The sequence below is a fragment of the Oenanthe melanoleuca genome, chromosome 2 (assembly GCF_029582105.1).
Source record: "Oenanthe melanoleuca isolate GR-GAL-2019-014 chromosome 2, OMel1.0, whole genome shotgun sequence".
Lineage (NCBI taxonomy): Eukaryota > Metazoa > Chordata > Aves > Passeriformes > Muscicapidae > Oenanthe > Oenanthe melanoleuca.
In genome coordinates this window covers 2,785,618-3,362,333 of record NC_079335.1, presented here as the reverse complement: position 1 = coordinate 3,362,333, position 576,716 = coordinate 2,785,618, and the positions used below count along the sequence as shown (strand labels likewise).

The 576,716-nt window shown below is 41.7% G+C and overlaps 1 protein-coding gene across 9 annotated transcripts; it reads right to left on the bottom strand.

The window, feature by feature from the left end:
* Window positions 1-115,565: 115,565 nt before the first annotated feature.
* TSNARE1 (t-SNARE domain containing 1) lies at window positions 115,566-564,233 on the bottom strand. 9 transcript variants are annotated; one of them, XM_056484958.1, is made up of 14 exons: window positions 564,170-564,233; window positions 549,055-549,148; window positions 519,339-519,389; window positions 465,811-465,933; window positions 416,661-416,738; window positions 409,474-409,543; window positions 363,641-363,731; window positions 360,219-360,293; window positions 357,851-357,907; window positions 326,321-326,482; window positions 294,065-294,137; window positions 282,040-282,122; window positions 175,583-175,698; window positions 115,566-115,972 (listed from the first exon to the last, which is right to left on the bottom strand). In XM_056484958.1, exons 4-13 carry the CDS (start codon window positions 465,893-465,895, stop codon window positions 175,603-175,605), a joined length of 870 nt encoding a protein of 289 aa, XP_056340933.1. In that variant the 5' UTR covers window positions 465,896-465,933; window positions 519,339-519,389; window positions 549,055-549,148; window positions 564,170-564,233; the 3' UTR covers window positions 115,566-115,972; window positions 175,583-175,602. The 9 variants fall into 9 exon arrangements, with proteins under 9 accessions (XP_056340933.1, XP_056340939.1, XP_056340934.1 ...); XM_056484964.1 differs by having other exon boundaries at window positions 326,321-326,479; window positions 564,170-564,231; XM_056484959.1 differs by having other exon boundaries at window positions 549,050-549,148; window positions 564,170-564,226.
* Between the last annotated feature and the right edge of the window lie 12,483 nt (window positions 564,234-576,716).

Sequence of the window (576,716 nt, the reverse complement as noted above, 5' to 3'; positions counted from 1 at the left end):
GGAACAATTTCTTCCTGATATGCAACCTAAATCTACCCTCTTTCAGTTTAAACCCATATATTTGGAATGTATTTTTCCCTCCCTGTATCTTTCTCTAGCTGTAGATTACATGACCTGTTTTGTCCATGGCAGTCAAAAGGCACAATAAATTACTGAATAAATGAACCAGTTTTATGTATTTTTGTGTACAACTTATACACAAGAGAGGGTCAAACTTCAAATTAATGTAATAATCTTTATTCTTATTGATAAAATGAGGGATGGTGGCTTATTTTTATTTTCCTTGAAAAAAGAAATAAGCAAATGAACAAAACTAAAAATACCTCCTAGCTTCCCCAGAAAAAACAAAACAAAACAAAACAAAACAAAACAAAACAAAACAAAACAAAACAAAAATCAGAAAAAAACAACCAAACGAAGAAAAACCAAAATAAAAGAAACAAGCAAAAAATCACAACAAAACCCATCCAAACAAAAATGAAACCAAATCAAAAAGTACCTGTAAAAGATCTGCATATTTTTCTGGAAAAAAAAAAAAAAAAAAAAAAAAAAAAAAAAAAAAAAAATTCTAATTTTCAGCACCTTTTGCTTTCATTTACTTTTTACTTTTCCATTAAAATAACATGACCAGAAATTAAATGAAGAGGTTTTCAGGGTTGGGCAACATAGAAAGATCCTCAAAATAAAGCCCAGAACCACACAAGTGCTCAGTAGGTGATATATATTTAGAAATCTGATTGCTATTAAGTCCCATTAATTTTAATGGCTTATTCATTCAGATAGGAATTGTCAGCTTAAATGTGCTTGAACGTCTCTGCCTTTGAACTTTGGCCCATGGGTCAGAAAGAGTCTTGTCTTATTTTAGGGAAGGATTGTCTGCTCCTGCCCTGGCAGAGCAAAGTCACCCAGGTCCTTTTTTCTGCTCTCCAAATCGTGATGTGCAGCAGAGATCTTTCACTGTAGGGCAGGGAGGACAAATGCACACAGACAGCAAAACATGTTTTATTCATGGCCCTTCCCAACAGATAACCTCCATTATTTGGCATTTTATCTGCCTTTTAAGGCATTCCTACAGGCAGCAGGGTGAGTTGTGTTTCCCCCTGCTCAGCCCATCAGTCACCTCAAAAGTAAGAGGGGAGAGGGAGTATATGGGATTTATGGCAGGAATTCCTGGCTCAGGTATCTCTCCTGCCTGTGTGGGAAGGTGGTGAAGCACCATCTGTGGTGGGAGAATCTGATGAGGCTGCAGTGTTGGATCTTGGTGCCTGCTCTGACACATTGACTCTGGTTTAATGTCTGCTTGGCAGTTCATGGCTTTTACAGTTCAGTAATTTCTTCTCCTCTTTAGCAAATCAAGAAATCATCTTGCCCTGTGCTGTCACATTATTCTTGTCAATCAGAGCTCTCTGAAGGCTGAAGGTTTCCTCTTGCTGCTTGAAACTGAGTCTCCATTTAGCAAGGGACTTACAGAATGATTTTCCAATTTTAGTGCCAGCTAAAATATGAACTTAGGAATCAGAGTTTACTGGATACTGGAGCAAATGGCTCTGGAAGGACTTTGTAGCAGCCAAAGGTTGCATCCCACAGGTTATTTATGGACTGACAGATTTATCAGATTTATTTCTGAGTCTTGCCATTCTAGTCTGTGACTGAAAGTATGTTTTTCCACAGATATTGATTCCAAGTGAAGTGGCAGCTTTGACAGGATGACATGTTTGGGCATCCTGTCTTGTTAGGGCTGTCTCAGGTCAGGTTACTGGAGGTCTAGAGGAACTGCAAACCCTTTAACTCAAGGTCTCACTTGACTTTGTAAGATGAAATTATTTCTACTCCAAGAAAAAGATTTGGCACTTGCACTTATTGCACTAAGCAGAATTTTCCCCCCCAGGTTCAGCTGTGGGATTTTTTTCAGTGAAAAGAAATAAGAAAATATTACATTGGAAGTGAGACCACTGTTCTTTGCCAGCAGTGTACCCACCCTCAGTGGAGCTCAAATGTCACAATTTGGAGAGGTGGATGCTCAAATACCCTCTATGAATTCTCTGCATCATTCCTATGCTATCTCTGTGTCCTTAACAACCATTGAATACAAGCTACAACTTTTGTTGGAAAACCTGTCATTAGCAATTAGGCATAAACATATCTGATTGATTTATCAATTTACCTGATATTCTCAGTTGATTCTTCTTCCTCTCACTCAGCCAAAGAGGCATCAGAAGAAAATTTCAAACCCCAGATGACTACTCAGTTATATCCTCAAGTCTTTTATTTTGTTTTCATCTGCAGCAGAATCTCTGTGCACTTCAAAGCTCCATAACTTTCAAATTTCAAGGTCGACCTCCACGTATCCAAAGAGCTCAACATTTCAGTCAGGCTTATTGATGGATAGTTTTTCTTTTGTTCTGCCACATGTACATCTATATTTACATCTGATACTCATATATGTGATCTTTTTTTCCCACAAATAAATATACTGCCCTAGGCTCCAACTTGCAGTACTCTGGAGGAAGGAGAAAATTTTCCTGGGACATGGAACAAAAAGTGCTGCATAATGTTATTTGAAATTGAGACATACTTGAACTTTGCACTAAAGCACATAATAATATTTGCTTTTGATGATACTTTTTTTTTCTCCCATGTCAGGTTTATTTCCTGTGGGCAGCTGAGCCACACACGAGGTCTCACTCACTCCCTTCTTCCTGGGATGGGGCAACGAAGAAAATGGGATGGTAAATGTGAGAAAACTTGTGAGCTGAGATAAAGCCAGTTTAACAGGGAAAAGAAAAGCTGTGCTCACCAGCAAAGGAAAACAAGAAATTTCTTCTCCACTTGTCAAGGCAGGCAGGTGTTCAGCCCCCAGGGAAGCAGAGCTCCATCATGTGTGACAGTGACTGGGTGAGACAAATCAGCACTGAGAACATCCCTTCCTTCCTCCCTGTTCCCCCAGATTTATATCCTGAGCATGCCATGGTTTGTCTGGAATATCCCTTTGATCTTTGGGGTCAGCTGTCCTGGTGGTGTCCATCAGATTTCTTTGCACCCCTTCAGTGAGAGGCAAAAGAAGCTTTGTTGTTGTAAAAGCACCAACACAATTTTCACCACAAATCCAAACTGCAGCCCCATTTTTCACAAGCTACTGTGAAAAAAATTTAACTGTATCCCAGCTAAATCCAATCTATTCCATCATCATGCTTGATTAATATCCAGATTTGTCCAATAATTATTTCCTAATAAACACATCAGAAGAGCCTATTTTCCTGCATAAAACATTAATGGTAAAAGCAGTTGAGCTTCCCAGAATGGTGATGGATTTCCCAGGAAAACCAGATTCTATTTTAAGAATTGTGTGCAATTCTTAAAATAGAGTGTGGCCAAATACTAATCTGCTTGGAGCATAAAGGGTATTTGGGGACTGCAATCTGTGACAAGCAAGGGGTTGAGTACTTGGAGATAGTTTTGTGCATGTCACAAACTTGCCACACAAAGAAGGCCAAGAGACAAAGGGGGAGAGAAGAGTGAAGCATTGACACTTCCAGTGACAATAATTGATGTGGTTCTTTTCCAATTCATGGCACTTGAACTCCTGAAGGTTGAGCCTTTTTTTTCCTATGGAAGAAAGGCACAAGATTAGAAAGACAACAACAGCGGTGGCAAATTAAAACCAGAAGACCCAAGGGTCAGAGAATGGGTTCTCTGCAAATAACTCAAGCCAAGGAAATGCCAAATGTAATTTAGATGGATTTTATTGCTTTTTCCAGCACAGTTCCTATCACTGGGGTTTGTTTCCAGGCACTTTGGGCTTCTGTCTTCTGTCTCTGCTTTGGGTATTGCTTTTCAAAGACTCAGGAAAAAAAAATTCTCTCCACATGCTCACACACATTTCTTAACAGAGGTACAATGACAATGACAAACCACTTTTCTATGCTGAGCACTTAGCTGGAGGTAAGTCAAAGCAGTTTGAGAGGCTGCTCAGTGGGACAGTCTTGCCCAGGCATTTCTCCTGACTTGGCTCCTCTGCTGCTAAAGGACATCGAGTCCCTTTGTGAGGGCTGAGCCTGATGTGACTGCACTGTCAGCTCCTGGGAAATTCATATATATTTAAGTGCATTAAACATCTGCTGCATTAGTTCTGGGAGGGCTGCTCTGTCAGAGGAGCCCTCCTGCCCTTGAGCAGGAAACACGAGGCAGCTGGTGCTGCCAGGGAAAGGATGGAGGAGGCTCCATCCTCAGACACAAACTGCTGACATTCCCTGTCCCAGGCTGCATAATGAAGCCTTAACCTTGCAAAGCTTCTTCCCCTGTGGTCAGAAATATTTCCAGTTCGACCCAGCTATGCACTGCCTCCTGGAAAAAGTGCTCCTGAGCTAAGCACTTCTGCTTGCCTCGGTGCTAGGTGGGAGTGAGCTGCAGAGGATAATGTTGGCAAGGGTTTCACTGCCTGGGAGCACCTGAGTGGCCCTGGAGGTGCATTCATGCTCCAGCTTTGCTTAAACCTACAAGGCTGATATGTGGATTGCCAGACACAGCCTGCTTGAGACTGGCTGAGAGAGCTGGGGTTGTTCAGCCCAGGGAAGAAAAGGCTCCAGGGAGACCTTGGAGCCCCTTCCAGCTCCTAAAGAGGCACCAAGAGAGCTGGAGAGGGACTAGGGACAAGGGGATGGAGTGACAGTATGAAGGGGAATGACTTCAAACTGAAAGAGAATAGATTTAGATTAAATATTAGGATTTTTTTCTTTTCTTTTTTTTTTTTTTTTTTTTTGGTGAGAGTGGTGAAGGCCTGGCATAGAGCAGCTGTCCCATCCCTGGCAGTGTCCCAGGCCAGGCTGGATGTGGTTTGGATCAGCCTGGGACAGTGGAAGGTGCCCTTGCCCATGGCAGGAGGGTGGAACTGGATGATCCTTATGATCCTTTCCAACCCAAACCTGTCTGTGATTCTGTGATTATTTCATGACACTGTTCCTCATTTCTGGCTTGGTACTCCTCAGGGGTGATGCTGGATGGATACTTTCAGGATTTTCCAAGTTTGTTTCTGTGGTTCATGAGACACAAAAGTTCTCCTGAAGTGTCCACAGACTCTGGGGCTGCAGCTGGCAGAGAAGTGGCACCAGCTGGAGACAGACCAGGCAGGACAGAGGATAGGAACCAAAGAGGTTGCACAGGGGTATTGAGGGGAACATGACAATCACAGAGAGTTATTCTACATTTGCATCCTATCAGTAGATATCAAAATAGAAGTTGTGCAGGATGAAAACTTAACAGCTGGTTGAGATTTCTGTAAGCATGAGGGCAGTGGCTTGCCAGCTGTTTCCAACATCTGCACATTCTTTAACAGCTGGCAATTCAAAGCCTTTACAAAAAAAAAAAAAAGAAAGGTATTTCCAAAAATAAATGGTAGAATTAGTTTTCCTTTTAATTTTTTTTTCTTGTAAAAAAAGCAAATTTTGTATTCTATATGGGACAGCCCATAAGTGCAAATGAATATTCCACTGGTAACTCCTTCCAAAATTCATCATCACACCCACAAAAGACTCACAGAGGAGCAGTTGGGTGTAAGTGACACCCCCCAAAAAAAACCCTTTCCCTGGCTGGTCCCAGGCTTATCACAGGAAAATCTCCCCAAACACAGAGGAGCCAAGAGGAAAAAGGGCAGTGGGGGAGCCCTGAGTGATGGGTCAGAGCCAGCCCCAGCCCCATGGGTGTGGGGACACTCCCTCAGTGGGTCAGGGGAGGATTCACTCACACACTAAAAGGAGTCACTTCCTTGGGAAATGCCATGGGATGCAGAAAATGAGTATTTTGTGATTTCACAAATCACAAATTATTGGATGTGGAAGGAAGAAAGCAGTGGCAGGGAAAGGAGTAGGTTTAAGTGATTTGAGAAGGAACAAGAATTGTGAAATAGAGGGATCAGGGGTTAGAAACGTGTCTGACTTACCACACAATTCACACCTGGGTGTGCTTTTGTTGTGAGACTGTGACCTCAAGGGCTGACCTCTCCAGGTGCCAGAAACTGGGCAGGCCATGACCCAGGGGAGTTGGATCCACACTCTGCACATATATTTATATACATATAGATATATACATACATATATTTATATACATATATATATATATACACATACCTGTATATATATATATATATATATTTACACATACATGTATATATAGATATATACATACACATATATGTGTGCACCTATAAATATATATATATACACACACCCACTTATATATATATATACACACATACATATATATATACATATATATATATATATACATACATATATATATATACACATATATATTATATATATATATAGGTGCACACACATTTATCTAATTAAATTTAAACAAATATCCCTCTTTTTAACAGACCTTAATCCTGAGCTGCTGTGCAAGGGCAGCAGGACAAGGCTGTGAGTGAGGATGTGTCTCTCTCTGGATCAGTGTGGCCACCATGGATATTTGGATTTATGAGCTCTGTGTGTGCCTGCTGGGAATATCTGCTCAGTTTCACCACTGATTGGGCATTTTTGAGCTAGTGGATTTGCCAACCTCTTAAAAAGTACTTAGAGGGTTCCCAAATTTCCCTGTAAAAGATTACATAGATACACTAATGATCTCAAATTATTCAGTGCTTTTTCCTTTTCTCATAACTTCAATCTATTGTTATCTGTCTGAAAAGAGAAAGCCCAAAGTGGCTCATTTTTTTTTTTAATATTTTTTAATGTTTGTCTTATATTTGGCCTGTGATCTACTACAATCCCTAGATCCTCTGCAGAACAACTCCCACTTTTTCAAGTGTTCCCCAGCTTGCATTTTGGAAAGTAGTATGACCAAAATTGAGGGTATGTCCCAACCTAGAAAAATATGTAGCCACAATTTTTAGCCTATCTTTCACATTTGCCAGCTTACCACTCTGTCCTGCAAAATAGAATTAGTCCTCAAAAACTTGGCATGAGTAAACCTAATCCCAGTTTCACCACTGAGGGTATGAACTGAGCACAGGTGTCTCAAAACCCTTATTTGATACAACCCTCACTCATCAGCACTACTTTGGGCAGAAGTTGTTGTCAGGTTTGCCTCCTCTCAGAGTAATTTTTTTTAGTTAATGTTTATCTTACTGATGGGTTTGTCATGTCCTACAGTGACAGACAAGGGCTGAAGGCTTTTCCCCCTTCACAAAGCTCCACAATATTTATTATCTTGCCATACAAGGAAACCAAGTTGAATTGTTCTTGACAAACCCATCCCCTTGTCACTCTGTTTGTTTAGATGTCTGCTCAACGTTGTTCACTTTTGCTGGGGACTGAATCTTTACTTTTTTTTCCTTTTCTTTTTCATTATAAAGACAGCTTTTGTAGATTTTTTTTCTCTTCCAGATTCCTTTTCTTCCACAAGTTCTTGTAAATCTGAGATAGCATTAGCCAGTTAAATAAATTACCCAGAAAGAAGTTAATTGGAAGAAGGTATATTTTAGTTGATGACTATTTAAGGTTCTTTTCCTATTACAACCTGTGACTTTGGTTTGTCATATTAGTATTTATTGGACCAGTTATTTCTCATTGAAATTTTTTATGAGCCCTGATAACACATGAGAAGCCTCACTCTAACTTTTCTAACTATTTTTCCATGCCAGAGTGACTTGAGCCCACTGAGTACCTTCCTTCTTCTTGCTAATGGTGCACTCACATGGGGTTTCCTTTTTCCACAGAATGTTCTTTGGGAAATTAGCTCAGTTTATCACTGGCCTCTCACATTTTACTCTCTATACACTCCCATCACAAGGAGTCAGATTTCCAGAGTGGTGTCAATACTTTTTCTGTAATAATTTTATTTCATTGATTTTCTCACAAAATTACATTGTGTCTTTACTGTTCTTTCTGCTGTGCTTAGTAATGTGTCCATAAGCTCATCTGGGCCTCCCTCAGTGGCATCACATCCCTTATATTTATTAAGTTATTCATCTAGGAATGGAGCAGCAGAATTATTTGTGGTAACCTTTTACTGGCAATTTCTATTCCAATACTAGAAATTGAATATGAAGAGATTTTGCTTGAAAAATGGGCAGAGCTCCTTGCAAGGTGGGACAAATTGAATACCAGAGTAATAAATCTGCTCCTCAGTGCTGTTGTCCTCATGCACCATGTGAGACCTCTGAGCTCTGTGGTCAGAGAGGAGCATGCAAAGATCTCTTTTTCCTATATTTGTGCTGGAATTAATTAAATTTATGGAGTGGCTTGGGAGAAAGGAAAGTTTCTTTGGGGCAGAGCTGATGGGAAGATGGGATATTATTCATCTAATCATGTCCTTGAAGAATTAATTTCACTGAGGAGGGAATTATCAATTATCATCACCAGAATAGAGATGTTTTATTATTTGAGAAACTTGGTGGCCAAAACTCCACCCTTGCATCATGACCCAACCCTCCAAGTGGTGCCTGTCTCTGACTCCAGTTGTAGGGAAGGAAATCTGGTGTTTGGGGCTTGCAGCTTGGAAAGAACTTCCCAGGAAAGCACAATACTTGGGATGCCTGTCCTTGTAGTATTTAGAATTATTTCTACAACAAAAAGAACTGCACAATCCTAGGTCATGGCCAGAAATTTGAAGTGTTATAACAAGACAATAAAAACAGGGAAGCCAGCTTATTATATATGTTAGGCTTGAGAAGATACAAATAAAAATTGGACTTAAAAGTCTGAAGAATATAAAACCAGATTGATTGATGATAAATAATGATCCAATGTGGATGCTTAGGGGGTGGCAAATATACCACAATATTTCCTCTAATACCTCTCCCAAACTCCAGCAATTTGCAGCTTGTGAACTCCCTGACCAGAGGTCATTTTTCTGTGTTTATTAGTCTTTGGTTAACTATGATTTCATGAATAATTTGAGCTATTATTATTGCTGCAGAACAGCAATATTATTTATTAATAATAAATGTTTGTTCTTCTTGACTCATCAACAGAGATTCTGTAAAACTATACAAATGACTATGTATTATGAAAAATAATGTCCATGTAATCATTTCCATCACATTTTATTTCTTAGCAGGATTTGGACAAAGTCCCTGCTCCATAAAGAATATTTTTCAGAGACAGAGAGGGATATGTTTCCAACCAGTCTTTTAGGCTTTTTCCTGTAGCACTCAGAAAAGTAACATCCAATTCAGATTTTGTGATAATCTTGTGCTAATAAATCATGGCTCACATCCCCTTCCCTCCATCAGAGACTCTTGCAGAGACCAATCACAAAAGTAGATCCAAAACCCATCTTTATTTTTCCTCTCCCTGTAATCATTGGACAAAAGAGAACATTTCATATTGATTCAAAATTGTGCTTAGAAACTCTATTTTACCTGAGCAGAATCTGATGCATTTTCACATAAAATTGATTCTCTTCCTAAAAAAAATGAAAACTCAATCATGGTGCAAAAAGAGTTGACTATTTTCAGCTGTTCCATAAATGCCTCAGCTTATCTGGGAAGAAAAAGTTTTTTCATTTTTTTCATTTGATTTTTGGCATTGCACAGGGTCTGAAGAACCTAAACCTTCATGTCCTTCCCCAGGACACCTTGAAAGGCTGAAAGGGATGAATTGTCCCCAAATACATAACATAGGTTCAGCATGAATAGTGTGTGCAAGGGACACAGCAAAAGGATTAATTTTATTTTAACAGAACTAACCATCAGCAACTAGTTCTGAGAGCCCAAGGAAAGCTGTCCAGGACCCCACTGGCAATTATGAATGTAGAAAATCCCTGGAAGTGTTCCAGGCTGGACTGGATGGGACTCTGAGCAACCTGGTCCAGTGGGAGATGTTCCTGCCCATGGCAGGGGTTGGAACAAGATCATTTCTGAAGTCCCTTCCAATACAAATATCTCCAGTATCACCACACAATTCCAGCTCATCCTGCCATATTTACCTTCCTGGCTTTTTTCTTATTTTCATACTCACTATTTTACAGGACTGGGTTTTAGTCTGATGTTTTACTCCAGTTCTGACCTCTGGATGTTCTCTAGAACACAGCACTCCAGTAGCTGATCCCAAAGGAATATATTCCTGATGCATTTTTGAACAGCTGATGAACTTCACAGCAAGTCAGTGAGAGCATGGCTTTAAAGATCTCAGAGACTTTTGTTTCTGCCTAATTTTTCCCCTTTCCCCCAGCTCATATCAAAATGAGTTGTTATTTTCAACAGTGAGCAGACAAGAAAAAGAGGCTGGAAGCAGAAACTGAGGAAGATCAGAGAGGGAAGGAATTAAATAAGAGTTGGTGACAGGCTGTAAATGAGCATCAGACAGTCATCCCAGAGGGAGAGCTCATTTTGGAGTTTGCACCTTGTCTCCTTAGACAAGGGGTTGTCATTCCTCCTTCACAGAAAAGGTTGAAGACACCCACTGCACAGAATGCTTTTAAGCCCTAAAATCAGTGTGAGGAGAGCTAGAAGACTCTGTGTGTGTGTGTACTTCCACCATCCCACCAGCTTAGCACCATTCATGTCCTTGGGAATGTCCTCTCTCCCCTGTGGTGCTTCTGCTTCATTCTGACTTTGTTAGGCTGGGAAGGCAAAACCACTGCATGGTAGTATGGGGAGTGAGGGCAAAGTGAGAGGAAAAACTGTGAACACCAAAGCCAGAGGAGGAGCAAGAGGAGGAGGAGATTTAACCCACCTTCACCATGGGCAGCTGCCAGCCTTGCACCTCACTGTTCTCTCACTCCCACTCAACAGGGGGAAAAGGTCAAGATAAAACAGGAAACCTGTGTCTGTCACAGGGGAAACCCAATTTCTTCTCCCTGGGTACCCTGCAGCCCCCACTGCCAGCACCTGGGCACAGCCAGCCAGTGTGAGCCACCAAAACATGGAATCCACAGGTCTAGCAATGCAAGAAGCCAAAGCAGCCTCAGAGAGATATTTCACTGGGAGAGCACTGGGGTAGGAAAGGCCAGAACCTGAATTTCCCCTACAGCTCCCTACAGCTGATTCATTCCCAGTGCCTGCCCAGAATTAACTGCAGTAGATGTCAAGGCAAGCCAAAGCCAAAAGGAAGGTTTAATTAAGTAAAATGTGTTAAACACTCAGCTAGAGAGTCATCTATCCCCAGAACACTGAAAGCAGAAGATATTCTAGTCTAATTTGCTTTCTATGGATTTGTACTGCAAATTTCACTTTGTATTTCTAAAACTTTTTTCACCACATTGCTTCTGTGGGAATAAGCCATGACTGAGAGAGTTCAGCCACTACAGCTTTTGTATGCAAGGAGGATCTAAACTATTCACCACTAAACCAGCAAACAGAAACTGCCCCTGCTGCTGTGTCACAGCTAGGAAACGTCAAAAAAAAGGGATGTGAAGAAACATCTAAATTCAATGTATGGGGGAGGTAACCAGTAAAAGAGGAGGAACAGAGGCTGAGCTCTGTCCTGGACATCACCACTGTAAAATCAGTCTGAAGAATTAGTCTGGATTTACATTGCACTGGTTTGTCCAGGTGTTAGGAGGTACATTCCCTGAGTTTTATGTTCCAAACTAAAAAAGTCTTACCTGCAATGGTGTCACAGTGAGATTACCAGAGCAAGGTAGATTTACTCCCCTGGTTCAAAGCACAGCTGGTTTGCACAGCTGCATCCTGCTCTCAGAGCTCTTTGTGAGTCCCTCACACTCTTAAATATTCCCTTAAGTGCTGACATTATCTCATATTGGTAGTCTGGGAGAAGGGAGAATTCACTCTTGGTTGGAGCTGCAATTTGGCCTGACCTCCTCTCCTCCCTCCTGAGGCAATTCACACCCTCTCCACTCCCTGGACTTCAGGAGACACCCAGTTAATGATTCATTGAGAGCCAAGGCCTTTAAACTCCATTGATTTCTTGGGATTGCATCTGGTAAATTCATTTCTGCTCGATGGTATTAAGTATTCTGAATAATTAATATGGTAATTTATCCCAGGCTGAGGAGTAAATGTTACCTTCTGCTGGGAGGAGGGTTGGGAGGGGAATACTCTTTAGGGCACTTTTCCCAATCCCTTTAATGTCAACATGGTACTTAATGTAAGTGCCTGCCTGACAGCAATTGCTGCTCTGAGACTGCAGGGCAAGCTCAACTGGGAGAACAGGCACTCCAGGCACAAGCATCCATCCCTGCAGTTTGCCTTTATTTGTCTGAAAAACAATGAAAATGCCTGTGTGACATCAAACAGAACCAGGGGGAAATATCTGATTTATCATGGTCTTCTCAAACCAATGGAAGTTTTTGTTGTGAGGTCTTCAGGAGTCGAACTGAACTCCAGGATCCAAACTGTGCTAAGAACACTCTTTACCAGGGCACTCTTGGGAGCTAAATCCATTTTGGATTTAGCAGACCTAGCAATGACTTCTGGACCTTCCTGTCCAATCCACAGTGAAGTAATCCCTTCCTTAATGGAAATCAGCACTGAGACATAATTGAATTTTCTCATTATTTTCTTTGTAATACACCTAATAATCAGAACCATTAATTACTTATGAGTTCACTTTCTGTTCCATTGATTTCTTTTCTAGAACTGGTATTTATATCTTTCAGGTACTCATATCATAATTCCCAGACCTTGTAAACCAACAACTACCCAAACCAATCAAATGCTTTAAGTAAAAATAACTCTTCCTTTGATTTGTCTCTGATGTGAAGATTGTTTTTCCTTGTGAGGTCATGCAGTACTAAGCATTCAGATACTGGAATAAAAATCATAAAGTCAAACTTCTAAGTTACTTTTCATTACAAAGAGGTTTCAGAATCAGGATTCCCCCCAAACAACAGACTGAAAAGGCCAGTGCTGGTTACACACAAGACAAGCTGAACTCCTCAAGGTGTTTTCCATTGTTTCATGACTTCCCTTTGAGGGTTTGACTTCTGCCAGAGAGCAATTGGTTTTGGATTTGTTTCCTTTTTATTTTTTTTCCTTTCTCCAAGCTGATCTTGTCTTCTCACAGGTTTTTACTGGCACCTGAGTCTATTTCTGATGTGTTTTCTCCAGTGCTGTGTGCAGGTTTTGAGGGCAGAAATAAGAAGTGAAGAGACAATTTATTTTTGCAAAACTGTAGAGATGAAGGTAATTTAATTCTCTCAATGTATTAGATAGCTTCATCCAGAGAGGGTTTGAGCCATATTATTTCCTAGATTAGACAGCAATACTTTATGACCAACTGCAGAGCTTTCCTGTCTGACAGTGCCTAGAGCAGTTTCACTCCCATGGCTTGGTTCCAGTGAAGCAAAATCCAGAATAAAACTTCAGGTGAGTGATGGGGCTCCAAACCAGTGCAACTGTGGATTAGAGGTGTGCAGTTGTGGATTACAGCTCTAATTTGTGGGCTTTTTGTCCTTGTTGGACAATTAAAGCTTGAAATCTTCCTGCTTGTGCAAACTCCATTCTGTCACCCCCCACCATCTCCAGGAGCAGAGAGATTCAACCAGTGACCAAAATAAGCAGCACATTTGGGCACATCTGAAGCAATCTGAGCTTCTACACATCCTCCAGCCCAGTTTCTCCATGACAGGGTGCCCATTTCTTTCCTGGAATGTCCATTTTCAGCTTCAGAGATGGATTCCACATTATATAAACAGTTGATATGTGAGAACATAATAATTTATTAGCTAAAATGTCCGGGGGAGCTCCTATTAGAAGAGGAAAAAAATCTGAAAGACATCTATTTGGCTGTTTGCCCACAATTCAAAGCATTTAATATCTAGTGCTATCTTAAGTAATTCATTACTGCTCAATATGCCTAATATCTCTGTTGAGAGTGAAGATAAATGAGGTTAAACGGGATTCCTGCTGATTTCTTCTCCTTCTATTGGTTTAAACTTTGATAAATATATGTTTTACCAGACTTGATAATAACATCAGGGAACAAATGCTGTTCAGTCAGGGAAATGAGTCAGAGGCATTTTCCTCTCTCTGTGACAGCAAAGATAGTATTCCCTCTTTAACCTTAAGTTTCTTTGAATTACAGCTGGTGAATTTGGATGAGGAACTGGTCCTTAAGGACCAAGCTGTGTGGATCAGCTCAATAGCTTCAACACTCAGATTAAAAGAGACTTTTGGTGGTATATGAATCTGTGTGTATGTATTTGTCTGTGTGCTGCTAAGCAGCTAAATCAAATAAACAAATTATAAGAAAAAATTAGATAAAAGAAATTTCAAATATATCTGCCTAGCCTCAATTTAAGAGCATATGACCTACTGAGAACTTAGGATGTGTGTAAATGAATATCCAGACAATAACCATGAATCTTGCAAATATTTCAGCCTGTCATTTGTAGCTGCTCAGGAGTGTAATAACTTTGCAGACAATGACAGTGTGAAATGTTTCCTCTCTCTTAACCTGTGCCCCTCCTTGGTGTTCTTAGAGCTTTCCTAATAGGCAACATGATTCCTGCACAGGAAATTTATTAGCCCAGCATATTGTCTCTGACTTGCCACCTTTTCCTTGTAATTAAATCCAGCTGCAAAGGGAAAGACAACAAATCCCTGGCAAGGTTCACTAGGAAGACAGAGAAGCTCGACATGGGGGATAATAAAGGATAACAGTGGGAAAGACCTCTGATCTGAGGTTTTCTGATCCAAAATCGTACTGAAAGCTAAATTACAGTCTGCCCAGCTCCTCCTATAGGTCCTTCACTCAGTGTTTAAACTGGGGTGCATCCCTGACACATGAAACCACCACCAGCACCAAACCTCCCAGCAGTGAGACTTGGGCCACTGCATCCTCCATCAGAGGCTTTGCCTGAAGCCAGGGAGGACATTTCTAGGGAGAGGATGGTGCCTAAAGATTTTTATTATTTTATGTATTTTTCATATATTTGTGCCTTTGTAGACTGTTAATAAATACATAGTTATAACTTGTAATTTTCCTGCCCTCTATCAGAGTTTATCAAACCTTTACTAATACAATCTTCAATTCTGCTTAGTCTTGCTTTTAGTCTAGCAAGGACATTTTGTTTTGCACCATACACTGTAAAAGTGTAGGAATAAAATTTGGGAAGGGGGGAGCTCCAGTGGGGCAGAACCCTGGAGGGAATTACCTAACCAACTGCTCTTCTAATTGGACAATATTTGATAGATGTACTAATCAACTAACCTTATAAAAATTTCAGAAATACTATATCATGTGTGCATAGTGCCATATTGTGCACCTTGGAAGCTTTCAATTAAACATTTTTTTTTATATTATCATTTTATCACTGCTTGGAAAGGTTTTGTGTTTTATTCCAGGCAGCAAGGACACAGTAGCTCCATCTAGTTCCAGAGACCATGTCTGTGCTGACTCCCTCAATCCCACATTTAAAACCAGCTCAGAGCCCACCCCAACCCACTTTGGACAGCCCAAGTCCCTGTCAGCCAGTCCTGAGAGCTGTGCTTGTGCTCAGCTGTTCTAGATGCCCTTACAGTAACTCCTGAGCACTGATATTGCCTGAAGAGGAATTATCTAAAGCTAGAAAGGGTGGATGTTCCTTAATCAAAAATTTTCAAGCAGGGACTGGATTAGAAGTATTTGACCCTATAAACTACTCTGTAAATTGTTATTTATCATTATTTGTTGGAAGGAAGTGATTGTTGTGTTCCCTGCTGAAGTTCTTCTTGGCTGGTCTTTTCATCACACTCTGTTTTATGAGATACAGAACACAAACTTTATGGGGGCAGCTTCCTCACAAACTGAAAGAAAAACTCCAAATTGCATTTTAAATCTCAACAAACCAGGACTTAAAGATACCTGAACACTTCCAAAGCACAAATGAGAAACCACATAGAAGATCTACAGATTGGTGTCTTCTTTGTGGCACTGAGTATTATTCTATTCAAAATTGCTGCATTGTTTTTGATGATTCTCCTATTGAAAAGTCCAGTAGAGAGACTGTAAAGTACAGGATTTTGACAATTAGGAATCTTGTTATAGGCTGTCTGGAAAAGAAAAGTTGCAATGTGAAAACACTTCTTTTACAGACAAGCTGTCATAGTTTCACTGCATAATTCCATCATATTTTAATTCATAAAAATTATAAATATTTAAATATGTCTATCTGTGGAAATTTAGGTTTATATATATTAAAGGATTAAAACAGATACAAGAAATCTCTGCATCACAGAAACATGGAAAAAAACTATTTCCTGTGAGGGTGGTGAGGCCCTGGCACAGGTTGCCCATCCCTGGCAGTGTCCAAGGCCAGGTTGGATGGGGATTGGAGCAACCTGGGGTAGAGGAAGGTGTCCCTGGGTTGGAATGGGATGATCTTGAAGGTCCCTTCCAACCCAAACCATTCTGTGACTGTGTGATATAGTATTCAGAAATGTTATGAAGTTCCTAATTTTTTTTCATTCTTACAAACATATGAACGGTATCCATGTTTCTAGTCCATAATCTGTGAGTGGTTTGTTGAGTTTTGGCAATTCCACCATCAGAACAGGAATGGTGAGGGACAGCTGGAGCATAAGAAAAACAGTTTGGGGAAGTTTCTTATGGTCATTTTTAAAGTGCTACAACTTTTGAGAGGAAAACTTGGGAGATACCAAGAGAAAAATAACATTCAGCAAATTCTACTTTTCTAAAGTGATTATATTCTCAACAGAGAAGTCAAAAAGGGAAACACACAGTGACTGTACAACACCCATAGCAGTCTTGAATTAAGTATGCAATATGTCATTCCAGCTCTATACTAAAACAGGGAAAATGATTCCTGGTCTCTGAGACCAAGATGAACTCTATATCCAGGAACTGGAACATGGAAAGGAGACAAGCATTAATGTATTGCTACTTTTCAAAATTGAGAAGTAAAATAAAATTTATCTTGATTTTGTTGAAAATGTAAAGTTTATTTGGCACTTGCAATAATTTAATGAGGTGATTTTTTTTTTTTTTTGGTCTTTATGACCAAAAGTCTTTTCCTATCCAAACAAAGGCCCATTTCCTAGGCTATGACTACAGTACTTCAAGTAAAACATGCCAAGAACAGGGATTGGATAAAAATAAATTACTTCTCTCTCATTTTACAGGTGATAAAACTGGCAGTATGAGAGACTGGGTAATTTATACATCACACTGAAAATTTAAGATGGGCTTGAACTAATTCATGTCTTGAATTCCCATTCATTGCATCACTGGTTTAAAGATAAATAAATAAATAAATGTCTCTCAGGAAGTCATTTTGTTGAAGGTTGTTTAACATATAGAATAACAAAATTATTTTATTTTTAAATGCTATTTTAAGAACATGATTGAAATCTTAGTCATATTCATTTAAGTGTTTTAAATATGACTTTATAAGAATACTTTTAAAAGGTGCAATTTCTTTGACTAGCAACTAACCATGCAGCATTTTTATGTCTTGTAAAAAATAATTATATCAAAAGTATGCATAGCATTTAAATGAGATGCAAACCAGCTTTTATGACCCCATCCAAGCAGAGTGAAATCTTCACTCTCTTTGCTGCTGCACTGGAATAAACAGGCAAATTCAAACCCCTGGAAAAAGCAATTTTTTAGCAAAATGCTGATCCTGACGCTCCACTCCCAGAAACTCGACTGTTTATCTGCCTCGCCCACAGACACCATAAGGAGCATATGTGGGACACATTGAGTGGCTGGAATTAGCAGAGTCATTTATGAACTGCATATAAATGCATCATTTGCACAAAATTCGCAGTGATAATGGCCAAATTAGGGAAGGTGAGAGCACCATCTTATTTTTTTTCTTTCATTTTAACATTTATGGAAATGATGACTTTATCCAGTTCCTGTCCTTCTCAGAGCTGAAGTTAAACCAGAAAAAAGATGTCTTAGGACATATTAGAAATAAATGGTCAAAACTTTCTCTTTCAGTGTATATTGGTGTTATGAGAATTTTTTTTTTTTTTTTTTTTTTTTTTGAGGACCACAGGGATATTTTGCTCACACTGACTGCAGTTTAAAACCCTGATTAAGCACTTCCTTAACCTCATGGATGTCAGTGCATCTAAGTGTTTGCTGAACTGTTGCCACAGCAACTCTTCCATACCCTCACATGCATCGATGTGGCTTTGGTGCAGGCTGAAAATCACTTCCTTGCCTCTGAACATTGGAGCCTGAATGCAGCCAGAGCCCAGCCCAGGGAGACCAGACAGACTCAGTGCAGGGAAATGAGTTGGAGAAAAGCTCAGTGTGCCAGCTCAAAGAACATCTGTTCCTGCTTTGCAGAGAGAATTGAGCAATTTAAAGGCAGTGAAGCCCTTTGTCAGACTTCCTGCTTAGTCCATAATTGATCTGTAAAGGTTTTTCAAAGTGTCACCAGAGGAAAGAGACAAGCTGGTTCAGAATTTTTAAGGTGTTCTGATTCTTCTGTTAAAATTTTCCTGAACCTTTTTTAGAAACAGAAACAACTACAATCCAAGACTAGTGTTTTTCAAAATAAGATGAAAATATGGGCAGTGGCACTGCCTTTCCTCCTTCATCCCACATCTCAAGCCACGACCAAGGAGTTCAAAGGGAGGCTAAAGCATCATGTTCAGCAGTCAACAACTTCTCAGCTTCTCCAGGCACCAGATGTAAGAGCAGCAAGTGTAGGCTGTGATTGTTGCCTGACCAATTTTATGCCACTTTTACTTTCTGGCAGCATCTCAGTTCCTTGTGGGAGGGAATGAGTGTCAATTCTTGCTGAAGTCAGTTATAATTTCTTCTCATCCTGAGTCTTGAAGAAACCAAGCTGCTTCTGAGAATAATGCTCCATAGACACAGATGAACGAAAGAGACTCCTACTTCCAAAATTTTGAGAAGCACTGGCATAGCATTAATCACTGTCATTTGCCAGTAGAAACAATCACAGAGTGCAATCACTTCTTGATTGCTAAAGAAATTTTCCTTTGCCTAGAGTACTAAGGTTTGAATTATTTTTTCCCCAGCAGAAATATCTGTTGCAGCTGCCACTGAAAACCACAACTGACAGCAGAAGACATTTGTGATATTTTGGTGTTTCTGTTTACAAACAGAAGCTCAGAAAGTTAGTATATACATATATATATACATATATAAATAAATATTTCATAGATGTGATGGAGATTGTCATATCCATGAGTATTTCTCCTCATCACCCATTACAGCTTCCAACTTTTCACAGGATATCTGGAGCAAAGGTAGGACTGTGATTGGGATAAGCATCCTTTGAAAAGACTTCCACTCTCTGCTCCATTTCACTCAGTCATGGCTGCTAAAACAATTCTGCACTGCTAGGCAAGTAATGCCTTTATGTGATGTTTTATGTAAACCTTTTTGTGATGCCTTATCCTGAGTCTTCACCAAGCAGCAATTAATCTTAAATCATACTTTTATCGAGTATTTATTCTTTTATTCCCTTTGGGCTTTGCAAGATCAATGTCATGACGTCACCAGCAATGATAAACGTTGTTACTGAAAATAAAGATACGTGAGAGGATGTAGCTTGGTAGGAATTCAGAGAGATAACACTTCATCTGGGAATAACAGTGAAAATGTCCAGGAAATAGGTGTTAAATCAGCAAATTCACATAGATGTCTCTGTGGCAAAGAAGAGCAGAGCAAATAAGTTTTGTTGCCCCATCCCTGGAAACATTCAGGTGGGAGGGAGCTCTGAGCAAACTGATGTAGTTGAAGAGGTCTCTGATCATTTCAATTGGACTAGATGACCTTTAGAAGTCCCTTTAAACCCTGAGCACTCCAGTGGTCAATTTTAGATTTTTGAGGACTAGAGAAAAATGTCTGAAATTATTGCATCACTGAGACATTTGCATTTCACCTGCAGCAAGTCATCACAAGCACCTGAGAGTCAGTAACCTGCAACTGAGGGTCTGACTGATTCCAGCCCTGAGGAGTATTTTCATCTCCTTTGTAAGGAATTAACTTCCTACAGAGACAATAATTACAAGAGCATAATGCTTAATATGGTTGTCAATGAGTTACACAAATGACTTGCAGATTTAGGTGTCCTTCTGCTTCCTTTCTCTGAGATGCAAAGGCAATAATTGGGATAATAGGTGGAATGGAAATAGGTTTATTCCTCATGAATTCTCTGTTGTATTGGTCAAACTGCAGTGTTCAGGATGGTTTATTTTCCTTACCACAAGTTTAACCTGGTGTATATCCTGAGCAATATATCCTTTACTGAGGAAGAAATTAAATTAATCTGCTGTTCTATTGGTTAAAGAAAAAAAAAAAAACAACAACAATCTAATGCACAGGCTCATCTCTCAAGTTAAGAAAGTGGAAGGGACTACAGCATAAACAGAGAGCAGATATAATTGAACATCAATAATCCAGTGGCAATGGCCATTAGTCTCTATGGGAACTTGTAATCACATAACAACAATTAAAGAGGCTGAATGGGTGATAAGGAGATAGAGAAATGCTGGCAGTGTCCCTGGCCATGAATACAGGACTTAGGAGTTACACAGGGGAATACAGAGTTGGGCAGAGAGAAATCCAGTGAGGTTCAGCAAGGGCAAGTGTAGGGTCCTGCAGGTGGGGAGGAAAGATCCCAAATACAGAAAAGGCTGGGGGCTGACCAGAGAGCAGCTCTGCAGAGGGTGTCCTGGTGGGTGACAAGTTGTCCATGAGCCAGCAGTGTCCCCTGGGGCCAGGAGGGCCGATGGGATCCACTGGGACCCTGGGGCTCATAAAGAAAATCTGGGGCTGAGGCAGGTGATCCCCCCTCTGCTCTGCCCTGGGGTTGTTTTGGGGTCCACAAAGACAAGGAGCTACTGGAGAGGGTCCAGCAGAGGCCACAAAGATGATGAGGAGCCTGGAACAACTCTGTGGGAGCTGGAGAAGACATGACTGAGAGGGGATCTCATCCATAAAAATATCTCAAATATTTTATAACTCAGAGGTTGGTGTCAAGAGGAGGGAGCCAGGCTCTTTTCAGTGGTGCCCAATAGCAGGACAGGGAGTAAAGGCTATAAACAAATTCCAACTCAACAAGTGGAAGAACTTCTTTCCATGGAGAGTGGCAGAGCACTGGAACAGCTCCCAGGGAGGGTGTGGAGTTCCCTCTCTGGAGACATTCCCAACCCACCTGGATGTGTTCCTTGCCACCTGCTCCAGAGAACCCTGCCTTGGCACAGAGGTGGGGCTGGATGGTCTCTACAGGTCCCTTCTAATCCTAAACCTTCTGTGATTCTTTAATGAACAGAATATTACAAATTAATTTGCTTTTTTTTTTTTTCTGCTTTCATTTTTTCTTCAGAAATCAGACTTGGGATACCATTATGACCTGTGTGTTTCTCCTAAAATGTTTTAACTACTAGCCAGATTCAAAAAAGAATTAAATAGGGAGACATCTGGAATATCTTTTGTCATTAAATTGTTATTAAAAAGAGATAGATAAGGGAACTGAGGAAATGTAAGTGCCTCACAGAGGGAAACATCACAATGTGACCATACATTTTCTGAGAGACCAGAAAACTCATATGAGCATTTCTGTAGGTGGTCATATTATTATTTTGAATATAAATTGTTATAATTCATATAATCACAGGATGGTTTGGGCTTGAATGCACCTCCAAAGGATTTCTAGCCCAACCCCCAGCAATAATCTTCAACCAGAACAGATTGCTCAGAGCCCAAACCCGTAGGGAAGAAGCTTCATGAGCTCCTGTGTTCAGAGAAATTTGTGCTCCTAATCAGTTTGTTCAAGCAGGGCTTTGGAAGAAGCATCTCTTCCTGCTTCTTCCTTTCAAAGGTCACCTCACCTCTCTAAGACTTCTCTTCTGAGCTTTCTTGATTAATCAAAACCAACATTTTCAATCTGCTCTTAATTTTCTCAGGCCTGAGTCCTAATTCCCAGTCTCCAAGACTTTTACTGCCCCTTCCCTTCCACTTGAATTCTAACAAGGGAAATTACTTCAGAAAAATAAGTGAGAGCAGAAATTAAAAATTCCCCAGAAACCTTTGGTTCAAATTCAGTGTGCAGCAAATGGAAGATGGATGTCATTCCTGACCACATCCATTATATTTTCATTATGATGACAACACATGAAGTTCTGACAGTTCTGGACTGAAGTTCCTACATTAATCAAATTCTGTCTTTATTGTTTTTCTGGCACTTCTTCATTAAAACTGTAGCAGCTGAGCTATAGTCCTGTAAGTTATTCCTAAACTGACTCCTTTTCAAGTACAAATGTGATCCAAGCCTGTTAAATGAGTATTTCCAGGCATGGAGATTTCAAAGCACAGTAGGGGAGAGACACAAGTAATTATATCTCTGTTTTAAGAGAAAGACTGACAGAGGATGATACCCAACTGTGTGACAGTTTTTTACTGTAATTTCTCCAATGTATGTGTAAGCACTCTCTTACCATTAGCTCACAACTTTTATAAATTCATCCTCATAAGAGAAGAGATTTTACATAAGAACTGGTGAACACCTTTCCTAGAGGGGAACTGAAGTGAGACAAGAAGAAAAGCACATATGGGGTTGAATCTAACTCTTCTCATGTATCAAATTATTCCTTTAAAAACTGAGGAAACTTTTCTCCCCAAAGTCTAACAAAGCATTCAGCATCCTAGATCTAATAAAATTATCATGTTCATTGACAGTAACAAAAAAATCCCAACTTTTGCACCAATATTTAGCAATTCAAATTTTCTGTATCTGAAGAGACCTTCTCTGGTCAGGCCAGCACTCATCCCCTGGAGTAATCTGGGTTTAGGTTTGGAAACAGATGGCCAGTGACAGGACTAGTGGAAAAGACCTCAAGCTGTGCCAGCAGAGGTTCAGTTTTGGCATCAGGAGGAATTTCTTCACTGAAATGGGTGAAAAGCTGGAAGGCATTAGAAGGGGCTGTCCAGAGAGGTGGTAGAGATGCTCCTTGGAGATGTTCAAGGAATGGCTGGACCTGGCACTCAGGGGTCTGGTCTGGGTGACAAGGTGGTGTCTGGTCACAGGCTGGACTCAATCTGGGAGGTCTTTCCCAAATGTTATCATTCTGTGGGACTAAGGCCAGGAATATGATTCAGGATTGCAGTAATACTGCACAAAGTAGGGCTGGCTTCTGTGCTAGATCAGGTTTTCCACCCAAGAATGGTAGAAAATGGATGTGCAGTGTCTCTGGAAAACTCTTCTACTGCTTTACTGTCTTTAGGATACTGCTGGGAGCCAAGAAAGCAGCCTGTTCTCAGGCTGCTCAAGGATAAGAAATTATAACAATGATTAAACACCTGCTGGAGATGTGAGACACATGATGTTTTCATAAAAGCATGTTTTAAAAAAGGTGTTGCCTTCTTAGACCAAAGAACCTTTTCTATTCTGTATTGCACGAACTACTCTATATAAGTGCAGTGTTTCTTTGAATAAAAGCTCTCTTTTGGCTCCTCCATTACAAGAAGGACTTTGTTGCATTATCCTTTCCACCACTCCTATGGCCAAAATGCAACACTTCGATCCTGCTTCTTTTTCTTCCTACCCAACAGGAGAACACCCTGCTGTTCAATACCAGTGTCACCAGGTGCTGACAGAAGGATTCAGCATTCTCTTACACCCCCAGGCCACTCTCAGCAACAACACTGACCAGGATATTTCCCCATCATTTGCTGAAGACAAAGGAATTTTCAGTAAAGTTCTCCGGTGCCTATTTTCAAACTTTTTAATGAATTTTTAGGACATCTCAGTGTTTATGGTGGACAGTGAGCATCCACTTCAGCCACTGGTGGAATAGAATGAGGTGTCCTTTTTCATCCTCTACATTATTTAATTATATTACAAATAGTTCTTTACTTTTACCACCAGTTCTCCCACTTTAATTCATAAAGGGGCCAGTAACACCATTTACCTTTCTTTTGTTTTTGGCACACAAGATTGGCTACACCTAACCTACAGTTCTTTTAATCAAATATTTCCCTGTGTTTTGTTTCCCTTAGCACTTTTTCATTTTATCACTTCTTAATTATATTGATTGTTGTAATTCTTTCCTCCTTCCATTTATTTATATTTCTGTCTTTCTAGAAATTGTCATCCTTTTATAGCTTATTTTCATTTTCCTGGCAGCCCAGGCTGGCTAATAATCAGTGTGGCCTTTCTTGAACTGCAATTTCCTGAGTGTCTAATAAAATGCACTTACAGCTTTTAATTTTTCATTTTATCTGTGCTTTGTTTTTCATATTTCTAAAGGTGATTGAAGCAAAGGAGACAGATATCACCTCCTTCTGTCCAGCAGGTCAAGTCATAGGTCTAGAACAAATGCAGACACACTGACCTCCAATTTTTCCTTTTATGTATTGAAATAATTTTGTGACAACCAGCTGCCTCTCTTTGCCTTTGGTTGGAATATTTCTGGAATACTCCACACCTACACATGCAGCTGTTCCTTGGACACAGAATTGGACTCTGCTCTGCCTTCCAAGAGAGTAAATAGTGAGCTAAATATCCTACTGACTTTGCAGGGTCTTTTTATAGATCCTAATATTAGCTATTGCAGGTGTTCAGCAGCACAAGTTTTATTTTCAGCTCAATTTTGTCAACAGCATTCATTGTGCCTGTGATGCAAGAACTCCAAAGTGCCGGAGACACATAATCTTCTATCTGTCAGATTTAACTTATTTTGAGCTAATAATATGAAAAAAAAAAAAAAAGGAGAAAAAATTATTTGTTGTTTTAGTAGGAGATAGATCACAGTGAGTGAGCTCACTTTGCTTTTGATGCAATAAAACTATGAAAGAAATTTTGTTGGACTTGCCATTTAGCTCAGCACCATAATAATTGTCCATCCCAAGGATGGCTACCTCCATCTGATGACATGTGAATTAAAGGAAGTGCAGAAAAGGCTTCTCAGATCCTTTGGAAGGACCTCAAAACCATCACTTATTCTGTGTATCTATTACAACAACTCTATGAGGAAAACCAGAGATGATAATTTGGGGTGTTTGTTTAAGGTTCAGTCCTGTTGCTCCCAGATTTTGTTACAGGAATTTGTTTTAGTCTAGGGAGCTCTTTATGCTTTTGGTGAACATGGGACACAGAGCCCATCAGAAAGTGGAAAATTCCCTGTTGAAGGCACAGGGAGAGAGTAATTCCTTACAGCTCAAACTGTATATATCTGTGTCTTTGTTATTGAATGAAATGCTCTTAACCACTAAGAATATAAGTAATAACTCACTAAAATTATAAATAAATAATTCTATATGATGATGACATCTCTCCAGATTTCCAGGAGTAAAAGCATAGCTTTCCAGTATTTATATCAGCAGGACCACAGTGTCTTGGATATCTCAATCTCCCAGGATCCTACAAAAACCAGCTGTTCAGGCTGTTGTTCTTTGTTCACTGTGATGTGTTTTTTCAGCCTGTGGTGTGGATGAAATCTGGTTTGCAGCAGTTGCTCTTACTCCTAAAATTGAATTATTACCCCATAGCTTCCTGCAGGGACCAAAATAAATGCATGTGCAAAGAAGGGCAGTGAAGCTGGGGATCAGACTGGAGCACAAGCCCTGGAAGGAGCAGCTGGGGGAACTGGGATTGTTTAGCCTGGGGGGAAAAAAAAAAAAAAATAAAAGTCTTAGTGGGGGAATTTCTTGCTCTCTACAACTCCCTGAAAGGACAATGTAGCCAGGTGAGAGTCAGACCCTCCTCCTAGGTAAGAAGTGTTAGGATGAAAGGAAGTGGATATGAGGAAAAATTTCCTCACCAAAATGATTGTCAGGCATCTGCACAGGCTGCCCAGAGAAGCGTGGAGTGACCATTCCTGGAGGCATTTAGAAGATGTGTCACTTGGGAACATGGATTAATGCTGGACATGGCAGTGCTGGGTTAATGTTTGGATTCCATGATCTCAGAGGTCTTGTCCAATGTAAGCCATTCCCTGATTCTCTGAAAATATTTGTGACAAGCTCAGAAAGGGTGGGGAGCTACAGGCAGAGATTTGAGACACAAACCTTGTTTTGGACCATTTTTATCCCCAGACCCAAGAGCTGTCTGTTCCCTGCCTGTTTTTGAAGCAGCCACCAGCATTGCACCAGTAGCATCCTGCCTCTCCTGGATCTCTCTCACTGGAGATTTCCTGAGACCATTCCCTCTACCTGAAATTGTCCAGCTTTCAGAGAAATACCCAGTTGAGTTTTCCATAAGTAGGCAGATATTATAAACACTTTCAGACAAATATACTCGTTCCTACCTGCTCCAGGTCTGGACTTAGCACAGCAGGAGCTCAGCTCAGCCTCTGAGACATGAGAGACCCCTCAGAAATTATTGTGAAACCTTGCTTTTTATTTTACCTGCCAGGACATTTCCCATTTTCTCCTGAAAAACTTCTTTAATCTTTCTGTCTCCCCTCCCTGCTGCTTTGGGAACTCCCTTCCTTACTTGTTCCCACTTAGCAGAAAACTGCAAATGGCCAGCAATTTTCAATTAAAAGAGGCTGGTTTCTGTAAATCTGCCTTAAATTTAGTGCTTCACTCCCTGGATAAGGAGGCTGAGTAAATTTTCCTGCAAAGAAATATTTTTTCTGCCTTTTCTCTAAAGTGCATTTGCTCAGATGTGTTGTTTGTCTTTCCATGCTGATGGTGCTTCACTCTGCTTATTCATCAGAAAGATGCAACTCATGAAGGTAAAAAGTATCAAAAATATTAAAGAAAATGGATTATTGAACCCAGTGAGAAACTTGAATTAAAGTTCTCAACATCCTATGAGATCAATCATCTCAACAGACGCTGGAGAATCCACAGAGCAGAGCTGAAAGCAATCAGACCTCATAGCTCCTCTGAGCATATACAATATATTTTAAATTTCACTTACATTTCATTAGAGTCCATCCCCTTAAGAAGAAAGACTAGTTAGACATGAGTATGTTTAGGCTTCTCTTTCATTTTTTTTGGGTGCTGTTGAAGTTCTTTATTCCCTGATATTTTAAAGTGGTTGTTCACTGAGCAAACAGACATAACAACAGTTTTTATTATGACATAGATTGGGATGTTATTTGCACTGATAACTCTCTTTATCTTCTCAGTCATCTCCATGCTGATGGGATCCTTTTTTCTCAGACAGAATGGAACTGCATTTAACATTCCAGTTTGGGATGGTGGGTGCTTAAGGTTCTCATGGAATTACTTTCCTGATTTCCTCAACATTTCTTCACAGGAAGTAGCATTAATCCTACAACAGCCCTGTCTTTGTAAAATATTTACAAAATGATCCTTTAACATTATTATTGTTGTTATTTTTATTATTATTATTTCTGCTACTATTGGAGTAGTTTCATGCATAGGAAATTTATAGTGGGACAGCACAATTCTGTGAAGAGGAAAAGGTTGGTTTCCTTTAATTTTTATATTAATAAAATCGGTGATTGAAAAGCTGCTGTGTTTTCTTTTAAACATTGAATTCCTCATCCCAGACATGATGGAGAAATGTATTTGCACAGGAAAACAGACATATTGGAGAAATAACAGTATCCCACAAACAACCAGTAAACCAAAAAGTAATTATTGATAAAAATATTTTTCTTCCTGGCATTAATTCAAGAGGATCTCTGAGTTTGATTTTGAATTATGCATTATATAGGAAAAAAAAAAAAAAAAAACAACAAAAACCAAACATTGCTCAGAAACACAGCAAATGAGCAGAACATCCCCTGCTTTCCTGCCTAAACTGGCTGGCATCTTGAATCTAGTGGGCTAAATAAACTTCCATTACAATATTGATTGCACTTTGTTATTCTGCTTTAGTGATTAAATACATCAGCCACACCATCACACTATTAAGTCTTGATTAATCATTCTCACAGCCACAGAAGTAATATACAGAATATTTATTTAAAGTGTAGGTAGAGAGATCAATTTATGATTTATTCCTAGGTCAGCTGGAAGCTGTCCTTTGACTTTCCTTGGGTTTCTATTTATTTTGTTTTGATTTCTCCCAATTTCTTACAGTTCAAAGAATCACAGAATATCCTGAGCTGGAAGTGACCCACAAAAATAATTGAATCCAACTTCTGGCCCTGCACAGGGTACCCCAAAAATTCCACCCTGTGAGAGGGAACATCCCACTCCCTAAGGAGCTGACTGAGAGCTGGGCAACATTAAAAATCTACCATTAATACCAATATTAATATTATAATCCTTTCTATGTTTGTTTCAAAAACTTAAAATATTTTTGAAACAAAAAGCAAAGCAGAAGACGACATCCAGTTATTATCTAAAATGACAGATGAAAAAAAAAAAGACAATTCAAATAGGAAAGCAGAAAAATTAATGCATAATTTAAAAAAAAAAAGCTCAGCTAGTTTTTTCTATCATTCAGGCCACCAAGATACGACCTAGCTCCAAGCTGCTAAAAATTATTATCATAGGGCAGGATTTAAACTGGTAAATCCAGACTCCCAATAGGATTTTATAACCTCCAGTCCATTGTTTCATTACTGCAAATACAGGTTCAAGATCTTCAAGATCTTCAAGATTTTCTTCTGTGATCAGAAGAAAATTAAAGTTCATTTCTGTCTTTTCTTCCAAGAAAACTTGTAAACATCCAGTAACACAAGAGGGGGAAAATATTATTTATTTAAGTAGAAATTGTAGAGAAAAAACCTACATTGCATTAGAATTCTTTTTACTGATTGTCTTTTAACCTCCCTTCATAACCCTCACCTGCAAAAGAATTAACAAAATAAAAATCTAAAATGTTATTCCTTATCAATGTATGATTAAATTACAACAAGGAGAAAGAAATGTTTACCTCTATTGAGAAGAGTTACAGAAGAACAAACAGCTTCAATTTTTATTGCTGTCTCTGAGAAAATCTTTATCTTTATTTTGGACAAATTGTGCACAATACAAGCTGCAAAAGACAAAAAGCTTCAAACAGATTTTCCAGACAAGTGAGGTTGTAAAAAAATCCAGAGCCAGTAAGGATTTCCTATTTATCATTTTTCCTCACAGTCTGGTGTTCTCACAGGGATGGCTGCAGAGCTCTGTCTGAAGAGTTCATATTTTCATATTTTCACAGAATTATAGAATGGCCTGGTTGGAAGAGACCTTGGAGATCATCTCATTGCAACCATGGGCAGGGACACCTTCCATGAGACCAGGGTGCTCAAAGCCCCACCAGCCTGGCCTTCTCCTCCCTTGTTCTTTTTTGACATGTTTTTAAAAAAGAAATAAAAAAAGTTGTGAGTTATTCTAGGCTTGCTGTTCATGGTAATTGCACATGACTGAATTTTGAAGTTGGTATTCAAGGTTTCCAAGGCTATTTCTGTCCATGTTACAAACCACATGTTCCTGTGACTCTCAGCTCATTCATGGAGTCCTGGAACATCCTGAGCTGAGGAGACTCATCAGGATGAGCCAGTCCAACTCCTGGCCCTCAAGAATTCCACCCTGTGCCTGAGAGAGTTGTCCAAACACTTTTGGAGCTCTGGCAGTCTTGGTGCTGGGACCTTTTCTCTGGAGAGCCTGTTCCACTGCCCAACCACCCTCTGGATGAAGATTTTTTTCCAAATATCCAATAAATCTCCTCTAACATAGTTCCAGCCATTCCTTCAGGTCACTGGTGACCAGAGAGCAGAGATCTTCTTTGTGAGGAAGATGCAGAGTGGCTGCAGACCTCCAAGAAAAGGACTTGTGTTCACACACAGATACATCTCAATTGGAAGTTGAGCACCAATATCTGCTCTCAGCTCTTCACCCTGCATTACAAAGAATCTGTTCTGGTGAGAAGTGAATAAAAAATGACAGCACTAGAAGTAGAAATGAGGTCCTGGGTATTGTGTTTTCCTCCTCACAGTACAAACTCATTTCTTGTGTCACCTGCTCCCTGTTTTTAATATTCATCTCGAATATTTCTTACTTCAGTGCTGAGCAGAGTCCCATCCATCCTGTGGTTGGAAATGCTGCCTGTGACACATTTTGTTCTGAAAAATCTTTGTTATCATCACCATAGAAATGTCTGATTAGTATAACATTTACTTGGGATAAGAAAATGAAGAGTCATATTCCTGAAAATATGTACAAGAGCTACAGGAGACTGAGCTATTAAACTTCTGTAGTTCTGACATGCATTTTTAAAGGTGTAGCTTAGGTAGCTGCCAGCTTTTCATGCTGCCTTCTTCTTGCAGGATTTCAGGACTCTGAATACACCTCTGTGGCATGGGGGAGCCTCAGTAGCCAGTCTGAAATGATGACTTTCTCTAGGGAGGAAGGTGCATGCCCTATCTCTGTATATTTTGCCCTTATTATCTGCACACTCTGTAGAAAAAAGTAAATTAAAAAACTTATTTCTGGTTTAGTCCTTAAATTGATTAAATCTAGAGTCTGAAACAGGCAGAGATTATCAGACCTTGAGCAGGTTTAATTTCAAATAAACTGAGAGGAAATACATATTTTTAACATCTGATAGCCAATTATTTAATAATTTTACACTTACTGGAATCTCAATAGAAATATAAATAACATCCCTGTGAACAGCAGATGGTTTTCCATGATGGATGCCATTAAAATAAATGATGGGAACACTTCTGCAAACAGATAGGCATTAATTAAATCCGTTGTCTGTATTACAATATGGGTGTGTAGAAAAACATATTACGGATGTCTGATGTGCTAAAAGTGTTTTTCCTACCAATTAATACAGTACTAAATATTATTTTATTTATTTATGCTTTTTTGAGTGCAACTAACTTAGAAAAATGATCTCATGACTGTAGATCATTTCTTTATTAGCCTCTGGAGAAAATTACTCTCTCCCTGAGGAAGAGTAATCTATATTCCTTCCATTCTTCTTTAACTAGATTGTGTTTGCAAATACAATTGCATTAATAAAACTCCCACTTTCTCAGAGTCTTAGATAGGTTTAAAAATAGCATTTTGGTAGTGCTCTCATGATGAATGTATCTATTGCTACAGGCACTCCAAGACCAATTTTTCAGAGCTATCTACACAATTATTCAGGGAAAACTTGCTCCCTTGTGTCCTGGGAGAGTTTAATGCATAATGACTGCTTTTCTTGTTTCAAATTAGGTAAATACCTGAGCAGAGCAAGTTAGAACTGTGGGTAACTATTTCTGCAAGCAACGTTTTCCTGTGTTTACACTGAAATAATTGTGTGTGTAACCCAGAGGTGTCGTTACATCTCTATTGCATGAGCAGCTGCAGCAGTCCTCACAATACATGGAATAAAATCCTGTTTTCCTGGAGTGTTTTATGCAGGCTAAGCATGGAGCACTGCTGCTGAGCCCACTTGTCCCTGTACCTGGAGGCTTTTGTCCCAAAGGATCGTGTGCTGTATCAGATGCTTGACAGCAGCAGCAGCAAAACGTCCTGGGAAATGGAACTGAACCTCTAAGAAGAGTTTCTCCAGTTACCAGTGGTGATCCACGCTTCATTAAGGACTGGAAAAGGCTCCCCAGGGAAGTGGTGGAGTCACCATCCCCAGAAAGGTTCAAAAATAAGCAGATGCTGTACATTGATGGGCATGGTGGTATTTGGTTGAAGCTTGGATGTGATGATTTTCTTGGCTTTTTCCAACCTCAGGGATTCCATGATTCTATGATTTGTTGTGACCACAGCAGCTTCCAGAAGGATCAAACTTTCAAAAGTGGGAAAAAGAATGTGTAGAGCCCCATATGTGAGCTTGAGGCCTGTCTATTAAGAGGTTCAATTTTATTTTTCTTTTGGTGAAAGGAGATAAAGAGTGACCAAAGCAGAGCAAAGGGGAACAGAATATATAAAATTGAGTGTGACCTATTTAGGAAGCAACTTTGACTGGGTGAATTCAAATTTCTTTCTATGTGACATTTGCCAAAGAAAAGAAAAGGAAATTAAGACCAAGTGAGATTGTTATTGGCTCATTTCTCCTGCAGTAATTGTCTGTGCCATGTCTTGAATGTCATGGCAAAGCACTTCATTCTTAATCTGAGGCTGCTCTTGATTTATCCAGATTCTTCTTTAAACTTGAATGAAAGGGAAATATTGACAGCAATAGCAGACAAAGCTGCAAATTCATTCAAGGACTTGCTGCTATTGAGATCTCTAACATTCTACAGCACAAAACTTTGATCTTTCTTTTCTCCTTGTTATTTTTAGCAAAATATGTCTAACTGACAAGGTAGGGAGCCAGGCCCACACCCTTTCATTGCCAAAATCCTTGTGAAGTCTTTAAAAAGGGGAACATGCATTTCCTTTTAGCTACTGCAAAGTGGGTGTGCAGCTGGCTATAATGACGTTGAAGAATTTAGGGGAAAAATCAAGTAACAGCTCTTCTGGATTTTATATATTCAGTATTTTCACTAGAAATGCAGAAGTTGCTATAGAAAAAGCACTTCAGGCATTAAAAAGAAATAGTTTATTAAAGGATTTAAAAGGATAGGATTAACATTCAAAATGATCTTGAGAAATTAACATGGGGGCTCAGATTGATAGAGCGAGACTTGTAAAGCAAAATTAAAATAATTCTTCAGTAGAAAGTGCAATCCAACACAGAAGTTTGGCATTCAAGAAAACTGGCAAAACAACTCAAGAGGAGGGAAAAATGATCAAAGGGCTGGAGAACCAAAGGAATAGTGAAGGAGTGATGTCCCCCATGGAGAAGAGAAAGCTCAGCAAGGCATCCCCACAATACTCCAGTACTCAGAGAGTGGCTCAGAAAGAATAGAATCTCTCTCTCCATGAGGAGCCACTTGCAGGAGATGAGGAGAAAAGGGAGAGGTCCCATCTTGGTATAAGGAAAAAAATGTTATAGTGAGAACAATCAACAAACAAAACCACCTCAAAGGGGTTCTAGGATGGGATGGGACAGGGTGCTGGATGACCTCATCCTTTCCCCATGGGAGCCTGGACCAGATTCCTTTGATGTCCCTTCCAAGCTAGGCTGTTCTGTGAGTATGTGAATTAATATCTGCCCTACACTATTTTTTCTCCCACCCACTTGTATCCAGAGCAGGATGGCCCACATGCTTCTGTGAGGCTTTTTTTTTTCTCCTCAGTGTGCCTGTTTCTATATATTTCTGCTGGTGAAGACAGGTTCTGTGTGTATGTGTCACACAGAAATTAAATTTGCCCTGACCCTTTATGCACCAAGCTTTCTGTCTCACAACTAAGTTCCCATCCTGCTGTTGTCAGTTTTTCTCCTAATATCCATAGCAACAGGATTGTCTTGTCAATCAAATATTTCACAAGTTCTGAGGCCCAAAAGAATTATTAAAACATCTTCTATATATTTCTGAGGAAAAAGTCAATTTTTTTTCCTGTTTCTCCTGTGATGAATCCAAAAACATGTATTTGTGAAAAATACCTTCCAAAAGAAAAACCACCTGCATATGGCCTGTAAAGCCCAGGAAGATGGAGCATTCACCAAGACCATTGGGAGTTTTAGTCTAAGTTAATTTTTTCACATGTTTTAGAATTCATGTCTTGTTTCTAATTTGAATTTATATGTTTCTTGCTTCTGGGCTCTGTTTCTTGTTATGTCTTTCTCTACTAAATTAAAGATCTCTTTACTACCTGGTATTTCTCCCTGTGGAGATATTTAAACCATAAAAGTCACCTCTTGGTTGTCCTTCTTTAAGACAAACAGCCCAAGTTCTTTATGTGTGATTAAATAAGTCTTTGAGCACATGAAAAACCTAATAACTGAAAACAAAAAAAAAAAAAATTCTCCCTCTGTCTTCCTCAAACATCCAAAAGAATTAGATGGCTACTCAAAGGGGAGTACTTACAAGAAAATATAATAATCTATACAACACTAATGAGTTAGACTAAAATGCTGAAGTTATCCCAGTACAGTGGTTCTTTAGATGAGAGCTGAGAGGGAAGAGATGAAATAAAGATGAAAATTTTGGATATAGGCTTTTGGTAATTAAAAATAAGTTGAGCAGCCTCTGTTCAGAGAAAAGGATGCAGCCATTGCTTAAAGAGTTGGTGCAGAAGGGCTCAAGCATCTCTGAGAGGCAGGTGCAGCCCATAAAGAGAACAAAGCAGGGTGTGCAAAACCAGGGGGACTTCACTAACGAGGGCTTGGAAGTAACATCAAAAGGAATATCATAACTTAAGAGTCATTCTGGGATTAGAAGGAATTGTCAATGAAAGTTGTGGAATTGTCATCAGAGGAGTTATTCCAGCCTTGTTATGAGCTTTTGAGATAAAACAGTGTACTGGAAAACTGCAGGGAATGACTGGGAAACCTACATGGTCCCGTTTGAAGGCAAAAATCCATAATTAGATATTTTGGGCCATGCTGAGGAAGCTTCCTTCATTTGGATATAAGTAGAGGGATGATGGTGGAACATCTAATGAGTGTCATTAAGCCACACTAAAAGTCAGTGTTCCCAATGAAATGAAAGAACTTTTTTTCCTCTTTAATTAAACCCCTGCAAATCAGCACCAAAGTTGGACAATTAGACTTGGAAGAAACTGCAAGCCCATCTTCCCATTGAAAACTGGATATTTTGGGTTGAATCAGAAAATATATCTGACCATGACCCAGTAGTGAGAGAGCAGCAGCTGCCCTTCCCCTGGGCATTGAATCACTGATAGCTGTAAATCACTGGAACTCAATCAATCAATCAATCAATCAATCAATGAGCTACTGGAGATCAGCAGGAGAATTCCAGATCCCTGGTGCTGTGAAATAAGATTCATTCACAAGGTGAATGAATGATAAGAAAGGGGATATTGCTGGTTGGGAACCCTGCTTTGCTGTGAAGAGAGGAGAGGATTCTCAAGGCTGCCTCATCAATTAGCTCACCAACTCGAGAACTTTTCAGTTTGTTTTCTCCATGCTGGACATGTAACTCACCCACCTGGTGTGAGGTCCAGTGCAGGATACTCCCAACAAGTGGAATTTCTGAGACAGAAATGTGCTGGGCTGTCTGTGGGTATTAGGACCAGGAGAGCACTGACAACTGAGAGAATTGAGATTCCAGATTGCCAGAGGCTCTGCAGGTCTGTGTTCAGTGTTTAACAACATTTCTCCCTTTGTTTATCCTTTAAGATGATGTTACAAGATTAAGGGGTAATTTGTCTTTCCTTTGAATTGGGGCTTTGTTCACTCTCCTGCCATCTATGATTACAACACTGGAAACTCTGAACAAATCACAACCAATTAAAAAAACAGTAGAAACACAGACCTAGAACCATTTATCTAATGACTTAAAATGGGACATGGCTTCCTGAATGTGTGATTAAAGTTTTTTTAAAATTGAAGCCACCTATGGTCATTTTTCAGCAGGTGTAGGCAGTAAATAATAAATACAGGTAAGATCTAGAAGGGAAGGAATTATAGGATGTGGGATGCAAATGCTGGATGTTATTTTATCATGGATAAGGATGTCTTAAGATCATGTTACATTAATATATTTGGGATTTTAATCTAGTTGATAATGGCTTAAAAATGGGAAATTCATGTGCCTGTTCAAGACAAACCTGAAAGGAATTTTAAGAAAACACAAAATTTATATTTCTTGTGGAAATATCCCTTTCAGCAGAATGGTGCCCCACAGTGCAGGTTTGAGCACTGAGTTAGATAATGAACATCCACAGGTCTCCTGTCGTGCTCTTGGATCAAGACAAGGCACAGCAAGGATGGGGGTTATTTTCCTGTAAGTGGATAAATTTCTATTTGGAAAACTTAGGGTCAAATAGTTATCTGGCTGTGAATGTCTTAGTTACCAAAAATAAGCAATTAATTTTCTTTTTATAGGCAAGGGATTCTGCAACTTAGAGAGGAATACTTTATTTAACATAATTAAGTCCTTCACAACACCATGTATCATTTTTGAAGACCTGAGGGTAACATGGACAGATAAACACCTCTAATTTTTTTTTTCTCTCTTAGAATTTAATTCAGCATTAATTTACTGCCATATCTGGTCAATCCCCTTCAGCTACATTTCACTGCAAAGTTTGCAGCCACAGAAGTGGATGTTGTTTTAAAGACTACCTGAACATTTCTGCTTTTTTTACCCCAGTGACTGAAAAACATTCAGTAGTTCTTCATCACTTGCTGCTTCCTTATCAAATCTTGCATCCACATCAAACTTATAACAGAGGATAAAAATCAATTATTGTTATTAATTATAGTTTTTGCTTTTGCTTTTGCAAAATCATAATTTTTATGAAGCATTTTCAGAAGAACCAGATGTCTAATCTAAAGTCAACAGTGCTTCTAATCTTGCAAATGTTCTTGTCCAAAATGAAATAACTTGCCTGAAAACAGAAGGAATAAACCACTTTAAATTCCAGAAAATGTTGGTTTGTAGTGCTTCAAGAGAATGCTTTATGCCTTTGACTTTTATACCACAGCCAAACCCAAAATGAGTGACTCCAGCCATCTCTTTATCCTTACAGAATTCCTTCCACAGTCTACATTCCGAATATTTGTCTTGTTTCATTATAAACTTGCTTTCCTACTTAGGAAACATCAGGGAAAAATACTGTGGATCCATGCATGTTGGGGTTGTAAAGTAAGGGGAATCTGACAAAACCTAATATCCCTGAAACAAATTAGAACACTTTTTTTTTTTTTTTTGTTATTTTTTAGGTAATTAATGGGCCTCAGTTGTCTGCAGCTGTGGTTATGGCAATTAGTTCAGCTTAGCACAAGTCTCTAATTTCCTACATCAATAAATGTTAGATCAGGGCAGGATCACTATCAAGTGTAGTTGTTGTTTACAGCATATCCATCTTCATAAGTGCCTGGCTATAAACAGAACATCTTTCCACTGAGGTTTGCCTAAAAATATCCATCAGTGTGCCTTAGAAATGCTGGGAAATACTGGAGGGAGGGAGGGAGGGAGAAAATGCAATAGATCTTCTGCAAAATTATAAGCCAAAGTGTCAGTGTAAGGAAGATGTTTGTTTTCCTCTACTGCTTAAGTACCTACATGAGATAGAAACTCCATCCAAGTGAGAAATGCTTTCTGAGGGATCAGGGACTGGAATTAAAGGATCCTTGGGGGTCCCCTACAACTCAGGATATTCCCAGATCTTCTGTGGTTTGCTAAGGCTACAAAGTGGAAGATAAATATAGGAGATGAGTGAAGAGTGAATGAGAGAAACAAGAAGTTCATAGGAATGTGGTGGTGGAAACAGGACTGAAAATTAGGTGTTCACCCATGAACCACAAAGAGACACAAAAATTTGGTCTCCATTCTTTGAGGAGAGCTGTAAGAGAGGAAGAAATCTGAGAGAATTCCACTTTGGATGTTAAGGAAAGACTTAAGGAAAGACCATTCCTCTACTGTAAGAAGATACTGACTCTACCACCATTCCCTAGGAAGGAATAGCAAGGATAAATCTGCTCCAGCATGAGCAAAACTCATATTGAGGGCAATGAAACACCAAATGCATTAATTTCTGCCATGAGGTTTATGTGGCAGCACTAACAAAGCAAACCCAGGGAAGAACCTTGTCCATCGTTCCATGGGATTCCTGCCACACGCTGAGCTGGTATTTTGTATTTGTTTCTAGTTACACTACCTGGATTAAAAATAAATTTTACAATGTGTAGGGAGGACTCAGATATTTGTTTTCATGGGACAGGAAGAACATCCAGTGTTTGAGAAGGTGGTTGTTAACAATAAATAAGACTTAGAGTACATTTCATTCAGTGGCTGGTGTAGCAGACCTGGAACATCACAAACTGGTTCTGACTCCCACAGTTTTGCTGTTTCCTTCTGAAGAGAGTAGTTCTGCTTCAGATGACAACTTTTTAAAGCACCTAAAGAAATCCTAAAAATTGTGTGAGACACATTTAAAGACTCTCCTCCTCTATCTCCCCTTGAATCCATTAGATTTGGGGAATGAAACTCATTAGAGGTTTCAATAGGTTCTTACTCCATATATCTGTATTAGGAAAGTTATTCATTACCAGAAGAGTCTCCAGAAAAGAGGAAACAAAAACCACTTATGAACACACAGTTTCCTCTTTCTCCTCCCCAAATGAGCAAAAAACCTGTTAAGATGACATTTTCGATAATGTATTATGGCAGGTAAATTAGGCAAAGAGTTAATTAAAATCTGGGAGTTAATTAATGAGATCCACTGCACATTAAAGATCATTACTCCATCTGAAAAGAGTAATTAGAGAGCAGTTGCTGGTGTGTTTTATTCTCCTGGGTGTTTTGCTGACATGCCAAATAAGTAATTCGATGTTGAGAAAATAATCTGCTGATCTCCATATTTACTGTGATTATTAGATAATTGTGGCAAGTTAAACTGTAGCAGGGAGAATCCTCTTTCTACCAGATTTCCTCTGAACCACTTATTCATCTGTCTATTTATCTGGCCTCTTATGTCCCTTAATTAAGTCATTAGTAATAATAATAATTTTCAATCTCCATTTTAACTGGTCGCTTTCACCTAAAAAGCTCCTGTTCTTTAAATCACTTCAGATAATGGAGCTGGAAGTTCAAGAAATCTGCTCTGTTGTGCTGCTGGCACTGCTGGCTTGTGTGGCCATGGGGAAACTTGGCTCACTTCAATTCCCAGCCAGTTGTCAAACGAGACCATGAACTCGTGTGGTGAGACCTGTGATGGTTGGGATGTCAGTGCCAATCACTCACAGGGATAACTCTGAGAATTCTTCTTTCCATTTTCTAAGTAGCAGATCCTTGAAATTTTCCAGAATTTCATCAGCATTGATTGCAGTTGTTGCTGCTGCAAACTGCACTGTCGGTTGTCATTGTTAACTCTGGTCGCTTTGGATTTTTTCATCACTGAATGGTTTGGGTTGGAAGGGGCCATAAGGATCACTCAGTTCCAGTTCCCTGCCATGTGAAGGGAACCTTCCACTCTCCCGGGTTGCTCAGAGCCCCATCCAGCCTGGTCTTGAACACTTGCAGGGATGGGGAATTCACAGCTTCTCTGGGCACCCTGTGCCACTGCCTGACCACCATCACAGCAAACAATTTCTTCCTAATATCCAGTTTAAATGCAGCCTCTTTCAGCTAAAAGCCTTGTCCTGTCACTGCACAGATGTTTTCAGGGAAGCCTTTGAGAAATCAGTTTGTTTGTCTTCACACTGGCACAGAGCTCACTCTCAGATCCATTAGTTTTTGCCTGATTGTTATTTGTGTTGCCTTTATTTATAAAAGCCCTGGGGAAACATTGCTTGCTTCAGCTTAAGCTGATATTTCATGTCCTGCCATCCCCATCCAAGAGAAGTGTTCCTCTTCCCCTATAGGATCCCTTCATCAGCCCACATCTCAAATCCACATTTTTCTACATATCCTCCACCTCTCCACCCCACCCCTCCTCCCAACCTTACTCTGTCCTTCACCTCCAGCCCTTGCAAGCTGTTACCTTTCTAAATCTGTCCTGCACTTCTGAATTTGCCAGATGTTTTCCATCTAGCAGTACCCCAGGTCAGGATCTATTGGCTGCAGGACTCTCAAATTGCTCATTTCATGTTTGGATGTTTGGCTTCATTAGATAATCTCAAGGTTTCTGCTATGAAGGAGGTGGATGCCTTCTGCAAGTTTTTTTTGTGATTTTTTTTTTTTTTTTAAGCTAAAGATCACTTCACAAATCAAATTAAGAATCCACAGAGACCAGACCTGTGTGATATCTCATAGTGATATCTGAAGTGAAGAGAAGCTGAAGAAAAAATTCAAGAAGTGTCTTTTGGCTCTGTGGAGTAAACTCCAGAACACTCTCTCCTCTCTTTTACTTTCAATAAATGTTTTCCATTTTCTCTCATACAGGAGCTGATAGTTTAAAATGATTGGTGTCTCCTCTGTAGACCACTGATTTCCTAATTTTTCAGAAGTGGTTGACCCCCTATAAACTTCCAGCTGGCAATGCAATGTTCTGAAGAGCCAATGTAAGTGTGCTGTGAGCTGCTGTGCTTCTTCTGTGGCTTTACAAGGATTTGTAGAAATAATTTACAAGATGTTCCCCCCTGTAGCCCTTTTATCTCCCAGAAAGTCACTCTCTGTAATTTCAAAACCTTTCCTGTGTGCTGCACTTATAGTGACAAAAAAACCTTTTCCACATATGGTGAAGATGCCAATATTCTTCACCTGTACTTCAAAAATCATTATTTAGCTCATGGAAACAAAATGCAACAAATTTTAGGGTATGATACCAAATTCTGATTTTTTTTTGTCCTGAAATTTTTGTGTGACAAAGTTTTCCCATGTCTCAGAATTTGGTTTCCATTTTTCCAAAGGAAGTTCGGATTTTATTCTTGTTCTGCTTCAGGAAGCTGAGAGCTTGATTTATTTCAGGAAAGAGAAGATCTAATAAAACACAGCAGAAGGGCAGAAACATTAATATTTACTGATTAGTAAACATGTGCAGGTCTCAGTGTAGCTGATGCTTCCACTGAACTAGAATCCTTCTTTCATTCCTCATGATCTGCCTTCCTCCTCCCTGGACACATGAGATGATAACTCTTTATTAAAATGTCAGGCCATTCTGGGAATAAATTAATAAAAAAAAAAGAACAGCTCTGAAACTGGCACAATACTGTATGCTAGAAATTCTTATTAATCCACAAACTGTACCCACACAGCAGGATGACAGCTCTTCCCAGATGCATTAGGCAGAGAATGGCACAGACAAATGGTTTGGAGTCAGGAAATAGTTTGGGTTGGAAGGAACCTTTAAAGATCACCTGCTCCTGCCATCCTGCCATGCCCAGGACATCTGCCAGGTCACTCAGAGCCCTTTCAACCTCATCTTGAGCACTGCAAATCCCAAGATTTTATCCCAATGTCAAATGTCCCTGCCATGGCAATTTTCTCCCTGTTTCATGGTGATCAGGAGTTTTTACTCAGCCACTCTGGTCTCCTTCCCTCCTTGCCCATTCTCCTGCAGGTTGGAATCAAGAGTTCTTGTGCTCTGTGAGAAATTGTTGGGGTTGCTGCCAGTTCCCTTCTACCCCTGTAGCCCTGGGGGTGCTTCCCCAGAACAACTCACATCTTGTCCCAGGATAGCTGAGGAGCAGCCAGGGCTGGTATTTAATCCCAGAAAAGCAGATTTTCCCAATCTTCCCCACAGGGAACAGACAGACTCCTTGAATTAAAAAGCTTTATTGTTCAAGTGATTTAGTACTTCAGGTTGTTCAGAGGATTTAGTACTACATGAAAGTTGATTTACAATCAATTAGAGCTAAGAAAGGAAGAAATTGCTCCCAAACACAATTATACAATTCTATATTATTATTCTATATTATACAATTCTCAAGTACACAATTAGATTCCAGTGAATATGGATGATTACCTTTCAGCCTGAACTATCAGACTAATCCCTAAGCTATAAAGCAGCAGATAAATATGTTTTTTTCTATCAGATAATTTAAAAAATAAAGATAAATGTTTGAGTGACTTTCAACATCACTATTAGATTAGTTCTGCTTCTGATTATATAGTGAGGTACTATTAAAGAGCACTTTAAAATCATGATTCTGTTGTGCTGCTGAAGGGTGTTAGAGACAATGAAGGCACCTCTGGATTTGGAAATTCCTTCATTGCAAGCCACTACAGGCTGAAATTCTGTTCTAGAGGAGTAAGGCTCAGTTCTTGCTCTGTCCTTGGGATGCCAAGGGGTTGTCCCCACAGTGTCCCCTTCCTAGGGCCCCACCACCTGATTTAAGGACTCTCTGATAAATTATATGTCTAAGTTAAACAAAAAAATACTGTGTTAACAATAACAGAATCTTTCTAGGGCAGGGATCCAGATTTCATTCAGTCCATGTCTGCCAGGTTCTGATTTATCATAGAAATTTTCCTTAAAAAGTGGAACAGGGCAAAGTCCTGCAAAGTCTTTTATTTTTTTTTTATTTTTTTTTAAATTTATTTATTTATTTGATTTATTTGATTTTTAACCTCTCCACCTTCAGCATGGGAATTTTTTTATTGATGCAATTCACCTCACAAATCATCAACTGCTCTCAAACACCTCTTAAAAAAACTCCAGATTCTTTGTTTTCAAAGTAGACTATTTACCTTCCTAATGCACCTCTCTCTCTTTTCGAGCCTCTCTTCCCATCTCACTTCTTTTTTTCTTAACTCATCGATGGCTCAAGGCGTGAATTAGTTATAATTTTCTCCTCTCTGGCATCTTTATTTATCAGCTGGAGGCACAGCTGCTCCCAGTGCAGAGGTTTGTGAGCAGTGCCAGTCAGGCTGGTGCTGCTCCAAGCTGGGACAGAGCACAGGCAGAGGGATGTGCTGCCTTTCAAATGGGACTGACTGAGCTATGCACACCAAGACTCCACAAAAGCCTTATCAGACAAAGCCAGAGAGAGGAAAAAGCAGAGAGCTAATTATCAGGCAGCACTAGTAAATCAGAAAAATGTGTTTAAAATCCAGATAATTAAGCCTTGGTCTAGGAACAGGGGGATTCCTGCCTGCATGTTCAAGACTTTTTAAACCTGAGTTTGAAGGCAAAAAAAAGTTATGTTGTTGAAGTTACTTTTATTATTTTGCCCTCTGGTGAAGAAGAAGAAATCACAGCAAAATGGCTTGATTGTTTCATCAGAGGAAATCAAAGAGGTAGCAAAGGGCAGCTGCCATGTTGATTGCCTGACAACTTTTTAATGAGCAGTTCTGACAAATATGGTGGGACAATTAAACAAAATGTTTTCTTCTGTGTGATATTCCAGAGCCCTCTAGATGCAATCCTGTGTTCTAGGGTGGCTCTGCTTGAGCAGAGAGGTTGGATCAGATGAGCCATGGTGGCTCCTGCCAACCTGCCCCATTCTGTGGTTTTGTGTGGGTCTTTGATCTGAGAAAAACATCAGCTTCAAACTGAGAATAGGTTTAAAATCATCAGGAAGAAACTCTTCCCTGTGGCTGCCCCATCCCTGGCAGTGCCCAAGGCCAGGCTGGATGGGCTTGGAGCAGCCTGGGATGGTGGAATGCTCCTGGCAGGGGGCTGGAGCACAATGACCTCTAAGAATGATCTTCCAACCCAAACCATTTCATGTTTCTATGATTTCTGAAGCAGAGGACTTTATGTTCCTAAATCAGTCAAATATGTCTAAATATTCCTAGGAATGACTAGTGATTTACCAAAATGTGAGTATTGGTCTAACACTGATACTCAGTTGTGACAGACAAAAGACTCTCTAACAGTTTAAAGTTACAAAGTGTGTTTATTCAGTGCTGGGCAGCAGCCTGAGATAATCCTCCAATACACAAATCACAGGTGATCACAGAGTTTATTTATTGACAAAGGATTCAAACAAATACATATTCATAATAACATCCCCTGCTTCCCATGGTAACTAGCTTGATTAGCTATTAAGCATTGATTGACTTAAATTAAATCTGGGGTCATTTTTGTGGGGAAGGGTCTTAAAAGGAGGAAGTAAGGCGAGTCTTCCTCACCCTGAACTCTCAACCTTTTCTATCAATGACAATACAAATGATTTCTGGGGATAGTCCAATTTTTCAAAGAATGGGTTTCTGGTTGCATTGTCTATGTTTCTTTGGGTCTGCTCACTAGTTTCATCTTTTCCTGTTGTAAGAACAGCTGAGCAAATCTAAGATGACAGACAATCAGTTATTTAAGTTTCAGATAACCACTTCAAGCCTTCTAACTTCTAACTTTTAATTATTTTCAGCAAGGTCTATCTATGCATTTGCTTTTTAATTAATTCTAGTAAATAACCAACTTTTAACTAAAATCCTATTTTTTCTAAGATTAGTGTTTCACTATCTGTGAGAAGCAATATGTGAATGTTGATAATTTCATTCCACCCTTTCTGTCTGGGTGGCCATGGGAGACCAGGGTGGAATCCCACCTGCTCATTCTGGAGATTTCTGGAAAAGTCCAGAAAAGAAAGATTGAACAGTGCTCATGGGTGGAATTCTTTCTTTTCATTTTATCAAAGCTATCAAATTCCTTAATCTGGATGTGCAAGAATACATCAGACCTCTGCATCCACCCAAGTGAACACACATAGTCAGGCTGCTGTGCTTATATAATAACTGTGCCACAAATCTGATGGATTTTGGCAGCAGTGGCCAATTTTCTCCTGTATTTTTGATTTCCCATCCAGGACATTGTGTTAGTGTCATGGAATGACTCTGAGGTGCTGGAGTGTGTCCAGAGAAGGGAATGGAGCCGGGGAAGGGATGAGCACGAGTTTGGTGAGAAGCTGAGACAGCTGGGGGGGCTCAACCTGGAGGAAAGGAGGCTCAGGGGGGAACTTTTCACTCTCTACAACTCCCTGACAGAAGGGTGCAGCCAGGCCAGACAGCACACGGCAGGACAAGAGGAAATGGCCACTTTCTGAGGCTTATTTTCTCCTTTTTCTTTTTTTTTTTTCTTTTTCTTTTTCTTTTTCTTTTTCTTTTTCTTTCTTTTTCTTCTTCTTCTCTTCTCTTCTCTTCTCTTCTCTTCTCTTCTCTTCTCTTCTCTTCTCTTCTCTTCTCTTCTCTTCTCTTCTCTTCTCTTCTCTTCTCTTCTCTTCTCTTCTCTTCTCTTCTCTTCTCTTCTCTTCTCTTCTCTTCTCTTCTCTTCTCTTCTCTTCTCTTCTCTCCTCTTTTTCTGATCCCTGTCTATTTTGTCAAGTAAAAACTCTGAAAAACCCTGAGTTCTTCTGAACTAAATAGTCTTAAATACAAAACATCCTATTGCTGCCAAGACAACTTTGACTGCAGATAAAAGTTCTTTAACTGACAAGACAAATATAGACTAAGGGTGGTAGAGTTCAATGGAAAAAATGAGTTTGTAAAACATTACAAGGAGTAGTTTCAGAGGATTTTATTTTTTTTTTTGTCTGAATTCACTTAATTCACTCCTGGATTTGACTTTGCCCCAAAACAAACCTGTGTGTGTGTCTATGCCTCTGTAAAATCCATGCTCCCTATCCAAGATCAAATCCACAAGCCTTGTATCCAAGTTTCCAACAATGAAACTTCTGGTATTGATAACCTGTGTATTTCTCATCTGTTCTCTTCTCTTCCCATCCCATCTCCATTTCAAAGAGAAATTCTCCTGCTAATTCTCCATTTCAATCTTTTAAATGTGCTCCTACTGAAGTTTACACTGACAAACCACAAAATTTTAAGAAGGAAAAGAGAACTAAGGGGATGAGGGAAGAAACAAAGAGAACTCCTAAGTTTCCTGCTAAACATGGATTAAATTCTGTGAAATTACTATTTTAATATTTTTTTTTTGTCTCTTTGTACTACAATGACAGCCATGTTAAGGAAAGGAGGGAAGAAAAAGGACAATTTGAACTTTCACTGTCTGGGCTTTAGCTCATGAAGGGGAGGTAGAAAGTAGGAATTTAGTTTCCCATCAAATCAATGGTTTCCCTAAATTTCCCCAAAAGAAAATACACAGCAGAAATTTTAATTTGCTGCCCTGCTGCAGAGCACACACTAAGCTTTCCTGACACAATGCTCTGTACACAACTCATTCTCTGGTCATTAGGAAAAAACAAACACAAAGGAACCATACAGCAAAAGTTTCTTGCCTCATTGTTTTTCACCTCAATAGAGACAGAAAAGGAGAAATTCCTGCTAACAAATTGTATCTGGGCTGTTTTTAGCACTGCTTCAAGTGGTTTGTGTCTGGTCTTAACTGCTGCCCCCAAATTCCTGGAGGGTGAGATCTCAGGTTAAGGTTTAAGCAATCTGGAAACCAAGTGTTAAGCACTTTTTAAAGTTCAAGAATGGGTTGAGTACCTGTGTAGCCATAATCCCAGAGAAAATCCTTCTGCTGGAAATGATCTCTATCACTGCTCCACTAAAGCACAAAGGTTTTGTCACAGCAAACTCTTATCAGCTTTGAGGGGAACTCAGCTCCTGTTCTTTGTGTACACTCAGCATCTTCCCAGAGAGATTCACTGTTAAAAAAATAATCACCACTGAGGTGGACTCTTTTACCCTCCATGATAACACATTATATGTGAGGTGCAGCCACCAGCTAGATGGAGGCATCCAAACCTCTGTTTCAGAGTAAATAATAATTCAGAGTTACATGGAACAAAAGAGCCATGTGTGGGAAAACAATATGCAAAGAGCCAGCATAAAAATAATGAAGCCAGGGAAAATGAAATTAGAAGATGAAGCAAAACCAGAGGGAAATATAGAAGGAACTATAAAAGGGATGGGAGATCACAGTTAAAATAAAATAGACAGCAATTTAAAAATAGTTTAAAGCTCCTAGAAAGTTGTGAGAGAAAACATAATGATGCTAGGAAAAAATGAGGAGTGATAGCACAACAATAGGAAATGTAGGCATAAAATTAATGTATTAAAAGTATTTATATGCTTACACTCAGGCCCATTTCACAAGTGATAACACAGAGAATCTTCCCCATCTCTGCCAAGGTCATGGACCAAAAAGTGCATTCTCCATGTAATTGTAGGAGGGATAATGAAGGTGCAGGGCATGATTTAAAACTCCTCCTTCCACCCTTTATGAAGGTGTCCTAGAGCACATTGCCTATCCCACTGCCCAGCAGAACTGTCAGTGCTTAACAATGATTGATTTGAGAATAAAAAGGAAAGTGCAAATCTGAGCAAACAAGTGGATGCAGAGCTCATCTGGGAAGAGGAATTCCTGGCAGCTCCCCTGAAACAACCAGCTGTGCCTGAGCATGGAAATGGTCACTGGGATAATTATCATGCACTTTGCCTCCAGCATTATTGTCATTATTTCTTCCACTGGACACATTGGAAAAGTCAAACCAGGCATGTTGTTGTGACACTATTTGTGCCATGGCAGCTCCCCAGGCAGCACTGATAACACATGTGAGTGGCAGGGAGGTGGAGAATTGAAAACACACATCTGTGCTTTGCTTTCCCTCTTTTCTATCTCCCTCCAAGCAGATGTTCCTCTTTGTGTCCCAAGTTTGCATTTTTATCCAGGAGAGCTTGGATGGCTCCCACTGGATTTGTTCTTTGCAGAGCTGAGGGATGCTCCTCCCAGCTGGATGGAAAGTACTTTGGTAAGAGGCTGCTCCTCAAGAGACAAATCTGGAAACTTTTTCTGTCCACTTAGTACTTATGAAGACTTAAGTAGTAAATACTAAGTCCTTGCTGCTTATAAGTGTAAGACTCATCACTGAGTATCTCTGGAAGGCAGGAACTCAAGTGCTGAATTCAAATTTCAAGAGAGCCTGAATCTCTCCTGCATGTTGTAAACAGATTTTTGTGGACCTTTTTGAGCTCAGGCTCAGGGAAAACTTATGTGGTGGAGACCATAATAGATGTCTTGACACTCCTTGCAATTTTGAAAGGCTCCGTTCAGAGTGGGATGGTAAAATATCATAAATTGATTTTGTAAGAGAGTTGACATGCAGTAACAGGGCTGTTGCTGTAAACAGAAATCTGGGAAGATGACTGTGTCAAACAAGCAGTTTTCCATTAGGAATGCTGCAGACAAACAATGACAAGGACTGGGGAATATATAATTTATGTCATGGATTAATAATGGACTTTCTTGTCATAAACAAGCACCTAAATAAAGTTTATCATCATAGTTTTCCAAGTTCACTATCTTATTACTTACCACTGGCAATCAGCAACCAAAAATGTAATGGTTGAGAACTGGCTGGAGAGGAGGAGCATGTGGGAAATCTAATCTGCTTAAAAACAAGTCAGACTGATAAGAATGAATCAGAATCTTGTCAAACAAGTCAAAGGCAAATTCAACATACTAAAATTCATCTTTACAACTCACTGGCTTAGAAGCCACGTTGATTTCAACATTGTCTGTGTCTTCTTTGCGTTCGTCATTTTGACAATGATTTAAATTAGATTAAATGTGAACTAATGTACAAGAAGTTCAGGAAATCATTAGGTACAAAGTGTTTCTGGTGTACAGGAGTAATTTAGAGAGCAGCAGTGTTTGTGCCAACATAATTAACAAAGTAGTGCCATAATGCCAGTCAGTGCTTTCCTCGAGTGAGGATTTTATGCTGCTGCATTTCAGTGTGGAAAAAAACTAATTTATGGTGTGTCTGCAACAAGCAACAATAAAGCTCTTGTTTGTTTACAAATAAATCTTCCAAGGAAATGAAATGCTTGGGAAATTACAGGTAATGCACTTCCATTTTTGACTGCACAATGAGAGCTGTGATTTTGTGATTTCCACAGCCTCACAAGAATAGCACTCACAGTGGAGCAAGAGTTAATTAGCTACAACAAAAACTGAAGCAACAACTCCTCAGCAGGACTTGGGACAGCAGGAGGTTGTTAGAAAATTCTGAATGGCCAATGCTCTGGAGGAGCTGGAGGTGGTGGCTCATGACAGGGTTCAGGAGGCAATGCTGGAAATGTAAAGCACGATTGACTGCACTTCTGGGAAAATGTGTATTTATCACCTAGACACACACACATTTCACTTGGCAAAAATCCTCCCTAAATAAGAGGATAGGAAAACCTTCCAGAGGGAACCTGCTGTCCCTTCCCTTCCCTTCCCTTCCCTTCCCTTCCCTTCCCTTCCCTTCCCTTCCCTTCCCTTCCCTTCCCTTCCCTTCCCTTCCCTTCCCTTCCCTTCCCTTCCCTTCCCTTCCCTTCCCTTCCCTTCCCTTCCCTTCCCTTCCCTTCCCTTCCCTTCCCTTCCCTTCCCTTCCCTTCCCTTCCCTTCCCTTCCCTTCCCTTCCCTTCCCTTCCCTTCCCTTCCCTTCCCTTCCCTTCCCTTCCCTTCCCTTCCCTTCCCTTCCCTTCCCTTCCCTTCCCTTCCCTTCCCTTCCCTTCCCTTCCCTTCCCTTCCCTTCCCTTCCCTTCCCTTCCCTTCCCTTCCCTTCCCTTCCCCTTCCCCCCTAAACTCTTTTCCACACTCTCAATTCCTGTAAATTTGAGCTATTAATCCACAGGATGTCTGGAGCTACCATAAGTTTAAAAAGCAATGCAGATTTTTTTAGACCACTTGAATATTTTTGGTGCAACAGTTTTATCACAACATTCAAAGCCCATCTCAGCCTTACTGAAGCAATGCTTAAAATAAAGTTGTTTTGGTTTTTTTTTAAGTAAGACCTGAAGGGAAACATCTGCTTCCAGCTGGTGCAGGCCTGCTAAAACTGTACTTAAAGAGAGCAGTGGATTTTTACTGGAACTTAGGCTGGCTTGACCAAGAGATATCTCTGGCCTCTGTCATCACATCTGCTCTCTACAGTGCTTTCAATGTCTTTAATCTCACAGCAGAACATAAGAAGCAGAACATTTTTATCTGTATTTGATCCTTAAACTATCCCTTTAATGCATATAAGGGCAACACAGAAACTAATGAGGATACTTGATAACAGGCTGGAAAACTTGTTAAGGCTGGAAAAGACCTTTAAGGTCGTCAGGTTCAACCATTAACCAGCACCACTGTGTTCACACTAAATCACATCCCCAGGTGCCACATCCTCAAATCTTATGAGCACCTGCAGGGATGGTGACTCCAGCCCATCCCAGGGCACCCATGAGCTGCAGTGTGACCTGGGGGCCAGGAAAGCTGATGGGATCCTGGGCTGCCTTGGGAAAGGCATGGCCAGCAGGTTGAGGGAGGTGATCCTGCCCCTCTGCTCAGTCCCAGTGAGGAACATCTCAGGGCTCTGCCCAGCTCTGGGCTCCTCAGGACAAGGGAGGTGTGGAGATCCTGGAGCAGGTCCAGGGGAGGGTTATGATGATGATGAAGGGACTGGAGCATCTCTCTTACAAGGAAAGGCTGAGGGAGCAGAGAAAACTGAGAGGGGACCCCATCCCTGTCAGTCTGTGTCTGCAGGGAGGGCTCAGAGCAGGACCAGGCTCTGCTCCTGTGCCCAGCCAGGGGACAGGAGGAACGGGCAGGAGCTGATCCCAGGAAGTTCCACCTGGACATGGGGAAGAACTTCTTTAATGTGCACTGAGCAGATTGCCCAGAGCAGGTGTGGGGTCTCCTCACTGGAGATATCCCAGCACTGTCTGCACACAATCCTGTGCCTGTGCTCTGGGATGGCCCTGCTGGAGCAGGGAGGTGGCACCAGGTGCCCCCACTGTGGTCCCTTCCAGCCTCACCTGCTCTGTGTGTCTGTGATTCTCCAAAGATTGTCCTCAGAAACCATTTTTGCTCACAGTGTGAAAGCAAATCATGCTGAGGTTTCAGGTGCACTTTAAAAGTAATGGATACAAAGGAAACTGCACAAAGCTGACTAAATTGCAGAAAAACTCAGACACAACAACTCTTGTGGTCAAGTAAAGTGTCTTTGTACTGTGTATCAACAGATGAAGTGGAACACTTTTCTAACATGAGGCAAATACAGCTGCAGAGCTCTCAGTAGAGTTGGACTGAAGTTTTTAAATTATTGCAATATCTAAAACAACCTTTTTAGAATAGTAGATCTATACTTTTATACCCATCAGTGCAAGAATAAGATGTATTTTTGCCTAGCTTGTGTATATCTCTCCAATGTCACCCTGCACAGTGGTCATATGTTTTCTTGATGTCACAGACATAGGATATTTGGGGATAGGAATAGAATTTTAATCAGAATAACATTCCTGCTCATCAGATCCTGGTTTACATAAACATAATTGTCTTGGATAAGATTCTGAAGTGAACAGGAGCTGTTATTACCATAAAATTGAATGTGAGTTCCTTGCAGTTATATCAATTACTTACAATTCTTAATTACTGTTATTACAACCTTTATTTCTTGTTATAGCACCACAGGTACACACAGCAGACACAAAAATTTGGTTTTAAGCCTTTTCTAAGAAGTTGGTGATGTAAAGCACTATGTTGTCTTCTCAGACAATTGTCAGGTAAATTCTGGGTTTTCCTCACTTTGCTGCAAAACCTGGCACTGCCTCTCTCCTTAGGAACGTTGCCATGAAGCAAGAGAATTAAGAAGTCCTTAGGAATTAAGAATAGACTTTAAAGACACATGGAATCAATAGCACTCTATAAATTCACCCTAGGAAATAATTTCATGCTCTGCACTTATTGCTGTTGTGGAATCTGTGCACTGAGCACTGCTTTAAGCCCATCTGCAATGCTCAAAGGGCAAAGCTCACAAATCTCTGGTGGTGCTGAACCTGTATGAGCAGTGGTGGTTGGAAAATCAGGGCTCAGATGGGGTGTACCTCAAATGGACCAGCTCACAGAGCTGATTCTGCTTGCAGTGGATAAATCCTGCCTTTTGCATAAGAAACCTGGGGAAATTTAGCATTTCCTGCAGAAGGAGCTGTGGAACATCCCTGCTCCAACCTGGTCCTTGCAGGCAGTTCATCTCATGGCCTGAAACCCTTGGAGGCACCTTATTGCTTGCAGACTCCACTCCTTAATTTATCTTCAATACTTCCTAAATCAATACTAATGAGCTAAAGAAGTTGTCAGGGAAAGAAACAAGCAAACTCTGATCTCTGCACCAGTGCCAAGATAAAATGGTGACGTGGATGTTAAGAAAAACAGATCTAGGTAGATATATAGAGGGAATTAAATACATAATTTAAGAGGAAGCATTCTTGGAGGAAAAGAAAAAGAATCATTGAGACCTACAGCTCATTATTTCTAGTTCATTAAAAAGCAATTGCTACATTTTACTCTTCTTATGGCTGAAAATTTTAAAGCACTTTACAAGCATTAGCAAACCAACTTTTCCAGCATCCCAAGCAGAAAGTTGTGGCTCACTATGTGCACTATGTGCATGGAGAAACTAGTCATCATTAGTACTTGAAGATAATTCTCTAAGTCCTGGGAACCAAAAACATCTTTTAGCTCTTATTTTACTTTCCTAGAGGTAGAATTTTATGTAGGACAATTCTTTGTCATTTTTCTTTTTTTTTTCTGGAAAATTTTGGCTTAAACCAATAATCCAGAGCTATCAGCCACTCCTGCCAGAAATTGCAGAATAATTAAATAAATAATTAAATAATTATTTTTTCCCTTGAACATTTTCAGGCTTTGACACAAGACACTGAAAACTTACAAAAATTCAGATTGACATGTGTCAGTATTTTATTGAGAAATTGTTGTCAAAGTTCAGACATAAAATAATTTATTATTCCTGTGGAGATCCTAGGTCAGCCTTGGCACAGGCTGTGCTCAAGCAGCAGCAGCAGCAAGACCATGAGCAGAGACCAGAAACTTTTTCACTCTTGCAATAATGTACTTTAAAACACAAAATCAAACTGCTGCATTCTGAAGCAAAAATAATCTTAAAAAAAATTATTTCTATCTTCCAGCTAAGAGAAGCAGAGGAGAATTTAAGCTCATCTTCAGCATCCCTTTAGGTATTAAAATAGAACAGAAATAAATAAGATACTCTATGAGGATATCCTGAGCGATTTTTTTTTATGATAGCTATTATTAACCAAACAAATCTGTGATTGGGGAAGATACTATCTATGAATAATGAAAAGTTTCCTTTTGTATTCAATTTCTAGATGCCTTGTGATTAAATGGATGTTGTTCATGAAATAATAATAAAAAAATGCTGACACTGTAAATCAACCAGAACCAATCTTCTACTTTCCCAGGCATTACTGTAGGAAAATTAATTCTCTGCACCCAGGAACAAGGCCTGGATCTCAAAGTAAATTGATTAACTGTGTTTCAGCTTCTGTGTAATTAGGAATAATGGCTCCCATTCTTTTGGGTGAGTGGCAGAAGCAGGACTGATGAGTTTGCAGTGAGATATTGCTGAGGCCTCCTTGCCTTGCACTTCTTTGTCATGTGAAATCTCATAAAGTAAAGCTGCATCTCTTTGGGATTTTCTGAAAGTGCTTGACCTTCATCACCCTCTGCAGTCCCTTGGCTGTGACATGCACTGGGGGGACATGGAGGAGCAGCTCTCCTGTGAGGAAAGGCTGAGAGAATTGGGGCTGCTCAGCCTGGGGAAGAGAAGGTGACCTAATTGTGGCCTTTAAGTACCTGAAGGGAACCTACAAGAAAGATGGAGAGAGATTATTTAAGGAGCTTGGAGTTACAGGACAAGGGGAAATGACTTTAAATGGAAAGAGAGTGGGTTTAGATTTGATATTAGGAAGAAATTAATTACTGTGAGGGTGGTGAAGCCCTGGCACAAATTTTCCAGAGAAGTTGTGGGTGTCCAGTCCCTGGCAGTGTTCAAGCCCAGACTGGACAGGGCCTGGAACAACCTGGGGTAGTGGAAGGTGTCCCTGCCCATGGCAGGGGGTTGAAACTGGATAATATTTAAGGTCCCTGGCAACGCAAACCATTATGTGATCCTGTGATCCTGTGTCATGGAGGAGATTTTCTGTCTTGGTCATCAGGATATGGTTAGAAGGTGACCCCAGAGAAGCAGCAGAGTTTCTTCCTCCTTCCCACTCTGTGCCATGGATGGGGAAATTCAAACTTCTCATGACCTTATCCCACGTTCATGGGGCAGGAGATGGAATATGGCACCATGCAGACAGTGCACACGTTCTGGCTGATCAAAGGTGGGAAATAAGAGCTGTGTTCTCTCTGGTTTCTGGCACTTGGATACCTGAATATGAGACAGATGCTGAGGAATCACATTTACCTGGATCTTCTTTCCAGCTTTATCTCCACCCCAAAGTTTACACTTGATACCATGTGGGACACTGGCCAAACAAACTGGGCTGATTCTTCAGGTGAAGCCCCACAAGACCCTGTGGCTGCCTTCATCCTTTCCAGTATTTAGGAAAAGTAATCAAATTTTGCCCAGCATAATTATTGTTTTACAAACTGGGCAGCTTTCCCTCTCTACATCTGGTTTTGAGCAAACAAAAATAAAGGGCTTTCATCATTCTAGAAATGGAAGTGTAGCATCTGAGGAACGGAGTAACAAAATCAATGGAAACCCATGAATTCCAGACAATACTGAGATCATAAATCTTCACTAAACCACTCACTTAGCTGGTAAATTCCAGCATGAGCATGGGGAGTTTGGACTGAGTCTTTACATTTTAGTTCCTTTGTAATGTGTTAAAGTACATTTATGGGATTTCTTAAATCCACAAAGGCTTTCTGTATATATCACTGCAAGGCATATTTCCTATGCTGTTTGCACTGGTTTTCAACCCATTTTGTTTTGAGGATCCCTGAGCATTTTCCACTAGAGGTTGTATGCTTGTAAAGATGTCTTAAATATAGATAATCACATGGCAAAATAGAAACTGAAACTCAAAATACCCTTCATTTTTAATGTTATCCCCAGAATTCATCTTTAGACATGGACTCTTAGAATCCATAAGCCAAAATCTGCAAAAAGTGCTTGATGGTTGATTGATTGATTTTTCATTGAAAACAACTTGATATTCATAGTTTTGCTCTTGTTATTATAAGTGATTAAAAAAATTTTATTTGGAACGTTTACAAAAGGTTAGTTATTTTAGTAGCAATAAAAAAATAAATAAATAACCTGAGGGGTGAACTCATTGCTGCATAGAGGCAGGAAAGGGAAAGATTTTGATCCCTTCAGTGACAGAATGTGAGGGAATAGCTAAAAGATGTGTCAGGGGAAGTTCAGATTGAATATTAGGATAAAGGTTTTCACTGAGAGCTTGGTCAAGCCCTGGAACAAGCTCCAGAGGAATATGGTCATGACTTCCAGCCTGTCAGTGTTCAAGAAGTGTTTGGGCAGCAGTCTTAGATACAGCATTCAACTTTCCAGTTGTGTGGTGCCAGGAGTTGGACACATTGATCACTCTGACTTTCCTGCCAATTCAGGATATTCTACAAAAAATTGCATGAGATTTTTACCCTAAGTGACTACATCTGTTTCTGTTGTGAAACTGAAATTCTACTATGTCCTTTGAAACCTTTGGCATTTTTTCACTTGTCAGCTGGACTGAGCTCTTGTGCAAATCAGCAATCAGCAGGTCTGCACAACAATTCCTTCCCAAAACCTTCTCTTCACTCAGGAAACTGCTGTAGCATGGCAGCTGTAATTATGCCCAATGCTGATGTCCAAAACAGCAAAGCCAGCAGCAGGTCAGAGATAAGTGAGAGCAGCTTTTTAGATACATCTGTGCTGTAATTTGTCTCTCTTTCCATCTGCAGTCAAATCAGCTCTGTCTCTGACCTGAGCATCTCCATCTGGGGATTTAGATCACAGAGAGATGAAAAGCAGAGAGCTTGGGTTCTAACAGCTTGAACAGAAAATGAGACTGGAATCAGACCTGGGAAAATGAGGCTAGAATCAGATCTGGGGTTTATATACAACACACCTCAAAACACATCAAATGAGGCCAAAAGTCCAGCAGTGCTGCTGAGTTCCTGAGCACCAAACATTTCTGAAAAATGCCACTAACATTTGGGATGTGACTCTCACTTACAGGCCAGGCAGTGAAGATATTCATTAGTGGAATGAAACAAAATTCCTGAGATTTACTGGTTTGGGTTGAAAAAGTTTTCCATGGGGATTTCTCAGGCTGAGATGAATAAAAGCCCATTAGGCTTCTCCTGGTGTCTGGGAGGGATTGACTGATGCTGTGCAGTGTAATGGAAAGCTGGCTAATCAATACTGGGCTATTTTTCAGTTTAACTTTATTAATTGTGCATAGTGTGTTCATTTGTGTCTGAAAGAGGAATAAACAGGTGTGAACATCGATTCCTGCTAAATAACAACATTATGGAAGAACATTATTTAGGCATGTCTCAGCTCCTCACCATTGTTCTAGAGAGGCAGAATTATGTAGAGGCCTCTCCTGCTCATTACCCATGAAAATGAAGACTCACTAACCATGACATCCATCATGTTCTAACACCATGGCAGTATTTCCATGTATCCATGATGTCTGAGTGATTGAGACAGGTAGCAGGGTGGAAAATTAGGCCATACCTCAGTGGGCAGTCATTGGTTCTTGGCTGTAGGCACAGAGAAACAGTTCCCCCCTTCCAATCCATGGAAAATGAGCCCAGCATCTTAAAAGTGATGATCTGCTTGTCTCCAGAGGGCAGAGTGATGGAGTGGAGAGAGCAGCACCTGCTCAGAGATTCCTTCCAGCCCTTTCTTATGCTTGCTGAGAAATGTGCAGAAAGTCTTTATTTGCAAACCTCTCCCTCCTATGCCCCTGCCCAAATCCATTTCATCCAAGCCAGGCACAAAAGCAGCTGCCACAGCTCATCCTCCTGCCTCGAGCTACAGCCAGGGAAAGCTGTTGAAAATAAGCTTTTGACCAGTGAGGTTTGGCAGGTCAAGTTTCATGCTTTCCACGAGGGATGTGTGCACATGAACCCCACATCAGACACTGATATCAGATGAGCTTTTGGATCACTGTCACCTCTGACAGTTGCTCCATCACGAGGTGTCCCCAGCCTGCTGCCACCTCCCTGTGCACCAGATGGGTCCTGGTCATTATCCCCAGTCTGGCACTGCCTCTATCAGTCAAAGACACACAGCAGATCCATTATATCACAGCTTTTAGGATGTGGACTAATTAGGTGTCTTGAAAATATCATCTGAGCTTCTTCATATTTCCATCTTGCTGCCTTGGGGGTGTGATGTATGTCCAAATCCATTTATGTAAGGAGGATTCATAATGTCTGAGGAAATGAGCCTGATAATAAATAATAGTAATAATGGTAAATTGCAAACTGACAACAAAAAATTGATACCAAATAATGTCTAATAAGGTAGATATTTATCTAAAGTGCATTGCCTTTATTATCTTTACTTTAGTTAAGGCATACTGTTTTCACTGCTGGGAATTCAGCCCACAGATTGAATAAAAAGTGATAGAAATGCCAGGTAACATCATAACCTGACAATAACAAAGCAGAGATGCAAGACAGGGAGCACCTTCTGCAGAACAAAACCCAGCTGCCTTCAAAAGCTGTGGTGAGGATCCTTGACCTTGTGGTACAAATCAAACCTGCTTCAAACACTTATTCCCTCATATGTTTTCTTGCATGAATAAAAATAAAGCAAAATTAGATTGTGGATCCACTGGCTTCATGCAAACATTTTGTGATGTAGAGGAATGTAGTAGCTACCAAACAGGAATGAGAAATGGTCCTTGTCTCAGCATGCCAGAGACCAAGACAGAGATGGCAAAGGCACAAAGAGCCAGACCAGGACAGGAGGGGTGAGGCACAGGGTGTTGCACTGTTCCCAGCAGGCAGCCCACGGTGTTGAGGTGCAGCTGAGTGTTTTCTGCACTCTGGGATTTTGCAGCCTCGTGCCAAAACCTTGTTGTGGCTGTGGCATTGCAGGAGGGGCCAGGGAAAGCCACAGATGGCCCTGGAGCCATCAGAGATCCAGAATAATGCTGTGGGACTGGGGTTATTGCCCTGGAGCCACCAGAGATCCAAAACAATGCTGTGGGACTGGGGTTATTGCCCTGGAGCCACCAGAGATCCAAAACAATGCTGTGGGACTGGGGTTATTGCCCTGGAGCCATCAGAGATCCAAACCAATGCTGTGGGACTGGGGTTATTGCCCTGGAGCCATCAGAGATCCAGAATAATGCTCTGGGACTGGGGTTATTGCCCTGGAGCCATCAGAGATCCAAACCAATGCTGTGGGACTGGGGTTATTGCCCTGGAGCCACCAGAGATCCAGAATAATGCTGTGGGACTGGGGTTATTGCCCTGGAGCCATCAGAGATCCAAACCAATGCTCTGGGACTGGGGTTATTGCCCTGGAGCCATCAGAGATCCAGAATAATGCTCTGGGACTGGGGTTATTGCCCTGGAACCATCAGAGATCCAGAATAATGCTTTGGGACAGGGGTTATTGCCCTGGAGCCACCAGAGATCCAAACCAATGCTCTGGGACAGGGGTTATTGCCCTGGAGCCACCAGAGAGCCAAACCAATGCTCTGGGACTGGGGTTATTGCCCTGGAGCCACCAGAGATCCAAAACAATGCTGTGGGACTGGGGTTATTGCCCTGGAGCCATCAGAGATCCAAACCAATGCTCTGGGACTGGGGTTATTGCCCTGGAGCCATCAGAGATCCAGAATAATGCTCTGGGACTGGGGTTATTGCCCTGGAGCCATCAGAGATCCAAACCAATGCTGTGGGACTGGGGTTTTCTGGCAGAATTCTCACAAACAGTTTTCAGGCTCCTTTCAGGCACTGAGCAACTTTTATAGGAAGGAAAATCCTGAAATTTTCCCATACATTAGCACAATTCCCATATATTCTGGCAGCTCTCCCTGCTGTGACATTAACACAGAGTCACACCCTGGGCTGCTCTCACCTTTGATAAACTTATTATTTATGCAACACCTTGCTGTAGTTGTAGTCAGTGTTGCTGTAGGACCCCAGGATGTTTCAGGTGGGTTGGGAAAATTCAGTATTTTGCTATCCCTGCCAGCAATTCTAAGTCCTGTTATTCAAAGCCTCTTGTGACTGACAATATTCAGACCAACAGAAGAACTAATTAGTCTGAGGTAGCTTGGGAGTCTCTCTGCTGAATTCAGAAGGCCTTGGGATCAATCAGCTGGGCTTTGTGCTGCCAGGAATAACAGACCCTTGCCCTGGGCTGCTGTGACAGACTACTTCAGCTCCATGTATGAGTCACAGCATTAAATTTCCTCTCTTTTCAATGACATACAGGTTCATTTGACAGCCATTTCTCTTTGTGTCTCTGCTAAAAATTCTTTGGCAGGCTCTTTTGAAAAGACAGGTGTCCAAAATACATATTTTAAAACCAAGCTCTATGAAATCCTCATATTAACAACTGGTTACCACTTGAAAAATTAAGCTCTCATTTCCTGGGCCTCTCTAACTATATAGATATGACCAGCACTCTTCTTATTCCCTCTCAGAGGGTAATTTCAAATATATTCATTAATAAATTCTCTGCTTTTCCCACGGAGCAAGAGGTCTCGGATTATTATTATTATTATTATTATTATTATTATTATTATTATTATTATTATTATTACTACTATTATTATCATCATCATCATCATCATCATCATCATCATCATCATCATCATCATCATCATCCATAAATTTAAAGTGTGTAAACCAGGGCACAGCAACATCAAGTGATCTACTTAACAAGGCCAAGATTAAACAACAGCTAGGACACAAACTCTTCAAAAAAAAAGGCAAAATCAACAATTGCAGGTAAAAATCTGTAATTCAACACTTCAGACCCTGTGCAGGATGAGATGGGAGCCCACTCAACAAATTATTTACAAAAGCCTTTTGGCTGTTTATTTCTAGAAGGAAATTATGAGAAGTCAATGGTCCCAGGCACTGCATGGAATCAGTCTGCAGAGAAACTTTGATCAAAACTGAAAAGTGGAGATCATGGTAACTTGGGAAGAAAATGGGAAAAGTCAGGAGCAATTCCAGGGATTTTTAACCTTCCCCTGAGCATAAAGGATTGCCTGAAGCATGCAGTCTTTCCTTTTAAAATTAAGATAATAATAATCTATAATAGTGATTAAATTGCTATTTCTTCACTGGTGTCATCTTCAAGAGCAGCACTGCCTTGGGAGTGCTGGAGACCAGGATAAGAATAACTGTCTAAAAGTGATGTTTGATCCCAATGACTGAGTCTAAATCCTGTGACCTGTGGGTTTGTGTTATGGCATGTCCAGAGAGACTTTTCTCTTGTTTCCAGGTCAGCTCATCTCTCACCCAGGTATGGGGTTTCTGGCCACCTAAAGGAAGGTTTTGGTGAGATGGGACTGGTTGGCCCTGGTTTTAAACCCCATGGAATTGGGCTCCATCCAAAACAGGAGCTTGGGAGCACTACTAACCCAGTTCTGATGCTGATCAGTGCATCAGTGCAGAGTTATGTTTAAAGCCTGAGGTGCTCTGAGGAACTCAGCCAGCTTCTTGCTCATCAGCCTTTTCTTCCTCCTTTCCTTTTGATTTTCTGCTGAAAGATGCAAGTGAGTGGAATTCTTTTTAAAGGACAGCCATCAATGAGCAAGAAACCAACAGAGCACGAACAAGAAGAAAGAGAGACATCAAAATACAGTGAGATCAAAGAAAAGAGAAGTGTGGGGCACATCACCTTTATTATGAGTGTTAATCCAGCAAACCTTCCTTTTTCAACACTGCTATTGTCTGCTTGAGAGGTGTAGGCTTAGGGCAAGTTACATTTCTGTTTGTATCAGCCTTGTCTCAAAGTGCATTTTCATGGTTGACTGAGAAAGGGGAAAGAGAATTTCCCAGTTTTGTTCTCCAGACACGTTTGGACAATCCAGTGTGAACTGTTTCATAGGGTTTATTTGCATAGCTGTTACTGCAGCTCCTTTTAGTTTAATGCCCCAGGCTCTATTGCTGAAGTGTCTGATCCCACATAATCAAAGATTATCTTTCTAAGTCATATGGCATGATATAATTTATATTTTATAGAAAAGGAGCAATTGGCCAGAGCTAAAGCACAGATAAATCACTGATATACAAATGGAAAACTTGAACTCTTGCACACTTTGAAATACCTCTATTTCTACTAAAGGGAAATTCAAACCCAAAAGTTTCTGAAAGTTGCTCAAGGATGCACTATGGAGTCATTGAATGGCTTGAGTTGGAAGGGACCTTAAAGATCATCCAGTTCCAACCCCCTAGGCTGGGCAGGGACATTTTCCACTAGACCAGTTTCTCCAAGTCCCATCTACCTTTAGTCTTGACCATTTCCAGGGACAGATTTCACAACTCTTTGTTAACCCATCCCAGTGACTCACCACCCTCACAGTACTGAATTTCTTCCTATAATTAACCTTAATCTTCTCTCCTTCAATCTGAAAACCTTCCTTATCTCAAAAATCTATTTAGGATTGCTAATCACCATTTCCCCTTTGATATACAGGCTGTTATGCTTAGTTTCAAACTTGACTCTTGGCTTTTGGATAACTAGCATTAATTAAATCAATTAAATCCCTGTGTGGGTTGGGGTTCAGTTCCAACCTTTGCCACCTAATCTATCATGTCCCAAAAAACCCTTCTTCTCCCAGCCCTCTGCTTTAGGGATATTTTAGGGATATTTTGTGTTGTCTATTTACTGGGGAAATATTTATTTCCCTTTCAGCTTTCAAAAATAACTTCTTTTTTTTTTTTTTTTTTTTGTTGGAAATCCTGTGTCTTATTGTAGAGTACAGTCAGGTACACTTACATTAACCAATTAAAAGATTAGCAAATGTCCTTAAAACACTGTAACCATTTTCCTCTCCAGCCTCCCATTTCCAATCACTGCATTAAAAAACTTCTTGGCATCTTTTCCTTTTGTCATTTCCATTTTTACAGAAAATACTGAAGGGGAAAGAAAATGCAGCATTTGTAGGCTAAAATAAATTAGCTTAGGAAGTGTTAGCTTCAGGTTTCTTAGTGTTCATTCCCACAATATAAAGATTTACGATTTGAATAAAATGAAATAAAATTTAAAAAAAAAAAAAACCAAGAAAAAAAAAACCCTGAAGTTGCAGTTTTATGGATTTGCATATTGTTTTTTGGAAGGAGGATTCACACTAGGCAACAAAGACTGAATAAATCACTAGGTAGAGACAGAGGAATGCTGTAAAAGAAATTATTTGCAACAGATCTACTGTAAAACATTACCCACAGCAAATGTTGGATCAGCATTATATATAGAGCTGCCACTTAGGAATTTTATGGGCTTCTTGGGAGGTTGCTTGTGAAGAGAACTGTGGTCTCTCCAGCACAGGGCTGTGAACCAGGAGATCTGGACTCTATTTTCAGCAAAGTCAATGCCCTCACAATGTCAGCTAAATAAATTACTCCATTTCTCTGTTTGCCCTTGCAAAGTTAAAGGTGAACTATTCATACACATGAACTTGGAATCTTAGTTAGGAATATACTACAAGATCTTCAGGTGCTACAAAAATGGAAAATGCAGTTTCTATTATGGATTTTGGATTATTTCTGAGAGAGAGAAAGTTGGAAATAATTTAGGATTGCTAGTGCCACATGGCAAGACTAGTCCAGATTTACTGGGTACAAAATCACAATTTTTTGTAGTGGAACAGTTTATCAGAGTCTATAAAAGTTCATGGTTTGATTTTAAGTAGATTACATGGATAGTATTATTTGGGTATTACTTGGGGTAACTTTTTCTCTTAAGCAACAGCAAGAAACTTCCTCCAGACTGATATTTCTATTTCCTTTCCATTTGTTTTTATTTTCAATGAGAGTTTTGAGGAAAAAAAAAAAAAAATTGAGGCAATTTTAACTCTTGACTGCCCATAATTTCTCCTCCAGCTAGACTGGAGTGATGAAGGAACCTGCAATATACATATCCTGAAGCTCTGAGGGACTTCCCTCAGCAAGTCTAAGTAAATTGGACATTGGTTTTATAAGATTGGTTTTATTTTTGTAGCAGTCATCTCTAAGAAATCTGCACTGAAAGAGATTGGAGTCCCTTTTCACCTTGGGAGCACATTATTATATTAAACTTTTCATCACTTAGGTATATGAGTTAGGTGAGATATTTCCCTTAGCTTGTAAAACTGATCTTAGCTCAGAAATCTGCTTCTGCCTCTGGCCAGGAACCATTATTAGATTATTTTTTTAATTACAAGATTTTTAAACAGGTAAGTTTATATTTTACAAATGTGAGGCTGTTTTGCTCTTTAATTAACCTTTAACTTTATTGTCCATAGCCCTTAATCAAAGATTATAGGATCAAAGGGTGGCCAAGGCAATGCTTGACTGCTTTGTGCATTTAATAGTTTATACATTTTGTGTGTTATGTTTTCCTCACTCTGGTGAGTCAAGGGTGTAGGATAGACCCCTGAACACCTTCTGCTCTTACACAGATCAGCAAGACTTTCTCCCAGAAGGGTTTATTGGCTTTATCTCATCACCCTGTAAAAGGTGACTCTGGAGGCGACTAGAAAATTCCATCCTTGCTGTCAAGCAATTGGAGGTCAAACACAAGCCCAGCACTTCTGGCATTTTCAGAATAAAAAATGCCTCAGTGTTTTTTAACTAAAATACAAATGAGATAGGCAAGACTTCAGATGGTTCCACTGCAACACTACTAAGTCAGGAGAGGCTTCTGTAGGATTTGAAAATTTAATTCATGTCAACTGCATGGCTGAGTGCTGTCACCATGATCCACAAGTCTCTTGTAGCTCCATATGTCCAAGTGCTAAAGCATGCCCGTGCCCTTATGTTTTTATGTAGGTCAAATCTTTGCCTTGCCATCATTGGCAACAGCTCTTTAAACCAAAGAGAAATGGCCTCTTTGTGATCAGTGTTATTACAATGAATTTCAGGAGAAATTATAATAATGGAGCACTTAAAAGTAAAGAGCCAGCACTTGAGCTGGCTAGCTATTAATTATAAATGCCAATCTCTATCAGGAATTCCTTTTTATGCAAAAGTGGCCTGTTCTGAGTACTCATTTTAGTGTTAATTAGAGGGAAGTGAGGATGAAGTGTTATCCAAAGATGAGCATTCATTACAAGGTCTGCTGGCCCCTTGTGCTTTTCCCTGGGGTGTCCTGGCATCAGCAGATGCATTTGAAACTTCAGTGTTTTGTCCTAAGCAACAGTGAAGATCTGTAAGGATGAGATCTGCAGGAGATTCTTGTTCCAGTCAGTGTCTGCAAGGGTTTATCTGCAGCACAGAAAATCTTTAATTCTGAAATAATCGGGCCACAAAGGGGATGGAGGGTCTGGGACATCTCTGTTGTGAGGACAGAATCTGAGAGCTGGGACTGATTAGTCTGGAGAGAAGAGAAGAAAGAGGAGAGGAGAGGAGAGGAGAGGAGAGGAGAGGAGAGGAGAGGAGAGGAGAGGAGAGGAGAGGAGAGGAGAGGAGAGGAGAGGAGAGGAGAGGAGAGGAGAGGAGAGGAGAGGAGAGGAGAGGAGAGGAGAGGAGAGGAGAGGAGAGGAGAGGAGAGGAGAGGAGAGGAGAGGAGAGGAGAGGAGAGGAGAGGAGAGGAGAGGAGAGGAGAGGAGAGGAGAGGAGAGGAGAGGAGAGGAGAGGACTCACCAACCCATGTAAAAATCTCCAAGGCAGGCACCAACACTCTTTCCAGTGATGTCCAACAACAGGATAAGGAGAAATGGCCATAAATTAAAATATAACAAGTTCCACTTTAAGATGGGTAATGACTTCATTCCATGGAGGGTGGCACAGCCCTAGAACACTGCCCAGGGAGGGTGTGGAGTCTCCCTCTCTGGAGTAATTCCAAACCCACTGGGACACATTCCTGTGTAAACTGCTCTGGAACACCCTGCTCTAACAGGGAGATTGGACTGGAGGATCTCCAGAGATCCTTTCCAATCCTAACTATACTGTGGTTCTGTAATAAAAAGGTCCATGTAGAATTTTATATATTTTTTTTTTGTAGTCCTGAGAAGGAAAAACTGGAAGACATTGACCAAAGTTTTAATATATTTTTACAGTGCATCCATGGGCCAGGAAGCCCATGTTCCATTTGAACATATTTAAAAAGGGCTCCCCTTGAACTCTCTGTTGTCAGAGGAGCTGACAGGGGCACTGGAGGTCAGATTCCAGCAGCCAGTCTGGTGCTGGTCCTTGCCCATGGAGTCCCTGGCCACTCTTTCTTATCCACTCCTCCAGAGAGCCCAGCCAGCAGAGACTGTGGGTCAAGATAGAGCAGAAACTCACTGTCCTTTCCAGGTCACTCCTGGGTAGGTTGTTTTTTTCTTCCTGCAGGACATGAAATTTCCAAAGATCCCCTCTAACCCCAATAATTTCTCTCATTCTCTGAGTCAGTGAAGGGTGAGGTTTTACAATGCTTGTTTTACTGATGTCTTTATAACCTGGTGTAGGACTGCATTGTTTTCATCAGCTCCTGTACTCATTCCAAAGGTAAGTTAGATTGGTTCATATGGAATAAGAAGGATGAATTTTAATACCAATTTTGTATTATGTGTAGGAATACAACAGTCAGTAACCTTTATGTTGGGGCATATAGACACTAATAAAAATCATCAGACTCATCAGAGTGAATTGGAGTGATCACTTATTTGGTACAGGACCCTTTTGAGAACCTTGGGCCAGTTTCATATGATCACTTGAAGGTGCAAAAAGACACCTAAAAATGCCCTAATTATATAACCTACAATAAAGCCTTTTTCAGTTCCTGTGACATGTAAATCCAATTGTTTCTAAAAGTTCTCTTCTTAAAAAAAAAGCAATCAGATAGTCTCATTAACTATTGGAAAGTTAGATTTTAGTCTAAAAATGTTGTCCACATCCAGAGTCCTGAAGACTGGAATATGACCTTTCCTATTTCCTGAATTTTTCTAAGTATTTCTTTACTTTTTACATGCATGAAAATGAGTCTCCTTTCTTTGCCAGCTGTTGCCCTTATGCCTCTTTTCCTGCCATTAGTGAACTAAAAGTTTGGAGAATGTAAAAATCATGCTTTAATGTAATAGGCTCTGGAGACAAATGTCAGACTTTATTTCCTCTAAAGCCGATAATGGCACTTGATAGAACCATTTATAATTTCTTAAGAGGGAGAAATAATTCTCTTTAACTGATTTATTCATATCAAGCCATTTACTCTTTCCCTGTCTGTAGTGGATCAAAGTGAGTTATGCTCCCTAATTGGCTGTTGATACGTGTGGGGCAATCCTAACCATGCCCACCCACATCCTCTTTTATATCCAGGGATCATCAGAACAGGCCTGAGACCCTGGATAAACCAGCTGGAGACCTGCTGCTATCTCCTCTCATTCCCCAGCCTCCTAAAATAAAGTTGTTCCATACAAAGGAGCTCTAAAACACACAGAGGAGTTGAAGGCAGTATTCCCTCTCAATCCTACTGGGATGTGTTCTGCTTTGGAGGACTGAGGGTTTTCAAAACCCACTGGGAGCTGACCTCTTGATTGCTGGTTCACCCTCTCCAATGAAACCATGCCTTGAGTGTCCTGACTGGGAAGACCTTTGCCAGGCAAAATAACCCCTGGCTCTAGGTCTCAAAGGAGTGGAGAGGTACACTTTGACATCTTCCCTTTATAAATAGGCACAAAGCATGGCAGGGAGGCTTTAAAAATAACATTCCTCTGAGAGAAAGGAAGATGAATGCTGAAAATGAAATTTTGACCCCACTGAAGTCAATGGAAGTATTCCCACTGACTTCAGCTGGGCTAAGGCTTCATCCAAAGCACTGATCCATTTAATGGGCTTACAATAGCTACACAAAGGTGGAGAGAGCCTTTGAAAATTGTATTCAGTGTTTCAGTGTGGCTGGGAAATCACTGGCTCTAGAAATCAGAAAATGCCACAATAATGTCAATTATTTCAGTATCTGAAGAATTATGAAGGGAAGTGCCCAAAATACATTTGCTAATTCCTGCCTTTGTTTGTCACCCTAAACAGTAACAAGCACTTTGTGTAGGTTTGGATATATGCCTACATCACTATAATTTTATGCTGCTCTTATTTTTCTGGGTGCCCTCAGAGTTTTTCTGCTGAATTTTACCAAGAAATCGATTATAAAGGTTATAGAGATTTTTCTTTGCACCAGCCTGGTTATAAAACATGTCACCATGTGCAAAATTTGTAAATACTGTGGATTTCTTGGAACAGTGCACCCCATGGTAAGCAAATCTTTGTCTCTTGAAAAGGATGATCAGAGTAAATATGAAAACTAACTGTTTTGTTAAGGTAAGGCAGATATTCTTAGCAATAATTATCAATTTAATGGGTATATGCTGGTTTATATCAGCTGGGGATATTACTCTTGTAATGTATCCATGATTTTTATAAATCTTAAAATATTTTTGTTGTTTCCTTTACTGTTTTACTTCATGCAGAGAACTGCCACAAATGTAATACACAATTATTCTCACCTGAGAAGATATTCCCACACATCCCTGAAATCTGTACACACTTCTACCTTCAACTGACTCCTTTCCCTGTGTTTTATGGGAAGATTTTGCCCTTCTCTGATTTCCTGTTTAGCCCACAGGTTCTACCTTATTAAACTCAGTGATCCTCAGACAGGGTTTGCAGCAGGACAATATTTAACTCTAATGGAAATTTGGCAACAAATTCCCAGAAGCATCTTTGAAAATTTATCCTTTGGCATTATAATTACTTTCTGCTCTTCATTCTACCCCAAGCTCTTCTGTTTAAAGTCTTTTCTGGAGTCCACAACTAGTCAATCTCTGTGTGTGCTCCTAGCAAATGCACACTGCTCCTCATTTGCACTTTGATTTGCCAGATACTTTTTCTAGCTTTCCTCCAAAAGGCTGTAAATCTGGAAAGGAAAATACTTTTCTCACTTTTTAATTTTTTTTTTTTTTAAAGAAAGGAATCAAATGAGAGAAAATGAAACAGGAAATTGAATTGGTGTGAAAGATTTCAATTAAAAATTAAAGTTTTGTTAATATAGGAATTTATCCCTGTGTGGGTAAATTTATATTCCTACACTTATCTTCTCTGCCAACCCTTGATTTAATAACCTACTGTTCACACTACAACTCACATGTGCTCCACCTTTCAGATGAAGGGATTATGGATCTTATTAATGATGCAGACAAGGCTGGATATTTGTACAATTTACATGCCTGGCTTCCATTTGGAAGATTGGAATTAATTTTGCAGCTAATTACATACTCTCTATCCATGGCAGTGGAAGATTACAGATCTATTTTGAATCATTTAATCTGACATCACTGAATCTGGTCATCAGCACGGTTTGGAACAAGTTTGCTGTCTGTGGTTTAGCCACAAAAGTTCTACCAGAAATCCAGTTAGCTCCTAAAATGTAGAATGGGAACAAAAATGATGTTGTTATTTCTTCTGTTGCTCTATCCTAACTACAGGGATATGAATTCATAAAGTGATAGAAGTGGGGAAATGATCTATCAGATTTCTCTGGAATACTTGAGATGAAATCCAAGCCTGCATTCCTGGAAACAGAATCACAGAATGGTTTGGGTTGGAAGGGACATTAAATATCATCTCTTCCAACCCTCCTGCCATGGGCAGGCACAACTTCCACTAGTTCCACTTTTTGCCTGGATGTGGCCTTGGCCAATTCCTTGATCTATTTGGTGCCTTGACTCAGCTTTACAGATAATGATTTACATCTCCCTGGTACAGAGAGTTGTTTAGATATCTGTGAGGTTTTTTAACATGGATAAGAATTCAGATGGTGTTTCCTCACAACTTCTACTGTGAGGAGACTGTGAGAATTTGGAGTTGTCCAGCCTGGAGAAGGGTCCAGGGAAACCTCAGAGCCTCTTCAGTGCCTAAAAGGGCTCCAAGAAAGATTGGGATGGATTATTTATCAGGAAGAGTAGTGCATTATGAAGGGTTGTTCTTTTAAACTGAATGAGGGTCGGATTATTTAAGATATTAGGAAGGAATTCTTCCCTATGAAGGTGGTGAGGTCCTGCAAGAGGTTTCCCAGGCCAGGAAAAGATCAAGACCCACACTGCCTTTCCAGTTACCTAGAAAATTGAACAGGACAGAATCTGTTTTGGGTTTTTTTTTTTTTTTTTTTTTGAGCTGCACTTAGGAACTGCTGGCAGATACGTGTAGACTGTAGACTGCAAATGTGGAAGGGAGAAATAAGACAATGCAGAATGGTGACATCTAATTAAACTAATCCAATTAAAAATGTAAGGTGGATGTCAGGAAAGGATGCATGTGTAACACACCAAAATCTGTAAATATTCCTGCTACACAAGTTCTATGATTTATCTTGAGGAGCAAAGCACTAAAAATCCGATTTTTTAAATGACTTATTAAATGTTGCTTTTCACGACTATTTGCTATGAGCAACTAGAAACTGGCTGCAGCTCAAACTGAGTTCTGTGGCTCAGAGAAATCTCTACTGAATAAAAAAAAAAAGAGATTAAATGAGAAATAATAGGCCTATAAACATTGAGACATTTGAGATACTTCTGATAATTTCCCCAGATAACAAATCTAATATGTAAGGGATTAGGAGGTTCAAAAGAGGGAATTACTCTGTAAGTAATTTCTGGAGAATGGGGAAGTGTTAAAAAAGTGCTAAAGTGCTAAAGTTCTATGCACTACACAGCTGCTAAACTCTGCACAGCCAACCATTTCTTAAATTAACTCAGCAGAAACTTTCCTGAGCTCCTGGTAAGAACATAAACATCAGCAAATAAATGAGAACAATACTCTGAAATTCAGAATAGGCTGTAACTTGTTATTATGAAACACGAGGTCAAGTCAAGATTGGAAAAGGGCATTTTATTGGTGCTGAAAATGAACAGAATTGAAAAGAACTTAGGCCATGCATGTTGCTTGAAGAAAGAAAAAACCTTAGCCCCACTCCATAAAAATTTGCAAATGAAATTTGAGAGCAAGCAATGGAAAAAGGCAGAAGCTTTCACAGTCAGAACAAATAATTTTCAAATCTTTTGGGTCTCATGAATTTCATGATAGGATACTTAGGCTGAAAACTGAGGTAACTGCAGATTTCTTCTTGGGCATTTCTGAGAACTTATGAAATGCAAATAAATTCCTTGATAACTGGAAGAATGAAATCATAATAGTTATCTTTAAAACTCAGAGAGAAGAGAAACCCCAAGAAACTCTAAACCAGTCAGCTCCTGACACAACAAAGCAACAAATAATCAAACTATCTGTAAACACTTAGAAGATAACAAAAGGATGAGTTAAAACCAAAATAGATTTGTCAATACAAAATTGTGCAAGCCCTGTGAGAGTGTAAAAGCCTCACAGATACAAAAAAGCAATAGACATCCTCTGTATTACATTTAGAAAGTGTTTGATATTTTTATAGTGAACAGGATCTAAACAGAACCACAGTGATGTAGATGCATAATTGGTAGAAATACCGTGTTTGTGGTGTGATTATCAGGAGATCACTGTGACAAGGATCCCCTGCTGAACTGCCAGGAACTTATCAGTCTTCAGAGCAGAGTGAGTCAGCACTGAAAGTAAAAGATATTCTTATCTGATTTGTAATGTTGCTGTGATGGGCAGGGCTACCAGGAGGACATGCAGAAGACAAGATTAGCACAAACTCAACAAAATTATCTCGACAAAGTGGACTGAGGAAAGTATTGCATTGCAATTCAGTAAGGGCAAGTGCATATTTTAATCTAAAGGGTTGAATGATCTCTCTGTTTGTAGTTACAGATGAGAAATGAAGGCTAGACAGTCACACTGTGGCAGAGGATCTGGGTTATTATGGTTCACAGGGGTTTAGAGCCGTGGGGTTAATCCAAAACACCCCATCCAGAGTTCTGCATCCTCTTCTGCTGTCCCAGCACAGGAAGGAGATCAGTCTGTTGGAGCAAGTCCAGAGAAGGCCACCAGGATGTCTAGAGGGATGGAGCATCTCTCCTACAAGGAGAGGCCAAAATTGGGGTTTTCCATCCTAGGAAAGAGAAAGGTTTGGGGTGACCCAATTACAGCCTTCCAGTACCTGGAGGGAGCTGACAAGAAATCTGGAGAGGGACTTTCCACGAGTGTATGGAGTGGCAGAAGAGGGATTGGCTTTAAACTGAAGAGAGTAGGTTTACTTGGATATTTAGAAGAAAATGTTCCCTGTGAGGGCAGCAAGGCCCTGGCACAGGGTGCCCAGAGAAGCTGTGGCTGCCCCATCCCTGGAAATGTCCAAGGCCAGGCTGGAAAGGGCTTGGATCAACCTGGGATAGTGCCCATGGCAGAGGGTTGGAACAAAATGATCTTTAAGGCCCTTTCCAACCCAAACCACTCTGTGATTCCATGAAAAGACAAGAACTATGAAGAAATATTTCAAGGAGCACGAAGTGCTCTGTGCTCTGTTAGACACGTGAAACAACATTTCAATTTTGGCCACAACTGGTGAGCAAAACTCACTTTCTGCTCTGATAATAATCTGTTTAGACATCATGCATGGAGTTTTCATGTTCCCTTAGTTTCTGTTTCTATTCTATTCAAAAGACAGCTGAACAACACAGTTCAAATTCCATGGCTCAGGTTCTATGCTAGGGAAGATTCCTCCAATAAAGCTTATTAAATTCTATAAAGGAGATCTAGATTAGACATTAGAGTTCCAGTTCAGTGAATTGTATGGCATTTATCACCACTCACACAATCTGACACTTCCTGTGGTGTTTTGTCTGTCCTTATCTCCTTCCCAGAAGGATGTGAGTCTTCTGTGGCTTCTCTGTCATATCTGCCAGCCCATGTGGACATTTGGACTCCTCAGGATCTCTCAAATGGTGCTAAATGCCTGTACTCCAGTGACTGAGCTGACACACCCTGACAGTTAAATTTTAGCAAGTGCAAAAGGGAAAAAGAAATTCTCCTTTGGAAGGTGAAGGTGCATGGAGGATTTCATAGAGCTGGCACACAGATTTCATAGCTGGGTGTTCCTAGAGATGTGGTCAGGCAGACATTGGGTCAGGTCTTCTTCTAAGAGAGTTTTGGCTGCCTTGTGGCTGAAAGAAGGGCTCAATGACAGGGTTTCTTCCAGCCTTGCTCTCGGTGTGGGCAGCACTAAAGATTTATGTTGACTCCTCTCTTGCTTTGGGAATGAGCTAGAGAATGTCAGATTGTTCACTTACAGCTGAAATGCAGCATCAACTGACTGAGTGCAAAGTCTGTGCCCTGCCATTCACGCTTGTTCTTTTTCGTTTTCCCCTCAGTAGTGTCTCATTGTGCAGTCTCTGCTTGGGTTGTCTGAGGATGTGTGAACTCTTAACAAAAAGGCAATGAATCCTCCCTGCACTTTGTCATCTGCACTCTTCCCTGAGTATCTGCCTGTTGCTTGCAGCTCTGTGGCTCCTATTCTGTCTCTCTCCATGCCTGTGTATTACTCTCTCATCTTTTTGCTCTACTCATCTTATTCTACTTTTCATTTCTCTTAAAATGATCATCCTTTGTTTTTCACATTTATCAAAATAATTTATAAAATCATCTCCATTGGGATACCCTCCCTTTCACAAAAATAATTTCTCAGTGCTCAAGGCTAAGCAAGACACACCTGGAGACTCTGACCTGCTGAAATGAGTCCAGAAGAGGCCACCAAGTTGAGGACAGGGCTGGAGATTCTGTCCCATGGAGACAGGCTGGGAGAGTTGGGACAGTCCAGCCTGGAGAAGAGAAGGCTCCAGGGAGGATTTAAAGATCCTTCCAGTGCCTAAAGGGGAAGAATGGAGAGAGACTTTGATCAAGGGCATGGAATGACAGGACAAAGGGGGTGGCATTAGCTGAAGGAGGGTAGAGTTAGATTGGATATCTGGAATAAATTATTCCCTGTGACAGTGCTGAGTCCTTGGCACAGGTTCCCAGAGAGGTTGTGCATCCCCAACCCCTGGAAGTGTTTAAGGCTGGGTTGGATGGGGCTTGGAAAAACCAGATCTAGAAGAGGATGTCCCTGGCCATGGCAGGGGGCTGGAACTGGTCATCCTTGAAGTCTCTTCCAACCCAAACCATTCTGTGATTCTAAGCCATGCACAAAAACACATGAACTCTCTTTTCTCTTTGCATCTTTCACAACCCCTGACATGATCTACACTGACTCCTGTTATATGTAAACATATAATAATATTTATAATTTAATATTTATAATATATTTAATAATTTATAATTCTTTATTCTTCCAATAAAGAAGAAACCTTTGGTTTGTACAATAATTGCAACTTAGAGATGTCTAATGAGGAGGCTTCTTTGCTATGATTAAGAAACTTTTTGAGATTTCTGGGTTCAAAAACATATTAAAACAACTTTTCACTAGCAGTTTAATTACAAAACAGGTTGACCATATGCCAAAATTAAAATCCTTTAAAATCCTCTTTCTCATTTTTATTTTTATCTGAGATTTTTAGGGCACTGATACTGCATTAGAAAGATATGTCAACAAATGAAAAAATCTGAACAAACTAAAGAGCTGAGATAAATACTTTGCAGATAATGTACAAATGCTTCAATTAGATGAGTGAGATGACCACTGAATCCTCAAAACATTTAATTCCCTTCTTGCACCATCATATTTCACCAGTAAGTGAGAACAGCAAAGTCACCTGGTCTCTCTGTTTCCCTTGCATTAAATGCATTGCTCATGACAAATCCATGCATGGTGAAATCAAGGAGTTTCTGTTGTTTTCCCAGGACATCCCAAGGTGGCAGCAGCATCAGTGTGCCCCCTCCTTCCCACAGTGGCTGCCACTCTGCCCAGTCTGTCAGCCCAACACCTTTGCCACACTAAGCACAGAAACCTTGGCCACGGTGATAAGAAGAGCCCTATGAGGAAATAAGGCAAGATCCACACTACACAAGGAGTAATAATTACACAAAGTGAGAGGAGATCGAATCTGAACCTTCAAAGATCCAATTCACTCAGTACTGACCTACTCTGTCCTTTTACTGGGGCAATGCAGATCATTTGGGAATGGATCAGGTCCCACTGAAGCTGTAAGTCTGAAGGAATTGGCAAAAAAAGCAGAGAAACCCACAAAATATTAATCAACTGTCTGTCAAACTCTGCATCTCCTACACCTCCCTCAGTTCTCAGCTCAAGAAGCTTTACTGCTGAAATCATAACATTAATTATTACTAAGGATTTTCAGTGTAATAGTCCAATCTTAATGTTTGAACAAAAAGCCTTTAGTGTTTTGAATGCATATTTAAACCAGCAAAGCATAAATTTTTTAAGTAATATCCACAGCAGATGACAAATGTGTCTTGTTGTTGTAATAACTTCAGATCTCTAAATTAAGGATTGTGGTTTGAAGGAATAATAATAATACTTCACATCCAGAGAGGCTTTTCATCTACAAGGAAATAAAGTTGCCTTTCATGGCCCAAGCACACACAAGCAGGTGTAATTGCAAATACTTAGCTTGATTCACTGGTCATTCAAGTAAATTGAGGTTACTGGTGCTTCTGCAATACTGACAATTCAGAGTCCCCATCCAGCAAACTGTGCTTGGAGCTGCATGAATGAGTGAGTGCAAGCAATAATCTGCCAGCAAGCTGGAAAAACAAAGGGATGGAAGCAAGCTGTGCTCCTCTAACAGACTCTTAGCAGAGGTGTCAAAGTGTTTGATGATAGCCTGGAATCACAGAGATAATTTCATGTCTACTTTACTAATAGGACTTGGAAAAATTAGTATGAATTTTTAAGCCAGAAAATAGAAGTGATGTGTCCCAAACCCATCCTTGTTTTCAGGCTGGGATGTCTGACAGGGTTTTCACCTGAGTCCTACCTGATGTTTTCTTTCCTGTGCAATGTCAGACTAAGCTGTGTTTTGGGACTTCATCAGTGTTTGGTATCTTACTCAGAAATTCAACACAAGGTGAACTGCAGCTTAAAGGAGTTCACTTTCCCACTCTGCCATGTTTCTTTACCATATAATTTACTTGTGATTCTCCCAGGGCAATAAACCCACCTGGAGACAGTGAAAACTGACCTGGATGTTTTCCTGTATCACCTGCAGTGGGTGAACTTCCCTTGGTGTGGGGTAGGACCAGATGATCTCCAGAGGTCCCTTCCAGCCCTAATTATTCTGTGATTCTGCAATTTCCCATTGGTTTGATATTTCAAGCACAATATTCAGCTGTTCATCAAAACCAACCTTTCTCCTTTAATATCTTACTTTATTTGAGAAAATCTGACATGAAATGTCAAGCAGACACTATAGGATATTCTTCTTTAATACCACTTGCATTTAACTTTTCATCATGTATAATCTCACTTACCTTCCCTGTTCTTCTGCATGCCAGCATTGATGAAAAGATACTGATTCTCATCTAAACTAAAAAATGAACTGTGGAAAGTTTATTGAATGAGAATGAATCTGAGATCTCCAATATATGAAAGGTACGTAAAACTGGTGGTTTTTTTGTTCCATTGATTTACCAAAGTGGGACTTGGACATTTTAAAAAGAAACATTTTTAGCTGGGCTGGATTTTCACCAGGAACACTTTCACACTAGTCCATGATATCACAAACTAAGCAGTGACAAAGTCATAAAATTATTTTGATGCATTTTCAGAGATGCATTTTTGCTGAAGTCTGGTTTTCATAGACTGGAGGTAATGCAGACCATTCAAAAGCAGCCAAACAGATCTTACAGCCCTTTGCTGTGTGAGAAAAGGAGGCATTGTGGCTCAAGAAGCCATGTGAAAAACCACTCCAAAAGCACAAATTACTGAGAATAATTTCAATTTAAAATTCTGTCCTTTTAGCTTCATATAGCTACAGTAGATTTTGAGGTGAAGAAACAACAGAAGTCTTGAAATAGAGGCAGCCTGGTTGGACAGTCACCTTCCCTGAAAGTGTTCAAAAAACATGTGGCAATGGCATCTGGGACAGGGTGGGTTTGCTGCATTGATGGTTGGACTTGAAAGCCTTACACATATTTTCCAACCTCAAGGATTCTACAATTCTCTGAATACAAGAAAAACAAAAGCTGAACTGCCATTCTTCATGTGTTGAGCCTTTATTTTCTGTAATAAAAGGTATTAATTTTTCTAAGGGTTCTTTAATTACCCCAAATTTTAGCCAAACCTGCACAGAATAGTAGCATCAGGCTGGAATCCTCAGACAAGAGACTTAGAACACTGATGAATTCCCCTCACCTAATTCCAGATATCTGCAGCAGGGCATCTGCTTCAGAGACAGTTCTTCAGGCTCTTAAAATAGGCAGTGAAAAGCTGGTCAACAGAATTTATATTGAACTGAATGCAGGTGCCTATTTAAGGAGATGAATCACATCCTGAAGTCATTGACTACACAAATGAGCTCTCTATTACCTTTGACAGGAGCCCAGAGTGATTTCCTCAGATGTGCACTGTAGATACCAGCTCCTGAAAATCCTAATTTAGTGTATTTTAAAGTCACACTGATTTCTCATTAAAGCTCTTTCTTCCACTCTAGGCTGTTGCAAAACCCAGCCAGGCTTCAGCTAGGAGCTTGCAGCTCCCCCATGCACAGGATATGAATGAGTAATTATTATTTCATACACAGAGGAAATCTGGTGTGTAAAATACATATTGGAAAAGTCAATGCAATTGCATCCATTTATGCCTGCACCAAGTAAAATAACACCATGTCCAACATTATTATTCAGCAAATGTGTCCTGTAGCCAGTGCAGACATCAAGATTTCCTTGTAAAGCAGCTGTGTTAAAAAAGGCCTTTTTCTGACCAGACATTAAGTCAGTAATAACTCCCTTCAGTCAATAGGGGCATGACAGTGTAAAATTTATAGGCAGATTGAAGTAACAAGAATAAACTTTTTTCATGTTTTGTAAACTCAAGGTCTTTTTTTTTTTTTTCCTTGCATAAAAGGAGGATAAGCTGACTGATAAGGGAGTGAATAAAAGAGATCTGGTTTTATGTTGTCCTGCAGTCTGTCAAGTCCAGGTAAAAGTGAACAAAATTGTATTTATATAGAATATTTTGGTGGTATTGCTTGAGCACAAGCAATGAGTTAAACCCACACGCAGTTGCTCCATACTGCAACTTTACACCAGTGCAACAGAGTTTTTGGCAGCAACATTTTACAGTGATTTAGTTATTATTTATAGACACAAAACCTTTTTGTGTCTATTTGAAATTAATTTAATGTATTATTTTTTCAGCTGAATGCCTGCAATCATTAATGTGCACCTTGCATATACATTACTAAAATCTGCCTCTGAAGAGTGTGAGATGCTAAATGGGAGTAGCAAAGGCAACGTGTTCCTTTTCAATCCATGAACAGTTCTTCAAAGGTTGTCCTGCCTCCCTTATCTCCTTTCCAAAAAGGAAATATTAAATTGCTTTTATGTACACTTGATTCATATTTTTGGTTTTCATTGTGGCCTTTCTTTGAATTAATGAAGAATTACTCTCCTTTTTTTTCCTGACAGTAATTGATGATATGCACATGTCACTTTACTCACTCCAGTAAAACAGCTGTGGGGATTTAATGGGTAAATTAATGGTTCTGTGCAATAAGGTGTGAGTGATTACAGTAGTTTTGTTAGGTAGAACCCATTTATAAAGAAATTGTCTTCTGTGAAAGTGTGAAAACAATGGAACAAGTTGACCAGAGCAGCTGTGGCTTCCCCATCTCTGGAAGTGTTCAAGTCCAGATTGGACAGGACTTGGAAAGACCTGGTCTAGTGGAAGGTGGCCCTGCCCATGGCAGGAGGTGGAACAAGATGATTTTTAAGGTCCCTTCCAACTCTCAAACCATTCTATGATTCTGTGATGACTGAACAGCAGGTGGAATATTAAATCCTGGAAAAGACAGCATTGAAAAGAAGGGAGAAAAAATTGAAAACGTTTTAAGTTGCATCTAAGTTTGGAATGATAGTTGGCTCACATCCTAGAATCCCTCTGAATGTCTTGGCATGAGTTTTCAGGTCTACAATAGACTTTGAGTGCTAAGGGCTATGAGAAACAGGTGAAAATTGAGAAAATGCCAAATGAGTGCAATCCTGCATAAAGCAAAAAAAAAAATGAGGGAAGAAAAGTGGCAGCTGCAGATATTGTGAAAACAACTGAAATTCTGGTGAAAGAATAAAATACAAAAAAGTCAAGTGCCACCACTTGGCACAAAGTAAACAATGACTGTGTATCAGCACAAGGTGATGTCAGGATGTAAGAAAAGCCAGAGTTGGTCAGAGCAGGATTCACCTGGCTCAGTATTGCCCTGTTCTAACCTGCAATACAGTCAACTCACTCTGTAGTAGCTGGAACAGTGCTGTGCTTTGGCTTTTGGGTGAGAATAATGTTGATAACACAGATGATTTAGTTATTGTTTAGTGCTTACACTAAGCCAAGGATTTCTCACTCATACTGCCCTGCCAGCAAGGAGACTGGGGGTGGACAAAAACCTGGGAGGGGACACAGCTGGGACATTTGACCCAAAGTGAAATTCACACCTTATGGCATCGTGCTGAACAATAAAACTCAGAGTTGACCAGTGAGTGGCAGCTTCTGCTCAGGAGCTGGCTGGGCCTCAGTCAGAAGCTGGAGAGAAATTGTGCATCACTTCTTTCTACATTCTTTTATTCTAATTATAATTTCCCCTTCTTTTTCTGTCCTACTGAACTGCTTTAACTCAACCTACAAGTTTTAGCTTTTTTCTGATATTTTCTCTCATCCCACTGGGTGGGTGTGAGTGAACAACTCTGTGGAGTTTGGCTGCCTGCCACATTGACCACAAGTGTCCTGTCTTCAACAGAACCAACTTTCCAGAGAAGAGGGTAAAACAAGATATTTACTAGATGAACTTTATGTGTTCTACTCCACAGGAATATCTTGAGCAATTCAACTCACTCAGAATAGGATTCAGTGAAAGATTTAGATGTAAGTACCCACATGTGAGCATTCCATGGAAACCAAGACAGATGAACTCTATGTGATACATAAAAACTAGAAAGAATTTAGCTGGAACAGCCAGTCTTTTTTTAGGATGAGCTCTTTCACTTTCTAGGTTCCTGTAAGTACATGGACCTGATCTCCCCTGAGTGTCACAGGAGCTCTGACATCTCCTCCACCTGCAGACAGCTATAAGCAAAGTTCTAAATTTAGAATCATAGAACCACAGAATGGATAAGGTTGGAAGGGACCTTAGAGGTTTTCTAATTCCACTCTCCCTGCCATGGACCAAACCAGGCTGCTCAAAGCTCCATCCAGCCTGTGCTGACCATCTCCAGGACTGGGGGTTCCACAGCATCACAGGTCTCTTCACCTATGGCTCACTCACAATTTAGTAATTAATGAGCATGGACCATGTATATGCTCATTAATGAGATGTAGGGTTCATGTTTTCTATCAAGAATGTTTAATTTTCATGGTGACTGTGCATCTCTGAATCACCACTGCTGGCCTGATTTCAGGGGTGTAGGTTCATTCCAGGAACAATAGTTCTAGTCTGAACAAATCTCCCCTGCATGATCCTTAGATTGGATATCAGGAAAAACTTGTTCATTGAAAGGGTGGTTGGGCATCAGAACAGGCTGGCCAGGGCAGTGGTGGAATCACCACCCTTGGAAATTTCAGAATGTAAATGTGTAAATGGAAGTGCTGGGTTAATGGTTGGACTTAAAAATCTGAGAGGTTTGTCCAAATCTTAATGGTTCCATGATTCTACATATTTGTTTGGGGATTTTTAGCAGGCAGTAAACAGGAAGCAATTGCTCATCAGGTTTTAATAAGGACCAGTATTGAGAGGAGCATTCTGTAGGCTTGGCCATCTTCTTCATAATTTTTCACGAGACATCAATCTTTCTGCATTTCTCTCCCAGAAAACTTGCAAAGCCCAGAGCAGGAGAAAGCAAGGCAGCTTTCAGCCATGATGCCAGCTCATGCCACTGAACCTGGGATCTGTGAGCATTTGCTGTCTTGTCTAAATTAATTGCTGAGTTCCCTCAAGGGAAGGGGAGAAGTGCCTGCAGTGTGAGATGCATCTCTGCTCCAGAGACCTATTTTGGGATGGGATATAGGAAGTAGGAGCTCACACATGTTTTGTTTTTAACAGCTCAGCCTGTCTGTTTATCCTAGGACTATCATTATAGTCTCTGCTTTATTACATTAGCTCAGCAAAAGCACACACATGTGTCAAGTGCTTCAGTGAATAGACTTAAGCACATGATTAACTTTAAGAGTGTGCTTAAGTACTTTGCTAAATCAGGACTTCTATGTTTTCCCCTCTCAGTACATCTGGTCAATTTGCATATATTTTCCATATAAAGAAGTTCATTTTCAGAGCAAAATGAAACTATTTCCTTGTTTGCACATTCAGTGGTACTGCTGCTGTAGCTAACTTAGACAAATTTAGTCCCTTTTCCCTTCCCACAAGTTTCCATCTGGTTGTTCCAACAACTGCAGGCACTGTGCTGGAATGACTCAGATCAGCAACTGTTTGGTGAACTAGAATAAGGAAATATTTAGGCTGCCAAATAATCATTCAGTCATAATCAAATTTGGACTGGAAAGGACTTTAAAGATCATCACCTTCCACCAGACCAGGTTGCTCCAAATCCCATCCAGCCTGACCTTGAACACTTCCAGGGATGAGGCCTCCCAAATTCTCTGGGCAGCCTGTGCCAGGGCCTCCCCACCCTCCCAGTAAAGAGTTTTTTCCTAATATCTAATCTAACTCTACCCTCCTTCATCTTAATGCCATTTCCCCTTTTCCTGTCACTTCATGCCCTTGTTAAAAGCCTTCTCCAGCTCTCTTTTATCCCCCATCAATAAATATATATTCATATGTAGTGTAGGTATAATTTTGGTGAGTTATTTTATTCTGGATTAGTTTTTGATACACTGTGCAACCTGGCTGCACAAACAGTCAATAAAATAGATATAGTAACGTGTGATCAGATTTGGAAGCTGTTTAAACTGTCATCAGCCAAAGAAACACCCAAGAAACAGTTGATCTGCAATGTTGTGGGCTAGAATAAATTCAGAAAACATTGCACAATATATTGTTGGCAGGACTTTTTTCCTAAATAAAATCTGTATTAGACTGTTTCAATGAAAATGAAAAAAAATCAATAGGTTCATTTTCAGCCATGTTGCTAAACTAACTGAAAGCAAAATATCATGCAAAACAGCTTGTAATTATTGTCATTGTTTGAAATTATCTAGAAAGAGAATGAAGCATGAAAAAAGTCCTGCTTAAAGCCAAATTAACTCTAATGTTAAAAAATTATTTTTCCTGTTTTAGATGAGGCAGTTTTCCCATAATAATAATCTTCTTGTGCCAGAAAAGACAGAAGAGCAATAAATGAGCATTTTTAAAGGTTAGTTTTGATCTCAGGACACATGTGACAATACAAAAAACATAAATCACTGCAGAGAAAGAGGAGCACTCAGTACCAGAACAGCTCCTCCTCTGCATCCTTCTGTGCCTGTTGGATCAACAAAATATTCTTGGATTGGGTCATTTTGGGAGAGCTATTTAAAGACTTGGAATTCTCTGCTCTCTTTGTAGGAGTAAAAGGACAATATGTAGCTCTGAGTAGTTTTAGTCTCTTGAACTGTAGTTTTGTCCACCCATAAACTGTTAAAAGAAAATCTAGCACAAATGTGTGCTGCTTTTAATAAGAGCATTTATTCTTGTAGGATTTCTCTTCTCTTTCAAAAAGAGAATCCATAAGATTAAATGTGAGGCTGCTGAGAAAAAAAAAAAAATTGGTTTTCTTGTTGAGTTCTAATAATTAATGTGTGGTCTAATGGCCTATTACTACTTAATATCTTACTTTTATACCAATTAAAAACCAAGGACTTCTTCCTCTGTGACATATGAACTTACTCTATGGCTTCATGTAAATGAATTTAAAACAAAAAATATTTGTATATAACTATTTTACTTGAGTTCTATTGAATTACATATATTTAATTATTAACCAAATTGTTTAATTTAATATATTTTCATTCTGGAAAATATTTGGAAGGACATTATTAAACATGATTCCCTCAGGAATCTGTGTTATGGACTAGGAAATGTGTTTTTCCATTTTTTTCCCCAGATATTTGACTGAATTTGACTTGTATTTTTATGTTGGAAAAGACACTAAGGCCAGAAATGTAAAATCTGAGTATCATTTTGGAAACTTGGGTTCCACAGTCAGCCCATTCTGTGTCTCAGAAATTCTGAGTGACTTTATTTCCCCCAAAAAGTTGACAGAACATTTAGAAACTGTCTGGGAAAACACAGCTTTGCACATAATTAACAGATAAAGTAAAACCTGGGAGTATTCCCTTCCACTTAAAATTGCTCTCAGCTGAACGTGATGCAGATGATTTTAGCTGTTATTTTTAATCAATGTTCTTAATGATCAGTTATTGTATTGTAATACATGTCAGAGCTTGATCTGCACTTTGAGACTTTTATACCCAGCACTGTTTAACATAACACAAAATTCCTGCACCCATAACTCAGAGTCTAAAGAGAAATTATGCCTGAAAAAGGAGGCAGATTGATTAAACAATATATTCTTTCTGTGTGCTTTCCAAGCAAGTAGATAAGCAGATAATGGACAAAGTACTTTAAGCATTAATTACTATCTACAAATCCATTTTAGACAAAGCCTACCAAAGATAATCTTGAAAGGTTTTTCTTCTCTTTTCTTCAAACAGCACTTTCATAGCTTATGATACAGAAAAAAATAAATTGATTTGAACAGAAATAGCTTGGCTTCTTTATTTGAGAGTGTGGTCAGGTGGATTACTCATTGTTACAAAATTAACATTTATGAGCCATTGCCTGCAATACCAGGCCAGGGTTTAGGTATAAACAACTGCCTTGGTTTATCAGTTATCATAGTTTGATACTTATGGGCAACCATTGTTCACACTTGCAAACTGGAGGAATAAATTACAAACAAAGCTGGATGTTATCCTTATTAATGTATCATATGAGATGATTAAGCTCACAGTGCTATTGACTAAATCTCCCTGGATTTTTCATTTTTGTTTGCACAGCATGCAGAATTTATCCCCTTTGCTGGTTTAATTACCTCTGGCTATGTTTACACTGACATTATTATGAGATGATAGAAGAATAAAAATGCAGTGTCAATTACCTTCAAAGACAATGAAGTTAATCTACGTGGATAATGGAAAAGGTGATTGAAAGATGCATTGTTCAGGAAAACAATTAGCACAGGCACCTTGAGCCCTAAGTGGGTGGTCTTTTGTAAATCCTTGAGTCACAGGAAGCAAACCAAGTTAACACATCATTGTTCAGTTCAGCTCAATTAGAGTCCAAAGGAATTGGGAAGGATATGCTTTCCATGAAGCCACATGCAATGCAAGCTGATATGAACTTCCAACTGTGCATTTCACCATGAGCAGAGAGAGAATCAGAGGGGCACAGATATGGAATCATGGAATCACAGAATCACTGAGGCTGGACAAGACCTCAAAGTCCAGTCATTAATTTAACATTGTCAGGTCCACTACTAAACACCAAGTTCTGCATTTATACATTTATTGAACACTTCCAACACTTCTCTGGGCAGCCTTTTCCAATGTTTGACCATCCTTGCAGTGAAGAAATTGTTCCTAATATCCAATCTAAACATCCCCTGGGGCAACTTGAGGCCATTTCCTCTCATCCTATTCCCTTTTACCTGGAAGAAGAGCTGTGGAAAGGGAGGCAAAACCCCTGACCCCATGTAAATCAATTGAGTGAAAACTCAATTTTCATTCCTCCCACAATGCAGAGTTTCTCTGAGTTTCTCTGAGACATCCTGATGGCAGCAAAGTCATGCAGCTGTGGGAATCTCTACTTTTTTTAGCAGAAAAAAATATTAAAGTGTTCTTTAGTGGAAAAATAGGAGGGAAAAGAAGAGTTGTCAGCTGGAACATCCCATGCTACCGTGCATCTTGGAGAGATTCAGAGCAGGCAGACCAGGGAGGCAAGGCAAGTGCAAAGGGAAGAGATGGTGACACTCATTCCTGGTTCAGAAAAATACACTGGTCAAAAATTAAACAGGGATGTTGTGCAGAAGTTGTACATTCTCTAGGGAAAGAATATTTACCTAATCAATGCTATCTTCAACCTCTTGCCTTGTGGATTTCCTGTTATTTTTATACCTGGTGGTCTGGCAGAAAAATCATTGTGAATATCTTATTATTCATATGAAATGTGTAACTGTCTCAGGCAAAATGAAAAAGGCATTCCTGGGAAGGACAGTGAAGCTGGTGAAGGGTCTTGAGAATAAATCAAATGAGGAGTGACTAAAATTCCTTTAAACTGTGAAATATACCTGGGGAGGTTCGGTTGCTTGAGAAGAAGACTTTTTGCCTTGAGGAAATGGAGCTCTCTGTTTGGAACTGGAATATGAACAGAGACATTTGATAGAGAAGGAGATGAAGAGAATTTTGTTTTTCAGCAGCCTGCCTTTAAAAATGGTACCCCAAGTGTGTAACATAACCCATTGCACAGCTCTGGAAGGACTGTGGAGATGGGAGGAGAGTCATAATCTGCAATATTTCCTGGGCAGATGTAGATTGTGAAAGTGAGACACCCCCTAAGCCTAAATCAAAAAAGGAACTTTTCTCTCTTAAGTGAATTGAAATTATTATTTGGGTGGATAACTGACTGAAGTGTTTTCTGTATGATGTTGTTAAGAAATATGGAATGAAGGGAGAAGGGAATAATCTAGGAATCTTATTCTGAATTTTTTTGTGTTATTAATAAATTTCTTCTTGTACCCTTTTAAGTTTTGAGCCTGCCTTGTCTATGCTCCTAAATCCTACCTCTAAAAGAAATTAAATATATTAGAATTGGCAAAACCCAAGTCTTACAGTGACAATTGGACTCAGTGATCTTGGAGGTCTTTTCCAACCTAAATGACTCTGTGATTCTATGAAAATAATCGACCTAAGATAATTTCATTTCACCATGAATACTCCTGCCTTAAAAACTACTTGGTTTTAATTTGCTGGAAAGAATCAGGCTGCCCATCATCCTCCTGCTTGTCTGGGAAAGCACTGTTAATCTGAAGAAATCTAATTTCAGAGAGCATTAGGCTGCTAAACATACTTATGTCTGCTTGTCAAGTTACACAGCACTGCTGCAGGTTGCTGTTTAATTCTGAATATTCAATTCCTTTGTACAGATGACTGAGGAGACACAAAACCAGCATGTCACCAGAATCCTGTGCTTACAGGTTGTGTTTCTCAGGGGTTAGGTACTGCAGGTTCATAACAAGAGGAGGGAAGTTCAGAGGAGGAGCAGTACTGAGGACAGGAGGTGTGAATTACCACAGAAGTCAAAGTTTCTTTCTCTTTAGAGAATTGATATCCACAGGGTCTGGTGGAGACTGATATAATAGAGAAACACAACAGAAATAGAACATTAATAAAATTCAGTACAAGCACCTCAGGCTGTGGTATGAAGGGAACTGGGTAGTGAGAGTCCAGGAGCTCCAGAAGGGAAAGATTCATGTCATCAGGGTTAACCATAAATATTGGGCTAATTATGGAAACTAACACCTCTACAAAGCACTATCCAGCTCAACATGGATGTACTCTTTTACTTAAATATCTTTACAAATTACCTCACAACTGCCTTGAAGTTTTTTTTGAGACTTGACCTTCATTTTGGAAGTTTCACCCCTCAAGACCTAGATTCAGTCTTTCCTTCACAGAGAAAAGAAAATGTACTCCTTCACCTTACACTGTTAAATGAAAACAACAATGTGAAGATTTCCTCACCATTTATTTGAAAATCACAAATACATGTGATTTTTACAAGCCACATTTTGCATAAGTGTTGTCCCCTCTCATATTTTTTGCACAGAATTTGTCTAAAGGATGAGATGCCCAAGGAGGGATCAGGCAGGTAAATACTAATGCCAGGATTTGAGTCCCATAATGTACTTCAGAGGCAGAAAATCTCCAGCTTAAGTGCATCCCATAATTAATGAATTTATAATTACCACACACAGTGCAGTAACAGTGGAGCTAAAGTTAAGAGGATGCACTTTGATGAACATAAACCTCATTTTAGCACAGAGCACAGAATTTCAGAAAGCCAAGAACAAGCATAAATCAAGAACAGCAAACATAATTATTCTCTGGAATAAACAAATAAACAAGACCAGTGCAAGACCTCTTTGCTAAATTAGAAGTGGAAATACTGACAGAACTGGAACGAGATAAACATCTCTACAGACTAATACAAACCAAATTTCTGCACTTTCTGCATTTTAGCTACAAAATAAAACCAGGATTTAGTTACATTAAAAGAGTTTGCCATATATTTTATACCATGCATTAAGAAAATTTTTCACTGGAGGTTTTAAACAGCATATTAAGAAGTACTGAAATCACTCATATCAATTGGCTGTGGTATAATCGAGCTCTATAAAGATTATTGAAATACATTTGCAACTATAAAAAGTTGTATAAATAATAAGGTGTAATAAATCTTCTTTTCACTTCCCACTCCAGAAGAAACAAACTTTTTGGTGTTTGCTTCTGCATTTGTGCCAGCCAAAATCATCAGTGCAAAGTGAAAAAATGTTGTCTTATTCTCTTTACTTCATTAATTTGCAAAAGGAACATAATAATTGGTTTTTTTGTGCTTTCAAAATTCTCAATTTCCTGCTTGTTCCTTAATAAAATTTGTTCTTTTACATTTTCTTTTGAGGGGAATGGCAATGCAATACACTGCACGATACAAGGGAGATTTTAGAGGTTTTTGGGTGATTTTGGTGTGGGGTTTCTTTGGTTTGTTTCCTTGTTCTTGTTGTGGTGGCTGTGATGATCTTGAAAAAGAACTTGATCCTGATTCAGACATGAAGGAAACTTGATGTGTCAAGGTATTCACCAGCAGATATTTCCATTTTGAGGCTGACAAGGCTGTGGAAGGTGTGACCATGGGCACTCTTGACTCCCCAAGGGACAGACTCATCCTTTCCCCTCACTCACTCAAAGGACACCCAGTAACCTGATGTATTGTGGTGCCAAAATATTTCCATAAATGACCCAAGTATCACCTGTAAATTACAATTACACCAGACAAACACACACACACAATAACAGAGCTTCTTATACCCACAAATAAAATGTCACAGTGGCCATGAGAATTCAATACACCACCTAATGTGCTCCCACAGTCCAGTGTATTTCATTTACCAGGTAATATATTACCCAATTTATAACCAATCTGTCATGCACATGGATCAATACAAATCATGAAAACACACATACATTACACACTTCCCATAATTGAATTTTTTGCTCCCTGGACTCTCATTACCCTGCCACAAACTGCTTCAAATGAATACCTCTTATTACCTTCAAAGTCCACACATCAGGGACACCAGACAGGTGCTGCACAACTTTTATATAAAACCCAGTATCAACTTTCAGGAAGACCATGCAGTGTGGAAAACTTATCTCCAATTTCCAAATTACATAAGGGATTTCCCCAGGTATCCTGAAATATCATAGAGGAAATCAACAACTGGTAATTCAAATTGAAATAGTCTCCAGTCTTTGTGGTCTAGAAGAACATGATTGCACTTGATGTCACTTTGAGCCACACCTGACTGTGTCACATCCATGTGAATGTGATCAGCATCTTTCAGTGGATTGATATTATTCCTATCAGGCTGTCCATGCTGAGATCTTGGTTGGGAAGAAAATACAGTTCCTAAACTGTCCCTGTCACAAGCTGGGAGCACGTCCATCAAAAATCTGCCATTTTGGCCAGATGAAAAGAGCTCAGAGCAGCTTTTTAGTATAAAGTTTGATTTTTTTGCAATTAAGTAAGAATATTGTAGTGGGATTTTAGGCATGCATATTGATTTATTGAGAGTAAAAAACTATTCAGTTCTCTTTAACAATAATTTATATTTTAATTAACTTCCTAAATTCCATTTTCATTGGAATTGTGACTGTCTAAAATGTGATGACTCTTTAGCTGCAAGTTAAAGGTGAGAGGAGATTTTAGAGTATGTGTTTTTCATCACCTTCTTTCATACACAGAGAACAGGCTTAGATAACTGGAGGAAACTCCCACCCATTTTGAGGATCTCTTGTGCACTCAGGCATTCCAACTAAGAAGGACATCTCATATTGAAAGTGTCGTGTATGTGCTGGAAATTGAGAATGAAGCTGTTATCTTCTCTTTAGTTCTGGAAGAACTTGACTACTGTATAGACAGTATGACAGGCACTTCCAAGTATCTCATATATTCATGGTTTTTATCAAGCCTTGTTGAAGCTTTTCCCTTGATTACAGGTTTTTTTGCAGTCAGTTCTGTTGTATTTATTTATTTATGGCCTTAAAAATGCAAACTGTGCTTAAAAATCAGAGATATCAAAGCTCCTTCTGACAGGTTTACATGTAACATCTTTCAAAAAAACCGATTACACAGCATTTGTGTGTATGTGGTTAGAAGCTGGTGAACAACACTGGATTGACAAGTGTGCAAATTGAATTTTTCTCTCTGAAACCCAATAAAGAGCAAGCAGCAACAGCTGAGGATTGTATGCAACCCATATGGTGCTGTCTGGGGTTGTAACATGACATTTTTGAGCTCTGCAGGTGTTTTGTACCCAGTCCTTGCACTTCTTTTGGCCCATATTTTAATTCATCCCTTGGTTTTGCAGGTTCTCCTTCTCCACAGCAAGACATAGAAAAATAACCAGACCTATCCACCCCAAATTAATATATTCCTTTTAAGTTTTTCCTTACAAGTTTTCTGTTGGAGAACTTCAAAAATAAAATCTTGCCTCTTTCTTTCTACTGTCATTGTCCCAGTGTCATTGTGATGGTCATTTGTCAATCCCATCCTGGCTCCCTTTTCTCTGTATTCTGTGAGAATTAAAGGCAGCAGCATCTTATCTGCTGCTTTCAAAGGCTCCCAAAGACTATTCCCAACATATATATAGGTTTTTTTTAGTGCAGCTTCAGTCTCTCTTAAGAATCTGGCAGAAGATAACTCGACTGCTTGGCAGAGTTCTGCATCTTTGGGGAGGGATTCATCAGAGCCTGTCTAAAGCAGCTTCTTTATTTACGTTTAAATCTTATTTTTGTATAATCTGCCATAACGACCATTCAGGAAGAAAACAAAATTCAGGAATTATCCCTAACTGCATTTTCTTAATGGTCCAGTAATGCTAAGAGCAATAAGACATTAATGTAAAGAGATGAAAACTCTATTTGCTGTAGTTATTTTAGTCATTCACATATTTGCAGTAGAATTCTTTACTGGCAATAGTCTAAGTTATTTTAGAACATTTAACAACATTTAGAGGAAAACTTCTTACTTGTCTCCTGCAGTCACTTAAACTAAATATGTCTAAAAGGGCCTTCAGCTCAGCAGGCACAATATTGGAATAAAATGGAAAAGGCAACTCATCTTCTTCTACCAAACTGGTTGGGATATCTGGGAATCACTCTTCTAAATTAATTATCTGGAAAACAAACCAAATCCAGTCTTTGATCAAAAGACATTTCTGTTCCAACCAGGAATTATGAGGTGGTTCTCAGTGTGTTCTTAGAACCCATGTGCCTGTTTCCTGCCCCATTTATTTATGACTGGATGCTCTCTGAATCACTTGCACAAATCCCAAGCCAAATGAATCCTATGACAATGGAAATATTGCTTGGAGCACTAGAAATCTGCAGTCCAGCCTCCTGCACATCACAGCAATATGCCCAGCAACAGATCAGGCCAATTATCATTTTGCCTCTCCAAATCCTAAAATCCTGCACGGCCGAGATCCCACAAATTTCTGGAAGATCTGTCCCAGTACTGCACTAACCACCTAGTGAAGTGTCTTCACTTTTTTTTCCCCCCTAATATAAAATCTGAATCTGTTGAGCCCAGCCTGAACTCCTCATTAAATCAGAATTATCTTGTGCAAGACTGAATCTCTGGAGAAGGAAATGCAATGCAAACCAGAACTCACCGTGTGTTGAATGCTCATTCAAGAATTAGGAGACAGGAATTGCAGCAAGTCCTTGGCTTCAGGTGTTTAAACTCTCTCCAACATCCTAAGAGGATGGTTTGCCCTCCAGGCTAAAGAATGCTTTTGCCATTTAAAGCATTTCCAAGCACTTTATTTGGCTGAGCTGGTTATGTGAGGTTGAGGTCAGAAATAGGCAGATAAAAAGCAAATGCTGAATATGACTAATGCTTAAAAAAAAAAAAAAAAAAAAAAAAAAAAAAAAAAAAGGAAAAATACCTAGAAAAGTGCCAAAGACTGTCCTGCTGCCAGAATTGCAGACTGATTTCAGATTGATTCTCTTTTGGTTGGGGGCTTCTTTGTTTGGTTTGTTTGTTTGTTTGTTTGTTTGTTTGGGTTTGGGTTTTTTTTAATACTAGCAGACCAAGTTTAAATGCAAATTATCTCTGCTTTTTTATTATCTACACTAGGAGTCAAGGAGTCAAGTCACTGTAGCCATATCCAAAGTGAAAAGTCGAATCTCTGATGTGATTTACAGCTTAAAACTCATGATAAAGGTGCTGCAGCCCTCCTAAAATTGATTGTGTGTCTGGGAGAGAAAGTAGCACCTCATTTGTCCTTGTTCATTTCAATAAACTCAGAATTAGTCCCACAATTGGGGCTCAAATTTCAGTGTGTTCACCCATCACACTTATGGCAGGAGTGGTTTGAGGGTATATTGGAACAGATCTGATCAGATTACTCTGAAATTTCCATTATAACCCCGTGAAACAGCACATATTCATTTTGCTTTGCTTCCCAACCCCCTGGCTCATTGTGCAGGCAGCAGAGAGCAGGGGGACTTTTAATGCAGTCAAGCTGACTGGATGAATTGGAACAAGATAAATTGTTTTTTAGGATTCAGGAGGTGGTTTTTGTGTGTTGTGACCTTGGCAGACCCAAGGGTGCTTGCATGGGGCTATGTTTGGATGAGGAACTTCTTGGACACATCCAAAGAAAATGGCAGTTTTACAAATCATATTTCATTGTAGAATCACGGAATGGTTTGGGTTGGAAAGGTCCTTAAAGTTCATCTCATTCCAACCCCTGCCATGGCCAGGGACTCTGTCCACTGGAGTCAGGGGTCCCACTGAGAGCAGCATGGCCCTGCACCCCTGCTGAGACATTAACAAGACAATAGCATTTAAAAAAAAAAAAAAAAAAAAAAAAAAAATATATATATATATATATATATATATTTATATATTTATATATATAAAATTTTCTTTCCTAACGCCAAGAAAGATTTCCTGCACTCTTTGCAAATACAGCATCAGTGAATTTGTTCCCTTGGCCAGGCACAGATATTTCCAGTTTGTCCTGCCTGAATTCTGTTTGGAATGTCAAATGGATCTTATATTCTTCAGTCTCAGTCTATTGAGAAATATTGCACCACAACAACAGAGCCAGAAGAAGACACACATTAAGGTCACAGGTGAAAAGTGAAGATCTAGAGCTGTAATCTTCAGGCTCCTTGCCTTTAATAAAGAGCCATGATTAGCTCAGCTGTCTGGACACTTGGCAGAATTACCTCCACAGCCCAAAGAAAATCTAAGAGTTGCAGAAAAACACCAGACCAAGCCCAAAGTGGAAAATATCTGTGTAGTTTTAGAGCAATCTAGACAGCAATAGCTTAGACACCCACAAAAGGAAAATTCAGTGTTATGATACACTAATTAATTTGCTTTCTTAAAGTTTTTTTTTTATTTAAGTCAATTAAGTGGTTATTAAAATGACCTGATTTCTATATTTAATAAGTATTTTTATATGTTTTATGTTACCTTCTTTTGTGAATATTTCTAACTAGAAAATAGGGAACAACAAACTGTGTTTAAAGAAAGTGACTAAAAGAGCCACCATAATCCTAGAACCACAGAATAATTTCGATTGGAAAAGACCTTAAAGATCAAGTCCAACCTTTAGCCCAGCACCACCAGGTTCTCACCACTAAACCATGTCTCAAGTGCCACAGTCACACATTTTTTTAACACATCTAGGAATGGTGACTCCGTTGTCACCTGGCACTGACACGTGCTCTTTTCCAATGGTTTACAACATTTCTTTTTTGGTTGGTTTTTTTTTGCATTTTTTTTGCTTTTTCTTTTTTAACTAATAACATCTCCACTGGTGCAACTTGAAGCCATTTTTTCTATTCCAATCACTGGTTTTCTGGGAGAAGAGACTGATCCCCCAGTTGGCTCCCACTGAGGTCTTTCTATTATGTTTCTAAATACTGATCTTTGAAAAGAAATAAACTTCAAGCACTAATACCACAGAAAATATCTGGTCTTTGAAGAATACATGATTTCAAAAAGAGCATTGCTTCTTGGTGCATGTAGACTCAAGAAAGACTGAAGAAACAACCCTTAATAATAATTTATCCTTTTTCTTTCTCCTGAACATTTCAAATGTCATCAGTATTGTGAAATGTTTCCCCCCAGCATCACCAAAATGTGGAATCCTGACCAATCAAGCAGCAATTACTTTTTTATATAAAACAATTTCATTCTTCATTGTATGTCCTGCATGGGATGCAGTTAGAAGTATTTAAAATTAGCATTTAAAATTAGAAGCATTAGGCTGGAGAAGTTGCCACTGTCATCAATCCAGAACCAATTATTGCAGGCAACTGCCTCATAGGGCCCTGTTGACAACTCTTCATTTTCAGTCTCAAGGCAGTCAGTTCTTTTCTTTCCATGTCCCTGAGCAGAGACTATTCTAGAATTAAAATAGACTGAATATCACACAATATTGAGAACAGCAAGATCCCTCCAGACACACAATCCTGACACGAGTCTTTGCTTCTGCACTTACTCCTCCTTGACTTCTTCTTTGCATGAGCAGATTCCTGATCTTTTGAAGGTCCCAGGGGATACATGACCAGATGTTTCTAATCCCCTTTTCAAGCACTCCATGAACAAACAAGTGCAAAGCAAACACCAAGTTCAGTGTGTCAACCTCTGGAACAGCAGAAAACTTTAAAGAAAACTAAGTCCATACTTTTGTGATGACATTCACTTTTTGGTCACTGTTCCATACAGTGAGAGAGGGGGATTAAAAAGAAAAACATGAATTTATACTTCCCACAGGCACAGCAAGGGGTTCCCTTTGTCTCCATTCTTTTTTGTGGTATTTAAGTGGTTAAAGAAGTATTAAATATTCAAATGAAGAGGTTTCTCTCAGTTCAGACTAGAGGAATTTGAGCTATCCATGGTGCTGGTGCTTCGTTCAATACTCTTGTGTTAAAAATAAATATGGAAGCCCAGAAGAGACCTTAAACACCACCTCATGTTTAAAGGTCAAGAACACCTTCCCCTTGACCAGGTTACTCAGAGCCCCATGTGGTGGTTTATCACAGCAATGATATCTCACATCTGGGGATGTGAGATGTGTCTGAATGCCAGAAGGTATGGAAAACATAAATAAAATGAAATTTCATACTAAAGTAACTGCATTTAGAATTTGGTTAATTGCTTTTAGAAACAAAAAACACATATGGTTTCAGGTCTGCTTTCTCAGTGCTCATGCAATTGCAAAAATTAAGTTTTCTCAAAGAAAACATTACACTGCAAGAGCAGTTTTTAGTAAAAGGCACTTTGAGGGATTTATTTCAGTTCTACCTGTTTTATTGCAGAAGGAAGAAATTTAAGTAATGGTTTTGGGGCTCAAGTGTCAAGCACACACAAAAGTATTTCTCAGTCCTCATGATATCACATTTTATTATGTGAAAAATTCCCAGCTGGCTCTGGGGATGCAGCAGGATCAGGTAAAGAGGAAGGTGTTTCTGGGATTCACTGCAGCATTTGAGGGAGGTAAAGTTTATCAGGAAAGGAACCATGGGAAATCTGACAGTGAAATCTTTCTCTCCAAGATAAATTGTGTTTTACTGCTTGGGGTTTTTGTCTGTCAGGTTCAGTTGTGGTCAAGGCAAGGAGTTGGACTCAACAATCCCTATGGGTCCCTTGGAACTCAGCTTATCTTGAGCTTAGGAGATTCTGTGGTAAGTAACTTCTTCCAAGATACCTATTCCTTGTATGTTTCTCATTTTATTCCTTGTGTGTTCTTCATTTTGTGGGTACTGAACTCCTGATTTGTGCATGAAGTCTATGGCAGGATGACCCCAAAAGCTCAGAGCTCCACTGAGTTGTGCTCTAACTCTGATCCATTCTTCTCTCCTGAAGGCTGATGGTCAGGTGAGCCTTAAACTAACAAATTATTTCATAGGTGGAAATCTCACTAATCCAAAATTCTTTAGCAAAGTATTTACTTTGTGGATGCTGGTGGATCAAGATCACCATGATGAAGTTTTTCTTTCTCTTCTCCAGATTACAATTTTCAGTCTCAACCTCCCCATCAGCAATTGAAATTAACACTTATTTCTCTCATTCATTTTAAGCAGCAAATTCATCTGGAAAAAGGGGGAAAATTACATTGTTATAACGACTTCAGGCTTGGAGAAAACATACTTAAAAATAATTAAAAAAAAAGCACAGATAATTTTGGAGATGCTTGACATGAGACATTTTTGTAAATAGATTAGAAAAGTACTACAGGGGAATTGACATTATTAACACTACAAATATGATGAGAGTCCAATCCTGAAATATGCTGAGTCTCTGGGAGCATGGAACATTTGGCAGCTCTGAGGAAGCTCTCTATAATTCTGAGATTCAGGCATAAAGTGCTGTGATCCTGAGTTGCCCATTAAAGATGCACTAAATGTTTCCACTAAGGGAAGTCCCAATTATGTGGTTTTATATAGAAAAACGGAAAGTTAATGAATGGAAATGTAACAGCTCTGACACTGCTGAAGCACTGAGCTGTCATCCTCATAACTTTCCCAGGGAGATAAATATGCTCTTTCCAGCTCCTCAGAAGTTATTATCACATCTGATTTATAAGAAGTATAAAGGCAGGGAAGGGGGGAAATTAGTGGCAATTTTTTGAGGTTTTTCATAATGAAAATTTTAAAAGCTTTTCTTAAATGAGCAGTAGGGAAATGCCACATTTTTCTTAAAGAAAAAAAAAATCCCCCATGTATTATTAACTAGTTTGTATCTAATAAAATAATCATGTTGGCTAACCTGCCAGTGTATCATATTAGAAACCTCCTGCATTTAAAGGCATTTTTTTTAAAATCTCAGGCATTTGAGGTTCAAAACTATCCTGTAGAACACTCTAAACCAGCCAGCTTTTAAACCTTCTGTTTGCAAAAGTCACCAAGATGCACTAGAGGGGTTCAGATTAGAGGCTGCATTTTGGATAAGTTCTTGCTGCAATACATGTAATCCATATGATCTTTATGTCTGCATTAAAGTGAAAAGATTCACCTTCCCAAGGCTCCAGTGTGTTTCAGTTGTGCATTGAAGAACTTGTTTGAGTTAGAAACTCAATTTTTATACTGTTGGAGTGTATTAGATGAATGCTACTTATGCTGCCTGTTGTTCCCACCATCTGTCTCTGCTTATTTCACTCTATTTTTCAGTTCCTGGGAGCAGACACAGAAGAGCTCCCCCCTTTGCCTCTACAGCTTTTTGCTGTTCTGATGGCAGCAGCTGTCACTGACAGCAGAGCTACAGGTTGCAGATGCTCTTTCTAAAAGGCAACTTCAGCTCTAAGGACTGTCCTGCTCAAATGCAGCGAGGAAGGATGGATGAAAAAGTGACTATGGGGGGACAGGTGAATTTTACATAATCCTCAGCTTGTCTTCATTGAGAACCAAACCCGAGTTTGTTGCTGTCAAACTCAAAGTACAAACAAATAAATCTTCACATCTCTGTGCATTTTCTGGTTTTAACATCATTTTGAGAGTGTCAGCAGTGATGCAGATGGATGCCAAGCCATAACAAGAGACAAGAGGCAATTCATGAAGCCCCAGGCAGAAAAAATCTGCATCCATTAAGAGCAGGGAAAGCCTCAGTGTTGTGTTTTAAGGTGGGTGCCTGCACTGTGGGTTTGTCCCAAGCCAAGGGTGTGAGTCAGTCTGGGCTCCTGACACACACAGTGGGTGAAACTCAGCTTAAAAAAAGATGTTCATGTTTTTGGGAGGAGTCACACCCTTGTTCCATTGACTGTGCTGGCTACAGAGTCTAGAGCCTGTTAAATATGAGAATCTACACCCCCAGTTCATATGGGAATGGATGGATGGATGGATGGATGGATGGATGGATGGATGGATGGATGATGGATGGATGATGGATAGATGGGTGGATGGATGGATGGATGATGGATGGATGATGGATAGATGGGTGGATGGATGGATGGATGGATGGATGGATGGATGGATGGATGGATGGATGGATGGATGGAAGGATGGATGGATGGATGGGTGGATAGATGATGGATGGATGGATGATGGATGGATGGATGGATGGATGGATGGATGGATGATGGATGGATGGATGGATGGATGGGTGGATGGGTGGATGGATGGATGATGGATGGATGATGGATGGATGGATGGATGGATGGATAGATGGATGGATTGATGGATGGACAGAGGGATGATGGATGATGGATGGATGGATGGATGGATGGATGGATGGATGGATGGATGGATGGATGGATGGATGGATGGGTAGATGGATGGATGGATGATGGACGGATGGATGGATGATGGATGGATGGATGGATGGATGGATGATGGATGGATGGATGGGTGGATGGATGATGGATGGATGGATGGATGGATGATGGATGGATGGATGGATGGATGGATGATGGATGGGTGGATGGGTGGATGGATGATGGATGGATGGATGGATGGATGGATGGATGGATGGATGGATGGATGGATGGATAGATGGATGGATTGATGGATGGACAGAGGGATGATGGATGATGGATGGATGGATGGATGGATGGATGGATGGATGGATGGATGGATGGATGGATGATGGATGGGTAGATGGATGGATGGATGGATGGACGGATGGATGGATGATGGATGGATGGATGGGTGGATAGATGATGGATGGATGATGGATGGGTGGATGATGGATGGATGGATGGATGGATGATGGATGGATGGATGGATGGATGATGGATGGATGGATGGATGGATGGATGGGTGGATGATGGATGGATGGATGGACGGATGGATGATGGATGGATGGATCCATGGATGGATCCATGGATGGATGGATGGATGGATGATAGATGGATGGATGGATGATGGATTGTTGTCAATTATTTGACTATATAATGACTTTTGTGTATTAATCCTCTCCAGTCTGCAGTGAAGTAAAATAATGGTCTTACTCTTAGAGGAAGGGGAATTAAGGCAAAGCAAATGCAAGAGATTTCATGACATGAAGGAATTTTTTAAACTCTCTAATTCTCACCTTCTGTTTAAATTGCAAATCTAACCTTCAGGCTGGAATTGCATTTAACTAGTCTAGTTGAACCACCTTATCTCTATTTAATGTTATTTTAATGGGCACAAATCTAATGTATGTATTTTAGAAACTGCAGAATAGATTGTAAAAACTAGAGCACAGGTATCACATTCAGCATGTTTAAAATTCAGTAAATATCACAAGAAAGCTGACTGTTTCAGTTTTTATATTGCATTACTTTACATTTCATGAGGAACTATCCTTACCCAGATTTCATGCAAGCCATGTGCCTTAACCACGTTACTGAATATACAATAGATGAAAAAGCAGTGTTGGGTTTGTTTTTGGTTTTTGTGTGTTTTTTTTTTGTTTTTTTTTGTTTTTTTTTTTTCATTCAAGTGATATAAATAAATAAAAATGTTTGCTCCATGTATAAAAATTTATCCTTTGGGATACAATGTGGTTTTCACATAATTATGGCATTAGCCTGAAGGCAAACTGCTAGAATGTGGAAGATTCTTCCTCAAAGGAGAAGTTTTACAGCCCTCAGTGCTGGGGCACATTGTGGAGCAGATTACCTGGAGCAGCACCACGAGGCTTGTGCAGAACCTCCAGGGGACCAGGGGCTGTGAAATTTCCTAACCTGATCCCATTTTATGACAAGGTGAGCTCAGGGTCAGGTGAGCTGCAGATGTCAAAGTGGATTTTTTTAGTCAAGCTTTTGTCACCATTTATCCCAACATTATCGTGGACAAACTTTACTCAGGGCTTGGGTGGGTGCTCTGTTAATTGGGTAAAATCCAGGCTGAGTGGCCAGGCTGGGAGAGTGGTGGGGAATGGAGCTAAATCCAGCTGGGGCCAGGCACCAGTGGGTCCCCCAGGGCTGAAAATTGGACTCAGCCTTATTTAATATGTTTGCAAATGATGTGGATGAAGGAATCAGGGAGTGGAGGAGTCACCATGTTTGGATGGATTTAAAAAGCATTTAAAAAATGTGGCACTTTGGGACATGTTTTAGTGGAAACATGATCCTAAAAGTCTTTTCCAACCAAAACAATTCTATGACTTAATGATTCTGTGAGATTTTAAACACGTTTTTTTGTGGTCTGAGACTCAACCACTGCAGCATCCAGGCAGTCCCAGCCACTCAATGAAGGAGATATTTTCTCTGTCCCAAAGAGAGGTTCTGTCTAAGCCCTAAGGGTTCTGTATAGACACTTGTGGAGCAGCAGTGGCTGTGTGTACCTTCCAGGAAAGGGAAGCACTGTGGGAATACAGAACAGGCAGTAATAGCTCTCAGCAGGGTGGAACTGAGCCATTAATTGTTACCTCAGTGGAGTGTTAGACCTGGGAGACCCACATGAACCAAATCGTGACCTGCAGAATTAAATCATGTGGGGAGACAAATGTTTCCTCTGATGAATGAGGTGTTCTGCCTAAAAGAAACAAAGAGTTTCCTAACATTATGCTACAGATGCTAATGCATCTTGCACAGCAATGGGAAGCAATTTGCTTTGGGATGACTCGCTGCATAATTCCTTGTTCCCTGATGTTGCTATTCAGTTTTTTATTATTGGGATAATTTATTATTTGTAACTAAAGCCCTGCCTGTTACAAACCTTCCAGCTTCCAAATGCTTCCTAACTGATCGATTTGGGGATTTCCTCCAATTAAAGTAAAATAGAGAATATATCACAGCCAAAATTAACATTTGCCTACTTGCCTATGTAATGGTTGACATGTGGGGCTGCAATTCTTCAGATGGGTCTCCAGGAGTGGAACTGTACTGAAATAGGCCCATATAGACAAAACATGTAATTGAATACAATTTTTCCAGGCAGAATCTCCCAGCAAAAGTGAAGCTGGCTGCCAAGGGAAATGACTAGGATTAGACAATTTCTCTTCACAGCCCATTTTGGGATTCACCCCTTATTAGTTCTGACAAACCCTTTTTCTCCCCAGCTCAGGGGAAATTCAAAATTAGAGGCTGCTGCTTTGTTTGGTACAGTCAGGGAATTGTACCCCTTAAATACACGTTAGTGTTCATACATAATGTCAAGCCAAAAAATGAGAAAGCAAATGAGCTGGTCCTGGAGGGAGTTCTGCAGATCCTGGCTTTTCCAGTCATTGCTCATAGCAGCAGATACTCACACCACCAATGCTGGTGGGTAGCCAGGAGGGCTGCACCAAATCACAAATACTTCCAGTCACAGATATTCTTTAGACTGTAGGTTCCATAACCCACTAGAAATTTTGTCAACTTTGCATTTTATTGATTTGGAATAGAACTGGAAACCCAGTTTGATTCAATCCAGTCCTGCAAGACTATTTACAAGGGCATGTAGTGACAGGACAAGGGAGAATGGGTTCCAATTGAAAGAGAGTAGATTAAGATTTTATATTTGCTGTGAGGATGGTGAGGCCCTGGCACAGGCTGCCCAGAACAGCTGTGGCTGCCCCATCCCTGGAAAGTGTCCAGGGCCAGCCTGGATGGAGCTTGGAGCAGCCTGGTCTAATGAAAAGTGTCCCTGCCCATAAGGGTTGGAACTGGGTGATCTTTTAGGTCTCCTCTCTACCCAAACAATGATTCTAGGGAAAGCAGAACTGATTTCAGTCCCACGCCAGTGCTGTGTACCCCCACAACTTTCAACACAATGTTTGGTCCTTGCAATAGAAAATTTGCCTGATGAGACAAGGAAAGTGAAAATCTGAGTCCATGCTCTGGGTGAGCAGACAGTGAATTCTCCAAGCTCACACAGAAAATTTGGGCAAAGACACAGAACAACAGCCTCAAGCTGCAAACATACCCCTAGACAATCAAGTTTACTTAGCCATGGAAATTTTGACAGATGGATCTTTGAATCATAGACTGGTTTGAGTAAAAGTGACCTAAAATTAATCCAGTTTCAACACTACAGCCATGGGCAGGGACACTTCCCACTAGACCAGGTTGTTCAAGGTGCATTTACTCTCTTGACAAGTTTGGTGAGTTTATATTGTGAGCCACTAGATGCTTTTTAAATTATTTGTCTCATCTGTCTCAAGTGATGTACAAATTAGTCCAAGCAATTTATCAAAGTTTCCAGTCTACATGATGGAGAGAGATAAATAACTGCAGAAATCTCTGTAGAAAAGAGGGGAGCAAAGTAGGTTAATAGAATTTCATTAATAATGGTAGAAATGTTTGGGGAAAGAAGAGGAATATTTGTGAAGAAATGGTATCTTTTCCTCTTTTTCCTTGAGCTGTGCATGGATTCCTTGACCTGTGCTCACACAGAACTACAGGATGTGACCACATATATTTATTTATTTATTTATCCAGTGACTGGATTAAGCAGTTGTTTTTTCCCTTCAGGGAAGGTTTAGATTGGATATTATTAAAAAAAAAAAAAAAGACAGAGAAGGAAAAAACCCCAACAAAACCAGAAAAGCTCTCAGCAACCTGGAGGTGCATAGTGAGATGTGGGAGTAGATTATTTCTTGGGGTTGCCCCTATGAGTTCTACTGAAAATTAATAATTTCCATCAGCTGGTTGGAAAGCTATGGGTTGGAGTGCTTATGTGGCACAGGTATCTTGGGTGAACTCAACCAGCTGCCACCACCAATTATAAATTCAGGTTGAATTGAAGTGAGGTTCATTAAATCATAGAATCACAGAACCATGGAATTGCCTGAGTGGAAAAGAATCTTAGAGATCATCTCCTTTCAAGGTCCCTACTATGAGCAGGGACACTCTCCACTATCCCAGGCTGCTCCAAGCCCCATTCAACCAGCCTTGAACACTTCCAGGGATGGGGAAAAGTGTCAAACTCAAATAATCTTCCTGCTTATTTTTTCTTGGACAATGCCATTGACTTGCTGAAACCTCCCTCAGGCTCCCAGGAAGAAAGCCTTACTCAGAACCATTTCTTAAATTGTGAATTTCCTCCCATGTGACATTAAACTGCTGAAAGCAATCCTGGAAAAACCCCTATAAATACATGTTTCTGTTTAACACAATTTTCAGTTCTGTTTTCTGCTTCTCTGTCTCTTGGTTGAAATCTTTCTGACAAATCTGTCAGTCCCAGTCTTCTCAGGGGATCACTCCTGGAGCCACATTTAATGCAAAAGCTGGAGGGGGAAGAAGGAAATGCCTTTTCTCACTCACAATGGGATACTGAGAACCCCAAGGGGGAGTGGTTGGTTTTGGTAAGAGTCAGAGGACTTCAAAGGAAGAGAATAAATTTTACAGGGATCCAGAAGATCATTTGGTCAGTCTCTGAAATTTCTGACAGGTTTTTATCAATGTTGTTGAAATCACCCAAGGATAGTGTTGTCTTCACACTCCTGAGGGGAGACCATCTCTTTTAAAGCTTCACTATCCCTTCTATCAAAAAGTTTGATGTAAACCCACAGGAACATTCCCTCCTGAGAAGTGTGTGTTGCTTTCCATCTATGTTAAAAACAGAACGGTTCATTCCCTTTTTCTCCATGGTATCTTCAGCAAATCTGAAGATCATTTTATTATCTTTGACTAATTACATAGCCCAGACTATTACTGAATTTTACATCTTAAAAGATCTCTGATTTTTACCCTGCTGAGCACACACAGAGCTCATCTGTGACACTCTGCAATCCCATTGTGGGTATATCCACCCTTCCTGAAACAAATTCTGCTTTCTTAAAAACATTTTTCACACCTTCATTTGCCAGGGAAGAACACAGAGAGGAGGGGGCAAATTAGGTGGTAATGCCTGGCTTCTTCCTCTTATTATTTGCTTCACTATATGAGTTTCAAACAAGTCACTGCCCACCAGGGATTCTGATTCTCTTGAGTCTTGTTTGGACTCAGATGGGAACCCTGCTTCATCCAGCTGAGACTGGAGCTGTCTGTTGGGTGAGAAAAACTGGAAATAAGTCAAGATTTATTCTCTTTTTTACTCTAGTGTACCACATGCATTGAAGGTACAGAGAACATTTCCAACTTGGATCAGTCTTTGCCACCAGGAAGATATTTATAGCCCTTCTGCTCTGAGGGTTGTTGTAGCCACTGCCTCCTTGCCCAGTAGAAGTGGAGAGGATGGGAGGATATGGATACATGGCTATCAGCTTTGGGAATGGAGTAAAACATTCAACTTTCTACAAGCCTGAGTGTTCTTTGTGATTCATCTTGTCCCAGGTTACAATGTAAAGATGTGCCCAAAGGTTTGTATTCCATCACCATCTGCTGAAACCAGGTGGGGCAGTGATTCTGATCTCTGTGGGAGATATCCTCTGCTAATGGGCCAGCTGTTAAACCAGCTGGGGCAATGTTCTTTATCTTTCCCAGACCCACCCTTCCTCCTGGAGATATCTCCTGTTAATGGGCATGGAGTCCCAGTGCATGACTGATAAAATTCCATCATCCCACTGGGAGATGCTCCAGCCAGGGGGAGGAGCCAAATATTTCCTACCTGGATAAAAACTGAGATTTGGAACACCAAAGCTGCTCTCACCCACTGGTTTCCAGAGGACAGGAGCTACCAGACCTTTCTACAGGATCACTGCTCCAACAAGATCACTTCACCTGGACCATCACCCTGACCAGCGGGGTGTCACTGACTCTGTCAGTGGTTTTCCTTTTGTACTTTTGCATGTATTTTACTTTTCTCTTATTAAATTTCTCTATTAAATTGCATTTCTGACTTGGAGTCTTTCACTGGTTTTTCTTTCAAAATCATTACACTTCTTTAAACACTCTTTAAGTATTTATAAAAAAATCTTTGTTGCCAGCATCCTTCTACCTCTGAAGTTGAATGTTTTATCTTTAGGAGAGTTGGAAGTTTGATCCTAATTTTTCTGAGAAAAAAAAATAATGTTTTTTTTTTTTTTTTAATATAAATGGGGGACAAGAATCCAAGCAGCAAAAAATAAATATTATCTATTTATTTATCTTTTTTGAAGTAATGTTGGAACCTAGGAATACCAGGGCAATAAGTGACTCATTTTTATCTGATGGTATATATCAGGCCATTCAGATCTTTTGCTATAAGAAACCCCCATCTTCACAATTTTCTTTGTAGAAATCAAATGAAATACATAATTTAGAGTTATATTTTCAAATGTTTTAAGGATACATGTGGTTTTGCTTTTGTTTGGTTCATTGGTTGGGGTTCTTTTGATTGCATTGAATTGCCATTCAGAATTAAACTCAACTGGAGGTTAAGAAAAGGACATGTGGGTGTCCTTTATGATGAATAAAGTTAGAAAAGGTAATAAATAAAATATGGCATCCCTAACCACTGGAGACATCTGGGGCTTTTATCTGCACTGTAATGAAATACTTAACCAGTGAACACGTGTGATACTTGAAAAAATGACCTTTGCCAAGCAACATGATTTTTGTTCTCCTTTGTCTAGAAAAAACCCCACAAAACTGAACAGAATCTTACAATATTTGTAGTTTTATTAACTCTTTTTTGTTGTTTCTTACAACAACAATGCAACACTGATTAAGACTTTATCACCGATTAAAACTTTGCTCCATAAACTCCTGGTGGGGAGTAACTCCAGTGGTTCTGGTGAGAGAGCCACACAGAATTAAATATATATATATATATATATATATAAAATTATAAAATAGTTTGTATTGGAAGGCACTTTAAAGATTATTTCATTTTCCCCCTGCCATGGGCAGGGACACCTTCCACTATCCCAGGCTGCTCAGAGCCCCATCCAACCTGGCCCTGAACACTGCCAGGGATGGAGCAGCCACAGCTTCCCTGGGCACTATCTAAAGGTTTATTTAAGTTGTCATCTGTTGTTTCAGTGAATATGTCTTTGCCTCTACAGCATATTTTGAAAATATCAGTGAATGCTGAGATCAAATCCACCACACTCTGAGGCTCCACTCCCACCCAGGTTACCTTTGGGGCTGTTACCTGAAATATTGCACAGTATCCCTGAGGAGTCATTCTGGGGTCTCTCATTTTGGAGCTTCCTCTGCTGCTTTTGCATCTCTTGTCACAATGATCTTGCTGGAAGTTTGACCTGACCCTGTTCTCCCTGTGCCAGCCATTCAGACTTCATGGAAAGTGCAGCTTCATTCTTTTTTCCTCTTTTATCAGCCGTGAAAGACTTCAAAATATCAAAATTACAGCAACATATTGATGCATCAATAGTCACTCAATGTCTCCTTTATGTAAATGGGACAGGTTTTGTTCTTCCAGGCCAGTTTTCAGTGACTCTGCAGACTCAGGTGTTCTCTGCTTGTCCCAGATGAAGTAGATGTCAAGTCCAGAGTGACAATTCCACCCTTTTTGATTTAAACAATAATCCAGCACTTTAGGACTACCCAGGTTTTAAAAATAATCTTGGTCTTCATATTTTTTCTTCCTAAAGAGTGCCTTTTTTTTTTTTTTTTTTCTTCATAAACCTCTAGTTTTCTTAAGGGAGGCATGAGACTGACCTCAGGCAGCAATTATTATTCTTTACCTAAATTTATGTGCCTCTAAGCAGCAATAGAAATATGACAAATGAGTATCAGTGGAAACTATAAACCCCAGACTCCCCTGAGATTTAGCAACTTTCTTAATGAGAAAAACAATAACCATCCTAGTCCTGGGAGAGTTGGTGATAAATGACTGTCTGTTGTTGATATCTTGATCTATGGGACAAATATGGTGTTTCTATTGAGAGAGAGTTTTTATAAAGGCAGCTGAAACCCATAGGCTGTGCTCTTTGCAGGCAAATCCACTTGATATCACTAACAGAGAAAAGCAGAAATATGTTTTTAAATCATTACTTTTTGCAGGCTCAAAAAGGAATATTTTCCCCCTTTCTCTTTTTTCTTTTTTTTTTTTCTTCTTCACCATTTCTTTAACAAAAAGACCACCTAATAGGTGGAACAATACCTGGAAGGTCGTGTTATGAAATTCACAGCTCTCTCTTAAACTGTGCTTTGGACAGCCACATACAAAGGCTCTGAAGGCCAAAGATGTTCTTTAGCATCAAAGAAATACTTTAGCAGGAAAAAAAAAATTCACATGTAAAGGGACAAATTCTAATGGATCTCAGAGACAGAATTACAGTAATATTTCATAGAATTTCCAGTAATATTGCTATTTTTTCTTTAGCTTTTAGACTGTATTGTCACACTCTGTGATGTAATATCATTATATTGTATGAAGACTGTATATCACACTTACTTTAATTAACCCAGACAAGTCATTTTCTGTCTGATGGTAAGATTCTTGGTGTCAAAATAAAAGATGGTTTTTATCTTGAGCAGAGCATCATGACTTTACTGATGCAATTCTCTTGTGCTTTAACCCCAGCTGGGAACTCAGCTCCACAAAACCACTCAGTCTTCTAAAAATGAGAAAACTCATGGTTGGAGATAAAGACAATTTAATAGGTAAAAGTTGCACACACCAGCAAAGCAAAACAAGAAATTCATTCCCTGCTGCCCATGGGCAGGCAGGTATTCAGGCACTCCCAGGAAAGCTGGGCTCCATCTTTGGGAAAAAAGCATGACAAAAATCTACCAACAGATTATGTACAATTCTGGCAAGTGGAAGCAGGAAAATTTTACTAGGGTTAGTTTTTTGTTGCTTGATTTCTATTTTTTTTTTTTTAAGTGAAGTAATTTAGCATCTGAAACAATCCACCATATAGGATTAGCCACTTTCAGAGTTAAAAAATCCAGATTAGCATCAGTGAGGGCAAAGTCTCCCAGGTAGTATCATAACTCTTGTCATGCCAGGAAAAAGCATAAAAAAATTGAGCAGCACCTGTCTTAAAGTTTCCAAATTCTCAGGAACTGGAAGCCACAACAAACCCAAGACAGTGGAGGGGGGTGTGTCATTCTGGGACCCTGCAACTGGATTTTCACTAAACACATTGACTGTGCCAGCAAACAGATTAAAAAGGGAAAGCAAAGGAGAAGAGACACATTTCCACAGAGGCACACACCACATTTTTCTTGTGAACTGTATTTTTAGTGCCCTCCTATTGCATTTCACTCCTCACTCACATCATTCCCTCCCAAACTTCAGATTCTTTCTCTCTTGGGGTCATTTCATCCTGTAGATCTCTGCCTCCACCATCTGAACTTTACAACATCTTTTTTTCCCCAGATTTTCCCTCTCTGTAGCTCAGATGTCAAGGGATTTTAGGCAGCAGGAGCTTTAACAATTGTGCTCACTTTTGTGGTAGATCTCAGGGACTTTATAACTGTCCATTAAAATCAAGGGGGAAAGATGACAAAGAGAAAAAGAAGTGTTCCTTAAAAACCTTTATTTTATAAAACTGTTGTAGCATAGCTTTGGTTACATATAATGCATAAACAGGGAGGTGAAACCAGCAATGGAGTTCATGAGACAGGTTCTCATTACCCATGAGCAGTGGTTGTGTGATCATGGAATAAACACTGAGAGCTTTCACCAGCACTGCTGAGACTTTTGTGGCTTACCCTCCAAATCACCTCTCTTTCTCCTGTTCCACTCCAGAGGTTTTGCCTCACCTGCAATCATCCCTTCAGACCTTCTGGCATGGCCCAGCCAGTTCCCCTGGCTCCTGTTTTTATATTACACTTATTGGCTGTGATGGAAACCAGCAAGAGGCTGTTCTCCCACTCCCAACCTCCTGCCTGCACAGAACTGATAATTGAGTTGTGGTTGGGGAACATTAACTCTCCAAAGGAGTATGGAAATGTTTGCTCTGACTGGTGATCTGGGAGATTTTATTGTCATGATTACCATCTTGCTTTTCTATTCTTAGCTCCAGTTCTTGCTTTTAGAGCCTGCCATATCTCAAGGGGTTTTGCAGAGACAGAAGTAATTTTCTGGAGAAGAATGTGGAAGTTTCCATGTGGCACAAAGGATGGAAAGGGAGCATGGTCAAGTGAGCAAAAAATCAGGATATGAATCAAAGACTGCTGAAACTGAGAGAACAATGACATGAACTGCAGGGGCTTTGGGTCCTGGGAGGCAAACTATATCTTATAATGCCACATCTTTGTGTACAGGGCAAAAATGTAAAAATATCACTTTTTTTTTTTTGTGAAAAGCTGTGTTTAATAATATGTAGGAGGGACTGCTGGGAGCAGGAGAGCAGTGTATTCTTCAGTGCTTCTCTGTAATAGTTTGTCCCTTTAGTTGTAAAGTGTTTTACTGGGAGATTAAATACAATCCTTAAATCCTTTACTATCAACATAGTCTGAGTCCAGTCCAAACAATGCAAGCCTTTACTCCTGATCAAGTGGGGAATTAATGAGCTCAGGAGGCAGTGCCAGGATTGCCTCTCTTGGCCACAGGTAAGGAGAAAACTCTGCTCCAAAACGAGCATCTGTGCTCTTGCTTGCACAGATCAAACCCCTATTTATATCATCATGAGTGTGAGAGAAATCCATGGGAGACTGGGAAGTGGGAAAAGGTTTCAATGCTGTGGAAGGGGGAAAAGTGACTTTTTGAATCTTTCCAAACCTCCTCATCACTCCAGACCTCACTGGATTGTCTTCTAACTCATCACCTCTCCCTATCCTCCCTCTGTTTTTTAAACCCTGTATTTCTTTAATTTCTTCTTTCTTTTATAACCTGGCATCATCTTCATATTCTTGCCCTGAAATTCCACAACACTTTTGGTGCCTTAAGGGAGGCAAATGAGAGGGAGGATCCCAGAGGTGCCAGGCAAGTGTTCTGCCTTTTGGAGCCACCTCACAGCTTTTTTTTTTTTTTTTTTTTTTTTTTTTGCCACAGCTGACAGAACAAGGAAATTTCTGATTCAGTTACAAACTTCCATTTCCCCACACCAGGAAAAAGAAAGTAAAGACCCACACACATTGCTTATCAGTAAAGCAAAAAGAAAAAAAAAAATCAAGCTCATATGCAGGCAATGATTAACTAGTTGTGAAGAATAACAATTTCCCTTCAGAAGAGAGCAAACCTCAATGAAATGAGCAGCTGGAGAAAGGCAGAAACATTCACCTCACATAAGAAGCTGACAAAAGTGAAACGATCCTTCCTTTCCTGGCTGTTCCTCAGCTTCCAATACAAGAGAAATATTGATGATTTTTAGCCCATGGACACTTCATAGATGTTGTTGATCATGGAAGAGGTGTGGCTGATTTGATGCCATTTCTCAATAAGATCAAAGATCAGAAACTGAATTCTCTTGTTATGGATCCAACATGGAATTGGTCATACCAGGAATCCATCTGACCTGGAGGAACAAAACTCATTAACTGAAGAATTAGCAAGTTTCCACTCCTGTCTATCTGGGGTCAAACATGAAAAGGTGTTTTGTCATTACTATATATCCATATCATCTGAATTCTCTCCAGCTGGTGTTCAATTTCCTCCCCATGGATGAGGAGTTACCTCTGAATTACCCAATAAATCCTTTCACACTATCCAATGCCAGAGTTTTTTGACCATAGCCCACAGATATAATTTCTCAGGTGTCATCTAGAGTGAAGTTCTTCACAACAAACTGTTCTGAGTTTAGTAATATATAAAGGCATTGATGAATCCTCTAATGACATTAGGGAATGGAGAGTGACTTTTTTTCAGTCTTTGCACTGTGCTTGCATTTTCTCCTTTGGAGTCCTTAAACATTTCAGGGCATTTATAAAGGTTGACTTCTTCTGCCTTGCCTTCCTACCCCTGTGGAGTATTTTATTTGGTCTTATGTCAAATGAAGATGTAGGCTCAGAAGGTTAGTAACACTTAAAAGCACAGGAAAGATCAATATGGGATTTGGAAAAGTGGGAAGAAGCAGCCCTGATGGAACTTTATAGCCCACCAGAGAGCATTTTTATCTTGGAGCTTTGTGAAGGGAAAATCAGTCTAGACTCACCCCACCTAACTGAGACTCTAAATTTTGAACACAGCAGCCCTTGGGAAACATAAGAATCTCCAGAGGGTAGTACAGTCTATCCCAAGATCTTTTTCCACTGACTGTAATAGGAGCTGAAAGTGGCTGTGCTCATTTTTAAATACTTAAAGTAAGGTAAGGTAAATCTGGTCTCAGCAGTGAATCCAACTTACCTGTAAAGAAAAGGAACACTAAACCCATCCTGTAGATTGAAGAATTGCTGAGTCTGTGCTCAGAATGTGCAGGGCTGGAATCCTGGCACAGGTTTTCCAGCACTTGGCTTTGCTGCTGAGCATGTCAGAAACACCCCAGTGCAATCACTAAGCCAGGAAACAAAAGGCAAAGGACATCCCAGACCTGCCTGATATTTTCCTACCTTCTGCTGTAGCTCTGTTGCTCATCCCAAATTTCTGCCTTGATAACTGCCTGGTGGTGAATTGCAGGAGTCAACATTCTCCATGGAGTCCTTAATTTGCTTAGTTTTCTTTTTTTATCTAGTGTGGTAGCAAGTTGGATACTACAAGGTTAGTGCCACAGATGGAGAGAGGATTGCAGCAATCACTCCTGGGGTCTCTTTTCAGAGATCACTGCTCCTGTGAGAACCCTTTCTGCAGTGCTCTGGCCAAATCTCAGGCTCCCAATACAAGGAAAGTGTGGAAAATGTTGGAATGAGTCCAGAAAAGGACACTAAGTTGATCCCAGGGCTGGAACACCTCTGCTATGGGTCAGGCTGGGAGAGCTGGGGTTTTTCAGCCCAGAGAAGAGAAAGCTCTGGGGAGACCCAGGAGCCCCTCCCAGTGCCTGAAGGTGATCCAAGAGATCTGGAGAGGGACTTTTCACAAGGGCATGGACAGCTAGGATCAGGGATGATTTTCTTAAACTGAAGAAGATTAGGTTTTAGATATTAGGAAGAAATTCTTTATGGTGAGGGTGGTGAGGCACTAGCACAGGGTGCCCAGAGAAGCTGTGGCTGCTCCATCCCTGGAAGTGTTCCAGGCCAGGCTGGATGAGACTCTGAGCAACCTGGGAGAGTGGCAGGTGTCCCTGTCCATGGCAGAGGGGCTGGCACTGGATGCCCTTTAAGATCCCCTCCAGCCCAAACCATTCTGTGACTCTTTGATCCTGCTTTCATGATTTGCAGCCAGCACCAGCCAGAATCCCCTGGGCTCTCTGGTTTGTCTCTAGAGGTGCTTCCTTTCTCCTCCTGAGCCCAAGTCCTGCAGGGATGTCACTGCACTCAGCAGGGAAGCACCTCTGCAGCTACACAAACACATGTCACCTCCTGTGTCACCTCCTGAGACACACAGTGCAGAGGCAGCAGTGACCCATCCAATGCCCAGGTTCATCCAGTAAATGCCTGCTACAGAGTCTTTTGTTCACATCTACAAGCTGTGTGAACAAAGGATGGAAAAGGATGTTCTAGCTATGCCTGTCATGAACTTTTTGGCTTTTTGCCCTTGAAATAAAAAGGAGACTTGGCATGGGGATGATTCACTATATCCTACTGTACTCTTGTGATTCTTGAGCATGGAGAGATCCCATTAGGCTGTCAAAGGGAGGAAAGCAGCCAGGCAGAAGTTGCAATAGGAGACTGAAGATTCAAGCAAAACATTTTGAAAAGTGATTTCAAGGTGGGATGTTGAGGAATTTCCCCAGGTGTTTGGTAAGACTCACTCAGCAGAGGTGAGAAATCATTTTTAATACTGTTTACCTCTGAATCTTCAAATATTCAATATTCAATTTCAGGGGCAGAATAAAGTCACTTTTAGCTTTTCCAATGGAAGGAAGGAGGGAAGGAGGGAAGGAGGGAAGGAGGGAAGGAGGGAAGGAAGGAAGGAAGGAAGGAAGGAAGGAAGGAAGGAAGGAAGGAAGGAAGGAAGGAAGGAATTTATAATGGAACTAATAGAATATAGGATATTCATTTTCCTACATATTTGTCCTGAAACCTTACTACATGACCTTCCTTGCTCTGTTTATAACAACATGTTCACCTTGGTGGTAGGTTCTAATTTAATTTATACATGTCTAAAATTTCTAGCTATGATGATTAGAGATTTTGGCATTGGTCATAACTCCATTACACTGAAACAAAGATTACAAATCAGCAATGACCTATCTCATTTCTAAATGCTGTCTGATACTCTTAAACCTGATATTCCAGTTACTGACAGCATCCAAGGATCAGGAATCCCTGTCTTTTATTCTGAGACTCAGCAAATTCTGCCATTGTTGTGTATAATCAATAATTAGTAATCATCATCATATTTTTATTCATCTGCTATCCATGGCAAGGTAAGGATGCCCAATGTCCAAAGCAAATGATAAATTTTAGAACCAGTAAAACAAGGAAGAAGCCAATTAAACTTCCTTATTACGTATTACTGAGCTGCCCCAGACCAATTATAAGGATATTTCTTTGTGGTCTAATTAGGCTCAGCTCAGTTGCAGAGGGTGGAAGCCTGTAATGAGTGAGCACATGAGAAGCACAGCCCAGACTCCATGTGAGGCATCATTAATATGCTCTGGGCTGCTGCCTTGGAAGAGACTGCACCTCATTATGTGGGTTAACACACTTAAACTAAATGGATGAATTGCAGCCACTTTCAGTGTTTCAAGTCCCCTTGGAGTGACAGAACTGCAGATTAATAAGTTGTTAGAGAGTGATCTGCTGACCTGCTCCATCGTTCTTCGCTTCCACTCCGCTCTGAGAGACACGAAATGCTAAAGTGCAGAAATGTGTCAATCCTGCCTTCTCAGCTTTGTGCCTTTCTCTGGGTTTTGCCTAAGAAATTATCAAAATAGGTGAAGGAGCAAAATAAAATGCTTCATATGTCAAATAACTTCAGTTGGCTTTGGATCAAAATGCACCATGCACAGGAGATAACAGGTCCCCTGCAGCACAAAACAGCTCAGGATGAAGACTGAACTCCTTTCAGCTGGATGGGGCTGTCCAAAAGTCAGCATATCATAGAATCAGAGAGTGCTTTGGCTTGGAAGGAACCTTAAAGATCATCTTGTTCCAACCCCCTTCCATGGGCAGGGACATCTTTCACTAGACCAGATTACACCAACCTGGTCTTGGACACTGCCAGGGATGGGGCAACATGTGCCAGGTTCTCACCACTCTTATAATAAATAATTTCTTCCTAATGTCTAATCTAAATCTTCTCTCTTTGAGGTTTATATCCTCTGTTTAACAGGCTATGAAATTATGATGAAGTAGAAAGGGTGTATTGAGACAGACTGTCAACAACTTTTGTCAGGGGAAGGAAAACATGGATATGAAATTATAGGAGTAGGAGCCAAATTAAATGAAAAAAAAAAACCAAACCAATAAAAACAAACCCTGGGGTTTTGGGGATTTCTTTTTTTTTTTTCTCCCATTGGTTGTAGATCTTTGAAACTTGTTTTCAAACCACACCATCACCAGGAAATCCCCTCAACAGAAAAATTAGGATTGAAGACTGAGTTGATTAGGAAGAAAAGATTGAAGGTATTTTTTTCTCTCTCCTATTTACTTTTTTTTGTCAGTGTTTGACAGAATACCAAGTGATGTGTAGCATTGAGCTGAGGCAGTAGAATTGTCCTTGTGTCCTACCTTGTGCTGAAAAAGGCTCCTCAAAGCTTCCTCCTGCTTAGCTCAAGCAGCTGTTTACCCAGCACAGCAGATTTCACAGAATCATAGAATATCCTGGGTTGGAAGGGACCTACAAGAATCACCAGTCTGACTCCTGGATCTGTACACACACTAAAATTTTTCATGTGTGCTGTAAAAGGGGAGAAAAGGTCGAGAAATTGTTGAAGAGTTGATGGTATGTGCAACACTATCAGTTTTGAGATCTATCTCCTTTTGAGGACTCAGCTTTGGCAAACAGTCATCCTTAAAGGTCTCAGATCTGAGATCTGCATGGCTTGTCAGCAGCAGCACAGACACCCAGACAGGTTTCTTTTCTCGTGTTCACATTTATCCTGAAGGCACCAGAGAAAAAACTGTTTCCTATTCCACTCCAGACTAAGAGGACCTGACAACTTCCTAATTGAACTGGGTACTTAGCTCACTATGCCTCTGATGTGCCTCTTTTTAATTGATTTTGTCAGGATCTTTTTAACTTCTCTTCTGCTGTTGCCAGCATGCTCTCGCTCCTCGTAATGCCTTTGCAAAGAGGTTTTATTAGAATTTTCCCTTGTCATATCCCATTCTCACCTTTTTGTTACCAATTAACCCTCTTCACCATGGTGGTTTGCAGGATCTGCCAAATTGAACTGCCTGCTGTTGGAAATCTTTGAACTCTGTGTCTCTGCCAGGATATTGTAAAGAAGAAGAAACTGTGCCTGTATTTTTTCCCAAAGCATCAGTAACAAAAACAGCTGCTTAATGGCATTGTTAGATATATTTTCCATGAAGAGGGCAAAGGAAAATGTACCCATGAAGTGACTAAAGGTATAGAAAACAAATCTTCACTTGCAGTTGCAACAAAGCTTGCAGTCAATGGCTCATTGTCCAAATGGAGATTGGTAACAAGTTGTGCCCATATTGTGATTTAATATCATTTTAACTGGCACAAACAGCAGGACTGAGTGCAGCCTTCTGCAGGTTTGTGAAGTTGATGCACTAGAAGGAGAGGATGCTGGGCAGGGGGATTGACAGGCTTGGGAAATGTGAACTGTGTGAAGCTAAACAAGGCCAAGAGCAAAGTCCTGCACACCACCAGGTGAGACTGCTCAGCACTTACTGTCATGGGCAAAGCCCTCACTTGGGAAATTAATCTGTTACCAATGAAATCAGAGCAAGGGGATGAGAAATAAACCCAAGTGTTAAACACCTTCCATCCACTCCCCTCTTCTCCCTGAGTCTGACTTCACTCTGTCTGCTCCCCCTCAGAGGGACAGGGAATGGGACTTGCAGTCACTTCACCCATCTCTGCTGATCCTCCTTCCTCAGGGGGAGGACTCCTCACACTCCTCCCCTGCTCCAGTGTGGGGTTCCTTCCACATGAGACAGTTTTCCAGGAACTCCTCCAGTGTGAGTCCTTCCCATGGGCTGCACTTCTTCACAAGCTGCTCCAGTGGGGAGCTGCTCCAGTCCTGCAGGAACAGGCTGAGCCCTGCTGGGTGCTTGTGGGGACAATCAAACCTGCTCCAGTGTCCTCTCTCCACAGTCACAGCTCCTGCCAGGAGCCTCTGGAGCCCAAGAGCTGCCTCACCATGGGCTGTATCCTGGGCTGCAGGGGAATCTCTGCTCCTGCCCTTCCTTCTGTACTGCCCTGGGTGTGTGCAGAGCTGCTCCTCTCCTCTCCCTCTCCCTCTCCCTCTCCCTCTCCCTCTCCCTCTCCCTCTCCTCCTGCTCAGCCTGGAGAGGAGAAGGCTCTGCACAGACCTTATTGCACCATTTCAATGTATGAAGGGAGCTTATAAAACAGAGATTCTTTCCACCAGGGTGTGTAATGACAGGATAAGAGGCAATGGTTTAAACTGAGAGAGGGTAGATTTAGATTAGACCCAAGGAACAAAGTGTTTATAGTGAGGGTGGTGAGGTCTGGCACAGGCTGCCCAGAGAGGCTTTCCATCCCTGGAAATATTCAAAGCCAGGTTGGGACAGGTTTGGAGCAATCTGGGATAGAGGAAGCTCCCCATGGCAGAGGCTTGGACTACATAATCCTTGAAGGTCCCTGCCAAACCAAACCATTTCCTAATTCTATGATTTAGCATGAATATACTGCTTTACAATGACCTCACAAATTGTTTGGGTTTTTTAATGACATTTACCATTACAACCAAGTCTGTCATACACACCATCCTGTCTTTGTTGCCACATGATTTCCTCCTTGCTTGAAGCAAACCTCTGTAGTTCCAGCAGAGAAATTCTTTACCTGGGTCATCGGTGCCAAACGATCTGCTGTGTGAGCTGGCTCAGGGAAAAGCTCGATCATACTAATGAGGTAATCACTGAGCTCCTAATGAGTGGGATTAGTGGCTGGGCAAGGATTGTTTGTCCTGGATCCCTTGTTCAAATGCAGCTCGAAGCTCTCAAAATATTTGCTTGCAATCAGCTACGAGCTGGGTTCATTTCAGCTCTCACTAACTAGATGAAAATTATTTTCATCTCGGCAGGATTTGCCAGGTGTGCTGATGGGGGCAGTCTGCAGTTTCTGGAGAGAAGAGGGGAGCTCTATTTCAGAAGTAAACTCTCTGTAGTAAGGTAAAGCAGTAGGTGTCATAATTTCTAATTTCATGCCAGCATGAAGCCTGGCTGCAGAAAAGGAAGAAGAGTATCACTCTATTCATTAGCTTTTCTTAATAGCAATTAATGAATATTTAATGTAACTTCTACCAATCCAATTAGGCAGATTTTATATATCTAAAGAAAAGCCATCAGTGACTTGTGTTTCTTCTCCAAACCTGACTGTCCTGATTTAAGAAGTTCAACAGTTTTGACCCTGAATGAGCTTAAGTACCTGCAAGATTTCTCTGAGCACTTTCTGTGCTCAGCCTTTACTGATGAAAGACTGTGTCAGCTCTTTGGAAAGGGAGCATGTAACTGAAATCAGGGCAGGTGAGAATCCAGTTTAATATTTGTTATTCTTTTCTGAAACTTCACCCTACCCAAAGCCCCATAACATACAGAGGTAACATTTTTTTTATTCTTGGTAAGAAGTATTTTTGTCAAAAGATTTTACTTTTCCCAAAGAGTAAAAAATATATAATTTTGTTGAATTCAATAATTCCTATGGCATATTAATTAAAACCATTTTTAAAATGCTTTATTTACTGGAGGAAAACCGCATTTATAATACATGACACATTTAAAGATGAATTTAAATGGCACTTTCAATCATGTTGTCAGGAGAAAACATTGTGGATGAAAATGGAACAAAATCACAAATATTGGCTGCATTGAAATGAATGAAGTCTAAACAAGATTTGGCATTTTTCATGAGATATCTTGCTTGGGTTTTTTTTTAAAGGCCGCCAAAAAATCATAATAGTATATTTTGTTTATTTGTCCTGCTCTTTCAGTGATGTTTCTCATGAATAAATATGGTGTTCTGTGCATACAGTGGGATCAAATAAGCATCTAATTGATGTGTTGTAAATGGCACATGTAATTGTGGAAGTGCTTAGCTCAGATCCAGCAGAGCAAATTCTAAAGCAGCAGTGCACAGTAGGGGAATCTGAGCTAAATTAATTTTTAAATGTACAGAAACAGTAACAGAAAAAACAACCAAACAAACAAACAGAAAAAAAGAACCAGACAAGCATCTTGACTTTCATGGTTTTAAATGAGCAGAATTGGAGATCAGGAGCATGTTAAAAACACAAACAATAGAGATGAATTAACAGCTATTTATCTTACAGCACGTTGTATAGCAAATCTAGAGGCAAAAAAATTTAATTCCCCAGATACAGGGGACATAATTAAAACCTGTAACACAAAGTAAAACATGTCTATGATGAAAGGGTCAAAAATAGGCAAAATTATTCACAACTATACCAACACACATCATAAAACTTAGCTTTTCTTTCATACAATTAGTGCTTGTTGGTTGTAGCAGGTTTAATATGATCAGTCATCAGTAATGCAGACACAGACATGGGGCCTGAATGTTCAATGCCTTGAGAATCCATTTCCACTTCCCAGGGTGACCACAGGCTCTGTAAAACCAAGAACAGCTGGTGAGAACTCTCAGGATTTTTAGAGGATTTCTGGTGCAGAGTTGTCACTGATGGAAGGGTGGCTCTCCCAGAAGGCTCAGTCAACAATGAAACAGGTTCAGCTCAGGAAAGTCCATTTTCACTGATTCCAGCCTAATTGTGGAAGTGGAAGGGATGAGAAGACTGGAACAGGTTACCCACAAATATTGTGGATTCCTCCTCCCTGGAATCTTCTAACCTCTCCCAGGTTGGAAGAGGTTTTGAATAACCTGGTCTAGGAAAAGATTCCCTTCCTATGGCAGAGAGGTTGGAATGAGACAATCTTTAATGTCCCTTTCCACCCAAACTTTTCCATGGTTCTGTGCTTCTATGACTGAGAATACAGAAAACACAAATTCATCAAGAAAATGCAGCCTATAACCTGCTGTAGCAAGGAAAAGAGTAAATTTTGTGTTCTCTTCAATGCCAGCAGTTCCCATACCTGGAGAAAAGAGCATTTTAAAATATATTTTTCTGCAAAATGGACAAATAATTGAAGAGAGAGTATGACACTGGTGCACTTTGCAGGACAGAATATAGCTAAGAAATTGTATTGTTTCCCATTTTTCAATGCAATGAAAAAATTAAAACCTTAGGCACTTCCTCTGACTAGGAACAGCTCACTACAACTTGTAGATGTCTAATTAGAGATTAAATCCTTGTAGATCTAAACCATAAAATGTTTACACTATTCATCTAGACAGTTAATGGGAAAAAATGACAATTTTTATTTAAAGGCTGTTTTTCTCCAATTACTGTAAAATAAACATCTTAAGAAAGACAGCAGCAGCAGGATGGCACCTCCAAGACCAGCACTTTGCACTTCTGAGGTTACACAGGTTGTACTTTTGCACTCACCACCTATGAAACCACCCTGTGTGTTTGTAGGAACCATCACTATGAAATACATCAGCAGGTTTTGTAGTGTTTGTGTTTATTCTGCCTCTGTTTCCTCAGTGACTATGTTTGTGTACACATGCAGTGTAAGAAAATCTAGTTAAACTTGTTATCCAGGGTGAGGAAAGGAATGAAAAACTGATTTGTCATTGTTATTACTGAAGACATAACTGATAACAACTTCTTTTCTTTTTTCTAATTCTTTTTAATACAGGTGAAAGCCTTAGAAACACTGTTTTAATTATGCTTTACTGCAAACAAACAAGGTGTTAAAATAGACCATGATCAGACACAAAGCAGTCAAATACAGACACAAACATATTTTCATTTATGCTAATTTTTAAACTGCTCATAATAAGATTGTTCAGATAATATTTTGAAACCAGATGTCCATTATGTGCTGTGCTGCAGATACAAGGCAGAGATGAGGATTCTTGTATTGTATTCACATAAACACCCCAAAGAGGCAATAGAAACTCTCTAATGGGCAGGGTACCCTTCTGGAGATGACATTCATCCCAGCTAATTTAAGGTGTGAGCACCTCCATCTGAGAATAATGACTCCCAGGCTCCAGGCTTCTATTACAGTAATTACAGATCTAATCAATACAGCCAAAGATTTTTAGGGTGGGGATCATTTGAATAAAGTAATCAGCTGCACATTGGCCTAAATTTCACTGGCTGGTATTGACTCACATTAACTGCAAAGGGATCTTCAGGGTGACTTTCCCAGATGCAGAAAGGTTCACTGTTGACCTCTAAATTTCAGCAGCCAAAGTCCTTTCAATGTCTTAAGAGGAGTTACTCAAGTAACTCACAAAAGTGAAAAAGCTCTGGAAAGGGGATGGACACCACTAACCATTTAACTTTTCCTTCCACTTGGGAACTATTCTCACTTTTCTGTTCATTTAGTATTTCACAGCTCTCTTAAAGAGGAAAGGCTCTAAGCTGAACCCTGAAAGTCTCTTCCAACCCAAACCATTTTATGGCATTACAGAATCCCATCATATTTCTGCAGGTGTTGAAACCCTAGAAACTGGGAATTTTAGACTTTCTGTGCTGACAGGCACTGACCCCCCAGGAAAACATTGCTTTTGACCTGAGGATTGGAGAAGGCTTCCAAAATTGAAGGATAGAACTGAGATCACAAGTCTGTAGTTTGAATAGAAGTGTGTAATATCACATGGTGAAAATCTTAGAATTTAAGGTTTTAGAATATAATAATATGTAAAAGACAAGATAGTTTTAGGGCAGAAGTTTCTTCTTCACCTTCTTCTCCTTGGGTCTGGGCAGTATTTTGTAATTAGCTAGAAGATTCTGCATTGTGGGTCACAAGTGATAAGTCATTGAGTTAAAAGTGAAAATAATTTAGGTGTTCATTCTTGATTGGACAGTTAAACCTTAAAAAGCCTTGTAGAAAGAAAGATATGTTGCCATTTTTAGTTTGTTAACTAGAAGTGCTGTAGAACTCACTGTAACATAGATAAGAATTAATAAACATCTAAGTCCAAACATGAAATACAATCTCTCAAACAATCCCAACTCCGACAGAAAAAAAAAAAAAAAAAAAAAAAGCAACACCAGGCAACAACATTTCCCAACTGTTCAAGTTTCAGAATCACAGAATGGTGATTCTGGAGATGAAGCAGGGTGATCAGGGCTGTGTCCAGTTAGATTTTTAATAGCTCCAAAACTGGAGGCTCCACAACTCTCAGCAACCCATTTCCCCATTTGGTCAATCTTATACTAAAAAAAAAAAAAAAAAAAAAAAAAAAAAAAAAAAAAAAAAGTCACAATTTTCAGATTGTGATCATTGCCTTTTGACCTGTCAAGAGCCTGTTTTTACCTCCTTTATCCCCCTGTCTCAGGTGTTTGCAGATGGGAAAGGTCCTCCAGAGCCCTCCCTTCCCCAGGCTGCAGTCCCAGCTCTCTCAGCCTCTCCTCATATGTCAGAAAGCTCCTGTGCAGGCACACACGTGCCCCTGTCCAGGAGAAAACACAGTCAGAAACTCTGCAGCTTGGCCAGAATTCATCCAAGGGATGAGGAGCACCCAAGGGTTGTTCATGAAACCAAACCCTGTGACCAGCACAAGCCATTGCTCTGGGCAGGCTCTGCAGCTACTGGAAATTCTGAATTTTGATTTGCAGGCAGGGAAAATATTTAACATTTCCAAAGCTATTTGAATGAGAAATAGGTAATCTACAGGCTGGGAGTGCAACAAGAGAGATTCTCCAGACACAAACTGGCTAAAAGATATTCTGGGCTGAAAACCCAACAGACTTCATATACATTTCAAGTTTGCTTGAGGATAAAAATGAATTAGTTACTGAGAGAGAGTTTGAGTTCTGTCATACTCTCAGGTTTTGATTAAAGATTTTTTTTTTTTTTACTTATTGGGTAGTAATAATCATACTGAGTTTAGCAGTACTTGTATATTTGTACTATTTGTATTTGTGTGTATTTGTACTTGTAACTGTGTATTTGTATTTGTGAGTACTATTTGTATAGATTATACAGACTTGTCTTAAATGCTATAAAATAGAGAACTGAATTACAATCTTTAGAAAGAAAGAAATTAAAATTATGCTGGAATATATCCTAGGTATTTTTTAATGCCTGGAGAACTTTACTGGTATAAATATGTCTGACTTGAGGCTTTGTCTGTCTTTCTGTGAGTAATTTATATTATTTTCATAATCATTAAAAGGAAACAGATATATTTATCTTGATTTTTTTTTTCCTTCATGCATAAAGGGAGAAGGCCAAAAAAAAAGGACCCTGCTGCTATCAGGGTGCTAAAATTATGGTTTTGTGCAAGCTGGCAGATCTCTTTACTGAGAACTGTAAAAACAGACTGTAAAGAGCTGCTCCAGAGTGTGGTGCAACAGGAACCTGAGGTAAGGATCCATCCTCCATCTCCTTCAGAGAAGCATCTTTCCCCTCTTTGAGGTTTCCAGTGTAGACTCTGTTCATTTACTTAGTCTGGGCTGTTCTGGCTGTGAGTTGGTCTCAGGGGAAGATAAATTACCCAGAGTAATAAACTAATTTGTCCTTACTGCTGTTGTTTCAAACCAAGTGAGATCTCTGTCTGGGCAAATATGAGGATGTGTATCACACTGTGTAAATAAGTGATGATACAACCTTTGACATTTGCTAATTTATATGGGATTAAGACTTTCTCATAGATACAAACCTCAATGAACTTCTCTGTTGGAGAAGGCTCATCCAGATAGATCACAGTCCATGATTAATAGTAGATGACCATTACATATGCAGAGATTTGGGACAGCTGAACACTTCTTTAAAAGTGTGAAACAATGACAATTAGAAGCTGACTGAGGTCTACAAAATTTCCAAGTGGAATTCTGCACCAATGAAAGGGGAGAGATATCCAAAGGCCATTAAAGTCCATGCAAACACTCTCACTGCCTTTATCCAGCCCTTTCTCTTTTTTCCCAGCCTTTACCCAGCTTTTTTCCTTCAGGCCCACAGGAAGGATTTTGCAGCTGCTCTGCAAAGTCATGGAATGAACAGATGGATTTTGGAGGTGAGCACTGAAAACATGGGCATGAAAGCAACTCTTCAGAGTTATTTAAAGGCTCCTTCCCCACATGTCAAACTCAGGCAGGGAGGGAGCCTGTGCCAGTGCTGGACCCTCAGGTTTCCTGAGCTGCAGCTCACAGAAAGGAAATGTTGATTTTATCATTTGATTTTATCATTTTTTGTTTAATTCAGTTTTGTTTTCTCTTATTTTGATTTTTTTCAATGTTCTGGTGAACCTGTTTCCAAGGCACTACTGTCTTTTGGTATTTTCAAACTGAAACCTTCCCTTATGCAAATTTACAGCAATTAAATCCATGTCACAACATACTTTATTTATCTGCTTTCCTCTGAAACTGTTGCATACTTTATAGTTTCAAATGTACATTGCAAAGCAGCTTCCAAATAGCACAGAGCTGAAATCCTGCAACATCATCTTATTCATGATGTGAATGCAGAACCTAAATTAATCTGTGAGGCTGATAGTGGAGACAGGATCTTGTAACATGGGGATCTAAATTTTCTATTTCTGAAACCCCTAAGAGAGTATTAAAGGGAAAGCAGCAAATCTCTGGTTGTTTACATTTTTCTGGCTCTAGTTCCTTGTAGCTGCTAATATTCTGATTTTAATTTCCTGACAATATGGTAAATACACTTTGCTTCTGTGTTCAGGATTCAGCAGATCACCAGCTTTGGACATCAACATCAAATTTATACTAACTCAGACAACCTTTCTCAGCAGTTGGGTTGCAATTCATGGCTTAACTCATTTGAAATTAATCTCTTCCATCTGTGGTGGCAGGGAATGGCCTCTGAAAACCCCTTCTGATTTCAACATGGCCTGATATAATGGCTTTATTATATATATAAACTTTAATGATGTATTTTCAGGATAGAAAAGGAAAAAAAAAAAAAAAAAAAAAAAGACAAGGAAAGGAATAAAAAAGTCACAATACTAAGAAAAGCTGTGGTGTTTCCTGCCTCTTTGAAGCTGAAGTTAATCAGATAGCAAATTAGTCTGAGAATTACAGTACTGACACTGTAAACCTTCCAGGCCTTAGCTGGGCCTTTTTTCAAGTGTAGTACATGATGATGAGACTTTGCCTTCAGTAAAGGCTTTTGTTTCATCAGTTAAAGTTCATTTCTTTGAAGAATCCTTCCCTCTAATTTTCTAGGGAAGTAAATGATCCCCTTTTCATTACAGAATTTCTTTAGTGCACGACTGCCCACAGCAGGAAAGCTGCTGCTCTAATTCAGCCACACTGGTCATTTCTGCTTATCCTGGAGTTCTAACAGCAGCTTCTTAAAATAGGACAGACCTAATAACCCAAGAGTCTTCTGTCAGAAAAAAAAATGAGATGGAAGGGTGATGATATACCCTGTGCAATATTGCTTAATATTCACTTACTCTTTTATTTCCCCTGTGCATTCTCTAAATGGCATCAATGATTCCCAGAAGCCACCTTTGATTCAACTTCACTGAAATAATTTCTTTTTCTGTTTGGGAAGATGCCCCAGTAGAAATCCAGATCCTTTGGAAGCCTGGAGTATTTTCTGGCCCTGATATGAACTTCTTCAAATTTGGCAGCTGCAGATCATTGTTAAAACAGGAGTTTTAGATAAAGATATTAATGCAAGTGCATAGGAATCTTTCAGGCACCACCACAAAAGCATATGTGTGTTTTATGGAGAGTATGGGTTAACTTTAAAGCAAAACTAAATCAAGGAATTAGATGATCCTGGGAACAAAAGAAAACAAACCCCTGCAACAAATCCCAAGCCTACAGTCACACTTTGGGGGTCCAAGACAGGTGTTGTCTCTCCAAGTCAGTTCCTTGGGATTCACTACACTAAAAGAAATCCCAATTTTTTTCCATCTTTGTGCTTGAAGTTAGTCACATGCCCAGTAGGAATTTACCCCTGTGCATTTCTGTCTGACCCCTAAAAATTTATCTTAGCAGGGCACAGAACATGGCAAAGCTTTCAACAAACGTGCAACTGGTACTCATATAAACCTGCAAGAAAGGTCTGCAGCAGTTCAGAATTTGCACCTGGGAGGCAAAGCTGCAGAAGATGACATAATAATGGCAAGAGATATAATAGGTGATATCACATTTCAGAAGTGAATATTGCTAGCTGAACTTGGGGGATCATGAGAAAATTCATTTCACCAAGGTGGAATGCCCAGCGCCTGGGAGGTGACACGTAATGAATTAGAGTCATTTTGCCCAACCTGTTAAAAACAAATGCTGTTATAGAAGTAGCAGGACCATTTGCATAAAGATTTTTAAATTACCTGATGTTGAATATGTGAAACATGGGGTAATGACATTGCAAACTCAGCTCTGATTAAATGGCAAGTGAAGAGCGAATCTCAGCAGCATTGTCTTATCACATTAAAACAAGGGGAAAATCTATTTATGAGTGAGCTGACCTCATTTTTTCTCTCACAGCCTGCTGTGCGTGGCAGAGTTTGGTATGATTGAAAAGTCATTGCATAGTTCTTTAATATGACAATGTTTAATCCAAGAAAAAGTTCCTTTTCAACCTCCAGCAACTTTTTTTTTTTTTTTTTGAGTGATACAGTTGATAGAAGCCCTGAATGCATTTTTTGAGGTTGTGTGAGATTTGAAATTTGGGTTCTAACAAGTTCTCCCAGAAAGCTCTGACAGGAAACCCCAGGAACTACCTGAAGCACAAACTTCATGCCTGTACTATAGCAGGTTAGGAGAGAGAAAGAATCAAGCCCATTTAATAATAAGGCCCTGCTTCTTCTCATGGTCACAAGTCACAGAAGATCCTTCCTCCAAAGAAATGTGTACTCATTTTTTCTTAATATTAGTTTCCTTGTAGAAGCACTGTCATCCTGTTTAGCCTGGAGAAAAAAGAGGCTGAGAGGTGACCTTATTGTTTTCTATACTTACCTGAAAGGAAGTTCTAGTGAGGTGGGTGTCAGTCTCTTCTCTCAGGTAACAAACGGCAGGAGAAGAGGAAATTGTCTCAAGTTGTGCCAGGGAAGATTTAGAGCTGATATTAGGAGAATCTCTGTCATGGAAAGGGTTGTAAAGCAATGGAACAGGCTGCCCATGGAAGTGGAAGAGTCCTCATCCCTGGAAGTGTTTGAAAAACTGTGTGGATGTGCACCTGAGGACTTGGTTCAGAGGGGAACTTGGTGGTGGTGGGACAGTTGAACTCAACGACCTTAGAGGTCTTTTGGAACCTTAATGATTCTATGATTCCACTTCTTGTAAAAACACCCATTGTCATTGGGGATTTCCTTCACAACATCCCAATTACAAACTAAAGAAATTCATCTGGAATCATCTTTTTCTGAGGACTGAAACTCAGAAGAGTGAGGCTTGAGGCACAGAGGAGGTCTACGACTTTATTTTGCTGCCTTGACAAAAAGGTTAAAATTTCCAGCAATGTGTGATCTAAATCTAAGTGACTGAATGACCAAGAAAATACCATTTGTGGTTCTTCATCCATGGGTTCACTTTGCAATTTAAGCTGCAGTAACTTAGCTCAGCTGCAGGATGGTCTGAGTAGCCACTGCCCTTCCCTAGCAAGACAGGGCTCCCTGACTCACATTTTTTGGCATCTCCTGGAGTGGAGGGAGGAAGGAGAGAGAAAAGCAGCTTCCAGAATATGTGGAATTATTCTGGGAAGCACTCAGGATAATGTAAAAACAAGGGACATAAAACACTGGCCAGCTAAGACACTAAAAGAGATTAGATAGCAGACCTGGCAAGTCATTCATTTGCACCAGCATGGCAAATCTTGTGGGTTTTTTGGGAACAAGCAGAGTTACTGGCATTTGACTTTCATCTTGGATTAAGTATCAGGAAGAAAAATGCTGACTGATGTTAAAATGTGTCTGGTTGCAGGACAGATTCAAGGAGATGGATGTTTAAGCATCCAGTACACAGCCAAGGCTGCCAAGGATGCAAATCTCTCAGTGCCCATCCAGTGCCTCGTTATATTCCCCCATCCCTGAGAACCTGCCATGGGGAAATACCAGACTTTCACCTTGCAGCTGCTTTTAACTACAGAGCAAGCAAATCACAGCTGTAAAAGGTGACAGAAACCCTTAAATTCTCATTCACGTGTTACTGGAAATAAACCTTAAAAAAGCCCACAGAAGGCACACAAAATGGTTGGCATTAAACTATTCCAGTTAAGGGAGCAGGAACTGTATGCTGCAGTTTCCTGGTGGAAGAATAAAGTGGTTTGTGCAGAACTAGAGAAAATGAGAGCTGAAAAGGTTCCCCAACAGGAAAGAAAAACACACTTGCATAGCAGAAGTTGCTGTCTCACACACTGATGGGTGTTTTCAGAGCAGCAGCAATGCATATTTAAACATAAGAAGTACCTTCCTCAGATAATTTTTTAAAGACTACTTAACTATGAAGGAAACAAAACTGATTTTTAGTCAATGAGGACAGAGATGGAATGGATAAAACTCTTAGAACTGGAAATAGCACTGGAACTTATAAAGTTTTCATTAAGAACAGCGCTAGAAACAAATTGCTGCAAAGAGAGCTAATTAAAAAAGAACCAATAAATTCTATAGATGTAAATATAATGCATTTTTTTCATCCATCTGGACTCTAGATGCTGTTAACTCTGGGTGATTCTGGTTTTACATGCATATGCTGGTGTTATTCCTACAGATGGTGCCAGGGCTGAGCACAGGATGGAAGGAAGCTTCACATTTGCTTACACTCTAGCAGTCAGTGCTGGATTAATGCAAACCCCAATCCCAGCAGAAAAGAGATATTTTAGTAGACACCAGGGAGATTAATTCAGCTGATCCCTGCTTATAGCAGGAAAATGCACATATGTCAGGGGTTTCACTCTGATATTTGTAGACAACCTTGATAAATCTTTTGGACACCTCCTCATTTGGACCTTAGTGGGCTGTTCATAAATAAGGGCAAAAATAGCTGAGTTGACTTTCCTTTTGATCTCTTCCACCATTCTTCCAGTGTAGGTGAGTGAAATATCTTGCCTAGTGGATGTTTATTCCCTTTTCTACTGCTCCAGATGAGTCAATATGGAATATTATGGATGAAATACTTTTCATTCAACTTCAAATACTCCAGATCAACACAAATCACCCTCATTTCTCTTTAGAGAGGAGAGAGGACAGTCTGGCTCATTGTTAATGAATCTATTCAATAGCTTAAAAAAAAATTTATGCCTCAGCCTGAAAGGGAACATCAAGTGACAAGTTCAGGTTTAATTGTCTAAATTTCAGTGAAATTAATTTCATCTTTCTTTTTTTTTTTTTTTTATATTGTAATTCTAAACCAAATCTTTCTGTATTACCTTATGTTGTTCACAGGTTTTCATGGTTTGCCTTGTATATTTTTTCTATAAATAAATTTTTAGTGACCAGATAGACGAGTGCTGCAACTACTAGTATCAGAAAGAAGCCCTTATTCATAATGTGCCCTGAAATTCCTTCCCTCCTTCCTTCCTTCCTTCCTTCCTTCCTTCCTTCCTTCCTGTACACACAAAGTGTTCCCACTTCCATATGGAATCCAGATTATCTTCATTTTATTTGAGATAATAATAAGTATCAACTCTCATGTTAAATGCTACTGGGACCCATCCAATGAAAGCCTTATAAATTCTTTAGTTACTGCATGGATACAACTCCCATCTTGTTTTCCCCACAATGTTCTTCATGCACAGAAAAGCAATCCTGTCCTCCAAGATGTGTGTTCCCCTGCCATCCTCACCAAAAATGAATAAAATAAAACCCACAGATTGAAGGGAAGAATAGACAAATATTTCAAAGAAAGAACTCTGAGTTATTAAGCAAGAAACAATGTCAGAACTCTCTGAGCAGGAAATAATCAGCAGCTTGGACATTGCCTGAGGGGATGTTTTATGTACATGATTTGTTATTACTCTTCCATGGGTGTCTGTTCATGGGTGAAAGGTTGAAATATTATTTTGTGCTGGCCAGACTGGATGTCCTAGCACTCCCCAAATCAGCTGTGTCAGATTTATCAGGGTGCTGCATCCATTTAAATGCTCCCTGTTTATTGTCACTGCTGGGAAGAGCTGCACTAAAGGGATTATGTAGAGCTCCAGAAGTGTCTCCATTTTCCTTTGGAAAGGAAGAGGAGTTTGTTAGAAAGACAATCATGAGTAGTCACTGAAGAGTCAGACATTATATATTCTGCATCATGCCTCTGGTTCCATTTCTGGGAGCAGAAATGATTAAGATTTTACTTACTCCTTAGCATGTAGTGCTATAAGGGATTAAGAGAGAAAAGAGGGGAGATGAAGTACTTAAGGGCTCCAGCAGACACAGAGAAAGCTTTTGGGTATCAAAAAGCCTTTTTACAGCTCAAGTCTATTAAACAAAAGGCAAAGGAAGAAAAAAGGGATATCTGTTTAAGTATTTTTAACAGATCTTGGATCTACAGTGACTGAGGTGTTTGACATGCTTAACATAAAAGTGAAAAACTAGTGTAGACAAAATACAAGATAGGAAATTCCAGCAGTTACTGCAAACCCATTGAATAAATAGAGATTTTTGAGTTTTCTTTATGTCTCTGCAGTTGTTTGAAAAGCAGAGTAATTCTGGTGGTTGATGCACAGTCTTCTCTACCCAGCACAACCAAGGTCTCCAAGACAATGGCATCTAGCAATGAATTTTGGGACTGCCCATGGGCTTTTTCAGAGGCCTTTTACTGCACATCATATTTAACAGGGTTTAACAGAAGCCTCCACATGCACCAAGCCAATGGAGATCCTTTCCTCTCAGATACTGAACATTCCTCTTAACAAGAATGACAGCAACACTGAAAAACCAAGCAAACAATCAAACTAAAAAATCAAAGGCATAATATTTATTGTTCTGCATCTGGCAGCAGCTGGAAGAATCAGAATAAACTCAAAGCATATCTTACCAAGTGTTTCTTTAAATATCTTTTTCCCTTTCTGCACTGGATTCCTAGATTGGAATTCCTTCTTTGGAGGTGGCAGATTCCACACCCCAGCCCATCACTCGAAGTGACACCTCAAAGCACACAATTCCTCTCTGTATTTTCCCTTGATAGAGCTGTAGTGCAGCTGCATCTGGAAATAAAGAACTCCTCCTCCTCTGCAGCAGGTGGAGCCCAGAGCACACCCTTGTCTGCAGCAGCAGAGATGAAGTTGGAAAGATTCCTCCACAGCATTTGGGAGATCATTTTTCCTGTTATCCCCAACTCTGAGGATGAAGGAGAAGTGGATCATTATGAGAAGGACAGGAACACTCATTGAAACATGTCAGGCTGTGATTTAGACCAACTTCATCTTTGTTCTTTGGTGAGGAATGGTAAATATTTTAAGGGGAAACAGTGATGCTACTTAAAAAGCACTTACCTAATTAAACCTCAAGTGCAGGAATCTTTATTCTGCAGAGCTGCACTCAGTGATGCTCAGCACCTCAGGCTATACCTCAGCCATATGGCACTTTAATAGGCACTAGCAGAGGGAGCCCTTTTTATACTTTAACAGATGGGTGCAAGCTACTGGGGTTGGAGCAGGGGGCAGAATGAAAGAAAAAGGAAAGAGAATAAAGAAAAAGACAAAGTTCAAAGGATGAATTCTTATTGAACTCTTCCACTTCTGCTCAAAACAGCTTGAGGTCTTGCTTCTTTCCTAGAAGGAGCTTCTCTTGTTTCCAGCCCTTTGGACTCAGACTCACTGATCACAAACCATTTCACAGCAGATTTACTGTGTGAGGCATTGTCCTTGCAGCAGAAATACCACTGCTGATTTCAGTCTGCTGGCCCAACAAATGCCTGCATGAGTTTAGGAGCAGGATTGAAGCTTTTATAGAGTGTTTCTTCTGCTATACCTGTGCTCCTCTATATTACAGTCTCAACAAGTTTGGGCTGTATTAGAAAATTACTAGGAAACCTCAGAAGGAAAAGTCAGTGCAGAGCATTGTTGCTGAGGAAAGAGGGTAAAGAGTATCTAAGAAAAGAGTCAGAAATGAGAGGCCTATTTGAAAATAACGAATTTATTGAAACATTTAGCTTTCAGATAGCTTCTGATGTTGTGACCAAGAAGACCAATGGGATCCTGGGATGCATCAGGAAGAGCATGGCCAGCAGGTTGAGGGAGGTGATCCTGCCCCTCTGCTCAGTCCCAGTGAGGAACATCTCAGGGCTCTGCCCAGCTCTGGGCTCCTCAGGACAAGGGAGGTGTGGAGATCCTGGAGCAGGTCCAGGAAAGGGTTATGATGATGATGAAGGGACTGGAGAATCTGTCTTACAAGGAAAGGCTGAGGGAGCTGAGAAAACTGAGAGGGGACCCCATCCCTGTCAGTCTGTGTCTGCAGGGAGGGCTCAGAGCAGGACCAGGCTCTGCTCCTGTGCCCATCCAGGGGACAGGAGGAACGGGCAGGAACTGATCCCAGGAAGTTCCACCTGGACATGGGGAAGAACTTCTTTAATGTGCACTGAGCAGCTTGCCCAGAGCAGGTGTGGGGTCTCCTCACTGGAGATATCCCAGCACTGTCTGCACACAACCCTGTGCCTGTGCTCTGGGATGGCCCTGCTGGAGCAGGGAGGTGGCACCAGGTGACCCCACTGTGGTCCCTTCCAGCCTCACCCACTCTGTGGCTCCCTGTGATCTGCTAAGATTGTGGTTTTAATTGCAGCAATTTCAGTCAGCAAATCAGACTATCAGCCAAGGGGACCACAGGGCTAAAGGATTATTATTCCATTTACACTGTGGTTTAATGTTTCCCTAATCTCTTTGGATGGATGCCATTTGATAGCTTTGCTGCCTCACCCAAAATGTTGTGTGCTGCCTGTCACACCTTCCTCTCTTTCCTTGACTGTTCCTCCATAAATACCATCCTTTCATCTTTTGCATTTGTTTCCTACTTCAGAAGGTAATTTTAATTTACCCCAAAGGCCTGTGGCAGGTTTTTACCCTCTGGGGATTGATAGGGACTCTGTTCTTGGGAGCTCTGATGCAGAGTGGCTGCATCACTCAACGTGGCACTGCAGATAATTCTGTCTGTGACACTCCTGCACCAATTTGGGGCTGCATCACCCAGGGTTCAGCACCTGCAGCAGCTCAGATATCCTTCTGCAAGGGTACACAACATGAAAGTATTTAATGTGGGCTCTTGATAAAACACTCTGTGTTACCCTGTTCTATAAAAACTGCAAATCCATGAAATATATTAAATATTTATTTAATCAGTGATTTTTCTCTATTTGTTCTATCTTCCAGCATCCATTGGTGTACCATAAAAAACAATGTTCTGTGAATGTGTTCTCAGAGCATTAATTCCTTTATTGAGAAAATCTCTTGTTATTTTAATCCTCCATCTGAATTTCATATGAAGAAAATGATAATTAATGTAGAGTTTTTATTTTCATTATTATTCATCTCTCCCTGCAATAGTTCTGTATTTTTAAAGGGCAAATCTGGATGTTTCCAACAAAGCACAGATTTCATATTGGATTCTACTGAATTTTATCTACAAGAAATTATAAATGGAAATGTATTAAAATGTTTATGTGTATTTTAAATGTGTATTTTAAACTACCTGCAGATCTATGTTAGATTTGAGTACTTGTGTGAGAAAATTAGATCTACTTGTGGCTGTCACATTGGAAGTTTTGTGATGGACCTAGCAGGTCATGCCAGCCATGACACCAAATTTTATTCTTAGAACATTCTCACTTCTTATATTAAATTTTCCTTTTATTTAGCACACTGGAGACTTTTGACTGGAACTACCTGATTTACATATTTAGGGGTTTTTTAGGGTTTTTTTCCTATGTGGCCAGGCCTTTTTTTGTCAGGTTTTACCCAATAATTGAGAAGTAATTGTCATGGATCAGTTGTCCACAGGGGTAGGATATTCTAAGTTCAGCATGGGATTCATGCAATCAATAACAGAGTTTCAGCAATGCATCTGATTTTTTTGTGTTTTGGAAATGTGGTGGGTTTTTTTTTGTTGGTTTTTTTGTTTTGATTTTTGTTTTTGTTTTTTTTTTTTTTTTTGGGAGGGAGATTTTTTTAATGTATCTTTTCCATCTACTCCGAAACTGTCCAAACTGAAAGGAAGAAGCTCTTCCAACTTGAAAGTGAGAAAACAGCCATGATGAACCCTCTCTTAGGAAACTGGGAAGTGCTGCACCATCTTTGGGTCTGGTTCTCACATTAGGAACGTTTTGTGCTTAATGTAATTCAGTTTATGGCCCCAGTGCACTGCAAGAATGGTGTAAATTGGTGTTAAAGTTAATGAGAATTAGGCCTAGGGAGTCTAATGTTTGCTTTCTACAGTGTTTGCAATTATTTCTGTTGTTTTATAGCAATGTTTAAAAGTCAGCACAGAGACATTATAAATAAAAAAAGCTTGGGTCACATCCATCATCCATCCATCCATCCATCCATCCATCCATCCATCCATCCATCCATCCAAGAGGAATGCACTGCAACGTTTTGTACAGAGTCTAAGCCTTGATTTAATTACAAGTAGGATTAATTTGGCCTTTTAAATGTAGATGTGGATACAGCACTTTCTCTAAATCCTTGTCTTCCAATCATTTTAAACCATCAACAATTTATTCAGAGGTAAAAGTTTTCATGAGCTCATTTCACATTTCTTCTGTGAGCAAAAAATGATGCAAGGATAACAATGATAAATGCAAATAGTGTGTCATGAATAAGTTTCAAACTGCTGACAGAAAATATTTGCCCTTGCATGAAAGAAATGCTTTGGGAAAACAGAAACAGAGTTTTCCTTTACCTTCAAATGCAATAACCTTTTTAATGACTTGGGAGCCATCTGATTGTTTGTTATGAAACTCACTGTTTCTGCTTATGTAGGGATTTTGTTTATTATTATGGTGGTATTTGTCTTTCTCTATCCAAAATTGGTTGGTGCCCAAAGGAAAGCATTAAAAAAGAATTCACAAATTTCTGATATTTCATCACTTCAGTTATGTTTTAGCAAATATTCAGATCTCTGAGGTACTCTCAGAGCTGTGTTTTGCAGTGGTGTTATATTTCTATGAGGCTGGAGAGAAATATCACAGAAATCCAAGAAGGCAAATTCATTAAGGCTGTTCTTTTTAGGAGGAAAAATCTGTATGACTACAAAAAAGCAATTGCAATCCATGCAGATACTCTTTGCATTTTCTTATTAAAAATGATCATTTTTATACAGACCAAAATAAAATAGTTTATGTATATTTAGTGCCATACACTATTTGAAGGCAACAGGCAGGAAATAAGCCTAAATAACTGATAAGAAAAAGGGAAAAAGCCTCAAGTTGTGCCAGGGCAGATTTAGGTTGGATATTTGGAAAAATGTCTTCACTGAAAGAGTGGCTAAACACTGGGACAGGCTGCCCAGGGAGTCACCACCCCTGGAGTATTTAAAAGATGTGGCACTGGTGAAATGGTTTGCTGGTCATGATGGGATTCAGTCAGAGGTTGGATCTCATGATCTTTGAGGGTTTTTCCAACTGTAATGATTCTGTGATTCTATGATTTAATACAGGTATTCAGAATATTTCTTGGAAATTAAGTTCAGTGTCCTGAAAACCATCTAAGAAAGCAATATTCAAATGACATGGCAAAGGAGGTGTCCTATTCTTTACATATAAAGTACTCTTATTTGCTGAAATTTCATTGATATTCATGGTTGGTGTCTCTAAGGTATAGAAATCCTGTTGAAGAATCATTTTTTACATGGACTATTAATTTAGGATAACTGAAAATGGGAGAAAATATGTCTCATGGGAATTCCTGCAAACCTCATTGACAAAGATAAATGTTCCAGGCTTGAGGGTTCTTCTGGATAATTAAAAAAAATATATATAAAAGGACACATCCCAAATCCAGTAAATTAAAGATCAAATTCAAAATATCCCTTCCAAAATACTTCAAAATATAGTCTAGAAAGCCATACAAAGACTTTATATAATCCTTTAACATAAACCAGAGGTACAAGTTTTGGACACTCAAGGAATTCTGATTCACTACTCACAGAGCTTGAAATCAAAACACACAAAAATAATTTTAATTTGGGCTAATTTTTTTTCTGAGTAGTCTTTATGGAGGATATCTTAATAAAGGATTTGAAGAGGAGTGGGGAAATAGAATTCCTTCTCTTTCCCTATCTAGGGATGGAGAAGGCAGAAATGCCAAGGTGCACTTACTGCCTTGAAAAACAAAGGCTGACAATTAACATTTCTATTTAGGAGCTGGTGTGATTGTCTCCCCTCCAGTATGCACTAATTAGCTCTGGAAATGCAAAACATGTTTGTGCAACTTTCTGGATTCTCATTTTCTAAACTTCACAATCAGGAGGACAGAATTTCCTATTAATGCAAATCTTTTTGCTTAATGCTTTTCTCTTTTGATTTTTGTTTGTTTGCTTGCTTGTTTTGTTCTAAAGGACTGCCAGTGGAAGAACTACACTTTGTAGAATCTGTTTCTCAAGTGAATAGAGGGATTTCCAAACTGCAAAATCACACTTCTTATGGCAAAAGAAGAGAGAAAAAAAGACAGTTTGCTTAAGCAAATTATGCTTTGAAAAATTCAGAACCACATGAGTTACCCTCAATATCAGCAGAACATCACATTTCAACCTAACCATAAAAGATTATAGAAAAAAAAGAAAAAAAAAAGCTAATTATTCCATCAACAGCACATCCATCTCCTCCTGCAACATGCCCTTTCCCTTCTCCTGTTTGCATTTAAAAGTTTTCTACTGCATTGCCTTCACATCATAATTGGGGAAGAGAGCTCAGAAGAGATGGCTTGGAAGGCAAACATCTGTCACAGGTCCTGGTGTCACATGTGAGGAGTGGCTTTGTGGACTCACAGTTCTTTTCAAGGTGCAAGTCCTGTTTCTGCTAATTTCTCTTGTTTTCTCACACTGTGCCATGAAGCCTTGAACCTCAGCAATTTTTAGCCCATGAACTCTAAATATGAACTATGCTCACAGAATAATAGAATTAGAATGGTTTGGGTTGGAAAGAACCTTAAAGATCCTCTCATTCCACCCCCTGCCATGGGCAGGGACACCTTCCACCATCCCAGGCTGATCCAATCCCATCCAGCCTGGCCTTGGACACTGCCAGGGATGGGAGACCACAGCTTCTCTGGGAAACCTGTGCCAGGGTCTCACCACCCTCACAGGGAAGAATTTTTTCCATTATCCAATCCAAACCTACTCAGTCTCTCATTTTGAAACCACATGTTCTACAAATTATACAAGCCATGTCTGAACATAAATGAAAACTCACTGGGAAGTTGAGCCCTCTCCAAGGAATAGAACTTCCTATATTTCTACTCTTGATTTTGGGGTGGGATGGGATGGGATGGGATGGGATGGGATGGGATGGGATGGGATGGGATGGGATGGGATGGGATGGGCAACAAAATTCAAAAGGACCTCATGGAACCTGAAGTGACAAACTGGAAAATCCAGCTCTCACTTAAGTGCTATACAATAGGGAGCACTTAGAATGATCAAAAAAGCTTTAGTGATGTTCTGCCAAGAGGTGCTGACCCCAAAATTGATTCAGGATCATGGAATATCTGGAGTTGGAAGGGATCCATACTAATACTAAACCATCTGACCAAAAGCTTTGTCCACACCTTCCCTGAACTCTGACAGACAGTGCCAGGACCACGACCCTGCTGATCCAGCAACTGACCTCACCTCAGTGAAAAACTTGGAAATGTCTTTTATCCTAATGGGTGAAGATGTTGTGTGGCTCTCTGGGGTTCCTTGAAGGCTATTAACAAATGCAAATTGTGGGGTGCTTTCCTCTTCTTTTCATAAAACATTTGGAAGCCTCAGAGAACAGACAGTCTAATTTTCTGTTTTAACAGTGGCTTGTTATATATGAAGTCATTAGGAACAATTAAGAGATAATGCTGAACATTTTAATAATGGAATTAGAAACCTGAGAAAGTACAGGAAATGTATAATCTACGTAATTTGGGTCCCAATTCACCCAGTTCTGCTGCTGCTACTGCTCTGTGTAGCTGCATCCCTGCAGACTGTGTGCTCCCTGTGACCTCTAGCTTGGCACAGTAAGCAAGACTTTTGAATCCAACTCCATTTGTGGGAATATATAAAAACTCCTTGATTTTAGTATTAAATCCAGTTGGTACTGGGCTGGAATTGGTTTGTGTTCAGAGAAGAAATTCCCATTTATTCAAAATCACAAAAAAAAAAAAAAAAAAAAAAAAAAAAAATCAAGAGAAAGGAGATGAAAAAAAACATTATTTACAGCTTGGAATGAAATTTTTTGGGATAACTCATTCAAATTCCCTTTTGACTATTGAGCCAATAATCTTTTAAAGATGGGGAAAATGTGTCACAAAATTAGTATCTTTTTTATTCCTGTTCTGGTAGCTGCAGGTACTGTGATCAGCCTTAGTGGAGCATAGGACAGGGATCTCTGGGTTGTTTTAGATCTTTCAGGAGATCTAAAGCTCAGCTTTTGATTTCAGCTCTGAAAAAGAAAAGGAGTTTGGTTTCCTGTGTCTGCAGCATCACTCAGTCCTTCTGGCACCAAACCCCAACCAGCTGCAAAGTTCATTAAAAAACAATATCCTATCATAAATGGTTACATCAACACCCAAGCTGAAGCCAGCCAGCAATGGGACTTTTTTATTTTTAACTTTTTCTTTTTCTTTTTTTTTTTTTTAAGAACAGCAAAACAACAACAGCACCAAAAGACAGAAATTTAGTCAGATGAATATTTCATCAGCCAGTTAACTTCTCCACTTTGAACACAAATTGATGCTTCAGCAGGACTACAAGGCAGGCAGCCACCTACAGAACTTCCCCAGGCAGAAATCATATGTACTTTTTGAAGTTAAACAGAAATAAGACATTGACAATTTTTTCCGTTTTGTTCCCCTAATTGCCAGACAAAGTGCAATTTTCTGTTCTGTTCTATCAACCAGATGCCCTTGTCATCCCCCATCGTGCTACAGTAATGGAACTTGACGTCCTCTTTGTTGTTCCTTGCTGCATTTGTGTGACTCACTGCTCAAAATAAAAATGTACTAAGAATACCAAAGGTTCTTGTCATAGAATAGTTATGAAATTCCTTTCATCTAATTGCTTTCAGTTTGGTTTTTTTTGGTTTTTTTTTCCAGTGTTGGGGCTTTTGAAGTTGTCTTGATCTGCTGTGAGCACTCAGCCATGGGGTTATGTACCAGACAACACATCAGTTTTTACAGAAATTCTGCTAAACCTAGTTTTGGCACCTAAAGAACCAAGTGCAGACCTGAGCAAAGTTCCCAAATATATGAAAGCTTCAAGATTGCTTTTGAATATTTACTCAGTTGAAAAGCTGTCCAGAAATGACAAGTGGCCACAAATTACCCCAGAGCACTATAAATCAGCTCAAGTTGTGGTGCTCACCACCCAAGGCATTGGAGCATCACAAAAGGTTAAAAAGAAAGGAAGGAATTGTGTCATTGAAGCCAGGACACAAAGGTGAGTGTAAATAGGAGAAATTCCTTTCATTTGCAAAGAATAAAGAAAACAAATCAGCCATTCCATGACTGCTTTACAGCTCCATGTCAGTAAAAAACTGAAACCAACTTTTATTTGTGAGGCCAGTCCAAGACTGAGAGAGAAATTTCACTTGGAAAGATAATGACACACTAAAAATGGGATGGGATGGGATGGGATGGGATGGGATGGGATGGAATGGAATGGAATGGAATGGAATGGAATGGAATGGAATGGAATGGAATAGAATAGAATAGAATAGAATAGAATAGAATAGAATAGAATAGAATAGAATAGAATAGAATAGAATAGAATAGAATAGAATAGAATAGTTCAATAAGAATGAGCCTACAATGACCATCCAGCCCAAGGGATTTCTTTTTAAGTTCAGATCAGTTTTCTTCTTTACAAAAAAGTGGATGCACAAATGTCAAAGAAAGGACAACAAGTACTGAAACAGAACTGAGGGACTGACTCATGGGAAGAAACATTAAAATTTAATGCATTTAATTTTCCTTAGTAAATTTGGAATATGGTGAGAATTTGCAACAATAGCAAATGTAAAATTAGAGGTGGCAGGTCGAACATTTAGAGCCCAAACTAGAATGAGGTGAAGATATGGTGAGGATGGAATGACTGGTAAGAGGAAAAAATTCTCCCAAACAAGAGGAAAAGATTGGAGGTTTATTATGCAAATGCAATGACATGGTAATGTAGTTAAAAGCATGTAAAAAAAATAATATTTTACCAAAGTCAGTTTATTATTCAGAATAGGTCCAAAATTATATGGAATTATGAAGTAGGAATAAATTGAAAAGCTGTGCTCCAAACGACTGACAAATCCCACACATAAACTCACATCTGGACTGTGAAACCCATTGCCCTCTGATGCATTTCAGGTTTTAGTAGAGCAGTTCCTAGAGGTGTGGATAATAATGCTATCAAACTTCATCTCAAAATATAAAAAAAAAAAAAAAAAACATTGAGAGCATGTGACACTTTCACTGTTAGTAGTTTTAAACCCCAACTTTGGGAAGTAATCTGCATTTTATTGTGAATATCTGCACCTGAGCTCAGGGATGCTCCTCTCCTGTGATTCCAGCCTAACTCAAGCCAAGGAGGTTATGGGCTGGAGAGCAAGAATAGAAGTAAATCAATAACGTTCTAGGAAGAGGGGAGAGGTGAAAGTCCTGAAGTGAGATACATTTATAACAAAACCAGACCAATTACTTCACCACAGCACCTCAGCCAGACAGGAGCCTCTCTCCACAGCATCCCAACTGCACAATGGCCTTAGAGATCATTTTCCACTTTCAGGTCTTGTGAAGTTTCTATATATTCTTATTTTAAAGGATTTTTTTTTCCTGCATTCACCCGTATACCTTGCTCTCACAAGATTTGATGCAGACCTGAGAGAGTCAGAAATTCCATAAAATTGTTCTCAAACCAAAATGGGAGTCACAGCAAAAATTAAAAAAAAAAAAAAAGGATAGAAATTCAACTATTTTAATGGTGAAAGGAGCTTGAAAAGGCAAAATTCTTAAACCTAGTAACCTCTGTTTCAACAGAGGCCACAAGGATTCTGCCACACTCCTGAATGTCTCATTCCAGGGACAGTGAGTTGTTAATAAAAATTTGCTTGAGTTAAGTAATGACATACTCAAGCTTTCATCCCAGGGGAATTTTGCTGTGATTTGGGTATCAGATGGCAAACATAAAACAGAGTTTAGGACTCCTTACAGGCATTTTGAGCCACACCAAGAGCTGCATGATGAGCAGATGACAGAATTAGCTTTTCATCACACAAGTGGATAACATTAAGCTCAAAATTCTACTGCAACAGCTGTTGGAGACAGTGACCTATGTGCTTTAGTACCATTTGTTTTGCATGTATTTATCCTATAATTAGACAGCACAGTGTTCCCACCTTTTTATGCTGAAGTTGCCTACATTTATTTTAAGCTTTAATTTCCACTCCCCAAGGATTTATCTCCATTGTCACAGGGTTTATTGTGGATGTTTGATCACTGGTTGTCTCTAAACAAGAGTAGGAATGAATTGGCTTTGTCAGAATCCTGGCTTCTTTTTTTTTTTTTTTAACTTCTTTTTCTCTCAATTTTGCTGACTTTTTTTTTTTCTTTTTATTATTCTCTTCTTCTCCAAAGTTTGAAATGTGCAAGTGTATCCATTGCTGGAAATAACCTCAGCTTTAATAGCCTCATTGATAAGGCCATAAGGGGGCACATAACCATTTAAATGAGCTTACCCAGAATGATTCTCTGCCAGAAATGCTTGAAACATCCTGTGCATCTCTGCCTCCCTCTCAATGAGGGTCATTCTTTGCTTGCTGATTACCACAGATCACCTCATATAGCAATGCAAACTCGGTAAACTGATTAAACTTTGCTCTTTTTTATCCACAGTCCTCAAATATTCTTCAGCTGCCTTATGGAGAAATTCTAAAGCAGCTGTTTTTCAAACATGGGACTGCTACTGGCAGTGGCACCCAGAATATTGCTTTTGTCATTCACCTGAAAAATAGGTGCAGGGCTGGATTTGCCTATGTTTGCAATAAGCATAATGATGTCCAATTCTAAATTCTTCAGAAATTTAAAAATCTTTAGAAATGTCACCTGCATGATCCATCCAGGTGCTCCTGTCTTCATCCCACAAGCTCTCAGGAAGAGGCACAGGCAATCAATGCCTCTTCCATGCTTCCCTTGACTTCCACTCACAGGGAAACAACCATCCAAAGACTTGGGTATCTGCAAATATCTTAACTTGGGTATCTTCTGGGAATGCACATCTGCTGCTAGGACCTGCTGTGAACCTACAGGCTGTCATCTGCCTCAGCTCTCAGAATAAAACAGGCATAAAGCATGAATAATAATGCCACCAATCACTTTTGGCAAAAACAACTCTGCACTTCAGGTCCTCATTCATAAAATCTGACCAAAAAAGGGTGATCCTACATAAAAGGGGTGTTCTTGATATGCAATGGTTAAGTGAGACATGGATGGTCCCAAAGAAGAGATTAGCTTTTCCTTCTGGGTTTGAGTAGTGTGCAGCAAATTAGACCTGTGACCACATGGTAAAAATGAGAGGGAGAAATTATTGAAATGATTCTTCACTGACCACTCACCATCCTGTGCCTAGTTCCTTAGGTGAGTGAAGTTTATATCATACCAGAATATATACAAAAGAGAGCTGAAATAAATTATATAAGCAATATAAATTTTTACATTTTCCAACCATTAAACAGTTTAATTTTTACATATTAAAGTTCTTTTAAAGGTCTCCATCTTTGCTTATATAATTTATACTCATTTCATATGAAACACACTCCTGCTTAGTTATTGAATCATGATTATTTCTTAACAGATTAAATTAAAGTTGAGTGTATGTGGAAAAGTGGTAATCCTCACATGTCAAGTATTGTTTCATTTTAAAGTACCACCAGACTGAAAGTCAAGCCCTGAATGCAAAATTCTTCATTCAGACATGACAGTTCTCTTTATCTTCTTTTTTAGGTGCTTTGCCACACCATGCCACACATTTTTAGGGGACAGCCAGTTTAAATCCAAATGCCAAAGAATTCCTCTGCTGTTAGGTTCCAATTAGGATCAGCCCTAACTACAGAACTGGCTGTTCCCTTTTTATGGGGCTCATCTTGCTTTGCAGCCTGGCTGCTGAAGGCTCCTTGCCCCTCCCTGGGTGTCAGATGGAACTCGATGGGATGTGCCTTTAGGGGCTTCTTACACTCCCTGTTGGAGGAGCCAGTTGCCAGTGGAGTTTAGAGATTCCAGGATATTCATTTTGTCAAGGCTGTGCTAAAAATAAACCAATCCCTCTCTCTGTGTGGAGAGGCTGAGGTGCCTTCCACATTCATGGCAACTTTCTGTTGATGTCTGCAGGATCTCCCTGTGATTTCAATACTCACATTCCACTGAATTTAATGCAGGACTCATTATTGGCATGATGCTTCCCTCTCAGTGTTCTGAACTCTCCTCCCTGAGCAGGGACAACAGAAGCATTGTGCAGAAACTGCTCACACTGTCCTTGATTGAGAACCAGAGCAAAAGGGGTTTCCTTGCTCTTTTCATACATTATTGTGGTCCAGGTGTTATTTAAGATTGGGGTCTTTAGGTTGTTTAAGAGTGATGCTGCCCAGCTGTGGTCTGCAGCTTTCTCACTGATCTCTCTGGTGATCAGTGACAGGATCTGAGGGAAAGACCTGAATTAGTGTCAGGGGAGATTGAGGTTGGATATTAGGAAAATATCACCCAGAAGTCTGCTGGGCACTCCAAGGCTCCCCAGGGCAGTGGTCACAGCAGCAACCTGATGGAGCTCCAGAATTGGAAAGTGTTTTAGTCCAGGCTGGATGGGGCTCTGGGCAACCTGGTCTGGTGGAAGGTGTCCCTGCCCATGGCAGGGGTTGGAACTGGATGATCTTTGAGATCCCTTCAACCCCAAACAATTCTGTGGCTCCTTTACCCTCTAGAATTGGACCTAGCAGCATCTTCAAGGGAGCACTGCTGAATATCAAACCAGCAGGGACAGGACCACACAGGCTCTGCTCTCAGACTCTCTCATCCATTACAACTCTCACAAAAAGAACAACTCAAGCCAGGATGAACTGTGAGAAAACCCCTGTAAAAGTGAATCCATTACAGCAGAGTTTGGGAGCACAGCAGAGACCCTGCCACCAACGGGAGGTCCCACCAGCTAACAACAGCCTTCAAAGATGTCTTCATATAAAGAGATGCCTCTTTTATCTCTCTCCTGCCAGGGAAGCAGGTTAGGAGAAACTTAGCAGCACTTTTTTCAAAAGATGCTCAACAGGAGCCTCGCTGCAGAGATTGAGATGAAAGTGCTCTCAGCTCCTCAATGCTGGAAGGTTCAAGTTGGTGGCAGTCACTCTGCAGCCTCTCCAAAGCAAATCAGCAGCCCCATCCCCATTCCTTGGTGGTTCAAGGCACCAATGATTGTGGCTGTGCTGCTGATACTGTCTGGAGAGGTGCCAGGGGATACATTCTTTGTGCCTCTCAAAGGTTTTACTGACTTTGAGAGACAGCACAAAGTGTTGTATGACCTTAGGTCAGATCCTAATCACTCATGAGTTTCTTGAGCTTTGATAACACTTTCTACCTCACAGATGAAATATGTGCACTTATATATGTATATATATACAGGCAATTTTACCCAAACTACATAAATTAGCAGCTCAAATTCAGGATGTGAAATGGGGAGGAATGACTGAGGATGTGGAATAAGACACACCATTCATACATTGAACAGGGATCTGGAACAAAACTTCTCTCTCAACCATGAACGCTGTCCTTCCTCCCTGTTTTTCATTTTCCCCTCCTTTTCATGCAGCATTTTTCATAACCCATCACTCAGCCTGCCCTGTGTCCATGCAAAGGAGACTGGGGTGATTTTAGGTGCTCCCACTGTGCTCAGGGATGGTTTTTGCAGGAGTTCTCCATGTGCTGGGTGAAGGATCCCAACACAGCTCCCCAGTAAAATCAACACTGCACCTCCACACCAGGAGGTGTTTGTGGCACAAATGTAACCCCAAGTTAATAAGGACAAAACTAACTTTTGATTCTTCTTGTTCTAGCTCCCCTTCTGATTTATCTTGGGGGAGTTTCTAAGTTTCTTTAGAATTTAATGTTTAAATTCATCTAGTATGGCAAAAGATAATCAACTTCATAGCTCTGCCTGTCCTTACAGCTCTCCTGATGTCCCAGCTTAGATCCCCTCATGCTTTGTCCTGTTTTGAGAGACTGGAGAAGAGGGAAGAGCTGAATAATCTACTCTGCTAATGAGTGCACTTCTAAACAAACAGACACAATGAGGGTTAAAGTGCCAGATTTTCATCCTGTTGTCTGCAGACAGAACTGGGATCAAAACCACTGCAGGATCAATCAGAATCACAGAATCACAGAATCACAGAACCACAGAATCACAGAATTATTAAAGCTGGGAAAGACCTTTAAGATTACCAGGTGCTGTCAGCCCAGCACCACCACCACGGTCACCATTAAGCAATGTCCTCAATTCATGTTTTTGAGCAATCCCAGGGATGGGGACTCCACCACCAAGTGGTTTGGCTGGTGAATTTCACTAATATTGTTCACATAGCCATGGATCTGGGTTTCTTAGATGGCAATTCTTTTTCTCTTCAGTTCTTCTCTGAAAGTCTCATTTAAATCTACCTGAATTTTTAGGCATTAAACACAAAATTGTTTAATATTAAATTTTACAGGTAACATAATTTATTTTTTCTTATCCCTTCCCTTGTGTCACATGGCTGGAGAAGTTTGTTCCAAGAGAAAATGTTTGTGTTCTTGTATTGAAGGACAGACATAAACAAGAAGGCAAACCTAAAAGTTATCACTGGGCTTGAAATAGGTTTTTTTTTTCTCAATTTGTGGATTAAAAAGAAAAAAAACAAAATCAAGCTCTGTTAACAACAGCAAAAACAGCATTGGGTTTTGCCAAAAATAAAGTCTAAAACTGAAATAAATAAAAGAAGCAGGAAGATAAAAATCTATGCTTAAAAGAAAATAGAGGGAATAGGAAAGTTAAAAAACTTTATTTCCATTTAAAATTTCAAAGTTAAGAAACAGAAAAAATTAAAAGAAACTGCAACTGAAATATCCAGATTGACTTCAAGCCTTAATCATTTTTGTAGTCTTCCAGCAGCTTTTTTTTTTTTTTTTTTTTTTTTTTTTTATTTAAACTTTGTTTTGGCTTGATTCTTTTCCCCGTTCTTATTTTTTAGATCTATTTGACATTACAAATGCCCAGGATTTTCTTAAATATTGGAATAAAAAATTGATTAAAAGACTATTAAACAATGGGATCAGTAGGATAGGATGCTATGCCAGAAGAAAAAATAACTTCTTTGATCACCTTGAGTAAATTAAGGATTTAAATAATGAAAAAATACTTCTTGCTAGGTTTTATCACCATGATGTGTCAGAGGGAGAGATCCTACAGGTGCTAAACTCATAATTTCAACCCTTTAAGCCAGATGCAAACATGAATCCCTGCTACAGACTGAGGTTCAAAAACAGGATTCAGCTCTAGTGGACATTCTCTGGGGATCAGTCCCACAAATTCACCTGTGAGTGACCCTCAGTTTTAAATTCCCTGCAGCACCAGAGCTTTTGGCCACAGTCTCTGTCCCTCATTTCTGCACTCTCTGCAGTAGCCAGTGCAATTCCACATTTTGGTGCATCAGATCCAGAGTTACTGGGAATCATTTAAAGAAATATTTCCTACTGAATCCTCTTGGCACCTCCCAGGCTACCCCAGATGTCCTACAAACTATCTTCACAAGATAATTAAACAAGCTGACACCTTTTCTGTGCAGAATCCTGCCTTAGACATTTCCCTGCTATTTTCATAACTCTGTCTTCTCCTCCCCAGTGAATTAACTCGGGTTTTGCCATTTATTTCCATGGTTACAGGACCTGACCTGGGGTCCAGGCAGGTCTGACATCTGATCCATGCTCTAACACTGGAAAGAGCTATGGTGTCCTAAAATTAAGGCATTTCTAGGTCTTCTCCCAAAATGCTAAATGTGTTTGGTTTAATTTGCAGAAAGCAGTGAGAACTTTTTTTGTTGTTTTGTTTTGGTTTGTTTGGTCTGTTTCTTTTGGTTTTTTTTTGTTTTTTTTTGGTTTTTTTTTTTGTTAGCTTTGTTTTGCTCTCCTTTTTTACATATGAGATAATCTAGGGCAGGTAATGGCACTGAAATCATGTTTTAACTGTTCCATGGGTAACCTTCAGCTGAGACATGGATGATTTCAGAGAGACATGGGAGGCTCATCTTGTTCCCACAGATATTCCAAATTCTGTTTCCAACCAAAATGAGGATCAGCTGATGGCAATGATGGTGGCATTAGGTGTGGGGAGGAAGATTTTCAAAGGTACAAAAGCACAGTCTCCTTCTCACTGCAAACCAAGGACTTATAACATTTTACCCTTGACTTGGACCTTTGAAGTTCTCTTTTTCTCCATTAAAACAGATTATATTCCTGCTGACTCATTCTGTGCAGATCCTTTACCCAAATAAGCACTAAAACTCATAGGAAATCCACATGGCTACACAAGCCCATGTTTATGCATCTGCCAAAATAACTGGAACTCCAGATGATAACTTGAAACCACCAGCATAACTCAAAGAGCATCTAGGTAAATGCATCAGCTTCAGAAAAAGATTGTGAGATCCTTCCTGAACTCCAACACCTTCCAGGCTGAAATACCCTTCCAGATTTCCATTCCCTCTGTTCCTAGCTGAGGTATTTCTGAATTTAAGCAGCTCTGCAGGTAGCACAGCAGCAATAACCAATGATGGAGAGCTACAAAGTTCTGTGAAGAGAGCACTTGCAAAAGCCATAAACCTGGAGAAATAAAAGAGCTCCCCTGTACCATTTAGCAGACTGAGAAAGATGATGTTAGGTGGGTTTCTTTTTTCTCTCTATGCATAAAGAAGATGCACATCCTGTATTGAGCATTCATTGGTTTGCACTCTTCCCCCAATTCCTAAAGAGTGTGCTTAAAGTGAGAAAGATATTGCATGAGTGGAGTGCTGGCATTTTTCCCAGCAAGGATCTGAGCACTGGCAGTTTTCCTGAACTAAGAGGGACATTTCTATTTTGTCCCTTTCTGTTTTACTTGAAGAAGGATTAAAAAAAAAAAGCAGTGCAGCAATAAAAGGAATCAAGAAACCAACCAATCCTGCAGTTAATTCTCCCTCCACGTCCTGCTAGCTCAGTCCAACACGTGCTGCAGGGTCCAAGCCACTCTCATTTTCCTGCATGTCTCTGCACAGCACACCTCTGAGTTGTGTTCCAGCTGGTGCCTGTGGAGAGCAGCTGCTCCCAGCTTGAATCTGAGCAAGCAGCTCCCCATCAAGAGGTTTTTCATGAGAATCATTCCGTGTCTGTGATCAGCATCATTGCCTTCCTCTGTATTTTGTTCTGTGTTTCTAGAACTTCCAGAGGCAGAGCAATTAGTCTGGCATGCAGCCTCTGTGCCAGTGCATCCTGTGAGTTTTTACAGGCCAGCTTAATGATGTTTTCTGGTTTGTTCTCAAACAGTTTTCAAATAATTCCTGTCATTATAATTGCCCTTTTGGCTGCCACTGAGCTCTGAGCTGGCTTTTTCAGGTGATGACTTTATGATTCCTCCCCCAAGCTGAAAGAGATAATTTGAGTTCTGACAATAATTGCACACTGTTTCCATATTTTTTCCTATGCACCCACTTTTGTTTTTGTCAACAGTGAATTTTGTTCTTTTGTGCAGTCATTGAGATGATTTGAAGACTCTTTAGTTCTAAATAACCTGAATAACTCTCAGTCAGCAGTAATTTTACCAGATCATTACCTCACTTCTTGAAAGAGCATTATGCACAGCACAGCCAAGGCTCCTGTTCATCATTTCCTTCACCGTGAAAATTAATCACCTTGTTTCTGATCTCTTTTGTTTCTGATCTTTTTCTCACTGTTAGTTATCAGCCTTCTCTCTTACATTGTGACAGCTTCTATGAATGTGGGTGTGGAAGCAATTCTTTGGTGCAGGATGCTGTGGGAATCAAAGCCCCCTGTGCTGACCACTTGTTCTTGCCTGTGTATTCTGGGCTCTGATTGTCTGCATCTGACCCTTTGCTCAGTTTAAAAAAAAAAACAAAACTTTTTTTAAATTTTTTTTTCTGTTCTTCACTTACCCAGCAGTGCTGAAGATTCCTTTGAGACATTATCCTGCTGGATTGTCATTTAAAGTTTGTAACAGTGAAATTGCACCAGCCAGGCTGAGAGAGACTCACAAGAGGAGAACAGACACAGACAGAATAGGAGCGAAGCAGAGGCTGTGACAAAGCCCCAGATAACAAATAGCATATGGAATTGCAAACTTGTGCTGATAGAAAACCAGATAAACAGGCAGGGATGCATTTCCAGCAAATCTCCAAGGATATGATCTCCAGTTCTGCAGTCCATCCTGCTTACACTGCACACCCAGCTGTCTGAAAAATACATTGTTTTGCTCATCCCAGTCTTGCCCTAAAACACCTGACGGGTTTTATAACATCAAGCTGAGTTTATTTGTCTGCTGGGCAGGAGCCCCTCTGGAAGTCTAACAAGCTGAGTTATGGGGACTGACTGGGCCAGTGAGATATTCCCTTTGCCTCAGTGCTATCAATGATAGAATAATAAGAATTTCAATAGGGCACAATGGCAATCAATGTAGGACTCATCATTTGAAAGGGAAGTCACTGAGAATTAAGCTCTGCACTCCTTCATTCCTAAAAACATCTGCTTTCATTTCCAACATGCTTTAATTTGAATTTTCATGAGTACAGGGCTGCTATTTTCCTACTGAAGGAAAATAACTGTACTGAAGGTACAGCACTATAAATAAAGGGTACAAAAATAGATATTGTTTTCTTCCTGGTTGTTCAAAATCTGTGTAGTTTGTGTGCCTGGCTAAAAAGACATCAATGTATCTTGCTGTTTCCTTTGTAAGACATTTTATCTGATTAAAAACACAGATAATCTTCATGTTCAGAGGCAACCATCAGCTTCAGAGGAACTGGGCTCAGGTTATCTAATTCTTCTTGCCATAACATGAACAAGTGTAAGGCATGCATAAGGAAGAATAAAAACTTGAACAGGACTTCTGAACTCTCTTTGACAACAAGCACATGTAAACTACCTGCACCTCCAGCTTTTTGCTATTTTAATAAATTTTTTAGATCTGTGGGACTATTGTGGAAATGGAAAAGTACACAAGAGATTTTCAAAGTTGTGTTTGCAGTTGTGTTCAATTGCTCTTTGAAAATTTGAGTATTATTTGTGAATACCTTGTGATGGGCAATACTCAGAAAAAGTTGGAATAAAACCAATTTATATGGAATTATTTGGAAGTCTGTAGTAATGATAATGCTTCAAAAATTGTATTTTTGTTACAGGGCTTAATTAACAACTAGAAATCATTTTAATGTGTCATTGAACTCACTGGTTCTAGGATCAGCCCAGGTTAGAAGGAAAATCAAAGCATCATCGGGTCAAACTTTTTCTGGGAGAGGGAGCCTTGGTGAGACCAGTTAGGTCTCTGTCCAGCCACAGATTGAAAACTTCCAGGGACTCTGCCACATCCCTTGGGAGATTGTCCAGGGATTGGTTGGTCTCACTGTAAAAAATTTGCTTCTCTCAAGATGAAACTTTGCCTGGTCCAACTTGTCCATTTGCCTCCTTGAGATGAGACAGACTCTGTCCTCTTTGTCCCCTTTAAGTTCTTCCTTTCTCCAGGAAGAGAAGAGATGTCTCCAGTTTTCCTTGCTGTTTTCTTTATTATTTTTTTCCACTTTTATAAGGGTTATAATAAAAACAAGACTATATTTGGTATTGTGCTGCTCCTGTTGGCACCTCTGTCAATCTCCCACCACGGCTGCAGTCTGTTCTGCTCTTTTTTATCCAGACTTCCATCCTGATCCCAGGAAGCTGCCCTTGATTCACTTCCACAATTTCCCACCCTTGTGGATCTCTCCCTTGCCTTACTGGGCCACTTTACAATGAAACTCTCCTTGCAAACATCTCCAGCCCCCCATTCTAAGTGAGATTGATGTGAAATTAAGAACACTTTGGGGAGGGTTTGTTCAGCTTGTATGCTCTGCAGCCCCATCTTTTTGCATGGAATGTTAAACTTATGTTAATTAAAGCTGAAAAATGGCTTCTGCTGCAATTGAGTGTTTGCAGGATCTTATCTCTCCTCTTTATTTCAGAGTCAGAAAACAAGTTTTACTGAGGGAAAAGCTGCAAAGGGCCCCATCAAGGGTAGTATGGGTGTATCTTGAATTCCTTGGTGAGCCAACCAACCTGAATATCATGACATCACCGAGCTCCTAGTCTGCCAAATTGGAATCAATATCACTTAGGACAACATTTCATTAGAATTTTATGCCCCTAATTATAATATATACTGCAGCTCGTGGAAGGCCTGTTCTCTGCTTGTCGATTCAAGTGCCCTTGCCAAGGTAACCTGTAAACTGCATTATATAGGATTTATTACATCATTTCCTTTGTGAGTATAAGGTGATTATCACCTTCATTACCAGTCATAGATGTATGCACTATTGTATTTTAAGTGTATTAGTGCCTTCCACGTGGCACAGGGTAATTTACAATTACAATCGCTTCCCCTTAATCGTTACACTACAGTCTATTAGCAAATTGCATTTCCTAAGGCCCAGAAACATTTTTTTTTTAATCATCCTTGAAACACAAGGGTTTTGGTTTCTCGATGGTTGATTGCTGTTTCAGTTTTACACTAACTCCTAAATTGTTTTTCCTTGTCTCCTATCACCCTTGAAACCAGTGTGCTGAAAGTATTACCCAGCAATCCTCACCTTCTTATGCTAGAAAACTAAAAAATACCCAGGAAGACACTGAAAAAAAAAAAAAAAAAAAAAAGAAAAATAAATTAAATTACCCCTTATCTTACTCTTCCAAATGATTTACTCAATTCTGTGCCTAAATAATCTCAACTGCAAAGCATCTCCAGAGCAATTTTTAAACCAAACCTGGATGGGAATGGAGTTGGTACTTCAGGGCTTGAGGTATTTTCTTATTTTAAAACCCAAGGCTATCAATTAATCATCACTGTCAAACTCTCTCCAGAATGCCACTATGCTGATTACTAAAAAAACACCACTTCCCAGTGGAATAGAGGAATACAGGATAATATACAATCTGTGTGATTTTTTTTTTTCCTTTAACTTCCTCTTCATTCATCTTCCCATATAAGACAGTACCTGATATTTTTTATACTTTTCTATAAGTAAAATTTACTGTTTACTCTTCAATTTATTAGGCCAGATTTTACTTATTGGTAGATTTTTTTGTCACTTGGGGGCTTGGATCATATTACAGAAGTTAGATAAAAATTTTTGTTGCTTCTAAATGAAAAATAAATAAAAATAGAAGAGAATGCTCTCGCCTCAAATCTGACCACTGGGAAAATTTTCTGGGGTTTCTTAATGACCAGGAGTTTCACAACTGAGTCTGCAGCACGTATTTATATTCATTTCATGTTGATTCAGAAGGAAGGAGACTGTATTTTGAATATAAACCAACACTCTTCCATCCATTCTTCTCAAGACTCCCTGGCCAACAGCAGCAAGGAACAAAAAAAAACATTATCTAAAATTGTGGTTTTGTTTTTTGTTTTTGTTTTTTTTTTTTGTTAGACTTGGGATTAGAAAGCTCTAGAGACAATATTTTGTGTTTGCACTCAGATGTTCTTTAATTTTTATTTGTGTTATAGTGATTTCTAGACCACTTTTAGCTAACAAGCTAAAAATGCACTTTTCAATGTGTTTTTCTCTTTCCAAGGCTTTTTAAGGGCTAATTTGTTTATATAAGAACTAACACTAATTATTTTTAATTTTAACTTAATAACTAAACACTTGTGACTTGCAATGTGGAATTTTCTAATTACAAAAGTGCTACCTAGGTTCCTGAAGAAGAAGATGAAGAAGAAAGAAATTTCCACTTTAAAACTTTTATTTTGTTCTTTATACATTACCATATTCTAAAACCCCAAGTTCCAAATTTTTTACTATGGGATATTACAAACTTGTATGCAAACTACACACTAGTGATCCTAGTTTTATTATTTAATTTTGGAAACCTTCTGCATGGCTTCTTGTGGGTCAGCACCTGTCAGCACAGAAAGTCCAAAATTCTCAGTTTCTAGGTTTCCAGCAATCTAATTTGAGGCACCACTGAGTAAATTCCTGGTGTAAACCCAAGAAACCATCCCTGGGAGCTTCAGCAGGGCAGGGAATAGATCTTCACCTGTGGGAATGGTTTGGACAGGGACAGTGACAGTGGTTTGAGAAGTGACAGTGAGAGTGGCTCAGGAAGTGACAGCAGAGCTGAGCAAGCTCTGAATTCTGTACTGAGATCTGTGTTTCCCCATCAGAAAGGTTCTGGATGAGTGAAGTTGAACAAATGAGCCCTGAGCAGATATTCTGGTTCACTTATCTGGGAGCTGCAGTCTGCACTTAGCTGTGTGGCAGATTTTCTAATCTCTGTTTCCCCAGCATTAGAGTGCAGGAATGATGGGATGCTCTGTCAAGATTGCAGGACAGACTCTTCCTTTCTCTCCCTTTGACATTTAGAGATTTAATCCTTCCTAATCTGTCTCACTGTGTGTCTCACTGCCCACTACAAGATGGTTTAACCCTTTCTTAGTGTCACTCAGCATTTTTGAAACAGGACTGAAAAGAAAAAAAAAATTCCCAAAAATAGCATTCTGATTGAGATTTCTAAACTCTCTCTTATCTGTATCAAGCACATGAAAGGGAAAGGAGGAAAAATTATATATAGAAGAGAACTTGCATTTGGGACAGTGCATTGATTTATTCACAGTTTTATAAACTGGATCTGCTATTTTTTCTTAGCTGGATCTTTGTGATGGATTTATAGTGAGTAGTTGCATCCACTCTCAGATTCCCTTTTGCAAAAAGAAGCAACACAAGCCCTTTGTGGGTTTCTGTCACATTTCACTGCACACAGGAGCATGGAAGTGCTGAAGGAGAACACACAGTAAATTGGGAAAACCAAACCGTTGTAAGTGACCTGCACTACCTCTAAATAGGATCAAGTGCCCCAGCCCAGGAATGAAATATTGTCCTGCTCATGGCCAAGCTGAGCTTCCTGGGGTTCCCCTAGAGCTCAGCTGAGCAGTGCAGCCCCATTAGACACTTTTTGCAAGACAAGGTCCCCTCCTTGTCACAGCAGAGCCCTGCAGTGCTCCAGGATGGGGAAAGGCTGGACAGTGCCCAGCAGGATGGGCCCTGGGGGTGCTGCTGACAAACATGAGCTGCTGTGAGCCCAGGTGACCTCCTGGCACTCTGTGACAGCACTAGGGTGGCAGCAGCACCAGGGCAGGGATTGTCCCTCTCTGCTGGGTATGGGGAGGCCACACCTGGAATTCTGGGGTCAGTTTTGGGCCCCTCACAAGAGAGACACTGAGGGTCTGGAGGGAGGAGGGAACAGAGCTGGGGAAGGGTCTGGAGCACAGGTCTGAAGAGGAACAGCTGGGGGAGCTTTGCAGAAAAGAAGGCTCAGAAGGGACTTTAGCACCCTCCACAATTCCCCAAAAGGAGGGTGTAGCAAGGTAACTTCTCCAAGCTGACAAGTGGCAGGACAAGGGGAAATGGCCTCAAGTTGTGCCAGAAGTGGTTGCTGTTAGGAAGAATTAGGTTGTCAGGCATTGGAATAGACTGTTCAAGGAAGTGGTGGAGTCACCAGCCCTGGGAGGGCTCAACAGACCAGCAGATGACTTGGGTATGGTATGATTTAGTGGCATGGTGGTACTTGATTGAAAATTGCACTTAATGATCTCAGAGATATTTCACACCCTGATGATTCTGTGAGTCTGTGATGCATTAAGCAGTATCTGCTTCTCCCTGTGCTTCCTCTTCCCTGCTGGAATTGAGATTTCTTAGCCATAAGTACATGTTGTATTCCAGAGGGAAATCCTGTCATCACCTGTGCAATGCCATGATTGTGTATCCCAGCTGGAAATGGATTAATTGAAAAAGCCACATCAGCCTCACCCTCTGCTCAGCCAAGTCCCTGGATGAGGAAAGAAGTGGCTTCACTGCTCTGAGTGTCTCTGCTCTTTGCTGGTGAAAATAAGCTTTGTTTCTCTAAACTATCAGAGTGTAGGAAATGAGATGGGTTCTACTCTGCCTCCTATATAATGCACCATATATTTTGTCTGAGTATCTGTGACAGGGTGTACTATTAGTAATGATAGGTGATTCAGAAAGAATAGGGGGATTGTCATATCCCAGGCATGATCTGGTCTGTATCGAAAAACAAAACTTTCAGCTGACACATAGAAATGTCAGTTCATTTTGTAGGAGTGATTTCCCTCTCTGTTTCCACTGGAGATGTGCTATCTTTGGATTTCACTGCAGCATGATGTTACACTCATTGTAGTACTGAAGAAACAACTCTTGTGAGCAGGAATAGCAAAAAAAAAAAAAGGTAAATGGCTATTAATCCTGAAGTTCTGATAAAATTTTAAAGAAGAGGAATGTTTTAAAATATTTTAAACTAAAAGATGAGAGATTTAGACTAGATATGAGGAGGAAATTCTTCCTTGTGAGGGTGGTGAGGCCCTGGCCCAGAGAAGATGTGGCTGCCCCATCCCTGGAAATTTCAAGACCAGGCTGGATGGGGCTTGGAGCACCCTGGGATTGAGGAAGGTGTCCCTGCCCAAGACAGGGGGCTGGCATGAGATGATTTTGGGCTTCCCTACCACCCAAACCATTTTATGATTCCATGATTTTTATTTTCTTTATTCTAAGTTATCTCCTTTAATAATTAAGAAATAGTAAAGTTGGATTGACAGAGAGTAAAAACCTGTCATCTCTGTTGCAGTAGAATCTGATGTCTTTATCTGAAATGGGAGAGATCCAGATGGATTTTCTAAAGGTAGGGAAGATAAAAGTCCCTATAGAATGCATATGTTGCACAGCTGCAACTATTTCAGAATATGCAGATGACCACCATGCAAACAAATTCTTGTTGGAGATCCCAGAAGCAGGAGAGAAGATATTAACAAAACATAAATCTGTTTTCTTACATTCCAAGAAACAGCATTAAATTTTCACTAAAAAATAAAGTGAGCCAGAAACTGGTATTCCTTTTCACAATAATTCTAGAAGTACTGATGAAATACCTAATAAATAATTAAACCTGAGTGTTCCTAGTTGCACCTAAAGAAAAAAAAAAAATCCAAAATCTAATCCAAAATGTAATCAAAATTAATCTTTAATATTCTAAGACAAAATTCCATAGTTTTTTTCACAGGAAAGGGAAGTTCTGTGCTGATTGTTCTGATAGAATAACAAAGATAAAACAAAAAAAAAACCCAGATAATATATGAGAACAATGTTAAATTCCTCATCAGGCAGAAGCAAGGAATTATCTCTTAACAGAAATGGTTCAGCCTTCTTTGGTTTGTTCCTGTAAAACTGAACTAAATAGACAGTAAAAAGAACCTTTTATTTTGGAGTGTAATGTAAAGTGTTTTTTTTTTTTACTTCTGATGTCTTTTCAGAACAGGGTTGTGTAAAGATAATTTTTAAGTAATGGAACATCTAATACAGTAAAAATGCCTTATCTGGAAATGCATTTTTAAAAACAACACAGCATACAGTAGGATTAAAAGGGTATTTAAGTTTACATAGTTTTCATTGTTTCTTAATGAAAAAAAGGGGGAACATTTTAGTAATATAAAAAAAGACTCTGTTCTCACCCTTTCACAATCTAAATTTTGTCCCTTTACAGTTTTATTTTTGATTCCTAAAATCCTGTTTCTCTGATAAACGTGATTAAGAGATTAATTTCTTAAACTACTGAGAATTAATGACTGAATTTCAAAGTCCTGACTTCAGCAGATATATCATTGAGGAGTGTGTCTTCCCAATATGTGTGCTCCAGTGATTCTCTCACTTACAAGTTGCTGATTACTCTCTCAGCCTACTACAAAATATGCCAAAAAGTTCATAAAAAGAAGCAAAATCTGAAATAATTAGATTTGGGGGTGGTTGTGCAGTTGTCTGAAGGAGATGGCTGACTCCTGAGGAATTACTGGAGAGGAAAAGGCGATTACAGCAAATCTGAGCTCCTGGAGCCAACACATTCTGCTGGGCAGAAGGAACAAGGTAGAATAATTTTTGTGCATTCATGAATTTATTTAGATTATGCAGACTGAAGGGCGTTAAAAATGCTGCCCTGGTTTCCTGTTGGCAGGCAGGACCATCCCAACACAATTAACTCCTAAATCCATTTAATAAATCCACAAATCACACAGAAAAGCAGCAGTAGGTCTCCCAGACATCCATGGAGCCAAACAGCACAAAATCCAGGGAGAGCTCAGGGAATTTGGTAAAGGAAGTTCATGTCACTCACTACCTGCTTGCTAATGAAATTTGTGAGGAGCTACAAACTTGGTCACACCATTGTTTGAGGATGTTTGGCTTGTCCAGGCAACCATGCTCCCAGTTTTCTCTAATGATCAGCCCCTGGAATCAGAGAGTCGTGGAATGGTGGAGGTTGAAAGGGTTGATGGCCACAGGGAGCCTCTCCTGTTTCAGTTTGTGCCCATCCTGATCCTGTCACTGGGCACCACTGGAGAGAGCCTGGCTCCATCTCTGCACCCTCCTTTCCCCTGTTCTGGGAATTAATGGGAGTCTTTGTGTCAGGATAGACGGTCCTCAGGGACAAAACTCATTCAGTCTGCACAAGCTAAAAGTTCCTGTTACATTTATTGTAAGAGTGAAAGTACATAGAGTCCTACTGAGTGTTGCTGCAGCACAGAGTTGGACAAGGAGTGAGGGGGGGTTAGAGAAAGAGCAATGGGATAAGAGGGTGAGGGGGTCAGAGAAGAAGGGAGAGAGCAAGAGAGGGGTGGTAGCAGTAAGAAGTAAGAGAAGAGAGAGTGATTTCCCGTTTACAATACAATAAACCTTCTTCCATGATGAATATTCTAATTTGCACTAACCAATCTAACACAAGATACAAATTCTGCAGCATTTACATACAGCCTATAAGAATCCTTACATTACCAGAGTGTGTTACACTTTAAACTCTAAAAACTGCTCTCTGGACACTGGCAGGGATGTCCCTGACCTTTGGACCCACTATCTAGCAGAAGGCATTGTTCTATCAGGAGGGGATTACCCCTAGCTGGCCATTCTATTGTTTCATGGTAATTCAGTAACTAAGATTTGGTATCTCAAAAGTGGCTTTCATTTCAATCTCGTTCATGGTTTCTATATTCCCAGAACCTGAGCATTCCTATTTGTAAGGTTTTCCTGTTTCATCTTCCCCAACAATCCCCTTCAGCTTTCCTTCTCCTTGAGCAGTCCCAGCTCTGGAAGAGATACTGCAGACCCTTACTTTTTTTCTTTTTCTTTTTTTTTTTTTTTTTTTTTTTTTTTTTTTCCTCTGAAAGGACCAACATGTCTCTTAAGGGCATGCATACCTTGATTAAAAAGTAGGAAAGATGCAGTACTTGAGTTCCAGATGGGCAGAAACACAAAGTGCTCAGCCATGAGAGGACATCAACCTGTGTGGGACAAGTCCTAAACCAAGGGGGAAGACAATTGTAAGGGAGATAACAGGATGGCTGGTTTATAGATGTGGACCATTACCAATCATAGAATCAGATTATAGAGTTATAGAATGGTTTGGGTTGGAAGTGACCTCAAAAATCAATTAGTTCCACCCCTGGCTAGGGCAGGGCAAATTCCACTGGACCAAGTTTCTCCTGTTCCAATCTGGCCTTGGACACTGCCAGGGATGGGGCAGCCACATCTTCTCTGAGCAACTTTTGCCAGGGCTTCACCACCCTCTGAGTAAAGATTTTCTTCCCAAAATCTAATATCAGAGGTTCCTGCACTCATAGTGGGAAATGGCATTGATAATTTGACATTATTTTTACTAGGATCCCATTAATATTATATAAATTTTGATAAATTTTAAATTACCACTTTCTAGCCACAAGTTTCAAGGGTTGCTTAGAGTGCATGAACTCTCCCCACAATCCACATCAAACTGATAAAAATAGGTTTTTAACTCAGGTAGTGAAGTCTTTACTGAAAAATACATTGGTTTAAGTACTGGCTGCATTAGCACACAGGAGCCAGCAAGTCTCACTGCTGGATAAGGTACTCAGTCATTTGATGAAGACTATTAAACTATTTAGCCATTACTGATAATATAATTTACCTTGCTATTATGGTCATTATTATCAGTATTTATGTTGCTTCTGGAAGGTGCAATCAGACAATGCATTCACTAACCTGACTTTACCTGAAAACACAATAATTCCCTCCAATATGTTCCCCAAGCCTCCTGCAGCTACAGCTCCTGCAGTGGATCAGAGAGGCTTTTCTCCCTTCACAGAACTATTTCTATCCAATTTTGGCCTGGGACAGCTATTCCTGCCTAGAAAAACTTGTGGCTGAATGGCAGCAAGGACCAAGGACAATGGACTATTCCCCACATGGATGTAGGAACTCAGTGCCAGCTGAGCCTTGACACTTTTCTGCAATGGATGTTGTAGGAGAGCTCTGCTCTTCCCAAACCAGCACAACATGGGCAGACAAACCAGAAATATTTATATTATTGACCTCACTGCCATGTGGTGGTGGCAGACACAGGGTTGTGAAGTGTCTCAGGAGAGGCAACCTTGCTAAAAATCCTTGCTAAAAATCCTGTCCTTATATCCTTTATTTTACTTTTATTTTTTTTCTTCCTCTTAAAGTCTGGATGCTTTTTGAAAGCTGGCAGTGCTAAGCAGGACCCAGCTGAGCTCACCTGGGCTGGTGCAGGGCACTCCTTTGCAAGCTGGATGATCACAGTGATCCCATTGTGGGTGGCCCCTGGAAAGCTCCAGGGACACTTCAAAGGAAATGCATTGACATGGGGGAGGACAATGGGAAGGAATTTGCATTTTAAATATGACACTTCCATGAATGAATAATAAGGGATTTGTAAGGCTGGCCACCAAGAATTAAAAGAATAAAACCCTCTTCATTTGCTGCAGTTAATTCTTCAGGCCTGTTTTCCAGTGATATTAAGTCACAGTTTCTTCCAGCAGAGGCTTTAGGCAGCCAAAATGATTAAAGCAGGCCATCAGTTAAATAACAGACCACTCTAGGGAAGGTGGAGCCCAGAACTTAATCTCATGACATTTGAATCCTGTCAAATTGGCAGCTGGACTTCTATAGGAGGTCTCCAGTCAACCTTAGCAATGGTCTGAACATCTTAATATTATGAAAAGTAGCATGAAGCAGTTTTCCTAGTATTCTTTTAAAATGGAAGTAATGGTGAATTTTATTTTTTTTTCAATTTCCACTAGATTTCTAGATTTTCAATACTTCATGTGTAGCAGCCTGTGATACTCATCAGCTGCATCTCCCCTGTTCTTGGGCCCTAGAGTGTTGTGAGAGAAATTGGAGAATGAAGCAGCACATTCATTGTGGTGTTGTGCATCCTTCATTAGTCCTGGCCTTGTTATTGTCAGCATTTTAATCTCCTGCAGGATTCAGAGCCATATCTCATTTATTGCCTCCAAACACCAGTGTTGCAGCAAGAAAATTCTCCTATGACACTGCATGTGCTGAGGAACCTCAGTGATGAGCACAGCATGGGAACCCCACCAGAATTAATTAATTAATTAATGAAAAAATAAGCAGATAAACAAACAAATAAATAATTAGCTTATTCTCTGAGTCTCTAGCAACTCTTCCCCTCAGTGACCAAACTGCATCCTAACAATGATCATTTTGGAAAGGAAGATATTCCTTCTCTCCTGTCATCAGAGTAACAATTAAAAGATGGATTTATCATTAAAGCACATCTGACCACGTGCAGCTGGGTGCAGGAAATGCAGCTGGGTGCAGGAAATGCAGCTGACAGAGGATGGAGGAGATGTTGCAGTTGAAGTAATCATGTGGCAATGACACAGGAGGAGTCGTGGTCCTGTGCTTTGAAGTTCTTTATTGTGCACTTTCAGTGTGATACTGGGAAAATTGCTAAACTGAGTGCTGCTGCTTCCTCAGCCACTAAGGCACAGTTAATATCATGTGCTTTCAAAAGCATTTGGAGGTCTCCAGATGAGAAATTGTGCTGCACAGCAGACAGAATGCTTCTGCTTTTGATTATTATTATTATAGGGGAAAAAAGGACAAAGCCAGGGTTGTTTCCTCCTCTGTAGTTTCCAGTATCATTTGGAAAGGAAAATAGAAAGCTATTTCTGGAATCATTCAAGGCAGAAAATAAGAGCATAACTATACCTGAATATAAGAATTATTTTGAATTTTAGATGATTAAAGAAAAGAATTATCAGAATAATAATTCTGATAAGCTCTGCTTCCAGTAGCTGAAGGCAAATTATATATGATGCCATTTGAGCTAAATTTTCAAGGTGAATTTCAAAGAAAAAGCATTTAATTTTAGACACCTTATTCTAATATTTGCCTCATTTTTATCTTTCAAACATAAAGGAGGAAACAAAAATATTTTTCTGTAGAAGCACTATGTTCTTCTTGTGGAGTCCTGTCCATTTTATTGAGCAGATTGTTTGTGGCTGTGAATCACATTACAGTAAAAAAAAGGCAGCAGTCCTAGTTCCAGGTACAAGCTCCCTGAATATGGAGCTGGATTCTGTAAAATATTTAGGCATTCAGTAAAGAATAAGTTATTTTGGAAGGTACTAAATGCTGTTTCTACTCTCTGTTTTTTTTTTAGCAAAGCCAAAAAGAAATGAACACAAAGCACTGGAACAGTTGGAATAAAGCAGGACAGAAATCTGAGTTTCACACTGGCACTTTGCAAGTTTTTGAGGGCTATTTTAAAGTTATTAATGATTTTTGTTCACCTGATGTTCTGACTATAACACCATAGCCTGAAGAAAATGACCAACAGTTTGGAAACATCAATAAACTAGATAGTCTATTTTGTTATTTGATATCTGTCTCCTTGCTACACCCATGGCCAGTTTGTCCCATTCTGCATTTTGTCCTCAGTTTTAACCATGGGTTCTTCCCAAACACATGGGATAAAGCTCTATGCATTTCACCATCCTCACTGTCTAGTTGGGTGAATTAGAGGCAGTAAGCAGAAAAAGTTCAGTTAAACTCATGGTGGATCTTTTTTAAAAAATGTGCGATGCTCTAATTGTCTTCCTTAAATGCTTCTTGTTCTTTTTTTTTTTTTTTTTAATCTATTTTCTTCAGCATCTCTAAATAGGTCTCACCAAAAATCATGGTTGTGGACTGGATGGACTTCTGTTTTTAAATTCTTTCTTTTCTCTCTCTTCTCTATTCTCTCTCTTCCCTCTTCTCTCTTCTCTCTTCTCTCTTCTCTCTTCTCTCCTCTCTTCTCTTCCCTCTGCTCTCTCCTCTCTCTTCTCTCTCTGCTATCTTCTCATCTTTTCATCTTTTCTTCTCTTTCTTCCCCTCCCCTTAATTTTCCAAAGGACATTTACCCAGTCCTGTGCGAAGCCATCAGGAGCAGGCAGCTCCCAAAGCTGTTTTATAATCTCAGATAATGTTAAAAGGGAGGCAGGACTGCTCAGCCTCTACTTATAGCTAAAATTTTGGCTGTCCAAAGGGAGATCAGAGAGCTCACTGAGGCTGAAAATCTAACTTTTAGATGGAGAAGTTCAAGATGATGGATCTGACCTTCTTCATTTGATTTTGGTCTGCCTTTTCTCAGGAATCCTTACAGCAGACTCACATGGGGATTTTTTTTTTTTTTTTTTTTTTTTTTTTTTTTTTTTTTTTTTTTTTTTTTTTTTTTTTTGCATAAAATGAGGTATAAGGAAGAAAATTTGATGCTCAATATCAACACCTTCCTCATGCAGGGGTCACAATCAATCAATATCTGACCCAAACACAGTAGTGAAATTATTAGCAGAGGTTGGTTGTGGGAGAATACATCTACACCTGAAATCCCTTAGAGGGTGAAAAATATCCTGGAGTGGAAAATAATGAAACACTACTAAACCCAAACAAAATTATCAGCATGAAGACAAACGACCTATTGCAACCCAATAAAATCAATTCCCCAGCAGCCCCAATAGGTGGGACCAGTGTGCTTTAAACACACTCAGCAGAGTTCCTGGTATCTACCCAGAAATGAGCAGAAATTAATCCCCAAAGCACTTCTGCTGAAATCGTCAGATTTATGCCACAGATATTTTCCCTTCATTTATCTAAACACATACTTTGAAAAGAGTGTGGTGCAAATAAAATCTCTTTGAGCTTGAGTGGTGAGAGCTTGGGAGCAACTGACACAATTTTGCTTCTCTAACAGCCTCCAGCAAGTGACTTAATCTCTTTACAGCTCAGTTTTGCTGCCTTTAAAACAAGAATATTGAAAGTTCTGCCCCTCAGAGGGGTGCTCAGAGTGCTGGATGAAAGGCATGCAGGGCTTTTATTTACATCTGTGTTACAGCATCTTCAGTTCTGCACAGAGGTGAACAGTCCATTATTGAAGGAATGTGAGGCAAACAACACTGTTCAGCACTAAATGCTTCAATTTCTGTTCATTCTAACAAAGAGAGTACCTGGATTCTTGTTGAACTGCAGAACTGATAACCTGGGTTCACTTAATGCCAGCCTCTGCAATACCCTTTTATAAATCCATTTTTAATTTATTATTTTTTACACTTGGCTACATGCAATTCTGCTGCCCCTTGCTCGAGAAGCAAACCCTTGGTCTAAGCCTTTGCAAACCTGATAGTGCATTTCTCATTATGTCCATAGTAATTTCAATTATTTGCCTTTGTCTAAGACTTCTGTTATGCTTTGATGCCTGTAGACATTTTAAGTAACTACTTTTTTTATTAGCTGACTCAACACATGACAGATTATTCTGTCCAGCTCTTCTCCTTAGGTCCTTTTATCAGCCTTAGTCCTTATATAACCTCTCTTAATGTTCCTGTATTATCTGTGAGGGTGAAAGCACTCAGTGAATTTGACATAAAAAACACACCTTTGGGTCAGAGATTTACACCCATTTTTAGAAGAAGGACTGACCAAAACGACCCAAATAAATTGAAACAATTGGTCCAAACACCACTGTCCAAATCTGGGAAAGAGAAATGAACACAAAAATGGTGCTGAAGGTTTTTCCCATGGAAACAGACATGTCAAAATCAAGATTTAAGATGAGATTGCCACTTCTGCATCCAGTTCCTTATCACTCATCAAATCAGTCCTTCAGTACAGAGAATGAAAATAAAATAAGATTTTGTGCAATCTGGAACCTAATTGTTTAATTGATTCTTGTGGTTTTCTTTATAGAAAGATAAAGGCTGAAGTCCTTCAGCTGGAGTTGTTTTTCTTGCAGAATTATTTTCACTTTTGTCAGTGTCTCTCACTGGTCCCCAACAACCTCAGCAGTCAAATATTTAAACTCTGTGCCACCTGAAGGTTTCCCCAAGGTGGAACTGTCATGTGAGACAGAACACCCTTTATTTTGACCCAAGAGTCTTTCTAGAGGTGGATGCCTCAAGGCCATCCCACTCCATTCCATTCCACTCCATCCCACTCCATTCCACTCCATTCCATTCCACTCCATTCCACTCCATTCCATTCCATTCCATTCCATTCCATTCCATTCCATTCCATTCCATTCCATTCCATTCCACTCCATCCCACTCCATCCCACTCCATTCCATTCCATTCCATTCCATTCCATTCCATTCCATTCCATTCCATTCCATTCCACTCCATCCCACTCCATCCCACTCCATTCCATTCCATTCCATTCCATTCCATTCCATTCCATTCCATTCCATTCCATTCCATTCCATTCCATTCCATCCCATCCCATCCCAATTATTCCATCCTCTCCCTTTGCTGAACACCACCACACCTTTAAGAAACCTTACCACAAATCTTCCTGCCTTTCTGGAGATGACTCAAACACAGAAGTTTTAGGCACAATCTACCACAGATATTCCAAAAAGCTTCCCAAGTGAAGCTAAAAAACCTCTTGCATTAAATTCTGTGGCACTTCTTAGCTCAAGAGCTCATCCTCCTCAGTAGAGTGTAACAGTGTGGGTAATTCCAGAGAGAGACACTCAGCAAAAAATGTATTCAAATGCCTTAGGACCACAAAAGAACCACACAGGACCCAGAGAAAATTCAGAGTTAAGGAATATGAGATGCTACCCTGTACTACAGAACTGCAGGATTTGCTCAAGTAACAAAGATGTGTAATTCAGCCCTGAAGCCAGAGAAATGTTCTTGGTATTTTTAAAATCAGCAATACAGCTGAGGCCCATGGAGGTCTGGCCTGAGACAGAGCAAGGGCTATGAATGGAAAATACACAAATGTTTATGCTCAAGCACCCTTTAGACTGCTTTTCACTTGCATGGCAGGCAATTTTCCTGTCTGTGCCACCATTACACTGAATTTTCAACTCTTCTTCTCCCCCAAGAAAAGCAACAGCAAGCGAAGTTTGTGTCTGGAGAACAATCCTCATTAGCACTCTGAAATAAGTTGGGTATATTGTGACATTTTCAAGAGATCTTTCTCCCTCTAGGATTCATTTCTCCAGGAATTTAAGTCAAAATGTACAGAAAGGAAACATCACTTCCAATGAGTGGCTCCTCCATCAAAAGACAAAAGGATGAAATAACAGATAAAATTTTCCTTAACCCTGAAACAACCCCCTTAAATATCAAAGCCTTCCCTTCCTTCTGACATAACATCCTCACCTGAAGAACTGGCTCTTTGATGGGACTTTCTGCTGTCTCTGGTTCTGGATACTGTGAGTTAAAAAAAGAAAAAATTTCTGAAACTAATATTAAGTTCAGAACAAGTCTTAGTGATCTCACTAAATGCTAATCGAGTTTTAATGCTGTTTTCATTAACTTTGTGCCCTTTCACATAAAGCTGGAGGGCTACTCAGTGATAAGAGAGCCCCACCAATAGAGTCATATGAATGGATGCTAAATGCAAATTCTGGAAGCACTGGGCAATGCTCACAGCAGGGCTTTGACAGGATAAAGATTTTATGGAGTGTCATATCAGGACTTGTTGAGGAGGCTGAATGTCAAGAGTAAAAGCAACAGCAAGAAAAAATGAAAGCAAGAAGGACTCTGAAGTGACGAGGGTTTGGGGTTTTTTTGTTGTTTTTTTTTTTTTTTTTTTTTTGGTTTTTTTTGTTTTTTTGTTTTTTTTTTTTTTTTTTTTTTGTTTGTTTTGTTTTGTTTCTTTTGGAAACCACAATTAAAAAAAAATAACTTTCTACTGTAAGTAGCTAAAAAAGCCAATAGGAAGCTCATCAAAAGGAGATTAAAAATAAAAATCAAAATCTGACAGAGAGCAAAACCCTGTCTTTCACTGAAAAGCCCAAGACAGGCTGACAAAATATTTCTGGCAGGCCTAAACTTTCCCTACATGTTTCAGCAAAGGATTTGGTTCTCTGAGCTGCAGCATCGAGTGTTAAAGCTTTGGCTGATTATTTTTTGGTGGGGGTTGGATGAAGAACTCAGGCTGGCAGGAGGAAGAACTCTCACGGACAGGAAAGTTCATGGTTACAAAACCAAAGTGTGTGCCTACATGGAACTGCAGGAAAGCCTTTGGAGAACCTTGGAACCCCTTCCAGTGCCTCCAGAGGCTCCAAGAGAGCTGGAGAGGGATCTTTTACAGGGGCATGGAGGGACAGGACAAGAGGGAATGGCTTCACACTGCCAGAGAGCGGGTTTTGATTGAATACCAGGGAGAAACTCCTCACTGTGAGGGTGGAGAGGCACTGAAACTTCCCTGGAAGTGTCCAGGGCCAGGCTGGATGGGGCTCTGAGCAGCCTGGTCTGGTGGAGGATGTTCTGCTCCTGGTGGGAGGCTGGAACCAGATGGTCTCAAAGGTCTCTTCAATTTCAGTTTCAAGTGGATGAGAGAAGAAAAGTGGTGCAGTGCCCTGGAAGATGGGAATCTGCTTTCCTGGCTACTGAGCAGCTTTTCTCCACTGTGCCTCTGTGCACCAAGACCCTACCAGGGGAAAGGCACTGTATGGACTCTCAGGATTTTCTGTTCCCATGGAAGTGAGCTCATTGCCTTCAAAAACAGCCCTCATGACCACTCATTATAAACAACACAAAAGAAAGAATGGCCACCCTTTTTGACTTAGAGAAACGTTTCAAAGGGAAAGCACTCAGTGCTTATTCAAAGAAATGGAGAGCAATCTTAAAGCCCTTTGTTTTGTATTGAAACAACTGAAACCAGCAGTATCTGATTTGCACCATATTTCACAGTGAAACTAAACTGGTTTTAGCAAATAAAGTGATGATACAATCAGAATGGATGGGTTGAAAGGGGACTTTAAGATCACCTCACTCCAAGCCCCTGTCATGGCCAAGGTGTCCTTCACTGGATCAGGTTGCTCAGAGCCCATCCAACCTGGCCTTGGACATTTCCAGGGATGGGGCAGCCCCAGCTTCTCTGGGCACCCTGTGCCAGTGCTTTACCACCCCCTGAGTAAAGAATTTCTTCTGAACATCTCATCTAAACTTGCCCTCTGTCAGTTTAAAACCATCTTCACTTGTCCTGTCACTGTACAACAAAGGTGCCTCTCCCTTCTTTTCATCTGGAAGATGCTCTAAGATCTTCCCAGAGCCTTCTGTTCTCCAGGCTGAACAACCCCAGCTCTCTCTCTCATCCTGTCTGACACAGCTAGGAACAGAAAAACACACATAGACACACAGACTCATGCACACAATACCTAATCCTGTTAGCACTGTGTCCTTCAGCTCCATGAAAACTGAAGGGAAGGCTGGCTGGCTGTGTGTTAACCTCTTGCACCTTCATTCCTCTTCATAGCTGGAGCAATCTTTACTTTTATCCTTTACTGTAATAACTTTTGTGAGTTTTATCTACACACCAAGTTCAGGATTTTTTTTTAGTGCTGCTGATTATCCCAGTTTCCAGGTGTATATGTGTGTATACATGGTTGTATGTGCTCTAGCAAAAAAAAATAAAGTTGAGTTCACCTAAAAAAACCCACCCACAACAGAAAATTGAATTGAAGTTGCCATGCCAAAATGACAGCAGGTTCTAAAATTCACTATATCCACAATTTTAAAAAAAGAAATCCTAAGGTGATGGCCTTTCCTCACCCACATTTTTCAACAGCTGTATGAGAGCCAAAATTTGCTTTATCCCTGTGAGAATGAAGGACAGGAGTGGCTCTGCCTTTGGGTACTCCTGAGTGCTGTCACATTGGTTCCTTTAATCCCAGGAGAACAGGAATATTAGTGCTCCACACAATGTTCCTTCTGGCTTTAGATTTATACAGTTAGATGAGAATTCAAACCTAGATCTTGCCTCAATCCAGGTAAGGATTTGAACAGAATTCCTGCCATAAACCAGGAGGAATGAGACCTGCAGGAGAGGTCACCATTTAATCTGTTTTCTAGTTGCTTCACAGTTCCAGAAGTGTAAATGACTGCTGAGACAGACATTAAACAGGCACAGTCCCACTGCTTGACAGCTGAGACAGGAGGGACAGGCAGTGTACTCAAATTCTGGTCTTTTCATCAATAAATATTTAAGTATTCATTGAAAGTGGAAAAGATGTAAGGAACAGAAATCGATTCCTCCCTCTCTCTCAGATGTCTGGGCTGATGTGAATTCCCTCTGCCAAACTGAGCATCACTCTGTCTCTGAGATAATTTGATTAGATCTAAGGTAAAGTTGGTCTTTAGTTTCTCATCAGAACAAAATCAAGAATGCATTAGAGATGAAGAACCTTCCCTGGTGATCTGTTGGAAAACCTGAGCCATGAAAAATCTCAGATGTGGATGAGGAACCCCCTTGGCTCAGCCAGACACTGAGCAAAGGGCACAAGGAAACTCATAACAGCTCCTTTCAAACAACAAAATAATAAAGATTGAACTCAAATCCAGCCTGGAAAATTGGCTCTCCAATTATCTCTGGAAAATTGGTGAGTTTAACTGCATGTCAAGCTACTGTGATATGCTTTGTTTATCTTAAAAAATAAACAATATTTATTGCTTATATTAAACAATAAACTATACCATCCCCTTTTGACCCAGGAGAAACAGATGTAATTAATATATCCCCAATTCTAGATTAGCATCTGCTCCTGCCCAGAAAAACTGTTGATTAAAAGCCACCACTATAAAGTTCACAGTAAATACAGTGGAAAATTATCCAGGATCAAAGAAGAATATCAGACACTATTACTAGCAGTGGATGGCAGAGAAACATTAAAAAAAAAAAAGAAGCAAAACTGGCTATTAAAATATATTTTGTACTGATAAAATTAGCCTTAATGAACTATAAAATAAATAAGCCTTAATGAACTATAGCAGCCACTTGCAATTATTTCTGTACTAATAAGCTTGGAGAAGATATTTGCCACATACTGGTCATTAACAAGATATTCTTTGAAATATGTAATTCAGTAAAGGAAAAGTTGCTACAACTTAAAGGGATTCCAGGAAATTTTTGTGCCTATCACTCCACTGAAATATTTCAGTGTCAGAAGAGAGTATTTCCTAGGCAATGAATACCCAAATTTGTTCAACAAACTGAAATGGAGGTTTTATAGCTCCTCTCTTGCATTACATTTCTTCTCTATTGTATTTTCAATACTGTGCTCTGGAAAAAAATGTAAATAAACGTTGGTCATTGGGATCTGCCTTGTAAGAACATTTAATAGCAGTTCTTAATTGCATGTTGTAAACACAATACAAATGGCAGTTGTAAAACTCAGAACAATTTTGCTCCAAATAATCAACAAGAATGCCTCTCCATAGAGCAAACACTTACAAGGCACAGTACTATACATTAAAAAAAAAAAACAAAACAAAAAAACACCAATCCTTGCAGGAATTGAAATAAAATAAATTATATTTTTGGCTCAAGAAATAAACTCTTGCTCATTGGATAGGACTTGATGAAAAAACAGATGTCTTGAAAATATTCCACAGATGATACAGCTTTTTTTTTTTTTTTTTTTTTTTTTAATATCTGAAGAGCAGGCAGGCAATGAAAAGGGATCAAATGATTGCTGTTTAATGGGTTACTGCTTGTCAGCTGAGAGGCAGCCATGGCTGGGATGATCTTGGCAAGTTCTGATGACATGACATCAGCACTAATGCATTTCACTCTGCACTCTCAGTCCAGCTGAGAGGAAATTCAATCAACATCAGAAATGTGCAAATGGAAGTGATGCTGCCTCCCCTCCTCCGTGGTGCAGAGCCAAGGAGCTTTTCCCACCCCTGGGCTGGGATGGTGAGATCCATGAGAGCTGCACAGCTGTAGATGTGGTGGCTCTTTGCACAAGCCCCACAAACTCAGTAATTTCTGGTGACCTACTTGTGAGAGGAATTAAATGGTTTATGGGCTGTACAGCAACACTGTGATGTGAAAAAAAAAAAAAAAAAAAAAAAATCCCATTTCAGTGTCACAATATGGCTGTTGAGGAATTAAGAATCTGTCAAAGCTCAAGCAGCCTGTATACCAAATTCAAAAGTTAAAAAAAAACCAAACATTTCTCCAGCAGCTTTTTAAGGAACAAAGACTGCTGTCTACTGAAATCAAGTCTCCTTTACCAGATACACCTTAAGAGGCAATATTGAGAGCTGAAGACCATTCTGTAATTGAGTGATTGCTGTGAAGCAGATTCCAACTCCTTTTAAAGCCTAATGAAGCTACAAGGAATATTTCAGAAAATTCACTGAGTAGATGGAATATGGAATATAATTCCCTTTTTCAAGTTGGTTTGAGAATCTCACATCAGAGAGATGATTGCAATTAGGAGGTTGCTATTTACATCTTGAACAGACTATTTATTATCAAAGATTTATTTCCAAAATGTGGACATTTCTAGTTCTACTTGAGGAGGTGGAGAGCTAACAAAGACATGGTTACTACTACATTAGAAAGAACACAGTAAAGTGGGAGTTTTACAGTTTTTATCTTATTTTTATGGCTTTATAATTTTTATAACTTTATATTTTTATATTTCCTAGGAAGAAAAGGAAGCCATAGAAGCAGCCTTGAAGAAGCCCTGATTTCACCCTCAGTTTTAAAGGATAATTCCCAGATCATTGTGGTTGCTTGGAAAGAATCATGGGGCTGCAAAGGGAATTTAACAGCCTGCAGCACATCATGGGGTGAAGCCATGTCCCAAAAAAAGGATGACCACCACCAGGGCTTCAGAGGCAGTGGCTGGGACAAAGAACAGCAGTTCAAAAAGTAAATTAAATCACTGACACTGAAACACTTTCCAACCTGTTGAAAATCCCTGAGCCAGCACTCAAATTTTGGCACTGAAGAAAGAGAACAATCTTCCCATCTACCTCACTCTGAGTCACAGCACCAGACACACTGTCCCTCTGAACATCTCTTCATGAAGAGATAATCACAGATATATTGCCTTTCTAAGAGTCTGCCCTGCTGGGACATGAGATTTTCCAGCTAAAATGACAAAATATTTATTCTTTAACACACTCTTACCAAAGAAATGCTCCTGTGCTGATTTTCAGGTTTTCTTCCAGACAACACTGATCCAAAATTACCTTGCTTTGACACCAAACCAAGGATAACAGTCAAGTAACACTTTCAGGCAGGTTGGGTACCAGGGGGAATCAGACCCTGTCATGTAGGGAACGGCTCTGATGAACTTTGTGCTGCCCTATTCCCAAGAAAACCTCTGAGAATCTGTGGTGGGTTGACCTTGACTGGACACCAAGTGTTTCTATCTCCTCTCCTCTCTTGTTAGCAGGATTGCAGCAGTAAGGGTGGAGAAAATAAGATGGAACAACAACAACGACAACAACAACAAAAAATCAAAAAAACCCCACAAAAAAGCAAACAAACAAAAAAAAAGAAAAAAAAAAAAAAGAAAAAAAAACAACCCAAACATCTAGACAAAATAAGGGCAGTTTAATATGGCAAAAGTAAAGGCTGCACATGGAAATAAAGGAGAACAAGATTTGTTCACTCTTCCCACCTACAGGCAATGTCCAGCCAGTTGAGATAACTGGAATGATGATAAAATAGAATTTCTGGCATTTTTTGGATCAATATAGGCTGGAACAGAACTGGCCACCCCTGTTCCCCCAAACACCAAGCTCTGCACCCACTGGCAGTAACCTCACCCATGTCCCCACCCCAGCCAGGCCAAGAGGAACTCACTGCTTTAACTTTATAAAAAATAACCACACGCCTTCCCAAGCTGACCTCACTGCAGGTCCCCTCACCCCACAGTCCCTGGGCACCAGGGTGAGTGAGGGACTCCCTTGTGCTGATCTTTGCTCTTGTCCCCCACAGGAGCACAAGCTCTCTGTATTTTTGGGGCTCAATGAGACAGAGAAATGAAAATGTCAGCTGGTGATGGAGCAGTGACATGAGAGCACTTCCTGACTCTGTGTTGCTCCTGTAAAGAGTTTGATCCTCCCTTCTCCTGGGGCTACTGGTTTATGCCTCAGAGAACCCTGCAGAGCCATCAGTCAGTGCAACATCCCTGCTCCTGAGGAACCAAGGCTATCCACGGGGAAGGGGACACTTGGCACTGACTCATTCAAATATTCTAGATTTATAACAATCTTTTCCAAGTTGAAATTGAAATTTTAGTCATCTAAAGCCACAGCTGGGCTGTATTGCTCACAATTCTAGCTGAAATATCAGCTTTTCAGATGTTATTTCCTTAAAGACCTGTGAATGGGACAGTAAGTGAGAGAATAACCATTGGTCTGAATCAGTGCATCCATTTTTGGGCTGTTTCACAGTTCAAACTGAATGTGCTGAAAACCACACTCTTTTTCCAGCTCCTTAGAGGTGTGTCAGGATGGTTTAAGTTTAAAGGAGTTACAAAACATAAATAATTAGTGTTTTCAGAGTGCTTGGGAAGTTCAGATCAGAGACTTTGCATTCAGTGGGAGTATCCCGTTTTCCTCCTGATAGCAAGAAACCTGAGATGGGATGAAGAAAGCTGCTGGCTGTTCCAAAGTCCTACTGACTTTGGAATCAAATCAATGAACTCCAGTTAATTGAGCTGCAGGAACTGTCTGCACACGAACTAATGTGATATATCCTCCCTTCTCTCTCTCCCACAGTTAATGACCTGGCATTATGTGATACCTATAAAGGTCAAAGACCATAAGATGGGCAACAATCATAATCTGAAATACATTAAAACACAGTAACTTGACTGTGTGATGTCCCATCAAAATATTAACCTGTTTGAAGGTTTTTCTCAATAGTAAAATCTCAGAGAAATTCTTACAAATTAATCTGCCTGTTTCCTGTTTCCTGGCACTTCTGCCTTTCTTGCCCTGTTATTTTGAGGGATTTTTTTTTTTTTTTTTTCACAAAGCAGACTATGGTCGCTTAAAATTTCTTTTTCTACTATTAATCATTTCTCTCTTCTGCACATTTGTTGCAGCACATTTTTATTGTGCTGTCAGGGAAATAATTTAGGAGAGAGAAGTGGAGATGTGGCCGTTGGAATCAAGAAAGTCTTAAAGAATACAAATGTTAGCCTAATTTAGGAAATTGGGCCAAATCACAAACCCAGGCCCAGTATCTATTATCCAGTGAAAATCCAGATCTCATTTTTGAGATCTTAAATCTGAAGCAAAAAGTTACTGCAGAATGAGGATTTACTTCAGTCTTGTCAGAGCAAAAACGGAGCAGGGGTGTCAGGATCCAAGCAATTAATTATAGGCTAAAAGACAAGAACTGAAATGACAAGAATTGACACCAGGCTCTAAATGTAGGAACTTTTTCAAAGTAATAGGATACAGGGGAAAAATAATATTACAGAGCTGTAGATTCCTGATTGTGCTGCACAGCAAACATGGCAGCAGTGCCACAGCCATGGCAGAGGGTGAATTATTTTAGGATTTCAATGACAGCTGCCAAAAATATTATGACCCTTACAGAGCTTGAAAGATTGAAACAAGGTTGAAAACTCAGCCACTCACATATTAAGCCACATATAGATGTGTGGAGAAAACAGAGACACCAAGAAAATCCTTGTGATAACAATTTAAAAAGCAAAAGCAGTACCATGAAACAAAATTCTCTATGCTTTGCCTTTATTTACAAAGTTCCTTAGGTTAAATTATTTCTCTGTTCAACACTGAGTAGGAACTGCTGTGCTTCAACACCTGACATGGCCAGGGAGAGCTGCATGGCACAAATGTCAGAATTTCTGTGTGTGTCAGAGGAGGGTGCCCAGACTTGTCTCCTGCTTGGAAGGAACAAGAGAGCTGCAAATGGCAATGCCACAAAGCCACTTGTCAATCTTTCCCTCTCTGCCAGGCTGCCCTCAGACCCTGACACACAGGGCTGTGACTGCTTTTGTTGGTGGCAAGAGGAGCAGCACACAGGGACAGGGTAGTGCATCAAGGACTGAAATAATCCAGCCAGCTCCAAAAGCAGAAGGTCTGAAAGAAAAACCAGCATCAGGGATGGGCTGTGTAAAATCAGCTGCCTGAACCTCATCCTCATTGATCAGGTTGCACAAAACACTTAACCACATTAGAAACCCATAAATTAATTATGCAAGGAAAGCTGTAACTGCGAGGGAGGGAAAAATAATCCAAACCAAAACAATATTTTCTATGTTTCTATGATAATTCAATTTGAATTCAATACAAGACAGTTGGATATTCAGGAAACACATACTTGGAGCCTGATTATTCCTTTTTTACATGGACTACAGCCCAATTAAGGAGACATTGTCCAAGATGTTAAGTGAGGTATTAGAAAGAAAATCTTTATTGTGATGCTGGTGAGGTCCTGGCACAGATTCCCAGAGAAGCTGTGGCTGCTCCATCCCTGGCAGTGACCAAGGCCAGGTTGGATGGGATTGGAACAACCTGGGATGCTGGAAGACGTCCCTGCTCATGGCAAGGGAAAGGAACTGGATGATCTTTAAGGTGCCATCCAAACACAGACCATCCTATGATTTTAAGGATTTTATGTCTGTACATTCAAGATTACATGGAGAGTGTAATCAGAGTGCAAGCCCTTGGGATAGTTAATACTTTAGAAGTTTATGATGGTTCAAAATCCAAATAGTCAATTTATCTAAAAAGGAATGCATTAACGTCCATTAAAGATTCAATAACTTGTCTCATGTATCAGGAAGGCTTTGAGCTTCAAGCTGCTGGATGCTGGGAGAATCTGTTGATTAAATCCACAGGATTTAAGGAATCTACATGGCAAAGTCTGTGTGCTCAGTCCAGTAACCTTTGTCTGACAGAAATGTGTCTTGGTAGTGGTGAAGGCACCCTCTGCTGCAATGCCTTCTTCCAAGAACAGGGCTCAGTCAAGTCATCATTTATTCTCTTTTGCTTTGGCTAATGGGATTGAGATGTTGAAGTTGTTGCTGGAAACTGTATTTTCCAGCTGTCACAGACATGCAGCATCTTTCTCAAAGTTTGTCACTTCTATTTTCCTATAAAAAGGCTTAAAACTTAGGATTGCAGCAGTTTTGATTGTCACTTTGGATAAGTGTGCACTCATGCAAATGAGTCAAAAGAAGGGCACAGAAGGTCTGTCTAGCTGAAATATTGACAGTTTCCAAACACAAAAAAGCTTCTTTCAGCCTGCTCCTGCAGCACTGTCCTTTTGAATGGTCACTGATGTTGATGGAACAGCAAAAGGAGCAGCTGCAGAGCTGCTCCAAGACGTGCACAACGTGACCTAAAAGCTCCTGGGCTGTTTTCCTAAGGTGTCAGCAAACAAATGCACAGACACAACTGCTCAGGAGTCCCTCTGCCAGACAAAACTGCCCCAAGGGAGCAGAGACACACTTAGGGCCCTGGACAGGCAAAAGTCAGGGCTGGGAGCTCCCCTGAGCAGCTGCTCTCTCTCTGCTCTGACCAGCAGCCAGGGATGGCACAGCTGCTTGGGAAACTCACAGGGATGAAACTCCTTTTCATTCTGCAAGATCCATCAAGTGATCTCCCCCGTGGAAGGAATGGGCTTGTCTGCCCAAGCTGTGTCTGATTCGTGGTGGGGGAAAAAACATTCCTCTTTTGAGAAGAACTGTTCTTTCTAACATAATAACATCATAATACCATAATAATATCATAATAACATCATAATAATATCATAATATAATAATAATAATATAATAATAAAATCATAATAAAATAATAATATCATAAGATTATCAGTATCATTGTTGCAAAAGCAGAATCATCAACCATTTAAAAAAAAAAAGAATACTCTATATGCTAATTATCAAAACAATAAATACTGATCATATATATTAATGGCATCATTTCTTTAATTCACTGAATAGTGACCTTCACATTTCTTATTACCAGCCATGAAAGCTGAAGAAGCCTAACTTTAATATCCTGCAAATGGGATTTAAACCACTGGAATGGAGTGGTTGAGGCTTTTTCTTTTGGCTCCTCACTAATCCAGCATGGAATAAACATTTTGAGGAGATGTTAAATGGAAGTTCTTGCCAGTCATTACCAAACTTGGGATTTCATTCAGTGAAATGTCCTGTCCCAACCAGAGTATTTAGTAATTAGTTCTGTCACTTGCTTTCCTCCCTTTATTTTGTCTGAAGTCATGCAGAGCTGTTCCACATTAAACCCCAGCTGTTCCCTGTCTCCCTAAAGTGTATAAGAGATCTTTATATGAACCTGTTTTTTGAGGTTGTCTTTATATCCACTCATATTTGAAAAACCATGGATTTTAAAAAAAATCAGAATAGAATTTAATCTATCACTGTGGACACAGAAACCCTGAAAACACCCTGGTTTGGAAATCCTCAAAATATGAAATCTGCTGCACACCACTAGGGCTCACTCAGATTAAGAGCCATTTATAAAGACCAGAAATCATCATTGTTCCAGAATTACTCAATGCAGGTCCTGCCTCCAGTTCTGCTGCTGCAGAGTGACTCTTGTTTTAGGAGCTCAATAATTAGTTTCACAACTGATGATGAAAAGTAGAGCATGAGATTTTTCCTGGTGCTTTCATTAGTGTCTCTAGGTTCACTTCCCTCAAGACATGGATCTCATAACAGGAGATTAATTTTAGTTTTCCAATGGAGTTTTATTGTAAGAATATTTTGTTCTCTGACTTTCTCCACTAAAGGGATTTTGATTAAAAGGTGTCTAGACATAGTCAACTGATGATAAGATTTGTAATTTCCAGTAGATAGGAATATTTAACTACACTAAAAGAAATTGTGTTATATTACAGATTATCCTGATGGAACACATTTCCAAACTAATGCAGAGTAAAAGCAGAGTCATGCAATTAAAATTACTGCAGTTCCTCTAGGTTTAAATTATCAGGACAGATCCTTGTTTGCACCCATAAGCAGTGTCTCTTCTATAAAAATGGGATAAAAATATATAGAAATGATAGATAGATAGATAGATAGATAGATAGATAGATAGATAGATAGATAGAGATAGATAGATAGATAGATAGATAGATAGATAGATAGATAGATAGATAGATAGATAGATATAGATAGATGATAGACAGAGATGATAGATGATAGATAGATAGATAGATAGATAGATAGATAGATAGATAGATATAGATAGATAGATAGATAGATAGATAGATAGATAGATAGATAGATAGATAGATATGCTGTAAGAACATCAATATTCAGTCAATTAAGGGTCTATTTCACTAATATCATTCTTGCTTCAGGACTGGCCAAACAGCCAAGTAAAGATTCAAGTCTAGCAAAGTATTTCTACCTATTTCCCCTAGCAATGATGTGGGGCTTGTGATCATCCTCATCCAAACCAGTGAGATGGTTCTTGACATCCTTCAACATTTTTTTTCTTTTTTTTTTTTTTTATTATTTGTACAATTCCTTCTGGTACCCAAATTTTGATGATCACAGGCAGAAGTGCCAAAGCTTAAGAAGTGTAAGAATCACCTTTCTATGATGGTTTTGAACCAACCTCTTTTAGTTCTCAGTGGAAAGAAGGAACTTTAGCAGACTCAACCTCACATGGAAGGAGAAGATTTTGAAGTAATACTGAACCCTTGTCAAACAAAAGAATTAACAAAATCTCTCAATCCTTTTTGCTTTCTCAAGGATAATTTCACAGGAGAGTTGCTGCCTGCAGGAAAAGTCCCATTGCTGCTTTTGGGTTCTGGCTTTACCAAATGGGACCCCTGCCCTGGCAGGAGGCACACAGCCCCCTCTGGGGCTAGAAAATCTGTAAATCTGATATTCTCTCCTTGAATAATGGCCTGGCAACCTTCTAAAGAAGGAGAAACCCAGACATGCTTTGCATCAGAAAGAGAATATCACAAATAATCGATGAGTCATCCCAGGGCAATGAGGGAAAATAAATGAATTTTTGTGTGTGTGTGTCTTACATTTATATTTACAGCACATTTTGTTTTACAAAGTAAACATGCTATAGGTGAGACTTCACTAATAGGATGAAGATGCTTTGATATCTCACCTACATTCCTGAGGTTACAGCCCAATCATCCTACAGACCAATATTCCTTCTAGGTGTAGATCTAAAGCAAAGGTCACCAAAAATCCATTTTTATTTTTCATCCCTACTGAAACCTCCAGTTTGTCTTCCTACTCCTCAGGAGGGTCTCTGGGACATCTCAGAAGATAAAATCACTTAGGAACACCTCTGGGTTGTGGGATTGCCCCTGACCCTGCTCCAGCCTGGAGTCCTTAAAACTGCTTATGCATCTCTAACTCCTAATCATAATAATTAGGATCCATTAGTTAGCATTGCTATGAGATTCATGTAAAATCAAACACAACAAAAACAGCAGAGGAAAGGGTCACATATTGTTTTTTGGAATATCACCTTGGCTTAATTTTAAGAATATTTCTAATATCCTTTAAAAGAAAATATTTCAGTATGCCAGACCTGATTCTGCAGGTGAAGATATTTTTTCCTTACCATGATCAGCTTCCTAAGCTGTCTTTCAGGCACCTCCCAGAGTATGATACAGACTTGGCTAAAGGGTTTTACCTGTGCACAGCTCAGGCAGGTCAGTGCTTGACAGAGACAGCGATGATGATGACAACGAGGAGCAGAACAGCCAAAGCCACGGACAGGAGGCAGCACTTCATCTTCCTGGCTCGTAGCTGAGAGGAGGAAGACACAGGAATTAATTAATGGAGATTAAACCCACAAAGAAATCTTATTTTTTCCATTGAAAGAATGGTTTGGACCAAGACGGAACAACAATGAGAATTTCTCTAATATTTTGGGCTGACATCCTTCTCAATAACCCAGATTCCTCCTCCTGGATACAATCCCCTTTTTCTACACTACTTTCTTTCTCCTTAGACCACTGTGTCACACTGAATTTCCAGGCTCTGCTGGGAGGGATGAACTTGGGTAAGGGCACTCAGTTTGGTTTTGGTCTGGGGGTGTTGGAGCTGCCTCTGGCTGCCAGGAGAAAACTGTCCCCTGTAAGAGAGAGAGTTCCCTCTGCACTCTGCTGTGCAGTAGAATTGAGACAAGCACTGTCATGGGCTGCTCACAGGGCAGGCAAATGTGCTTCCAGTGTTATCCACCCTGATCTCATTATTTTTCAGATATGGTAAAAGAGATTCTATGGAGTTTTGATTTTGATGTCTTTTTCTACTTTAATGCATCTGTGGACGTGATGTTATTTCTTCCTATTTAAAATCTTTGCAGATAATTTAATTCTCCTTCTCCTTTTTAGGTGGATTAGAAGAAGGGTGTTTCCATGATCCCACAGTGTAAGCAGTCCTGTTATCCAATATACACACAAAAAATCAACTTCAGTGAAATCCTTAATTTGGAAATTTTCCTTGAGACTACATCAACCAGTATTCCAGCCACCAGAGTCAATAACATCATCTTGGTGTGACAAACCAGTTGCTTTATTCCAGAATCCTTTACCTTCCTTACAACTGAAGCAACATTCTCAATGAGGAGAGATGATGTTAATATTCCTGCTGTTACCCACTTTTCCTTCCTTCCCTTTCCATACCTGCTGCAATCAGGTCTCCCAGTCTGCCTTGGGTCCTTCTCTGGGTGCTTCACATCTCTCTGCAGTGCCCTGCATTTCCCCAGAGCCATTGTTCCCTGGCTGTTCTGTTCTGTGGATGTTTTTGCCTCTTGCACCACAAAGGACAGGAGATTCCTCTCCTCCACTGGTGCTCCAAATCCTGCCCTTCATTCCCTCTCAGTGCCCAAACAACCTGGAGAAGCACTCCCAGCAGGGAATAGTGATGCATGACCTGTCCTCTCTCCTAGAATCAACCACCAATCAAACTAGTGGTTTTATCAAAGTGTGGATTTCCAGATTGTTTTTTTCAGCCTTAAAAAGCTGTACTGTCCTGCCTCCCTAGCAGATAATCAGTGAATCATCATGGCTCTCCATCAGATTTTCAATCACTCTAACAGATTGGTTTTCTTTGATTTGGAAGAGAAAAAAAATAGGAATTTTAAATATATAATTCCATGTTCATTTCTGAAGAGAGATCTTGTCAGGCATGCTAGGAGGGAGGTGTGAGGGGACACGCTTCCACTTCCCAAAGCCCTGCTCTGGAGCACAGATTTATTCATGCTTTTCCATCAGTTTATTGTGACTCTGTGGGGAGGATATGAGTGGGCACAGGCTCACAGAAATTATTGTGATGCTGGTGAAGCCCTGGGTGCCCAGAGAAGCTGTGGCTTCCCCACTTTAATTTCTTCAGGAGTAACTGCAATGCATCCTGAAAGTTCAGCCCATGAAACAACAGACTTGCTGCTGTTTCCCCTTTAATTTTAACCTTCATTAATTCCAAGTCAAACCAGGAAACCTCTGCTTCAAGCTGCAGACTTTCAAAGGCACTTGGATGTCCTTGTCCACTTGTAAAACGTCAGAGCCTGTGTTTGGTCAGTAGAGGATGCTAATGGGTCATTTAGCTTCAAGCAGAATTCTCAAATATTCCCATTAAGAGCTTCAAAGAGTGCACAGTTATCACTTCACATGGCTTTTCCATCATTCCCTTTGCAGAGAGATTCCCTTCTTTTCCTCCTTCCAGCATTACAAAGCTCGAGTCACTCTCATTTTTTATATTCATAGTCTCTTCTCCCTTCCTTTTTTCCTTACTTTTAACCAACTAAACTATAAACAGACTGAGACTGATCAGAGGACAGGAGAGATGCAGCCCAGTCTGAATCCTGGGATTTGATTCACATTTTATGAGCTTGTCCTGGCTGGCAAGTCAGGGTAATGATTCCTGCTCTTTAAAATATCTCCTAGCATATTGAGTATAACTGTCCTAAAAACCATGGCTGGATTATCCATTCTATTCCTAGTTTTGTTTCTTTTTTTTCTGTTTTTTTTTTTTTTTTCCATTTTAGTAAGGAGAATGTTAAATTTTTTTAGTTGCTTTAGTTTCCAGCCATAAATTTCACAACTTCTGATCCATTTCTGGACACAGCATCTTTCCTACAGATCCTGAGGAACAGTGGCAGGATACCTGCACCCCAGGGTTTTGTCACTTAGTTAGAAAAATACTGATATATGAGCAAAAGCAGATGTCCCTTCACTGGACAAGTGCACACCCTGCTTCAGGAAGGGTCATGAAAGAATTCCTTCAATGGGACTTGGAATGAAGATTAGATTTGATGACATTGGAGGTTTTTTCCAACCTTAATATTCCATTATTTTATGATACCCCATGGAGCTCAAAAAGCCTGTCCTGTGCTGAGGACCAGCCTGAATTTCCATGAGCTCCTGGGACCCTTTCCCTGCCTTTATCAGAGGGAAAAGATGCAAGCACAGGATGTGCTGAACAGATTCTCTTCCCTAGACAAGATCTGAAAACTGTGGGCACCCTCACTTGAATATTACATAAATACACACCAATAAACAACATCAATAATAATATTACATCTACCTAACTCTGCTTATTATCTTTAGTTTAGGTTAACAGAGATTGCCAAACTGAGATTACAAATGGTGTTTTAATGCCCCACTGCCATTCTTGAAGGAAACTGAGAGACAAAAATAAACACAAAAAGAACGAGTTTTTCAAAGGTGTTTTTTTTTTAAGAACCCTGAGGAAACACTGCACATCCAAAATTTGTGCTTTCCATGTGTGCATATACAGGGAGCAACCTTTGCCCTCCCTCTAAAGCAGGATTTCTGCTTTATTCAGTAAGGGAATAATTATTATGCTGTGTACATCATACATGTTTAGAAATTTGACTTATCTACTCAATTTTTTTCAGGACATCTATCTAAAGTCATGTTAACATGAAACCACACAAAGCTCTCACTTAATGTAAAGATCCTAATTTTTTTCAAGGGGTTTCCATGACAGCAGAATCATATAATTAATGCTTTCCATCCCAAACATCAATGCAATGATTGGGTTACATCCATTTTAAGTGGAGGATGCAGAGACACATTCCATGGGTGAAAGTTGATCTCAAGAGAGTTCCTGTTTTCCCAAGGAATAATAATAATAAATAAAAAGAATAAAAAAGCAAATGTGATTCATGATGCCACCCCATGCATCAAAGTTAATCTACACTTACATGGAAAACTGTTTCCAAACCTGTAACAGAATTTTTCACCAGGACAAGTTCCTTATTGCTCTGAGACAGACACTATGAGGTTTCTGCCATAATTTTAGTAGTCTCAGAATAACAGAACCACAGCCACAGAAAAGTTGAGGAAAAAATTAAAAAAAACAGAACTGAAACAACCCACAAAAGCCAAACCACCTGTAAAATGAATCATTTATGTTAAAACATAATTCTTCAGGGAGCTTTGAATTTTTGCAGCATTTCCCACACACCCCACTAATACACAGTGGATTTCACTCATCTTTGCCCAGCTCTTTCTCCCCTCAGCTGGATCCTCCTCTCACACTCTGCATTATTCCCATTCCCTGTCTTCCTTGACTTTCCTGGCAGCTCTGAAGCAACATGAGCTCCTCTCAGCTCCTGCAGCTACACCCACCATTGACCACAGGGGCAATTTTAAGGTCATTTTGCCCAGAATCTTCCACCTGCACTTGGAGTTAGATGTTTGCAGACAACACATATCCAAGATGTTTTTAGTACAAACTAAATTTGGAGGGTCTTCACCTCAACTTCAAAAAGTATCCAGGAAACCTGAGGGAATAACTGTTTTGCTGTTGTTTCTTTGTTTTTTTTTGTTTGTTTTTTTTTCCCCAAAGACCTTTGAGGTTTTACCAAACACTCCTGGAGGTTATAAAACTCTATTGCTGCTTTCTCCATTTTTTCCTGTTAAATTGCAAAACTCTGCCCACATACAGGAGCTGGAATTTACCAAAACCTCCCAAAAACTCTGTTTCTCCCAGGGAAATGTATCCTGCAACTCCACCTTGGGAAGCACTGACTCTCTTTAACTATCTATTAAAATGAGTATTTAAATAGAGAAATCAATGCAACAAACAATTTCAGGCTGAATTTGGGAAAAGTTCAAAGCTACAAGATTATCTTCTGCTGGAAAATGTATGAGAAATAATTATAAGCCCACTATCTGATTTCATTTTCATTATCTTAGCTTATTCTAAGCCTTGCATGCCATGCTGCAGCACTGCTCTGGTTTTACAGCTCCATCCCAACTTGTTGTAAGTCCATTTCCCATAACACCTAGAATTTGTTGATTAAATTGGAGCTAATCTATTTTCATTGTACACATTTTCCCAAGATGAAAAGAATGCAACGTGGGACCAAAAAATTTCTAATCCTGCAGCAAGATGTAATGGCTTTTTACAGTTATTTTTTTCTGGGCTCTCAGGGTTTTTTAGTAAAATAAGTAAAGATATATTTTAATCCTGACAGAGGCTCTTTAAACACACATGTGAAATAGGAGTGAAAAGCAGGGAAGGAATGAGCAAGGCTATTTAGGGACACAGCTGAGAAGGATTTTATATTGACAGGCAAACTGGATGTGGCTGAGCCTGGAAGAAACCTTTCCCTCACTGTTCCAAAAAATTAAGCTGCAAGTCATATTTTACAGCCCAGAAGATATTTATTTCTTGGGGGTGAAATGTTGAAAGATATTTTAATTATGTCATAACAGATAATTAAGTAATTAAAACCCATTAAAGTCCATTACAGCCCCAGGCTCAGAAAAGTTAGTTTCATCTTGGAAATTCCTAAGCAAATACATTTAGAAGGAGGAAAAAAAAATGCTCTCTTGCTAAGGATTCAAAAACTAGCTGAGGCCAAGCATAAATAATAGAAGAGGCTACAGGAAACTGTTTTTCCTGTATTTATATTGAATAAAAAATAATAAAAAAATAACAAACAATCAAAAAAGCACTTGATCCACATATAGAAAAGCAGCATTGAGCTTCTCCACCTTTTGTGGATTGATTACATTATGGACTGCAAGGCAGGCAGTTTGAGATTTCTCAACTGCCTCCACAAAGGAGGTGGAAATCCCTAGAAACAGGAATTTGAGTTCAGGCAGGGATTTGTACTAGAACAGCAGCTCTATTCTGGGATCATCAGAGCGTGTGGCAGCACCTCAGAGCAGAGTTACACCCTAGGACTTCATGGCTGGGGAGGTTTTCAGGTCTTCAGCAGGACAAAATTGGGTTGTTTTCATTAGAAATTAATTAAATTATTTTATCCAGCATCCCACCTTTATTCCACCACTCCCAGGTCTCATCCCTGGCACTGGGATAAGGATGATGGCAGTAACCAGAGATTTGGCCAAGAGGGTTAACCCAACACCACCTGACTCCCTCTGCCTCCTGCAGTGTTAAATAATAGAAACATTCATAGAAAAGTGGGATTGTTAAGGTTGGAAAAGATCTCTAAGGTCACCAAGCCAAACCTCAAACCCAGCAGGCACCACCATTGAACCACGAAACAAGTTCCAGAGCCACAGGTTTTTAAACACTTCCAGCCTGTCCCTGGGCAGCCTCTTCCAACACTTCCAAAATTCAGGAGCAAGGACCAGGACCAGGTCTGGAAATTCCCTGAGCTTTTCAGTTTGGATGCATGGGCAAGAATCTCTCTCCTAGTGAAAGAGGACCATTTTTCCATTATCATTTCTTAGGTTATCATGGTAAGAAACAAAAATCTACCCATGTACTCAATGCCAACAGACTCAGTAAAACAATCCATTTTACTTACAGAAATGTTTACCCATATTTCAAACACAATTTTAAAACAAAGAACAAATCATGAAGCATTTTTGAACAGAGCCAGGACTGCAAGAACTTCTGAAAGTACAATTCTACTACTTGAGCAAAGAAATCATTTCAGACTAATCTGCTGTGGAAATTTGTTTCCTGCAAACCCATCCAGCAGATAAAAAACAAAAATTATTAAATGTAGCAACCACACAATAACAGCCTCCAGTTATCAGGTCAGTTCTTTTTATGGGCCTCTGTTGGGCAATGAAAACCCACCCTGATTAATTTTCAAGTGCTGCTTCCTTTATTGTAAGATTAACAAATCTGTTTGACATAAAATGGTTCATTTTATATTCAAATCTCTGTAGAGAGTTTTGTGACATTAAAGAGGTTCATACAATTTTGTTCACTCTGACCTCAGAGGTCATTTGGAATTTTATGAAAGCATTTGTCTATGCTCTCAATATGCATTTTGAAAGCTAATTTGAGATCTGCTGGATTGAGAGCCCAGGTTCTTAATTATGTTTGGACATTTTTATACAGAGATGATATCATGAGTCTGAAAGTGCTGCCATTCCAGTGGACAATAGCAGAAGCTCTGCTGAAGGCTGGGGAGTCCTCATGGGAAAGGAAAAGAAAATATTGGAGCAACAAAGCAGAAAGTCAGACCTTGGAGATGTGTGGTTACCTCCAAGAATTATATAAACATACAGAGGGGAAAAAATCCTCTTACATTACTATTATTATTATTATTATTATTATTATTATTATTATTATTATTATTATTATTAATATTCATATTCATATTCATATTTAATAATAATAATAATAATAATAATAATAATAATAATAATAATAATAATAATTTTTTCATATTCCATTTGCATTGATAAGATCCCTTAGCTAAGCCATCCACAATCAGCTCTGATAAGAGAATAAACACTCTGTGTTATTGCAGTGTAAGGGAGGAACGTGACCTTTAACTTTTGTACAAATTAAAATGCACTGACCAAATTTGGTGACATTTATGGTATGGCTTCCTTATAGAGCTGCAATGAATTTGCTATCAAATATCACTGCTCCTGCAGGCAGGCTAGAAAAGGCCAGGAATATTATTAAGTATTTGCAGTGTTTTTAAATGAGAACAAAGTAGACAAGTTACATATGAAAAAAAAAAAAAAATAAACAGAAAATACGAGAGCAACAGGGAAAGGCCAGGCCAGAGCAGCAAGGAAATAATCACTTGGCTTTGGCATATTGTTTTTGGGCCTTCAATTCCATGTCATTTGCACTGATTCCACTCTTTCCTTCATGATGCTGTGTCTATGTATTTGTGTTTTTTCCACTAATTCTGGGCAGTTTTCTTGTTCCCCATAATTCTCTTCATGATCCCCTTCTCATTAATTAATTTTCTTTGCATACATCTCTGGAAGTGTTCAAGGACAGGTTGGATGGGGCCCTCAGCATTTAGTGGAAATGGCTGAGGGGATGGACTGGATGATTTTTAAGGTCCTTTCCAACCCAAACTATTCCATGACTCCACATGTTTCTGTGATATATCCCAGGGAAAGCCAAGTGCCACCTACAGGTGTGATTCCTCAGCATATCCTACTGCAAGACTCAAACCCAAAAGTGGATTTTCTGCCACTTACTTAGCCAGGGGCAACCATCCAGGATTGGATTTTCCATGCCTGAAATCCACCTCAAGCTATTTCTTTTAAATGAAAATATGCCAGCCAAATCAAAGGAGAAAACTATTAAAAAAATTCCAAGTATCCCATTCTGAAAAAGATAATGGAAGTACCTTCTCTAGTCCCTCTCTGCTTTGGGGGAAAATCTCAGAATCATTAAGGTTGGAAAAGATCTTTAAGACCATCAAATCCAACCTTTGGCCCATCACCACCTTGCCCACTAAACCATATGGAGAAGTGCCTCATCTATTTGTTTTTTGAATCCCTACAGGGATGTTGAGTCCACCCTGTCCCTGTTCCAGTGCTTGACCCCTCTTTCAGTGAAGAAATTTTCCCTGATATCCAACCTGAACCTCCCCTGGTGCAACTTGAAGCCCTTTTCCCTTGTCCTGTGTGAGGGAGAAAAGGGAGAAAGGGGATTGTCCCTTTGATGATGGTGCTCATTTTAGATTTTCTGGGAAATTTGGCTCAGTTTAGGAAAGACATGACTTCTCCCAAGCCCTTGTTCATGTACACTCTTGACTAGCTCAAAATTTGAGATAAATTTCCCCATCTGCCACATCTGTCAGGATGGGGATGGCAGCTTTCTGTGCTTTCTGTTTTGATTTGCCTAAAAGCTGACAGGGGCTGACACTGGGCCTGTACACACAGATTTAATTGCTGCACTTTCTACCTTCTGAATGCTTGAATTAGCAATCTCAATATTCCCTTAATACACTTGTTTTTCTAATGGCTGAGGCATCATTTGTAATAACACATGGTAATGGCTTCCATTTCCAGCACACCTCCAAAGTGATTCACAAATTCACTACAAAGAGGATTATCTTTTTACCAGCTCTGGAATGGAGCCACCTACCTCTGGCAGCTGCTTGAGTTCTGCACAGCAGACCCAGCCAGCAATTTAAAGCAGGTAACGACTGGTGTGTGCACCTGAACCACCAGAGGCTGCATTTCCCAAATCACAATTCACCCAAGGGAGCAAAACAAAGGCTTGTGCTTGTGCAGAAACCACCTTGAGAGGCTTAAAAGCCCCACACAGGCAGATTCAGAGAGAACTCAACTGCCCCAGCAATTCAAACCCAGATTCACTGCAAGGGAGAGCAGAGAGAGAATGGTTTGACCACATTCAAGCTGTGCAGTGCTGGAAGGAAACCTTCCTGCTGAGCTGTGTTTATTAGCTAGATTATGTTATTTTGTGAATGGGACTCCTTGGAAGGACTGGAAATGACAGAATTTGGCTCATTGTGCTGCCAGTCTCAGCATTTTGAGCCCATCAGTTCATTCAGCCTTTGACCAACCTCACTTATCTGTCTGTATATCACCAGATTCTCTTCCAGGGCAGAAAGTCTTAATTCCTGAACCAGCTCAGTCTCTGCTCCCAAAAACACTGGAACCTCCCCAGACTGGCTCCTTGTGCCAACAACAACCAGGTCAGACTCTGCACAATCTTAAAAGGACCAGAGCCAATAAAAGCATTTAGTCTGGCTTAACTCCAGTGTACTCTGGCCCAAATAATTTAAGAATTTCTCCTCATTACCCTGTATATGGGTGAAAAAAAAAGAATATAGATGAAAATTCTAAGAAAGATAAAATGCAAAGAGTGCAACATCATGAAGAACCTTTTGAACATCCTCAAACAAATGCAAACGTCAAATAAAAAAAACAACAAAGGTACTTGCAGGGGGTTGTTAAAAATCACAGAACCACAGAATCATTTGGGTTGTGGAACACTTCTGAGATCATCAAATCCAACCATTAACCCAGCACTGCCAAGGCCACCACTGAGCCATGTCCCATTTACACATTTTAAATCCTGCCAGGGATGGTGACTCCAGCACTTCACTGGGCAGCCTTTTCCAGGGCTTGACAACCCTCTTAGTGCAGAATTTTTTTTTCCTAATACCCAACCTAAACCTCCTCTGGTGCAATTTGAGGCCATTTCCTCTTGTACATCAATATTGCTCATGCTGGGACTGAAAGAAAGGTTTTGTGTCTTCAAGGCACTGTGCTCTTGAACCTCAACTTGCCTTCAAATCTCACCAGAAATAAAGATAAATTATCCTCAGTGCAAGTTTCCAGGCACCAAACAGCAGCCTGGAGGTCTAAGCTGGTCTGACCCTACCACCAAGGTATAAGTCAGTACATTACAGTAACTGAGACAGAAAAAGCTCCTCCCAGCCCTAGGAATCACAAGTAAAACCAAATTTTGGCAGGAGTTCCATGAAGTACTGTGCCATTAATGCCTCAGAATGTCAGTGTTGGGAGCTGATGAATCTCCAGAGAAAAATGTCACAGAACCATAACAGGCAGGGTTCAGTGTCTGCTTTCATTAAATTTATTTATATGATTGGGGATTTTTTTTCTTGACTGTGTCCATTGATTTAATATAGAACATTTCTTCCTATAAACCTTGCTCACCACTATCACAACACCACTACTATCTTTACTACCTCTAAAATACTCCCATTAGCATGTCACACAGTGGTTGACAGGCACAAACTGCCCTGCATTATTTTGTATTGTCATAGAACAGAGCTGAACTTGTGCTGCATTGAATTTTAATTAGACCTCTAAATACAGTAAATTGGGGTTTTTTAAAATTAGTTTTTCCTGGTACCAAAATGCAAAGAAAACGTTTACAAGCATCCACCATGTCCCTGCTGCTCCTTTGCACCCTGCAGGGTACTTGGGAGCAGAGGGCTAAGGAAGAGTGGGAAAATTACCTGGAGACCAGGCATGAAAACCTTCCTTTTGAAAAGTGACAAGCTGGCTGCTAGGAACTCAAGGAGTGCAAACCTCACACTTTGCCTCATACAGACTAAAATCTATTTTACTGCTTCCTAAACTCGTGTGTACTTTCACAAATGTGAGTCTTCACCTGTTCAAAGTAGAACTGAGACATAAAAGCTGAGAATCTTAAATAATTGCAAAATGACAAAAGGATATTTCCATTTTACTACTTACTTATATGTCTGTCACAAAAATGAAGTGGATAAAGTCACATCTAGTGTAGCAGCAGTGAAACTAAGCAGAAATAGAGCTCCATATCATTTTATTGGGTAGCACAGAATTAAAGTTGAAGCAGTTTGATTTTCTCTAGAAGCCATGGGGGAGCTGGCTAGACTGTCAAAATATCTGATCTAAGCCTTGTTTAAATCCAAACAACTTCTTCAAGGTTTGAAGAGTATTTTGACTCTTTATTATTTTTTTTTTCCATTTTCCTGGTGGATTAAATGCACAAATAGCAAAAGATAGACTGAGTTGATATTGAATTTCTGACTCCAGGGGAAAGCACCAAGTATTGGAAAATCTTGTGTGAGACAATATTGTCCTGAGGTTTGCTGCTCAGGTTAAGAGATGGAGATCCAGGAAAAGTCAAAGAGCAGAATTCAGGACTTGTAAGAAGAGCATTTAAATATAAATACCAAAAATAAATCTGAAAATAGCAGGCAATGAGGGGAACTGTAGAGGCATATAGAGCACTATACCTCCTTTTCTCATTAAATTATTATGTGGCCATTTATAAGTCATTTAACTTCTTCATTCCTCATTTTCCATGTTATAACATCAGGGATGTGACTTCATTAAATGAATAGAGCAAAAAATTGTGACATCTCTGATGATGGAGCCATTATTTGCCAAGATCAACACACAAACACAATTTTTTTTAAATATCCAGTTTTTATAGGGATGGGTTTTTCCTGTTTTAGGTAAACTGCTTGAGCCATTTCTGACTTAAAACCTTTAAAGTCTTCTGGGATGAAAGCATTTCTCTTTAATTACAGTCACACAACAGATTTATGGATGTGACACTGGAGCTCATATTACAGAGGAATAAATTTGTGTCTCTTCATCTCTCAAACAACCATTCCAAGCATTGGCAGCACCTTAAATACATCCTAAAGTGGAGTTTGGTCTATCTAAACTGAGGGGGACAATGAATATGAAAGCTGAGAATGACCAGAAGTCAAAACATTTCACTGTTCCTCAGTCCCTGGCAATGAGACAGCATCCAGAGCATCCTGAATTATTCACTGCCATCAAAGCTGAGAGTTTCCTGTGTCTATGTCAAAATCACTGGGCAACTGCAAGTTGTGATGGGTTCTGAATGAAAGAGATGATTGTAACAAACAATGGAATATCAGCATTGCTTCACAAACAGCCTTGGAGCCCGACCTTGCTGGTCAGAACCACAGCTCTGTGCCTGGGCAGAGCCCTGTCAGCACAAAGAGTGCAGGAATAACAGACAGACAACATAATACACAACATAATAGAGCTCTGGGAATGTCACAGCACATGCCAACAGCCTGTCCCACAGAGCAATCAATCCCTCACAGCACCCAGGGGACAGGCTGGAAAAGAAAGAATTAAATTAAATCACGGGTCTGTAAGGATGGAAGTGAAAACAGTGAAAACATGTTTGAGTTTTATCTCATTGCAAGGGTGGAAAGGGGCAGAAAGCAATGGAATGTATTAAATCCAACATATCTTTGTGTTTATGGTGTCAGTTTGGAGCCAGATCCACATTAAAAGCTCATCTACTCCATCCAGTTCTGCTGTGTAAGGAACAAACAACCTGTAAACATTTCCTCCAATTAACAAAACAGCAGAGAGATGGATTCTCCAGAATGGTAGCACCCAGGACATGCAGCCAAAAGACAACATGTCACTCAACCATAACTAAATTTTAGCCAAGAAAAAGAAATTTAAATAACACACCATCTAAAGGAAGTATTTTTTGAGGTGCAGAGACAACAAATTAATAAACTGCCAACTAAGTTAAGTTAAAAATGGGTTTATGTAGTTCAGTTTGTTATGACATGGTTTTGTTAAAATATGGTGAGTGGTTCTCCTACACTGCTGAGAAGATGAGGACATTAATCACTTTTTAGGATAAGGCTGATCTGAAAATCCTCCCAAACTTATCAACAAATTCTCCCAAAGTCCTGAAAACTGGACTGAATGACTGGTCTGAAGCTCTGAGAAAGTTTCTAAAGCAGCTCTGAGCACTTCCACCTAAACTGAAACCTCCATGGGAGATTATGCCCTGGTGCTATTTGGAGAACAGCTCAAAGACAGACATCTCCAGGGAGGTCCCACTTATGGAATTTTTCTGAGGTTGACATTGAAGAAACCAGATATTTTTGAAGAGTCTGGAGAAGTGAAGGGAACCTCTGAACTTGTGAAGTGTCCCAGCTTTTTTTACAGGCAGCTGATCAAAGCTTTTAACTCTCCATCCCTTTTCTCCTGGCATCTATGACAAGAGCTTAAAGAGTTGAGCTCCACATGGGGACAAACCCACATAGATATCTGTATGGAAATGTGTATATTTACCCTCACTGCTTGTCAGAGCCTCTGTACTTAACATATTAATTTACCAAGTTTAACTTTTTAATGCTATAGCTCCTTTAAGTCATTAGAGATCCTTTTTTTCATTATAATCCTCTTATTTGGTAATCAGTCTGAGCCTGTCTGTATTTTTAAAGAATATTTTAAAGTTTCTGGTGAAGATCAAGGGAAGTTTTCTCTTGCTCTACTTCACAAACTCCAACTTATTATTAATAAGTGGTTCAGAGCAACACTTAGACCACAGCTGGTTTTTTTTACATTTTAACTCATCCTTTATACAACCACATTATCATAGAACCATTTAAGCTGAAAAAACCCTCAAAGATCATTGAGTTACAACCATTATGAATGGAAGTGTTACTTTTAAATGCATTATGGCTGTTGAAAGCTGACCAGAGGAGAGCTGGAGGAATGGAAATGGACATGGCAGAGATGGTGGTAATAGCTGCTCTAATGTGCTTCAGCTGGAGGAGCCACCAACAGACCCTTTTCCTTCATGAGTCATTCCTAAAATTGGCCATAACACATTTCTTAATGCTCTTAATTATTTGTCATGCAGGACAGTCTTTCCACAAGAGGTCTGAGAAGATGAACTAATCTCAAGGCACCAGGCAGATATTACACCATGAGCAACAAACCCCCAGCCACCTCTGACTCAGGTTTCTATTTCTAAAGACAAATAAATCCACCCCTCACCATTACCACCCCTTCTCTGTTCACTAGATGTGCTTTAACAGGCAGAGAAATCATCAACTCATGACTACATCATATCCCAGCTTGAATGTATCAAAGAAATTCCTCACAATCCCTTTGGATCTCAGTGATGGGCACAGTAAAACTCACTGAAGCAAAGGGCCACAACAGACTTGGCAAAAGTTTAAAACTCCCCTACACCCTCAGTGAACTTTCAAACTGTATTTAAGATAGAATTTAAGATAAACTTCATTTATCCACTTCAAGCAAAAAGCTGTAGGCAAGAAGCTGTTTATGCTTCTCCCTCAAATTTAATGTTCACAGGGGGAGGGGAAAAAATAAGAAAAGCAGTCAGTGTAAGGGCAGTCCCCCATCAACTAATCTCTGCAACCAATTAATTAAACAATTATATTAGCCAAGCCTTCACTTCTGACATAGCAGAGCTGACATTAATTGGGCCACAATCAAGATAGTAATTCAGGTTAATTGGATTCCCACTGTCAGCAGCTATCAGCTTGTTTCAATATGCTGCTGTCGTTGAAGAATAATTAATCATGGATGACTTTATTGGATGGCAGTGGTTGACAGCTGATGGTGTGGTGATGCTTGAAAGAGTTGGTGATTGCTGCAGGCCTGGGGAAGGGAAATCTGGATTCCTTTGGAGAGGTTATTGTCCTTCCACTGTTGAGACCCAAAATGTGCTGCATGAGGTGTTGAGCTGGTGATAAAAGAGGGGGTGGAGAAAGAAAGAGCCCTTCCCATGGAAACAGCACAGCCAAAGGTCAGAGGGATGTGAAGCTCCACCACCTTCAGGCACTCAGGAGTTGTTTGGCTCTGGCTACAGCAGCACAGAATTCAATAAAACACCATTCACCTGCTGCAGGAGCAGAAATGCCTTCATCTGGTTGTTGCTTTTCGCCATTCATAATTGGCCATTACTCTGGCTAATGTTGGATAATATAATTTATTCCATCTGTTGTCAGAATGTCTGCAAAAATGTCAAGGAACTGATGGAGCCAAGTCTTTATTTATTAATAACTTGAAGCAAAAAAAAGAAAAAAAAAAAAAAAAAAAGTGATGAAATTATTGTGGGAAAATGGAGGGGGGAAGCTAGAAATTACAGTGTAAGCTGAAAATAGTTTAGAGTGTTCCATGAGGAGTAATAGGAATACATTATGCCTCTGAAGAAAAAAAAAAAAATAAAAAAGCAATTTCAACTCAAGGAAAGAAAAAGCTTTAGCACCAAGTTCTATTAGACTACATAATTATTCCCCAAAGGGGAAAATATACATATATATTTAAAATTAAAGTGTGATTTTAGGTTATTCATGACAGAGTGCTAAAAAATTGTACCAGAAGTGGCAATAGTACTTTGACAGCTGGACGCAGAAAATTTTCCATCAGAAATATGATGAATTTATTGTGTAACTGCCAGAAACCAGTTCAAGATGGATGGAGTACACAGAATCAAATTTCTAAAGGAAAATTTGACACCATGGCTGATGAATTTGGCTCCCTCTTTTTCAGCAAAATATTGGACAAAAAAATGATCATGTGCACTGTTCAGCAGAGCACAAATTCACACAAATTCCCATTTTGGAGATTTTTTTTTTTGCTGTCAGTCAGAGAAATACAATGAGACAGAAGCACCCATTAACCAGAACTGGTCAGAAGCCACTAATTGTGACTTCTCTTTAAAATGGGTCTGGCAGGGTGTAGGTACAAGAGAGCAGCACACAGGAGGTTTTTAACCTCTGGGGGTTTCAATTCAGTGAAATTCTCCAGCATTTTACCTTCTATTATAGGCAAGACCTGGTTGCTTCCTTCACCTTATTTCCTTGGGAATTTCTTGGATTTACAACATGTTTCTCTGCTAGGATGCAAATAAGCAGTCTGTTGGAAGCTAGGAAAAATCTTTGCTGAAATCCAACCTAGCCTGAACAATAAAAAAGCCACCTAAATTTTTTGGCCTTTTTGGTGTTTTTCCATGACCAGCACATCAAGGGAGGTGATTCTGCCCCTTGTGAGATCCCACCTGGAACACTGTGTCCAACTCTGGGCTCCTCAACACAAAAAAGGTTTGGACTTCTTGGAGCAAGCCCAGAGGAGGCCACAAAGAGTCTCTGGAGACTGGAGCAGCTCTGCTGAGAAGGCAGGTTGAGAGAATTGGGGTTATCCAGCTAGGAGAAAAGAAGGATTCAGGGAAACCTCATTCCAGTGCACTAAGAGAGCTTTTAAATAGGAGGGAGAGGTATTTTGAAATGGACAGGTAGATTAGAAAAGGAGGGATGTTTTTTAACTGAAAGAGAATATATATATATATATATATATATATATTAGATGTTAGGAAGAAATTGTTTACAGTGAGGGTGGTGATGCCCTGGCACAGGTTTCCCAGAGAAGCTGTGGCTGCTCAGTTCCTGGCAGGGTCCAAGGCCAGGCTGGATGGGGTTTGGAACAACCTGGAATAGTGGAAGGTGTCCCTGCCCATGGCTGGGGGTGGAACTGGATGATTTTTGGAGTCTCTTCCAACACAAACCATTCTGTGATTTGTTTCTCTGATTCAAACCATGCAGTAGCTGCTGCCATTTAAAAGAAAAATTATTGGGAATGTCCATGAGCTTTGCTTAGTTCACTGTTGAGATGTTTTGTTTATTTTTTTTAATCCATAATCCTGCTAAATCTTATCAAAATGCCTAATTAAATTGTGGGTGTAACTTACTTCTCTAATCGAGGAGTTCCTGAATAAATAGCCCAAAATGCAGCTCTACAAGTGAATGCTGCAAACAGTTGATGCTTATCAGATTACCTGTGGGATCCTTGCTGACAGATAAAAATTGAATCTGAAGCTACATGTTTTTTAAATCTTTTTTTGTCCTTTTAAAGCAGGATTGATGTGCTCTGTCAGTAGCCTGTAATTTGCAGGAAAGCAGGTATTCTGTTTGTCAGTCCTTTTCCTGCTCCCAAGTGCTCCAAAACTTCTTTGCCAAATTCAATCACATTTGAGAGAGGAATAGAAACATCTAAAGTATTTCTGGTTTTGGGATACTTGATGCCTTGTAGAGAAGACACCTCCTTAAACATCAAATAATGCAGTTTCTGGAAATACCATGTCCATACAATCTATGCATAGTGGAGTATAAAGGGGAAGAATGCAAAAAAAGAGAAAATTGGGGTGACAATGCCCACAGTTTACAGCAAATTAGGCATTATTAATTCTGCTCTTTGGAGAAAAACTTGGGTTTCATCCTAAAGTTTCAGCAAGTGCTCCTGGGACACAGTGAAATGCAATGTCCTGTTACCTCTGTCCCTCTGTAGACCCTGGAGATCAGCATGGCAATATTTGGACTGGGTGATCCTAGCAGGTCCTTCCCAACTCAGGATATTCTTTGATTCTATAATTCTATTTGAGGAAGAGCCTATCACAGGCAAAAATATGATGAGTAATAAATATTTTTCTGTTCTTTTCTCTTTATAAGACAATGATCCCTTTTGGATCTGGTCTCAGATAATTTCTCCAGCAGGAAACAGCAGCCATGCCTCTCAAGCAAGCAGACAAAATGTTTATGAGATCAAGAGCAAACACTGCTCCCAACCTTTTAGCAGAAAGGCCAAAGACTGAGCTGATCATAAACTTCAGACCATGCTCACATCTCCTGATTTAATAAAAAAATGGACCATGGTGGAAGCAAAGGTTGCCTTCACAGGCAACTACTTCTTCCCTGCAGGTTTTGCTCTTGAATAAGAGATTTTCTGCTTTATAGTCTCAGCCCAACCTCCTTCAGGAGCTCTCCAGGCACTAAAAGCATTAGAAAAACAGGAGGAAAAGCCCAAGCAAGCAGGTGACCTTCTGAGTTCTGGGTGTTAAGCTCTTAACCTTGCTTCTTGCCATTTTTTTTTATTTTTTTTTTTAATAAGGCTCACAAAACGATCCAGATGGCAGACAGGTGAATGTAGTGTTGTTATTTATTTTTTTTCATCTTGGAAAGACACAAAGATGATGTTTCCAATTAGGAAAAAAATACCTATGTCTTTTTTGCTCCACCTGTTCAGTGGAACAGAAATTATATCAAATAATTTGTGTGGGGGGGAAATTATTCATTATTTTTTTTGTGCAGCTGAACATCATATTGGAACATTTTGGGTTTTGATAACTGTGTGAATTTGTATTTAATTACTCAGAGCACATTGCCATTAATAAGAGATCACAAAGACCTCACAGCTTTTAGGTCTAAAAACTGCAGAAAAAGCCAAGGTTTTCCTCCTTGGGTGCTAATGTACAAATACCATCTGATGTAGCTTGTACTTTTGAAAAAAAAGTGATTTTACCTCTCAAGTTTACAGGTACCTAGCACCTGGGTGTTAATGACAAGATAAAATCAGGTCCATCCTGCTCACAAGGAGACGTGGGTGGGGATCTCATGTGTAGCAGTTTTTGAATTTCTCAAATTCACACAAGTTTTGGATGCATCAGCCTATGATGTTCAAAGCAGTGGAACTGAAATAATTACCATCTCTCTGTAATTAGTTCTGTCAATCTCATTAGCTGGGCTCAGGTGTTGATTTGTTGATTGCCAACTTGCAACTTCCATGAATCAACAAATGTGTGGGTGTGGTGGTGAGAGAGAAGTGAGGAATTGTGTGGTTTTTAAAGGAGGTTTCCCTTTTTCTTTGACCTCCTCATTCTCTTATTTGCATTTCCATGCAGTGGATGATTCAAATATTACGGGTTTTTTTGTTTGTTTGTTTTGCTTTGTTTTTTGTTTTTATTTTTTTGTTTTGTTTTTTTGGGTTTTTTGGGTTTGTTTTTTTTTTTTTTTTTTTTGGGGTTTTTTTGGTTGTTTATTTTTTTGTTTTTGTTCTTGTTTTTTTTTTTTTTAAGAGCATACAAGTTTTGGGTAAGCTGGCTCCACAAATTCAAATATTTCAGAAGAAAAACTCCACAACATAGGAAAGAGCATTTTCATTTATCCCTCATCTCTTTTGACCTTGGGGTGCAAGAGAATAACAAATCAAAGGAGAGGTGTTCTGAGCTCATGGCCTGTTCAGCACTTCATCTTCACAGGACAGTCAGTGAAGATGCTCTTCTTGACCACATTTTTCTGGTTAAAAAACTGGCTTGATCTTTTCTACAATCATAGAAAATTAAGGCTGCAAAAAACAACCTCTCAGATCATGAAATCCAACCTTTGACCCCAAACCACCACATCCACCAAATCATCATGGAAGCATCTAAAGTATTTCTGGTTTTGGGATACTTGGTGCCTTGTAGAGAAGACACCTCCTTAAACATCAAATAATGCAGTTTCTGGAAATATCATGTCCAAATCATGTCAAGAAGTGAGACATGGACAAATTTTAAAAAATATTTCCAGTGATGGTGACTGCCACTCCTCCAAGGAGCCTGTTCCAATTCCTGACAGCTCTTTCAGTGAAGATGTTTTTTCCTAATATCCAACATGAACTCCCTTGTTGCACTTTGAGGCTTTTCCCCCTTTTTTTTTAAATTTGTGTCCAGCTGCTCCCCATCACTCAGCTGAGATAATTTGAGTACACCAGCTGCAGGACATTGCTGAATTCTAAAATGCTTCTCCATGGATGACAGAGATTCATGTAGCTACAAGACTTGTCTGAGGTCTCTCAGCAGAACCAACCTTTGTGTGTGATGTGTGTACAGGTGTTTCTGCTGTGGAGATTTGCAGTTCTGCACCTTGGCCCCTTCTTTGGAAGGTGAGGGAGTAGCCCATGAGGAGAGGAGGGCAGTGGATTTAATCTCTGCCTGGTAGTTAGTGAGCTGAGAGCACATTTTGACCCCCTCAGCTTTCCAGAAAGTCAAACAAATCACTTCTGATGTTTAGCACTTCCTTATTTAACAAGGCTCAAAAAGGTGAGAGGGGTGGAAAAAAGGTGGAGAGGACAGCAATAAGGACCCTTCATCAAAGACACTGGTTTTTTATTAAATAATTATTGACAAAAATTTCAAAATTATTTCTGAGTCACTATTGCAAAATAACTCACATTTCTGAAATTCAGTGCTACTAAGTAAAGCCCAGGAGGAGATAAAGAAGTGGGGATTTGTTAAGCTATCAAATAAACCAGAGAAAATGAAGTTACTCCTTAAGCACCTGCCTGTGGATGAGAGAAGGTTAAAAAATTAAAACCAGAATCTATGTTGGGAAGGAAAATTTCAGTTTGTGAGGAATAGGATTAAGGTTGCAAAGAGTCACTATTAATGCATGAAAATGGCAGCTGCTATTTCTTACTGCAGGCCACAGCAAAATGACTTGGTTGCACCTGATCATGAGGGATAAAGATGAATTTCTTACTGGGTTGGGAATCTGTGGGCACCCAGGGATGATTTGATTACACTCAACATGAAAAGCAGAATCAATTCTCAATCAGCAACATCTTATGTGTATAACTGGTGCCTCTAAAGGACACATCTGAAACTGAGAATGTTCTGAGAAAATAAAAAAAATTCACAGCACCAACCATGTAAATAGGAAAATAAGAATGAAAATTGAGTGTGCTCCAAAGAACAGCCCATTAACTGGGGAGGATGTTTTGATCTCACAATTAAAATAATGGAGAATTTTAGCAAAAATTTCATTCTGTAATTCTCTTACAGTGACAGCACAAATGGCATATCTATAGTCTGGAATCCCCATGAGGGACACCAGACCCCACCTTAATCTGATATCCCCAAATCTCAGTGATGATAGATTGTGAAAGAGATTGATTAAATACACCTCATGTACCTCAGAGATGGAGCTTAAAAATATAAATGGAATATAAATAGGTTGTAAGGGCAGCTACACATTACAAAGAGAGGCTAGAAGCCCCAGTAGAAATAATTCCTTGTCTGGCTAAAGAAAAAAAATAAAAATTGGGGATTTGGGACAGAATGAAAGAAAAAAACCACAAGAGCAGCAAGGCAAGTAACTACAATGTGCAGTTTTACCCCATCAACTGAGAATGAATTAAAGTGTGGGGCTGAACTAGTACTAGACAATATATACATATATATATATATGTATATAAGTATGTATTTATTTATTTATTAAAAACCCACATTAATTATTGAGATTAATTGCATTGCATTCTGAAATGAAAAATAAAAAATATAATAAAATAAAATGATTGCTGAAGGTGATTAACAGTCTAATTGTCAAGTATGAGGTCTTTGACTTCCACAGCTCAGAACACTCTGATGGAAAATGCAGCACTGAGAAATTTCCATAGAATCATAAAATGGTTTGGGTTGGAAGGGACCTTAAAGATCATCTTGTTCCATTCCCCCTGTCATGGGCAGGGACACCATTAAAATATTTCAATTTGAAATAAAGATGTGGGAACCTTACCAGTGGAAAGGAAAGGAAAGGAAAGGAAAGGAAAGGAAAGGAAAGGAAAGGAAAGGAAAGGAAAGGAAAGGAAAGGAAAGGAAAGGAAAGGAAAGGAAAGGAAAGGAAAGGAAAGGAAAGGAAAGGAAAGGAAAGGAAAGGAAAGGAAAGGAAAGGAAAGGAAAGGAAAGGAAAGGAAAGGAAAGGAAAGGAAAGGAAAGGAAAGGAAAGGGAAGGGAAGGGAAGGGAAGGGAAGGGAAGGGAAGGGAAGGGAAGGGAAGGGAAGGGAAGGGAAGGGAAGGGAAGGGAAGGGAAGGGAAAAAATGCAGGGAAGGGTAAGGGAAGGGAAGGGAAGGGAAGGGAAAGGAAGGGAAGGGAAGGGAAGGGAAGGGAAGGGAAGGGAAGGGAAGGGAAGGGAAGGGAAGGGAAGGGAAGGGAAGGGAAGGGAAGGGAAGGGAAGGGAAGGGAAGGGAAGGGAAGGGAAAGGAAAGGAAAGGAAAGGAAAGGAAAGGAAAGGAAAGGAAAGGAAAGGAAAGGAAAGGAAAGGAAAGGAAAGGAAAGGGAAGGAAAGGAAAGGAAGGAAAGGAAAGGAAAGGAAAGGAAAGGAAAGGAAAGGAAAGGAAAGGAAAGGAAAGGAAAGGAAAGGAAAGGAAAGGAAAGGAAAGGAAAGGAAAGGAAAGGAGAGGGTGAGACCATCAATAACCCCTCACAATCCATTTCCTGGGACATGGGCATATCAAAAACCTTTCCAATTCTTCATGCTGTTGTTAGGAACTCATTAAACAGAACAAGTTCTAAGGTGGTTTTCTAAAACAACCCCTGGCTCTGACATTTCTGATCTTTGCACCAGTGCTCAAAGGGCTGCAATGAACACAAGGAATGGAGATGATGAAAGAGACCCAGACAAACAAATTAAAGCATTTCAATGCAAATAAATGCAAATCCAAGCATCTGAGAATTGCAAATATACACAATGGAAATGGAAAAATGTGTTTTAATATACAGAGAGTGAAGAAGATTTAGGAGTCAAAGCAAAACAGTTCAAGATGAGCTCTTGGTGCAATCATGCAGCTACAGGTCTGATGGAAACATTGGCTGATTTCAGGGCTGTGGGACTCTGAACACATTGGTACTAAAATGTTCAGAACATTTCAGTACTGGTTTAACAGAGATGCTAAGTAACACAACGTGGGTCAGAAGATAAAAATTATTTAAGACTCAGAAAACTCTTTTTCAGCAAAAGACAGAACATTTAAATAATTCCAGGGACAGAAAAACAAAAGCCATCTATTAAAAGTCTCTTTAAGTTAATGGGAAAGACAAGAAGAGAAAGGGCATTTGGAAACATCAGTTATATTCTAATTAGGAGCAAGGTGTGGTGCTTGGGAGGTTGATTAACCACTGGAAAAAATTGTCTAATTTCTGAATCTGGTTTGCTGGTTAAGCCTGAACACACTGGAGTAATAAATACTTTTAAAAAACAGTTAGGAGATTCAACGGACAAGCAATTGAACTGGGATATAAGCAATCAGATCTTCTAATTACTTTTGAAAATCAATGCATCATCAATGTCCAACACAAAATTTTTGTGAAGTTTCTGAAGTGTAAATTTCACCACTTAAGTCAAAAAAGGGAATGTTTGATGCAGCAGGGTTGTGTGTTTCTGCAAACTGGAAAGCTTCTGTATTGCCTAGATCTTGCACTGGCCCTGAAAATGAGCTGCACCATTTCCAAACAGAATTATTAGAACTGTGTAAATGCATTCTATGTAAATATATACATAAAATATGTCAAGATAATTTGTTTATATTTAGACTAGATGTCAGATACTCTAGAAACACACATTTAGATAGATCCAGGTGGAGTGTGTTTATTTCCTAAGTGGTGCTGTCTACAGTGCTACATTTAATAAAAAAGTGTTTTGCATTGGGGAGAGAAAAAAAAAAAAAAGCTAAAACATGTGAATGTGTAAACAACAGAAATCATTTGCTGAGAAATTATAATTACAAAAAGCATTTCTTAGTTTTTTTATTAGCATTTATTATTATTCTCTGGTAAAGGTAGCTAACACCACACTATTTTATTTGAAGGCAAAGTGTTTCATCACACCAACCCTCCCTGAATTCTGTGAGGACCCAGAACCACAGCCCCTTGTCACATATCTGGTGGGTGACATCCCTTCCCATGCCAGAGGGGTTGGAACTAAATGATCTTTAATGTCCCTTCCAACCCAAACCATTCTTTGATATCCAAGAGGAAAAGCTTTTTGTCACTTAATGTGTCTTCATGAGGCTTAAATGTTCTTTAAACTCTGTGAAAATATCTAAATTATGCCTATTAAGTTCTAGAGTACTTCCATCACTACTTGCCCTCCAAAAAGCTCCTGTATTGACAACCCACAGGCCCACAGGCACAATTTTCAATTGCCATTCCACTCCCTGCTCTGAGAAAGAATGGTGTGGTTTCTTTTACACTCATTTTAGTGTCACCTACAGCAGCTGAGATGGGAGGTAAGGAGAGACACAGGCCCCTTTTTTAGGGATTTGGGGATTTAGTGAACTGCTGTTCAGTAAACAGTTGGAGCCAAGGAAGCTTCTCTGTGCTCCAGAGCTGGCTGCACACTCCAGAGTGATCTGCACTCCAGACTGTTCCCAAAACCATCCCCAGGAATCCTTACAGCCCTGGAAGGCAGACAGAACCTGCCTGTAAGTACATCATCAGCATTTCCCATCTGCTCCTGTAGACAGCTCAGCTTGGCAGCAAGGCCACCTGTTGGGAAAGCACGGCTGCTTTTCCAAGAATTGCCTCCTACTATAAATGAAAAGGAGAAAAAGAAAAAAGAGGAGAGGAGAGGGAGAGAGAGAAGAAAGAAGAGAAGGGGAAGAGAAGAGAAGAGAAGAGAAGAGAAGAGAAGAGAAGAGAAGAGAAGAGAAGAGAAGAGAAGAGAAGAGAAGAGAAGAGAAGAGAAGAGAAGAGAAGAGAAGAGAAGAGAAAGAGAAGAGTAAATAAGTAAATAAATAACTAAACTAGGAGGGGACCCATGCAAACCTCAACAAAGCCCCCACAAAAATGAAGGGGGAATGTTGACATACATCACCCTCTCCTTGCTGTTTTTTTTTTGCTAGTTTTAATAAATGATTGCTTTAACGTTATTCCTTCCATATAGTGCACTTTGCCCTTTAATGTTATGGTCAATTATTGTTTTTAGCTTTTATACTGTGCAGTAATTCTGAATCAGATCTTCTGTCTGTTCATTTGTCTCAATAAATAAATAAATTATCTTTCATACATATTGCTGATTTATCATCATTAAAACTTGCAGGACAAAGTTTCAAAACTTATCCAGTTGTCCCAAAACTCCTTTCTCTGAGAGGATTTGAAAGCCAGGGTTTTTTTTTTTAATCACCTCCTGACTCAGCCTCAGGATTTCTTTAATAAACTTTGAAGCTCCTACTCCACACATGACAAGGGCTGCAACAAAAGCAGTGTGGGCAGCAGGGCAGGGGGGTGGCTTTGGCTTTTTGGAGCCTTTTTGGAGCCTTCCAGTGCCTAAAGGGGACTTAGAGAAAGATGGGGACAGACTTTTGGTGTCACTGTGGTGATGGACAATGGTTTTAAATTAAATGAGGGTGCATTTAGATCTGGCATAAAGAAGAAACTTTTTATGCAATGAGGTTGTCAAGACACAGGAGCAGGTTGTCCAAAGAAATTGTGGATGTCCCATCCCCTAGAAGTGTTCAAGGCCTCCTTGGATGGGGATTTCAGCAACCTGGTCCAGTGGAAGGTGTCCCTGTCCATGGCAAGGAGACTGAACTAGGTTATCTCCAAAAGTCCCTTCCAACCCAAACCATTCCATGATTTTATGATACAGAATCCCTTTGATAATGCCATAACCATATCAATAGTTTTATGTTTCATCTGGTTCTTCTCCAGTGCTATTTATTATTCAGTACTAAGCCAAGTGCTGACTAAACCTGACCACAGTGCTCCTGGCAATATTGTGCCCACAATTCAACAGCTGGTTTCTGCCAGCTCTGGAGCTGAACACTTCTGAAGAGAGGGAGTTTGCAGTTCTGCTCCATTAGCCCTTTCCAGTTCTCTCCTTCTCAAGAAAAATCCAATGCAATAATTCTCTTCATGTCAAAGTAATGAGCACATTTCATCACACTTGAGTCCACAACTGAGAGACTGAAGTATCCCATGCTGTACACAGAGAAGAACCTGTTGAGAGGAAGGAAAAACCCTAAAATCTCTACCACTTCTGGAAGGGAAGAACTGCTGGCAAATTCCATATTTTGTTTAAAAACAACCAAAGTTCACAGCAGTTCAAGAAAAACGATTGAATCATTTGGTGTCTGAAAAAAAAAAATCTGTTTATTCACTTTTATTCAGGTTAAATGGGAGAAGGAAGAGGTACTGACTTGGCAATTTTTAAGTTGTGCACTCCTTTCACAAATGGTAGTGTTCCCTTTTCAAATGGAGTTTGTGCCACTGACGCTGTTACTACATCATTTTCCACTCTGCTATTCCAGACCAGCACGGGTAATCAATCATTTACTTATCACACCAGCAAAACAGACTTTTCTTGGAAGGAGAGTAAAAAGTACTACAATAAAGCAATTTTGCCAATTTAAGTGTTCCACTTGACAACTATTTGCATAATAAGGTTTTGCCAAGATAAGAAGATTGGTAATTTTCAGCAGTATGGAGGGGATTGAAGTTTTTAAGCTTTTTTGCCCACTATCTACACACTCACAGACCTCAGCTCTTGATGTATGGTTCTTTTTAAAGTACTCCATCTGTCTCCGTTGTGTAATGAATTCTGTCACTCTCAATTGTGCTCCTGAGCACTGAGCAGTGGAAGGGAGTTTGCATTTTGATTACAAAAAGGTACAGTCAGCTCTTATTACAATGGAAAACCCATCTCCATGTGAAATTTTAAGGCACTTATAAGCTTAGTCCCCCCCTCAGAAGCTGCCTGTAGATCCCTCCGTCACCATCTGACAGCAGGAGCACAGGGATGGGCTGCACTGCCAGCAGAGGAGTTCAGAGGAATGGGAATAAATCCAGTTTCTCCCCTAAGAAGGGATACAGCAGTGCTGCCATGCAGAAGTTGTTCCACGTGCAGTTTGTGGAGCTCTGAGGGGCTCCCTGCAGGAAAAGGGTGGCAAGAGGAGATCAAGACTGTCAGCTTAAGCCTCCTTCCATCTCCTCACCCTCATGAGCCAGTTTATCTCATCCTGAGACTTGTCAGCAGTTTTCTCTTTGGGATGGTGGGAGGGCAGCAGGAAGATTAGCAGAGCTTTTCCAGGTTAGGCATTAACATACTTTTAGGGGCTTTGATAGCAAAGTGCTCAAGAAGGATTAGGATGCTGGGGAAAATGTAGAACACGTCTGCACCATGAAGGAAAGAGCTGCACAGATCCTGGGCTGCTGAGAATAAATCTCCTCAATGTGATGCTGTGTGGAACTTAGACTGTCACTCCTGCTAAAACACCCAGTAAAGAAAACTGCCATAAATTAGCTTTTTCCTCAACACTCTGCAAGTAGTTTGGAGATTCAAAGTGCCCAGTTTCCAGCCAGCTCAATGGGCAGCTTTTAGCCCAATTTTAGCTCCAGGTGTGGTGCAAGTGGATTTATCTGGATGAAGCAAACAGGTGATAATCACAGGAAGTCTTGGCTGCAGTGAGCCTGTTAGTGTAGCTCAAGATCCTGGCAGGATAAAGAGAAAGAGAAGCCCAGTGCAAACCCCAGATTTTAAGAGAACATGTTTTGATTTTCTGAGGGAACCAATCAGTGGATCCCATGTGAGGCTCCTCTGAAGGGAAATGGAGTTCAGAAAATTTATCAGAGTTTTAAAGACAGCATCCTCCAAGCACAGGAATGGTGGGAATCCCAACACTCAAAAAACCAATCAGACATATCAGAACATGAGTCTGGCTATGAAGAAAATTACTGACAGGCTCCAAAGCACAAAGATAGGACTCAGGGGGCAGAGGCAGCAGGTTTTGAGCTAGAGTTTGAATTGCAGGGCTGTTGAGATCACTTTCAGCCTGAATTATCAACCAATCTTATGCATTCCCCTGGAAAAAATCATCACCTACCAAATCCAAACCAAGAGTTAAACAATGTGGAAAACAAAGGCAGCCTTTCATTCACAGATTTGTGTGTCCCAGATCTGTAGTTCTGCACCTGGGGAGGAATAGTCCCACACACCAGCATGGCTGAGAGCTGGGATTTTTCAGCCTAGAAAAGCCTCAGGTGTGTTTTATCCATGTGTATTAATACCTGAAGGGAAGCCCTAAAGGGTGCCAGGTGAGAGAACAAGAGACAACAGGCACAAATTAAAATAGAAGAAATCTCATTTAAACACAGGATTTAACATTCTTCTTGTTTTGTGAAGGTGATCAAACATGGGAACAGCTTGCCCAGAGAGGCAGAGGAGTCTCCATCCCTGGAGATATTCAAACCTCAGCTGAAGGCTTGAATATCTCCAACATATTTCAACAGCCCTGAGAAACCTGCTCTAGCTGACCCTGCTTTGAGAAGAGATGCTTTCTTCAGAGATGCCACAAATTCCATTCCACAGAAATGGAATTATTCTGTGATTCTGCCAGTGCATTCCTACCCAGCTCCCAGACATGGACTTCATAGTCTTGACCCAACAGTGTGTTTTGCTTTGGCACCCCTCCTTCCTCTCATTACAGAGAGCCCTGAACTGACTGCAGGGAGCAGTAGGAAGAGCACAGCACAGTTAAAAAGCAGTGGCACCCAAAAAGCAGCCAGTGCAAGGTCACAGAACACGTGGCAAAACAAAACACCATCCAGAGGCTGCAAATGCTGCTGCTCACTGCTCTCCAGTCTGGGCTTCCAGCTGTCACATTAAGGTAGAACTGGCATGATAACAGTGTTAAAACTCCCTGTTAAAACCACATCTGTGCCTCCAAACCCTTCCTCCACCCTCCTCCCCTTTAAATCCCTTTGTAAAACCCACTTTATGGCTGACAGCCTCTTATACACTTAGCAATAAAGAGGTTTAAAAGAAATAATCACAATACCTAACTAATAAACATTCTTCATTATTTCGAAGATGATAATAATCCCTTGCACTTGCATTGCACTTTACATATTCAGGCACTTTATAATCATTAACTAATTAGTCCTTGCAAAGCTCATCTAAATATTATTATCCTGTTAATGCAGGAAGAGAAGCTGTAAGAGAGAAGGTAGAGAATTTGCCTAAGGGCATGCATCAAGCCATTTGCAGAGCCAAGACTGGAATTCAGCTCTTCAGCATCCTAATCCTTGGCTCATATCCCTCTTGCTGTCTCTGATAATAAGGGCTAAATTACGTGATAGCAGGATCATTTTCTTTAATATTCATCCCCAAATGCATGATGTGGAATATTACATTTCACCTCTTTGTTGTCCTCAGGATCACATTTCTTTCCCCCTCTCCTTCTGCACTGATTATTTCCTCCTGCCTTTATATCATAGGAAACCTTAGTAGCACCCATGGCCTAGCTCCCATTTCTGCACTGGCATAATGGACTTGGTTATGTTATCCAAGGATAAAAAGGGCAAAATTTGGGCTTGCACCTATGAGCTGGTGTAGGAAACTCCATGTCTTAAGGGAATAACTTTATTGATGGTTCACAGACAGAAACTCCACCGTGTACAGCCCTTTATTATTCCTCTTCTGATGCCTCAACAAGGAGGGGCACAGGATGATTTACCCCCATATCTTTTATACCCCCAAATAAATGTGAGGATCAGTCCCTTTTCATAATTTTTTTTAAATAAATTGAGGGTGGTGGTGATCACAGAATCATAGAATGGCTTGGGCAGTAAAAGGATCTTAAAGATCATCTCATTCCATCCCCTGCCATGGGCAGGGACACCTTCCACTATCCCAGCTTGATCCAAGCCCCATCCAACCTTGGACACTTCCAGGGATGGGGCAGCCACAGCTTCTCTGGGCACCCCGTGCCAGGGCCTCACCACCCTCAAAATAAAGACTTTTTGTTTTAAAGTCTGATCTAAACTTACTGTCAGTTTGAAGCCATTCTCCTTTGTCCTGTCCCTCCAAGCCTTTGTAAATAATCCCTTTCCATCTTTCTTGTCATCATCTTCAGGTACTGAAAGGCTGCAATTAAATCACTCCAAATCCTCCTCTTTTCCAGGCTGATCAATCCCAATTCTCTCAGCCTTTCCTCCCAGCAGAGCTGTTCCATCCCTCTGATCCTTTTGGTGCCTCTTCTGGACCCCTCCAGCAGCTCCTTCCTGTGCTGTGCCCCAGGGCTGGGGCAGCTCTGCAGGTGGGGTCTCACCTGAGCAGAGCAGAGGGGCAGAATCCCCTCCTTTAACCTGCTGGTGTTGATTGGATTTTGGGGAGTTTTGTTTTTTTTTTTTTTTTTTTTTTTGTTTTATATTTTTCCCACTCAGATAATTTATGCAATAAAACCAGAGCTTCACGTGGTGACTCTGAAACACAATGAAAGTTTTGTTGTTTTTTTTTTCCTGTTCATAAGAAGCCAGACTGTTGAAATTATTCATACATAGGAGAGAAGATGTTAATGTCTTCATGGTGGCAAAATATGAGTAAAAGCACAGAACCACAGAGCAGTTTGCGGTAGACAGACCTCAAAAAACCATCTAGTTCTTACCCTCTTACCAAGGGCAGTCACACCTTCTACTAGAGAGGGTTGCAAGATGGAGTGGAAAAAATAATGGGAAAAAATAAGTCTATTTCCATCAAAGAGCATTAAGCACATGGTTAGCATGGCTAAGAAAATGCCAGAGCAAGGGGAAGTGGTGTCAGGGATGTAGCACCACACATCTGTCCCTGCTGTTCTCCCCACTGAAATTATGAAGAGATTAAACTTTTTCAAAACATGGTCATGCATGGTCTGTGCACAAACCCTTCCCAAACCAAATTTGAGGCAGGTCCTGATCTCCTACTGTACCCTCTCAGTACATTCTCATTCTTGCTTTATTTCCTGCAGCTGTCATACTAATTCCCCAAGGTAATTTTGGTTAATTGAAAAGGAATGATTGCCACTGAAGGCACTCTTCCTAGCCAGGTAAATAATGTTTTTCCCTTTACCTTAATGTGCCATTGGATTTTGTTTAAAAAATTAGTTCATTTTAATTATATACCCTTTTATAATTGAAAAAAAAAAAAAGGGCAATAAATTAAATTATTATTTTCCACACCAGCAGGGATAATTTTCTCAAGGAAATTAAGCTGGTTTGTGCCTGTGACTGTGTCTTCCATGTCTGCAGTAACACCCAACATGTCCTTTAACCTTCCAGCACAGCCCCTTTTGCCATTGATGATGACAGAAAATCAGACTATGATCCTGCAGCCCTAAAGATTAAATCTGAGTTAAAACTTAGGGGAATCACCATCCCTGAACTGTTAAAAAAATGTGTGGATGTGGCTGTTGAGGACATGGTTTAACAGTGAACATGGTGGTGGTGTTGGGTTGGTGGATTAATGATCTTAAAAGACTTTTCCAACCTTAATTACTCTGTGATGCTATGAAATCACCAGCCAATGATCAAATTTGAATGGGACATCATGTTTCTGTTGAGTTACTCAGTAAAACAGAGTTCAGGCTATCTTCACGTGGTATTTGCTTTTACAGAAAATTAATAGAAACTTAATACAAGCCCTGGCTGACCTACAGTGTGTCATGGCAGCTACTCCAGCCAGCTTGAACAGATTTTCACCTGATTGATGCCTTTAGACAATCAGTACATTACATTGCATTTAAAATTCATTATTAGTCATTTAAATCATAAATTTCAGAGCCTCATGAGCTTTTTAATGAAAAAAAAAAATTTTTTTAAGCTCATGGATGTATTAGTTTCACTTCCAGTGACTGACTGGAATTCCCAGGAAACCTTTTCCATGATGTGGATTCACACCCAGAGTGAATCTGGCATTCTCCACCAAAAATCCATGAGGCAGCACCTTCAGACATCTCAGCTGCCCTGTGAGCATCCACTGAAAGCAGTTACATTTGAGGTTAGATGCCTTATTTTCATAAAAAATTGGGAGTTTGTTGTTCCTTGGGTCCTGCTTGGTGCCTCCTCAGCCAAGATTCTGTCCCTGCTGCTCTTCCTGCTGGAACAACCAGGGAACTCTGAGTGTGCATTCACAGCAGCTCATCTGAAAGGTGTTAATTGGGAACTGAGGTGTGGAGATTGTTCAGCTGCTCTAACCTGGCTGCAAGATTAGAGTAAACCTGTATTTCCTCAACAGTGGAGAACCCTTGAACTAAGAATAGAGAAGGACTGAGAACTCCCTGATGGTTCCTAAAACTCAAGGCCAGCTCCAAACAGATTATGGGAAATGAATCTTTGGTAAGAAACAGTAGACAAATTAGCAAAATAACATTATTTAGGGTTTGGTGCATGTGCTTCCCATAATAATGGGATTTTAATTTTTAAATACACTATCTCAACTGAAATCCATATCCCTTTGGGGAAATTTTCCATCTCAGTCCTGTATCACACACCCTTCATTTGCAGCTGTGTTCTATCAGCATGGAAGCTTTACAAACCCAACAAGGCTCACCTTGAAGAGGTTGTTGTTCTTTTGCAATGGAAGAATGTTGTGAAGAGAGGCTGGAAAGCTGAGGGAAGCATCAGCCTGAATAAAGTGCAGCAGCCACTGCAGAAATTATTAATATATGCAAGCCAGAGGGGTTTCTGATGGCAGGTGGAACAAATTTCTTCCCCGAGTTTCTAAAGCCTGTGTGCAGCATCACAGTCTGCAGTGATAACCAATCTCAAACACTTACCACAGGGCAGGATGAATTCCTTATTGAAGGAGTCTTTCTTTTCCCACTAGGAGTCCAGATGAATTAGTTTAAAGCAGGCAAATCATATTTGGATGGTGTAAATTAGTTACAGCAAATCCTGATGCTTTTTACAGATAATTCATAAATGGTTTTTCAAACTGAAGTGACTCTCCACTCTCTTCTAGCATCTGTGAAGGCTGAGTGTGCTTTGCATCCTGTGTCCTGTGTCTGGACCTGCCTTCCTTGGAGATATTTAGCCTAAAGATGGTCACAATAACCACAGGAAATTTCCCATCTGTATTTCTCAGGGATAGACTTATTGTCCCATTTCTTTTGATTGCTGTTTCTTCTTTTTCAGAGCAGGCTGCTAGGATTTAAAGACAGGTATTTTTCCAAGTGGGCTCGTTACAGATCAGCTCTTTAATTACACCTACTAAAGAAGTAATGCACAGTGATACCCTGAACTTGTCCCTAATTAAAAATACTGTACTTAAAGCTTGCATGATTCCCTTCTGCTGAAATCTTTAATCAGGAGATGAATAAGGCTCTGGAGCCTTGATTAATAACAGGACCAAGTGCTGTGCAGCTGAAAATGCCAGGGCATTAAATTTCCTTAAGTCACCTGTGTCCCCATCTAATAGAGATCCTGGCAATGTTACTTATGCAATAGCACAGAATAATTGGGGTGTAAAGTTACTGGACCCAAATGAGACAAATGATCCCAATTCTCCTGGAGACAAGTCTGATGTGGAAATGTGCACTAATGTAATAAACAAGATCCCTTTGTAATTGCATCATTAAATAAAACAAATGGCCTTCTTTGAAGTAGTACCCATGGAATCCAATGCACAGGCAAGATGCACTGAAATCTGAAAAAAATCTGAGGACAAGGGAGTTGGGAAAGCACAGAGATAAGTGTCCTAAACAAAAACAACACAGATATGACAGCCTGGAAAGTAAGATGAATTTTCAAAGGAACAAATTATGCAAAGAAGAAAAAGGTGTCAGATTGTTTTACTTAAAAGTGTTGGGTTTGGATCAGGTGAAGAATCAAAACAAACATAATCCAGAGCTCATGGATATGAGCTGTGTTTTCTCCAGGCTGGTTTGAGAACAGCTGGTGGCAGAACAGATTCACAATTCTCAGGAGCTGTGAACAGTTAAAACTAAAATATTAAGAAGAAGAAGAAGAAGGTGCTTTCCTAAATTTTTAGGTACAACCTCTTCCTCTTGGAGAGAGCTGTGCCATGCAATCATACTTGGCTATTTCACTGCACTTAAAATAATGCAACATTATTACTTTAAAGGCATATAAAGGAGTGAAAGTGGTAAGAAATAATTCCACAACTGGTCCCAGGTACCACTAAAACTAAGTTAAAAGTTGGGCTTTATGATCTTGGAGGTTTTTGCTAACCTTAATGATCCTATGATTCTGTGATATGGGGAGCACTGTCACAGGAGCAGTGTAGAGTCCTGGATTAAGAACTGCAGAGGGGAGGCTGCAAAACTTTTCTTGAAATGTTCTCATTGATCTCCATGTTCTCCATGATCTTTTAGGAGCACACACTGAATCAGGCACCTGCATTGGTGCCCTGACCCCTGAATCTGATCAGAATACCCAAACCTGAGTCAGATTGTCTTCCCTGAACAGTTTCAATCCAAATTTAGCCTGAATTCACTCATGGGTATGGTATGAGTGTTTGTTCTTCCAGTATTGGTGATCTGAGGGATAAACAGTTCCCCTTCCTGTTGTGTCATACAGAGACAAACTCAGCTCTGAGTGATTCACTGGAGCTCAGCTGAATTTCCATGCTGGAATTTTGATCCATGCACTGCCAGTGTTTGCATTACCTGAGCTATCCCATGCACATTTCAGCACTGAGCTGCAGAATGCAGCAGGTAAAAATGTCTTTATTCAGGTAATGCCCCCCTCTCCCCATCATGTCACTTCTGCTCTTCCTGAACTGTTATTTTGCTCAGAATGACCCACAGTCCTCACATTGAAGTCCCCACAGTATCTGGTACAGTGGCAATAGTCCCTCTTAGCAGCAGAAATATCTCATCCAACACAACTTATGGCCACATATGTCTTTTCAGGAACCTGTACATTAATAATTTATTCCCACCCCGAACGCACAAACTCTTTTCTTTTTCAATTTCAGCTGATATTCTACCATTTTACACTGAAAATTATTAGTCCCCAAGTGAATAAGCTGCAACTTTCTGCTAGGAAATGTATCTGCAGCTTCACTAGGAGGGTAAAAGTATTCCCTGTGATATCCTTTTCTTCCCCTGAACTCCCAATACCTCCTGACTGAGCACCAGGCCTGAATAATGTGAAAATCCTGAACAAGATCAGTCCCAGTTTGCACTGCCAATTCAAATCCAGCTACTGATCATATCTCAGCATCTCCCCTTAAACCAGTGCTTTATCCACTTTTAAGTGTTTTCAGTAATCTCCAGCTTTTACAAATTAAATATTCACTTTCCAAGTGATAATATATCAAAGAGCTCACTGATTTTTTACATGCATGCCATCAGCTTAATTTCCTTATCTGAAAACTCTTGAATGTTATCATAAAAATAAATATTTTTGTGGCTGATTTAGCAAATGGCTGTTGGTCTCTAAAAACAGATTACACAGAAAAATACAGATAACACATCACTACATGATTTTGACCTATAGTTTCTAGTGTCTAATCTAGTAATTCCAATATGGAGCAGCCCATGAATTAAAAGTTTCTGCTTTCCACTCCATGCATTGCCTGCATACCCCTAACAAGGGTTTTAATCCTTGCACAGACAACCTGAATACAATCCCTGAAAGACAGATGATGGGGAAATTATGATGAAAACAGTTGTGGCCAAATAAAGAAAATCTCTTATGACTCCATCTGCAGATAATAAAGTGTTATTGAATTTTTAATTTTTTTTTTGAGCTGCAGCATAATAATTCTCATGTTGTTTTGGCATAGGTGGAATTGTAGCTGGAATCCATGTTTTAAAGACTGTGGATGTGTAGTAGCCTCATAAAACACATAATACAATGTACATTTATAGTAAATACTGTTAATCATGCTTGTGGCAGCACTTAAAAAGGGGCCTGGAGTACCAGGCATGGTACAAATACCATCAGTCCTTTAATAAATACCATCAGTCCTTCAATAAATACCATCAGTCCTTTAATAAAGGATTGGAGCTGAAGTGGTTGCCATGCAATGGATGAAATCAGCAGAGTGCCAGAGCTCAGCTTGGTGTGTGGGACAACAGAGGGGATGACAAAGCTTCATCCCCCAGCACTTGTGGAAACCCAAAAACCACGACAGAAAATGAACCAGGACCTGGGGATGCCTTTTCCCCACTCTGCTGTGTGCCAGGCAGGGCTCAGACCTGGGGTGGGACGTGGACCTGCCTCCCAAAACATCCCCACCCTTTTCCTGCCAGCCCCCAGTGCTGGAGTTGAGGGTCTCTGAATTTTTAAGGGAGAAATTAAAGTGCAGGGATTGAATTAAAGCCTTTGCATGGATTGAAGTATATTAAGTCACATATAAAGTAGAGGTGGAAGTTTAAGTTTTAGGATAAGTGAGTCAGTAAGTTTTAGTATGAGCTCTTAATGCTTTTAGTAAGTGAAAGGTTCAAATGCCAAAAGTGCAAGTTCTATCAAGGCTGAAAACATACTGATGTTTTCAGTGGAGGCTCCAGGCCCACAGTTGTAGACAGTACTTAGACATAATAGAGATATAGTAAGAATATTGCTTACATTTTTCAGACAGAACAAGATAGATTGTATGCATAGTTTATAGATAACCTGGTGTGTTAAGAAACTAGAATTCTAATGGGTTAAGGAGTGGTGGTCTGAGCTTGTGTCTCAGCTTGTTGGGAAGATTCTACATAAGAGCATGCACTGGGGAGAGCTGGGGCTTTTGCTTTTTTACCAATACTTTTTGCTTTTTGCTGCTGCTTTTTGCCACTGCCATTTGCCATTTGCCATCATCAGCCAACACCCAAGAAGAAAACAGGAGCTGCCCCAGCAACATCAGCTTCCAGGACCCTGACAAGAGCTGCTTTTGCTTCTGTTTGGGACTTTAAACCAAAACTTAGCATGGAATTTGATGTCTGTGACTGTACCTTTTGAGACTGATGTGCTCTGCAATAAATAACCTTTTAGCAACTATTAGCTGCTTTGCTCATTTAAAATAACAAAAAAAGTTGGTGCCTAGAGCACTGGAGGTCATAACCTCACACCCCAGTGCCAGGCTCTGGCAGACACTCCCCAGGTGAAGGGATCAAAGAAGAGGAATTGCAGAAATGTTTCTCTCAGGCCTTGCTTATCACTTTTAATAAGAGGATTTTATGTAAGCAAATTCATTTGTGTTTCTTCGCTTCTATTTTCATTGTGAGGCTTAAATCAATGCCATATTAGAGGCTGAAAATAATCCACTCAATGGTTATTACATTTATTCCTTCCTTTTTTTTTTTATTTTTTTCTCCTCTTAATGCAGGCTGCTTAAATACATAGATCACTGAGGAACCTGGCCAGTTTTTAAGACATTAAAGTGCATGGAAAGTGAAGTAATTCTTCAAATGGATGTGATGGCTTGGATCAGCAATAGTGTGGCCAGCAGGGCCAGGGCAGGGATTGTCTCTTTGTGCTGGGCACTGCTGAGGTCACACCTTGAAACTGGAGACAAAATTGGGCTTCTCATGGTAAGAAAGATTTTGAGGGGCTGGAGCATGTCCAGAGAAGGAAATGGAGCTGGGGAAGGGTCTGGAGCACCAGGACTGGCTGAGAGAGCTGGGGGGCTCAGCCTGGAGAAAAGGAGGCTCAGGGTGGGGCTGCTCCCTCTCTACACCCCCTGGCAGGAGGTGGGTGTCGGTCTCTTCTCCCAAAAAACAGGCAACAAGACAGAAATGGTTTCAAGTTGTACCAGGACAAATTTAGATTGGGTATAAGGAATAATTTCTTCACAAAAGGGGCTGTCAAGCATTGGCACAGGCTGCCCAGGGAAGTGGTGGAGTCCCCATGCCTGCAGGGATTTAAAGGATGTGTGGATGTGGGACATGGGTCAGTGGTGGACCTGGCAGTGTTGGACTCAAGGATCTTCAGGGTCTTTTCCAACCTAAGCAATCCTATAATTCTTCATAGGAAATAGGTCAGATCATGAAGATGGGAATCTACACCAGTATGGGCCAGTGAAAAATGGACAGAACCAGAGGAATGTTTTCCCCACTGCTTTCAATATTTAGGTTAAAATTGCCTTATGGATTCTCTCCTCTTTGTCTCTGAATTTTCTCCTTTGACCTGGCCAAAGGTGAGTTCTCCTGTACCAGAGAAAGGGTTATTTCCCTTACCCAAAATTTTCTCAAGTACCTCTGCAAAGCAGCACAGCTTAAGATGCAGATGTTTCCTTAGAAGGTTGCTGAAGTTACCTAAAACTACCTGCATTAAAAGCTGTGGCTCCCAAATCCCAAAAATCCCAAGCTCAGGAAAATGAGAGGCCCTGAAGACAAAACCTTGGCATCACCCAAATGGTGTTTCAGTTCTTTCTTGCATTTGGGTTAAAATGATGATGATGTTTTCACCTTTTGCTTCCTCAGGTCTCAAGACATCAAGAGATGGCACTTCCTGACAGGGGAAATCCTGACACTTAAATGACTCTGTGACAGTTGGAGAGTGGAAATTCATGGAGTTTTCCTGGAAAGCCAAGCATGGATTTAAGCCAGGAGGCACTGAATCTGTGGACCATTAAAGATATTGGGCTGAATTTTGGTTGGCAAAAATTCTCCCAGCATTTTGTCTGACTAAGTTCAGATCATAATTTACCATAAGGTTTTTGAGGCCTAATTAGACTAAACCAAATAGCAATTACAATTCCATCACTTATGTTATTCTGCTGTCAAAAAAAAAGAGAAAAAACACTCATATTTGATTTTAGCTTTGTATGTAATTCTAACATGAATTTACCTAATTTCTTTTTCTTAACAATGTGTCATCATGTCACACCTCCCCCAAAGTAATTACAGTATAATTAAGGAGCAAACACAGTGAATCAGATTAATTGCATCTTCAATTTGCACAGAAAATATTTGAGCAAGACAAAAGTAAAGAATTTTTCCCAATATTCACTGAACATAAGTGGCATCTTTCAACAATGGAAAAGGGAATTCCAGTGTCCAAAGTTTAGTCCAAGTATCAAAATGTGCTTTCAAACAAATATTGCATGTTTTTTAGAAGAATATAAAACTTCTCTTTCCTTCAGGAAGAACAGAATTTAAACATTCCAAGATTTGTCACTGTAGTTTACAGAGATGAGATAAACCAAGAAATTTGTAATGAGAAATCTGTCTGTTCTAATATAATCCTATATTAATCATTTAACAAATTAATAATCTCACCATAATTAAAATCTCCATAAAGAATATGCAAATATTGGAGAAACTAATTGATTAAATTCTAGTTTTAAATCCCACCACACATTCATTTTCTCTGATTTTTTTTTTTTCCCCTCTCTGTTTTGTAATATTGAACTTGTCCTGTCAGGAATGTTTTATCTCTCTGCTTGTTTGCTTCCCTGACTTTTGGATGTGAATTTTACAAACCTCTCCACTTATAACTCGCTGTCTCCCCTAAAGATAAAGGGCAGATAATGTCAACAAACGGCTCTCTGAGTGCTCAGTGAACTAGAAAGCAAAATTTTGTACCTTAAGAATGCTCTTGTTGGAGCCCAAACTCCTGGAGGACTGTGGAAGGTTAAATAAATTGAGAGAGACTGTCAGTGCTATGGGGCTGTGCTTTCAGTACCTGGGAGTTTTACTGAAAAAGCAGTGCTGAGATTGGCAGGGCACTGCAGCACCTCTAAGGGCCAATGATTCCCTTCGAATTTCAGCCCTGCTGAAAAAAGTGAAAGCAACATGAATGAGGATCTGCTGTGCTTTGCATTTTGGGGTGAAATCCTATGTCTAGGAGGAAAAAAGTGACAATTAAAGCTACAATGCATGACCTTTCCTTTCCTTTCCTTTCCTTTCCTTTCCTTTCCTTTCCTTTCCTTTCCTTTCCTTTCCTTTCCTTTCCTTTCCTTTCCTTTCCTTTCCTTTCCTTTATTTTTTTTTTTAACATTTATCTACATTAAAATGCTTCCATTGGTTTGGCTGGATCTCTCCATCTTTTCCTCTCATCCTTTCCTTATCATCCATTCCTTAACCATATTTGCAGCTCTCCACAGGACCTGCTCCAGGAGCTCCATGTCATTTTATTATCTCTATTACCCTGCCATGAAATCATTAAATTCCTGCCCAGCCTAACTCTTGAAATGGAAGAATCCCAAGTGTCTGTGCCTGTAAAATACCCCAGAGATCACAAAGGCAGAACCATCCATGCAAGGCAGAGCAGGACTCAACCAGCAGCCTGGTATCAGATGGTTTCTGAGTGCTGGAGAAAAGTTATGAATAAATGACAAAAAAGTGCCTGCTCTCCTCACAGAGTAATCTGAAATGTGCAACTTTGCTTGCAGAATGTTGTATTTCCATCCCCTCTTGCCAATTACTGAGTTAAGTGGTGCATGGAGCCTTTTAAAGACTAGAATTATTTTCTAAAGAGTAAGAGAATGTGAATCAAAGCTGCTCATTACATATTCTCCTAACTTGGATGGTGTCCTCCACAGTAGGCTGCAGCTACTGGTTATTACACTTTTTTTTTTTTTTTTTCTGTTAACAACAAGAATAAAAGGCTCTGAGCCAAACCCCAGAAATATCCAACAAGCAATTATAAAACCCCATCAGGAAGTAGCTGCTGGTTGATTCTGCTTATTATAGCAACTCCTAATAACAACAATGTACTTCTAACGTCAATTTGGGCACCTCGTGCTGGATGATGATATTTAAAAACACATTTTGGAATTTTCCAGGATGCTTTTCATTGTTGGATGTGGTCACAGAATATCCTCCTGGATTAACAACCCTTTCCTCACTTTCATATCTATTATGGGTGTATGGGGAGACTTAATTCCACTAAAATAGAATGTACCTATCTATCTATTCTAAATATATATCAAGAGAGGAGGAAAAAAAAAAGGTTTCCTTGTTAGACAGATCATTTTCTGGGAGAAATGTACTTTCCCTTTACACTGAGGAGTAGAGTTGGTGATTTATTATTGATCTTGACACAGAGAGCAAAAGTGTAACACAGCAGTTCTGCCACAGATTGCTCATTGACTTGCACTATTAAAAAAAATCTGTTAATGTACAGTTCTGAAAAGAACTCAATAGTCTGATACAAACCCTGAGCTGGAGGGAGCAGTCATACCTCCCACAGACTTCAAAGGCTGCTTTGCATTCCTGCACTAGAAATACCTTTTTTTATCTCTCTGGGATGTATTTAATCCTGCCTCACCTCTTTAGCTCCAGTGAAGATGCAACAAGAGAAAATCAGCATATTAACCACATGTCAGTCACACTGAGGGTCCCTGAGACACTTTTGGGCTGGACCAGTGGACATGTTCTCCTGGAGGATGTGAAATTGGGAAGGCTGACACATTTCTCTGCCCACCATCCCCTTCTTCTCCCTCATTCTGAATAAACCAGACATGGAGGAAACTGCTCTGTTGCACTATTTCTAATCTTTACAGCAAAAAAATATCCATGGAAAAAGATACCCACGTGCACGAATGTGGGTATAAATGACATGACTTTGAGATTTTCCTGTGAAGAAGAAATGGCATTTGCAAGGATCAGCATGCAAAAATGGTCCTGATGAATCAAAACAGTGTTACAAAAAAAAAAAAAACAACCAAAAACAAAAACAAAACAACCAGACAAGTCTGCTGCCTTCTGTTTTGTTGTGGATTTTGTGCTTTTGTTGGTTTGTTATGTTTTCCCCCCCCCCAAACTCTAACCAGGAGGGCTCTAATGAGACATTTGATTTGCAGTCCCCAGAGCTAAATGATGCACGTTCAGCTAGAAATACCTGAGTAAAACAACTAAAAATATCCCCTCTCCTTAAGCAGAACCTTAAGATTTGTGTTACCCTTGAAAAAGGGTATTCCTTGAAGGCTTTACTCCCCTGAGGGTCTAAAATAGCAGCCCCCTTTAAAGGTACAAGCAAGACTAAGTTATGTAATGACCATGGTAAAAATATAAAAATATTCTGATTCATGCAAAAATCCCATTGGATTGGTAAAATCCTCAGCTTTGCCTCAAATATCTTCAGTGCCTTGTGCTGGCGTCACATGCAGTTGTTAAAGCTGTGGACCTAAGCAAACCTCTTCCTCCCCAAATTTACAGGCTGCTGGATTTATATTTGATCCCATCTCTCATTAGCATCAAGCTAATGAGCATAATTGAAGGTCTTGGAAAACTTATTTATACTGCATTATTTGTAATTGCTGATAAATCCCTTGAAAAGAGACATCTGCTCCATATGCCCGGTGGGAATCAGAAAGTAACATTCTTTGTGTGTAGGTAAATCACAGGATATTAATAGATCTGGGGAAGGAACTGGCTGTGGAGGGATGGGGTGGAGGGAAGGAGTGGGCTGGTGAGATACAATGAGAGTTTAACCAAGAAAACTCTGAAATTGTTGCTAATTGCTGCTTCAGGGGCTCAGTGCTGCGCTCGGATTTTTTTTCCCCTTAAAAACAGGATGTGTGGGTGGCTGGGCAGCTCTGGGGTGGGAAAAACACAGACTCCAGCTCCCAGGAATTTCCTCATGACCCAGGCAGAGCTGGTCCTGCAGGAGAACAGGGCTGAGTGTGGGGTTGTGTCTGGGAAGTGGCACAGGATGGGAATTTGGGCACTTGCAGGGTAAATGCAGATCCCCTGGGTCTGATCTGTCTACAGCTTATTCACATATTCCAAATAATAACAGCAAAGAGCTTTGGAGAGGAACAGAGGACAGGATACCAATCCATCCCATCATGAACTGGTGACTGTCTCACTCTGCTCTGGGGTGCCTCACCTTGAACAATGTGCACATTCTGGGCACCACTAAATAAGAATATAAAGCTATTAGGGAGGGCTATGGGGAAGGGCTTGGAGGGGAACTATGAGGAGCAGCTGAGGTCACTGGGTTTGTTCAGCCTGGAGAAGAGAGAGAGGAGAGACCTCAGTGGGGTCTGAAACTTTTTTGTGAGGGGAAGAGGAGGGCAGGCACTGATCTCTTCTCTACAGTGACCAGTGACAGAACCCAAGGGAATGGCCTGAATCTGTGTCCAACAGGCTGGATATTAGGGAAAGGTTCTTCATCCAGAGGGTGGCTGGGCACCAAACAGGCCCCCAGGGCAGGGTCACAGCACCAAGCCTGACAGAGCTCAAGGATTATTCAGGAAAAGCTCTCAGGCACATGATGGGACTCCTGGGGCTGTTCTGTGCACGGCCAGGAGTTGGGCTTGGTTGATTTTTGTGAGTCCATTCCAACTATGATCCTGTGAGTCTATGGCTGAACCATCCATTCTCCCCCACAGCCCCAGATCTTTGCCCACTTCAGCACAAAAAATCTATTTACACCATCTAATAGCTGAGCACTAACAGTGTCCCACATCCCTGAACACCAGGGACTGCTCCAGTTATTGCTTCACTTCCAAGCTGTGGAAACCACCAATTCTAACATTTTTAAATTCCCACTGATGCACAAACTCTTGAATTCTACCTGTGATCCCACTAACACCACTTCCCAACATGATTCTAGGTCCTCCTTCACCACAAACACCCAAATTTCCACCTCAGGGTTGAGATTTCTCCTGTTAAACTTTGACAAAGAGCTTGCTGAAACACCCTAATCAAGATTAAGTGCTCAGTGTAGCCATTGCAATTCTGGTTCTTGATTTTATTATGTTGTTTTGATTGGATTTTTAATTTTCTTTAACATGTTCTTCCAGGCCCTTCAATCTCTAATTTGTCTTCAAGGGCCTCTGTCACCCAGAATGAGATGAGTGGATGGTCAGTTGGTCAACACCTTTCTGGAGCCATTTACCATCAGGAACATGCTCCAGGATGAGGAAAACCAACAACCAGCCTCTAGCATCTTGCTCAGTGGCAATAATCCTTTTATACACTCAAAAAATAAAAAAAAAAAAAAAAAAAATATATATATAGATAAAGGTTTAATATTCTCCATCTGTTAAAACCCCAGAGCTGCAGCAGAAGGCTCCTATATTTCTCACTGAAATATAACAAACTCTCTCCTTGTAAGTTGTCCAAAAAAAACAAGCCAAAACCAAACCAAGAGCAAAACCTCAAAAAAACCCTAAAAAATAAATAAAATAAAAAAAAAAATTAAAAAGACAAAATCTCCATATCTAAAAAAGAAAAAAACAAACCCACATGACCCAAAGGGGATCCTGTGACTAAGTGTGTGTTATACTCATAAAAGCCAAAGGCAAAGGGCTATTAGTGCACACTTGAGATCACTTAGAGAAGCCCAAGGGAAATGCTCCAGTATTACTGTCAAAATAACACACAGAGAAACTATGTCTCTGAATACCCTGAAGGAATGAAAAAAATGTTTAATAAATGAGTTCTTTTCAGAGGTCAAATATTAATGATTTGTGTGTGTGTTTTCTATTGAAATTTCATTTTCTCTGCTCCAGCCTGGACAGGGAAAAATATCAGGAGACGAAACTTTGATTAAAATAAACGAATCAACACAGAGCTGAGTGCCTGGGTGAAGCTAATGCATGAGATTATAGAGTGAGACAGCTGCAATATTAATAAGGTGAAGAAGAGGGGAAAAAAAGTGATAGAAACCTCACACACTGATCTTATTTGGCTTGATTGTTCCTGCATTATCTCTAGGAAAAAAAGCCAGGAGAACTGGACAAAGAATGATCTCTTTTATTCTGCATATTCTTGTTTTCTGAGCAGAAATGGAGGAGGAGAGGGAGAAAAGGTTCAAAAATAGACATCATGGAATCATAGAATGGTTTGGGTTGGAAAGGATCTTAAAATTGTCTAGCTCAACTCCTGCCATGGGCAGGGACACCTTCCATGGGGCCAGGCTGCTCAGAAAAAAAAAGGAAGAATAAATAAAGAGAAATAATTAAATAAATAATAAAGAAGAGTTAAAAAATAAAAATATCATTAAAGAACTAATCCTGGAGCAAAAAAAAAGTGAGGTTGGAAAGGAAGAGAGTAAGACTGGAGGCTGCAGATGTTAAGGCAGGGAGCAGAGGAGGGAGGGATGCCAGGGAATCCTTCCTCTGTGGAGTGAGCCCTGCCCAGGCAAAGCTGTGGCTGCTGCTCTGATGGCAAAGTCTGCCCGTGCACCTGGCTCTGCCTGGCAATTTGCAATAATGAGATTCATTAGCTCTGCTGGAAATGCTTCCAAAGGTTTAATCAGGGCTGCACAAACGAGGATTTACTCAGGTAGCACTTCATTAGCTGCCCCTGCCCTGCTAGGCAGTATGGGACAAATTGCTGCCCAAAGTGCCTGCCCTGCTCATCCTGCCACCCTGCTGGCCATCAGCTGCAGAGGATTCTGCTGTAGAGATGAAAAGGCACCACTCCTGGCCAAAAGAAATATCCAAAATGTGTGTAACATTTCGATTTCCTAAAATTTATGGTCTGTATAGCAGAACTGTGTATGTGCCAGAGAGGGAACCAAGTCTGCTCTTCTAGGTAACAAGTGGCAGGATGAGAGGAAATGGACTCAAGTTACACCAGGGATGGTTTGTGTTGGATATTAGGAGAAATTTCTTCCTGGAAAGGTTTGTAAAGCCCTAGAATTAACTGCTCAGGGAAGTGACAGATTCACAATCCCTGGAAGTGTTCATAAAATGTGAATGTGGCACTTGAGGACATGGGTTAGGGGTGAACATGGGGGTGGTGCTAGGCTTGGATTTCTTTGGTTTGGGTTGGATTTCTTGATTTAAGCTCTTTTCCAGCCTCAAAGATTCTATGATTCTGTGAACAATTTGATATGCGTGGCTTGAAATTTTGCCCAAGCCTCAAAAATCCATGGAGCCCACAAAACAAAAGTGCCCTTTGCAGCCTCCCCTGCTTTCACCCTTTTTGGTTTTCACCATTTTCTTTGTGGAGAATCCTCTCAACAGCACCAAGATCTCAGGTGCTCAAAGAAGGAAAAAAACACAGGTCAGGCAAGGAGTTCAGAGACCCAGAGCCTGGACTTGGTCTGTTTTGGGGGATCCAAACCCATTTGATGGTGGGGAGCAGAAGCAGGTGACAACAATCCATTCTTTTTAAATGCTCCAGTCACAGCTGCTGCAGCCAAAATCAAGCTGGTTTGTACTAAATGGGTTAAAGCTGGATGTCAAGGCTTGTATTGTTTCCTCTCTGCTGAAATGAGGCTGTTGTGTGCCTGTGAGGAGCTGACACTGCATGCTCCCTGCCTGTGAAGTGTGGCACATTCCTTGTCATTCATTTTGCAAGGGGTGCCAAGGAGGGGTCTTTGCAGGAAGATTTGGGCCAAGACAAGTAGAAACTTGAAACCTTGCAAATTGCTTTCTGTGGGATTTCTAATAACACACAGTCTTCTGCAAGCACTGAAATGTGACGAGGCAAACACAGACTTTATTATTAATTGAGCCTGTGAAATGCAGGGGGACATTTTCAGCTCATGGTGATGCAGGCAGCAGTTTTCCCTCTCTGATTCCACAGGGATGCCCTGGCTGTGGTCCAGACAGGTGGACAGACCTGGGTTCCTCCATGGGTAAGTTGTGTGTGCTCCAGACTCCTGGATCCATCAACCTTCCTTTACATTATTCAGGATGAGAGGGAGCTGTGAGATCCTGAGGTGTATTGAGCCATTTTCCCCACAGCACCAGCTAATCACCCATTTTAACACAACTATCAAGCACAGGAGCAACATTTCCTGAGGCTCTTCCATCCCAGTAGCAATTTTGATTTACATTCATTAGTTGGATGAGAGAAGACCTCAGGACAGCCACAAGCTGTCACACAACTCTTTAGGACACTTCACTTGGCTCTCAAGACCTTTATTTTTCTGCTGTTTGCACAGCACCTTTCAGGCTGTTTCTGAGTGCAGCAGAGTGTCTGAAAATGATTTTACAGGGAAGAGTCACAGACATCAGATTGGATATGGGGAAATCAGATTGGACAGTAGGAATAAATTCTTTATTGTGTGGGTAGTGAGGCATTGGAAGAAGTTGTCCAGAGAAGCTGTGGCTGCTCCATCCCTGGCTGTGTCCAAGGCCAGCTTGGATGGGGTTTGGAACAAACTGGGACAGTGGAAGGTGAGCTGGAATTCCAGGGGCTGGAATGAGATGATATTTAAAGTCCCTTCCAACCCAAACCATTCTATCTGAAAGACTTGGGGAGCTGGGAAGACCTGAAATAGTATATTCAAAACCCCTCAAAAAAGGAAAGTGGCCAAACACTTTTAAAAACTGTAGAAGTCTGGTTTTTCTTTTAAATTCATACTCCTCTGGCTTAAAATTTCCTCCAAGCAGAGCACCATGAAGCACAACCCTTCCAAAAAGAAGTCATGAAGACATAAAGCAAAATTATTTAATTATTTTCTAAAAAAAAAGGCAGATATGGCAGTAAAATGATGCAAACCATGGCCAAGATGAACACCATCAGAGGAGGCTTTCAGGGTTATTTTCCATGCTGTGGGTGTGAAATTCCAGAAAATCCATAACAAGCCCCATATCATGCCACTGTCCCAGACTGTCACCCTGCAGAATAAATCAGTGCAGTTCCAGTGCAGGCCACTGACATCAGCAATACTGAATCACACCACAGAGAAATCCAGGATGCTGACAGATGGAAAATGATGTGTGATAAATATTCATAACCAATCACTGGGATTTCTCCCAAGCTTTGGCCAGACCAGTTGAATCCTGGACTTGACTGGAAAAAACACTGATGATCACTTCCAACCCAGAGAAGCTGCCACACTCACCTAACACCTCTCAAGGGGTTCTCAGGGGTCTTTACAGCCCATGTCTGCCTCAAAACTGCAAATATCCAAGCATTTAGCAACCTGAAGAAGCAAAGCATCCCTTTCATGAACACCTTCCTATATCTGAAAAGTCATTTTCTTCTCATCCATCTCCTTCTCATCTTCCAAATGTATTTCCCAAGTCTCCTGACTCAGCCAAAGCACTGCTCCATGCACAGACTTTTATGCTAATTATTTTGTTTATTTTTATGATGTATGCAAATGAAGTCTTTACTCTGAGCATTCTTTATGGTGCCATAAAGATAAGAACAGATCTTGAATTAGCCCTTTTCATTGTCAGAGTGGCATTAAAACCAGCTGAGGGATTCAGAGGCTTAAATGTGTAAGCAGTTGGGTATAAAATCACTTTTATATCTTGTAAAAATTAAGGGTCTGGGCTGAGGTATTTGATCATTAAAACAGGTTCTTTAAGAAGTTAGAAAAAACACTTTTTTCAGAGCTAAATGGAGATCAAGGCAAGAAACCAGTGAGTGAAGCAACCTGTGGTTTAACAACCTCTTTCCTTGTAGAATTCCTTTTGCTATATTAACTGGCAAACTTCTAATGGGACCTAAAGATGGCAATTCCAGCAGGAACTGAATAAACAGGATGATGCTCTGTCACTTTTTGCCTGCCTTCTACACTCCATTCTCTGCATTTTCACATTGTACCCAATAGTCCACACTAAAAATAGGTTTACTTGGCAAAATATATCATCAGATAAGCTCAAGTTTTACACAACTGGGACAAAGGAATCAGAAATAGGAATAACAGGAGCAGATAAGGGAAGATCAGAGGCCAAGGCAGCTCTGAGGCAAACATTTGATTTTTCCTCTAATTGTGTGTAACTTGGGCTGCTGCTCAAATACATTTCCCTCCTTAATCTGCCTGTCCTGTTCATGGGAAAAAAGGAATCCATATCCCAGCCTCTTCCCACAGAGAGGGATATAAATTCCTGGCATTGGGATCCTGGGGATCAAAGGGTCAGTCAAGAGAACACTCCCACACTGCAGTGATCCAGATAAATATCCTTGCCTGCAAATATTCTACACTTAACAAAAGCCTCTTTGATGAAGGAAGGGAAAAGGTGCAGGAGATGCTGGACTTGCACAGTTATTCCCCATGGTTAAACAGAATCTCTACAATTATAGATATGGATAAATATTTTCATTTACTCTACTGATTTACAGTAGAATGTGGAAATTTATTAGTTATTTCATTCAAATCTTCCCCTCCTTTCAAAAAGTCAAAAGGACACTGTTGATTCCTGTCCTGTGGCAGGAGGGGGTTGGGACTGGGTGATGTTTAAAACCCTTTCCAGCACAAACCATTCTGTGATTCTGTGATTCCATGATATTTACATAATATCAGCATTCTGAAATCTGCTAACATAGGAAAACACAAAATTCACTGCTCTAATTTTCTTGAGGAAACCCAAGTCTATAATATTTTTGTATCCCTGTGTTTCAATCAACACAATTTAAAAAAAAAATCACATAATATATGTAGCAAGGAATAGGTGAGACAAAGGGAATTTTCTTCTCTAAACTTTGTTCTCAAATTGTTTGAGTAGCCAGGAAGGCTCTGTGAAGATAGAATTCACAATCTGTGCTTAGGATTTAACTGCACGTGCCAGCTGGGATAAAACTGATGCTGGAACTGGGAATCTGCTGTGGGAACAGGTTTAACACAGAGTAAGAGGGAAGATATAGAGGAGGATGGATGAAGGAAAAGATTTGAAGAGTTTAAGTGTTTAGGTGTGAAAAGATCCACATTGATATGGTGCCACTGGTTCCCTATGCCACTCACAAGGAGTAAATATAACCCAAAGCTCCTGTGAGGAGGATTCATCTCCCTGACAGGAGTACAGCTGGCAGGAATTTGCCTTTACCTGTTGATAAAGTCAGTTTGAATACAGAGTGAATGCACACAGCAGTTCCAGACCTTTTTGTACCAGAATGTCCAGTTGTCATCTCTCCTTCCACTGCACCATGAATCCTTGGAAACCTTTCTTTGCAGCAGCCCATGATGCTGAACAGAACTTAGCACACTCCTGCTCATCTTCCCAAAAAACATCCTTTGCATGGACAACACTGGAAATTTATGAAGATGAATTTAGACTTGACTGCACAGCCAGGAGCTGTCTCCAGCTTCCCTGACCCAGAAGAAGAGGTTAACACATCTTTTCTCACAGAGTGGTTGCTTCTGAGTTCTAGACCAGGTCCCTGTTCTCACTGCTGGAGCCCAAGATGCCTCCACTGTGCTCACATCACATCTGCACTGCACCACCTACAACACAGAAATCCTGAGGTATTGAAGAGTGAAAAAGTCAAAGATCTGGGAGGAGTCTCCTGGAGGCTCAAGGAAGTTGATGGATATTCAAGAAATGCCTCTACCAAGTTTCAGAGAGCTTCCATCTCAGTAAATAAGAAGTTAGATTAGAAAATGTTGTTTTATTGATGGAGAATAAAAGCTCAGTGAGACAAAACATCCTATTCAATATTTTTCTGCGTCAAGAACTGACTTGAATTCAGATCCAAATTATTCTTGTAGTGATGAGGAAACTTCCTTCCCTAGACCTCCACCTCCTCTACAATGAAAACAAAACAAACCAAAGCAATCCAGCCTAAGGTTTCTCTACAGCCAGACAAAAGTTACTGTGGAAATTAAGAGTGAAGAGTTTTCCTGCTGAGCTGTATCTCTGAGCTTGCAGTACAGATGCCTGCAGTAACCTCTGTGGGACTCTAAATTCTTCCATTCAGAGTCCAAATATGGATATTTCCATGAATATATCTGTCACATCCACAATGGCAGTTGCAAAAGAAAAGAAAATCCTATTGTGCAGAACACATGGAAATGAGAATAACAGTGAAAGTGGTGCCATTATAGCATTTAATGAGATGCCCTCACCTGGAATATTGTGCTCAAGTTTCACTGTACTGCCTCAAAATGGAAATGAAATTAAATGAAATGAAGTGCCATGAGATAAAACACAGTAGGAAGAAGGGGAGGAGGAGGTGGGATGAGGTAAAGAAAATTATCAGAAGCTGGGAAAACTTGTGAGAGGAGGAGAAGAGAAAGAGAAGAAGAGAAAGAGAAGAAGAGAAAGAGAAGAGAAAGAGAAGAGAAAGAGAAGAGAAAGAGAAGAGAAAGAGAAGAGAAAGAGAAGAGAAAGAGAAGAGAAAGAGAAGATCTGGGAAAACTGAGACAGCACAGTGAGAGTAGGACAGGAGACAAAAAAGAAGATATAAGCATTTTGTGGCATAGATTACTGAGTAGATTTCCTAAATTACAACCTATGCTTTTGTTTTGTGGAGTTTGGAAAACCTCATCTCTCTGCATCTCAAATAAGCAGGTGAGGCAGATGGAAGTTGTTTTACAAGCGTGAATTCTTCTTGTAAGAAAAGCCAAATGAAATTAATGAAATGAAATTAATTAAATGAAATGAGATTAACACAAGGAAGAGAAAAGAGAAGCATCTATCTCATGTACATGGCTACATGGTTCACATATATCAGAAATAAAGTTTTATTACAAATAATAATAATATAGCAGCATGAGGAACATAATTAACTCTTCTGGCAACAAAAAAAATCCCAGATTTCCTACTAGGCCTCCACAAGTATCAGAAAAAAACTGTCTTCCTAAGCCATCCAACCAAGCTTCATCCTTTGCTAGTGCAGCCTTTTACAGAATTTCAGGAGTTTAAACCAAGAACCTCACACAGTGCAGATCATCCCATCCCAGAACAGCCACAAAAGCCTTTAGAGCCTCCAGCCAGGATGTGCAGCAGCTGCTGGGTACAGAGGGCCAGGAAATCTGATGATCACTGAGGATTTTGGAGGGTTTTGAGTAATTCCTGGGCTTTGCAGAAGACCATCTGATCAGAAGTGAACACCTTACCCTAAATACAAACTGAATGATAAGGTTTTGGTGCTGGGAGCATGTATGGGATGTGGAAAAGCAGGCTTCTTTTTGTGTTTCCACCTTCCCACTGCTCCTGTCACCACTGATCAACGTGCTCTGATCATGTTGTGATCACCCCTTGGAAAGAAGTTAGACTTAAATCTTCCCTTCAAACCCCTTTCCCCAGGCTGGACTCAGTGGCAAGGAAGCTGGAGCTGGGAGAAAGGCACTGGGAGTTGAATAAACTTTGTTGTCACAGGATTATCTTCTGTTTATATTTACACTGATGCAAAATGTCTGCTCTGGGACTCAGACTACAAAGGGCAGAGCAGCTTTTCCACCTCATCCTGGACTCTGGAATGGCTCAGGCAGGTCCTTGGTCTAACTGAGCTACATTCACAGCTCCAAGGTATGGAATCACATCAAGGTTGGAAAAGACCTCCAGGATCATCAAGGCCAACCATTACCCCAGCACTGCCATGTCCACCTTAAAATGTGTCCCCAAGCACCACATGTGCACATGTACATATGTCCAGACCTTCTGAACACTCCAGAGGAGGCTGGGCAGCCTGTTCTGAATCTTGACCACACTTTTAGTGAAGAAACTTTTCCTGATGTCCAGTCTAAGCCTCCCCTGGTGCAACTCACTTGTTACCTGGGAGAAGAGATTGGTCCCACCTGGCTCCTGTCAGGTGCTTTTAGGGAGTGGGAAGGTGCCCCCTGAGCCCCCTTTTCTCCAGGCTGAGCCCCCCCAGCTCCCTCTGCTGCTCTTTATCAGCCTTGTGCTCCAGCCCCTTCCCCAGCTCCACTGTCCTTCCCTGGAGCTGCTCCAGCACCTCAATGTCTTTGTTGTTGTGATGGGTCCAAAACTCATCCCAGGTTTCAAGGTGGGACCTCACCAGTACCAAATACAGTGGGAAATAATTATCAAGTTTTATGGTTAGGAGTTTTGTTTATTTTTTTTGTTTGTTTATTTGGTTTTGTTTGGTTTCTTGTGGTTTTTTTTGTTTGTTTGTTTGTTTGTTTGTTTTTTGTGATGCTTTGTTGGTTTTTTTTTGTTTTTTGGGTTTTTTTTCATGTCAAAGCTGTCTGAAACACTCAAAAGCTTTACTGTACTCACCATGGTTGGGTTTTATGGCCTGATTGCATGAGGATATTGTAGGCTCATAGTGGAAGTCTAGTGAAATACTAGAGTGCTCTGGATGGGGTTAGAAGCTAAACCTGGTGTGTTTCCATTCACACAAAGGGGATTGTTCCCACAATCATCCAGGTTTCACTTTGGTGTGCACTATTTGGTTCACACAAAAAGAAGAAATGAACCTAGACAATTAATATTTATGTAATGTGGATGACCAGAGGACCAGGGTGTGATTTTTCAGTGTAGATGAATCTTCTGCAGTGGCCTCTGTTTATTCCCCCATCCTTTATACTGATGCTTACAATTTAAGGTTCCTGAAGCAGGAACAAATTCTCCCCATGGATTTGGGTATGACAGGTCTGTGATCTCAGCTAAAAATTACTGTCATATCAATACCAACATTCCATCTTATAGATGGAAGAACCTCACAGGAGGTAATAATTTTAAGTGATTTACATAGGCTGGGAGTGCTCTGTCTGCTCCTGAAATGCTGCAGTCTCTGGGGGAGAAGGTTTTGGCCTATAAAGAACATACAGACTGTGCAGGAGGGAATTGGGATTGACTAGTGATCTCTCTCTCTCAGAAACTTGTTCCTCAACTGCTTGCACTTAAAGGAATTTAAAATGCAGCCCATAAAATAGATGTTAAGTAAGGAAACCAGCAGTCTGCAGAATAGGTTGTACACATTCTACAAAAAGCTATTCAGGGAGAAATATTGTCATAAATTGTGTAAAGCACAGGGTGTTAAGTCAGAAGCATGGTTCTGACAGAAATTACAGCAGCATTTGAGGGAAAGTTATTTTGGGTCTTGTGGCACGCTGAGCAGGTTGTACAAGGTCTGCTTGTACATCCTGGTGTTTTCCTCTGCCACAGCCATTCCCCAGGAAATGCAGCCCTGTGGGGAGAAATTCCTGCACAGAGAGGTCCAGGGCTGCCCATCCCTGGAATGTCCAAGGTTGGGTGAGGCTTTGAGCAGCCTGGTCTAGTGGGAGGTGTCCCTGCCCATGGTAGAGGGCTGTAGCTGAATAAACTTTAAGGTCCTTTCCAATGGAAACCACTCTGAGATTCTATGATTCTGTGAAATTTGGCCCAGGTTGAACAAACTGAGCATCAATAATGTGCCCATTGGTTACAAAGCATTTTTTGGGATCACTTTTTGGCCTCATTCCTCACAAGCTGCTCAGGTTTGGACCTGAAACCTCTTATTCCTGGCCCTCCCTCTCCTTGTTATCTAGTGGCCACCAGCTTCATATGGCTGCTTGTTTTAGGTGACCAGCAGGAGTGCCAGCATCCATCCCTTCCCAAGGATACAGCAGCTGACAAAAATTTTCACCAGATGGTTTGGTTTAGACCATTTTGGGCATCAAAGCAGGACTTCCATGGCTTTCAAGACACGTGTTTTGCACACATAGGTAAAGATAAATTAATAAAACACCTGGCTTCAACTGGCTTGAAAATTTACCAGCTCAGCCTCCAAGTGGATTTGCTTCCCTGTGCTGTATTGATGATAAGGGAAAAATATTTAGGGTAATTTGCAGTTAAAAGGTAGGGAGCTTAGCAAGCTCAGAATTTCCTGAATACAGAGAGAATTGATTTTTCCCAGAAATAGCTGATGGGGAATTTCTCTGCCATTTATACAACTCTAGGTGCCAGATGACTCCTTCCAGCTTGACGTAGGAAATGTGCTAAGGATGAAGGGGAGTGTGACAAAAGAGAGCCCTGCTGTTCTTCCAGCAGTCAGCATCTCTCTGAGTGCAGCAACCAATATTTTAGGATTCATCCCCATGTTTCCTGCTACTGTCCATACTGCTGGGTTCACTCCCAGACCACAAACAGCTGCTCCCTTCCCACTGGTGAGATTCCAAGTGATTGTTTGGATTTGTCTGCCCTTTACACAGAGTAGGGATGGGCATCACACTGGGAATTGCTTCCTAAAGGAGGTAATAAAAAGAAACACAGAAAAGTGTTTTGGGAGGGTTTCATACCAAGGAAAGGTCATGTTGACTCAGGAGCTTCTGCCAGATTCTGGAATGTCACCTTCCTTGAGTGCTGAGGACATTATGGGCTCACTGTGCTATTTTTGGAGGCCAGAAGCAAGCAATGAATCTAAGTCAAATGAAAATGGATTTTTCTTCTGATTTGGAGTCAAGAGAAAGGCACTCACAAATAAAACCTAAATAAATAAATAAATCAGCAAATAATGAAACCTAATTTTGCAGTCACCTAATTTTTAATCACCATCACTTTTGAGAGGATTTTCCTCATGAAGACAAAACTGGGTCTACTGGGAAGGAAGGCTGCTAGGAAGTTTTCTTGCCCTTTTGTGGGAGTCAGTTTTTACCCTGAATTACCACCCAAAGACCATTTGCATTTCACCATACTCCTCATTCACATATTTTTTTGTTTTTCATTCAGCTGACAGGTCAATACAGAGAATTCAGAAGCTGGTTAAAAAAAAAAAAAATTAAAAAAAAAAAAAACATGTGCAAGCAGGATTCTGAATCATAATGTATAAGATGTGTGTTTGCCCCCTGAGCAGCAGACAGTGAGGATATAATTGACAGGTTTTTTCCTTCTTCACACACTCTAACTTTGCCAAGAGCAAGCTGACAGGGAAGCTGAGAGAGCTGCAGAAAATTCTCAGGTTTCAGAGGAAAAGGATGGCCTGCAGCTTAGCCCAGCTTACAGAGAGGAGCTAAGTGGAATGTTAGTTAAATGTGGAAGGTCCAGAATTCCCCTTCCTTGGGACTGCTGTGGGGAATTAAATGTGAGTTTCACCTTGTCTCGGAAGCACGAGTGCACAAATCTGAGACCCACAGGGGAATGGAATTCCTCTGGAGGGGATGGGGAATGCACAGAGTGAGGATCATTCGAGGCAACATCAGAAACAGAGAATCACAAAATGGTTTTGGTTGGAAGGGACCTTAAGGATCCTGTTCTTCTGATCCCTGCCATGGGCAGGGACACCTTCCACTATCCCAGGTTGCTCCAAGCCCCATCCAGCCTGGCCTTGGACACTTCCAGGGATGGGGCAGCCACAGCTGCTCTGGGCAAACCTATTCCAGATCCTCACCACCCTCACAGGTGGTATTCTTCCTAATATCCAATCTAAAGCTACCCCTTGTCAGTTGGAAGTAATTTCCTCTCGTCCTGTCCCTCCATCCCTTGTCCCCAGTCCCTCTCCAGCTCTCCTGGAGCCCCTTTGGGCACTGGAAGGGGCTCTGAGCTCTCCCTGGACCCTTCTCCAGGCTGAACAATCTCTTTTCTCTCAGCCTGTCTCCACAGAAGAGGTGCTCCAGTCCTCTTCCATGGCATAGCTCCTAGCCAGACAATTTATTAATTAGCCCTGTAACTTTCCTAATGCAATTCCCCAACACAGGAATCAGTGCTGTGACAATGAATGACAGGACATGGAGGAGGACCACAATGGACAAAGGTCTGCACCATCACATACTTTATCTCCTGTGCTAAGCCCAGAAATCTCCTAACATATCCCATAAGCAAGGAAAAGTCAGCCAGGTCCTGTATAACATCCTGCTCTAGGATTTAACCCATAAATTCCTCATATTTCTGCACATTAATGATATTTTCCACAGAGGAAATGGGTCTGGTTGCACTGATGTCTGGAGAAAGTGTCCCAATTAACTTTATAAAAGTCACTACTGCCCCTGAAAGCCTGGAAGGAGCAATATCAATCCCAAAAAGGAGAACTGTGAAGTCTTAGAGCTGCTCTGTGGCTTGGGAGATTTGGACAAGGCTGTTTGCTCCAACAAACCAAATCCCAGGAGAGTTGTTTTGATGGTTGGGTGTTTCCTTTTGAGTGTGTGTGTGTTTTTACACTTCCCATGGCTGGCTCAGACCAGGAGAACAAAGGCTGGGGAAGGGCATGACCAATCTCTGTGAATAAAGCAGGAGAATCAACATCAGGGAGGGAGACAAGCTACCTAAAACAATGGGAAAAGTTGTTACAAGGACACATTTTTGCCAACTAGCCACAAAGACATGGAGACTGGAAATTAGAAGGCTGTCAACATAAGAGTTGTGAAACTCTGGAACAGCCAGAGTGGGAAGTGATGTGGGAAGGAACAAACTGATAGGTACCAAGATAGAAACTGATGCATTTATATTTTTAAATAATGAATAAATAATGCTGGTTGCATGCACTAAGTATCAACCAGCTCTCCTCTCCCTGTTAGCACACAAACTTTGGGGACTCAAGGACAGTTTCATGTTTTAAATTTCTGTATTTTCCAGCTTTTCTCCTCCAGAGAATCAATAAATAAATACTCACATAAATTATAAATCTGAGCTGGAGAAAACAAAACCCAAAAAAATGAAAGCACCTAGAAAAATCAGAGAATGAACCATCCTCCAGCCCCAGAGGAATTAGGAACTCAGCTGCAAAGAAAGCCACCAAGCACAGGGACTGCATGTCCCTGAAGCCCTGACTGTGAATGTTTCATCTGTCCTTGCAAGCAGGAACTGAGAACATTTAACAAACTATACAGTGTTCACAGATCAGACCCAGTGACATGTGACTGACATGTGAGAAATACTTGGTTCTGTTGGGAAAACACTGAGAAATTGAGATTCTTTCTTCCTGCTTTTTACTTCAGAAGAAAGGCTTTAAAAACCAATCCAGACAAGCTCCACAAAAAGGAGTTTTCTTAGAAGAAGACTGACCCACTTAGGTTTATTTTTAATAGATCTGGAAGACCTGAGATATTTCAGAGACTAGAAAAATAAAAGCAAATAGCACAACCCTGTTTTACTCTATAAATGGTGTGATGAGAGAAATACTGGAAAAGTGCTCTCTTTCAGGGAAAAAAAGGCAAAAGAATAAAAAAACTAGATAGTGGGTGGGAAAAATTAGCAAATATTATTTTAAAGCTAAAGAGAAAATTTTAACGAGATAAATTGATTTCTTAGGATGGCTTTCTCTTTTGTACAAAAATAAAATGAGAACAGGTGAAGGCAGGGCCTGGGAGTGTGCCAGAATATTGTTCCACACTGGGTATTAGGACATCTGGAGCTGAATTCAGACCCCACTTTGCTGTCTGTGTTCACTTGGAAGACTCAGCTTGGTGAGGTGAACTGCTTTGGTCCAAGCAAGAACAATTGATCCTGCAGCACCTTCACCCTGGCTGAGTCCAAAGTTTCCATGTCCTTTCTACTGACATTGATGACAACAATTTGCTACCTGTGTTACACTTCAGAGAACAAAGAAAGCAAGAGTAGTGACTTGTCCAAAATACAGAGAACTGACAATAATTACAGAGACCCAAACAGTTTGTTTGTTTTTTTTCTTTTCTTCTGGTAATGGGAATGCAAATCACCCAATTCCTGCTTCTTAGAAGGATAAAATGACAGACTCATTAAAACTGGAACAGACCTTTTAGATGATCAAGCCCAGCCATCCACCCACCACCACCCTGTTCATCACCAATCCATGTCCTCCAGTGCCACATCCAGGTGGTTTTTGAGCACTTCCAGGAATGGTGATTCCACCCCTTCCATGGGCAGCCTGTTCCAGTGATTTACAGCCATTGCCATAAAGAAATTTCCCCTAATATCTAACCCAAACTTCTCCAATGCAACTTGAAGCCATTTCCTCATGCCCTGTCATTTGTAATTTGGGTGAAGAGACCCATCCTCACCTGGCTTTGACCTTATTTCATGTATTTGTAGGGAGCAGTAGGGTCTCCCCTCAGTCTCTTTTTCTGCAGTGGAGGCTACTAAACTTTCTTCCTAAGATTTTATTCCTCTAAACTTTCTTTCTAAGATTTTATTCCTCTGGTTGCAAGCACAAAGCAAAGTCAATGTCTCAAGGAAAACTTGGCAGTGATTGTTTCTGCAGCAAAGTGCAGCAGTATAGCCATTGCTGGTCAAAAACAGTGGAGAAGTGGGGAGCAAAGAGCCAAAAAGTTCCTGCCCAGTGATGGGGAAGCAGCAGATAATTTTGAATTACCTGAAAGGAGGTTGTGGTGAGGTGGGAATAGGGCTCTTCTTCCAGGCAACTTGTTATAGGACAAAGGGAAACAGCCTCAAGTTGCACCAAGGGAGGTTCAGGTCAAATATACAGGAAAAATGTCTTTGTTGAAAGAGTGGGTAAGGATTGGAACAGGCTCCCCAGGGAGGTGCTGGAGTCACCATCCCTGGAAGTGTTCTAAAAAGGAGGAGACTTTGGGATTGGTTTAGTGGGTGGGGTGATCTTTGGTCAGAGGTTGGATTTGATGATCTTGGAGGTCTTTACCAGTCTCAGTGATTCTGTGATTCTAAGGCAGAGCTTCCAGATCCCATTGCTGGCTCCTCCTGTGACTGAGGCAATATTTGTGGCAAAACTGGTATCCAAAAAAATCTTCCCTCAAATGTCCTCCCTCTCTCCCTCCTTCAGAAAGGGTGATAAACATGCCTCAGTCTTTACCTTTTACACCTGTGTTTCATTCCTGAAATTGCTGCTGGTTCTCTAGAGGTTCCCTTTGTTTCAGAGTAATTACACGTTGTACACAACAGCAGAAAGAAAAAAACTAAAAAGCAAGAGGAGGCTGCAAGAGAAGCTCTGCCACATTTATTGTCATTTCATGGGATCCTAACCAAAAAAAGAGACTTCACAAAGCTATTAATTTGCTCAATTATGGCTGATGGATGTTAGCTCTTTCATTCCCAGGAATCCATCTCTTTCCTCAAAGCTTGTCAAGGAGTCCCTGAGTGACACTACAACCTTCACCAGCGACAGATCTCGGGGCTTCATTATGGAAGATTTTTATATTGTTCAGTGATTTGTGTGTCAGTAGGTGCCACACACTCACAAATCTGCATGCAGAGACAAGAGATAGAAAGACAAAGTGACAGTTTGGTTTCTTCAGCATTTTCTGCTGTGGAGTAATGGAAAATGTTATTCAATTGTCACAAAAAGAGAGGTTTGGTAGCACAGCCTGTCCTCAGCAACTCATCCCAATCAGATCCAGAGTGCTCATTAGCTGATGTACCCCATGACAAATTGCCTACCTGCTATGATATGCAGAACCTCTCCTACCAACTGCACCCATGAAATGGTCTTGAGTTAAATAAGATCATTACAGCTACGTCATAAGTGAGGGAAGGAGAAATTAACAGGCAGGAGCCAGGGAGAGATGAGCTGTTTTCAACCTGTGTTTGAAATGAGTCAGAACAAATGGGACACAAGGATAAAGTCAGAGCTGTAGGGAAGACACCAGCAGCAGAAATAGCCCAGGAAATGCCTGCTAATAATGAAAGAGAGGACAATTGTGGCAGAGGCTGGTCTGCCTCTGTGGTGGGTTTTTATAACACAAAAGGGTCATTTTGAAGGTGTCATGAACGAGGGAGTTAAGAAGAAATATCTAAGGAAGAAGAGTGTGGACTTTGTCTTTTAAATTTGTAGAAAGTGGCAATAATATCTATGATTACCCCTCATGAACTGCAATAGCAAAAGATGGTGATAGCAGCAATTAAGACCAGAGGAGAGCTAATTGAATTCAATTTATTATTATTACTCTCTATTTCTCTGTGTTCCATGCTGATTATTTCATATCTGTTTCATAGCTAGGCTCCTCCTGCTGTGCTGCTTCCTGAGCTGCACTGAACAAGCATTTGGAGTTTCCAGGATGCACCAGGTAAAGCCACTTTGTTTGGGGTAAACATTCAGATTGGAAATTAACAGCTGATTCCTGCAGGCAGAAATCTGACAGTCCACAGGGAACTTCCCAAATCCTAAATGCATGATAAAATTCGAAGGAAACAAGGTTTAAAGTCTCTAGCTGGGGCACACAGCTGAGGATAAAGGTGAGTGTGCATTGCAAAGGAGGTGGGAGAGGTTGAAGCCTGTCCTACAGAGATCCCAGCAGATCCCATCAGTCCTTAGAGCAGGAATCAGTGAACTGCCTGTCCCTGGTGAAAATCTCCTAATCTAGAGAGCAACAGTGAAGTTGGAAGAAAAATAGGATGAACCATAAATTCACATGGAAAGAAAATGGCTAAAATACACCTTGAAAGTTCACTGTCACATTTAGCTTTTGTTTATTTTCCCTTTTCTTTCATTTTAAAAAATTCTATTAAGCAAAATTTTTATTTGAAGGAGAAATACTCCACTGGATTCAATAAATCTGCTCCACTTTATCCAACCTACAATTCAGCCTGACTTTCTGCTATGACCTACCATTATCTTTCTACTTCACTACTTTTTATTACTTGGCTCATTCCCTGTAGACACCAGCACAGAAGTTCTTAAGGAAGGAGGTGAGTGTGATTTATGCAGTGAGTTGATGTATGTTGGGTTCACAGAAGGGGTGGGATTAATTTAATTTCACTTTAGGATCTGACCCAGGTGTCCCACCTGAGGCTCTTGTCTCCCATTGAAGACACTGGAGGTGTGAAAAATGAAGTTAATGGAGTTCAGTGTGAGTCATCTGGCCAAATGTGGGTGCCTATTTTGGGATGGGAAATCACACCCCAAGCTCCATGGACTCTGCTGACTCACCCTCCATTGACTGTGAGCAGAATCCAGGGCAACTTGCCCAGCTAGTGCCACCCACACTGCAGATAATCACAGCTGATGGGACAGTCACACCAAAGGGCTCCAGGTGAAGAGCAGGACCTGCCAGGGGTCAGGGGAAGGGGCTACATGGGACCAAAAGTGGCTCCTCTAGGGAGCAGGGTGTGGGATAAAGAGAAGTTTTGTTGGCTCAAGAATGAAAAGGAAGGGATGGAAAAGATTTGGCTGTTGAATATTTTTGCACTATGCTGATCATTAAGAGGCTGATTTTCAGAACTGCTGAGCAGCCACGACGCCCACTGAAGACAATGGGAGCTCAGCACTTCTGAAAATCAGGCTCTTGATGCTTCCATTGAATGTAATCTTTAATATTTAAAGGAATAAAAGGGTCTGGAGGACGGGTATGCAGGCAAGTGAATGAGCTTCCTCCTCAGATGCTTTGCAAAGCCCTTTCCATCATTATTATTAATGCTTGCAGACATTATGTTCTAAGGAACACTACAGCTGGAGCATCATGTGAGAAGGAAGATTACAGAAGGTTGGGCAAACTGGCTGCTGTGTTCCAAAGGCTGATCCAAAGATTAGTAAAGTCTAAAAGAAAACAGGTACTGGAATGACAGTCAGAAGGGAAGTTTAGTGTGTTGGAAAGAGGCTCCCAGTGGTTCATCTCTGCCAAGGCACTGGGCTCACTGTCCCCTCAGGGTGAAGCTGTGGCACTTGGCAGAGCTGATGTAAAAACACATCTCTCAAAAAATGTGTGTCTTGCTCCTTAACTCCTGTCCCTCCTCATCCCCCCAGAGTCCCAGAGTGTGCCAGCTCCAGTCCTGGACTGAGAACTGTGACTCCTTTCTGCTTTTGAGGAATTTCCCTGCCAGGTGAATAAACCCAGCTGGTTCTCTACAGCTCTGGGCAGACATCAGAGCCAGCACAAAGCAAGGCACGTGATTTTGGGAAAAGGGAAATGCATCCTCAGCCTTTTACAGATCCCAACGTGGTCACCTGGAGGCACTTTGTCACTGAAGCTACAGCCTGCTGTGCCTACCTGGAAGGAGTGGGGAGGGAGGGGAGAGGTGTTCTCTTCTCACACATCTCAGATGAAAGAGGAAATGGGCATTACTTGTGCCAGGGAAGGTTTAGATTATTTTTTTCCCCACTGAAAGAGAGATTGGGCATTGGAACCAGCTGCTGAGGGAGGGGATGGAGTCACTGCTCTGGAAATATTCAGGAGGTGTCAGGATGTGGTGCTGGTAGAGTTTGGGGCAGATTATGGTGGTGCCACACTGGTGGTTGGGCTCAATGACCTCGAGGGTCTCTTCCAACCCTGATGATTCTGTGATGTGCACATGCTCAGGAAGAATTTATGAAATCACCACATGGTGATGGGGAAAACAATACATTTCTTTCTGGTTTATTACTTCCCTTCTAAAAAAAACCCACCTGGATTATTTTCCCAGCATGGTTTTTGGTGTGACCGAAGCACAACTGCTGCAGCACAATAGGGAAGAGGCCACTTTGTCACTTAATTGTTTATTTCAGTGACCAAGAACACACAGGAGCCCATTGGTCAATCCCATTTCCAAAGAGAGAAACTCCTGAGCTTCAGCTCTACCACCAGAAAGATAATAATGCTTCTAGAAATCAGAAGTAAAACAATGATGGTTAATAAGGGTGCAGAGAGAGCTGAGGTACTTCAGGAATGTTTTGGCAAGGATGGCAACCTGTGAGTGGATGCTGACAGAGTTATTCTCACCTCAGGACACTGGATGGAGGTTGTGTCACAGGAAGAGTGGGTCTGAAGCATTTCATGATGACTGAGATGTTTGAATCAGTTGAGTCTTGAAGATTCTGCAGGAAATCAGCTAAAGCAAACTGAGTCATTAGTGATTATCTCCAAGAGTTTGTGGAGGATTCAGAAGTACCACAGGGACAAATATAGAACCTGCCTGCAAAAAACAGAGTGGATGACTGAGAAATTACAGACTGCTAGGCCTAACTTCAATTTGTAGGCAGATGCTAGAAGAAATTAATAAGCAATCATCTGCACATACTGAGAAGATAATCACCTTCTTAAAGACAAATAAATAAAATGCAAATGTACTATAGGAAATAATTCCAAATAACCTCATTTAATTCCTCGCTTGGAAAAAGCCAGATGAGAGAAAGATGGTAAAATAAGATGCTACATGAGGCTAGAAAAACTTTTTAACAGTAAGGTTTGGAAGAACCAATTGTAGTGAGGAAGGGATAATTGGCAAACCACTTTTGAAGAGTAATTGTCATAAGCTTCTTAGCATCAGAATAGAAAGAGATCTTAAATGAGATATCTTGGTGATGTTTCTTAGACCTGCTTCTATTTCAAATACAACTTGTTTTAGTAAAAATAATATAACTAAATGCTTATGAATATCAGCAGGGTGGGGTATATGTAGAAGCATTTCAGTGAACAGAGGTGGAATCCAAAATGGTCTTGAAAAAATTGGAGAGCCGTGAATTTAGGAGGAAAAAATTAATTTGCAGACATGCAATATGCTATGCCAAGGATTAAGAAGTTGAATCCTAGAACCCTAAAGTGGCTTGGGTTAATGACCATTCAGTCCCAACCCCCTGCCATGGGCAGGGCACCTTCCACCACACCAGTTACTCCAAGTCCCATCCAACCTGGCACTGAATACTGCCAGGGATGGGGCAGCCACATCTTCACAGCTTTTCTGGGCAAAAAGCACAAATGTAAAAATGTTTGGCAGGATATCAGACACAATTCTGGTGCTGAAAGGGGATCTTCAACTCCCTACAAAGCAGTGCTGTGATGTTGTACAAGAAAAGTAGAACTCCTTTGGGAATGTCTTGATGGGACCATTACCAGGCAGAGCAGATTTTAGGGAGCTCAGTGCCAGCAGGGTCAAGAGCTGCAGCTGATTATGGACACTGCACTTCACAAATTGTAGAATTACATGAATTACAAAAGGGTTTGAATACTTGTTATATTGGGAGAAATTGGGTAAATAACCCTCCTCTGTTTCAGCTACTGCAAACACTTCTCAGACAGTTCTCTGATTCCCAGAGGCAAAGCAATGCTCACATTCCACATTTGACCACCCTGACTCTTCCTTAAAGACCTTTCTCAGCATATCCAGGCAAAATTCCTTCTTGTTGCTTTCTAAGGAAGGTCTGCATTCACTGCTGCACCCCACTCATCTGCCAGTGCCTCACTGAATTTTGGATCCCTTCTGCTCTGTTCCTCACAGGATGAGGGTCCCTTCTGCCCAGCTGACACCCTAATCCCCTCAGGGGATTCCTCTTCTGTGTTTCTCATTGGCCTGACTGAAGTGAGAATCACACTTCTAAACTTCAGGAATGAAAACCAAACATCTTAATTAGACCTGATTCACCAAGTAAATCCTTCTCAGTCAAAAGAAAGAGAATAATTCCCGTCTTCTGCAGGGCCAGGAGTTGGGTTTTGATGATCAGTTTGGTTTTTTTTCAGTTCAGGATATTTCTGTGATTCTATGATACCCCAGTAGATGATCTGATACCTCAAAGGTCCAAGCCCTAATCTGGGTACCTCAATTAAATGCATAAAGTCAAATGCTGTAACTCCACCCCAAAATGTCCTGCCTCAAGTCATCCATGTGGACTTCATCCTTCACTGGAAACAGAAAAGTTTTGTTGTTCTTTTTTTTTTTTTTTTTTTTTTTTGCAAGGACACTTGTAAGAAATCTACGTCATCACACAGATCAGCATGTTCTCAACTCTTTTAGAAAAACAAACAACAATAAAATATATACAATTTTCTTGCCCTAACATCCATGTTTTTTCATTTAAATAACAGGACCTCAGGGAGTTTTCAAGAATTGACACCTCACAAGCACTATAGAAATGTTTAATAAGTAAGACATTTCAGAAATTCCTATTTCTCCCTTATCTCAGCATTCTTGCCCACATAATATATAAACTCTCTTCTATTTCCATTCTTCCTCCCTCTAAAAGCTTATTTTTCATTACAAACCCAGAATATATGTAATTTAACACACATTTCCAACATTTCCAGAATAACCACTCCAATTCACTGTAAACCAAACACTTTAAGATAATTCCCTGCTAACCAACCATAGAACTTCTCTATTACAGAAAAAACTCTCCAAAATCATCACACACTAATATTTAAGGAAATGTATTTCAACCCAAAATTTAGGCTAAGTGCAGTGAAAAGACATTAACTGCAGGCAACACTTTTTCATATGTGAACTTTTCATCCTCAGCAAGAAATGTAGCCTTGTGGACAGGGAGAAATCAGGTCTCCAACCCAACTCTGCACATGATTTACTCTCCAGTCTCTTGGTTAATTCAGTTATAAACTCTGCTTATTTCCTGCTGTGTAAATCAGAAGGGATATGAACTTAAAATCCCATCAGAAGTGGAAAGTTCTCCATGTTAAGGAATTAATATTTCCACACTGGCACTACTCATTCAGTTTTCTGTTTAAACTGTTATTGTCTGGTTCTGAGTTAGATGCCAGTTGAAAAGTCACAAGAATTAATGATAATTCTTCATGGAGTTGTAAATCAGAAAATTCAGCACTGGAATGTAAAAAATCTGATTCTGAAATAAAATGTTTGCAATACAAAATTTGGAAAAGTTATGAAAAGTAAACAAGCAGTGGCAGCTAACATGTAACCTAGATTTTCCTAAAATTTATTCTTGAATGTTGGAACAAATTGTAACTAAATTGCATTTTATACCAAATTGTCATTTGGCATCTGTGCTCTAGAGGACTTATTTCCCATGTCTGTTCTGTAGGATTTGATCAATAAAAATCCACAGATATTTTGCAATCAGGGGAAAAAAAATAAGAATGTGTTACAAATCAGAGGATAGGAAATGAAGATAATTTGTCAGGTGAGCTACAGGGCAGATGACAAAAACTGTGACTAGCAATAGAAGAGACAATAAACAAGAATTTTCCAGATATAAGAAAAAAGACAAATCAAAACCATCTTAAACTCGAATCTATTACTGCAGGTGAAATGCAAGAGTATCAATAATAAAGCTGAGGGGGGAAAAAGAAAAAAAGAAAGGTGAATTAATTCAGTGACATTTAGGTCCAGTCTTTGTGAAGAAGCCAGATGATGTAGACAGATCAAAAAAAGGGATGGCTCAGGTAATTAGAGGCCTGTCAATCTAGCATTGCTCTTAGTCAAAATAGTGGAGCAACTGATATAGGACTCTATTAATAAAGAATTAAAGACAATTTATATAAATCAGTATCAATCATCACTTGCTTCTGGAAAAGAGACTTCATTAAATAAATGAATAAAAGCTGTGTCCCTGTTGGTGAGGGTGTATGACAAGTTGGTGTGTATAAGACAATTATGTAAAATGAGTGTCTGGACTAGTGCAATGAATGAACAGAAATGACACCAAACAAAGGATGGCCAAGCACTCTGGTCTCTGGCTGTCCCAGCAACCAGGAAAATATCCCACAGAAAAGTGTTGGTATGGTTTTCCTTCAGACAAACATCCCCTCTGAGTATTTCTATCACCAACATGACAAATCTCTCACATTAGACAGATTATTGCAGGATCCTTGTTACAGAGGTGGCAAAGGATGTCCATGAGATCAAAGCAGTCAATGGGGATAAATGGACATTCAGACATGGATTAAGAAAGGATTTGAGGTCCTGGAATGTGAGACTCCCAAGCAGGAATTAGAAGAGCTCATTTTCAGCACTCATAATTGAAGTGCTGAGATCCAAGGCTGGGATTCACAGGCTATGAAAGATTTTCAAAAATAAGAAAGAGTCCAGCAAAATTCAGTAAGTGAAATAACTAAACAGTCCTACCCTCAAAGAAAAGAAAAGAAAAGAAAAGAAAAGAAAAGAAAAGAAAAGAAAAGAAAAGAAAAGAAAAGAAAAGAAAAGAAAAGAAAAGAAAAAAAATAAAATAAAAGAGAATTGGCAGTCTCTTGTGGCACTAGGATATGGTTGTTTGGGGAATATGACTGTGTTAATGAGGGCTTTGATAGATGGTGTAAGGGAAAAGTAAAATACCACAGTAGGACTCATTAGATGGACAAATTCACTTTGGGAATCAGGTGTGGGTTGTGAGCACTGAAGGGAATTTCCATCAGAGGAGCAGAATGCAGGTTATGCTCAGGCCTCTCATCATTCAAAATATAAAACTGTAATTCCTCCCTCTACCTCTCTTGTCTCCAAGGTGAGCTAGTTGAAGTCAAAGCTGATTTGGGTGAAATTCACTGGCTAGTGGTGCCTTTATGTGATCACAGCAGCTCCTTCTGCTTTCATAATTCAGGATATCAGACTGAATCCAGTACCTGGTACTTCACTGTACTTACATAGTGTAACATATGTTCACTGGGTGCACAACACAGTATTGTTGTTATTAAAAAGCAAAATTAAAGGAGGAAGCCAAACAGACCTTCCCAGGCTGTATTTGCTTCACACTGATGTGTGTTTTTCATCCCATAAATTTGTTATGGCTTCAGCTCCCAAGCTTGAGTGAACATTCATCTTTCTTCCTTTACATATATACCCAAACAAAGCTGAGCTGGGGCTGGCAGTGAAGAAATGAGACTCACATTATTGGCTTTGCATTAGGTTTGTTTATAAAAGACAAGGCATATTAATCATAGATATCTACACTGGGAGAAGCATGCAGCAATGCAGGAAATGTATTCATTCCAGAAAAGCAGGATGTCAGGAGATGCTGTGGATTGATGCACTGGCTTTTCTCTAGGAAAGAAAACTAAACAAGGTTTTGCTCCAGCACAGGCAGAAAACACAGATTAACCCTGCCTGTTTCTGGCTCCCCAAGAGGCATTTTATAACAAGCTTTTTTTTCTTGGAGTTGCCAATTTTTTTGCAGTGCCATGACAGTCAGCAGGTGATGTTTAAACAAGGGTTTAAACAAGGTTTTAAACATGATCCTGTCATGCTCACACAGAACATGCCTCCCCCATGTGGATGAGGCTACTGAAGGGACAGGCTTGTGAGTCCATTTGCTTCAGTTCTGGTTGCTCCAAATTTGAAGGCTAATTCTGCCTTGACTTCTTAATTCCATACAGAGTCAGTGAAACTCCACAGGGGAATACCTGCTGGGTGCCAAGAACCTGCCTTTAAAATGAAAATCTGCCTTCAAACCAGGGGTAAGGGAACAGTATCCTATTCTGCATACAAATGCTCAGGCAAAATTACTAGGGAAAATGGCTTTAAAATGGGAGATATTCCAGAAGAGTTTGGACAGAATCCTGTGCCTGTGCTCTGGGGTGGCCCTGCTTGGGCAGGGAGGTGGCACCAGATGATTCACTGTGATTCCTTCCAACCTGTCCCATTCACAATTTTGAATTCACTGCTGTTTAAAAGGCAGCACAAACTGTGAAACATCACATTGAAGGAAAGAAAGGGACCCTGTCCAAAAGAACATTTTTAACACATCAGGCACTGGGGATAAGTTTAATTCCTAAAAGCTTCCACAGAGCTGTGTAGGAAATTTGGATATATAGTCCCAAAGAAGAGAAATTTGACCAAGAGTAATTGGTGGTGAGACTTGTTCCTTGACTGCTCCTCCTCAAATTTCTGCCTGTAAATGTGACCAAAATCTTTAATAGGCTCTCAGCTAGTTACACAAACAGCTTTCAAATGGGTGAAAAGACAGGGCACATAGTCCCAGTTTCAGTGCTAAAACAGGAGCTCTTTTCCCATGATGGTGTGGCATGGTGATAGACCATAAACCCTGAATTTCTCTCTGTGACTGAGAAAAAGAGGATTGACAAAATCCTGTGAGGAAACTGAGCTCAGTTGGGTTTAATGGGTTCAGTGACCCTGTTTCTTTGTTAAGAAACAGCTGTTGATAATGAAAATAACACAAGGATGACTGTCTTGCATAGTGGTGACCTTGAGGAGTCACTCACAGGAATGTTAAGAGGAACATTAAAGGTATCACAGAGTGATGTCCAGGGGCAGGAGATCCAGAGCAGACCCAGACACTTGGGATTTTTCAACCAGAGGAGACAAAAAAGAACTTCTAGAGTTGGAAATGAACCATCCTACACAAAAAAAAAAAAAAAAAAAAAAAAAAAAAAGGTAGCAGAGGCTTCCACATTTGTCTCTTTGCATAAATATAATTAAGCAGCACAAGAAGCTGACTGCCAGCAGATGCCAAGAAGAAATGGTCTTGGTGGAGAAGCAAAATGATGCAGAATTCATGAACAATCCAGACAAAACTCTTGCTCAGTCTGAATGGGAACAAATGGCTGGGAGCCTGTGAACATCTATCTTTTTATTTATTTATTTCAGATCAGCCAGGATCTTGATCTAGTCATGCCTCCAAAGGTCTCTGGAGGATTTCTCTCTTTCTTTACAAAACTACTACACTCACAGGAAATGGAGGTTTTGACTGGTCACAAGGCTTGAATGTCACAGATAGTAAAGATTATTCCCTTGGCTATGACAAGGAATCAAAAAGGGGTTGAAAAAGTGAATTAACTTAACCTTCAAGGATAAGATGTGTTGCCCTGTAGAAAACCACAACATGCCCTTTGTTTTCCAATATTAATCTTTCTTGGGAGAAGATTCTGTGGAAAACCTGAGCTGGCAGCCCCTGCAGTTCCAGTGGAACATGAGTTCTTCCCACAGCATCTGTTCTGTAACACAAGCAAAGCAGAAGAGACAGTCCACAGGAAAAGAAGGAAAATTCAAAAACCCTCCCCACTGACAGAGAGAGCTCACAAAATCACAGAATATTTGAGGTTACAAGGAACCTTTAGAGTTTATCTGGTTCAACCTCCCTGTCCAAGCAGGACCACCCAGAACCACTTTCTCAGGCCCATGTGCAGGATTTAACACTTCTTGTTCAAATTCATGAGGCTGCTGTCAGCTTATCTTGACCATCTTTGCTTTCTGCTCATGTAGATTAAAAAAAAAACCCTCAAAGAACCCTCTGCAAGCTGAAATGAGTCATTCTTGGGGCTGTCCTGTGCAGGGCCAGGAGCTGGACTCGATGATCCTTGTGGATATTCTGTGATTCTACCATGCTTCCTCTCCACCATCCTCTGGTTCCAGCCTCTGGCTGTCATTTTAGCATTTTCTTGACCCAGATGAGCAGACATGTCAGCAGGCCCAGCCACAGAACAGGGTGGTGGAACCACCAGAAGAACCCTTCTCCTTCACACCCCAAGTCAGCAGCAGCAGCTGCAGCCCAATTCAGCTCAAGAGTTTACAGGTGTCTCTAGGAACAACTGTCCTAAAAAGAGCCTAAAATATGCACTTTTTTATTTCTTGTTTTGTTGGTTTTTTGTGGGGTTTTTTTGTTTTTTTTTTTTACCACTCTTAAAACCTTGTACAGCAACAGTTACCCAATGAAAGCAGGAATTAACAGAAACTAAAGGAAATGAGAGACACTGAAGGAAAAACAAACATAATCAGCACCAGCTGCAGCTCAATTAAACAACTGCTCAGAGAAAGCTACCCATTCACAATTTACTCACAGAAATCCACTTTCTTACATTCTCTTCAGGATTTCAGCAGCACTCTAAGACTCCTTATGAAGTAATTTAAAGCCCTTCACACTGCAGAGGCAAATGGCACCTGGTTCCCTGGCCACTCTCAAGGAAGTGGTGAGAGGTGAGGCCAAGAAGTGATGTCTCACTGATGCCTTGGGTTTTAGCTTTAATATTTTTCAGAATCTCTGCTGCTTAGTGTGTAACTCTGAAAGTTCATATTGGGTGTTAGTAAGGTCTCTTCACAGGGTAGTTAGACAAAGCAATTCTTTTCTAGCTGGAGTGTCAAGGACAACTGGGACCCAAAAAGCAGAAACAATGGTGAGGGAAAGGCAGCAAGACAAGGGGTTGAGACTTCATAGCCTGGGGCTGTGGTTGGATAATTAACCCCAAGATGGAGATGAACCAAAACTCATAAAAGTGTGAAATCTCGTGGCCAGGATCCATCTTGGATTTGATTTGGGTGCAGCCTGATCCAGGCTCTTGCACTGCCCAAGGTGTATCCTGTCAATAAATCCCTGTTTTATTCCTTTTGCTCTGTCTAGTCTCTGTTCCAGGCCAGACTTTCCAGGCAACACCACTTGTGCCTTAGGGAACAGGTTCAGAGCCTGCACTCACAAAGAAAGAAAGAAACCTGAGTTTCTTTTCTTCAGGGTCCTGAGCTCTGCCTGAATCCTCCTCCTTGTGATTTGGTTGGCTGTTTTCTTTTTTTTTTTTTTGCAGAGTCTGCACTCACCATTTTTCTTCACCCACTTCTTCCCTTGTGTCTTCGTTGTCTGAGATGATCCCAAAGTTTCCAGTTTACACAGAAAATGTATTATGAGCCCAGTGCACACACAGCTGGTGTCAAATGTCCCAGGAACCTGATTTAAGGTCGAAATGCTTTTTCTTCAGACTCTAACATTGAAATGTTGATCCTTCTTCCCAAGAGAGATGGGCCCTCTCTTCATGTACTTGTCTCACACCAGTAGAAATCAGTTTTTATTCCAGCATGAGCAGGAATGAGCTGTGCAAGCAGCAGTGAGGAAAGCTCTCAAACTGGAGAAGGGATCAAGTACAATATTGTGCCTTCTTATTTTAAACTCAGCTCCAAGTGTGACTAAACAGTGTCCTGGAAACACTTCTCATGTTGCCCCCTCTGTGGGAGAGTAGCTGATCCAGTGTGACCAAAGCAGATTTGCCTCATTTAGGATTTTTTTTTTTTCAATGTACCATGGTTTACAAGAGCATGAATTCAGAAAAACGTGGTTGCAAACAAAGTTCCTCCAAATATTTCTCAAACGTCAGCAGGATAGACTTCATCTTAGGATTTAAAAAATTAAATAAATCTTGAGCTTTAAAGGAAGGATAGGTAATACAGAGAGGTAAAGGGAGAAATTATCTTGTCTAAAATCTTGCTGTTACTCAATTATCTGTCAAGGCTCACAATATATTTGTGTGTTTGGGAAAGGTGGATGTCACTAAACCAGTGATGAACTCTTGAAGTGCAGCCTGGGAAGACCAAGACTCACTGGCATTTCCAAGGTGGTCCTTATCTATCAAGCCTTCTTTTCCAGTGTCTGGACACTGCATACTGCTGTACTTTCTTTCAGCATGTGATATTGTGTTTTCTTAGGCAAGCAAAACTGCACTGACATTGCTCTCCTCCTGCTGCTCACAGATAGCAGCTAATGAGATTCCATTCCTATATTTTTTTATCAGAGAAAAGCCAACCCTCTTGTCCACTCACAACAGTAAAGGAATAAAGGATTTATAAAACATGAAAACAAGACATTCACAGCATAATCAGTGTAATTACCACTATTTGGAACCTGGGTTATAAAAACACATTTGTGCTATTTTCAATGTTTGAAAAGCACTGAAGCCTGAACTCTGCTCTTCCTTCAGACCTTTCAAACCAGAATTGCCCTGTCCTGAATCACACAGTTCTTCCAGGACTGACTACAGTTCTCTCAATTAGAGGGCAGGATGTGGGACAAAATATTGTGAGTAGTCTCCTTATTTATTAATTCAAGTTCAGTAGGGAATGGTGTTGGGGAGCACAGTCCCACATTGATTTTGCAGATGGGTTAATCAAGAGGGTTTGTCCAGAGAGGTTCTGGACTCCCCAGCCCTGGAAGTGTCCAAAACCAGGCTGGATGGGGCTTGGAGCAAAGTGGGATAGTGGAAGATGTCCCTGCCCATGGCAGGGGGATGGAATGAGATGGTCTTATAAGGTCCTTTCTAACCCAAACCATTTTATAAGTACAATTCTATAATTCTATGACCTTTTTCAAGGTGGCAATTTAAAATATGCCACCATGCTCTGTTTTCCCTTTACAAATACAGATTCTACCTCTCCTATTCAATCTTCTTCAGTGCACTATCACATTTAATATCATCCTGGAGTATCTGTAACTGATTCAGCCTCTGGTGAGTTGCTCTGCAGCTCAGGCATGTGTGGATGTCCTGCATCACGACCTAACACAGAAACACAAGGAAAAGGTTTCAATAAAACAAAGGCCCCTGAGGAATGTGCTGTAAATATCCCTGTCCTCAGTCCAGCCTCAGCCTTGAACTGATGGTACCCATGAATTTCTCACCAGCAGCTTGAGGCTGTTCTGGGAGAGATGCTTTGTCCTCCTCTCCAACACTTTGCAGGAGTGCAGCTCTGAGGCTGAGGGAGATTCCATCCATCACCAGTGAGTATGGAATTAATTCTTCATTAATTAAAGAGTAATTTAATTCTTTACCAAAAGAGGGTATTTAATTCTTTACCAAAATCTCTCCCTGGTGCAACACCAGCTCTAATGATGAGGCTTCTCCCTTGGGACTCACAGAAATGGGAAGAAATTATAAGAAATGACCCTGGATGACCTGAAGCGATGTAAGAGTGCTCTGAGCATGGGCCTCCTCAGCATTCTGGTGCTGAGAAAAGTGTTTTTGCCAAATTGGTCTGTTCACTGCAGTAAAATAGGAAGAAAACCCATAAATATTTAGATTTACGCCAGAGCAAATTTGGGATAACAAATTAAATATTGGAAAGATTCCAAGGGAGAAACAGAACCAAACCAAACCAAAATAAAATATCTCCTGGCTCTAAATCAGAGTCCTCTGTCTTGCACATACCTCTACATAATTTCATCTCCTTTTTCATGGCTAAATTCATTTTCCTTTGCTCAAAGTCTAAGATTGAGAATTGTGCTCCCATAGATTTGGGTGTGCTCCTCCCCTCCCCATTTTCAAAGCCCAAAAAGGTTTCTCAGGACATTCTGGGCAGAAAGTTCCATGGGATTGTTGGAAGACATTTCTCTGACTAGAGTCTCTTTGTCCTGTATTTCCATATTTACAGCTGCAGTCTTTGGGAAAGCTGTTGTGTTGTCTGGCTTGCTGAGCAACACAAAAATGCTGTGAACACCTTTTGGGGCTCTGTAAATGACAGATAAATATTAATAATAATGTGGTTTAACAGCTGGCTTTTCTATCTTTTAGTAGCCTGCTTCCATGCAGTAAATCACAATGCTATAAAAATGAATGGAGTGAAGAGAAATTTTAAGAGGTATTATTGATTAATATTTCGGCATGAAGAGCTGAGTAATTCTTGGCAAAGAATCTTACTGAATTTATTCACTCTAAATTGCATTCAGTGCCAGGAAAAGGTGACCAGCTGACATCACTGGAGGGAAAACTTCTGAGAAGCAGATCTTCACCACGAAAATCATCTGTGCCTAATGGGACTTAGCAAACCAAAGCAAAAGGGAAGGTGTGGAAGTTTCCAGAATCTAGAAGGCCATAATAAACTCAAGACACTTTGTAATCACTAACCCAAACTCACAGTTGATTGTTGTGATAAGATTTTTTTTTTTTTTGGTGGCTGAGAGAAGAATCCTTGCCTTTTCATAAGAAAGGAATTAATGAAAGTGAGCACAGAACCAACCCAGTGGGCAAGGGCAGTACAGGCTCCTGCAAACATTTCTGCAACATAGAAGGACAATGTCCAAGGATAAAATCACAGAATCATAGAATGGTTTCAAAGGAACCTTAAAGATCATTTCTTTCCAAGACTTCTGCCAAGATCCAGGAGATTTCCCACTATACTTGGTTGCTAAAACCAAGACCCAACCTGGCCTTGGATACTTCCAAGGGATGGGGCAGCCACAGCTTCTCTGGGCAACCTGTGCCAGGCTTTCACCACCCTCCTAGGGAAGAATTTCTTCCCAATATCTAATCTGCCATTCCTGGAAGTGTCTAAAGAATGTGTGGCTCTGGCACATGAGGTTTAGTGGTGGGGATGGTGGTGGTGATGTTGCAACTGATGATTTCAGAGGTCTTTTCCAACCTAAACAATTCTGTGGCTCTGTGAAAAGAAGTGGGAGACACATCCAGCAACCTTGGGCTGTCTCTGTGTTTTGGGATTTTGAACACAAAATTTGAGTCAAATTTCCACTTCCCAACAGAGCACATGTGGTTTCTAAACAGGGATTAAATATGGGAAAAAACAGTGATCTTCAAATGAGCTTCTGAGGAGTGTCTCATCTAAGTGGCAAAAGTCAGTCTGTGAAGAGATGCCAAGCCACCCAGCTCTTCCAAAAGTTGCAAGGAGGTGCATAACCTGAGCTAATAAACTCTTCCAAATATTTGTGGTGTTCCCATAGCAGTTCAGCTGCTGTGTATTTTCCTGTATTTCCATATAATGCTGAATTATACCATGGGTGCATTTTCCTCCTGACACACTGCAAAGCTGGGCAGACCAGTGGATCATGAAGTTTTTATAAACTCCATTAAACACAGTCAGGGTTTCTGAAAATGCTCCAAAACCCCTTTTGCAAATATTATCCCCAGAGGTCTGAGATAGAAAAAAGCAGAGCCCAACGTGCAGCCCACTTCATCCAAGGAACAGTTCAGCTGAGCAGCCCCTGTGCAAACATTTTCAAACATTGTGCTAGGAAAAGAAAAACACAATTTGGGAACAAGAATGAATGAGAATGGAAATTACACGGCTGCCTTGCAAAATAAGTGGAAAACAATGGAGTGAAAAATAAGTAGAGTAAGAGAGAGAGAGCAAGCACAGCGCTAATGATAAGGCAAACTTTTCCAGATGTGAAAATCAATTTTATTCCAAAACTTCCCAGCCTTTTCATTTACAAAGCAATAAAATTCTATTTGTCCCCTGTTCATTTGCTACATAAAATGCCACTAAGCTGCTTGCACTCAGCAACCACACAAAACGTAATGGGTTAGGACTGCAGCCTTAAAATATATTAGGGTTTTTTAATGAAACCAATTTATATCAGTTTGTGCCAGTGAAAGGGCTGAAGCAACTTAATTTAGTTTCATTTTCCACACATTTGTGACCAAAGCTAGGATTCACTTATTTCTAATTCAGCCCTGCTTCCACATGCCCTTTCTAACTGATTTAGCTGGTGACCTCTATTAAACAGCCAGGTGTTGGGCTCCATTAAATGGAAAATCTCTTGGTACCTACACATGACCATGGCAGCCACCTCCTCATTTGTATGCTTTTGATTTGTGTGTGTGTGCTCAGTCACAGGGCACAGGACTTTTTGCAACTGAGGGGGAAAATTTTAGCCATAAAATTGAAGATTCTAGTGGCTCAAACCTGTCTGTGTCTGTCCCTGCTGCATGCAGCATCATCATAATCTGAGATTTAAACACTATAAAAGCCCCAGACAAACAGATTTTCAGGGCTTGATTCTGTAATAACTAAATAACTTTTTTTTTAATCTTTCCTTGCCTTGACACAGTTTCTTTATAATATCATTGAATCACAGAATATTCTAGTTGGAAGGGACCTTAGAGATCTTCTACTTCCAATCCTGCTGCCATGAAGGAGTTGCAGGTAATTTAGATCAGTGTGACATCAGTCAAAAAAGCTTTGCAGGAGGAGCAAAAATTTTTTTATTAGAGAGAGCAGGCAGAAAACTTTGAGGCACATGAGCCATTTTTCAGGCCACTCCAAACAGCCTCTGGTTTTATTTTTTTCCCAGATATTTGAGTCATTCTGATAAAAAATGTAATTTTCACTACAAATCCTGTTTGATTTTTACCTCGGAGCACCACAAACAGTCAGTCCATTTGTTCCATACTCTCTGCTGTAGTCATGGTGGATCATTTTGAAGTTTACTTCAGAATTTAGTAACTCAGAGAGCACCAACAGTACCAAGGTTGTTTTTCTCAAGCATTCTGTTGTGTGGGGTATTTGACATCTAGCAGGGAATGACCTTGCCCTATACCCATTCCCCTGGTGGAGTTATGAACAGTATTTCTCCTCTACCTGGGTACAGGTTTTTCCAGAATTCTGTAGGAATGTAAAATTGAAGATTTCTGCTTTGGCCAACTTGATAGAAACCAGATGGATGATTGTAAATTTATGCAGAGCAGAGAGGATGCACACAGATGCAAAGACCCACAAATGGCTCATGCTTGGAAACAACATCTGCAGACAGAGTGGAAAGGAGAGGAAGGGAGGTTTAAAAGCAAAAGAACCATCCTGGTTTCAAAAAATTCAAGTCCAAAGCTAAACTTGTTGGTAAACAAATTTGGAGAGAGGCTTTTCCATCTGACCTCATCCCTTTGAAACCCTGCCTTGGCCACAGGGATTAAGGGATCTCCATCCAGTGAATTCTGTGGACCTGTGGAGGGAGTTTCATTTCATGTTCAGTGGAAAACAGGAAAACAAACTCTTGTGGTCATTTCTCAAAGGAGTGATGAAAGGCTGAACTTCTTGTCACCTCTCTGAGAATGTTTACTTTGCCTTTATTCCCTAGAGAATTACCGTGGGACAACACAGTTAACTGTTGTACAGGAATAACCTCCTGCCTGAGCTATCCCACCAATTAAAAGGTTTGGAAAAAGCTCCATTTTTCCCAACACCTGGGAGCATTAAATATAAGAATGAACAATGTGTTGTTGTTTTGGGATTTCATTTTCTGGTAGCCCAAAGTTAATATTCTCTAGTCAGGGACTGTGAGATCAAACTCAATGTTAGAATGGAGGAATCTTTCATACCTTGCTTATTTACACTCAGACAAAAGGGGGGTGATGATTTTTAGTGGGGGGGGAGGTTGTTCAGCCTGGAGAAGTCTTGGAGACCTTGCTGTGACCCTCCAGTACTTGAAGGAGTTTTATGAAAAACAGGGAGAGCAGCTTTTCAAACAGGCAGATAGTGATATCAGGGGGAACAGCTTTAAACTAAAAGAGGAGAGATTTAGATAAGATAATAGAAATAAATTCTTTACTTAGAAGGTGATGAGAAACTGCAAATGTTGCCCAGAGAAGCTGTGGCTGCCCTGGAAGTGTTCAAGACCAGGCTGGAAGGAGCCTGGAGCAGCCTGATCTCATGGCAGGGGAGTGTTGAAACGAGATGATCTTCAAAGTCCCTTCCAACCCAAGTCCTTCTATGATTCCATGATTCTATGATCATTCTCTTTCCCCTTTTATAAAATGGGGATGCTTTAGTGGAATAATTGGTTACTGCTACACAGATTGAGCTGTGGTCATGTCAAAGTGTTAAGAGATTCATTCCACACTTGATGGACTAAAGTGCTGTTCAGTGTGTTTGAAAAAGCAATGCATCACATATTTGGCTCTGCTTAGACTGATTTTCTATGCAGAAAGTTATTTTTAGTAGTTTCCTCTCGCTCTCTTATTGCTGTTGTGATCAGAAAAGTGACTGTGAATATTAATAATTTTACTTTCCACATTTCTCTCTTCTTCTAGTGTGAAATCCATCACTGTGCATGCCAAAAGTTTATTTCTGAGAGCTAATGTTTTAAACTTCACCAGGGATTTGATTATCAAGATGTCCGTCCTTTCTCCTCTGCTCATCCTCATCACTCACAGAGATTACAGAAATTATTAAGTGACTGTGTTGTTGTTGATGCACAAGGCAGAACACCACGACACCCACCCTGCTGTAGCTCCATCAGTCTGCCAAAAACGAGTGAGGTGAAAACTGATGTGTTCCAGTAAAATCCATCAGAGTCAACGTCACAAAGGACTGGGGAGAGGTGGAAGGTGATGCAGTGCCACAGGCTGAGTCTTGGCCAAGTTTTGCAGCTGAAAACACAGTCCAGTGGGAGCAAGCTGCAGATATTGGACTAAATGTTGCTTTATCTCATAGACTCTAGTGACACTGCATTAAGTATGAAGGGGCAGGGGAGAGGATGTCAAATCTGACCTGCTTCTTCATTTGCTTAAATCTGTTTCAAAAGCTGAAAATCCTAGGCTTACTTTTCCCTGAAAATTAAAGCTTTTAAAGTCTTTTAAAACTCTTCTATTTCTACCAGTCTCCAGATCTACTGGTAAAATACCAGGAGCTCTGGTTTGGTTTCCCTTCGTGCTCATTTGATCTTGCTTGTTAGACTTTCTCTTCACAGTACAGCAAATCATTTCAATTAAAGCTTCATTAAAACAACATTGCCATAATCACCATATGTTACTTATATATTTTTAAAGCATAACTGTTACCAACTGATCAAAATACAAGTGGGCATTTTATATGTCTATATTCTGCAGTGTACATACACTATTTATGGTATACTTAAATTTTCACTTCCCTCTGCATGGACCAGAAGGAATTGCTGAAATCATTTCTACATTTCTATGAACCCCTGACAGGAGGCTGTAGCCAGGTGGGAGTTGGTCTCTTTTCCTGTGCAGCAGCAGGGCAAGAGGAAACTGCCTCAAGTTGCACCAGTGGAGGTTTACACTGGATATTAGGAAAAATTTAATCAGAGAAAAGATGGCCAAGCATTAGAAGAGTGGTGGGATTTAAAGACATTTAGATGTGGCACCTGGGGACATTGTGGTGGCCTTGGCAGTGCTGGGCTAATGGTTGGGCTTGATGATCTTCAGGGCCTTCTCCAGCCTGAACAATTCCATGATTCCATGATCACAAATTCTCAACAGCACTGTGCCCCTGTGGTAATGGCATCCAGCATCCATGGCCTTGACCACTTGATACTTTTCAGGTCTGCCAATCTCTCTCCTGTTTTTCTGCCATCAATATTATGGAATCCAGAGGGAAAGTGGAAATCTGAGTGGGGTAAGCCTGGCCAGGGCTTTGAGCAGAAGGAAGAGCTCCAGCAGCAGTAACAACCACACCACAGCTCCACAGTCTGTCCTCACTGGCAGGAGGATATTGTGGCACCAGTCCAACAGCCCTTTTGATGGCCACAGAAAATAATTCTCACAGCAGTGAAGTGCAGATGAAGAGGAGCTGGTGGAAATGAGCAGGATTTTCTTGGCATGGCTCTCTAAACAGCCTGTGGTTATGTGCAGATGGACCAGCTGATCACATCATGCATTTCACATGATGTAAAAGACAATAATGGAAACAGTAGTTGTCAAAACACTGTGTTTATACCTGCATTTATTTTTCATTGTCTTGGAGCCTGACTGACTTTGAATCAATAACATGATTCTGCTGCTTCACAGAGCAGGGAAAAATTTCAGATTCAAACCTCTCCTAAGAGTGATGGTCCCATGGATCCACGACCCTGGATCAGACCCCTGTGGGATGATGAATCACTTCTAAAGGTCAAAGTGAACAAAAGCTGGACTGGGTACTCAATTATGAAACAAAAGTGTCATTATCTCAATTTTTGTCCCCTCTCAAAAAAAATTCACTGACAATTTGTATTAAAAGACAGTTAATCCTAAAGAAATACACTTTTTGTTTGTTTGTTTTTTTTTTGATGAAGGTCATACAATACAGTTCTCACTGCATTCTTCCAAAAATTTAGTAAAGGACACATATGAATTATTCTACTGCTAAGAAGAGTAGATAAGGATTGGGGATTTTTTTGTAACCTGATAACTTGCTCTTGCAGCTGCTGAGAACCGGTACTACGTGCTGTATCTGGATTTGCTGCTGGTATATGGAAAGATGCACTTTATTCAAAGAGGAAATTTCCAAAGATTTCTGGTGTAGCCAGGGAATATGCATGTGAGGAGACAGGCAAAAAAAAAAAAAAAAAGGAATAAGAAACAAACAAAAATCCAGGAAAAAATAGCAGGTCTATAAAACCTGAGAAAACTGGTCCTTGATTTATTAGCTGTGACTGCATTTAGGCACACATCATTAGGACTTACTATTTGTGTTCCAAAGGAAAGACTAATAGATAAATTAACACTTTGTGTATCTTCCAAAAATGTATTAAACAGAAGAACAAGGTACTTACTAAGAAAACAAAGCTAATTTAAATTGCTTTTTATAAAGATTATTCTTTGTAAAGATTAACTTTACAATGCCTAATGGTATCAAGGCATGTGCATTTTTTTACTTGTCTCTCTCATCCCAAAGACTCTAAATGCAGAGTTTGACATTGTTTTTTTCCCAATATGCTTCTCTGTTAGGAACAAACTGCAGTTTAATACAGGGCGAAAAGGGATTTTTCCCTTGTTCAGAGAAACAAGCTCAGATTGCCTGTCACATTCAGCTGTTAATCCATATTTACAGTCAGTGTGATAGGAATAAAAGCCCTTCACGACCAAGCCACAGCTCTGAGTTCAGAGTTCAGAAAGGGTCACAACAAAGGGAATAATCGATGTAAATCCAGCCCTGCACTTTTGGAGTGGCTCTCATCAGAAGGCAATGAGAAGTCAGGCAGAAAAGAGAGTCAAAAGGACAGTTCCACACAAATCAATGCAGAGAGACAGAGGAACAGCTCTTAAAACTAGATTAATGCCTGTTTTCTTTCCCCTACTGAGAAGCTACAATGCCAGCCTAAGCCAGGACTTCAAAAGGTATTTGGGTGCCAGCTGAAGAAAAATAAGCATTGAGAAATGTATGATGGATACAGGGAAAGCAATTCAGAACCTCTGGAATGCAGCATATGAGAAAGTAACTATTTATGCCATTAAAATTGGGACAGCAGAGCAGCAGGGCCAGGCATCAGTGAGGTATTGGTTAAGTGGCAGGAAGAAAATAAACCTGGGTAAGCATCTCCTTGGGCAGGAGCAGGGGAAAAGCAGCAGGATTTTAATTTGGGGGCTCAGTTCAGATGTCTCAGAGTCCAGTGCCATTTGAAAGACTTTGGGGCATTCCACAGGGCCTTTAATAGCTGACCCAGAGGCTGTGGGTTTGTCCTGTTCCTGAATCTCAACTGAAACAGGGATTTGATCTGGGGTGTCTTGAAGTCACTGAAATGTCACAAGCAGCACCAAGTGTTCTGCAGAATCATTCTTGGGTGATCTGTGCCCAGGAGAGTCTATTTAAACTGTGGGTTCCCCCAGGAGATTTTCTTTTGTGATATATCTGCCATGGTGGGAGCCCAGCTTTGTTTCAGAGGCATTAACATAGCTATGTAAGAAATGGAGAGAAAATGGAGAGAAATGGAGAGGAAAGAACATTTCTAGTGTGATGTGGACAGTAGGTAAACACTGTTGTTTCCCCAAACACTGTGTTTATCTCTCAGGATTTTCAAAAACATCCTTCATCAAAATCATAGGGAGTTTTCCATGGACTCTCACTCAGCAAGCCTCAGAGCTCCAATATCTAAACAAATTCATCTGACAATCCCTCAAAACCTCATATGAAACAATTTTGTTTTCACTTTACTTCTCCATTCTGCTCCAACAAAAATCAACATTTTATCTCTGCTTCTTGTCCCTCAGATACTGGAAGCTTCTGGAAATGCTGTGGTGATGTTAAAGACCTCACTTAACCACTTACAGCACAAAAGATCACAAGGTTTGAAAGCATCCCTTCATAAGGGGTGAACTGAGGCATTTAAGTGACATCTGAGGACATGTGAACTACTGTCAGACCATGGATAGATTCACTCTCCATCCTATGTATTGGATTTTTTTTTTTTTTTTTTTTTTTTTTTTTTTTAAATACTCTTTTTGTCATTGCAAAAGGACTTGGTGGTTTCAGCTGATCTCTCAACTGACAGGGACCAGCCCAAACTCTACTCCAAAATGCTTCCAACAGCTGCCAGAGCTGTCATCTTGGCTTGAACCCAACTGGCTAAAACTCAGCCCTGAACCTTTTGGCTATGACAGAATGTATTTATTTTGTATTTAAGGAATAAAGCTAATTAATTTTTTAGACCTTGCTGAATATGAGACTCTGAGACTCCTCTCCTTATTGCTGGCAGTACTTACAATACTTACAACTTACTTACAAGGGATCCTTTAATGCTTTCTATGCTGACCAAAAAAAAAAGGAAAAAAGAATTAAAAAGAATCACAGCTTTAGCTGAATAAGGCATTTCCTAATGGTGGCACAGGACCTGAAAGCATTACAGCTAATTGAACTTACTGTTCTTGGAGTAGACACACAAAGGTCAGGTTGTCTTAACAGCTTGTAGGCTGTCAAGCTGTATTTGTTCTGGAATACATACAGCAGTCCTTTCCTCCCCAAGCAGTAATGACTCAGTGTGCCCAGCTCCAAGAGCCCTGCTTGAGAGCCAGTCCCTCTCTCACACTCTGCTAAAATGGGAAAAGGCAGGCAGCAAATGCAGGGGGTTATTCCAAGAGTTCCCCAGACTGGGATGAGAAAAGCAATTATGTCACCTCATTAATTCACCATTAATTCACCACGTGTTTGTGGCAGACCCCACAAGAGTTTGTCTGTTGATTGGTGTCCAGTCAGACAACTCAAGCAGGACAAGCTGTCTTGTAGGGAGTTATTTTGGTGCCTTGGGGTAACCACAGGTCTGGCATCTCCCAACTGCCAATAAACATTTTAGTGTTCAAGTGAGACCTGGCTAATTATTCTGGATTTCTGACTGACAGACACTCACTTTGCACCTTTAAAAGACACACCAAACTTTCACAAAGTAGAAATCTTCTCTGCATCTCCCTGGAAACACATGGAGCTTTTTCTGTGAGTGAGAATGCTGCTTCATGGTTACTCCCAGGGGTAGAGTGAAGGAATTTGTACATTATCATTTTGTTGTAAATTACATTCCACTCCTAATCAATTCCATTTCTTTTGCTGGCATTAATACAGGTGCCTTGATACAGTGCAATTTATGTTCTGCTGTAATCTGCCACAAGTTCTTCTGGTTTATACTGTGCACTAAGTAACTCTGATTAAGATCTTTCATCCATTATCTCTTATCTGCTTAATAAATAATTAATTTTTGCAAATAGATCTGATTTGCCATCATTAGAACCTGTGGGCCAGAGTGATTCCTTAGAGTGTTCTGAAAATTTGAGTCCAAAGCAGGGCTTGTCTGGAGCTGCCACTCTCCCTGTGAGAGTGTTTCACATGGATCAGGTACAAATAATTCCCAGCACTGAGGAAGGAAAGCAGCATGGATTGCAATGCAGCAGAAGATGAAAAACCTTCTGCTCTTTTAGTAATCTCCTCCAGTTTTCTATTACCCTTCTGTTAGAAATAATGAAGTAAAGCATAAAGTACCTGGCTCCAGCTTCTAGGCATTGATTCTTGTTGTGTTTTCCCTCTGCTACTTTTCAGACCCTGAATGCTCAGTATTCTCCTGCAAGCACAGTACATGTGCAGGGCAATAAACTTTCCTCTAAGTCTTCATTCTGATAATCTACACACACTTCTAGTTTTTTCATACATGCTATTCTTTTCAACTTGGGGTTTTTTTTCCATATCCCTTTTGAAAGGTGGCAGGAAGAGGTTCCTATTCTTGACCATTCAAGGCAGAATTAACACCTTCTCCTCCATCCTCACCTGTCCTGGATTTCTACTGGGTGGAATGGCCACTTGAGAATACTCAAAGGATAATAAATAAAGATACAGGTCTGAAGCTAAAGTAATGCAATAGCAGGTAAAAAATGGCAAGAGAACACCACAACTATGAGATTCAATAATGGTGTTAGGTAATCTTGGGAAAACTGATTCTTCCCTTTTACTGCATCCCAGACAAGGAGAGACATCCCTGAAGTCTCTCACTGGTGGAGGTGCTTTAGCTGAGCAGTAATTAATTCTCACACATGAGACATCCAGGATCAGGACACATCACTGGCAACCAGAAGATTTTATTCCATTCATGTTTAAGCCACTGTTTCTTTGGGGCTCCCTTCTAAGTTCCAAAGTCCCTTTCTCAGCCCTTTTGAACCCTTAAGTAAGATTGATCTGGTAACTCAATCTCTGCTCTTGCAATTGCTAAGTTGATTATCTTCCCTCACAGGTCTGCAAAGGCATTATTTAGCTTTCTTCAAACTTTAACTCCCTCAGATTGTCTGAGAAGCTGCCCCTTTCTTGAGCTATTTCTGTTCCAGCCTGACAGGAACAGTAACTAAAGCACAGGTCTATTGATTAAATATCCTTATTTTTTTCCCCTGCAACAGCCTAAGGCATTTAATCAATATGGCAATGCCCCATATCATGGACCAGAGATACAATATCCAGTGATCATAAACTGCTCCAAGAAGTGGTATAAAGTGATTTTATGACCTGACACCTGCTAAAACATCCATTCTTAGAGGAATAGATACATGCATTTCCTTCTGCAAGCAGTTACATAAAAAGAGCTGAATGTCACATGGAGCAGCTGAATCACAGAAAAGATCCCTACAAGATTATGACTTCACATACATCAAAAGGAAACAGATTTTGCTAAAGCATTTCTGTACAAAATGCCATTTATTTCTTGAAAGTGATGCACAAACACTTCCCAAGAGGAGAAGGACATGGCAGTCTATTGAACATTCTTTATATGAATCCTCCTCCTGTAACCCCTGAACTGCTCATGAGCTTATTCTTGTTTGAATTTAATTCTCCTCACAACCTTTTGGAGGAACTGGCTGGTATATTTATCCTTGGGAGCTGATTTGTGTTAAAATAGTTTTTCAATATAATAATGCCACTCAGGGTTGTTATTCTTGAGCCTGTGTGGAAATCAGTGAATTCCCTACTGCAGCTACACCTGTTTGTAGTCAAGAAAACAAAAACCCCCAAATTAACTAAATAACAGCACTAATAACTTGGAAGCAAATAATGGAAATAGGGTAGTGGCAACTGTTACAAATGAAAACAGATATGAACAATATAATACTTTTTTTCCACTCAGGGCATGGTTAAAAAATTGACATTTTTTTGTGCCACTGCTTAAGACCATTGTCCATGTGGTAAGAATTTTAAGTGGTCAGAGGATGTAGTCTTTTGTCAATGTCCTAATTGCTTGGTTGGAGTTTGGCAAGTGAGACTAATTATAAAAACTCAGTGGTCATCAGCAAAACTCAATATTCATCAGCTCGAATCTCTTGAAAAATTAAAGAGTCAATCAATTTCTATGGAAATCTCAGGAGACAAGCCAGGGTTATTCATCTTATATAAGACCCATGAAAGACTGGAAACCAAAATGATGCTGGTGGTCACTGCTAAAATCTGCTTTTTCCTAAAGTTTGCCAGTCATTTTATCAGTAAATCCATGAAGAATAAACTCAGTGATTCTCACTCCTGACCATACTCATGGTCCTGTCCTGAAAGTTTTTTAAAACTTCTGCACTTAGTCCTATTTGGTATGAGGGAAGATGTATATTTACAACACTCCTTCCTCACCATCTCCTATTTCAGGGCAACAATCTCCAGGATTAAATCTGATTTGTTTGGTCATGGAGGTGCCTCGTGTTAGGGAGCACTTTGGGCTACAAACCAAAAGGTTCAGTGTGTAAGGTTCAACTCACTTGGCATTAAAAACCTAAATGCCAGGTGCTTAAACAAGCAGGGTAAGTCCTGAATCCTGAATTAGATCTTCCAAAAGGGGGAGATCCTTTTAAAGGCACTGATCTCTCTCAAGTGGTTATGAAGTAGAGCTTGAGAATTGGCTTAGCACAGGTTCAGAGAGATCCTTGTAGCCAGCCCAGCCCTCCTCACACTCCTCAGAGCCAGGAAATGGATATTAATGCTTTTTTTGGATATTAGTTTGTGGATTTTTTTTTTTGTTGTTGTTTGTTTGTGTTTTGGGTTTTTTTTTGTTTGTTTTGTTTTGTTCTGCTTTGTTTTAATTTTAGCTGTCTGTTTTAGGATAATGTGATTGGCATCCAAGTACAGGATGAGTGAGAAACAAAATGAATTAAGTGACAGTGATTTCCTTCAGAATATCCCATATTTATGTAGTTATTAGGAATGATTAAGGAAATATACCTATATATGCAATTCTCAGGCTGGTGTGATAGAAGGTTGAAAAATTATGTACAATGCATTCACATTTATCTGGGAAAGACCTCTTTTTACCTTTAGATATTTTGCAATAGCTGAAATTTTTCCTTTCTACCCCATCCTTATAATTACTGTGAAAGAACACACTGATTAAATTTTTTCAAGGTCACTTTCATATTTTGCATTAACGTTTGCACAGAACAGAAACATCCAACCACTGCTTCTGAAACCAGGGGACAAAGGCAGGGAGATTTGAAAAGAGTTGACAGGAAACCAACCCTCTGCTTTTAAAGGGGGAAAAAAAACACTAATTAAATGTGCAGTTCTCATAAGCACAGCAGGGATGGTACATAAAGCCACAAAAGTACAAATTTATAAAAAATCTGATCATCTGAATGATATTTGCAGAAATGCTGCTTTCAGGGCAGTGCTGATTTGTTAAAGCCTATTGTAGAATTTTATGAAATACACTTCCTTATAATTTAGTTTTATGCACCTGAAAATTAGAAATGTAAGCACTTCTGGGGAGTGGCTGTTGCTGATAACAATGAGTGAAGTTCTGCTTTAATTGCCCTGAAGATACACTTGGAGAAAGTTCTGATTTCAGCACTTAGTCCAGTTTACAGTGGAGTACATCTTTTACAGTACAACTGTAATTTAAACCTTAAAAAATCCACTATAAACAGAAGAACAAAAAAAAGAAATAAAAAGAATCAAAACAAAAAATAACAAATAAAAAGGAGCAAAATAGTTAACAAATTAGTCCCATTACTTGGGACTTGGATTTATTTATTTATGAAACTGGGAAAACTGAGACTGAAATTTAATTTTCTTCAACTCTAAATGTAACTTCAGAAACCATCTGTAGTTTGATTTGGTCACTAGATCTGGACACACAACAGCAAATTCCCTTGCAGACAAGGAGAAGGAAATCTGTTCTAAGTTGGATTTTCTGGACCATTCTTTGTTTGGAGGTGAGCTCAGCTGGAAGTAGACTGGTTTTAAGATATGAATTTAAATGCAAAGAATCAGAAACAGCTCTAAATATGGAATTTCCGTGAAGAAAGAAAGGAGCTAGAGGATAAAAGTGAAAGGAGCAATTGTTTTAATCCTATTAAGAGGCTGATTAATGCAATTAAAGAAACATATTTCAATTAGGCCATGTTTCAATCTGCTTTACTCCCAGGCACTTCTCCCTGGGGTCCCACCCTTTAGCACACTAGATATGACATTGAGGTTGGCACTGGCACTGCAATCCTCCTGTCCCATTTATCCAGCAGGAATTAAATTTCTTTTTCATAGCTTTAATAATTGGGGCCTAAAGGATTTAGACATGTGGAACAGGGATATAGGTAGGATATATCATAAATTCAGATTTTTTTCATTTGTGGTAAAACCCTCAGTGCTCTTTTGTCAGGAGGCTGCAAAGCAAACAGAGGAATGGTTTTGATGTTTTCCTGTTTGAGGAAGGGGAAGGAAGATTTCTGAGGGTTGAAAACCCAGCCTTGGTAAACTGAACTCATTCTGGGGAATTATGGCTGTGGCCAGGACTGGGGTTAGGGGATGGAGGAGCAATGGGCACCTGGCTTAAAGAGAAGGCAAAACTCAGTCAAGCTCCCAGGAAGGTCAGGAGGAAATGCAGATTACTTATTTGTGAAGCTCACTGCCAAATCTTGGACTATGGAAAAAATAAAGCAACTGTGCAGGGACAGTCTGGATCCATCCTGGGTTTGTGAAAATCCCAAAACCATCCCACATCCACAGAAAACACCTTTTCAGTTCCTAATTAAGTTTGGTTAAGGGTGTAGGGAGAACTGGAGTCTCCTGAATAGAACTTTGCTGTGAAATTAAAAATGGGATTTCAAATGTGGAACATTGACTTTCACATTATCACCCCAAGCTCTCCCTGCATATGGGGTAAAAATCTATAAATGTTGATTGTGAATGAGGGAAGAAAAAATACCAAAGAACTTAAGTGATGAAGCATCAAGGTACTTCCTTTTCCCCAAGTGCTTCAAAAAGACTTATTTTGCCATTGACTCATCCTGTTCATTCCTCAGTTTGAGGTAGATTAAGAGAAAAAGCACGAGAGGAATGCAGCTTTTCACCCTGAAAACCAATTTACTGTTTGGCTTGGAAAAAGAAAAAAAAAAAAAGAAAATTACAAGAAGAAAAAAAGAAAAGTGAGGAATAAAGCTATGAACAAGTTCAGTCCAAGAGACCTCACAGACCTGGGAATGAAAAATTTTAAATGAACCACTGATGCACTCTGATGGAGAATGCTGTGGAGGAGAAATAAAAGGAATATAAAACAAACAAACAGGAGTGAGTTTCAATGGAAGATTGGCTTGTTCTCAAGAGCAGCATCTGCAGAACAAGAATTACAGGGCTACCTCTCACTCAGTGCTTCTGGGTACCAGCTGAGGTCATGAAGACATCTTCACCACAGGGATGGATGTGCACATCTGAATATCCCTGGATTTTCATGCATTAGTCCAAGGAAAAAAAAAACCAACAAAACCAAACATACAAACAAACAAAAACAAACAAACAAAAAAACCCCCAACAAGAATTCCATGCAGGAATTGAATGTATTTGCTTATTTTAAGCAAACTAAAAGACATTGCTCAGCAATGAAAAATCCTCCTCAAATGAAAAAGAGTTTTAGCAAAGTTTGTCATGCTCTCCTCCCCTGTCCTGGTGAAGGTAGAGATGGCTAAGCATTGATGTACAAAATCAATGTAAATGCAAAAAAGACACCATAATTCACTGCTGCTGCTTCCTTCTGCTTTCATTTTGAGCATCAACAGGTCACAGATTGACTTGCTTTGAATGTGACAAATGAGTTTGGAGGGGAGCATCCATACTTATGAAAAGGTTGGTAGAAAAGATCAGCTACAGCTGGAACATTTAGGAAAAGACTGGGAGAAAATATGGCCTAGGGAGACAGGTAAATTAATAAATAGCAAAAAATCTCATTAAAATTGTTTTAGTAATTAGTGAAATCAAACTGAATATGTTAGACTAACATCATGGTAGGTGATATTTAATGCTTCATAAACAAAAAAAAAAAAAAAAAAAAAAAAGAAGAAATAAAAACCCCTCTCAAAAAGCCTTTCAAGCAATTGATCAGTCTGACAGGAATGAAGAATAATTCTCACAGGAATATAGAAAACTCTTGTATTTTTCTATGGAACATGGAGAAAACCAAATCAACAAAAAAAAAAAAAAAAAAAAAAAAGAAAAAAGAAAAAAGAAAAAAGAAAGAAGAATGAGACCAACTAAAACACTGGATGCTGCTAGAGGTGACCCAGATGTTGGTGGGATGGGTGATGGGCTTTGCAGTACAATCCTCCCCAGCCAGCTGCAGAACTGAGCATAGACACAAACACAGTCTAAAGATGAGTGATTGAGACTGTGCTGATGGCAGGGGATTGGAACTAGGTGATCCTTATGGTCCCTTCCAACCTAAACCATTCTGTGATTATCACAGGGAAAGTCCCAGGAAGTCTGAAATTAAATGTTTTTAGTGATTGAAAGGAAACTGAGATAAATGTAATGAAAGTAAATCTTGTTTTTGGTTAAAAATTCCGTGTTCTTGACTGTCAGTCACATCCAGCATGGACATTCCAGGGCAACACAGGATCAGCAGGAACTTCCCTCCACCTGCCACCTTTGGGGTGTAGACATCCATTTACACATTTAGTGCTGCAGCCTCTGCTTTGCCAGCAGTCACTGCCAGCAGGGACATCCACACTGGGACAGAATAATGTGTAGCACTGCCCCAGCAGAGCTGAATCCATCTGCAGCTTTTCCCAGGCTGACATCTGACAGTGCTCCAAGTGCAGCCTGTCCTGTGAGCAAGGTGTAGAGCCAGAGCCAGCTCAGGCTGCAGCTCCACTGCACACAAATGTACTCAGCCTGCTGACAGACCCAATGAACCTGCAGGCAGCTACAAGGGCTTCATCCTGGGGAAAAAAGGCTCAGGGGAGATCTTACCACTTATTACAACCCCCTGAAATGAGGATGGAGCCAGCTGGGGGCTGGTCTCTTCTCCCAGGCAAACAGAGACAGGACAAGGGTCTTAAGCTGCACCAGGGGAGGACTTTAGGGGAATTTCTTCACTAAAAGGGTGATCAGACATTGGAAGGGCTGCCCAGGGAGGTGGTGGAGTCACCATCCCTGGAGGTGTTTAAGGAAAGTCTGAATGTGGCACTCAGTGCCACTGACTGGTTGACAAGGCAATGTTTTGTGATAAGTTGGCTTTGAGGATTTCAGAGGTCTTTTCCAGCCTATTTAATTTTGTGATTCTGAAGTTGGGGTGTTTTGGGGACTTGGGCTGAAACTCTTCTAATACAAGTTGTTGTCTGGTGTGTTGTTATGTTGAAGTTACACAGATTTTTCAGGCTGCTCAGGTCATTTCCTGATGCTGCTGCTTTACCCCTGGCATATCCTTCCCCATCTTTCATCTTGCTCCAGGCAGGTTCAGCTTGGGATCAGCCTTTTCTCCCAGGCAGTTAGGGACAGGACATTGGAAAACAGCCTTGAGTGATGCCAGAGAAGATTTAAGTTTGGATATTAGGAAAAAAAATCTTCCCAGGAAGAGTGGTTAAACATTGGAACAGGCTGCCCAGTGGTGGAGTCACCATCCCTGGAAGTGTTCAAAAGATGAGCAGATGTGGCACTTTCTGATGTGGTTTAGTGGGCAAAGTGGTGATCAGTCAAAGGTTGGACTCAGTGATCTTGGAGGTCTTTTCCAACCTCAGTGATTCTGTGATTCTGTGAAAAAAGTCTTCCACTTTCTGGAGGTGATTCCTTTTCTTATTGCTCTCCATCAACAGATCTGAAATGATTTGGTTTTGCCTTTATTAAGAGGAAATTCTGCTGGCTCCTTACCTGGTCCAGGGATTGGAGCTGCATTTAGAAGATGGACAAAATCCCAAGCCATGAGGCAAAGCTGTACAAGGTTATGCCTGATTCTCTCATCTGTGGATGGGGCCAACATTCAATTCATTTGTGCAAACAAAGCAGGAGCACCAGAATATTTTAATCTGCCTGAGAACACTAATTCAGCAACCTCTTTCTGTTGTCCAACCCTAATTAGCTGGGGATGCTAAAATGCAAGGAAGACCAGGGAAGAGCAATAGAACAACACTTGTCACTGATGGCAGTGCTGCTGAAAAAGGCTGGGAGATGTAATTCATCTCAGGAATTGCATTCATGGTGGGATGTAATCCAGTTCCTGGTGTCCACTGGGTGTTTGTGGCAATGGCCATGGATGCAGCAGGCTGAGTGCCACAGCCAGCAGGCATTTCCCCACATCTGGGGCTGGGGAGAGCAGACAACCTCCCTCAGCTGCTGCAGAGGCAGCATGGGCAGAGAGGGGGGTGGATTCTGCTTTCTTTCTGCCAGATTATTCCTCTCCCAGTTCCACAGTGGTTCTCCACATTCATGGCAGCGACACCAAAATCAGGCTATGACTTGGTGGCTCTTCTGCTGTTTATAGGAAAGCACTCCAAACATTTAGAGAGCAACTTAAATTTAAAAAAAAAAATTAAAAAAAAAAAAAAAAAAGAAACTTGACTTTGTATCTCACATCTTCTGCTGCTTTGTATTTCTCTGTGCTCTCATTTCCTGCTGCATAGATCAATCTGCTGCCTGGTCTTGGGCATGCTGCTCTCATTTCCAAATCCTTGGACTTTCAGGTCTTACTTTATGGCTTGCTGCTGATCCTCTGCTATGTTTAAATCCTCTCTAAATGCAATACCCAGAATTCAATGTCTTCCCTGCCAACACAATTCAGCTTTATGCAAGCAGTACCTATATTCAGCATTCCTTTTCTCTCTACAGTGAATTTTCAGGTTGATACAGAAATATGTCATCTCTCCTTTGTCCTCCATTATATCTGTTCCTAAAAGCTGTGAATTCTAGTAGCTATTTCAGACAATTAATGACCATCACCTTTGTGATCATGGTGGAAAAGATTTGTTTCCATGTGTTACTTGGGATTAGTCTCTCTCAGAGCCCAAGGGTCCAAGCAGCACTTCAGTCCCCTCTTCATTTTGACTCTATTATCTCTTTTAGCACCAAAAAAAACCCATCTTATCAAATTAAGAATTCCTTTTGGCCATAGAAAATCATGTAGCATCAGTAATAAAACAGCTACTCAATATCCTCACTGATCACACCACAGCTACTTCAAAATCTATGGGTCAAAAAATATTTCTTCTGTTTATAAATACATCCCTGAAAAACAACAGAAAAAAAAAATAAAACAACAAAGCACTGAATCAAACAAGGAGTACACCGAGTTCATCTCTGACTGGACCATCAGAAATAAAATTTAGGATTCTCAGGACTCACAGCACAACTAGCAGAGCTGGTGAACAGTGGGCTGAGTTTTCTCACAAACCATTCAAAGTGATGAGTAAGTTTATACATCCCTGAGAGAATTCTTATTTTGAGTTGCCAGGGAGGGGAGTTGGGGCAGCACCCTCACCACAAGGGCTCAGTCCACAGAACCTGAGCAAGAGAAAGCAGATCCAGAGACAAAAACCAGGCTCAGCCCAAGGGTCAGGCACCCCCAGAGAGGAAATAAAGGAGATCCAAGGCAAGACAGAGAGAAATGAGTGAGTTGGGATGAGTTCAGCATAGTGCATGGGCAAGAAGGGCAGAGTAATGGCACAGTATTAATTTTTTATCTTTCTTTTTTTCTTCAATTAGAGTTGGCATTAAATGTACAAGAGATGGAATTTTGCATTTGGATTCAGTTGTTTATTAATTCTTATCTACAGCACAGTGAGTGCTACAACCCTTCACTTAGCTAACAAGCTAAAGGCAAAAAAAATGAGTTCTGTTTTGTTTGTTACAAGGTCCTTTAAGGCTAAACAGTCCAATTAAAAGCTGACTCTAGATTATTTTTACTTTTGACTCAATGATCAAACACCCATGACCTGTAGTGTGGCATTTTCTATCTAATTAAAAAAGTACCACCTAAACTTAAGGAGAAGAAGGAAGAAAAAACAATGTCCCAAAACCTCCATCTTGTTCTATACCTATTACAATATTTTTAAACCCTAAATTCTAAACCCTTCACCATGTGATACCACACACTTCTATTCAAACTCCACATTAGTGATTTTAGTTCCATTTTGGAAGTCTTCTCCAAGGCCTCAAGCTAAAAGCAGTGCTCCTCTGGGGATCAGTGCTGGCAGCACAGAAAGTTCAAAACTTCCAGGGCTCAGGGTTCCAACAGCACAGCTCAGGCAGGGACCAAGAGCAAGGGACTGAATTTCAGTTTATCTCCCAGGCTGCTCCCATCTCACAGCTCTGCAGTCCAAGGATGCAGAGGGGTGAGTCTCAGACCTGGCTTTAATCATGGTCTCACAAAACCCTGGGGCAAGGGGGAACAAGCAAAGAGTGTCTGTGCACAAACTTTGGCACAAAGCAGCTGCTCCTGTGCTCATAACTCAGAGGGATGGGGCAGAGGCCACATGGTGGCTCTCCATCCTCCATCCGTGCATCCTTTTGGATCCTTTTGGGTGCAGCTCTGTCCTGCTCTCCCAAGGAATGACCCAGACCCTCTGCAGCACCTGGCAGTGACCATTCCCAGTTGAGTGTTTGGATTCCTTTTTCTGCATGGGAGCTGTCCCTGCTCATTGCAAGGGGTTGGGTTAGGTGATGTTTAAAGGTCACTTTCAACCCAAACCATTCTGTGTTTCTATTTCATAATTTAATCATGAGGACATAACCAGGTCTTGGATTCCCAAGACAGCCCCTGGCCTTATTTAATTCAGCAGTAGGGATACATTCCCTCCTGAATTCTACCATCACATTCATTTTCCCTCTTTCTATAAACCCTCCTTATTTCCAGCCCTGATGCTAATCAAACATAACCAGAACACAGAATTCCAGCAGCTTGTTAAAGTGAAATGTGGTGATTATGTTACCCTTAAAGGAGATTACAATGCCAGCTCCCACAAACATCAAATCAATGCCTCAGCTGCCTCATCCAAAGGACTGCTGAGGACACCCACCATGATTTCATTGACCACACTTCTGTGAAAATAATTTGGAGAACAAATCTGGGACACCTGGGAGTTCAGGTAGAAAATACTGGGATAAAGTGATTTATGGCATTTAATAATGGATTTAGGCTGAAGGAAGGTAGATGTAGATGAGATGTGAGGAAGGAATTCTTCCCTGTGAGGGTGCTGAGGCTCTGGCACAGGGTGCCCAGAGAAGCTGTGGCTGCTCCATCCCTGAAGTGTCCAAGGCCAGGTTGGATGGGGCTCTGAGAAACCTGGGACAGTGGAAGGTTCCCTGCCCATGGGAGGGATTTGGAACTGGATGATTTTTAAGGTCCCTTCCAACCAAAGCCATTCCATGATTCTATGGTTTGTCCCCAAAAGCCAGTCTAAGCAGAGCTGACAGAAAATGCTGAGTCTCATCACTTTTGTCAAACAAAATCAGAGATTTTGGTCCCTGAAGCAGTTTCCTAAGAGGAACATATTTCTTTGGAGAGGAGAAGGCAGGGGAGAAGGAGAGGATGAGAATGAAAATCAAGGAATGATTCTGGGCTGCAGCATTTCCTGATGAGATAATGATGGTGTGATACAATGTGAACATGTCCTGCTTACATTGCACCTTGCAGCAGGATCTGACAGGCAGCAGCAGAAGCAATTATACAAACACCATTCCTGAAATGTGCTTCACTGATACTGTTACAGATATCCAGTGCTAGAGACTCTGAAATCTCCCTGCAAAGTATTTCAATCTCCTTATCATTAAACAGCTTTTCTTAATATCAGCCCTCATTCTTTCTTGCTGCAGATTAAGTCCATTACTTCTTGTTCTTCCCAACTGTAATAAACAAAAAAAAAAAAAAGCAGTGATTATTCTTTTCCTCTTTGCAGCAGACTTTTATGTACCAAGAGACCTTTATCTTCAAATCTACCTTTTCTTTTTTAGCTTAAGCAACTCTTTCTGTAATCTTTGCTCTGCAGCCTGGCAGCTCTGGGATTGCTCCTGCTGCTTTCCCACACCCCCAGTAAATGCCCCCAGCCTCAAAGGGAGAGCCCAGCACCAGACAGGAGATTAAAGTGGCCTATTCCAACGTGATGAAGGCTCACACAAAAGCCACATTAGGATTAATTAATTTAATAGAGAATTAAATTAATTAAAGCCGCATTAAAGTCGAATTAATTAGAGAATTATGTTTTTGAGGAAACCAAAGCTTGTGTTCTCAACCCAGGCACAATAAACTGGCCTGCACTGGGATCTCTCCAGCTCACTCCCACCTAAAGACCAACATCTGGATATGAGAATTCCTGTGGGATCTGGCACATCCTGAGGGATGCTCGAGGCTGCAGCACACCCCATAGTCTGGAGATCCTATGGCACCACTGATCCATCACTGACCTTTCAGTGGCCATATGAAATCAAAATGCTTCCTGGATCTCTACACAGGATGTAGGGCACCTGGGCAACACAGCCAGTGATTAATTCCTATTTTGGATAGACCCAGAGTTAGGTGAGATGGATCCCAACTCGTGCTGAGCTGCCATGAATTCCATGTGCAGGCTCATTGCTTGTGGCAAAGAAAAGCAGCACTTAGATTTTCTTCTACTTGAGATGTAAGGAAAACATGCTGACAGTCACCAGAAATTAGGTTTAATTGTTTCTTCACTAGTTTCAGATCTACTTAAAGATCCAGATCTTGCCTGGATGGGAAGGAAAACGGCCTAGTATTAACAAGATTGCAATCCCTCAAACTAGAGCAAGATTAGCATCCTTATACTACTCAATATTCAATAATAAACCCTTTTAAAGGCACAGCTGGGAAGAGTCAGGGAAAGCTTGGAGACTGTGAGTAGAATTTAAGATTTCTCTGCTTAGAAAAAAATAAACTTACCTGCACGCTCATGAATTCTCCCCAGCCCTATTAAATCAGCAAATGTGATCTGTATAGTGGATAAAGCTCTATTCTCCTTCCATTAATGTTCCTTTGACATCAGTGAAAGCCTGAAGTTACAGATTATTCCCTTTTCTTTAAACTCTTAACCAAAAAAAAATGTTTCAGGAAAAGGGTAATATCCATTGGGACGAACTCTAAAGAGGAAAGATAAATAGGAATAAAGCTTATTTTACTCTTTATATCTTCAGGTCTATGGAAGAAAAATGTCTTCTACAGTAAAAAGAACTGCAAGAATTGTTTCTTGTAAATGGACAGCACTGCTGTCTGCAAAAAGGAAGAATGATACCTTGTGGCTCACCAAACAAAAAAGAAAAAAGTATGAAGTATATTCCCAAACCCACTAAAAAGAAAGCAAATGCAGCACTAACCGTGACATAAAAATCATAATGAATTTTCGACCCACCTTGTAAATTGTTTTTCCTAGGGTCATCTTAAAAAACATAAAAAAGAAGTTGTGCTTTATGAAGAGGAGCAGGTTGCTGTAGATGTTTCCTAGTCTCCTAAATTCATTCCACAGAAAACTTAATCCCTTAATACCCCAGCAGGGAATATAGGAATGACTGAATCTTGTCAAAAGCTTGAGCTGCTAATCCTGAGCTCATAATAGGGTGTGAGGAAGAACAAAATTAAGAGAAATGAGAGCTGGCCATACAAGAAAAAGCTTCTTCTCCTATGAATCTTCCAAACAAGAACAACCCTCATGTGATAGAAAATATTTATCTGAAGGCCAGGAGGTCAAGTGTCTGTCTAAGGAAATCCTTTCTCCTCACAAAGTGAGATATGCAATGACTCTTTCAAAGTGAAATGAAATCCCAAATTGTCCCATCCCGTGCAGAGCTCCTGGTTTTTCATTCCTCATTTCAAAATGCTTCCTAGAGCTTTGCATGTTGCTGAAGTCAGATTTGGAAAGGCTGTAACTGACTCTCTTTTCTCCTCTTGAGCAACAATTCCCATTCTCCACTTCTGGAGGTGCCAGACCACGACCAAGAGCTGTGTTACAAAGATCTCCTACCAGCCCTGTGATTTCTTTCAGGAATATGGAAACCACCTTTGATTAAAGTGCTTCCAGGCTTTGTCAGAATGGAAATAAAAGCAATTTCATTTTCTGTAGCTCTTTTCCCCTTACATATCATTTTCCCTTCATGATCAATACAGTTATTAAAGCTCAACAGGGGAATAAACATTTACTTTCTCAGCTACTTCCTGACCACTGGGGATGCCCCAGGTTCTTTGCAGCATTTGAACACAGATGGCACAGGTGACATGTGATTTGAGGAGGAACAACTGCCTTCCATAGCAGAAGCCAGAAATGCAGCAGGATTCCCTATTCAGCACAAAAGGATACTAAACATTATTTTTTAGGCAAAGAAGTCAAACTCTGGCTGTCTGGTAAAGTGGTTTTTGAAGGTACTTGTCTATCAGCATGAAAGCAGGATGTTCATCACAGGCTGAGGTACAATACCCAATGGAAACAGGATGCACAGTCTTCCAGAGGCATGGGAAAGGAAGCTTAGCCTGTTTTCTTCCAGCCTAAATTTTAAGTACCAAGTTTGATGAGCTGACACCTTACTGACTGCAGGTCCCTTGCACTGTCCCTGTGGAAAGATGGACTGTTAAACTGGTGCTCATCAAGGAAATCAAGGTAAAAATCAAGACACAGAAACTGTAATATAAATCCCCATGGTGGAATTCAACTATTAGTTTCATTGTGGCTTTGAAAACCAGTGTGGCATCTTTAGAGTCACCCAGTGGTTTGGGCTGGGAGGGACTTCAAAAATCATCTCATTCAAACCCCCACCATGGGCAGAGACACTTTCCACTGTCCCAGGTTGTTCCAAGCCCCATCCAACCTGGACTTGGGCACTTCCCAGGGATGGGAGACCACAGCTTCTCTGGGTGGTGTGTGCCATAGTGAGGAATTTCATCCTTATATCTAATATAATTTTTTTTTTTGTCACTTTGAAGCCACTGCCCCTTGTCCTGCCACTCCAAGCCCTTCTCAAAATTCCAGTTTTCCTGTCCATCCCTTTTAGGGACTGGAAGGGGCTCTAAGGTCTCCCCAGAGCCTTCTCTTCTCCAGGCTGGACACCCCCAGCTGTCCCAGCCTGGCTCCAGAGCAGAGGGGCTCCAGCCCTTTGAGCATCTTTGTGGCCTGCTCTGACTCACTGGCACTTCAGTGATTTCACATTAAATGCCTGAGGAGTGTGACACTGCTGGACAGTGTCCCTGCACCAGAAAGGAGAAGTGAGCAGAGCACTGCTGCCTGCATGTGCAGATTTCAGCAGAGGTTTCCAGTGCAAGCACTGACCAAGCTTGACCATTTTGCTGCTTGATGAGATGTGACAAGCTCACAGCCCAGTGCAATAACACTTCAGGCTGCACAGCTGGGACTCCAGGATACTCAAATTCTGTTCCTCATTTCCATGGATGTCGGTTAGGTATGAATCTCCAGTGATAATATTCCTGACTCCATGGCATCCCTAGCCCATTAAGAGGTAAGTTTAATACAATTTCTCAAAGCTTTGACCTTTGAGCAGGGCAATTTATTATATGTGCTGCCACTGGGCACAAAGATGAGTCTAAGTGTGGTTTTCCAGTCAGTAACCAAGGATTTCCATTCACTCCTCTGTTAAATGAGGCCATTAAGAGAAATGTAACTCACTAGTTTATGCTGCTGCTAGCAAGGGAAAATTGCTTTTTAATCTCTGACCCCTCAAAATGAAATTGTACCCTGGAAAGAGATTCTGTTAAACAAATGAATTAGAAAAACAAAAGACAGTCTGTGATTTCCTTCTGCCATCTCTGGCTTGTCACAGATCAGACTTGCTCAGAGCATTCACACACAGAATTCTTGCTATTGTAACATTGAATGCAGGCCACCACAATCAGTGTAACTGATATTCTTAGAATAAGAATATTCTTGACTTGGAACAGCCCCAGTGCTCCATGCCAGCAAGGTAAACAGTCAGTAAAATCTGTGTCCCACCAACTCATCTTCTCACCAGAGAAAACAGATTGGTGACCAAAGGCTCACACCCAAGTCTTTCATATCACACCAAATCACAGAATGTCTTGGGTGAGGAGGAACTTTAATTATCCAATTCCAGCTCTCTGCCAGGGGCAGGGACACCTTCCACTGTCCCAGGCTGCTCCAATCCCATCCAACCTGGCCCTGGGCACTGCCAGGGGTGGAGCAGCCACAGCTGCTCTGGGAATCTGTGCCAGGGGCTCAGCACCCTCACAGGGAAGAATTTATTCCTAATATCCAACCTAAACATGCAATCTGTCAGTTTAAAGCCATTCCCCATTGTCCACTCACTCTGCCCTTGTAAAAGTTCCTCTCCACATTTGTTGCATCCCCCTCCAGGAACCTCAAAGGCCACAATAAGTTCACCCTGGAGTTCAACAATCACAATTCTCTCATCCTTTCCTCACAGGAGAGGTGCTCCACCCCTCAAATCACGTTTTTGGCCTCCTCAGGATTCCTTCCCTTTTCCACTCCTGCCCTTTCCACTTCCTCCTTGAATGGTTTGTACTTAAATAAAAAAATGAGCTCACAGTGGATAATTTGGATAATTTTAATTTTTACTTTTTTTCCTGCCAGAAATTTCACAGTTGGTGTTTTATAATAAAGGAAAAAAAAAAAAAAAAAAAAAAAAAGGCTAAGCTACTATCTGGATCAGTCATTTTACCCTTTTGGATGGTACAAATGAAGAGATGTTCTGAGATTAAAAACAGCCTGAAAGATTTTACCTTTACACACAGGAACACACAACTGCATGACATCCAAAAGCTCTAAACAATGCCTTCCTCAATAAATATTTGATCACACAGATCCATTATTTACAGAAAACAAAGAGAGCTTTAAACAAATGTTGTGGCTCAGGCCTTGCTGAGGTTAAGCTGCTGCATTCACAGTTCATTTATCACAGGGACTGCTGCTGACTCGAGCACCACTTCCCATGGAAAGCAGCTGGTTTGTAAATGGCTGCATTAAAACACAGTAAAAAAGCAGCCAGTGACAGAAGCTGCTTCAAAATGAAGCACTCTAAAATCTGAAAACTCAGCCTGCTGTTCACAGGGAGCCAGTGGGCAGTGAAAAAAAGGAGGGAGAAGTTTTATCCCAAACAGCTGCTGCTGGGGAAGGTCTGGAGCAAGAACCTGATGAGGGAGCTGGAGAAAAGGAGGATCAGGAGAAATCTCCTTGCTCTCCACAGAAAGGAAGAGATAGCCAGGTCAGTGTCAGTCTTTTCTCCCAGGTAAAATGTGACAGGTTATGGGGAAATGGCCTCAAGTTGTGCCAGGGGAGATTTAAATCAGATATTAAAAAAAAATAATTCTTCACTGAAAAAGTTGTTAACTGTTGGAGGCAGTGAGTCAGTGAATCAAAGTGCAGGGATTGAATTAAATGAGAAAATGAGAAGAAAATCTATAGAACTCACAATGATGTATTTAAGATAAGCTGAGTGTTGTGGTGAATCTATAAGAAAGGGGGAAAATATATTTAAAGAATGGAAATAAGAGTATGGGAAAAAATCTAGAATTTATAATGATGTATTTAAGATGAGCTGAGTTTTTAGGTAAATTCATAGAAACAGGGGGAAATGTATTTAAAGAACAGAAATAAAAGTATGGGAAAGTATACAGACATATAATGACATATTGAAAGTAAGTTAAGTGTTGTGATGAGTCTATAGAGATGGGGGAAAGTGTGTTTGAAGAGCAGAAATATATGTATGATTATTTAGAATCTTTATTAAGGAAAAATTGTTTTAGTTATGGGATCATGAAAGGGAATGGAATGCTGCTGTCCTGCTCCATCCTTCATGAAGCCATGCTCCAGCAAGGAAGGACTGGGAGGCTGCAATTGGCAGCAAAAATAAAATAAAATAAAATAAAATAAAATAAAATAAAATAAAATAAAATAAAATAAAATAAAATAAAATAAAATAAAATAAATAAATAAATAAATATGGCTTAATGGGAGAGGGAAGGAGTGGAATTAGAACAAGTGCTATGGGGGAAAAATTGCTTTGAAGAAATTCAGTCTGGGTGGGAAGCCCAGGCAGAGGTTTCTGAACTCACCTGGTGTGAATGCTGTGGACTGAGAGACAGAAAGTGGAGAGGGTTTGCAAATTGGTTTGAGAGATTCGAGCAATTTTGTGTTTTTCTTTCCCTAACTGAAGTTCATGGTACAGAACCATGGAGACTCTGTGTGGTGGGAATGTTTCTTCTGCTGAAGAGCAGGATTAAGGCTCAGTCATGTAATGAAATAATCACTTCAGTGATTTTTGGCACTTCTGGCCACAAAAAATGGCTTTTGTTGGAGCCCTTACAGAGCCCCAAGCTCCTCCTGCAGCTCTAATTCAGCTGCCACCACTTGCACAGGCAGGGACTGCCAGGAGAAAGAACAGCTCTGTAACCCCCAAATGAAACTCCCAACTAATAATTATCCAGAGGAGCTCAAACTCAGCCAGGCTCACTGTGGGGACAGGCACAGACAAACAGCACCACGAGGCTGGTGGCTCACATTGCATCTCAGAGTCTGCAGCAGAGTGGTGTCAAATCTGCCTCATGAGCCTTTTCTTGCCCTAACAGATCACAGAATTACAGAGTTATTTAAGCTGGAAAAGCCCATCGAATCCAACCCTTGACTCATCACCACTTGTCACCTAAGTGCCACATCCAGTCATTTCTTGAACATCCCTAGGGATGGAGATTCCTCCACCTCCCTGAACAGCCCATTCCAGTGTTTGACACTCCCTTCCATGCAGAAATTCTCCTTCAGCCATTTCTCATCCACATCCTTCCCCAGCTCTCTTACCCTTCTCTGAACATGCTCCAGCACCTCAATGTTTTTTGTTTGTTTTTTTTTTTAAGTGAGGGATGCAGATTATGAGCTGAGAGGGCTCAGCCTGGAGAAGAGGAGGCTCAGGGGGACCCTCTTGCTCTCTACAACTCCCTGAAAGGAAGATGTAGCCAGCTGGAGGTCAGTCTCTTCTCTCAGGTAAGAAGTGACAGGTTAAGGGGAAATGGCCTCAATTTGCATCAAGATAATCCAACCATTCTGTCTCCCATGGTTTTGCAGTTGCTGGATGACTGCACATGTCAGGGTCAGTTGGCTCTTAATTATAAAACTAAGGTTAAAATTATTTAGTGGCAGCAGAAGACAAGGTCTTGGAGCATATCCATAGTGAAGAGAAGGAGATGACTTTGAGAGGCTACCAGGCCAAAAAAAATTTTAAAACTCTGAGAAGCTGATTTTGAAATTTATATTTTCTTTTGTTGTTAAAACACCAACGAGTTATTTGAGCAAAAGTTGAAGACAGTCCCTTATCAGTGGTCCCCAGGCAATAAGATCTCTTCAAATATCACAGATTTATGAGGCTTTTTTCCCTCAGAGCTCCAGCTTTCAAAGTGCCCCTCTGTGTACCCATGAAAGCCAGACCCAGGAATTTCTTCTTTACTGGGAAAAAACTCCTTGTTCTTAGACTGCACAGTGGGTCACTGAGCTGCTGTTTGCCTTTGGGATGCCAGCAAATCCAAATTAGCTTGACTTGCACAGAGGATGTGGGGCAGGAAAGCAACCAGCATTAATCAGAGCAACACAAGCAGCTCTTCCAAAATAAATTAGCTCCAGCAGTCAGCACAGAGTCCTTCAGTCAGTGAGGCCAAGCTGAATTTGGGCCAAACTTTGCATAAAATAAAAAGAACAACTGGTTTAATGCGTGCCCATGGAGTCTGTGTTGGTTTCTTTTCCTTCCTCTCAATCCCCCTGCAGGAAACTGAGCAAAGTAGAAGTGCTCATCTCCACACTGCCATCCCTTTGGGGTGATGTCAGCCCACCTGGACTAACCTCAAGGGCAGGTTGGGTGTCTAGATATTCCCTTTTCCCCAAAAAGAGGCAGGCAACAGGCATGGGATTAATTTTCCATTGAAATGTTTGTAGTATAATTTAGATAATCTCAATTTAATGGACAAAGGAGGGAACAAACTTGTCCTAAGAGGCAGCACCAGCCCTGCCTGTGTCAGACATCTCCTGTGAGATGAGATGTGCTGAAAGCAATTCCTCCTCGTGAATCAGGGAAAGGAGGTTTAGACATCAAACACACATCAGCACCAAACACACTCATTCCTGCTCCCATAAATCCTCTCTTCCAGAGGGCAATTTGACCCAAGTTAAAACTGGGCTTTGAGATGGGTGGGATGAATCATTTTCCCTGGGGGCAGAGACTAGGAAAATGCAAGAGGCAAATCTGGGCCATTGGTGTTAATGGCAGGAATCAAGAAAAATGAGATCCTCACTGAAAAGAAGGGCATTGAAGCAGGAGATAACTTCTACTGGCTTCTCCCTGCCACATTTGCTTGCCTCTCAGTCATTTTTCAAACCCAGATTTTCTAGTGAAAGTAGGATAAAAAAGTAAAATTGTCACATTACTGTGACCAACAGGGTTTTCATATGGAAAAAAAAAATAAAAAAATTTGTATCAATATTCAACTCTTATTGCTTTCATCTGCATTTTGACCCTGAGTGCTCCCACAGAAAATGCACTGGCACAGCTTAACTGTGACTAGTAGTAAAAACAAGTTTAAGCAGAAACAATTACATTTGAATTATAATTTAAAGTGAAAGAAAAAAAAAATCTGCTTATATATACATATGTACACATATACACACATATACACACATATACACACATATACATATACATATACATATACATATACATATACATATACATATACATATACATATACATATACATATATTTGAATTATAAATATATATATATATATATATTTGTGTATATATATTCCAAGGCTCTGGCAGCTTCCACTAATCTTTTAGAGTTTTGATGGGGCACATGAAAATTCACTCAATGTAATAAAACACTGCTGTTAGCACACATATCTCAAGAGGAAGGAGCACCTCACCAAATTTTAAATGCAGATGAAGGAGCTCATTGTGAAGATATTTACTTTTTTTTTTTTTTTATATTTCTATCATTTTAGGGAACCTACATGTCTATTTTGTAGTAGCTAAGGCAAAACTATTTACTGGTTCTTTGTTATGTTAATGTGCAGGTTGGGACTGGTTCTCCAAGTTGTATTGCTGAAGTGACTGCATGGGTTACATGCAAATATTGTGCTGAATAACCAACCACTGAATCATTATTCCTGACAGAAATCCTCCATTAAGTTCTACAGAAGGTCTTAAACTTGAATGTTTCTGTGGTGTTGACATTTCTGATTTCTCAATTTATGTATACATTTGTTGATAGACTAATAAAAACACCACATTGATAATAAAAACCCTGCATACACACACAGACACGTTTATCTACATATAAACAGTAATAAATAACAAATGTTTGTGAGCCAGTCTGCATTTACAGGATAATCACACTGTAGCATAAGTAACAAGCAAACACACTCATGAATTAGCAGTTTAACATAAGAAGTGCTCAGTGAGATTTAAGAAACATTTTGTGCCTTTGATCCCTGAGCAGCACAGACGAGCACAGACAGAATTTAGAGTGTGTGAAGCTCTGGCAGGTCCCTTAAAAGCATCTGGCTGATCCTCTCCCAAAGCCATCCAGATATTTCCAAAGCATCCAAAACCACCCAGAAGGATGACCTGTACTCACACAGCTTCATCCAAAGGGCATCAACACCCCTGTGGGATCAGGTCCTTCCTGTCCCACCATGGGGACAGTGTCCCTTTGGTGTAAATGAGCAGATTTCGTGGCACATAACACATGAAACATCACCTGCAACTGGACCAGCCCCAGGCCAAAGTGACAAAAGTGTCACCTCATTTTCTGCTCGTGGTGACAGAGGGTGAGCTGGGTTGAATAAATTGTTTTTTTGGTGATCCACATCCAGCAGGGCACAGGACAGTTCCAGAGCTCCACTGGAGATCTGGATTGCACATTTCCTTCAGCAGCTGAAGTTTTGTCAGTGATATTTGTCATTATGGGCTTGTTTCCAGCACAAGAGAGACTCAGTTTTCTCCTGTACACCAATTTATGGTATTTATGCCCTTGGCAGGGGGTGCCTCACTAAAACTGGCTATATCTTTATCCTGATGGGCACATCTCAGGAAAAAGGGGTCTCCTGTCTGGGCAGGCTATTTCAGCAGCTCCTGTAGCTGAAGAAAGCAGAGCCTTTAGAATGTGCTGCATTCATTTTCTGCATGACTCCTCTTTGACCTTCCTAGCCAAAGTCATCATTAACTCATTTGCAGCTTTGCAATCAGCTCTACAGTCAGGTCAAGTATTAAATTCATTCCAGTTTCATTTTAGACTTCATGTGGTATGTAACAAGTAATTTTCAAAGTGAATGCAGGATTACATGCAGGGCAACACACATTATCTTGAATATATATACATTAAAAACCAAAATGTAGCTGAAGACAACACTTATTTTCTGCAATATCAAAGTTCTACAAAACTCACCCTTATTACCCAAATTTGGAACAATATGTTTCACCAGAAAATGAGCAATAGATGATTTTAAAATCACATCACTCCATTACATCAGAGTGAACTGCCTGTAGGTCTTACTCCTTTGGGCTGGAGGTTTGCCCCAGAGTTCAGTGTGACCAAGGACCAAGCAACAGGCACCATGTACTCTCAGGGACCTCAGCTACATTTTGGCAAAACTCCAGACACGTGAAAATCACTAATTTATGCTTTAGGAAAAAAGGAAATTAGCAGGTTTTCTTCTGTCAGTCACAATGCAATTGATAACAGTTTTTTCTCTGTTCAACCCCCACCCCCTCCATCCCTAGAAAGTACTCACTATAACCATCAAAGAGTTCTTTCTGAGAAAGCTGTTTTCAAAAAGATCAATGTTTGTGTGTGCATGTGTGTGTTTATGTTACATTCTTCTTCCAATGAAGAAAAAAAAAAAAGAATCACAAAAAATCCCTCAAATTGCCTTTGAAAAGTGCTGAACACCACCACCACAGCCATTATTCACCAACCACATCGTGCTGTTTGACAACTCAAGTTGTTTTCCTAAAGTACTGCTGCCTGATTATAGGGAAACACACCAAACAGAAGCACATGTGACTTAAATGATGTGCTTTTTATGGTGTCTTTCCAAGAACAACAGTAGCTAATTGTTGACTTTCCTACTGGGAAATGTCTGTTTAATATGCAGATCTCTTAATGACTACTCTGAAGCAAATTGTCTGTGCTATGGTAATCTAATCATATATATATATATCTATATTTATATATATATATAAAAGTTTAATTCCTACTTAGAATATGCTTTATCATCATTCCAGGTAGCACAAAACCATGTGCCCATGGTTTCCCAGCTGCCAGGTGTTTTGTTTAGTGTAAATACCATCACTGAAAGCATTTGTAGGATTTTTTCAGTCCCACTTACTTGGTGCTGACTTGCTTTTGCCAGCTGCTCATTGGCTGATTCTACATTAGAAGAAGAGGCCTCAATGTTGGCTTCAATGCTATCTGAAAATGAAAAGAAGATAATTTCAGGGTACAAACCAAAAAACAAAGGTTTTACACCAACAGCAATTCAGCACTTTATTTGTGGGCATAAAGAGAGGAGCATCCTTTTGTTTGTGTCCTGTAGCTCTGCAGGGAAGTTGGACCAAGACCCATTTGAATGAAAATCCAACCCATCAGCCAGGGGCAGGATGATGACAGCTCTTCACGTGTCCCCTGACAGGATGGAGGTTGCCTCTCATCCCTCCCCTTCTGAAATCAATGGGAAGAATGGCAGGAAATTGGCTCAAGACTGATAAATTTATTGGATAAAATTATAGAGGGGACATGGCACCTGACATTATCTCCTTATCTGAGCTCAGGGATTCATGTGGGTCCATGTGGGTTATTGACCATGCCCAGGTCTGTTCCAGATCAAATCATCTCAGACAATATCACAGAGAGCAAATCCATGGTGAGCAATTCCTTCCCACTCTCCAGGAGTTGATCAGAGCAAACAAACCACAAACCAAACTCCTGGACCACATTTCCAAGCTGCAGTGGAGGTCTGTGAAAAAGTTCAGATGGAGACAAATTGCTGGAATTTGCAATTAAGGGAGAAGAATCTCACCCTACATTGCAATGTTTGGCACTGGGGGAACCACAAGGAATCAAAATGAGACTGGAAAAAGAAAGATTATCAGCTACCCATCACAACTGGCAGGTCCCCACTTCCATCAAAAACAAATATCAACTTTGACTCCTGACTGTGCTTAGAAAGCAAGACAGCTGTGGTAGAAAAACTGCAAAAAATTTCCAGCAGAAATCTTGGAAATCTTGACCAGCTTGTTCCCCAAGAGATGTGCAGCCAACAATTTCTGCTCCCAGTGGAAGAGGATGTGCCCTTGCTCTGGTTTTTGATCAAATGGGTGGTTTGGAGCACAAAATACAACACAGAGTGCATGGAGTCTATCAGGAGAACTCAGCCTCAGGTAGAAACTGGAGAAGTTCCAGGGATTTCTCTAATCCTTAATAAAACCAATGGAAATGCTTCAATTAATAGTATCAGGAGTTGGATTAAGAGATGCCACAAAAGAATCAAGTAATTTATTCTTTAAGGTTCTAAAGGGAAGAACAGGAATTAATTTCATCACTTTTGTGGTGGACAAAGAAATGAGGGTTTGCAGATAATTTGTGGAAAGTGGTTGCATTCAGATTTTGCCATTTTTAAATGTAACAGTGTTAAAGTCTGTTAATGTAATTATGCACTTTTAATAGTAACTCAAAATCAAATACATTTTTAAAAAAGCAAAACAAAGAAAAAAAAAACACAAACAAAAGAGAAAAAGAGCAAAACCCCAAGTGCTTAATCAATGTAACAGAACTCTCTTTTGTATAAAATTTCTTGGGATCTTAGTGCAGACACCCTTCACTGGCTCAACATCTCTTAAAGGCTGATTGGCCTCAGAAAATTAATCATTTAGGCAGAGAGGAGCTACAGAGGAGACATGTATTAAATATATCCTCCTAAAACAAGAGCAATCTGTCTGTACTTCTCCTGGGGAAGAAAGAAATCATAGAAGCAGCTTAATTTAGCTCCCTTAAAAGGCTCTCCAGAGGAACCCAACACTTTCTGCTGCCTGCAGGGAGGCCTGAGGAGATTTGCCTTGGTTAGATAAAATTAAACTCTGTGCACTCCCCCTTAGTGCTCTGTGGAATGGCAGAACCACACCTTAGGCACTGTTTTTGTGAACATCACCTCTGCTTGTCCCAGCACAGGTTTCCCAGGTAAGAAGGATGTGTTCCACACCCTGGAGTGGATGGGATGTTACAGGGGGACCTTGGAACTGTTTTGTTTTCTCAGTGGAGGAATACCAGCCTTGGAATAAATAAAATTCCCATTTAAATTCTATTTTTTGGAGCAACTTGTAATCCTGAGGCACAGGGGAAAAACTAAAACAAAGGAAATAAAACCCTACCAAACTAGCTCTAAAACGCTACAACAATGAGACATAAATACGTTAAAAATTTAACCAGATGTTTCTACTGATTAACACAGGAAAGCAAGGAGAGGAAAGAGAATTTGGCTCAAATCACAAAGAAATGGGCAATAATTCAGTGATGTTAATAAGTCAATGACAAATGTCACTGACAGACATTTCAGGGAATCTTTGCTGAACAAGTGGTGGTTCACAGCCTCACCCTGGCCACTTCCAGGCTCTTTACCAAGGTGCTCACTTGGGGATGGAGAGACAAGGGTGGCAGGATCCTCAGGAGGCTGCAAAAACTGCTGAGGGATTTGCCTTTTCTGTCCTTTTGGCTTTGGGATGAGGGGACAGTGAGTTTGTTCCCAAAAAGATGAGATAATTCTGGCTCCAGAATTTCTCAAACAAACTGAAACCCACAACACTTCTTGCCCCCAGACTCTGGTGACAAATTTATTGTACAATTTTAAAACAAAAATCCCAAGGGGATGCAGTTGACATATTGATAAACTCAGGGACAGAGCTGCACCAAAGCAGATGGTGTTTGCAACCAAATACATCAGAGAATTAGGAAAATATTTATAAATTTTCATCTAAAACACAGTCTTGCTATAGGAGTAGTGAAGGTGACAGAGCAAGCCAGGCTTTAGATTCAATTTTTTATGATTTTATGATACATTTATCACACAGAGATAAATGAAATAATGATGATCTCAAGATGTATCTTTCAATTCCAGCTATTTATCTGTGTTCTGAGATCAAGCCTTTCCAATGACCAACAGGATTCTTAAATGGGAAATTACTGGATTGACAGTGGCTGGAGTGGGGGGTTTGCCTTAATCTTTCAAGGAATCACTCACATGAACTGAATTTTTACAGCAGCATCAATGGATTAGTTTCAAAAGGGCAGAATTTCAGCTAAACCACTTGAAAGACAGGAAAGTGAGCTCATGAATGAGAATTTTTTAAATGCTCCCACTTGGCAGTAACCAAAATGGGCCCCTCAGGTTTTCATAGTATGCTTTTATTTTTAGCACTTTAATAAGCTTAACCCTCTTTTATCACTACAACTTCTGGCTAAAAATAATCAATATAGCATACTGAGAGGCACAATAAAAAGAAGAAGGGGAAAAAAAGGAGTATTTTGGTAATGCTTAGAGGTTTCTTTCCTAATTAAAAGCCAAGTTTGGAGGGAAATTGCTTTCAGTGTGAAAATGAGTTTTGCCCATTTGAATTGCCATGTACTTGGGAAGTTTTAAGTGAGTGTCATTACATGAACAAAAGACCCTCAGGCTCAGTGAAGACAGAGCTGTGGATGTTAAAGAGAAGGAAAGCTATGACAATTCTTCCAGAGCAAAGTTTAAAATGGCTCAGGGTTAGTAATTTGCAAACTTCAATGTAAACATCGAGTTATAAATTCTGCACACGAGAGGATTTATAAAATAATTGTGCTCATATGTTAGATTCAAGCTAAATGGGTCACACTGTCTCAGATTGGTAAAGAAAATACAATTTTCAGCACTGTGAGTCATCAGGAGCTGTGGTTATTGCTTCCCAAGAAAGGCAGGTAGAACCTACCTTCCCATCTGATTTTGGCAGAGCTCTAATTCTGCCACACAACACCACACCACAACCCTAGGAGGCAAAGACTGAGGCACTGAACAACCAGTCAGGCCTGGAAAGAGTATTTAAAGTACCCTAAAAATGTCATAACCAGCTCTTCCTTTTGTTTTTCTCTAGGCAACAGCCCAAACCCCTTGGTCTGAATGAATAAAAAGTGGCTACAGGGCAATGGCCAAACACCAGCATAAATTCACAGCACTTCTCCTCCTGAATGATTTATACTCTCCTTGAAATGCATCTTGGAAATGTCAAGTGTCTGCTGCATATGGATGTGCTGAAAAATGGTACTGCCCTGCCAGGGCAGTGAGGATACATCTCCCAGGGATTTAAAATTCAAACATTTTCCTGTGTGTATCTGTTGAAAAAAAAAAACCCCAAAACATACATCCTGACAGAGAATAAGGCACCTCCTATTATCTGCTCAGTGCTAAAGGGCAGAGTGCAGGAATATTATCACTTTGGCATCTGCAAAGCAATTTACTGCTCTTTCTTACAGAGACAAGTGGCCTCAGATTGCTGCTGTTTGCCCCAGAAAAAGGGTCAGCACATGAGGAGGGTCCTGAGGGTGCATGTGCTGGACCCAGTGACCACTCTCAGTCCCCATCCAAGCTCTCCTTAATTCCCATATGAAGCTCTCAGATGGCCCAGGATAATCAAGCCAAGGCTCTACCTTTAAACCCCAGAATTAACACGTGTGAGGATATTATATCATGGAAATAGATCTGATTATTTTCCCCCCTGTTTCCTTCTTTTTCTGATTAAAAAAAAGTTTTTTCAACAAGAGGGTTTTTTTGAGAAGCAATTTGTGGGTGTGTCAGATTTTTTTTTATTTCCCAAATAATCTCTGAAAGTAATTTACAGGGCAAAATGGCTCAAATAGCTTTGAATGGGGGATTTCAGATAGCTGCACACCCTTTCTTTTCATAGACTCAGAGAATCATGGAATGGTTTGGATTGCAAAGGGCCTTAAAATAATCTTGCTGCAACTCCCTGCTTTGGGCAGGGACACCTTCCACTGCCCCAGGTTGTCCTGGGCAACCTGGCCTTGAACTCTTCCAGAGATGGAGAGCCCATGACTTCTCTGGGCAACCTTTTCCTTTTGATTTACACTCAACAGTTTATTTATTTATTTATTTATTTATTTATTTATTTATTTATTTATTCATTTATTTAATTCTGAAAGACATCCAAGTTAAAGAAAAGTAAAACATGCTTCTTTAAATTTACAAATAATAAAAAAAAGAAGTTAAGATAATTTCCTTTTCCAAATCCAGCTTGTGAATTGAAACAGTTTGGATAAATCCTTTACTTTCATTTGCATGCAGCATTTTTCAGAAGTCTGTTTTTTGTCTATAATTAACACAAAACTCACTTTCCATCACACAGCTGAGTTATCAAGTCCTATTGCTGATGAAAAAAGTTCCAATCTGAGTTTGTCACTGGAATAATAAGGTTGGTAGGGGTGTGTATTCATAGAAATAAATATATTTTATTTCTGCTTGCTGTCTTGGAAAGATCATATATTTTACCTACCAAGTAAGGTCACTGATATTTCCAACTTGCTTGACCTCTTTTGCTTTACATGGCTCGTTTGATTTACTTAAACTGCTCAAGCCATGTTTCCCAAACAGTCTGTCTGGCAGAGAATAAACCTCCCAGCAGAAATAAACCACCCACCTGAGCAGCTTCTGCCTTTCCAACATTTACTGCTCAATTGCTGCATTATTGAAAACAGAGACCACGGCAGCTCTAACTTCCCAAAAACTGCTTTGGATAAATTGATGTGAAAAGAATCCTACGGGTGGCAATAAACCTCGTGGAAGGAAGAGCTTTGCTTCTTGTACACAAAATTAGCTGGCTCATTAACTGTAATTATCCCAGCCCAATCACATTATGAGGGTCAAACACAGAAATAAACACAGCAGACAAATCTTCAGGCGTTAGTAAATTTGCAAGTGTGGAGTGGCCCATCACTCTTCTCCTTGTAAACCAGCATGTGCTGTCTTGCCAGCACAGGAGCTAAATGTGAGTCCTCATGCAAGGGATGGCACAAAAACTCACAGAGAGCAGGAGGAGAGGGAGACAAACACAAAAGCTCATGCCAGTTTTGTGTTGCTTTTTATCTGGAGTAAAATGAGTCGGTCAGATCGCAGTAGTTCACACCTGGCTCCAACAACTTTGTCACCAAAGTCACCAAGCAGCTGCTCACATTCCAGCCCTGTCCAGAGCTGGTCAGTGGAGGCCACCACTGCTGAGTCCAGATAAAAGGGAAAGGTGAGTGGTATCAAACACACCACGGAATCACAGAATGATTTGGCTTAGAAGATGCTTTAATGGCCATCTCGTTCTGACCCTGTGCCATGGGACACCTTCCACTAGACCTGGTGGATCAGAGACCCATCCAACCTGCTCCACACCTCCAGCTTCTCTGGGAATCCTGTGCCAGTGACCCACTCACCACGACCTCCAAATTGCTGCCTGCCAGGCAATTAAGGGTAATTACACCACACAACTGCAGCAGCTGGGGTGTTTGCAATAAAGCTTTGTTAGACTTAGAAACACAATCGATGGCAGGGTTTGTACTGAAGGTGAACAAAAAGGTGGGAAGTTTCTTGGGCAGTGGAATAGATTCAGGAATACCCCAGTGATTCCTTCATGGGCTGTGCTCTGAACTGACACATAACCCTGGATCTTATCAGGTGGCTGAAAGCAACACAGCCAAGAGAAGATTTCCCAATCCATCAGGAACCAATAAGAACATAAATGTACAAATTCCCATAACTGCATCCTCTGAGATCACTTAGGAATCTTAACCAAATGAGAGACTTTGCAGGCCACATTCAACTGATCAGAGACCTTAAAGCTGCTACATTCAGGTATTTGGGGACATTCTCAAGATGTGTCCATTTTCTGCAGATGTCCCAACTGAGGCTCATAACTCAGGAAGGTTTGGTTAAGGCTGCAGCTGAATGATTTCCCAGCTCAGTTTGCAGCCTGACAAGAGTCCTGGCTGTGCCATCCAGGCAGTCACACCTGAGGAGGATGTGCTGATGGGGCCTCTTGGCAGTGTTTATGTGTCAAACCAGCCTTCAGGACAAAAAGGCAACAAAATGGACTTGATTTCATAGGAAAAAAACAGCAACAACAACTAAAATAAAATAAAATAAAATAAAATAAAATAAAATAAAATAAAATAAAATAAAATAAAATAAAATAAAATAAAATAAAATAAAATAATAATAATAATAATACAACCACCAAAACAAAACCAAAAACCAACAATCCAAAAAAACAACAACAAAAAACCAAACCAAAATATAAAAACCAAACCAAACCAAACAAAACAAAACAAAAAACCACCAAAAAAAACCCAAAAACCTGAAAAACCCTCCCACATCCCAAAGCTTCCAAAATAAGAAACCCATTTGCATTCATGCAAATATCTTTTCCTTTGAAGGAAGTCTATTGCTATTGTTACCAACACTAGGCATTAAATGACAATGTGGCACTGCAGCATCACTCAAGGACTGAATTCAGTGGCCCATCAAGAAGTTCCTCCTGACTGAAGCAAACCAGCAGCTGCATGTCTTTACTTCTTTTCCCAGGTCTCTGGGCTCCAGCCTGACAGAGACCACGCAGAGATGTTTGTTGAGTGAGGGAGCATCGACTTTAGACCACGTCAAGAATTTTTTTCACTCAGTTATTTTTAGATATAAAAAGTCCAGACTTCAAGAGTGACGTGAAGGGAAAGCTAAATAGCACCAACATCTAAATCTGGCTAAGTATTGGTCTAAAAACAAAGTCTGAGTAAGCCTTAAGCTCGACACTGTAAGACATTGATCTGTTCTGAGGAGGCCACCAAGTTAATTAGAGGGATGGGGCACCTGTTCTAAGAGGAAAGGCTGAGACAATTGGAATTGTTCAAACTGGAAAAGAGATTTCGGTAACCTCATTTTGGCCTTCAAGTACCCGAAAGGAGCCTGCAAGAAAGATGGAGAGAGATTATTTACAAGAGCCTGGAGTGACAGGACAGGAGGGAATGGATTAAAACAAAAATAGAGGAGGTTTAGTAGGAAGAAATTCTTCCCTGTGAGGGTGGTGAGGCCCTGGAACAGATTTCCTAGAGAAGCCCCAACCCTGCTCAAAAAAGTCAGAAATGTGATGCTTTTAAAAGTGTAAAATGTTTTCAGAACAACGTGGGTCTTTCCTTGTGGCTTTCTGAAATGCAGTGGAGCTGTAAAGAGTGATGGAAGTGGTGGAAGTTAAATGAGAGCAGTTTAGATAAGGGATGTAGGTTTTGAGTGCTATTCTGGCATATCTATTAAGGTTTCATACACAGGTAGCATGGAGAAACAGTTTTTCTAAAACACAGATCATTTCCTTTTGCCATGGGCAAGAAAAATAAATAAATAAATAAATAAAGCACTAACTCCTATTCAGGTCAACTTTACTCTCACTTACAAGGCAAACAGAAGCCTACAAATTGGACAAACATGCACTTGCTTTCATCAGGTTCCAATACAAATATTGGCAGCTGTGCTGTTGACACTTTCTTCAGAGGAAATGAGGATTTAAGGATTATCTTCTCCCTAGCACCAGTCACAAAACTGATTCCATGGAAGTTTGCATACATATCCCAGTACCACCAATCAAAGAACAAGCTCACCTATATAAAACAGAGATGCTCAGTGTGAAGTTCTGGGGATGTTTCAGACTGTTGGGGAACTTACAGCTCAGCTGAGTGGTCATGAGCATGGAAAGGAGTGATTGCTGCTGTTGCATTCACCTCCAACACAATTTACTTCTCACAGTGTTGTCTTGGGCTGCAAAACAGGATGTGGCCAGAAATGTGGATTCTGTCACCATCCATTGAAGCTGGGTGGGGCAGTGATTCCTTATCTCCATGGCACATATTATCTGCTAATGGGCCATCTTTAAACCAGCTGGGGCAATCATCTTTATCTTTTCCACAGCCCATCCTCCCTCCAGGAAGATATCATCTGCTGCTGGCCCACTGAGTCCCACTGTGTGACTGATAAAATTACATCATCCCACTGGGAGATGCTCCAGCCAGGGGAGGAGCCAAGCCTTTCCTACCCAGATAAAAACTGAGATTTTGGACACCAAGGTACCTTCTTTCCACTGGATTCCAGAGGAACACTGGACCTTTCCACATCATCTCTGGACCTTCACAGGAAAACTGCACCTTCTACAGGAGCACTGCTCCAGCTGAACCACATCTGCCACTGCAGGAGGATGCAGCCACCATTGAATGGGACTGCTACTAACACCCTGACTGACTGAGAGGGTGTCAGGCTGTATTCTGACTCTATCAGGGTTGTTCTTTGTAATACTGTATTTCTATTTTAATTTTCCTAGCAAAGAACTGTTATTCCTAATTCCCATATCTTTGCCTGAGAGCCCCTTAATTTCAAAATTCTAATAAAAACTTGGATGAAGGGGGTTTACATTCTCCATTTCAAAAAGAAGCTTCTGCCTTTATTGGCAGACACCTGTCCTTCAAACCAGGACACCTGCCCTTCCTAAAAGAACCTGCATCCCTCCAAAGCAACACTTCATCACAGGAGACAACCCACCACACATCCATGATCCCAACAAAATTGTAGCCCTGCAGCTTCACACAGATCTCCAACACCTCAGGTTTACTCCCAATATTTTGTTCATTTAGCACCTCAGAGTGCTCAGTTCCTGCAGAGGCTTTGGGATATTTGCCCATGATGGTGGTGCCTGGTAGGCACTTCCCTGCTCACTTCCACTCTGAAGGTGACCCTGCTCACACCCTGTTTGGTGATTTTGGGGACCCTTCTTACCACACACCCCGTGTCCTTGTTTCAGCAATCCTGTTCTCTGCTCTCACAGCACTGCTGGTCCCTCCCTCCCCCATCAGGACTAAAATTCTCCTTATGTGGTGGATCCCACTCTACAAAGCAGCTGCAAATCTACAAACAGTATCCCACTGAAACCCAAACCTTGTCACCAACACCAGCTCTACAGCCAATTATTGTTTTCTCCCATTAGTGTCCTTGTCCTTGCCCTCTTTCCCCTCACCAGCAGCCCATCTGATGAAGCTGCACTGGGATGTTTTTGCCAAGAGCTCCTGCAGGATTGTGTTGGGAAGACTCTGCTGACTCCCACCTAACCCAGGCCACAGCAATGCAAAATTAAATATTTGTACCAATAGATGCCATGACCAGGAACTTGGGCACAGGGTTTGTTTGCAGAAGACATAAAATAACAGAGATATCCTCTCCCAAGTCTGCATTCTATTTCTTCCCTGCATGACAAAAATTGCTCTCTCCCCTAGGGAGTGTTATCAGTACTCATTAAGGAACTGGCCCACATGCCAGAAAATCTCCTTTTAGATCCTTGCAAGAAGCAAGGGTTGCTCTGCCTGTGCCATGCACAGACCAGACAAACTCTCCCCACAATTCTCCCCAGCTCAGGAGAACCAAGGTGGGGTTTTCTCTGGGAGCATTTTGCTGGAGGGCTCATCTCCTGTTCTGTGGTTTTGTATTTCCTATTTGTGTTTCCTAGACAAGCACACACAGAGCTTCATTCCATGCATGCCAGAGGAATAGAATAAAAAAAAAAAAAAAAAAAAAACAAGTGCCAAGAGAGCTGTCTCTTGTCATCATAGAATTTTCACTGTGGGGGTTTCAACATCTCTTGCCTCCTGATTCTTTATCTCCCTTACTTTTGTGTAATATGAATGTCAAAAGATAAACAGTGGGACCCTTCAGCAATTGGTTGAGAAGATACCTCGATTGCCTGTCAGGATTAAAAGATAGTCCTTAAAAAAACTGCTAAAAATCTGCTGGAGTGTAAGAGAAGGAAGAAAAAGAAGAAGAAAAACCCACAAAAACCTTATGCTGGCACAAAGACAAAATGTTCTACTTAGTCTAACAGCTTCTCACAGGGAAGTTAATACTGGGATGGCTTCTGTGCATGGATAAAGTCTTAAAATAATAAATATTGCCTTAAGAAAAGGAGTTGTGAGCATCTTGAAGCTAGCTGATGTATGTTGTCATGTCCCTCAAGGCATTAGCATCTGATGTGCTTTTAGAGATGAATCAGGCTCCAAAGTTATCCATGTACAAAAATAAGCTTTCAAACCAGCATCAAGAGAAAAAGAAAAAAAAAAAAGAAAAGGAAAAGAAAATAAGAATAATAAAAAAGAAAATATACTAAAGAAACTGATTTTAATTATAATTTTGATTTTTTTTTTTTTTTTTTGCTGCCCTTGTGAACCTGAGTGGTGTTTCTCAGAGGGGTATAGATCACTCATTTCAGTGTGAAAGGAAGTATCTTATGGTAATGGAAATTTGCAGAGATATGAACTCAGCAAAGAAAACCAGAGTGATTAATAATCAGCAGAGAAGAATTTCTGCTTTTAAAATCTGCATATGGCTGTCTCAGGACTGGCTCCTGCTCCAAGGAGCACCAGTGAGAACTCCAGCTGAGCCTTCAGGTGAGAAATATCCCCACAAATCCTCCTGCTCTGGAGTTTAGGTCCCCCCACCAGCCTCTAGGACTATTAGCTCCCAAATTTGGAAGGGGGCAGCTGTTCCAGAAGTACCACGTATTATTATTGTGCATACAAAAAACAAGTGATAGAGAAAAAAAAGTCTGGTTTTTCTTCTTATCAGCAGGTAAGAGAAGGGACAAAGGTCAGAGAGAGCTGATCTAAAGTGTCCTAAAGTGTTCACAAGAAGTGGTGGCTCTCAGTGATGGGCTGCTCCTAAAGATAGGACTGGGAGTTACACTCATCCCTTTTCCCAGTTTTCTCCACCCATTTTTTTCCAAATCATTGGTAGCTGGAGAACAAGAGGAGATCAACTAAGGGCAGAAACTTCAGACTTTATATGAGCACATCTTGATGTCAGGCTTCTGTAAATTTAATTAGACACACTCTGCTATGTGAAATGAAAATTCTATTTGGAAGCAAAAAGCTGCTTGTTTTTCTCTAATTTCATCAATAATCATAATAATAATTGCCACTGCTATTGTTTTTTAATTACAGTTCCAGGTAGAAAGGAAGAATTGGATCCCTTTCCAGTTAATGCTATATATTCTCCAGCTTCCTTTTTGCAGTCAAAAGGGAATGGATTCATCTCCCTGTGAATTCTATTTTATGCTAAATATACCAGCAAACTGTCCAGAACACAAGAACCTTATTGCACAGGGCAAATTGTCAGATCCCAACATCTCTGGGTGTACAAAATGCTGAGAACACAGGGAAATGATCACAGCACAACAAAGGGCTGCTGGTGAGGGACAAGGCCAGGTTGGAATGGTGGGAGAGGGAAATAAAGGCCATGATTTTCATGTGACACCCACCTATTGTGTCCCCTTGCTCGTGCACCATGGAGGCCAGGTCTTTGATGATCTGGTTCACATCCAACATGTCACTCTGAAAAGACAGAAATCCTTACATTAAAGAGGAATGGGGAATATCCAGGTACAAAAGGCACATTCCACAGTCCAGCCTGGTGAAGAAAAACACAAACACAGAAATCTTCGTCGGTGCAGAAGTAAAAGAAAAAACTGTATTGCTCCCATAGTAAAAAAACTCCCTCAGAGCCATGGTTTGCTGGATCTAAGTCAGCCAGCTGACTCAAGCTTTGTGAGAGGGACAAGTGGAATGATCAGCTTTTATGGTGGCTTTTCAGAATTGTGGAGGGCTAAGGAAAAACAACAGTAAAAACAACAGCAGCAAACCCTTCTCTTTCTAAAAAAGTTATTGGTGATGCAGGCCATTCATCCCTGAATGTTTTCTCCTGCACAGCATCCATCTGATGCTACTCATAAACTGATGGAGATACAATAGAAAACTCCCTGAATTTGAAATTACCTTTTTGGTAGGGCAATAAGGAAAGAGCTGTTTGATGAACAGATTCATTTATATGTTTCCAAGTAGTAAAAAAAAAAAAAAAAATAGTAACTGCGTTCAGCTCTGAAATTTTCTCTGTGAAAACACAGCAAATTACCCATGAGTTTGTTTTCTTCATTTCTGAACACTTACCATACAAAAGAGCAAATGTGAGCATATGTTGACATCACATGACACTGCCTCTTGTAAAAGGAATTAATTTAGCAATAATAGACATAATAATATAGACACTGCTAAATGCACCACCAGTAAGGGAGCATTACCAGAGCAGAAAAAAAGACACTAAAAAAGGGATGTGTTTCTTTTTTCAGCCATAAAAGTCAGAAAATCACAGAAACATTGAAATAGGCAGGAACCTCTGGAAATTATTTAGCCCAACAGCTTTTCTCAGAGCAGACAACTAAAGCAGGGTGCTCAGGGCCATGGTTTTGTCTGCCTCCAAGGATGGAGATTCCTGGCAAACTGGAACCATGGAATCCTGTGTGCTGTTTGACCATGGCTGGGTGACAGGCACCCACCAAACCTGCAAATAGACAGGGGACTGAAAATAAAATGAAGGGTTCATAAATTGAGATAAGGACCAGGAGACCTCCCCCTCCAAACATCATCATGGGCAAAACAGATATTAATTGAGTTTATTACTAACAAAATTAGAGCAGGGTAATGAGAAGTTTCAGCACAATCCTGTGCCTGTGCTCTGGGAGGGCCCTGCTGGAGCAGGGAGGTGGCACCAGGTGACCCCACTGTGGTCCCTTCCAGCCTGGCTCACTCTGGGATTCCATGTTTATCCCAAAAGATCCAATTCCCTCCACCACAGTTTTTAAAGAACTCAGTTTCCCTCCTAGCAAATTTAGAAAATGGTGCAAAATGAATCCATGTCCTCCTACTGAAGTTTGCTGTGAGACTATAACTGGCATAACATGCAATGCAATAGAACTGCATCAATTTAAAATGAGGTCTGGGAGTCCTACTGTAAGTGCCAGAATATACCAAATTATTGAATAACTGAAGATGGAGGAAAAGCAAAAGACTGAAAAAGCTTTGAGAAGTCATATAAAGCAAAAAAATAGTCCCCCAACCAAAGACTGGGGAATGCACCACAAAATGCACTTCATTCTTTCATTTGTCAAGCATAATGAAGTTTTAATTATGGATGGTATTATTCCTAACTTGTAAATACTGCAAAATATTTTGCAACACAATGAAGTTTAAGTAATTTGAGATTATACTTGAGCACTGTGTTAGTAAATCATTACCAGGAAATGAGGAGAAATTAGTGGTGATTTTTTTTTTCTTTGTAGGGAAGTTTTCTAAGCTTTTTGTAAAATTATTTTAAGGGAGAAAGTTAAAGTTTAGCAAAATGTGAAGAACTGGGAATTAACTTTAATGTCTTATTCTGCTCTTGTTTAACTGCATTGCAAAAGATGATTAAGGAAAATATAAACAAAAAATAATAATACTAAAAAAAGCCCAGAATGCTGATTTGCCTCTCTTGGCTAAATTGTTGCTGACATAATTTTTTGTTTCTGTTCCTTGTAATATAAAAACAATCCCTTCTACACTTCAATCTGCTTTATTTTGTTGTGCTTCTTTTTCAGCACTTTAAGTGAAGGTGGCTTGAAGCTCACAAATATTAGCATGTGCATTTGGTTAGACAGAGTTTATTACAATATATTGAATTACATCCACCCCAAGCAGCTCCACTGGAATAAAACAGATTCCAGTGTATCCATTGGCTTCTCAGAGGACCCTTCCCAGGTAATTAAACCATGAGGTGTTGGGCTGTCCATGTCCTATCCCCAGGCATTACCTGAGGCAGGGAAGAATGAGAAAGAAAATCCAATGTTGTGTGTGAACGGTGCAGGTTCAGCTTTGCCATTTGTATTCAGGTACTTGAAACCAACCATCTGCAGCTGCAGAGTCGAGATCCTTTCCATAATGTTGCAATAACACTTAAAATCACTGTTTAGCAAATATGCAGCAGTGAGAGCCAGAGCTGAGTTGTGAGGAAGGAAAAACTGCGACTGCTGCACTTCAGGAAAAACAAACAGGGGTGAGTTATAAAGCACAGAGCACAAGAAACAATCTGACCTGAAGCAAGAAATCTGTTGAATAATTTAACCTGGCAATGTGAAGTTTCTAAGCCCTTGATATATGTAAGGAAAACAAAGGAAGAAATAGAAGCAAGAAACCAAGACCTTCCATAATGGAATATACCTTGGAGCTACTCTCCTGCTCCTTCTTGCCAGCTCTGCTCCATCCCCAAGTACCTCTGAACTTGCCAGGCATCAGAGTTTGTTAGGAAAATCAGATTGCCTTTGGTTTGCACACACTTTGCAGAATTCACAGTGAAATACAGCTCCTCATAAATCTCTGACTCCGCAGAACCCAGGAGTGCAGCAGCCACCACCATTCCCAAAATTCTGTCTCCCTGCCAGCTAACTAGGCTGGGGCTCCCTGAGTTTTAATTAACACCAGCCTTTCCTGTCTGGCAGCAATTCATTCACTCTGTTCTGCAGCAAGAGGGAGACAGGTTTAAACTGTTCCATCTAAATCCTCCTTTTCTTTTCTTTTCTTTCCCCCCAAAAAAGGAAAAATCAGATTAGTAGGCAGGATTTAATATCATCCATTCTGGAACAAAAAAAAAATTTAAATTAGCCAACAATAAAATGAAATGGCAATAGCTGAAGATGGCTAAAAAGCAGATAAGTGACTAATGAGAAAACCAGAGGTGTGCAGGAATTTGAAGTCCTTAAGTTCTGGAGGATTAACTCTCACCAGGGAAAATTAGTTTGGGAAGTTCTTAACAGAAAGTACTAGGTTAAAATGGCAGGACTATTTTAGTCATTTAACCTGACTTAATAACTGAATAATGTCACTGCATAGTACTGAGATTTTGGGGAAAAAAATAATAAATTTCCAAATCTGACACAAAAATGGTTGGAAATATGATTTTGCACATAAACCAGAAATTTCAATTTCTGATTTTTTGCTTTAACACCATAAAGATTTCAACATTTTTGAAATTAATTTGTGAGCAAGTAAGGTCACAAAACCCAGATATTGCCACCAATGTGGGAACAATAAATCCCACAGCAGCCCACTTTCCCACAGGATGAGCATTACTGAAGTATTTCCAAGACAGAAAATAAGCAAAACTCTTCTCTCTTCCATTCTCATGCTTTGTGGGGTGAAGATTTATTCCCACTGAAAACTTCCAACATAACCAGGCCCTTAATGATATCCTAAAGACATTGCTGTATTCCTGCCATGGGAATAGTGTTAAATAAAGCAGAGAGGGGAACATGTTCTCCTCAGAAGGACACAGAACAAGTCTGTGCAGTCAATAATTCCTCTCTCACATGGAGCAGGATCCCAGCCTCCTCCATCAGTGTCAGCTCAGGTCCTCGAGGGAAGAGTCCCACTCATTTCTAGGAATGTTTGCCTTAGGTTTGTATAAAAATGGGATCAAAGGTATCAGAGGTCTGTCCTATTTAGCACATGCACTTCTGTGTACTCACAAACCAGCCATCCATTTTTTAAAGGGCTATAAATTAGCATTTAAATTAATTGCTGCCTCAATATTCAGGAGCTGCTGAGTTTTTACAAGCGAGGTCACATTCTGACCTGTCATGTACTCTGCAGCAAGCAGCCAGGAGAGCTGTAAAATAAACCTCAAGGAGATCCTGAAAGATTTTCTGAAAGGCCCATGTGTGCATTTCTGCACAGGGAAGCACTCCAAAACACAATAAAGCAAAACAAACCCCTTGTGCTTGTTATCTTTGGGGGAAACAATAAAGAAACAAGGAAAAAAAAAAATCAGCCAGCAGCCCATTGTAGTGTCTGTCATGTTTTACCAAAGAGATGCTGAGATGTTCCTTGTGTTTTGTCCCATCTGCTGTGGGGCATCTCCTACCCTGTGGTCCACCATGTATGGACATGGAAAGACAAATCAGAGCATGGTGTTTGTCTGTCCTCATTCCTTTCTGACAGACAGGGGAAGGAAAGGAAAAGGAAAAAAATAATATAAAATGTGAGCAAGCTCTGATGCAAGATAGGCAGAAACTAAATCTTGCTGCAACAGCCTTTCAACAAATATTTTTCTCTTGTCCATGGCTGGGGAGAAAAAAAAATGACATTCAATAAATCAACCTGATTCAGCCTAAGCAACAACAGACCAGCAGAAAATTGTTTTGAGGGCAGAAGCCATCCAGAACAGCAATTACAGACTGAGTTAGGTCTCCTCTGGGACTCAGCAACAGCCAGAGTGTGGAGTTTCTCTCTCCCTCTCTTGCCTGTGCATGTTTCCTCTCTCTTTTGCTGCCTTAGAGGTCTGTGTCATCTCAGGGAGTGGAGAACTGTGCTGCATGATTGAAGTTGTCATGCTGAGCTTTGGGATGCCAGCCCAGCACCACCTGGGGACACCAGCTCAGGAAACACAACAGGCAGGGGGTTCCTGTCCCCCAAATCCAAATCCTCAGCAGAGCCTGTGGGAGGTGAGATCCTGGAACTCACCAGGGAGAACTGAGGCCATTGGGGATGAGGACAGAGATCCTGCCAGCTGCCAGCTGGTGTTTTATTCATTCTGCACCTGGCTGCATGTCCCATGGCCACCAATGCTCCATCACTCCCCTCCTCAGCTGGGCAGGGGAGGGGAAATGTAAAAAAGGCTCTTGGGGTGAGACCAGGACAGGGAGAGATCAGTCACCAGCTACACAAAATAGACTTAATTTGGGTAAATTGGTTTCATTTGTTACCAATCAGAATCAGAGCAGGGTAATGAAAAATAAATCTTAAACACTTAAACCTTAAAACACTTCTCCTCAGCCTTCCCTTCTTCTTGGGCTTCCCTTCCGTGTTCTCTCCCTCCTCCACTGCTGTGGCACAGGGAATAGGGAATGGGGGCTGTGGTCAGTTCATCTCACATTTCTTACTCCTCACACTCTTTCCCAGCTCCATTTTGGGGGCCCTCTGAAGGCAGAAAATCCCTCACAAATTCCTCTAACCTGGGTCCTTCCCGTGGGCTGCAGTTCTCCAAGTGGATCCCCCACAAATCCTGCCAGTTGTACCATCATGGAACGAGAATCATGGAATCACAGAGTGGTTTGGGTTGAAGTGACCTTGAAGATCACCTTGTTCCAAACCCTCCCATGAACAGGGACACCTTCCACTATCCCAGGTTGTTCCAATCCCATCCAGCCTGGCCTTGGGCACTGCCAGGGATGGGGCAGCCACAGCTTCTCTGGGAAACCTGTGCCAGGGTCTCACCAAACTCACAGGGAACAATTTCTTCTTCATATCCAATCTAAATGTGCCTTCTACTGGTTTAAAGTCATTCCCCCATGTCAGGGTTGTCTAAGGGAAATATAATAACACAAGCATAGGGAGATGTAGCTTGCCCTTTTAAAAACCCTTTGGATCTGGAAACAGGAGATGTGTTAATGGAGGAAGTCATCAATAGTTCTGTTTTTATGTAGCTATCCTCACTTTATATTTGGGAAATATAATAAAGGATGAAAGATGGCATAATGCATTCTTTGTACCAACTTTGATTCCAATCTTCAAATTAATTAACACCCCAAATTTCGTTTAAATCCATCATTTTGTAAAGGTCTGTGAATTCCCCTATGGATGTACATGTGGGTATTTATACAGGCACATAAACACATGTATTCTCATGTACCACAAACACCCCCACCTGTACAAACAGCCACTGAACATAGACAGACACTAATAATTTTAAGATTAACTTGCCCTGAACATACACCAGGTGTTAAATGAACATTTGAGGCTTAGCAGATTGCAGAGATATAAACATAGGCTATTTCTGTCTACAGTAGCAGAAAACAGACCTTAAATCTCAGGCTTCTCTTTCTTGGCTTAAACACTCTGGTGTAAAATAAGCATGAACACTGATAGAATCCATAACAGGCAAGTAAACAAAAAAAAATAAAGAAAAGAAAAAATTGTTTGCCTTGCTTAGTTTTAACAAAAGAAAAAAAAAAAAACTTTCAAATTATTGCTGTGATAGTTTTATATCAGGGAGAGCAGGAGTGATGTGAGCAGGAATGGGTCACATCAGAAAACTAAGATGCAACAGTGGCTGTTATCATGAAATCAGAATCATAAAGGCACAGAATAGTTTGGGTTTAAGGGGACCTTAAAGATTATCCAGTTCCAAATCCCTGCCATGGGCAGGGACACCTTCCACTATCCCAGGCTGCTCCAAGCCCCATCCAGCCTGGCCTTGGACACTCCAGGGCTGGAATCAGAGCTGCAGGTGGGGTCACAAGTGGAGAAGGGGGACAGAGGGGTGTGGAACACAAAAATGGCACAAATTCGAGTGCAGAGCAAATGGAGAATTTTTAAAAATCACCCATGATGGAGAAGAGCATGTGAATTTACATATTTTGCAGTGCCCTGCCCTTCCTACATCCCCACCACTCTCCTCTTCCACCAGACACTCATAAAGTCACCAAAGAGTGAAAGGAGATCCACAAAATCAGGAAATGAAGAGGGAAGTGACTTCATTACTCTCCAGAGTGAGCACCAGCTCTGCTCTCCAAATGCCAACGTGCTGCAAGTTTATTTCCTTCACTGAATGTTGATGTTCCTGTACCTTGTGAGCACAGCTGGAACAAGACTCTGGGATGTTACAGTGCATATTTGGCAGCAATAACCCTGAGCAACCTGAACCATGGCAGTGGGATTGGAACTGGGTGATCTTTGAGGTCCCAACCCAAACCAGTCTGTGATTCTGTGATTTATTTTTCTTATAGTTGCAAAAGAAAGTTCCTGCACCCACACTATGAACCCAAACTTTTGCTCTCCTACAGCCAAGTTTCTATGTTCTTTACCACTAAAGGAAGATTAATATCCTTGCTTTTCCAACAAACCCTTGGGCTGGATATGAAAGAGACTCAGAGATGAGAAATATTGCTTCTGTTTTCTGATATGCTAGAAAGGTTTTTGTGGGATTTTCTGCCTTCTTACCTTTCTCAGCTCCCTGGAGTTGAATTAAGGAGTTCCTTCTGAGTTAATTCACATATGTATATAGGCTAATCAAATGGCACAAAAGTAATTACATGAAGCACCCAAAATGAACAGAGATAATGAAATGCCTGACATTGTGGCCTTTGCAGGCCAGTAATAAAAATACTCAGTGAAGATGAAGCTTCTCCCAGTAGAGATATCCATTTGTATTTCAAATGTAGATTGTAGTTTAGGGTTTGTGAAATTTGCTGGCCTGACATCCCTAAAGCAAAAAATTAAATACAATACAAAAGGTGAACATAAAAGCCACACAAACCAGAGCAGAATTGTCCAATAATAATCCACAGCCTTGTCCAAAAAAAAGGCTTTGTGAGCAGCATATTCCTGTTCTTCCTGCAAGAGCTGGGCAATAACCACAGTGATTTGATGCAATTGTCACAGAGTGTTTCATGTGGTGGGTACCTGTCCAACAGGAGCTATTTGTCTGTATTGCACATTTATTTTTCTCTCCAACAGCTCCAAGGAGCCATTGGTCTCTACAGCAGCAAACTGCAAAATGTGAGATATACGAGTTCTTACAGCAACCTATGAAAAAAAAGTGTTTGTTGTTTTTTTGTTTTTGTTTTTGTTTTTTTTTATATGCAATAAAAATGCTTGTTGGGGACACTTAGTCTTTTTAAAATAAGAAAATAAAATGCATTTAATATTTAAAGCTCTGCTTTTTTTTTTTTTTTTTTTTGCAGCTGCTCAGAAGAAGAAGGTCCCCTGAGTAACAAGTCACCAAAGACATGGAAATGGGTCAGCAAACTCCAAACTCACTTTGTTCCACACTGACTTTTCCTTTAGCATCTCTTGCTTCCTGCCCCAAGCTGCAGTGTATAAACTAATAGCAGTAGTGAGGGAAGTAGTTGTAATCTGTCACCCTGACTGATACCAGCCCCAGGAAAGGCAGTTTATTGCAGGTGGTATGTTATCTTCAAAAATAGAAACCGTGCAAAGATTATGACAAAAAGCCTCAACACTTTCTACACTTTGTTTGCAGCACTATTAATTCTCCACTCTGGATTTATTTCCATGAGGGTCATGCAGCCAGAAAAAAATACAATGGAGGAATTCATTTTCTTTTTAGGAGTGTTCTGGGAAGCCAAGCAATTAGAGCAATCTTAAGCTGTCATGTATTATCAATTGCTGCTCAGTTATTTTACTTAAATAAAACACTGATTGCAGAGTCTGATCTGCAGCTATCAACAGAGTGATTCATTTAGGTGCACTATTTATTCTTGACAAATTAGAAAAGAACATCTAACTTTAACTGAAAGGAAAAAGACAAAGGGACAAGGGGAATACACAGCACCTTTTTACAATTCACTGCTATGCTGCCAATCCCCTGGGTAGAAATGGCTGAAGCTGCTGTATCTGCACAGAGTTTGGAGACAGCTCAGTCCTTATTACAAATGGAGTTTATGGGGTGGGTGCAAGAGAGGAAGGGAGTCACAGTCTCTTACAGAGGTTGCTGAAAGCTGGAATCATAAAATCATAGAAGGGTTTGGGCTGGAAGAGACCTTACAGACGATCTGGTTCCAACCTCCTGCCATGGGCAGGGCACCTAGACCAGGCTCAGCAAAGCCCAGCCCAGCCTGAGCCTGAGCCCTTCCACAAACTGAGCACTCACAACTCCCCTGCACAACCTCTTGCAGTGCCTCACCACGCTGGAAGGAAGGAATTTCCTCCTAATATGTAAACTAAACCTTCAGCTCAAAGCCATTCCCTGTGTCCTGTCCCTCCATCCCTTGTCTCCAGTCCCTCTCCAGCTCTCCTGGAGCCCCTTCAGGCTCTGGAAGGGGCTCTGAGCTCTCCCTGGAGCTTCTCTTCTCCAGGAGAACATCCCCAGCTCTCCCAGCCTGTGGAGCAGAGGTTCCTGCACAGATTCTCCAGCCCTTGCTCAGCTCAGTGGCTTCCTCTGGACTTGTCTGAAGAGGTCAACATCTCTCCTGTGTTGGGCTGTGGCTGTTCAGGCCATCAGGGGCTCCACAGAGCACCAGCTCCATGGGTAACTCCAAATCCAAGGTCTGCCCAAGGTTCTCCTTCTCCTCAATGGTACAAATTGGGCAAAAAGAAGATGCACGTTCCATATAATTAAAAACAAAACAAAACAAAACAAAAGAAACCTCTCTGCCCTGAATTTCCCTGTGACTTTCAAAGCCAAATGCTGTGGTCTTGGTAGGCTTCTCCAGATTTTGGCTCTGTGGACTGCAGATTTTGCTGTTCACACTTTTATTACATATTTTCAGCCAATAATGCAGGTTACCTAAGAGGCAAAAATGTTGAGTTATGGTATCTGAGGGCAAATTAATTACAACTGCAGCTGAAAGGCTCAGGAAAGAAAGGTTGATGGGTATCACCCAAGCAAGTTGACTCTCCCAAACACCCTCACATGGTTTCATTCTCCATTCTGTACATGAGAGACTGTTTTAAAAATATCCATTATATCCAAAATTATTCACCTCATTGTTCAAGGATTTTTCTCTTAATATTTAATTTATTTCTCTCTGTCCTTAGTTACTACTTGGTAATTTGTTACTACCTTCAACCTTAATATTTTAAATTATTGTACCCTTTTTTCAATGCTATTACACATCAAGTATTTCTACACAGTCATCATGGCTCAACTAATCACTGCTGCACTTTCTGAGCCTGCAATTGGTAAATTCCTGTAATCTCTCTTCATAAATTATACTTAATACTTCTTCCTCATTTATTTCCTTCTGGATCACCTCCAAATTTCTAATAGAAAAAGCAGGCCAAAATGCTCTCATTTCTCACACACCTTCTTATCATATAAAAGGTGCCAATGTCTGAGGCAGGCACTAAAGGCTGTGTGACAGTTCACTTTATTTTCCAATTGTCTCTGCTCAGCTTCCAGTTGAAAATTTCCAATTTCTGGTTAAAAGTGTCCAACAGGTGTCCAGTGGCACAGCTTCTTTAGCTGGCTCACTCACCAGTTGTGTCAGGAATTTATCTTCTACATGCTCCAGGAACATCCTGGACTGTTTCCTCTTTGCTGTGTTGTATTTCCAGCAGACACCTGGTTAAATTGAACCCCTCCATGGGAACAAAGGCCAGTGATCAGAGGCTTCTCCCAGGTACTTCTAGAGCAATCTATCCATCTCTTCACCCTGGCTGGGTGGCCTGTAACAGCTTCCCACCAGGATATCAGCTTTGCTGCCCTTCCCCATTTCCCAAACACTCAGCCCTGCTCACACAAGGGTTACCAAGCCTCTCCTCCCTTGCTGTCCCTCCTGAAGGGTTTGCAGAGATCCAGTGCAGCACTCTGGTTGTGTGAGCCATCCCAGCCCGTTTCCAAACACTCTTTTCCAGTGGCACAATGGCTTCCTGTTTGCTGTTCATGCTGTGGGCTTTGGAGCTCTTATGTTTGCAGAAACAGTAAAATACCAGCTGGTGTCTGCCACCCCAAATCCAGAAATCTTGTGTTGGTTCTCAGACCAAAACTGTGGATTGTGATTCCATCCAGTAATTAAAATTATGGGTCTGAAAAACAAGCAGCTCACTCTCTGATCAAAGGAGGTATAATTCAAATAATTATGCATTTTACTTCAACAGTTTTGCTTATATGTCACTGGCAGATGGGGGTGATGCTCTCAGAGAAAAAAGTCTGGGTCATTTTAATCTCTAGAGGAAGGAGGAATTATTTATAGTGTAGAGTTGGTGAATTATATGTTGATGTCTTCACATTTACTGCTCAGCAATTCTCCCAGGCTCACTTCAGAGTCAATGGGGAGCCAACAATGGGATTGTGGAGCTCAGATTAAGGGTTAAGTATTTTCAAACTGTCTGGGACTCATAAATACTAAGGTGAAATTTTTAGAAAAATAGTGAGACAACCTTAGAGCTGGAAATTGAAAATTCATGGGGAATCAGAAGAGAGAAAAGAGAGTGTCTGAGCCGTGCAAAATCCAAAAGTCTGGGAATTAGAGGACAGGTATCTTAATGCCAGCCCTGTGCAGCCCCAGTTGTACAGATGATGGGGGAAATAATCCAGTGTCTGATTTGTTGTTGCACAAAACTCAGCAGGAGAATGAGCAGCAAGAAGTGTGCATCTGTCAAGAGTTACCTGCTGCCTTTCTAGGACAGGGCAGCACCTGAGGAGGGGGAAAAGCAGCAGATGTCAAATACACAAGTAGAGCAAACAAAGTCTAGATGAAAATACTGTAAAACTGGCTCAGAAATCATAGTTTAAAACTATATATTCATCAGTAAATTCTCTTTGGTAATTGGAGGGTGCATGGAAACATCACAAAGTTCAACAAGGACAAATAGAAGGTTCTGCTCCCAGACTGGACAATCCCCAGAATCTGAACAGACTGGGAGATGGGATGGGAGCAGAGGTGGGAAGAGCTGGTGGGTGAAAAATTGACATGAGCAAGCCCAGAAAGCCACTCCTGTCCTGTCCTGCATCAAAACCAGAGTGGGCAGCAGGTGAGGGAGGGGATTTTATGATGCCCTGAGTTCATGGGGTTTTACTGGATCCAGGACTAACCAATATTTTTCAGGAATGGTTTAGGTGATGGCATAGAAAGGACAGTTCATAAAATAAGAAGTTGCAGTGAAGCTCAGAAATATTTTGAGCCTGTCAGAAGATATGATTAGAATTCAAAGGGATTTTGTTACAGTGGGGAAACACTGTAAGGAAAAAGGATGAAGCCAAATAATGAAAATACAAAGTTCTATAGTTAGACATAAAGAATAGTAGGCTATTTCCTGGGCAGAAGTCCTCAAAAAGGAAATAAACAAACCAGCAAAGGTTCTAAGGGGTGCTGGGGACAAAGCTAGCACTTGTGGGATAAAATATTGTGTCCAAATTTGAGCAACAAATCTCAGGGGGACCACCTAGAAACAGATCAGAGAAAAGTCATGGGAATGATCAAAAGTGTTAGAAACACAGTCTGACAGGAAAAATAGGAATTAGTGTGGTTTTTAATGAAAAAGCAGGATGTGTGGGGCTGGAGGGGTGGGGGGACCCAACAGGTGTGATAATGCTTTTCTGACAAGTGGAACTGCTGCAAATAGGAAGGGAATAACCTGTTCTCCATATTCCCCTCCACATGACAGAAATTCATGGACTGGAACTGCAACAGGAGACATCTGTATAAGAAGTTAATGATTCGGGTTGTTGATCCTGTCTTAGAGCTGAGAAAAGGATTTGATGATGTTTAAAGATTGCTCTTAACTCCACTTGTCTAATACTCAGTGCAATCAATACAAACCCTGGAAATCAGAGAGAGGGGCTGATCCAGAATGCAGCCACAAACCTCCATCAGCTCCAGTCACTAAACTGATTAAATCATGCACCTCTCCCTCAGCCTTTCCCAGTTAAGACAAACCCAGCAAATCTCTGCTCTGTTAAACATCCTCATCCACAAAAAAACCCAAAAGGTGGAGCTCAATAAGCTTTAACCAACTTATCAACAGCCACAAAGAGACTTTCTGCCATTAAACAGCAGCAGATAACAATCAGACAGCAGAGTCTCCCCTTCAGCAAGGAACAGTGGCATCTGCACAGGGAATCCTGACAGCATCCATCAGCTGTGTGTGACAACGAGCCACAGCCAGCCCCTGTCCCAAGGGCTGCATTAGACACCATCAAGCACATCTCCAGTGACAGAGCAGATATTGCTGCACTTAGAAACCCACCAGTCACTTAGCAGAGGAGTGACTTATCCTGCCTTCCTTCCCACCTGCACTGCCCCTCCCCAAGGAAATGCTAATTTGGGAGAATCTGGATTCAGATCTCCAGTCTATTAGAAAGTTCTAAGCATTTATATTCAATCATGCTCAGCTTGTGCTCCCTGAGTTCAGATTAGCTTTCAATGGACTATTTTAATTTTGTTTTAATTTGCAAATGAAGCAGGTGAGAGTCTAGACTTGGAGGGGGAATGGCTCAGTTCATTCCCAGCCTGGTTCCCAGCTCATTCCCACCCTGGTTCCCAGCTCATTCCCAGCCTGGTTCCCAGCTCATTCCCAGCCTGGTTCCCAGCTCATTCCCAGCCTGGCTCCCAGTTCATTCCCAGCCTGGTTCCCAGTTCATTCCCAGCCTGGTTCCCAGTTATTCCCAGCCTGGTTCCCAGTTATTCCCAGCCTGGTTCCCAGTTCATTCCCAGCCTGGCTCCCAGCTCATTCCCAGGCTGGTTCCCAGCTCATTCCCAGCCTGGTTCCCAGCTCATTCCCAGCCTGGTTCTCAGTTCATTCCCAGCCTGGTTCCCAGCTCATTCCCAGCCTGGTTCTCAGTTCATTCCCAGCCTGGCTCCCAGCTCATTCCCAGGCTGGTTCCCAGTTCATTCCCAGCCTGGTTCCCAGCTCATTCCCAGGCTGGTGTCTCAGTTAATTCCCAGCCTAGTTCCCAGTAATTCCCAGCCTGGTTCCCAGCTCATTCCCAGCCTGGTTCCCATTCATTCCCAGCCTGGTTCTCAGTAATTCCCAGCCTGGTTCCCAGTTCATTCCAGCCTGGTTCCCAGTAATTCCCAGCCTGGTTCCCAGCTCATTCCCAGCCTGGTGTCTCTGGCTCAAAGGATGAAACTCTTCCAAAGCTGGATGGATCTGGGGGGAGGAGTGGGAATTGGAGGAATTGGGGAGCTGCTTTCAGTCACAAAATATCTGCTGTTTACTGTTAACACTGCAGGCAATTCATTTTTTTTTCCATTCAAGGAATTTCAGATTGGCAAAATAAATAATTTTCCAGCACAGAGGACTTTAGACTACACCTATCATACCTCCTGTTATGATTTGTCAGAGAGTATGATACAGAATCATAGGATCCTTAAGGCTGGAAAAAACCTCCAAGACCATCAATTTCAATCTTTGACCAATTACCATGTCCCCAAAATCATATAATGAAATGCCATGTCTGCTCATTTTTTTAACTTTTCCAGGGATGGTGACTCCATCACTTCTCTGGAAAGCTTGTTCCAATGTCTGATCACTCTTTCATTGAAGAAATATTTCCTAATATCCAACCTGAACCTCCCCTGGTGCAACTTTGCAACCACATATATATTTGAATTTTTATTAATATTCAGTAATATCAAAATACTTTTATCAGGCTTTAATGAACAACACTGAAAAGTCACTGAGTTAGTTGAAACACTTCTAAAAGCAAGTGAAAACAGCCATTTTTGGGGTTTTTGGCTGGTGACAATAAATTCTTGCATTTTGATGACTCTTTGGCTTAAATGGATGGGTTTTCCTCTCTGTCCAGTCCTTACCAAACCACAACTGCAGAATTTCTTTAGTTGGCAATAGGAGACAATTTAAACCAGAAATGGAATAAAGTTTCCGTTACCATCACCAAACCCTAAAAAAAAATTTGAATCATAGAACATCCTGAGCTGGAAGGGACCCATCAGGGTCATCAAATCCAACTCCTGGCCCTGCACAGGACAGCCCCAGGAGTCACACCTGTGCCTGAGAGCTTTGTCCAAAGGTTCCTTGATCCTTTAAATCTGGGTCACCATAATGTCCAGCCAGCCACAGGTTTGCATGTTTGTGGTTTTGTTTTTTTTGGTATTTTCTTTTTTTTTTTTTTTAAACCAGAAATAGATTGCCATAAATTTTGCCCTTTCAAGTGTTTAGTGGCAGAGTGGAGCTGCCCACAGCCACATCTGTTTATCCTGGTAAGCACATTTACAAAGTGATTTCCCATCCTCGTTATTCTGCCAATGGCATTTCACACTGCAGCTCCTTTAATGCAGCATTTTATCACTTGTCCTGAGGGCTGCTGACAGCTGCCAATTTCAAGGCTTCATTCCAGCCTTAATTTTCTTCTTTCCCTTTTCTTTGCCCTCACTCCCTTTCCCCATCTTCTCCTTTATTTCCAGAAGAAAGGGGAGTTAGATGAGGATTTCCTCTCCCCTTTAACACACAGGCATTATAATCCCATAATAATCCCATAATGTGAAGTGTGTTAGCAAGGAAAAGTTAAAATTCAGGAGAGAGCAGCTGCATTTCACTTGACTATTGGACTTTTCATCTTTTTTTTCCTGACAAATTCTCCATTAATGCTCCTGGGATAAAATTTCCCTGCTCCCTTGCTATGCAGAAATTGGACTGTTCATCTCCCAGGGAAGGAATTTTGTGTTCTTGATTGCTGTGATCCTCCTGCCATCCAGAATTACCTAAACCAAACCAGAACAGGCTACAATCCACATCAAAGCACAGGAGGACAGAAATTTTACCCATTTTTAGATCTCCTTGAGACAGTTCCCTTCTTGCCACAACACCTGTATTTCATAAAACCATAGAATCACTGAGGATGGAAAACACCTTTAAGACCATTGAGGCCAACCCTTAACCCTGCACTTCCAAGTCCACCACTCAACCATGTGCCCAAGTGCCACATCAACACATTTTTATCAGCTCCAGGAATGATGATACAATCATTTCCCTGTTCCAGTGCTTGACAACCCCTCTGAGAAGGACTTTTTTTTACCAAATATCTGATCTAAACCTCCCCTGGCATATCTTGAGGCATTTTCCTCTTGCTCATGAGTCACTTTGGAGAAGTGTCTGACCCCCATGTTGGTCTATCCACGACCATCCAAGGAAATTTTTCTTTGTCTCAGGCTGACTTTGCCTGTTCCTTAATGGTAATTTCTAGTTTGCTCAGCAAGACTTTTACACAGCAAGAAAACTTCACAGGAGCCTGTTCCAATGCCCAACCACCCTCTGGGTGAAGAACCCTTTTGTAATATCCAACCTGAACCTCCTGGACACAACTTGAGGCCATTCCCTTGGGTCCTGTCACTGGTCACTGCAGAGAAGAGATCAGATAATGCCTCTTTTTTCCCCTCACAGGGAATCTGTCACTGCAATGAGGTCTCCCCTCAGTCTCCTCCAAGGTGAACAGACCAAGTGTCCTCAGCCTCTTCTTGTATGGCTTCTCCTCTAGAGCAAAAATGTTTTGCCAGCACCAGAAATGTTGTCTTGTTTGAGATACTGTCACTGGTCTGCAAGGTCACATCAAAGTGGATCTTGCATCATTCTCCAAGTCCAAAAGAAAAGTTTCATCTCAACATGGGCCAACCACTCTCTTACTCACATTTTCACTTAGTTTTATGAAATAGTAAAAACCATTTTCTTCTTCTGATCTGCAGTTAACATGAGATTCAGTTAGTGGGGTTTTCTTCCAATGGAATCGATTTTTTGCCCATATTGTTGCTGGAATGTTCAGTCAGGTTGGTGAAAAAGGGCAATGTGCCAGAATATTACTTAGATAACCCTGGCATGCTTAAATGGAAAGCTTTTCATCTGTTCAATTAAAAGTACACATCAAAATCAGGACATTATTTTTCTCAGATTTCATTATCCAGACTTATAAATGCATTTACTCACGGGATCATCAGTCTGTGATTATCAAGAGAATTGAATCGTAGAAAGGTTTGGGTTAGAAGTCACCCTAGTCAGCAGAAAACAAGTAGGTCAAGAATGGTCTCTGAAAAACAAATATTTGTTATTTCCTTGAATACTTCCAGGGGTGCTCCATCCCTGGAACTGTTCAAGGTCAGGTTGGATAGAATTCTGAGTAACCTGGTCTAGTGGGTGGCATTCCTCTGGGAGGCAGGGGTTGGAATTAAATTATCTTTCAGGTCCCTTCCTACCCAAAATTTTCTATTATTCTCGGATTTTTTATGATTTTTCTATAGATGCAAGTTCAAATAAAAAAAAAAAATTCAGGTGACAAAAGTCTGAGCTTGGACACAAAAGGAGGAAAGGCTCTAAGACACTGGGGTTACAGAAGCTGGGATGCATTACTGCCACTCAAATAAAAAGAAAAAAGATCAACAAAATAGTATTTTGTCCAGACAGTCTGGTGAAGAAGCAGCCTACAGGTATCACTAATTATGGATGTATGTTTGAGCTTTTGAGATAAACAATGAGACATTCTATACAGTACATTAAGGGAAAGAAGCTGATCATGGGTCAGCTCATGGTAGAACAGATGTCTAAAATCATAGTGGATGAACTGTGTTCTAAAAGTGTGTTCTCATAGATTATTTTGAGAGTTTAAAGTCAGGCAGGAACACCCTGGAAACCTCCAGTTATGGGAAAAGTCCCTTGCTCTGGGTGACAAGAAATCCTGATGACCAGCAGAATCCCCCAGACTTGCTCACAGGAACATCTAATCCCTGTTTAGGAACAAGCCCTGTTGCAGATTGCCAGTTACAAACAACTGAGCTTTACAAAAAGTCTTGGCTGTTTGAATGATGAATAGAGTAATAAAACCTTACACATGGTGGCAAAATGGCTAAAACAGAACAAAACAACAAAGGACATGCAAGGCTGTGATAGTCTGGTCCTTGTAAGGAAAATCACAGCTCACTTAGCCCTCACAATTCTTTAAACAAGTCAATAACTCAGTGGAAATGAAAAAAGAAAGTGCAAACCAGTTGCTTTAATATTTTTTTTCAGATTATAGAGGTCTGTGATGTTGTCACTCCTCAGGTGACTACAGAAGGTAACTACCATGGAGAGAGGTAAAGCAATGTCAAATAATGTCAAATGCAAAAGCAGGTCAGGAGAAAGAAGAAAGGAAAAGGAAAAGTAATAAAAACCAAACAAAAAACCAACTTAAAATTAAAAGTAGGTCAGTTTTCATCCTGACAAAAGGTCAGCAGCCACCTGCCTCTAGGCATTTTGCTGGATGCCACATTGTTAAATACATATATAAGTGATCCAGGAAGGTGGATCAGTGGTGGAGAGAGGCAAAAAAAACCAACCAAACAAATCTCAATCTGTCATCATGATAATCCTGTAAATTCCATGTTAACATGAAAGCTCTATTCAGGTGGAGAAGTCTGTAACCTTTGGTGAACTCCCTTGGGGCAGGGGTTGGATGCAGAACTATCAACAAACCCAGCACCACTTGAACAGCCTCACATCTGGAGGCACAAAGGTGAAGTAGACACAGTTATTCAAGGACACAGGGGTTACAGGCAGAGCCAAAATCTCCAGGCAAGCCCTGAGACTGGAGGATGGAAAAACCTGCCAGGAAAAATGGAATGTGGAGCTGAGTGTGGCTGCCTGGTGAGAAGCAGGGAGGACCTGGCTAAACATTTCCAGGTCTCAAAATACCCTGAGAGGTGCCAGAATCCATCCAGACTGAATTTGGGCAGCTAAGTTTGGACCCTGTAGGATGTGCCAGCTGGATGTGAATGCCAGGCTGCATCCAGAGCAATGCCCAGTGTGCAGGGCAGTGAGAGGACATTGTCTGGAATGGATGGAATAATGAATTGCAAGGAACTGGGACACAAAGGATGTAGAGGACAACACCTGGGGGCAATCAGAGGGCAGAACCAGACTGCATTCCTGTGTTCAGGCTTGTCAAGGCTGAGCAGGGCTGTTGCAAACATCAGAAGGTGCTGAGCACTTTCAGTAATGGGACTGTGAATGGTGTTCAGCACTGATGAATGCAAGTGTGAGAGGGGGAAATGAAAATTCCTCCTGGGGCTCCTGTGACTCCACACTTGGCACACAAGTCCAGCAGAAAACACAGGGCTGGCAGTCTGGCCTCATATAAATGTGGTATCTGCAGCACTTAATTAGTGACTTCTCTTAACTTTCTCTGTCTTCACTCAGTCAGGATTAAAAACACAAAGGAGACAAATTTTCTTGTGTTTTGGCTTGGTTGTTTATTAAATCTTATCTAAAGTACAGAAAGTTCTGCAATTCTTCCAGCTACCAGCTAAAAGTGAGCAAAATGGAGGTGAACCTAGCTAGTTACAAGGTCTTTTAAGGCTAAACAGTGCAAAAGAGAAATAACACCTATATTATTTATACTTTTGACCCAATAACCAAACTCCTGTGATCCCAGTGCAGGACTAACTATCCAACCAAAAACTACTGCCTGAAACCATGAAGAAGGAAAAATACAGAAAGAGACAGCACCCAAAATCCTCCATCTTGTCTCATACCTATCATTATATTCTAAAACCCCCAAATTCAAAACCCTTCACCATGTGAACTCACACACTTCTCTTTAACTACACACCCATGACTAACTCCATCACTCAATTTTGGAAACTTCTCCAAGTCCTCAGGTCAAAAGCAGTGTTCTCCTGGGGGTCAGTGCCAGGAAGCACAGAAAGCTGAAAATTCCAGGTTTCTGGGATCCAGCAGCATCACTTCCCAACCCCAGCCTCACTTGGGAGGAGAGGATTAATTTATCAATTAATCAATGTCAGTTTAGAGGGGTGTGGAGGGATGGAGCAGAGAAAAGAGAGCTCAGATGGAGCTAGACTTGAAGCCTAGGCTGTTCCCCATGGTATAACAACTGCACAAGATTGGTGGGGATGTACTGGTGCCCTGGGCACATCAGAGCTGTAAAAAATCCTGATATGGCACTCCCAGTTAGGAGATGATGATGCCACTGAGATTTTGGAGATTTTCAACTTGCCCCTCAGCCTGTTCCAGACCTTCTCTGTGTTGCACAGATTGCAGCCCTAAAATCCTTCTGGACTGCCCTCTGCCTGCTGCAAAGAATCCTAAAAATAATTCCATCTGACTGCTTCCCACCCCCCAGCAAAGGTCCAGGGTAAAGTCTGGGACAACAGGGAACCACTGCACCCTGAGATGTAGGGGATGACATGGTACCTTGGGGGAGAGACAAGGACAGAAAAACATTGAAAGATGATCTAGTGTGGCAAGATGTGTTTGAGTGTGGCTGTAAAACACCTTGTGCTCCTGCAAAAACACCCAGGGGAGAGGAAAGCTGTGCATGACAGAAATGCTGCACATGCTTTTCTTTGGAGGAGTTTGAAAGTCATTCAAAATGAGACATTGACAGCATGGAAGTCAGTGCACCTACAGCAATATCCCATGGCTGGGGATCCACCCTATAAGCAAATTAACCCACTCACCAAATTCCTGAAGTTTTTTTAGGGAAGACCACCTATGTTTTTAATCTACTCTTTTATGAGAGACTCTCCTTGGGTCTTCTCCTTCCTCAGAAGAAGCAATAATCTTCCTCCTGCCATCCAAATAAAAGGAAGGAAGTTCCTCTAAATCTTAATAGGAGAGCTGCAAAAAGTTGTGACATTCAGCAGCACCTGGAGCTGGATGGGAAGACATGGGACTAAAAGACACAGAGTCCTTAATCCTCAGATAGGGAGACAGGTGACTGGTGCAGAAATGCACAGCCAGTTCCCTGTTTGCATTTAAAGCTCTTTATTCCCTGGCTCAGCAATTCTGCTGCAGCATTTATTTTTAATGCTTTATTTTTGCAATTTGACTTTCTAATGGCAGCACCTGAAGTCACCTTCCTTAACCCTTCTCAGTGATATAAATTAGAAAGAACATCAGGGGGAAACAACTGAGGGAACACGACTTGGCCCTGTCAGACTTCAGTAGGAGGTGACTCCCTCCTAAGCAATCAGCACCAATGTGCAAAGGATTTCCTTTTATTTCCTCCACATACACTCAGGATTGAAGGACCTAATCCCAAAAGTCCTTGCATCCTTATATTTAAAAGCAGAGCTGAAATCAGGGAGGCAGAGGAGTCATGGGGTTTGCTCTTCATTTCCTTCCACCCACCCCTCCCATCCTCACTCTACATTTTTTTGATGCATTTAGCAAGGAAAAAGAGGATGGGGAGAAATAACTTGTGTGACAACTGAAATGCTCCAGAAATTTTGTTTTTAGGGGTTATTTTAAAGGATCATGCCAAATACAGGGGCTGATGTTTAAGAGTGACTTTTGGTTCTGGGCTGCACCCAGCAATCAAATCAGGCTGCAGGACTGAAGTTTGCAGCAATTTGCAGGATTTTTATAGAGACTGTCACAACAAGACTAAATGTGAAATTCTGCTGAATCACTGCTGATCAAGACATCCTTCACTTTGCCTCTTTACTCGTCTCCCACTGCCCCCACCCCATGGTAAAAATACCAAAAATAAAGAGACACATCTGTTCTCACCTGGATTTTGTTGAGAAAGACAGAAATCCCTGGAAACCATAGGAGGGGGACTCTCCAGGAGTAGTTGTGTCTGTTTTGGGCAATGGGGAGAGCACACAGGGTGCTTTGTCCTCCCCTCAGCTGCAGTGATGCTGGACAGGCACTTTCCTGTCTGAGACTGAATCATCAAATTAATTAAATCCTTGTTAAATTGAAGCTTTCTGAAGACACTTTAGTTCAACTGTTTGATACAGGTGACAGAACAGATGTAAAAAATCCATTCTGAAGGGGAAAAAAGGCCCAGTGTGCAGACCAAACTATTTCTTACAGCAGCCCACTGCCTCCCTGGGGTCTGGGCTGAAGATGTGAAAAGAAAACTTCTTATCCTGCTACAACCCTTAGATTATTGTCCATTATTGATTTTTTTTTTTTTTTTTTTTTTTTTTTTTTTTTCTGCTAGATGGCAATTGCAATAAAAGGGACAATCAAGAGACTTCAAGGGCTTGGGATGTCTGATTAAGGGATCAGGAGCACAAGCAGTGGACAAGAGGAAATGGCCACAAGTTGCACTAGGGGAGGTTTAGGTTGAATATAAGGGAAAATTTTAAAAAATCCCAAAAGGGTTGTCAAGTCCTGGCACAGCTGCCCAGGACAGTGGTGGAGACATCATCCCTGGGGGATTTAAAAAATGTTTAGATGTGGCTCTTGGGGACATGGTTTAGTGGTGAGTTTGGCAGTCAGATCAATGGTTTGACTGGATCTCCAAGGTCTTTTCCAATCTAAGCAATTCTATGATACTATAATTCCTCAAACTCACTGGATTTGTGGCCAGTTCCTAAAATTGGTTAGGCAAAGAGAGAGTAGCTGCTACCTTCAACCACTGGTCATGCAGATGAAGTGAGATTTTTCCTACAATACAATAGCAGCCTTTACAAAGTGTGTAAGAACTGTCAGTGCTGAATGAGATTTAAAGTTGCTCCTCCTCAAAACCAACAGATATCTGGGCTTTCACCACTCCCAGGAGAGAAAAGGGTCTGCCAAGAACCATGAGAGGGGCAAAATGAGCAGAGATTCCTTTGGCACCATCAATAAAGCATAGTTCAAAATCAGCATGAAGTCTCCAGCACTCAGCTCTGAGCCCTGAATCCCTTGTGCACATCTGTCCCAGAAACTCATCTTTTAATCCCTCAACACCACACTGTCTGACACAACAGCCATCCACCTCTAGGCTTTCCCCCAGGTGTGTTTTTTGTGTACAAGCACTGAGCAGATCCTTCCCCTGCCCTCACTCCTGTCCCCCACCTTCACACCTGAAGATTTTTCAGAGGGCAAGAAGCTCTCTGTGTCTGACAGAGCAAGCTGTGCCTCCAGAGGCTGCTGTTCAGCATCTCCTGATAAAGTCATGATATCAGGGGTGAAACTTCCACCCCAGCAAGCCCCCCTTAGGGGAGATCTGCCTTCAGTTGATGTGTTGATGTGTTTTCCTTGAGTTTCATCCAAGCTCAGTGGATGGCAGTGTGTTTTCTGAACAGGACCATGTTCCTTCTGCCCTGCCATTCAAACATGGGGAGAAAAATTAGAAGCTAAATGTGCCAGATCTTGTATCTGGATCTCTCATCCCAGCACAGTCTGAAGAGAATTGGGTGCAGAAGTACAGAACAAGCAGCAGTTTAATCCTGGCACTGATCCTGACTCTTTCCCAGGTCTTAAGCAAGGCATTTACATTTCTATGGAGCTCCACTGGCAGAGAAACGATCCATAATGTCTCAGTTTCTCCAGCTGTGAAATGGGAATAGGAGCACGGTGAGAAATCTGTGGCAGCTTTTATCCCTCGTGGGAGAACTGAAAAGGAAAGATGAAACTCAGGAACATTTGTTCCAAAAATCACCACCTCCAAAGGCAGTGTTAAAAATATGCAGATGTTTGTTGCTGTAGGTACAGCAGAGAATCATGGAAAAGTTTTGGTTGTAAAAGACCTTAAAGTTCAACCAGTTCCAAATCCCTGCCATGGGCAGGGACACCTTCCACCATCCCAGGCTGCTCCAATCCCATCCAACCTGGCCTTGGACACTGCCAGGGATGGGGCAGCCACAGCTTCTCTGAGCACCCTGTGCCAGGGCCTCACCATCCTCACAGGGAAGGGATTTTTCCTAATATCTGATCTAAACCTGCTCTCTTTCAGTTTAAATCCATGGAACAGTTTAAAACCTGGAAACAAGGAAGTCTTGGACATTCACAGGAACACTTAGAGTGATCCAGAGGAATCCTTTTAGTCCTGACAGCTTAGTAGAAGATGCTAAGAGTAAAATTACAAAAACTGTCTGGGCATGAGCTGATCTTTGATCTAAAATCCTTCTACCACTCATCCTTCAACAGCAATGCTTTAGCCTTAAATTAGAAGATATTTCAACTCTTTATGTCAATAAGAGTCCACATTTTCAAAAATCACAGAATCACAGAATGGTTTGGGTTGGAAGGGACCTTAAAGATCTTGGTTCAACCCCTTGCCACGGGCAGGGACACCTTCCACCCATCCCAGGCTGCTCCCAGCCCTGTCCAACCTGGCCTTGGACCCAGGGATGGGAGAGCCACAAAATTCTCTGGGCAAACCCACTGATGGCACACAGACCCACAGGGTCACCTCAGAGGGTTCCTCTTCCAGGGACACCCATCTTTCTGAAGGGCAAAACATCCTATTTCCCCAAATAAATGACAAATGTGGCATGAACAGAAGAGCAAAGCAGGAACTCCTGCCTGTGGTGACAAAGGGTGGAAGAGCAGAGAGAGTGAGGCTGACTCACACAGGCAGGGAAACAGAGATGTTTTGTCTTTAGATGGAGGCAAAATTAACACATGAACTTTTGGTAGCCCACAGTGGTGCAGTCAAAGGAGGTGGAGAGGTAATGGGAACATGAGTTCACAGGATAATTCAGGTTTTAAAAGGCCACAGGGGAGCTCAAGTCCAGCCTCTCACTCACAGCAGGACCAACTCTGAGGTCAGACCAGGTTGTTCAGGGGTCTAGCTAAAAATTTGCACTGAAAGAAATATATTATAATATTAAAATTTGCAATTCTCCATAGTTCCTAGGTGAGTCTTAACAGTCTTTCTGCCTCAAGTGAGCTTTATGAGGCCTCAATACAGACAGGGAGAGGTGACTCCAGTGCAGAGAAGGAAATGACAGCCAGAGGAGACACTCTGGGTAGATAAATGGTGAGCAGGGTGGTGGGGATAGACAGCTCTGCAACATCCTATTTCATAAAGGAGCAATTAAAAGTATTAAAGAACACCTGAATTAAATGAGCCTGCACAGTGCAGAGGGCATAAACTAATACTGTCTTTGTCATCAGCCTCTAAAATTTGACATTCATTGTTAACAATGTTAAGAATGTGATTTTCAGCCTAATTTCTGTGAGGATGTGGGAGAATACTCCTGTCAGGGATAATTTATAAAGGACCAGGCACCTTTTGGCAAATAGGAGGGAATGGGAACTGGGCTTGCTGTGAAAGTGGATTTCATTGTCCTTCTCAGTCATCTCTTCCCTTGTTACCTCTGTGGGGGCTTTTCAATATCCTTGGTTCACTTCCCTCTCTGCTGAGCTCCAGTGGATTCTTGAGATGCTTTAGGCCTCTGCCAACAGGAACTTTTATATTTCCATGACTTAAGACTCACCTGCTGTTTCTCCCCCCATCTTGCCTGGGGAAAATTCTGATTTCCCTACCCAAAATAATTAAAAAAGAAAGCACAGCACTCAGTTGAGGAAGGTGAGAAGCCAAACCTGCAGGGACAGCTCTTCTGAGCACTGCTTGAGGATCTCAGCTGTTGATGGGCTATTGATGTCGATTGTTATTAATTAGCATCAGAGAACTAGAGAGTCAGCTGCTCTAACCCAAGGGATAGGTGAGAGGGTAATTCCCCTTTGAGGCAGCAAATCACAGCCACAAAAATTGCTGTGTGGATGAGGCATTTAATCCAGTCTGTGCTAACAGAAAGAGGGGCAAGATGTTTCCTTCATTGAGACAGTCAGCATCTGCTGGCAAAAACTGAGGCAAAAGTGCAGTAAACGGAGGAGGAAAGTAACACATTCCTTTCACCAAAGAAATATTAACACTTAAGCAGGAGGATTTGCAGAAGCTAACCAATATTTCACCAGCAGCACTGGAGATCTCTCTCTTTCCAGCTCTCTGCCTTATCAATGAGCATTGACAGCTCATACACGAGACTTTAACTCAGCTCAGCTTCTCTGGATATAAATATGCAGATGTGTCTTCCTAAAATTCAGATTGTTAGCAAATTATGTGTGTCTCAGCACTATTTCCTCCTTCTGCAGAGGAAATACTTCACTTTTAGTGGGTTCTAAAGTCCATCCCTATTCAGCAAAGCTGTTAAGACACACATAAGGGATTTGCTGAATCCAGGCTTTCATTACTGCCTTCTTCATGATAGCTCACTGAAGGAATAGTGCATGAAGGAAAGGGTTTAGGGCAAGGCTCTCTGACACTAACAGCCTTTGGATGAGGCACTGGGAATGTAAGTGAGAAAAGGAAAATTATCTCTAGCACACAGTGGAAACCTCTCTAATTTAGTTAAAAACACTTCACTACACACAGTTTAGTCATAAGGTTACACCTGAGACATGAGACATTGCCTGGGGCTAAAAAAGATTTGTGATATATTCCTGAAACCTCACTGTCTTGCAAAGGGATATCCAAGGCTGCACACGTATCCCTGATGAAACACTGATTGCAAAAATATACAAGCTCTAATAATTTCCATCAGGAGGAGAAGAAATGCAGTTTTAGCCAGGCAAGGAGAAAAAGTTTGGATTTTTGCATGTAGTCATAGCAAAAGTGATGTGTGAGCAGAAAGGAGATGATGAGAGAATCTTCACAATGTGTTCCCCAGTGGTATTTCATCTCTTACCTCTCTGTCTGGATGTACTGGCCTTACAGAATAGATGGATGTGCATCAATATATTTATAACAGTGGCACTTAATAAAGAGTGGAAAAATGGAAAGAGAAGGAAATACAGCATGTGATGTGTTTGCTGTTTTAGTGATAGAACCTCAGGGAGCAGTCTGAAGCTGTGTCAGGGGAGGTTTAGGTTGGGTGTAAGGAAAATGTTCTTCCCCCAGAGGGTGGTTGGACACAGGAAAGGGCTCCCCAGAGCAGTGGTCACAGCACCAAGCTCAAGAAGTGTTTGGGAAAAGCTCTCAGGGACATGGTGGGATTCTTGGGGTGTCCTATGCAGGGCCAGGAGCTGGAATATATGATCCTTGTGGGTCCCTGCCAGCTGAGGATATTCTGTGATCCTCACAGCACCCCTGGATCTAAACTGAATGAAACTTTTCAGGTCTGCCTGGGAGGACAGTGGCAGTTTACAAGCAGCATGCTGAAGACGTGCAGATTGAGTGTGAGTGGTTTTGACATGAAGGGAAGTCCCTTACAGCAGTGCAGGAGTGTTGGAGGTCCCAGGGGCACAGCCAAATCATTATTTGGTGGAAATGGCCACTGCAGGATTCCACTGGGGTAGGCTGCTCCTTGTTCTCCAGACTTGCTAAGGCTTCTCCACATTTCCAAAGAGGCCAGCTGCTATTTTCACATACACCTCACTTCACCCTCAGGCCTGCACAGCTTCCCACCAAATTCACCCTTAATTCACCTTGCTCTTCCCTGAATGTCACTGAGGATGACAGGAAGTTTTTGTGATCAACTCATAAATCAATAGGGCTGCAGCTGTACAAGGACATGGGAAATGCCTGTTCTCAGGCACTGAAACACTGTTCTTAATCACATGCACATCATTAAATGCCCTGACCCTCTGAAGAGTTTGGATGCAGCAAAACTGCCTCCAGAAGACATTGCCTCTCAAACTGTGTCAGTAACTGGGTAAGCACTGGCTAATCTGAGTCAAAAGTGTGTTAGGATATGATTAACAATTGAAAAGTGCAATGAGCAGGTTCTAGTGTCTTTGGTGAGTTTAATTTACTAGTGCAGAAATTATCTAGAAATTCTCCATCAGGACTTGTAATCTCTGAATTGGATCCATGGGGCTTTTTACACATTTCTTCTGTTCAGCTCTGGTACAACACCAAAATCCTATACACAGTCTGCTGCTGCAGGAGCAGAGAACTAACAAATGGGAAATAATTGAGAAGAGAGCACTGAAGTGACTGAAAAGCCAGGGAGACCAACTTGTGAAGAGGAGGATAACTGCTAGCATTTGAAGAGCTTAAAAACCAAAGGGGAAGAATTATTTGCAGGGTCCAGCAGAGTTTCACGAGGTGTAAAAAGCTAAGAATGAGAAAGGGATCTTTAACAAGAACAGAGGGAAGCATTTCATCAACACCAAAGCCTGCTGGACCGTGAAATAGTCTCCCGAAATAAATGGGAGCAGTCCTGCAGCTCGGGTCATTTTAAATTAGACTGGACAACTGGAGCTGGTTCTTTAGGGAACAACTCAATAGCAGTGCCAGGGATGGCTGTGTCCACCTGGCAGGCAGCTCTGCAGCTCAGGATAATCAGGGTCCCCCACGCTGTCATGAGGAGAGTTGGGCACTCACAGGCGCCAGACCGTTCACGGATGGTGCTTGTCATGATCTCGTGCTATTTGTACATTACTCTGAGTCAAAAAGCCTCTGTGAAGAGACAGGCAGAGCCCTCACAAGTCAAACCCTGGACCACTGAAGCTGATGAAAGGTATAAAATAGCTTGCACTAAACCTCCTAAACTGCAACCATCAGTGGGAGATTTTACCGAGAACACCCCTCAGCAAGAAAGGATTCACAGTAATGAGGGAACGAGGAACATGCTTGAACTAACAAACGTGCTCTGCCAGACTCTGTGGGGCTTTCTTTTGTTTTATTTTTATTGTGCTTCATTTTCTGTCTGCCTACAAAGGCTTGAGTGACAGGAGTGGAGGCTGGCATCTATCACTTCTCTTCAAAACAGATAGGGAACAAACATCAACATTTCTCAACAACGACCCAGAGGGAACAACCTCTCCTAAAAATAAAAGCCTTTTCCTCACACCTGTTGCCACAACCTATCCATCTATCCTCCTTTTTTTGCCAGGGGATGCATCAACTAAGATGCAGCTCCTGGGGGGTGTTTTGCTTTCTTCAGGATATTATGGAATCACAGAGTGGTTTGGGTTGGAAGGGACCCTAAAGATCATCTTGTTCCAACCCCTGTGCCATGGGAAGGGACCCTGCCCACTCTCCAAGGTAGGAGAATTCCCACTCTGTGGAAGCAGAGCATGGGGATGGGAAACTGCTGTGAGAAACAAAAAGGGTTGGTAGAGCATCTTGGGGGAGTTTTTCCTCATTTTCCTTTCTCATCACCCCTGGGGAAGCTGTCTGCATAGGGAGGATCATACAAGGCTTTCTGAATCAATACAGCACTTAGAATCTTATTTTTTTAATAGGTTTTTCCAGTCACCAGCTGAAATTCTGTGAAGTTCCCCATTCAGTGCTTATCCATTTCTTCTCAAACTTTTATCTCTTTTCATTTTTCAGATGACCACAGGTGCAAATGAAAGGTGTGGGATGGTAAATTATATATATTATATATATATTTGCTATGACAGAGCTTGTGCCAGCACTGAGCACTGACAATGCACATTACAGTTGAGCTCATGTATTTCTGATGGCACATTTTACAGTGCTATATATAAAGTTGTTATGGCATCTATTATTCACTGCCAATACAGTTCAAGTTAAAATAGGTTTTATATAACAGTTCAAGGCAATATTTTAAGAAATAACACTTGTGTCAAGGCTGCTGTGTCCTACCAGATTTTGACATTTCCAAGCAATAAAGATCTTTAACCAAAATGTAAGGTTTTGGTGAGACATTTCTCTTGCAGACGTCTCTAGTTTTAATCTGCAAGCAATAGCAAAAGGAGCACATTTAAATAAAATGAACAGCCAGGTGAACTTTTGACTTGGCTGTTATCTGTCTAGGTGGAAAGTGTGAACTGCAAAGTGCCTGGAGGGATGTTTCTGACAGAGAACAATGTCCCATTAACCCGAACCTCTGAACAGATTTTGGAGAAGTGGAAAACACACAAGTGGGAAAAAGTCATTGGAACATTAAGAAAATGTCTTTTATAGACACGAATTTATATCTGTTTTTCAGGACACAAGGCGAGAAGAGAATTAATTTCCTTATTTCTTCAGCAACAAAGAAGGTGTTTCTGCAAAAAGGGCAAATTCAGTGTCTTGTAAAAAAGAGTCCCATGGCTGGTACCAGCACCATGAGCTTCTCTAAAGTTGAGTAATCAGAAGATATGATGTTCTTCATTCTGGTCCCCAAAGAACAAAGGACAACAAATGCTGTACATCAAATTTGCAATAAATTTAGTTTATTAGTAATGTTTGACAGTTAGGAATAAATTGTCATTTTAACCTTCTTGGCTGCTCACTGGTTATGAAAACATACTGGGAAAAAGTCATTGTGGTGACTGTGAGCTCAAGGAATCCTCTGAGTACCCACAATTTCTACTGAAAACAGGGAAGTTTTAATGTGCAAGATGAGTCCTTTCACAAGAAATATGCTCATGTGGGTCAACAAACAGAAAAACAAAACACAGTGAAAATTATTTAAAAGCACCATCTGCTTATTCAAATACAGCTGGGGAGAGGAACAATGCTGTCCAAAAAATCTCATTTTCATTATATTTCTTTCAAAAGAGATGTTAAACAAAATACCATCGGTCCTAAATATTTTCCCCCTGAGGAGAAATGTTTAAGCTACATTTGAAATAATGTTTGTGGAATGCAGCCCTCCTTAGAGGATGAACAGGGACCTTTGAGAGCAAAGCAAAATGGATAGAGGAGAAGATGGGGAAAAAACAGGTAAAAATACAGTGCACACATTCTCAGGAAGCAAAAGCCTAAACAATATTAACTGCTTAAACTGACTAAATCATTAATTGCACAAATTCAGCCATTCAGAGGTAAATTCAAATTAGGCAGAAAGGTTTTCAGGATCAAATCAATAGATACAATACATACAAGCCCTGCACAATACATGAATGTAGATTTATCTTTTTTCAAAGTTTTTTAGGATTGTGATTGGGTTCACTTCACCTCCCACAACTACCTCACCATGACCACATGGTCCTGTGCAACTAGGTGCAGAGGTATCAGATTGGGGCACAGAAATGGGATTTAACCAGCAAAATAAATAAAGATCTCTCCAAGGAGACACAACTGCACATCCTGACTTTACAAAGCTGGTGTGCTTGAGGCTGCCTTGGGGATTGTCACTCCCCACTGCCTAATGGGCAGCTACTACATGTGGGGTTTTCCCTGGGGAGGACAGGAATGTAAAGACAAACTAAAAAGGGCTTAGACTATATTTCAAACAAAAAGGATCACAAAATCACAGCATGGCTGAGGCACCACAGTGGGGTCATCTGCTCAAACATCCCTGCTCAAGCAGGGTCATCCCAAACAACATGGCACAAGATTCTACTCAGACTGCTCCTAAATATCTCCAGTGAGCTGGTATTGGTCACAAGATCATTCCAGAAATACATTTGCTACACTCCTTCTTGAACAAGTGCAGGAACAGCACAAAATGTGCATTTTCTTTGCAACAGAGTTCCCTACAGTTTGTCCAGCTGGATGCACTGAGATCCCTTGAAGTGCAAAGTGACAATTCACAGCCAAAGATACACAGTGTGAGAATATTCTTTGACAGTTTCACCCCTAGTAATGGACACAAGTCCACAAAGCTCATTCATCTCTGCTCAGTGAACCACAACAGAAATTAGACAAACACTGACCTCGACCTGCTCCTGTAAAACTGTCAAAATTTCTGACTTGGAGTTGAGTCATATGTGGCCATCACTGTTTGCAAACAGAGGTCCCAACCTCCAAGCACCAGCCCCCAGCAGGAACTTTTGTCCCCTTTTTGCACTTTTAACTCAATCACAACTCCTGTTGTACTGCAACCCAAAATCTATCCTGATAAAATTAGCCCAATCCAATTAAAGGACAAAGTATAGCCCTTAATTAAATGTTCTGATTATTCTGAAGCTCTCTTTTTTTTTGGTTCATCTTGAGTTTAGGTCTGTAAAAGCATACAAATTAGGAAGGTTTAACATTTTCTTGTTTTACCCATTTATGTCTTAAATTTAACTAACAAGAGTTTCCCAAAAGCATAAAAAGGGAAGTATAAAAAGAAAAATGTGGGATGTTTAACTTATTCCGGCCTCTTTTTGTTCCTTATATTTTTACAGAGCTTTTGGAAAAAAAATTTTAAAAAAACTGAATAAAAATAGTATGTCCTCTTTTAGCTACATCAAGAACGTCCAAATGCTTTGATACAGCAAAATATTGAATAATTTGAAAAGGTTAACAAGTTATTCCCTTTTGTCTTCCTATTATTCTCTCTAATGGTAAAGCTGAGTGTTTTTTGCCTGTGACAAATTCCAGTTTCAAGTTTGCAGGCGCTGAAGTTGTTTTGCTGCAGAACGAGCTCAATTAAAGCATCTCTGGTGTGGAAGACTGGGAAGAGCCCAACCATCAGCCCATTAATCAGCTCTCATCATTTTCATGACAAACCATACAGATCCCCAACTTTTCCTTTTATCAGCCATCGCCATGTTTAGAAATTCTGCACAACCTCCCCCGTTTCCAGCGGCGCCGTAAATCGGCATTTCCTTCACGTTGAGCGAGGCACAAAGCAAGGATCCTGCACTTGCAGCTCACAAAACCCTGGTGGGAGGAGGCTACTGACCTCAATCTGCTGGATGGCCTCTTCCCTCTGGCGGATGGCTTCCAGGTCCTGCTCGGTGATTTCCGAGAGCAGGGCTTGCTCCTGGCCCTGGCTCTGCCACGCGCCGTCGTTAAAGATCTTCTCGTCGTCAGGCAGCTCAGAGAAAGGGGCCTTAGGGCTCTGCTGGGATGGGAGAATGGAAAGAAAGCAAAGCAAGGGTGAATGCTTTCCAGTTTTACACAGCTTTAGCGTGGGGAAAGAAAATATTGATATAAGAGGTGGCACAAACAGCGGGGAAAAGGTGAAGAGGAGAAAAGTAAATTGTGTGAGAGGAAATATTTCGAGTCTCAAAGGAAATGTTAGGACCTGGAGTCAGATCTCCTGAGCTACTTTTGGGCATCAGTAACTAGCTTCAATTTTTCACAGTTCTGACAGAACAAATGTTGACGTGCAGCTGAAAAATAACGCGTTTACCTTGTTTGATTTCCTTGCAAATTCTTCCTGAATTAAACACTTTCTCAGGCACAGAGAAATCCTATACATTTGTCTTGAAGACTTTAAGATCCAACTTGCAAAATTCAAAATACAAAGGTTCCAATCTTCTCAATTGATGAGACAAACAGCACAGCTTAAAAAAGGGGAAATCACTGCAGTGATGTGAGCACAGAGTAATCAGCTGGAGCAGCTCACAGGTTCGTGGTGGCCACTCTGTGGAGCTGACCTGGTTTTTCTGACACATCTGATTGCAGTCATAGAATCACAGAATGGTTGGGGCTGAAAGGACCTCAAAGATCATCTCATTCCACCTCCTGCCATGGGCAGGGACACCTTCCACCATCCCAGGTTGCTCCAAGCCACATCCAGCCTGGCCTTGGACACTTCCAGGGATGGGGCAGCCACAGCTTCTCTGGGCACTCTATTCCAGTGCCTTGCCACCCTCTGAGGAAAGAAATTCTTCCTAATAATCTAAATATCTCCTCTTTCAGTTTAAAATCATTTATCCATGGCCTCTCTGCCTATTTAAGAAGCTTCTCTCCTCTTTTTTAAAATCCCTTAGCTCATTTTATAAGCCCCAAGATACCATTTTCTTCTGTTTTGGCAGCTGCACTCATATTCAGGTCCAAATTTTAAAACCTTGTTCAAGAACCAGTTGGATCTACACAAAAAGTAGGGGCAGAAGTTCAACAAGGTCTTCTCCACCCAGCCTTTAGGTTCTGTGCCTGTGTCAGGTTCAGTCCTGACTGCACTTGGAGAATCAACTGACTCAAGGTTGGTTTGGAGGCTGAGCTCAAGTTCTAAACTAAGAGGTGTTGAATGCTCCAACCTCACAATTGCATGAGGATTCCACTTCAAACAATGCTCGTGGTCCTCTAACTTGGTTTTGAGCTGAGCTTTGACTGCTAACAAAAAGTTACAATAAAAAAAGCAAGCCAAGTGCTTCTGATGCTCTGAAGTTGAAAGAAGAAATGGCAGTGGCCACAGCACATCCCTGACCTAAACATCCCCAAAGCCTCTGAAAGCTACAGGAGAAAACAAGTACTCAAAGGAAAGTTCTGATCTGGATTTATCTGAAGCCCAAACACTGGGAGTAGTGCCTGAAAAATAAAAGCTTTTGCTGTCTTACTGTGGCTACATCTTCAAAATTATCAATACCCCTGAATTCCCAGTGTGAACAAGAAGTGAGGCCACAGGGCATTTAGATGGAAGGGCACAGGGCTGGAGAACTGGAGGACATGAGCCTGGAAATTTTGTTTAATTCTCTAACTCTGCTTTACTTCTTTAAAAAGTATCCTGTATTTAGAAACAAAAGAATTTTTGCATTTGCCTAGACTTAGACTTTGTCTTATGAAACTAATTCATTGTTATTATCATCAGACTTCGTTGGAGACAAGGAAAACAAGGTGAAGGAAGTGGGATGATGGAAGAAGTAGAAGGAAATAGGAAAATCAGCAGCAAACAGTCAAGTATCTTTCCAAATATGAACAGAAGATGAAAATCTTTGACATTAATGTTTTACTTTGTTTCACCTTCTGCTTTCCAGGGATCTACTGAGAAAGGGTGTGCTACAGGAAGAAAATCATCATTTAAAATTAGGTTAAAGATTAATTTACACTTTATAAGACATATTTTAATAGGATTAAGATACTCTGGGGGGTGTTTTATTCACTAATTATTACTTGCCTTGGACACTAACTTCCCTGGTAGAGTGTTTCAGTGCCAAAAGAGTGTATTAATGGACTCTGGAAAAAAACCCTTGGGGTATTCTAATGCTTCATTTAGTGACAGAGGTGTCCTCCCATCTTCACCAGTGGGCTCAGATGAGCAGAGGCAAACTGCACATGGCCAAGTGGGCTGGAAGATCCCAAGAATCTGCCTTATGGAGACACAGGAAAAGTGTTCTGATGAAATTTGTGTGCTCTGGTCACAGCAAAGATGCTTCATTAAGGCCCTCAATGCCCACAAATGGACACTCAAAGCCATGCTTGTCCTAGGCAGGTCTGAATTTCAGTGGAAGACAATAAATTTATAAGTGTTCAAATGTTTCCTGTTCTGATGTGGAGGAGCAGAGATAACAGGAGAGGCAGCAACCAGCTCTTCAGATTAGGTTAGTCCATGGAATAACACAGCTCTACCATAAATATGCTTTATCTTGGCCCGTGTCAACTTCAGTCATGCTCACTTGCTGGGTAAATAACACTTCCCCCCCTGCAAATTACTCAGAAAACACATTGCAAGGGCTGCTGCTCAGTCATCTTTTAGAAAAAAACCAAAAAAACCAGCTATCCATGTGTTTAAATAGGTAAAGATCTTTTTCTCTAAACAAAGTAGTGACCTAAGTTAATTTCAGAGCTGCTGAAGGCAATTACATGTGTTTGCATCCTTAACATCTTCGGAAAAAAATCCAACCATGGCTGCTGAATGAGTAAATCAGTAAAACAACAGGATGCAGAGGGGCTGATATTTCCTTCCAGACATAAAAATGGCTCCATAATAATGTTAAATACAGACACCACGACCTGCTATCAGGGTCTGTATGCTGAGCCAACAAATAAAACTGATTTTGTGCTGTCCATGGTACTGAGCCCCTCATTTCTGTGATAAAGTGAAAAAATCTTGAATCTGAAACTGTGAAGAAATCTAATCACTTCTAATGCTTCTGATTGAAAGCTGCATATAGCTGGGCTTATCAGTGCTCTTCATTCCCTTCTGAGTAATGTTCATTGCCATGTCTGACAAAACATTTTATTTATAGCAAGAAAAGATCAGATGGAGGGCACTCTGTGAGCCTCCACAGATAAAGTTCCCTTTGACACTGCACTGGAAGGGGCCATAACTCCCTGTGCAGGCATTTCCACAATAAATTTGATTTAGTGCCAGATTTTATGCCCTGTGAATCTCTGTGTAATTTTCTGTCGGATTTCCTTTCATAAATTGTTAATTGGATGTGTTTGAAGTTGTTCTTTTGTTGAAATTTGCCTCTGGCAGATTTTTGTCAAGATGTATCTATAAACTGAACTCTGCCAATGGGAAAAAAAAATGTAGCAGAGAAAAAGTTGAGTATATCTGATATGTTCAGTAGTTCTTTTAAAACTAAATCCTTAGGACTGAGGGTCATACCATGCTGTTGTTCTTCATATCTGAAAAATTATGCCCAGGCACAACATTTTTCTTGTTGGATAAAATCTTTTCACCAGGATAAAATCATTGCTGCTTACAACTACATTTTTTTATCAGATTTATTCCACCAATGGGGAGATGCTATATGCAGCTGCTGATAGGGAAAAGAAAAAAGAAAAGAAGAAAAAAAAAGGTTTTATCTGGATGGTGACAGCTTCTGTCAGTGTCTGTACTTTATCAGTAAAATCTTTGCCTCAGAAGTTGCATGTCTGAGACCCCTCCAAAAATAATCCCCCCCACCATCCTTGGTCCTGCCTCTCTCCCCATTTGTCCATCAGAAGGGACAGAACACCACAAACTCGACAACTCTTGTCATGCAAAATCACCAAGCAAGGGGTTGAAATGCCCTCTCCTCTGGCTCCCACGTGGTCTTTATTGCACAGAGAAGCAGAAATCTGATGGGAACTCCAGCTAACATAGCACCAGCCAGCCCTCACAGTCCCTCTGCAGAGAGCTGGGGCTCTCCTGCAGCACTGAGAGTGTCCTGGCACCTCCCAGCCCTGCAGCTCTTTTTACATCACCAACTTCAGTGATGACATTGCCAGTTACAAGGGAACACCCTTACCACAAATGAAATATTGACTGGAGATGGATAAGAAATGACAGAGAAATGTTTAGTGATTTCAAAGGAAAATTTCCTCTCCCCAAAGATACAGACAAAAATTATACAGCAGAGACAAATAAGGATACATACACACCCCCTCCAGCTCAGGTTAGTACAAGATGGATAATAAAGGTGAGAGCCTTTCCCAGTCTTGTCAAAAATAACTGTAAGGGTTGATGTAAATAACCAGGATTTATTGAAGCTGGATTTACAGAGTGTCCACCAGGTGAGTGACACCACAGGGACAGAGCATGAAGGGCTGAGGAAGACACACAAATTCTACTTTCAATCTAAGCATGAAGGCAGTTGAGAAGGGAACTTCATTAAGCCTGGAATGAGACAGCACAAACTCATTTCTACACCACCTCCTTCCACTCCAAAATCCACCTGGCTTGTGTCCTGGGGAGGAGGGTTTAATTCCTGGGTGGAAAATTTGGGAAGAGGATACAAACACAGTATCTTGGGATGGATGTGGCAGAACTCTGGGGGTCCTGCTTGACAGCAAGTCCAATTTGAGCCAGCAGCCCCCCACCTGGGCTGAAAAACTAATTCTGGAGAATAAGATGTAGCACAAGTTCCTTTTTCTCTGACCATTATTCCATCCACAGGCACATTTCAAGCATCTGGAGCATTGCTGGGCTGTAAGGCCCTGGAGATGCCTTTGATATGCACTGCACCATTCACAACCTCCTTGTTACTTCCCAGTTTTTAGGAGCACAGGTATAACCAGTCTCACTTGTCTGAGCTAATTTTGTGCCACAGACTGCAGGCAGTTCCAAGGAAACCTTCTGCAAGCATGAAAAAAGAGCATTTCAGAGCTTTTCTATGACTCAGGGAGTAAACCAAGGAAGGTTGCTCTGTCTTCCCCAGTCTCCAGTCCTGCACCTCTAGCAGGGAGATGGCCAGCTCCAGCAGCAGCCACCACACCTCCCACAGCTCCTGCAAACTCTCACATCTCCTTGGGCAACGTTTGGCTCTGGCTTTCAAACCAAATGCAAATGCAGAGATGTTTATCTCTTGCTTTATAGTACATATAGACACATAAACTGCCTTTATGAGGATCTCCTGTTCTCAGCAGCATCCAGGCTCAGATATTCACATTTTATTGCATGTGGAATAATGAGGCTGGAGTGTCTGCATTAGAGATCAATAAAACACCAAGCATGGAGGGCCACAGTGCAGAGGACTGCTGGAGTTACTCTGCCTGGCACATTTTTAATGGCAGGTTGGCACTGCAAGGCTGCCTGGGACAAAAATGACGCAGAGCAGCCAGTTTGGCCTGAACATCCCCAAAATACAGCCAGGTTAAGGCTGACAGATAAATGGGATTAGATGATCTCTCTCAAACCACCCTTCCAAAACAACTAACCTTGGAGGCTCAATGAGATTTAGAGATGTACCACACCAAGCAAAAGCCCAAAGCAATTACAGGTAGGAAGGCCTCAGGCAGGCACAGAACAAGCAGCCTGGGATTTCTAAATCTTTTAGAGGAGAGAAATAACAATTTTGCATTATCTTTCACACAGAAGATCACAGCAGTGATTGGTAATCTGAGCTCTGTTGTCTTAGGAGAGGAGCTCCCCACAACAACTGGGAAAGAAATGCATCACAAGAAAACACAAATTAACCATTGCCTGCTCTTCCTTTTCACTCAAAAAAGGCCAAGTTTAAAATTACCACAACAAGGACAACTTTCAAGTGAAATGTGTTGAATCCTTCCTGCATGCATCACTGACATGGGCAAATACAGAAATGGATTCAGCATTTTCTTCAACTTATGCTAATTTGATTACTCTGCACCAATGTAGCATGAAAAAAACCAGGATGGGGAAATTAGCATAAAGGGAAGGGCTGAAGAGCATTTTTATTTGAATTGACTAGAATCCTTCATGTGTTTCTATCTTCACTCTTGATCAAGGTGTTTACTTTTGAATGAAAGGAATGTGAAATTGAGCAAGAAAACCACCCTTTCCACCAGTTTCCTACTACAGAGTCTCCAAGAAATTACTGATTTTAGGGAAAATATATTAACAGAATGCTTTTCAGCATTTTTAAATTTACTCATTCAGGTCTCTGCAGTCATGAGGACTGAGAGAATCTTTTCAGTTTCCTGGAACTAGAAGAGACTCAGTAACCTAGTTCATACTTCCTACTGTTTCCCCCTTCTTTAGCTTGCCTTCAAGATTTTATTACTTCACCAAATTCATTCTAAGCAATCCTGACCTCATCACCCAGGGCTGCTTGAGTTCAGAGTCGATCTTACTGTACTCAGGGTGGGAGAATTAAATGATCTGTCTGTGGTAGATGAAGAAAAAGAAAATAAGCCAGAGGCCCGAGGTTTAGGTCTCTGATAAGTGATGTGCTTTTTAGAAGCACAGCACATTTTCTCCCCACAGTGAAGACCAAATTTAGGAGGAATGCCCTTTTTACCAGGCTTAGATGGTGGGGCTGACACTCATATTTTGCCCATGGAGATCATCAGCTTCTAGGTCAAATTTCAGTTCATCATGAGGGCTACATTTCACCATGTACTTTCACCCTGTCTGACCAAAGAAGGAGCAGCTTGTTCTGTTCCTATTTCCAGTCCCTCTCCTTTTTTTCCTCTTGATTTGGCAACTTTATCTCCCATGCAAACAGACGGTCCCACAGTGACGTGAGTGAAACAAAACAGCAGCAGGGAGGAGAGGCACACATCTCCCCTCTCTGTAATCCAACATTGCTCTGCTTTCAAACCTTTCAAACCATTTCTCTGAACGACTTCAGCCTGACTGCACTATCCTTCCCAAAGCCAACTCCTGGGCTGCCACCTCCTTCAGGTGGCATCGCCACACTGGCACAGCAAGTGGAGGAACACTCCTTGAGGAGAAGGAGAGCATTCACTGGTGTTTTACAGCATCACAGCACATCCCTAAAGCTGCTCCTGCCCTCTCCTAGCTGTCTGTGCCGTGCTCTCAGCATTCTCTGTCTGCACCTCTCTGCTGGCAGCAGCTCTGGCTGGCAGTGCTGAGAGCTGAGCCCTGCTCATCCCTGGCTCCTGATCAAGGCAGAGACTCCCTGCTCACAGCTCCCCCTGAGCAGCTGAGACCCCCAGCGTTTGTGCAAATGGCCCATGCTTGGAGGAGCTCACAGACACATCCAGACTGCCTAGAAAGTGTCGTGGTGCCTCTGCCTCCCAACATATGTGCTGCACAGCTGGTGGGCAGGTTCCTGATAGGAAGGCAAACAAGAGGGAGAATGAGTCACTGGCTAATCCATTAACACCCATATAGTACCAAAAAATTTAAAATAGTGAGGAGTCGTTTTTTCCTGGGCTCACACAGAGTCAAGAACCAAATTCAGCTTGATTTTCTGCAGCAGAGACATGGGCACAGTGCCACTCTGGAGCAGTGGAAAAGCAGAAAGATGTTGGAAATAAAAAGTATGTCTCTTTCTTTCAAAAAAATAGACTGCTTTTGTATTTTCCATTAGTTTTTGGACTGCTGAGCCAGTTTTATTTTTAGAAACATGTTTGACTCCCACAAAACTCCATTGGCATCAATGTTTTAATCCCTCTTTTTTCCTGGCCCTTGGCAGGGTTTCAGTGGACTGTTCAGTGTCCAAGAAAATGTTCAGAGCCTGATATTGAGAATCACTCTCATTTAGTGACTCTTTAAAAAATATCTGCCCATTTTTCAGCCCCTGCAGTGCCAGGATACTGCTGTTACTGCCCAAAAGCCTGATCCCAAATTAGGACAAAAATCAGAGGAGTCTTGTCACCACACATCTAGAAAAGCCTTGGATGATCAGTTGATGGGAATGGGGACACAAGACAAGGTTCCTGCCTCCCTGTGAGAGGGGGGGTCCCCCTTTGTGGGAGAGAAGGATGAAAGTTTGAACTGAGCTTTGAGCAGCAGGGTGGGACAACACCTCCTCATCCCACCACAACTTTTGGCACTATTTTGAATAATCACAGAACCAGAGTAAGGTTTGGGTTGAAAGGGACCTTAAAAATCATCTCACTCCAACCCCTGCCATGGGCAGGGACACCTTCCACTATCCTAGGTTGCTCCAAGCCCCATCCAGCCTGGCCTTGGACATCTCCAGGGATGGGGCAGCCACAGCTTCTCTGGAAACCCTCTGCTAGATCCTCACCACCCTCATACTAAATAATTTCTTTCTAATATCCAATCCAAATATCCCCTATTTCAGTTTGAGGTCATTTGCCCATTGTTCTGTCACTCCATCCCTTGTCCCCAGTCCCTCTCCATCTCTCTTGGAGTCCCTTCAGGCACTGGAAGGGGCTCTGAGCTCTCCCTGGATCCTTCTTTTCTCCAGGCTGGACATCCTCACTTCTTCCAGCTTGTCTCCAGAGCAGAGGTGCTGCAATTTCCTGAACATCTTCGTGGCCTCCTCAGGACTCACTACAAATGATCCAAGACCTACTCACACTGGGGAGACACAAATTTCCTGTTATAATCTCCCCACGCTTCAAACCAAATTTGTTTTTCCTTTTTCATCCAAACATCAGATGTTACAGCTCAAGGGACACAGTCATCCAAGGGGCAATACTAAGATGAAATAAAGACACTTGGAAATTTGAATTTGATTAAAGGGCTGTCTTTTAAAGCGTACAGTTATGGCAGAGCACTGCACAGCAGAGCCCAGTTAGACAGGAACTTCTAAAATTAAAAGTTTCTGTAGCATTTGTTCCTAAAGACATACATTTAGGGAAAAGGGGATCATATTTTCAGCTAAATTGGTGAAATGGCTTCTGTCCCTCTAAGTGCTCCCACTAAAGCCCCAAATCATCAACAGAAATTTCCCAGTGCCCAGCTGTCCATGCAGGAGGGGATGATGGTTCTTTCTCCTGGCCAGTGATAACTCCCACCCAACTCAGTCTAATCTCTGGACCTGTAAACAGCCTGAAAATATCAGTTTAACTGAAGGGAATGAAATGCTTGCCCTGATTTCTGTGTGCTCTGACAGCAAGGACTGACATGGACAAGAGGACATTGTTTTACTGGAAATATTTAACAACAGTCAACCTTATTCAGTGGATGTGAGTTTCAATCTCCAGAAGAATGAAGAGTGACAACTTGAATTTCAAGTCGAATCAAGTCAGAACATTTACTGGTTTAGAGAAAAACACAAGAACAGCAGTAAGAAAATTATATTCTTCCTGAAGAATAGTGATAGAGATATTACAGAGCTAGGCAATGTCTCAGGGACGAGAAACTAACACTATTAGGGAAATTTAGACACAGAGGTGTATTTGGCACCAAAGTGCCTGCAAAGTGAAATAATGAAAATAGGAAGTGCAAACATTGCTAAAGGGAACAAAATCTTCCTTCTGAGTTTGTCCAGGGAGAATAAAATAGGGAGATTTGGCAGTTTGTTAATTTATCCTTTATGAGTTCTTTACAGGGCAGGAAGAAGTGAATTTAACCTTCCAAATGGTGACAAGAAATAGGAAGTTTGAGGAAGGGAAGCAGTGCAGAGCTGCTTTATTATCCTCAGGTGCTCGGTGCTGTCTCAGTGAAATACACTCACAGAGATGTTAACCTTTCCTCATTCAGTCCCACACCACCCCATTAGCATACAGGCTTTCAGGAGCACTGAAAAGGTACCTAAACTGCTTCCAAAATAAAGCATTCAGCAAAAGGATTAAGATGAAAAAAATGCTGAAAGGTTTTCAGCTCAGTGCCTCCAGGACGTGACATGTAACAAAATTGTCCATAATCTGCCCATTTCTCCTGTTAATACCAGGACAATGTTTTAACTGTGGCAGAGGCAGGAGAGGCCACAGATAAACATTCAGATAATTTCTATCACATATTTTTATTGCACCATCATTATTATTTATTTTGCTTCTGTTTTAACTGTGCTATTGACTTTGCAGACTGATGGGGTTTTAACTATCCGCACAAGGGCTCTTTATTAGTTTTAGCACTTCACCTACATGTTTCTTTCCACCATCAGGCTATCCTGGCTTCTATCATTTAACTCCATGAATAATTCACCTGGTCTTCATTTGTATTTTCACCTTGAATGTATTTATAGACCGTAATCATGTCTCTGTTGATACTTTCTTCAAGACTATTTAATTTAGCTCCCTCATTTTCTCATCTGATGTTTATGGACTATATACCTCATGTTATTTTACTTGCCCTGTTCATGTTCTTTTTTGTTCTCTCTGTACATACCAAAGCCCTTCCCAAGCCATAACCTCCAAGATTTTATTGCTTGTGCCATAAAAGTATATTTCTGTTGGAAACTTCCACCCAAACACAGGAGAAATTTTGTCACATGTTGAGGTCCACTCTTAAAAATGCTGCATGGGGCTTTGATTGGTTGACTTGCTGCATCTTGATAATTTTCCTAACTATTTGATCCAGCCTCAAAGGACTGAAATCTGATCATTTTCTACTCCTACAGTAATAAAGAAGTAATGAACTGATTCTGAAAGGCTGGGACACACTGACTGAATTAAAATCATATTTCACTCCCTGAGAGAGACCTCTGTCTGCAAACCCACGCTGGAACAGGATTCTCTCTGTGGGCAGGTGACAGTTTTCTGCTGCTCCTCTGAAAGTTGAGATTTTTATCACACAAACCCAGGTTTTCACTGCACAAGAAGCTCCTTACTAACACACATGGGTGCAGACACTGCCACAGAACCCATGAGCTCTGGAGGGACAAAGGGATCAGTGAACTACAGGAAGGGTGTTCCAGGGAATTTATTTCCTTCTGCTCCCTGTCTACTCCAAACTGTGAAGTGGGTTTCTCCAGCAGGAGATTCAATTCAATAAAGTTCTGCCCTTCATTTTTTTGGCCTCTTCTCCAAACTGGCAATAGGGACAAGGAGCTTTACCCTGTTAACAGAGCTGCCTCTTCTTTCCATCAGATATCAAGTGTCACTCAGAGGAGGAGGGATGCATTAGGAAGATGCTGGCTCAGGACTGGTGGTATTGACATGTAAGTGGGATCCCTCTTAACACCAATTTGAGATGTTTGCACAGTGGATATCTTTGTTTGAATTGATCAGGCAAATTGAACTGCCAGAAACCCACCTCTCCAACTTTACATGCCCGCAGTGGAGGCACTGACCTCTGAGCTCCTGATTGAGACTCCCACTAGAATCAATGGAGACATGGTCAATAAAGTCAATGGAGATAAGAGCCCTGTTCTCCAGATTAGAAAGATTGACAGCTACTTAACACAAGATTGTGCCATAGACTAGAAAGGGAGCCTTGAATGTCAGGCTCAGAAGTAGAGATTTACACTACACATGCCCAGCTGTGACTAAGGGAGACTGTGGGGGGGAAAAAATACCCAAACAATCCAAAACAACATTAAAAGTAAAACCCTGACCAAAAACCACACAGATTTTTGGGGTGTTTTTAAAATGGAAAGCAATATATCATACTTGGCTCAGCTGAGTACACTAAGATGTGTTTGTTTCTCCCAAATACCTGTAGAAAGAGTCTTGTTGCCTTCAGAGATAGAAGTCTACACTGTGGAGGAATGAACAGATTCCTTCAGCATAAATTATTTGAATTCCCAGCAGATTTGTCAGGGACTAGGTGAGGACTGGAGATGGGGGTGATGCCCTGGAAGCTGCCTCTTGGATTCCCTCTTCATGGAGAAATCCTGTTTCCCCACCCATGGCACACGTAAGAATAGAAAATGTGTTTGCAATTACCTGGCCAGTGTGACAAAGAAGTGACAAAACTACCTCTGGTTTCCTGAGGTGCAGTTTGTTTATTCATCTGTCACCCAGAACCATCTCCTGTCTCACCACACATCACAGGATCATGTGAAAAGTTCAACTTCTTTTGACAAGTTTCCCTCAGCTGGTGAGGATGGGAGACACCCAGCCCCTGCCTCACAGACCAGGTCTTTAATAGACTTAACACCATGAGGATATGAAGTGATCTGAGCTGTATAATCCCCCTGTATGAGATCACACTGCATCAAAACTTTGATGGATGCCCCTGCTGTTTGCTCATCCTTAAGGAGCAATGACCCTGACATTAGCATGTCTAGTAAATTGTTCTAATGTGTGGAGAAAGGGGACTAATGGATACAGTAATTGATTGTTTGATGGATAGCTGGGGAGCCCTTTGATTATGAGTTTTTGCTACGGTCCAAGACATTTTCATTCTCCAGTTAACCCAGAGCTGATTGCTTGCATGAATTATCTCCTTCTCTGACTGCAAATATCATTCACTTAATAAATATTTCATTAGAAGCAAACCAGTGGTGGGGAGAGAGGAGGAAGCAGATGCTCAGTTCTGTGTCTGTTGAAGATGTTACAGGGTTTACAGAACAGACACAGAGATTATCCATGAAATGTGCTCGAGTCAGACAAGAGCTCTTTGCTTCTCCAGGATTTAGTGCTCAGAAGCAAGAAGAACTCTGAAGGTCAATTTAAATCGATCAAGGGAGGCCCAGTATGGACCAAGAAGGATGTGCTGCAGTGCTGAAGCCACCATGGAAAAGTTGGCTTCCCTCACAAATCCCACCCTCCTCTCTCCCAAACTCCAGGCTGAGCTGTCATGTTACAAGGAGGGACCCTGACCAAGAAATAAAATATCAGCAAGAAAACATTTATAATTCCTGGGATTTGATGAGGGTAGAATTTTCATCCTAATGAAGGTTATAGCAAAATTTTCCTGCCTATTAATATGGTCTTTTTTGATCCTTTATTTTCCCATGATGTCCTCTCAAAAGGTATTGCTACCTCTTTTTGGCTTTTGATATTTAATTATTCAGTGACACCTGTCCTGAACACATTTGTTTCATTTCAGATGGTTACTTTCCATCATGGCACTGCACTTTTGAGTTATGAAGATCACTGCTCTTCTCTCCAAGGAGAGTCCTCCTAAAGGGCAGTGCAGAAATAGGCAGAAACAGATTTTTTTTTTAACCATTCAGACTCCCAGTCCTGGATCAACCCTGTTTCACATCTCTTCAAATTTTAAAATAAGAACAGAGCAATATTTGCTGATGGCACTCCAGACTTCCACAGACTCCAGCGAGGTGAGGAACTACACAAACTAAGCTGGAGTCACAAGGAGTTTGTTACAACATGGAGTCACTACAAAAACTAATCCCAATTCACCTCACACTCTTAATATGCTGAAAACTGCAGCAGTTTTTAAATCCTCTTTCATTGAAAAATTGTTGATGAGCAAAATACATAATGCTCCCTATTACTCTCCACCTTGTGTACATCCCCTGGGCATTCAGACTCTGTTATCTTGTTTTCCTAGCTGTTCCTCCAGCATATTTATATTGTTAGTCTCACAATGGGTATCATTATGTCAATAAGCACAATTTAAATATTAATCCTATGGTTATGGGCAGAAATGTAACTGATCATATCCTATGCTGTAAAAGGGAACACGTCACCAGGAAATGGCTTCAGTGCTGTTTGCTCTCAAATGCTTTTTCAAGAATTTTACAGAGGGGAATGACATGAACAAAATACAGGGGGGAATAAGAGAAGGTGGCAAAGGAAGAGGGACAACCAAACAAATGAGAGCAGGGACTGTGCAAGAGTGAAAGAACAACACAAGGTGCTTGGGAAGGGGACAAAGAGTAAAGAAAGTTTGGAAGGGAATTGAGAGGAAGCCAAAGGCAGATCCAGGTTCCCTTCAAAAGCACAGATCTCCCAGTCAGGAATGACAGGAGCTGAGATAGGACCCTCATAGTGACTGAAATCCTCACTAGTGCTGATATATTTCAGCAGGAAGGGTGAGAGAAGGAAGGCAGAAAATATTTCCATAAACAGAATAGCCATTATAACAATCTACACATTCCTGTTGTTTCTCCTTCATTACCATACACAGAACAGCTATTGGGGAGTAGGAAATTTCATTTTTAGACAAAAATATCTCTCTTCTCTTGAAGAAATATTTGTCAGTTATTTCTGAAGATAAACCAACATTCTGCTTATGTTCTGGAAAAGAATCTTCCTTGACAGAGGATTCTTCTAAAAATTAGATAAAAACGAGTAAAAAAATAATTGGAATAAACTGCTTTTCCAGATAAATACTAAACTCTCCATTTATCTGAGATCAGACTGAGCACAGAAACTCTTGGCACAGTTAGTGTTGGACACGTTTTTTCCACACGAAATTGTGGAAGGTGACTGAGTCCACAATATCCCTGCATATTTTACCATAATCATGAGGCTGCACACCAGCTTTCTCCATGGGAAGCTCTCCCTGAACCACTGACACTGCCTGCTGAGGGAGGTGACACTTTCCATCAGCAAAGGAGCATCGATCTGGCTCAGCATTTTAAAGTCCCTGATGAGTTTACATTACCTTTCTGCTGGAGTCCTTCTATTTGCATCCACTGCCTGTGCTTTTACCCCTGCTGCTGCTCAGCTCAAACACAGCTGTGCTAATACAACAAAGGCACACAGCTAATCCATACTCCTCTGGTCTATTTTCAGGTCTCATTTGGCAAACAGAAGGGGGTGAGACCGGTGGGAACACAGAGGAGAGACGAGCCCTTGAGGTGTGTCCTGGGCCAGGCTCCCAAGGACGCTGGTGGAGGCTTCAGTTTTGTGAGAATCAACAAAAAAAACTGAGGTTGGAAAAGACCTCCAAGATCATTGAGCCCAACTTTTGAACAATCACCAGCTTGTCAACCAGACCAGAGCACTGAGTGCCATGTTCAGTCACTTCTTGAACACTCCCAGGGATGGAGACTCCACCACCTCCCTGTGCAGCCCCTTCTGATGCTTAACCACCCTTTCCATGAAGAAATTCTTCCTGATGTCTGTCCTGGTTTGGAGGACAGGTCTCTGCCAAGAAAGGCAGAAGCTTCTCTTTGAAAAGGAGAATGAAAACCCCCTCCCTTTAAATTATTATAAATTTGAAATTAAGGGGCTGTCCAGCAAAGACAGGGGAATTAGGAATAACAGTTCTTTACCAGGAAAATTAAAACAGAAATAGAGTATTACAAAGAACAATCCCAAAACAGTGACAGGTCAGAATACAGCCTGACACCCTGTCAGTCAGTCAGGGTGTTGGCAGCAGTCCCATTAAATGGTGGCTGCATTCTCCTGCAGTGGCAGATGTGGTTCAGCTGGAGCAGTGCTCCTGTAGAAGGTGCAGTTTTCCTCTGAAGGTGCAGGGATGATGTGGAAAGGTCCAATGTTCCTCTGGAATCCAGTGGAAAGAAAGTAACTTGCTGTCCAAAATCTCAGTTTTTATCTAGGTAGGAAAGGTTTGGCTCCTCCCCTGGCTGAAGCATCTCCCAGTGGGATGATGTAATTTTATCAGTCACACAGTGGGACTGAATGGCCATTAACGGATGAAATCTTCCTGGAGGGAGGATGGGTTGTGGGAAAGATAAAGATGATTGCCCCAGCTGGTTTAAAGATGGCCCATTAGCAGATAATATGTGCCACAGAGAAAAGGAATCACTGCCCCACCCAGCTTCAACAGATGGGGACAGAATCCACATTTCTGGCCACATTAACCCAACACAATGTCCAAGCTGAGCCTCCCTTGGCACAGCTTGAGGCCATTTCCTCTCATCCTGTCCCTTGTTCCCTGGGAAAAGAGAGCAACCCCCACCTGGCTACAACCTCTTGTCAGGGAATTGCAGGGAGCAAGAAGGTCCCTCCTGAGCCTCCTTTTCTCCAGGCTAAACACCCCAGCTCCCTCAGTCTCTCCTCACAGGACTGACTCCCCAAACCCTTTCCCAGCTCTGTGTCCTTCCCTGGACACCCTCCAACCCCTCTTGACCTGAGGGACCCAGAACTGGACACAGCACTTGTGTGGCCTCACCAGTGCTGAGTACAGAGTAAAAATCACTGCCCTGGTCAAAAAGGAAACTTCACTTGGCTGAGTTTTGTAAGAGGTTCTGAGCATTGCACACATCCTGAAGTCCCAGGTTCTTTTCCAAGAGGAGCTTTGATAGCTCAGCTGTCCTGTCATCATTGGCAGCTCCATCCTGCCAACCAAAATGTGTGGATTGTGAAGATGGAGATATTCTTCTCCTCCAGTCTCACCTAGTCATGCAGTGACAGTGCCCAGTCCAACACTCCTCAGAAGAACTTGGCTTTCTCTGAAAGAAATTTGAGCCCTTCAACCCCAACTTATTTTAAATTTTCCTGGTAGGTCTCATGAGTAATGCACCTACACAAAGGGATCTCAGAAAACGTACAGATTGTGCAGGAACATAAATTTTGACTGAGCAAGTGATGAATAGAATGCAGAGCAACATCCTCAGATTTTGGGCAAAGAATATATAATCATTCAGTGGTGTTTGTGAAACATGTCAGGCTCTGTCAGGAAGAAGGGTTATAAATAAATGTGAGGGAGATACTTTAATAATGCCATTTCATATCCACTCAATAATGAACTTTAATTATTTCTTTGGGTTTCTTTCTTCTTTCACTGTAGCAGATGAGTCAAGCCCAGATGTGTAAGGAAACTGATACTGGCATCACAGCATTTTCTTTAGAGGTGGCTGAAAGAGCTCTATGGATCAGCTGTCAAATCATTTCTCCTCCTGTGGGGTTTCCTTCATGCGTCTCACCCAGAATTTAATTCCTCCACATTTGGCATGAGTGAATCATACCACAAGGATTTTTCTTGATGGAAAAGATTTTGCAGACAAGTAGTCTTCTCACATCACTTGTCCTGAAATGAAGCCAAAGTCATCTTTATCACAGGCAGTGGAGCAACCTGCCAAGAGGAACCAGTTGCCATGGTATGTAAGGCTTCAACATCTCCAACTTTGCATTCTGAAACTATGAAAACTAATTTAGAGCTTATCGGTAACCTTATCACCAAATATTTGCAGCAGGGAACGAGGAGATTGATTTGTTTCCTGCTGTGATGCTGGGAATTAACAGAGGATATCAAAAGGAAAGCTCTGAGGTGTTAAATGTAATGATGTGGATAAATATGAAATATCCCACCAATTCCTTGGCTTTTCAGTAGAAACTCAAGGAAATGAACAGAGGAAGGTGTCACATCACTCCTTTTGCAAAATGACTTCCTGTCAATGTCTGCAACGACTACACAACTTTCCTGAAGAGGAAATCATGTGTGATGAATCTCACTGAAATACTTTCATTCTCCCTTCCGCCTTTCCTGCTCTGCAAGCAAGGAAAATGACAACACAACCCTACAGAAAGAAACAGGATCTTCCCCAAATCCCCTCACCATGAAGTGACCATGGACCAATTCCTCTGCTCTCAGACAGGAGCTTTCAAACTCACTGAGGGGCCACACAAAAGTGTCTGACTTCACTTACCAGGTCTACTCCCAGCCCATTCCCAGTATTCCATGATAAACAGTGGGCAAACAAACCCAGGAAACATCAATTCTGCAGACTCTCTGCATGTAAAAAGTCCTTGCACTTGGCAGCTGCTCAACCTATTCCTCTTTATGAACACATCAAGACCCACCAATTTCCATTTCCTTCTGAGAATAATGAGAAAAAACAGAACAAAACCAAGAAGAAGAAGGCAGAGAGCCCTGGCAGGACCTGTGGATTTGTGGAGAGCTCAACCTGTGCTGGAGGAGTTTTACTGGTGTGACTTTAGACCCTGTGGAAGGGCCCCACTCTGGAGGAGGAAAGAGCAGCAGAGACAAGTTGTGATCAGCTGGTCCCATTTCCCACCCCTCTGTGATGCTGGGGAGGAGGAGTGTCCTAGGTTACAATATGGCCAAAGGTTTGTATTCCATCACCATCTGCTGAAACCAGCTGGGCAGTGATTCTGATCTCTGTGGGAGATATCCTCTGCTAATGGGCCAGCTGTTAAACCAGCTGGGGAAATGTTCTTTTTCTTTCCCATGACCCACCCTTCCTCCAGGAGATATCTCCTGTTAATGGCCATGGAGTCCCAGTGCATGACTGATAAAATTACATCATCCCACTGGGAGATGCTCCACCCAGGGGGAGGAGCCAAGCCTTTCCTACCTAGATAAAAACTGAGATTTGGAGCACCAAAGCTGCCCTCACCCACTGGTTTCCAGGGGACAAGAGCTACCAGAACTTTCTACAGGATCACTGCTCCAACAAGATCACTTCATCTGGGCTGCTGCCACCACCCTAACCAGAGGGGTGTCAGGTTGTATTCTCACTCTGTCAGTGCTTTTTTTCTTTTGTACTATTGCATGTATTTTATTTTCTCTCTTTTTTCCTATTAAATTGTACTTCTGACTTGGGAGTCTCTCACTGGTTTTGCTTTCAAAACCATTACAAGGAGGTAGAGGATTCAGGAGTGAGTTTTCCTGGGAAGATGGGAGGGGTGCAGGAGAGATGTTTTAAGATTCAGTTTTATTTCTCATTACCCTACTCTGATTTAATTGGTAAGAAATTAAACTAATTTATCCACATCAAGCCTGTTTTCCCTGTGACAGTAATTGGTGAGTGATTTCTCCTTGTCCTTATCTTGACCCACAAGCCTTGCACTACATTTTGTCTCCCCTGATCAGCTGAGGGGGTGACAGAGCAGCTTTGGTGGGCACTGGTATCCAGCCAGGGGCAACATGCCACAAATGGGGATGGGTTCATACCCCTACAGAAAGAAACATCTCAGTTTGCAAAATGTTTGTGATCTGCAGTGGCATCTACTAAAATTCAGCCTTGGAAGGTTTCCCAACTCACCTCCTATTTGGTATCAAGTCTTGTACACGATCACCAGTTTGTAAACAAAGAAGCAGTTCCAAATAAAGCAGTTCCAACAATAGCCCACAAAGCTTTCTTTTGGTGGTCAGTTAATAATTTGCAGTGTTTCCCAGCTCCTCACAGCTTAGAAGAGGAAAAAGCAGAACTGGAGAGCTCTGAGACTGAAGAGGGCACAAGGGGAGAATCAAGAAGGCAAAAGGGTGATTAAAGGGATTTTGTGTGAACTCAAGTCTACAATGGGTGAATGCTTGTAGGCTTGGAAGCAACAAACAGCGTAAGGAGGAGAAAAAGGTTTTATAACATTGGATATCATCAAGCTCAAAATAGAATGCACCTCAAAATAAACAGGATTGCTGTAGGACAAGAAAGCAAATGACATCCCATGTGTGAAGAATGGATCTCTGTAAAACGAGTCCCTTTGGGTCAAAACATATAAAAACAAAAAACAAAAAAAACCCAAAAAACAAAAAAACAACAAAAAAAAAAAGGCTGATGTCAAAATATTAAAAAAAAAAAAAAAAAAAAAAAGAAAGGGTTCTCTATAAACAAAAAGTCCTTTTCCCCTTTTACTTTTGTGCAAAACTCTCCCTCATACCCTACTTTTTCCAGGCTGGGACTGGCAGGCAGGTGTCCAACAGATGAACACCATTTGCCATCACCTTTACCTGTTCTCATACTGATGAGCTGAAGTTTCTTGTTTTAATTTAATTGAAATAATTTAGAACCTTTTAAACTCAAAAATAGCAAATTAGCACTGCCCCATGCTACAGCAGAAGTGTATCATCCTCTGCCATTTATCAGATGGACTTCCAGACCTACTGTGCCTAAGGCAGATGTGCTGATGAACAAGACCTATGCTCACCTTTGGGTGCCAAAATTATGTGAACTGGGTAGGGAGAGAACCTGCACAGTCCTGTGGACTTTACTAAAGATGAGAACCAGAGATTAAAATCTGCCAAATTCCCAACAGATGTGACCTAAAGCTTAAATTCCTCCTCCCTAGGAGCCTCAGAAGTCATATATTTATACACAAAATCATTATTCTACTTATTTAAACTCTATTTAATATGTTTGCTCTCCTTAGTACAGACTGGGGACATGGAGCAGATTTCCACAGCTGAGCAAGAGATTCTGTCTTCAACAGACACACAGAACATCCTGTTTCACCCCAATCCTTACAGGGTTTATTCTCATCCCAGTGATTCATCAGGGCTTCCCTGACATTGTTTTCATCTGAGCAGTGTAAAACCCAGCTCCTGCATCCAACAGAGTCCTGTGCCAGCAGATGGCACTCCAAAATGTGCAGCATCCACAGCTTCCCTCACCCCATTCCCAGCAGCTGCTGGAAACTGTGTTGTTTTGTTTTTTCCCTGTGCCTGGCTCTTCAGTGGTGCTTTTATCATGCTTAAACACAGGGGTCAGCTTAGGAGCTCCCACCTCAGGGCCATCAAACCTCCCAGAGCTCAGCTTACAGGAGAGGTCACTATGTCCTGCTGCACAAAAAATGCCACATTCCCATTCTCTTTCCTTAAATCACCTAACCAGGTACAAACTGCTGGGCACAGAAAGGGAGAAAACACCTTCCTCACTCACCAAAAATCAGCTGTGATTGCAGGAAGATGCTTTGTTCTTTCTATATTTTTGTTTGCTGGGTGCTTTGGGGTTTTTTAGGGCAATCATCTGTGTTTCTCAGCACGTCACAGCTGAGCTCTGCATGTGAATGTAACCCAATACAGAAAGGAGAAGGGAAAAATCCTTCTTAAAGCAAGAAACTTTGCAGATGAAGAGATTCAATTGTGTCAAGTGTGATATTGAGTTAAGGTTCTAGGAACCACCTCAATAGTTTTATTACATTCAAGGCTTTACAGACTCAGTGAAGGTAAATAAAACACTGAAGCTTTTAATTTCATCCACAGCTCACAAAAAATCCAGAACTTGCACAGATTGGAAACAGGATCTCCAGCCTTGCCCCATGGAAAACTGGGTTCATGGAAAAAACATTTATGGTTTCATCCAGTTTCTCCACACAGCCACTGCAGGTTTCTCCACGGCAGTCTTTGTGCCAAGGAAGACCTTGGGAAGCTCCTGTCTGTGAGTTTGGCTTTGGGAAGCTGCACAAAAGGGGCAGAAGATCAACTTTCATTTCCCACGAGGAAGAACCTTCCTTGCTCTACCATTCCCAGCTCCCTCCCAGCATCTGGAGAAGACAAGAGGTGAGACTGAGACCTGAACTGGCTTAGGGAGCAGGGGAAAAGTCCTCTTGCACCAAACCTAAAGAATCCAAGGCACACTGGAGTGACCTAATGCTCATCCCAGCTTTAATTAAAGCAGATTGACAAAAGGGACACTGCAAAGCTTTGCTGTGTTTTACTGCAGGGGACACAGTGAGATGCAGCCCTGTCACCTCACTGCTGGAGTGACAAACTCCCCCTTGAACAGCCACAGGAGGAGATCTGGGATGGCACAGCTGCATCACTTCCCCAGGATTAATTAAAAACTCTCAGGGATGAGCAGGGTGATGCTCAGCAGGTACCAACCACACAACTTGGACTTGCTCCTGACAGTGGCAGTGATGAGCAATACTCATGGCTCAGTTTTTTCATTCATAGAAATCACAGAATAACTCAAATTAGAGAGGAGCCATGAGGATCATCAAGTTCAACTCCTTTTCAGTTTTCATCAGGGTTTGCTCATGGTGTAGGCTCTGAACCACCACCTCATTTCATATTTGGGACAACTGGGTGAAAAACTCTTAAACTTAAGGGAATTGTTTGCCTCAGAGGCACCTTCTCAAATCAACAAGTTTGTGAGATTGCAGTGGAGAACCTCCATCTATGTTTAGGTGAACACATTTATTTTATTTATCACACAGACTGCTGCTATCAGCTCCAAAATAACTACTTGAAATGTTATCTGCACCACATGCCTTATCCTACAGAACCTGTTGTGTTTTATAATGACACTATATATAAATTACCTCTCTGATATATGTCCAGCTTTACAAGTTAACTCCAAAGGAATTTCAGCATCCTGGATTACCATTAAAGGTGAGGATGAAACTCTACAACAAACCAGGACATCACTGGAAGTTTGGCAAGAACAACACAAATTTGGGTTACAGCTTTCAGCTAAGGAACAGAATTAAGAATCAGAATTATAAGTATGATTCTGTGTTTCCTGTGTTTTCATAAACCAGAAATAATTGTCAGCAACTCAAAGAGCCTGAGCAACCTGTCTAATGGAAGGCATCTCTCTCCATGGCAAGAGGTTGGAATAAGATGGTTTTTAAGGTTCCTTCCACCTCAAATCATTCCAAGAGTCTATGATTTCATAGGTGAGATGCAGTATAGGGGAGGTAACAGCACTGCCTTCTACACTGGAGTGAAAGAGATTTCATACATTTAAGTTTATGGTGGATGTAACATTATTTATTTAGACTTTGAAAACAAGTAAGATGTGCCCTAGAAAGGTCAATAAATATTGCTTTTGTCTTCACCCTGGTGCAGCAAGAGTTAATATATTTCCAAACACATTCTTTTAGTGGGAAAATACCATTGCTGTCCCCATTTAATCATGTGATAAATGCAGCCATCAGAGTGGGTTCAGAAGAATACAATTTCCTTCCTTTCAATAATTCATCTCTGCAGGGGGGTTTAAATGTATTAAATAACACTGCATTCACTTTGGTGCAAGGTGACACACTCAGTAAGGTTTCACATTTGTTACTCCAGTTGCTGCATGTGATCTTTGCCAGGGCAAAAGCCAATTTAGACTCTGGCAGTGCAGCTTAGGGAAGGTGAGGTTGAAGGAGGGGAGGTGGATGGGGTTGTATGAGCAGCCCCCTCACACCAGCAGAAACCACTTCCACTGGGCAGACACACTCACTATATAAATAAACTTCTGAAAAAAAAAAAAAAAAAAGTCATATACAGAGGAGTCAAGCCCAGAAAGTGAACAAAATTCAAGCTTTTAATTCATTTTTTAATAATTATAGTACTGCCATTGTGGCCACACACGTCCTGCAGACCCAGCCCACGTTTCATCAGCTCTGGGATCTTGGCCTGTGTTTGCTCTCCTCTTCAGCTGCTGTCACACAGATCTGGCAGAGCTGCCAGAGGTGACCCTCACTGCCCAGAAAAGCTGCATGCAAGGACAAAGCTCTCTGAGCAAGGTGAGTGTCCCCCCAGCTGCCACTGTATTCACATTATATTTAATTTCATTTTTTATTTGTATTTCTTTATATTGATGTAGGTGCAGATTTCTACAGACACAATTATGTATTTACAGACATACAAATCTGTGCCAGCAGTGCTGACTGGAGCCATGAACTGCCATGAACTCACTGGGTAAAAAGCAACACTCATGAGGAAAGAGGATTCAGAATTCCTTGAGATCATGTCTGGGTCTCACATAATAGGTGAGAAATGCTTTTCTCATCTATATGGGTGCAGCCCATACAGATATTTGGGTGCAGCCCATGAATAAACCTGATGTGGCAGGAAGATGAGCATTTGCAGTATTCTTTACATAGGGATAGAAAGGCTGGAGAGCGAATTTTGGCATGGAGTGATAAGGCAAGGGGGAATGGCTTTAGGCTGAAGGAGGATAGATTTAGACTGGATATTTGGAAGAAATTCCTCCCTGTGAGAGTGGTGAGGCCATGGCACAGGTTGCCCAGAGAAGCTGTGGCTGCCCCATCCTTGGAAACATTCCAGGCCAGGTTGGATGGGGCTTGGAGCACCCTGAAATAGTGGAAGGTGCCCCTGCCCATGGCAGAGGGTTTTAAACAGATGATTTTTCTTTTTTTTTCCAATCCAAACCACTCTGTGATTCAACAAGACAGAAGTACAGCAACCACCACGAGCAGCGGGGAAAAAAAATAAAAATATTTGCAGAGCTGTCTCAGGCTGTGGAAGAACAATAATGTGGGCACCAGCTGAGTGATCTGTCCCAGCCTCTGGGCACAATATGGATTTTTCTCCCTGCCAAGAGCCCTGTCCCATTAGCAAGGCTGGCTCATGCTCCATGGCGTGGCCGTGGGGTCACCATTCCCTGGGCACAGCCCTCCAGCAGGGTCTGTGCCAGCCTGGGGAGAGAGGAAAGGGTCTCCCGGGATGTGGGAGCATAAAAGCAACTGTTTGCAGGGCTGGGGGCGAGGCTGGCACTCTCCAGACAAAACAACACCTCGGTGTGAGGCTCCAGCAGTGACTCAGAGCTGGCAGAGGAGCCAGCAGAGCTGCTCTGGAGGAGGCTGTGCACAAAGAACCCCTTCCCTTGCCTTCACCCTCTGCCCACACAGAAACCTCTGTCCTTTCTCACTCAAACAAAAGAAAAAAATATTCAAAAAGAATAAAATAAAAACACACAAGGGAACAAACAAACTGAGAAAACCCTTATCTAACCAAAACCCAGCTAGGGAAAACTCAGTTCTTTGCCTGGCTGCTAGATAGAGGCAGCTGCAGTTTCTGTTTCCATCAGCAGACACAGGCAAAGTGGGCTGGTCCCTTGAAAGGCACTTAGTAGAGGATTGCCAAGGAAAATACACGATGTTCAAGTTGTTTGGGCAATTTAGGAAATGGCAAGTTCCCCTCAAACATGATGATACACATTCCTTTTCTATATAGGTTTGGTATTTTCTTACCTTTCTCCTCTAGTAGGATAAGGAGATTGGAATGTTACTGGAGGCTCAAACCTCCAGCTTTTGACAATTCCTTCAATTAAAGCTGTAACAGCATTTGGGATGTTTCTTATATGTTTTTACTGAAGTCCAGAGCATTCCTGGTGTCCCATAAAACCTGCCACCAGCAGCATCTGGAATCTGGGTGTTTTCCCAAGGATTCTTTATTTTAAGTTTTACAGTTGAAAAATGCTGCCTCCCTGACAAAAAGGGGAGTTTCATGGTTACTTAGGGAAGTTCTGTGCCTGTAAAGCCCACTGGATTTTTTTTTCAAGATCGTGGGCATGCTGAGAAGAAAAGACCTTCCCTTCCCAGATTCAGCAGAGCAAGAATACTTTGGGATATTCAGAATAGGTTCCACCTCTCTTGAAAATACAGGCAACAAATTAAAAGATTAGATGTGAATCTATTTCCATCCACTTATTAAATCCCTTTATGAGAATCTATTTCTCTACCCCCAAAGAGGCTGAAAAAGAAAATATTTAAATTTTCTTAAGAAAATTGCTTTAATGACTGCCTTAAAAAAAAACCCACAAAAAAATCCCCAAATCTTTTAAAACCAAACAAAAGCCCACACTGGAGTAAAGACAAGAAAAAAATAACTGTGTGATTTAAATGCTCCATATTGACAACCCTAGAAACAGGAGAGTGGGTTGATTACAATATGGCTTTTAATGGATGCACAGTCATTTAAAACAAAGTTGACATTATTGAAATAACACTCTTTACAGACGTAGCTGCATCCCAGATGACCTTGAAAAGACAAAGCAATTACTACCACATATGCAAGATAAATTATCACCAAAGCTAATGCTTGATTTCCTGAGATACAGCAGCCAGACAGGAACATTAGGAACTGGGATGAGTTCTGAGATAAGATGGTAGAGTCAATAAGACAAATGTGTAAATAAAAAGATCCATTTGTCAGGGCAAAAGCTGTATTTTGATTGTGAGAAATTAAATTTTGCATTTCAGGGAAATACATGCCACATCCTCTCACAAAAGCTGATTTCAAACATGAGGAGCATGAGGAGCATCTACTGCATTAAAAACTGATCATTAATTATTGGTCAAAATAAGCTGGTGGTGCTGGCTTAGCCTGTGAGATCACACAGAATTCACAGAATCACACAGAATTCACACAATCACTGGGTTGGACGAGACCTTGAAGATCACAGAGTCCAACCCTGCCCCAACACCTCAACTAAACCATGGCATGAGTGCCACATCCAGGCTTCTTTTAAACACAGCCAGGGATGATGGCTCCACCACCTCCCTGGGCAGACCATTCCAGTGCTTGATCACTCATTCCATAAAAAGCTTTTCCCTAATATCCAACCTAATTATCCCTTGAAGCAGATTGAGGCTGTGTCCTCTGGTTCTGTCAGTGCTGCCTGGAGAAAGAGCCCAACCCCAGCTGAGCACAGCCACCTCTCAGGGAGCTGTAGAGAGTGATCAGGTCACCCTGAGTCTCCTTTTCTCCAGGCTGAGCACCCCCAGCTCCCTCAGCAGCTCCTCACAGGGTTTGTGTTCCAGCCCCTCTCCAGCCTCGTTGCCTCCTCTGGACGCGCTCGAGCGTCTCAACGTCCTTCCCAAACTGAGGGGCCAGAACTGGACACAGCACTCAGGGTGTGGCCTCACCAGTGCTGAGTCCAGGGCAAGAATGACCTCCCTGCTCCTGCTGGCCACACCATTCCTGATCCAGGCCAGGGGCCATTGGCTTTGGCCACCAGGGCACTCTGCTGGTCATGTCCAGCTGCTGTCCAGCAGTGCCCCAGGTCCCTTTCTGCCCAGCCACACCCTCCCCACCTGTAACATTGCAGGGGGTTATTGTGGCCAAAATTCAGGACTCAGCACTTGGATTTACTAAACTTCATCCCATTAGATTGTTCCATCCATCCAACCATTCCAGGTCTCTCTGCAGAGCCCTCCTCCCTTCCAGCAGATGGACACACTCCCAGCTCAGTGTCATCTGCACTACCCTCATCCATGCAATCAGTAAAAATATTGAACAGGACTGGCCCCAGCACAGACCCCTGGGGGACAGCACTGGTGACTGATCCCAGCTGGATGCAGCACCGTTCACCAGCACTCCCTGGGCGTGGCCATCCATCCAATTCTTAACCCAGCACAGAGTGCTCCTGCCCAAGCCACAGGCTGCAGCTTTTCCAGGGAATGCTGTACCAGGCAGTGTCAAAGGCCTGGCTGAAATCCAGGTACTCAACATCCACAGCCTTTCCTGCATCCAGGTATGGATGCTCAGGGTGGCACAGCCTTGTAGCTGTGATTATACAACACCTACCCTGACAAGGACCTGGTAAAAATAGAAGCCCAAATAACCAAAGTCATTACACACTCACAAACATAGATGCAGTTTATGCAGACATTACTGCCAAAAAAAGTTATTCTTCCATAAAGCCAACGACTGGATCTTGCTGCCCCCAAAATGAGAATTTTACTCTAATCACATAAAAAGAACAACTTCATAAACACAGGAAGAAAGGGAGAAATTATGCTTCCTGTGGGAAGGAAGTCCATTTAAAGCAAGAATAAATTGATGCAGTCATGAGAAAAAAGGTGTAAAAAAAAAAAAAAAAGCTTGTATATGCAAATAGACATTTAATAGCCATCTTTGTGCTCCTAAAAAATATAATTTACTGACCTTTGAGAAATGGGTAAAATAGACCTATAGAATAAGAAACAAAGGCATCTTTTTGGCAACTGCCATGCTCCAGAGCAGTAATTATCCTTTCCTCTCCCCATGAGCAGCAGGAAATGAAGAGGGATGCCATTGCACCATGACAATTACTGTAATTTCAATTTCTAAATCTTGCTGGGAAAGTTTCTTTAAAAAAACCAAAAAACCCCACAAACCAACCAACCAACCAAACAAACAAAAAAAGGTCTGTTCAGATTTTTGATGTGGTTTTTGATAAAAACTCATTTCCCAGCTAAAACAGAGCTGTGCTTCCCCTTCTCCCACTCCCTTGGGGGAACCACCCACAAAGTCTGCATGCTGAGAAAAACCCACTTTCCTCCCCTTTAGTGGACAAGAGAGAATTGCAGAGAATCACAGAATGGTTTGGGTTGGAAGGGACCTTAAAGATCATCTTGTCCAACCCTCTGCCATGGGCAGGGGCACCTTCCACTGTCTCAGGTTGCTCCAAGCCCCATCACTTGAGCTCATCCAACCATGGGCACAAAAACATAGATAAAAAATCTGATAGATTCTTTCTATCAGAAGCAAATGAAGTTGGATGCATGATGATTATAAAAAAATTTAAAAGAAGGGTTCTTTTCATCTCCTGTGCTCAGAGACGTTATTTGCTCAGTTGTGGATTTTCCAGAGTCTACCAATAATTATTTTAATATTATGGATAATCTATTCTGTGCCATTAGAACATTATCATATTATATCCACTGTGGGATGGATTTTACCCAAATCCTGTCTCTGCTGTAGGCTGCACCAGCAATTCCCAAAAACTGGAAACTACCTTCCAAAATTCCCCTTAACAGGCTTTTTGAGGTCTCATTTTGTCCAGTAGGTGAAGACTTAGAATTACATTCACAGATTCAAGGGAAAGGGCTTTTTTCCTTTTTTTTAATTGTTGCCACAAGGCAAGTTCAACAATGATCATTGAGTGTAGTAAAAAGTTGTGTCTTTCAATATATGCCCCTATAGAACTCCATTGATTTGTCTATACACAAACACATTCCTACAAACATATATTTGATTAAGAATTTATATAACTTCAGGCTTCAAGGAGTTTTGGATCAATGCCTTTATTTTGCCTTTATAAACAAATAAACTCAATTAAAGAGTACTTACAACAAACCACAATGGGCAGGAAACTAATTTTCCCAAGGCTTCTCATGGCAATTTTTACCTGTTACATGGTTCTAGGGAATCAATTACTCCCTAAAGGGAAATTATTAGTGCTTGTGTTACTCAGCATCTCACCTGTCCCACTCACCAGTGGGAGAGAAGTATAGGGACAGGCATCCAGAAAAACGAGTATTCTTCAGACCTCCTACAATTTGCTGCAATAAATTAAAGGATAAATAAAAGAGAACAAAGCCCTGCAGGCAAGCTTGAATCAAGGCTGGATCTGCACCAAGTCACTGTGCAGCTTCACAAGGCCCATAAATCAGATCTCCTGAACATATGTAGTGTTTTGCATTACTCTATAGGGTGTTAACTTTAATGCCTTAATATATGCACATAGTGGTCAGGTTACAGTTCCTGTGGGAACCATAAATTTGTATGTCCTGGCCAATCTGCTGCTGGAAAAATAATAATAATAAGTTAAAACTAAGCACACCACTGCATTGCCTTCAGCAGGTTTTACACCTTTAATTTTTCTCCTTCTTGTACTTGAGGGAGGGAGAAGAGATGTGAAGCTGCAATGTACAGGGAAGCTGAAGCAGATGTGAATTGATTTTCATCCTTTCCTTGCATGAAGGCTTGTGTGTCCCCAGCCCAAGGAAGTGTCACTGCATGAAAAAGATGCTCTTGGGTGTGATCAAGCCTATTTCACTCAGCCAGGACATGCTACAACCTCCTTTTTTTGTAATCCACCAGAACCACTTCACCTCACCTGCAAGCAACAGCTGCAAAGAAAACAACCTGAGCTGATCCAGTTTAATCAAATTTCTGCTGATTCTGCCTGGCCCACACCAACCTGATCCTGCTACAATCTCCCAGTGGTTAGATTCCTACCTGGTTTAAGGCACACAGGGTTTTCTCTGTCCCATTTTTCCTCCAGCCTCCTTTTGCTCCCACCCCACCATTACTCACTTAAAGATTTGAGTATTTTTGCCTGGTATCTTAATCTTTTTTCCCCATATTAAAACTCTGTTTACTTCCAAAGAAAGTTGTTTTTGGAGTCATTAAGCAATTTCAACATACCAAAAATCTGGTTTCATCCAGGCTTGCTCCCAGTGCCAACAATTAGCAGTAATTAGCACTCTTCATTCCATTTGCACTGGTTAATGGCAGCAGTGTCCCACATCCTGTGGAGCATCCATGGCCATGCCACCACATGGCAGTCCAGGAAAGAACAGAGATGTTCCCTTCCCTGCAACCCACTCCACCAACAGCAGTCAAACAAAAATTGGTTAAAAGCCCAAGAAGTGATGCAGTACAGGCAGCATGCAAACAAATCACAGTTAATTTGCACAAAATGGCCCAATAAATATTTGATTTATGTGGGACTTTACCACAGTTAAAGGATTTGTTATTTATGCCCCTGTTGAACACAGATCACCAGCTGGTGGACAAAACCAGACTGTTAATTTTTATAAACACAGAGCTGAAAAGTAACATCTGTGCTCAATCTCTCCAAAGGTAGCAGTGGGAACACTCACTCTGGATAAAGGAATTCATCAGCCCTTTGGTATCTTATGTTCATTTCACTGACACCTAAACCAAGCAACGAGGTCTAAAGCAGAATTGTAATTGCTTAAAACTTAGTTAATATTAAAGCTTTGGTCCATTTATCTGCACTAATGGTGGGGTCTTCAGTGGCACCATTCCACTCTTTTTTACAGAGAAACATCAATTAAAAGTTACAAAGTACAACTACTTCTTATATACACTAAAGAGTTTATAAAAAACCAGGTGGCACAAGGCAGGGAGAGAAAAGTCATTAGGAGAGCAGAAAACTTGCTGAATGCCCCTTAAATGATAAAAAGCAATAAAAAAATCAGAAATAATCACTGAAATTAGACATAGAGTTCTGGGTTTTGGTGGCACAGTACCAGCTGAAAATGCCTACAAGTTTCTTAGCATGTGGGATTTAAGAGGCCAACCTAATATCTGTTGGAGCCTTACTTCAGCCAAAGGATCTCCTGGCATCAAACCTCTCTTGGAAATCTGTGGAGATTTCTTAATACTGTAAAGATATCTTTGTGTAAGTGTATATGTATATGTATATATGTATATATATGTATATATACAGAAAAATGTATAGACTTTCATAAATAGCAATGCAAAATACTATAGATTTAATATCTGTGTGTATGTGTGTGTGTTTGAGAAATCTATTAAATTTAATATCTGTGAGTATGTGTGTGTAAGAAATCTATTAAATTTAATATCTGTGTGTATGTGTGTGTGTTTAAGAAATCTATTAAATCTATAGTATTTTGCATTACTATTTATGAAAGGCTATACATTTTTCTGTATATATACATATATATACATATACATATATACATATACACTTACACAAAGATATCTGTACAGTATTAATAATTTGCATATGTTACTGGCACAAATGCATCTAATTATATTTTATATATATTCACATGCATGTACATATGAAAATGAATATGTGCATCATATATGGAGTAATCAGAGTATATATGAATATGCATACACAAATCAGAATAAATATATATACTCTGATTCTATGTAATATTTATTCACTGAAAAAATTCCTAATATGGGCTAAAAAAGAAGAAAAAGGCTTAATTTGCATATATATATATAATAGCTCACCATAGTGCAATGCAGCCAAAGAAAACAGAATACATAGTCCCTCTTAAAACTGGGGACAGGTTTGATAAAAACTCTTCATAATTTCTGCTATGAAATTGTTCTTGGAATGTGATTTTACTGCACCTACAAGCCCAGCTTCCAGGAAAAGGGGGTGTAGGACTGCTTTTTGATCTGTTTCATAGCAGACAAAACTCCCATCAAGAATGGAAAAAAGGCCCCATGAGGACAGAAAAGCAGAGAATAATTAAATATGTCTTATATAAGTCTTTTTTTCCCTGAATCTTCCACCTCCAAAGACGTCACACATCTCTGTAGGAAAAACACCTCACTGGCTTCAGTGTAGGCAGTGGAGGAGCTCCAAGCCCTTCAGCATCATTTGTGGGGTTAGAAAACAGCTTTTAGCACTGTACTTACTTCCAAACACAGAGACACACCTGAACTTACCTGTTTGGTGCTTCTCTGCCCAGTAGGGAGCAAAGCTTTGGATTTCTCTGCTATTTTCTGTTAAAAGGAAAAGAAAAAAAAAAATCAGAGGGAAAATGGCTCACAAAACAGAGTCCAAATATTTAAGGAAGGAATCACATGAAGCTATTTTCTTCTGCTTTCTAAAGAAAAGGACACAGAGAAAGCTCTTACTCTGTAGAAAAACAAGGGAGTATAAAAGCATTGAAAAGTTCAGTCTTGCAGGCATTAAAAGTCTTCAAAGCTTCCAGAATGACAAGGTTATCAAAACTGAAAGAGGCATTTAAGGAATGACAGCTAGGATGTGGATAAGTAGCAATTTATCACTCAGATTGTTTTCCTGATGCAGCCGGGCACTCACAAGCTGCAGTGGTTAATTTTGGCACTTCTGAATTGATGACAGTTTTTAAAATAAAAGAAATCCAACCTAGATGTACAGTTCAGATGGGCTGTGCTCATGCACATTAGGGGGAAAAAAGCATAAAAAGATGTTTGTGTGTACATGGCAGTGGAGCTTTTTACCCAAATAATTCCAAATTCTCATTTAACACATAACAGAATTTCACTTAAAGACCCCACATTCAGTTCCTTGAATAGGACAGGTAAATAATTTAAAATTAAATTTAAAATTAAATTAAAATGAAGCAGCACTAGAGATGATGCAATTCTATTACACGACAGTAGTGCTGTTGAGCTGCAATTTTATGTACATCTATTTATTTATTTAATTCTTAAGGCACAGGCAGCAAGTGCTGGGAAATCAATCAGTCCAGAGTGTTTCTAATAGAGACACATTATTAAGTGCATGTTGCCAGACAAATTTCATTACACCTCTATAATTACAATATATCCTTCCCATTGTTGCAGGCATGCGTCAGAGCCATTAAAGTGATAAACAAAAGCCACCAGAGTTGCCCAGGTTGTATTTTGATTAATCCAGATATATCTCCTAACTTGCCCTGCCAGGGAGGGAAGCAGTTTGGGGATGCTAAATTTAAGCCATTATTACAGTGTTTAAAAGCAAAAAAAATCTGCTCATCAGCAGAGCCTCCCCAGGGGAAAGAGGGTGAGCAAGAAGCAAATGAAGAGTTCAGGCTTTGTTTGTTTTATTAAACAGCTTGATCTTGGTGACACATTCCCAGCCACAAGATGTGCCTGGAAACTTTCTGACACAGCCAAAGCAGAGCCAGGAGATGGGGTAACATTTGAATTATCAGTGCTGCCTGCACATTTCTGCCAGCAGAAAAGGTGAACTGTGCAATCACCTCTCTTTCTCCCCTGAGAGTGGAAGCACACCAAAATAACATCACAGCAAAGCCAGGGGGAATATTCCCAATGAACCCAGCACTGGGGAGGCCACACCTCAAATCCTGGGGTCAGTTTTGGGCCACTCCCAACAAGAAGGACATGGAGGGGCTGGAGCATGTCCAGAGGAGAGAATGGAGCTGGGGAAGGGGCTGGAGCATGTCCAGAGGAGAGAATGGAGCTGAGAAAGGGGCTGGAGCATGTCCAGGGCAGAGAATGGAGCTGAGAAAGGGGCTGGAGCATGTCCAGAGGAGAGAATGGAGCTGAGAAAGGGGCTGGAGCATGTCCAGAGCAGAGAATGGAGCTGAGAAAGGGGCTGGAGCATGTCCAGAGGAGAGAATGGAGCTGAGAAAGGGGCTGGAGCATGTCCAGAAGAGAGAATGGAGCTGGGGAAGGGGCTGGAGCATGTCCAGAGGAGAGAATGGAGCTGGGAAAGGGGCTGGAGCATGTCCAGAGGAGAGAATGGAGCTGGGGAAGGGGCTGGAGCATGTCCAGAGGAGAGAATGGAGCTGGGGAAGGGGCTGGAGCAAAGTCTGGTGAGGAGGAGCTGGGGGAGCTGGGGGGGCTGAGCCTGGAGAAAAGAAGGCTCAAAGGAGACCTCACTCTGTGCAAGTCCCTGACAGGAGGGGGTAGCCAGGTGAGGGACAACATCTTCTCCCAGGGAACAAGGGACAGGACAAGAGGAAATGGCCTCAAGCTGCCCCAGGGGGGTTTAGGTTGGATATTTGGGGACATTTCTGCTTGTCAAGCACTGGGACAGGCTGCCCAGTGGACACACCATCCCTGCAAGTGCTCAGTAAATGTGTGGACATGGCCCTTCAGGACATGGTCCAGGTGCTGCTGGGCTGATGGCTGAATTTGATGATCTCAGAAGTTTTTTCCAACCTTAACTCTATGACACTTTGATGCTTGACTGACAAAGAAAGAAAAGAGGGAGGAAACTATTCATCAGCAGCCCTGTGGAGATGCTCCAGGCTCCTGGGAATTACACTCACACTTAACACAAATTCCCAGATGGGAGTGTGGAAGCCAGAGAGACACTCACTTTCTGCACAGCTCCATATCTCTGGATGGCATCTGAGAGCTGGTTCTTCAGCCTGTCCAGCTGCAGCCGTTCTTGCTGTGTTGGAAAAAAAAAAAAAAAGATGGTTAGCAGGTCTGTTAGGGATAAATCCAGCAGTAGGCTCTATCTGCAACCATGGGAAATTGTCCACCAAATAAATAAAATGGGCACAAATGGGATCCTAAAAGAATCTGTCACACTGGGGCTGCCAGGATGCAATGGGATTTTATTTTAGGAAATGTGATTATTTGGTCTTTCAGGCCAAGTTAAATTTTAAAAATGCCACTTTGGATATTCAAGGCAGTGTTGGAGAAAATAACTGAAGGGATCTTTCTATAAAAAGTTGTTTTTCCAGGTGATAAATCATGATAGAGTTGGTCACCTCATTTGGGAGATTTACTGGACTTGAGAAATCAATCAGCCACAACATCCCCTCTCCTTGGTCTGACTGTCAGACACCAGCTTATCTTCATGTTTTCCAAAACAGGAACCCAAATGTCACTACCTTTATGGCTGGAGCTTGCTCCAGCAAGTTTTCAATCTATGTTCAAAAAAAAAAAAAAAAAAAAAACAAAAAAACAAAACAAAACTACAAAACTGTTATTGGAAGGAAGGACACAGCCTGTGTGTTGGGATGTAAATACCCAACATGCTTCCAAATCTCTGCTCTCAGAGGGAATGACCAAACCCAAACAGTTCCCTGGAACTGTTCTACACCCTGGATTTCAGATTTCACATGTGCAGGAGCTCACATGTGCAGATTGTACAGAGGGAAATGCTGCAAGGAAGTGAGATGTCACATTAAAATACAAGTGGAAAACAAAACCCAATCTACACTAAAGCTACTGAGCAGAAATGTTCACTTTCCAGTCATTTCAGCTGTTTCAGAAAAATGCTTGGGATTACAAGAGTAGATTTTATAAAGGATGGGATAAGCATTTTTAATTTTAATGGCAGTATTTTCACACACAGAAGAATATCCCAGTTCTTCATCTAAAGATTTTAAACCATTTTTAGAGCAAGGCAAGTATCATTATTCCCATTCTACAGATAAAGATCCATAAACCTTATGTTTGTTCCACATGCAAAATAAGATAAGATTGTCACCCTGGAGAGCTGATCTTATGCTCCTACCAAAAAATGGAATTCCAGATCTACCTCTCTGTTTGCATCCTTTGAGGTTAGTTTGGAATCAAGCCCTAAAAGAGCCATTTTCCATCAGTCTCCTGCCTTGTAGCACACTGATCCACTTAGAGCAGCATCTTTGCTCCTGCAATACTATCAATTTCCTCAGCTGGGCATCCTGACTCCAATACCTCCAGCAGCACTGGGTGATTTATGGGAAGTCAGAGAAAGTCCCATATTGCATCTTGTTGGCAGTGCATTACTGGTGGAAAATAAGGAAAAAAGGGGGGAAAAAAATCCTTTTTTTTTCCTGTGTGTGCATGCAAAGCAATCCACAGAAAAATGGATTGGTGAGGACTAACTATAAAGCTCTGTAAGGCTTTTCATGCTGTGAGTAATTTTATGGGAGGAGAGTTTGCAGTGCTGCTCAGGTTCCCAAGAGGGACTTACTGACCAGCAGCCAATATCCACCAGAACAATTCATTCTATGTAAGGGACAGGGGCTACAGGCTTTCTATCAAAATTTGTAGGTTTAATTACTAAAACTCCACTGTTAGAAGAGTTAAAAAAAAAAAAAAGTTCAATTAATTGACCAGTGAGCAGAAAAAAGTTATTATATAATGTAATAGAGAACAGCAAGTTTATTCCTCATATTACTGAAAATGTTTCTGTGTCTATTTCCTTCAGCTCTTAAATATTTCCCTTCCACTTTGCATGCTTCTCCCCATGACAGTGAAACCTCTTCTCCTGATAGTCCCCATTGGCTTCAAGGGCAAATAATGACATTCTTGTGTGGAACTGTGATTTGGCTTAATGTGACCTTGCCTGATTCCCCTTTGGACCCAATTTATGTCACAAAATGGAGCCTGGAATCAGGGAAAAAAAAAAAAAAAAAAAAAAAAAAGCCCAGATCCCCATGTCTCCAAGGCAGCATCTTTTGTTTCATCAAGCTCAGATGTAATTATGCAAGAAAACAAGAAAATAAAAACACAAAACAGTCCTTGCCATCCATCACTAGTCAAAGCAATATGTTAAAAATTATTCTTGTGTTAATCTTGATGTCTACATGTGGAAACTGTCATTCCAGGCTTCCCTCCCCATCCTCTGGAGTAGACCATTACCCATTCTATTTTTTTTTTTGTTAGGCTGAAATGCACATGGTCCTTCACAGCTTACCAAGGTAGCCTCAGGTGCCCCAAGTTTTAAATCCTTATCTCAACTGCCTGTTGGTAAGTGCCATAAATCCAGGCTGTAAAAAGCACTTGGTCAGAGATGAGTTGTGTGTTCAGAGCAGTCTTATTTCTAGGTGGAAGGGCAGTGAGAACAGAGCTGAAGTAATACAGGACTTTGGAAAATGGCAGGTAGTGAGTGAGAATAAAACATGAACTCAGGAAAGTTCCTGACTTAGAAACCATATGGATGCTGGAAGCAAGAGTTTAACAGAAATAAAGCAGAATTGTCCTTATTTTCCTTTCAGGTGCTGAATGTTACGTGGGTGAAAATTCTCCTTTAACCCTCACACCAGCTGGAATCTGGTCCCCACTTTTTGTTTGCTTGTGTTCTTGCCCACAATGCACATCATGGGCCAAAGTCAGCAATAACATCTAGGTATAAAATCATTGCTGGAAGGTCAAAAACTTTCTGTTAGTCCAGTCTTTGCACTGGGGACAATGGGATGGGGATCATTTATACCCTGTGAAACTGATGCCCATATGAGTTGAACCTACAGATGGCAGCCCAGTCTGCACAAAAAACAGATGGGATTTTCTGGGGTAAACTGGAAATTCTAATTTAAAGTCCTGCTCTGGCCACAGCCTGTATTTATCTATCCCCAAAGCTGCCTTTGCAGTAGCACACAGCACTGAATCAGTGAATATCCAGACATATTCCATGGCTTTGGCTTTTCAGACACTTAACACATTGCCAAACTCACCTGCACCCTGTGCACCCACAACTGAGTCTTTAACAAATGCCAAACTCATGTGAAGCCAGATGATTGCTGCAATATTTTTACAGACTCAGAGATGTGAACTGGCCAAAGGCTCTTTTGCTGAGCTCTTGATTTCCAATTCCACTTGAGCCAGTTTTGGGAGGAGAGCTGGTGTCTGCAGCTGTTTTCCTCTGGGTCATTTATAAGTGAAAACTGCACTTGCTTGGGAGGAAAGGAAGTTATAGCAAGACACAGAGCATAAAGCACCCACTGCCACTTCTGATTTTCATTATTCCTCCTTCCACAAGCCCCATCATTCTCCCCCAACAGCATCTTGACTGACACATACCCTGGATGAGCCTCTGACAACCTCAGACAGCTGCTTGATGGCTTTGGTGCTAGTCGTGATGGTTTTATTAGTCTCCTGCTGGGTGGCGTGCCTGCAGAAGGGAAGAGATGATGGGAATTGCAATTGAAATTAATTGCATAATGAGACACTTGGAGAAATCTATCAAGCTGCAGAGCAATTGAGACAACACAACAGCAGCAGCACACACAGGCACAGGAATCCTGGGTCTTGACCAGCAATGGAAGCCAGAAGGAAATACTGGGAAGGAGGTGCCCAAAATGTTCTTCCTGCTGTCAGGTGAACCATTCAAAGGGAAGTGATAAGGTGGAAACAGGGGGTGGACAGGGAACAAGGCCATCACAGATGGCTGGCACTGCAAATTCTCAAGGAAAGGTTGCACAGCAGAAGGAGACAGGACTGGGGAGTTTTCTGATGGCTTGACCAGGAAAATATTGTTCTCAGGAGAGAAATCTGAAATTGAGCAGGACAAATTTATTTACCCCTTAATGACACAGTATCTCCAGGAAAGCACTGGGGAGGTGAAGGGACAGCATGGTATTTTGGGCTTTTTTCAGTGTTTTACCAGCACTGAAACAGGCAGGAGCAGAGCCAAACCAGTCACCCCTCCAGCCATGGGTGTCTCTCCCTTTTACACCCCAAATTCCAGCACATTATTCCTCGTAAGCACTGGTGGCTGGCTTGGCTCTTTGGGACTATACCAACAAAGAGGAAGAGACATAAATGCTTCCCAAAGGTATTTATTAGCTCAGGCCAGTAGTTCTCAAGTTTTCTAAGGTCAACAGAACACTCTCAGCTTCTAGGCTTCTCCAGAGAGCACTTCATATCCTTTTAGTCAGCAAGAAGTGGTTTCCATGAGGTTTTGTTCAAAAACGAAAGAAATACTTGCAAAAGACCTGGAGAAAATGATGTTTTCTCTCCCTTAGAGGACACATAGAAGCATGAGCCACCAGTTGCATCAAAAAACTCGTTTATAAGTGCATTTTATTTTTTTTTTTTTTAGAGTGGTGAGATTTGAAGTCAAATGAGGTTTTTTGATTAAAAAAATGTCAAAAATGTCTATTTATGGTGCCTTGGTCCTGAAGACCTATGACTTGTCCTGACTTTTCAGTTCCTTCCTTCTTCTCTGTCAGTTCTGGTGGAGAGCAGCTCTTTTGGGATTTTCAACTCTCCCAGCACCTCCTTTGAAGATTGAGGCCAGTCCCCAAACAGCTTTTACCAAACACAACCTTAACTACAAACTCATCAAGGCCTCTCTTGTTGAGGTCTTAATCCAATTTTTGGCTGGTTTTTTCCCCACTTCAATGTATTTGTGCAAAGAGCTCAGCTGGGAAAGCTGTCCAGGATCCTGGAATCACAGGATGGTCTGGGATGGGAAGGACCTCCCAGATCATCCAATTCCAACCCCCTGCCATGGGCAGGGACACATTCCACTGTCCCAGGCTGCTCCAAACCCCATCCTGCCTGGTCTTGGGCACTGCCAGGGATGGGGCAGCCACAGCTTCTCTGGGAATCTGTGCCACAGTAAATAAAATTACCCTTGAGCTCATACAAGGTACCCACAAGTGAAAGAGAACATCTCTTAGTTGCAGAAAAAGAATTCAGAAGTTGACTCACACAGAAAGCATGGACTCCTTTGGCACCATTCAAAAAGGAGAAATGAAGACAAATCCAGATCCAATGATGAGTTATTACCTCTGTTTATTTAAATTAAGATACAATTTCTGTGTTCATTCATCAAAATGCACTTCACTTACTGATGATCCCAGAACTCACCACACCAGCTGAGCAATCACATAACTTTTAATTTGAGATGGAAGAGGTCATATCCATGACAGACAGGAATCCCACACTGCCATTGAAAGAGAGGGAGCTGGGAATTGAATCCTGTCACATTGCTAACACACAGGAGTGCACAGCCAGCCTGATCCCAATCTCTAAACCAAGTACATCTTGCCACCAAATGCATGAATTCTGTAAGCAGCAGATTCAAATCTTAGATTTCCATACCTAATTCCTCTTAACAGAAAGCAAGATGCTGGCTGGAGGTGACATCCATCTTGCTGACCTCATTAAATTATCTGCCCACAGAACAACTCAGGGATTTACATACCAGTAATTCCCCATCCCCAAAGTAAAATGGCTTGTTAGGCTCTTGTATCTGATCCTTCCCAATCTCTAAAGTTAAATAAAGCCTTCTTCATTTGCATTGTAATGTAAATTTTATGTTAGATATCTTATGTAATAAATTCGTGCTGGGCATGAACTTTGCTGCAAAATAACTGGGAGCAGGAGTAGAAAAAAATTAAAGTTCTGCCTTCCACCTCTTAATTCAGAATGTACTTTAACCAACATGCTGGAGCTAGATTTTGGCACTTCCCACAGCACAATTAACTTCTTATTCTTCAGCCTCAGAGATGCACTCAGGAGTCAGACAATGATTATATTTAATTTACAGTAAATGTTATTAAAATCTTAATTTTTTAAAAAAAGCCCTCTCAAAACACTGTTTCCTGCAGTATTTTATTTTAATTTGTAATGGTAACAAGATATGTTGTTGTTGTTGTTTTTATTAGTAGTATTAACAGTATTATTATTATTATTATTATTATTAGTCTTTATATTCCACTCCCCATGGAAGCATGGAAGTTAATTAAAGGGGTGCCTCTGATGAATAAAATTTCCTTCTCAAAAGAGTTCTCCACACAACAGTAAGTTAATACTCCACCTGTGGAGCTGCCAAGTACCTAAAACACAAAGGTAGCAAAAGATTTACCTGTCTCCAGCTCTGAAAACAAACCCTGGAAGGGCAAACACCAGAGAGGGCATCTCTTAGGAGGAGGAACATCTCCTGCTGAGCATTTCTGTGTGCACAAAAGACAATGCACTAAATAATCCAGGAGATGCCAAAGTGCTCCTGTGAGCTCCCTGCTTCCTCTGCTGGAGGAGCAATGCCCAGCACACCCCCAGCTGCTCAGTTTGTCCTGTGAACCATCATCCCTCTAATTTATTCATCCAGCTTTAAAAGGAGCTCTGCAAAGAGGCAGATGCAGCAGTGGCTGCTCCCCTTCTCCACAGGGACACCAATCTCTGCCTCTGCTGCTGCTTTGGGACACTTGATGAATGACCAAGCCAGTGGAAAAATCACCAGACCCCAAGTGCAGCAGCAAACACCAACGAGAGAAGGAATTCTCTCTGCCTCACTGTGCTGATACTTACAATGATCCCAAAGATATTTGTTTCCCAGCTCCAGCAGGAAATGCCATTTCCACTTGTAAAACAAGATATAGCTTATTTTATTTTCATCTGATCCCTAATGGAAGAGCAATAACAGGTTTTTTGGGTACAGATTAAAGATAACTTTGCTGTAGGAGTTTGAACACCATTAGATTCAGAATCCCCTTTAGCACAGGGAAACTGCACAGCCAGATAGCTCAGCATAACTCAAAACTTCTATTTTTCACAGCTGCTGCAATATTTACTGCAGTTTTCTTACCCAAAAAGAGGTAAAAATGAGAGTGCTTTGAGCAGAGCATGGAGCTGCAGGACCTGTGGCTTAACCAGCAGCAGGTTGAGCAGCTGCATTTGCATTTATTGCATTGCTGCTGGAGACAGAGATGCATAAGGGAGCACCAAATATGCAGAGGGAGATTGGCACCACAGGACATCTCCTTCCTGTCTTACAGATGGATTCTGTGGAGGACTGGTGGTGTGGGAGCTGATAGGCCCCAGAAAACCACAAATAAAAGGAGATAAAACTTCATGCATTGCCCACAGGGACAGCAATGGATCCCAAGGATTTTATTCCCCTTTTTTCACCTCATAAAGGTGTTTAACTACAGAGGAAATCTAATGGAAATTCATTGTGGTCTGTGGAGGGGAGCACTTTTAGCATGAAGTCCTGGAATGTGCTGAAAAACCTCAAACAAATCCCTGTTTTTCAATTGTGGGCTGAGAGGGGCACCATGTGCTGGGTTTTGGTGTTGAATTGTATTAAAACCCATTTAAACCCATGTGCCACAGCAGCCTCAAACCAGCACCCTGTCAGTGAGGCAGAGATTTGGCAGAGGAGCTGCTGAGCTGACCTGGGGCACAGGACTGGCAGCCAGCCCCTGAAAACTATAAAAGTCCAGCCCACTTTCCACAGGGGAGGTTCTTCTGACATATTCCTCCTTGGAGTGTGTGTGGAGAGTCATCCTTTGGATAAAGGATGCACCCCAAGGATGTCCCTTGTGGCTGAGTGAAAAAGATTTGCCCTCAGTCATTGGCCTGGGTGAGTTTCATCACCCTCTAACAATTGATAGTTTTAGTAACTTTAACATAATTTCTTTAATATTGCTTTGATTTAGTGCACTATCCTATCTGGGACTGTAATAGGAGTTTTAGCTTTCACACTGTGTAGTAAATAATTCAGATTGAGGGTTTTGTCTAATTTATCATAATAAAAAATCCATTTCCATATATATGATTTGCCATCATTAAAATCAAAAAACTTAGACTGTTGACTGGGGATAAGCCTGGATCCAGCTGTCCCCAGGCTCCTCTCTGAGCAGTTTAGAAAGCAAAGGGGTTTTAGTTTAGAAAAGGGGTTCTCTCTGCACCTCATGACTCAATGGGAGCTTCTCTAATAAACTCTGTCTGAAGCTCCCACTCTAATCTTCAGTAGCTCCTCCCAAATGCTGCAGAGAATTCTCACTTGAGTGGGGACCCAGCCATGTCTCCTGCACAGCCAGGATGATCCCACAGCAGAACCAGAGTCCCAGAACATCCTGAGCTGGAAGGGACCCACCAGGATCACCCAAGCCCAACTCCTGGCCCCACCAACCCACCCTGACCCTGAGAGCTTTGTCCAAACATTCCTTCAGCTCTGGCAGCCTTGGGGCTGGGACCATTCCTTGGGGAGTGTTCCAGTGGGGAAGAACTTTCTCCCAAAAGCCTCCCCTGACAGCTCCAGCCCTTCCCTTGGCTCCTGTCCCTGGTCACCAGTGAGATCAGTGTCTGCATCCTCTCTCCCCATCACGAGGAAGCTCTAATCTCATTCTCCAGGAGGGCAGAAAATCATGCTGTGAAGATTTAGCAGAAGAGTCCTGCAAGTTTATTCAGATAAAGGGAGAGAGGCCACAGGGGCACACACCCACGGGGTTTTCTCTCTTGGGTTTTGGAGGGTGAGGCTCCTTCCATCCAAAACTCCCACCCTCTTCCTTTCCCTGTTCCCTGAGGTTCCAGGGAGGTGCAGCCTTCCCAATCCACCACACATCCCCCTGGAACTGGAATTTTACCCCAAAGTTGAAGCTCAGCCTTGTGCAGACCTGCTTGTCCCAGAAGACAAACTGTCCAGGTTCTGTAACAACCCCTGCAGTTAATTAAGACCCATTTCAAAGATGTTAAAACCCATCCCCTCACCCATGGAATTGTTTGTAAAAGCATTAGCACACATCCTTCCTGTCAAGGACTGTGGCTCTGTTTCTGCATGATGAATGCAGGGGGCATCTCTTACCTCTGAGCATTTATTAGAAATGTAAACAAAGCAGGAAGACCAGCTAGGAGGAAAGGTTATTTTTTTTAGAATCATAGAATCACAGTCTCACAGGATGGTTATACCTTAAAGATCAAACCCTGTGCCATGAGCAGGGATGCCACCCATTAGATCAGGTTCCTCAGGGCCCCACCCAACCTGGCCTAGGTTGTTTCACTAATTTTCACCAAGCCCTGAAGTATATTTACTGTCATATATATTGTCACAGTCATCAAAAGAAGAAACATTAAATCTGCTTATTCTTGCTTCAAACTGACTTTCTCAGCCAGTTTTTTCCCCCCCACTTTTTCTCCTTCAAGATCTAATTGTGCCTGTTGAGGAATAGTTTACAGTAGTGCAAAATAAGAGCTCTAATTCTGATCTGTCAGCAAACCCTTTTGCATAGGTGTAAATCTTCCAGCAGAGTAAAAGTCAGGAGAAATACACACTGCTACTTCCAGGTTTCAAGCCACACAATATTCTAAAATAAAAGCATCATGGATTTCCAATTTGCCTGTCACTTGAAAGCATTAGGAGATGTGGCACTATTTTTCTTACAGGAGCTTAGGGGATGGTCTGTGGCTGTGTGGGAAAAGCAGAGGAGGTATTTCAAACCCACCTGACACGGGTGAAATATCATCTCTGGAGAGGAACACCGTTTGCAGTTCTGTTGTTCAGTGCTTCTGCATTCAAAGGCAGGGATTTCTGTCAGCAGCCCTCACAAATTTCATCACAGAAGTGCAAGCCTTAGCAAAATTTTTCATGGCTTTTTCAATACCTATTTTTAAATACCTTTTTTATCATGGCTTCTTAAAATTAAATAATCATAAATAAAGAAGCAGTTATTACTGAAATAAGGAGAGTGCTTGCTTCCCTGCAGGATTTGACCAGCTGCAGGCAGCTAGTGACTCATTAACCTCTACCAGCAATTCAGATTTGTGTTTTTCAACTAAATTATCTGCAGAACTATTTATGAGAACCCCCTTAACCCTGCATCACCTACAGATTAATTCAGCATCACCTCAGACTCCATCTGTCAAGCTCTCAAAACAGGACCCCACGGGAAGCAGCTCAACAATGTCACTGCCATGAGTCACCTCTCACGTTGGTTTTCTTTCTCCCACCCATACTACTCCCAAGGAAGGTTTAATTTTAAAAGTTTTGCTTTCTTTCCTGATGGGAGAGCCCCTGGAATCCTTTGTAACCACCCTGCCAGCACTGAGATATATTACACCTCCCTCTCCTTCATTATGCAGTAAGCCTCTTAGCTTATGAGAGGCAGAAATTAATTTAATTTGTCATCATTTCATTTTGATGAACCCTGGTGCCTACTGATCATGATTGTTATACTTTTTTTTTAACTTGCTGATAAACTGCATATTTCTTTTTACCTATTATTGTAATTTTGTTCTGCTGAAGTAAAACAGCCCCTGCACCAGATTTCTGCAAAAAAAAGCAGATTTCCTCCCTTCCCAGCTCAAGGACCTCAGCCTTCCTTCCTTCCTTCCTTGGGCTGGGACTCAATGATTTTTAGGGTCTCTTCCAACCCAAGCCATTCTATGATTTGATGTTTCCACTTCCACACAAGGAAAGCTCAGGGTTGTTGCTTTTAGGGCTCTGGAGTTAAGTCAACTTGCAGGGAGAGATGGGGAGAACTAAAGGCTTTCTGAGTCATGCCTGTAGTCCAGAAATACAGAGAAAAAAAACCAAAAAAAAAACCAAAAAACAAACAACTGTAAAAGTTTTAGAAACTTTTAGAAAGTGGAAGGTGTCCCTGCCCACGGCAGGGGGGTTGGAGCTATGTGATCTTTAAGGTCCATTCCAACCCAAACCATTTGATGACTCTATGACAAAAAAGTCTCCCCACCCTGGAATGGCAGAGATGTGGATGCTCTCTTAGTTTTATCCTCAAATCTGTTTGTGTGTGGACTCCAATAAATGCAAACTCCTTCTTTACAACATTGCAGAACACGAGCTGGAAGCTACAGACTCAAAATCCAGAATATAACAAATCCCAAGGACTTCATGAAGATAAAACTGGTGACTGATGTATCTGCTTAAATAAGTTTACTCATAATTTATGCTCCTGTAGAGATCAGCTTGTGTGTTTCAGCACAGAGTGACAAATATTGCTTTGATGTGCCAGAAAGTGCCCTGCACACACACAGACAGGAATGTAGGAAAGACAGGGACAAATGGACAGGAGATAAATGGCACTGCAGATTAATGCAGTCCATTATACTTGCCACACTCCTCTCTTGGTTTTAGCATTTAACATGCATTCAATACTCGACAGAGCACTGGGGAAAGCAGAGATGAAGGGTTCTTTACTGGTGAGAATGAATGAATGATCGATTGCTTCAGCTCTCCTTGAGAAATTACAATGGAACCAGCATTGATAAAAGAGCCAGGACTTGGAGGGTGAAAAGTTTTGGTGAAGAGACATGTAGATTTTCTTTTTTTTTTAGGCTTTATTTTGATTTTAAAAGTTGCTTTTGCTGCTTCATGTGTTTTCTTGCCACCAAACTTTTTCAGTGGCAAGAGCAAGCAGAGCAAACATCTGCAAAAAGGGAAGAAATCACATCAATTTCTGAGATGTAGGCATTTTCATCCCAGAAAATACACATTTCATTTAAAAAAAAAAAAAAACCACCATAAAACCCAACATTGCTTAAACCCAGGAAATTTTAATTGAAAAATGAATCCATTTCACTCAAACGACTGAGATGAGTTTTGTTATTTGGTGAAGTGAGCAAGAAATCAAAGGCAAACAAACAGCTCCAGACACTTTTCAGCTGGCTGTGGTTATTTGTGTATTTCTAGTTAGGGGCATTAAAGCACAAATGCTCTTGTGTGTATGTTTAAATTAAGTGATGTGCCTAAACCTGGTTCCTCCATCAGGATTTAAGTGAGAAGGAAAAGGCATTAGCAGCAATTGTGTCCCTGGAATTGTCACTGTGGAGCAAACAGGCTGTCTCATACAGCCCTGAAAAATGTCCACCCTTGGACTAGCAGGAAATCTAAACAGAAAGGCAATGACCAAGCAATTCTTTTGCAGTCCAAAGAGCAAAGCCAGGTGGTTTATCATCTCCAAGAAAGTCAGTTTTAAGAACCAGCAGAGAAATTCCCAGAGCCCTGCAGCAGGGCAGGAATCAGGTGCTGTGATGTTCAGGAGGAAGCAGCTCAGCAAAGGAAACACATTTGTTACCCAAATTCCATCCCAGATTATAAATGAAGGAAATGTCACCATAATGTTCACAGAGCAAACTGGAGGAAGGTTTTATTCACACTGGTTTTCTTGATGAAGAGTATGAAGACAAAGTTTCAGAGCAGCAGCACCAGGTTTGTTAGAAATGCACTTTTTAGGCATTGTAAAAAGGCTTCATAAACCCCCACACTGGTGTTAATAAATATTGCACTGCAAATATCAATTATTTAAGCTGTCTGTGCAATGCAAATGGATTGGTATTTACAGCAGGTGATGAGGATGATGCAAACTCCACTAACAGTGAAGCAACATGGAAAGAAATCCAATATTTAGCCAATTCCTGCTCTATTTTATTTGCTTTGGTACCATCACTGGCAGAGGTGTGGCATAGCTTTTGGCTTCCAAGACAGATGACTATGGATCCCACAAGTTGGGTTTCTCCTGGAATCTCTTTCTTTTCCATCTCCAAACTCCATTCAGGTGGGACAAGATGATTTTGGGTTTAAGTATTTGGATTTAAATGCAACTTCACAAACAAGTGCTGCTTCCAACATGGCTCATCCATAGAGTCCATATCCTTCTAAACAGAAAAGCATCTTTTGGATCTCTCATTAAACAGACAGACCCTTTCTGACCCCAGAATACACAGTCTTATTGTGCTTTATTTATTTCCTACATTTCACCTCCCTGGTCCCAACCCTCTCTCTCACATGTCCTACAGAGAAGGAACTGAATTTTACCTCCATACCATTTCCACACCCCCAACAACATGAACTTCACCAAAACCAAACACCATCCAGAAGTTCTCTAATTCCTAAAATCCACCAAAAAAACCAAAACAAACAAAAAAAAAAAAAAAACAACAAAACAAAACAAAAAAAAACCCAAACTATTTCATACCAAGAGTTTGCTACTATATTTGGTATTATCAATCTTCCTAAACTCCAATACCCAATTCCAAATTCCTGTGCAGTCTCCTCAGCCCTGGTGAGGAGGTGAGTGCTGTGCCCAGTTCTGGCTCCTCATGCAGGAGAGACATGGAGCTCCTGGAATGGGGCCATGAAGGGTGATGAGAAAGATTTGGAGACTGGAACATCTCTGATTAGAAAATGCTGAGGGAGCTGGGGCTGTTCAGCCTCGAGAAGGTGGGACTGAGAGGGGACCCCATCCCTGTCAGTCTGTGTCTGCAGGGAGGGCTCAGAGCAGGACCAGGCTCTGGGACAAGAGGAACGGGCAGGAACTGATCCCAGGAAGTTCTTGGGCATGAGGCAGAACCTCCTGAGCACTGGAATCATCCAGAGTCTCCCTCCCTGGAGATATCCCAGCACTGTCTGCACACAATCCTGTGCCTGTGCTCTGGGATGGCCCTGCTGGGGCAGGGAGGTGACACCAGGTGACCCCACTGTGGTCCCTTCCAGCCTCACCTGCTCTGTGGTTCTGGGATTCTGCATTCCCAAAACATTTCCCCAGCCACATCACCCGAGCTGGGACAGGACCTCCTGCCCCATTTCATCTCCACATTTATAAAGCACCTCCCACCCCTCACCTGTCCAGCTCCAGCAGCTGGGGAAAGACACCAGGACTTCTCACTCTGGTCCTCTGATCACATTTTCCCTGACAGGGAATGTCCAAACCAGTTCCTCACCCACCTAAAATTCATCCCACATTCACACCCACCATCATGTCCTGAGCCAGACCTGGAGCTCTCAGCCTGCCTGGTGCAAAAATATTGGGAAGAATGGGGCAAACTGCTGCTGCTTCAGACAGAAAAAAAAAACAAAAAAAAAACAAAATTACCTTAATGACCCTGAAGGTGATCACTTCCACTGCTGCTGAGACCTTTTACTGCTCCATGTGCTGTGGGCTGGGGCTCTCTGCTCACTCTGAATCTGTTGTACCTTCCTGAGCAGCTCCCCCAACTCCTCAGCAAGAGCAAACACCAGGTGCTCCACAGCTTTGTTCTTGCTCTCTCCCCCACCTCTTCCTCTGCTGGAAGGGGTTTTGGAGAACAGTGCACTGCAGACAGGGCAGTCAGTGGAGGAAAGGGACATTTTAAAGTACAAAGTGAAGCATTAAAGTCGATGTTGGTAACAGTGCTGGCACTTTCTGAACACACTCCCTTGAGGCACTTGTGCCAAGATCTATTTTTTTCAGATTTTTTTTTTTTTTTGAGCAGAAGATGGGAAAACAGAAAAATGTGAACATAACATAAGGCAGGAATCAGCTTTAAAATATGTTTGCTTGAGAGTATGATTTTTTTTTTTTTGTTGTGGTTTTATTTGCTTTCATGTTGCACTTTGTTCTCAAAAGCACAGAGATAACTGGAAGGAATTGTGCTGGGAAGAGAAATGGATCTCAGCAGCCTACTTGCCACCTATTGCTCTACCCCTTATACTTCATGTGCCTCTTTAAGTCTGACATCTCTGCAGCTTTCTGAACATAAGGGCAAGCTGTGAAGTACAAGGCAAATTAATATATTTATCCTGCACAGAGTGCAACACACTCAAAATATAGAGTCTAAACCTTTAAATACTTTCCTTTCTCCTTCACTGTCCTTTCCATTCACCTTACAGTTCCCTCTGCCTGGCACTGCTTTTTGAGCAACACTTTAATTTAGCAGGCAGATAGATGTATCTGTCTCTTTTCAGGAATGATTACGTTTCCAAAACAGGCAAAAATCTTAAAAGAAATGCCACTGGTGAGACTCCTCTGCTCATCAGCCCCACATTTCATTACTTTAAAGATCCTTCAGGCTCTCAGGTGACAATAATGCATAATTTCCAGCCTGCCAGAAGCTGCTCTTCCCCACCACCCTGCCAGTGGCATCAGACCATAAAGCAGACGAGCACTTAGATTACAAAAACACAAGGCACTTTATTGGCCCATAAAACACCCACTGGAGCAGCCATGTGAATGAAGACCCCATTTTGTGGGGCAATAAATTTTGCACCAGCACCCAAAAGGCACTGCTATTACAGGAGTTGTGCAAATCACCATCCCTGGTCCATGACAAAATCCCTCAGGCTGTGGCCAGGAGGACTTGTGCCTCCACAACAATTAAAATGCACCACTGGTCATCCAAAAAAAAAATAAAAATTAAACTTCAATGAGATCCTAGTAAAAAACGGGTACAAATAGATAATAAAAGAATAAACAAACAGAATAAAGACCTGAGGAAGTCCATTAAAATCACCAGGCTCTGAGGTTTGTTCCAGGTAAGGCAGGACTCTCTTTCTGCTGGCAGAAGGCAATGGATGAGGCATTTAATGAACTCTCTGTTTACAGGGAGGGCCAAGGGAAATATCCAAGAGTTCCAATCCATTCAAATGTGAAAACTGTGAGCCCCTTTATCAGCAACCTCTGCTGCTGATAGCAAATTTGTTCTCTAGGGGAAAAATGGATTCAGCTTAAGAACTACTGTTAAGAGTCCAATGCAGGTGCTTGAAAGAAAATTACCTGATGAAAGATCAATAACGTTTCTCCTCTCCCTGAATGGAGGCTCATGTGCAGAATAAAAAATTCCAGAGGCTGATTCTCTGTTGCCTTGCTTCAGCACGAGCCATTGTAAATGTAACCAGGGTAGGAAATTACAGATTTAAAATCATGTGGTGAAAATCACATTGCATTTGTGCAGGTAGGGGCACAGAAAGAAAAGAAAACAGAGAAAGTCACACTCAGTGCACCATCAAAGCAGATGGAGCAGCCCAAATGTGTTTCCTTGCAGCCTTGGTGCTTAAAAACAAGCTTTTATCCAAAATGGATAAGTGTGCTAAGTTGATGCAACAGCTCAAAAAGTTGAGCACATGGATCCAGCTGACAAGTTCCCTAAATGAATTCAGCAGCAATATCCATTAAAGAGCAAAGCACCACAGGAGAGATGCTACTGAAGCATGTGACTGACCTTTCCTTTTAAAATAAAAGGATTTTACATCAAAACAGGGTCAGGGTGAAATGCAAGAAGATAAAGGGAGAAATCCTAAATATAATTTTTTCCTTTTCCTTCCCAAAGAACAGAAGAGTTTGCTCACCTGAAAATGGACTTCTGGAGCACAGTGAAAATCTGGAGAACTTCAGACACATGAGATCTTGGATAAATGGTGATGGCTCAGCTGTTATAGAGTAGGAAGAGATTTTCCCCTCCTTGTCAGCTCACTAAAATCTCTCAGTTGGTGTGTGCTGTGGTAGGAACAGGAGGCACACATCAACTCCAAACTTCTGAGCTGCTTTTGAGTGATTTGAATTGATAATCCCATAGCTTTCTGAATAAAACCATTGAAATTAAAAGTTAGAGATAATTCATTACATCTAAAATCCTGTCCTTGGGTCACAACAACCCTCTGCAGTGCTCCAGGCTGGGGCAGGAAAAGGAAAGGGATTCATTACAATCCAGTGTTAATTATTTAATTGAGAGAAATCAGTCAGCATCAGATATCCCAAATCCCAAGCCTTGGTTTGTTTTTTTGTTTCAGGACTTCTCCCAGCTGAACAAAACACAAACACTGGGTGAGACCCAGACCATAATTACTGCTGCTTGTGACATCCAAGCCACCCATCCAACCCCCCTTATCCAGGAGGAACCAAAACACAGACTGTGGCTCTCTAGTTACTTAAAGCCCTCTAGGAATTTAGTGTCTGTTCCTTCCATGGGTTTCAAATGGAGACAGGCAGATTTCCTTTCCTTAGAGCCCTTTTGCTCTCCAGGATGATTCTTCCTGCACAGAGAAAACCACAAATCAGTTCTGCTGTCAACCCACGAGCTGTACACTGTCCTCTGGCTGGAGCATCCACCTGGAGCCCTTCCCCTAATCCCAAAATTGCTGAGAAGATACAAAGATAAGCAGCATGGGTAAGTGATAAGACATGAATGAATCCCACCACTTTCCTTAACTGAGGTCTGCAGTCACTTGAGGCTGCCAGAAGCCTGATCAGAGTTGGATTTGTTCTTATTGTTGGTCCAGATGACATAAAAAACAAGAGTTTATCAAAATGTTTGGAAAGCCCTGAAGCATCCATGAAAAGAGTAAAACACAGAAATTAGAAGAAAAAAAAAAGGGGGGAAGGCATGATGGAAATGGACCAAAAAGGACAAGATGTTCAACAGAAGAATTGGAGAGCAGCAGCAAGGCAAGCAGAACTCCCACCAACTAGGCACCATGAAAAGAGAAGGAGAAGGAGAAGGAGAAGGAGAAGGAGAAGGAGAAGGAGAAGGAGAAGGAGAAGGAGAAGGAGAAGGAGAAGGAGAAGGAGAAGGAGAAGGAGAAGGAGAAGGAGAAGGAGAAGGAGAAGGAGAAGAGAAGAGAAGAGAAGAGAAGAGAAGAGAAGAGAAGAGAAGAGAAGAGAAGAGAAGAGAAGAGAAGAGAAGAGAAGAGAAGAGAAGAGAAGAGTTTCAGGAAAGTTTCAGGAAAGGAAAGTTTCAGGAAAGTTTCAGAGAGGAGAGGAGAGGAGAGGAGAGGAGAGGAGAGGAGAGGAGAGGAGAGGAGAGGAGAGGAGAGGAGAGGAGAGGAGAGGAGAGGAGAGGAGAGGAGAGGAGAGGAGAGGAGAGGAGAGGAGAGGAGAGGAGAGGAGAGGAGAGGAGAGGAGAGGAGAGGAGAGGAGAAGGAAAGGAAAGGAAAGGAAAGGAAAGGAAAGGAAAGGAAAGGAAAGGAAAGGAAAGGAAAGGAAAGGAAAGGAAAGGAAAGGAAAGGAAAGGAAAGGAAAGGAAAGGAAAGGAAAGGAAAGGAAAGGAAAGGAAAGGAAAGGAAAGGAAAGGAAAGGAAAGGAAAGGAAAGGAAAGAAATTTTTTTTTTTTTAATCACTGGTGCCTGATTATCTACTTTCCATTATTAATTATTAAAAAAAATAAATTAAGGCATCACTGGGTGGAACAGCTAGGAGAATGGTGATGTTTTCAGCTGCATTGCCAAACAGAAATGCTCTGCCCACACATTCCACCCTGTTAGACCAACATCTAGCTGGGTATTTTGGGGTTCTCTAAGCAACTCCATCAGAGTTGGTGCCCAGGGTGGTCCTGCCACAGCTGCAGCCACTCCCAGCCCTGTCCCAGGCAGTCACAACTTCAGTTCAGCAGGATTTTGGCAGATTTCACACCCTTGGTGAGATACAATTTTGTGCCATACTCTCTTACTGTCTCTTACAGAAGATAAAAAATCTCTATCAGTGCAGGATCTTATCTACCCTAAAAACTCCCAAAAAGGAACTTGCTCAGTCAGCTATATTCCTTTGATTACTCCACATCAATCTCTTGCATAAATGTATTAATTTAATGCCACTTCAGAAGTTTTCTTCTTCTTCTTCTTCTTCTTCTTCTTCTTCTTCTTCTTCTTCTTCTTCTTCTTCTTCTTCTCATTATTATTATTATTATTATTATTATTATTATTATTATTATTATTATTTTGGAGGCTGGAAGATGTCAGAGATAACTGCTAAGAAAGGTCTTTGGTGCTGTCTCATTGAGAACAGAAAATAAAACCAGAAATCCACAGCACCAGCTTTTGAACAATGATAGAAAATCAAATTGTCAAATGTCTGGATGTGTGGCAGGGAACCTGATCAGGGAGCTTTTCTCTTAATAGAGAGAAAATATTGCAGAAATATCCCTCTTCCCTCCTGCCCTCCCTCCCTGGAGAGCTGATTTTTAACATTCCTTTACTATTTCCCAGCCTGCCTGGTACTGTCCAGGACAGGAAACTGGAGACCATAAAGGTTTAGCAGAGTTTAGACAACATTTCTTGTTAGAAGAGCCCAGCAGTTCAGTAACAGCTGCTGTGTCTTGAGAAAATCTGTTTGCAGATGGGATGGTTGGGGGAAATTCAAGGTATTTCAGTTAATTGTTAAAAATGCAGAGCAGCTTGGAGTCCCTCTGAATCCACACAGATGTTAAGTAATAAAAATTAAAAAACTGATAAAAAAACTGTGGGTTCAGAACAAAGCCTGTTTCATACATGCTGACTTTTCCCATGTTTCCTTTTCAGCAAAATCAATTTTTTCTTTTGTTGTTGAAGAAAATAACTATTCCCTACCTGCATGATAAGATGAAATTTAACATTGTGACTGCACTAGCTGATATTTGTTCAAATGTTGACTGAAGGAACAAAAATATTTTTTTAAAGCTTGAGGAAATAACCTTAAAAAGGAGATGCTTTCCTACCCTGCATTTTCTGTTGGAATTCTTTTTTTTTTTTTTCTGCAAAGACCAAAAAACTGAGGTGACTTCAGACTGCTCCTTTCCAGCCAAATATCCAACTGTCTTGCATCAGCTGTCCCTTTCAACACTCTGTTTGCTTTTTTTTTTATTTTTATTCCTCAATTGACTCCAAGAATGGCCAGGTGCACACTGCTCCCACAGAGAGCACAGCACTTGCTCTTCCTTTTACAGCACTATTTAAAAAATGCATTCATGAGCCAGGTTACTTCTGTTTTAACATTTTGGCTTCTTTCCTGCTTCAGTCCCCCTTTCTGTTGTACTCAGAACTAATTCCTGCTTCTTTTCTCCAGTTTTCTGTGCCTTACCAAGGGGGGTTGGAGGTTCCCAAAGTGATGCTCTCATTTGGGCTCTCACTGCACTCCAAATCCTGGCAAACAATATTGAAATCTCATTTCAGGAGCGAGCTGTAATTGGCTCTGGCCTTGCCCTGACGTAATTCCATTTCCTTTAATGGAATTACTCTTGATTTGCACTGCTCCCTTGGATTGAACTTCTGCTTTTCAGGATTTATATCTCTTGTTTTCCTACCATTTAAGACAAGAAGCCAGCCAAAGCCATTTCCAACTCATTTTCCCCTCCCCAATAAATTCAGGCATTATTACAGTTTATCTCTGTGACCTCCACTTGCTCTTGTACATCACCCATCTCATTATTCACCATTTCTGCAGGATGTGTCATTCCATTATCTCCTGCTTATAACAAAAGGGGGCAGGGTTCTCCAGAACACACCTTTCTGGCCACTTTTACAAATGTTCTTACTCATTTCCTTACTCTGCCTACAGCCTGTTCTTTATCCTCCTGAAATTTGTGGTCTGTCCTTTGAATACAGCTTCCCACGATCCACCTCAAGACTAATAAAAGGAGGACCCAAAGAGGCATTTCAGATAATTTGTGAAGCTGCAGAAAGATAAAGAGAAATTTGACATTATCCAATTTTTAGGTCAGTCCAGGTGGGAAACCACAATTGTTGATGTGGTGGGTGATCAGAAATTGAGAGCTGGGAAAAAGGATTCCAGTTCATCATCAGAAACATCCTCTAGCCCCCACACTGTAAATAATACTAAATTATTCAGCAGTGTAGTGGTGGATAAATTTTGTAAATTGAAAGGGAAGTAATAGAAAAAAAAAATTAATATATATGGATGCAGTCACCAAATGGGGATATTCCAATCAAATACAGGCAGCTCTATGCCTTGGTTGACTAAAGAGCATTTTTGTGTGAGCAGCTTAGTGAAAACACCTCTGCTGCAAGGTGTGAACCCCTCTCAGTAGGAGAGGAGACCTCACCTCCAGCCTCTGCCCATCTCCCCAGGCTGGGAGCATTTCCTCCTGTCCTGGGAGCATCTCCTCAGATAAAAGCAGCTCAAAACTCTTTGAGACATCTGCTCAACCTCTCTTTCATTTCACAAGTGGAGTCAAACATGCACAGCAAAGCCTTGGTGATGGCTTTCCCCAGTTAAGCACACTCAAGTCTATTTGTTAATTGTATTTTTTTTCTTAATATTTTTCTGGTGTCAACTTCTTACTCTCTCTTCACTCCTTTCCCTGATTGATTTAAGACCTTTTTCACCTTGAAGGGGCTTATACTCTGTAACAAGTCACTTCTCAGCCTCATTTAAAAAAAAAATAAAAAAGATTTTAAAAACCAAAACAGACTGTGTTACAAGGTTCACTGAGAAACTTTTTTTTTTTTTTTTTTTTTTTTTTTTAATACATGTCGATTACAGCTTGTGTTTACTCAGGATCTTTTTTTATATTTTAACCACAAATGGTGAAGACTGAAAATATTCCACTCTGTCCTGCTGCATAATTCCTGAGTTACACAGAGAGACAAAAAATTCATTTTCCTTCCCCAAACTCACTAGATAAATGGCCAAACCTGGGAATGCCATTCCTGGGAATTCCTGCTGAGTTTCTTGACCCACAGCAGGGCAGAGCTTTGCAATGCACATCTCTGTTGTAAAAATGGTTCAGAAAATTTCCTTTTTGGAGTAACTTAGGAACAGGCTGCTGGGCAGGACTCAGCCCAGCTCAGCTCCTCCAGCCTCCTCAGGAAAACTTCCCTCCTCTTTGGGCCAGCTCTGAATTTCAGCAGAAACATTTTCACAGCCACTTAGCTCTGACAACAGAAATCACTTATGAGGATCAGGCCTGATAGCAAACACAGAGAAAACCCATTAGGAATGCTCAGTTTTGATTCCCCTTAACTTTGCAGAGAGCTGTCACACTCCTTACCCTGCCTTTCAGGCTCAGCAGAGCGTGGAGGAAAACTCCTCCTAGGTGTGCCTGTGCTGGGAGAGGAGCAGAGATTTGGGTTAGAGGAATGATGGTTTCAGGGGACAAGGGAGGGTTTAGTTCTTCCTCAGAGGGAGACCTGGGCATTCACCCTTCTCCCTCGAGGAGTGAAGCAGGTTGTAAAAGCCAGAGGAGAGTCAGGATATCCCAGCCACATCCCAGTGGCATCCTGGAATTCTGTCAGCACTGGTGTGTCCAGCAGGACCAGGGCAGGGGTTGAGTGCTGTGCCCAGTTCTGGCTCCTCACAAGAAGGACATTGAGGGGCTGGAGAGAGCCCAGGGGAGGGCAAAGGAGATGGAGAAGGGTCTGGAGCACCAGGAGCAGCTGAGGGAGCAGGGAAAGGGGCTCAGGGGCCCTTCTGGCTCTGCACAGCTCCCTGGCAGGAGGGTGCAGCCAGGTGGGGTCACTGTCCCAGGTAACAAGGGACAGGATGAGAGGAAACAGCCTCAAGGGGAGGTTTGGATGGATTTCAGGAGCAATTTCTCAACCAGAAGGGGTGTCATTGTTAAAAGCAGCCCAGGGCAGTGGTGGAGTGACCATCCCTAGAGCTGGATGTGGCACTTGAGGATGTGGTTTAGAGCTGACCATGGTGGTGATGCTGGGTTTGGCAGCTGGGCTTGACAATCTCAAATCTCATTTCCTGTCTGAACTGTGATTCTCTGACTCTGTAATAGCACATCTGTACAATCCATGCCAGATCAATCTCACCACGAGGGTCAGATGCCCTCCCAGCCCCAGAATGACCCTGCCCAGTGTGACTGGCTGAACATCCTTCACAGGAGCTCAGTTTCACAGAAATCACCTTCTGCCTCCACAGGAGCCAGGGATTAACACCTTGACAGTGCATCTTCCCCTGCAGCAGGCAGTGGGGAACATTGGCTCTTTGACCCCTCCACAGATAAATTATCATTCCTGACACTAATGAGGAAAGTGGAATGTCTGCCAGAGGCAGCACCAGGACACATCAAGAAAAAAGCACAACACATCTCATAGTGCACAACCCACTGCTCAAAAACTGTTACTGTGCACCACCAGCCCAACCCAATTAAAGGAGTTTAATAATCTTAATTAATGTCACTCAAAGCCTTTGGTATTAAAATCCACCTGAAGAACAAGGGTGAAAATGCTTCATGTATTCTGGAGTTTTTCTGAGCTCAACTTCCCCTTAGCTGAGAGTATCAACCCTTGCCAACTTTGCCATGCTTCTTCACCAACCTCAGCCAAAACTGGAGTGATCTGACAAAAAAACCCCACAAACCCCCTTGATGGCTGTGTTTCCCTGGATTTTGCAGGGATAGGGAGAATGTTTCCCTATTCTTCTTTCTGAAAAGGGATGGTTTGAAGAACCCACAAGCTGCTGATGCAACCCTGTTGATTCAGAAAGAAAATGCACAAAGACCTGATCCTCAAGTTCAGTAAAATGAGGGGAAAATGCACCAACAAATAACACTAAGCCAAGCACCAGTTTTTTTTTCCAAGCTGCCTCTGTGGCCTGAAGCCTCCTGTCCATCCCAGTGCTTCATCCACCCCTCCAGTCACTTTTCCTCTGCAATCTGCAGGGTGAGAGCTTTTATCAGCTGCAAAATGGAGCTTAACTGCTCCTCCTGGTTAGTCAGAGGGAAAAGCAGCCTGAATCCCATCAGCTTTGGGAGAGGGAGATTATCTCTGAGCAGTTGCACTTGTGGGACCCAGCCACATATTTCTAAATACTCTAGAAAATAAAGAGTGTTACCCCTGGAACCTCTGCTGGCTTTTTGTTGCTGCAATTACTGAGTGCTGAAATAAAGGTGCTGCTAATGCTGGGGTGAAGTGTGATTCCACTTCTGACTGACTTCACATTTCTGCTTTGTCTTTTTTTTTATTTTTTTTTCCTAATGTTCTCCTTTATGCAAGACCTTCAGTATTTATTTTGACAGCTTACATTATTCAGCAAGCAATTAAACTTTCAAATGTATTGTGTTCTCGTAGCTTAAAATAGCTTTGGCAACATCAGTAGGGTTTCTCAATCCCCCACACAATGCAGATAAAGAACTTCTCTGTTGAATTTATTTTTTTTTAAAAGTTGCTTATTTTAAGCAAATAGAGTATTTTAGAGAGTCTTCATGTTTTGACGTTCTTACACAAACCAGGCAAATACTACCCATGGAATTTCCCCAAAAAAAGTTAAAATTGGCAACAGGTAAATAAAATGAGATGTAGGATAATGGAAGCAAGCAGATGGAGTGTGAGGAACAAGCCAGGCTGATAAACTCCAAAAGTTCCTTTTGTTCATGGCTCTGCCTGTCCCCTGCACTCTCCTGGGGAAGATTATGAGGGGTGGGGGAGAGAAAAATATTTCCAGGATTCAGTTAAAAGAGATAATTAAAATAATTGTGAACATCCCCAGCTCTCCCAGCTGATTTAAAACAGAGGCTTTCCAGCCTTGGAGCATCTTCATGGTCTCCTCTGAACTTTCTCCACATCCTTCTTGTCCTGGGAGCCCAAAATACCCAAACCCTTTGTTCAAAGAGTCCTTTGGAGAACTCAAGGAAATACAAGCCACCAAACACAAACACTTGCAGTTTTTCACCATTTCCAAGCATAACTCCAATTCTGGTTTAATTATTTTGCTGTTTCTCTAAACCTCCACATTTTGCCAGCTGAAAATACAAGATTTTGTGTCATCCAGCCTTCCTCTTGTGCTGGCAATCTCTGCCCAGGGAAGAGCCACCTCTGCTCACTGCCAAGGAAGTTTCACATTGCTGACCTGCCCATGGGGCAGCGATTTCCTGCCCAATTCCAGGAGAAAGGAAAGTGCTGCTCCCATCAGACACTGCCTAAGGAGAGCTGGGATGGCTTTTAGACACTCCTGCTTGCTTTTAAATGGAAATGGGGTGAGGGCATCAGGGAGTAATGCCAGAGTGGGAGGGAAAAAGGGAAAAAGGGAAAAAAAAGGGAAAAAGGGAAAAAGGGAAAAAGGGAAAAAGGGAAAAAGGGAAAAAGGGAAAAAGGGAAAAAGGGAAAAGGGAAAGGAAAGGAAAGGAAAGGAAAGGAAAGGAAAGGAAAGGAAAGGAAAGGAAAGGAAAGGAAAGGAAAGGAAAGGAAAGGAAAGGAAAGGAAAGGAAAGGAAAGGAAAGGAAAGGAAAGGAAAGGAAAGGAAAGGAAAGGAAAGGAAAGGAAAGGAAAGGAAAGGAAAGGAAAGGAAAGGAAAGGAAAGGGCTGCATGAGATGCACATGATGACATTCTGTGGTTATTATTATTTCTTATGCCATTCAATATCCTGGTGATGTTGGACTGAAGGACTCACAATTACAATTGTCACCATGCCCTGTAAACACACCTCAGCTGTCTCTGCTCATCAGAGCAAGGTTTAGCTGCTATTTTTTTCTCTCTGCCATTTAACATGAGACAATCTCCTTTTCTCCCTCTACTAACCCCTGCTCCTCAGTAATTTAATGTCCTACTCCTCTTGGCTCCAACCCCCCAGTGCCAGAGGAGAGAGGCAGGCAGTGCTTCAGCTGACAGCCTTAAAATCTAAAATTTGCTTAGATTTTCCACCCTCTAAGTTGCTTTTTCAAGTGAAGGGATGTCTCTGCAGAGCAGATTACAAGTTTCTGCACTGCAGTCCATCCCACCCAGGAACCACAGCAGCCCCAACCACCAGCAAAAAAAGGAGTTTTTAGTTCCAGAGTACCCTGGGCAATCTCCCTCCTTTCCCCAGGTGACAGAGAGTAAATTGCTGTAGTTGTTCTGGTCTGAGAACAAAAGTAGGACATTTTTAGGCAGAGAAAATCTTTTTCCATCCAAACAAGTGGTGGAGCTGGAAGAAGCTTTAGGCCTACAAGTGAGTTCCTGTACAGCTGAAGGAAACTTATCTATTTTTACAGCTCTAACACCTGGTCTAATAAAAGATGCCAAATCTTTAAGACCCAGACTGAGTCAGTCCAGGTCTGTCTGAACAGCACAGTGCTGAAATACCCATCTTAACAAGGCAAAGCCTAAGCTCAGTCTGCTCACACAACCCTCCTCCTCCTCCTTTTATACCCCAGACAAAAAGTTCTGCTTCTCTGACTTGCTTTGCAAACCCAGCACTGAGGCTGCTGCCACAAACAGCATCACAGCTCTTCTCCTTTCCATCAATACAAGGAAATGAAGGGGAAAAAAAAAAAGCCACCTCTGATCTGAGGCTCATCAGAGGAAACTCATCTGCAAAGCTGGAGGTCCCATCCCTGCCCTGTGCCCTGTGCAGGAGGTGTTGAGGCAGGAGCAGGGATGTCACCGTGCCTGGAGGGCAGGAAGGAAGGGACACAGAGTGCTGGCACCTCCACTTTGCTCCCTGAAAGGCAGGGGCACAAGGCAAGGTCACAACACCTCAGCATTCTGGGTGAGCCATGAAATTTCTGTCCACCCCTGCTGGCATCTCACAGCCTTGGGAGATGTTCTGGGGATGTGTGGAGGGAATGGTTTGGCTGCTTGAGCCCTGCTGATTTTCCTTGGCTGTATTCACCACTCTGAGCACTTTGAATCCTCAGCACCATCCTCAACTCCACCAAGAGCTGCGTTCAGCCCCCCAGGGCTTGTTTAGTTAAAAATAAAATAAAAATAAAATAAAAAAGCAGAATTCCCATGGCTGGAGCTGGCTGTTTTCAATCCATGGTTTCCTAGGAGACATTTTCCATGGAAAATGGAAAGTGACTCACTGGGTTGCAGGAGTGTCCCTCTTCCCTCCTCCTCAGAGATGCTCTTTGTCACACCAGAGCTCCCATCTCGACCCACATCCACTCACAATTGGTTTTGAAGCAGCCCCTGGGGGAAAAAAAAGCCTTTTCCTCCCATCTGCCCCAAAGACTGGATTGTGCAGGTCAGTCCCAAAGCCATCTGCACGTCCCAAAGTGACTGATCACCTCCCAGGCTGTCCTCACACATCAATCCAATGTTCATGATGGAGAAAGTTTAATTAACAAATTGTATTTTTATATGGAATTTAAGATTCAGTGTGTGCAGATGATAATAGGGAGTTTGAATATCACCCTGCCAGGCAAGGAAAGACAAAATGTTTTAACTCTCATTAGTTTAATCATCACCCAATAGTTCAGTTCAGTGCCAGGACAATCAAAAGACAAAGGACAGGACAGTGGAAGATCTTTTGAGGCAAATCAAGAATTGGAATTGGAAGAAGCACCAGAAAAATGAAGGAAACTCCAGGAGACTCCCAAAAATAAAAAAGCAAATCAAACCAAATAAAAAAACCAACCAACCAACCAAAAGAAAACAATGAAAAACAAACAAACAAACAAAAAACCCCAACTCAACCAAACCAACACCCCCCAAAAAACACCCCAAACAAACAAAAAAAAAATAAAACAAAAAACAACACCACATGCCCCGCCAAAAAAAAGGGGAGAAAAAAAAAAAAAAAAAAAAAAAAAAAGGACGAATTAGAAGTTATGAAAAGGAGAGGAGCATTATCCTGCCCAAAACCCAGACACCCCCATCAACCATCTCCATCACTTTATGTCAATTTGCCACTTCCAAAAGGAAAGGCAAAACCCAGGCTGGGAGGATGGGACAAAACACACAAAAGCACAAAACTGAATCCACAACAATAGGGTGAGGATAAACCAAGTTAAATCTGTGTCACTGAAAGCTGCACATGAGCAGCATAATCCTTTGGGCAGGAAAATCTTTTATTAAGAGGAAAGCAGGCAGGATGAAGAGAATCTTTGCCTGGAAAAATGACAGAGTTGATGTTTTCTGTTTGATATTTCCCTCTAATGGGAGTATTTTCAAATGTATCAGTCATGAAAAAATAGTGGTCATTGCCTACATCACAAATTAAAAGACAAAAATAAATCCAGCTTTAATTAAACTATGCAAGCCCTCAACACTCTTTCTCTAGAGCACATCCTTCTTTTTGTTCAGGGACACACACCTGTGCAAACATTTAATATTCTTTATACCCACTTTATACACACAGAAGGAGTTTTTGCCAATATAAAAACTTATAGAACACCTCTTGGTAGTTTGTGCTGTACATTGAATAATAAATGTCATTTGTTGCTTGCCCTCAGATTAAGTGAACAACCCTGGAAAGGAGGGGCTGCACTCCAAAGCTGTCCCCAGGATTGTGCCTTGTTAGAACTATAATGCTTAGTCCTCACAAGTAATTTCTAATTTGGGACACACTGGTCACTCAGCATCATTCATTCCCTATGCAAAATCATTTCCCAGCTCTGGAAGGACTGGGCATAACACAGAGTCATTTATGACACTGACCTTAGCTCTTAACAGTCTCAAAACTCACCACAATCCTGTTTTCTGGGATTATCTGGGTTGTCTTTTTTTGTTTGTTTGTTTGCTTGGTTTTTTTTGTTTTGTTTTGGTTTGGTTTTTTTTGTTTGTTTGTTTGTTTTTTAGTCACACCAAAATTTGTTGTTCCTGCTTGCTGCTGTGACCAGAAAAGTAGTCAGGAAATCTGATTTTGCCATCATTTAGCAAAAAGCCAGGTTTTGGCCTGGGTCTCAAGGACTGGTCTGAAGTTGCCTTGAGCTGAGCTTATTTCAGCTGCAATAACAATGGTCTGGGTGATTGCCACTGACCAAATTTGTTACAATTTTTTACTCCATTATTAATTAATTAACTGTAGAAAGGAGGTAACTTGGACAAGAAGAGTGTGAAAAAATTCACTAGACTAACAGTAAAACAATAAAACTGGACTAAGTATAGACCCACTGTGCTCCCTTTTGCCCCCCAGCAAGGTCAGGGGAATAACAAAATGCACAACCCTGTGGTGTTGCAAGGTTGGGATGACTGAAGATTCCAGGGACACCCTGCCAGGAAAACTGATGGGATTGATCTGCTGGATGCTGCAGGCAGCCCCAGCCCTGCTCTGGAAGGGAAACACTGATCCTGACAGTGACCAGAACACCTGCAGCTCCTCCTTACCACTGGCACAGCAAACACTGCAGGGGTTCTACACACCAAAGGAATGCTGACTATAAAACCATAATAAATACCAGGAGCTTGGACATCCCTGCAAGGGAGGCAGGGTGGAGATAAATTTAGGTGTGTGCCAAACCAAATGCTCAGGCTGTGATGAATTACTTTATGCCTGGATTTTCACTTGTAATATTTTACCCAGAAACACTGGCTTTAGTCAAGAACTTGAGTCAAAGAACAAATTTAAGCCTGGCTACTTCCCCAGGGTGAAGGGTAAACTGAATTAATTTTATAGAACATTTGTTGTCACGTTATAATATAATTTATTTTGCTTGTTTCTTGTTGAAGTGTAAATTTAAAGAACAAACTATTTGGCAATAACAGAGGTTTTTACCTGAGGAATAAAACCAATAAGAACCATAATGGGGCAGGGACACCCCAGAAGGGCTGCAGAAATACAAGCTTTAAGTTTACTAATTTTCAAACAAGTCAGGTCATTTATCAAAACAAAGAAATGGATAAAGCACCCAAATAAATAAGTAAATAAAAGTCAGCAGGCCTTTTTTCGTGTGTTTAAATCAGGCATCCCCTAATTACCCCATTAAGGAATGCTCTACACCCAGGAAGTGCAGCAGTGCTTCTGTCAGAGACAAACCTGGAGACTGGGGAGGAGCAGAGGGATGGACAACAGGCTTGACATGTTCTTCTTTATCCAGGCATTCCTGTTTTCCTCTCACAAAGGTGCTTGGATGGCAAAAATAACTTGGGCAGCTGTTCCTAGATCTTTTAAAAAGGAGATGCCAGGATCATCTAAAAGCTTAAAGCCTCAAATATTGTCCATGTCAGTATTTTCTTAGGGGCATGGGGGTGCTCATGGCTCCTCTGTTTCACCCCTTAAGAACCAAATCAGTTATTCTGCATTACAGCTCTTATTGGCATTGCTACAAATTGTTTAATAATAAAATAACTTTGGGCTATAAGTGAAGCACGAGGTTGAAGAAATTTCAGAGGAATTGTTTTACCATATTCCAGTATCATAGATGTACAGAACATTTATTTCTTAAATCCCCTCCTCTGAATAAAATTGGGATTGGGATAGCTGTGGAGCCAGTCTTAAGGCTTTATAGGAAATAAAAGATTGCATTTTTATTTTCTTGTTTGTCTTTATTCAAAAGCCAGAGTTAAATGTTCCCCCATACACACAGCTCAGACTGTGCAGCCACATGTTAAAAGCAAAAAAACTAAAGAGGAGAAAATGATTAAAAGAGGATTAAAAATAATCTGTTCATTGTTGTTTTGCATATTGAATAATCACAGCTGTGACAAGTAAATTGAATTAAATTCACTCCAGTCCCTAAAAAACCCCAATAAACAAACCCACAAAATAACCTGAACCCGGTACCAAGGGAAAATACAAATCATCACAAATAGTGTGCATCTTCCCCAAGCCCTCAGACATTTATGTATCAAGCAGCATCTCTTTAAACTGCTGAAAAAAAAACCAAATGGCTGCATAGAAATGGCAGACAATCCCCAGGTGAGCAGATACCTGCACATAGGTGTGTGCTGGCTAAGATTTTACAGCTCCAGTCAGTGAACCATTTATAAAACCAGTCATCTGTTGTCACTAAGAACTAAAGTATCCATGAAATCAACATTTAATTAAGAAAGTCACAATATGTGATTATATTAGATCACAGAATTAGCAAATTTTTAATGTTGGGAAGGACCTTTATGATCATTAATCAGCCAGCACCACTGCCATGTTCACCATTAAACCACATCCTCAAGTGCCACATCCTCTGTTTTTTGAACACTTGAGCCAGCAAAACATGAAGAAGAGTGCCCCTGAAAACACAGCAAATTCACAGACATAATAAAATAAAAATGCACAGGGTACAAGGCAGGTAGGCCAGAGTGTAAATCTGCTGCTGCATCCTCCAGTGTGGAAGGAATCAAGCCATAAAAGCCATAAGAAAGGTCAGGGGAAAAGGGAGTGATTTTTATTAAGCCCATTGATGAGGGAGGGAAGGGTCTGAAAAAAGCACAGATGATGCTTATGGGTACAAAGGAAAGGATGGTGTCAGCTTTCTGTGTTTTATCTGACTTCATTATGTACAGCACTCTTTTGAAGCCCATCCTGCTCCTCCTTGTTTCACCCAGGAATTATTCTGAGTTTGTGTTTTCTAGGCATCTTTGCAATTTTACAATCATCCTACACTGTGCCAAGGGTAGCTTAAAATGTCATATCAGGTTCTTTACTCATGTTATTTATTTTTTTTTTCCCTTTCTCTGAACACTGTTTTGCTCCTGCTTAGGCAAACTTTGATTTCAGCTAGAATCTCTATCCCTCCACGAAAACAGAAGGCAATGGGGAAAACAGTGAGCAGTTCACATGCTCATCATAAATCTCTCCTCTCTCACAATAAACAGTCCATCATGTTCCAGCTCCCCCTCATGCTGACGATTTTCCCACTCCACAAATGCCAGATTTAATGCCTCCTTCAGCTCCTACTCCTCTCTTTGTGCCCTCATCCCCACCATCATTTACAAATAAAAGGATCATCATTTATTAAGCTACCACATTTTCTCCATGGGTCCAACAGCTCCTGCTGATGTTAATAAGACTCTGCCCAGAGAAACCTCAAAGAGGGATGTCACACCTCTCACAGAATGGTTTGGGTTGGAAGGGACTTTAAAGATCATCTAGTTCCAATCCCCCTCCATAAATTCTCCTTTTCCAGGTGTTAATCAACATGCAGAAGCAGCAGGTTTGGCCATGCTCCAGCCAGGAGGGTTCCTGGTGAACTGTTCAGAGCATCCTGCATTATACAACAAAGGGAGCAGCTCTTCACTGCAGCTTTATTCTCATGGCTTGTTTATCTTATGCCTAATCAGCACTGAATAATTTCTTAATGCTTTAGGAGATAATAAGAAGAACTGAACAACAAAGAATTACATCTTGATTTTACCAGTCCCCTCCAAAATCTAGGGAAAATATCCACTTGAACACAGTCCAAGGCAAAATCCCCCCCGAGCAGCAGAGCTGTAAATGACAGAACTGCCCTCCCTGCAATTACCAGCAATAAATGACTTTGATCCTGGGTAGCTGTCACCTGCCTTGAGTCCTGCAAAACACGGAGGGCAGGGATGAGAGAGGCAACCCACCAAGGTGCATTTTTCAGGAGCACTCCCCCTCTGCACAGGAATAATCTCCTTTTGCTGAGCAGGCACAGCAGCTCATGCATAAACCAGATCCTCCCAGCCCTCTCCATGTCGCAGCCCCTGCTGAATGCAGAGAGGGAAGCAGGTGCTCCTGTGGTTTTGTGTACATCATCTGGGTGGGTGGATTGGGAAAATTGCTCTGACCAGTCTAGGGAAAATGCTCTTTCTCTGAAAAGGAAATCTGGGCAGTGGCAATAAAAAAAATGCTTTGGGTTTCTGAGACCTGCACAATGACTCTGTGGTCTAGCAGCTGGATTCAGGAATGTCTTCACAAGAAAACATCATGTGGTTTGCTTTCAGCAGAATATAAGCATCACTGACAAGCAGAAGCATCCCCTTTTTTCCTCTTTATTCATCATTTTGCCAGTTGACAAGTGTGAGAAGAGTACTCACTACACACTCATTTCACTTCTAAACAATGGAGAAGAAATGGTCAGCAGTTTTGAGTGAGAGACGAGTCCAGTACTAAAATTCAGTATTTAATGAACTTTACATATTAGAAATAGAAAATGAGGTGTACATCTGATTATATATTGTTGCTATCCACATAAAATGATCTCTTTATTAGAAACATGGAAGGATTTGGGTGGAAAGGGACCTTAATGATTGTCTAGTTCCAACCCCCCTGCCATGGGCAGGGAACCTTCCACTAGAGCAGGTGGTATTCTTACATTTATTACCTCTGTGTTGAAAGATGGAGCAGGAGAAAACCTTTGAGTGGGAGCCCACAAAACTGTGTCCCTGAATGGGAGTTTAGATAAATGAAAATCCCAATCTTTTTCTTACTTCATCTTTTTCCATGTCTCAATTCATGTGTCTGTCTAGCAGACACACCAACACACACGACACTTGAAAACACAAAAAAACCAAAATTACTATTTTATATGGCTAACAAGATGTTTTACATATTTATTTAAGAATGTCTGTGTACTGTACATAGATAAATTATTTATGTAGGTGTGCATATATATATATATATATCTAATTATATACCTGGCAAAAAAATAAAACAGGTAAATGCTAAAATAATGCTTGTTGGTTGCACTGCTTGAGCAGAAAGAAAATGAGCCCCAGTGGCTCCATAAAAATTAGGATGAAACATAGCTGACATTTCCTTGGCTGTGACTAATCAGCTCTGAACAGCAGAAGTGACGTGTCCTGGAGCACTTCTGCCTCAGGCAGTGGCCAAGGCTCTGAGTGAGACTGGGATTACTGGGTGCCAGCACCACAAGCCATCTCCCAGATTCTCCTGGCTCAGCATGCAAAGTGAGCTCAGATTTGGGAAGGGGTGGGATCCAAAACCCACACCAGCCCATACAGAGGGAGTGATGCATTACTGGAAGTGGGTGGGTTTGGCCAGGGATTTTGTGTGGGGTCAGCTGCCAAAGCTGAGGTCAGCTCCTGGAATTAGGGTGTTTCATGTGCCAGCCCCCCAGCCCAAAGCCTTGAACACATGAAAACACTCAGCTAATACTGTCCCATATATTTTGGCTTCTCTTTCCTTCCATGAGAGACGTGTTCCTTCCTTTGTCCAGCATTTTGCTGTGTTAAAACCAGCCAGGCAGCTCAGGGGGTGCACACCCAGCAGCTTCTAGAAAAGCACTTTCAAAGATTTCTTTTTTTTGTTTTTTATTTCCTTATGGCCACGTTTTCCATCCCTCATCTTCCTCCCCTAGGTGCAGACCTGCTATGGCACATAAAATGCCAGAGGCAGCCGTGCTCTGCCATAAAAACAGATGCTTTTTTAATTGTCCATCTCACAGGCACAATTGGTTGAAAGAAGAAACACATAAAATAGGCTGCAGCACACGTGTCAAGGGAGGCAGCTTTCCTCAGCTGCTGCAGGAGAAAAAAAAAAACAAAAAACAAACCTCCATCTCCCAACCTGAGAAATGCAGTAATTTTCACAGATCCACTCAAATTCACTTTTCAGAGCCATAATTAGCATGTTCTGGCCCTGTAATGTGGCAACTTTTGCCCTGTGACCCTGCTGTCTCTTTTTATGGCTTGTTAGCAGTGTGGTCACTCAGGCACAGCCAAGAGAAGCAGATTCATATGGAGCCATGGGGCTGCTGCCATCCGTGGAAGGGAGCACCTGGGCAAAGTGCATCTCCTCACCTACTTAAAACTAACATTTCTTACCCTATTCCAGTCATTTCTATGCAGGAGAAAAGGTTATTTCTTTTTATTTTTTTTCCCCTTGTCATTTGCTTATTGCAGGAAACCTTTTCTCTTGTCAGCTCAGTCAACTCTAGAATCAACCAGGATGCAAAGAGTCTGCACTCCCAGGTCTGTGTGAAATCATAGTCAATAAAGATGATTAACAACCAGAATCCTGTGGAAAAAAAAAAAAAAAAAAAAAAAAAAAGAGCATGGCTTCTTTTTACATAAACTTGGTATCTGACTTAGAACCTTTCATAATAGACTGCTCCCCAACTTTGTGGTCAATTCACTGTAGAACCTTAAAAATTCACAAGGCTTCTTTTCTGCATCTGTAGAATGAAGAAATACAACTAGGACTAGATTTTCAGCATTTCTACTGAGGCTTTTAAAATGCCTGTTGCTATAGTACTCCGAAATCTTTTTACAAATGAGTCTGAAATATTACCAGCATTCCAAGAGGTAATTATGAAAGAAAAAGTAAAAAAGAAAGAAATCACTATTTTTTCTTGTGTCCTTTGCAACCTTTAAACCTGCATTTGTAATTGAAGTGCAAACTGACCTTTATAAACTGTACAGCATCACTAAAATACATTATTCTGCAAGGCCTGGGGGAATTTGCCATGCTCAGCAATTCAATAATCTCACTTGCTTTCATTTCTGCTCTCCAAACAATGTGACATAGCTGGATTTTCCTTCTTACTCCAGTGGCAAATCAAGCAGGGGAGACTGAGGAGCTTTATCAATGTTATAATCTAAATCTCCTGTCAACTTGCTGCTGTCACCTGCTTTTGGGAAAATAACTCAGCTGTCCTGCCCACCTTCTCAAACATCCCAGCAGTTAATACCAAGCCATATTAAATCCCATTTGCAATCTGCTACCTCAGAAGGTTCAGTGGTCTATATAGAGAAATGATCCATCAGCACCAGCTGAACCAGCTGAGATGATTTTATCTCTAACCTGACTGTACAATAACACAACTGCAGTCGTGTGCAGTGCTGTGAACACAGCCAAAATGTCAGGCACCAGGTTTGCTACAGGGTAATTACACTGGAAGGAAAAAAAAAAATCCACAAAGAGCTGCACATGGGAAATTGCTGCAATCCTGCACAGAAGCTCCCAAGGTAGAGATTTCACAAATTTTTTAGTTCCTGGGAGCCCATCCACTGACAATTATTTTAGCAGTTCCCAAACCCCTGCTCTGCCCCAGTCAGCTCTGCTCTCTGCCAGTTCAACCCCAACTTCTCCTGCTTCAGATGGGTTTGCACTCTCAGGGCTGTAGAATCACAGAATTTTAGTTGGAAAAGATCCCTCAGATCATCCACAGCTGTTAAGCCAGCACTGCCAAGCCCACCACTAAAACATGTCCCCAAGTGCCACATCTGTGTGTCCTTTAAATCCCTCCAGAGATGGGGACTCAGCCACTTCCCTGGGCAGCCTGTTCCAATTCTTGATAATGCTCAGCTTTCCTGATATCCAATGAAACCTCCCCTGGCACAACTTGAGCCTGTTCCCTCTTATCCTATGGATTGCTGTTTGGGAGAAGAGATCCCTCAACTGTTTACAGCCTCCTGTCAGGGAGCTGTGGAGAGTCAAGATCGGCCTTGAGCCTCCTTTTCTCCAGGCTGAGCCCCTTTCCCAGTGCCTTGGATTGCAATGCAGGATGTGGCCAGAAATGTGAATTCTGTCACCATCTGTTGAAGCTGGGTGGGGCAGTGATTCCTGATCTCCATGGCACATATTATCTGCTAATGGGCCATCTTTAAACCAGCTGGGGCAATCATCTTTATCTTTTCCACAACCCATCCACCCTCCAGGAAGATATCATCTGCTGCTGGCCCATTGAGTCCCACTGTGTGACTGATAAAATTCCATCATCCCACTGGGAGATGCTCCAGCCAGGGGAGGAGCCAAGCCTTTCCTACCTAGATAAAAACTGAGATTTTGGACACCAAGGTACCTTCTTTCCACTGGATTCCAGAGGAAAACCTGACCTTTCCACATCATCTCTGCACCTTCACAGGAAAACTGCACCTTCTACAGGAGCACTGCTCCAGCTGAACCACATCTGCCACTGCAGGAGGATGCAGCCACCATTGAATGGGACTGCTACCAACACCCTGACTGACTGACAGGGTGTCAGGCTGTATTCTGACTCTGTCACTGTTTTGGGATTGTTCTTTGTAATACTGTATTTCTATTTTAATTTTCCTAGTAAAGTATTGTTATTCCTAATTTGCATATCTTTGAGAGCCCCTTAATTTCAAAATTATAATAATTTGGAGGGAGGGGGTTTACATTTTCCATTTCAAAGAGAAGCTCCTGCTTTTATTGGCAGATACCTGTCCTCCAAACCAGCACATCCAGCTCCCTCAGCTGCTGCAGACCCTTCCCCAGCTCCATTGCTCCTCCCTGGACATGCCCCCAGCCCCTCAATATCTTTCTTGTTGTGAGTGGCTCAGAAACAAACCCAGAATTTGAGGAGTTGAATCTGCATCCGTGCCTGCAGCTGCAGTGCAAGGCTCTCATTCTGCTCTCATCCCCTTCTTTCCACCAGGGACAAACTCACCTGAAAAAGTGCCACCAATTTACCTCCCCCCATCCTGCAGGTTTGTGTTGATCAAACAGCAACTTGTGCCACCCCTTTTCTTTCACACCTTTTTGTCAGTCCTCTCCACCAGCTTCCTCTGGAGCCCTGGGGTCCTGCACAAAGCCAAGCCCAGAAACTCATCCAGGAGGAGCATTTTGACTCAAGGGTGGTACAAGCTCACCAAGCTCAGCTTCATTCTATTTTTGGCCATAGCCAGGATTTTTCATTTTGCACCTCCTGGGATTCAGCACCAGAAACAAAAGCTGCTGCTCCATCTCCTGCTGCTGTGTTTGTGTTTCTCTCCAGGTTTTGCCTCCAAGAAGCAAGACTGAACTCCAGCCATAATCACCTCCTCTCAAGGCAACAGATTTATCCATTTTTTGCCCAAAAGGTGGTATATTACAATTTACAACACCTTCCAAAAGGGTGTTAGACAAGACTTTGGCACACAGGGTTAACATTTCCTGCAGCTTAAAGGAAAGAAAAGGAGAAATACAGCTGAAACAAAACACTGTTGAATGTTATAACAAGTTTGCTTTGCCTGCACCTTTCACAGCATCATTGTTGCCATGGGACCAAGTGGCAGAGCACTCGTGGCACTCAAAACCCAAAACCACTCAAACTTCATGGTACTATTTACTGCTGCAAAGAGCAGGGATTCAAGTGTGCAGTTTGAACCACCTGTAATTATTTACTGAATCAATACTAAAAAAATAAACTTCAAAAGGAGGTTGAAAATTCCCCCTTAGCTAGTTTAATCCCTGAGAATGTACACTGGGGAATTAAGGTTTTTTTTTCCCCCCATTCATTATCTTCAATCTAGAAAGAAAAGAGAAAGAAAATTCCCATTTTGTGACACTGCAATCTAGGAAAGAAGCATGACATTACTTGTTCATTTTCCTGCAAGACTGAATGCATGGAGATCACAGGATGCAAGCAGGGAAAGTCTGCATGTACAAATTGCATCTGTGTTTTGTAAAAAAAACAATATGAGCAGACAGCAATATAAAATATCCTGGAAAACACATATAACCCCCTTGAGGTTTCAATTATTTCAAAATAAAACACTTCTGCTTGTTGAACATTTGACCTTCTGCTTTGTTATTCAAGAAGATGTTGTAGATCCATGGCTGATCACAATTACTTTCTGGAGTAAATCTGTTAATTCTCATGCTATAGGACAAAGAGCTGTGACATTAGTAACAATCAGTCAATGTTGCATTAAAATCCTTTCCTTTCCTTTCCTTTCCTTTCCTTTCCTTTCCTTTCCTTTCCTTTCCTTTCCTTTCCTTTCCTTTCCTTTCCTTTCCTTTCCTTTCCTTTCCTTTCCTTTCCTTTCCTTTCCTTTCCTTTCCTTTCCTTTCCTTTCCTTTCCTTTCCTTTCCTTTCCTTTCCTTTCCTTTCCTTTCCTTTCCTTTCCTTTCCTTTCCTTTCCTTTCCTTTCCTTTCCTTTCCCTTTCCTTTCCCTTTCCTTTCCCTTTCCCTTTCCTTTCCTCTTTCATATTTTCTCTTTTCTTCTTTTTTTCTGTTTTCACTTGGCATTATCCCCTTCTATTTCTCCAAGACATTTTTCCAAAGACCATCTTTATCTGCCTTACCCAGTTTCAATTCAAACAAGGCAGGAAAAGGGGTTTAAACTAAATTCCCTATGAGTTTCTAGCTCTAGTGCAAGGTGTCCCTGCCCAGGACAGGGGGTTGGAACTGGATGATCTTAAATGTCCCTTCCAACCCAAACCTTCTACGATTTCCTTTTGACCTCACAGCAGTGCTGAATTTGGAAATATTTTTTGCCAAAAACCATCTCCTTACTTAGTTTAAGCACTCAATGTCCACACAAATAACAAAGATCTGTTTAACCCCTGGTGTGCCTCTGCAGGGGGCAGATGGAGGGGTGTCTGCTCAAAGGGTTGATTCCTGATGGAGCAGTGTGTGAAAGGAGTCATCCATTAAATCACTGCAGGAAAAAATGCAGATATTCATCCCAGAGCAACTTCCCCAGCAAGCAACAGACTGGCAAATCCTTGTACTCTGCTCTGAAATTGTAAATTTGGAATTGGAAAGTTGGAAATTTCTTTCCTTCTTTTTCTCTCTTTCCTTCTTTTTGTCTCTTTCCCTCTCTTTCTGTTTCCTTCTTTCCATTTCTTTTCTTTTTCAGTTTCTTTCCCTCTTTCTCTCTTTCCTTCTTTCCCTCTTTTTCCCTCTTTCCTTCTTACCCTTTTTTCCCCTCTTTCCTTCTTTCCCTCTTTTTCCCTCTTTCTTCTTTCCTTCTTTCCCTCTTTTTACCTCTTTCCTTCTTACCCTTTTTTCTCCTCTTTCCTTCTTTCCCTCTTTCCTTCTTTCCCTCTTTCCTTCCTTCCTTCTCTTTTTCTCTTTCCTTCTTATCCTTTTTTCCCCTCTTTCCTTCTTTCCCTTTTTTTCCGCTCTTTCCCTCTTTCTCTCTCCTTTCTTCCTTCTCCTTTTCTCTTTCCTTCTTTCCTTCTTTATTTTTTTTCTTCCTTCCCCTCAAGCACAGCAGCCCTTCCAGAGGATGCTCTCTGCTCCCACAGACACCCTGCAGAAACGTGGGATGGCTCAGCCACAGTCACAGCAAACATCCCCCCCTGTGATGGGACCACTGCTCCCAGCTCTGTGGGCAGCTCCAGGCTCAGAGGATAAACCAAACCCTTCCACAAAGCCAGCAGGAGGATTCCCACAACCATCAGCATGTCTGGGCTGCTGTGCCAGAGCCCTGGAGGAGCCCCTGGAAAGGTGAACGCTCAGCCCTGACTGCTGCTCACTCCACCCTGGAATTCCAAAATAAACCTCATCCCACAGGTCCCTCCAGCCAATCTACATGAACTGCATGGCTGAATTTGGAAATAATGGCATTAAAACCCACCACAGACATGCAGTTGTCCTCTCCCTCCTCCAAGATTTATTCTTTTTTGGCCTTAAAAAAAATTTACAAAACTCGCAAGTAGAGAGCCAGGGGGAAGTCGCTCCAGTCAGGATCTCAAGTCATTAGATAAACTTCCTGCCTGTGGATATTTCAACCCAAATATAAAATTATTTGCCCTCTGCAGGCTATGCTAACAGAATGTGATCTTGTCTTGCACTTTCTATAACTCTGCAGGAGGAAAGAGGCAAAATATCTGGAGTTGGTTTGTGTTTCAAGGTGAAGGAGGGTGAATTTTTCTCTTTTCACTCAAAACACCAATTTTTAACCTAATCATATCACACATCTCACTGCTAATACATGAAAATGTCAAAAGATGCAAACCTCAAATTAAAAAGCTACTATTTTAGTAATATTAAAAAGGGAAATTTGCATATTTTTAATGATTAATCTCAGACAGGCTTCTGAAAAATTATCAAAACTGTCCTGGTGGTCCAAGAGCTTTAAAGAGAAGGAATGTTTTATCCTATTTATTTCTTCGTCCTTCTGTCACCCACAAAACAAAAAAAAATAAAAACAACATCAGTGTGAAATCAGCACTTCCCAGATAAACATCTAAGAATAAATTTATGAAGAAACCCAAACACAACAGTATTTTTACACATAGCAATATCCAGCCACACTTCTGGTAATGTAAAATTTTCATGCTGCAAATAAAGTGCTCGCTGGGGGATGCAGTTGGCTTCCAAAATGTGGGATGGAGAAGCAAAGAAGATAAGGGGGATAATGTGAATGTCTCCAACACTGATGGCTGGATGGTCATGGAGCCAAGCAAGCATTGCTGGTAACAATGTGCTGTGAGAAAGAACAGATGTGGCTGCAGAAGGGGGATGCAGAGGTAGGGCAGCACTTTTCTGGGAAAAAACATCCTGGTTTTGGCTCCTGGAGATCAACACAACACAGCACAGGAATGAGGTTGGGAATGGGGAACAAATTGCAAGACCATCCAAGATCCCTGAAGGCTCTGACACATTTCCAGATCTAGAAGAACAAGCTGTGCATGACAACTGATCTGCATGGAAAGGGAGAAAATAGCAGGGAAAACTTATTTATGAAAGGTAAACCTGTGCAGCCTGGGTGGATGGACACCCCAGGATCCTGGACATCCCACCAGCTGGATCAGTGCTGGAGCCAGGACTGGTGATCTCTCCTCCTTCTTCTTCTCTCTATGTTGAATCCATCTCTCTCTTCCCTTTCACCCTACCCCCTTATCCAAAACCCACTGCCTTTTCCTTAGACAAGAAGTCAGGGACTAATTTATACTAATTTCCATGCTCAATGTGCAATTTACTAATTAATCTTTGTAAGCTTGTGGATCCTCTGACTTTTGCCATTCCTTTTGACCACAAGCATCCACAAATCTCGGGTGTTCCCTTCCCCTTAAGGGTGGGATGCCACAGGAGCAAACATTTTTACCTGGGGCACAAAAAGGGAGAATGGAGTGAGGAGAAAGTTCATTTTTCTAGTATCTAGTCACTGGCAGAAGGCAAAAAATCATCTCACTCTTTAGTCAGATCTGTGCTCCAAATGGCATAAAGACCATGGGATAGTGCTGCAGATCCTGGCAGGAAATGTGAGTACCACACAGGAACATCCTCATCTCTCCTGGGGATGTTACAGCCCTGGGGTTTAAGCAGCTGGACCTAAGGCCAGAGGGCAAATCTGAAAACTGGAGATGGGAATAAGGATATGTGGGAGGGCTTGAGCTCCAAATCAATGCAGTTTACACCAGCACTGAGTGTGCTCTTCTCCCCTTGACTCTGCAGAGGTCTGAGGAGGAAAACCTGGTGGACAAGCAGCAATGTCCTTGTGGCCAAGAAGGCAAATGAGATCCTGGGGTGCATCAGGAAGAGCACTGCCAGCAGATTGAAGGTGATCCTGCCCCTCTGCTCAGCCCTGGTGAGGCACATCTGGAGTGTCCAGCTCCTCAAGCAGCTCCAGGGGAGGGCCATGAAGATGATTTGGGGACTGCAGCACCTTTAGGAGAAAAGGCTGAAGGAGATTGGCTTGTTCAGCCTTGGGAAGAGGAGCTAATACCCAGAAAACTCCACCTGAACATGAGGAAGGAGCACAACCCGCTGTGGTGCCTTCCAGCCTTACTCAGGCTGTGATTTTCTGTGATTCTCTGACCCACCACTGCACTGAGGGGAGGACAGAAACCATAGGCTGAGACAGGAAAGCATTAAAAAAATTACATAAGCAGCAGCAACAGTAAGAGACCTTCAAGAGGAGATTGTTGGTTATCCCACAGAATCCACCACTCCTTATCTCCTGGAGGATCCATCCCTTGCCACAATGAATAATCATTGCTGCATCACCACAGGGTTTAAAATTCCCAGCCTACATCCACAACTCATCTTGGTGTGGAAGACACTTTTGCTTTGACCAAGGTTTCTGGCCACCTCAGAACACTGGCAAGGACAATTTTGGGAGAAAAACACTGAAAAGAAAAAAAGTTCACTGACAGATTGATTTGTAGTGACCATTAGAAACTGCTGGAGCATGGGAAGGGATACTCCAAGGACCCCTCTAAGCAGGGCAGGCAGTTCAAAAGTGTATGAATTTATCATCATTGGAGGCTTCTGCAGTTCATCCCCAGCTTTTGTAATTTATCACAGGGATGCCACATTTCTGCAGCTCTGGGATTCTTAAGGGTGAGATCTGTCACATAAATACAGTTATTAAGGCAGCGAGTGTATTATACAGTTAAATGCAAATGTTGCAATCTGGCAACCCATTTTTACTGCCAAAACCTAGAAGGTTTTTCCTGTCAGAAATTGATGCCAGTAGTGATAAATGGGGGATAGATAAAGTTAATCTGACTGCTTTGAGTTGAACAGGGAAGGTATTACTTTGAAGGGTTTAACATATTAACAGAATCAAAATGACATTTCAAAATATTTATGGAAATCTTTTTTTTTTCTTCTTTAAAGCTTCTACAAGCAGTATAACAAAACCATATAAAACATTATTAAATTCTACCCTTAATTAAACATGCTGACACTTAAAAGCTTCTGTCTGATTTACTTTAACAAATCTTCTTTCTGTAAATTATGACTTTAAAACATCATTCTGCTCTAAATGAATCTGCATTCCAGAGGAATATCAAAATCTTTTTAACAGATGCTTTAAAAAAAAAAAAGAAAAAAAGTTTAAGCTGTACCTCCAACTTATCAAACATAATGGTGAAACAATACTAAAAAATGATAAAATTAACTGAGGAAAAAAGACCTTTACTGTTTCATGTAAATTCAGAAAAGCTGGGGGGCATGGATTCATCCATCCCTGCAGCAGGTTGGTGAGCCTCAAGTAATGAGAACTATTCAGCCTCCCTGGAGCACCCAGAAGAACATGGGAATGTCCAAAGGTCACTTTGGCCCAGCTAAGGTACAAATGACCCCACAGCTCCCCCAAAAGGGTCAGTACATTTCTTAGTGTAATATGAGTTAGGGGGGCACAAACTGAGCCACCTCAATCACTCAGCTGAAGGTGAAATCCCAGTGCTATTCCTTCATTTGAGCCAGGGGGTCACAGGGTGTCCCCTGAGATGTCCCAGTGTGCCACTGCCATTCCAGAAGAACAGCAAGTCCTCTGCCAAAACTGCCAACCCCACCAATGTGTCTCAGACACCCTGGGGCACCTCAACAGCTCCAGGGGTCACCAATCACACCCTGGGCTGCACCATAAAGTGTGGCCAGAAGGTCAGGGGAGGGGATTCTTCCCCTCTGCTATAACCCTGTGAGACCCCCCTGCAGTGCTGTGTCCAGCTCTGGGGTCACCAACAGCAGAAGGATGTGGAGCTGTGGAGTGAGCCCAGAGAAGAGCACAAAGGTGCCCTGAGAGCTGGAGCCCCTCTGCTCTGGAGCCAGGCTGGGAGAGCTGGGAATGTTCACCTGGGGAAGAGAAGGATCCAGGGAGAGCTCAGAGCCCCTTCCAGTGCCTGAAGGGGCTCCAGGAGAGCTGGAGAGGGACTGGGGACAAGGGATGGAGGGACAGGACAAGGGGGAATAACTCTGAAGTGAGAAGAGCAAACTTATATTGGACATTGGGAAGAAATTCTTGGCTCTGAAGGTGCTGAGATCCTGGCACAGGTTTCCCCATCCCTGGAAGTGTTCAAGGCCAGGCTGGATAAGACTTTGAGCAATCTGATCTAAGGTATCCCTGTTCATGAAAGGGGAGTGTTGGAACTACAGGGTCTTCAAGGTCCCTTCCAACCCAAACCATTCCATGATTCTCTGACCTTGCCAGGATGAGCTGAAGCTTGACAGAGTCCAGAGACCAGGAAAATGTAGGCAACTACCTTTAGGTTCTTATCCATAAGGGGGTGTAACAACCTGTGCCAAGCAAGACTCACAGATGAGTCCAATCTGTCATAAACCTACTGATTCTATCCTGAATGTCAACATGGGCCAAAAGTGCTTCAACAAATCCAGAAAAGCACCTCAGACTAAGCCTGAGAGCCCTGAAGAGTGCACTGCCATTGTTTAATTGAATTTTGCTGTTTCATAGTGGCTTCCAGCTAGAGAGGGATGCCTCTCTTCCCAAAAGGATCTCAAACTGACAGTACTTCACCCTAAGCTTCCATTGATTTTAGGGTGGCAAAATAAATTGATGAAGTGATTTTACTGTTCCCCCCAAAAAAATGTGCTGGGTATGATGCAAATTTCCTGGGAAAGGGTGAGGAAGATGGAATTCCCTTCAATCCCAGTAAAGAATATAGCAATCTACATATGCATGCCCAAGGAACAGAGGTGCTCTGTGAAGTCAACTTTTGACCAAAAATCAAGTAAGAGCAGCAATACAAAAGCTGCACTTTCAGCCTCCTCCAGGACTGTGTCTCACCCTGAAGCAGCTCAGATCTCAAACTCAGCTTTCCCACTTGGAAAATACTTTGAAACTCCTTTGTGGCCATAGGAATTCTCTGCCATGCACCATCTTAACCAAGATTTCATATCAGTTCAATCACAAAAGCAGGTTTGTTCCCTCACCTGTACAGATGTAGAGCTGAGCCCTCTCCCAGGTGCAGTAAAAAATCCTATGTATTTCAATAATATGTGCTTTTAAAAAAAAACAAATGCCAGCAGGAAAAGTGAGGTGAAAGCTAAAAGCTTTATTTTTATTTTTTTTTTCTCTCAAATCAGGAGAAATCAACACTTTTTTTAAAGTAAATCTCATCAGTGCTAAAATCTTATCAGTGCTAAAAGCCCCAGAAATATCCTTCTTAAAACCCCTCCTTAAACAGGCAAATTTTTCTGCTAGTGAAAGATCAAAAAATGCCACAGGGTGAAGACTGATGGGCTACACACCTGGAAATGACAACAAGCTGTGATTGTGGCTCAAGGCTCTTCTTCCTCTTGACCTTGCCATGACACAAGGTCAAATGTCCAATTAGGTGCAAACTCCTCTCCGAGGTAAGCAGTGCAGAAACCTGGTTTGGAAAGCCTGGATCACTCCTGCAGCCACCCAGCCTCCAAGGAAAGGACATCAAGGACCTTTCATTGCACCTCAGGCTCAGTTTTGTGTCCTCCAGGTGGTCAGAAAATGCCTTGTGCAGCCTGCATGGCCACCTTGCTTTTCCTGAGATCACAGTAAGACAGGGTGAGGTTGTGGGAAAATGACAGACTTTAATTTTTTTTCTTCTTATAACACACCTCTCAGAGAGAATTTTCCATGTCACAGGGGGCTTTCACTTCCAGCCACTTTGTGGAGGATGTTGGGACACCAAAGAGCTGCACCAGTCAAAAGGAAGGAGACAGTCTCTTGGAAACAGTGCTCTAACTGGGTGTTTAATTTGATTTGCCTAAATTAAAATCTCATTACCTTCAGTGCCTAATGTTGGAGAACCCCCTCATCCAACACACTCTGGCTAAGGAGGCAGATAAATGCCTTGGAAGGCTGGATTATTAAACCAAAGGTCAGGAAGAAAACAAATCTGTCCATTTTTCCTGCATCACAGGAGAAAGCCTCAGCTTTGCCTCCTGGCTTTGCCTCCTCATCCCAGCTCCATGCACCTTTTTTTCCCCTTGCACTTATTCCCTTCCCAATTAATCCAGGGTCAGTTGCACTGAGCCAAGAGCTTTGTATGGGCATTTACATTTCACTTGCCAGCACACCCAGCTCCAAGCATGCAGCACACAAATATTTGTGCTGGGAAGAGCTTTGACCAGGATGATTCACTTTGGGGCTGATATAAACCCTGCTCACAGCAGCAGCCAACTCTGTCTCACTGTCTAGAGCTGGCACTCCGTGTGGGATGAACTCTCCCAAATTTACTTGCCACAAATACAATCCTTATTCTGAAAGACTCAGCTCTCAAAAGCAGAGAAACTGTTTCAGAAAAGGGAATAGACCAATTTGACAGTAAGAATCCTGCCCTCATCTGATGCCTTTGTGAGTCCTGTGCTCAAGAAGCAGAAACTCTGCCTGAATTTGGCAAGGAAACAAGTAACTTTGGGGTTTTTTTCTGTTTTATCAGGACCCTGCAGCTAGGTAAGCAAACAATTCTGCAGTTTACAGTCCAAAGTAGCTGAATGTCCTGCATGGCAGAACAATTCACCATTAATCCCTATTCCCAAACACTCTGCCTTCCCTCATCTGCCTAATTTTAGGCAGCCTCATTTTAGGCAGTGACAGCCACTTAACAAGAAAGTAGAAATTGTGGCAATTTTACTACTTAGAGACCCAACACCATTATAGTTTTCCTAACAGCCAGGGCTATAAACCTGCCAAATTCTCCCTCACTGCTCCCATCCTCCAAGCTAGAGGGTGTTCAAGGAGAGAAATACATCAGCCTCTGAAGGAGAGGGGTCAAGTGGCAGAGGAGGAAGATTAAGCCATGATTTGCAGCTGGGGAAGAAGAAAGCACTGCCCCAGAGGTCTCACCTGAAGAGCTGACCCTCCTGAGCTGAGATCTATGCAGCCCTGCCAGCTCTAGTGATTCATGGCACGCTGCTTTTTGCTGGTGCAGCTCTCACAAGAGACAAGCAGAAGTTCTTGTGGAGCACCAGAGGCTGTTTGCCTGCATCTGGTGATGAGAAAGGGGAGCAGTGGAAGGACAAGTCAGTGTTAGGACAGGGAAGGGAGGATTGAGGGGAAGGGAGCTGCTGGTCCTCCTCAGCAGAACACCCTGGTACTGCTCTGCATGAAGAAAGATGAGAAGCCAAATGGGAGACTCACTTGTGATGGTTTTGAAAGCAAAATCCAGTGAGAGACTCCAAGTCAGCAGTATAATTTAATAGGAAAAAAGAGAAAAATAATACACATGCAATAGTACAAAATAAAAACCACTGACAGAGTCAGAATACAACCTGACACCCTGCTGGTTAGGGTGGTGGCAGCAGCCCAGATGAAGTGATCTTGTTGGAGCAGTGATCCTGTAGAAAGTTCTGGTAGCTCTTGTCCCCTGGAAACCAGTGGGTGAGGGCAGCTTTGGTGTTCCAAATCTCAGTTTTTATCTAGGTAGGAAAGGCCTGGCTCCTACCTCTGGCTGGAGCATCTCCCAGTGGGATGATGTAATTTTATCAGTCATGCACTGGGACTCCATGCCCATTAACAGGAGATATCCCCTGGAGGAAGGGTGGGTCATGGGAAAGATAAAGAACATTGCCCCAGCTGGTTTAACAGCTGGCCCATTAGCAGAGGATATCTCCCACAGAGATCAGAATCACTGCCCCACCTGGTTTCAGCAGATGGTGATGGAATACAAACCTTTGGGCACATCTTTACATTGTAACCTAGAACACCATTAGATGAGGGGGAGAGGGGGTGAACCAGGAGACAGATGGAGGAATTCCGGGGCTGATGACAGTGGTAGGAAAGCATGGTTAAAATTTTAAAAAGCTGCATTTATCTATCTGGATAATTAACAATAATTCTGAGATAAATAATTTGTGCAATTAATGCCTGATGCATCTATTTATGTAACTGCTCAGGAAAGAGGGAAATTATCTACCCATGTTTCTGAAGGGCTCTGAAGAGTCGAGGAATTGATTCTTTAATTAAAAAGAGAAAAAAAAAAAAGACAAAAAGAATAGTTTAGGAGAGCAAACACAATATCTGCATGATGCAGACTCTTTTCTGGGTTAAGGATCTCCAGCAGTTATTAAGGTGCTTTATGCTGCAAATAATTTTGTACATGTAAACATCTTTCCTGACTACATCGATCTCCACAGGCTGACTATTTACTCTTACATCCTCTCCAATCTCCTACATTTACTTTCAAATCTTCTGACTATTACTTTTACTATTTTTAGTCCTCTGGTTTGCAAAACAGGGTATATGTGAATTAGGGCAGATCTGATGCCCTGATAAAAGCAAAGGATTGGAGAGAAAAGGAGAGAGATTGCAAACGGGTCTGAGAGTTTATATTGCATAGAGAAGGTCAGTCAAATCCATCAGGCAAATAATGAAATAACCCCAAATTTCCCTCTTTTTTTCACAGCCAGAACTCAGCAGGAACAGCAGTCAGCCACAAGAAATCAGAGACATATCCTAAAGAGTTGATTTTTGCCTGCAACCTGCTTGAAAGGAGGCACCTTTAATAAACTGTGCTACATTTGGAGAAGTCATTTGAATTCTGTAATTAGCACACGTACAATGAGAGCTAACTGTGCATGTTTGTGTGTACACAGCTCTGGAAGAGGGAGTTTAATGAACTGTGTCTCCTGCAACTGCAAATCAAGTTTCATCTTGTCAGTGTTGTGCCACGTGATGCTGTGATGCAGCTTCCAACACACTTTTCCTCCTATAAATTATGCTCTCCCTCTTTTTTCTTTTTTTCATAGAACCATGGAATGGTTTGGGTTGGAAAGAACCTTAAAGATCACTTGGTTCTAATGCCTCTGCTATGGACAGGGACAACTTCCACCATCCCAGGTTGCTCCAAACCCCATCCAGCCTGGCCTTGGACACTGCCAGGGATGGGGCAGCCACAGCTTCTCTGGGAAACCTGTGCCAGGGCCTCACCATCCTCATAGGGAATATTTTCTTCCTAATATCCAACCTGAACCTACTGTCTCTCATTTTGAAGCCATTTCCCCTTTGTTCTGTCACAACCTGCCTCTGTCACAAGTCCCTTTTCTCTTTTCTGTTTCCTCTTGGGTTCATGGACCTTGGCCAAGTAGAACTGGGAGGGGTAAAAGAAAAGGAAAATAAAAAGTTACAGAAACATCTGTTTTGGTTGAACTCCAGCCAACAGCTGAACTCTCACAGTTGCTCACTCACTCTTTACACACTGGTGGAGGGGTGAGAAGCAGGAAAGGCCTTGACTGTGTAAGAACTGCTCAGCAGTGACTAAAATATCCCTGGATTATCAACACTGCTTTCATTACTAATCCAAAACATAGCCTCATACTGGCTACTGTGAAGGAAATTATCTCCATCCCAGCCAAAATCAGCTGAGTTTCCTTCTCTGGCTTCACTTTAAAAATAAATAATCACCACTCCCAACAACAACAAAGAAACAGCAATAGAAAAATAACACCACCTCCAAGAATCACAGAATGCCTTCTTTCACCATGGACCATCTTTTGTGTTATCTCCACACCATTCTCTGCCACCTGAAACCAGCAAAGCAAAGCTTTATACGATCAATACACATCCTACCACCATTAATCACCAACAGGAACAGGAAAAAAACAAGTAATCCCGACAAAAAGGTGTCCAGCTATAATAAAAGGATGGAAGAAAGGGTGAGGATAGATGAGGGAAAAAATGAAAAGGATGGGACAAAGAAAGATCTGCAAGAACTTAAAGTAAACTCACAGTCCATCCTGCAGCTCTTGAGTATCGTTCGAGGTCCCCAGGGATCGAAGACTCCTTTCCAGAGAGGTCACTGCCAACAGCAGAGAAAGAAAAGATAAAGAAGCAGCACACCTCTTCAGAGGAAAAAAAATTCCACTGGATCTTAGTTCAGATATTTGTCTTTCAATTTTTTTATTTTTTAATTTTTTTTTTAATACAATCAAATATTTGAACAAGTAACCTGTGAGAGAATGGGGACAGCATCTACCAGTAGCCACTGGCACGGAATGATAAACTGGGTCCTTTGGAAGCAAAAATGGTGAATCCATGTATAGCATGCCATGACAGGATGGAATGTGACCCCTTGCCAGGAAAACCTCAGTTCCATGGACCTTGCACAGATCTCTGACTCTTCCAGCCTTGAGGTGACCCACAACTGTGCAGTGAGCATTTCCAGCTGGAAACGTGCCCTTGGTGAAGAGGCAAGAAATTGCATAATAACTATTGCTCTGAATGATAATTAAGAGGCAGAACACTGAAGCCTACTCTGATATCTTCCATCTTGTTCAACATGCTAAAACTCAAAATGTTTTCTGTCTTTTGGTTCAGAAAAAATGGAGATGTGATCATCTCCTGTGTTTGTGCTCGACAGCTTCTTGGGCTTTTCCACCAGGAGAAGAGAATATCCTAAAAGCAGTTGTAAGGTGGAAACATGGTTTGCTTTGTAATCTGCAATTACTTCAAATTTAAGAAATATCTATATATATGTGTGTTATATAAAAGCAGAAATCTGGGAGTGCTGCTATCTTTTTCCACCTTTAATCTTCACTGTCTCAATTAATTTTCAAATTAACAACAGGTCACTACTTTTGGACTTAGCATAGCCAGCAAGCAAAGCACTTGGAGATTTCCCACAATGGAACATGTTAAATAAATTACATTCTTGATATTTACATGTAGGATTTTTCCAATTGTAAAAACCCATAACCCGTTATCAGTCACGCTTCAATATTTAAGGATAGAAAGAAGAACAGATTAAAAACATGGCTCAATTATTTCTGCAGAAATTTAAGAAATCCTCTGTTTTAATGACTCTGCAGACTTGGACTTGGCCTGTGATTTTGAACAAGTCACTTAATTACATTTCCACTGACAGACAAAATCCTCTCTCCTCTTTTGGGCTTTGCTGGGTTGACACCAAAAGTCACTAAACAGCATAAAAAGTAACTAATGTTCCTGAACTGCATGAACATTCAAAAAAACCTTGAATACCACCATGTATTTCCATCAATGCTAGCTCTCAATAACAGATTTTACTGCAGAGTTTGGAGATTCAGTAAGATAAAGCCTCAAGGAATTGTCTACAACTGAGCTAATAATTATTTTTCTTTGCTGGAAGCACAGTGTTCTAAAGAGAAAATTGGAAGTTGTCACTAATAACCATTTTCTTCTGTAGAAGTGCAGCACTGACCCTGCAGAGATCTCATGGATATTTTAATTCCCTCTTTCCCTCTCCACAATCCTAACCAATCAATTTCCCTTGGAATCCATATGCTGTCCAGTTCAAATACCAAATTTTGCATCAACTAAAAATGTTTTTGGGCCCATCAACCCTTTTGAACAAAGCAGAGGGTGGTCCTTGGAGAATGGACAGCAAGCCAAGGTAAAGACAGGACTCACGTGGACACTGAATTTGTGAGAACAAGTTAATGTCATGTGTGCAATTCCAGAGCAAAACCAGCAGCTATAGCATCCATGAACCTTTCTAACCTGACCTGCAAAAATAAGGACAATTCAAAGAGAGTTTTACTGCTGCCTGCTTTGGAAGATTGGAGTGGGAAGCAGTTTTCCTACTGAACAAACAGTTCAAGACTTCACACTCATGCCATTTCACACTGAGGGAAACCCAGGAGTGTCAGATTCAGCATTTTGGAAAACCTACAAAAAGGTGGAAAGAATATGAGACATGAATGCAAGAGGTGAGGAAAGAGTTTGTCAGTTAGATGAGAACGTCATCTGCAATTAAGTTCTTATACAATAATTTCACCTAATATTCCAATTCAAACATAGCATTTAGACAACTAAATAAATATCAGTTGTCCCAAAATGACAAGATATGCACTCTGGAGGAACCAAAGGTTTCCATTTGATATAGCTCTTATCTGGAAAACAGCAGGACTGAGACTCCAGAGTGAGTTTGAGAATCTCAGGAAAGCCAAAAGTATCCTGGACTGCATTAAGAGAGGAAGCTCAGGGAAGGTGATTCTCCCTCTCTACTCTCCTCCCATGAGACTCCACCTGGACTGGGGCTCTGGAGCACCCAGATCAAGAAGGATGTTGACCTCCTGAAGAAAATCCAGGTGGCCAAGGATCACAGAGCTGGAGCAGCTCTGCTCTGAAGCCAGGCTGGGACAGCTGGGATTATCCAGCATGGAGAAGAGAAAGCTCCAGAGAGAACTCAGAGCACCTTAAAGTGCCTAAAGGGGCTCCAGGAGAGCTGGAGAGGAGCTCTGGATGAGGGCATGAAGGGATGGAACAAGAGGGAGAGGATTTACACTGATGGAGGACAGGCTCAGATTGGATATTAGGAAGAAACTGTTCCCTGTGAGGGTGGGGAGGTCCTGGCACACATTTCCCAGAGAAGCTGAGGCTGCTCCATCCCTGAAAGTTTCAGGGCCAGATTGGATGGGGCTTGGAGCAACCTGGGACAGTGGAAGGTGTCCCTGCCCATGGCAGGGGCTTGGAACCAAGTGATCTTTCCAACCCAAGCCATTCTATGATTCTGTAATTAAATCTGAGTTACTCTGGGCTAAATCTAACCTGCTTTGACCAAGAATGAATTAATCAAAATCTCTGCAGTTTCTGTGCTGGATGTGAAAAATCTCTCTCAATTTACCAGTCCTGGTCATGTGAGCAGCAATTTGACAGGAGGAGCAAAAGATCAAGGGAAGTGTGAAGCCATTCTCAAAACAGGAATCTTATTTTAAGTGTCTTGTTTTTTTGTTTTTAAAAGGCAAGTCCTCCAGAATGAGCCACATTCACAAGGCATCAGTGATGTTGGACTGCACTGATTTACCACACTGAGAGCTTGGCCCCCAGCTGCCTGTGCCATTGCAACCCTTAAATCAATGGGGGATAAGAAACCATCCTGAGGTGGCAATGGAGACTCTATCACACCAGAGGGACACAGAAAAATCCTTTGCTCAGCCTTCAAGATTGAGGTAATGGGACTGCACATGGCACCAGCCTGTTATGGGCACTCATTAATGAGTGAGGAGCAGGAATTAGAGAGGCAAGAGACCCATTAGAGAGTTCAGGATCTCCATCTGGCCAGCACAGGTCTGATTCCTCCAGTATATCCTCCACTGATCAGACAAGATGCACCAGAGCATCTCCATTTAGGAGTGCTATTTGTTGCACTTATTTATAAGATACTTACTAAGAGACAGCTAAAAGCTGCACATGAAAAGAGAAAAAAAAAAAAAAGTCAAAAAAAGCTAACTCTTGATAAAAGTATAGGTGAAAGAAAAAAGCCATAAATGAGACAAATGCAGGCAGTATTTGAGCTCCTTTTTGTGTCCTGATATAAAAATCAACTACATTAAAAAAAAACAAAAACAAAACAAAAAAAACCCAAAAAACAAAAACAAAACAAAGAAAAAACAAAACAAAAAAACAAAAAAAAAAAACCCAACAAAACAAAACAAAACAAACAAACAAGCACAACAAAAAAACCCCACCAAAACAGGAAAGTTGCAAAAGTTAAGCAAAAAAGTCAACCTGGTCTATTGGAAGATGTCCCTGCCCATGGCAGGGGGTTGAAACAAGATGACCTTTAAGGTCCATTCAAACCCAAACCATTCTATGACTCTGTGATTCTATGAACCTTCCCCATTTTCATCAGGGACAGCTCCAAAAGATTAAGAGAAAGAAAGCAGCTGGAAAGATTAGGAAAAGTCTCCCTCTACCCCTTCACACTTCTATAAGAGATGGCATTTTAAAAAGTTTTATTAAGTCATGACCCAGCAGGAGAGTGATCCAGTAGCAAATAAACAGAACCAGCTGTGCTGGATAAGATTTTTATTCAACAAATAAGGAAGATTTCCATTTTCAGGGCACAAAAAGGGAGCAGGAAGAATTTATAGGTGAGAATAATCACAATCAACTCACAGCTATAAAATCCCCCTTGGTCAGGAAGCAAGTCCTGAAGTCCCCAAGAAGAATTTAAACCACCTCAAAGGCTCTGAATTCTGTAAAAGGAATAAGGACAGCAAAGAAGGGCAAAGAACACAGTGTTTATTACTTCTGCAGTGTTACTCAGTAAGATTCAATGGTGCTTTAAAATCCTGGTACAAAGTTTACTTCTTGTTTCATTAAAAATAGCCCCAAGGACGTAAAAAAGTATTGCTGAGATTGGCCACAACATGGGATTTTTAGAATCTAAACAACAAAATCATAACATGGCCAACTCCTGACAGCTTGGAACAGCCTGGCCAGGGAAGGGGTGAAATCACAGTTCCTGGGAGTGCTCAAAATAAACCAACAAGGCACTTCCCAAGGTTTAGTGGCCTTGGTGCATTCAGTCAAAGCTTGGACTTGGAGATCTTGGAGGTCTTTTCCAACCTTAATGATTCTATGACTCCATGGTTCTATTCTCTTCAGCACCCCAAAAGGGAGAAGAACATTTCAGGTGCATGGTTAGATCTCCAAACACAACAGGGACCCTGAAAATCCCAGAGAGTCTGCAGCAAGCCAGGAAAAGGAGGGAAAGAGGAGCTGTGATAGGATTTATGCATTTTGCAGGGTGTTCAGCACACCATGCCCAGCTCAAAAGGAGTAACCTCATCATCTGGTCAGCATCTGGAAGGTAGCTGCCTGTTCCTTCTCAGCCACCTGTGTGGTGCTACACAAACATCACTGACTCATTTTCTGTGCTACAAGTCAGAGATTCCTGAGTCTACTGAAGAGACTTCAGGGTACAGAAAGAATAATGGACATTCTTCCCCATTTTATAACACTAAAAAGTTCTTTACCTAAAGTGAATTAGCTGTGCCAAATCTTGGCAGTACACTCAGCAGCCTTCTCCTGAAAAATCTCTAACCACTTTTTGGGGGAAAGGCTATAAAAGATAAACTGAATGAAACTGATTTTGTCAGACAAAAAATAATATGGGTAGTGAACAGAGCAACAACAGTAGAGTATCTTATGGGCATTTCTGCAACCTGAAAGCACTCTAAAAGGCATTATAGATTCATTGATTCATAGATTTTAAAAGCCAGAGAGAACAATTCTGATTTTCCAATCTGATTTCCTCCCATAAAATGTTGTCCCATCACTCCCACATCAAGACTGTGGACTGCAGCTGGACTAAAGTATATCTTATAAAAAGCACATTTGAATCTTGATTTAAAGGTTTGTGGCAAAGCCAAATCCATCAAGCCCCCTCCATAAGCAGTTCTAATGGCTGCTTATCCTCATCCAGAGGATTGAATTTGTTTAGCTTTAGCTCCTATCTCCTGATCTCCTTCTGTGTGAGAACCATAGATTAACGAGCCCCTTGCTGTCTTTCTTCCTTGACAGGTACTTACACACCATGACTGAGCCCTCTTAGATGTCTCAAACAGAAATTTGGATGCCATGAATTTTAAAGTCTCATTTTCAGGCGTCAAACAGTTTTGGCTTTTCTCTGCACCCTCTCAATATTTTCAAAATAGTTTTAAGTGCAGGTATTATCATTATCTGCTTCACAGAGCACTCAATTCAGGCAACTCTTAAGAGGAAACACATCATCACCATCTCAAGAGGAGAAATAACAACAACAGAGGTTGCCAAACAAGAATTGAAGGGGTTAAGGCAATTCTAACAGAGAATGAAAACAGAAATGGGGTTGTGGCATTTCGAAAGAGATGTGTCATTCACCTTTAGATTTTCTCAGGATAAACTCCACCATAGATGGAGCTGTGATTAAAGCACAGGGGCACATCAAGTCAGCCCTAACCTGGCCAGTTTGGACAAGAACAGCCCACACAGACTCAGAGGAGGTTGCACAGTTTCAGTTTGGAAACTGAAGTGCTACCACCATTCATCACTGGCTTTGTCAAATTAAAACTATTGATGCTGGAGCAGCCAAAATGGGTGTTAATGCAGGTCTTTGTGTGTGTCATGGTGTGGTTGTTCACTCACCTGCAAGCCAAGTGCCAGCTGGGAGGTGCAAGTTCCCACAGTGGCCATAATCCCTTTTTTATATGGGATGTGTGTCACCAATACAAGAGTGACTAATCCCTTGCAGTTAGAGAAAAATTGGTGCTTGAATTTTCCTGGCAGATGGAGCACACACAACTCATCAAAAGTAGACATCTACATTTTTGAAGTTTTTAATTCCCATCCTTGCTACAACGACCAGGGCTCCACCCTGGGACACACTGGGGAAGAATCACACAAATAAGGAGGCACTAAAATCCTTTTCCTACACCTGGGCCAGGCCTCTCTGTCACCCAAGACACAGAAAGAACAGACACAGAAGCTGTCCAGGTAATTCCAAAGCAATTCAAAGTCTATTGTAAAATCAACACTGATAATTTCAGATCCCTGACACTGGTGTGTTTTAGAACTGGGCTACAATGGCATTCCCTTCCACTCAGCAATGTTAGTTTCTATCTGTCTGCAAGATGAATTCCTCCAGCCTAGCCCAACAAAACTGATGAGCCAGAGCTTGTTTCAAAGGAGAGAGGACTCTGCATCTCTAGGGGCTGGGGAGATCAGAGCAGCAATAGCACCCCTGCCCAAACTAGAGAGTGAAGAACAGCAGAGTTTTGCTGCTGGTGTTTTTCTAAGGGAGATGGATGTTTTGCAAGCTCATGTGGCAGCCTCTGAGCACAGCATTTGAAAATGAGCCTGGCTTGTTCCACCTTTCTGAGCTCTAGCTCTCTATTGTAACAGATGACACAATTAAAAATAGAAAAAGGATGTGGTCTCAGCAAGGACTGGAATATATCTGTGCCTGTTGGATGGAACATATGGTGGAATATTTTTGCATCTTATAAGGAGCTGTGTATTGGACATGTGCTGCTGCTCAGGAGATGCAGCAGCAGAAAAGCTGCATTAATATTTGCTCCCTGACAAGGGGAGCTGCCAGGGGCCATGCCCATGCACAGGAATCATCAGCAGGACAGCACAGAACACACCAGGAAACCTTTCATTTTACACACCATTGGAGTTAATTCGGAAGACGTTGGCTGAAGTCTCCTGAAAAAGTTCCTGCAGTTCACTGGGATCAATCTGGGTGGCTGTGAAGAGAAAAAACAGGAAAAAATTGTGTTAATACAAAAAAAAAATTGTGTTAATACACCACCAATGACTTTGGAAGGGGGATGGTGCTTTGAAAGGGGATGTAGATTCCTCCTTGCTGCAGAAATGTAGCCCAGGTGGTTTGATGCAGTTTCACACAGTGCCTGGTGATGGAAAATGCACTGGACAACAAACCCAGAACCACCAGGACAGTGAAGATGCTGCTGTAACAGTGGGCAAGTTAAAAATGACCCAAAAAATTCAGGTGCTAACATGGGAGAGTGACATTTATTTATATTTATTGGTGGGAGACCAGTTTTCTCACTCTGTGCCACAGCTCCCTAATGGGACAGACACAATGTGGATCATACATTGAAGTCATGGAAATAATTAATTTTTAAGCACCCATGTACTCATTGTAGTCAAAATTATTTAAATGGAGGAGGACTGTGAGGTTATGAGCTCCTCCTCAAAGGTGTCTCAGCCCACACCATATAACAGCACCCACAATCACACTCACACCTAAAAAAAAGCAAATTAAATCTAAAAAAACCCTAAAAAACAAAACAAAAACAACAAAACAAAACAAAAAAATCAACAAAACAAAAAAAAATAGCAAGGCAATTGAAACCTTTGTCCAAAATTTCCAAACAATTACTTTGAAAATGCAATTCATGGAGAATGTTTTTTTTCTGAGAAAATTGTGCTGTATCTGGCTTGCAGTTTCCTGCCCCTGGACTTTTATTTCATGTCACAGCATGCTGCCAGTTCTGGCTTTTATTTTGTTTTTATTTTGCAAAAGAAAAGGAAATAGTAACAAGGAGGCTGTTTTAACTACTCCAATTTCAAGCTTCAACACATCAAGCTGAGATGTTGTAACTATTCATGGAGGATGCAGCAGTTCAAGCAGACAAGAGGAACAATTTAAAAACAGCAGCAGAAAGCAAAGCAAAACTGCCTCTGTACTACCAAGCCAAGGAAGAAAAACCAAGTCTGGGAAGTAAAGTGGAAGTGAAGTCTGATAAAAAATTAAACATCTTTGATTACATCAAGTGAATAGTTAAATATTATGATTCCCCAAGAAGGATTGGGAGGTTCCTGATATGCATTAAATGATGTTATGCATTAAATACATGCCCTGACACACAGAGTTCAGGGCCACAGCTGGGAGAAAATGACTTTTATTTGCACTGTGGGTCCTCAAGGCTGTGAAGGCTTTGCAGTGGATGGGTTAAAGGGTCCCACATGTAAATGGTTTCTCCTTTACTTCTTAACTGGGCCTTTCTAATAAACATTTGCACTGTTTCCATTTATTTTCCTCATTTATTTTTCCAGCAAAACCCCCCTGGATTCCAGGACAGCCCAATGTCCTCTGCTATCAGTTTAACCTCCTCTCTGCCTAACATATTGTGATCCCTGCTATATTTATTGCTGTTATATTTATTTTTATTCATAGAAATCATAGAATGTTTGGGGTGGGAAGAGACCTTAAATATCAGGGACATTTTCCACCAGACCAGGTCACTCAAACCCCACCAACCACTTCCTAAAGCAGCAACAGCTAGCTAGAATTTCTGATATTTGCCTATTTAATTCTTCTTTCCTTTACCTGAAAAGCCCCACAGGCACCCAGGTGGGGAAAAAAAGAAAAAAAGAACCTTTCAATACCTGCTGTGCCAAAACAAAGAGTGTCAATGCACACTCTGCAGGGGGAGACCTCAGCTGTGAGTGGGACCTCCAGGAACTTTGTGATTTGGGTGTGGAGTTTTATCCCAGAAATTTCTTCCTCTGGGCAAAAATCTGTGAGGCTGCAGCAAGTTTAAATCCAGCAACATCATCTCACACCCATCTGCTATGCAGGGGTGGCATCCTAGACCTCTGTGTTACCTGTCACACTCTGGATCAGTGCAAAAAAAAAAAGAGAAAAAAAGAAAAGAAAGAAAAAAAGAAAAAAAAAAAAAAAAAGAAAGAAAGAAAAAGGAAATTGAATAATGGAATCACTTAGGTTGGAAAAAACCCCTTTGAATCCAAGCATTAACCAAGCACTGCCAAATCCACCACTGAACCATGTGCCACATCTACACATCTTCCAAATATCTCCAGGGATGGTGACTCAGTCACTTCCCCTGACACCCTGTTGCCATGACTGATGACCCTTTTATTGAAGAAATTGTTCTAATATCCAGTACAAACCTCACCTGGTGTGTCTTGAGGCCATTTCCTCTTTTCCTACCATCTCCTACTTGGGAGAAGTGTCAGACCCCAGCCTGGCTGCAATCTCCCTTCAGGGAATTGTGAGGAGTAGCTGAGAAGCTTAAAACTCCATGCAAGGCTTAGACATGATTTTTGCAACCACTGTTTCAGAGAACACTCAGAGTGCATCACTTCCCACGATTCACAGCAATTATAATCTTTAATTCATCACAGTTCTGTCTACAGGAGACAGCTCTGGACCAGGACTGGCCAGTGGAGGGATGTGGTGTCTGTGCTTGGAGCAAAATAGAGCCCAAGGACTCATGGGCTGCTTCCCCCAGTCCTGCTCAGGAGGGAGAAAATAATTCTGCTGCCCCTGGGCATCCCTGGGACAGTCAACAGCTCCAAGCACCAGCAGCTGTGGTGGGGAAGGAGAAATCCCAGCAGGAATTTCTCTCAGTCCCTCTTCAAGACAAGCTAAATACACTGCCTGACCAGGCTTATAAGGTCTTGTCTTGAGTGATTTGGGTAAAATTAATGTCCAAAGGGACATTAATGGAGGTCCAGGACAACACAGGTGGTAAAGGAACCTACAGGAGCTTAATGTTAATGAAAAGTGCCCGTGTTTGCCACGTTAATCTTCCTTTCCTATTAATTATTTCACACTAATTTGGAGCTCCTAATGGCTTTTCTGCAGCCAGGTGAAGTCAATTCCATCCCTGAACTCAATTTTGCAGCAAATCCAAAATAACCTAAAAGTTGTAGAGAAGAAGCAGCAGTAATTAAAGTAACTGGTAAAAAAGACAAAATCCAGGACAAGAATTTGATCTTTCTTACTTACAATACCTAATGTGGCTGTGGAAAAGCAACTCAAATTGCCAAAGCACCACCCAGAATTATATCTGTGGTCTGTTAAAGACAGTCACAGATTTGCTGCAGCTTCTCTCCTTTGAAAGCTTTAGCTGAAGTTACAGCATCATCCTTTGCCAGAGAAACTCCCACAGAAAGTTACTTGGTCTCCAAACTCCTCTTTTCTACCATGAAACACCTTCAAGGAGTAAAAAAGCAGGCAGGAAAACCTGCTCCCTCTGATTTCAAATCCTCAGTTTACCAGCATGGATTAAACCCCACCACACCCAGCCCTGTGGTTTAACCCTTTCCCAGCCCAGCTGAAGGGATGAGTCTCACCCACCCAGAACCCTGTTCCTCCTCCAGGACCACTCAAGCCATTGCAAAGCTTCAATTCCTTCCTTTCCATAGAAATATCCAAGAGAATAATTCCTTATCAAAGACTGAGATCAACAATGAGAACCTTGTGCCTCTGGCACTGCAAAATGAACTGGAGGGAGAGGAAGAAATTGATTTTTGGCTGCTGGACAGAGAGGAAAAGATATTTGCTCAGGAGAAAAAAAATGGTAAATTCATATCTTTTAGTTTTTCGCACAGCAGTTGGCATAAAAGTGAAAAGGTGGAAGAAGGTGAAGGAGGCCAAGGACAAAACAAAGTAAAGGAAAGGAAGCAGGTTGTCACGTCAGGAAGAAAATGCTAAAGAAAACAAGCAAGAAGTGGTGGAAACACAGACATCTACACCCACCCCAGACAAGTCCTTTAGTCCCCAGTACTCAACAATTTCCCAGGGTGGATTCTCTGGTGTCTGATCCCATGTGTCCTGGTGTGAAGGACAGGTGTCAATAAAGGCAGGAGCTTCTCTTTGAAATGGAGAATGTAAACCCCCTCTCTCCAAGTTATTATTATAATTTTGAAATTAAGGGGCTCCCAGGCAAAGATAGAGGAATAAGGAACAACAGTTCTTTACTAGGAAAATGAAAACAGAAATACAATATTACAAAGAACAATCCCAAAACAGTGACAGAGTCAGAATACAGCCTGACACCCTGTCAGTCAGTCAGGGTGTTGGCAGCAGTCCCATTCAATGGTGGCTGCATCCTCCTGCAGTGGCAGATGTGGTTCAGCTGGAGCAGTGCTCCTGTAGAAGGTGCAGTTTCCTCTGAAGGTTCAGGGATGATGTGGAAAGGTCCAGTGTTCCTCTGGAATCCAGTGGGAAGTTGGATAACTTGCTGTTCCAAATCTCAGTTTTTATCTGGGTAGGAAAGGCTTGGCTCCTCCCCTGGCTGGAGCATCTCCCAGTGGGATGATGTAATTTTATCAGTCACACAGTGGGACTCAATGGGCCAGCAGCAGATGATATCTTCCTGGAGGGAGGATGGGTTGTGGGAAAGATAAAGATGATTGCCCCAGCTGGTTTAAAGATGGCCCATTAGCAGATAATATGTGCCATGGAGACAAGGGTCACTGCCCCACCCAGCTTCAATGGATGGTGACAGAATTCACATTTCTGGCCACATCCTGTATTGCAGCCCAAGACACCCTGTTCCACACAGCCCTTTGTCTCTTCTACTGCCTTCCCCTTTCATATAAACCACAGGAACCTTGATTCTCCTCATCACCTCTGCTCTCCTGTTGAAACTGGTCCAAAAAAGCTCCAACAAACACCAGGACAGGATTGGCCAAGGATGTGTTTGAACAAAAGATCCTTTTCTCAAAACAGCAAGCTTAAAATAGAAAAGGAAATGGAAGAGAAGGAAAGAAGCAGCATCATGTGTAATGTGAAGCTGCTCCTGGTGTGCAAGCTTGGGAGGTTTTATTTCCTGCTGATGAAATTTGAGTGAAATAAGTGATAAAGGGAAATGTAAGCAAAAATCACACTCATCAGGCAATGTGATTTTCATCAGTGTTGGGAAATGTGAGGCTGTTTCTCATGGAAAAGCTCTGAGGCTCTTTGCTACAGATTTTTCCAAAAGGCCTCAGCATGACCACAGCACAAAGAGAGGGACCTGTGGAATAACAGGTGTAAAAATTGGGATGAAGCTGGTATTTGCACCAATCCTCCCTCAAACCCTTCCTCACACAGCAGGGTCAGTGTGCTCAAGAATTCAATTCCCTGCGGGTTAACTCAAGGTCTCTGTTTGCATTAACACTTATAAACTCCTGTTCTTTTTTTTTTTTTTTTTTTTCCTTTTTTAATCATCTTCCTAATTTGTCCAAGTTCTCATAAGTGTACAAAATACATTTTTCCTGATTTTAGAAATGAAGGTAAAATTCTTCTCAGCTGGAAGAACGCATTTCACCCCACCCATCTAAAAGGGAGAGATGTTAAGTAGCAAAGTACTTGCCTTCTCCTCCTCTCCTTAAGGGAAAACCAAAAATCATAATTTATTGAGTTAGAAGAGACCCACAAGGATCACTCAAGTCCAGCTCCTGGCCCTGAAGGGGACAATCCCAAGAATTACATCATGTGTCTGACAGCATTGTCCAAAATTTTCACCTCAGACAGGCTTGGTGCTGTGACCACTGCCCTGAGAAACTGTTCCAGTGCCCAACCACACTCTGGGTGAAAAACCTTTTCCTAATATTCTGATATATGGCACAATTTCAGGCCATTCCCTCAGGTCCTGTCACTGGTCCCTAGAAAGGAGAGATCAGTGCCTGCCCCTCCACTTCAGCCTTTCCCTACACAAGATAAACTTTCCTCACCAGATAAACCCCCAGAAAAATTACAGAGAAAATGAAAGTAAAACCAACACATCTGCTTCCATAGAACAGATTGTGGTTTTTTTTTTTTTTTTTAATCCTACCACAGCTACAGCAAATTGACCAGAGGAGATAAAGGCTTCATAATCTCTAACCCAAATTAAGTTCAGGGCCTAAATTCAACAAGTGGATAAGACCAAGGAGGTAAAGCAGGCAGGAAGAATCATTTCAGGTTGGCAAGGACCCCTCCTAGGGTCCCATTTTTGGCTTGGGCTCTCTGAAATAGTTTCAATGCCTAAACCTTTTCCAAGCCTCTAAATTAATGCTTAATAAACATGTTCCCATAGAAGTAAGTGCATGGTAACTAACCCAGAACAAATGTTCCTGGTAGAGCTTGTAAGTTTTAACTGGAGTGCAGCACAGCTCTTTCTTGGAAAAGCCTAGCAAATAAAATACAAAAGAAGCCTTGAATATAGATACAATACATGTTTCTGAGAGAAATAATAAATGCAGTGCCTAGGAAAGTCTAGGAAGACAAGGAAAAATGCTGACAGGCAAAAGTTTTCCATGTAGGTGAGGCCTGGGGAAGAGAGACCAAAACTTTGCAGCTTGGCAAGTGTCAGTGCCCTGGTGGCACAGGGAGCACTGCAAGGGACAGTGCAGCCATGGAGAATATCCCTGATGGAATTCAAGAAGGTAGAGGGTGAGCACTAATTAGCAGTAAAAGTCTAAACTGCAGAAATTAAAGAATTTAAAGAATTTAGAAACTTTGTGCTTCACAACCTAGCTGAGGAAAAAGGCTGCACACAATTCCTGCACTTCCATTGAAACCAGCCAAGAGATGATTTTTGTCCTGAGCCAATTGGAAGGAACATTAAACCCAGGAGTGCTTTGGCATATTCCCATCCTCCCCATGAGGGAAACCACCCCATGCTACTCCAAACGCAGCACCAAAAATACAAATCTCTGTGTGCCCAAGAGATGCTTCAAAGAGAAAGGGAAACATTAGGAAACATTGGGAAACATTAGAAATTTATCAGGCACTGGCACAAGTTGCCAGGAAAAGCTGCGGATGTGTCAGCCTGGAAGTGTTCAAAAAAATGTTGGGTGGGACCTTGAGCAACCTGATCTAGTGGGAAGTGAGTTGGAATAAGATGATTTTGAAGTTCCCATCCAACCCAAACCATTCTATGGTTCTATGATTAATTATCTTTTCACAGTGCAATCAAGATTCAATCAGGTTTCCTTTGCATTATTTCTGGTTAAGATGTTTTCCTTTGCTTTAGTTTCCATCTTTAGCATATATGCTAATGACAAACTGCTGAAGAAGAAAGGAAAATACTCTCTGGTGAACAGCACCTCACTTGGTGTGTCCAGGACAGCACAGGCAGTGCCAGAGCTCAGCCCATGTAGGAGTGTGCCAAGAAATCTGCAGCTGTGTTAAAATCACAGAATGGTTTGGGTTGGAAGGGGCTTTAAAGATCATCCAGTTCCAGCCCCCTGCCATGGCCAGAGAAATGTGCCAACCACTCATTTTAGCTTTGCCAAACCACTTTAGGTCCATGTTCCTGAGGGTACCTCTCCAAATTTCTCACAGTAGTCAAAACCAGACTCCCAAACCCACCCTTGTTCTATTAAGGAAATAAAGAGAAATATCCAAACTGTCCACCAGGAGAAGAAGCTGTTCCTAGAGACAAACAGGGTGCACTGACTTCTGGTCTAGTCAGAGGCTCCTCCTTGGGGAACATCACATTTTCCACGTGCCCAGACGTGAGCAATTAACAGCCCTGCCCAAATTCACTCCAGTTCTGGAGGAGGATTCTGCCTGTGAACAGAAAATCCATGACCAGAAAATCCTAGAAAATCAGCAAGTACAGTCTTGACAAGGAGCAGAGGAATCCCAGAGAGGATCAGAAACAGCTCAAGAGAAAGTTGTTGGCATCAGGGGTCACCCTGGGGCTGAGCTATGCTCTTGTAAAAGCCAAGGGCTGAGATGGAGCAGGAATGCTGCTTCCAACTCATGATGGGGAGGAAAACACCCAACAAAAGTCAAGAAAAAGTCCCAACCAACCAACAAACTGTGCTGCATTACTACCCTAAGAGCTTTTTCCACTTTATTCTTAACAAGTTCCCTACTTTGGCAAGACCACTGGAAATTATCAGATTTTTTTCCCAGCAGCAAGTGACAGTTTGTGCTTCTCACTCTTTTCTTCTCAAGCTTGTTAAAGATGTTAGTAACATCAGCCTTCAGTACAAAACCTGATATTCTCTACATCTGCATTAATGCTGCCAAGAAAACCTGTTCTCATCCTGTGCTCCTGCTTAGACAGCAGTGAAAAAGCTAAAAGAAAAAAATAAAAAACAAACAAATAAACCAATCAGCATGGAGAAAAAAAAAAAAACACAAAAAAATCAAAAAAACAAACACACTGCTTTTAATTTCTACAACAAAAACAGCAGCTCTTGTTGGTTTAGTAGAAGGAAATGTCAAAGACTCACAGGGATGTTACTAAAATAAAGATCCCATCACTTCATGGGGCTAAAAGGGATTTGAAGGTCAGGTGAGGGTGGCAGCCCATGGGAAAGGAGCTGGTGGGGTCCTCAGCCCCATTTCACCTGCTCAGACCTCTGCAAAATGAACAGAGTAATTCAGAGAACTCCCACTATCACCACAGGAATCCACACAGCTCCAGACAGGAGAATTAGGGGAAAAGTTGATTTTCTGTGATGGTTAAATGCAAAATAGACTTCAGATTTTAAGTAAAATTTTATGAAGAATAAATGCAGAGCAAAGCTGGGCAGTGGATTTAGAAGCTGCTAATTCTGGCAGTGTGGAAATTTTGGTTTTGGTTGGACAGTTTTACAATTAAGAGTTTTTCTCATTTTTTAAGCAACGGGGAGACAAACTTTAAAAGGTTTTGCATAATCTGATGTGTTACCAAGACACAGTTAAGTCCCTTTTAAATGAAAAAAAAACCCACTTTGTTTTTGGTTCTTTTTTTTTTTTTTTTTCTGGTAGTGGATTAGGATAGAGTTAAAAGGACAATTCATTTTTGATTGAAATAAATCAATGTACTGGAAAATACCAATTAATTTTTGAAATTTCCCTATCAAATCCTATTGCTTCTTGCTTTCCAAGATGTACAGTCTAATCATGTTCCCTCCTTCATGCTCCAAAGCAGTGGCAAAAACAAGCAGGCAGTGTGTGTATTTTTAAAAGAATACCTAAGTCATTACAAAAAAAAAAAAAAAAAAAAAAAAGGCAATTTAAGGTATTTGATAGCTGTTTCATTTTTTAATATTGATGCTGTACAAGGATATAAATAAAACCTGAGTGAAAGCAAGTTTTGTTTGTACTGCCATATTCCTGGGATAGTCTGCAGTCCTGTGTTAATGCAAACACAAACAACAGCACCAGCAGGATGTGAAAATGTAAAGGAGTTGACTGGAAAAGCAAAGTGGAAATGATTAATCTTACACTTACTGCCTGAGCTGTTGGGAGTGTAATGTGAGAAGAGCCAGCAAAAAAGATGAAGAATCCAAATATTGTTGAAACGCCGTTATTTAAAAATTTATTGGTGATATAAATCACAAAATACTGTTTTTATTTTTAAACTGGCTCTTAATCAGCCTCTCTTCTGGTCTTATTAATGAACTCAGCACTAATTGCTTTAGAAAATATCTTTTTAAAGATTCAGGCTATTAATGACAAGATGGAGATGATTTTTTTTTCTCATTAAGTCCACGTGATGCAAATCAGTGGTAGCAGAAAAAAACCAGCCCTATGAATAAAAGAGAGAAACCCTAGAAAATATTACCTTGCCACAACTTTCCAGCTGAACAAACACATCCCATTGGGATGGGACACTGAATGTTCCATCCCTGGAATTTTCCAAGGCCAGGCTGGATGGGGTTTGGAGCAGCCTGGGATAGTGGAAGGTGTCCCTGCCCATGGCTGGGTTGGAACTGGATGATTTCAGCTCCTTTCCAACCCAAATCATTCCATGATCCAGGTTAATGGATATTTCTACACTCCTTGTAAATGTGACACTGGAGCCTCAAGTTTGGTCCAGAGTCAACACTTGTTGCAGCACAAGGCTGTAGAATTTCAAGTGTAGAAAATGACTTTTCTTCCCATTTACTTCCTCTTCACAACCTCCTTAACTGCCTAAATTTCAGGCCTTTTCAAGGACACAGAAGACAAATTGCTCCCAAGTAAAAACAAAAATCTCAGAGAGACCTTGCAGTGTCATTGAGACCTGCATGAAGAGTTTTCACAAACTAAAAGCCCCAGAGAGATGAAGGGAGAACTGGGATGACAGGACAGCAGAAATGACTGAAACAGAGACAAAGTGGGTGCAATGGAAAATAGCAATGGAGCAATGCAACAGCTGGAACCCATCTATGGGAAAGAGAGGTTTGTGCATGGGCAAAGTGGTGAATGCTGGAGCAGATTTCCCAACTCAGAGTAAAAGTTCCCTCCTTTTCTGGAGAGCTTCAACTCTCCATCAAAGAAAAAAAAAAAAAAAAAAGGAGCAAGGTAATTTATTAGAAATTTTAAAAAGAAGTGAAAAAGGGTAATGCACCCCTTGCCATTTATTGGGAATCTTTACATGTTTAAATAAGAAAACCATACTGCTAATTTATGCCTAATACTTTATACACCTTCTCAGCATTTACTGAATGGAGGAAGGAAAATTACTTTTGTTTGCTTAAGATTAACCATAACAGGAACCATCTGGCTCCAAGAATCAGCTCTTTTGGAAGAAATCATAAAACCTATACAGGGTTTTATAATCCATATGTACCAGACCCCATACATTGCTCAGGAAGATGAAGTGCCATCTGCCAGAGCTTCTGGAATTCTCCTGGGCTGGTTTCTGTGGGACATTTTATGCAGATCTGGTCACCCACAGCTCATGGAATCTGCAGCTGGGCAGCAAAGATCAATACAATGGCCATAAAATGTTCTTGTTACATGGCTACTGCTGTAGCTATTCCCTGGAAAGGAAAATACAGCAAGGGAAGCATAGGCTGAGCTGCCTCTCCCTGGGGTTCACATGGACCAAATTTTGATTTCTGAGACCCTGAGCAAGTTACTTTTATTGTTCATCACAGTGAAATGGTCAATGTGGGAAACATTACAGAATTGGTCTTTCATTTTTTGTACACAGAGGAACATTCACTCAGGAACAGTCCCCGTCCACCGAGGCAGGAGGAGAGGAGAACATCATCTCACTGCCATGCATTGCATAGGAAAAAAAAAATTACTTTGCTATTCCACAGACAATTCCAGAAATATTGAGTTGTGGAATGATTTGGGTTGGAGAGGATGATAAAAATCATCTTCTTCCAACCCCCTGCCATGGGCAGGGACACCTTCCACTATTCCAAGTTGTTCCAAACTCCATCCAACCTGGCCTTGAACACTTCCAGCAGCCACAGCTTCTCTGGGAAACCTGTGCCAGTGCCTCAGCATCCTCACAGTAAAGAATTTCTTACTCATATCTAATCTAAAGCCATTCTCCCTATACACACCCTGATAAAAAATAATTTCACAGAGCTGTTACTGTACAAGGAAACCTCTAACCCACCACAGCAACACAGCCCTAAGAAGACAGAGTTATAAAAATGAAATTTAAATGAAAGAGAAGTTCCTTAGAAGTTTATGCAAAGCTACAGAAGAAATGTAATTTCTCCACGTGTGATGTGATTTGGACAATAAGCTTTATGCCCACACTTGCACACAAAAGAAAAGAAAAGGACTGTATGGGTGTTAGCATTAATTAAACATTATTATGGACCTTTGTAAAGCAAAAATATCCTTCCTCATGGGTAAACCAGCAGCATTTACACTGCACTGGGGCTCAGCCTTCAGCTGAAAGACAAAAAGTGGATTTTTTCGCATTTAATTCAGCAGAACTTTGCTCTGTTTCTTATTCTCAACATGAGTCATTAAATATCTGCAGACCAGATTCTGCTCTTCATCTTAATTGAAAAGACTCCATTATGTACTTGAACGCAGACTTTCTCCCTTCCTTTCAAAATAAAACTGAGATATGGCTTGAAGTATTTGCCTAAAAAAAAAAAAAAAAAAAAAAAATTCCACAGCACTGTGATACTGATGAGTATGAGAAAGTGGAAGTGACAGGAAACTGATGAAGAAAAGGCTGAGTTAAATTTTTTAGACAACTGGTTTATTAGCTGAAGCATTCTGGTTTAGATCAACAGATACAAATGCCAAACCCAGTAAACTGGTTTCAGCTGAAAGTTGTTTTTTTTTTTTTTTTCTTTCCTCCTTTTACCATAGTTGGAGCAGCTCCTTACAAGCTTTCAGAGGGAAATGTTTTGACATTTTGAACTGAAATACTGTGTTCTCAAAATTTGCCCATATTAAAAAAAAACAACAAATAACAAGAAAATTAGAAAAAAAAGAGGGATTTCCTCAAATACTTCAGTTAGTGCAACTCTCTTTTTTTTTTTTTTCCATTTGCAGACAAGTTCGAAACATAATTGGCAGCTAACAGGAGGAAAAGCTTAAAAAGTAAATAAAAATAATTTACATCTCTCCTTCTGAGTACCAGCACCACTGCTCATGCAGAGAAAAATGCATAAATGCATGCACCAGACATAGCAAAGAGGTGAAACCAAAATACATTTGAATGGTTTTGGCTCCAAGAGCAAAGCTCAGGCAGAGGTGCAACCTCCACTGGAAGTAGTCCTTTAGTCCCTTTGGAAAATGTCAAGGATTCCCAAGGCAAATAATCTTTTAGGGTCAGGGAAGTCATTCTGTCAAAGAACCCAAGAAATTCCATTTTGAACTATTTCATGTCTCTTTTCCTCCTGCAGGTCTCTTCAAACATTCTTGCCAAGTGCTACAGGAATTTTCTGACACTGATTCCATGACAAGTGATAGAACCACAGAATCATGGAATGGTTTGGGTTGGAAGGGATCTCAAAGCTCATCCAGTCCCAACCCCTGCCATGGGCAGGGACACTTTCCACTATCCCAGGTTGCTCCAAGGCTCATCCAACCTTGGACATTTCCAGGGCTGGGGCAGCCACAACATCCCTGAGCATGCTGCTGCAGCTGAGGCCAAAGCAAACCCTTCCCCACACCAATTCCCAATCAAATTCCCACAAAAGGGTTAACACCTGATTTCCAGCACACAAGAATTCCCTTCTGTGCACACCTCTATTAATAGTAAATGTGAATGCATGAGCAGGGTGTTGGCAGCAATGGCTCTCTGAATTTTTGTCAAAGTTGGGACTGCAGTAAGAAAATATAATGTTCCAGCAGAAGGAACAGGACTGCTGCCAAATCCCTGCTCCACATTCCCTTGTGCTGGTTTTGCATCCACCAGCATTAAATGGTGGGGACAAAAGGTGGGGACAGCCTCTGGCTGGGACAGGGGACTCATCCACCCACAAGCAATAGTGGCCAGCTAATGGGGACCTATTTTGGATGTCATTCCCCATCCCAGGAGGCTGTGGGTGTTTTATCCCTGGAAATGTTCACAGGCAGCTGGATGGGGCTCTGAGCAACCTGGTCTAGTGGAAGGACTCCCTGTCAAAGGCAGGGATTGGAGCCAGATGATCTTTAAACTCTCTTCCAATCCAACCTATTCTATGAGTCCTTTTACCTCCTTTTGCCTCCTTTTCCTTTTCTTCTTTCCCTCAGCCTCTCACTTGCTTTTCCCACCCATCACTTTTGAAGTCAGCAGCATCTGCTGTCATGCAGAGCTCACAAAGCAGCTCAGGGAGACTGAGACTTGCCACATTCCTCCCTGGGGAAAAAACTCCTTCCTTGCTGCTTCTTAGGAAGAGAAGGTTGAAACTGAGGGGTCCCAAAATTGCCTCCATCTCTGCTGCCAGGATGGTGCATCCCCAGGGCCTGTGTTCATCTACAGCAACTTCAGCCCATCCATCTGGTCCTGCTTGAGCAGAGACCTTGGATTTTATGAACCCCAGAGGCTCCTCCCAACCTTCCATCACTCCACAGCTCCTCAACAGACCATTCGTCTTCTTCCTTAAAATAAACAGTGATGAAGATCCAAAGAGGAGGAGTGCAATGATTTTCTAGTCAAAGGCTGGATTTGATGATCTCAGAGCTTTCCCAGCCTTGATGATTCTGTGATTCTTTCGTGGTCATTTCCTGCCTTCCTTCCTTCCAAATCCCTGTTCAGAGGGGACTGGCATGGGACAGCAAAACAATCTGCAAGAACTGTCTTACCCTGCTGCTCAAACAGGTAAAATGGAGCTTTTCAGAGGCAACCATTGATCCTTAAGTGGTCAGAAGTTGTCTGCCACAGGTTTCCCATCATGTTGCAGCTCCCAGGTGTTATCCCTGCTCCACCCACTGGGCAACCACAAGAAAGGTCATGTAGATGAGGTGGGACACAGATTTACTGGGGAAGGAGATGCTTTGCAGGTCAAATTCTCCACTGCTGGTCTTCACTGGATGAATGAAGTAAAGGAGAGCACCGAGGAAACCACACTGGGTGTGCAAAAGTCATGGCAGCCAATTCCTCCTGAAAACAGAAAATATCTCCCACTGACACAAAGAAAAGATGTCTTGAAGCTCTTGAAGGTTTGTCAAGAAGGTGGGGATCACCCCTAACACCCATCCAGTTCCAATGAGTTCACAGCCTGGTTGGGAAGTTCCAAAACAGGTGGAAACAGGAGCTTGGCAGCCTCACTCCTTCTCATCTCCCACTCCCTGTGCTGTGCTAATTCCACACTTGAGATGGTTTAACCTCCCCCAGAGCTGTGAGGAGGTCGATCAGCACTTCTCCTCCAGCCCATTGTGCCCAGCAGCCCGAGCAGTGAGCAGCAGCTCCTTTGAGAGTTGATTTTATCAGAAATTCCTGCTGCCACCTCCGTGCGTGCACAAACGCCGTCGAGGTTTCTATAATTAGAGCACACTGAGAGAGAAAAGCAGTTTGTAAGGAGAATTGCATCTCTAAAACGTGCCTTCCTCAGAAAGGTGCTGCCTGCATGTCTGGGGGGAGAAGCTTGAATATTCAGGAGGAAATTCTCTGTACTGGTGCCACTAGATATTAACTAAAAAGTTAATTGTTTTGTTTTTTTTTTTTTCTCACTGTCTAACAGTCCCAAGTCATAAAAAAAGAAACAAAACTCCACATGGGCACACTCAGGTGCAAGCTTGCACACACCCCTCAGTCACCTGTGCTTAGTCAAAGAGAAGATACACACAAAATAACCAAAATATCAGCAAACATGCTGAGCACAGTGACTGGGGATCTGTTTGTACAATGGCATGAGACCTACAGGAACAACCCTGGGGTAAATTTATACAGGTTGAGATTTACAAACAGTGGTGTTTTGGACCATGCTGGTATTGGTGCTGCTCCAAAGCAAGAACATTTTGATCTACCAAATCCCACACGACTTCTATTCCCAAATACTTAAATGAGGCAAGATGGGTTTGCTGGGCAGTTGCATCCACCAACTGCTGCTGGGTACTGGGGGTGTTTAATCTGGAAAAAAGGGAGCTCAGGGGAGACCTCACTGCTCTCTACAATGGCCTGAAGGAAGGTGTGGTGGTGAGGTGGGGGCTGGACCCCCAGGAAACTCGTGATGGAACAATGGGAAACAGCCTCAAGGATCACCAAAGGAGGTTCAGATCAGATATTACAAAACATTTCTCCACTTAAAGAGTGGTTAAGCATGGAAGAATGAAAGAGTGGTTAAGTGCAACAGGCTGCCCAGGGCAGTGGTGGAGTCTCCATCCCCAAAAGAGTTTAAAAAATGAGTCAACATGGCCATGGTGGTATTTGGTCCAAGGTTGGACTTGATAATCTTTGAGGTCTTTCCCAACCTTGTGGATTCCATGAAATGTTCCCACCCACAGCCAGCCCAAGGCTGTTTGCTGCTCTGGTGCAGCTAAAACACACCTGTACACCCCTGACTGGGGTCTCACCTGGCTCCTTTGGTGTCCCCTTCCCTCCCTGCAGACCCACAGACCACGATGCAGAACCACTCTGGTCCCTGGGCCACCACACAAGAGATTTGGGGTCATTTTTGCAAACAGGAGGAAAACAAGACCTTACCAGACTGTGCAGGCTGAGGGCAAGAGCAGGGGAATGGTCCTGACCCTGAACACCTGGAGCTCTCTCCCTTCTCCACTGGAATCCTGTCCCCTATTTCTATGGGGGCTGGAAAATCCCTGTGATCCTGCCTGCATCTGAGAGCAGCTTTGGGTCCCAGTTGCAAGGATGATGCAAGGAGCTGAATATACATCAAATAATACTGCAGGAAGTTCTTTGCACACAGGTAATTCAAAAAAGACTGACAAAATAATCTCATGATCCCTTCCAGCTTTAAAATCCATGATTGCAAGAGCTGAAAGGCATGCCAGGAAAATAATATATATAATGCTACTTAACTGTTAATGCCAAGGTTAGACATATTTTCACCCAAGATGGCTAAATAACAGAATTTCAAAACTTCCAGTAAAGTTTTGCACATGTAGGCTCTCTGAGTAGGTGGAAAACAACACTTTTAAAAGGAGCATCTTTGCATCACTAAAAGCATTCTCTGCCTAAATGGGCTGGAATTATGTCTGGGGACTTCCATGCCATTGCCTAGAAATACTGTAAAAATTAAAAATTAAAAAAAAAAAAAAACAAGCTTCAAAGACATGGAAAGTTAAAATTTTTCTGCCACGACTAAAAAGTTGGAGGCTTCCATTTCTCAAGCAGTAGTTGGCTTGTTCTAAGAACAAAACTCAAAGGACATTAGGAAGATTAATCTTGTTAATAATTCATTATCCTTCTTTTCCTCTTTCATCAAAATGTAGATTTTTACTCAGAAGGTTGCAAAATGCAGAGTTTTTGAACACTGTTTCATTCTTACCCTGTTTTCCTATTGAAAGTACACAAAAATGATATTTTGGGGCACGGTTTTGGGGTGGATTTGGCAGATTTGGGTTTATGATTGGACTTGAAGGTCTTTCCCAATCTTAAAAAATCTGTGGTTTATGATATTGGTCATTGGGTACAATCAGGTTGCCCAGAAAAGTCATGGCTGTCCCATTCCTGGGTCCAAGGCCAGGTTGGATGGGGCTTGGAGCAACCTGGGACAGTGGAAGGTGTCCCTGTCCATGGCAGGGGGTTGGAACTCGATGATATTTTAAATTTCAAGTAATTCTAGGATTTTATAATTTAAAAAAAATGCATTTGCTCCATGTATGAAGCAGACAGAGTCCCACATTCCCTGGGTGCATTTTGGTAGTGCTAGAAAACAACTTCTGGCAGCTGGAGAGCTCTAGGATAACAGAGTGACACAGGAGATCTCTGTAGCCCCTGTGGGATCTGAACACAGATCTTAGCTGTGCCAGTGTTGGACAACCCAAATACAGAGCCCTGGTGCAGCCCAGGCTCCAGCACACAAATATGTATATCAAGTACTGGTCTTCCAAGGGAAAACCTATAAGGATGCCCTAAAAAGCTGCAAATATTTCCTGTTCCTTGCTGAACTCTCATCTGACTGCTCCACATCTTCACCCATCTCATGGAGGGCAATTTTCCTTCAGACACAGCTCACCTCAGGTAGGGGATGGAGGACACACCTGAGCTGTGGAGAGCAGCACAAGGGAAATCTTCCTGAGTGCCCTGGTTTGAAGGACAGGTGTCTGCCAAGAAAGGCAGAAGCTTCTCTTTGAAATGGAGAATGTAAACCCCCTCCCTCCAAATTATTATTAAAATTTTGAAATTAAGGGGCTCCCAGGCAAAGATATAGGAATTAGGAATAACAGTTCCTCACTAGGAAAATTAAAATAGAAATGCAATATTACAAAGAACAATCCCAAAACACTGACAGAGTCAGAATCCAACCTGACACCCTGTCAGTCAGTCAGGGTGTTGGCAGCAGTCCCATTCAATGGTGGCTGCATCCTCCTGCAGTGGCAGATGTGGTTCAGCTGGAGCAGTGCTCCTGTAGAAGGTGCAGTTTTCCTCTGAAGGTCCAGAGATGATGTGGAAAGGTTCAGCTTTTTCCTTTGGAATCCAGTGGAAAGAAGGCACTTTATTGTTCCAAATCTCAGTTTTTATCTAAGTAGGAAAGGCTTGGCTCCTCCCCTGGCTGGAGCATCTCCCAGTGGGATGATGGAATTTTATCAGTCACACAGTGGGACTGAGTGGGCCAGCAGCAGATGATATCTTCCTGGAGGGAGGATGGGTTGTGGAAAAGATAAAGATGATTGCCCCACCTGGTTTAAAGATGGCCCATTAGCAGATAATATGTGCCATGGAGATAAGGAATCACTGCCCCATCCAGTTTCAATGGATGATGACAGAATTCACATTTCTGGCCACATCCTGCATTGCAGCCCAAGACACTGAGTCAGGGTGTTCACAGCAGAAGTGGGTCTGGAAGTGCTCCCAGTCCCTTCAGGTTGGTCTGGCAGCTTTTCCCCTCTCTCAGGGGGTCAAGAGCTGCCCCTGTCCCTCCTCCCAGCCAGAGCTGGCAGCACTGCACGGAGCAGCATTCAATTAGGGGAGCTCCCTGCAGGCTGAGAGAGAGCTGAAACACAGAGGGAGGAAGAAGCCAGCTCAAATAAATGGGTAATTGCCATTTAATTCCCACCTATTAGATTTGGCAACGCTCGCATCGCGGCTGAGTCAATAAAGGAACTTTGACTCGAGCCTGGTTTGAGGATGGGACAGGGAGATCAATCTGTCTGAGAGGCAGCTCCCAGCCCTGCCAGGAGCCCTCGGGGTGGGGACAGAGGAAAGGCCATGCCTGACTGCCATTCCAAAGGGAAATGCTCCTCTGTGTGCCAACACGAGCATTAAACAGCGATCCCATCCTGCTCTTCCGAAACTGGGCAGCTTCCTTCCTGGGCAAGGCATCCCCTACTCCTACAGCTCAATTAGGCTGCACAGCACGACCCAGCCACCTTGCTGGGCAGGTGCTGCTGTGCCAAGCCAGCCTGTCCATCATGAACACACCAACACAGCTCAGGAGGCAAGTCCGTGTAGGAAACTCACTGGCAGGCAACCTGCTCAAGAGAACGAGCTAGTTACAGCTGCAGCAGAGAGATGGAAACTGCCCAGTGCTGCCTCCCAGCCTGTCACTCCCCCCTGGCTGCACACCAGTGAGGGAAGGGTGTCCATGGAACCAGAGGGAAACAGCAAAGGGCTCGGAGGGAACAGCCCTTGCAGATGTGTGGAGTCCAAATCGATACTAATAAATGTTTCCTGGCATCTGACATCAATAGATATAAAATAACTCATTTACAGGTGCACCTCCCTTTCACTGAGACAAGTGAAGTCTTGATTTCTTCTTCTGAGCTACAGTTTCCTTTGGGAGGGACAAAATCTGCCTCTAGCACAATACAGAGTTGCTCATAAGAGATGAGGGAAAGCAGGTGAAACCCTGGGAATTTGAGTTCAGCAGAAAATATACCAAGACAGAAATGCCACCAATAATTCATTATTATTATTATTATTATTATTAATATTATTATTACAACCACGATGCTTCATTTTGCATTACATGGCTTCTATAAAATAGAACCCTGCATCAGTCCACTGCTCTGGTGGTGTGCCAGGCACTTGCCCTGCCCAATACACACAAGAATCTGAGAAAGGCTGAAAAGAAAACCGTGGCAAATTGGTTTGGGTGAGCACACAGCCAGGAACTGCACAGGCTCTCAGGCTCTATATTGTGATAAACCTGGAAATCCCTGGAGATATTGCCATTAGTTTCACTGGATTTAACACATATAGGGCACATCCAACAGCAGGATGCATCACAAGAGTATTCAGCCATATAGACTGAAACTTCACCACTATGAAGTAGGAACTTGCTCATCCCTTGCTGCTTAAAAGGAAACAAACAAACAAACAAAAAATCCCAAAAACCCAGCCCACAACCAAAAAAACACATGAAAAAATATCAAAGATCCTCCCAAAACTAACCCAACACTTTATTTTATGAATATCAAAGCAGGTAAATTAAAGAAAAATATCTAAATTCCTCTCTACATTTGTTACCATTAGAATATTAGTGGTAATTCTTCACCTTACAATATTTAGATAGATGTGATGTGGCTATAGGTACACATAAAACACATTTTATAGCAAATTTCTGTTTCAATGTAAATATTTTCCTGAGATGTCCTACAAAGCAAGAATCCAAAGCACCTGCTATTAAATCTTTCCTAAAACCTCCAAATTTCTCATGAAAATTTGAAGTGTGCTGTTAATGAAATTGTTGAGTTTTTAATGTACATGTCATTCTGATGAATGTAGAACATAATTTCCATAATGTCTTACATGTTTCACACACTTCTAGGTATTATACCATCTTCTGAATAACCCAGGAAAACAGATTATTAGCAGATTATTAGGAAAGAAAACAGAATTATAGAGCCATGTATGATTACAGAGAATTTGCTTCAAGGTAAGAATCACTGCACAAAACTTCCCAAGTGCTTGCTCACTTTTCCAACCATTAGATGAATACTTTCCAATCCTTGCAATAATTTAATTAAAGTGATCAGATGATGAGAAGTAATACTGCATCACTGAATCTAATTAAACTCCAAGTTTATCCTCTAGAAATCAAGAAAAACACATATTTCTTCAAGGAAAGACATTCATTTTATGCTGACAGTGGAGAGGATAAAGTAAAAAAACCAATCAGTTTTGTTGATAACATCTCTCTTTTCAAATGACAATTCTTGCCTGGCTAAATAATCAAATAATAAGCATTCTGCAAAGCTAATCTTCCTTTTCTGAGCTGTCTGAGCCACTTTTTTCCCATCCCACCCCTGTCATTGCATGACAAAACAGCATTTTTTTGTGTGTAAAAAATGCCAACAAATAAACAAGTGGAGGGGATGCCTCTGCCACATTGGAACCTGCCAAGGAGGAGATCATGGAATCAGAATATCCTGAGTTGGAAGGAACCTCCAGGATCATCAACTCCTGGCCCTGCACAGCCACCCTGAGCTGTGACCCCTGCCCTGGGGAACTGCTCCAGTGCCCAGACACCCTCTGGGGGAAGAACCTTTCCCTGATACCCAACCTGGACCTCCCCTGAGACAGTTTCAGGCACTTTCAAATTCCTCAGGTCCTGTCACTGTCACCACAGAGAAGAGATCAGTGCCTGCCCCTGTCCTCTCCTCATCAGGATGCTGAAAACCACAGTGAGGTCTCCCTCAGGCTGAAGGGCTTCACCTCCAGACCCTTCTCCATCTTTTAGCTCTGGAATCCTGAAAACAGCTTTATATCCTTCCCATATTGTGAAATGTCTGCTTATTAGAACAAACCTGTGAATGTGAGATGATGCAAATGAGAAGATTTTGAGGGAGGGCAAGACCACTCAAGTCTGTGATGAGAACTTAAATTCCACATTCATTGAGCCAAAGCCACTTTTCATTATGACATAATGAAGGATAAACACCATAGCATTACTCAGCTCCCAGCACTCAGAGCTCGAAGGACACTGAGTGGGTGGCAGAGAAAAGCTGAAAGCAAAGGGAAAAATCAAACTCTGCACCATGGCATTATCTGGAGCTGGTTTTCTGTTCATTGCTTTGTCTAGAGGCCTCTCCCTGATCAATCATATTATCACACCACAATGCCACTCTCAGGGTCACCAAGTGCAGATCAGCAGGGCTCAGCTTTACTCCTCTCAGCTGAGCTTCTCTCAGAGGTTGATCCTTACCATGGCAGCCACAGAAACCACCTGCAGCCCTTGGAGAGTCCCAGATGGGACAGAGGGAGCCTGAAGGGGGCTGGACTCCAGGGACAGCCCAGGCTGGAGCAGGTCTGCTGGCAGGAATTGTGATCCTCTGCCCAAAGGACTGCATCCCATGGGAGGGACCAGCTTGGAGCATGAAATCCACAGCCCATGGGAAGGACTGGGGTGGAAACATTCACAGAGGGCTGCTGGAGCCCTGGAAACTGAGAATTTTGGATTTTCTCTGCTGACAGGACTGTCCAGTATGGCAGGGACCTCCTGCTGGAGCAGGGGAAGAGTGTAAAAAGCACAACCCTTATAACCTGTGATGAACCAGCCCTAAGCCCCATTCCCTGTGCCCCTGCACCACTGGAGGGGAGGAGGTAACAAAAATACTGAGTGAAGTTGAGCCTAGGAGGAAGGGAGGGGTGGTGGGAAAGTGTTATAAGATTTGTTTTTTATTTCACATGACCTAACCTGGCATTTGAATGGCAATGTTAAATTAATTTTCACTAAGCTGAGACTGTTTTGCCTACGACAGAAATTCTCTCCTTGCCCTTATATCAAACCAAGAACATTATATATATATATATATATATATATATATATATATATATAATTTTTTTTTTTTGCCCCATTTCCAGATGGAAAGGAGAGTGAGAAAGAGATTTGGTGGGAGCCTGGCAGCCACCCCAGCCAGCACCACCCCAGTAACTCATAGGGCTGTGGAACATTAAATTTCCACCTCGAGGACAGACAGCTCTGCAGGACTGAAGGTGCTGCTGCTGAAGGGATCTGCTGCAGCCAGCTCAGCCCTGCAGAATTCCTCAGACACAGGCAGGGCATCTTCTCCCGGACTAGATCTCTCAGAGGGACCTGCACCTGACACATGGAGGTGAACTCTACTGCTGTAATGCTGGATTCAAAGAAAATATTAATATTAAATATACATATACAGAAGTAAAGTAGACAAGGTGAAGGTTCTGCTGCCACAAGAGAATAAATGCAGTAACAACAAGGAAAGGTTTATTTTTCTTCTAATAATATTAAAGAATTTAAAAGTTATTAAACTGATTAATTAAATGCTTAAAATCACCATGGCAGACAGAATCACTGCCTTGTCTTTATCAGTGTGCCTATGTTTTTGGCCATAAATTAAAATCCAGGTAAAAAAAAAAAAAAAAAAAAAGAACAGAGACTTCGATTTTAGAATAAATTGAATTTACTGTCAGGGTGGTGAGGCCCTGGCACAGGTTGCCCAGAGAGGCTGTGGAATTCCTGTCTAAGGCCAGGCTGGATGGGGCTTGGAGCAGCCTGAGATGGTGGAAGGTGTCCCTGCCCATGGCAGGGGGTGGAATGAGTTGATCTTTAAGGTCCCTTCCAACCCAAACCATTCCATGATGTTACCACCATCACAGGAACATGACAGCAGCTTTTCCACATCAGATTCTGCCTAGAACCTTCCCAGAAATTCCTCCCTTTAAGGAAGACACCCCTCCCCAGACAGCAAAACCCACAGAGACTGCCAGGGTGGCTTATCAGGAAATGCAACACTTAAAATTGCGGGAATGACGAGAAAAAGTAGGTGGAAGTTCTAATCTTGAAATATCCATGTCTGCAAAACAAAATATATTTCCAAACTTTCCAATATACCTCAGAATTGTGAGGAAGGCAATAATTATCCTTAATTTACAGAGAGAGCTGCAGCAGAGAGAATTAAAGGCTCTGACTCATCAGCACTAAATCAAACAGTGGCAGCAGCACACACTGGTTTCCCCTGGGCTGATGGGTGATGACAGTCACTGCCAAAAATGTTAATATAAACTCTTTTTTATTGGTCCTTTAGGATAACACAGGTTACAGTTCTCCCTTGGGAGAAAGCAACCTCCAGATCTGAGCTGGACTGCACATATGAAAACAGGGCAGAATTCCTCAGAGGTCAGTCCAAGCCCAAAATTACAACATTTGGGAGTCATTCAATTAACTATGGAGCATGGCAGTGATGAGCACACCACATTTCCAAGCTCCTCCAAGGGTTTGCAGGTCTGTCCAAAATGCACTTCAAGCCTGTGGAGGTGCTCACCATGAATTCTCCAAGTGCCAGAACAAAAGCAAAGTTGGAAATGTCCAGGGCTGTGGGAGCAGAGGAGTTTGACACACACAGTCCCCAAACGTGGCTGGAAATATCTAAAGGTATTAACCAGGTGCACAGCTGCCATAAAAAACTGACCTGATGGGAAAGGAGAGAAAGAGCTTGGAGGGAAAGCAGATAATAGAAGTTGTAGAGTTTCTTTTGTGCTCCATTGATTGAACTCAGCTGATTACCTATGAAATAATTATGTATGCATAACCTAAGCATAAAAAAGGACTTTGATTTTTTTTTAAAAAGGATTTCACATTACTTCAGAGTTGAAAAGTACATTTTTTGATAGGTTTGCCCATCACCTCAGACTTTAAAAAGTATTTTTTCTTTTTCTTTTCTGCTGTAGAGCAGTTTTATCTCCCTGAACCTGCCAGTACAATTTGACAGAATGAATTCCACGTTGCTGGTCAGAGGCACAGGTTGGGAGGATGACTCAGCCCAAACAAAAGTCCTGCCAGGGTCTGCAGGACTAGAAATAGGAGTGTTCCAAGGAACCTAAAGGCACCTAAACAAATTCACAAAAACAGAAAATGTATGACAAACAAAGATGAAAAAATCATATATACTTGCTATAGAATTATATACCCACAGAAATGCTCTGCAATGTCAATTTGGGGGACTGATTCACAACACCTTACACATATTAAAGGAGATAACAACCAAAAAGAGCTGTTTGTTCATGATTTAAGAACTGTTTGTTCATGATTTAAGAACTGTAAGGAGAGGAAGAACATCCCACACAGACCCAGCAGCAATGACCCCCAGCAGTTCTCCATGACCAGAACATCAACTCCTGCATCACTTGGACCAGAGCTGCAAAAGGCACCTTCTCTGCTGGGAACACCTTTTGCTGGCAGAAACAAGACTGATGTGACTTGTGCTCCTACAAATAACTTACTTTCTCATAAATGGGTCAAATTAACCCTGATTTATAGAACTGAAGTTCCCACTCAAACTCCTGCACAAGTCCAGGAAGACAAATTCATTCTTATTACAGTCTTAAACAACTCACCTTAAATTTCTCTGTTATGATGAAGAACCTGATATTTTAAACCAGAAGAGACTGTTGATCTTTTCTATTGCAGCATTTTTCAGGTTTTGTTAAACAGAATGAATCACTGAATGGTTTGGGTTGGAAGGGACATTAAGGATTATCCAATTCCAACTCCCTTTCCATGGGCAGGGACACCTTCCCCTATTCCAGGCTGCTCCAAGCCCCATCCAGCCTGGCCTTGGACACTTCCAGGGATGGGGCAGCCTCAGCTTCTCTGTGCCAGGGCCTCACCACCCTCACAGGGAAGAATTTCTTCCCAATATCCAATCTAAACCTGGCCTCTCTCAGTTTCAAGCCACCCTTCTTGTCCTATCACCACATTTGCTTGTAAAAAGTCCCTCTTTAGTTTTCTTTTAGATTCTCTTTAGGAACTGGAAGATTGACTTTGGATGACTACTTTTCTGAGAAAATAGAAATTTGGGCTTCTCAGCTCTCAAAATAAATCTGAGGCTTCAGAGGAGCAGCAATGGTACCAGTGGCTTATTATGAAAAACCCACCTCTACCCTTACCAGTAGAATCTGTGAACTTTTTTCCAGAGATTTGAACTGGACTGGAATATCACAGAATCATTAAGGTTGGAAAAGACCTCCAAGATCCATCTAGAACTGGTCTTAGGGTCCACAGTGCAATGGTGAGAACATCCCTGCACACTGAAACCACCTTTGCCCCATAGAAGGGTGGAATGGAATGGTTTGGGTTGGAAGGGACCTTAGAGACCATCAGGTTCCAGCCCCCTGCCATGGGGAAGGATGTCATTCACTGCATCAATTCCACCATTAATCAAGTTGCAGCTATTCCTTATATTTAGTCTCCATCCAGACATTACTGATCCTGCAGAAAACTACCAAGAAGGCAAAACTGTTATTCAAAGAGTACCAAAAATACTCTCAATGCCTATGTAATTTTTTTTTCTTTTTTTTAGATAGCTTTCTTAAAATTCAGGCAGTCTTTGTCCATAATTAGCAAAAGAAGCTATTGTCTATTCTTCTTAAAATGACATTTATCTTCCAAAGTCTAGCAAAGTATTTCTTAAATACTGACAAAGTTCTTCACTTGGTATTAGTATTTTTCTACTTAAGCTGTACCCCAAAATAGCAGCCAATTATTTCTTCAAACACTTTTATGACACTGGTGAGCAAAGTGCTTGTTGATCCAATAATGCCACAAGGATATTGCTAAATCCAGCCTTATGTTCAAAAGAGATTTCCAAATGTTTTGCAGCTCAAAAGCAGTTTGCATCAAAAGCAAACTTCTGAAGGCTGCTGGAATCTCCTGGCTTTTGCAGAAGGATGTGACCAGGGGGCCATTCACATCTTGAACAAGGCTATATCCAAGCATAAAACACATCTGAAATTTAATAATCCCACCATAAACGCTCATCTGAAATTCAATAATCGCTCTTGGAGAGTCAGATCCAGGGGGGATGTTTGCAGAGTGGCCTGTGCACTCTGAGGCTGAATTCTTGGTGAGAAGTGACATCAGTGTCACTGCTTCCATGACTGTGATGCACAACCAAATCACAGCAGTGAGCCCATGGCACCATGTGCTCTCAGTCAGCCTCAGGCCAAGACAAACCTGCCTTGCTCACAGGGAAGGGTTTAGGTGTGTGGGCTCACAGGACAAACCACAGCCACTGGTTACACTGATGTGGCTTCTCTGCCTCAAAGGGATAAAACCCCAAACTCTGATCTCAGCAAAGAGCACATCCACTCTTTATATTCACCCAGGCCTTTCTCCCAAATCAGAATTCCATTTCCTTGAGGCAGAGGATTCACACTGTGAGAAGAGTTGACTACACTTTTTCCCCCCAACCAAAATCCTGATTCTGCCTTTGTTCACCATAGTTGAGACTCAGCAGAATAAAAAGGCACCCATGAGTCACACCAAGAGCATCACAAAGCTGTTTTATTCCCCTTCCCAAATCCTACAGGAAAGCCACATTGACTATTTCAACTTCACTATAATATTCAAGATTTACTATAATATTCAAGATACATTACACAGCACACAGTGTTGCTTTCTGGGCTGTTTTTATTTTCTTTTTTTTTTAATAGTAAGGTACAAGTTGTCTTCTGAAACACTTGGCATATCCCTGGCTGACAGAGATAGGGGTTTCCCCAAGTATTTCTTAAACTAACTTGACATTTCATATAATTATATCTGCAACAAGAGAGTAAGCACTTGAGCTATCACATTATCTGAGCCTTGCATATATGAAAATAATTGCACCATCTCCTGAATCAGGGAAAGACACAACCAGCCTGGTTAAACCCTAGCATTAGTAGGATAAATGGTTATAATTTTATTAATCACCATTTTTGCTGGGGGTGAACTGCTCCATCATGCACAATTAAACCCTTCCTCCCCTCAAGAGCCCTCTCTGGATGTTTCTTTGTTCAAGCCCATGGCATGGACTTGCCAGGTGTGTGATTAAATCTGCTCCTTTGAGGTGGGTCTGATCCCACAGACATGTGTCTATTAATTAACAGCCCCTCCAAGAATAACCAGCTCACTTGGGTATGAAGCAGGGCTGGAGCCCCAAAAACAACTGGATGGGATGAAGGGCAGCCATTCTGCACTGTATTTATTCCTTCCAGGGAGCCAGGCCTGGATCCTGTTTTTTTCAAAATTTAAATTTTGCTCACACCACACTGGTGTCCTTGGGTAGGAGACAAATACAACCCTCTCCTGGAAAACACAGTTAGGAAGAGACCTTCTCTATTTTGAGCATATTTAAGCCCTACCCAGATCTTCTGAGCAAAGAACAAAGCTTGGTAAAGTTAATACTTACATCTCATAGACCCAAACATGTGCATTCACTATTAAAGGAGGCTTATGGAAAAGAGGGAGAGGAACTTTTTACACATGGAGACAGTGATAGGGCAAGGAATGAATGTTTTAAATGAAGAGAGGAGAGATTCAGGTTAGATATTAGGAAGAAATTCCTCCCTGTGAGGGTGGTGAGGACCTGGCACAGGTTTCCCAGAGAAGCTGTGGCTGCTCCATCCCTGGAAGAGTCCAAGGCCAGGCTGGATGGAGCTCTGAGCAACCTGGGACACTGGAAAGTGTCCCTGCCCATAGCATGGGGCTGGAATGAGATGATTTTTAAGGTCCCTTCCAACCCAAACCACTTCTTGATTCCACAAATACATATATTTATTTGCATTTCTCAGCTGTGGGCAAATTGCAAGTAACAGCAAATTTTCCTCCCCCAGTGCCAAAAAGAAATTAGATCCCAATTTTATTTTTTTTCATTTTTTTTTAATATTCCTGGGATTTATGTCTAACCATCTTTTTGGAAAGAACCCTGCCCAGCTCCAAGGAATCCTCCGGAGGCTTCACAGGCAAGGGTTGAATTATCAGCACTGGTACAGACTGTGAGGAAGTTGTCTGGTCACTTTTCTTACCTCCCCCTCTTCTTTCTTTACACTACATCAAAAAAAAAAAAAATAAAAGAATCACAGAATGGTTTGAAAGTACCTTCAAGATCTCAGTCCTACTCCCCCTGTATGGGCAGGGACACCTTCCACTAGACCAGACAGCCCAAATCCCCATCCACCCAAGAGACCAAAGCCTGCCAGACACAGATTTAAGAGTGGAACCACAGCAGGGCAGGCTGTCTGAGCTAAACAGCCCTGCCAGTTTTAGCTTAGGAGCAGCACTAAAGTAAATCCATCCTAAATGGGCAGCTGAGCTGGTGGCTCCCAGAGCCTCGTGCCCCTTTAGGAGAATGTGTTGAATTATCCTCCCCATGGCTAAAGACATGAAAAAAGAGTGAGAGCTGCAGGCTCTGCCATCTCACAGCACAGTGCACAAAGTGACTGGATATTTATTTATTTATTTATTATTATTTATGCTTCTCATAAAGACACTTTCTCCCCTGCTCCCTTCTCTCCAGAGGCACAGGGGCATTTGCAGCACAGTGCCTTGCTTTGGTGGAGTGCTTAACACCCCTGCTTTTCTTAAGAGTTAAAAAATGCTGCTGAGCATATTTACAGCCCAGATAAATAGTGTTTGATAAGTAAAAAAATAACCTTCCAGCCCCTTTTGCTGTGGAGAAGCATTGGAGGTGATGGAGGGGTAAATTCATCCCTGAGCTCCCTTTGCTGCAGCTGTCCTTGAAAATCAGGAGCACTTATTTTCAGTATCAGTTACACTGGGAGACAGAAACAGTAATTCCCTCCAGAGGAATTCAGCTCAATCCACTCTGTGGTCCAAGAAATAGCTGGTGGAACAGATCACACCCACTGCATTCCCAGGCTTTGCTGTACCAAACCCCAGTGCCACAGAACACCTTCAGCATCAGCAAGATCTTCTCTGTCCTTGCCTTCCCAAAAGACAGCACCACCTGTCCTACTCTGTTTTCACTGTCCCTCTGTGGTGGGAAAACACAACTTGGAAGTGTATTTCTGAGAATATAAATGAATAAATGCACCAGAACCACAGCTGAAAAGGGATGACAGAGACAGGTTTAATCCCTGTTTTCCAGTGAAAGAAGACTGATCCCTCTCCATTAGCTTTGGGAACTGGTATTCACATAAATATTAACAGTTTTCATTTACTAGTTTCCCACCTTATGGCAGACACCCCTCTGAGGAAACTGCTTTTCCACTTTTGAACTACACCCGAATTTCCCAGCTGAGGATGTGAAGTGAAAGCAAGAAAATTCCCAGAAAGCAAATGGCTCACACTTTTCATTTGTTTTAATCCTATAGAATATGAACACAGGTTTCATGCCTGAGAAATTACATCTTTGCCATTCCTTTCCCTTCATGTGGGACAAAAGATGAGAGAAGGAAGAAACGATGCACTGCAATTGGAACCTGTGAATATGTTTAGAAGGCCAGCAGCAAGAGCCTTGCTGTCTTTGTCCCTTTTTCAGAAATTTGAAGGTTTCTCTGCCTTCCATGAGAATCCCAGACCAAGTTATCCCTGCATCATGCCATACAACAATCAGTGAATCACAGAATGGTTTGGATTGGAAGGAACCCTAAAGATCACATCATTCCAGCCCCTGCCATGGACAGGGATGTCATTCACTAGTTCAGGCTGCTCCAAGCCCCATCCAGCCTGGATTTGAACACCTTCAGGGATGGAGAGTCCACAACTTCTCTGGGCATCCTGGAAATCCTCTCAGGGCAACCTGAATGGATCCAAGTGGACAAAGACATTCTCAACATATCTCATAATTTGTGAGCAAAGAAGGAAAATTGGGAATTGCTCCAAACTGGTAGGAAGCTCAGTGCACACAAGTGAATTCACCAGCATCCACATTTCAGAAAAAAAAAAAAGAAAACAAAACATCAATAAAGGCATTTCCCACCCTGGAGAACTGCTCTTCTCCATGGCACAAGTGGTGGTAAATCATGTCCTCTCCAAAACACTTCTGGAGAAACAGAAGGTGCATGAAGACCTTGGTGCTGTAAATTCAGCTCAGACATTAAACATCCATTAGAAATGGATAATTAAATTAAGAATGAGGCAGCCAATAGGAAGCAGTGCAGGGAGGGAGCCCTGCTGGTGCTCAGCACTGGGGCCAGCTGAGCACAGACCAAGAGCAAATTGAGTGTTAGTAGCAGGGAAATAAAGCAAGTGCCAGAGCTCTGCTTGGCAGGAAAAGTGTAATAGATTCTGTCTCGGAGATGTATCAGCATCTGGGGCTTTTAAATCACACAGGAAGGCAGAGGGGAGCAAAGCTTTTAGCACTCAAAGCAAAATTTGCAATGAGACCTTTATGATGATGAAATGCACTTGGGAGGGAGGGCATTAACAAGAGGCAAAATGTCTGGAAGGACACTGGACACCCCAGCTCTTCTCCCATCCTTTACCAGCATTTTGATCCCTAAGAACAAGATGGTGAGATTTTTCCTCCTTGTTGCCTGGTCTGTCAAAAGACAGTCTTGGAAACAAACAGTTATTTCTTTGTAAATTCTGTAATCACAGCATGATCCTCAAAATGCTTCAAAATGATAAAGGAAAGAGCAATGTGAAATACAAATTACCAACAAAATTACAGAAAGAAGTGGTGTGTCAGATTTTGCCCAGAAATGGTGAAGGAATCAATGGCAGGTCTGAAGTAAGACCTTGGGGTATCCAACTCTTCAGTCTTGTCCTGAACACTAGGAATAAAACAAGTTTCTACAATTCCTACATCTCTTCTTCCTGTGGAGGAAAGATGGAGACCTTCTTTTTGGATAATGGGAGGATTTCTGGTCCCCATATATTTTCAGAAAAGCTTCAGATCTAATCTGAACATTTTAGAAATAGCTAAAAGCATCTGATTAAGGGATCACCCATTCCAAATAGTTTATTTTCAGTGACACATCACTGCACTGCTCAAAGAGAATTTACTGTCCACGTTGGATGGCAGCCAAACCATCTCACCCTCCCCTTTGTCCACACAAACAGCAAATCAAATAGAACAATTTTCCATCTTTTTCTGCACCAGTATACCCCAAAAAGAACAAACACTTGCACATTACTAAGCTGGTTGTGTCAGTGGACAGCACTACTGGAGATAAAGAGAGTGCATAATTATATTAACCACCTTTACAGTGGGGGAAAAAACCTTATTTACCCCTTAAAATACCCTTCAAACACTGAGAAAGTGGAATTTGGTTTGTGTATCTATAAATGTACCTCTACACACACTGGCTAAGTGCAGCTGCCCCTGGCATGAGGCTGCTTAGAGAGCTGCTTAACCCCAGAGCTAAAAGCCCACGTGGAGCTCTCCATCAAAGACTGATCAGGACCTTGAGAGGGAAATAATTAATACCTACCAAAAAGCACAAATTTGTGTCTCAACAAGGCCAGAAAGGTGAAGCAGCCTCATTTTCCAGTCTCACACAAGGCAGCTTGCAAGTGGGGAAAGGTGTTAAGAGCCTACAACATTAATTAAGTTAATAGTTTGGGATTTAAGACAGGACATCAAACATGCCTGCTATGTCACAATCCATTTGTGTGTGCCTGCTCCAAAATCCCAGAGCAAAATTTTGTCACTGCAGAGGCAAGGACACAGGTTCTGCTTTGCAGATTTCAATCAGGGAGAATTTACCATGCAGCTGGGTCCCTTCTGGAACACAAGAAGTTGACCTTGAAGAATTACCATGAAAGCTCCAAAAGACAGTCAGTATTTGATCCTGCATGAAATGCAATCACCAGGAATGTCAGGAGATCTTGTCCAGGTGAGCAACTCTGCTCTGTTCCACCATGGTCTTGTTCTCCTATTAAAGTCAGTGATTTGTTCTTGCTCCAGTCTCAGGAGTGGGAAACTCACCATGCACAAAATACTTCTCTGATCTCACACCAACACTGGGCAATGTTTGCAGAGTTGCAAACATTAGGGTAATTAGGCTTGTCCCTAATTACTGGGAAGAAATGGAAATATTCAGATGGGGAAACTTGCTGTTCTCCATTTCTTCTGCCCTGAGTCTTATCATGGAATGGTTTGGGCCATTCAAGGGACCTTCAAGATCATCTCCTTCCAGCCCTGTGCCATGGGCAGGGACACCTTCCTCTATCCCAGGTTGTTCCAAACCCCTTCCAGCCTGGCCTTGGACACTGCCAGGGATGGGAATTCCACAATTTCTCTGGGCAACCTGTGCCAGAGCCTCCCCACCCTCACAGTAAAGAATTTAGGACTGCTCTGCCATGTGGGATTGCCACACCCATTCTCTCCATCTCTCTCCTCCTTCCCCACTTGTTTCCTCTCCCACACATGGCAGGGATGTGAAATCCTTCCAAAACCTCCTTCTGAGGACAACAGTGAGTCTTATCTTGGCCAGAGAAGTTGTGTTGATGGCTGTCCCATCCCTGGCAGTGTCCAAGGCCAGGCTGGATGGGGCTTGGAGTAATCTGGGATAGTGGAAGGTGTCCCTGCCCATGGCAGAGACAGTGGAACTGGATCAGCCCAAACCATAAATTCTACAACTTCTATGAATCTATTCATTCATTCATAAAATCCCAACCAGATACTGTAACCACATCTGAAACAGATTATATTTTTTTTTTGCCTTGTCCCTAATCCCCCTAAATTTATTCAGTTCTGTTCTACAGACATCCTCTGACTCTTTATCCTCTTTAATTCATTCCTATCCAAAACTTCTTCCAGCGGAAAATTTAGAAGACTTTTCTCCAAATAATTTTTTTTCCTGAGGCAAGCACAGGATTTATACAAGATCTGAGCCAATGGATCAGGACAGAATTTCATATTGCAACACCTGCCTCCTGTGGAGACCTATGGAGAAGTTACAAAATGGAAAGGTAACCTACAAGGGAATGGTCTGTCAAAGCCTTCATTTCCAGGAAGTTTTTATAACACCTTGAAGGAGAAGGGTTTAATCTCCTTTCCCTTTACCACAGCCATTAGAGCTGTGTATATTCTTTGGGGTGACAGGAATAATTGGTCCCTCTTTGTGCTCAGATGAGTTTTTGGCCATGGTGATGCCTTCCCAAAGCAACTTTGACTTGCTGATGGGTAGTTGGACCAACTTTGGACCAGCCAACCAAAAAAATTCCCTAACAGTGCATGCCAAAGAATAAAAACTAAGCTATCCACATATCATAGTATCAAAAGATGTGATTATTGTAAGAGATCACTACAATACAAGAGCCTTGTGTTCTAAATACCCTCATGTGTGCAAAGCAGGAAGGCAAATCAAGCACTTGATCTGTTTCTCAAGCTTCAGTGTTCCAGTTCAAATGTAGTTTTCAATCCTGAAGCAGCAAGTTTTACAAGTTATCTGTGAGCAGAGTAGTCAAAAGTTTGATATCAATGCAGGCATCAGTAAGCATTTTACCTTTTCCACCTTTTAACCTGGAAATAGAAACATCCTCTATAAAAAAAGCAAAGCATTTAGTCCACCAGAACATCCAAATGGAGAATTAACTTTGGATTTCCTCTGAAGCACTGAAGTTGGAAGGCCAGTTATCAAGTATAATAAAGAAAGGAAAAGGAAAAGGAAAAGGAAAAGGAAAAGGAAAAGGAAAAGGAAAAGGAAAAGGAAAAGGAAAAGGAAAAGGAAAAGGAAAAGGAAAAGGAAAAGGAAAAGGAAAAAAGAAAAGGAAAAGGAAAAGGAAAAAGGAAAAGGAAAAGGAAAAGGAAAAGGAAAAGGAAAAGGAAAAGGAAAAGGAAAAGGAAAAGGAAAAGGAAAAGGAAAAGGAAAAGGAAAAGGAAAAGAAAAAAAAAAGTGCAGAACAGCTCCTGCATTAGAGCACACCAACAAGAATTTGTTTATTTTTAAATGATTGTATCTTCAGACCTGGTGGAGCTCCTCCCAGAAGGCAAAGCCAATATTCTGATCTATTTTTTGATCTTCTAAATGCAGGCACAGCCAGAGGAAGCCAAGCTCCAGCCAGGGGGAAGCATCCACACACTGCAGCCCAGGAACCAGCACTGCCACAAGGAAACTCCAGTAGGGTCCCAGGCTTGGGTTAATCTCTGCATTATTTCCTGGAGCCCAGCCAAGTTCTGCTGCAAAGCCTCTCATCCCTGGGCATGTGCCTCTGCCAAGCTGCAGATAAAACTGATCTCGGCCACTGGGGGTCATTAAAAGGCCTGCTAGAGCCTCCTCCCAGGAACTGAGCTGCTTCTCAGGCTGGAGTCTGACAGCTCTGCTCCTTTAAGGATGTCTCAGGACCTCTGCATTAAACCCCTTTAGGACCAGCAGCCACTAAAGCATCACTGTTTTCTGACTCTCTGCAGAGGTTTCCCCTCCTTTCCTGCTTCACTTAGATCTGACACTGCTGAAAGGCAAATCAGCTCCCAAAAATCATCCCAGGCAAATATATGAGACTTAGAAAATGACAGCAGAAGAAATTTAACAGCAGACAAACTCTGCTGACTCTTGAGTTGGTCTCCTGATCATTGTCCTGTCTGCAGGCTGGGCAGGAAAGGAAACCTTCCAAGGAAATGATGATAATTCTCCCTCTCCCCTCTTCCATCTCAAGGAAGCAAGAGACACATGAGGATCCTTCAGTAAAATCTTTGGCATTGCTTCCTAGAGCATTCCCCTGGAGAAACTGTTTATGGATTGGACAGGTATTCTGTGTAAAAATCTGGTTGGTGGTGCATGGAGTTAAATCCAGGTGGTGCTGAATGGAGATAAATCCAGGTGGTGGCCAGTCATAAATGGCTCAGTATTTGGGACAGTCCTATTTAAAATCTTTATTGATCATCTGGGTGAGGAAGGGATGTTTAGGCTGAAGAAAAGGAGGCTCAGGGACAACTTTCTCACTCTATAGCTCCCTGACAGGAGGGTGGAACCAGGCAGGGTCTGGTTCTGCTTCCAGGGAACAAGGGGCAGGACAAGAGGAAACAGCCTCAAGTTGTCCCAGGGGAAGGTTAGATTTGATTTTAGTAAAAAAAAAATTCACCAAAATGTTTGTCAAGCATAGAAACAGAATGCCAGGAAAGTGGTTGAGATCTGTGCTTCCCATGCAAATTCAGATCAGAGCTGGGGCTCCAGGGGATTTCAGGTAAAAGTTGGGCTTGAAGCCATTCCTCAGCCTGCACTGACCAGGACATGCACATAAACATGCTCCTGCCCAGCTAGGGAAAGTATTTATACAGCACAAAAACAATAATAAACAATGTCCTTGCCTTTGCTTTGGGAAACCTGGTCAAGGAAAGCAGCAGGAGCAAGAGAGGGACTGAGAGATGGAGGGTGAAAACAACTGGGGAAAAGATAGAAGGAAAAGATGGCAGGGGGAATAAAGCTGAATCCCTGTTGTGTCTAAGCTATCACATATGAAGAGGGTGGGATTTTCAGAAAAAGGAAAGGCAGGGGACAGCAAATCAAGCAGAAAACCCAGCATTTCTCCCAAAAAGCAAAGCTGGCTTTTGTTTTCAGCCAAGGAGAGGAATTCACAGCCTGTTCCAGCAGTGAAAGCCCCTCCTGGGCAGGGAGCCCCTCCTGCCTGACTCGCAGCCCCACTGCAAATGCCAAGGAGGAGAGATGCTACAGGAGTTTTTCTGAGTCTCCTGCAGACAGGCACTGCCACTGTCAAGGGTGATGCTGAAATGCTGGCCTTGTCCTCACCCCCTCTCAGTTCTGAGGATGTCTCAGACATGCCTGGAAGAAGTAAAACACAGAAATTAAAAAAAAAATAAAAAAAAATGGGGGGAGGCATGATGGAAATGGAACAAAAAGAACAAGATGTTCAACAAAAGAATTGGAGAGCAGCAGCAAGACAAGCAGCACTCCCACCAACTAGACACCATGAAAAAGGAGAAGAGAAGAGAAGAGAAGAGAAGAGAAGAGAAGAGAAGAGAAGAGAAGAGAAGAGAAGAGAAGAGAAGAGAAGAGAAGAGAAGAGAAGAGAAGAGAAGAGAAGAGAAGAGAAGAGAAGAGAAGAGAAGAGAGGAGAGGAGAGGAGAGGAGAGGAGAGGAGAGGAGAGGAGAGGAGAGGAGAGGAGAGGAGAGGAGAGGAGAGGAGAGGAGAGGAGAGGAGAGGAGAGGAGAGGAGAGGAGAGGAGAGGAGAGGAGAGGAGAGGAGAGGAGAGGAGAGGAGAGGAGAGGAGAGGAGAGGAGAGGAGAGGAAAGGAGAGGAAAGGAAAGGAAAGGAAAGGAAAGGAAAGGAAAGGAAAGGAAAGGAAAGGAAAGGAAAGGAAAGGAAAGGAAAGGAAAGGAAAGGAAAGGAAAGGAAAGGAAAGGAAAGGAAAGGAAAGGAAAGGAAAGGAAAGGAAAGGAAAGGAAAGGAAAAAGGAAAGGAAACCAAACAAAATAAAAGCTGGATTCTTACCAAGTGAAATCTGAGTGTATGGAGGGAAAAAGAAGCACTGACATAAGACACACTAACAAGTCAATTATCTTGTGGGAGCACAGGGTGCCAGGTATTCCCCAAATACAAAGTGCCCCAACCTCTCTGACCTCCAGGAATTTCAATCTCCCAAAAGGAAGCTCTTGTTTGCCACAATGGCTATTTTTTATTGTACATAAACATGAACTTTTTCTCCCTGTCAGGATGTAAATATTGCCTGGTTTCTTCTTCACTAATGAGCAATAAATATGAAAACCCCAGAGAGAAGAAAAATAATTGAAAAATGACTGAAAACACTGAAATTGTGTTAACAGATCCAAAATTCAAAAGCACTTTGGTTGAGCAGCAAGACTATAAAAGGAGGGGTATGAATTGACAATATGACTGAAATCTCCAAATTACATTTCAGAAAGCACACACACACACTGCACATCCATTCCCCCCAGGTATGCACATCCTGTATATTCTTAGTGATTTTATTGTTGTTAGATCCTTGCTTGGAATTATCTGTGCATTGTTCAAAGTCCCAGCCATCTGGCTACAGTCTGGCTGCTAAAGCACTTCAGGAAAAGCAGCAATCTCCTCTTTCCCCACCTGCTTAACTCCTGCAGCACCTGAAATAAATCTGAAAAAAATGACTACTAGAGGAATGCAATAAAGGTGTTTTTTTTTTTTTCTGCTGCATTTTGCCATAAACTCAAGTTCTTTGCAAACTGTGTTTTACAGCAAACCCTCTTTCTAAATCTCTGCTTTACACCACCTTGCAGAAGTGAAAATAATAATAAAAAGGAACTCAGAGGAACGAGTGGGTGATACAGAAATCTTATTTTGTGCAGCCCATCACTTTGGCTGCCTCCACACAGGTGGAAAAGTACAGGAGGTCTGAAATTTTCAGACTCCCTGGACTGATTTTTTCCTTCAAAACCTCTTTTTTAGAGGAGAATGGGATGGTTCCCAGTGGTCTTGCTTCCACACAGCTTCATATACAACAGACCTGGTTTACATGCCAAGTTCAAGTCAAGTGCTATTCCCAGCCCCAAAAGATGGATTTATGACTTTAAAATTTTCAGATGGATTTATGACTTTAAAAAACCTTCTTTACATAACTTTGTCCCTCTACTTTGCCAGCTGTATCCCTGTTTCCATTTCTGTATCTCTGTTAGAAGAAAAGGAATAGAGAATATTGTATTTTTTGCAGCATAGCTGTGACCAACTCTTCATTCTTCTCCTCTCCACTAAGGACCTGAGAAAAGCATTTTGGGGGGAAAAAAAAAATCCCCACCTAACCAAATAATGCTCTATGCATTCACATGTATGGAAAATTCTTTGTCTCTCTGAAAATCCACTCCCAAATCTCTGGGTGAAGATTTCAAAGCAAGGAATGGCCAAACACACAGAAGCATCCATGGGAAATATTCCACTTTAGCACATTGCTGGGCATCAAGGGATTTAGGAGCAATCAGGTTTGATTGGCTGTAACAAAAAAAAAAAAAAACCATAAAAAACCCAAAAAAACCCAAAAAAACAAACAAACAAAACAAACAAACAAAAAAAAAAAAAACCAAAAAAAAAAAAAAAACAAAAAAAAAACCCACCAAAACAGAAACATCACATTGGTTGAAATTTCAAGAGATCCTTAAACACCTTCCAGAGCACAAAGGGAGCCTTGGACTATTCACATCCACAGCTGCATCATCTGTGGAGATCTGTGAGAACTGACCTTATAGAGATTCTGAAAATAGGATATAAGATGTAAAAAAGCCCATTGGGAATATTTTAATCCTGTTACTGTATCTCCCAAGAATCACCTGCCTACCAATTCAAGATGATTTCTACTAAAAATATTTGTTTTAGAAGGAATTGAAGAGTTTTTAACATACTTTGGATGTGTTCATATAGAAAAATTAATAGCATCATCATCCCATTGCAGCCCTCAGCAGCCAGAAAAAAGGTGAGAAACTTGAGATACCCCCAAAATGTGTTTCCAGCTTGAGAAATAATGGGAAACTGGTTTTAGGAACACCTACACAACCACTTGTACATCTCAGAACCTCTTTGAGCTGCTTCTTCCACCCCACCACAGGCACCTGCAGCAGCACCTCCACCTTCACCACACCAACAGCCATGGAACAAATCCCAACCATTAATAACAGAGACATTCAGGAAGATCTGCAACACATCCTAACATCCAATTTAAAATCCCTCCTCACTCCTGAATGCTTTCCATGCCCACTAATTCACCCTAATCCCCAATCTCCCTGCTTACATCTGGCCAGTCCTTCCCCACTGCTGATCTTTAATCCCTGCCCTCCTCTAGCTGCCAGTGTCAGTCTCCAAGACAAAGTCACCTGGAAGAAGAGATATTCAGAAATAATTTTTCTGGACTGACAGCATGGATAAAAGCTTTATTCCTTTTTTTTTTTTCTCTCCATTCAATACTGTTTTTGTCACACATGTTTGGGTCAGCTGTGTCTACCCCTCCTTTATTTACAGGGGTGAGATTTGTGTATGTTCTGCAAATAAAAAATAAAAAAATAAATACATCCTTGGAGTAGGGCTGCAGGACAGAAATCCACATCTGTTTGTCCTATGGTGACTTTAGGGTGCTTGCATCCCTAGTTCTGTCCTGTTGGTGCTGGGTATTGAATTCTGCACCTTTAAAACTGGTTCCAAGAGAAAAGGGGGGAGAAGCAGCACAGCTTGTATTTGCAAACTGCACTCACTCCTCCACATCCTTTTCACTGAGTTTGTTGTCTGCAGCATGGACAGTGAAAAAGAGCCCTATTTTACTTAGTTTTTCGTTGTTTTTTTTTTTGGGTTTTTTTTTTTTTTGGTTTTTTTGGTTTTTTTTTTTTTTTAATTAGCTAAGGCCAGAAGTTTTTTGGAACTGTTCAGGATTATTGTCCAGGGGCTCTCTAAGCTGCACTGCTGCTGACACCAGACCTGAGCCCTGGAGAGACAGAGAAAGCTAAAGACACACCCATAAAAAGAACTCACTCTCTCTCTCTCTCCAACCCACAAAAAGACTTTCTGAATTTACCATCTCTTCGAAATAAAAAAGATTTTATTGTTTAATATTATTCATTTTTTATGCTTATGAATACTTTGCTTATTAAATAAACATTTTTCTCCACTTTTCTCAAATATTTTGCTCCTGAACAAGTGAAGGGAAAAGTTCCCTTCCACATTTGTCCCAAACAAAAGGTTTTTTCAGTATCTCTATAAATCTCCATGCCCATTTTCTGGCAGAAGGTAATGCCATAAAACTCCACTTGTATTTTCAAAAATGAAAATTAACTCAAAGAGGATGCTAAATTCTTTAATTTCTAATCAATTAAGAAATTCTACATCCCTGACAATTTAATCAATTGGATAATACTAAGTATAGGAGGGGAAGGAAATAAGAAAACAGGGAAGTTAAGAGATTTTCAGATGGCCACACTACAGAGTGTGACAGAGGTGACCAAGACATGGATGTGCTCTCCAAAAGATCAAAGACTTGGTAGGTTGCAAGCTGCATTCATGCACAGAGATTTTGCTAGTTTATCTATTATTACTTTTAATATTAATATTTTAATACAAATAATGTATTAACATCTCAAACATGTAGAGTTCCATCTCAGCATGTCCTGCAGCACTCACTGTCCCACAGACAACAGAGATGTTTTTTTCTTTCCTAAACTTTATCCAGCTTTTAGACTTTTTGGATTAATTCCCTTTCACAGCCAAAATCCCAAATGGAAATTCTGCAGCAGCAAAAACCAAAAAAAAATTAATTCTGGAGCATTTCAGTTAATATCAAGTTTGGTTTGCAGCCAGAGATGAGGGTGAGGTAGCACAGTCTCACCTGGGCTAAGAATCTGAGCTGTGCCAGTGTTGACTCACACCTGGGGAATGATTGGCACAAAGCAAATTCCTGCCAGAAACCACTGCAGCTCTTCCTCCAATGCCCAGGAATGTTCACTGCCAAATTTACTACAGCAATAGTGGGGGAGATAGAGCATCACTGTACATGGATATCCAAACTAGGACAGACCAGGCTGAATTCAATTTCAACCTCATTTAGTTTCCTGATGAGGACATTAATAAAAAAAAGCCAAAAAAAGCAATGGGGAAAAAAGACCTTTAACAGCCATAAGGGCAATAAATGTGTCAGCACCTTCCCAAGAAGGAAATACAACATGGAGTAGATAAAGCTGTGTTAGAAATGACAGCCTGTTCCTTTTCCAGTGAAGTTTGGGGATTCTTCCATTCATATTGCAGGAAAGGAGTTGCAGAGCCTCAGGAAAAATGCTGGCTGGAGTATTTAGCCTGTCTGGATGCTGATTCTGCTTCCTCCCTGGGGAGACAGCTCAATGAACCAAACTGGGATGCAGCCACCACCCCAGACACTGGAAATATTCCAGCAAACCTGGAATAAGCTCTGATTTCTGCTCTTCCCCTGATTTCAGAATGAAACCATCCTGGCAGCACATCTGCCTGGCACAGCAGGACTGGGATGTGCAGGGACAGACAGCTCTGGTGGGAAAGCAAACAGCTGCAGAAGGGCTGCTCCAGCCTCATCCCATTTCCCATGGATCCCCATGCAGATGCTCATGCAAGGTCATGCAGAAATCCTACTGCTCATTTTCAGCTGTATCCTGTTTCAGGTGGACTTTTTTTTGCAGGCACAGGTCAAGAATAACAGGCTTCATATCCTATCTATTGCCACAATGGAAAGAGCAGGATGCAAAGCACAGGGTGGAAGTCCAGGGGTGTAGGAAATGTTGGGGAAGCCTTGCAGCACTTGCAGGAATTTCCTAAGAGAGCCAAGCACTCCCTTATGGCTTGCTGGAGAAGTGCTCTGCTCTCCTAACCAGAGCAGTGCTCTCGAGAAACTGAGGAAGTTTCAAAAAAAAAACAAACAAAAACCACAATACGATTCAATCTACAGAATTAAAGAATTTTGGAAGCATTGATCAGAGAATCACAGAAATACAGAATGGTTTGGGTTGGAAGGGACCATAAAGATTATCCAGTTCCACTTCCCTGCCATGGGCAGGGACACCTTCCACTATCCCAGGTTGATCCAAGCCCCATCCAGCCTGGCCTTGGACACTTCCAGGGATGGAGCAGCCACAGCTTCTCTGGACAACCTGTGCCAGGGCCTCACCACCCTCCCAGGGAAGAATTTCCTCCTCACATCTCATCTAAACCTTCCCTCTTTCAGTTTAAAATCACTGATGTCTTGTCCAGGTGTGAACAGCTTAAATGAGAGCTGGTACAAAGTTTTGTTAATAAAACTTCTCTTTCCTCTGCCTCCAAGACAAAGAAAAGCTTTTGAAAGAGCAGCCAGAAAGAAAAAAAATCTGAGTTAAACACACTTCAGGAGCTGAAACTAAAGCACAGGGCAGTCTCTTCTCCTTTAGGAAAACATACCCATGGGGAAAGAATCCTAAAAGGGCAGCCCCAGGTCTGGGCACGCACTGGGAAAATAAAGGAAGTACAAGCACATTCATGGAATTACAGAATCACAGAATGGCCTGGCTTGGAAAGGACCTTGAAAAACACCTGGTTCCAAACCTCTACAATGGGCAGGGACACTTTCCACTGGACAGTTTCCACCACAACATCCATTCTGCTTTGCTTTCCCTACCAAGGCACACAACGAGCTGGCCATGGGCAGAGCATCTTCTCAAACTGCTTCTAGTCCCACTGTAACTGAGTGGAAAATGAAGCAAGCTGTTCTGAGATTTCAATGCATTTCCACTGAAATGCCTAAGGAAAGGTGAGTGGCTTTGATTTCTGATTTTCTGTCAAACTGGGACTGCCAACATGAGTTTTATATGTTTGCATTAAAATTGCTTTGGATAACCAAGACTAGCAAATATAATTGGTTTAAAAAAAAAAAAAAAAAAAAAAAAAAAGTTTATTTTTACCCAAGAGGTTTTTGGATTGGTTTTGTTTGGTTTGGTTTTTTTTTTTTCCTGCTAAGAAGTTGCCAGCTCACCCTCACATATTTCATTAAAATACTTATTTATTGCAATGATGTGTTGTGATTTTGCTAGTTATATAAATAAATGCATACCCACTTAGAATTCCTGAAATACTGAAATTATAGCAAAGCATTTATTATAATGTTAAAAGTGCCAGAAGGGATAGGGCAGAGGTTTTCAAAACAAACAGTTTCAAAGTCAATTTGTGTATGCAAGTTAATTCTCCTGGCAATTCCTTTTGCTATAAAACATGCTGTTCATTATCCTTTAATATGTTTTCTTAAGTTTAGTCTTATTAATTCATTAAATCATTGCTAAGATCTGCATGAACTGGATATAAGGCAGAGAAGATCCTTTACATCTAGTGAGAATGGACCAAGAAAATAAATATAGAACTTTTGGAAGTTTTGCACAATAGCAGAGAAACAATATGAAATAATTCTATAGATGTCAAAAAATGTTTTTGGAGTTGTCCAGTGAGAGAGATCATGTAATTATGATTTTTTTTTTTATTGTTTGTACTTAGACTTTAACTTGCACTTTATTAATGACTTACTAAATATGACACCCAACTCCTCAACTTCTGTGGGACCATAAATTCAAGAAAATATGATGGGACCAAAGACTTAGAAGCCAAAGTCAATCATTAAGACTCTCAGAAGTGTTTCACACATTTTACAATCCACTTTTGTTTAGAGCTCTCTAATTTAGAGACAAGTAAGGAGGTAACCTTGGAGCAATATTTGTGAACCCACCTGAGCATGACAGAAAAAAGGTGCTGCAGGGGGTCTCATCTCCAATCCTTTCTTCTTTAAAACTTCTTTAAAAACTGATGATCTTGGAGGTCTTTTTAAACCTTAATGATTCTGTAATTCCACACTTGACAGACTCCATCCCAAAAGCACAGTTTGTTTAAATTACTGGATGTGATCTGGTCCAGCCCTTCAGTTTGAGACTTCTGCCTTTGAAAAAAATCACTCTTAATATTGCATAGCAGCTTTGAACCTCCCCCAAAAATTCAACAATTTTGTTCTTGCATTCTTGTTTTTTAACTCTTTCCAGCACTCTTTCTGAGGACATTAAAATGCATGATTTTGGATAATGTTCCTGTCCTGGGGTGACTTTATGACTTTTCTCCAAGGAAATCTTTTCCCGAACAGATGGGGAATCTGGTAAGCATGAATCTGTTTTCTAGAGTGATCTTTTGGAAGTTTCCTCCCAAAATTCACCCTAAACCAGAACAGTTCCTCACTGTCCCAGTTGCCACAAGCAGACCTGGATCTCCACCAGACTCTCTGGACAATGCCTTTCCCTGCAACAACTTTCAAATTCCCTTCAGCAGAGCATTCCAAGTGCTGGAATTAATTTAAGAATGCAAAACCAGAGCAGTGCTCAGGCCCTGACACAGCAAAAGGATTAACCACCAGTGTTAATTAACCTCAGGGGGCTCCTTGTGTGCTCAGGAGCTGGTTCTGTGCTCCAGCACTGCAGAACTGAGATGTGGAGCTGGCAGGGGATTCCTCCCCAGGCTGGACACCAGACCTGGGGCTGCAGTGAGCCCCGTGCTGCTCAGGCCATGCTGCTGGTTTGTACCTGAGTTTTTGAGTGAGTTTTGTCCAGAAAAAAGAGTTTCTGCCAGATCCAACCCAGCAAAGGGGTCACAGTCCTCTGAACATCTCCTTCCCGTGGAGCACATGAGCTGTGTGACTCTGCCAAACCTGGAGGCAACCATGAACTCCATGGTGTGTTTTTAAAGACAAATCACTTTCCTGAGCTGCTAGAAAAAGAGGAAAATAGGATTGGAGAGGACAGAAGGGTGGTTCATCTGTAAGGAGGGGGTTTGGATTAGATATTTGGGGGAAAAGTCTTCACAGAAAGGAGCAGGCTGCCCAGGGAAGTGGCTGAGTCCCCATCCCTGCAGATGTGGCACTTGGGGACATGGTTTAGTGATGGACCTGGCAGTGCTGGGTTCATGGTTTTACTTTAAGATCTCAGAGGGCTTTTCCCACCTAAACAATTCCATGACAAGTCAGTGACAGCACTGCCCAGCACTGGCACAGGACTTTCCACCCAAGAGCTGGTTGGTGCAGGCAGGTGAGTGTTAGAGATGGGAGAATGTGGTGCTTTGTAAAGACAATTATAGACCTGATTCTAGGAAAAAATAAAATGTTAGAAAAAATAATTTAGCAATTGCTAAGTATTGAAATGATAATTAGATGATTTATACCCAGAGAACACTGCCAAGGACAACTTGCAGGCACCAATCTCATTTTGTTCAGTGACAAGATAACCAACCTTATCTAAAGAGGGGGAAGACTCACATGTGATGATTTTGAGCACAACCCTGGCCAGAGTCCCACACAAAATCTTCAGGAGAAACTGAGGGGAAAATGGTCTAAATGAAGTCACAGCCAAATTAAGCACTGACCCAGCAGTCCCTTGAGCTCACCTGGAAGCAGTGCACTGCTGGAATATAAAATTAACCTCACCTTTTCAGAGCTGGCATTTAATGTCCAGGTTACAGTAAGGTTAATAAAAGCAGTGTTAAAAATTTCCTGTCTTGTGGCATTTTAATCCAAGCTATTTAAATTCCTTGACCTATATGCCTCCTTGTGTAAAGCAGGTTTTGTTCATTTTCCCCACAAAAAGATGGCTTTGGGAAGGTAGGTTGAACATGGTAGAGAGTGAAGGTTGCACACAGTAAGAACCCAGAGTTTAATTCCTACTGCTGTACAGTGTTTGCTCTCTGTTTATCTTAGACATGTCACATTACTGAAAAAAATAATATTTTTGAAGTCAATCTTTTCAATTTGTCAGGTTTACTCTTAAAAAAAAAAAAAAAATCCCCAAACAATAATTTCCTACTACTTGCTTTCTAATTTGTCCATGCAACACCAATGCCCAGATGAAGCCCAGAGAAGCTCCTACAAGAAAACAGGGGAACACGAGGGTTTACAATGATTTTGGGGATCAGAAGGAGGATACAAAAAGCAGATGTTGGTGGAGGAGGTTGTAACTCCAGGCTGCAAAGCAGGGACATGGCTTATGCCTCCACCTGGCTCAGTGGCTGTGGGACAAACAAACCCCCAAAGTTCTCTACTCCAGGTAATCTTGGTGGTCCTGCCTGTGACACATCTCAGGCTGCTCCTTGGTTAAGGGCACAGAACATCTGAGTTCTGCTGAGCTTCTCTCTCTCTTCTCCTAAAACCTGCCAATATTAAAAAAAATTATAATAATGAAAAAAACTACAAACTTGTTTTTGTTTTCCCCAAGAAATCCTGGATATCCACCATCAAAACCAGAGTCTGAACTAGAGATTTGTCCTAGGTTACAATATGCCCAAAGGTTTGTATTCCATCACCATCTGCTGAAACCAGGTGGGGCAGTGATTCTGATCTCTGTGGGAGATATCCTCTGCTAATGGTCCAGCTGTTAAACCAGCTGGGGCAATGTTCTTTATCTTTCCCATGACCCACCCTTCCTCCAGGAGATATCTCCTGTTAATGGGCATGGAGTCCCAGTGCATGACTGATAAAATTACATCATCCCACTGGGAGATGCTCCAGCCAGGGGGAGGAGCCAAACATTTCCTACCTAGATAAAAACTGAGATTTGGAACACCAAAGCTGCCCTCACCCACTGGTTTCCAAAGGACAAGAGCTACCAGAACTTTTTATAGGAAACTTTCTACACTGCTTCAACAAGATCACTTCATCTGCACTGCTACCACCACCCTAAGTAGGGGATTCTGGTTGTATTCTGACTCTGTCAGTGGTTTTTCTTTTGTACTATTGCATGCATTTTATTTTTCTCTTTTTTCCTATTAAATTATACTGCTGACTTGGAGTCTTTCACTGGTTTTGCTTTCACAACCATCACAAGTTTTCCATCACCAAGGTGTCCAGAGCAAACCAAACTGCTGAAAACACTGCCTCTGGATCCTCCCCAAACTCTGCAGATGGAGTCTGTGGATGTCTCTAATTAGGCTGGTCAGCACTGTTAACCTCTACACATGGCCTGAGGATGGGCTCTGAGTCCATCCATCATCACATCAGCCCAGAGCCAAGGGGATCACCTTCAAGTAATTAAACTTTCCCATCCTGGCAGCACATTTGGATGGATAATGGAAGAAACAGAGCCAAGACAAACAGATGCATAAGCACAGAGGAAATCCCCATGGCAGGATCACCCTTCATTAAACAAAACCAAACTAAACCCAAGTCTCTTTTTCTTTTCTCTCTACATTACAGATGAAGCAGTTCCACCCCCATCACCTTTATTGCTTCAGGGTTTTCTGTTGGATAGTGTATATTAACACTGGACCACTGTTGGAGATTTACCTGCAGGGATTCCTGGTTTTATTCATTTATTTATTATCTATAAAGAGAGGGAGAGGTTTGCAGCACACACAGAACATTCCCATCCCTGCTGAGAGCAGAGACACAAATGCTGGTGGGAAGGCCACGCTCCTTTGTTCCAGCCACACCATGATCTAATACAAAAGGCAATTTTTCTTAGCAAACCATTGTCCAGAAGCAGGAGAGAGATAATTAGTATTGCATTACCCTCTCCTGGCACTTAATTAATGGCAATATTTGGGGATACTATGACAAAGGGCTTCCAGTGTGTCCATCTTCCATGGCAAAGGGACACAGGTTCAGATGAGCACAGAACAAGATCAAGGAATGCCAAGATGGAAAGGAACCTCAAGGATCATCTGATCCCACCTTCCTTGGCAAAAGCACAGCCTGCACAAGATGACCCAGCACTCCATCCAGATGAACTTTAAAATTGTCCAGCATTCAGGAATCCACCACTTCTCTGGAGAGATTATTCTAAAGGCTGTTTGTTCTCATTGTATAATATTTTCCTCTTGTCTGAGTCTCTGATAATCTCCCCAGGAGTAAATAACTTGCACCCAATACCCCACATCTTTTCCATGTGAAAAGAGAGTCTTCATCTCATTTGTAGCCACCCTTTAAATGCTGGAACATGATGAAAAGGTCTCCCCTAAACCTTCTCTTCTCAAGGCTGAAGGAATCCACCTCTGACTGAGACACACAGAAAGGAAACTTCTCCAAGGTGTTTTGGCCAACAAAAAAATCCCTCCCCTTACAACCTTTTCCTCAGGGTTGCTTAGCTAAGGGACCAACAAGTTTTGGCTGGCTGGGAAAATCCACACTGGAGGACCCTGGAGATGTGTCCATGGCAATGCCACTGGGATGTGAGCAAGCCTGGAGGGGAAACTATCACTCAAGTCTAAGTCATAATCCAGATAATCAACAGCAGCCAACACACCATGGCAGTTCCAAAAAAACCTGAATTTTCCACCCCAGCTCCTCTTTGCCATCCACTAAGGGTGGCTTCAGCATCACAGCTCCAACTGCCAAGCTGTGGGCAAGCTGGGCACAATAAGGGACCTCTTCAAATATTTAGAGATTTCAAGTGTTTTGAGTTGTTCTGTGAATTTCCATTAAAAACAGAAGTTCTTTCATACAGCACAATATTCATTTTTTTAAATCTATGCACTGAGATTCATCATTTGTCTAGTCCAAGTTTCAATTCTCTTTTCTTACATTTCTTTGATTGTGCCCTAAGTATCCCATTCTTCCTTGCTTTTATGCCTTTAATTTTGCCTTGCAGAATAGCCTAAAAATCACTGTTTACAACTGAAAGATAACTTGTACTTACTTCAATACCTTATTCTTGTTCAAAGAAAAAAAATTCAAAATTAAGCCCAAATTTGTATGAAGACAGAAACCCAAGAGAAACCTCTATTTTTTTTCACACACATATATATATATATATATATATATATATTCCCATGCAGGGAGAATCACCATTTGCAAAACAAAAAAATGTTTCCCAAAGAACATTTGCAACCCTCAAGTCATGAACACCAAATCAGACTGTGTTAGTGAATGGCCCAGCTGAAATCAAAGGCAAGTGGAGAGAGGGGTGACATTTTTCCCTGGAGAAAAAAAGGAAAAGAGAGCCCTTTGCCATGTTATAACAGCAAGCCAGATCCAGGAACAAAATAAAGGATATGTTCCAGATAAAAAGAATTGCTCAAAGCCAGACTAGATAAGCCCAGATCAGCCCTACAGCTGGTCTGGCCTCTGCTTAAAAAAATGTCACAAAGAAAGAATCCATGGCCATTTGCAAGCCACTGTTTATGGTTTCAGCATTTCCTGAGTGATTTTTTGATCCTGTTTGCCACATCCAAGCCTGTTTCCCAGACTCAAGCAGCTTCCACAGCAAAGTTACCCTCTGGGAAAGCACAGCCACTGCATTTTGTACATCTACTCCCACCATCAGCCCCCCTAGAACAACCATTGACACAAACTTCTTGTAAAGTGATGGGAAGATGAGAAAAGACACAAAGCACTTTAAAGAATATTCTGCATTTCTCCATCTGGTCCCCCAAAATTCCTCCAAAACCCTCATTAGTGCTGCTCTCCCATGTTGCAGCCTCAAATCCTGAGCATGGTAAGGGGTCACCTCAATCACACAAATCAAACTGAAAAAGTTTGGGTTTCACCCTTGAAGATCAGTGTCAGAAATGACCCCTGGTGAGGGTGTGATATTTAAACAGCAGCCAGAGTGAACCTGAGCAAGCCCAACTCCAGTCCTCAGGGAGCCAGGTGGAATAAATCACAGCAAGGGATCAATACTTCACCAAGAGGTTGATAGCCTTGTCTTGAGGGGCCTCCAAATGGGTTCCTGCTCCCAAATCCACTCCCATCAATGGATCCATAAGACATTTTCTGGATAGTGATGGATGCGGGATTACACTTCAAACCTAAAAAAAAACAGAAAAAAAGACAGGCACAGCCCTGTTAAAAGCCAGTTAAACCCCAGTAGCCTAAGAAAAAAAGAGGACTGAAAGGCAAATAAAAGATACAGGGCAATCTCCAAACTTCAGGATGCCCACCTGCAAAAAAATTAAAAGCACTGAAATCCAGGTGCTCTGGACTGCAAATGATTTTGAGGGCAAGCAAGTCATTTGACCTCCCTGTGTCTTATTTTCTCCACTGATAAAGGACAACTTTTAATTCCTCACTGTTCACAAAGTGCTTTGAGATCCTGAGCTGGAAGGCAAAGACTTAAGCACTCCATCAAAAAAAGGTGATGCTGTCTTCTGGAACATTACCAGTACACAGCTGGCTGGAGTCTATCCATCACACTGCAGTTCTGATGAGCTCTCAAAAGAGACAGTTTGCTGCTATAAGCTCCTGGGTCTCCACTAGAAATATTGGAGCCAGAGTTATTTTGCCTTGCTGGTTAAAAAAAAAAAAAAAAAAAATCCAACCAAAAAAGACCCTGCAAGGCCTGAGGCAGCAGCAGCAGAATTAAATAAATGCAGCAGCCAGAGGAAAACAACTTCTTCCTCCTTCTCCACAGAAATGTCTCACCCAGACATCCTCCAGCATTTCAACAATGTCCCAGGGCTTTGGTATCAAAACAGTTCAGTTCAAAGGAACAGAGATGATGGCAACAAAAGAGAGAGGAGATAAAGGTGCTGTATTAGATGGGAAATGATACAGGACCAAACCCAGCTGTCACTTTCTTACACCAAGGTTATGAAAAAAACACCCCAAACTGGTGTTTCTACCACAAAAAAAGGTTACAATACCAAAAAAATAGCAACACTTTTGGTGTGATGGCAGAATAAGAATGGTTTGGGGTGGCAGGGACCCTTAAAGGTCATCTGGTCCAATCCCTTTGGCCTTAAATGTTTCCAGTAATGGGTCATCCTGGTCCAGTGTTTTACTCACCACAAACTAAAATTCTTCATTATATTTATTCTGTATCAACACTTTTTTTAGTTTAAAACCATTGTCCTATCACTATAGGTGCTGCTAAAAATTCTGTCCTCATTTTCTTTATGCCACCTGAAGGAATCCCCAGAGCCTTCTCTTCTCCAGGCTGAACACCCCCAGCTGCACACCCTTCCTTCACAGCACCTTGGTTCATCTCTGTGATCATTCCTGTGGCCTCTTTGGGTTCCAACATGTCCATGAGTTTCCTGTGCTGAGAAAGATGTTGGGGTGTTAGGCTGGATGACATGAACTGTGATGCTTCCTTCTGGAATCCAAATTCCCTACTGGATATTCAAATTTCTCATGTTCTGGACCAGTCATTTTCCCTCTGACATGCAAAAATCTGGGAATGGCCTCTATCTTCTGTGGCCCATGACCACGTCACACATTGATGGGTATCTCAGGAAAGGGCTGAAGTCTCTTTTGAGATGCACTGGCACAGCATTTATTGCTTTTCCTTTGGTTTGTCCTCCATGGAAAGCAAAGCACCAGAAAATCCCAGTTCTGTGCTGTACCAGGAACAGCCTGATGGCCTCAGGCACCTGTTGTACTTCATTCTCCTTTTTTTTTTTTTTTTAGAGCTTCAAAACCAAGCAAAAAAAAAAAAAAAAAAAATATCACTCACCATGCTCCCTTAATTGGGCCAGACACATGAAAGAGGATGAAAGTGCAACTGCCTTGAGAGAGCAGTGGTTGGGAGCTAAATCCATTAAAAGTGGAGAAAATCCAGAGTGCAGCTTGCCCAGCCAGCCTCAGTGTACCACACACACTCACAATTGGCATCAGGTGCCCCCAGGCCAGAAATCCTCCATTGTAGGGAAACAACCTTCAGCCCAAACTTATGGGAGCCAAAACTGCAAAGCCATGAGCTCCATGGAAATACACAATTGCACTTTCTCCCAGGAGACCTCAGAGCAACTCCCAGCAGCTCATGAGGGATTTTTTTAGGAGGGCATGGAGTGACAGGATGAAGAACAATGTCTTTGAACTGAAGGAGAGTAGGTTTAGATTGGATTTTTGGAAGTAATTCTATATTCAGAGGGTGGTGAGGCCCTGGAACAGGTTTACCAGAGAATTCTGTGGCTCTCCCATCCCTGGAAGTGTCCAAGGCCAGGTTGGATGGGGCTTGGAGCAGCCTGGGATGGAGGAAGGTGTCCCTGCCCATGGCAGGGAGGTGGGACAAGAGGATCTTTAAGGTCCCTTCCAACCCAAACCATTCCATAATTCTGTGGTGTCTTGGTGGAAATTCTTGATCACAACCACTAAAACCCACAAGGATCAGTTGAAGATTCAGTTGGGAAGTCTGTGATGGATTTGGGAACAAACCTCAGCTCTCCCAGGTCTCAGGTGAGCTCAGAACTACAAACACAACCTTCACCACAAAATGCCACCTGAGAAACTCTTACCTGGGGAAATACGGGCACAGGGAAGACAGTTATGGGAAAGTCTTTGGGCAGAGATAAGGAATTCTTTTCTTTATCTCCCACAGTTTAAGAGCACTGCAGGGATTTGGGACAACCAAACAGCTTGAAAACAGCCTCTGTACAGAGATTTTTCCTGACCCACCCTCTCTCTTTAGAGATAAGCAATGGAAACATTTCTTGCCAAGACTTCCCCAAGGCCACAGACAACAAACATGGAGTGAAAGTCTACACCCTGCTGTAAAATACCTTGATTACATGGGCAAGTGTTGTTTTGGCAAACAGTGAATGCATCTATTTTTTCTCCAACAGAGTGGTGTGAAAGGGGGAGAGAAGGAGGGCTTTTAGAGCACTCAAAGTGTTTGATGTTGATTTATCATTTTCAGTATGTGTTTCCATTTTAAAGCTTTTTTTCTCCTTGTAAGGGAGGAAAAATAGAAAGAATTGAAAATGAAATATTTTGTTGTAGCTTAACCAACCTTTTTAGCAGCAGCCACCTCCCACCTCATCCAACCAAGCTATTGAAATATCCCTCATTCACACAGCTCTGGAGGCAGATTCTTACCCCACAGTAATATATTTACAGGAAAATTTAAGAGCAGATCTAAATGCCTTTAATTTGATTGGCAATAAAAGCATTTCCCTCCCCATCCCCATGGAACTTTGCAAATCTTTTGTCTACTGCTCCTCAGGGAAACTTGTCCAATTTACTGTGAAGGCAGTTTGTACAAATTGGAACAAGCATTTCCCAACATACTAGACACAGAGGAAAAAAAAAAAAAAAAGAGAGAATAAGAAAGAAGGAAAAAAAAAATCACATCTTTATCTTCATCACCTGAAATACAAATAAAAGAATAACTACATCCAAGCCAGACTAAAAGGGGCATGGATTTGTATTTTAATGAAATCAAGTACTTCTTGCTTTGTATAGCCTGTAGAAGCCAATCATGACTAGAATAGTAGGATGTAGAATCTCAAGGAAAGAGTTGGACTGGGAAAGATACTGGTAAGTAAAACCATGCAGGCAGAATTATTTAAGAGCTCTACACCCATCAATCTCCATTCAGAGACACTTGGGTGGGCAGCATTAGTGGTGGGAATAAAAGGTGAGATTTCAGCATGGAAGAAATAGGTTTATTATTATTATTATTATATTATTACATCTCAACCATTAAACTGTTCTTATCTCAACCCACGAGCTCTCTCACTTTTACTGATCCACTTCACTTCCACCAACCTGGTGGGGATGGTGAGGATGTGGCTACATGGAACTTATTTGCCAGCTGGAATTAAACCACAACAGCACTTCAGACAATTTATTCATATTTAAGGTTGAGGTTGGCTGAGAAAGACATGAGCTGGAACATTTCTTTCCAGACAATACTGGAAAAAGGTGGGAAAGGAGCAGAGATATGGATGTATTGGAGCAAATCCACTGAGGGACCATAAAGATGGTTAAGGGATGGGAGCACCCCCTGTATGAGGAGAGGCTGAGGGAGCTGGGACTGCTCATCTTGGAGAAGAGAAGGATGTGGTGTATAAATATTAGAGTGAAAGAAGCAAACATGATGGAGCCAGACTCTTCCTGGTGACAGGACAAGAGGCAAGAGGGATTGAAACACAGGAAATTCCACTTCAAAAAAGGAAAAAAAAAAAAACAAAAAAACAAAAAAAAAAAAACAAACAAACAAAAAACAAACAAACAAAAAAAAAAACAAAACCAAAACAAAACAAAACAAAAAACTTTTGAGGTTAGAGTGGCTTTTTTGCTTATCTCATTGGGGGTTTTTGTTTGTTTGTTTGTTTGTTGTTTTTTTTTTTAAAGTGAGAGTAATTAAACATCAGGCTGCACAGAGAGGCTGTGGGGTCCCCATCCTTGGGGATATTCAAGCCCTGACTGGTTGTGTGCCTGAGAAACCTGCTCCAGGTAATCCTGCTCTCAGGAGGGAGCTGGACAAGATGATCCTCAGATGTTCTTTCCTACTTCTGGGATTCTGCAGTTTTCCTCCTATGATGCCTGAAACATCATCAGAGCCATTCATGGCCCTCTTGGCAGACTGGAGGACCCTTACTGTGCCTATTTACTAAACAGGTGGAGAACAAAGAAAATTGCAAGCCCACTTTTATTTTTTCCATTTCCTATAAAAACAGTGGAATAAAGCCACTGAAAGTATGCAATGGTGCAAACCAGAATGACAGCCACTCTACAGCTGGCAAGAAGTCACATCAAACCAAGCTTCAACTCTCTATAGAAGTTAGCAGGCAGTGGATGCCTGCTCCCTCACTGTAAATAATCTCTTTCTAATACCTAATCTAAACTTACTTTCTTTCATCATTAAACACTCCCAGTGGATTGTTGCCATAACCAAAGAACAATTTATGTGGTGTCCACCAAGTTCTGCTCTCCCCATGTGCATTTTGAGCAGTGATCTGGGTGGTGGAACAGGAATTATCCTCATCAAACACACACACAGCACCCAACAGGGGAGTCAGAGGACAGCTCCAGCCCCCAGAACAATCTTAACAAAGCAGAAGAAATGTTCAACAAAGAAAATAAGGCTCTGCATAATCCAGGCCAACTGCAGGGGCCTGAATTTAGAAAGAGCAAACAAGAGCACCAACAGAGGGTGGGGAGCTGCTGGTCAGAGAGGGATCGAGAGATGGACGGATGGATGGGTGGATGGATGGATGGATGGATAGATGGATGGATGGATGGATGATGGATGGGTGGGTGGATGGATGGATGATGAATGGATGATGGATTGATGATGGATGGATGATGGATGATGGATGGATGGATGGATGGATGGGTGGGTGGATGGATGGATGATGGATGGATGATGGATGGATGGATGGATGGATGGATGATGAATGGATGGATGGATGGATGGATGGGTGGATGGATGGGTGGATGGATGGGTGGATGATGGATGGATGGATGGATGGATGGGTGGATGGATGGATGGATGGATGGGTGGATGGATGATGGATGGATGGATGATGGATGGATGGATGGGTGGATGATGGATGGATGGGTGGATGGATGGATGGATGGATGGGTGGATGGATGGATGGGTGGATGATGGATGGATGGGTGGATGGATGGATGGATGGATGGGTGGATGGATGGATGGATGGATGCCACAGAGCTCAAGCTGAGCACGGGTCTGCAGTGACATTTCCTGTAACAGTGGTGGGCTGTGTAAATAGGATTACAATCTTCCCAATGAGGGAAGCAAACCTTCTGCTTGACCCCACGCTGTGGATCCTCAGCTGTGAGCAACAAACTCCAGCAAAGACTTTTGTCAGAGGCTGAAGAGAGTCTGGAGGGAACTCAGAGACAACAGGTCAAAAAAACATAACCTGATAGGAAAGATTGAGTAAATGGGGATGCTTTTCCTACAGAAGGGAATATTGATGGGAAGACTTAATTCCTCACTTCTGAGAGGCTGCTACAAAGAGACAGCCTCTGAATATAGAATTTCCTCCTAATATCAAATCTAAGCCAGCTCTCTTTCAGTGTGAAGCTATTACTTCTTGTCCTGACATTTCAGCCCTTGTCCCAAGTCCCTCTCCAGCTCTCTTGGAGCCCCTTTAGGCTCTGGAAGGGGCTCTGAGCTCTCCCTGGAGCCTCTTCTTCTCCAGGCTGAACAGCCCCAGCTCTCCCAGCCTGTCTCCAGAGCAGAGGGGCTCCAGCCCTCTGATCCTCTGTGTGGCCTCCTCTGGACTCACTCAGGCAGCTCCACATCCTTCCCATGTTGGGAGCTCCAGAGCTCCAGGTGGGGTCTCACCAGAGCAGAGCAGAGGGGCAGAATCCCCTCCCTCACCTGCTGCCCACCCTGCTTTGGATGCAGCCCAGTCAGGGTTGTCTTTCTGTGCTTTTCTGTGCTGGGTCACCTTGAGCTTCTCATCCACCAACACCCCCAAGTCCTTCTGCTCAGGGCTGCTCTCAATCCATTCTCTGCCCAGCCTGTGCCTGTGTTTGGGGTTTCCTGACCCAGGTGCAGGAACTTGCACTTGGCTTTGTTGAACTTCACTGGGTTCCCACAGCCCCACCTCTCCCTCCTGTCCAGGTGTCCATTCCCAGCTCCACCACCACCTTGCTGATGGAGAAGAGCCTTCACTGGGGGCTTCAGAACTCACCAGTGATGACACCTCACTTCTGGGTGATTCACCTGAGATATATTTCTCTGAGAATTTTCACCTGGATAAAATCCTTTGACCGACCAGCCTGACCTCCATAAAGAGCTTGCAGATAATTTCACATAAATCATCTTTACCATCATCAACCCCTACAGGCTCTGGTCAGCCCAGGTCACCTCTTTCTGTAAGAGCCTCCTTGAGGCTCCAGTTAGTGAAGGATCAGCCCCAGCCACTCCATTAGGAGAGCTGTGTCTTCTCTCTTTTGCCTTTTTTTACCTTTTTACCTTTTTTACCTCCCCTCAGATGAACTAAACAAATTGCCCTCCTTTCATTTGTCACTGGGAGATTTCTCTACACAGGAATCACAAGGAATACTCAGCATTTCCTTACTTTCCATCCAGCTGCCTCCACTTCCCTGCCTGTAAAACTGACAGACAGAGGCAGAGCTCTCCTGCTGGCAGAGTACCAGAGCCTCATAGAATAATTTGGGATGGAAGGGACCTTTTAAAGGTCATCTAGAACAACCCCCCTGCAATGAGCAGGGAGATCTTCAGCCAGGACTAACTTGGTTAATACAAAAGTTTTTTGAAGTTATGAGATCAAAGGGCATATTTGCAAAGCCTTCTGCTTAGGGTTGACTCGTGTCATAGAAGTGCTGCTTTGCAGCTTCTTTCCTTAGGGTTTTTCTCAATTATTAAAGCCAAAACTCAATAAACCTGGAATTTACCTGAAAATAATGTATCATTCCTCTTTCCCACAGAGAAATTATGAACAAGCTTTGCTGTTGAATCACCTTGTTTTGTTGGGTTTTTACTCAATGGTTTTAGCACTGAGTTGGTGCCATTGCACAAATCCCTGAGTAACAAAGCTGTCAGAGGTCAATCAGAGTAGCTGGAGGGGATGACCTTCTTCTTCCTCACCCTGGGCCTTTCAGGTAATGCATTCCCTTCTGGGTCTTTTGTGTAGTGTGTGATATTAATGCTGTGTCCCTGGTTGGCTTTGGGCAGGCAAGGAGAGGAGAGCAGTGCTCAGGAGTGCAGAAATTCCTGGCTGGAGGGTGCTGGGGGGCAATGCCCAGCCTGCAGCAGCACTGGGAGAGCAGCAGTACAGATATTTCCTCACACTCTGCTTCCCAACCGAATCCCAAAGCTGATGGAAGGTCCTTGGAGAGTGAAGTCATCTCTGTCCCCACAGCCTGAGGACCTCACTGTCTAGCCTAGGTTGACAGGACACAAAATACGACAACACAAAAACAACAACAAAACCCCCAGGGCATCATATCCATAATCTTGTACAAATTAAACAGACTTCCAGAAGATTCTAGAGACACTTCTGTGGTGCTTGAGTGGCGTGACATCACCAATGACTGTGGAGAGCCTGACTCAACCCTGGACCTGTGCTCCTGTCTCCCCTTCCACTGAAGTCACAGAGCAAAGCCAACAGCCCGAGGCATCTGGGGTAGGTGCAAAGTAAAACCAGCTGAGATTATCTCAGAAATGAGATGCTCCTGCTCTCCTCGAGATTTGCTAAAAAAAAATTGACAAAATTTCTCTTTCTGTGTTCTTCCTCGTCAAAGTCCACGTTTGAGGGAAGCACCTGTGCTCTTCCCAGTGGATTTAATTTCACAGGGTCAGAGACAGCGAGATAAGACAGCCACAGCATTTTCTGGAGGTGTGCACTGAGCCACAGACAGAGGCAGCTGGTTCACTGTGCCTCTGATTGTGATGGCACCAAGAGCTCTGGCTGCTCTCAGCACACCTGATCACAGCCTTTGCTCAATCTCACTTTTTCATCCACGCAAAGCCAACGGGAACAATTCCTGTCTAACCCCTTCTTTCTTTCATCACTCAGTCATCCCCAAGATTTGCAGCTGCAGCAGCACCCAGCAGGTAGAACAGACCCTTTCCTGTCCATCAAAAGGCACCTCCAACCCCAGCAAGCTCTGGATGCTCCACCCAGGACCTCCTGTTGATGTCAGAGGGCTTCAGATCTGCCAGACTGACATGAAACATAAAAGAGAAGGAAACCATAAGCAACAGAGATGGGAAGGGATGGATGCAGGTTGTCTGCACACATTTCACGTTGCACCAATGTCTGCACATCAGACACCAAGAGCAGAGGCAAGGAAAGCAATCTGGAAGCTCGCTGCTCTCCTTTCATGTTAGTCCCAGTTGCCACTTCAATAAACAGACTCTCCTTCCACGTCTACCTGACTGCACAAGAGAACAGAAGACAGGCTTCAAATCCTGCTGTGTGGCACCAGAGGCAGGCTGGCCTTAGGCAAGTGCCAAGAAGAAGGGCTGGATGTGTTTTGTTTACCTTGGGAATCTCAGATTCATAGACCCTGCTGCTCCCCCTGCTTTAAGGTATGCAAACTTCTTGAGAGCAAAACCACCTGCTAGAAAAAGTCTTTCATCAAAAGGATCACAGATGCCATGGAAAAATGGAATCCTTCCACCCTCAGAGCACAAGGCAGCACTCCCTGAGACAGTTTGTTTCCCCAGAGCAGCAGCTGAGGGTGATAAGTGACAGTGATGGCACAAACAAAGCCAGCCCCAGGACCCAGGTATCTTTACTGCTGGAGAAGCAGTCAGGCTCCCCTGATACTGAGGAATTCAGATCAAGAGAAAAGGAGCCTCCTCAGGCTTTGGGAGACCAAAGATCTTCTGGGCACTGAGCTGTGTGTAATGTTTTCTGCTGTCCCAGGCCATATCATGGCAGTGCTTTCATGACTTACTGCCAGGTCACTCTGAGCTCATTTTGATCAAGATGTGATGTCACCCTTCCTATTTCTTAAAATGACATTAATACAACAGTTAAACATTTTTTTCTGGCTCCTGAAGAAGTTTATCTAGACAGCTTCAAATCCTGAACTGCCTGAGTTCAAAAGCTCCAAAACTCTGTTGCTTCTACCCTCAAGGGTTTTCTTTCTGTTTTTTACCTGTATTGCCTTCTTCTATTTGCTGTTTTGTGCCATGCTGTCTACTTTTTGTGAACCTTGCATTTAGAACAGTCTTAATCTATCCATATGCTAGACAAACACAGAAGTATTACATATTTCAGTGAACAGCAAAATTAAATTTCCAGTCAGTTCAAAATCCAGGTTTCATCTGCCTTTTCACTGGTTACAAAAGATGAATATTAATGTCTATTTGCTGTAATAAAAAACAGGGAGGATGAACACAGGAAAGAGGGAATTGGTGTCTAGTTTGCTACTCTGACGTTAGAGTAAACTTATTAATTATAAAAGACATGCACGCATGAATGGACAGAGACCAACTGCACTACACTAGGTCAGCTTAACAAAATTAGAAATGGCATTTATAAATTTATATTGGATTTCAACAGAATAATGAAAAATGCATCTGAGGATGGCAACAAATTCTGAGTCCTCGGGAACATCTTGATAGACAGAGCTGCAATTGCCTAGGGGAGGAAGATGCAGGGCAAAATGGGTGAATTAATAAAGTAATAGATTCCTAAATCCCAGGATCCTGCTCCCCCATCAACAAACACAGCCAGTTTTCACTTCCCAAAGAGGAAATATTGCTATTCAAAACACACAATCAGAATATGTGTTCACTACCAGTCACATCATAAATAAACCTTGCAGAAGGATAAATGAGAAGCAGCATGGTCTGGTGAGGACACAGTGCAGAGGGGGAAATAAAGATTCTACTTCTACCTTTGGCTGTGACTCATCAAGGGACAGAAAACAAGTTGGTACCTTCATTCCAGGTTTCCTACCAAGACCAGGGGAGAAGATTGAAGTCAGTTTTGTCCAGGGTAAATCTAATCAACAGATCACACAGTAATGATGGACAAGACTCCTAAGATCATTGAGTCCAACCAATTACCCAACACCACCATGTTCACAGCTACCAAACCCCCAGGGGCCACTTCCAAAAGCCTTTTGAACATTTCCCTGGCTGGTGATTTCACCACCTCCCTGAGCAGCCTGTTCCAGTGCCTGACTACTCTTGCTGAAGAAATTTTCATGAATCATAGCCCAGAGTCAGCAGTGGCTGTGAGCCAATTTTCCTACCAGACTAAAGTGAATTTGCTAAAACACTCACAGTGAGCCTGCCATTGCACATGTTTGAGGAAACACAACCATTTTCCAACTCATTCAGTTTTGTCACAACCTGTCACTGACAGAGAACATGGTTGATCCCTTAATTATTTCAAGTGCCTCTTAATATCCCTTCAACCTGATGTTCACAGAAGGACTTTCTGCCTGTGTTTTTAAACCACAACCAGTCTCCCTAAGCCAGGAGGAAAGGTGAGCAATGTGATTATGTTTATTTCAACTTTCCCTCTCCTCAAACAAAAAAAAAAAAAAAAAAATCTGTAAAGTAAAGAAATGCTCCACAATAGAAGCAAAGTCAAGGGAGGCAAGGAATTGCTGGAGTGGCTTGCAAAAAGGCAACAGGATGGATATTAACATGGACTGAAGAGGAAGGAGCAGTAGAGAAGTTTTTCACCACAGACATTCACCAGAGGCACCCAGCAGAAAAACACAGCAACAAATCCTTGGAAAACACTCTAACAGCCAACCCTCATTAGCTGGGGATGCTCCACGATGGAGCTGAGCCTCCTGCCACATCTCCTGCCTGCAGCAGAGTGTGGAGAGCACAGGATCAGCACAGCAAGAGAAAAAGAGATTTCAGCTGTTTGAAGGCTTTACAGGACAGGATGACAAGACAGCCAGCACAGAACATCTGGACTTGTGAATATGTGCTGCCAAAGGAGCTTGTCTTCTCCACACCAGCTGCATTTGTGTGACAGCAGAGACAGCTACCAGCCTGAGGCAGCCTGTGGAGGGCTAAATTCATCCCCTTCCCATCCCTCTTTCACCCCAATGACAGATATTCTGGGGTACCCTCCTGTTGAGAAAAGCATTGGTCAGGTCTGCTCTGACACAGCCTCCAAGCAGTTATGAACCAGGGACCCCAAAAAGCTCATTTGAGCCAATTTCCCAGTTCTCCAGGCACTGGGGGACTCCTCCTTGCTGCTGATGGCACCAAAGGGAACAGGGAGAAAATGAGAAAACACCAAGGAGGAAAAGCAGCTCTGCCAAGCCCCAAGCAAGAACAGCTGAGTGCAAACCCTGCACAGGGCAGAGCAGTTCCCCTTAAAAATGCAGACTGCTGGTTTTTCCACCAAGAAAGAGGGAGGATTTCTTACACTCTGGACTGTATGCAAGATCCTGGTGAAGACAGGACACACAGTGTGGGGTGCATTTGTGGAAATGTGGGTGCCAAATACCACCTCAGGTGTCCTGTGAGGTTTGGGTGGGGCTGGAAGAGCTGGCTGGTGATGCACAGCCTCCAGGGCTGGCAGGAGAGTGGGAAACAGCTGAAAACTGAGGCACCTAAATAATGGATTTTTTTGGGTTGGAAAAGACCTTTAAGATCATTGAGTTTGGTGGGTGCTTTTAGCAACTTGACTCTACTCAAACAATAGGATCCACATTTGAGAATTGTTTCCTCCTGCTCTTTGTAGCCATCAGCCAGGTTTTTAACTGGTATTTTTTGACTCAGAAAATACCTTTAAGATCATTGGGGAATCATGTCTCCAACTGCCACATCTACACATCTTTTAAATCCCCCCAGGAATGGTGACTCCACCACTCCTCTGTGGAACCTGTTTCATTGCTTGAAAAGCCTTTTGGTGAAGGAATTTTCCCTAATAGCCAATTTAACCCTCCCTTAGCACAGTGTAATGTTATTTCCTCTTTTCCTATCACTTGTTACCTGGAAGAAGAGACCAACCTTCACTTCTCAGGGTGCACCCAGAGCTACTGGGAGAGACTGAAATCAGGACAGCCAGTGAAGAGTGGAGACCCAGTCAAAATACACAGGATGTGCCTGCTGTTCAGTAGAGAGAGGGAGTGAAGAGAGTTGGCAGCTCCTGGGAAGCTTAAATACATAACAGATTTTTTAAAAATCCCTGAAAATGTATCTTCATCATTTTCACCAGTCCTCTCAATGTTTTATCCAATTCTACCACTCTCTTCCCAATACAGTAGAAGAACTAAAAATGTAATGTCTCATCAGACTGGAAAAAGAATGTTGTAGTGCAGGGAATTCCCATAAAATAACACCCCATTAATTCCTGAGTCACCTGGAAAAGGCAAACCTCCCCCCCCCCCCCCCCTTTTTTTTTTTTTTTTCCCAGTGAAAGAACTGTGGGGTAATGAAATAAATCCAGGAGGAGACAGGAATGAAAGTAAGAAAGAAGGTAACCCTCATGTAAAGTCTAACTGAGCAAAAACTTCATGCCACAGGCTGATGTGCATCCTGAACCTTTACATGGGCTTAAAAATGCAACAGGACTATGAAAAGAAGGAAGGAAAAAAAAGAACAAAAATACATTGTGTGGTATTAAATGTACCACCTCTGACTGATGAACATGGGAAAACACTGGGAGAAATCTTGCCCTGTTTGTCTTTTTCTCATGCTCTTCACAAAACCAGCCTGGATTTGGCTCATTTTGCATGGACATAGCTCTGTCCTAACCCAGCTCCCCTCTTTCTGTGACAATTCTAGAAGGAAATCCTTCAGGACAGCACAAAAACAGAAGTTCAAGAGCTGCCAGGCTGGTCAGCTGCTCTGTCTTACCCCTCTCCATGGCCATGGTGAGGATGGATCCACTCAGCAACCTGGACTATTAAACAAGATTAGACCCAGCCCTAAGAGCCAGGTTTGAAGATCACCAGATCTCCATCCCCCAAGAGAGAAAAGAAAGGAGAAAGGAAGAAAGAGACATGCCAAGGGCTTGTGGCTCAGCATCCTTCTGTGTGCAGGCAGATCAAATCTAAATCCATCAGTGAATTTATGAAGGGAAACACATTTTGGAGACTAAAGTCAGGAATGGGCACAAGGAACTAACAGATGCCAAGCTCACACCTGATGAAGAGTGTGCAAAAGATGCATCTGTGTTGCAATTCTGTCACATAATTCCATCCCTGTTAGGGATGAATGTGAATTAAGGTGGGTATAAGGTATAAAAGTATTTTAGTCCCAGTAAGGTGAGGTGAGAGGCAGACTCTGTTCTGCTGTACCTGCTCTCAGCTGGTGACAGCAATGCCACAGAACTTCCACCACCCAGGAATTCCTATTCCAACATCCTTACACAGAGAATGCAACTCTGAGCAGAAATACAGACACCCACACTTGAGTTTTTATATCCTCTATCCCAGCTTGTCTAACCTCACTTATTGTTCGGGGGGTGTTTTTAGTGATTTGATTATACTTAAACAATAGGATCCACATTTGAGAATTGTATCCTCCTGCCCTTTGTAGCCATCAGCCAGGTTTTTTAACTGATATTCTTTGACTCAGAAACCTTTTTCAGCCTGAAGAAAGCACCACTCTGAAAGGAAATAAAACATAAAAAGAAGGAGACCTCTGTAATGGAGTTGGGACATGGACCAAAAGAACTTGTATTTCAAATGTTCTATTGAACTGTTTACTTGTGCTACATTCAGAGTTTTGGGAAGCCATCCAAACCTGCACAGACACAAAATAATCCATGGAAATTACAGCTACAAGGTGCCAGTGACAGCAAAAAGTGTTTTTATGGGGAAAATGAACTGAAGGATGAGGTGAAAAGCATTATGCAGGAAATGTCCAAAAAACAAAGAGTGAACTGAGGAGATTTGTCACCACCACACATACCCAAAAAATAGAGTGACAAAGGCAATGAAAGAAGCCCTGTGCAAAAATTAATTAGACAAAAACTGGAGGAGTTTTTGCCCTGTCCAGAGGTTTTTACTTCCCCTTCTATGTCACTGGAGGATCTAAGGATTGCAGAAGAGATGAGGAGAGGGGATGTGGTGGCTGCTGAGTCCCTGAGCACTTAAAGCTCTTCTGAAGATGCATCATGGAAAGTCCAAGGATATTTCTCTGTTTTCCAAAACAAGCTCAGGGATCCTCTGCAACATTTTCACAAGGTGATAGGTGATGGGGTGATAGGACAAAGGGAAATGGCTTCAACAGAAAGAAGGAAGGTTTAGGTTATATATTAGGAAGAAATTCTTCCCTGTGAGGGTGTGGTGAGGCCCTGGCACAGGTTGCCCAGAAAAGTTGGGGATGCTCCAGCCCTGGAAGTGTCCAAGGCCAGGTTGGAGGGGCTTGGAGATTTTGGGGATAGTGGATAGATTTTTGGAGATATTTGGGGTGACACTTAACTTGAAAAAAAAAAAAAAAAATGCTCAAAAAGATATATAAGCTATGCAAAAAAAAAAATAATTGCAAACTATCTTTAAATTTAAAGAAGATAGAAAAACTTATCTGTTGTACCTTTCAAATCAACCCCCAATTTCACAATTAAGAGGAAAATAAAAACACTGCAACTGGAGCATAAAAGAAATAGTTTAAGGTCAAATAAAACCACAAACAATTCAGGCAATTAAGATCATGGGAGGGTGCAGGGAGTTGTGTCTAATGGGCTCCACAATGAAACCACAAATATTTATTGAAATTAGGCAGTCCCTCCTTCTTTGTGCTGCTTTAATCCAAGGATTAGATGTTCTCCATGAAAGAGATGAGACCCCTAATGATTACATGCCCAGAAAAATCAGAAGGTGTTGCTGTTATTCCAAGCAGGTATCATAAACTACTGCACCAAGTGAATTTTGCCAGGCACTGTACACACTGCAGATCTTTCAGAATAAATAGTTTCACTGCAAAAACAGAGGGTGTGCAGCCCCAGCAGGGAGGGGTAGTTCCACTTTAAATTGCTCAAAGGAAACACCTGCCTCCACCAGGCCATTATTTTGCAGGGAAATATTTTTAAATCCGTTTTCAGACACTCAGTTCAAAAAGTTGAGGTAGCTGCTCTCTGCAGATAAAATTAAGACAAATTATAAGAGAATGAAATGCTAAAAAAAGAAACCTGGTCCAGATGGATTCCCATCTGAATTCTATAAAATATTTACAGATCTTCTGTCACCAAAACTTACGTTTCTTTTTGATGAGGTGGAAACCAAAGGCTCTCCACCTGTCTTATTTTTATTTTTTTGGTTTAAACGCTCATGAAAGATATAATAAAGTTATCTAGGAGGGGAAGAAAAAGGTGGGGGGAACCAAGACAAACCAAAATAAACCACTAAAACCCAAAAACCCAACTGACTTTAATCAGTAGGTAATTACTGCAACTCCAATTAATCAATGTTGATTCTACAAATCATATACAAAAGAGAGATTGTCCTTTTGCTTAATTTAGTCCAAAACTTTTCCCTAAATTCCAGGTTCAAGGTTTTGATCATTAAAACAGGCTTAGCTCAGATAAGCACAGCCTGATTCCACCATCATTCACATAATAAATTAACAGCCTAGTCCCCTGACAGAGCTGTCTCTAGACACCAAAAGATACTTCATCATGTGTCATAAGGGTAAAATATCCACTTTTTCATTTCAGACCAGCCAAATTTCCTGCTCCTAAGTCTGCACATTCCATTTGCCAAGAGCCAGACTGACAGAGCTGAGCTCCCCAGGGAGGAGGGGGCAGTTTATATCAACAGGACCTGCTGATTGACTTTCTGTTTGTTCTGCTCCCACAGGTGATGGAGCAGAGGGAAACAGAGCAATCCTTTAAACTGCCAATTATCCCATCAGTCCTGGCAGGAGCTTTGGAGAAGGATGTGACTGAACACCAGCAACATTTCAAAGTGTGCATCCAGACATGGTTTGGTACCTCTGGATTTGATGTTAAAAATAACAGTGGGCTGAAACCAGGGGGTGAAGGTCCAGGTGGTTCTCAGATCTCTTGCTCAGGGTTCTGCATCTTTGTTCTTCTCCCCATCTCCAGTAAGGGAGCCAAAGGTCTTAAAACATGAATTTCTACCACAATAATCACAGAATCTTGAATTTTCTTAGGTTAGAAAAGCCCTGTAAGATCATCCAGTCACACCTTTCCCCCAGCACTGCCAAGGCCACCACTAACCCATGTCCCCAAATGCCACATCTACACATCCTTTAGATCCCTCCAGGGGTGGTGACACCACCACTGCCCTGGGCAGCCTGTTCCAATGATTTTCAGCTCTTCCAGTGAAGAAATTTTCCCTGGTGCAAGTGTTACACTCGAATTTCTGTCTTTGTTGGCTGTTCTCAGCTCAGTGCAGCACAAAGAACTATCTCCACACATCTATTTGCAGATTAAAAGGGAAAAACAAGCAAACAAGCAATACCCACCCAGTATGGTCTGCTTCCAAAACCATTTCATTTATTATGAGATAAGGACTCAAAATGTTTTAGATGTTGGAGGTGTATCCCTTTTTTCAATCTGACCTTGGATTCATTACTCAGTTATTATGCTTTTTACAAGCAGAATAAGAGACTACATAATGATTTGGTCTCCACTGGATGTTGACTTGATAAACACTACAATTAATTCAAATTACCATGCTGCCCTTCCTTTCCCTTCACACTTTCAAAAATGTCTCTCTAAACCAATCTATGATTACCAGTCATATAGAAAAGCTTCAGAAAAACACTCCTCCACAAGCATATGGCAGAGCAAACTCGTCCAGCACTGCTGGCTCTCCATGGCCTTTATCTTGAGGAAGGCATCACAGAGACAGAGTGCTGGCTTTCCTCAGAAAGGCACAGAGACATCCTTTATCCCCTTCTGGAGTGCACTGTATCCTCAGGAGAGCACCCTGCTCCCAGAGAGGCTTCAGGCAGATGCAGACTGTAATCAGCTCTGGCATCCATTCTCAAAGTCAAGCCTGTGCTTTCTAGGAGCTGTACCAGGCTCCAGGCACACGCCATGGCAACCAAATTCGAGTGCACTTGTTCAAAACCATCACTTACTCAGAGGAAAAAAAAAAAAAATAAAAAGCAAGGGAGGGGAGGAAAAATATAGCAGAAAGTTTAACTTAGTATTTTATGAACAACATAATTCACAGTATCATTGAATCATTTAGGCTGGAAAAGATCTCCAGGATCATCAAGTCCAATCTTTGGCTGATCTCCACCTTGTCAACCAGACCAGAGCACTGAGTGCCACCTCCAGCTGTTTCTTGGACACCTCCAGGGATGGAGACTCCACCACTTTCCTGGGCAGCCCCTGACAATGTTTTCCATGAAGAAATTCCTCCTGCTGTCCAAGCTGAACTGCTCTGATGCAGCTTGAGGTCATTTCTTCTCATCCTGCTCCTTGTTCCCTGGGAGAAGGGACCAACACCCACTGGCTGCCCCCTCCTGCCAGTGGAGAGCAAGAAGGTCCCTCTGAGCCTCCTTTTCTCCAGGATGAGCTCCCTCAGCTGTTCCTTACAGGATTTACTCCTAGACCCTTTTCCAGCACCATTCCCTTCTCTGGACATGCTCCAGCTCTTCAATGTCCTTCTTGAAATGAGGGGCCCAGAACTGGGCACAGCACAGATGGACAATCACTGCCCTGGTCCTTGTGGCCACTCTATTTTTGATACAAGCCAGATGCCCTTGGCCTCCTTGCCCTCCTGGGCACACACAGCTCCATGCCCAGACACCCAGCAGCCACTGTCTGAAGCATGGCAATAATCAGCACAGCCCCTCTGCTGCTGATATCCCCTGTGCAAGGCAAGGCAGAGCTCAGGGAACAGCACTTCAGCTGTCAAACACAGCAGCAGCTGCTGGTGTGAGTTAACCTGAGCCATTACAGCCTCCCTCCTGTACAGGACAGTGTCCCAGAGCACACTGAAGCAATTCAGCCTCCCAGATTTAACAGCATGACTGCTGCTCAGCTACAGTGAGATAGAAAAGCTCCCAAAATAACAACCTCAAATGGTGTAATTTCATTAAGGCAGGCTGACCCTTGCTGCTGCTGCTGGTGTTCCTCCCTGGTATTGTTACTCTCTGATTTAGTTCTCTGCCTGGCAAAGCTCCTTTTTCTGTCTGTCTTCCCAGTTGTGTATATATTTTTAAATATAGAGTATTAAAGAGAAAAGAGATAAACCCTCAAGGTGTTTCTTTCCGTGCTGGTCAAAAGAAGAATACAAGAACAAGATATTTTGTGTGTTACAGACAGAGGTTTGCAAGAGTGTGCACAGCCTTCCTTCAGCACTTATTTAATTACCAAAAACAAGAGCTAACAGTATCTGATGGATACATAGGAGACCCTTCAAGCTCAATTGATGGTTCTGCAAGTTAAAGGCTCAAAAGTTATTCAAGATACATAGGAGACCCTTCAAGCTCAATTGATGGTTCTGCAAGTTAAAGGCTCAAAAGTTATTCAAGACTACAAAACCCACAAAATCAAAAAAAAACCAAAAAAAAACCCAAAAAAAAAAATACCAGTCGGAGGAACTTCTTTGCTTCAGCTAGCTAAAACAACTAACTAAAGGCAAGGAGAGCTCTCTCCCACTGCCCTGCTGCAGACAGCACACACTGAGAGAGTGAGGAATGCAGGCCAGTGAAAACTTCACACACAAACTGCCCACCACCACTTCCCCCTCCCTTCACTCTCTAAATTTGCTTGAAAGGTGCAGAACTTATTTCTGGCCTAAACAGATGAATGGGGATACAATTCAGCATCATAAAGTCACCCCAGGACACTGGGCAGCCTGTGCTCACCACCCTCATTAGGAAGAATTTCCTTCTAATATCCAATCTAAGTCTCTTTTACTTCAGTTTGGAGTCATTTGCTCTTGTCCTGTTCCCCCATCCCTTGTCCCCAGTGCCTCTCCAGCTCTTCTGGAGCCCCTTCAGGCACTGGCAGGGGCTCTGAGCTCTCCCTGGATCCTTCTTTTCTCCAAGCTGGACATTCCCAGCTCTCCCAGCCTGGCTCCAGAGCAGAGGGGCTCCAGCCCTTGGAGCATCCTCATGTTCTCCCCTGGACTTGCATCAATAAGTCCCTGGCTTTCACATGTTGGGGACCTCAGACCTGGATAAATTACTCCAGAGGATCTCACAAGAATGAAGCTGAGAGGAAGAATCTCCCTGCCAAGGAAGCCAATACAGATAAATTAAACTTGAAGAACTCCCAGGATCTGGTAACTTGAGGCAGACTTTACTTTGCAAACCCTGAACAGTCTGAAAGATGCATTTCCTGCAAGGAGACCTGATGAGTTGTCAGTCATTTCATTCTCTAGCTCTTCTCCAGGAGTTCTGCATACACAAGTTCCTCCATCTGCAAAAAATATTTCAGTTTTGCATGTATGTCAATCTCTGAATTTTAAATTCATGTCCCACCCCTGGAAGTGTTCAAGGGAAGGTTGGATGGGGCTTGGAGCAATTGTTCTAGTGGAAGGTGCCCCTGCCCATGGAAAGGGGGTTTGGGAGTAAATGATCTTTAAGATCCCTTCCAACCCAAATAATTTTGTGATTCCATGAAAATTATAAAATACACACTTATAGTCATTTCAATTCTGTATGTTAATTAGCTTTTAAAATGACTCAAAAATGAGACACCTAGAATCTCTTTAAAATACTTGGATTTGTCAAGTGAGTCTCAATATGTAATTCCATGTAATTTGATCCTCTCTAAAACAACCTTGCAATGAACCAAACAGAGGCACCAGAATCCCAAATAAAGATAAGGATCATCAACCTCAACCTAAAATCCTCTGGAGAGGTTGAACACCAATCTGTAATTTCAAGCTGTGGTCTCAAGAGAACTTCTTTCTTTCCTAAATCTGTCAGAACTCTTGACTATCACAGTCCAGCCCAGCCTCTCATGCTCTTCTACCCATGGTAGAACCCAGAAACCACATTCACCAACCTTTGCAGAAACCTGTCAAACTTTTCACTTAATGAAGTAAAATTTAAAAGCATTTGAATAATTCTTTGATGCATTTCATGACTAAATCAACCCAGACCTTTCCAGCCTGTGAGGTAGACAGGAGGCAAACTCCATTACAGTTCAGTACAACCAGCAGAAAAGGAAAAAAATTCATAAAAAGGGTTGGTTCAGTACAAGTGCCAACCTTTCCAACAGGACTGAGTTATTTCACCCACCTCAAAGAGCATTTGGTGATCAAAATATTTAGTCTTCCTAATAGGGGAGCTTTGATAGCCACATATGGATGGATGCCATCAAAAAAAGGTGTTCCTGCCCATGGTGGGGTTGGATAAAATGGTCCTTAAAGTCCTTTCCAACCCAAACCATTCAATGACTCTATGCCTGAAAACCTGCAGATGCCTTTGCACACTCAGGACATGACTTTTCCATGTTTTAACTTCTTCAACAGTGACCAACAAAGCAAGAGAATCCAAACCCACACGTGACAGCACTTCCACACCTCAGACAAACACACCAAAGAACAGCACTTGCTTAAGAAGTGTAAAGAAAAATTGTTTTCTTGAGTTTAACTGGCATCTGCTTGTAGCCTCCTGCTGTCAGGGCTGAAACACCCCTGGAATTATTAAACATTACAGCTGACAAGTCTCCTACCTCAGAAAGATTGTTCTTGACTCCAAGAAATTTTATGATAGACCTCATCTTGATATAGAGGAATTGATCAAAGAACTGAAAATTAGTGGCTGCTTGGGTAATCATGGCTTGTTCACCTAAAAAAATAAAATAATAAAAAAAAAACACCCTCAAAAATTATTAAAGAAAAATTAAGTCAAGAACCTTGCTGGTTTTAAAAAGACATTAATTATAAAAATAGAAGGGTGTAAGAGATGATAAAAATAACAACATGTAGGAATTTCAAAGGTATCCCTTTCTGGATATCCACGATTCTCAGTGGGGAAGATGGCAGCCCTTTCTACATAAGGTAAAAAAATGTATAAAACACTCCAAAACCTTATGTTTGCATATGTACTTGGAGGGAAAAAAAAAAAAAAAGGAAAACAAATCAACCAGAGAAAAAAATGTCACAAAAATCCTCACAATGACACCACAAAAATGATACAAAAAATCTACAGTAAAAAAAGCAAAAAACCAAAAACAACCCAAATAACTAAGGAAAAAAAGGATGAAGGCAAAAATGAATTTTCACAGTGGAGCTGGTACAGGGCAGGAGACTGAACTCAGGAACAATTCAGATAAATCAAGAATGTTTGTAAATTATTTCCACCTTTGGAAAATATTTGAAAAACATTCAAACACAAAACTTCAGTAAAAGTCAGTGGAAATTATTGTCCACCCCATCGGTTGCTGAGGAAAGACCAGAAATAGCAGCTCAGATGTGATTAAATCCAGCAAGGCTGGGTAACACAAGCACCAAATGCTGTGAAAGAGCAGCACAAGCAGCGATTTGGCTCATTAGTGCTGATTTGTGACACCATTTGGAAAGAATCAAGGGGATTCCAGAAGAAAAGCTAACGTGGAATCAAAGCAAAAGGGTAAAGCAGGCAATGGTGTGCTCATTAATGGCCTGCCAGCCTAACAACAAATCCAGGAGAAGAAGAGGGAAAAATAAATGAAAGGAGAGAGAAAATAGAAGAAGAAACAGCTGATGTTGGACCAAATTATAAAAGAATAATAATTCAATTTTGGGCTGCAGTAGACAATTTAACACTTCCTTTCTCACAAGCAAGGAAAGGACAACTCAATGCATTGGTTCTTCAACTGCTGGAAACCTCAGCCATGAGAGGCAGTTATTAAATATTCAAATTAGTATGGATTTATGGAAACTGAGGTTTTTTGAACCTCAGGAAATGTTTTCATCCACAAGACCATGTGACACTGATGACATGAAACCCATGAGGCAGAGCATCAAAGAAAACTGATGTGTCCCAGAGTTAAAAAACTCATAAACCCCAAGGCATAAGGTTATAATTACATGAAAGCCAATTCCAGAGGTGGGACAAGTGTCCAAAACAGTCCAACAGGGATAGACGAGTGTCCTGGTTTGAAGGACAGGTGTCTGCCAAGAAAGGCAGAAGCTTCTCTTTCAAATTAAAATAGAAATACAGTATTACAAAGAACAATCCCAAAAACACTGACAGAGTCAGAATCCAACCTGACACCCTGTCAGTCAGTCAGGGTGTTGGCAGCAGTCCCATTCAATGGTGGCTGCATCCTCCTGCAGTGGCAGATGTGGTTCAGCTGGAGCAGTGCTCCTGTAGAAGGTGCAGTTTTCCTCTGAAGGTCCAGAGATGATGTGGAAAGGTCTGGTGTTCCTCCAGTGGAAAGATGGATAACTTGCTGTCCAAAATCTCAGTTTTTATCTGGGTAGGAAAGGCTTGGCTCCTCCCCTGGCGGGAGCATCTCCCAGTGGGATGATGGAATTTTATCAGTCACACAGTGGGACTGAATGGGCCAGCAGCAGATGATATCTTCCTGGAGGGAGGATGGGTTGTGGGAAAGATAAAGATGATTGCCCCAGCTGGTTTAAAGATGGCCCATTAGCAGATGGTATGTGCCACAGAGATAAGGGTCACTGCCCCACCCAGGTCCAACAGATGGTGATAGAATACGCATTTCTGGCCACATCAACCCAACACAATGAGGCATTGGAATAGTCTGCCCCTGTCCAACTCTACTCCATGCTCGATGAAACACTAACTGAGCATCAAAAGAGAGTCCAGGAAAAAAAAGGATTTACAAGAGAGATGGAGAAGGACTTTGGACAAGTGTGAGGAGCCACAGGACCAGGGGGAATGGCTTCAAACTGAAGAAGGGAAGGTTTAGATTGGACATTAGGAAGAAATTCTTCCCTGTCAGAGTGCTGAGACAGGTTTCCCAGAGAAGTTGTGGCTGCTCCATCCCAAGGCCAGGCTGGATGGGGTTTGGAGCCACCTGGGATAGTGGAAGGTGTCCCTGCCCACGGCAGGGGTTGGAATGGGATGATCTTCAAGGTCCTTTCCAACCCAAACCATTCCATGATTTTTAGAACTTGCTCCCTTGGCCTGCAAAAACTGAAGCTCCTGAAGGAAAGCAGCACCAAGCACAATCTAAGTGGAAAACTGGTGTTCAGCAGAAAATGACGAGCTTAGGTCACATAAATCCAGGAAAAAAATCTCTTTGGGCACTGAGGTTCTCAGGGTTTCCAAGCCATCCTCCCTGGATCAGTAACCTCTCACCTGGAGGCTTGTCTGGAGTCACTGGAGTCCAGCAGTGTCACCAACACCCCAGCTTTGAGCCTGAAGACCTTAAAAAAGGAATCATCCTCTTCCCCAGGAGCTATTTACATTCCATTTTTGTTTCTCTCTCTGTTGAAGTATTTAAATTATACAGATACATCACAGTCTTACTCTTCTCCATTAAATATTAAAAGGAATTTTCTGTTTGTTTATGGATTTTTTTTTGCTGCCTGATCTTTTTTTTTTTTAATTTAGAAATAGAATGCAAAGAAACTACCGTGTTGAAATTTGCATTAGTGCTGCTCTACCTAAATTATTGTATTACAAACATGCATCTTTCCTGTCTTTGAACAAAATTTTTGTTTGATAATGGGAGCTTAAAATATTCTTGATATACACCTAGGAGGGTGTTTCTTCCAGGAATAAATACATTTAATGCAGGAACACATAAGAATATTAACAATATGTAGTGAAGTAAATAAAGCATTTGGAAGGGAAAAAAAGAAAATAAATTTTAAAAAACACAAACCAAAATATTAGAATGGGAGATTTACATTTACAGAAACTAAAAACTAAGAAAATTTGGGAAGACAGACTGCATTCTAGGTCACAGCTTGAAACAGCTCCTGGGTTTCTTCATTATGGGAAAACATCTGGGGTATGGAGGGAAGGTGTGGGTTTAATTTCATCTTTATTTCTCACTATACCAAATGCATTTTAATTTCCAATAAATTAATTTTCCTCAAGTGAAGTCTGTTTTGCTATGAGGGTAACCAGTCAGTGTTTTCCCTGTCTATATCTTGACCCAGGAGCTCCCTTGTCCTATTTTTCCCCTCTCATGTTGCTGGGAAGGGGGGAATGTGTGAGTTTACACCACAGGTATAAAACACAGCAGCTCAAAAGTGAAATTAGAAAGTTCAGGTTCAACCATGTCCATGTCTGTTCCTGTAACTCTTCTCTTAATCTGCTCATGGCCTCACAAATTCATGGATTTTTTGATTTATCCTGAGATTTGACACTGCTGTTCTTCCACTTGCTCACATTCCCTTCCAGGACAGTATTTCCCTCTGGTAGAGCTATTTTCTAACCTGTCCCTTCCTCTCTTGCTACACCAAAATATTCAACACATGACCACCCTTTAAAACATTCCTCCACAATCTGAAATGAATAATTCCACATGGAAAACAGAGCTACAAGGAATTGGACACCAAAAAATAATAATGAAAGACTATAACAGCAGAAACCAGCAGAGATATGATAAAAAAATGAAATTAAATCCACCAATCTGCATTCACCCCAGCTTTGATTTCAGTTATTAATGTGCAAATGATGACTGCTCAGATCTGCTGTGCTGCAAATTGCTCAAGTTCAAGATTCACCCACCTTAATAGGAAGCTAATAAGAAAAATGTTATTATTCATCTCTGTCACATTTACCTGTATGTGATGATGTGGCCCATGATACAAATGCACACAAGATCACCTCTTTTGATTCTTAAGACATGGGCATTTAATAAGTTATTTAAGTGCCATTTTAGCTGTGTGCAGAACAATGTCCTTTGCTCCAGAGAAATAAGTCCAGGCATTTTATCTCCAGAATTTCTTAAATATAAAATAGAGAGTTAAGTTTCTTTTCTTCTAGAACATCAAAAATTTGTCAAATTTCCATTTACTGTCTTTTAACTCATTTATGTGACCACAAGGTATCTCCCAAAGAAATGTCCATGTCCATGCAAGAGTACCAAAAATTACTGAATTCACTCATTTCTCCTGCAATTTTTCCTACTGGTTTTCACACATACCTTTTCTCTCCTAGCAATTTATTGTCTCCCTCTTCCAAGATGCCACCACCATCACCTTTATTTTTTTCCCTTTTTTTTTTTTTTTTTTCCTGACTCCATATTTATGTGTAATTTTATGCTTGATTATGTCTCTAGCATGAGGAAACACATGATTACACGTGTGGGTTGTAACACATTTTCCCCATTAAATGTGGTAGCTTAAGTCTGCAGAAACCACTGAAAATTATTACTGGCTACAAATTTTTTTTTTTTTTTTGGTTGGGTTGTTTTTTTGCTGATTGGTTGGGGAATGGTTTTTTGGTGTTTTGGGTTGTTTGCTTTCTTGCAGACCACAAAAAAAAATGTCATAACTTGTTTTGATTTTCCTGTCCTCAGCAATCTCCAGATGGGAAAGAGCATTAGGGGAAGGTTGAAAAACCCAACTCATAGCAACCAAAACCTTGCAATTTTTAGAAGAAGAAGACGAAGAAGAAGACGAAGAAGAAGAAGAAAGAAGAAGAAGAAAGAAGAAAGAAGATGAAAGAAGAAGAAGAAGAAGAAAAAAGAAGAAAGAAGAAGAAAGAAGAAGAAGAAAGAAGAAAGAAGATGAAAGAAGAAGAAGAAGAAGAAGAAGAAAAAAGAAGAAAGAAGAAGAAAGAAGAAGAAGAAGAAGAAGAAGAAGAAGAAGAAGAAGAAGAAGAAGAAGAAGAAGAAGAAGAAGAAAGAAGAAGAAAGAAGAAGAAAGAAGAAGAAAGAAGAAGAAGTAGACGAAGAAGAAGAAGAAGAAGAAGAAAAAGGAGAAGAAGGAGAAGAAGGAGAAGAAGGAGAAGGAGGAAGGAGAAGGAGACGGAGGAGAAGAAGGAGGAAGGAGAAGGAGAAGGAGAAGGAGAAGGAGAAGGAGAAGGAGAAGGAGAAGGAGAAGGAGAAGGAGAAGGAGAAGGAGAAGGAGAAGGAGAAGGAGAAGGAGAAGGAGAAGAGAAGGAGAAGGAGAAGGAGAAGGAGAAGGAGAAGGAGAAGGAGAAGGAGAAGGAGAAGGAGAAGGAGAAGGAGAAGGAGAAGGAGAAGGAGAAGGAGAAGGAGAAGGAGAAGGAGAAGGAGAAGGAGAAGGAGACGAAGGAGAAGAAGGAGAAGAAGGAGAAGAAGGAGACGAAGGAGATGAAGGAGATGAAGAAGAAGAAGCAGATGAAGGAGACGAAGGAGACGAAGGAGAAGAAGGAGAAGAAGGAGAAGAAGAACCTTCCAGTCTTCCCAGGTTATCACTGCACCATCCCTCTTTCCTCTCTGTCCCTGAAAAGATCACAAGTTTTAGCCATATTCAATAAATTCATGATTTATAAAGCTATCAGCCTTTCTATGTATCATGCCTGAGTTACCCAGGAAAAAAATCCAACCAACCTACTGTATCTGGAGGGAAGATGCAGCAGTGGATATATAATAAAAAATGGAAAATCTCCCTATTTCACTTCCATAAGAATCTCTCCAGAACTTCAGACCACCTCTACTACTACTTTTTACTACTGAACAGCTCCATTTCAGAGTGTCTCTCTCTCTGCACATGCCTTGGATTCCCACATGGCCATCCAGGAGCTCAAAAATGTCATGTCTGTTATCAAAAATAACATCCAAACACATTTTCCTTCATTCATTCATAGCAAGAGGTGCTTCTTCCTGGGTGAACTCCCAGCCTGCTTCAGCAAGCAGAACTGACTCACTTCTCCCACAAACTACTGCATGCCTTTTACATTATTCATACTCCACGTTGTTATTTCTCTGCATTAGCAAACAAGAACAAAATATCCAGGGTTTCATTTTTATGTCTTTCAATGAGGTGAAAATGCTGTCGATGGATTTCTTCCTCAAGCAAAAAGTTTGCTGGACCAACAGCCTGCTGTAATTAAGGTTAGACACCTCAATTAAAAAGAAAATCAAATTTTTGGTGTGTTGTTTCTTTCCGTGACAGAATCACCGTTTCTGTATGTGAGTTACAGGATGCAGCCAGATAAAATGTAGCACATAAATATAAAATGATAGAGATTATTAAAGATTATTCTGAGTTAAATAGTAAACACACTGCAGCAGATTTTCCTTAGAGGTGCTGGACCAACATGCAAAGGATTGGAGATGGAAAAGAAGTAATTAGAGAGGCAACTGCCCTAGCCCAGCTGCTGTCCCAATCTTCAGGGTGTTTTTCATGGCCTGAAGCTTTCTAGTTTGACAAATGGGGAGTGGGGAAGAAAAAAAAAAGAAAAAAGATAAAAGCTTATTTAGGACCTATTCCATATTAATTAAAAACTTGCTAATGAGACAGAAGAAACAAAGCAAGCCATGTTACTGCCCAGAGAGGTTGTGGATCCATTTAAGTGTTCAAGGACAGGTTGGATGAGGGCTCTGAGCAACCTGATTTAGTGGATGGCACCTCTGCCCATGGCAATTACATGGTCTGTAAGGTCCTTTCCAACCCAAACCACTCTATGATACCCTGTATATAACAAATAAAATGCCAGCAAATATAAATACATAATTTAGTAACTTTCATACTGAACATGTTTGGTTTAATGGTTTGAGTACCAGGTGAGTCAGATCCTCTCCTCCCCACTCCCCCTCATTCTTGGTCACCTGGGAGGCTCCCACAGAGCAAAGGGAGATCCCATCTCTCTTCCTACCCCATTTACTGGCTACCTTGAAGCAGCTCTGCAGCTAAAAACTGCAAGGTTAACTGCAAGATTTTACATCCTTTCTCAAAATATGGGTGGGAATGATGCAAAGAGCAATGGAATTCCCTTCCTGTTTCTATCACTTCTTATTTTTCTTTTTTTTTTTTTTTTTTTTTTTTTTATTCTGAGTTTCCTTTGCAGCAGAACTTGCATAAATTAAACTCTGAGGAAGGGTGGAAGGAGCAGAGATGGAGATGGAAGAGGGAGGGAGGTGTAATGCAATTATAACACCTAAACCAATCTATTACAGAGCTGCAGGGGACAAGGACAGAGAGATCCTGTTGTGAATAATTCCTGCTGCTCCCAATGGCTTCAGCAGCTCAGCTCCAGCCTCCTGGAGCTGCCTGTCCTGAGCATCACAGCTGACACTGACTGGACAGTGGGAAAATGTCCTGCTCCCCTGGCCAAGAGTGATGCAGACAACACACAGCCAAGTTTTAATCAGAGAAAAGCTGATAAACACATCAAGGTGGTTGTGGGGGCTGCTCTGCCAAGGTGAGTTTTGCAGGATTTAGGGCTGGTTGGATGCTGGTGCCACTGGGTATGTGTGACCAAAAGTCAGGCTGTGCAAAATGCATTTACCAAATGCATTCACCCTTCCTCTGAGTCAGAGAAATTAACTTTTCCTTTGGAAAAAAGAAAAAAGGCAGGAGAAAAAGTGAATGCCACAAAGGAGATGGGAAGTTCCAGATGCTTTGCCTGGAACTTCATGGGAAGAACCATCTCAGGGTGGATGTGGAGCACTGATGTTGTAGAAAGGAGTGGGGAAATTACAAATCCAATTCAGATCTTCATTGCACAAACAGAAAAGAAGGGAGAGGGATGAAATCCTCGACTGCCACTGTGTCATTCCAGAGAGTGGCTTTTCTGGCTGCCACCACACTTCACGTGGCAGTTTTAAAGGTTATGGCTGAGGGGGCTCTTCCAGCAAAGCCTTCAATGAACCCTGAGTAAAATAACAACACACATTAAACAAGTCAGCAAAAAAAGCAAGGCAAGGACAAAATTTCTGAGTAAATATCCCCAAGGCTTGCTGCCTTGCTCTGGAAACCTTCCTGCCATCCTGCCTTCTGCAACACTCTCCCAAATTCATTTTGCAGCAGGATCATTCATAGCAGCACCCAGGTTCAGTAAACAGCAAAGCACATCCTACCACAAGGTCAAGAGCAGCCTAGAACTGCAATTCCTGTCTGTCCAGCCAGGCAACACACATCACTCACATTTCCAGGCAAAATGTTTCCATTTTCAGGTATCTGCTACCAGCAGTGAAGTGCTCACAAATAATGGTTCATGATACGAGCTCAGAGAAATTTTTAGAGGAAGCAATTTTGAGGATAACCAAGTTCAAAAAGGGCTTAAAGAAAAATCCTGCCAATTCACACTTGGGAAAACAACAAACTATAAATTAATAAAGTAAACCCAGCTAATCATACACACTACTTCTCCCTATTCTGACTTGAACAATAAAGTCCCATGAGTTCATGATGTTGTCCTCCAGCTATCACCATCATTTGCTGGTGTCTAAACTGGAAAGAAGGCTCAGGGGAGACTTTATTGCTCTCTACAACTACCTGAAAAGAGGCTGCAGTGAAATGGGGGTCAGCCTCTTTTCCAGGCTTCCAGCAACAGGACAAGGGGTACTGGCCTTAAGTTGTGCCAGAGGAGGCTCAGGTTGAATATAAAGAAAATTTCCTCATTGAAAGATGGTAAAACATTGGAACAGAGAAGCAGCAGAGTCATCATCCCTGGAAGTGTTCAAAAAATGAGCAGAGTGCCACCTTACTGTATGGTTTAGTGGGGGTGGTGGTGCTTGTTCAAAGGCTGGACTTTGACAATCTTAAAGGTCATTTCCAACCTTAATGATTCTATGATTCCATCTCAAGGTCCTTCTCCCTGTTCATGATTTACCCCAAGGCCATTCAGCAGCTCCACCAGGTGAGAACAGCAGTGGGACCATCACAGCTGATGGTCACAGAACTGCCCACAGGCAGCAGAAAGTGAGCTGGAAGCTCCCTGAGAGAAAAGCTGGTGTCCACAGGCACCACCCAGCTGGAAAGTCATGGCAACCAGAGCACACACACTTGGCCTCAATCCTATTTCTTGTCTTTCTGGGAAAGGTCATGGTTATGGAAGGTCATGGCTGGGACCCAGAGGGAGAAGATCTACTTTGATGCAGAAGGATTGTGAATTATTTCAAGAGCCACGTTTACTCAGAGCATCAAAAATAACGGGACATTCCCTGCTATCAGAAATATTTTGACTTGCAATGGGTGCCCTGGAGTTGTGATCATTTTCCCACCAAGACACCAGCTGAACCACTTAAAATACACAAACTGAAAACTCTTTTTCTACTTTTCTTCCTCAAGCTGAATCCCACTTGGAATTTATGTCTGGGATAACAAGGATACTGATGCAATAGGAACACCCAAAACCAGAACATCAAATTCCTTATTCCCTAAAGAGTTAGTAAAAGAGCTTTGACTTTTAAACTGACTTTTAAACTTTGTTTAGGTTGTTCACTGGGGCTCTGCACGTGTGTGTGTGCTGGTGGGGGTGGGATAACCATAAAAACATCCCACATGAAACAGCATTAGCACTTTCCTTTTGTAGACATTTTTCTCCTTCTGTCAAGGACCTATTTCACAGAATAACCCCTCACGTTCACCACCCAGCACAAAAAATATAAATACAAAAGCAGAAGGTGAATAGTATCAGGTAGTTTAAATCATATTTTCCTTGCTTGATTCCACGGGCTGCAACCTTTGATGGAGTCAAGCACCTTATTTAGGGTATCTGCTTTGGAATAAAAGGAATCATTTTCCAGACCATAGAGGGTCTAAGAGCTAGATGCACTTTAACCCTTTCTGCTGTGGAGAACAGCTGGCTATGTTCCAGTAAACTCCCATTTTTATATTTATCTGTTTCCCATTTTTATATTTATCTATTTGCAGATATATATATATATATTTTAAAAAAAAAAAAGGGAAAAGGTCAAAGGGGTGGTGAAGGGTTCAAGAGCTGCATCTCCCAAAGCCCATCCATCATCAATTTTGAAAATCATCTCATGTCCAAGTGGGAAAGAAAATATTTCCCATAAGCACAAGAACAGCTGCAGACCCAGGATCCCATTTTCAGTAGCAGTGAAATTTCAGTCCACAGGAAGCCATGGAGATGATCCAAGGGCTGAGCCAGGCTGGGAGAGCTGGGAGTGTTCACCTGGAGAAGGGAAGGCTCTGGAGAGACCTTAGAGCCCTTTTCAGAGCCTAAAGCAGCTCCAAGAGAGCTGGAGAGGGACTTGGGGCAAGGGATGGAGTGACAGGGCAAGGAAATGGATTCAAGCGGAGAGAGGGGAGATTGAGATTGGATATTAGAAATAAATTGTGCATTTTTTTATGAGAGGGTGGAGAGGCCCTGGCACAGGGTGCCCAGAGAAGCTGTGGCTGCCCCTGGATCCCTGGAAGTGTCCAAGGCCAGGTTGGATGGAGCTCTGAACATCCAGGTCCACTGGAAGGTGTCCCTGCCCATGGCAGGGGGCTGGAACTGGATGGTGTTTAAGATCCCATCCAACCCAAACCATTCTGTGATTCCATGATTTTTTTGCAGGGTGAGAATGTTCTGTTCAGCTTCTGTTTGCAGGAAAGCCTCACTACCTGCCCTCGAGGTTTATTTGCATTCTGTCACACCATGTGCCAAAACCCCCACGTGTTTAGCAGGAGGAGCAAGCCTTTTGTATTACAAATATAAAAATAAATATATTATAATTAAAATATACTATAGTCAGCCAGCAAACCCACCTCCCTCCTGACAGACATCCCTGCTCTAAAAAAAAAGAAACAACTCAGAGGGACTCTCTCAACCTCCCCCTTTCCCCAAGCACAAAGTGGATGCTATTTAAATCCAGTGACAATCTTCAGCACACAAAGGACAGAGGAATTGAATTTTGGGGAGAAATGACGTAATATGGTGAAAAATAATAATCAAAGGCTGAATTGTGCTATTTCCAACAGGCAGCTCAGCATCCATAGCTGTGCTGTGCTCTCCTACCAGAGCATCCTGTCAGAAAGTAACATTAACTTTCTACAGCCCATATATAGCAGTGACATTTTTATTCTGCTAATTGATTAAAAAAAGAGGCAAAAATAAAATCCACTTTTGAACTACCTAAGAGCAGTAGCTTTTTGGCATGGAATGATGTTATTTGAGATGAGTGCAGAGTCTTTAAAACAGCACATTTGCCATGGACAGAGCTCTCTGCAGGCACCTTCTCTTGCCTGCAAGGATGATAATTATTTTCAGAGGAATAAATCCTAACTTGTAGTTTGCAACATCTCTTGCAGCCCTTTGAAACAGCATGATCTGAATTCTTTTCAGTGCAACACTGCTGACCTTCACACATATAATATCACATTCATTAAGTATCCTTTCTAGACTTGTTGCTGAGATCTACCACTCTGGACAACTTTTCCAATCTGTAACTCCACACCATGGAAGGAGAGGACTGTGGGTAGAAACCACCTCAAAAGAGTCTGATGCTTCTATTTTTTATTTTCATGCATTAATTTTCAAAACAGGTTAAGAATAACTGGAAACTTCTTAATTCACACTGTTGGCAGGCCCCACTCCAAAAGCAAGTACAACTCTGTGGCACAGAAAAGCAAACTTCTCTAGGTTTAGTCATTTGCCATTTAATTCATGAACAGAATTGTGGCTATTCACAAGTTTGTAACTCTCTGAAGCTTTTTGATGTTGGTGGAAAAGGGGACAAATCTGATTTTAATGGGTACATCCAAACAAAGAACATTTTAGTGCTTAACAGGGACATTTTGATGCATCAGTAGATGTCACACCTTTGGAATCCACAGCAAGTACACGCTGTGGGAATCAACACATCATCACTGCTCCTAGAAGCAGCAGAAATGGACCAAAAATGGATTAGACATTGATATCTTTTGGCTGGAAAATGGAGCAGATTGCTTCTCAGGAAGGCACTCAGAGCCCAACTTCCCAACCTTGCTGCAAGCAGTGGCACAGAGTTATTTACAGGAAAAGGGGATTTACACCAAAATTTACTGAGAGCTCTCAAAGCCTTCCCCTTCATTTCCAGTTCCTTCCACTCAGCATTTTCCAGTCTGTACCCTATGGAGAACTTTGCCTTTTACTAAGAATATCATAACCTTGAGGTTTGTTTGGTTTTTTTTGCCAAACAATCCAAAACATGACATTTTAAAGGCATCTAAGGACTTTAAAGGATTTCACACAGCTCCTCCAGATCACCTACCAAGTTCTATCAGAGAAGAGTGGTGGTACCCAAAGGTATAAATCCTGTCTGGCTGCCAGATTTGGAGTCAGACACTTCACAGACAGTGTGAGATGGGTGGGCTGATTGCAGCATCCATAGCCTAAATTCACCTGAACACTTCCATCTAACAAAATCTGTGTTACCACAAAACCATGGGACCCTTAGAAATGCTTTTGCCATTCCTTTTCCAGGTGATTTGTAGAATTTAGTAGGTGGAAAAAGGACAGAAAGAGAGCAGAGCCACAGTAGAAGATGATCTTGTGGATGGCTTTTACAGAAAGCCATCAAATGTCTACAAAATGCCATAAAAGGAGCTCAAAATGGGATACAATGACCCAAATCTACTCTAATGGGTCTAAACTGCTACAAACTGCTTTGAAGCCTTTCTGTCTGCCTAGTCAAGGCCCACTCAAAACTGCTCCCCAAAACACCATGTATTTTGCTAAACCAAATGCCAAATGCACCAAAATTCTGTTTTCCAGTTGCTCATCCATGAGACCAGTGCAGAGTGCAACACAGACCTCATCTTTCAATAATAAACACACATCCATTAGGATTAAAAAACACTCAGGGATCACAGAAGCTGCATGGATCCAAGGGAAATTCAAGAACACTGATCCTTCTGGGATTGTATCTGCCACAAAAATGCTATTTTCCAATATTTCCCTTGTGATCTCCAAGGAAAGGCAATTACTGGTTTGGTTTAACACCTGAATTTAGCAGCAGACAACTCAAAGGATGACCTGGTCTGATGGGAGGTTGGAATGACAAGATCTTGAAGGTCTCTTCCAACCCAAACAATTCCAGGATTCTGTGCCAAGAGCACTTCAACGTGTGGGAAGCAGAAAGTTTATAGGTAAACCCTCCAAAATTATTTTTGGAGCACTTTGTTAAAGGCAGTGAATTCAATAAAAGCATAACAGGGACTGATGCAAGCCCTGGTTCTTCTCCCACCCTTGGATCAGCCCCTCCTGGGAAACCCTTAACAACTTAAAAAAATAATTGTAAACTGCTAAACTAATAATAATTGTATTGCAAAATTAAAATAATTGTAAAATGCTAAACTAAAACACAAGAAAAGGTCAAGCTGAATTACTGCATTGGAGATAAATTTTCACATTCATCTTCCCACTGAGTGCAGTTCTGAGCATTCCTGGAGACACAGATGAAGGGAATTTGGAAATTCCAAAAATGACAGTGGGGAGGCACTGGAAGGGTTGCCTAGAGAATTTTTGGCTGCTCAGTCCTGGATTTGTTCAAGGCCAGGTTGGATGGGGCTTGGAGCAACCTGGGATACTGAAAGGTGTCCCTGTCCTTAGAATGAGATGAGCTTTAAGGTCGTTTATTTTTTTTTTTCCAACTCAAACCATTCTATAGGTGGAAGAAAAGCTCAATATGAAAATTTGGGATGATCAATGATGGCAGATCTCTCTCAACATCCCAGAAGTGGTTTTGTAGCTGTACTGGGAAAGGAGGGGGAGGTTCAGAACTGCAAAGTGAAGAGGAAAGTCAGCAACTTCTCCACAGCCAGAACCACTTGTGAGCAACAAAAAAAATTGGTTTGCAGAGAAACCTAAAGGCTCAGCCTCTGTTTTATAAATGAGAATAACACTGACCTACTTTCCAGCCCACTTGCAAAGCTGCTGGAGATGCCACAATGAAAGGCACTACAGAAACCTAAACACTGCCTCAGATACACAGCAATAAGGTTATCACTGAAATGCAGCAAGGCACTTTCTGCACTGAAGGTAACAGATAACAGATCAAATAATACAGAGAGCTGGAAAACTTTTTTTTTTTTTTTTTTTGGAAAATACATTTCTAAAAAGCATTCAGGACATACTCTTGCAAATGGTGCTTCAGGTCTTTTAATAACCACAAAAAGCAAAAGGAACTTCTTTACTTGGCAAGGTTCTTCTCTGGAAGAACCTCATGAGATAACCTGCAAGGAGCTCAAATTATCAGCTTAAAATATGAGGATGAGCTGATCCAGCCAGGATCCACATCTATATGGGAATAAGGAATCAATCAGGATTAATTCCAATTCAAAGGAAGCCCTCTGTGGTAAATGGAGGAGTGTTAAAAGAACAGAAATTTCCCTGGTGGAGAGAAAAAGAGGTTTTGGACACTGCACAATATATCTAGCTTTGCTGGGCTGTTGAGTTCTTCAGAAATAACTTGGTTTCTTGCTTGCATTCGTACAGCCAAGCAAATGAAGCTCAAGCCTCCACCAAGATGTACATTAAAATTATTATTTCTTTTCAAAATGCTGAATTTGCCCTTACCATTTATAGAGACAAGTTTTCAAATCTTCTGCTGCAGCAGTTCCTCCCCACATTCCCACTGCCTATGAAAAGACATTCTTTCCTCCAAATGGGAAAGGAAAGTCAATCTTTGCAGGATGGGGGCTTTGCTAAGCAGGATGGGAGTGTGTCTGCACAGATTACCAAAAAAAAAAAAAAAAAAAAAAAAAAAAGGAGATAAAGATAGCAGGTCCATCAAGAAAGCTTTGAAAATGTGAAAAAATAACCATCAGCTCTTGATTTCAAGAGCTCTATTGCACCAATCAGCATTTGGTCCTTTCATTTCAGCCAAAAGACTACCACCTGCTCAACACTTTCTATTTCCTCAGAAGTCCTATTCAGACCTGAAAATGAAATCACAGAATCACAGAATAGGTTTGGCTGGAAAGATCCATTAAAGGTCTCCAAGTTTCAAGCCCTGCATTGAGCAGGGACACCTCAACCAGAGCAGTTTGCTCTGAGCCTGTCCAACCTCACCCTGAGAGTTTCCAGGGATGGGGTGGCCACAGCTGCTCTGGGCAACATGTTCTTGTGACTGATTTCTCTTTAATCTCTAGTAGAATTAGACTAATTTTTTAATTTAAAACCATTACCCCTTCTCTTAACAATATGTACCCCACAAAAAACCTGTCCTCACCTTTTTATAAGCTCCCTTTAGGTACTGAAAGGCCCCAGTAAAGGGGAAGGAAATTAAAGCCTTTAAACAAGTGAGATAATATCTGGAATTAACCATTCAGGAGCCATCAGTATGAAGAAACACAGTCTGCAATCCAGCAACACACAGAAACTTTGGCTGTTTCACTGGAAATGCATCTCAGAGAGGTTTTAAACCCCACAGATGTTTAAATCCACATCAGGAACAGCCAGCTCTGCTCTCAGCAGGACCCAGCCACCCTGTGAGCACCTGAATCTGGGAAGGTGACCCCAGCAGGGGCTAATCCAGCCAGGTCACCCAGCACCAACACCTCCAGGGGGATTTTCCCATCCTCTGCACTGCCTGCCTTGCAACAACTCAAGCCCTCCCAGAGCCCCTCCTCAGAGGCCATTTCACACCTTCAAAGATCTCACTCTGAAGGTATTTTTCCTCCCAGTCTAATCTTGGGGAAAAATTTGACAGCAATAAAAATGTAATAAACCAAGCAGTCGGATTATATATATACTGCAGTCTGAGAAAGATGAAAGGCTGCATTGTTAGGAGATATAATTCCAGCAGCTCCCACAGTGTAGCCTGTGCCTACACAGAGGAAGAAAAGGAACTGAAGGAGCTTATATTTTGTCTTATAAGTTGCCTAAAATAAACCCAGCTTCTGATCCTTGGCTCACATCAGGAGAACGGCGCTGAGAAAGCCAATAAAGACCTGCCAAATATCTCATGAGGACAAAATACCTGTTTGTGCTACCCAGCTCTTGCCAATGCATCAAGTGAAGTGATATGGGGAAGGAAAAGGAGCACTGTGTGCCTGGGAATCAAATATGCAGGAGCAGAAGGGAAACATACCCAGAGTTATTCTGCTCTGGGTCAGTTTGAAGAGAAATCACTCAGCAGTGACTGTGTGGCTGCAGTACCCCTGCAAATACTCTTAATTTCATTTCTATTGGTAGACATTAAAATGCTCTTAATTTAATTTCTATTGGTAGACATTAAAAAAGCAAACAATTGGGTTTTTTAATCAACTAAGCCTCAAGGAAGAAAAAATAAAAAATAAAAAATTTAGCCACGAGGCCTGATCGAAGATAAACTGCAGCTTTTATAAAAACAATAATAATTTATTCCACTGTGGCACTGGACAGCAGATGATTAAAGATGAGCAAAGGTCTCCTCGTGTCTGGATTTATACCAGGCCATTCCATCCACTGGGTTACAGGAGCAGCAATTAATCACTGCTGGAGAAGGGAGGCACCTTAAGAAAATCTTGAGGTTGTAACACCTTTAGGAGAGCAGTTTGTCTCCTCAGGAGCTGAGACATCTTGAAAAAAATGGTAACCTACAAGATTTTAGCTTGTCTTTTTAGAGAAACTGCTGTCACCTTTTCATGTTAGGGAAAAACAAAAGAAAAACCCAACAAACCATCATAACATTTAAACATATAAATTCAAGTGCAACCAGCATTCACCAAAAAGATCAATGGGACACAACTGAAGACAGCATTAAATAGAATTTGCCTGAAAACTCTCAGAGCCAGAGGAAGAAGTTACCATACATTATCAGAAGGCATCTAAAGAAAACATCTCTTGTTGTTCATAATTTGCTGACTGCTGCCTCATCTACCCAACAGCCAAATTTTCTGCCCAGCTCCCAATCCTGCTTAGAGAAATGAAAATTTCAACCTGAGAAGAGCTCAAGAAACATCTGAACAGTTCAAGAAATAAATCTCTTCAACAGATTAAGTGCAGAAGTACAAGAAGGGTAATTGCACAGTTACCATCAGAGGTGTCCCAAAGACCTGAAATCTCCTACTGAGCACAGGGTAAATCTGTGCAGATCCACTTCATGGAGTCAAAGAGAAGCACATTCAGATTTATATTTATATCCTTTGCTAAATTTGGATTTAAAATTTCACCAGGGTGGGCTTTTGGGCCAAAAAGAAACATCTTCCAGTAAATCATCTGGAGGTGAAAGCACCAGCCTCTGTCTTCTCACTGCTGGGCTCACTTTGATCTGAGTCCTTCTGGACATCACTCTTTGCCATCACTTGATTCCTCAATACTTTCTCAACAAAAAAAAACTTTCCCCAGTTTCTACAGACCAGTTCCAGATCATGGAATTTATATATCATCTTTATTATGTGGGTGTGAGGAAAGAGAAAGCCCTGCAAAGTTTTGACTACAAAAAAAAAATTAAAAGTTAATTCACTTCAGATTAGAAGCTCAATCATGCCCATATATTTTTATTTTCTTTTTTCTCCCCATGAATCCAGAATTCTGCACATATAAAGGCTCTAGAAAAGTCTATTGAAACAAAAAAAAAGTTATACTATGAAAGAACTTGTACTGAATTAAAGTATTCAGGAAGAAAAATAATTTCACCACTGGAGCAGTAGTTTTAAAAATTCATATTTTGGTTCACTTCACTTAAAACCAAGCAGCTGCTTTCACAGTCACAGTCACTCACAAAGATGATTGAGAACCTGAAAAAGTGACAGAAGGGGCAGCATGATGGGAGAGAAGAGTTGAGAGAACTGGAGTACAAAAAAGAGAAATATTTGGAAGAAGCTTCCACAAATGTGTTGCTTGAAAAAGATCATGGAAGCCACATCCCATTCCACAATATAATATCCTCATCCTTCATTCCTGACTGGCACTCAGATTCTTCCCCTGGTATCTCTTCTAAAACAAAACAGCATGGCATGACCACAGAAGGTTAGAAAAAGGCCACACAAATTCACATCTGCACTCAGACCTTCAGATGGAAGGAGGATCTCAACAGTTGTTGTCTGATGATGTATTTGAAAACACATTAAAGAATAAAATGCAGCCCAACAAAAAATAACGATCACTGAGCAAAAGCTGCCAGGAGAGGAATGGCAACGCCAACCAGGAGATTGATTTTGTGTCATCTCTTACACAGAGAAGAATATTACAAAGAGGAAGTTTGACAGACCAAATAAATTTGTGTTGGTTTGACTCTTCCACCCCCAATCAAATACTCATGATCTACGGAGAAAAAAAGCCAGATAAGGGGAGAACAGAAAGAGAACAGGGAAAGAAAACCCACAGCACCAGGCACAAAAATAAAAATCTGTCCAAATAAAGATCTGAATAATGAAGGTTCTTTATTGTCTTGGTTTGAAAGACAGATGTCTGCTAACCAAGACATTTATAAAAATTAAAATAAGAGAAAAAGCCTTTTCACTAGCTAGACATAGCAAGTAATGAAGGAAATTTCATCCTACATCAACTAAGGAACTCTGTTTTGCCAAGCCCTTGGAGGGCATCTCAGCTGGGAAGCAAAGCTCAAAGGTCTCAGCTTAGTCCTTCTTGACAGCACTTCACAGCAAAAGCCCTTGGGGAGCCACTTTCCTTCTCTATGAATTGGTAACATCAGTCCTTGACAGTCCTCCAGCAGCTCCATGTAAAAAAAAAATTAAAAAAAAAAAATCTGATTTTGGTTGCATCATTCAGCAATACACCAGAAGAAATTCTAAAAGTCCATGTGGAGATCCACTCCCACATGAGAATTATGTTTTGCAGCACACTTAAATACCATCTGCAAGAGAGATAAGGAACTGGAAGACACTCACAGAGCTTCAAAACACGATCATCAGTCATCCTCTCTCTAAAACTACCAAGTGCCAAAAGGAGCCCCACCAAGAGGCTGCAAGCAGAGATGTGGGGCTGATTAATTTATTAATTAATAAGCACTTCCCAGTCCTGCTTGGGTTGGCAGAGGAAGAATGAGCCCAGGGGACAGAGGAAAGCTCTGTGTCATGGGAGGAAATGCAAGGTTAACACACATTTTACCCACAAACTTGGCACCTACACATTGCTCCAAGCCCCATCCAACCTGGGAGTGTTCAAGGTCAGGTTGGATGGGGGTTGAAGCAACCTGGTCCAGTGGAAGGTGATCCTGCCAGCAGCAGGGATTTGGAACTGGATGATCTTTAAAGCTCCTTCCAAACCCCAAACCATTCTGTGATTCTATGATTATGTACAGATGTACTTTAGACTTCACCCAAAGGCCTTGACAGCACTAGGTCAGTTTTTGTCCCCCTTTTATCTTCATGGAACCTGCATTAGATCCTGTGTTTTTAGGCCAAAAGTTTAAGTGCAGAATTTATTTCCCAGCTATTACAAGGTACATTACACTAATTAGGACACACATTATGGTCTGCCCTGTGATAAGTCACACAGTGCTGTGGGCTGGGGTAAACATTGCCATACATCTCTGGACACTACTGCATGTTTGGCCACTTCCATAAATACAACTATTTCTGTGGTACAAGTAGGATTGGCTACAGGGACTAATTTATCACCATTTTCTTTCAGCACATAAACAGCATAGTAAATTTTGTAGCTTACAAGGGGAATAAAAAAAAAAAGGGGTCAGCAGTGGGATTTCCTTCAGTGAAGTAGCATCAGTTGTATTTTTCCTTCAGTAACACACAAATTGTTCTTCATTTTCCAAAAATATACTCACTGTGTCATGTCTAGTGTGCAGTCAGAGAGAGGTTTCTGGCTTTCAAGCTTGCCACACCTGAGAAATTGAGGTGAAGAGAGGACAGCAGGCTCAGGCTCGTATTTTTTAAAGACTTTGGTGGTATTATGAGCTTTTCTTCCACAGGCTTGTTCATACATAAAAGCTCCAGTGCAGAGGTAAAGCTTATCATTCCATCACATGTGCTGAATTTTGCACACTATTCAACAAATATGGAAGGGGAGAAATCCTGATGAAATATTTCTGCAGAAGAGCAGCAGAGGCTGGATGCTCACATCAAATGTGCCACCATGAGCCTGGCATGCTTTCCCTGGGGGAAAAGCTTTATTCCAACGTGCTCAGGCTCACCTAGAGCAATTGAGACAGTTTTATAGGCTGTGACCTCTCTGGGACAGAAGAAGCAGAGCTGGAGCATCACCTGGGAGTCAGAGCAACACCCAACTAGAGCAGCACAAATGGGTCCTGGGACTGGAAGAATTTAATTTCATAATTAGATATCCAAACTTAGCACAGTGTTCCAAGCACACAATATCCATTGACTCATTGTCCTCCAGCCCATCCATCCAAAAAGCTGTAAAAGAATTGCATGGACAAAAAAAAAAAACTTCCACCCTTGATGATAATGCAGGTCAAGCTCCAAAAACATCCCCTGCACCCCCACCAGATACACCAAGAGGAAAAACATCCTGCAAGACACTAGTTGGGGTTTTGTCCTTCCTGGACACTCCACACTCCCCACTGGCACAGGAAATCTCTGCTGCATTGAGACTTTTCTCTTCCAGCAAAGTCCTGCCCTATGGACCACCCAGTGATCCCCAAACTGCCTGAACAGGTAAATGAGGCCAGCACAGCTCTAGCTAAATTTTCATGGACAATCCCACAGGCAGGACAGCTCTGGTGCTCTCCACATAGAATGGAGCCAGCACAATGCCACCACATTTACAAGTATGTCCTGGATAAAAAAAAAAGGACAAAAAAAAGCAACAGCAACTTTGCCTCCAGGTCTGCCTTACCCAGAGTGAATTGGATTTGAGGGAACAACAAAGGAGAGTCCAGGCTCTCAGGAAAGCCACTGAAAAAAGGAACAGCTTTAATATCATGCAAATGACAAAGGGAGAAGGAGATGAGGGGTTTTGAAAGGGGACCAGAAAATCTTGTATCAACATGGAATCCAGATTGAGCAGGAGACAGCCTGACAGGCAGATGTGACAGCACAGAGAGATCAGACAGAAGGAGACAGCTGCTTAAAACTTCAAAGGATTGTGATCATGGCTTAGATCCTACACAGGTATGGCCTGGAAATAAAGGACAATAAGGGACTGCTCCATGCTTCAGAATTTTGAGGGGTGTCTCAGAGAGGTCTGTGGCCTTCAGCATGTTTAAAAATCGAGATGTTGGTTAGCCTAGACTGGAGATGTGCAGGACACGTACCAATAACCCCCCTTGATCCCAGCAGGAGCCTTTTCCATGCACCAAGCAAGAGAAGGATCCCTGAAGTTGCCTTGTTCAGGCTCTGTGGGTGGAGGAGGCATCACCAAGCAGCTTCCACGGGCTGGTGGGATGGGACTTCACCTCCAGCAGGAGCAAACATGACCAGCACCATGTACAGATTTGTTCCTCAGACCTAAACACATTCCTAAGAAGGCTTCTCTGTGTGTTTTTACCTGAAGATCATTCTTTGCATTGTGACTGTGGTCAGATTAACATTTCCACTACACTGAATTTGACAGTCAAGAGAGATGAATGTCAGCAGCCCAAGCAAGCAGATCAGTCAATGCACAAAACTCAGATAGCTCAACATGAGCAAAAGCCAAAAAGTGTTAAGCTCTGCTGCCACTCTATTTCCACTCCTCAGGTTCTCCATGGCATTTCAGAGCTCAGGCATGCCTTGTATTGCCATTAAATGTGAATATTTCAAAAGGTGCTGCATCAACAACTGAGAGTAGAGCTGTGTGGCACAGCTATAGCAGCAAGGCTTGACCAAAGGACCAGAGTCCTTCAGAAAGGTCTCAAATAGAGCCCCAGCAGGATAAAACACCAAAGCTCATCCTATTAGTAGCCAGAGAAATGTCCAACAGTGAACAGTCACCTGATACCCTGAAACAATCCTGCTGCAGCACTCCCAGATGTAATGGGTCAGCAAACCACCATGTCCCAGCTCAAGGGGAAGAGCAAATTCCAGATTAAACCAATGGGACACAATGGAAATTAAGGATGGGCACCTCACCCTCAGCCCCAGGTGAGGAGTTTGGACCACACAGCAGTAGAATCACAAAATCACAGAATATCCTGAGCGGGAATGGCCCCACAAGAATCATCAAAATCCATCTCCTGGCCCTGCCCAGGACACCCCAATTATCCCACCATGTGCCTACAGATGTACTGAAGCATTCTTGCACACACACACACCAGTCCTGAAAAACCAGCACTGAAAGTTCAGATAGCAGCTTCCAGCTTCTCTTTCCCAGACACCCTAGAGACTCATATCACTTCCTCAACTGCTTTGAGGGAAGAGCCAAGAAAAACAAGGCTGTGGTCCAGACATCTCTGCTGAGCCCCCAGGGAAGACTGGACAGTGGTTAGAGGATTGCAAACCAGGAATTTGCTCAGAAAGAGAAAAATCCACAGCCTCAGACCTCCCACAGGAGTTGAGTTCTTTCCTCCTCTGTATAAATTTATATTGTGTCCAGCTGCAGGGAAGAAGTGCCCAAATTGTGTTATGCAGCAACAAATTGAGCCCAGACACCACTGTGCATTGTGCCTGTGTCTGAAGGGAAGAATTAGGGCTGGGAAGTCCTTCCTGGCTCCAGCAGGCACTGAGAAGATTCCTGGGTGTCCAATTGCATGTCCAGCTCAGAGAATCTCCCTCAGCACCTCCAGCCACTTCACTCAGCCCATTCTTCCTCAGGTGGACGGGATTAAAAACCTGACACAGAGCCAACACATGGCAGAGGCTGAGCAAACTTAAATGCCACGAGCCAAAGGCAAAGGAGTTCATAAAATAACACTTTGCCACAGACAACCAGGCAGAACAAGAGGATCTCTAAGACCCCTTCCAGTCCAAACCATTCTGTGATTAAGAGCCCAATTATTTCTCAAGGTATGAAGATCTGGTAATGCAGATGCAGCCACAACAGCATAACCTGAAATAGCTCTGTCTTCATCATAACCCCACTGCAAGATACCCAAGATGCTGGCTGAGGACGTGGGAAATTGAGACTTTGCCAACAACTTTAAAAATTCCTAAACAGCAATTCCAAACAGGGCCAAACTAAAAAATAAGAGTGGATACTCACTAAAACCTCACAAATTTCTTTTTCTGACTCACATGCTCCTTGTTTTCCTTCCATGGAGGACAAACCCTCCCAATTTTCCATCTGAGCAGTGGGATTGAAAAGTTCATACAAGCACATGTACAAACTAATTGGCTCTGTAGCTACAACTCTGCTCAGAAATGAGATTAATTGCCCCTTCCCTTCCCTTCCCTTCCCTTCCCTTCCCTTCCCTTCCCTTCCCTTCCCTTCCCTTCCCTTCCCTTCCCTTCCCTTCCCTTCCCTTCCCTTCCCTTCCCTTCCCTTCCCTTCCCTTCCCTTCCCTTCCCTTCCCTTCCCTTCCCTTCCCTTCCCTTCCCTTCCCTTCCCTTCCCTTCCCTTCCCTTCCCTTCCCTTCCCTTCCCTTCCCTTCCCTTCCCTGAAACTTCCCTTCCCTTCCCTTCCCTTCCCTTCCCTTCCCTTCCCTTCCCTTCCCTTCCCTTCCCTTCCCTTCCCTTCCCTTCCCTTCCCTTCCCTGAAACTTCCCTGAAACTTCCCTTCCCTTCCCTTCCCTGAAACTTCCCTTCCCTGAAACTTCCCTTCCCTGAAACTTCTCTGAAACTTCCCTGAAACTTCCCTGAAACTTCCCTGAAACTTCCCTGAAACTTCCCTGAAACTTCCCTTCCCTGAAACTTCCCTTCCCTTCCCTTCCCTGAAACTTCCCTTCCCTGAAACTTCCCTGAAACTTCCCCTCCCTTCCCTTCCCTTCCCTGAACTTCCCTGAAACTTCCCTTCCCTGAAATTTCCCTGAAACTTCCCTGAAACTTCCCTGAAACTTCCCTTCCCTGAAACTTCCCTGAAACTTCCCTGAAACTTCCCTTCTAGTAAAACTGTTATGTTATCTGAAGGTCTGTAGGATATACAGATATTTTATGTATTAAAAAAATGGTGCAATTACTTTAAGTAAAAAGGGGTAGAGTTTTTAAAACACAGAGTTGTATTTTATACCAAAGCTCAGGATTTCCTCAGAACATCTGCAGGCAGAAACAGGACAGGAAAAAAAAAAAAAAAAAGTCTCAGGAGAACTTAATTAAAAAAGACAGAAAAGTCAAGGTTCGTTTTATCCAGGTCATGACTTTTCAAAAGTTGGGATTTTGTTGGTTTTGCTCTCATTAGAGGGAGATGGTACTGCAGAAACCATGGAAGAATTAGGGGTGGGTTCACAGCTCAGGTCTGTGCCAGTGCACTTCTCCCTGGATAACATCAGACCCTTGCAAACCCTGTCAGAGCATTGCCAAAGCTGATCTAACTGGGAGTGACAGAGTCAGAAAGCTCTTCCCCATCAAAATCAGTCAGGACATAACAGAAAGTCTATCAGCTTCCAGTCCTGTAAACATTAACTTTCAAACCTACTGCAAAACACAATCATTTGGGTTTTTTTAAGGAGAAAATTGTTTATTGCTTCAATACCATGAGTCAACTTCCCCAACTTTTTCACTGCCTTTGTTCTCTTATAAATAATTATAAACCCAAATTGTAGAGTATATTAGAAATATCCCATCAGCCTGCAGGATGTCCTCCCCCCACCCATATTCATCTCTCACCATATTTAAGCACCTGCTAAATCAGACAGTAAAGGTTTGCTTTGAATTATGGCTCCCCTATAGGAGCAGCAGAGACAGCATCAGTTATCATAAATACAGATCTTAAAAGACAATTTGAGCTGTTTATCAGAAATGTCATTTCTGGGAGTGGGAGGGAAGGAAGGAAGGGAGGAAGGGAGGAAGGAAGGAAGGAAGGAAGGAAGGAAGGAAGGAAGGAAGGAAGGAAGGAAGGAAGGAAGGAAGGAAGGAGAAAAAAGAAAAATGGAAGGGCAAGAAGGAAAGAAAAGGGAAAAAAGGAAGATCTTTAGACACTGAGGGAAATCAAAAGAAAAGAACAGGAAAAGGAAGGGAAAGGACAAGGAAGTGGATGGGAAGAGGGAAAAAAGTGTCTAACACAGGTTTTTCTTGTCCAATATAAGGGCCAGAGAAAGAATGGAAATACCATCTTTCCTTAACTGGCACTGGGAGGGTATGGAGCTTTTTAAAAATACAGTGATATGCCAAATTTACTAATTCCTACAAAAATCAATGTCCCCAGCCACAGGTTTTTGTTTGCTAATAGAGATCCTGCACGTGCTTAGTTAACTGAGCTTTGGTCGATACGTGATGTAATTTTATGTATTTTTATTACAAAAATGCCTCCAGTGTGACAAAGGGCTGGTTCTAAGTGCAGGGGAGGAAACAGACTGTTCAATGCCCCTGGCAACAGCTTAATGGGAAAGCACAGATATTTTAAATTGCTTTTTAATCACTTCTAGATATTTCACCCCCCAAATTGCAACCACTTACTGAACAACTGCACCTTATTGGGAATGAGCAATGCCAGCAGGCACAGACAATACTTTCCATTTGGCAAAGGTGCTCTGATCCTTTGGAATAATATTCACACACAACAGCACTGAAGTTGAACTTTTACAATTCTCTGCTTGCAGTTTTTCTTTATTTATTTCTTTATCTGCTCCCCAGCTGCTCTCTCAAAACACACAGAGAACACTTTTTTCTAACTTAAAATACAGTCTTAACTCAAAAGTTCCCAGGACAAGATCCTTCTTGCTGGCCAGCTTGAGCCAGAGCAGATCAACTCAGGGGATTGATGACATACACCAACCTGCAGAAACAGCTTTAAAACCACGAACATTGACTCAAAACATCCTGAAATGCTGAAATTCTCTCCCAAAGTGACAGGCATTGTGCTATGGCCTCTCCCCTTCATTACCCTGACTCTCCTTGACTTTATGAAATCTCCTGCCCTGCTATAGGTTGTAGCTGTCTGGAAAATGAGAATGGGAAGCAGAGCTGGGTTGGCAAGTCACAAAGAATTTCCAAGTTCCATCAGCATTTCAAATTTTATAGAAAACCTGTCATTTTAGAAAGGAGTGATGTCCCTTCCCTCGGAATTCATACAACAGATTTGGGTTCTGCCACAGGGTTTCCTTTTCTTTGTTTGATGCTGGGTGAGTATTTTTTGGGCTCTGGAGATCATTCCTGTGCAATCACTGCTTGTTTGCCTTCCCTCTGCTCTGTAGCTGCCAACACAATCCTCTTCCAAACCTACACACAGCTCAACATTGTGATCCATCTCCGAGGGATGCTGATCACAATGTTGAACTGTGTGTAGGTTTGGAAGAGCATTTTGTTGTTGAAACAAGATAATCTTCAATGTCCCTTCCAACCCAAAGCATTTCATGGATTCTGTGATTCCCAGAGTGCCTGCTCCAACACCACCCTTTACATGCTATCTCCATCTTTACATACTGTGAGAGGACAGAAAAAAAAATAAGAGGAAAGATCCCAACCATGGCTCCATGAAATAAACCTCAATTTCACAGCAAGCAAGCTGGAGGGATGCCATTTCATTCAGCTGAAATATAAATATATTCAGTCTTTTGGATCTCTAAAGGCAGAAGTAACTCACATCAGTTTCTTCCTCTCTGCTCAGGAAAATAAAGGGACATCTGGATTTACCTCTTTTGCTGGTACCTTGCACAACACCAGCTCTAGGCTGTCATCCCAAACCAGCACAGGAACCTGCCTGTGTCAGGGGAGATGCTTTTAAAACACACCAAAAAAATACAAATCTGGCAAATAGCAGCAAACAGAAAGCTGCAAGGCCCAGGGGTGCAGATAATTAAAAATATTCTGATGTGCCCTGCAAAATGGAGGCTGCAGCCAAAAAGTCTGGCCTGACATGGGACATTCACTGGCAGTTTGCTGCAGAAATGAAGGTGGCTTCACAGATGTCTCTGCCTTAAGACAAGGAGGCTCCTGCTCTTGATTGTGGGACCTGAGTTTCTGTAAATCCCAGGTCAAAAGAGAAAAAATTATTCCCTCTCCTTTAAAACTGCATCCATAAATAAATCAAATTAAATCCTCAACCCTATCACAGAATCCCAACCACAAGTTGGCAGCCATTTGATAGAGGGAGGGCATGGACAGTTTCATCTTTCCCCCATCACACTTCAGAATAAAAAGAGAACGTTTTTAGGTTGGAAAAGAGGTGACTTGAGATGCTGCCACAGTGTGAGATGTGGGAAAACATTAGTTTCTAGATCCATGTGTTTTCAGGTGCTGGTGCTTGGTCCAAACACCTGCACAGCACAGCAAAGCTTCCATCAATCCCTTAATAAGCAGTGGAAATTTCATTTTTTTGAAGATGACAAATATCCAGGAGCTGCCCTTAGCAATATCTACTGTAATTTCACTTCTCTGTATTTCACCAAATCTTGAAAACAACATAGGATCATAGAAGGGTCTGGGTTGGAAGGGGCCTTAAAGAAAACCTTATTCCAACCCCCAGCCATGGGCAGGGACACCTTCCACTATCCCAGCTTCTTCCAGGCCCTGTCCAGCCCAGCCTTGGACAGTTTCAGGGATGGGGAAGCCACAAATTCTCTGAAAAACCTGTGCTAGGGCCTCACCACCCCAGAAATTAGAAATTTCTTCCTAATCTCTAATCTAAACCTCTCTTTTGCCAGTTTGAAGCCATTCCCTGTGTCCTGTCCCTCCATCCCTTGTCTCCAGTCCCTCTCCAGCTCTCCTGGAGCCCCTTCAGGCTCTGGAAGGGGCTCTGAGCTCTCCCTGGAGCTTCTCCTCTCCAGGCAGAACAGCCCCAACTCTCTCATCCTGTCTTCCTAGGAGAGGTGCTCCAGCCTTCTGATTAGAAATCCTTCTTTAACACCCAGGTTTTCCCCATCTGAGGAGCACTCCCAAATGACAAGGAACCCTCTTCCCCTGGCAGACACCTCGCACAGCCCGGCAGCAGCGCTCGCATCCAACAATGGAAACCTTCCCTCTGTTTGCATGCTCAGCCCTGACAGAAACAAAGCACGCTGCTCAAGTGGGAGAACACCTTCCTACTCCTTCAGGGAAGACCTGGGAATTTGTGCAGATCCCTGGTTACTTGGAGGCAGCACCTCTCAAGGAAGGAAACCGAGGGAGCTCGGAGCAGCAACTCAGTGCTAAGGAGATTAGGATGGAGCCCAGGGAATCAGCAATCCCAGCACACCACATCCCCACAGCCTTGCCCAGGGCTGTCACTTCGAGGAGAGTGTGCCACAAAAGCAGCACAGAGATTATCTTGTTCTCTTGCAGGAATGCAGGGATTGAGATGCAGGGGAGAGCAGCACGATGGAGCTGCAGGCTGTGTGGAGGCACAGCCAGCTCTGCCAACTGAGCAGGGACCACCACATGGAGCAATCTGGCCAGAAACCACCCCAGTGCTGGAATGTGGCCAGGAAACTGCTTTGGGAAAACACAAAGTGTGCCAGCAGCCCCATGACACTGCCCACTGCTCTGAGGGGGGTGCACTGAATGCCAGGACACCCCAAAGGCAGGCGTGGGTAATTACCAGATTAACCCACCACCCAGGAGAAGGGTTTTTGGGTCACCACGGTGCTCACATCACATGCTGAGAGCTGGGAGAGCCACACAAGGGCTGCACAGTGGCTCTTTTTCCTTTCCACACACACTGGGTGGCATCCCACAGAGCAGTGCCACAGCCAGGGCTCTCGTGTGTGCTGAGGACACAGAGCACTGTGAGGGGAGCAGGGACAAGCCAAGTCCACCAGGAGTCCACAAAGAATCATGGAATTGCTTAGGTGGGAAAAGTCCTTCAATGTCACATCCTGAGGTGTCTCCTTAGACCTGAGATCACCTCTGGAGGACATGCAGGTGGTTTGGAACCCAGCTTTTTCCAATGCCCATCAATGAGAGACTGCAGGAGGCTGTTTTTAGAGGTTTTCATGGTGGTTTATTGTTCCTTATCTCAGGAATGCTTTGTCCAGTGAACAGTCTGCTCGCTAGACGTCCAGGGCAGAATCTGCCTGGCAGAGGCAGGACTGATCTTTTATAGTCTAAATTACGTACTAGGTATTTACAAATGACCCCCAATACAATACAATCTTGTTACATGGTCCAGCTCTGTTCTCATCCAATCTAAAAGTGCCAGCGTGTCACCCAGCATGGATGACACGGAGAAGAAGGAGGAAGAGGCATCCACACCCCCAATTCTCCATCTTGGCCACGTGTCCCTTATCACAAACATTCTAGAAATCTGCTAATTCTACATTCTAACAGTCTAATTTACACTCTATTTATTTTTGTGGCTTGCATTTCTTCTCTCAATGTTGGTAAATTGTTCCAAGGAGCTAAATCCAGCCCCTGAGACACCTGGGTCTCATTCCAGGGTCCTTGGGGACCCCGCCAAGGGGGTCTTAAACCTTCCAGGGAAGCCAGAGGAATACTCTGGACTCCCACACTTCAACATCATCAAGTCCCACCAGTAACCAAGCATTGATTACAAAGGCCACCACTATGCCACGTCCCCAAGTGCCACATCTGCACACCTGTAAATCCCTCCACCACTTCCTTGGGCAGCCTGTTCCAATGCTTGATCACTCTTTTGGTGAAGAAATTATTCCTAATATCAAATCCAGACCTCTCCTGGCATCACTTGAGGCCATTTCCTCTTGTCCCATCACCAGCTTTATGTGCCCTTGGACAAACAAAATGCCCAGGTCCTTCACAGCCCTAAAGACAAAATCAGCACTTGATGGAACAATTAATGAAAAGCATTATTTGTGAGGTTCACCACTGACACTTGAAAAGGTCAGAATGATGGGGACAAGGAGAAAATGCAATGAGATCTAGCAAGGACACAATGGGCACAATGAGGACATCAATACACAGAATTTACATCTCCATTTGTTTTAACCAATAAAAGTTTATTTTATGGATAGTTGTGTGCACACAGATGTACATTTATGACTGATAAAAAAACAATTTTCCAATTACTGTGCCTATAACTGAAAGCACCAATGACCAGCCAGAGAGAAAGACAGAAAAGCACTTAGTGACACAAAAAGTTTGAGCAGTGCAGCTGATGCTGGACAAGCTTAGCCCCAGTCAACCCCTTGCTTGCATCACCTGGATGCTGAGGCACAGGTCAGGCCAGTTGAACAAAGTCCCCAGGGGGAACCTGCTGGTCTATTTAGCAAGGAATGACCTCTCCAGACCTCAGCAGCCCCCAGCAAACTCTTGCTCATGTGGAGGAAGGGCTGGGGCCAGGGAGCACCTTGTGCTTGTGTCCTTGCAGCCCTTCCAGCAAAAGTGCCTTCACCAGTGCTCAGCACAGAGCATGAAAAAGCTAAAAACAACTCCACTGCCTGCACTTCCAGGGTACCAGGAGGTGAAAAAGAACAAATCTGAGCAGGAAGAGATTTGGACTCCCTGCTGCAAGGATGTCCTTCTATGACTTGGCTCCCAAAGCAGCACATGTGGCTACCAAACAGTGAGATTTTCAACAGCTTTCCACACCCAGCCTAGAGAGTGACTCTTCCCAAAGGGTTTCCATCCACTTTTCTCATCATGCAGCAGATAGACAGGGAGGGCAGCAGACCCATGGTACACATGGGGTGGGGAGAGGGCAATCACTGAGTGTGCAAGAGCACAAAGACAACACAGGGACAGGACTGGACAGGTCAACAAATTGACAGGGGCTAAAATGCTGTCAATACAGCCAAGGACCACCAAGACAGCTGGGGAGAGAGATCCTGACCCCAGGCTGGCTGACACCATCAGTGCAGCTCTCAAAGCACCACAGGACTTTCACATCCATCACACCTGGTGTTCTTCACAAGGCACAGCTCCACCACCAATGCCCTGCACCTGCTTGTGACTCCACTCCAGCAAGAGCAAGACTGGCCACAAACACAGGGATGCCACAACATTATTGCCCCCCTCTACTGCTGAAACAGCTTTCCAACCCATTGGTCCCACAATCACATTCCCATCTACCTGCTCCTTTCTGCCACACAGAGGAAACTGCACATGAAAGCAAGAGATGGGAAGGGAAAGACATAAAGCTGAGAAAATACGTCCTTGGCAAAATTTGTTTTCAGGCATTGTACTGAAAGGCAAATCCTCTGGTTTTCAGTCCAGACCCTTGTGAGAGAACAGTTTATGTTTTCTCTCTTTAGCCAGACATGGTGCTGGGGGACTATTCAGGGCAGCAGTAGCACCACTAAAGCTCTTTGCTCAGTACTGCTGCAAGGAGATCCAGGGGCAATGAGCACTGGAATTTAGGGAAACATCACCTGTATCAGAGGGGACACCCATCACACTGATTCAGCACCAGTGCTGCCACTGGTGACAGGAAAATTACACAAAGCACTGCTCCCTCCCCAAACAGGAGCCTTGCAGGGGATGAATCAACTTCTGTCTCCAGAGCCACCAAGGAGGTGTCCTGTAAATCTCCCTATGCCTCCAAGGGGAGGTAAACCAGGTGGGAGAGACAGAATAATCCCAGAAAAAGCCAGTGGAGCTTGGCTGTGGCTGTGCTGCCCACAAATGCATCTGCCACAGCTGGATCTGCTGCTGGAGCAAAAAGCAATTTTCCTGGGAGGAGACCACTGAGCATCCAATGGATACATGAACATCCCACCAGTGTGGGACCAGCACAGCCCTGCTTGCCTTTCACACTGCCCAGGAGACCAGCAAGGATTTACCATCCTGGCAGGAGTTTCCAAGATGATGAACATGAAATTAAACCTGAAGACCTACAGAGCAATTCAGTTCTCAGGGATTTCTGGGAATTTGGGGATGGACTTTCAGTAGGGCCTGAAGTGTCAGAGTAATGGTTTCAAACTGAGAGAGGTTAAGGGTTCAGGCAAGATGAGATTTTGGTAAGACACAAAAATGTTGCCCCATCCCTGGAAGGATCCAAGAGCAGGTGGGATGGGGCTCTGAGCAACCAGATCAAGCTGGAGATGTCCCTGCTCATTGAAGGGGAGTTGGATTTGATGTCCTTCAAAAGCTGCTTCCAACCCAGACTATTGCATGATTCAAATTCTGCCTGGCATCCTTAAGCACCCAAGTTTCAAAGCACTGCCATTTTCCATGTGTATTTCATTCCTGTGCATGGTTTGCTCTAGAAATTAAAGATATGGAACCAGCAAAGGATCAGCACAATGACAGCACAGTAAGAATATGAAAATATGGCCAAAGCTCTGAGACAGCTCTTGGATAAGGTTGCTCTCTTTATGAGTGGAGATAAAGCACTCCCTCCCCAGCAAAAACTTCCATTAACCAGCTCTCCCTTTTGGCACCTCAGTCCAAAAGAGAGTGAAACTCCTATAAAATTAAATTAATGGGGAAAAAAAAAAAAAAAGTTTCTCAAGGGCAAAATTTTATTTGCATCTGCCTGAGCCCCACAATTCCATGTTCAGGTGATCCTCTCCTGAAGTGATGCTCTTACCAGCTGCTTCCCAAGTCCTGCTCTCCTGGGCACACAAGACTTTCTTCTAATCTGGAAGAAAAAGCAAGACAACTGATAAGTACTGGAAAAAAAACTATTTCACTGTCATGGTTAAGGACATGGCAACCATGAGCACAAAGAGCTCTGATATCCAGGCACATCTTGCAGCCTTTAAGCTGGGCTGTAGGAACAGGTACAAAAATGACTGTTGGTTCCTCAAAACATCACTGCTGAGCATGGGGAACAGCACCTTCTTTTCAAAAGGAAGTTTATATAAACCTTTAAAATTCCTAGGTGCTTTTAATATTTCCAGATTAGCAACAGTACAAAAGTAGGGGGCTGTAATTGTTTGCAGAACACCTGCAAAAATAATAAATAACAAAACCTTCAATGGAAAAGGAGAACCACTTTTTTAAGTGTCCAGTCTTCTTTAAGATCCCAAACCTGCTGTGGGAGGAACACTGGCCACAATCCAGTTAAGCATTTCAGTATGTCAGATTTGAGAGAACAGGGAGAGAGAACAGAACCCTGCTGAATGAAGGTCTTGGCATTTCTCACCAGCCCTTGTTTCTCTCCCCTGCTGGCCCTCAAACACATACACACACTCCTACTTTCCAAGAATTTCCAATTTTAGCTTTTATTCTAGAAACAACACCTCCTGGTTACAAAAGCAGCCAATTTTGCTGCCAGCAAAAAGCACTGGTAGAGCCCCAAGGGGTAGGTCCTGCATTAGACAAGCACCAGGCAGCTCTCAAGAGCTCACAAAAGGCTTTTTAATTTTTAATTAATACACCTTCTTGCTTTGCTCAGTTAACACCAGTGAGGAACCCTTCACACACTGTCTTCAGCTCTGGTCACTGTGTGCTGAACACTTTAAAAATTCTTTTTCATTAATAAGTGCTTCTTATACAAATGCCATATATTTCCTATGTACATGCTCTATACAGAAAGTCTAGTTAAAAAAAAAAGAAAAAAAAGGCAATTTCCCCAGCGAGAGAAAAATCCAGAGATAAAATTGCAGCAATGATTTATATCTGCCCAGAGCAGCAATCCCAGCCCTTGGTGACCTCTGTGCAAACACACCAAGCCAATTACACACTGTGACAGAGGATTTTCCCCTCCCAGAGCAGCAGCTTCTTGTTGCTCGGAGTAAGAAACATCAAAAGGTAGTGCAACAAGTGAGTGTGTGTTACTGAGCAGGCTGGGGACAACCAGCCTCGAGGTTTAATCAAGATTTGGATCCAATTGTGTGAGGGGTTTTGTAAACATTGATCTTATTGAGTTGTTACATCTGGAGGATGCAATTCCCAGCGACCTGCTCGTTTAACCTATGGAAATCACCACGGGGCAACAGCTCAATCCTCCCACTCCATCCCTTCTTGTTTGCTGTGGTCTCCATTAGCAGATGAGCACTAATCCACCTCATCCTTCAGCATCCCACAGCTGGGACGTGCCCAGCAGCATTTCCATGTCCTTTGGCACGATAAAAGGGAAAACACAAACTTTTTAAAGCCACCAGTCATAGCCAGCAGCTGACAGAAAAAATGCTCTCAGCTTCCTAGAGTTAGAGAATAACTTAGGTTAGCAATGACCTTTCAGATCCATCAGTCCAACTAGTAAGTACTGCCAAGGTCACCACTAACCCATGTCCCCAAGTGTCACTTCCACACATCTTTTAATACCTTAAATCTTTTAATGGTGACTCAACCACATCCAATGCTTGAAAAATCTTTCAGTGAGGAATTTTTTCCTGGTATCAAATCTAAACCTTCCAGGTGCAAACTGAGACTGTTTCCTCTTGTCCTGTCACTTGCTGCTTGGTGATGTGCAGCCTGCCAGTCCCCTTGTTTGGCCCAGGACATCCTGGTTCCAGCCTCTTGTTGAGCCACAGCATCACTGCTCTGCTTATAAGGATGCTTCTCCTCCTGGACATCCCAGAACCCATTTCCTTCACCCTGTTTCTTTAGAAAGAAAGAAAAGCAAAACATAGGGGCTGGGAGCTGGGAATTTGTGACTTCACAGGCCATTCTTTTCTGCTCCAGGAAAAAAAAAAAATAGGAAGAGTATGATGAGGAGCCTGTAAGAGGTGCATTGAGATCTGGATTTTTAACCATCACAGGCTCACCATTCTTGTTTCCTGCAGGATATCACCCAGAGTAGCCAAAACCCAGGTGACTCCAGCAGGAGAAAGAAATACAGCAGCAGGTACTTCAGAAGATCCAAAACTCAGCTCATCCTACCAGTGCCCACAAGGACACTGAAATTCCAGATCCCACCTTCTCCCCAAGAGGGGAAGTTATCCCTCCTCCTGAGGTGTTTACAATGAGGAAACCACCTCAGCTTCTCAGCTTGTGCTTTGAGTCTTCCCTGCTCCACCTGTGCTGTGCACTCCATCACCTGCTTGGGACTGGGATGGGAACATCCTTTTCCAGCACCCCAAATGCACCAGCTTCATTATTATCCTTTGGGCTTTTTGGGGGAGGTTTGCCTATTTTCATCATGAATATTTGAAGCATTCAACCATGGGACAAAATGATTTCTGCCTGTACTAAGAAAGGAAATGTTCCTGATTGTTTAGGTGAGATTAATTTCAGGATTGTGGCCAGACTGAGGAAATTGGTGGCAGAAATCCTTCATAGCTGGATAATGAGGTTGTGGCTTTATGAGTAATTCCCCAGCACCTTGGGTGTGGGTGACACATTCCTTCCTCCCCTCCTTCTTTGAATGGGAAATGTCATCCAAGCACACAAACACAATATTTATTTCAAAAAGTAAAATTAAAATAGCAACAACACAATTCATGAGGTGGAGGCACAGATTGCATCTCACTTGTACAATGTCCAGTCAACTGCTGTCTGAAGGAATTTCCCTGCTGGGTTCTCCAGGAATGTCCCCAAATTCCATCACAACCATGATGTACCCAATATTCCAAAAATCTAAAGAGCCTCTGGGGTGAAAACCAAGACAGATCAACAAAAACACTCCCTGAACACCAATATTTTAGATATGCAGAGATGAATCCAGGCTTCCTCACTGCCTGCTGCTGAGCCAGCTCACAGCCATACCCATGGTCCTGCACATCCTGCCCATGCTGATCCCACATTCCCCCTCCCAGCCCAAAATGGCATCCCTGGATTGCAACCAGCTCTCCTTTTTTGAGCAAGCAAAGGCTTTCACGTGGAGGTTACCTGAAGTTTTAGTGCTGTCAAAGCTCAGCTGCAAGGAAACTGGAGAGGAGAAAGAGCAGCCTTTCTGTGGAGATGCCTCTGCTCCAGCTGGAGCCACCACCTTCCATTACTCAGCTTCCTTTTTGGGAATTCTCCACGCCTTCCCCTCTGCCAGGCCAGGGCACCAGACATGAAGACAGCTAATGACAATTCCTGCTGGCATGACATCCCCCCTGCTTCTCCTGGAGGATGAATGAGCACATGGGACCAGGGGGAGATGGCTGAGCTGGATAACTGGAGTCCTTCCAGTCCAGTAACTCCCACCCAAAAGACAGGGGATGCAAAGATCCTTCAGGTCAGGACCTTTTCATAGGGGTAGGAACATGTCTTGGGTTGCAACACAGGATGTGACCAGAAATGTGTATTCTGTCACCATCCATTGAAGCCACGTGGGGCAGTGATTCCTGATCTCCATGGCACATATTATCTGCTAATGGGCCATCTTTAAACCAGCTGGGGCAATCATCTTTATCTTTCCCACAGCCCATCCTCCCTCCAGGAAGATATCATCTGCTGCTGGCCCATTCAGTCCCACTGTGTGACTGATAAAATTCCATCATCCCACTGGGAGATGCTCCAGCCACGGGAGGAGCCAAGCCTTTCCTACCCAGATAAAAACTGAGATTTTGGACAACAAGTTACCTTCTTTCCACTGCATTCCAGAGGAACACTGGACCTTTCCACATCATCCCTGGACCTTCAGAGGAAAACTGCACCTTCTACAGGAGCACTGCTCCAGCTGAACCACATCTGCCACTGCAGGAGGATGCAGCCACCATTGAATGGGACTGCTGCCAACACCCTGACTGACTGACAGGGTGTCAGGTTGTATTGACTCTGTCACTGTTTTGGGATTGTTCTTTGTAATACTGTATTTCTATTTTAATTTTCCTAGCAAAGAACTGTTATTCCTAATTCCCATATCTTTGCCTGGGAGCCCCTTAATTTCAAAATTATAATAATAATTTGGAGGGATGGGGTTTACATTCTCCATTTCAAAGAGAAGCTTCTGCCTTTATTGGCAGACACCTGTTCTTCAAACCAGGACAGAACAGGGTCAAGAAATACAGGCAGGTGTTTACTAAAGGACTGTGCAGACTAAATGTCTGCGTGGTTGGTTTTACTGTTCCCCAAATTCTTGCTTTGGTTGCTTATTCCCCAGATTGCACAAGCATCTTCCATCATGCAGAACCAAAATTAAAATGTACACCTGGCCTCATCTCACTCACTGAAATCCACCAGGAAGAAACTTCCTTGTGTCACATCAAGAGACCCTGACAGCTGAAAGGGTTAAAGGGAAACTGCATTTGCAGCTGCTGCCAGGCTTTAAAGCAGGGTCCCAGCCCCACCACCACACCTGTTCCAGCAGAGCAGCCCCTGCTTCAAACACAGCAAAGCTGCTTTTTAGAGTAGTTTCCTCCATGCACAGGGGTGACAATCATCTCCAGTATAAGAGAATCAGAGGAATGGTGTTTTCCAGGTATTTTGGAGAAGGAAAAGGCAACCATGTTTTCTCAGGGAAAAAAATAAAAATCTGAAGAGCTCATGCGTGTTCTGGCTGTGCCATCACACTGACATGAGAGAAGTAAAAAACAGAAACCAGAAGAAAACTGATTCAATCTCTGCAAAAACCTCAAGGGACAGGTGGGGGCAAACACAACGTTCAGGGGCAACAACACAATGACACCTCACGAGGCTGGGCATCCCTAAGGAGAAAAACTTCTGAGAATCAGAGAATCACAGAATGATTTGGGTTGGAAGGGACCTTAAAAGAACATCTTGGTCCAAGCCCCTGCCATGGGCAAAGATGCCAGACCAGGCTGCTCAAGCCCTGTCCAACCTGGCCTTGAATATTTCCAGGGATGGGAAATTCACAGTGGTTTTGGACAATATGTTCCAGTGCCCCAAACTCTCACAGGAAAGTATTTCTTCTTTATATCTAATATAAAAAATCCCTTTTTTCAGTCTGAAGCCATTCCCTATTGTCCTATCACTCCCACTATTGCCCAAACTCCCTCTCCAGCTCTCTTGGAATCCCCTGAAGCACTGGGAGGGCTCTCAGCTTTCCCTGGAGCCTTCCTGTCCTCAGGCTGAACAACTCCAACTCTCTCAGCCTGTCTCCACAGCTCCAGTCCCATGATCAGCATAGTGTCCCTCCATCTGAACCACCTGGGAAAACATCTCCACCCTCAATGCAGCATCAACAGAGAGATTTGGGGCAAAGACATAACACTGAACTGATATCTGAGCTACAGCTGGTGTCACCCTGCAGCTCCAGGTCAGATCAGCAGCTCTGTCAGAAGGAACACTGGGACAGACACTGACTCACAGCCCTGAAATCATTGTGAAAACCCTGTTCCTTTTCATTGTGAAAACCCTGTTCAGCAGCAAGGCACCAATATGGCAAGTCAAGATTCCCAAGGTCTTGCTGCAAACCCCAAGTGATTTTTCTTTTCCTTCTGCTCATGGCTGACGTTTCCTTCCTGGCTCATCACACCATCAGGACCACAGCAAGAAAACCAACACCCTCTCAGACACCTTCTGGGAGAGCAAACACAGCTGCCTGCACTTGATGGTTATTTTGGGGTTGAAACTGAGATGAAGATTGCTGCCAAAACAGCCACTCTGGGGGAGCTGTTGCCTTTTCTCTTGAAATGCAGAAACACTTTCCATTTCTTCCCTTCCCTAACTTCTACTGATTTTACCAGATTTCTTAGAGGAGGAAGCAGCAATTGAATGACTCAGAGGGAGAATCATCTTCTGCCCATCACAGAAATGCTCACGTGCAGGCAAGGAGCTGGGTGAGACATGGGCTTTTGTCCCAGGCCATGGGTATCAGACTGGCAAAGCTCTGCCATGTGCCCAGAAGAAAACACAGGCAAGAGAAGAAGCAACAGCACCAAGAGTCAGAGGCTAAAATTGCAGGGCTGTGAACAGAAAGAGGTTTCCTCCAGGAAACCACCCAGCCAAACATAAAAGTCCTCATCCCATGTGCAGAGGAGGTCACAGGAGGAGAAATCTACAGCTTTCTGCTGGAAGAGGATGTGTGGGATCAGGTCAGGGTGATCAATGTGGTCAAGGGATAAAAACCATGCCCAGGAGCAAAGTGAAAGCAACAACCTCTAGTGATGCCCACAGGATCTCATCTACCACACTGACTTCCCTTCTTCACACACTTTAAACTTTCAGAACACACCTCCAGAATAAGTTGTGACTGGTTGGAATATATTTTCCATCGTCTGCACTTTTACTGCATTTTTATTGTGGTGCCCAAATATCCTATTGCTGAAAAGGTGGAGTGTGGGCTGGCAGGGCACATGCTCAGAAACACCAGGAGAAGGGATGGCCCCTCTGACACAGGGTGAGAGGTCTGAAAAGAGCTTCTTGCACTGCAACAACAGCCTTGCCATGGGAACAACAATGTGATCCCCTGCAAAACTGCAAAATTCACTTGGTGGTGTGCAGCTATTGAGAGCCCCCAGGGCTGTTTTCACAGTTGTGATTCCTCCTTATCCCTAATGCAGCTGACAGCAACACGTGTAGGATCTGGAGGCTCCGTGCAGGGAAGACAACTCACCAAGGCATGAAGGCATCAGTGCATTTCAGCAAGGCCTTCACAGTCAGTTAGCTGATGTTTTAGACTTCACTGATGGCATTTATGAGTTTAAAAATGCATAAAAGGCTTCAGCATCCTCTCCCAGCCGCTCTCTTTAGGATGCAAATGCAGTTTAACACAATTAGACAGGACAGAAAGCCCAGACATTTTACAGGATCAACTGTATTCCAGTTGTCAGGGAAAATAAAGAGACACCAGCTCAACAGACAGGCTGGACAAAAGCCTGTATTCATCTCTGGATGGTTTTTGGGTCAGCACAGGACTGTGCAAGGAGGAAGAGCCTTTTTCCAAAAGGCATCAAGGCCCTGCTACAGCTCTTTATGGATTCAAAAAACTGCTAAAAAATTATCACGTAATCCTACATATATTAGCAAGAAAATACAAATTAAGAAATACAAATACACAATTTAAAAAAAAATCTCGTCTTTAAGACTGGAAAAAGACAAAATTCCAGGAAGGTTGCCAGGGCACATTGCTCCATTTACAGATGTAAATAAAGCAGGGAAGGAGTAAATGAAGGAAGGCAGGTTTAGATCAGATATAGAGGAGAAATTCTTTACTATAAGTGTGGTGAGGCCCTGGCACAGGTTGCACAGAGAGGCTGAGGACTCCCCATCCCTGGAATTGTCCAAGGCCAGGCTGGATGGGGCTTGGAGCAATCTGAGATAGTGGAAGGTGTCCCTGCCCATGGCAGTAGGGCAGAATAAGATGATCTTTAAGGTCCCTTTCCACCCAAACCATTCCATGATTGTCTGTGTTACCTGAAACTCAACATTAGGACAGAAAAGAGAGAGGAGAGAGAAAAGGAGAAAGCTCCCAGTGTGATGCTTCTGGAAGCTCAAGGCATTAATTTCCATTGCTGAAGGTTCAGAAGTGAGAAGCTGACAAAGTGTCTGGAGGCACCTTGAAACATTTCCCATCACGACTGCTCCTTCAAAGGAGAAGCAATGTGAAATTGGCAGGAAGTAGATATTCCTATATAATTTGTCATCTTTCACAGAAAAAAAAAAAATCAATCATCCCTAATTCTAGGTTTTGGTTTTTTGTTTTTGTTCTTTTTTTTCTATTAAAAGACCTAAATAGAGACCTATTATTGCACACTGCGATTTTAAAAATAAAAAGAAACAGGTTTATTAATTAAATACTCTGGAGCATCTCTGCTATGAAGACAGGATGAGAGAGTTGGTGTTGTTCAGCCTGGAGAAGAGAAGGCTCCAGGCAGACCTTAGAGAATTCTTTCAGTCCTAGAAGAGCTTAAAGAGAGCTGGAGAGACACTTTGGACAAGGGCATGGAGTGACAGGACAAGGGGCAGTGGATTTAAGCTGAAATCAGAAAGATTTGGGTTAGATTTAGGAAGAAATTCTCTACCATGAGGATGGTGAGACCCTGGCACAGGTTGCCCAGAGAAGCTGTGGCTGCCCCAGCCCTGGCCAGGTTGGATGGGGCTTGGAGCAACCTGGGACAGTGGAAGGTGTCCCTGCCCATGGCAGGGGGTGGAACTGGATGATCTTTAAGGTTTCTTCCAACCCAAACCATTCTGTGATTCAATTAATGATTTTTGGATCTACCCCTGAACTCCCCAGCAATTCTAGAGGACTTTGAGGTGGCAATAGAAACACTGACAAGATGTTTCTAGGAGAAATTCAAAACATCAGAACTTGTGCTTCTCTTTCTAAACAACAGGATCAGGAGGCTCTCAGAAATTATCAGTTTGGCAGGACCCTGCAGGATGTGAGATGGAAAACCAGCTGAGCACAGGTGCAAGGTGCCAGGTGCTGTGTTTGCACACCTGCCATGCTTGGACCACCCCCCTACATCTCCCACCCCAAATCTTGCACCCAGCACTGACCTTTGGGAAGTGCTTTAAGACCTCTGGGTCTGTTACAAAAGCTCAGGTGTTACCACCTCAAGTCCAGGTAATCCAACACAAATCACTGCAGAGAGACAATGGTGTGGCCCATCTGAAAATAGACAGAAATCCCCACCAAAAGCATCTAAGTCGTCATGATAGAAAAATAAATCCAGGCAGATTGTTGCTTGCATTGTATGAATCATCATGTTGTTATAGCAACTTCATATCTGCACCCAATCTGAAAACCAAGCACAGCTGAAATAATATAACAGCATTAAGTTAAAATGATATATAACAAGACAAAAATGGATCAGCTTGATCTCCAAGGAGCACCCACACTTCTTTCTCACCCTCTTTCCTCCCTTTGAAAACATTGTTTTGCTGTATTTAAACAATTAAAAAAAAAAAAACAAAAAAAAACCAAAACAACTCAGACTTGGAGCTCATGGAGAAGAGGAGCCCTAATGAGCTTTTGAATTCAAGGAGAGTCTTCAAAATGAAAAATCATAGAAATCTGGAATCACAGAATCCTTTAGGTTGGGAAAGACTTTAAAGGTCATTTTGCTCCAACCCCTATATGGATAGGGACATTTTCACCACCTTTAGACAAAAACAAGTGCAATTCCCAGTTACAACCACCAGACCCAGCCAACTGCCCCTACTGTTCCCATGTACTCCAAAATTCATGCATTGAATAAATTACATAAATGTTATAAATATTTTATCTTTATTTTTAATTCTTGCACTGCAGGACACATCTAAATATATATGTACATTGTGTCCTGCTCTGTTCAGAAGTCCTGAACAGAGATTCCAGCTTGAACAGAACATTTAGAATAAAGAAAGGGGATGCACAAGCTCTAGTTTTTAAACTGCAGCTCTGTGTGGTGATTTCATTGCTGGAGAAAAAGCAAAAAAAAAGTGTCACTAAAGTTCTTTCCATCAGAGTAGCAAAGGAAGAAAGGTAAATAAGCAGAATTGTTCCAGGGACTTGGCAGGAAAGCACAGCTCCTCTGCATGGCAAGGGGAGCCCACCAAGCTCCAAAACACTGCAGGTGCCTCAAAAGCCACTGTTGTGCTCCAATTAGTGCCAAAGATGAGCAGAAAGCACCACAGGGCACCTCACTGCTCCTCTCCCCATGCATTGCTGCCAGCAACAGGGTCTAAAGGAAAAAGAAGGGAAAGGAAAAGGGAAGGAGCTTGGGACATTTGAGAATTTTGCTCTTGGTGTTTCAAGCAAATTAAGACCAAACAAATCCCAAAATAGAAAAAAGCAACCCACAAACCCACAGCTCTAGTCCCAACAAAGTCCTATTAGTCTTAACAACAGCACCAAAGTGACTCAATTAATTAAAAGCAAATAAAAGAAGCAGCCTAACTTATTCTTTCAGAGTTCAAGACAGAAGCACCAGTCTGCCCCAGACAGAACTCTATTTTTTTCTTCTTTTTCTTAAATGCATTTATTCATTAAGGCTTCCTTGTAGGCTGGGTAATGAGTCACTTCTTGCTTCTCTATGAAGTGCAAAGGGATGGAGAGGAATAGGATTTAAATGGAGGATGGAGACACTCACAAAGCCTGTTAGAAAAGCTTGAAAAGCTTTTGAAGGAGTCACAGATAAAGAGAGGCAACTCCTCACATGGACCCCAAACCCTTTTCTCTATCAGCAGAGCTTTCCCAGGGTCTAAGCCTGGCTGTCTCCTCGCTGTCAGCCTGCACAGAAATCCACCCCCTCTCCTCCACGGAGCTTTCTTCCTCCCCAGAGAGTTTGGGATGAGGATCCCAGAGCTGGAGCAGGAAGCAGGAGCAATGCTGCTCCTGCCATGGACCTGGTGCCTCAGAATGTGCATGTGGCCATCCCTGCACCACTGGAATATGGACAGGGGGGATCCTACCAGTTGGTACCAGCAACAGCTCAAGGCATTTTTATGGCTCTTACCTGGCAGGAGCCAGAGAAGCCCCAGCAGGCTCCAGCTCAGAGTGAGCCACACACATCCAATTATTCTGCAATTGTTTTTCCAAGGATAACAGAAACACAGAAGGGTTTGTGTGGTTAGGGACCTTAAAGATCATCTGGTTCCAACCCTCCTGTCGTGGGCAGGACACCTCTCACTAGACCAGGGTGCTCCAAGCTCCACCCAATCTGGATTTCCAATGGAGAGGATCTGTCCAATCCATCACATCAGAGATGACAAGCTCAGGAGACAAACTCTCCCATCATCAGCCTGATCTCAGACTGGAGCTGGAATATCCTGATTTTGTCCCACAGCTATTCTCAGGAGTTTCCCCTGGCTCTCCAGGTCCTTTGAGTCCTCCCACCTCAAGTTTTGAGGAAGCAAAGCCAGCATGGAGATGGGAACAGTCTGCAAAGAGGCTGAACAACAGGAAGGGCACACGTGTCACTGCAACAAACACAAACCCCAAAAAAGCACAAACTGAGCCCACATCCACCACTGCCAGCTTTCCAGCAAGGACTCCCATCTAGTCCATGTGTAGAAGAAGAAAACTTGAAATAAACAATAGGACAAAATAGATATTGGGGAAGAAATTCCTCCCTGTGAGGGTGGTGAGGATCTGGCACAGGGAGCCCAGAGAAGCTGTGGCTGCTCCATCCCTGGAAGTGTCCAAGGTTGGATGGGGCTTGGAGCAACCTGGGATAGTGGGAGGTGTCCTGTCCATGGCAGGGGTAGGAACTGGATGATCTTTAAGGTCCCTTCCAACCCAAACCATTCTCTGATTCTGTTTTTCTGTGAAACTGCTCTGGTGACAGCCACCACCAAGTGTCATTCCCCATGGCAGAGATCTTCCACCTTCCCTACAGTGGTGTCTCTCACTTTTCTAACATTTATTCTGGAAAAAAAAAAAAAAAAAAGAAATTTAAACCAGCAAAAAATAAACAAAAGCCCCCACAAAATCTAAAATAAATTTAAAATCCTCCTAAATACAGAATCTAGGGGAACTTTTTTGCTGTCACCTAGACCCCTTCCAAAGGGTTCACATGGTAATCTAATAATAAAGCTGCTGTATGGGGTGATGTGATTTTAGCTTTCAAGCTGAAGGTTGCTATGGGAGGCTGTTCCCAGCAGCAGCACTGCACAGCATTTGTAAAAACCCTTTGCAGCATCAGACACTGATTTTTGAGTAGGAAAAAAAAAAATCACTATTTTTGTTTTTAAAAAGTTCCATAAAAAGCAGCAGTGCTGGGAAAAAAAAAAAAAAAAAAAAAAAAAAAAAAAAAAAAAAAGGAGAGAAAAAAAATCAAAATAAAAAACTGTGCTGTAATTCAGATGCCTGTAGAAATGCAGATGCACTAAAATCTCCTTCCCAAAGCTAAAGCACCAGGAAAACCTAATTTTTTTTTTTTTTTTTTTCAAATCAATGCACATCAGCTGAGTTGCTGCATTTGCCAACACCAGGTTTGCTGGGATGTGGGAGAAGTTAAAGACAATCAGATGATCTCAGGTGCTGTAAATTGAGGTGCAGGAATGGGAACAGTTATTGCAGGGCCTCTGTGGGGTCATCTGCTGTGCACTGAGATCTTGCCTCACATAAAAATAAGAAATCACAACAGGTTGAGAAAGTTTACCTAGATTTTTAGAATTAAAAAAATATAATATAATATAGAGATTTTGCAAGGAATGAAGTATTATGTATGTATATTCACACACAGAGTTATGTAAAGCTGGTCAAATACAAACAACTCTCTTAAAACTAACAAACAAGTAAACACAGAAGATATTTCCTACAGCAATCTGCAGGATTTGGGAGACTGTTACAACCTGCAGGATTTACAGAGGAAGCACAGTAAGGAGGAGGATTTAACACAAGGACAGAGCCCTGAAGCAGCAGGAGGAGGACACACAGTCACTTTTTACCTTTCCACACTGAGGTGAAGACCACCAAACACTGATTTGTAAAAGGCTTTTGATTCGTGTTGCCAAAGCCTCCAGCCATTGAGTGTCTTAAATCTTTGCAGGTTAGGTAAAGGAGAGTTTGTAGATGAGATATGTGGATGGGATGAATATCTAGAGAGCAAACACATCCCAGACTGGAGATGTGAGAGCACAGAGAGCACACAGCCAGCTCCCTGCCCAAATCCAGGATATGGAGAGGGCTGAGGATCAAGATCATCCAGTTCCACTCTCTGCCAGGGGCAGGGACCTTCCACTATCCCAGGCTGCTCCAAGCCCTGTCTAAACTGGCCTGGGACATTTCCAGGGATGGAGCAACCACAGCTTCTCTGGGCAACCTGTGCCAGGACCTCCCCACCCTCACAGGGAAGAATTCCTTCCCAATATCCCATCTAACCCTGCCCTCTGGCAGTTTAAAGCCATTCCTTCTTGCCCTGTCCCTCCATCCCTTGTCCCAAGTCCCTCTCCAGCTCTCCTGGAGCCCCTTTAGGCTCTGGAAGGGACTCTGAGCTCTCTCTGGAGCCTTCTCTCCTCCAGGCTGAGCTCATGATTTTTTGCCTGAAGTCTTCAGTGCCAAGTGCTACAGTGACACCACTGGGATGCTCCTTCATCGAGAGCCAGGAGGCAAGAACCCTACAGACAGATCCACAACCAGAAATTTCTGTGATGTCAAAGGTTTCAGACACAATTTAAACTCTGATGGAAGTCAGACACAGGTGAAATCTTAAGACAAAAGAAAAAAGAAGAAAAACTGATTTGAGTCTGATGTTCAGATAAGTAACTGAGATGCTGCAGAAGAGATATTTTCAAAGCATGGGGCTACCTTGGGTCCTGCACCCCACTGATTTCACAGATTTGAGACAAAATCTCAGCAAAGAACAGAGAATCTTTTGCCATCACAAGCTTTTCCCAGAACATACAAATAACCCAAAGAGAACTCCTGATCAATAAGGCAGAATTTGTTTAAATGCCCAATCTCCAAACCAGCAACAATCAGGAGCCCACAGCACCAGGCAAAATAAGAACCATCACTAGGATGCACTGACTGCAGTGGCAGTACCAGGAACACACCATTCAATTAAAATTATTATATTGAGTTGCTAAAACCAGACTGAATTATTGCAGAAGACTTCACTATCAGCCCAAGGCTTCAGTGCCCAGCCAGCCCACCATCACCCACCCACCCTCTGCATCCCCAGAACTCCTCCTTCCCCAGCACTCTGCTCATAAACTCAGGGATGTCCTTCCCAGAGGTCTCAATGCCTTGTCAGCAGAAATTCAAATCAATCCAGCCCTGGAAGCAGCTGCAGCAAATAACTCAATCACGTTCATCATTTTAACTTATCCTATTTATGAATCAGGTCAAGCTTGAAATCTCCATTTACATTATCAGCCTTCATGATATTAAGATAATCATGCAGAGGACTGATCAAAGGTTCCTCATAACTTTGGAGTGCAGGAATTACCATACAATCACTTTTTATCTACTCCAGTGTCCTCTGTGATTGTCAAGAATGCTTTCTTCCCTGGAAAATGGGACAAGAAACAACACATTGAACAAGGAACTGCTGCCAATCCTAAATCTAAGAGTAACAGGGCAGTGGGGACTATACACATCTCCAAAAAACCATGAAGATCACGAGTTTTTAAAAGAGAACAAGTTGGGCAGGGCTTTGAGTAACCTGGTCCTGATCCTGCCCATTACAAGGGTTGGAACTGGATGGTCTTGGAGGTCCCTTCAAACCCAAACCATCCCAATTCTGGGATCCCAATATCTGCTGAAAGTCTCTGAGAAAAACACAGATATTCCTTGGAATCTCCTTTATTTTACCTTGCCTGTATGAAAGGACATTTTGATTTTTGCAAACTGATACTGAAAATCACCTGAAAATGTTCTCTAAAGGGCCTCAATTTCTCTCAGCCCTGTTTTGATGGGAAGATGAATCCTGCAGCCTCCTGACACCCAGAAATGTTCTGCTGATGCTCTTACAGCCCTCCCTCCAGCAGCTGCAGCACCTGCACAGCATCACCAGGTCACTGCTGCAGATCTGAAAACAACCACCAAAACACAAGAAAAGAGAAAAAGCAATTCCTATCTTCTCTTTCACTCCTCTGTTCACCTCCAGCTCACTGTTTTTCTTCCTATAACAAATAAAATGTAAAGTCATTCTGCTATTTTTGTGAAGAGATGTTTTATCCAGAGTTTGGGCAAAGGGAAACAATTTCTAACCTGATTTTAAGATTATTTAAAGAGGGTAAAAAAAAAAATAGAAGGACATAAGCTTGTAAACCAGTCTTATGTGGGAAGAAAATATAGGAATACTTTATTGGAAGCACTTCACTTCTGGTACCAGCTATTAAGAATGTAGATATAATCCTTTATTTATCTCATTTGCAGCAAGAAAACTCTACACACACAGAAAGAAAAATCACATGGGATATAATCCAACAACAATCTCCCCCATTAACTCCAGAACGATGTTCTATTGAATATTTCAAGCGTGATTACACTGTAACAAAATGGCACCATGCCACCAAGCCCTGTAAATTATTTTCTCTCAATACCTCCCTTCCTTGCAAAGATGCCAGGAGGCTGCATAAACAAAAAAAAAAATGCTCCAGGATCAAAGTAAAAGGTACCAAAGAAACAAGGAGGATCCTTCAAGTGACCATCCCAGCATTTGTTCCAAAGAGGAAAGATGACCTTAGCACTTGGTGTTTTACCTCCTAGGCAGGATCTGGGTGGGAGTTATTGTACCAAGGGGATGCTTTCTGCAAAGGAATTAAACATACAGGATGGAAAATGATGGCAACCTGCTCCAAGTTATAACTTTGAGTGCAGTTAATGCCTCTGCTTTGATTTTAGGGCTTCCAGTGGTAGAAAAATTTCACCTTAGTTTCTCTAATGTGGAAAAAACACCATGAACAGCAGAGATGAAAGCTCAAAACTCTCTGGGTGATGCATGAGCTCAGAGGGATGTCAGGTCCAGTGAGCTTTGACTGGGAATCATGGCTGTCTTTTTCCAGTCATGGCTTAAGGAGGAAGCAAACAGCAGCAGAATCACAAATATTGCCAAGTCCAGAAAGCCTGTAACAGAGCTAATTAAATACTTTGTCAAAGATTTTCCAATTGTTCAAAGGACTGGGATGTGCAAGAAGAGGCTTGCAGGGTATGAACACCAGCCAGAGTGCTGAGCTGAGCACATCTGAAAGTGGCAAACACCAACATGGATTCAATTTGAATTCCCTGAATGTGTCAGAGAACAGGGAAGGGAGGGAAAGCCAAGTTCACCCAGGTAACTGAAGTGCTGTCTGTGAATCTACAACCAAGGCAGAGAGACCAGAGCCACCCCAAAGGTGCTCCACCGACCATGGAAGGAGTCACAGTCTGCAGGAACTTCTCCAGTCCTTTGGGACTGCTGCTGCCACTTCTCAGCCTGACCACAAATGAACAAAACCAGGATAAGCAGCCTGGGACAGTGGAAGGTATCCCTGCCCACAGCAGGGGTTTGGATCTGGGTGACCTTTAAAGTCCCTTCCAACCCAAACCATTCTGGGATTCTGTGATCATGGGGGACATCAACTGATGGGCAAAGAAGGGGGATGACACCTTAACACCATTCCAGCAGCTCATGGACCTCAAAATTCCAACTTGCTGCCTTCTTGAGCATGCAAGTTGATTTTTTTTTTCTCTTATTCAGAAAATTTACTTCAATATGGCTTGGAATTATGTACACCAGGCCCAATAAATGTGAAAAGAAGATGGAGAGGAAGTGTTGTAGCAGGCACACTCCTAACAGAAACTGAAGCCAATGAAAGGAACTGGATGTCACCACTGGCACCTCAAAAGGAAACTTTCCCAAGACTTATCCTTTCAGTGAGCAGTGGGAGAGAAGACAGAATTATGTAAAGATTATTTTAAGGTAAAATATAATTATTATAGTTATTATAATTAATATAAAATTCATCACTCAGAGGGTGGTGAGGCTCTGGCACAGGGTGCCCAGAGAAGCTGTGGCTGCCCCATCCCTGGAAGTGTCCAATGCCAGGTTGGATGGGGCTTGGAGCAACCTGGAAGGTGCAGGGGCTTTGGAAATAGGTGATCCTTGAGTCCCTTCCAACCCAAACCACTGCAGAATTCTATGAAAATTATAAGGTAAAATTGGTGGTGCAGCGTCATTTGATTCTTCATCTTTTTAACAGAGAAGCAGCTCAGAGAATGTTCGGAGATGAAGACCTGAAACGCTTCTTGCCCCATGGAGACTGGGGAGAAGAAAAAGACACACTGGAGGAGTGAGTTTGATTTGGAAACTGGCACCAGATACAGCAGAAAAAGCCTCAACAAGGAACAGTTTAGAGAATAATCTCTCAGCTTCCTACCACATACTAGAAAAAAAATCCCAGGAAATCTCCCTCAAGAAAAAAAAAGAAAAAAAAAAAAAAAAAAAAATCAGGAAATTCTCAAGAGATAAGTGAATTTTTTGAATAATTAACATACAGCACAGGTTTTAGAGGCCAAGGACTCCAGGATCCAAAGGGAAGCACACAACAAGACCAGCCAAAGTTGTCACAACTAAGTTGCAACATGAAATGCTGAAGCCAAACCTTAATGATTTGCCATCAGGAGAAACCCAGGGAGGATTCATCACCACATTTCCATAGCAGGACATTGCTTGCTCTTCTTCTGAGCACATTATTACTGATCACCATCCAAAAGAGAGATTCTTGAACTAAATGAAGCCTGTGGCTCTCTAGGCAATTCCTAGACTGCTTATAATTAAAGGCACCATTAAGTCTTCAGAGAAGCAGATGCCAATCCATGTCAAAAGTTACACAGCTGAGTGGGGTCTAATTATACTGAATTCAAGAGATACATCACATCCCCAACAGATGTCATTTTATAGAAAGCTTTTCCCATCTCTCACAATTTTAAGATCATTTGAGATGCTCTTGTCTGCATTATCCCTTTTCTTTAGAAAAGAAAAGACCATCCAGAGTCATCTGCCTGCAAGCTTAGGATGAGGTAAGTGCCAAACAGAAGAGAAAGCCACTGATCTGGTGGGGAAGCCAATTTAAAAAAAAAAATTAAAAGTTGACATGGAGAAACAATTTCTTCCTTCCCATTTCACACTTTTTTTGTGGTAGGATGATATTTTGGGCTCCATTTTTTTGCATGTTTATTCAGGGTCTGTACAGCCAAGCAACTGCACATTCTTGAGAACTGGTAAATGCTACAAGCACAGTTCATCCATTCCCAAAAAAGAGTTTTATGAACAATGTAAAACAACAATTAAGAGCTGTAAAAGGGTTCTTGCACAGCCTGGCCCAGGTGGCTGAATAATCCAAAATATCTTTTGGATTAAGACACTGATCAAGTTTTATCCTCTGCATTTAAATGGGAAAAGAGAGTCCAAGTCAACTCAGAAGCAACCATCATAGAAGACACTAAAAATATTATCATCTAAACACAAAAAGGTCAAAAAATAAATTCTTAACTGCCTTCTCAACATAACACAGAAAGCACATCTATTCTTAAGCATTCACCAAGGCCAGTGAGTTTGGGAAAAAGACAGATGGGAGAATATGTAGGAGAATATGTTCTCTGAATACTTCCACAAATAGGCTACCAAAAGTCAAGAGAGATGCTGTGTCACAAGGGATGCAGGAGTCACAGGAGATGCATTTCTTGACATTCCCCTCCAGGAAAGAGATCTCCTTGAGCTGAGAGAGAAGTCTTTACTACTTGTTCTCATGGCATTGCCTCCAGACACTCATCCTACAATCTTTTTATATGTTTAAACAAAATGGCCCCATGGCTGTGGAGTGACAGATGCCACTTTTCAGCCTCTCTCAGCAACATGGTGATGATCAACACAAAGAATGACAGTGATCCAAGAATAATCTGTAGTCTGTGTTGAACTTCCCTTTTCCTGGTCCCATTCCCTTTTCAGCTGCTCCTATAACTTGAAGCTGTTGGACAGCTTAAACAAACCAGAGAAAAAAAGAGAAAATAAAATCCTAAACCATAACTATCAGCCTGAAAACCAAGGGAAATATTAAGGGTAGGAATACTTCTCCTATGAAGACAGGCTGAGTCAGTTGGGGCTGATCAGTCTGGAGAAGAAAAGGCACCAGGAGACTTTAGAGCCCCTCCCAGTAGCTAAAAGGTGCCTACAGGAAGGGTGGAGAGGGACTTTTCACAAGGGCATGAAGTGAAGGAGAGTGGGTTTAGATTAGTTATTAGAAAGAAATTCATCCTTGTGAGGGTGGTGAGGCCCTGGCACAGATTGCCAGAGAAGCTGTGGCTGCCCCATACCTGGAAGTGTCCAGGGCCAAGCTGGATGGGGCTTGGAACAACCTGGGATAGTGGAAGGTGTCCCTTCCCATGGCAGGGGATTGGAACAAAATGGTCTTTAAGGCCTCTTCCAACCCAAATTACTCTGATATTCTAAAAATCAAGGAAATAAAAATAATTAAACACCAGTGTGGAGAAGTAGAACAAAGCACAACACTTGCAGCAATTACCCAGTGAGTGGCTTATCTATGAGAAAACAAATGGGAAACCAACCAGGTTTATGGTTTCTCCTGTGGTGGAGGGGGCAAGCAGACACAGCAAGTGGCAGATGAAGTGTCAGGAGTCTGTGGGAAATGAGGTGCCTTCTACTTGCTCTTCAGCAGATGGAGATGTTCCTTCTCAGCCATTTCTTTTGTGACATCCTGGCTGGTGTCCCCACCAACAGCAAGGCCAGTCTTGGTGGTGTAACCAAAAGTAATGGAGTCAACCACTAATGCTCCAGTTCTCCATCACTTTCATTTGGCAGTGCAATGTTAAGGGTTGGACTTGATGATCTTAAAGGTCTTTTCCCACCAAAATGATTCTATAATTCTGAACTGGGCCATGAAGAGGGAGGGAACACCTTTCCTATGCTGAGAGAATCTGGATTGTTCAGCCTGGAGAAGCAAATGCTTCAGGGTGACCTAAATTGTGGTTTTTCAATACATGAAGGGGATTTACAAGAGAGCTGGAGAGGGACATGTAGTGATAGGACAAAGAGGAATAGCTTCACACTTAAATAAAGCAGGTTTAGATTAGATAATAGGAAGGAAAAATTCTTCACTGTGAGGGTGGTGAGGCCCTGGCACAGCTGCCCAGAGAAGCTGTGGCTGCCCCAACCCTGGGAGTGTTCAAGGCCAGGCTGGACAGGGCTTGAAGAAACCTGGGACAGTGGAAGGTGTCCCTGCCCATGGCAGGGGGTCAGAATGAGATGATTTTTAAGGTCCATTCCAACCCAAACTATTCAATGATTCCATAAATTTTATATACATAATCTGACAAGCACCAGAATATCCATGTACTGCATCCCAAAAACCCCCTGTGAGAAGCAGGTGTTCCACAACCAGAGGCCTGAAGACTCTGTTCTTGCTTCCCAAGTATCCTGTGCCCAACCAGCTAATGCCACAGCTTGTTTCCAATATAAATGTGTTGAGATCCAGCAAAAGGATCTGCCCACATTAGTCCCCCATTTCTGAAGAAATTGGGACCATAATTAACAGAAAAGTGTCCTTCAGTTAAAGTGCCCTGATTTTTGTCACTTTAATCCAAAAATTAGATCTATATCATTCATTGCATATATTTCCTTTTCTATTTTAAGGATTTCTCACCATCTTGACTGGGAACAAAACACAGGGTCTTGTTTGCAGTCAAGTCAGAGCAAAGCTGATGAATGCCAACACAGCTGGATCTCAACAGCCCTTCCGCTGAACTGCCGTGTAAAAATTAGGGGAGTGACAGAGATCACCAAGAAAAATACAGCAACACACCTGTAGGTGTCCAATCAAAAGCCATTTCATGGAGAGGGAAACAATTCCAGGTGCAGAGGAAGCATGCAAAGGAAGGCACACATAGCAGAGTCTGCATTAGTGCAGCTGCCTTTGTTGCAGTGACCCTAATTGGCATTTCCAGATGTGAGGCAGGAGAATCAGCTGACAGGAGCATCTTTGCCTATAACCCTAGAAAACCTAGGCTGAAGAAGATAGAGGGCTCAGTACAAGTCAAAAGTGAACAAAAAAGTAAAATTAAAAATCCCTTCTTCTTTCTTTTCCACATATTGAGCTGGTTAAAGCAGTCCACGTTCTCCCATTGCTACAACAGCATTTATTTATCACCATCCTCAATTCTGAAAGCAAACTCCAAGTGATAACACATGATCTCCCTGCAAAACCAAACTGAGATGGATGGAGGACAAGGGCTATAATTTAAGACAGTTTACATTGCTCACAGTCCCAGGAACACTGCATTCAGGCTGCAGGAAAGGTCATTAGTAAATTGAAGGCAGCAGAAGATAAGGGAAAAGTTTACAAACAACATTTCAAGAGGAAAAAATGAGCTTATTTGGCCATTCAGAGAAAAGAGCAACCAGAGAGGAAGTCTGGGTGTCCAGGCAGAGGAGTGAGCTCATCTCCAGTGCTCAGGATGGAGCACACAAAATGTGCATCAGTGCCATCAGCAGCAGCACCCAGTGTGGCAGGAGCCTCCTGCCTCCCAGATTCCTGCTGGTGCAAGTCTGGGCAGCCAGGATCTCCCTGCACTGAGTGCACAGGATTGCTGCCCTGAGCTGGCCACACTTCAGCTCTCAGCCTTTCTGTAAACACTGCAGGAGATAAGCACTGAGATACAGGAGATAAGCAATGTAAAGAGTTCACTTCTTCCCTCCTGAACACCATCATCTGATGAAAACATAGTTACTCAAGTGAAGGGAAGACTCTCTAAGCTGTTTTTTTGGAAGTCTGCACTGCCTGTATCCTGGTCTAGTGGAAGGCTTCCCATCCATGGCTGTGGTTGTAATGGAATGGAACCTAAACCATCCCATGATTCTGTGATTCTCTGCCATCAGCAGACAACTGACACACACTGGCTTCTCCACACAGTGGATTCTCCATGGTTCAAAGTCCAGTGGGAGAAAGGTCTGTGAGGAGAGACTGTGGGAGCCAGGCCTGGTTAGTCTGGAGAGGAGAAGACTGAGAGGGGATCTCATCAACCCACACAGATATCTCAAGACAGGAGTCAAGAGGGTGGTGCCAGGCTCTTCTCATGGTGCTCAGCAACATGAGGTCAATGGCCATAAACTGAAACACAAGTTCCACCTCAACCTGAGGAAGAATTTCTTTCCATGCAGGGTGGCAGAGCCCTGGAGCAGCAGCCCAGGGAGGGTGTGGATTCTCCCTCTCTGGAGACATTCCAAACCCACCTGGATGTGTTCCTGTGTCACCTGGCCTTGGCAGGGGGTTGGATTGGATGAACTCCAGAGGTCCCTTCCAACCCTAAAGATTCTGTGAACATATGAAGAAGCTCAACCTAGCAATACAGGCTGAATTTCACCCACTTTCCTTTTTAAATTTGGACACCTGAGGAGCTCTAAAATAAAGGCAGCCACCCTGACCTCACAGAAGTGCAACTTTACATAACTGAGTTCCTTGACATTCTCATCAGTTCCACTCCAGGGAGGAGAGGAGATACACCAAATATATGTAATGTTAAGTAATTCAGTTATTTTGCATCAGAAAGATGAAGGACAATGTCCTAAATATCCAACTTTCAGAACATCTTGAAAAAAAGGACATTCCTTCTACTCTTTTTTTTAATCAACACAAGGCTTAGCAATGATAAACCCACACACCTCTGTTCTGCACAGCACTGAGAACTGCAGACATCAATGGTGAATCCCCATCTACAAAAAGCTCCTGCCATGACAACCCCTGTTCTCCTACTCCATATCCCCATGATGCTTCTGTCACAACCTCTCCACACCCTCCCTGTGTCTATGGTCACTCCCCCTCCTCAGCTTCAGGTCCCATCCATGCCTCAATTTTCTCTCCAAAGCATCCAGAGAGGCAGCAAACAGCCCACATGGGTGATCTAGACCTGGACACTTGTTAACTATTGACTGTATGATATCAAAAAAATAGGTCATCAGTGAATTTGCCCGAGTTTTCCTTGAGAACACTGAGATATTAAGTCCTTACCTGCTTGGTGAATACATACACTGATGGTTGGGCAGAGGAGAAAATCAGTGAACTGTATTTTTTTCTCTGATGAGATTAACCCTACCAACCTTCTTCAGCAGAAGAGGCAGAAAGACACTGACAGGAAAAAGTCTTAAAGGAAGTGAGAGACTTCAAACTATCAAAAAAAGTAAAAAAAAAAAAAAAATTCTGAAAGCAACTCAATGGTGCTCATCTGCTCTCACTTTCAGACCCATGCCCCAAATATTCTGTTTGTATTTAATTTTCTGGCTCATCAAGTAGAAAAATAACCCATTCCTGAGGCTTTCAGCTTTATTTACACATTTGGTTAGGACTCAGCTGAACACTCAAACCTGTCATTGAAGGTTTCAGGTGCTCCCAGCTCTGTGAGGGCTTTGCTCTCCACATCACAGACAATCAGAGAATTGTTAAGGTTGAAAATTAGCTCCAAGATCATTGAGCCCAACCATAAACCCAACACCATGTTCACCACTAAAACACCTCCTCAAGTGTCATATCCAGATGTTTTTTGAATGCTTCCAGGGATGGTGACTCTACCTCTTTCCTCAATCTTTTCTAATGCTTAACAACCCTGGAACTGAAGAAACTTTTCCTAAAATCCAATCTAAACCTCCCCTGGCTCAACCTTAGGCCATTTCCTCTCATCCTCTCACTTGTCACCTGGGAGGAGACACTGACACCCACCTCACTACAAACTTTTTCCAGGTAGTTGTAGACTATGAGGTCCCCCCTGAGCCTCCTTTTCTCCAGGAGAGAATGACACTGGCCAGAAGAAACCACCCTCCATCCTACCACATCAGCCAAGGTCCCACCATGCCCCAGTAGCTGAAACTCACCAGGCTCTTCAGCTGGGAATGCAGCAAGATTAATTTAACCCAAGAAAAAGCACAAGCTGCTCTATAAGAGTTGAAACTGCATCTTGTCTGTCCAAAATGTAAGCATTTTTAAAATTATTTTTGGTAGGGTTTTGTTTGGGATGCATCAGGCTCTAGTGTTGGCTCAACACACCAAGGCCAAATTGTTGGACAGGGCTGAAATCCATGAATCCACTTACAAGAAAGTGGAGCCCTGACTTTTAGTGGCTTAAATTTATGCAAAAAAAAATCATCTTTAGGCTGCAGGTCTGTGATGAATTAGCTCTGACAAGGGAGGGAACTCAAGATCTCCCCACAGCACTCCCTCCCTGCCCCACATCACAACTGCTCCTTCATTCTCTTGCTAAGACAGAGACCAGCAGCTAGTGCTGTAAATCAGATCAATGAAACATTCAGTTAAAAATAACAGCCCAAACCTCCTCCATTGCAGGAGAGCCTTTCAGATCACAAATGATGAAAGCACATTTTTTTAAAAAAGCTGAGTTGAGAGTGATTTCTGAGAATTTGGCAAAATAAACAGCCCAAGCCCAACCAGCAGAACAAGGGCTGGGCTGCTCCAAGCATTGCTGTGGCTCCAGAATAACCCTGGCAGTGGGAAAAGAGGTCTCAGTACCCCCAGTTAGTGTCCACCTGTGTCAGATGGTGCCTGGCTCCCAGCCTGGTGATGCTGTAGGAGCAGGACATTCAGAGGGCACCACCACCCTCTGTTGTGAGCTATGCCTTGCCCACTGGGCTATGTTATTCCTGCCTTGTAACTGGTAGACAGGGAGAAAACTTCAGGATGCACCTTCTGGGGTCAAGAAATATCATCCTTGTGGTACCCACAAGCACTTGTGCTGAAACTGTGAGGGGTAAGAGAAACAACATCCCCAACATTTCTACATTTCTTACAACTATTTTTATGGCTGATGCTGGGAAAGAGGAGAGGGAGTGGGGAGTAAGTTTTTCCCCCTTTTTCCATGTCATCTGAGGACCCACTAAACAAACAACCAGCTGTCTTCATCCTGCAATGTCCCTCTGCAGCAGGGGGATGCACCACAGCATCTCACCTCCCATTTCCAATGCCAGGATTCAATGCAGCCACTGCAGCTTTTAATGCCTTTTACAAACATCTAATTCACTCTGTATTAATCCCTCAGAGCAGCTACTCCTTCATTTTACCCTTGGAGACATCAAGCTAAAATATTCATCTGCTTGAACACAAAAAGCTACAGCTCTAAGCAGTTGTTGAGGACAGAGGACATGCTGTTACCCAGTTCTCTGATATATACAGCAGTATAACACCATCCTTGCAATAAAAGTACAGAATGAGCCTCTAAAGATGCCTTTTTACTAGATGTTTGTAAGTGGATTTAGGTTTAATGACAAGCTCCTCTTGCTTATTTCCCACTTTTACTCATCCTTCTTTTTGGGGGGAGGGTGGCTGACAGGGTGCTTCTTTCTCAAGCACAATATTAAATAAAAGAAACCCAAAAATACATTGAAAATGCACTCTTAAGTCATGGCACAAGGCATATTTCAAATGAATGCAGCTGAAAACCTCCAAACTATCAAAAAGCTATTTCAATAAGGGATTTTCACTTACTCGAGACATCAGGACATTGACACAACTTCTAAAAAGATCAATCTCTTCCAAGTATTTTAACTCAATTAAATTGACAAAATCTCCAGCACATGAAGGTGACAACAACCCCATGGCCCACACTTCAATCTTCCCAGGCTACAGAGGGCTTCCCAAAGCTCACTATTTTAGGGAGAGCTTCCAGGCAGTCTCTCAGCTGACTCTTGCAGGCCATGTCCAGATATCTTTATTGATTATTAAGTATTGAGTATTGAAGAAACAAACCATGGAAGTCTGCACTAACTCATGTGTGCATTTCACATCTCAGCCACAGCAAATCACAAACACAGAACAGGACCTGACACACACTAATTTGACCTTTGACTATGACAGAGCCAAAGCAAGGTGACTCCAGCCCATAAATATTCCTGACTCCACCAGCACTGAAGATGTTCAGACCTCAAACCTTGAAATGAAGCAAACAACAGCACCAAATCCCTGCAGTTGTTTCACCTTAAATAGACAGAAGGGAGGGGTTGGCACTGAAGTGAGGTTTTGCAGTTCAGGAAATCTGTGTTCAAGTGCCAGGCTTGACTAAGCTCTGGATGCAGTAGGAGAATTAAAGACAAGCCACACTCCTCTCACCTCATCCAAAGCATCCTGGAGCTGCAAAATGCATAGGAAAGATTCCTGCTTGAATGGGATGTTTCTGTGCTTCAGTGCAGCACAGCAAGGAATGGATCTGCATCATTTTAATTTTTAACATTCAAGAAGATTAAATTAAAATAGTCAAACAATTACAAATATAGAAAGATACAACCATTGTAATTAAGGTGGCAAGAAACTGGCAACGTGCTCACCACTGGAACAGTTTGGAAGTTACCCTGAACCAGTTCATACCATTGATCAAGGCATTTCTTTGCATCAGCCTCCTGCAGTAGGCAGATAAAATGTAGCTGCTCCGTCTACATAAAACGTGTTTAGATACATAAATCCTTGCAAAGTGGCTTTTTATTTTGAGGCAAAACCAGAAAGAATTATACGCTGCATTAAATATTTTCTTCTTTGTCCTCTCCTCGACTGTCTGCAAGATCAATTAAAGTGCTTTTGCATAAAACAGGCAGAGAGGAGCACGTTCCAACAAATAAATAAATAACGACACCACTCTGCTTTCAGTATGGTGCCTGAAGAAAACAAGCCTAACGACTTAAAGATTCCCACAGTGAAAAAGAAGAAAATGATGAAGGTTTAATCATACACTTACAAGGCAACAAAACACATTTCTCAAGTCTTAATATCTCTTGTGAAATTTTAAGCTCTCAGACACAAATATTAGCGACAAGCTGCAGCAAGCTGAGTCGATTCCCCTGCCCTCACACAGAAAAATGTGAGAGTCCCTCCCTTGCACTCACACACACATTTGCTGTTTGCATTGCTTTTCTATTTGAAAAAATATCCAAATGAAACTATGAGCGTTTAATATGTTGTGATTTAACACATTCCTTGCCTTGCAGAGGTCTTGCTGTCCTGGAGCTCAGCAACCTCTCTGTCCAGCTGCATTTCAACATCTGGTAGCACCAGCACGACTTCCCCACAGGCTGAGCAGCAATGGGAGTCACAGCCACAGCCTCAGCATGGAAAGACAACACTCAGATCAACTGCTCCCCCAGCTACCAACCAGAATGGGGAGTGGGGGAAAAGGCAGAGAGAGCACCCCACCAAAAAACCTCAAGACCTACTTTCTTCTCCCTCAGAATGTTCTTTATCATGTCTGTGCAGGGCAAGGGAGGAACTCTTCCCATCAAAACCCCATCATCACAGGTTCTAAGGAAGAAATTTTTCACAATGAGGGTGCAGAAACATTGGCAGAGATTGCCCAGAGAAGCTGTGGCTGCCCCATCCCTGGAAGGGTCCAAGGCCAGGTTGGATGGAGCTTGGAGCAACCTGGGATGGTGGAAGGTGTCCCTGCCCTGGGAGGGGGGTTTGAACTGGAGATCTTTAAGATTCCTTCCAGACCAAGCTATTCCATGATTCTATGACCCTACCTGGCCCCAGAGAATGTGGTGGCCCTAAGTGGCACAGCAGGTCACTGCCCATTTCCCCTCGGATTATGGGGGCTTGGTTCTGCTCCCTGTCCCTCCAGCTGTGGGAGTCATCCCCCCATGTTTCCCTCATGGCAACTGTGCCATATTTTTCCAGCTGCACAGGGGCTTCCAGCTCTGCCTGGTTATTTCCCATGCTGTGGGCACTGGTGCAGATGCACTTCAGCTGGGCTATTGTTCCCAGCACCTCTTTTTAGGGAAGGAGCCCTAATTCCTACATGGCCACTCTCAGGCACTTCCATGGCTTTGAACACATCAATAACTGGTGCTTTTGCTGCTGCAGGGATCTCCATCCCCCACCTCCACTAAGACAGCACAACAAAGGGCCTCACTGGCACAGCATCCCATTATAAGAAAACCCAAAAATCTGCTGGTGACACCAGGCTCGGGGCCAGGTATTGATTTATTGGATCTTCCTCATCATTCCCTGCAACTGGAAGGGTAGAAGAGAACACTACTTGTGTTCCTGATCCCTTAACCAGTCAACCTTACAATAAAATACAAAAAAACTGAGAGAGAAATCACTGCTCTACACAATTGAAACAGGAGGAAAATAACTTGCAATAATAAAATAAAATTTAAAAACAAACCAACATGAAAAAGAGAGCCAAACACCCAAGAAATGAAAACAAAAGCTAAGAGGTGAATAATTCATTTAGGCAATGTGCAGTGCCCATATTCTACCTGAATTGTTTACATGGAAGGTTCATGGTTTAATCAGAACTGCTGGAACAAGAAAAACCAGAGTCATAAGTACAACATTTATCTTGAGTAAATGAAATAGGTTTCTGGGTAAGGCATTTTCATTTAAAACAGAAAAAAAAGTAGGTTGCAGTTTGTGACGTGACCAGCAAGGGGAGTTGGTGCCCAGAGCTTTGAGGGAACCACGCAGATGCAGTTTTGGGTGGAGAAAATTCAAATAAACAATTCTGAGGCAGTGACATTGATAAAACATTGAAGACTGCCAGAGGATGCTGGAGGATGATGGGCAGAAAGCAGAAAACCCACTAACCTGGAAAAGAGAGAGGGCTTGAGAGATACTAGAGTGGAAAAACAATCATGTTTTGCTTGGAAATTGGACTTTCTGTCCCTGCAAGACTTAATGGAGAGCATGCAATGAAGAGCTCTTGGAGGGAAAAAGGCAAAGAACAAATGAAATCAAGCCAGGATGGAGCTTAGGATAAGAAAATAAGGGTTAATCTCAAAGTGCTTCCAAATACAATATTCTGACAAGTAACAAGAAAAGATTTTGGCCAATTCCTCTGGTGGCCTTGAGGAGGCATCCAGGAGGGTACCAGATGTCTGGGAGAAGTTGTCACAGGACCAGGGTTGATCAGGCACCTTATCACTGAACCCCAGAACCAGAAACTAATAGGGGAAAAAACCATAAATAACAACTACTAAAAACAACCCTCGCAAGGAGTGGGATTTAATAATATTATCCAGCACTTAAAGCAAAATGCCAGCAGTGGGAACTCATTAGGCTCTGTATGGGGAACAGCAGCAAAATCACTGCTGCAGCTCCAGCCATGCTGGGCTTGTCAACAGAAACGGGGCCACCCTGGGCTCGGGGGCCACCAGGAGGGGCACTCAGAGCTTTGGTTCCTCTGCCCCGTTAATCTCATTAACCTCCCATTTACTCTGCTGTTGGTAATTACTCAGAACGTTAATAGGCACAGTTTATGCATATTATTTACTGAATGTTACAAATCTCTTTAGCTCTGAGTATGAATCGGGGCTGGAACAAGCCAGTGCTCCAAGGGCTGTGGAAAAATGGAAGTAGAGAAATGGAAAATATTTTAAAAATTTTAAAAAACCTTTTTAAGGACTTGTTTCAAATGTCTTCAAAATCTTCTTCTTGCAAGATAATCAATCAATCAATCAATATATAAAATCCACTTTACTAAGTCTATAGTAACATTCTAACAAGGAAAAATACACTAAACCAAAAATACCCAAGAAAATACTTATTTCCTCCTACTAAGCTGGAGCAACTATTCCAGCCATGATACAAATTACAGTTAACGATATTCCAGGTGGGAAAAACAGATGCAGTTTAAGAAAACTGTTATTGCTGTTAAAGAACTCCATAGGTTTTACAGACACAGTCTGTTACACCTGAAAAATGGAACTTTCACTGACCATCTGTTCCTAGCAGAGAACACCCAGCAATTCTGGCTTTGGCCAGAAAGCCCAGCTCAAAGTCAACGTGCCATGAGCAGGGGACATCCCAGAGCTTCACGTGCAGCCAAGATCAGATGTCATGGGGACAATGTGGATGGAGATCACCCAAAAGTAATCAGTTAAAGCAAAGAAACCACTGCAAGAGCAGAAGGTACCATCCAGAGGTGAACATCTGCAAGAACAAAGCCCACAGCATTCCTACACCCCCACTCCAGAGCCTCCTCTAAAACCTGCAGCATCACCTCCAATGAGCTAAAAGGATATGGAGAAAACCAATCAAAATCAAAGAAAAATAATTAAATGAGAAGGATTATGAAGGAAAGAAAACAGCAAAAATTACCTCACCCACAATTTTATTCTGCTGTGTTGTGGAGCCACTTGTTGGGAACTTGGCAGCAATAACCCAATGGAGCCAAGGCCCAGCTCAGCAGTATTGTCCCTGTTCAGATAGAAGGGGGGAAAAAAGAAAATCAGATGTGAAAAGCACAAACAGGCTTTTATCTGCTCTGCTTCCCTCAGTCTGAAGCTCAGGGATTCCCAAGACTGAGGTTTTAGCTGTATCTTTAGATTCAACTGGGAGTTTTCACACCCTGTGAATTTGTTAAACATATCCACATATTAGGCAAGCTTTGCTTTTGGCCTACACAATGTCTGTTGACAATGGAACACACACAAAAAAAAAGGAAATAAAAGAACATTTCTTCCCTTTCCTTTCAGGGTGCAAACATTAGGGGATGCCTGGCAAAACACAGCAAGTAATTTTCATTTTCTGCAATTTGTGATTTCACATTATTGTCATTTCCTCATTTTGCAATGTCATATTTTATAGTCAGTATTAGCCAGTTAAACCAGATCTGGTTTTACTACATTTTTACTACATTTTTACTACATTTTTACTACATTTTTACTACATTTTCTACAAAAAGAAAGCCCATGCAAATATAGGGATTGCTGAGAGAGAACCACAGAGCTGAGACAACCAAGTGGACCCAGCTCTGGACTTTTGAACATTTTCAGGGATGGTGATTCCACCTCTTCCCTGGGCACTCTGTCCAATGCTTGACCATGCTTCCAGGAAAAATTTCCTATATCCAATCCAAACCCCCCCTGGTGCAACTTGAGGCCATTTCTTCTCATCAGGAACAGCATCCATAAGGATCCAAAAACTCAGATAACTCTGGAGACTGTAGTGACATCATAAACTCATTTCCCACACACACTTTCACAACTGTTTGTGGGTTTTTTTGCCCAAATCTGGAAATGAAACTAATCATCCAGAAGGAATTTAAAAGACTTTTAATGCAGTTTATTATGCTTTAATAAAAAATAAAAGAGAAAAGAAGAAATAGAATGGCTTAGGCAACTCAGGTAGAGGCACTTATACACTGGGCCAAGTAAGGAAATAATATTATTACAGAATTTTTACTACAATTATTCATCAAAGAAAGTTTCTTTTAATGAAAATGCTGGCATTTTGGGCTTGTTTTAAGCAGGAGGAGCATCACCAGACAGGAGAGAGCCTTCCAGACTAACCATGAAAGCTTTCTAATCCCTCCTTATGCTGGATGGTGGAGAAAGTCAAATCACATGGGATGACACCAGGGCCAAAGAGAGCAGCAAAGGATGCCAAAGGAGCTCCTGCCTTGAGTTTTTCTACCCTTAGAAAAAACATCCAATTACCCTTTCCTTCTCTTTGATTACCCAATTGACTTCAACACCCTCAAAAGCCAACACCTCAAAAAAATGGGGGAAAATAATGACTAAGAGCCTTTAAGTTAAAGTACAGTACCCAGAACCAGCTTTCAAAAAACAGGGTAAATAAGAAAGACCTTTAAAATTTAAGATGTTGCTCAGCAGCACCTTGTCATGCCACATCACACAACATTTCTTCCTTGTTATTTCTCTGGCCAAAGGTCAAAATTCCTCTTCCCAAGAGACAATCCTTCATATAAAAAGAGAAACTTTTACATCCAACTAATTCAGGAACAATCCACATCTCCATCCTGGAGACCTTTCTACACATGATTTATTGCAATTTAAGGTGGGGAGAAAAAATGACAAAATTTGTCTGAAATGGAGGAAGTCCTTCTCCAAACAAAAACAGAACTATTTGTCCAGCACACAGAGTACAGCACTGAAATCTCAGGATGTTCATGGCTGCTCAGGTAGGAGTTTTTATCAACCTCATGTAGCCTTGGGACAAGCATTTTTAAATTGCCTATACAAGCAAAAAAAAATTTCAATTTTTCAGAGCAAGCTAAGCCATGGCACACCCCATCCTGCCAAGTAGGGATTCAGCTCCTTAAGTGTAGAAACCTGGTGGTGCAGTTTCCCAGAAATATCATTATGCCCATCTCCCAGGGCACCCAAGGCAGCCCTAGGAGGATGAAAACCATTATTGAAATGATCAAAAACACATGAGACTTCTTGCCCATCCATCTTCTCCTTATCTCATCCTCCCACCAGCTCCATGGCCCAAATTGATGTTTTCTTCTCCAATCCAATCTTCTTCTGGTGGTTTCTCCACAGCAGGGCCCCTCATTTGTGTTCCTCTTGCATTCTCTATAAAGGATGCAAGAAGGACATGATCCTTTGTTGGCATCCACTGGGACAACTCCAGTATAGGGAGGAATTAATGACAACTCTGCCCACCTGCAGGTTTTTGGGGTTTTTTTAAGCCATCGTGTATGTAACTCATGATGTCAGTACAGGAATATCACACTAAGGCTCTGGAAAGTAAGGGGAGGGTTTTCCTCGTTTCTATGGTTATGAGCAATTTTAATGACCAACCTAAATAAAAAGGCTGGAAGAGAAAGAAAGTAGGAAGGAGTGAGGTGGGCGTTTAATTTTGATTGACAAGACAGAGCAGAACTAGTTAAGATCTGTCAAATGCTTGCTGAGGATCACAAATCCTCAGCACATTCTACGGCAGACAGAATTAGTCGAAATGCACAGCTTTACAAAAATATTTCTGATCTGCTGAGATCAGAGTTCAGCATTTCAGCTGCCCCACAGCAGCTGATGTCATAACTACCAAAGGAACTAAGGTAGGGCCAGAAAAAAAAAAACGTGTATATTTTAATTATTTGTATTTAATTTTTAAGTATTAACATCTACAATGTCTTAATATGTCTTAATTTTTGTCTCTGGCCTATATGTAAAAGAATATTTATATAAAATGACAGCATTCTCAAGACTGTTAACTACCAAAACAACAATTGTAAAGGTATTATCAAAGGTACCACTTTAGAATCACATCTGCATCACATGAAATGTTGTATAAATAAAGACAGAGATAATTCCTGCAATAAAGACCTTAAAATAGGAGACTGAACGCAGAAGGAGTTGAACACAGATTTGATGGGAAATTTCAGGAAACACAATCTGGAAAGACAAAAACACTGGCATGACAGTCAGCTGTGATGTTCCCTGAAGATCCACCACCAAAAAACAACCTTCAGGGAAAATGAAGAACATTCCTACAAATGAAAATCATCAGGACAGAAGAAGAATGGAGAGGTGGAGGCTTGGAGGATTTCAGTTTTATGACCTTTGGGGGAAGAATCAATAGCTCAGCAAGGCACAAGGCAGCATGAGAAGACTAAACCAGCATCTTGTGTTTAAGGCCAGGGAGAAGCAGGATGCACCAAAGGACAAACACAAGATTCAAGGTGTGCCTGAACCAAACTTGAAAGATGATTTTCTTGTACTCACTTGGCTCTGTTGGGACAGGACACAGTGATCTACACAGGGCTACACACCCATGAGCTTTGCTATTTTATGAAATGATGCTAGAATTTTAAGGAGAAAAAAAACCCAGCAAGAGAGGATGAGGTTACAAAAAGAGGGAAGTCAACAGCTCCTGAGATGCCTGCCAACAGGATCTGCACTTAAAGCATGCAATTTTGGCAGAGAACATTCTCAAAATCTGATATTTAAAAGTCTCATGGTGTTGGAACGTGTAATTAAAGTAAAAAGATACAAGTGAACTAAGATCTGATCAACACAAACTTGTATCAAAGTCAGAATGTGTTCCCACAGAGTCTCAGCCACCTGGTTCTTCCATGCTTCATTCAAAGACAGAAAAATTAGCTACCAACTACTTTTATTCCCACTCAAAATCATCCCTCTCCAGCCTCTAGAAGGGATGGATTTTTAACAATATTCAAGAATTAAAAAATTCCAAACAAACTCCAAAACGCACAAGTTGTTTCATTTACTGCCACTTTCCAACATATTTGTTGAACATTTCCTTCTCTTATCAATGCCCAGGCATTGATGGGTGAAGGAAACAAAGAGTAATCAAAACCTACAATTCCATTCTTGCTCCTCAGGAACTGGAATCAATGAAAGAATCCAAACCCTTCATTGAGAAAAGCCCTGAGGAGAGGAAGGACTTGAGGATATTGGTAGATGGGAAGCTTAATATGACATTATAAATGGCAATGTGGCTGCTCCATCCCTGCAAGTGTCCAAAGCCAGGCTGGACAGGGCTTGGAGAAACCTGGTCTACTGGAAGGTGTCCCTGTCCATGGCAGAGGGTCAGAATGATTTTTCAGATCCCTTTCCAACCCAAACCATTCAAATATTCTACGAATTTACTGCTGTTTCCTTTCAAGTAGTGCCAACATTAACTCAATAACCAAGAAAATCTTAACCAACAAAAATAAGGAATTCATATGTGATCTGATTTCTTACTGCAAGGTTTCCAACAACCAAGCTGCCCATCACCAAGTCGAAGAGAAAAGTCAAAGCAGTGTGGAATCAGCTGGCACAAGCTCATTTTTTTACCAGGTAATGCCTCAAAACCTCCTAAACCAGCTCTGCTGCCATCAGAGCCACCTCTTCCTTGGACAGCGCCCAGGAACTACTCACAAATGAAATCCAACCAAATTTATTGCTTCTGCAAGCCTGGAAATTTCAGTTCCAGAGGTGACGTGACATTTTGTTTCGCCAATGCTAATCTAATACCTTTTTAAAGGTGCATACGTTTCACCCTGTTGGCTTCCAACACTGAATTACCAGCTCTGCTAAGCTTCAGAATAGATGAGACGAGCTTGGCCTCCAGGCAAAATCCCTTTGCTGTAATCTTTATTCAAAACACACTGCTCCAGAGCCTTGCATGCATTGCCAAAAATCGCCTTGAGGTTTGCTCTTAAGATGGCAATTTGCATATCAACATTTTGCTGCAGAGCTTACCCAATGTCCCCGCTATTATTTTAATACTCAGCTGTGGGCGGCCCCCTGAGCAGCTCACAGAAGTGCAGGCTAAAAATATTGCTGCCTTCCCCACCGGCTCCACACATGACCACAGCGAGCGCCGGCTCGGATGCGAAACCGGCGGCGATGGCATCCAGGAGGATGCACAGGCTCCAAGGTGCTCAAAAAAACATGGCAAGGAGGAGGAAAGCAGCTCTGCATGGATGGAGGGAAAATGCACAGGTGCTGGAGGAGGAAGAGTGCAGAAAGAGCTGGTTTGACAAGGGAAGCAGGAGAGGTTTGTCCGCGTGCGAGACATTCTTGGGAAAACACGTTAAGAGGCAATAAAGCAGGTGAGGGAGGCAGAGGCTGGGATATGAATTTAAGATGCTGCTGAACAGAGGAAGGGGAAGAATTCCCAAGCACAGAACAGGAGTGGATGTGAGCACAGCCTGATTCATGCCCCAGAAGGGAGATCCCAATCCCGCTGGCAGCACCATGTTGATGACAGCACAGGAAAAAACATGGATTGCAGGTTTTTCTCCCTGCCCTCCTCCCCCTCACCCAGCAAACTCCAGGCTCAGAGGTTGTAATTATTTCTGGCAAGGTGTAAACAGATCTGGGAAATGGAAAAGTGGAGAACTGGAGCTGTTTATGAGATGCCACACAGGGAGTCAGCACCGGAGCCTGGCTACCAAACCAGCAGTGCAAGGTCACCCTGGTGTGCTCAGAACAACTTTACAAAGTGGTTTGCAGCCAGCCAGGAAAAATAACCAGCCTCAGTCTGCCCAGGAGGGTGAGTCAATGGAAACAGAGGGTGGAGAACCAGCAGAAGACATTGCTCCAGCCAACACCAAGGGATTTATCATGGTGCAGGTAGGCTTTGAGATGATGTCCATCGAGATGACATCCACTCATGACAAACAATTGCCCCTCTGGGGAGTGGGAGAGGAGCAAGGAGGACATCAAGTCCAGAAGTCTTCACCCACCAAAGTTGTTGTAGAGAAAAGCAGCCAAGGGACTCATCTGACTGGAACTGCTCCAGGCCCTTTGGAAGGAGCTTGGTCGAGTGGAAGGTGTCCCTGCCCACAGCAGGGGGATTGGAACAGGATGATCTGGAAGGTCCCTGCCTACCCAGACCCTTCTAGGATCTGCATGTAAATGACCAGTGGAGGCCACTCATCCCCTTACCCTGCAGGCCACTTGCTTCCAAGGAATTGGATTGTTGCCCCCATTCAGGAGGAACCACAAATTTTGAAAACCAATTTATTTTCTGCTGGAGGAAAAAAGCAGCAAAAGCCAAATCATCCCAGCAGGAGGATCTCACACCCCAATAGGGCTGAAGGAGCCAAGCCCACAAAGCAGCAAAGGAGGAAAATGCAAAAACTCTTTTTGGTCTCAGCAGGAAGGAAAGGAAAAGAGATGGTCAAATTCAGGCAGAGAAGCAGTGAGTGCCCCTGGGGATAGCAGGACCTCCAGACTATTTTCTTGCACACACTCTTTATATTCTGTGCTCAAGTGCCTCACAAACAGGATTAGGACACACAACTCTGTTTCTGAGATTATACTTAAATTCTAATTAATTTTTAAAAGGATGGCAAGCACAGTGCAATAGGAAAAGAACTGGCCAAAGAGAGAAGAACATGCCTGAAGACCTCAGAGCCTGTGGGATATCTCTATATATGAAAGAAAATAAAGGTACACCTGGACAATGTGCAAAGAAATAGAAATTAAAAGAACATAAAAAAGCAGACCTTGGTCTCCATTCACAGGGAAGAGGATCTTGACAATTATTTTGCCAGTATTCCCCTAAGAGGAAAAAAAAAACTCAAACCCACCAGAATTCCAGTCTTGTGATTGCTCTGTTTGGGACAAAGGAGACAAAACCAGAGAAGTTGTGGATGCCCCATCCCTGAAAGTGTTCAAAGCCAGGTTGGATAGGGTTTGGAGCCACCTGGGGTAGTGGAAGGTGTCCCTGCCCATGGCAGGGCGTTGGGAGTAGGTCCCTTCCAACCCAAACCATTCTAGGATCCTATGAAACCCACCTGCTTCAGCTCTGAAGATGATCAACAGGAAAATATCTGTAGTGAGACTCTCAGTTTGCTTTTTCAAATTCAAAGGTGTCCTGTTTTAACACAAATATTGCAATCCTGTTTTCACCACTTGCCAAGACATCTCTCCAAGGGGCTGGTTTGAGCACTTGGCTAGGACAGAATCCATCATTTTAGAAAAACAACCCATAGCTATGAAACCTCCCCATGGTGCATGATCAAAACTTAGGAGGGCTTTGGAAAGCACACAGAGGTTCTATAAAAAAGAAGTGTCAAAAAGCTTGGGACAGCATTTCTTGGGCTTCCACACCCACATCTTGCCACCTAGTACCATCTTTGAGCACTTGCTGTTAATGGAAGCTGAAGGTTCTTGACACTGAGAAATCAAACCTCTAACATGCAGTAGCCTCAACACAGTTTAAGCACCACTATTTAAATTATTTTAGACTTTTGCCTTGTTTATCATTAGTAAAAGTAGATTTGGTAAAATGACTCAATTTTTCATGATTGCTGCAGCTCTGGATAGCTTTAAAATCTGCATGGGATGGTCTGTAAGAGGATGGGGGAGCATCAGGAGGTTGGACAAACTTCTCTGATCACAGCTCTGAGTATTCACTATGGCCTCATCCTGCCCACATCAATCCCACAGCACCTTTGGCAGAGAGAAGACCAAAATTTTGAACTTTTTAAAACAAAGGCCAAAAAAACAGAACATAAAAGCAAACAAAACCACATCCAGTATTATTATATATATTTGAATTTTATATATATATAGTTTTATGCACTATATTATAGAAATTAGTTGATAGTACATACATATGTAAGCTACTTTTTCAATGAACATCCAGAACCTGCAGCAGAATATTTGATGGGACTGACATTAGGGTCACCCCAACAGCCACAGGCACTCAGGTAAGGGAGCAGCTGGAGATTACCAGGCACACAACAGAAGACATCAGTACATTTGGGGGAAGGTAAATCACATCTCAAGCTATCTAACACTATGTCTAAACTTGTATAAATCAGGTATTTTAGAAATTAGGAGGGGTCTCATGAGAGTCTAGAAAGTGAATAGTGTCACAAGGGATCACAAATAAATTGTTTTTGTGGGGAAAAAAATATAGTGAAAAGCTGTATTTGATTCAGTTTGCACAGAGGAAAATCTGAAGACCTGCAGCTTCCAACAAGAATTTCTGTCACATACAGGGTATATGAAACAAGGTGTTACCCAGCACTGCTCCTGCATCTCCAGATGCACAGCAGCATTTTTGTCTCCAAAATTAGAAAAACTTGGAGCATGGTGAACCTCTCCATGCTGGGACATGGGATGCTGCAAAGCATTTGCTAATAATTCAGCTCAAAACTAATTGCAATTAGTGAGTTGGAATCACAGCTCCCTCTGATCCTGAACACTTCCCATCCCTGGAGTGTCCACAGCCAGGCTGGATGGGCTCTGAGCAGCCTGGTGTGGTGGAAAGTGTCCCTGCCCATGGCAGGAGATTGGAATGAGATGATCCTGAAGGTTTCCTCCAACCCAAATCATTCTATGATCCAATGAATCTAAAATTGAAGTGATTATTCCACAACTTGCAGACCCAGTGAGATCATACAAATCTTCCCTAAAAAGCCCAAGAAGATTTTGTTCCTCTAAGACACCCCAAAACTGGGGAAGATGAGCTGGGCAGGCAGCACCATTTATGAGGAAAGTGGTCACAATCATGAAATGTCATGTGTCAGTAAATCATAAAATCACAGAATGGCTTGGGGTGGAAGGGACCTTAAAAATCATCTCATTCCAAACCCCTGCCCTGGGCAGGGACATTTTCCACTAGACCAGGTTGCTCAGTTCCTTCAGCTTAAAGCCATTCCCCTTGTTCTCTCACAAAAAATAAGGGAATTTCAAAGGGGGGGAAGAAGGATGAAGAAAAAATAGCATTCCTGGTGGTGTATGGAATTTTTTACAAAGCAGCCATTAATAGCAAGTTAGGGAGTTGCCTTGTACCATATTTGAGTCTCTGGCATCTCACACAGCCAAAAAATGGGTTAATCCAAAATTCTGGGTCCTAACACCTCCAAATCTGCCTGGTTTTTCACATGTAGAAAAATAAAGGAGGCACCTCCCTCCTCCATGCAGAAGCATCACAAGAAGATTCATTAAAAATGGAAAAAAAAAAAAGCAACAGGTTTCAGCAATGAGCATGATCAAAGTCTCTCGTGGAAGAAGAAAATATTTTATTTTACAGAAATAAGAACTATGGCAACAGCTCTGGAATAAAATCCTACAGCACGGCTGTCTCCTGCACTCCTTTACTCCATGCACCAGATGATGGAGGAGTCCTACAAGGGGAAAAAAAATACATGGCCAAGTTATTCAAGACTAGAATGACAATAAATATACGCAGAGAGGAGTAGGAGGACTAATAAAGTCCTCAATAACCTAAAAAAATCTTATTTTTGCAATGCCTGGCTTTGCAGCAGGGGGGACAGAAGAGCAAGAACAAAACAAATGCTACACAGTGAAGAGCATCAAACAGTTTGCACTTGTTTTCTGCTTTTATTTTAGGAAGAGTTGACAGAGAGAGTGAAGAAATCATCACCTAACTCAACATCAGTATTTACTTCCAAAAAGAGGAATTTAACCAAAAAATCAAATAAAACCAGTAAGTAAGTATAGGTATTGCAGCCAAGTTTGACTTCATTCAAGGAGAAGCTGTAAAACATTTTCCAGATTTTGCTTGTGGCATCCCAGCAGATGAACTGCCAACACACCTGGGAGAGTTTTTCCCCACAGCTCTGCAACCCAGAAAAAAACATTTCAAAAACACCTGCTGATATACCATTTCTTCTTATTTTTTGGTACCAATCTTCAGGATATATTTAAAAAGCAACTGATCATCAGTGCAATCTTTGCTTTTCTGATGGCCATACAAAAAGGAGATAAAAAGATAATCCATCCTTTTTTATTTTAGTTAAATGCTATTTTTTCCATCATCAGAAACACTGCAGAGATGTGCCCATGCACTCCAACAAAGAGATGGCACCTGCCTACTGAATTTCCTGACTAGTGACACTTCGAAGAAAAAGAGTTTTAAATAGAAACCTCCCTGCAAGTGTTAAATCAGATTAATTTAACTCTTGCATTATTTTAATCTTAGATGCCACCATTTGCAAAGCAAGCAGAAAAGAAAAAAAAAAAACCAGAATAGGATTCTTATCTTGACCATATTCTTTGAGAAATACAGTGTGTTATTAAAAACCACAAATAGCCTTTCTGACAGCAAAACACAGACACTTCTGGCTCTTTTGCAGCAGGAGAAGAGCACCAATATTTTATGAAGCCTTCTGAGCACTCAGCACCAGGGAAGGGCAGAGCTTTCCTCCAGCCTTGTGGTGCCCAACTCCACTGCCAAAAACACCAGCACCAGTTTGGGGCCACACCTTGGATTTGCACGTGGCAAAAAGTGTTCTGCAAAATACAATGCACTTTGAAAGGTTGGTGATGCTGAGGAAGAAGTTTGGCAGCATTTCCCCTGCAAACACCATCATGGACGTACACTATGGTAATCCAGTTGTGAGTTAGGCTCCTGCTTAAATAGCTGGATTACATTTAGCCTGAGTGGATCGTGTCCTAGGAAAAAACACACATTCTAATGGTCAGGACTCATGGAATGGATTGTGCTGGAAGGGACATTAAAGACCATCCAGTTCCAGCCTCCTCTCCATGGGCAGGGACACCTTCCACTATCCCAGGCTGCTCCAAGCCCCATCCAGCCTGGCCTTGAACACTTCCAGGGATGGAACAGCCACAACTCTTGAAAGCTTGTGCCAGAGCCTCCCCACACTCACAATAAGGAATTTCTTTCTAATATTGAATCTAAACCTGCTTTCTGTGAGTGGGAAGCCATTCCCCCCATTGTATCACTCCAGGCCTTTGTCCAAAGTCCCTCTCCAGCTCTCTTGGAGCCCCTTCAGGCACTGGAATAGGCTTGATACCCTCCCCAGAGCTTTCTCTTCTCCAGGATGAACATCCCAGCTCTCCCAGCCTGGCTCCAGAGCAGAGCTCCATCCCTCTGATCACCTTGGTGACTCCTCTGGACTTGCTCCAGCAGCTTCACATCCTCCCTGTGCTGGGATCCAGAGCTGGAGGCAGCTCTGCAGGTGGGGTCTCACCTGAGAGGGGCAGAACAGCCCCTCAGCTGCTCCCACCCTGCTCTGGATGCACCCAGGACATGTTTGGATTTCTGGGCTCCAAGTGCACGTGGCTGGGTCGTGTCCAGCCTCTCACCCACCAGCACCCCAAAGTCCTTCTCTATGGGGCTGCCTTCAATCTGTTCATCCCCCAGCCCAGACACCAGAGGTCAAACTACATGATAAACCATGACCTGGGTGGAAAGATCCATCCATCCATCCATCCATCCATCCATCCATCCATCCATCCATCCATCCATCCATCCCTCCATCCATCCATCCATCCATCCTCACTGGGATCAAAGCTGCATGCACAATTCCTTTCCAGTGCAGGCAGCCTTTGCCCTGACCATGACAACTCCAACCCTAAATAAAACAGAGGCTCCTCCTGCCCACCTAAAACCCTCAGATGTCACCAATTTCCATCCTCTGAAGCACAAGCAACCCTTGGAAGGTCCATAAAAACCCAAGTAAGAATCACTCAGCTCACCCCACTGCACAAAGTAAGTGAACTGTAGGAAGGAGGATAATAAAGATGGGAAAATTAAATGTTCTCAACAGTTCATTCCACTTTCATCGAGCAGAATGTGTTTATGGTACATGCAGGGAATCAAAATTATTTTTATCTTGATATTATTTACCCTTTTACACTTGCTATTTAAATATTCCTGAAATCCCAGAAGAACCAACAATTCAAAATACCATTTGATATATATATATATATTTATAAGGAAAGGGAAGCACAGACTCATTCATTTTCAGCTTCCCTCTTTTTTTTTTTTTTTTTTCTTTTCAATTACATTTTAAGTGCTGTAATATCAATGTGCAAATTTATCAAGACACCAAATATTTATTTCTCCTCTGCTCCCAGTAAAAATTCTCCAGACCCAGAGCAGGCAGGTAGACCTCATCACACCAGAGGGTTGTGTGATGAGGAGCAAATGATGAGAGGTTTAAAATATTTTACATAAATAAATAAATAAATAAATAAATAAAGCTATGAGAAAATGAATGAGGTTGCTTGCACAAGAGAGGATGGGAATAAAATACTGTAATATTGAAATCTCTGTTTTATCAGTCTTTATAGCCAATCTCTACTAGAGACTTAGAGAATCACAAAATATTGGGTTAGAAGGGACCTTAAGGTTCATCCAGTTCCAACCCCTGCCATGGGCAGGGACACCTTCCCTTATCCCAGGCTGCTCCAAATCCCATCCTTGAACATTTTCAGGGATGGGGCATCCACAGCTTCTCTGGGCAACCTGATTCATTGCCTCACCACCCTGCAACTCTTACTTTAGACACAATAAAAGGAGGAAACAGGGATGGAATTTGAATCAGAAGCCTGGACCAAGCAGGACATGTGGCTGCACTGATCAGCCTCTCCCATGTCCATCAAAGCTGAATTACTGGTCAAGATAATTTTTAGTTGCATTAATAAACAAAAGTAAACCAGGAAGGTGGGAGGCCTTGGAGAGCACAAGAAGGGTGATTTGTTGCATGGATGGCCACTGTAAAGTGAGAAACAGCACATTTAACACCTTAGAAGAAGTCCAGAAACCAGCCTGAGGATGAGAGGGAAAAGGATGTTGCAGCTGGCAAAGATGGCAGAGCAGGAAGGGAACAAGAGGTCAGACAGCAATACCCTGATACATCAGGGATTTAAAAACCTGAATTTGCATCAACACAAAGAAGAGGGATTTTCCAGAAGGGTGTGGGGTGATAGGACAAGGGGGAATGTCATTGAGCTAAATGAGGGTAGATTTAGATTGGATTTTAGGAAGAAATTCCTTACTGCCAGAGTGGTGAGGCCCTGGCACAGGTTTCCCAGAGAAGCTGTGGCTGCCCCATCCCTGGAATTGTTCAAGGCCAGGTTGGATGGGGTTTGGAGCAACCTGGGACAGTGTCCTTGTCCATGGCAGGGGGTGGAACTGGATGGTGTTTAAGGTCCCTTCCAACCCAACCCATTCTATGGTTCTATGATTAACACTCCAGAAAACACCCAGGGTTCAACCTGGAGAAGAGATGGAAAAGGGCATGACAGCTGGAGAATACAGCAGAGCAGGAGAGCATCAAGGGGTCAGACAGCAGCTGGCCTGAGCCAGTGGTGATTTAAAGAGCAGAAACCTCTGCAGGGACACCTGGACCACAGCAGAGCCCAGCAGGGCAGAACAGGGTGCTGCATCTTCACAGCCCCACTGCAAAGTGAAAAACCAGCCTGGAAAGGGGGTAAGTGCTTGATAAACTATAAACCTTATTGCTAAAAAAAAAAAAGAAAAAAAAAAAAAAGGTGAGGGAAAACCCTCATATTTTAATCAATCCTTCCCACGCCACAGCACACAGCTAGTAAAAATTTAGGATTCAGTCTGCTGAATCCCAAATCCTTTGTGCAGAATGAAGCACAAAGCAAAACTTGAGGCCGCCACCCCACGCAATGGTTTGCAAACAAACATCTCCTTGTTCCTGCAGCACTCCCAGACACAAGGATGCACCTCAAGCTCCAAAATGTCACAGAAAACTTCAAGTGCTAACAAGCAGAGGGGTCTGCAGGGCGCATTCAGCGTGCTGGTGGCAGAATGAAAGGTGCTTTTAGGTCTGCAAAGCCTCTGCTGTTTGATATGCACACAAAGGCAGCGAGCAGTGCCATGGGAACACGAGCTTTCCCCAGCAAAGTCCACTCCAGCGCCAGATGCCGGAGGTTAATTGTACCCCACAGCTCGGGGGAGCTTTCATTAAAAGCTTCAAACCACAAACACTTCCCCAAGTACAAAAGCAACCAAAAAAAAGTTTCTGCAGCCAGCCACTGCAGAAAGTGGTGCTTTGTGCATTTAAAAGGGGATTCATTTCCTCTCCTTGTACTTCCACAACCATCCCACTGCCTCAAGCTCCTGAATTAGCCTGGAAGGGGGAAAAATAATAAATAAACAACCTGATGCCCTCTGTGAGGTTAAAATTGAGCCAAAATCTGGCAGGTAACAACCAGGAGTAGTTCCCAATGTTGTCATTGTGCTGGAAATCCATAAATCAGGGTTTCTTTGTGAGCATCTGTGGGACAGTGGCAATCTGGGTGCAGGGACATCCCATCCTCACCCAGTCACTGGTGACATGGGACACAGGTGTGGTTCACAGCACCCTCACACACGTGTCCCCTCCTGCTCATGGTCCCCAAATCACTCATCACACACATAAAACAGGGAGCAACAGCAGCCACAGTCCCATTTCCACCCACAGTCCATGTGACAGCCCTGTCCCTATGTCACACACCCCCAGCTTGTGCCAGCCCAGCTCTGTCCCCATGTTACACTGTCCCCTGTGCCAGGCCAGTCCTGTCCCCACATCACCCTGTGCTAGCCCTGTCCCCATGTCACATGAACACCCAAACTGTGCCAGGCCAGCCCTGTCCCTGTGTCACACACACACACACACAGAGCTGTCCCCCTGTCACACACAGCCAGGCCAGCCCTGCCCCCGTGTCACACATGCATACCTGTCCCCATGTCACACACACACACACACCCCCCTGTCCCCCTGTCACACACACACACACACACACCTGTCCCCATGTCACACACAGCCAGGCCAGCCCTGTCCTCGTGTCACACACACACACACCTGTCCCCATGTCACACACAGCCAGGCCAGCCTGTCCCCATGTCACTCACAACACAAAGTGCCAGGCCAGCCGTATCCCCATCTACACACCCGCCCACCCAACCTGTGCCAGGCCATCCCTGTCCCCATGTCGCACACCCATTCACAGTGCCAGGCGATCCCTGTCCCCATGTCACACACCCATTACAGTGCCAGGCGATCCCTGTCCCCATGTCGCACGCCCATTCACAGTGCCAGGCCATCCCTGTCCCCATGTCGCGCACACACACACCTGTCCCCGTGTCACACACACCCCCAGTGCCAGGCCAGCGCCGTCCCCGTGTCACACAGCCCCAGTGCCACCCTGTCCCCACGCTCCCAGCCCGTGTCACCCCCCTGTCCCCACGGCGGGACCGGCGCGCGCCCCTCACCTGCCGCCGTCACCGCCGGCACCCAAACATCACGTGACCGCCGCGGTCCCGCCTACCGCGGCCACGTGTCCCTCCCTTCCCCCCATCGTTGTAGTCCTCATCCCGTAGGTGCCGCTGGCTGCTCTCCCCATTTGAACTACAATTCCCAGAATGCACCGCGAAGCGGCGTCCTGGCCCCTTCGCCCGCCAACCAATCGGCGCAGGGGACGGCCAGAAGGCGGGGGGGCCCCTCCCACCTCCCCTCAGCACCTCCCACCTCCCCTCAGCACCTCCCTGCTCAGGGCGCGGCCCGGGGCCGCCCCTCAGGAGCCGCTCCCGGGGATGTGCCTGTCCCGCGCCCTCCTCATCCTCGCTGCCCTCCTCACCCTGCCCTCCTCACCTTCCCCCTGCTCGGGAGGGAACCCCAGGAACGGCTGAGGGAGCCGGGGGTGTTTATTCTGTAGAAAGGGGTCTCAGGGGACGCCTCATCACTCTACAGCTCCCTGACAGGAGGGTGTAGCCAATAGGTCTTTTCTCCCGAATAACGAGAGAGCGTAAAGGGAAAACACCTCAAGTTGCGCCGAGGGAGATTCAAGTTGGATAATAGGAAAATTCCTTCACTGGAAGGCTGGTGAAGCACTGTAAAGGGCAAGTAGTGGGTTCACCTCTCCCTGGAAATGCCTAAATCAAGTGTAGATGTGGCACTTGGGGACAGGGTTTAGTGGTGGATTTGGCGGTCCGGGTGAATGGTTGGACCCAGTGATCTTTCAGGTCTTTTCCAACCTTAATGACTCCATGACTCTGACAGAGCTGTGCCCTCCTCCGTGCCCTCGCAGAAATAAATTAATAAACTCCACCAACTCGCTGCTACTAAAGCCACTCATTCTCTCCAAAGCACCACAAATTGCAGCCCGGGACTGCAGGTTCACCCAGCCGGAGTGCTGTGATAGAGCAGTCTGGAATACGACTGTACCTGCGAGGACTTTGCTTTTATTTCCCAAATGACAGCAGCTTTACGTGGTGGCTGGCTTGCAAAAGGAGTTATAAAGAGGATTTTCTTGATAGAGCCTTTAACCAACAATTCATTTTAACAAGGGACTGACAAGCCAGCTGCCTGTTCAGAAATGGAGTTCTGCACCAGTAGCCCTGCTAAAAAAAGCTTTAAAAGGGCTGAGGGGCCACCTGAGCCTCCATAAACTTCTGGGTTTTACAGCACCGAACTGCTATTGGAGCACTTTCCTCCATCTTTTGCTGCATTGATAATCATTTATTTCTGTGGATTCTGAGGAAAATCCCTTAGGAGAAGGGACGTAAAAATGTACTGATAACAAAATACAGCTGTCTGCAAAATCTTCTGACTACAGCTACATGTGCAATGCCCTGTTCTTGCTGGGTGGTTTGGGTTTTTTTCTTGAGGGGGGGAAGAGCGAGTTAATCCTGCAAGAAGCATAGATTACATTTCAAAAAACCACTGTGAAAATTTTGCGGTAATTTTCAGTACAAATCATATTTACCTCCAGCATGAGCCTCATGAAAGTAAATAAGAAAAGAAATATATAAACACGTGCCAATATAAAACAGCCCAAGTATTCCAAGGGACAGCAATCATAAAAATTACAGTGGGATAAATCTCATATGAGTGCTTTGGTTTGCAGGCTGCATCTTGCTGGTTTTGCATTTTGGAGCTGGAGAAATACTGCTTAATCAATAAGTGTGTTATTCATACAATAATAATGCTGCACATTCTCTTGGGACATTTTTCTTCTGAGGAATTTGTGCTGTTGCAAACCTCACTGTGTGTAGCAGGGCTGGTCCTTGTTACTAACAGCTGCTTATTGATCTGTAACAGCTTTTGGAAAGACCAAGGGGGGTTTTTGGCACGGTGTGGAAGTCAGGTCTTTTACATAAGCAAGGCGAGGCATTGTGCGTCATTAAGATGTTGCTTTCTCTAAATTTAGGGGGAAAAACTCAAATAATTAACAGCTTTGTTCCATCCCACAGTGATAACATCTATAAATCTGAAAAATATACAGTCAACTATATGGGAATCAAAAGCTCCAGAGGCCAAAATTTTATTAAAACAGCTTAATCTTCATGTTTCTCATCTTTGAGTGGGAGGAAGTTGCCCGTTTGCCAGATGCTGTGTGGCGTTTCCCAAGGTGGAAGCAGCGATTTCATTCCACATGAACAAAACTCCTGGAGGCCAGACCTGTGTGCCTGGAGGACTTTGGCAAATGTGACTTGGAGGTGAAGTTGTCAGTGGGTTTCTGCTCTGGAAAACTGCTCCAGTTCCTCTGTGAAGATGAAATGGAGGATCTCCAATGGAATTTGAATAAACTCAGCTGTGGTGCTTTCACCTCATCCCTGCTGGGATGATTACCCACTTAGGCTGGCTGTGTCTTTAGGGAATTGCTTCCACTCCTTGGAAGGAGTTCCCTTTTGGGTCACAGGTTTCTTTTGTGAATCATCATAAATCATAACCTTTTGGATCACAGATTGCTTTTGTGAATCATCTTAAATCATAACCTCTTAATAGCTGGGCTATTGAAGTATTTATGGAAAGGTGATCCAATTATCTTGTTTGTTTCTTTTTCCCTAAGATGTGTGGGTTTGGCTTTGCTGTAACAATTTGCATTACACCCTATTACATCCTTACAAATAACTCCCTGGGGTTTCATTCCTATACTACAGGATTTTTCTACAAAGCAGGGGAACCCAGACAAATAACTTACATTAAATAAAGTGGGGGGTTTAGGTTATAATTTGGATTGTGTTCCTAACATCAGGTCTATAATCTAAGGTGCTATTTACTTCTCTCCTGTTTTGGATTGACTGAAGTGTCAATAAATCCAGGAAGAGTGGGGTAACTAAAAAATATGTCACAAGAAAGTGTCAGTGAGTGCCTAATTTATCCCATCAGGACACGGATGTAAACATGGCATCAGGAAACAAAACCATCAGGGAAGAAAAAACAACTTATCATTACAATCATGTGAAGGAGAAAGCCTGGATGTTTGTACAAGAGTATGTACAAGTAAATTTCTCCAGATTTTAAAATATTCTGGGAATTATTTATTTAGGGTAGTTTTACTTACGTTTTACAATAAGTTTTACTTATTTGTACTTAAGGAGTTTCCACTTAAAAAAAAGAAAAAATAACACAAAAAAAACACACACAAAAAAAACCCAAAACCACAAAAAAAACCCTTAAAAAAACCAAAAAAAAAGCAACAAAACCCCCTACCCCAAACAAGCAAACCCCCAAAACAACAACAAAAACAACCAAACAAAACAAACAAAAAACAAAACAAAACCCCACAAAACTGCTTTTCAGAAGTTTCTTTCTTTGTTTGATCCAGTTTCTTTTCAGATTTAAATAAGAAATTGCTCCCTTCTTTTTTTCCCAGATTCCTACTTTCTTATACTATTTTTTCCTGTTCTTTTCAATTATTGGGCTGGGTTTGTGGCTTTCCTGAAGACTGCTAGAAAAAAATACATCTGTTTTTTTAGCAGTACTCAACTTTTCAATGCTGAATTAATTGGCCAGTCACACAGTTAGAAAAACACTTTTTTCTTTGATAAAAATGCTGTTTTCCACTCAAATGCCTTACACACCAAACAAGTCAACTGCAAGGAGCACAGCAGCAAACACAAGTTGGCCTGAATGCTTCACCAAACCAAGGCTGACTCTTATTTCCTATTTCCAGACATTCATCCATGACCTAAGATTCCCTGAAAAACAGCATAGCTCAGAGAGCTTATCACAGCACATCCTCATGTTGTTACCTGTGAGCAATTTAATAAAAAAAGATATTATAGCAGCAATAAAAGGAGTCTGGAAAAAGCCAGCTAATCCCTGAACAACCTTATTTCAGTCTATTTAAAGTCCAAGAGAGACTTGGATTCCAGGACTGAGCAAAATCTGGTATAAAACAGATGTTTTCATCAAGTACTGCAGTGGCAGCAATACGTGTCCCAGGCTACCTGGTGGGTCTGGTACGTCACAAGGAGGAATCACGAGCCATAAAGAAATGATTTTCAATACTTTGTGCACTCCTGCATCACTTACATCTGGTTATAGCTGCAATAGCTGTAGATTTTAGTGGCATTTCACCTGGATTTATCTCAGCATTGCTACATTTGACCCTTCCCTTACTGGAGACATCTGACTGCATCTGAATTAAGAAAATAAAAGCCACGAGTTACTATAAAAAACTTTGTCTCAGAGGCAGTGATAAGTCAGTCACCTCATCAATAAAGCTTGTCCAATACTCTCAGTAATCCCAGTGATCAGTTTTGCTTATGGAAGCTGGAGATATTAAATGGAGCTCGGAGCAGGGATGACAAGTGGCAATTGAAAGTGATGTTGACAGAGCTAAAGGAGCCCATGCTGAGAGCAACAGATGTAACACAACGGTGAGGGAACAGCTAAACCAGGCTGGTGGCGAGGAAAACTCAGAGGTCGGAACAAATCCCTCACTCCACTTAACTCCATGACAAAACACTGCTGATCATTTGCTCGGTTCAGCAGTGCTGCACCTGGATAATCAGGAGGAAAAATTGGAGGGCGCAGAGGAGCCACGGCCCAGGAGCTGCAGGTAGGAAGGATGCAAGGAAAGCACTGCAAAGAGTGAATCAAGGGAGATTTCAGCTCTGAAAATCTCAATGCCTCCTCCTTCCTTATGGTAATTCTTCCCCAGGAATTACCATAATTGGTTGGATGTGGCTTTGAGCAACCTGGTCTAGTGGAAGGTGTCCTTGCCCATGGCAGAGGGTAGAATGGGATAACCTTGAGGTCCCTTCCAATCCAAACCATTCTGGGGCATCTAAAAGCATCAAAGTATCCGGAGCATAACTGAAAATCTCCTTTTTTATGTTGCACTTGTGAAATAAAGAGCCTGGAAAAGGAGCACCTGAAATATAAGTGGGTATATAGGAAAATAAGAAAATGGAAAAAAATAGAAAATAAGAAAAAACATCTGGATTTAAAACATCTAGTTCTGGTTTAATTCATCGTCTGGTTTTAAGGCTGAATTCCCTCTACCACAATCAAGTCTCTGGTTGGTTACTGTTTTTAAAGCTGCAGTCACTACCACTCATTAGTCAGGAATTTTTCTTCCTGCCTCCGCTCTCATCCAGTTAATAGGTTTTTTTCCCCTCAAATTACACATTTTCAAAGGTGAAAGGTTTTCTACGCATTTGTACTACATCATGTGGCACTTAAGGACATGGTTTTGTGATGGACTTGGCAATGCTGGCTCCATGCTTGGACTCAATGATCTTGGAGGTCTTTTCCAACCTTAATGATTCTGTGATTTTATGATTCTATATATCTTTCACAACAGATTATAACTCTGTGCAAACTGCAAATGCCACTTCAAAATAATTTTTAAATAGTAACACTGGTCTGAGACATGTGAAAATATCTTCCATTTCTTAAGGAAAATTTTTAAAATGCCCAAAGACAAAAACAGGCTTTGGGGATTCAATGCCAAAACCAATAGTGCTTTTTCCAGTGTTTATAAGACTGAGCAGAACTCATGTTGAAGTTTCTGTCCACACTATAAGACAGTGAGAGAAAGTAAAAAACAACAGCAAGAAAGATCTACGATCTAGACAATGTAATTACAAACAGAGATTGAAAGAGATGAGCTTGGTTAATCTAGAAAATTGAAGATCTAGGGAAATGGGAGTAACTTCTCTGATACATGAAGCCTTGCTGAAAAAAGAAACAGAAAAACTGTTCTCCATGCCCACTGAGATAGGTCAAGAAGCCATTGGCTTAAATTGGCTTGGATTGCTGGGAGAAGATTTAATTTAGATATGAAAAGCCACTATCTGGTATTAAGGTTTGTAAAGCACTTGTACAAGCTACCTGGGAAGGCATACCTGGGAATTTTGGCTGCTGGAAGTTTTCAAAACCAGATTGAATCACAGATCATCTGTGGAAGTGGCTTTTTTGTGATGGGTGAGATGATTTGGGGGTGGACCAAACAGTCTCCTGAAGCCTCTGTTTTTGTAGGTTAATCTATTCTATTGGACAATCAATTCCCTCTTCAGTGGGAAGCGTTGGATAGATTAAGCCCATAAGAAATTCAAACTCATTCTGGTTTAAAATAGGCACTTTTTAAAAATCAGTGTTGTTTTAGACCCACATACACTTGATCCATCTTCTCCCCTCACCAAAAGTGAGTGCCAAAAGAGCACAGGGAAGATTCTTATGAGCACTGCCAATCTCCAACTACTTTCAGTTTGAAGATTTCCTGTTGTGATCCTTGCTGATTCCTTCCTCCAGCTCCCACACAGATTTAAGCCCATAAAAATGTCCATTTATATTTTTCATGACTGACACCTGCTCCATGCAGAACTTTCTTTATTTTATTTTAATTCCCATTACCTTCATTTAAAGACATGGTTACACTAGCACTGGAAGAAAAAAATTGTTACTCCCACCCTTTGCTTCCTGCCTTTAAAAGATTATTTATATCACTCAAGGCCAGATAAGAGGATGATCTTATCCTAAGGCTGCTTATTTTCTTTAAATACCTTTTGTTAAACCTTTTTTTTTTAATCCAAAATAACTTTATTTCCTGAGTTATTGACATCCCGTTAACCCATTAAAAAAACCCAAGAATTATTTAAAGTGCAATTAACCAGAAGTGAAACCTTTTTACCTTCCTTCACCAAAGTTTCAAATAATTTGTCTGGTTCAGATGTCATGTTTAAAGTTTGCAGTTCCCTGGATCTCTCCTGGATCCTCTCCAGTCTTCACATACCAGGGACACTTTAAGTGAAACATTGCACATTGTTGTTAATAATTCAGATATTTAATTTTTTATTTACTCTGAAACTCTTGGGTAAATATATCCAGCCCTGCTGTTTTGTCTGTAGTTATTCTGTCTTTTTAATCCAAACTTTTTTTTTTTTTTTTTTTTTCAGGCAGGCTCTTTTCTGAATCCTCTCAAAGTGGGTCTGGGATGTTTATCACCCCTGTTTCTTCCATATTTCTTTTTTAATTCTAATATCAGTTTTATGCATCTGTTAAACTATACTTGCTGTCACGGTGTGACTTGAGTTTGCCAACCTTAATATATTTAATTTCTTTTAGAGATGGGACCCAGGAGTAGAGACAAGGCAGGCTTAAAACTCAGAAAGGTACAAGAAGAAATTTATTAATAACACAAAAAAAAACTATTCAGAATAAGATCCCTAGATTGTTTCCTCCTCCCCTTCATTCAACATTTCTTACCAACAAGCAAACAGAGAGCACTTCAGTCAGTGATACATTCAAATAATCAGTTCAGTTTACTTAAGAGAGAAAAGTCCCTTTTTGGTTCTGGCTTAGGGGGCATCTTTTACCTTCACAATCCACATCCGCCCGGGAAAAATATTGCAGATTACGACTCCTCCCATTCTTTCACAGTCCTTCCAGAGCTGTGCAATGTGTTTGTTACACACATGGGGTAGTACTTTTAAAGGCAGGCTGCTGAAAAAAACCAAGATTCTCTTCATCTCCTTCACTATCAAATGTCTCTGTCTTTATTCCAGTCCCAGGACAGAGAGAGCTTCAATTCCCGAGGCAAAAAGTCATCTCTTTCTCTATTAAATGTCTCTGTTCACATTTCAGTCTCAGAACAAAGAGCTCTTATTTCTCCAGGGCAAAAATAAGGTTTTCTTCTCAAGCATCCAAACCTCCCCAAGTATATTTCACAGTTTAAAGGAATTTTAGTAAAGTCACAATCCCCTTAGCCCACAAAAAGGTTTTCAGCTACTTATCAGTTCGCATCTTTTCAATCTCTTCCCACCAGGAACTTTATCTTCATTGCTCTGACTTCTGAAGTCTCCAGGCTTTATTCCTTCCCATTCAGGAGAGCTTAGGAAAAATCGAGGATCTTATCCAGGCATAAAGAAGTTACAATTGTATCCAGAACGTGAAGAAACAGCATGGGCAGCTGGAGGCCTCTTCTCTCAGAACGAGGAGGGAAGGGGGAAGGGAGAGCCTTTGCTGGCTCCCCGATCCCCCCTGCTCGGCCATGCCCCGTGGAGAGGGGAGCTCTGGGCCGCGCGGGGCCATGCGGTCAGGGAGGAGTGCTGGGACCATGCGGCCAGGCCGGGCCCCCCGCAGAGCCAGGGCCGGGGTCCCAAGCCGGGCCCCCAGCAGAGCCGGGGTGCTGAGCTGGGCCCCCCGCAGAGCCGGGGCACCGGGCTGGACTCCAGGCCGAGCCCAGAGCCGGGCCGCAGCCCCCCGGCCTGGGGACCACCACCCCCGGAGACCGGAAGCCGAAAGAGAGCAAGCAAAGCTGATTCACTGTGATTTGTGAAAGCAAAATAACTTTTCAATGGTTTCCCGAGCTGTCCATCACCAAATCAGCTCTCTGATTGGTGGCAGCAGCCCACAGGGGACGCTCCCAGAGACGGGAGAGCCCCTCCCACTTCCCAGCTTCTGGGGGCCTGCTCGGAGGTGAATCCACCCCTCCCCCCAAGCACATGAAACCAACACACGCTTAATTTTTTTTCTCCAGAGCAAACCAGCAGCACACCTGGGCTTGTTTCATGCTCAACACCCTGATGGTACTGTCAACACCTTAAAGGATTTAATTCCTTTAACTTCCCTTTTTAACTTTTCTTTAAGAGTTTTTTTTTACCCAGTCTTGCTGCTGGATTTGAACAAAGCTTTGGAGAATGCTCAGCCTCTTTTCTCCCGTTGGGATGTTGATGTAAGGTACATCACAGAATTTTCTGCAGGATGCTGACTTCATGATGAGATTTTGAACTAGATTTTTACAGAAGCCCAGGGGTTGTATATCTTCTTCTGGGATCACCAGCTGCTGCTTCAGACTCAGATGTGACCTTTGCTCAGCCTCCATGGAGGGAACTGAAGTCACCCAGAATGCTGGTGGGTGAGAAGCCATGTCCTGGGCTGCAGCAGAAGTGAGGCTGGTGTGTTAACAGACAGGATTCAGCCCCTGTTCCCCACTCTACCCTACCTGGACTTCTGTTCCCAGCTCTTGGAACCCCAGGATAAGAAGGATGAGGACCTGTTGGAACAAGTCCAGAGGAGGAGATGAAGATACCCAGAGAACTGGAGCACTTCTGCTGTAGAGAGAGGTTGAGAGAGTTGGGATTGTTCAGCCCAACTGAGCAAAGAAACCTCTGGTGAGATCTTAGAGCCCTTTTCACTACCGAAGTGGAGCTCACAGGAAAAACTTTTACCAGGCCTATTGTGATAGAATCTTTTAAACTAAAAGATGAGACATTTAGACTGGATTTATGGAAGAAATTCTTCCCTGTGAGGGTGGTGAGGCCCTGGCACAGGTTGTCCAGAGAAGCTGTGGCTGCTCCATCCCTGGAAGCTTCCAAGGGCAGGTTGGATGTGGCTTGGAGCAACCTGGCATAGTAGAAGAAAGTCCCTGCCCATGGCAGAGGGATTGAATAAGAGGATCTTTACTGTCCCTTACAACCCAACCCATTCTATGATTTTATGATTCCACTTCCTGCCATTCCTACCTTTTTTGGTTTTTTGACATCAGTAAGTATCACTGTACAGGTGTGTGGGAAGGTCTAGTGGCCCAAAGGTGTGCTGTTCCATCTTGGCCTGGAGTTTCAGTTCCTAGAGATTCTTGTTGTGCTTTCCTCTCTCCTGCCAGCATCTGGCTTATTAGATACAGTGTCCCTTTGGATGTTTTCTGTCCACCAAGTTTTTGATCTGTGTGTTTCCATCTCCTCATTGAGGCTCAGAAAGGCCACTGCCTGCATTTCTGAGGTTTCCAGCGTTTACGTAGTAAAACACCTACTGCCACATTAGCTCCTGTCTTGACAACCTTTTCAAATGTCAAACTTTTTGTTTTCCATTTTCTATTTGAGTATTTACTTCCCATGACCTATTCTTCATTGAGAGGTAACTACATTTGTGTCTTCATCTTCAGAAATGTCATCCCAAACTATATGTTCTGGTTTGGCTTCCCTCACTCCCCACTCTAAAAGCTCCCTCCCATGCCTCAGGTGAACTCTGTCTCTCCTGTACTGGGTTTTGACACTCTACACATGTTGCATGAGCTTGAAATTGCCTTAGATTCTGTCCTAGTTTGAAGGACAGGTGTTTGCCAAGAAAGGCAGAAGCTTCTCTTTGAAATAGAGAATGTAAACCCCATCCCTCCAAATTATTATAATTTTAAAATTAAGGGTCTCTTAGGCAAAGATATGGGAATTAGGAATAACAGTTCCTCACTAGGAAAATTAAAATAGAAATACAGTATTACAAAGAACAATCCCAAAACAGTGACAGAGTCAATACAACCTGACACCCTGTCAGTCAGTCAGGGTGTTGGTAGCAGTCCCATTCAATGGTGGCTGCATCCTCCTGCAGTGGCAGATGTGGTTCAGCTGGAGCAGTGCTCCTGTAGAAGGTGCAGTTTCCTCTGAAGCTCCAGGGATGATGTGGACAGGTCTGGCTTTCCTCTAGAATCCAGTGGAAAGAAGGTTCCTTGTTGTTCAAAATCTCAGTTTTTATCTGGGTAGGAAAGGCTTGGCTCCTCCCCTGGCTGGAGCATCTCCCTGTGGGATGATGGAATTTTATCAGTCACACAGTGGGACTCAATGGGCCAGCAGCAGATGATATCTTCCTGGAGGGAGGATGGGTTGTGGAAAAGATAAAGATGATTGCCCCAGCTGGTTTTAAAGATGGCCCATTAGCAGATAATATGTGCCACAGAGACAAGGGTCACTGCCCCACCCAGCTTCAGCAGATGGTGACAGAATACACATTCCTCGCCACATCCTGTATTGCAACCCAAGACACATTCATACTCTGCCTCTCCACCAGTCTCTCTGGACCTGCAAGAGATAAGGATGCACTTCATAGAACATCATCTTCCTTTTAGTTTCTAATTTTTGCTTCCACACACAGGACCTCCCTTACCTGTGTCATTGATGCCCATTTGAGCTGTAACCACAGGCTGCTCATCATGTGTCTCATCTAATCTTCCATCTACCTCTATGTCTTCTAACAATAAATGGCATCATGTTATATTTCTTAATACCTTTAATAAGTGATAACTGCTTTCCTGATGGATCCTTCAAGTATCTTAATTTTGCTGTCCTCTTGCAAATGGTCTTATTATGTTATTGCTAGGGGTTACTGTATGATTTCTCTGGAGGAAGAGGGGGAAAAGTATTTTATGTTAGGGAAAAAAGAACCTTTCAATGTGATTTAAACTTTGTAATGACCTGGAAAGGAGACAAGGTAAGGGAGATTTGAGGATATCCCACTGCAAAGCCCAAGAACATATGCTTTAATTAAATTTAGCAGCCTAAATCAGCTCCTCCCCTCCCATCTGAATGGCTGGCAGATATTCTGTGATCAGGAAAATATGCTTTCCTTTGCCCTTATTTATGTTGCTAAAATTCCTCCTAAAATTTGTCAGTGTCGTGACAGCATATAGCAATAGTGGGAGCAAGAAATCAGACAACAAGATATCACCCAGACCCACACGGAGCACTTTGGCTAACAAGGTGATTGCAGTACAGGTTGCCAATACTGACTGGATCTCTGGCTGCTTTCTAGCACTGGAAATGAGATCAAAATTAAGAAATTTTAGCAATTAGGTCCTGTTTAATGAAGAAGGTTGGGATGGTCTGAGAAAAGATTTCTTTGGGTTTTTTTAGACACTTGTGTCCATAAATCGCAATGCTTTCCTATTAGAATTAGCATTGTATGTTTAATGTTGGAAGGAACTGTGACATCCCATCTTTAAGGGAAAGGGAGCACTCAGTATTTGTAGATGCTCCTGGGCAAAAGGAACAGCAACAGAGCAATAGTCAGATAAAGTTTACAAAGTTTAATAGGTAAATGCACACTTGGTGTGGAAATTGGTATAAGCTACTCCCTGACCTCCTGTGTAAGCAGTGGCAGTGGGTTCTGGATAAATGGGTAGAGTGGAATGGAAGACAGAGAGATTAACGGAAGGGAAGGGAAGGGAAGGAAGGAAGGAAGGAAGGAAGGAAGGAAGGAAGGAAGGAAGGAAGGAAGGAAGGAAGGAAGGAAGGAAGGAAGGAAGGAAGGAAGGAAGGAAGGGAGGGAAGAAAAGGAAATCGTATCACTAGTTAGTCCTGGCTGCAGCACTGAGTCCTGGGGTGCCCATGTGCCCAGGCTTCATGAGGGTACATTTTTTATAGATAATTAATTTGCGTAGAAAGTGAGAAATTTATCTCCAATATGGGCAAAAATTATCATCCACAGCCTGTTCTTCTGGACCTGTCTGGAAACGGGTCAGAGACTTTGGGGATCTTGGACGGTCTTGGCCCCCCTTGCACTAATTTTCAACCTCATTCCTGTGCTTGGGTTTTGCTGATTTGTGCTCATCTCCAGGAGCCAGAACAGGATGTTTGTCCCCAAAAGTGCTGCCCTACCTTCATATAGCCCTTTCTTCCAGCCACAACAATCCTTGGCTCCACTGCTAAGCAGCTCTTGGTGTTTGAGGGATAAACATCAGCCCTCTTTATCTGCTAGGCTTCTACAGACACCTTAAAGATTGTTTCATTTCCATGGGCAGGGACACTTTCCACTAGA

Excerpts from the sequence above, each read along its gene's own strand:
- TSNARE1 (XM_056484958.1), bottom strand. The coding sequence starts at position 465,895 with ATGTCTTATGGATCCATTGATGGGAGTGGATTTGGGAGCAGGAACCCA. Across the intron at positions 363,732-409,473 it reads CAAGAGCTGCAGGATGGACT|GCACGCCACCCAGCAGGAGA; the intron begins GTGAGTTTACTT and ends TCCCTTCTGCAG. Across the intron at positions 175,699-282,039 it reads CAAAAGCAAGTCAGCACCAA|CTACGAGCCAGGAAGATGAA; the intron begins GTAAGTGGGACT and ends TCCTCCTCTCAG.